This window comes from Leptinotarsa decemlineata, unplaced genomic scaffold (assembly GCF_025532065.1).
Source record: "Leptinotarsa decemlineata unplaced genomic scaffold, Ldec_3_MD MMD2_tig00001719_RagTag_RagTag, whole genome shotgun sequence".
NCBI classification, from domain to species: Eukaryota; Metazoa; Arthropoda; class Insecta; order Coleoptera; family Chrysomelidae; genus Leptinotarsa; species Leptinotarsa decemlineata.
Window position 1 is genome coordinate 3,203,093 of NW_027412569.1, and position 447,584 is coordinate 3,650,676.

Consider the following 447,584-nt stretch of genomic DNA (forward strand, 5'->3'; position numbering starts at 1 on the left):
TTCAACTTCCGGTTGGTTCATAACTGAATTCTGGTAAAATGAGAAGTAATTAACTCATTTCATATCATCGTACTCATTTGAGTACACTTTGAAATTAAATGTTTTGCAGCGACATTTATTGGCAAAAAAGCAGAAGTTTTCCGTTAGAATTACCCAAAATGAAATAATAATAGTCATATTAATAACCGCGAAAATTATGAGTATTGCATCACTGTTCGTTTAGTGGAGATACAGAGTAAAGTGTTGTTCTCTTTGTGAATATCTGTGATAATTGATAGCTTTATAGTAAAGGATACGATAGTGAAGATGATATTCCTTTGGCCATATTATACCAACAGCCACTATCTAAAGACAACAAAATTCCTGAAAAAAATCCTACGTCACATGCATGTTGACATAACTATGAACCAATCTAATGGTCACTTACTTCGCGAATCTCAAGTGAAAGCTGAGCTATCAGATCTAAGCCTAGTTGAAATTTTTGCAACATTATTTGATCAAAATATCATTGAATATATTATCCAGGAAACTATCAGATATGCATGCGACAAGAATAACCACGCATTTACAGTCACTGAAGGAGAAATGAAGACTTTCATAGGTATTCTTCTACTGAGTGGGTATCATCGTTTACCTAAAAAAATATTATATTGGTGCCTAGATGAAGATGTACAAATCCCATTGATCTGAAAGTGAGTCGGAACAAATATTATGAAATAAAAAAATATTTTCATCTGACCAACAATGCAGAACTCGATGAAACAGATAAAATGTTCAAAGTACGTTCCCTGATGAATAAAATGAATGAAAACTTTGCACTGAGGTGTATTTCATGAGAAGCTCTCGATTGATGAGGCTATGGTGAAGTATTTTGAACACCATTCGTGAAAGCAATTCATCAGGGAAAAACCAGATTGCTTTGGTTTTGAAGATTGGATGATATGTTCATTTACAGGATACTGTTGTAAATTTGACACTTACTGTGGTGCAAAATCAACTTCTCCAAATGTGGTTGGTGTAAATTTGCCCCTGGGATCCAAAATTGTTTTAGAACTTGTTCTACCATTGAACAACCTGGAGACTATGTTATTTTTTTTGACAACTATTTCTCGAGTCATGGTTTGCTAACTACTCTGAGACAATTGGGATAAAGGGCTACCGGAACTGTAAGAAGTAATCGAATAAAAAACTGCTCCTTATCTTTTGAAAAAACAATGAAGAAACAAAAGCATGGTTACTATGATTATCGTTATGATAGCAGCAATTTGATATTATTCATCAGATGGAAAGATAATAATATGGTATCGATGGGAACTACTTTTGACAGCGTTGAGCCTATAGTTGAAGTAAAACGATGGTCTGAAGAACAACAAGCAAAAGTTGATGTGCCCCAACCAAGACTGATTGCTAATTCTGGCATAGGAGATGTTGACCTTTCAGACCAGGGAGTTAGCAATTATAGAGTCTCGGTACAAGGCAAAAAGTGGTAGTGGCCTTCATGGACACACATGCTAAATCTATCAGTTGTCACCGCATGAAAATTACATGTGCTCTCTTCAACCCAAAAAAACTTGATCTGCTAGATTTCACATGGTCCATCACAAGACAGTATCTAAGAAGTTATAGGAAACCACAGACATCTTTTCAAGAAATATTCTAAGAAGTTTGGTGAATGATGGGACAGGACACTACCCAAGAAAATTAGAAGAACAGTTGAGATGCAACCAGTGCCACTAACATGCAAGATAGAGCGGCCAAAAATGTAACATAATATTATATTTGTAAAAAAACTGTTTTATACAATTTCACACTGGTGATGTTAGTAGCGAATGAAAATATTTCATAGATAACATTTTACCTCACTTGTTCCCATTGTACTCGTTTGAGTACACGTATTTTTCTCTTATGTTTGTCAAAAAAAAAATTCTGTCCAGAATACGTTTTAATTTACATAAATCTAACAATGAAACTAGAAAATATCAGTGTTTTAGATAAAAAGATCAATTGGACACAAATGAGTTAGGTGGGTAGGAGGTCATATGATTCAAATCGTCAAAGCAGTATATCAGTCAGTATGAACACGCTTGAGAAAACTTTATAATAGTAAAAGACGTTTTGTAAACTGTCCAGTAGAAATCTCTTGATAAACTGTCCCTTGAATTCACAAAAGACGTTATTCACACTTTCTGCAAGAATAATCTCTGTATCCAGTCAAACTCCCAGTTACACTATTTTCAAATGTAAGTCTTTCATCTAAAGCCGCGTACAGACTAATGCAACAAGCAGCGCAGAACATGCACGAATCATTTACAACACACATTCCACATCCAAAGCTACATTATGTTTCTGTTAATCAAAGCCAGAACAATAGAACTAGCTCTTGGTGCTCTGAAAACTAATTTGGAGCCTTTGATACGCATACAGTTATTGGGGTGATTTGTCAACTAATACTAGAAACTGATTCGATGTCACTCAATATTGAAAGTAATTATTCGTCTTGATGTATAAATCAGTTGTTAAATTCATTTTAGTAATTTTTTGATGATGGTAACTTGGTAAGCAAAACACACATCAAGAGAGTGTTGGTGTTAGTGCCAGAGATTATGACTCTACTTATCGAGTAACTTTCACAATTTGGACTGTGAAGTGAAATGGTATCGGCCTTTTTGTCCTAACCAGTCAGGGACATGCTGAATTGTGAATGCCTCTTTCGTCTTTGGCGAATATCATCTGGAACATTTGCTCTAGTTCAAGAAGTTTGACATAGAGAAGGTTTCAAGATGTTCAACTGGCCTTTCGGTACTCTGCTGATCGGTACTACTTCCTCAAGGATTATCTCTTTATCTGAAAAGTATAACCTGATTGTTCTACTTAGACTTTTTTCAAAGTAGGTGTCGGTATCAACAGTGATGATAGTGCAAAGTGTATAATACGTCTAAGAATATTTCTGGTTCTCATCTCTAGCAATTTGCTGCACCATTTCTATCGCATCTACTGTTTACATGCCTGGTGATGGCCTATACATATGTTTCAACCCTTTTTTTAATGTTTTCAAGATCACCTACTCGAAGAGTTCTATTTTCTCATCTCACAAATATTATCTGTATCTAAATACTGAGGTTATTTGATCAGTTTTTCTGTTTTCTCCAAAACTACCTTCCAAAACTCTTTCATTTAGAGGTAGCATTCAGCACTCCAACATAAATCATCACCACCTGACATATATCGCTCTCATAACTTCTTAAGGGTCTTTCTGAGTCGGACAAGTATCTCAGTCCAAAAAGCATAGTAATACGGAGAATGTCTTCGAGAAATGTGGAATTGGCGCAAGGTATATGATATATCACGATCATAAGTCAACAAAATATCCGTAAGTGAAAAAGCGTAGAAGCTCGGAGACAAGAAAACTAATGAATTCATCGGGCTAAGGGGGATGTAGAAATAAGAGCGTCTGCGCAATGATGACAGCATCTCTTTGTTGTGAGATTTGGTCCACTATTCGCGAAGCTGTGCGAGTGTCGGCCGCCATGAGCGCCCTAAATCTGGGGATTTGTGTTGTTTTGTTCACTTACTCATCCGGAATCATGGCCACCGGAGATAAAATACCCTTGGGTAAGTTTACTGGACAACTCCAGCAAGGCTAAGACCAAGAAAGTGCTTGAATCGATGTTAGGTTATATACTTACAACTGATATATGATAACATTGCCGACCTCTGACAGCGCTGGGATACAGGGGGCTGTGGTTTGAGGGTTGTTCATGAAGAAAATTCCATTGGGTTTTCATAGTTATTGGCACCTCGTCTTCCAACAGTCTGAAAAGAATCAAAATTATTGAAAGATATATGCAGATTTTGAAAAGGTAGCCTGTAGCGATGATAAAAATGATTTTTTTTCGAAATAAAAAGAATGATGAGAAATTTGTCATCCACTTGTATGTGTAACTTATGAATGGAAGTGACTCTCTGTAAAAGCACCGTTGAATTTTTGACAAGAAAGTCTCTTCTCTTTTGAAAATTGAACCAAAAAAATATTCAAAATATTTCACATTCCACCTCATTTCAAGAGCATATGTTCAGAATATTCATGAAGGCTGATCATTATTGAGGTATTTATCATTTCATCCTGAGAAAGCTTCTTGAGTCCTCTGGTCTTGGATTATTTGAGAGACTATTAAAAAAATGAAAAATGACATGAAAAAACCTTTCGTGGATTATATATGTTTTCAAATATTGCAAGCTTAAAAAACCTGAAATTTCAAATGATTAAATCCATTTCAAGTTCTACAGTGGAAGTTGATTCAACATTTTTTACAAAGATGAATTGTCTGAAACAGTCAGGTCACTGGTTGATTTGGTTATGTTTTCCTCATCAGAAGAAACCATTTTTGGTAGCATATCCTTCCGTTACTCCCAAGTTACCAGAAAACATAGCCTCATGATCTTTTGCTTGTTAATTTCGAATTATCAGAAAACATAGCCTCATGAACATTCGCTTGTTATTTTCACATAGCTTCAGAAATATTTTCTTCTTACTTCCAAGTTACCAGAAAACGTAACCTTATGAACTTTTGCTTGTTGCTTTACAAGTTACCTGAAAACATATACTCATGAACTTTTGCTAATTACTTCCAAGTTACCAGAAAACATAACCTTATGACTTTTTGCTTGTTACTTCCAAATTACCAGAAAACATAGCCTTATGAACTTATTGCATTTCCGTCCAAACTTTTCATGACTGATACTTGTCCTTGAATTTCACTAGTTCGGACTTCCATTGTCTACTATATAAAATGATTTGAAATCCCTGAAAGAAGTAAAAAAAGAATAATTAAAAAAGAATAATTGAAAATAACAATTATATTAAGCAACAATAAACCTGAAATGAAATGATAGTGAAATAACCTACAAGTAAAAATATAATAATTGAATAAATAAAAATTAAAGGAATGAAAAAAGAAAATAATAAAAAATAAAAAAGTGTAGAGATTCCAAGTCACGTTAGTTCACGACGTTTCGATTGTTGGTATCTACAATCGTCTTCGGGTGATGACTGGACTGATTCCTCCGAGAGATGACTATTTTATAGGTCGTTGAAATACTTTCACTTTCTCTACTTTCCATTTTCCGCTTCACTGATTCCGTGAGAGATGACCGTTTTGGCGGGAGTTGGTCATTTTTCGTTTGATGATGGGTTTCCATATGTTTCGTATATCTACGCTGGCCTGGCTGAATACGTTGTTGGACAACATGTATGCGGCTTCCTTAAATTTTCTCCTGAACCAATGTTCCTCTCTGTGCAAGATCTCAGCTTGGGACCACTCGATGTTGTGTTGATGGGTCCAAACATGGTCTGCTATTCCTGATTTGCTGGTTTCTCCTCGCTGTGTGTGCTTTTTGTGCTCGGCAATGCGAACATTCAACGGCCTCTTAGTTTCACCAATATAGGATTTTCCGCACTCACAGGGTATCCGGTAAATGCAATTCTTGGAATCGCAGTCCGCGTTTGGGGGCCTGGTTTTCGTGAGGCTGCTACGGATAGTGTTACCGGGTCTGAAACAGGTTCTAATGTTGTACTTGGAACCAATTCTTCTTATCCTCTCCGATAATCCTCTGATGTAGGGAAGTGCAAGCATTGGTTGTGACGGCTTCTCTTCCTTGCGAGGCTCCTGCTGTCTTTTAGCCAAAGTCTTTTCTACCATCGCTTTGGAGTATCCATTCCGCTGAAGATCATTTTTGATGATGTCTAGTTCCTTCTCGAGACCTTCCTTTGTATTACAGAGCCCAAAAGCACGGTCTAATAGAGTCTTGATGATTCCTCTTTTTGTCGATTGATGGTGGTTGGATTCGTGGTTCAGATACTGTCCCGTATGAGTGGGTTTTCGGTATACAGATGTTTCCCACTTAGTGTCGGTCCTCTTCACCAAAACGTCTAAGAATGGCAATTCATTGTGGATTTCCTTCTCCATTGTGAAAGTGATGGAAGGTCTCACGTTGTTGATGTGTTTCAGAAAGGCGTCTAGTTCAGTATTCCCATGGTTCCATATTATGAAGGTGTCGTCAACATATCTCAACCAGACTCGAGGTTTCTTGTGGGCTTCTTCAATGGTCAGAGTTTCAAACCACTCCATATATATGTTGGCTATGACTGGTGAAAGTGGCGATCCCATCAGAGGATTATCGGAGAGGATAAGAAGAATTGGTTCCAAGTACAACATTAGAACCTGTTTCAGATCCGGTAACACTATCCGTAGCAGCCTCACGAAAACCAGGCCCCCAAACGCGGACTGCGATTCCAAGAATTGCATTTACCGGATACCCTGTGAGTGCGGAAAATCCTATATTGGTGAAACTAAGAGGCCGTTGAATGTTCGCATTGCCGAGCACAAAAAGCACACACAGCGAAGAGAAACCAGCAAATCAGGAATAGCAGACCATGTTTGGACCCATCAACACAACATCAAGTGGTCCCAAGCTGAGATCTTGCACAGAGAGGAACATTGGTTCAGGAGAAAATTTAAGGAAGCCGCATACATGTTGTCCAACAACGTATTCAGCCAGGCCAGCGTAGATATACGAAACATATGGAAACCCATCATCAAACGAAAAATGACCAACTCCCGCCAAAACGGTCATCTCTCACGGAATCAGTGAAGCGGAAAATGGAAAGTAGAGAAAGTGAAAGTATTTCAACGACCTATAAAATAGTCATCTCTCGGAGGAATCAGTCCAGTCATCACCCGAAGATACCAACAATCGAAACGTCGTGAACTAACGTGACTTGGAATCTCTACACTTTTTTATTTTTTATTATTTTCTTTTTTCATTCCTTTAATTTTTATTTATTCAATTATTATATTTTTACTTGTAGGTTATTTCACTATCATTTCATTTCAGGTTTATTGTTGCTTAATATAATTGTTATTTTCAACTATTCTTTTTTAATTATTCTTTTTTCACTTGTTTCAGGGATTTCAAATCATTTTATATAGTAGACAATGGAAGTCCGAACTAGTGAAATTCATCACGAAACATTGTCAATCACCTTCAAACAAACTTGTCCTTGAGTTAACTGCCTCAGGTGTTGCTGCCCAGTTGTTTGATAGTCATGTAGGCTGCTTTCCCTGCTTTTCAACTGCGAATTCCTGACTAGAATGAAAATATTATGATTGCTTCCTACATGACTGATATGAAACTAATCATATACTTTCCAGGTGCCATCTTTGAGCAAGGTACTGATGACGTTCAGACGGCCTTCAAATATGCTGTGTTGCTGCACAATCAAAATCTGACCACCAGAAAGTTTGAGTTTCAAGCATTTGTGGATGTCATAAATACAGCGGATGCATTCAAGTTATCGAGGCTGAGTGAGTATAAAAAATATTAATTATTTTATTGAACATGAAACTGGGTTGAAGATTATTTCAAGTTGGGAACAGGTGGTGATATTTCAGGATCCAAAGGTTTATTCGATGAGAGATCATTATCAGAATAGTTGGTTCATATATGATATTGAAAATAATGATAATCACCATACTCAGATATTTCATATCATGTCATAATGCTTAGTGGTACTGAAACTTCTTTTAATTGAGATTTTTCAATCGTTTGAAATACCTATTGATGCCATTATGTCAGTAGATAAAACTAAGTATCTTGGTATAATGATTAATAAGTACTTCAAATGGAACTCACAACGATGTATTCCATATAGATTCAAGAGAATAGCAGAAATATTCGAAACCAGTCAACTCAAAATTACACACATCGGAAAAGTCTAGGGATATTTTAATAACATACTAAATATCATAAAAATAAATGCATGAGGTCGTTTAATTTCGATTAATTTGGTACACTCGACCACCCTGTAGATTTCTATGGGTTGAACAAAGCCTGCAAAAACGGTAACTAATCTTTTATCAAGTTTTTTACAAACTGTAGGTTTTCGGCTAAAATGAATAATCTGAAAGTGTCGAGTTTGTACATTCTATGCGGTTCTTGCTAAGCAATTAAACTGGAAATATTGTGCTTCAACATGAAACGCCATCACTTACCATTGGCTGAGATGAATAGAGCTGTAGGGCTTCTTCGAAGTGGCATGCGACAAAATGATGTAGCTCTTCGTTTGGGGGTCTCCCAAAGTGTTATCAGTCGATTGTGGCGGCGTTTCCGTGAAACTGGCAGTCCAGCCGAACAACATCCAGGGCGAGGACGCGCTACAACTGCAGTTCAAGACCGATTTTTGGTCTTAACCGCAAGAAGACAACCGACAATCACAGCACCTGAGTTGGTTAACGTGTTGCAGCAGACGCACCAGGTAACCATTGGTCGTGATACTGTCAGAAATCTACTGCATGAAGCAGATCTCCACAACAGAAGGCCACTTAGATGTCCACCTTTGTCGAGAGGCTATCGCGGTAGAAGATTAGAGAGGTGTCAAGAACATCAAAACTGGGATGCGAATGATTGAGCCACAGTTTTGTTTACAGACGAATCCAGATTTGGATTTCATCCAGATTCTCGTCGAGTAACACTGTGGGGACGACCTGGAAATAATGAACGTTTGAGACACGTCAAGGAAGTCCACACATACAGCGGTGGTACAGTAATGCTATGGGGCGAAATCATGATCGGTGGCAGAACCGATCTCGTTTTTCCAAATCGCTCCCTCACAGCTCGACAGTACCTCGACACCATTCTTCTACCTATCGTCCGTCCGTTTGCTGGTGCTGTTGGTGAAAACTTCCACCTAATGCACGATAATGCTCGTCCACATGTCGCGCGTCTAGTGACTGGCTCACCAACGAAGGAGTTGATGTATTGCCATGGCCAGCACAATCACCGGACCTGAATCCCATCGAGCATGTGTAAGACATGCTTCAACGAAGAATTACTTCGCATATGGGAAACATTAACACAACGTTTCAATTGAGAGAGCTTTTAATCGCTGAATGGGCAAATGTACCTCAACAAGACATTGACAATCTCATTTTGTCTATGCACGATAGATGTAGGGCCGTAATAAACCAGCGTGGAGGCCATTCTTTGTACTGATTCCAATTTTTTTTGTATTATGATTTTTTTTCGGCGTGCCAAAGAAGAGCCATATAGTTTTGCTTATATGCGCACTCAGTATTTTTGACCATTTAATAAATTTTGTTGTAAGTTACATTCGTTTAATAATCACCCGTCAACTTTTTTTTCCCTAAAGCGATCTAAAAAAAATTATTGCCATTTTTAAAAATATCCATAGACTTTTCCGATGTGTGTATTTACCAAAGTGTGATAGAATCACACTTAAAATATGGAATAGTCGGATAGGGAGGGGTTTCTAAAAAATATTCAAAGCCACTTGAAGTAACACAAAAACGATTCCTAAAAATGATACTTTTCAAAAACAGCAGATACCCGGGTGATGCTTTCTATGATTAGTCTGAGATTTTTCACTAGTTCAGACATCCATCGTCTATTATATAAAATAATTTGAAATCCCTGAAACAAATAAAAAAGAAGAATCAAAAATGAATAGCTGAAAATAACAAATATATTGAGCATAAATAATCTGAAATAAAATAATAGTGTAATAAAATACAAGTGCAAATAGAACGATTGAATAAAAATTAAAATTGAAGAAATAAAATGAAAATAAAAAAGTTAAGAGATTCCAAGCCACGTTAGTTCACGACGTTTCGATTGTTAGTATCTACAATCGTTTTCGGGTGATGATTCGAATTCTCCTGCACACTCTCACAGGCAGCGGCGATGTTTTCAGCAGATCTTGTGTCCGTTGACGACCGGGTGTTAGTCGATTGTTTACTGAACACCCATTTTCATGAGACAATTTTATTATTTGCACGTGTTGATGAATGCTATATCCATCTATAGCATTTATTGGCATGGCATATTTGGCAAAACAGATCGAATAACTGACAACCAATTTGATAGATGCAGCCTCAACACGTTGGCTGGTATCAATTATCAAATTTCGGAAGACCCTGTTGGAATACCCTTTAGTATTTCCCACTATCTTGATAGACAGACTCCAGTTAATGGTATGCACTGTGTTTGAGTATTTATTTACTAAAAATTTTAATGAGTTTTAGTAACACATGTGATAGTTTTGAAAATGGGTCAATACAATTGAATCGGAGTATAATCCTCAAATACCATTTGTCAAGTCGGGAATGAAATTTGAATGTAAAATTAGGAAAAGACACAAGATACATGACGATGCTCTGTCATATCGAATTATAGTGATTATTTAAATCTGTGAAAAAAATATCTCTTCAATCTTCTTTTTTCCAGACGAGAAAAATTTGTAAATGACGGTATTTGGTGTATTCTGTATTTGAGTTTATTACATTCATTACAAACATAACTTTGGTGCTGTCCCAGTATATACCGGCTCCCACTCCTTCTTGGGTCTTTGAGCCATCTGTATACCAAGTCTCTTCCGCTTTTACCGGTGGGCCGTTTGGCCAGTCCTCTCTACTTGGTATGATGATTTTGAAATCTTTTTGAAAGTTGTACTGTGGAACTGTGTTATCCACGGGCATTCCTAGTATTGGATCTGCTTCCAGTTCATTGTTCAGTTTCAAGTATTCTGCACCATGTGACCGGCTGATTGGAGTTTTCCCCTGCATTAGCCTGCGTGTCACTAGTCAAGCCTTCTTTGTATGTTGATGTGCAATGGTGGAAGTCCTAGTAGGATCTCAAGTGCTGTTGTTGGGGTCGTTCTCATGGCTCTCGCGACACTTAGGCGCACAGTGTGAGAAGTTGTTCTAGCAAGTGATTATGTTCGGTAAGTTGCTTCATTGGGGAGAAATGAATTCAGGTATTAGATCAAATTTGAACGCTGCCTCAGGATCAATCGGATGTAGAGGAGGAAACCGTCAACAATGATACATCGACGTTTGATGTTCATTCATCTCCTAAGTGGATATTTTTATCAACTTCCATGGTGGTTTTCATAGAAACAAGTTTGACTGCGAATGCTAGATTTTAGATTCGAGCAATAAAACAAAAGGTTGAGCTTGAATATTTCGAAAAGTTATTCTTCTGTACACGTTTAAGAGGTCCTCTTCAGAAAGTTTGTAGACGTACCATTTCACCAACTGCTTCCAGTTGAATATATGATGTTCAAATATCATAGGCACATTCTCCGCTTAGTTCACGATCGAGAGTTTGTTCTGAAATAAAAGTTCTGGCCCATTTCGCTGCGTTACCGTATGATCCTGGCGACTCATATGGTTGAAATGAATTCAAAATAATTAAGTTATGGATTACTTAACTTTGAAATCATCAAAATTCATTGGCATCGACAAAAAAACAGTGTTATATGAAAGCTCAGTGCTTCGCTCAAAACAAAAATTCAATTTTTGCTACATTGTTACATTCAGAAGGTTCAACACAAAACCGGAAATGAAGAAACGTTCTCAAAGAGTAATCCTCATTAATTTCATTACTTTTCTCAGCTCTTTATTGTGCTCCCAGCAAAATGGAGCCCGAGAAGGTACATTGTTTATGTTTCAAAGTAATTGGATTTTTAATTGAATCTGTGGAGTGTTGTGTATAAAACTCTCAGCTGTGTTCTCTGTAGTATCTAATTTACGAAGCACATATTTTTATGAAGCGGTATACTGGGAAAAATTCAAAAAGAGGAATTGAAATGAAGGGAATTTTTCTATGAATCATCTTCCAGAGCAACATTTGAACGAATTTCTCACATATAGTCAGTGGGCACACTTGAAGACTGGATATAAATCAAATCAGCTGAAGGACCAATTTGTTCACGCCAGTCTCAACTTCCTACAATGTAGGTTAATGGACTGACACCAATCAGAAAACAACTGCTCCCATGGCTACTACCACGAAGGGCGTTGGATTATATCCGACTGGCCTGAACGAATTGTACTTTTAGATGGTTTGATTTATAGCCAGTATTCAAGAACGCCCACTGACTGAGAAGTTTCCTTTCCTTATACGAGAAATTGGCAAATTTCGGATATGCCGCTGGTTACCTCGTACACAGGCAGATGGGGCGATGGCAAACCTGTTGTTTGTTGTCCGCTTAAGCCTAGTTCGAGGAATGATACTCTCAAGGAATTCGATTTTCAATTATCGTTAATCATCAACTTTATGTTGATGATGGAGACTACTTTGCACTGACGAGTGGCCAAATATCCCGAAACTGGTCTGCAAGTATGTTTCAATAATTTAAAATCTATTGCGGCAGTTGTATCGCCAACAGAATATGCAGGAATAACTGCACTGCACTGACACCTTTCGGATATAATCCAATGCCCTTCGTGGTATCAGCCAGGATAGTAGTTGCGTTCTGATAGGTGTTAGTCCATTAACCTACAGTGTAGGGGGATGAGACTGATTTGATTTGAAAGGATTACACTGGATTGGAATCTTTTTTTTTGTTTTTGTAGATTAATATTCAGAAGGCCCCAAATTTCAACTGAAGCTGTTATAGTTGTTTATGTACCATGAGCATATACCCACGATGCTTCCATTTTTATGTCATATCAATCCATTATTGCATTCACAATTTTGGAAAAATCCGCATCATCACTTTGATTTCGATAAAATCGATCATTTTTTAATGATCAGCAGAGAATTGTGTATAACTTGTGATCAGTGTAAATTCCAATTGTCGACTGTCATTTCATTGAAAACTAGTAAAAGTGGCTCTCCAAGACGTACAGTTGCAGAACCATCCCTTGAAATTGACTGCCGATGAAATAGGTCTCCAAACTTCCTCTGTCTTCAACTGCAAGTCTACTATCCGATCCGAAACCAGACATGATAGTGAGTTGCAAAGCCAAGCTTTATCACTGTTTGCCAAACGAGATCTGACTCAGGCTTTTTATGCAGCTTTTACTGCTAGGCTGCTGATTGCAAGTTCGAAAACATTATCAGATAATGGTTTCGATCATTATTTTTTTGTTTCTGATTCTAACTGATTGTCTTACAGTGGGAGCTGCGGAGAAACATAGAATTACTTTGCAACCGACCCCAAGATTTATCAGAAATCTTTCGACATGTCGGCTTTCCATCAAGATGTTTTAACTTCATTGAAATAACTCCATCATTGAAAAAGGGTGGATTTAAATCATTCAAATTCATTTTGAAGCTGAAGGAGACCATCACAGTTTTGCTCGGATTCACAAACATATTCTTCCCCTGGCATCTGTTGTGAACAACGGAAATTGGGTTGGCAACTGATTTCCAGAAGCAAAGCAGCAGTGAAAGTTGAAAATCCTTTTCAACGAGTTTCGGAGTAACTGATACAAGCTCAACAATAACAGACTATCATTATCAATACACCCGAGAAAGCTTTTGCATAAAGAAACACCTTTTGTGGTTTTCTAAAGTGTACAGTAAAAATCTCAGTCTCTCAGTCAAAATCTCAAAATATTTCTACCCCTTGGGTGTGAAAATTCCTGATCCCCTTTCTTGATGCTTATTTAAGCTATACAAAAAACCTACCTGTATATTTCAAGATTATAGTTTCAGTAGCTCGGACTGTACGTTAATATAAGAGTGTGAGTCATTCAATAGGTAGCCATCAAAATAAAGTAAAGTAGGTATCATCAACATAGGTAAAGTAGTGAAGTGAGGGGTAATATGATAGTAGGTCAGTAGACTCATATTAACTGTTCTTATTCATAAGTAAGAATCAAATATATGTAACCAAAACCCAGTAGAAAATACGATTTTGCAAAACTCAGTGATTACACAAAATAAATCGTGTTGCAGAACATTTTCAAAGGATTTCAGATGCTGACTTGTAGTCACTGAAATTATGGATAATTGAGATTGTTTAAAAAAATATGTCTTTTCGAGTACCTTTATTATAGCCGAGTGAAAGAATATCAAACAATAACGATAATGATTATAGATCTTTCCCTAAATCTTTTTCAGTTTGCAACCAGTTTTCAAGGGGTGTTTACTCCATGTTAGGAGCAGTTTCTCCAGACTCGTTCGATACTCTCCACTCCTATAGCAATACATTCCAGATGCCTTTCGTCACTCCTTGGTTTCCCGAAAAAGTACTGGCGCCATCTTCCGGATTCATGGACTACGCTATTTCCATGAGGCCGGAGTATCACAAGGCCATAATTGATACTGTCAAATATTACGGATGGAGAAGAATAATTTACTTGTACGATTCCAATGACGGTGAGTGCGATTCCAATTCTGATCAAAAATGTTATTTTTCTAAGAAACGTTATATTTTTCAAATACAATTAAGATGCAAAAAACAAAACTGATTGTAGTGGAAAAGTCGGAAACTACATTTTTTAGCGAAATTCCATTTGGGAAAATTATTTCAAATCGTCACATCTTATGAAATATTTATTTTCATCAAGTTTGGAAGTAATAATATTCTGCTTCTAACTCATATCTTCCCTAAATTTTGTTAGCTTTGATTTTATTCAGACGTAAATAGTTCCTTCTTCCGAACGTGACAATTATTTGTTTGAAGGTAGTTGACAATGTTTCTTGGTGCATTTCATTAGTTTGGACCTCCATTGTTTAATCTAGAAATCCAACCACCATCAATTGACTAAGAGAGAAATCATCAAGATTCTACTAGACCGTGCTTTCGGGTTGTGTAATACAAAAGAAGGTCTCGAAAAGGTACTGCGAGTGCGGAGAATCATACAATGTTGAAACTAAGAGGCCATTGAAGGTTCGCATTGCCGAGCATAAGAAACATACACAGCGAGGAGGAACCAGCACGAATACCAGAGCACGTTTGGACTTATCAACATAACATATAGTGGGCTCAAGCTGAAATCATCCACAAGGAAGAACACTGGTTTAGGAAAAAATTCGAAGAAGCCGCATATATGTCCTCATATATGTTCGACAATGCATCAAGCCGAGCTAGCGTAGAGATACGCAACTTATGGAAACCTCTAATAAAGCGGAACACTACCAACTTCCGCCAAACGGTCAGCTTCCGCTAAAACCTATCAAACGGAGAGAGGGAAGAGGGGATACGTGAAAGCACTCGAATGACCTATAAATAGTCAGATCTCGGAGGAATGAGTCCAGTTATTACCCGAAGACGATTGTGAATACTAACAAACGGAAAGTCGTGAAGTAACTTGGTTTGGAATCTTTAAATTTTCAATTTTGATTTCTTGTTAATAATTTCAAATTTTCATCTCGTGTTGATAGTTTGATTTTTTTCAATTTTTTCGTTGTTGCTTGTATTTTATTCAATTGTTATTTCGGTTTTTTGCTTAATATAATTGTTATTTTTCGCCTAATCTCTTTTTTAATTTTTCACAGATTCTTTCAGGTGTTTCAGATCAATTTATATCATATTAGATAATGAAAGTCCAAATTAATGAAATGTGGCAATTATTTCCATGATTCCGCTACCCTATATGTCAGATTTTTCGAATAAGGAATAAATTTGTAACATCTCCATCTCATATATTAAAAAATCATTCGAGCAACCTTTCAACCTTTCTTTTTGGACCTCCTGCCAATTATCGAACTATTTTCTAACATTTTGAAATGTTTCTGAGTTCCTGTATTATTACAGGACGCGTTATACATACAACCTTTCGATTTAATATAGATCCAAAGCGAAAAATCAAGTGAACGAGCAGAATATTTCAACGGACAGCGCCTACTGATTCACATGCCATTAATTATCAATAGTGACTGCTATCAAGCTTAGACAATTACTGTTACTAAGGTAACACGACATGAATTCTCTACTGTTCATTCATTATAAATTTATTTCCAAAAAACCTCAAAGGTTTATACAGCAAATTATTTTTACAAGGAATATTCATGCGTGAATAAATAAGGTGTAACATAAGTACGTTGAAATATACTTTGTGACGCATTCCTGACACAATTGTAAGAAAATAAGTTAATATGAAGTTGTGTTCTGAAATGTTTCCTTTCGGAGATATAGGGTGAAATTGATTCTTTTTGTTCGTATTTTAAGGGTCTTCATCCCTGAAAAAAAAGGAGTCAGAAACGATTTTTCTTATTCTGATTGAGGAAAGATTGTATGAGTGTATGAAGGAAAAATGATAAAAAAAATATTTTTTGAATATTAGATGAATAGAAAGTATTCTCTCTCTCATTTTTGGGCATTTTTCTTCAATTCCATCATCAAAACTAACGAATATTTTGGTGTTATTCCATTTCGGTATTGAAGCCTATCATTTTCTCAGTTAAACGACTTTCTCATTTTTCTTTTTAATGTTTCCTTTATTTTGTTATTAATTTAATAAGAATGTGTTATTTATACGAATTTGATTTCCTTGCATTATGCCTTTCGAAATGGGAAATATCAAATTTTATCAAAGTCAACTAATAAAGTTTTGCTTCAGCAGTCGACTAGTGAAAACTAATTATTACTTTTGAATCTGGAGTCTGAATAGAAGATGAATTTCTTTTAAATGACACGCCCGTCAGGTAGCTCCTCCCACACGTCTGGTGAGGAAGAGAGAGAGTATCATAGAGCCATTGTAAAATATAGCACAGGGTCGGATCGGGAATAGGAAAAGATAAAAGTTATTCTGACCGAACAAAAGATTGAAATATTAAAATTTCTACAATAACCAGATAGTTTTCAACTTACCTATCTGTATGTTTGCGTGTGTACACGTTTGTATCAAATCTTGCAAGTCTAATATCTTCCGATTGGCTTGAAATTTTACAGGTATTCATTACTAGGGACAAAACTTCATGATATTTTCATATTAAGAAATACTAAGATGGAGGCTCTAGAATGTTGGACGAATTTCGTTATTTTTTATTTGATTACAATCAAAATTGGTAGCAAAAACATTGTTGGATTTAATTTATTTTCAACAGTTGCATACACATTAGCGGAATTGAATTATTCACGATTGGTATTGACTTATATTGTCTAACCCTTTATATGGAATCAGACATATTATTTAAAATGTGGACCTTTCCTGCAAAATATTATATTAAAATCATTCAATTTTAAAAATATATCTGCCAGTATGAATTAATTTTGAGGAAAACTATGAGTAATTTACCCCGGAGAGCCCTAGATGAATTATTTTTGAGGATCCGACTATGAATCATAAAATTTTTTCTGATACTTGATTTCTCAATTTTTTATTCATAAGTATCATCTGATTTTCTGAACACCCTGCTCATGTTTTCGAAAAAATAAATTTTGAACAGAATACGACTATAAATCACAAAATAACCCATAGCCATCTTCATGCTGCTATTTTGAATTCTTGAAATTTGATGAAAAACTCATTATCTTCAACCTCAAAATACCAGTGTTATATATAATTTGACAATTAATAACAAAACTCGTTTCCCATCTCGAATTTCTGAATTCCAACAGAAAAATAACTATCTTCGAACCTTAAAGCCCGACCAGATATCACAAAACTAGTCCGCCCTCTTGAATTTCCAAAATTCAATAGAAAAAAATCACGCCTAGAGACTACAAAATACCAATTTTGAATCGAATCGGTCCATAATCACAATACTCGTCAGACATCTTGAAGCCGCCATCTTGAATTCATTAATTTTAACTAAAGATTCATAATGTGCGACCCCAAAAACCCCATTGTACCAAATATGAATCGGATAACACAACTTGTCCGTCACCTTGAATTCATTAATTTTGACAATACATTTATACTCTACGAGCCCAAAAAAATCTACATACTAATTTCAAATCGATTCGTACCATAATCACATATCTCGTTCGATATCTTGGAACCGTCATCTTCGTTAAGTTTGACAAAAGATTCATAATATCTGACCCCGAAAACTTCCTTATAGCAAGTCAAATCGGGCCCTAATCACAAATCTCGTCCGCATCTTGGATTTCTCAATTTTGATAAAAGATTCATAATTTTCAAATAATCTGCAATTTTCGTGCAAACTTTGAGATCAACACGAAAACGAACATGTTTTAATCTAAAATGTAATTTGGAAAAACGAACACGTCGGCGAATAAAGTTCGGCCCTGGAATGCCCCGGCTTGGTCAAGTTAGAATTAGGGAGGAGTTTGTATTTATTTCATCGGGCGAAATCGCACTGCCATCTGGCGGTATACGTTTTCGTAACTAAAGGCTAAAGACACTTAAAAATAACTCCAGAAAGAAATGAGTTATATGCACAATATTTGATACCCGGGGTTTTTATGACGTGGGAAATCATAATTGTTATTTATTTTGACAAAAATCACCATATACTCAGTTTTTGTGGTGTTCTCAGCAACTTCATTTAGCGCCCCAAGAGCTGTGTAATATAAATCGGTATAGAAAATTGTGAATATCTCGAAAACGATCACTTCCAGATTTATTGGGGAAATGTAACTTTCTTGTTTAAAAACGGTGTGGAAATCAGGTTTTCTCATGAAAAGTACAAAAAGTACACTGCCAGAAAGTTAGGACAATTTGAAAGAAATAATGATGTTACATGAAAATTAATACAAAATTACAATTTCCCACGTCAACAAATTTTTTTATCGATGAACATAAATGAGGATTTTTCAAAATTTAAAGTTGATTTGTGTATATTAGGTTGAATATTTATTTGTTTGGAATGGACTTCTATTTGTTGGTATGTTATTTGTGAATCTTCATTGCAATGGATCAAAGTTGTATCATCAGCAAATAGTACTGATTTTCCAGAAAGCTGGAATTCCGAAATGGAATGTATATGAAAGAGAAAGAAGACTAACAACTCAATTTTGCAAGATCATATCACATCATAATCTGAAAATATGCTAATCGTGATTTTTATTGAGATGTATATGTAACACTTCACCTATAAGTTTTTTTATGAAACTTTGAAATATGTTCTAAATAACATTATAAGTTGAAATAAATTATAAGTTCTGGCCTTATTGGTCCTCTTCACATAACAGTAAAATGGAGGTAGTACACTATCTAGCTGGATCCACCGAGGATGTTTCCCTCACAATTGAAGAAAAGGGAAAGATCAGAAATATCTGTACTTCTAGCCTCTAGCCGAGTTGGACGTAATAGCATATGCAACAGCAAAGTGAATAAATTCACAATTTTCAACCTACCTATTCGCCTGATGTCATTCTACAACCCGAAAATTGAAGTTTAGTGAAAGCAAACCTAACAAGATATCCTAAAAAGGTATCCAGAGTATTATACAATTTGGGGCTTCTCAAAGACTTACCTCTAAAGAGGGTAGGCAACAGTTTATCTATCAAAAACCGGAAGCCTCGTGGTTTGAATAAACAAAAAACTGGGGTTTCCAGGGCTAGTTTACGAAATAGCTAGAATATTATTCTACTCAATTCAAAAAGGGTAATTATCGACTTCAATAGGAAGAAGAATTCAAATCCAAAAACTGTGTCCCTTCACAACCACCTTGGCACATCTGCCATCGTAGAAAAAAATATCGAACTGAAGCCTCATCCTTGAAAAGAATCGTGCTTGGTTTGATCAATCGAATTGAATACACGTCAGTTATTGGACAAATGGAGCTGGCAACCAACCACAGACAGATATGTTCGAATGGTGTCCTGTATGAGCTGACTTTTCTAGGATCTATTTAAAAAATTATAGAAAATGATAGTAAGGCAAACTAAACGCTACAGCTGGAAGCAATGCTTTGCTCGGGGTACACTATAGTTTGTAAATAGCTAAAATTGCTTGATTCAATTTTTTACACACACACAGACCAAGTGAATTTTCCATTAACCATCGAGCCAAGAGATTCATATTTCAGGCTTACTGGTAGTTTTAAATCTTCTATTTCGACAGCAATTTCTTCACTGGCCAACCATTTTCATGAAAGTTGCGTCAATTAATTGATTAATATTACACCAAAGTACAAAATCTTCGAAAGAATTGTCAGTTTTCATGGAAATTTTAGGGAAGTGAAGTTAGGCAAGTCATTTATGTTCGAAAAAAAAGTATACTTGTGGAGTCCCTAAAACAATTTTTTCTTCCTTGTAGAGTTCTGTCATAATTTCAATATAGCTGTTTCGATTTTCTATGAACGAAATAATCCACCCCATACAAATAAACACAAGAAATAAGCAAACCTTGACTCCATATTAGCGATGACTTTTATCATTTACTTGAAGGACTCCTCAGACTCCAGCAAATATACCAAGGACTGACACCAGGAAGTGAAAGTTTTCAAGTCTCCACTGTCAGGCGAATAAACAATGTCAGCGAAGCTTTGACTTTCCTAAGAGGTATCGAAGAGCAATCCCGTTGGTCCAACAAGTATGTAGTACTGGATTGCACGGCTGATGTAGCCAAAGAAATAGTAGTCAACCATGTGAGAGATATTTCACTAGGAAGAAGGAATTACCACTATCTTCTCTCGGGACTGGTGAGTTCAGTAGTGGTAGTACATTTTTATATATTGTTTTGAATTAGAAATCGTAGTTTACAACCAGAATTTTGTTTCGAAACATCGAAATGTTTGAATATGTTCTCTCACTTCAGTTAACACAATTACTTTTTCAAGAAATGGTATGAAGAACTTCAACTCGCACTTCAACTTGCACCAGTCATGTTAAAATTTTTATAGCAAATTTTTAATTTCTCTCTAAAAATGTCCGTATGAGTGAAAATGTATCAGAAAAGTTAAAGTCCATGATGAGTTTGTTATGTATACATGGATTGATGACAATTAACCGAACTTGTTTTTAAAATAAAGGGGATATCTGTCAAAAATAAGCAAAACGTTAATTTCATCCTAGTTGCATAAAATTTGGCATATGGATATAAAATTACCGTAGACTCAACTATTTCAAGTAACTTTTTGTTAAAATCGATATAGAAATTCCTTTTTTTTAATTTTTTTTCAAAAAAAAAAGTTGAATTTGACAAACACTGAACGTCAGTGGGTCGCAGTTGGCCGCATCATTTTGAGTTAGATTTAAAGCACAATCTAGTGCACAAGTTAAACTTCATTGAAACTTTTCGAAAAAAAAGTTTCCCACATGGTGCGCACTTTAATGGTGACACTGTATGTTCCTTGGGCGATCATTTCACATGAAATATGTGATTTCCCTATTATTGCAATCATTAGTTTCATGACTTCAAACAAGACTCTTTATATATATTCTTATTTTTTTTCTGTAGTCACGGATAGTTTGAAGAAAACTACTCGTCATATAATTTTCATACACATTCGAACAACTTTGGGCTACCTTAGTTTTTAATGGCTCTAACAATGGATATAATGGGTTTGGTTGGGTTAGGTCCTAAGTGAGTGGGTCTATTCGACCCTCTACCGCAACCCGCAAGGGTTTATTGAGGCTCACACCTATTCACACTCGACCAAATAAACCCAGCTTCTTAACGAAGCCAATCAGTTTGTATGGTGAGTGGTATTTCAAGTCAGATGGTACTGCCAAACTCTGCCAAACTCCAAAATTCTCATTCGGTTCCCAGCAGGGCAGGCACGAAGTATGTGCTCTGCTGTTTCATTATTTTCCAAACAGAGGCGACACCCACTATCTCTCGACAGTCCGAGTCTCTGCATATGATGATTCAAATGACAGATTCAGTTCATCCCTACTGCACTCCAACAACTGCTTGGTATCAAGCTTCGAAGGGTGGATAAACGCCTTGAAGTGAGCAAATCCTGTGAGATTCTGCCAGAAATCCATAAATCTTATTGCCATTCAGGTATTCAATCTTAGTTTGGCAGAGCCTAAAGCGCTGCCAATGCAGATTCTGGTCCGATGAAGCTGATTACAGCACCCTCTTTTGCAATGGCGTCAGCAGCCTCATTGCCTTCAAGGCTAGTATGGGAAGGAATCCAGACCGGAGACAATCTGTTGAGTCTTCCTATCAAGGAGAATCGTTCTTGGCAATTTGCTACCAGTTTAGACATTGCTCGGTAGGAGCTGAGAGTTTTCAATGCCGCTTACCTGTCCGAGGATATTTTTATTGACTTGTGTATGAGGTTGGATTCTTCCAATATCTCCGCACACAATTCAATAGCGTAAATTTCCGCTTGAAATACAGTCGCATAGGTTCTCACGCAGGTTGATATCTCTGTCCTGGGTCTGCGACTGAAAACACCTGCACCAGAACCGGAAGGTTTTTTTGATACATCTGTGAACCAACAACTATCTAGTCTTGATATTTCCTTCTCATGGAAGGATATAATGGGTACCTATGATTTACTTTGAGATACCTAAGATCAATCTTCCTACTTGACTCTCTGTTTCGACTTTGTAAATTTGATTATGAGCTACTATAGTATGAGTAAACTATATCGACAAATTTCACTAAATTTTGTGAAAATAATATGAAATTCATATTAACACATATATTAACAAATAAAATTCATGTAGCCCGTCGGAAATGAAAGGCCTTGTTTATATGTCTTTTTCAGTCTGAGCAAGGTCTTCCATACTGTTAATAATGTAGTGAATATTTCAAAAGGGATGACAAAAAGGTATATATATATATATATATATATATATATATATATATATATATATATATATATATATATATATATATATATATATATATATATATAATATTAGAAATGTTGAAGTATAAATATTACATGTGCAAACATTGAGTTATCCATTCTTGACCAAGAGACTGTCTCTCATTTTGTTTCGAAATGAATATAGTTTCATATTACGAAGTGATGGGTCGATCTCGTTATAACTGTAGTGATTGGTATATGTTTTTCGTGGATGTTCTGAATTTGTCGTATTATTTTTTATTTTTTATAAGATGAGTGGCAATAAAATGTGGCTGGTCGTGGATGGTGGTTGATATTCTATAGCTAAAGTATATTTCTTCTCTTTTCTCTTCTGAGATTGAGTAGTTGTGTTAGTGCTCGAGCACATTCGTGATTCGGTATTGCAACATTCGAAATTGAAGCACATTAGCAATTCGTGGTTTTTTCATAGGAAACTTAACACAAAACTGAATTCAACCATGCACATAGTTGAAATTAGCTTTCACATTCGTGGTTTTCATTTAGCACCGAATGCAGTGTACCGCAAGGTACTGTTCTCGGCCCTGTTTTGTGCAACCTTCATAGAACCCTTGATGTCTCATCTTCAATATCCAAATTTTTCAAATGTCCCATAACAACCGGAATTTTAAAGACACATTTATTGATGTCGGTACATTTTAAGTGTTGCAAATGATTTTTACTTCTGTATGAGCAAACTATACACATTTTTATCGTTCACCTAAAGGAAATGATTGATTTGATGGAACAAAAATATCTATTCATAGTGTAAAGAGCATTGCTTTCAGTTTTTAGAAAGTTCTTATCAAATTTATACCTTTATTTTAATGATTATTCAACATCAACTTCATGAACTGACTTTTTTCGAATTTCTGAAATTTTCCACCACATTATAATAATATTTCCGGAAGATTTTCTATTTCTAAATTCTGTTTTTCAATGTCACCCAATGTATATACTTATTCAAACACAACATGGAAGTCAATAAATCGAATTCATTATATTTTCGAAAGCCATAAAGCTCCCAATTGATCTAACATGAATATCAAATTCGCATTAAATAACATCGGATCAAACTATTCGTACTTGAAACTTTCATTCCATAAATGTATTTATGGCTCTTTCATATGAAAGTCATGATACTTAAACGTGAATAATCACCCAACTGCATGATACAGTGAAATTGGGTCATTCGATCGAAGAGACTTGAACTTGGAGTATCGAATTTAGGTCAAACATTCGGCTTTATGCTGCGGAATTCTCCAAGTCGTATTCATTTATAGAAGTTGTCAAGGTGAAAGCTGCTTAAGAGATGAAACATAAAAATATTATTTACGAAACATCGCAGAGGAATTGTAAAACTACGGGTTCTCATATAGTTGGGTAACCAGTGAAATAAGTGTCTATCAATCCTTAGTAACCCTCTCGCTATTGCCGTGTTTGTTTTATCAGAATCAAATTTGGCAGCTGCTGTCACCAGATGCATATTTCTCCACGTCAAAATTTGGATGTCAGGCAATTCCGAAGGCCGGTTAGGCCAAATGATTAGATTTTCGAAATCTAATCATTTGGTATACCTACTTATATTATCTCTCATTATATTGTTTCAGAATGATGCTGAATATGCTCTAACTGAATTTCATTCTTTGATAAAATGCCTTTCCCTCTTCTCGATAGATTGACTAAGAAGTCTATGATATGTTTTTGTTCTCTCAATTTCATCTTACTCTACTCGGATGGTGTTTTATTCAGTCCAAGAGAAAATGAAAGTCCAAAGTTTTAAAAATGAAGTATAATGAGTAAAACAACGACTCCATGAACAAATTGAATAAAAAACCTATAAAAGCTTATACATAAAATTAAATTCTATGAAATTATAGAAAATAGAACAAAGGAAGTGCCGCCAATTTGACTATGCTATTTACTATCAATTCGAGCTGTTAAACAACTACAAATGCACCAACTCAGTACAAAATACTTTCAGTTTCACTTTTACTTTAGGGATAGTGGTGTATAACTTTGAATTTGCGCCATTTTTTGTAATTGTGATATGAATTCTAGCTGAAAAACCCGCACTAGGAACCCAACAATATATAACCTCTTTGCAAAAAGAAAGTGAACTCAGACAAAATAATATGTGAACTCTCTTAATATCAACTGATTGGAGTAAAACAAACAAGCACTCTTCGATGGTTCATGGTCAACCATAGGTTCCTTTGACCTATTGTGTCTTCAACGCCAACACTTTTATTTTCAACTCCCTTGTACCCAATACCTGCCTACGATTTCAGTATCGATTTTCCTTAAATTTCGCATCACGCGCTTAGAAGCAAAGTAACTTACCTATTCAGGCCACCTTCCTTAGCATCGAAGGTTGAGGGATGAGACCCCCGATATCGTTTCGACGGGCTCTGGTGAACAACTTTTTTGTGCCTGTCGCAAAAACTCCCAAACCCTCGTGTCAGCAACGCTAGCCACAAATACCTCATCTCAGCGTTTTTAACTTTCCCACGTGTATGATCATTGGCAGGATGTAATATATACATTTGTTTAGTCTAGCCCAACTTGTACATGACCGCAACGACGCTCAAAGGTCCGACAGTCATAAATTAGTTCAAACGCTTTTTCATCTGGAAAAATATCGACACCGAAGAACTTCGATCTCTATGAATAAACTAATATTTTACGTTACTATCGCAATGACAGTTATTACAGTATTTTTAGCTGCCTTTCTAGATTGTTGATCTTCTAGAACCTGAAGAACAAACGAAGCTGAACCAACAGAGAATCTGCTGAGATGTAATAGAGAGCAAACCGAAAAGTTCACTACAAGTAGATGATGTGTCCATTTGAGCACTGAATAGTCGAATCGGTCGATAACTTGTCGTATTCATAAATTTGACTAACGACTTGAATGATCAATGGTGAAAAATGTCTTTACCTATTAGATGGTTTCAAAAGTTTTGTCCATTTCCATGCGTCTACTTTGAACTGTAATATCTCACTGAATACTCATTCGAATCAATCGATTTAGGCGCCATTTGAATCCTTGCAGGTTTGCCAACGTAACAAAAGTCAGTCGATTTATTTCGTCAGCATACACATTGTTTGCTCGGGATACGATTAAGTTGGCGAAGACCATTTTTGGCTGGTGGTGATTGACGAAAGTTTTACCGATGAGAAAGTTATCGAAGTAATTGAAACGATGGTAGTCTGTTGGGTGAGGAGTTTGGGAAGTATTGTGGGTGAGGTAGAATTTCGACGATTCGTTTAATTTTTGGAAGATGATTTGTGGAACATGCAGACAGCTGTTGTCGTGGAGTAGGATCGGACCTAGACTATTGATCAGTGCCGGTACATTTCGTTTATTTGGTCACAAAGGAATCCGCTGTCATGGTTTGGTCCGGTTGCAGAAAGTTATAGTAATCCAACAGCTGACTACCATATTGTAACCATTGTCTTCTTTGGTGAGTTTTCGCCTTCATGAAGTGGCTCATAGGTGTCGAACCACTATCCTGAACGGTTGCTATTGTCATAGTGGATTCACTTTTCATCACACGATCGGATACAAAAAAGGATCGTTTTGGTTGCGCGTGATAAAAGAAGAACATACCTCGAAACGTGGCAATTTCTGTTGATTGCAAAAATCATAGGACACTCACTTTTATAGCTTATTGACACTTCTGATATGTTTGAAACCATCAAAAACCGCTTGGGAGCTGACGTCCAGTTTTTCCGCCATCCCACGCACCGTTTGTGATAGGTCAGCCTCCACCAGGCTCTCCAAATCCTCTTCTTAGATTACTGTAGGTCGACCAATTCGGAGCTCATCTCCGTGGCTGAAATCTCTGGAATGAAATTCTGCAAACCAACGTAGAACAGTTCATTCATCAACACTATCATTGCCAAATGCCTGTTGACTTTTCAAGCTGTTTTGGCAGCGCTCTGAATCAATTTGAATTCGACGGCCGACTTTTTCGAAATATATTTGGTGATGATTCGCCCAGAGTAATGTTGACCCCACACAGTAACTTCAGTTTAGCTTCTTTTGTATCTATTTTCTCAATGAGAAATAGAAATTATTGGGCGCCTATGGAAACTTTTCACCGACGTTGGAGGTATATATTTTTTCCTTGTGTTCAAAACACAATCAGCCAAGTAAGGTGCGGCAAAACAATTATTCTCGTAGGATATAACGAATAAAAACCATTATCTCTGGGAAATCTTCATTTCCATTTGAAATGAACGTTTCGGAAAGCTGCATTGGTCACTTAATGCCACAATCTTTATCGATTCCAAACCAGAGCTCTGTGGTCATTGTTAACTAGTAGCTGATATGGTTAAATCTGCATATTATTTCCTTAGCGGTAATAGCTTCGCAGGGTAGGCGTTTCAGAAACTTTTTGAGGGATTTGAAGAAGTTAATTACGCAAGCAGGTGATAATACAGTAAAATGAAAACTATGCAGAGTTTTTCTTAACCACGGTACGAAAATTCAAAGGGTGATTCGTTTCAAGAAAAAAAGTTTCTATGAACGTATCTCCGGATTTGCTCCATTTCTGAGATACAGGGCGTTGAAGTTTAAATAAAAATGGTATTTATAAGATTTCATAAATATCCTTACACCGATTTGGTCGAAATTTGCTACAATTATTCAAAGTAATAAGGCGCTTATTTATCTCTAACTTGATTGCAATTATCAGCTCCAGTGTTAGCTCAGTAGGCACCACAGCCCATGAAAAAAACTACGTCACTGACTTGTAGTTTTTCACTTTTTCAGATTATTCAACTGAAAATAGAACTTTTTTATCACCTGCGTTTTCTTGACAACCAGCTTTGTTTTCGAGAAAAAAAATTGTTGTCACTTTGCATATCATGAATACCTGCTTTTGAGACCACTTGACAGTGATAGTGTTGTCATATCCGTGAAAGTCAATTAGCAGTGATTTCATTATGGATAATTATACTAACGCTGAAATGGCTGACATGCATTTCATTCATGAATTAGCAAATGGAAATGTGGAAGAAGCACGGATAATTTACCAGAAAAGTAACATTAACAGGGTAATTACATGTGCTAAAACATGCACAACGCTACATGCAAAATTATGTGGAACTCGGGGTTTTGTTAAAAATGCAGGTGGTGAAAAAACTGAAACTTTAACAAGGCCTGAACTGGAAGAAGCTATATTCTTGATATTGTTGGATGGGTTGCCCACTAAGACGCCACTAGACCTAATGATTTCAATCTAGTTCGGAATGAATAAGCGTCTTTAAATAACTGTAGCAAATTCCAACCAAATCGGTATGAGAAAATTTATAATATTTTGTAAACAACGCTTTTATTGAAACTACAACGGCCTGTATCTCAGAAAGGAATCAACTGCAGACATATGTTCATAGGAACTTTATCTTTCGAAACGAACTAACAAGTCACCTTCTGAAATTCCGTACCGTAGTTAGGAAATACTCTGTATATTCGTCGAGACCTATCCTGAGCCATGGACTATCAGATCTTGAATTCAGGGGGAAAGGTACAAAGTATGAGTATGTTCCTGTGAGACTGTTCAGTTCAGTGTGTTTGTCATCGCTTAATTAGGAATACGTGTAAATTGGTCATCCATGCGATTGTATTTGAAGCGGAAATTTATGCTATTGAAAATGAAAATATTCTCGGACGGTCAAGCGGCGTTGGAAGCTCTTGGCATTTACCAAGCAACGTCTAAATTGATAGTGAATTGTTAAAAACGACTCTCCTCGATAGAAAGACTTAACATATTGTGTCTGGTCTGGATTCCTGGCCATACTGGCCTAAAAGGCAATTAGGCCGCAGACTCTCTTGTAAACAGCTTTATTGGCATCATCAATGGCATCGCTTTAGGCTTTGCCAAACAAAGTTTGAACACCTGGATGGTAAGAAGATGTATGGACTTCTGGCAGAATCTTCCAGGATTGGCTCACTCCAAGGCATTTATTCACCCTTCGAAACGTGATACGAAACAGTTGTTGGACTACAATATGGATGAACTACCATGTCTAACAGACCTTCTTACAGGTCACTGTGAACTACGATATCTAACAGACCAGCAATGTGTACAAAACTAAACCTTCAGATTTTTTATTTCAATATAACCGCATCAACCTTATGGTTTCCTGCGATTCCTTCGATATTTTGCACATTTCCCTTTTTAACTGAAACATAGGACACTGCACTATGATGTGATGTATTGTTAGTGCAACTTCACAAATGTGGCACTGTGTTTGATCTGCTAGAGATATCAAGTATTCGTGGGTTAGTTTGGTGTGTCCAAATCGAAGACGTGTGATTATAACTTGTTCCCTTCTTTTCAGTGTTCCATAGTTCCATGGTCCGACTTTGGGTTTCCATCCTCTCAGTTTGGATGGGGTACTCTGCCATTCAATGTTCCACTTCCTCAACAATAAGCTTTCGAAGTATTGTTTCAGGTCGGTATGAGGGCTATACATTGTTGTTCCTTGGTTCGGATTATCAATCGCTTCACGAGCATAAAAGCACTCTCGTTTCCAACAATTCCCACATGCGAAGGAACCCAAAGTAGGATGATTTTCTTCTTGAGCGATTGGAGTTCGAAAAATCGTTGTTTGATGAGTATTCCAATGGAGTGTTTGATATATATTCGTTGAAGGAGTTGAAAAGCATTGATAGAGTCTGAAATGATTGAGATTGTGTCCGATGCACTTGACTTAGCGTATTGGAGAATAGTTAGTATTGTTGCTGTTTCCAGAATTTTAAAGGTCAATACAACATAGTCAGTCACTACTGGAGCTCCTACACCAAAATGAGTTTTTGATGAGTTTGTGTATATTTCTTCAGGGTGGTCGAATTGGTCCAGGATTTGTCGAAAATTTTGTTTGATGATGTTCTTATTCGTATCGTGTTTGGTGGTGTAGATTTGATGTTTGTGGGGTACGGGGTTGGAAATGACTCCGTTTGTAAAGAACTTACTTGTCGTCGGATCCTCTCGTGAAATGGAAGATCGGTTCTTGGCCGACAGTTACTTGTTGGAAATCGATTTGTTATTGTATTCCTGTAAGTGGGAATGTTTTTCATAGATGCAACTGCGGCAGCATATGACAAACTCAACTAGGTTCTGCGAAAACTCAGGGAAGGTTCTTCGAATTACTTGAAAACGAATAACGCATGCGATTTGGTCGGTCAGAAGACAGTTTTATTCGAGATTAGGATTAGGATGTTGCCAAGATGTTCGCGGTGAAAATTTTCAACATCTACTCCGTTAACATCCATAGTTCTTTTTCGTATTCTACATTTCATCACGTTCTGCATTACATTTTAGTTTTTGAGTGTACTCCATCGAATTTCGGTAACCACATGATTCTAATTTATTTCATCTCAATTGTTGCAATTTGAAAGCGGTAACATTTTTGAATAGAGAATGAAGAAACTTCAAACGATGTATCACAAATCTATACTTCCCTTTTGAAAAATTGAGGGTTGTACCTGTCATTCGAAGGGGATTGAAGGTAGGGGTAACATTTTCACGTTGAAGAATGTCAATTTATAATTAACATTCGACCTGATTCGGGATTTTTTTTTATTATGTTGTACGGTAACCAAAATAATGAATTTAATGCATTTGGCTTTTACACACTGTATATTTGAGTAATCCAATTTCCTCATTCACTACACCACTGCCTTCTCGATTATATTGTGCATTGCGTGATATACGGAAATAACAACCGGCTATTTTAACGACTATGGAAATATTGCAAGAATACAAACTTTTTTGAGAGTTACTTTTGACTCCTTCTAAAAGGAAGTGAATGTACAGTACTTTATGAAGGCCCAAGTCGCATCCAATAAAGTTGACAGTTACTTTCGCGTGTTACTGAAATATTCAGGAAAGTATTGTGGAATAAATTTTTCAAATATAAAATGTAAACGAAGTTTTTATATGAAACACAATTCAACTGCTATACTGCTTTTTGTTCGGTCCGCAGGAGAAAAGAGAATGAAAATCAATGACCTGCTATTTTTTCACCTTCAACAATTTGAAAAATATAAAAAATTGTAATGGGGAATTTTATACTAGAAAGATCATACTTTCCAGTTCACTCCGAGAAGTGATTGCGTAAATACTATTGGAGTAGTTCTTATTGCTCCTCTTATTTCCCCCGCCTAGTTTATTATTGGTGATCACTTGTTCCATCGGTGGTCATACTGAAGAAGCCTATAGTGGAAATCATTTTGTTCAACAATATCATTGTTGTTTAGTCGAAGTGATTTCTGTAGACAAGAGGTGAGGTGATGCCTGTTTCCGGTATCCCCCTCCACCTGACTTTGAACTTCAATGACTTCACACGACCTTGAACTATGTGCACATTATATGACCATAAGTGTATTTGGGTTTGACATTTGACAATGTCCTAGATATGACCTTCAGCTACCGTCACGAAAAGCTTCACTTTGACCAATTTCTTTTTTTGTTGATGCTCAGAGAATTTTTGTGACTTCACTAGATTTCGAAAAGGGAGATTTGAAATACAAAATAAAAAGATTTATTTCGTGATAATTCAACAAAGGAAAGCTGTAGTGTAGTGTGGTGATCATCGATTAATTTTATTCAATCAGAAAGCTCTGAATGCTTTTCCACAAGAAAATTGTTTTATTCAACACTATAGTCCGTTCATAATTTGTCGATAGCACAAAATGAGGGCCCAAGTCATAAAACGGTCGTAAAACTCGTAAAATCATAGGCGGAGGTTCCTGAGGTGTTTATTTATTAAATATAAAGCTTCAGTTTATATTCGAAACTTGCCTTGAAAGGGTGAAGTTGTTACGAACGAAAATAATTTTTGGTTTAGTACATTTTTTAATCGCATTTAATTTACGGCTCGTTGGTGTTTCGGCGTCTACGGCACTAATTAACGTCTCTAATATTTATTTTGCGAATTTTGTGCAGTGCGTGAGTAACTTTTTTTCATATTCCTACAAACATATACGTACCTTTCGTTCCTGCTTGTTTTGTTTGATTGCTTGCGATGGCTTCGTCATCATCATCAACATCATCAAGTTTTACACCGGTACTGTTGCGTACAGTCAGTAAGTCTGTCTATTCACCAAGAGAGAAGACTATTGTTTTGAACGTTTACGATGCTCTGGTTTCTCAGAATCCCACAAACACTGTTCAGAACATAATCAAGAGTTGTGCCAACATGACGGGCGTAGGGGAGTCAACAATATATAGGTTCCTATCAGAAAGAAACAAATAAAGGTATAGCTAACCCAAATACAAACGAATACTTAAAGAGGGGGAGAAAACCTATTGAAATTGATGAATTTGCCAAAAATGGTATTCGAAGGAAAATTCACGAATTTTTTACAAAAAAGAAATACCCAACTTAAACAAAATTTTACAAGAAGTTAGAGACGACCCGGATTTGCCTCATGTCGGACGAACCAAATTGTGGCAAGTTTTAAAAGAATTAAATTTCCGGTGGGAGAAATCAGACCGAAAATCACTTTTGATTGACCGGGAAGAGATAATATGTTGGAGAAGAAAGTATCTAAGATCTATACGAAAATTTCGGGCTGAAGGAAGGCCAATTTACTATCAGGACGAAACGTGGGTAAACGCAGGTCATACTCTCACAAAAATTTGGACAGATAAAAGTATATCAAGCTCCAGGCGAGCCTTTATGGAAGGTTGGTCTACTGGTATTTCCCCACCCTCTGGTTAAGGCAGTAGATTAATAGTTTCTCACATTTGCAGTGAAAAAGGATTTGCTAAGCATGGTTTGTTGGAATTTGAATCCAAAAGCACAAAAGACTATCACGAGGAGATGACAGCTGATGTTTTCGAAGAGTACTTTGAGCAGATGATTGAACATATACCACCAAACTCAATTATAGTATCAGATAATGCACCTTATCATTCACGACTAGTTGAAAGACTTCCAACGACTGCGTGGAAGAAACAGGATATCATTGACTGGCTGCGGAATAAGTCCCTGCCTTACGAAGATGGAATGGTTAAAGCAGAACTTTCAAAAATTGCCCGGCAACACAAATCTAAGTTCAAGAAATACGTAGTTGACAAAATGGCGGAAAGACGAAACATCACAGTTCTTAGACTTCCACCCTACCACTGCGAATTAAATCCAATTGAACTCATTTGGGCACAAATGAAAAGCTATGTGGCTAGAAAAAATACGTCATATAAAATACAAGCTGTACGTGAATTGTTATATGAGTCTTTACAACATATTACAGAACAAAATTGGCGAGATGCTGTAAGACATGCAATAGAAGAAGAACAAAAAATGTGGGATCTTGACAATATAATTGATGCGACTGTAGAGACACAACCGCTAATTATTAACCTGCAAGACGACTCGGATTCCGAAGATGATCCTGTTTATTTTGAATTTGAATAGTTTTGTAAGTAATCGTAGTTTATATCATTTAAAAATAGGTATTAATTAAATAAATGTATCTTTTACAAATTGCAAGTAACTTATTATTTTTGAATAGAATAAAGAAATTTTTTAAAAATAAAAATACAGTTTACAGTACCTACAGTTTAAGAATATTAATATATTTATTTATTTAAAGTAACTAATGTTCAAATCATATACTCTACGACACTGGTCACTTATTTCCACTCAAAATACCTACATAATCGGATTAAAAGTTTTATAGCTGTATTGTATTTCTTCAGATACAAGGTGGGTTAGTCGAAAACATCTTAAACTGCCAGTTTTAGTTTGGTTTTTATTATTATATCATATTAGCTGTCCTCTCTGTATTTCAGTTCTCTAATGAGGGTCAAACTTGCAGTGAGCTATCAACAAATTATGAACGGACTATAACTTGTCTGTTCTATTCAATATTTCTGTTTATGAAAAAGCTAAGAAATTATACAAATAATTATCTTAAACTTTTAGATGCTTAATCTGTCACCGTCTTTAAAATTGATAGAAATGAAATTAATTTTGCAGATTTGTCCCAGTTCGTTTCATTTTCAAACGTCCTCGATATATTTCTTGACACCTATCTGAGGAAGAACTTGAGAAAAATCTCTGACGATTCATTAGTTCTGAAGATGGAGGTATATTTTAGCTTTCAAAATATTGAAGTATCTATCTGTATAATTTCTTTTTTTTTGACACTCAAAATTTGTGAATTGAGAAGTTTGCCCTTTCTACAGCTGTAGGTATAAAGTTTCACATTAAAATTCTCATATTGTATAGGGTGAAAAAACCCAAGTCCATAAATAATTCATATAATAATAATAATATTTCTTCAGCACAACAGCATGTAAAATGAAACAAATGAGTTTTGCATTCATTTACACATAATGGCTGACCTAAAAGGCAAAGTTCAGTAGTCCATTACGTGAAACCTAGTGAGATCCTGCTCTACCACTTAACCTTCTACCCTGTTATTATTAGATACTTGGATAACATGTATCCAGTGAGGTGCCTGATTACTAACTCAATCTACAAGATTCTCCTAGTTTACATTTATTCAGAAGACCTAACACAAAAGTAACTAAGTGTCAATATATTCGTTCGTTTGTTGCATGGGAATTTGATTAGTAAATGTGTTGAATTGCCTTTAAAAAATTGAAACTACATAGTGCAGATAGCATACAAGAATGGACCTGAAATTACATATTCTCAGTTCAAATTATCATCAAGATGATTGGTTTTTATCTTGATTTTTCACTTGATAGAAATTCTGCTGAGGGAATATAGTTAGTCAGGAAATTACACGTTTTGCATATCGTTATTAAATTCGACCTAATGCCAATTCGATGATTTACTGAAATTTATATTACATTGAACTTTCTATTCGTGTCGCTACTCGATCTTTATTTTCCCCAAAGTTGGCGTGATGAAAATCTATGAATGAAAAGTAACGGAAAACAGCATTCATATTTGTTCAAACGATACAACAGAGTATTCATACATTTCAAATATATTTGCTGATGAATATCAAGAATTTCTTATGAATTACCAATTTCAAAAATGTCTCATTCGTTTTACAGGTGATGGATGAGAGATGGGAAAGTGAAATAGTTGAATATGGAGCAATGAACATCACAGGATTTCGAATAGTGGACAACTCAAAACCAATAGTCAAGGATTTTCTTGAAGGTAAACTCGGCATAGATCATTCATTCATTGCAAAAATAATTGAAAAATATTCTATCAAATCAATATTACTACCAAAAATATAAGCAGTTTCCGATAAAAAAAAGATAATGGAATGTAAATCAATGACAAGATTTCGAAAGGCCTAATTTCAGAACATTCGTTTAATTGGCATTTCTACATCCACTTTACTGCAGAAACTGGAATTTTTCATTTCAGTTGAGTCGACTGCTGATGTCATGAGACAGTATAGAGTTATTCTAGAAATAAAAGATAAAAATAATTCAAGTAGGTAGATCCAAAATGAGTTGCCACTCCACGGCAGCTTGCAAGAGATTTTTGCGGTTCAACGCTGTTCAAACTCGACCAAATAAACCAATCTTCCCAACGGCAACCATTACTCTACTAGGTTGATGATCTTTGAGGTCAGCTACCAAGAATAAGACTCTGCCAAACGCTGTAAATCTGTGAGGTGGGGCCGATACAGTTTTGTACTCCGTTACCAGAGCCTGAATTTTCCTGTCAAAAATAGTCCGACCTATGGTTGACACACCAAAGTACATTTTCTTCATTCTTAGGTAGTTGAGCGATACAAATTACTTTTGAAAGTAGGTCTTTTGTGACGCATTCCATGGGGGTGCCCTCTCATGGCTCCAAGGTACTTACAACATCCGCCATCTAGGAGATGCTCCTCCAAATCTCCCAGAAGGTTCTGTGGCTGGAGTTTGTAGCTGCTGAATTGTACTTGTGGATAATATTTTGTAATATCCTATATGACAGCATATTGAAGAGGTTTCAGTTGAATGGTCGATGTTGAGGTTGTCGAATATTCAAGATGCGAAAGATTTTCACCTCGATGACCATAGCAACCTTCCCAAATGAAGACATATGTGACAACACACCAGATTCAGTCTTGCAGGTCTTTATAGCAACTAGTTTGCATATATTAGCGTTTACTGACCTGTTCAGAGGAAGTTTGTTTCTTCTCCTGGCACTGGTTTCGTTTTGGCTGCTCGAGAATACGGTGCAAGGCAGATTCATGGGATATTCTGCTTTCGAAAAGACGATGAGTTGCTTGATTGCTTGCTTGCTACACCATCTAGCCTCCTATGCTCGTCAACAGTATTGAGTAGAAGCGCTTGCTTTCGACCCGATGTTACAGGGAGGACATTTGAGGTGATACAGTCAACGTTAATCTCCTCTGTAGACTTGGAGTTGAATTACTTTTTATATTTCCAAGTATCTAGAAAATAAAAGTCGATCACAGCAGAACCCCGTATTGATGTGACAAAGTTATCTACCACGAAAGATGACCCGGTGTTTCGGAAGTTCCGTTTATGTGACTGAGTGGAATCAGAGTCATAGACCTTAGGATGAGGCCGTCACTGAGAATGATTCTTACCTTTTTGCGAATACCCCATCCGGTAGAGGTGTAACTAAAAAAAAGTAGTTCAACCTCACACGTCACACATTATTTGAACTGATAATGATTGAATGAAATTATATTGCACGAGTTGAGAGCGTCTTCTGTATACTTGGCAATTCAATTCAATTCATTTCAAAAATTTCAGTTTCAAATATCATCATGAAAACTGAACTTTTAACTGAACCAAATTGTGACAGGTGAAGTCCCCTAAAAAAGCGTTAATTTTTTCACTAGTAGTAATTTAAAAAATATGATAAACAATAAGGTTATATTCTAGGATGGAAACGTTTGGATCCGACCGCATTACCAGGAGCTGCAAGAGATAGCATTTCTGCTCAAGCGGCGTTAATGTACGATGCAGTGTTAGTTCTCGTTGAAGCCTTTATCAAAGTGATGAGAAAAAAGCCAGATATTTTTCGAAGCAATGTGAGGCGAGGTTTGAACTACAATAGTACCACGAAAGCACTTGATTGTAACGTCAATGGAGGATGGGTCACACCTTGGGAGCACGGAGATAAAATATCGAGGATTTTGAGAAAGGTCAGTTTGAGACAACACTGAAGGTAACTATTCTTGGAGGAGTATCTCAAACCATTCATACGTATGTTGAACTCTGTGTTCATGATGAAGACGACGCAAGTATGAGAAAATCGGAAACTGTTAGAGATCTATACAGGTGCACAAAAGTCCAGAATAAAACACGTCAGTTGATTTCACGTTGTACGCATTTTTTGGCAATAAAATGAAATATTTTTTTTCAAACCCTTAGCTGCAACCCTCCCCAACTTTTTTTCTCAAATGCAAACTTATGTCGTGTATGGGCTCATTGAAGAGCCCGTAAAAAAAGGAATCTGACCATAGCCTTTTTTTTTACTAATGCGGTTACCACGAAATGAAAAAAAAACTCTTTAGAAACCAAAAAAGTCAGAAATACCTACTTGGTGCTATCTACGGGTGAATTAACGTTGCAAAAAACAAATAAGTGGTGATGATGTACATTGCTCAACAATTGCTAAGGATCACCAGTACCTACTCTCTAAAAGTTTACAAATTTTAAGAACAGACCAACCGGGCCAGGCACCACAACAAATTTTATTGATTTATGTGTAAAACTGAAAACGTAATGTAGCGTCAACATCTTGTGGATTCAATTTTTTCACCAAAAACTCACACATAAAATTAGTTCCATCCCAAGAAATTGTTGACCAGTGTACCTCAAAAAGTCAAAAAGGTTGTTGCATTTTTTGTACCAAATGAATGCCCTGATAAGAACTATTGTCATGACTCAGTTTTAAAAATGTGGCATTTCTGGGTGAAATTGAAAATATGTATGAATATTTTATTAATTGGGTACCTTCAAAGTGTTCTTTTTTAATTTGCTAAACAAAAATGTCAGAGAGGCAGCGTATCGAAGTCTTGATATTGTTGGGATGTAGGGATAGAATGCGGAGTCAAAGTGAGGTGTGTACTTTATTTAATGCAAAATATACGGAAAATCACATTTCCCAGGCTACTGTGAGTAAAAACTTACACAAATTTGAAGAACATGGTACAGTGAAGGACTTGCCCAGAAGTGGCCGGCCACATGTTTTAGACGAAGATCAAAAATTGTACATTGCCGTATCTCTGCAGGAAGATCCACATTTGTCAACGGTTTCATTAGCCCAAAATAATCCTGCGTATAGACGTACGATTGGGAGGTTTTTGAAAACAGAAAAATACCACCCATATAAGGTATGTCTTGTCCAAGAGCTCTTGGAAGATGACTATGACAGGCGTTTGCAATTTTGTGGTGAAATAATGAGGCGATGTGACGAGAATAATGGGTTTCCACTCAACATACTCTTTTCGGATGAAGCTACTTTTTATTTACATGGAGTTAACAGGTAGTTAACAGGCACAACTATCGATTCCCACACTGGATATGCGAAGCTCGTACGCAGCGTCCTCAGAAAGTGAATGTATGGGCAGGCATCATCAGCAACAGAATATTAGGGCCATACTTTTTTGAGGGAAACCTTACAGCTGCACGCTACTTAGACTTTTTACGCTTTGAATTAGTCCCTGCTTTAGCTGTTATATTTCCTAATGAAGCAGATCCAGATATCCACACTGAAACACTTTGGTTCCAACAGGACGGCGCTCCCCCACATTTTGGTATCAATGTCAGAGAATATCTCGATGACATATTTGCAGGACGCTGGATTGGACGACGTGGTACAATTGAATGGCCGTCAAGATCCCCAGACTTAACGCTATTTGATTATTTTTATTGGCGATATATGAAAAACAAGGTTTATCAAAATAGGCCGGATAATATTGAAGATTTGAAATTCAGAATTTGAGTGGAATCACATAACATACCGGCCAAGGCCATTCGGAATTCCGTAGACGGGTTTTACCATCGCCTAGGAGCCTGCCAAGTAGAGAGTGGAGGTCAATTTCAGCATCTCTTACGTTAATTCACACGTAGATAGCACTAAGTTAGGTATTTATAACTTTTCAAAAGAGTTTTTCCTCATTTCGTTGTAACCACAAAAAATAATAAAGGGTATGGTCAGAATCCATTTTTCACAATTGGTAACTACAATTGAGACTACCTCCCTCTTATATACCTGAGTTAACCTCTTCAATTATGATTACCTGAAGCATATTGCCCCAGTTCTACATCAATAATAATACTTTTCCAGTTTTTAACGAAAACAAGTTCAATAATAGTGATCTATTTAAATCAAATTGGTCATTCATTAGAATGTTTGAATTATCAAGTTTGTTCATTTCCATTACTGTCAAATAATTTAGTTCCAAACCTTTATTTTCTTTATGTGTTTTTGTGTCAAATTTCGAACTCTCCGTTAAAGATATGATTTTCTCCTAAAAGATGATTTGAATATGTTGTAGTTGTTTTTTTATTTACATATCTCATATGATGTTCCTGGAATCGATTCCTGAATAGTTTGCCAGTTTGACCAGTATATACCTTACGACACGTTCCACACTTCAATTCATATACTCCTGATTTATTGAATTTGGATGTTTTGTCTTCATTATTTTTAACTAACTAAAAATACATTCAACATGGAAACGTCCAAATTCGAATAATCAGGAGTATATAAATTGAAGTGTGGAACGTGTCCTAAGGTATATATTGGTCAAACTGGCAGAACATTTAGGGATCGAGTCCAGAAACGTCATATGAGCTATGTAAATAAGAACAAGTTCAACATATTCAAATAATCTTTTAGAAGAAATTTCACGCATAGAAAATGAATTTTTGTTACCGAATTATTTGAAAGCAATGAAAAGTAGAAGGTCTAGTTTATAAAATCACTAATAGAAAAAAAAAATTAACAATTTATCTTTAAAGAGAATGACAATTTCCAACATTCAAACGAAAGCAAATATATAACAGAAAGAATGTATGCGATGGAAATGGTCGACACTAGTTGAAAATCCATAAAAATAAGTATTCAACAGTTTGATGTAACACGCTCGAATAAGGTAATTTAAAGCGAAACTCGCGATTTCAATAAATATGTTTTTTTTTTTGTTAATAACAGTTTTTCTCCAATTATGATATTTCTAGTTTGTTTATGAAATTGATAAAACTGCTCGTTATTCAAGAACAGCTGATTTGATTTCCAATTTACGGATAAATAATTGAAATATCTAATATCAGAAAGAAGATATATTTATGTTCTTTCTTTCCTAACGAAGAGTACTGAAAATTGTGCCTTTTTATGTATATTTTGTCGGATCTTGACCCCTAGTTCCTTTAGAAATTTGACGGAGGCCTATTAACGTTAGCACTTTATATTTCCTGTGCATTTCTGTTCAGTCCTAAGAGTCTAAATCGTTATACATTAAATGGAAATTGAGCTTGACCCCATAAACTAATGCGACAAGTCATAAACGTCAAACTCGTATCGAAAGTCCGTAACAATAAATCTTTTTTACGATAGTTTTTGTCACAAAAATGAACGCCCAAACTATGAGTCGCAGTTCTTTGCTAATTAATTGCTCATTTTCCCGAATGATTTTTGCCCAACACTGCGTGACGCTTAATTGTTTGTTCCCACGAATTTGTGGAGTTCAAGATAAGCGTTTGATGGTATTATTTCCAATTTGTATTGTTCTTTTAACCTGAACACGAAATGGAATTTATTAGGCAACTAGCCGCATAATTGCGCATCCGGCGAATGGGAAGAGAATACTTGAGATGAAGATTCTTGTTTTTGATGTATTCAACGTTTATGATTCTTCTCGAGAGAAGTTAATTCGCTTGGAATAATAAAAGTAATCCATAAAGAGAATGTGCCAATTAGACCTATCGTAAATGCTGGCCAAATACTTGACAACCCTATTGCAGCCATTTATAGGAACTACAGAGTCATTTATTGACTCTGTAACGATTAACGGGAAAACATATTTTTAACAGATTTAATAGATTGAGAGCTCGGTATACTTCATCAAAAAGAGTAGAGATATGGAGTTAGGTCCTGGAGACATACTAGTGAGCTCCGACGTGGTCATTTTATACACGATGGTTCCGATCAAGGACACGATACGGATAATCAGCGACGTATATAACCACAGATATAACCGCCCTCTTCGCCCCTTGTCAACCTATTTCCAGTGAGATGAACGAACAAACGGACCTTAGAGAAAGCTGTACACACCTCAGCAACTTCATAAAACGCAGATCAGACCTTCTTTGGAGTAGTGTTCTCATGTATGGAGCTCTGTCCCCAAGCAAACCCTGAAGTTACTAGATTCCATCCAGAAAAGAGTCATCTGCCTGATCGGAGACGCGAACATCACGTGTAACCTTGATAGCATGGAACATCGAAGAAAGGTTGGAGATTTGTCTCTCTTCTATAGATACTTTCACGGAAAGTGTTCAAGGGACTTGACACATTTGATTCCACCAAAAGCGGTACATATCAGAAATACGCGATGAATTGTAATTGCCCATCGTTTTGAGGGTCAACTCAGTACACCTCGAACTCCTTCATCTGGAGAACTGCGTTTATGTGAGAACGTTTTTCTAAATGAATTTGATCTCCAGCGATTCAAATCCAATGTGTTTTGTATGGAACACCGTATTACTTTTTATTGTCACAAATATTCATTCCTCAATTTATTCAACTAACAATTTATTTGTTAGAATTTAATTTTTGAACACATAAAAAACGATTGTTCGCAAAATTTGTTATTTCAAATGAGACTTGATTTAAAATGTTACATGAATAAAATTGTTATATGAATAATAAAAAAGACTAATGAAATAACTTGAAACTTTTATTGGCTCCGAAGAAAAATATTGTTTCACAGTATTGAAAATGGAACGCCAATTTACTATATATTATGCTGAAAAATAATCTGTATACATATAGTTGAACTCCTCAATGAACAAACATTTTTATTCAACAGTCAATGGAATGTATTATTCGAGTAAATTCAACAAACGTTTCAATTCCGCATATAATTTTGACCTTTCAATAAAATGTTAGTTATTTATATGACTGTTGAATTATAATGAAACTTTAAATTCACTTTCTAAAAGTAAGTTTGGGAATTAAATTTCAATGAGTATATTTGAATGAATGTCAAAGTTTTCACATGAAACATTGTTGGTAATAAAAATAGACTTTCGTTCGTCTGAAAATATAGCAAATTAACTTTCCATACTTAATATTTTTCTATGAATAATAAAGATTGTTATATGTCAATTTTATTGGAAATATTGAATATTTCCAACATTCACTTTAATGCATTCAATTTAAAATTTGGTTACAACTTTTGTGCAAAACATTATCAAGCAAGTATCATTTCATTTTATCAATCTTTCCAAAAAGCTAATTTCTGCCAAAGAATTAGATTCCGAAAATCTAGGTTACTACTTAAAAAAATTGGCGTCGTGTCGCGACGCCCTAATGGATTAAGCCTATTGCTGGATCTCTTCGTAAATAAGAGGACCATTTCACATCAAAATCATCTGCCTTCACAAAATCTGGATATTCCCCTTCATTTTTCAGATATTTGCCTGCGGAGTTTTATATGGGACACCCTGTATATATGCTTGTCAGTCTAGAAGGTCGTCAGTTGATTCACAGCATCACCGTGCATATTTTAGATCAAAATAATTATCTTGTCGATTTTGAAAGTGACGAAGAGATTTTCATAGTTTTGAGACTGAAGAAAATCGAATAACTTTCAATAACGGGTTTTCGTTATAATAGACAGAATCATCGAGAACCACATATCCAAAACGATTACACAACTAAAAAGGAAATCTCGACTAGAAAATGTATGCTACACACCAGGTTCTGTCTGTGAAAGATCTTAAATTCTCGGAATCGATTGGATTGAAAGTGAGGAAATAATTGTGCTCGAAACAAACAATGAAAACTTGAATATATTTGATGAACCAGTGCTCGATCATTCCCTCATAAATTTACATGAGCACACATATAAATCATATGGATCACCACTGTTTAGGAATTCAGATGAAATTCGAATTGTTATTAATAATCAAGATATTATACTTGATATTGCTGAAAGTTTCATTTACATAAAGGGAAAATTCACCCCTAAGGTAGCACACAACCAATGTCTGAAAGAAAGTATTCCATACATTTTCAGATATGCACCAGACATATCGTTCTAGGTCACAAATATGCACCAGACATATTTTTCAAGGTCACCCTAATCACATCATTTGTCACTAATTAGCCATTAATGACGTCATAGTGGTGGGGGGAGGCTTAGAACCGGATTAAATCTTTATATTGTTGGCTGCGCTATGTTGATGACATGTTTGTGGTATGACAAGATGGTGAAGATACAGGAAACGATTTTCTTTCATATCTTAACTCTCTCAACCCAAAAGTCCTATACGTAATGGAATGAGATACCTAAGGGACTCGATCCTTCTTAGATCTTCCTGCGAACAGACGTGAAGTTGGTAAATTGAGGGGTTCATCATGGCTTGTCAGGATGGTGTATCCAACACCTTAGTCTACTGCAGTCGCATGATGGGTATAGAGGTTCCTGACACAAGGTGCAGGGCCTGGCCTGCCGCGAGGCGCCCGAGACCCTAATGCACTTGCTATCAGCGTGTCCAGTATATGCGGTCTCGGTCTATATCCATCGACATAACGCGGCTCTAAGAGTGCTATATTACCATCTACGGCACTCTTACGGTATTGACGAGACACCAGTGTTGCCCTACGCTCCGGGGGATATTGAATCCGTTGTGGGGAATGGAATTTATTGGAACTATTCGTTTTCCACTCTCAAACTTATACAAGCTAATAAGCCTGATGTAGTCCTTCTCGACCACCAGAACAAAACGATATTTGTCGTGGAGTTTTCAGCTCCTGGCGAGACAAATATCATCAGAAAAAAGGACTAAAAACGGATAAAATATCGAGATTTTCTCTTTGAACTCCGCAGACTCTATCCAGATCACTGTGTCAAGATGGTTGTTCTGATTATTGGAGTCCTTGGTGGAATGATGCCCTCTCTACTCTCGAATCTTAAAATCATACCGGCTTGCCGCACTAAGGCAGAAATCTTAGCCGCACAGATGCAGAAGGCTGCCATTCTTGGCTCACTGCGCTTGCTCAGGGCACATGACTCTCGGACCCAATGATCACTTACCCCACGGTGTGGGGAGTGGTCATTGGTTGATGATGCTGGCGCGCCCTTCCGAATGTATCGGGGCTTCGGGGCATAGGTCCTGACCAACGCACACTACGGTGAAAAAAAATAATAAAAATAATAATAATATCGTTTATTATGCATAAAAAATATATTTATACATGAAAAGAAAAGGGTTAGCCAGAGGCTATCTTCCACCCCTTCAAAAAATTATACAGTGAGTGTAAGAAAATAGTTATAAAAATACTTATTTACTATCATAACAATGATAGAGAAGAGAAAAAATAATAGATCATACAATTGCTGATAACTCTTAATATTCTCAACATTTTTTTGATCAATTTAACAATTTCATTCACTACCATACATTAAATTTCAATTTTTTTAAATTAGCACTGAGCAGTAAGCATCTGTGATTTTATTTCTTTTTGATGAATATTATGGTATTATGACTAAAATAGTGTAAAATTTCATTCAGATAAGAAGGGGCTATATAAGAAGAACATCCTTGAAATTTCGAAGTACGGTGCCTAGGTATATTGAATGAGTTAATTCTCAACTTGACCATATGTATGTCAGAATGCCTGCTTAATAAACTATATAAATAACTAGGTGTTTCATTTTGAAGCAATATTTTTATCAAATATTGGACTCTGTACCTCACATTCAGCTCCTTCATTTTTAACAAAAATGGGGTGACATGTTCACCATATGGTATACAGTATACAAATCGCATACGTTGTAACTTCTGCTTGGTATATTGCGGCAAAAAATTGTAATACACCGAACAACAATAATCGATATGGGGGTAAATAAGAGTTTCAACTAATATGAGTTTCAATTCTTCTGATAACTGATACTTGAATTTGTATAGCGATTTGAGTTTGAAGAATAATACTTTGAAAATGTTTGTCTCATGTTCATGGAAAGACAAAGGGCATCTATGGTTACGTCGAAATTTTTAGCACTGTCTACCCAGTCAATGTCTGCGTTATCGAAAATGAGCCTAACCTAAAGTTTCTTTGAGACCCTATGCATAAGGCCAAAGTTCCATTTGGATCCATTATTTCAGTCCACGAGTCTCCGAGTAGAGGAATGTTTTGAGCAAATCTGTGTTTATATTGACCACGCAACTTTCTGTATCGGTGTATAACATTTCTTATTTTGAATAAATGTCCAGCCATGTAAGCTATTCTAATTTTCATTATTCCAATATGTTGTCTTCATAATAATTTTTCCTCTAGAATAAGGCCAAGAAATTTAGCACTAGGAAAGTATTTGATATTTTCATTATGGAATTTAACTGTATTTCTTTAATCAATCGACGTAGACCTTTTCTATATTGATATGCTATTTCACATTCATATACAAGGAATATACAGAAATATAAAAGCTGCCAGAAGCAAAATTTGTCATACATTCATGGTCTGAAATCCATTTGTGAGGGCGTTGGATTCATTTAAAGAAATAGCAGTTTCGATTGTTTCGACGCTTTACAATTTGAGTTGAGTAAATGTAGGATTTTGAACCACCAGGTATCATTGATTCATCGCGAATATTGATTACATTTTCGAGGCTAGGTGTTATTTGAAGATTTATACAATATGCTACTAATGTTTATCTGAATTTCAGGTGGAGCTTGAAGGATTAACAGGCGAAATCCGCTTCAGTGAGGAGGGACGTAGGGAAAATTACACACTGCATGTTGTGGAAATGACAGTCAACAGCGCTATGGTGAAAGTTGCAGAATGGAGCGATGTAACTGGATTCAATCCAATCGCAGCTAAATATACGAGATTGAAAGCAAATGCACATATTGAGAAAAACAAAACTTACATTGTCACAACTATAGTGGTGAGTATTCGCTATTCACATTCAACAACACATTCACATAGCAACCAGACATCTTTTGAGATATATTTCAGAATTATCTCTCTCAAAGAATATGATTTGTTGGATACTGTTATTTTTTTAGGAAGAACCTTACATTATGATGCGAATTCCCGAGTCTGGAGAAATTCTGTCTGGAAATAATCGCTTCGAGGGTTACTGCAAAGATCTTGCAAATCTCATAGCCAAAAAACTCGGAATCAACTGTGAGTATGATTTTAGAAAAGATCAAATTCACCCTAAGAGTAAGATACAGAAGAATCCAAAAAAATGTCCAAAATCATTTGAAATGTGAAAATCAAAATATATATGAATACACTGCTGACGTTTCGGCCAATCACTGTGGTGGGCATTATCGAAGGCCATAAGGTAACGGTTGAAGTACTCTACGTATTCTCAACGTAGAAACTTTATTGCTAGAATGTGTCTCCAATTTTATATTATCTTCCTGCAAATACTGCAAAAAAAGTGTCACCAATAAAGTTATGTGTATTAAGTGGAATGAAGTTTCCACCCAAGTTGTTTTAAACAGTCTTCTCAAGGAAAAAATGTAATTTGCCAGCATACAACAACTACTGACAACGAGAACCAAACCTGTAAATCAAGTAAGGAGTATAGTCTTGAAAGAGAAAATGATCTTCTCAATCGTATTATCGAAGAACTGGAAAGTAGGAACTCCATTGTACATGAAAATTGCAATTTATCAAAAGATAAAAACAAATCGATTGTAGTAGCCCAAAAAATATGAACGAAGTAATTGTGGGACATCTGGCAGGCCAAAAAAGTAATGCCAGCTCCACCACAAAAACTTTGTCTGATATCAACTATTTACAAACAGAAGAAAGAGGAATAAAAACTGATTCAGCTGATATTATCTCCACATTTAAAAAAAAAGGGAATTCCATAGGAAACTCCCAACGGATTAAAGAAAATGACGTGTCAAGGACATTACTGGAAGTGACTGCGAGAAATAAATTGAATGATATTATCCATCTGGCGGATAATTCACGACAAACAACGTCCACTTCGATTGAATCGACTACATCTAGGGACAATACATGAAAAACCATCACTCCCCGTTAACGAAAACCTGCCAAAGTGATTGTTGGTAACAATAATGCCAATTCTGGAAATGCTGAAGCAGTAAAAGGAGTGCCTGAATTTGTAGATCTCCATATCTATAGAGCGGCTCCCGATACCACCAAGGAAAGTATGGAATCCCTACTCAAACCGAATTTTCCTGAAGTTAGTTGCGAACCTCTGAAATCACGGCATCCTCAGCTATATGCCTCATTATATGAGAAGAGATATGAAGATGGTTGAATTGGGGCGAAGTTGCGCATTTACCTCATTAACAATATGCCGTTGGGAAAGTTCTGAAACTCCGAGTATAATAATTATAATAATAATAATAATAACACAAGGTGCAGGGCCTGCCGCGAGGCGCCCTAGAACTTAATGCACTTGCTAACAGCACGTCCAGCATATACAATCTCGGCCTATATCCATCGACATAACGCGGCTCTGAGAGGGCTATATTACCATCTACGGCACTCTTACGGTATTTATGAGCAACCAGTGTTGCCCTACGCTCCAGGGGATATTGAGTCCGTTGTGGGGAACGGGATGTGCCGAATTTTTTAGAACTATTCGTTCCCACTCTCAGGCTCATACAAGCTAATAAGCCTGATGTAGTCCTTCTTGATCACCAGAGCAAAACGATATTTGTAGTGGAGTTTTCAGCTCCTGGCGAGACAAATATCGTCAGAAAAGAGGAATAAAAACGAATAAAATATCGAGATTTTCTATTCGAACTCCGCAGACTCTATACAGATCACTGTGTCAAGATGGTTGTTCTGATTATTGGAGTCCTTGGTGGAATGATGCCCTCTCTACTCTCGAATCTTAAAATCATGCCGGCTTGCCGCACTAAGACAGAAATCTTAGCCGCACGAATGTAGAAGGCTGTCATTCTTGGCTCACTGCGCTTGCTCAGGGCAATGATCCCTTACCCCACGGTGTGGGGAGAGGTCATTGGTTGATAATGCTGGCGCGCCCTCCCGAATGTATCAGGGCTTCGGGGGATAGGGCCTGACCAGCGCACACTACGGTGAAAAAAAATAATAATAAAATTTATCTGCCAAATATTTTTCGAATTATTACATCGATTATTGAAAAGCATAAAGGTATCCTAAGTACATTTATACATAGTCAACAAATAAAAACGATTGCCACTTAGCTTCACATGGAACCTGTCTGTGGAAACAACATGTTTTTCTTTGTTTCGTCTCATGAAAATCATGATTTTTCCAACTCATCAGTTTATCAGTTTACAGCCTGTTATTTCGTGAATAATTAATTTTTAAATTCTCTAAATAGCTTATAAGAGGAAATCAAAACTTATCAAGCATAAAAGAAACTAAAAAAATAAGAAATTAATCAATTTGCTGTGTCTACAATGTTTTTGACAAATTGTCTAGTTTGTTCAAGAATCCATTTTTATATGCGTTTTTTCATCAGACCAATATCATTAAGTGTTTCAAGTGTTTCAAGTGTTGTACCAGACAAGTATCAAATTAGCTTACTGAAAGTTTATGGTCAGAAGGAATATCAAAATATTGAGGACCTTCAACACAGCATTGTTAGAGAGTTCGGAAGATTGAGGAGGAGGAAAATTAATCGTGCAGTGAATAATATTCGAAGAAGGGCACAGTTGTGTTATCAAAAACAAGGCCAGCATTTTGAGCATTTACTGTGATTTACTTTTGTCTTTACATTATAGTTAATTATTGTTATTTGTTCAAAGTTCTATTTTTATTGAAAAGGACACAATATTTAATTTACCTCATACACACCTCATTTATCAAATTTTGATTGTTGATTCTTTCCTCGTATTTTTTTCTCGGCTTTTCAAATGAACATCGGTCAGATTTTGATCCAATAACTTGAACATAGTTCGATGTCGTTGTCGTCTTTCGGGATAAAAGATTTGAATACATTTCGGATGTCCTAACACTGTTTCTATCATATTTGTAATAAATTTGTATCATCTCTTTTTTCTTCATTCGTGACAGCCGTTTGTCGCCAAAAATACAATTACAAAATGTCATTGACTATAACAAATTGGAAGTCAAATTTAGAAGCACCAAAGTCAAAGCCTATTATGATAAGAATACAATGTTTCCAATATCTCCAATTTTTCAACAAAAAATTATAACTTATGATACATTATTGAGAAGGTAAAATCTGGTTCTATTCAAAACAGAAAGAATCCAATATAGTGCCCATAAGAAAAAATGGAGTTGATGATGGTGGCTGGAAGACGAAACGTGACAAATCTGAAAAGAATTTTTTGAATCCTTCGAAAAATAATGTCAGAAAGAAATAGAAACCATATCTCCGGAAATACTCCGAATTTCAGAACCTTCTCAACGGCATATGGTTGGTCGGGTACTTGCGCAACTTTGCCCGAGTTCAACCATCTTCGAATCTCTCATGGTTTCCGAGATCCCAATGGTGAGGATCGAATTTGAAACATCCTGTATAAAGGCAATGAAAATTCAAAAACACAGGGATGATTTCAATAGAAAAAAAGAGGCGATGAACATTGATAAAACCTGGCTACCTGTCCTTAATTGAACACAAACAATGTCAGATGATTCAATTGAGAGAATCCAAGTTGTCTCCTCCAATAAAAATGATACAAAACCGAAGTCAAACCAGTATTATAGTTCCTGGGTTAGGAATAATGGGAACAACAACTTGAACAACTCGACCACTTCAACCGTTACCTCACTTATCGCTTTTGATAATGTCTACCGCAGTAATAGACGAAACGTCTGGCGTGAAATCCTGCAGACCACAGTCAAACAACCAGAAGAATAGTTTTGACACCCAGGGCCGTAGCGAAAAGAAAAACCAGGGAGGGGAGAGAATCCAAATTTTCCCAAGCCCACCAGCAAAATTTCCCAACTTTCGAAAAAATGAAAGCCGAGGGATCAGTTACTACTATAATATATTAATTTCCTTACTTAGCTATTCAAATATTGGCTGAATGCTTATGCCCGTTTGGGTATGCACAAACAAAAATAAATTTTGGTTATTATAAAAATAATAAGGGTTGTTATTCTAATTTGGACCAAGGTCCTTGATCTTCCACTATTTCCACCATGTATAGGAATATCCAATACAAATGAAAGGAAGCAACACTCAAATGATATTATGCTTATTGTTTTCTACTATTTTTGTTTCTATCTTCACTGCCGGAAATTTCTCAACTTTTCCAAGTCGAAAAAACAGCGAAAAGCTGGAAATTTTGTAAAATTGTCACTTTAAAATTTATGGATTGTTCAGGACTGTTCTCTTCCTTGGGAGAAATTAAACTTTTTTGAAGTTTTCAAACAACTCAGAATTCCTCCTGTTTTTTTTTCCCTTTTCTTACTTCCTCTCCCTTTCTTTTCTCTCATTTTCATTTTTTCAATTTTCATTCATTTTTTACTATTATTTTTTTCTATCTTCACTGCCCAAAATTTACCAACTTTTTCCCGAGTCGAAAAAGCAGGGGAGGCTCCCCCCCATCCCCTCCATGGCGACGGCCCTGTTGACACCCCATCCATGATAATAATGGTACAATTTTCACACTATGAGTTTCATTCAAGACGCGTTTCACTACACAGTGGTTTCATCAGTGGAATTGATAGGTATTCCACAGAATCTTCTACATAATGCTGGGTAGCTACAAAACTTTATAAGATAAATAATTGATTCTGTCAAAACAGGTAGATTTTGGAAAAAATAATTATTATTTGCGTTTCTTGACTTCCAGAGATTCTAGCAGACTTACTTTTTTCTCTTTATTTTCCTTGAGTTATATGTCGTAGTCCATATCGAAATCGTGGTGACTTTCCATAGTTGATGGGGGGTTTGATGAAATGGCTTAAGTGAAAGTAATGAAATCTACTCATATACTATTTTACTATTTTCGTTCCTTGGACCATGTTACGAGTGGGTTCGATAACGGACAACTGATTAACTTGACATAAAGTATATTCATGATTCAGACTGAATAATTGGAAATAATTTCTGTTGTAGATGAATTGCGGATAGTAAAAGATGGTCATTATGGATCAGAAAATCATGACGTTAAAGGTGGTTGGGACGGAATGGTTGGAGAACTAGTAAGACAGGTAATATTAAAAAAAAAGTTATTTTCTATGAAGGAAATCAGAATGTTTCTATAGATTTTTCTGGAAATTATAATCTTTCACGATATGGGAAAATAAAAAAATAAAAAATGTAATGGAGAACCTCATACAAAAGACACCCCAATGAATTTCTACGAAAGTTCAATTCATTTTTCACTGAAGAAATGCACTATTGATGAATAATTTGTCATATATCATAACTTGGAGAAAAGAGACACATGTTTCACTGTTTCGCTGGCCAATTTCGTTTTTCAGATTGTGGTAGTCTCAGTAAAAGCCACAAAATTCACGTATTCTAAAAACCAATGTCAAGCAGTTTCTTGATTTCTGTAAGAACCTATTTTGAACTCAATCTCCAATGAACACTAAAATCATCATAATCAATGATAAGTAGAAATAAAATCTAAGACGAAAATTGAATCCAATATATATTTCACATGTGTCAGAACTGTAGTCACTATGATTATAGAAACAGTTACCAAATTGTTCACCAATTGTTTGGGAATTGAGCTGTTTTGAACTGGAAACAAGAAAGTAGTTCAGTTACTTTCTATAGACTTGGATCTATCATGTTGATGGAGTAGACCTGACTGTCCAAGAAATTAGGTGAATGCCATGAAATATTTTCGAAAACTTTGGAAATGACAACAATCTAAACTCTGCTCGTGAAACAGTTCTTGAAATGGAAGCAATTTCCTCCTGAACTGCTCGTACATATCAAATGTTGAACAACACGAAAGTCAGTGTGACGAAAGAATTCGAGAATTCAAGATATTTTGTTTCGTAGACCAGATGAGTTTGATGCCGCTCGACATCTCTTTGAGAACGACTATTCAGTGGGGAAAAATTGTTTAAAATTATTGAGATGAGTTTATGAAAATTTAGGAATCAGAGAAGTGAAATGGGATTCATGAACTGCGATAAAGCCCGTTATCCACCCTGTTGTATGATAATTAGAAATAGAAAACAGGAAATTATTGGGCACATAGCAGGTAGTCTGTATTGTACGCCTATAAATTTGGATTTGGGATCATTGAACCTGGCTATGAATCACATCATCTAAAGGTACAATCCGCCCACTGCCCACCGACTATATGTGAAAAGTTTTCTTTCCTCATACGAGAAATGTGGCAAATTTCAGTTGGTTACCTCGTTCACAGGCAGATGGTTCAATGACAAACCTGTTATTTATTCTCCGTCTCAGCCTAGTTCGGGAAATGATACTCTGGAAGAATTATATTTTCAATTATCGGAAATCATCGACTTTATGTTAATGACAGACACTACTTTGCACTGACGAGTGGCCAAACAATCCAAAACCGATCTGCAAGTATGTTCCAATAATCGAAAATCTATTGCGACAGTTGTATCGTCAACAACATATGCAAAAATAACTTTAGTGAAGAATCTTGCACTGACACCTGTCGGATATAATCCAACGCACTTCATGGTATTAGCCAGGGAGCCAGGAAAATAGTTGTTTTCTAATAGGTGTCAGTCCATTCACCTACAATGTAGGGAGTTGAGACTGGACTGAAAGAATTGTTTCTCTAAATGATTTGCCCCTAATTTGATAAATTTCTTGTGGTGATGATGTATCTATATAAATCGACCTATTTCAGATACGAAAATTCACTCTTCATTATATCCTAGTGATGCTCAGTTAGTTATCGAAACGTCGTCGACAGACGGTGTATGGAAAGAAGTATTTCCTTTAGAAACATATCATGCCAATAGTTTTGGTTTCTGAAGATATTTCTTATGAAAATGAAGCTCGGATAAATATGTCAGGTCTGATTTTTTTAAAATAATTGCTAAGAGGAACAATACTATCACTTGGGCAAGATTTGTAATCCAAAATCTAAAAAATTATCACAACTATGTCCAAGTTGATAAAATTCAATTGCCACAACGTAAATTTATCTTAATTGACATGAAGTGCATGTTCTTAATTTATCAGTCGAAGGCTATCAAAATGTGACGAAATATATGAATGTTGGTAATCAAATTTAATCACCGTTTTCAAGTTGATCTATAATTTATCAGTTGCGTGATGAACATAAATGGGCAAATAAAGTCCCCATTCTGCTCATTCATTTCACAGAGTTGACCTGTTCACACACGATTGTTTTTTGGGTTGATATCGAGATCTCTACTCATCAATCATTTCACAGGGATTGGCAATTCTCAGTTTCAGTCATAATAACATCGATATTAATAAATTGTTCATGAATATTTGAATTTCATTTCTACTTTTTAGCTGTTGAAAACTCTGTGAGTGGACGGATATAACTCTCAACTCATGAAACAATAATTGTCTATAAATGTAATTAAAAATTTTTCTGATGATAAAATAATGAAAATAAACAGTTTGAGCTGCGTAATAGTTGGGTTAAAGAGTTCTTAGGCTAACATAGAAAAAACATTTGTTTCGATAAAATTTCTTGTCCAAATTTCTTGCCCAATATAATTGTTCTTCGAGGGAGTTACAACGATTATAGCGGTCATAAAATTTTTGGATATCATTTTCATAGTACGATTTGTCTTGAGCCTCAAAATAGACCTCAGTTTCGACGATAACCTCTTCATTAGAGCTGAATTTCTTTTCAGCGAGCATTATTTCGAGGTTTGAAAGCAGAAAAAAGTCGTTGTGGGGCAAACCGCGGACACGTGTTTCTGATGAGGCCAATAGCCGGAAACACGTATATATATATATATATATATATATATATATATATATATATATATATATATATATATATATATATATATATATATATATATCCTGAGTACAAAATGAGAAAAAACCAAGAAAGTACTTGATAAAAATAGCTGCGTAGACGCAAGCGAAACAGAAATGGAACCACCTATTGGTGTGACATCCAAGTCAACTTGCCAAGTTTTTATGTCAGTGTTGGTGGTTTGACCAATCAACCGACAACTGCGGTAGCAGAAATTTGGAAAGCTAACCTGGAATGCCATCGGAAAACGAATCCACATGTTTCTAGATGTGATATGAAATCTAGAAAGGTTAATGCAGTCAAGTTGCTGGAAAATAATTCCATGAAAATCAAAAAAAGAATAGATAAGTACTCTTCGATCATTCCCATATTGATTTCAATTTGAGAGCCACCGGTATACAGCTGTTTTAGCCTATTGGGCATCGTCAGTACCGGGCAGGCGGTCCTCTATTGAAGACAAAATGAGAAAAAACCAAGAAAGTACTGACGATGCCCAATAGGCTGAAACAGCTGTATACCGGTGGCTCTTAAATTGAAATCAATATGGGAATGATCAAAGAGTACTTATCTATTCTTTTTTTGATTTTCATGGAATTATTTTCCAGCAGCTTGACTGCATTAACCTTTCTAACCTACGTTTCGCTTGCGTTTACGCACCTATTTTTATCAAGTACTTTCTTGGTTTTTTCTCATTTTGTCTTTTTAGTCAGGGAAGCTATAGATTACGCTGTAGACGACCTCTCCCGATATAGAAGGCCCCGACACTCTGTCGCATGAGGCCCCTATGTCCTCCGTTAATGGATGAATAATATCTTCATCCATCTCACCCCAGCCAGGTAGGGGTATACAGCGAAGGGCGGTATGGATGTCTCAGGACTTTCATGCCACCAATTAACACCAGTCATAACCCGTTTGTCTTTCTGACAAACACCAGTTGAAAGGGGAAGGGAGCCAGGCTTCAACCTGTAGGAACTCAAGATGGATTACGTCTCATTTTGTCTTCAATCGAGGACCGCCTGCCCGGTACTGACGATGCCCAATAGGCTGAAACAGCTGTATACTGGTGGCTCTTAAATTGAAATCAATATGGGAATGATCAAAGAGTACTTGTCTATTCTTTTTTTGATTTTCATGGAATTATTTTCCACCAGCTTGACTGCTGATATATATCAAAAAGGGAAAATTTGTGGACAGAACTCTCAAAAAATGGAGGCAAGCCGCGGACACGTGTTTCTGGCTATTGGCCTCATCAACGCGGTGCAGCCAATTGCAAAGATTTACAACAACTGGTTACCAAAAATGAAAAACTTCACATATGCACGGTGTCACCAACAGGAGCTAACCGCATATTTGTGGTTTCAATTAGAAGACCCAGCATTCCCAGGCATCATCTAACATCACCACGTAGGCAGCTATAGCTACCTGCGTGATTTCTGGGTCCAGGAATGCAAGGTCTTCTAATTGAAACCACAAATTTGCGGTTAGCGCCTGTTGGTGACACCGTACATATATGAAGTTTTTCATTTTTGGTAACCAGTTATTGTCCATCTTTGCAATTGGCTGCACCGCGCTGATGAGGCCATTATCCAGAAACACGTGTCCGCGGTTTGCCTCCATTTGTTGAGTGTTCTGTCCACAAATTTTCCCTTTTTGATTTATATCATACCCACTCAATGAACTACATCTCACGAGTTGACCTCAACAAATTTGATGGATTTACTATGGATCTTCATTAAGTAACGGTCAAATCAATCAGCAAAGGAATAGACAGCAATTCCGCAAATGTGCAGTCATCAATGACCAATGACCATAATATAAATAATAGACCACTGAATTGAATATAAAACATATGACTCAATTCATCTATGTATATGGTGGGTGAAAGATAGTTTTTTTCATGACCGATATTTCAGATTGATGTTTGTTCACTGGTTCATGATATTTTTCATTTAATTTTCCATTTCAACTGTTACCACGTAGAAACTTTCTTGGCTCAATTTATTGTTTCACATGCATGTTTATGTGATGACCAGGCTCAAGAAAGTGGCAAACCATAGAAACGTGTTTCGGGATTTTGGACCATCATCAGTATGGTGCAGCCAAGTGTAAAGTTGGGAAACACTTGGTTACTAAAAGAAAGAAATACAAATGCATGGAGCCACCAGCAGGAGCCAGTCGCACATTTGTGGTTTCAGTTAATAGATCTTGAGTTTACAAGAAAACAATCGAAATAACCATGGAGACAACTATAGCTACCTTCGTGACATCCAGACCCAAGAAATAATAGAAATATGAAGGTTACTTAGTGTCTTGATACAGATACGGAAGTCAATAATCGGACATAGCACTCAAGAAAGTGGCAAACCATAGATTCGTGTTTTGGACTTTTGGTTCATCATCAATTTGGTGCTGCCAACTGTAAGGATGGGCAACACTAGGTTATCAAAAGAAACAAATACAAATGCACGGAGCAACCAGCAGGAGCCAGCCGTACATTTGTGGTTTCAGTTGATAGATTTTGTGTTCACAAAAAAACTATATTTCTTTTTCTAAAATGAACATTATCAGTATCATTATTATTATTTTCATTATTATTATATAACATCTGGATCATCAATTCTTTTGACTTCTGTCAAAGTCGAAGTTATTTACAATTTCGATTGTTTTCAATAATTTTTTTCAATTTGTACTGCACAAGTTACTAAGTTAACTCTTCAGGTGTTTATATCACGCAGTAACTTTTTGGGATGATCTTGTCAGTGTGCCCCTTATTACACTTCAACAGATTTTCTATTGATTTGGCTTTTTTCATTTTTCAGATTGTAGAAGTATTAGGTCTTCCACAAAAATGGCTATCAAAGAATGATATAATTGTAAATGAATACTTTTTAGACAGTAGAATAGGCATAAAGTTTATAAATCTGGCAACATAAACTGAATTGAAAATCAGAATTACCAGTTTCTTTTGGGGAACGATGTATCGTTTATACATATACGTCAATGTGAAGTTCGACTTAAAAACACTCAAGTTTTTTTTTAAATACTACAACGTGAGCAATATATGTTCTCAGTAGAGGATTTGTGGTCGTCCTGTGAAAGCATACTGTGAAAGCAAAAGTCTTTCAAATATTTTTCATCGATTTGAGTGATGTATTGGATGAATGTTTAGTTAACTTCACATTTTTTCGTGTTTGATAGGCTCAGTGATATTTTCAAGGTTCGTATTGGTATTTGTATTTGATAGAATACTAATCGGTCAACTGATCAGAATATGGTGGGTCTAGAAAGAATAATAATGATGCTAATTATAATGATGATGATGTATCTTCTTCTTTATTAGAATACATATACGTGTTACATTATTGAAAAAGCAAGGTGGTATATGTATAATTATAACAACAATAATGTTTATTTCATTAGATTGAATACTAATTGAATTGTTTTTGTCATACACTGAAGCTCATAGAGCTTGTGTATGACAAAAACACTGAAACAATAAACTAAGTTAAGGCGTTTTGTGTGTGATGTCAGTTGAAATGGAAAAATAAATAAAACTATCATGAACATGAACCAGTGAACAAACAACATTACAAACCAAACGATCGGCCATAACAGTTATCAATCATACACCATTTGTTTTATATTTTTCATTCAATGTTCTGTTCTTAATATGGTCCTTGATGACTGCACATTTGTAGAGTTGCTGTCTATTCTATAAGGTAAGTCTTCGTTAATAAAGATTGCAACAGTACAGAATATAGACAGATGTGAATTGAAACATATGAATAAAACTTCAAATATTCGTGAAAAGCTGGTGTAGATCATGAATTGTGAAATTATTTCCATTTATACTTGTAAATATTTATATTCTCACTTGTGAGAACATGTGCTTTTTCTTTCTGAATCAATACTTCATTTGTTTCGTTCCAATATTTTATGTATCTCACTTATTGTTATTGGTTAGGCATAATTTCAGTTTTTTTCCAAATCTGTTATCACTTGTAATAGACTTTATTTCAAATGGAACTTCTGTGAAGGCAATAGTGCATAAGTAATGGTATAATGAACCATCAATAAAATCATACTAATTCACCTACATTCTTTTCTAATAATAAATAATTGAAAAAAATGATGATTATGAAAATCATATCAATGATCATGTGAATTAAATGTTAATGTTTGTTAATAGGTGAGCTTATAATTCAAGAAACTATTTCACCTCAACCGTATTCGGATCAAATAGGTATTTTTCATCCTAGAGGTTTGAAAAGAAGCGGAACATTTATCAATTTCTGGCAGGGCATCAAATGTGATCACTGCAACATATAAAAAAAAAAACATTTCTTACTCATGCCAATGGTATATGGGAAAACAGTGTACAACTCTCTGAATTGGAATATGTTGAATAGGTAAATAATATTCATAGATTTTATTTATTAAGCTTGATATATAGATTCCAAATCTGGATTCAGGTTTCAACAATTTGGATTCATTGAAGAATTCACTGTATGACTTAATGAAGTGGGAGAATCACAGAGTTTGTGTTTCAATTGATAATTGAATATTTCTTCATACATTAGAAGCATTATATGGAGCAGAGACTGATTTATCATTACTCGAAATTCAAAAGGCAATACTTTACATGAAATCAGTTTTTTTCAAGGACAGAACACAAGCACTACAGAGAAATCCTCAAGATGCTCTGAGAGCAGTGCCTGTGCGAAAGCAGCGATTCACGTTGGATTTGAACGTGAATCGTTGGAAATTGAATTCATTTGGGAAAACGTTCTCAGGAAGTTGATTCCACATACACGCAGTTCTCCAAATGAAAGAGTTTTGAGGAGTGAAGTTCGAGGTGTACTGAGTTGAACCTCAAAACGATGAGCAGCCACAGTCCGTCGCGTATTTCTGATATGTACCGCTCTTGGTGGAATCAAATGTGCCAAGTCACTTGAAAACTTTCCGTGAAAGTATCTGTAAAAGAGAAACAAATCTCCAACCTTTCTTCCAGACTATGAAGGTTGGGACTGATGTTCGCGTCTCCATTCAGGTGGATGGCTCTTTTCTGGATGGAATCCAGCAGCTTCAGAGTATGTTTTGGGGGTGGGCTATGCAATTCCAGCGACATGATTGTGCCAAATCATATTGGTGTCTATTCCAACCCCCAACAAACTTATCAAAGCGGAGAGCGGCATTGCCTGTTCTGACATCATTATACTCGGTTCGGAGACATTTATCTTTTCGGAGAAAACCGATGCCTGGGTTTTCATGGCATTGAATTGAACTTCGTTACTTTCACTGTTTTCATATTAAGTTACGGGCATTTCAGTTTCGGTTTAAGTCATTCAGAAGACATGAGCTTCAGAAAGTTTGGAAAAAAATCAAGATCGGAATTTATTACGTCACAAGAAGAGGATAAAACGGTTTATCAATTTTTGAATCATTAGCATATTGATGTATTTAACAGAACTCAAGAAATTTCGAAAAATCAACTGTTCATATTGTAAATAGAAGTGGACCTCAGATACTACCCTGAGGGACTCCATATGATACAATTCGGTTAACGTTTCGTCTATGATTGTTTGCTGACTACGATTTTTCAGTCAGTTTCTCACCAATTTCACCACTCATTCTCCTATTCGAACATACTCAAGTTTATTATCTAACTAATAATGATCATTCCATTCACTTTCAGGAAGCTGATATGGCCATCGCTCCTATGACCATCACGTCGGAAAGAGAAAGAGTTATCGACTTCAGCAAGCCGTTTATGTCGCTTGGGATTTCGATCATGATAAAAAAACCCATGAAGCAGAAGCCAGGAGTATTCAGTTTTCTCAATCCTCTTTCAAAAGAGATCTGGGTTAGCGTTCTTTTTGCTTACGTTGGTGTTAGTATCGTCCTTTTCGTCGTATCCAGATTCTCACCATATGAGTGGAGACTGATTCACTATACTGGAGATCACAGGTATGTGAACAAATTCTAATGGAACCGCAATTGTTCTTTTTCTCTTTCTTTCCTTCTCTAATGCGATCATTGTTTTGAACTGAATGAAAACAGACATGATTCAACAAATGCATTTGTGTAATTTTTGGAATCATAACTACTGGGCTACTGTTGTGGGCTTTGAAAAACTCTGCACTGCATTGCCATTTTCGTTTTCACAAACTTTTTCAATTTCACAAACATCTTTCATTCACTTTGGATTTCTACTTGTTATCCTGCTGTGTATGTGAAAATCTTCAGACCAATTGATAATTAAATCAACAACTCAGAGAAAGAGGTGATTTGTTACAATTATTTTTCCTATAGATGGAGAAGAACAGAAATCAGGCATTCTTTCTGTTGGTGAGATACACAACGTTGAAAATTATTTTCAATTGTTTAAACATCTTCAGAAACATACGTTCATACAGGGAATAAAAAAGTAACATATACCTCTTCAGTATGGCGAAAACTAAAACGTTATGGCTTATCAGGTGATAATTTCAGAAAGTTCAAATAAATAACTCACTTAAAATTCATCAACAGATATACGATATTCTTCAATCTTGAATTCTCTGATGAGATTGATATTGTTGATGAAATTGGACAGATCGTCATGAATTGCTTTTCATTTGTATAGTTTTCCAGTGATTCAATTGTCTGATCATGGCTATCAAAATAGGAAATATACGATGTATTTATATATTTATTTTTATTCTTGGTTGAATGGATGAGAATACTCATTTCTGTTTTGAACCGAGAATATGTATTTGATAGGTTCACAGGTTTATAATATATAGTTCATTTGTTGGCTCTCGAGCCCTATTTATACTTTTATTTGTTATGTTTCCTGATTATTTTAAAAAAGATTGTGTTACTTTGTTAGAATACCGCAAACATATATTAGAACGTTGTAATTTCGAATGAATCAGACTACTGAAATGAACGATTTTCAGATTTTTCAGCAACAAAAATGCCTCCATTCTATTCATAACGCCAATAATCTTAAAAAGAATTTTTTATGATTTTGAATGTGTGTTATTCATATCAAAGTTTGATCAATGTACAATCCTAGGAAATTTAGGATTTTTTATTTCGTGTTCTGCAATACAGTTCATGATTTCATTTTGAAGTTTTCATATTGTTGAAAATTAATTTGGTCACATTACCCCTACTGATATTGGAACCAATTTTTTTTCTTATTGTTTCAATATATGGTGTCTACGAGAAATTTTTTTGAGGACGAGACCAAGAAATTCCTCATCATTTAAATTTCCATTATGCAGTTCCATTGAATTTTCTGATTCAATTGATACAGACCTTTCTGGTATAAACGAAGATTCCTTAAAATTCAGGGCCATTTCATGGCATTGAATCCATAATGACTTTCAGTCTTCCATAATGAAAATTGTTTCCTATTTTCTTGTGAATTGAAATGATGTCATCAGCAAACCCAGAAAAATTACCGCAACCAGAGAATTCGAATATACAAGAAACAGAACAGGTCCCAGAATGGATCCCTTCGGCACCTAATATATTATATATTTCCTGAACTAATCAGATGCATAGAACCATATTGTATTTCATTATTATTATTGTTATTTCCTGGAAAATTTTGAGAAACGCAGTATTTATTGCTTTCTTTAGGTTTAATGAAAAACTCCACATTTTTGTTCCAATGTAAACGTAGCTGGAATTGAGTTATGCCATTTAATACTGTGGACTACGGACACTATTTCACGAGATATTTCAAAAATTTTGAATAAAACTGGTGAAACTGAAATTGGTCTATGAGTTATCATTCAGTCGCATATCCGAAATTTGCCCGATTCCTCGTATAAGAAAAAAAACTTTCCACATATTCAGTGGGTATATTTCAAGACTGGCTATGAATCAAATCATCTGAAGGAACAATTCGTTCAGGACAGTCTCAACTTCCTTGATTACCTCGTTCATGTTGATGCACTACCTTGCACTGACGAGTGGCCAAACAGTCCGAAACCGGTCTGCAAGTGTGTTTCAATAATTGAAAATCTATTGCGGCAGTTGTATCGCCAACAGCATATGCAGGAATAACTTCAGTGAAGAATCCTACACTGACACCTGTTGGATGTAATCTAACGCCATTAATGGTATTAGCCAGGGAAGTAGTTGTTTTCTGATAGGTGTCAGTTCATTAACCAACAGTGTAGGGAGTTGAGACTGGCCTGAACGAATCATTTCTTTGGATGATTTACATTTGATCAAATAACCAATTCGAATCATCAAATATATTACAATTGTCATTGTCATATATCACAGTACATAATACTCCTTTCTGAATCATCAAAATCCCCAATAATTTTTCCCGGCTTCATTTTTTTTTGCATACGGTATCTATTTTTATATCTGGCACAGAGTTATACCTATTAATATCTGTTACAGAGACTCAACTGTGCAGCATACAAATCATGGTGGTACAATGGCTAATGATTTCACAATGATGAACTCCCTTTGGTTTTCTTTGGGAGCGTTCATGCAACAAGGAGGAGAGCTGTCTCCCAGATCTATGTCCGGAAGAATAGTAGGCGCTTGCTGGTGGTTTTTCACACTCATCCTGATTTCCAGCTACACTGCAAATCTGGCAGCTTTCCTAACCGTGGAGAGGATGGTGGCACCTATCAATTCACCAGAAGATCTGGCTTCCCAAACAGAAGTCGAATATGGGACGTTGTATCATGGATCTACGTGGGATTTTTTCAGGGTAAATCAGTTTTAGTATGTTTTTGATACTGAATGGAGGAAAGTGACCGACCCTCGATGAAAATCCATAACGAATTCAAGTAACAACCTATTTCTAGATATTTGCTGAACAGTTCACGAAAGCGCAACACGTGTTTCATTATCCAATAACTTCATCAGGTGTGTTGATGCAGTCAGTATTCATTCCCAAGAAACAACAATGATTCACATTAGAAATTATTTATGCAAAAAATATGCATATATAAAAGTTCTGTGTTGTACAAATTTCGATTGTGTAATCAATAAAAACCCATTTGTTGCTAATCTGAAGGACCACCACACACTGTAGACAGTAATAGTATGTTTTCCTTAAGTCTACTATTGAATAACAGGCCTGCGAGTTAGTCTAATGATTTCTTTTTGACGTTATGGAAAATTTATAAATTTGAAAAAGGAACCTGAATCAATCATGCACAGGACGTTTCAAATTCGATCCCCACCATTGCGATCTTGGAAACAATGAGAGATACGATGTTAAATTAGGGCAAAGTTGCGCATTTACCTGACTAACAATATGTCGTTGGGAAAGTGCTGAAATTCCGAGTACATCCGGAGATATCCGGAAAAAACAGAAATTTCGGAAAATGGTTTTTATTTTTTCTGGCTTCATTTTATGGAGGATTCGAAAATAAATTGCACTTCACATTGTCACTCTTTCCCTGCTACATAATGGTGATTTCAGATTTGCCATCCGACGGAGATATTAAAAAAAATTATTCTCATCGTTATAGGCCTCGACTTTGATGTTTCCAAATTTGACTTCCAATTTGTTACACTCAATGACATTTTGTTATTGTACAAGTCATTGAATTTTCGTCGAAAAATGAGATATGAGACAAATTTATTACAAATACGATAGAAACAGTGTTAGGGCATCGGAAATGTATTTAAACTTGTATCCCGAAAGACGACAACCACATCAAACTATGTTATTGGATCAAAATATCACCGAGTTTGGTTCATTTGAAAAGCCGAGGAAAAATACGGAGACAGAATCAACAATCAAATGAGGTGTGTATGGGGTAAATTAGACATTGTGACGTTTCCAATGAAAATAGAACTTTGAACAAATAACAATAATTGATGTAAAGACAAAAGTAAATCACAGCAAATACTCAAAATGCTGGCCTTGTTCGTGATAACAATACTGTGCCCTTCTTCGAATATTATTCACTGCACGATTAATTTCCCTTCTCCTCCTCAATCTGTCTCTAACAGTGCTATGTTAAGGTCCTCAATATTTCAATATTTTCTCTGACCATAAACTCTATTTTCCAGTGTACCCTATAGAAATTTATCCGTAACACTTAAGTCTGGAGACCTTGCTGGCCACCTCAACGGCCCATTATTCCCTATACATTTATCACCAAACCTTTCAGTAATTAGATACTTACCTGGTAGTGTGCAGTAAAGCACCATCATGATGAAACCAGATGTTGTTATAGTTAGCCAAAGGTAGATCATCCAAATAATCTTCGAAAATCGACATTAAAAACTGGTGATAGGTTTCTTCATTCAGAATGCTCCAAATGTGTTCGTTATTTCGGTTGAATATCCCACAAATCGGAGAAGTGCTTTCATCTGTTCAAATCACATTTTTCAATTAAACAGGAAAATCAGGTCTTCTTATTAGCCTATTACAAAATTCTAATCGGTTTTTGGGGTCACCTAGATGCATTTTTTGAGATATGTTTATGTTGCAACATTTCAAACTGCTTTTTTGAGATGTCTCCAAGCACTTGTATGACAAATATTCATTTTGGAAGGAATTTGACGTGTAGATTATCCCGGGTTCATGCATGTTCATCTGTCAATTATTAATTTTCATTTAAAAGAACACAATGTCTAACTTATCTCATACATCAATTTTTCTTTAGTTTCCGGGTCCACTCTGTCTCCGTATTTCGTCGGCTTCTCAAATGAACCAAACTTTGTGAGATTTTGATCCAATAACTTGAACATAGTTCGATGTAGTTGTCGTCTTTCGGGATAAAAGTTTAAATACATGTTTGATGTCCTAACATTGTTTCTATCGTATTTGTAATAATGGGTATCATATCTCTTTTTTCTTCATTCGTGAAAGCCAAAAATTCAATGACTTGTACAATAACAAAATGTGGGTGTAACAAATCGAAAGTCAAATTTAGAAACATCACAGTCAAAGCCTATTATGATAAGAATTTTTTTAATGTCTTCAATTTTTCGAAAAGAATGATAACTTTTGATACACCACAATCTGGTTCTATTCAAAACAAAAAAAATTCAATGTAAAAAAATATAAAGCTGATGATGGTGGCCGGAAGACGAAACATCGGATAGCAAATCTGAAAACACCATTATGTAGCAGGAAAAAAGTTTATGAAAGTGCAATTTATTTTCGAATCCTTCGAAAAATAAAGCCAGAAAAAATTAAAATCATTTTCAGAAATTTTTGTTTTTTTAGGATATTTTCGGAACTTCAGAACTTTCTCAACAGCATACTGTAAGTCAGGTGAATGCGCAACTTTTCCCCAACTAAACCATCTTTCCGAAATCCCAATGGTGAGGATCAAATTTGAAACACCCTGTGCATGAAAACAAAATATGAGTCAACTAAAAGAATTCAATTCACGACGTGACGATTTGATTGGTAGTCATTTACAGTTCTTGAATGTCAATAGACCAATATACTCGTAGACACAAATGAGTGTTTGATAAGAACTTTTTCTTTTCAGCGATCCCAGATCACCCTGTATTCCAAAATGTGGGAATACATGAACTCCAAAAAACATGTTTTTGTGAAAACTTATGATGAGGGGATCAAAAGGGTCAGGACTTCAAAAGGAAAGTTTGCTTTTCTCATAGAATCACCTAAAAACGATTATATCAATGAGAGGGAACCATGTGATACGATGAAAGTTGGAAGAAATTTGGACGCTAAAGGTTTTGGAATTGCCACACCGCTGGGATCACCACTGAGGTGAGTCGAATGACGAAATCAGTTTTTCCAGTTGAATGACAAAAAAAGTCTTCAAAATTTAAAACAAGTCTGTCTAATTTGGATTATTCCCATCAGAGCCTTGATAAGTTGAGAACAATGAGCAAACATGTGCCAAAAAATTAAGATTTTTTGTATTTCTATTAACGGAAAGTTTTTTTTCAGAGATGCTGTGAATTTAGCTGTATTGAGTCTCAAGGAAGATGGAGAGTTGACAAGACTGAAAAACAAATGGTGGTATGATCGCACCGAGTGTACAAAAGATAAACAGGTAAGCGCATTCAATTCAATTGATTCCAAGAATCATTCCTTGACAATGTGGTCAACCTATTTGTATGCCTGAAGACACAACCAAAAGGATGACAAAATTATTGTCAAGTCATCTCGTTCATTGATACCGTTGTAAATCATGCCCGAAATAAAATAACGCTGGCCGCCACTGGTAGCCATAAACCAATTGTGACGTAGATGAGAGCGCGCGAATGTTCGATGTTTGCTGCCGTTCTACATGTAGCGCCTTCGATTGCCAAATATAAGCGCCATTCACTCGCCTATTGACACAGTCAAGTGGGAGTGACAGTGAGGCGATAGACATTCGAATAATAGTAAAGTTTCAGTTGGAGTGTTTGTTATATTTGAAGTGAAATGAAGTTGAGTTTCATTATTGTTCAGTGTAGTCAATTATTGGTCAACCCACGGGAGAAAACGTTAACATACAAACCAAGAATCATACAAATTACATATTTCTCACCGGAAAACTTTTCTAATATAACGAACGAATAGGGCATTAATTTATTGTCACCTCAGCCCAATGATTTACCAGAGAAATCAATTATGTTCATACAATAATAAAATCTTCGTTTCACTTGCAATTAGTTACTTGAATCATAAAGTTGGTATTTGTATGCGAATATTCAACAAGTATGTTATTGGGAAATGTGATAGTAAGTCTGAGCCGACTGAGACGAGCTGGTTGCTGGTAGACTGATGAAAATGATATTCAAAGAGAGGTTATCTACTAGAAGAATAACTTTCAAGATTGAGATCCGGGGATCGAGCAGGCCAGTTCTGTGGTCCTCCTCGACCTATCCACTGATTTGCATATGTCTCAGTTGAATGCTGACGTGCTACTTGACTGAAATGGGCGGAAGTCCCATCATCTGTTTGAAAAAAAAATCTGTTTGAAATCTGTTTTTCCGTTAATCAGCTGTCGCCCCCATACGAACGACAACTCTCAAAAGTTGAGAACTTGTGCGAGCTAAGGACTAACGAGGTCTTACCTTTTAACTTTTGATTCCTAACACGGTTGCAGAATCATTCCAGCTTCAACCAGATAAATTCTCTCGAGAAAAATATCGAGGCGGAAATCGAACCCACGATCTTCCGATCGTGAGTCAGGCGCACTACCACCGCGGCCAATTCCACTTCCAATCATGCATAAAAACATATCCATTCTGACGCCCAAAGGAACTGCCTCCAGCAGTACTGGATGCACTTCTCTTAAAAATTGAACGTATGCCTCACCATTTAATCGAGAAGGTAGAAAATGAGGCCCATTCAAATCATCCCCAATAACTCCGAGCCACACGTTCAGAGAAAACTGTTCTTGATGGTTAGTTTTGCCAAAAACGTGAGGGTTTTCATCAGCCCATATGTGGTAATTATGAAAATTAATGATCTTGTCCCGAGAAAAACTACATTCGTTTGTGAATTCTATCGTCTTCAATTTCTTCTAATCATTTCCAGTATCCAATTGCAAAATTCAAGACGGTTCGGAAAGTCTCGCGGTAACAGTGCCTGTACTCGTTGCAGGCACTATAAGAGTTGTTCCTTTAAAATTCGAAATACCGTCATATGATCAACATTCAGCTGGAAAGCAATCTTTCTAGTACTGGTAGTAGGTTGTTTTTCAATCAAATTAAGTACTGCTTCCTCAAGCTGTGGTGTTCGTACTTCTCGATGGCGACCACAATCCTGCGTTCTTTTGTCGAATGAACTATATTCTTGTAATCGTTGATTGAGTCGAGCAAATATTCTATGATAGCATGATGGCAAACAATACTGTGGTACTCTGAATAAAAAAATATTTGTGGTACATTTTATAATTTCTACATCATCTTGTACATTGGTTTCATAACTCATTCTCTACTTCACTGTTTTTCACTACGTCAATAGGCTGCATTCTAAGGCATTGAAGTATATTCATGATGATGACGATTTGTCATTCAAATGTCAGCATTGACGATACCCAATGACAGTACATCGTGAATGTCTAAACTATTTCAAATTCGAACAGGATCATGAGTCGCCGGTACAGACTAGAGGAAGAAAGGGCAAAACAAGCCACAAATGACCTACAAGACGAAATTGATAAGATGAAACTACAAAAAGAACGCATATTCGGTCCCCTGATATGGCGCAGGTTGACATCCGGCTTCAGAATACAGGACTTGAAACCCCAATATTATGAACAAGTCCTGGACATGATAATCGAGCATTTTATCCACGAAGATGTTGTACTGAGGAATTCAAATTTCGCTGAAGATACCGATTCCATAAAATCCTTCAGAGAAAAGTTATTGCACACCATGAAGGACCAATCATCAATCATTGCTATCGATGAAAGTAATGAAGAAATAGCAGGGGTCCTTCTCCTTAAGGCCGTAAAGAAATGTGACTTTGGTAGAGTGTTCAGCAGAGTGCAGTTAAGCGAAGGAAAGATATACCAAAGTGTGATTGGCTTCATGAATTTTTTAAATAGAAAAGTTGATGTGTTTGAGCATTATCAATGTGAGGTTTTTCTGAGGTATTACCTACTCTGTATAAATCCAGAGTACAGGAGAAAAGCGTTGGGTTGGCAGTTAATGGACACAGGTTTGGACATAGCAAGGCATCTGAAAATTCCCGTCATAATGGCCATCATGGACTGCTGCAAGTTGCAAAAAATGGGACAGAAATTAGGGATGGAGACTCTTTTCGAAATTGAGTATGTGAAATGGCGAGACAAATACGAGGAGTTGATTTTCTGTGATCCAGGTGCTGGAAATTATACATGTGCATTGATGGCTGGAAGAGTCAAACAACCTGTTATTGAAGAACCAACTGAAGTTCCTGAGGATCTAACATCAAAAACAAAGCTCACTAGAGCTGAAAAGAGAAAAGCAAAACAAAAGGGCAAGAAGTAAATATAGTGTATGGGTAGAAGAGTAATCAAAATATATTATATTCATATTCAATCATAATGGTTATTATGTATGAAGAACTATAAAATCTGCTGAAGTTCTAATGAAACAGTGTATATTCAACAGATTTTGTCTAGATAAATTGGTTAAGGCGTTTGCGGCCAGGGTAATCTTTGATGACTGAATATTACGGATGCGTAAAGCGTGTTAATGTTGACACAGATACTTTGGTGTGCTGTTACCTGGAATAGGTGAATTTTCAATAGATAAATAGACAGATAAATAGATAGGCAGAAGTTTATTGATTAGACACCAATTAAACATTGGATTGACAAGTCAATATACCATAGTAACATTTTGCAAATTGCTAATATAAACTATAAAAATTATTAATGTCTGTAAAATATAAGAATACTTGTATAAAACTATCCAATAAAATTGAAATCGTCAAATAGGACTCTGATACCACATCTTGAATTCCTTTATATCATAGAATGCATTCAGGAGCAGAAAAGATTTCAGTTTAGACTTGAATCTGAACGGGTTCGACTGGTGTTTCAATTCATGGGGTAATAAATTGTAGAAATTCGCGCCTGCATATTTTGGGGATTTTTTGTAAATGCTGTATGTGACTAGTTGTAGTCTGAATTCGTTTTTTTTTGAGAGTTTGGTAGTTGTGAAATTTCTAATTTTGCACGAGACTCTTTTTGTGAATGTAGGCGTGAATCAGAAGTTTGTATAAATAAATACTCGTGAAAGTTAAAAGTTTTTTCTCATTGAAGATATCAATGATAATAATACATTCATTCACTAGAACAAATGACAAAGTTTATTATATGATACATAATAATTTGAGCAGGTAGGTAAATGGTTTTGATGATATTTTTGTACATAATTTACATAGTATCATATTGTGAAAAGAAACATAAATGAATAAATTTGGAGGTAATCCGCAAAAACATATGCTTGTCGTTGAACAATGAAAGAAAATAATGATAGTGAATAATAAAGGATAAAGGTGTATACGTGTTGACGAAAGATCAATTACCGTATACATATACATACATACATACTACACACATACACATATATAAATGAAGCTATTTGAGATTTATAGTATAAATTGAAGAAAACTTACTCTACAATGGAAACGAAGACCTCTGTAGAAGTCTTTTGGTCCTATTTTATTATTTCAGAAATTATTCTCTATATCGATCAGTTGATGGGTGAATCGATAATCCAAATGGAACATAAGGTGGATTATCCATTTTCGTGCTGAAAAGACTCTGGTACTATCAGTGGCCAAACCATAAGCTACAATGTTATAACTTATAGTCGAGTAAACCAATACACAGAAATTATACCCTCCGCATCGAGGCAACTTATCAGATTTTTATTGCGAGTAGTGATGCATTCCTCCCATCTGAGATTGTTATAAACAATTGTGCTTAGAAATTTGCATCTTTCTTGAAATATTATTGCCTGATTATTAATGTTTAGTCGTTCTGTGGAAAGTTTTCCTTTGGATCTCTGGAATTGAACTGCAATGGTTTTGGAATAATTTATGATCGAACGGTTCTTTTTACACCAATTATTAAATTGGACAATAACGTTATTCGTTTTTCTGAGTAGCTCATTTGTATATGGGCTGGATACTATTATAGATGTATCGTCGTCATTTATCGACACTTTTCTACCTGACGTCATGTTGTTTGCTATTCTTGAATTGGGATTCCATATTCGGTTGGGGTTCATAGCTTCTTCTTTTCTGTAGAAATTATTCATGTGTTGGTGGATCTCTATTCCCTTCCGTACCAGTCGGCTATCTCTGGTTGGGGGAAAGGAGTTTTGTGTTTCCTTCACTGGATGCGTGCTTGGCCACAGCTGACTAGTCTGTTCGGCCGAATCTGCATTTTCTTCCGTATGTAACTTCAGCCTTGTTTCTGTGAATCTTTTGATGTTTCCAATGTATACCTTACCACAAGTGCATGTTATGCAATATACTCCTGTTGCTGATAGTGGGTCTCTCTTGTCTTTAGCCGACCTCAGACTCGTTATATCTTCTTGGTGGATTTGAAAACCGTTTTAATGTTGTTTTTCCCCAATAGTTTTCCAACCCTGTCTGTAACTCTATGAATATATGGTAGATACGCATGTACAATCATTTGAGCATCTTCCCCGTTTCGAACCGTGGAATTCTTCAGTGTCATGACCTTGTTGATCTCGGGTACACTTCATCCATTCGATCTCAAAGTCACCTTAAGACGTTCCAGTTCTTTGTCTAGATGCTCTGGTCGAACCCATTTGGTTAGAATAGAGATGATTTCTCTCTTTTGACTAGGGAGGTGGTTTGATATATAGTGCGCGCCGGTATCTATCAATGTGCATGGGTTTTTTGTACACTTTATGGGTTAGTTCAGCACCACATCGTTTGATGAGGATCTAGAAATGATATTTGCTGAGGTTTAAACCTCTGAAAAAGCTAGTTACTCGCGCCAGCTAAACGTCAGGAAAAAATTCCCAAAATCGATAGCCTTCAAACCCGAAAAGAAAGTGACACGGATTTTGAATTTTATTATAATTTTGGCCATACTGTTCTATGTCTATTATGTAGCGTTTCTGAGATCTTTCTTCAATGTTCAGATGCAAAATGCACAAATCACAATTATATTCATTAAAAAATAGCCTCGATTCAGTTTCTTCAAATAATACAATTTTATTCATCTTATATTTTGAAGTTTGAAACGAACCATCAAAGATATGTTTCATTTTACTAAACCTCCGGGAGCGGGAGCAGAGTAGTTCCAAAACAAGCACCATCTTTCGTCACCAGAACTACAATACTTTTATTAATGCGCGTTTCACCAACCAAGTTGGCGTCTTCAGGAAATGAAGTTTTCAGTTTTTGTCATGCGTATAATCCTGGGAAAAACTTTTTTGTTCAGTTCCAAACAACTGAATTGAATCAGATAACATAAAAGATCCTAGAAATACACCCCTTTCAATTCAATGACTGAACATCCTGAATGCAACGGGTGGCGCAAAAAACGATCGTGAACTGAAATTGAAAGAATGTTGCTTGTTTATTTGAGCACACGACATCACAGTGGGTTTAGTTTAGGCGAGACAGTGATAGCAAGCAAAATAAGCCAGTTATATAAAATGAGTAGATACTTCAGCAAGTAGTATTTTTGAGTAATTTCATGAAGTAGCTTATTCACAAAACTAATTTCATTTGGGAAATCAGTGGCGTAGATAACTTGATACAGGTACCTACCTCAGCAAAAGTTTACCTTTTCAGATGATGAGTAAAAATATTGAATAAAAACCCATAACTTTCATTTGACAATATGCAGATATTCTCCAATATTCTCAAATGTTTCAATAAAAATCAAAACAATATCTGGATTGTGGTCTGTTAGGTTGATTCACAAATGAAATAATTGATTTCGTTTCAGAAAATAGCTTTTTGATATGATATTTCTCCATCGTCATCGTCTTACTAAAAATGTGGGAAACTTTCTGGGGAAAGAAGAAAGCAATCAAGTTCAAAATTCACCCTTTCCTTCATTTGTTTCTCATTCTGTCTTATTCCAAAACATCGATGTACACCATTGTACATTCCATATTGTATATTGTGCATTGTTTCTTCAAAAACTATTTCAATTCCATAACGAATGTTAGGAGAAAGAACTAACTGAATAAGATATAGTGATTTTTGTATAGTTCAAGTTCCATATGGAAGTATCAGTTCCGAAAGTAATTTTTTCCTTCGTATGTTTCAATATTATGTCAAACTAGTTGTTTTGGGGGGCTTTTTTTCAGTTTGTATCTGAAAGTAACTTCTATTCATAATATACATATCTATTTGAAAACAAGAGTTTGAATTGCCTTGGCGATGCATGTCATGGCGACGGGTCGACATGCGCAAGCGACTGTGCGATTCTATTCCCAATGGTTCGGCGTTACGCTCTCTTTCTCACAGAGATCTCATACCTATAGTGTACACAGTTGTGTTTACTACAGTATACACAACCTGTGTTTTACTAAATGAATAATTTGCAAAAATAATTGAAAATGAAATATATCTGGCAGTGATAATTCAGAAAGTGAAAGTAAGCAGCCTTCTGCAAAGAAAGCAAAATCACACTACAACACTCTATCAAGTCATCAGTGTGTTGATTATATATTTATTTTATGTTGAAAGTAGCTGTTTCAGAAGGACTTTTTTTCAGTTTGTATCTGAAAGTTACTTCTTTGCATGATCTACACATTCATGTTTACAGTTTCAAATTGATTACTTCCTTCCTTTCTTTGGAAGATTCTCTCATCTCTTTTTTTGTATCGGATGGAGTAGTAGAAAGCCAAAAACTTTCTTTCCCAAAAAATTAATCACTTCTAAAAATATAACCCCTTCAATTCAAATAAGATTCCTCTTGGCTGGGATTAAATCAAATAGGTGAATGAATGTCATTACGATGTCATCGATGACATAAGCAGATCAAGCTTATTCCGTGACATTCAAAATCGTAATTCATGAATGAAGTGTGTGTATTTTCTATAATGCTATCCAATTTGGTACTGAAGAGCCTTGGGGCAAGTGTCTTAAGGCGAAACATCGGTGTATACCAGTGAGGGTGACAGTGTTCTATGTGAGTACAATTTATTACCATTCATTCAAAGTAGAACTCATGTGAATGATATCTGATTCTTATTCCACAACAAATGTTTGAAATACAAACTGAGTAGAGAAAAGTATCTTCTGTATAATTCAGTGTTCATATAGAAGTATTTGTTTCGAAAGAATTATTTTCTTTCATGTAATTCAATGTTTATATGGAAGTAGCTGTTTCAGGAGGACTTTCTTTCAGTTTGAATCTGAAAGTTACTTCTTTGCATAATCTACACATTCATGTATAGAGTTTCAAATTGATTACTTCCTTCCTTTCTTTGGGAAATTCTCTCATCCCTTTTTTTGTATCAGATGGAGTAGTAGAAAGCCAAAAACTTTCTTTCCCAAAAAATTATTCACTCCTAAAAATATAACCCCTTCAATTCAAATAAGATTCCTCTTGGCTGGGATTAAATCAAATAGGTGAATGAATGTCATTACGATGTCATCGATGACATAAGCAGATCAAGCTTATTCCGTGACATTCAAAATCGTTATTCATGAATGAAGTGTGTGTATTTTCTATAATGTTATCCAATTTGGTACTGAAGAGCCTTAGGGCAAGTGTCTCAAGGCGAAACATCGGTGTATACCAGTGAGGGTGACAGTGTTCTATGTGAGTACAATTTATTACCATTCATTCAAAGTAGAACTCATGTGAATTATATCTGATTCTTATTCCACAACAAATGTTTGAAATACAAACTGAGTAGAGAAAAGTATCTTCTGTATGATTCAGTGTTCATATAGAAGTATTTGTTTCGAAAGAATTATTTTCTTTCGTATAATTCAATGTTTATATGAAAGTAGCTGTTTCAGGAGGACTTTCTTTCAGTTTGTATCTGAAAGTTACTTCTTCGCATGATATACACATTCATGTATAGAGTTTCAAATTGATTACTTCCATCCTTTCTTTGGAAGATTCTCTCATCCCTTTTTTTTGTATCAGATTGAGTAGTAGAAATTGAAGTCTTCTGATTGTATGAATAAGAAAACTGACATTGATAATACCAGCACTATGTATAGTAATTTACTAGAACTACATCAAAAACATAATAATAATGAAAGATGTATCAATCAATAACTCTTTCGTTACAGTAAAAAATCATCAAATCATCATACCCATTGAAAAATGACATTTCTGTGAAGGTATGACATTTGTCAAACCCACAAAAAATCGTATACATGTTAACTTTTACGTCAATTCATATCTTCAATTTATTGTTTTTCACTCATTTTTACTGTATGATTTGTAATGTTATTCAAAGGCGAAAATATTCAAAAATCATTAAATTATAGGCCCTGAAGAAGCTTCCCATTAGAAGCGAAAACTTGGCAAAGTAAAGCAGAGTTTGATTTTTGATTTTTTGACTGAGAGACCCTGTTAATCCATTTTACCATACATTTCTCCAGTCGCTAACATTATCCATATTATATATATATATATATATATATATATATATATATATATATATATATATATATATATATATATATATATATATAAAAAAAGGAAAGGATTAGTCGGAACAGCACTCAAGAAAAATTATTGGCAAACCGCGGACACGTGTTTCTGGCTATTGGCCTCATTCCGACTAATCCTTTCCTTTTTGAATTAAATCATAGACACTCGATAACACCTCCTTCTATATATATATATATATATATATATATATATATATATAGAAACATAAGTTGGTGCAGCCAAGTGTAAGGATGGGCAACACTTGGTTACCAAAAGATAGAAATATAGAAATACAAATGCACGAAGCCACCAACAGGAGCCAACCGCACATTTGTGGTTTCAGTTGATAGATCTCGTGTTCACAAGAAAACTATCAAAATCACCACGGAGGCAGCTATAGCTACCTGCGTGACATCCGGGTCCAGAAAATTATACAAATATGAAAGTTATTGAGTGTCTTGATATAGAAACATAAGTTAATATCGGACATAGCACTCATGAAAGTGGCAAACCATAGACACGTGTTTCGGGCTTTTGGGCCATCATCAGTATGGTGCAGCCAAGTGTAAGGATGGGCAACACTTGGTTACCAAAAGATAGAAATATAGAAATACAAATGCACGAAGCCACCAACAGGAGCCAACCGCACATTTGTGGTTTCAGTTGATAGATCTCGTGTTCACAAGAAAACTATCAAAATCACCACGGAGGCAGCTATAGCTACCTGCGTGACATCCGGGTCCAGAAAATTATACAAATATGAAAGTTATTGAGTGTCTTGATATAGAAACATAAGTTAATATCGGACATAGCACTCATGAAAGTGGCAAACCATAGACACGTGTTTCGGGCTTTTGGGCCATCATCAGTATGGTGCAGCCAAGTGTAAGGATGGGCAACACTTGGTTACCAAAAGATAGAAATATAGAAATACAAATGCACGAAGCCACCAACAGGAGCCAACCGCACATTTGTGGTTTCAGTTGATAGATCTCGTGTTCACAAGAAAACTATCAAAATCACCACGGAGGCAGCTATAGCTACCTGCGTGACATCCGGGTCCAGAAAATTATACAAATATGAAAGTTATTGAGTGTCTTGATATAGAAACATAAGTTAAATATATATATATATATATATATATATATATATATATATATATATATATATATATATATATATATATATATATATATATATATATATATGAACTGATTTTCCGGGTATTTGATCCGTGTATGTGATATTATCTCTAATTTCAGGTGAAATTAGAGATAATATCACATACACGGATCAAATACCCGGAAAATCAGTTCAGCATATTCCTATCCGTGAAAACTTCAGATATATATATATATATATATATATATATATATATATATATATATATATGCTGAACTGATTTTCCGGGTATTTGATCCGTGTATGTGATATTATCTCTAATTTCAGGTGAAATTAGAGATAATATCACATACACGGATCAAATACCCGGAAAATCAGTTCAGCATATTCCTATCCGTGAAAACTTCAGATTTCATATATATATATATATATATATATATATATATATATATATATATAAATATATATATATATATATATATATATATATATATATAAATATTTCAGTACCCAACAGTCATCACAGGGGTCACAAAATATCATTTATGAAAAAAATAGAATTGAAACTGTCTATGTTTTTTTACCACTGTTTACCACATTAATGTATAACATATACATTATACATTGAACTTTGAAGTATAAGTTTGAAAACTGCAGTAACGTTAGTTACAAATAAAAGTGGTAAAAAACATAGAAAGTTTCGATTCTCTTTTCTTCATTATGAGTTCTTACCACGTAGTAATGGATACATGCATCAATTTATTATCATTTGTGTTTCACATTTGCCAGGCGTCCCGTGACGGCTCACAATTATTTTTACAAAAAAATAGTATCTGCTCATGATCGACTGTATTGCCGAACATGCGCCAAACTAACTGACTGTTATAAGGAAACAAGTATAGCTGAGGCACCAGTCAATCTCATAATAACACTGATGATCTTCAAACTAGACTCAACCTCTGATGGAAGCAGGGCACTCTTTGGAAGGTTCAAAATAGATGAACATTTCGATCTAGCAGACTACTGTTATAATATTCATGCAGTCATTGTTCACTGTGGTTCTGGCATTGAATTTGGTCATTATTACGCCTTGGTTAAAGACGAAACGGACTGGTTTAAGTTTGACGATAGTCGTGTCACGAAGTGTTCTGGCGATGCATTGAATCTATTGGAGCCTCTGGAGACACCCTACATTTTGTTTATTAAGAGAGAAGACATCGGTAGATCAAGATCTTCCTGCAGCTGAAAAAGCAAATGCGCCACTGGAATCAATGAAGTCGCTCGAGGCGCCAATTATTTTTATTGTTGTTTTTATTTTTATCGTTGTTTTAATAAAAAATCATCTGAAAAAACGCTCTAGAATTTATATATTCGTTTGAATCGAACAAGTTGTGCATGAGTGGTAATGTGCCAGATATAATTTATAATGATTATATACTACTCGTGACACTCATCCCTAATGGAATTATGGAAAGCGAAATTGAATTGGGAATATTGGCGTCAAATAGCGAATTATCCAATTCATGCGTGAAAATTAGCAGACGATGAACACAGCACAGCGTTGCATTTACCTGTTTTGAAATGACAAAATTTCTGTTCAGAGACTGTTCGGAGAAGAGGAATTCATTGTTATATCCTGAACACTGATGAGTTTGTTTGGAATGTTGAAATTTGCGAGATTATGTAGTTACTCAATTTCTGCTGGAATTTTCACGATAATGATGAACTCGATATATTTAATAAAGTTGCTCAAATTAGTTCGAAACACCCATTGAGAGGCAGAATTTTCGTTCTGGTGCGGGAAAAGTGTTTTCAATAGATTCAATTTACGCCACAGGTTCCAAATCCTACTCATCGAGGTGAACTCATATGGAAGGAACTCGGAAAATCCGTCGGAAATAGGTAACTTCCAGACTGAGAAGTTTTCAAAATGAAATATCTGAATACTACTCTGTTGAAAATAAATATAGTTCAGAAAAGCTAAAAAGCACGCTTTAAAGAACATCGAACTGAAAAGGTAAAAATGATTTTTTTTAATAACCTTAATACAAACAATATAGCACAAAGCGCCCATGCTTTTTTTACAATAATACTAGTATTTTTCGATCGTTATTGTTTTTAAGCTTGTTAAAAAAATATTTTCAACTTTTCAGTTCAATGTTCTTTGAAGCGTGTTTTAGTTTTTTAAACTATATTTATTTATTTTGATTTTCTTTTGAACAATCTATCAAGGAGGTACATACAGCGATATCTGCCCGCGAATAGATCAAGCAATAATGCCGAGAGTTACGTACAGAGCCATCTACCCACGAATAGATCAAAAAATATCAAGGAGTTCACGTACAACGCCATCTGCCCGCGAATAGATCAAGCAATAATGCCGATAATTCTATCAATACAGATCCCGAACTTGAAAGTTACAAACAAACATACATACATACAGCGTGTAAAATAAAGTGAATTTTCATTTTTCTCGAAGAATATTCTTTTATTCACCGATTTCTATTTTGTCCATCACTTGTGTCAGCATTTTCTCAAATACTCAAAGCAGTTCTGATATGCACTTTTTGATATATCTTTGAGCTAGCTCCCTCAGCGATTCGGTTTTCATCTCCTCAATCGTCAAGCGTCGCCGTCCTTTAGGTGTTTTCAATTTTGGGATCGAAAAAAGTCGTAGATGCCAATTCTGGTGAAAACGGTGGCTGAGGCATGATTACAGTGTTGTTTTTGATGTCGATATGATGTTTCGAATGTCGAGTGAGCAGGTGCATTATCGTGATACAAAAGACATGAATTGTTTTCCACAATCCGGATGTTTTCTTCGTATTGCTTTTCGCAAGCGGCACATGAACTCCTTATTGACCGTATGACCATGTGGCAAGAACTACTGATGCACTATGCCACGGTATTGAATGAAAACAGTTAGTGAAACCTTGGCATTTGATCGAACTTGGCGTTCTTTTTTTTTGGTATTAGCTCATCTGGGCTCTTCCATTGGGACTATTTTGTGACGAATGAAATTTATTCAGGTATGTTTAAATTTTATTTTTCAGGTAATACCACTTGTCATCTGTATAAAAAAGTACAGTATCATGAGCAGAACTTGTGATTTTAGCATTTTTTTTACACACCGTTGGTCGTTGAAGTGTATTGTGGATAATACTGGTCCCGGTACCGTTCTTTGGGGTACTTCACATGTTATTTTTTTTCGACTTGTTTTTTTTTAATTTCGATATTTGCCACGGTCTATTGATTCTTCAAAAATGTATGTGATGTACCTATTATACCTATGTCCTATAAGTTTTCATAGAAGAATGGAATGGAATGAACTGCGTCCCGGGTAGATTTTCTCTCTCTAAAACCGTATTGTGTTTTAATTTATATTTGTTAATAAATAAAATAATAATTAAAAATTGAATCTATTCAAGATAATAAAATGTAAGTGGTAATTGCAAAAATTAGTAGGAACAGAAACTTCAGAACCTAAATATTTTCAAAACGGATTGAAATATCGTAAATTTTGTCCGACCTTGATGTCTTGTTTCTTTCAAAGGTTGAGAGGAATGGGGGACTATTCATATACAAGTGTATACTTTGAATTCTGGAGAATGCATATCAAAAGAATCAGGTAAACATTTCTATGAGTGGGCTCATGAAGAAAGCCGAAAGGAAATAGGTCTGTAGATCAGATTACCTTCAACAGTGCCTACCTATACACATACCTAGATAGATAACTGAAAAAAATCTTTAACTGCGGCTGCAAAATACCCCATCTTGTTTATACTACAAAATGAATATAATCATCGATTTCCATGCTGTCTGTTTCAGCTGAATCTCTATTAATATAAAGAAGTTCAAGATGATCATACTTCTCAATACACCAACAATGAAAAATGGAATGATATCATTTGCAAGGATTTCTGTTCAGAGTTCTGACTGAGTCATGGTATCAAGACCTACTGTTTTGTTCATCTACTTTTCCAATTCCTCCTCCTCAATTCTGAACAATTTTTGTTATTGGTTGATAACAAAATAGTTCTTTGAATATTTCTATATTTTTGTCAGTTTTCTCGAATTTTTTATCGAATCACATTGAATCTATTATTTGTTTGTGACGTTGACGCAGTTGTTGTTTTCCGATTACAAAAATATAATGTTCACTCCTTCATAGTCAAAGAATTCTTCGATATATTTCACATAATAATTTTGACCACGTTTGATCATTCAGTCTATCCTGCAATCATGGCTTCTTTCTTTTCCAGGATACTTCCAGAAATGAGTTGTCCTTGAGCAACGTTGCTGGTATATTCTACATACTCATTGCTGGGCTTTTTATCGCCATGGCCGTAGCGATGCTGGAATTTTGTTACAAATCACATTCCGAGGCCAAGCGAGCTAAAATACCACTCAGTGACGCTATGAAGGCGAAAGCAAGACTGACCATAGGCGTAGGAAGAGACTTCGACAATGGAAGGGTGAGTTACAATTTTTATAGAAATTATAAATGACTAATTTTGACTCAAAGAGGCTCTTTTCGTGATTTGTTGGGATTTACTGAATTCGTTGATCTGTTATCATAATGTGGCAAATATTCTTAATTTTTGATCATGACTTCGTTATTACAACTGCCTATTATCAAATATTTCTCGCGAAAAAATTAACTATGTATGAAAATGAGATAAAAACCTTGACACTTCCAGAAAAAACAATATCTTTCGTTAGTTCTATTGAAAAATGCTTTACTGATCAGTGAATAACACCGAAATTTTTCTATTTTGAGGGAAAAATCGAAGTTTCATGAATGACTGTGACGTCACCACCATTGAGACATATTATTTTTGTTTGTAGTATTTTTATTGTAGTATTCTCATGTGTTGATTTTGATTTCAGACGGAAAGATGCCCTCGCCATGTTACTATTAACACACGCGCAAATCGACACTATTCACCCCATCGAAACGAAGTCTTTTGAAACGGTACTTTTCAAATATAACCCAGCACATTCATTATTTCGTCAAATCTTGCACTAGCTTTCACCCGTATTACCTATCAATGAATAGCTCCAACTTTTTCGATCTTATAGACCAGTGGTCGCCAACCTGTCGATCGCGAGCTACCGGTAGCTCGCGGAGGCAATTCTGGTAGCTGTCACAACGATTTTAATTTAAAAAAATACAAACTGCAAAAATCAGAGAAGCTTCCGAAAATTCCACAAAAAAATCTAATTGTCATAATATTATACATAAACAGCGGCAACGTTGCGGTGAGCGATCTGCCGCTGACGCCATCAAGCTAGAATCGGCTAGAACCGACCAGCCGGACCAGCGCGTTAGTGTTCGAGAACGATCTGGATTGCTTTGAACGGGATGAATACGCACGGCGCGGCGACATTGCGCTTAGTTTGAAACTGAACGCGTAATCAACGTCCAGCGGTTGGGTTAGTAGAGAACAACAAAAATAATATCATGGCAAGCAGTTGTAAGAAGGTAAAGACATACCACTTTCATTCGGAATGGGAAGAACAATACTTTTTTACAGAAGTTAAAGATAAAAATGTGTGTTTGTTATGTAATACTTCGGTCTCCGTTGCTAAAAAAGGAAATATTGAGAGACATCATAAAACTGTACATTCTTATTTTGAAAAATCATTCCCACTACATTCTGCCGCCAGAAAGGAAAAACTGAAACAGTTAAAGAAGCAGTTGATTGGACAACAATCAATATTTTTAAGAACAGTCGACAAAAATAAGGCTGCAACTGAAGCATCGTACCGTGTGTCCCAGATAATTGCACAAAAAAAGAAACCTTATGAAGACGGGGAAATGATAAAACAGACGTTTTTACAAAGACGAGATAGTTTCAGCTATAAAATCTATGCAACTTTCTGTTAATACAGTGATGAGACGTGTAAAAGTAATGAGCAATGATATTTTTTCACAGTTAAGAACTGACTCAGATGAGTGTGTTTATTTTTCACTTCAACTGAAAAAATATCTCAAAATCCATTAGAACCCTATGACAACAAATATCATGTAGAAATAATTTCTACCCTGAAGATTAACTTCAAAAATCGTTTTGAGGATTTCAATGAAATGGCTTCAGTAGCGCAGTTTGTTGTTTCACCCTTTATGGAAATTGATATCCAACAGTTTGCAACTGGTGTTATGCAGAACTTTGGCGAAGACATCGCTGCAACAGAAATGGAAGTCTTTGAGTTTCAAAATGATTTAGCCTTAAAATCGTTAGTCTCAAGTACTGAATGTATCTGGCCTATTGTAAGTAAAGACAAATATTCAGTTCTATGCCGTGTTGCCTTGAAAGTGAAAGCATTATTCAGTTCAACCTATTGGTGTGAATCTTCTTTTTCCAATATGAAGTTTATTAAGAACAAATATCGCAATCGACTTACAGATGAACATTTGGATAATTGTATTCGAATGGCTGCATCAAATTATACTGCAAACATTAAAAAAATTATCGACGAGTCTTAGTGTCAGCCTTCTCATTGAACGTGCTTTTTTATTTTTCAATGTTTATGTTCATGATAGTGCGTGACTTTTTTGTTATTATTATCAACTATTTTTAAATCATACGTGACATGCCGTTGTGGCTGGATAAAAGTATGTGTTTATTTTTCAAACACCTTCGTTTGATAGGTAGGAAAGTAGTTATGAACAAGTACGTACTAGTAATATTAGTTATTTTGTTATTAGTTTATTATCAGTACCTATGTATTATGTATTACCAGTTAAATAGTAAAATAAATACATATAATGATAAATTAACTGTGGATTATTTAATTTACGTTGCGTTACGTGGCTTCCGTGTGGGTAGCTCGCTGTTTATTCCAAAATTAACAAAGTAGCTCAACACATCGAAGAGGTTGGCGACCACTGTTATAGACTATCAAGGTTGCAAGTGATATTCGTGTCTCCAATTAGGTGAATGTCTTTCCTTGATGGAATCCATTAACCTCAGGGTATGCTTAGGGACGGATCTCCATACATGAGCGCAATACTACAAAGAAGATCTGATCTGAGCTATATAAAGCATCCAAAGTGTGTACAGTTTTCTGGTTCGAACTTTTGAGGAGCAGCCTTTGCAATTTCAGCGACATGATTTTGCCAAAACATATTGGTGTCAATTTCGACCCCCCACAAACTTATAATAATGAGTATTATAATAATAAATGTTTTTATTGAAAGGTTACAAGTACAAGAGATACTAACCTAACTTAACAAATACCAGAAATCAACATCTGCACATCATGAATTGAGGCAGATATTGCTCTTCCATCCAACCATTTGAGCAGAAAGCGGAATTGTCTGTTCTGACATAATCACATCCAGTTAAGAGACTTTTATCTTTTCGGAGAAAACCGATGCCTGGGTTTCCATGGCATTGAAAGGAACCTGGTTACTTTAACCCCAATCCGAAATCACCTCTAGATTCTCATTGAGATATGCAACCTCCTGCTGCCAGTGAAGATATGGAGCAGGAGGATGTGCAGTGAAGATGTGTCGTCAGCAAAGCAATATATTGGATTATTGTTTTTTTCCAATAAGTCGTTGGAGACAGTATGAATCTCGAAGTAACACCAGCGTTGATGTTTATACGGAAGTAGTTGTTTCGAGAGTGTTTTTTCCTTCGGGTCTGAAAGTTACTTCTTTGCTTGAACTACTCATCTTTGTATATAGTTCATTTTGAAGTCATAACAATTACTCTCTTACTTTGTCGGGAACATTCCCAGGGGTAGAAAGCCAGAAACTCTCTTTCTCAATAATTATTCTCTCCTGAGAATATTTCCCTTTCAATTTAGAAATTATTTATACACCTACAGATCTGAGAGTTATTCATTTCACAAGAAATTTATCGTAATGCGAACGTTTTTGCTGTTCGAATATTTTACCCAAGAAGGATACAGGTATGCACCACTATATAGTCATGAAGCTTATGATATGTCTTGTGTTTTCAGAACTACAAAAATATTCAAAATGTAATTATTATTTTTAGTTCATTTCAAACTACAGTAATTGGTTTCAGTTTGAGAAGCAGCAGCAAATATGTCAGAATAAAGTTTCGAAATGTTTTTTCATATCTGATTATAAAGGATTAGCTAATGATTTATACGAATCGAAAAACATATTAGACATATCATTGATGTACAAACTTCAATTGTCAAATAACTAATTGGAATACTCGAATTTGATTTTCTAAAATTATTGTGACAAATATAACTTTCCAATGAAGCTTCCAGAAAATCTGAAGATTCCAAATATCTGATCAAATATTGATGAACAATCAAATAACAAAACAATAATTTGCCAAATATGAAAAATTTCAGCAAAATCCAGATGACAAAAAATCTAAAATGATATTTTCTGTTATGAATCATTATATTATTATCAATTTTTTCAATATTTCATACATTTCCTTGTGGAAATCATTTGCTATTTTCATTATCCATTTTTCATTATCCATCTATACAACCCCATTTTCTTCTTCATTTATGAAGTTTTGAATTAGGCGTTTTGAAAAATATACTTTATTGCCTTCTGAACAATCAGGGTTCAGACTGGGACATAGTTGTGCTACAGCCTTACTTAACATTGTTGACGATATTATTTAGAGACAGATGGAGAAAAAACAACTGTTCTTATTCTCTTAGATTATTTGATACGATAAACCACGAAATTTTACTCTCTATTTTACACTTTAAAGTTTTTTCGGACAGTGCTATTAGTCTTATGTGCAATTATCTACAGGACAGGAGTCAATACGTGGACACAGCTGTGGGTCAGTCAGCAAGAGAAAACGTTACTTGTGGAGTTCCACGAGAGTCTATACTTGGCCCCATACTATTTAGTATATACGCAAGTAATTTCATTTCGAGCATTACAACTTGTGAAGTCTACTTTCATGCTGATGATAAACAACTGTATCACTTATTCGCTCCAGAAAATTGGTTTGAGACTCAAAAAGTAATATCTGGAGATATAAACCGATTAGTAGAGGTATCACATGCGCATAAGTTGAAAATCAATGCACTCAAGTCTGAAGTAATGGTATTTGGAAAAAAAACATCACATTGAAATTATTATGAGAATTAAAATTCAAAATGAAGAGTTACTGTTTACAAGTGATGCAAGGAATTTAGGTTTACACTTAGATACAGAACTTTGATTCAGAAAACTTATTAAGTCTTGTCTTCAAAAGGCTTATTGTTCATTGAAAATGCTTTATCCTCATAAACATGTTCTTTGACAATCATTTAAAAAAACGTTAAGTGATACACTTGTCCTAAGTCACTGTAACTTTTGTGACATTCTGTATGGACCATGATTAGATCATAACGATATCAATCTTATAGAAAAAATACAGGAATCATGTTTCAGATTGATCTACGGTATTCGTAAATATGATCCAATATCTAACAAGCTAAGATCCGCAAAGTGGTTAAAAATGATCGTCGAAAACTTCATTTTCTCATTTTAACCCATGCAGTAATCAATAAACAGTGTCCCCTATATCTTTACAATAAAATAAAATATAGGACAGATATTCATAACCTTCATTTACGACATAGGGGTCATATCTCGCTTCCGCTTTTTCAGTGAATAATTTTATTTTTCAAATCAATCTTTTGATTTGATATATATGTCAAGCACCTTGATTCTAATTTGATTTTTTGAAATATTCAAGTAACTGAATTTTTCAGGTGTACAATTCACGATAAAGTTTTCATTGTTGAAATCCATATTCTAGTTTGCTATCAAATATTCGAATTAGATTTTGAAATTTATCTTCCGTTTCGTTCAAAATTTTTTTCTGTACTGAATCACGGGTAATTGAAAATATTCAAATATTTCATCTGTAGTAAAACATTTTGCTAACACTTATAATTCTTAAAATATGTTTTTCATTTTGATTTCCTTTTGAACAACCTATCAAGGAGGTTACGTATAGCGCCATCTGACCGCGAATAGCTCAAGCGAAGTTGATTCTTACTGTTATTTTCTATCCATTCACTTTTATATTTTTATGCTTTATAGTTTTTATATTCATTTATGTGTTGCATGAGAATATTCATTATAATTATTATCATTATTTATTTCAATATGTAGCATATATATTATCACTTTCTGCCTACTTTCTCACCCCAAAATGCTGAAATCACCAAATGTTCAAATATTACTTTCAATTTGTATAACTTATATTCTTTAAAATAATAACACTTTGACAATAATATTATCTTCGACAATATATTTTAAGTTGTGTATCTTATATTTCTTAGAATAGTAACACTTTGTCAATGAGATTTCATCTTCAATAATGAAGTACATTTTGATTTGATTTGATTGCAATAATTGATAGTTACGTACAGCGCCATCTGTTCGCAAATATATTAAGCAATATTTGATAGTTAGCTACACCGCCATCTGCCCGCGAATAGATCAAGAAATATCAATAAGCATTGTCTATAGAATCATAAGGTTACGAACAGCGCCATCTGCCCGCGAATAGATCAAGCAATAATGCCAATAATTCTGTCAATACAGATCCCGATCTTGAGAATTACACACAAACATGCATACAATCATACATACATACATACACACATATAGGTGAAGCTAATATAAAGCGTGTAATAAAAATGGATATGCAGCTTATGCATTGGTAAAGTCGGCAAATCGCAATATCGTGAGAGAAATTACTTTAAGCGTCATGGTACAGTCTCTCGTTGATTGTTGATTCTTTAGTATTTTTCCAGAATTTGGCACAATGAATGTACTCATGAAGAAGAATTTTCAACTTATTTCATCGACATGATCTCCGACAATGTATTCAGTAATTAATTACCAACAGTTCATTGAAACGCCAAATCTTGTTTTATTTTTTTTCCACATATAGTCAGTGGGCATACTTGAAGACTGCCTAAAAATCAAATCATCTAAAAGAACAATTTGTTCACGCCAGTCTCAGTCACAGACAAATGGGGCGATGACAAACATTTTGTTTGTCAATTATCGGAAATCATCGACTTTATTTTGATGATAGACACTACCTTGCACTGAAGAGTAGCCAAATAGTCCGAAACCAGTCTACAAGTGTGTTCCAATAATTGAAAATCTTTTGCAGCAGTTGTATCGCCAGCAGCATATGCAGGAATAACTTCCCTGAAGAATCCTGCACTGACACCTGTCGGATATAATCCAAAGCCCTTCGTGGTATTATCTAGGGAAGTAGTTGTTTTCTCATAGGTGTCAGTCCATTAACCTAGAGTGTAGGGAGTTGAGACTGGCCTAAACAAATTGTTCCTCAAGATGATTTGGTTGTTTTATTGTTTCATAGCAACTTTTCCGATAATCCGCGAGGACCTGGAAGAGGTCTAAGGGGTTGAGTCAGGTGATCTTAGAGGCCACCTACGTTGATTTTTGAAAAATGTATTGGTGTACAGGGTGCTTCATTCAGAAATTAAACTTTGATGTCATTTGCAGAAAAACCGAAAGATGAAGGGAATATTCAGTTACGTCAAAAATGAGCATATTTATTACTTTGAATTCCGTAAAATAGCTCATGAAATGAAAAAAGAGGGGGTATATCAAGAGTCAGTGTCACACCCGGTGTAGTGGAACTATGAGTATTGAAAGCCTGAATTTGTGGTTTTTGACTTATATATTCCGGAATCACCCGCTACTTGTTTTCCAAACCGTCTTTGATATTTCAAAAATTGTTCATTAGATATATTCAATATTCATTAGGCTCTGCATGTAACGTAATAGACCATTTCTTCTGATGTTGAATCAACTGGTATTTTCTGTAGTTAACGCCAAACACCAGAAGGTGACAGTTAGTTGGAACTGAACGATGAATATTGAATGAGTGGTTGCTTTGATACAGCTAAAATTAGGGGTGTAAATGAGAAGTCGTTGAATATTCACGAGGTGAGGTCATAACCTAGTAATATAATGTTCAATTATTGAAAAATGTACAGCAAAAGTTTGTCCTGGATATTCAATTGAGTTTTGAAATATCCCTACGGTTAATGAAAATCCGTCACGACCGAGTTCTTGATTCGATTAGATTCTGATACAATTATATAATGGATAACCTCGTGGAAATGGAATTCTCAAAACTTGAAGCCTAACTTTGTAAGCTGAAAGATGAGGCAAAACTTCTTCTAAGACTTTTATGAGTTTGTTTTTAGTTTGTACGATATCAGTCTATATACACGAACATGCGGTTTCAGTCTTTCTTAATTCTTAATTCTGATATGATTAAGTGTCTTGTAGATTCAATAATCCCCTTAATGAATGTACAACAGAGCACTTAAAATTTATAGATGGCAGTATTTGGTGAGGAACCGTAATACGTCAACTATTACGTGATTTTGGAAACAGAAATTTTGTATCGAGCAGAAGTGAAAATAAAAATGAAATGTCAGGTATGTTGTTGCAGATTTACTATAAAAGTGTGATCTACTGGTACTGAGATGTGGAAAAGTTTGAATACTCGAATTCACATTCGAATATCATGATTTTGCGGTGGTGAATCTATATTTGAAGGTTTTCTATAGAACTTTCTTTCCATTGATTTATAACAAAAATTCTGTTCACTAGTATCTGACGATTATATGAAGAAATCTAAAGAAATGAACTTTAAACGTTCAAGACAGTCTCGAATATACCTACACAGTAGGTTGAATGGACTGACGCCTATCAGAAAACAACTACTCCCCTGGCTAATACCACGAAAGGCGTTGGATTATATCCGACAGGTGTCACTGCATGAATCTTCACAGAAAATGTCCTACATATGCAATTGGCAATACAACTGAAAGAGTCGACCTTCAATTTTGAAACGGGCACACTTGCAGACCGGTTTCGGGCTTATTAGTCACTCATCAGTGCAAGATAGTAGCCATCATCGACCTGAAGTCAATGATATTCCATAATTGAAAATCAGAATTCTTTCAGAGTATTTTAATTCATCTTCCCAGGATGAAGCGAACAACAAAATGTCATTCCATCTAGTGGACGACGTACTAACCAACTGCATGTCAGATGTTAGATGTTAGTTGGAATGAATTTTTGTTGTTCGCTCGCTTTTTTCCATAGATTATCACCTTCCATGATCCAAAAAACTGTAATGAAGATCTCTGACAGGTGTCAAAAAGGCAAACTCCAATAATTCACAGTGTCAATTCACTGTATTTTTCTCAAAGGAAAACTAACTTGTCGCCTATCGAAAACACTGAGAATTGAACAGATACTTCCCAACATTTCGGAGATAAAAATCTGTCTGCGTCCTTAGAACTGAAAAAAAATTATAATATCTAATAGTTTGTGGAAAAGAAACGTTTTGGCATTCTACTTCTCTATCTTGATACAAGAAACTGGGCTAATGAGCCCGAAACCGGTCTGCAAGTGTGCCTGTTCCGCAATTGAAGGTTGACTTTTTCAATTGTATTGCCAATTGCATATGTAGGAAATTTTCTGTGAAGATTTCTGCACTGACGCCTGTCGGATATAATCCAACGCCCTTCGTGGTATTAGTCAAGGGAGTAGTTGATAGGCGTCAGTCCATTTAACCTACTGTATAGGTATATTCGAGACTGGCTTGAACGTTTAAAGTTCATTTCTTTAGATTTGTTTACTACCAGTCTTTAAGCATAGCCCACTGACTAATAAGAAAGATTATGATCATACTCGAAAAATAGTAACACTGAACTACTGGCATCTCTAGGTCGGCCGGGTACTTTTGGGACCCCCCTGGTAGTTGAAATAACTTTCCAAATTCGGATAGTAAACTGTCATTTTGACTCATGTCGAGTCAAACACATTTCTACATAAATGCATTTCGAAGAAGATGTATCCATATATCATTTTGAGGAAGATGTGTCTATAGATTGATTATAGTTGACTGTTGCAGGAACCAACTCGTTGTGCAATTATTGTCCTTGAATTAACGAGGACGTGAATCTTGTCCATTGTTATTTCGAATTTCATGCCGCACCGTTAAATTCCTCCATAATAATGGAACAATGATGATTAGTATTGGTCTAGAAATTCCGAACCGAGCTGTACTTCCGAATTATATTAATGGTTTCACCAGTACCGGTCGCTGACAAATGTTCGAAAAGCCGTATGTTTATATTTGTGTGCACAACGCAATATTTAGATTTGGAACGAATTGACAAACGGGACGTGACAAATAATATTCTAGCAAGTGGACAAAAGTTATTTTCTTCATTCTATATGGATATCTGAAAAATGGGCAACACAACTTGATTTACTTTGAATATTACTTCTATTGATTGCAAATCATATTGAAGATTTCCACGTTTTCCGTATTGAGATAGAGAAGTAGAAGGCCAAAAACTTCATTTCCTAAAAATTAATCTCTTCTAAAAATATACCCTTTCAATTTAAACAAGATTCCTATGGCAGGGATTCAACCAAATAAGCGAATGAATGTTATTTACTTACTGTCATCGATGAAATGGGTTTATTCAAGCCATTCCGTGATGAAAAGTGGTAATTATGAACGAATTAAGTGTTTTCGTTATAATTTAATCCGTATTTGCTACTGCAGAGTGAGGACAGTGACCTATGTAGGTGAAATGTTACTTCTTTCATTGATTATATTGTGTAGGAATCCTCTGAATGATATTTTTTATATGTGCAGGTAGCTGATTGTATAGTTTGAGACCATAGTAAATTTTTGGTGTTGAGTCAATCTGCAACGTGATATATTTATAACTTGGCTTGCCATCATTCGTGTGTTATGCGTGTGATAGATTATATTGTTGTGAATCATGCCCCGAAGAAAATAACGACGGCCGCCACTAGCATGACATAGCTATTAGTGCGCGAATGTACGATGTTTGTTGCCGCTTTAGATGTAGCGAGAACAATCCTACCAAGTTCGATGGAATTCCGGCAAAATTTTCTAGCGCATTCGATTACGATATATAAACGCTAGCCACGAGCATATCGACAGTTGAAGTGGAAGTTAAGTACGGTACGCGAAGCGATTTAGTAAGGCAATAGACATTCAAATAATAGTTGAAGTTTTAGTTGAAGTGTATTGTATTTAAAGTGGAATAGAGTGAAGTTTGATGATTATTCAGTGTAGTCAATTATTGGTCAACCCACGGGGAAAAACGTAACATTTGGTGTCGGAAATGAAATAATTGATCGAAATTTTTCTGTTTTATGGTGAAAATATGGAGTGTTGATAACGATGTAATAGAAAAGCTTGACGTAAGAGAAAATGTTTCAGGGTTTGCAAGCGAGCCTGGTGGTGAATGATAAACGCAGAGAGCATTTAGGCCAAAATAAAAACGATGAACGATGGAGACAGGAAAATCGATCACGTCGAAATGATAATCGTAAATTTCTACTAAGTATTCAGAAAAAACAGAAAAGACAATGAAGAAGATCATAAATTACTGGTAAATATTCGAGAAAAACAAGAAAAAGACAATTAGATGTACCTTCATTTATTTGAAAATTTAAAATCTTCCCAAGTGAGTAAAGAAAAGGTACAGGAATTTATTCAGGAGGAATTTGGAAAAGTGTTTCAGACAACAGAGGAGGGATTAGAAAAAACAGTCGATGGGAAGCTTGAGGGTGTCGAAAAAAAATTTGAAGAGGAGCTTCAGAAAAAGCTTAAAGGAGTCAACAAAACGTTCCTCTACAGCGTGCTCAACAACCCACGAAGGGACTCATAGACTCTTTGAAGAAGACGTGGAGTCATCTGTCTGAAGAAGAACTATGCAAGGCCACCCGATTCGTGGAGGGACAAAACAATATGTTTGTTAAGGGCAAAATTATTGGTCGAACGGATTTAATTCAACATCGCATTGATACGGGTGATGCCAAACCCATACGTCAATCATCGAGACGACTTCTCTTCGCGAAGCAAGACGAAGCTTGATTCATTGTTAAGGACATCTGGAGCGAAGACTGCCTTTTTCACCGGTAATGGATTATACCAGTTTATGTTTATGCCGTTCGGATTTTGCAATACACCCTCAACATTTGAGCGCTTGATGGAGTTGGTGTTGAGACGACTTAGTTGGTAAACATGCTTAGTCTATCTTGATGACATTACAGTTGCCGGAAAAAGTTTCGAGGAACATCTGTCAAACTTGTGTATTAATGAGACGACGGAATGCTCATTTGCAGATCAATCTCAAAAAGTGCTGCCTCTTCCAGGAAAAGGTGAATTCCTTGGAACACGTTGTGTTTTCAGAAGAAGTTGAAACAGATTCAGAGAAAATCAAGGCAGTGCAAGAATAGCCAACATCGAAGAGCAAGCACAACGTAAGAAGCTTCCTTGGAATCTGTAGCTATTACTGGCGTTTCATGAAGGACTTTGGATAAATCGCCAAACTGCTGCAAAGCTTGACTGAAAAGAGAACACCCTTCGTTTGGTCCTCAGATTGCCAGCAAGCATTTGCTACCCTGAAGAGACATTTGACCAGCGCACCGATCCTGGCAAGTCGTCATTAGCTATTTTAGGAAACGTCCAAAAAATCACTGCGTTACTAAAACTCCTCGCGGTGGTCAAAGCGGTGGATCACTACTACTCCTTCTCATATGCCCGTAAATTTTTTATCAGGTCAGACGACTCAGCACTTTGGTGGCTCTTCAACTTCAGAACACTAGAAAGAAAAATAGCCAGGTGAATCGAAAAGTTACAAACTTACGATTTCGAAATTCAACATCGGAAAGGAAAGAGTCACGGAAACACAGCTAACCTCTCAAGAAGACCATGCCTGACATTCGGATTAAAATTTTGCCAACGCCAGAAGAACGATAATACCCAACTACCAGAAGAAGAACTTCCCACCAGACGTAATGATGTAGCGGGAAGAGACTCCTTTATGAACAGCTCTGATAGAGAGCCGTTTCGGGTTTCCTCTGACCCGGATAGTAGCAACCTGTAAGGGTCCCTTGTCCAGAGATACGGACAGACAAGTTGAAGAATCACCTGACCATGGTATGTTACAGTCATTAACAGCCTCTGATGAGGGAAGAGGTCATCGTAAAGAATCGCAGTTGACATTCTGGGACGACTCCCTATGACCACATCCGGTAACAAGTACCTCCTGGTTGTGATGGACTACTTTTGCAAATGGCCTGAAGAAGTAGCCTTACCCAACCAAGAGGCTGAAACGGTGGCAGAAACTCTGTTGCAGAACGTAATTCCCAAGAACTACACTCGGGTCAGGGCCGTAACTTCGAATCGAATTTACGGAAAGAAATGATGACTCTGTTGGAAATGAAGAAGACAAGAACAACTGCTCTCCACCCACAATCCGATGGAATGGTCGAGAGTAATAATCGCACCATCACTAACTACCTTTCGATGTTTGTCTCCTAAAATCAAAGAGACTAGGATAAATTAGTTCCTCTTTTTCTGTTGTCATACAGGAACTATCAACATGACGCGACAGGTTACACACCATCCATGTTGCTAACTGACAGGGAACTGTAACTTCCGATAGATATATTGTGTGGTAGTCCTTTCAATGAATCTCAAGAGTTACCTCTTTCAGAGTATGTGAATAATCTGAAGGAGAGACTGGAAATTGTACACGAATTTTCCAGGACCAAATTATAGCTCTCCAGCGACAGGATGGAGATAATATTCAACAAAAAGTCGCTGCCAGTGAGCTTCAAGTAGGGCAATGCAATGTGACGTCGGAAAGGTTTGTGTCCCAAGTTACAGAGACCATGGAAGATAAACGATTTGGTGTACAGAATCCAATTGTCACCCAGAAACAAGCCTAAACTGGTCCACATAGAGAGGCTGAGTCCTTACATGGATCGTGACGTCACCTATTGGAATGTTGTTCGGGGCGAGCAACTTCAGGGAAGGGGGTAGTGTTTTCAATAATTCCCTTAAGAAAATAATGCCGGTCGCCACTGATAGCCATTATTCAATCGTGACGTAGCTAAGAGCCTACGCTACCGCACTAGAAGTAGCGAGAATCATGCTACCGATTTCTATGGAATTCCGGCGAAATTTCCGAGCGTATTCGATTACTATATATAAACGCTAGCCACGAGCATATCGACAGTCAAGTGGAAGTTATAGTGCAGTACGCGAAGCGATCTAGTAAGGTGACAGACATGCGAATAATAGTTGAAGTTTTGTTGCAAAATGTTGAAATAGAAACGAATCCATTTAAATGTTGAATGCATTATTCCATTCCTCTTTTTTAAGTATTTTAATAATTTTTTAAAGAAAAAGGTTGAAATGATAAGCTCAAAATGCGTTGTTTTAGAGCTCTTTTGTGAAAACTACTTGATTTTCGTCAGGAGGAACATTCCCTATTATTGGTCAACTCACGGAGAAAAACATAACAATATCAATGGGTTTACTCATTTTCTATATTAAGCATTAATAGACGTATAACGCAGTTTCTTCATATAAGGAAATTGAATATCTTCGAGTTTTTCTAAACATTTCAATTGATGATGTAAGGAAGTCATGTATAATCTCCCCTAAAACAATAATACAATAGCGTATGATTGACTCACCCAAGGCGTTATAAACCATGATCACTACAGCGTAGTGATTGATCAATCACGATACCCAAGTACTTAGTTGATTCTATTTTATTTATTCAGGGCAAGAACAAATTTTGGTTGGTCTTTTTTTTGTAGAGGAGGAAGTTATGAATTTTATTTTGTCTAGATTGAGGCTCAGTAATCAGTACTCAGCCAAGAGTGAATTTATTATGAGACAATTCCTGCTTCTTCATATACTTTGTTCCATGTTTCACCTACGAATGATTCAGCCGTATCATCAGTGTAGGACGTTAAATTTCTTCCGAAACTTCATCGTTGAAAATATTATTGACATACGGTAAAAATAACATGGGGCCCATGAAAGTTCCCTGTGGAACACCCCTGTCAAAAGGCAGTGGATCTCTATGAGAATCATTTATTTTCACTTTCTGTATTTTGTTTGATAAATCATCTTTGAATGGATCTAATGCAACGCCTCTTACTCCTGCGTCTTTCAATCTCTAAAAGAGTATGGTATTTTCGATGGTATCAAATGCCTTTCACAGGTCTGAAAATAGAGATAAAAATTATTTCTGATCCTGCAACCAGTTGAATAACTAACTCATTTGTTAATTCGGAAGCAGCTTGTTCTATTGATAAGTTTTCCCTGAATCTATATTCTGTTTAAAACATTTGTTTTTCCGTTAATCAGCTATCGCCACCATACGAACGACAACTCTCAGAAGTTGATAAACTTGTGCGAGCTGAGAACTAACGGGTCTTACTTTTTAACGTGTGATTTTTAACACGGTATTGGGAGATGCAAATGATTTTTGTTGTTGTCAAAGCAGTTTAATAATCTGTTTATGGACATTTTTGAAATATTTTGCAAATTTTTTTATTACTGTTAAGCGTCTATAGTTTATAGATTGTGATGGATTCTTTAAAGTAATCGAGATCTTAAGGTAATCATTTCTTTCACTTATTCAACTGAACTAATTCCATCCACTTAATATCCATAAGTAACTCTCCTCAAATATTACGTTTGTATCTCACAGAATTCCACAGAGTAGAAATGATAGTTACGAGATTGATACGAACGTTTATTGCGTGTAGTCTGGTTTCGGTATTTTTTCAGCCTTGATGCAATCCCGCGTTCCCCAATTATTTTGCATAATAGAATTTCTTATAAAAGCAATCACTTTGATTATAATGAAGCTGCGCCCGATTTGCCTGAGGAGACATATAACTCACCTAATTTAATATAAATGATGAGTCCTGAGGGAGGAGCTAGACAGTTTCAACATAGAATCATTGGAAGGGGTATAATTTAGGTGATATTAAATTTTTCTATTGAGGAGAGGTGTTTTTCAGCAATTTGCTACCAATTTAGACGTTGCTCGGTAGGAGCCAAGAGTTTCCAACGCCGCTTGACTGTCAGAGAATATTTTTATTGACTTGTGTGTGAGGTTGGATTCTCCCAATCTCTCCGCACACAATTCAATAGCATAAATTTCCGCTTGATATACAGTCGCATAGGTTCCTAGGCACGTTGGTACCTCTGTCCTGGGTCTGTGACTGAAAACACCTGTACCAGAACCGGAAGGTGTTTCCGATCCATCTGTGAACCAACAACTATCTGCTCTCAATGGCAGGGGAGTCCACGATGCAATATGGTACTCTAGCATCATTGAGACATATTAGGTTGCAAAGCTTAGATGATAAAAAGGAAAAAATGTTATATAATATATACCCCTTCATCGGTGGGGGAAGCGGCTATAGATTTTTAAATATGTAAAACAAACTGTTGCATGGACATACTCGAGCGCGTCAGATATTAAAAGCATCAATGTCCTACGTATTTTTAATAATGTTGGTATGTTATTCTGATCGTTTGCATGATGTGAGTGGTTGTACGTAAGGGTTAAAAGTAAAAAAAAATTATTCGAGCGCGTCAGATTTTCTAAGGGGGCGTTAAGTGCAACAAAAAAAAGCTCTAATTCAATAATGTGACAATTTCGATCTGACGCAAACTCGCGGCCATTATTATAATTTCCAAACAAAATTCGCCATTTTGAAATACTCAAGCGTGTCAGATTAAGATATATATGGTTCATCTCTATGTTTCGGACGTGCTGTCTCATAATCTGACGATTATCTGGGATTCGCTTGATCTGACAAAAGCAATATTTTTATACTATTTTTTCAAATTCATTGAACTCAATTAATTGAAAATCTCAAGAAATGGCATGCAAATAAATAAGTGCATGTTTTTTAGTAGAATACTTGTATTTATAAGAAAATATTTTTTTTAAATGCTCAAAAAAATTTAATTTTTCTATAATGTCCATGCAACAGTATTTTCTTACATATTTGAAGATCTATAGCCGCTTCCCCCACCGATGAAAAGGTATATATTATATAACAGTTTTTTCTTCTTATCATCTAAGCTTTGCAACCTAATGTGTCTTAATGACGCTTGAGTAAATCTCCATTTTGCATCGTGGGCTGCTATAGGTATGTATCTCAGAGAATTTCACATGAGTAGAAACTTAGGCCAACCCACTACAAATATTTCAGATTTTCTGCACAGCAAAGGTGTAAATACTGCTTTCAAAACCAACAACAACTTGGGCATGCACATTAAAAATAACAAAGATGAAAGTTCAGTTTCAGAAAAATCAAGAGTGTATAAAATTATCGTGTGGGTCATGTCCGATGTTTTATATAGGTCAAACTGGAAGAACGTTCAAATCCCGCATGAAGGAACACAAATATAGTTTCCAGAACGGAAAAATAATTTCCACATATGCCAGTCATCTAATCTCAGAGGTACATGAGTTCAACAATGAATACGAACCCCTCCATTTCCAGAAGAAAGGTTTGAAACTTAACCTGTTGGAGAGTATGGAAATGAACAAATTCAAAAACTCTCAACATCTTATGAACGATCAAACTGAATTGAATAATTCGCCATTATTGAATCTGTTCATTCGCAGGTAAAAATAGTTAGGTATATTTACAGGTAGACTTTCGAAAAATGTATTGATACCTGACTTTTCCAAGTATATTTTTCTGGTAGATGTATCACTTAGGTAGACGAATAGGTACTAGGTTATAGTATATAAGGTTGTAATTTAAAAGTAACTCTCAGTTATGCTTGAAGAAGCTATTGTATAGCGAAACACGTGTCGCGGTTTTTTGTAAAACCCTTATAGTGAAAATCATAGAATAAACTCTATTGATTAGTTTTTTAAATATGGATTTTCATCAAGTATCGGCCAGTTCTATTCAAACTATTCAAAAGTGTTAATTATGATTTGAAAAAGCAAAATTATTTCTCAACTAATTATTTAAACAATCGAAATATAAAAATATCGATTTTGAACAACTAAAAATTAAAATTAGGAAATTTTTTTTTCAAATCATAATTATCTCTAGACAACAAAATAGCAGAAAAAATTTCTTCAAAAATATTGAATTTCTCTATTTGTTCATTTAATGAACAAATTACGTAAAACATTCATATCCTATGTTAATAACTGCCATGGTTCAATGTGAAAACAGGCATAGCTAAAAATATCAATTGAACAAAAAATGTTCACCAACAATTCTTACATGCTTCATTTTGCAATTGTTATAAAAAATCATAAGTAACAAATTAATAAATTTTTATGAACTTTTATAGCAGGATCATATGAAGTATATATATATATCAAAAGGGCTCCACGAAGTTTAAAATTTATAGACCAATTCTTTATACCTTTCATCACATTTTTTATACCAACGGAGATTGGAAAAAAAACTTGTTAGTTAACAATTGAATAACTTTTTGAAAAATGGCGATGAAACTTTTTTTTCTATAGGACTCGATTCATTCAAGTGTTAAGAGGATACTGAATTTTTTATTATTTTCAAAATGACATTTTATGCTATAAAAAAATTATTTCTTTTGATGAACTCTCTTTAGCGGCAGCGCGCGCATACCGTAACAGCCGCGCGGAACCCTAATTTCAACGTCAAATTAAAATTATAAATAATGGAGATAGAGTTTCAGAAGTCATAACTTTTTTATTGGAAACTTCCTCCTCTCCAACGAGCTTTTTTCAAAATTGCTTAAATATTAATATTTTTTGAGTTAATAACGAAAAAGTAAATACCATTGTTTTTAATCTTATTTTGTTAATATCAATTGCAATTTTTTACCTGGATCAAAATCCTTCAAAAACATTTTTTTGTGGTAATTCTGAATCGAATGAACTATCGCTCATATTTTTATGACCTTTATCTCTATTTTCCATGTTTTTGAACTTGTTGATTAGACTATATATTGCGTTTTCTGCAGTTCGGGTATGATTATGAATGAGTTTTACTTGCTATAATCTCTTCTATTAGAGAAATTGGTACCTGGTTGTTAACTACAATTTGTTTAATCATTTTTAGTTCATCTTGGAAATTTTTTTAGATGAAGGGATTGCGAAAGCTCTGTGTACCATATACCTGAACGCGGATAACTTATGTGAGAGTGAACTGAAAGAGTCAAAGGGAATTCTACAGTCTGTGAACGTGTTTTTCCGGTAGATATTGAATTGAAAACCATTAGTGACTCTTGAAATATTCAAATCTAAGAACTTAAGCTCATTGTTCTGTTCGATTTCTACTGTGAATTTGATTTTGTCATGCAGACTATTGAGAAAGTTTAAAAACTAAATAATTTGTCTGTTTGAACTATCTGTTTCTGAGAAAATGGTTTATTAAGGATGCGGGTATTTTCTGGTGTGTTCATAAAAATGTCTGCCAAAATGGGACTTGATGGTGAGCCTTTAGGGAGACCTGAGTTTTGTAGATAAAAATTATTATTATATTTGAAGACATGTATCAATGAGTTTGCAAAATTCGGTAGTTATATATGGATTTGAATTACTCTTATCTAATGTATATTTCACGAAAAAAAGACATTCGTCTGTTGGAATTATAGAAAACAGTGTTTCACGTCGAGTGATACTAGTTTGATATTATTTTCGTTATTCAAATTTGATAATTCGTCAGCTAGGTCTACTGAATTCAGAACTGTGTTTGAAGGATTGAATTTTGTGACGTCTCTGAATCTTGAATTTGAAAATTTAGACAACTTACTGGTTGTGACATCTATATAATAATACTACGTGTCTGGCTGGATGTCCTTGTTTGTGTAGTTTGCATAATCCATACAATTCTGGAGGCTGGGAGTTCATGCATATCCTCTTTTCTATATCCCATAGTGTGGGAAACAGCATTGTTGATTCCTCCATGCTCAGCTTGCTGGAAATACATTTTGATGAGGTCATTTCTTAGAATGGTGACATCTAATACGTTTTATACCATCAGAAACGGGATGGGAGTTTTCACCATCCCACCCACCGTTTGTAATGGGTCAGCCGCCACCAGGGTCCTCAAATCCTCAATCTGGATTACTGTAGATGGACCACTTCGGGGCTCATCTTCGAGGCAAAAATCTCCGGAACGAAATTTCACGAAGTAACATCAAACAGTATGTTTATCAATACTATCATTGCCAAACGTCTGCTTACCTTTTGAAGCTGTGTCGACAGCGCTTTTGTTCAAATTGACGCTGGAAAGATACAAATATTGAAATTTGGAAAGAGATGAATAGCATCAATTCATAGAGTGCAAAATTCTCTATCGATTAGTATATACCACAACGCAGTAGATTGAAATGTGAAATCTGTTTTTCCGTTAATCAGCTGTCGCACCCCTACGAACCACAACCCTCAGGAGTCAAAACTTGTGCAAGCTAAGGACTAACGAGGTCTTACCTTTCAACGTGTGATTCCAACACGGGTTGGACGATATCAAGTGAAAATCGATCGTTCAGCTTGGGGTTTGAACCACCGACCAACACGGTGGTCGATTTGAGTGAGTAAACAAAGCATCCACGTCGAACCGACCGGCTACCGACCGATTGAATTATTATTGGGATATGAAGCTACATTAAAATAGCCATCTGAGCCCTTATGGTATTATCTGGGTGTTGGATGAATTTTTAATTCAAAACAATACTGAAAAAATGTCTCAGATATTTTTTCAATGTATGTGTGGACATCATCTTCAACATAATCAATAGTATTTATACTATAGCTGTCTTCCTATCGGTGGCGAAATCGTGGTGGCTATGACACAAAAAAAAATTCAGACCTCTCGCCTGCAGCAAATCACTTTCAAAACTCGCAATTTCATCATGCGCTCCACATTTCTGAGTTTTAATAGCGCTGAACCTCCACAAAGAAACTATGGAACATTATGTACACTCGGTCGTGTACAAAAGGGACAGTAATGCAACGACTCTAATATGAAACGTTTCACGTCACTGGTACGTTTGAAGGGATGTTTATGGGTCATGACCTTGACGTTAGAGCTTCATTTATTAACGCCCCATTCAGGGTGTTGAGAAAACGATTATCAGTCGACACCAGTCATCATTCATTGTTTTGATACGGATTCATTCGGCTAAGCAATGAAGGAATGGCAGAGTTATTACGAGAGTTTTTGTTGTTTATTTCAATGAAGTGAATTTTATACAGGATATACGCTGATATGTATGGAAACGGTTGATTATTTCTTAAAGTGAGACAGCTAGCGAAAACTGCACGTTCGTGGAAATGCTTGCGTAATTCTTTCTCGCAATTCCACAAGTGACGCAGGTTGAGTTTTATAAACAACTAACTTGAGGTGACCCCACAGAAGAAACTCAGGTGGCGCCAAGTCTGATGACCTCGGTGGCCACTCAATGGGACCTATCCTTCCAATTAATTTGTTCGGATAATTAGTGTCCAACCAGTGCCTGACTGGAGCTGCATAGTGGGGAGGTGCTCCATCTCGTTGGAAGTGCAGCAAATCTTCGTCTACAGCTAGGTTGCCTTGGTTGTCCCTTTGGTTCTCTAATTCATGCACAATTAAAGGTTCGATGGTGTTTTCTAGCATATCGAGATAAATGTCGCCACTCAAATTGCCTGGTATGAACAAGGGACCAATTATATACTATCATCCAATATTCCTGCCAAACATTCAGTTTTTCAGGATATTGAGTGTGACCTTCTCTGAATCGATGCGGGTTCGCATCATTCCAGTACCGAGAGTTTGGTTTATTTACATTACCAATCAGCATAAAAGTACATTCATCACTGAAACAAATATTTTTTTTATTATTCTCGGTTCAACGTGAATTTTTTCAGTCATGAGTTCACAAAACTCAATTCGTCGGTCTGGATCATCATCGCCTAGTTCTTGAAAAATTTGTGTTTTGTACGGGTGAAACTTATGTAATTTCAATACCTTTCTAACCGACTCATGTGAAAGTCCTGTCACTGCAGATACTTGACGTGTTGATGCAGTAGGCTCAATTGCAAAATTTTCAAGGACCTCAATGTGGGTTGCTTCATTCAGTAATCTTGGGGCACTCCTTTTTTTTATTTTGCACAGATCCCGTTTCTCTAAACTTTTCCACTAAATCGCGGACGTACACGTGACTTACATTTTTGTTCGAATACCTTTCATGGAATATTTGAGCTGTTTTTAAATAACACTGGTTCTGGGATACAAATATGAAAAGTATCTCCACGCGCTCAGGTATACTGTAAACAGTCGTGACAACTACAGCTGAATGACAGTACCTACAGATCGTACAAATGATGAAAACCAATGACATTTAAAAGTCTCAAACAAACCAAAAATTATTGAATCTGACGGAACCCAAAAAACAGATCTTTCCAACTTTTGTTTGAAGGTGATTGACAATGTTTCATAGTTGTCCTGTTTTCGGTCTGTATTTGGGCATTGTTTCCTCATCCACGAAACTGTTATTTCCAACTGAAGGACGAATTCTTTACACAAGATGAGGGACTGCCAATGGGATCGCCACTTTCACCAGTCATAGCCAACATATATATGGAGTGGTTTCAAACTCTGACCATTGAAGAAGCCCGCAAGAAACCTCGAGTCTGGTTGAGATATGTTGACTACACCTTCATAATATGGAACCATGGGAATACTGAACTAGACGCCTTCCTGAAACACATCAACAGCGTGAGACCATCCATCACTTTCACAATGGAGAAGGAAATCCACAACGAATTGCCATTTTTAGACGTGTTGGTGAAGAGGACCGACACTAAGTGGGAAACATCTGTATACCGAAAACCCACTCATACGGGACAGTATCTGAACCACGAATCCAACCACCATCAATTGACAAAAAGAGGAATCATCAAGACTTTATTAGACCGTGCTTTTGGGCTCTGTAATACAAAGGAAGGTCTCGAGAAGGAACTAGACATCATCAAAAATGATCTTCAGCGGAATGGATACTCCAAAGCGATGGTAGAAAAGACTCTGGCTAAAAGACAGCAGGAGCCTCGCAAGGAAGAGAAGCCGTCACAACCAGTGCTTGCACTTCCATACATCAGAGGATTTTCGGAGAGGATAAGAAGACTTGGTTCCAAGTACAACATCAGAATCTGTTTCAGATCCGGTAACACTATCCGTAGCAGCCTCACGAAAACCAGGCCCCCAAACGCGGACTGCGATTCCAAGAATTGCATTTACCAGATACCCTGTGAGTGCGGAAAATCCTATATTGGTGAAACTAAGAGGCCATTGAATGTTCGCATTGCCGAGCACAAGAAGCACACACAGCGAGGAGAAACCAGCAAATCAGGAATAGCAGACCATGTTTGGACTCATCAACACAAAATCGATTGGTCCCAAGCTGAGATTTTGCACAGAGAGGAACATTGGTTTAGGAGAAAATTTAAGGAAGCCGCATACATGTTGTCCAAAAACGTATTCAGTCAGGCCAGCGTAGAAATACGAAACATATGGAAACCCATCATCAAACGAAAAATGGCCAACTCCCGCCAAAACGGTCATCTCTCACGGAATCAGTGAAGCGGAAAATGGAAAGCAGAGAAAGTGAAAGTATTTCAACGACCTATAAATAGTCATCTCTCGGAGGAATCAGTCCAGTCATCACCGATACCAACATTCGAAACGTCGTGAACTAACGTGACTTGGAATCTCTACACTTTTTTATTATTTTCTTTTTTCATTCCTTTAATTTTTATTCATTCAATTATTATATTTTTACTTGTAGGTTATTTCACTATCATTTCATTTCAGGTTTATTGTTGCTTAATATAATTGTTATTTTCAGCTATCCTTTTTTAATTATTCTTTTTTACTTGTTTCAGGAATTTCAAATCATTTTATATAGTAGACAATGGAAGTCCGAACTAGTGAAATTCTTTCTAACTTGTTTTGCAAAAACGGCAAATTAAGTTATTATTTAACAAAAAAAGTTTCGACGAACACTTATCATTTGAAATGAAAGTAGCATTACAAATAAAAAATTCATAGTAAGCCGGCTGATATTGAAGTTCGTGCAGACTTTGACAATAGCCTGTATTATTGTTTACACAACAACGGAACCCACTTTGAACATTTACTGTATTGACATTTTTGATAAATTTGTAGTTCAACAAAAACCTCAATAAATATTCCATTCAAGCCAAAGTTTCACAATTATTGCTTGACCCTGTACAATTATTATTTATACCATTGGATATCATTTTTTTAAGTATTTTCAATGATGTATCACAAGTAGGGATTTGCAATTTAAACTTTTTGTGTTTTGGTGGGTGGGGCCTAGGGGGTTGATCGGGGTGAGTTCTCTTTCATGTCACTTTATTTTTCCCTTACTATCCTAGAAACAGTTTCAAGCATTTTTCGATATCAGCATTCGTTCGTGAGATATAGCCCATTGTAATTTTCAAAATTGACACACAGAGAACTCATAAGTCTTATTATCAAGATGAACATACATGACGCAACCATTTTGGAATTCATGATACTGACTCATTATACTTATTAGTTGAAGAGAGATTCATTTGGAAGATGTACTACATTGAAGCTTGAAAAATATCGTGTTGGTGCTCTATTTTTACAGCTATTTCTGCACGAGGTATAAGTTTGATATATTTTTTGAGGTTTTTGTTGAACATTTTTGGATTTGTCCCACATTTTAGGTTTATTGGCAATGAGCTGAAAAGTTTTGCGCCTGTATCGATAATTTTTTGACCTACTGTTTTGTTCATGACTGGTATCACTGTACTCTTTTTGAGACATGTGTTATTAATGATCCAAAATGATCAATTCATTTCTGTGCATGTATTGGGCTGTCTTGGATCGAATTGGTGTGATAGATTTTGAAAAACCCTTCAACTTTTGTATATTAAAATGTTTCGCTAGCTGTCTTACTCTAGAATATAATCGATCGTTTCCATACATATCAGCGACCCTGTACAATGAACAAAGTACGCGAGTAAAACTTTATGGCTGATGCCTTATCGGGGAGTTAATTTTACCGTGAAGGTGGGTATTACCCTCAGAGATAGAGATAGATAGATGGACTTTTCTTCAAAGGACAAAACACATCACTACAGGAAAATCCTTAAGGCGATTCACTTTCTCAAAAAGTTCATTTCACATGAACGCAGTCCTCCAAATGGAAGAGTTAATAAACATTGATGTTTGAGGTGTACCGAGTTGAACCTCAAAAGAATGAGCAGCCACAGTCCGTCACGCATTTCTGAAATGTACCGTTTTTGGTGGAATCAAATGTGCCAAGTCACTTGAACACCTCCCGCGAAAGTATCTATAGAAGAGAGACAAATCTTCAACTTTTCTCCGATGTTTCATGTTATCAACATTGCAAGTGATGTTCGTGTCTTCAATCAGGCAGATGGCTTTTCTGGATGGAATCCAGCAGCGTCAGGGTATTGTTAGGGACGGTGCTCCATACATGAGAACAATACTTTTGTGCCACTTTTGACCTTTCACATATTACCTATCCAATGATTATAAATTTTACTTCAGTTTGGATCAAAACTTATCAAAAATTGTTAAACATCATGAACGAAAATTCTTTCAACTCATTGAAAAGACATGTGATGAAGCAGTTACATATCTTCTACATTGGAAAGCAAATTTCAATTCTGTTTGGTAATTCAGTAAATTTTTGAAATTATTGAATTTATCAGTTTCTGTGCATTCCAAATGACTGAGTTTCAAACAATCCTCTCCAAATATGATACGTCATGGTAGTGGTTGAACAACACCTATGTTCTTTCCTCCTCGTTGGAGAAAGTTCTTTCCGTTTGGCCAATATAACATTTTGGACACGAGCCACGAGTCAACTTATATACTCCTGATCCATCTGACACTGGAGTGTTGTCTTCATTGTTTCGAGTTAGTTTGCTCAAATCATCACTCGTCTGTTGAGCCATGTCCAAGTATGTCAATTTTCTATGACGCTTATCAGCATTTACAACTGTAATAAAATTGCAGCTTTGGTAATCTTCAGTATAGAGTCAAAAATGTCCTACCAATTGCTTGTCACTGTTTATTTGTCAGGCATTTCATAAGATGCAACCTTCTTTGACATACTAATAATAATAATGATTTATTATTTACCATAACATGAAATATTCTTCAAATCACATAACGAGGTGAATAAATGGATTATGCTAGGTCTTAAAACCAATTCTTCCACATAAACCACAACGAAAATAAATAAACATTATAGCTATAGTTACACCAGGATATAAATAGAACCCAAATATAATCAAGGAAATATTAAAAAAAAACTTTTTTCATTGCTTCTCAAACAAATGTTTTTTGCCATTTTTTTCAAGTGTGAAATGATGTAGAGAAATCGGAAACATCCAGGTGATTGCCGTGAAGAGATATCTGGTAGGTAAATTACCTTTTATAAATGTCATTTTTGTGTGCAGGAATATAGATCATATTTTTTCTCCGAAGATTGACGTTATGCACATCTGTCCTATATATAAGTCTTCTATATAAATATTCAGGATTTATGAATTTCAGTATTTTATAGTAAAAAGTGAGAGCGTGTAATTTGCGTCTGTTAAACAAACTCCATCATCCCGCATCATTCAGCTTATGGAAAATTCTTTGTCTCCTCCTAATGTGATACATCATTCGAAGACAATAATTTTGAACTTTTTGGATTCGACGTATGTCACTACAATCTATATATGAACCATACACAATATCACAGTGATTGAAATGGGACAATATCGCTAAACATTTTCTTCACTTCCAATCTTAAATACATTCTCTGCTGATATACCAACTTCAACGACGCGTAGGCCTTACGATGCTTTTCCGTAACTTATGCTTCAAAACGTAATTTAGAATCTATGAGTGAACCTAAATTTTTGCAGCTGTCTCTAAAAGTCAGCATATCAGCCCCTAAGATTATCTGCATTTCACTCAAAGCTTCGTGTTTCTGAGTATCGCTACCGAATAATACAGCAGAAGATTTATTACAATTCGTACATAAAAGATAATCATTAGAAAGATTAAGGAGGATTTCAAAATCATTATTGATTTTTATATTAGCTTCCCTCATATTTTGAAATTCAAATGCTCAATAAATTTGCGTGTCATCGGCAAACATGTGGTTATTGCAATATGTCAGATGATTATGAAAATTGGAGGTATACAATGTATATAAAAGTGGTCCCAATACACTACTTTGTGGAACCCCTTGGTGAACCACTACGCTATTTGATATTTATTTTTCTATTTGAGGAAGGAACAAGCAGAAGTACTCAAACCAATAAAATGTAAAATTGCAGTTAATATTTGATGATTTAACGTGTCAAATGCCCTAGAATAGTCAATCGATACCAAAAACTCACCTCATTTTTATCCAAAGCATACAAAATATCATCTGTTAAAGTTGCTAAAGCTATTCAACAGCTGTAACCAGATCTGAAACCAGACTGAATTGGTGGTAATATTTTATTGATTTCTGTATGCTTCCTCCTCTGTTTTCCAGTTATTTTTTCCAATACCTTGGACAAAACAGGTAATATACTTATACTCCCCAAGTGTGACCATTCTGTGGGTCGGGAATTTTTCGGTAGTGATAACATGAAAGCATATTTCCAACTTTTTGAAAAATAATGATGTGTAATGCATTTATTCAACATAAGTGTTGAATGTGGTACAATATGAAGGCAACAGAGAAATATCAGTTGTATATTCGAATTGTCATGTCCGTAAGCCTTTGATTTTATTTCGTTCAAAATTGTCAAAACTTCTTCCTCTGTAATGAGAGATAATTCAAATGTTGTAGTAACAGAATCCATTGTATTGTCAGAATAGTATTCAAGGATGTTACTAGGACGTATTCGATACTGTCATAAAGTTTCTAATACGAGTCCTTGTTGATGATTCAGATCCAAATATTTCATTTCATTCTTATATTCAATCGTTATATTTCTGAGAATCAAAACTGTTGGATCCTGGAGCTGATTTATGTTTTTGTGAAAATTATATGTTTTGCTTTTTCCGAACGAAAATTTCAAACCGCTATTCGTTAAACATATCTGATTCTATTTGTAGTAGATGATCAATAATTTGTGATTTTTTTTCTCTTTGAACGCTCTGAGTAAAGTTCTTAAGCTCTGATTTGATCCTATTCCGTTTGCAAGCTTTCATATCGTCTTCGATAACATCTGCCAATAATATTATGGAAAACTAAACCAAATCACCCTTATTTCAGTTACCTGTAAAACGAATAAGTTTGTCGATTCTGATAATAAATTATCTCACAACGTTTGTAGCAAATCAGGAGTCCGATATTAAAAAGTTCCACGTTCACGATAACCATCAACATTTTGTTGGCACGTCAGCTCCATAACTTTTTAATTAAATATCGTACCTTACATATAAAACTCGCCGAACTGAAGGCTCCGTGTAGATTCATGTGGTGAAAGAATCCCGATTCTTATAAGTCGGGAGTTGTAAAAATACGTTCATATTTTTTCGCAAAGTTTTCTTCGTTGGAGATATGCAGCTGAGGATATTGTGATTGCTTTTGTGATGAGAGTAGTATTGGACATTTTTCATCACTGAGGAAGAATCATTTGATTCTTCTTTGATAATTATTACACGTTAGTTTCGTTCTTCTAAAAATGAGGGGCTACTTGGAGTTGAGCGAATTCGTTATGGTGTAATTGGGTTTTTCCATTACCTATTGATAGTAATAACATATTTTCACTAACGCAACCTTTGGAAAATGATAATGATAAAGCCTTAGCCTATATCCATCAACATTTGAGTTGACCATCTATAACAATCCCGAGAGTTTTAAACTGTTTAGCAGGTGTGATATCAAATAAGCTGGGCACATTGAGGAAAGTAAAAGATGGAGAGTAGGGCGCAGAACCTACCAATTTATGTTTCTGCGCGCTACACACCACCTTTTACTTCCCTCAATGTGTCCAGCTTGTTTAATATCACACCTGTTAAACAGTTTAAATATCTCGAGATTGTTATAGATGACCAACTCGAATGGGAATCCCACATAACCTATGTAATAAAAAAACTCCAATTTCTAATGCACCGTTTCAATGTCCTTAGAGACATGTTAGACAACAAAACACTCAAAACGTTATATTTCGCTCTCATCCAAACGCATATAACTTACGGGATACTGGTATTGGGATCAGATGGGAAGTCCACTATGAATAAACTGATAATAACACAAAAAATAATCCTTAAAATGATTTTCAAAAAAGAAAGAAATCACCCAACAGATGTTCTTTATCACGAAACAAATATATTTGATCCCATGTAGCTCTTCTTTCTGCTTACTAATATAGAATGCTTCAAATCAAAACATAAACACCCGAGGATAGAACGCGAATACAACACTCGAACAAAACAACCTAACTTCAAAATGCCGCTTATGAACAAAGTTGTAGGACAAAAAACTACAGCCACTTCAGGCTCAAATTTTTTAATTCACTACCCAATCGAATGAAAAGTTCAAAAAACCAAAATGGATTCAAGAAACGATTAAATGACTTCATTACCAGTTTGCCACGTACAGAGATACATTAAATAGTGTATTCCTAATATTTCTGTGTCTATACATATAGTTATCAACCTTCTCAAATAGTGTTTCGTTATTACATAAATATATTTTCAATTCGAAAAACTAACTGTCCATATACAGTGTCACCATTAAAGTGCGCACCATATGGGAAACTTTTTTTTCGAAAAGTTTCAATGAAGTTTAACTTCGGCACTTGTTTGTGCTTTAAATTTAACTCAAAATGATGCGGCCAACTGCGACCCACTGATGTTCAGTGTTTGTCAAATTCAACTTTTTTTTTTGAAAAAAATTGAAAAAATGCATTTCTAGATCGAATTTAACAAAAAGTTATTCGAAAAAGTTGTGTCTATGTCAATTTTATATCCATATGCCAATTTTTATGCAACTAGGATAAAGTTAACGTTTTACTCATTTTTGACAGATATCCCCTTTATTTTAAAAAACAAGTTCGGTTAATTATCATCAATTCAGGTATATATAACGAACTCATCATGGAGTTTTTACTCATACGCACATTAAAAATGTGCTATAAAAATTTTAACATGACTGGTGCAAAGTTTCAATCACTTAGCTGCAATAAGCATTAGTAAAATGTTAGTTATTGTTGCAATAATGTTGTCTTTTCAGGAAAGAATAGAAATAGTTTTAATATGTGGTGAGAATACACCATACCGGCAAGTAGATAACATTTTTAATGAACGGCATCCAAGAAAAAATGTTCAACATACTACTGTGTCAAGGATAATGTCGAAATTCAGTGAAACAGGATCCGTAGCAAATCAATTTAAGAAAAAGCACACTCCAAGTAAATATGATGAGGAGGCCCAACTTAACATTTATTCAAAAGTTACTGAACACGGGCAAACGAGCATAACCAATATTATAAAAAATACCGATTACAAGAGAGAGAGTGTAAGAAAATTTTTATTAAAGAATGAATTTTGGCCTTACAAGCCAAAATTTATTAACACATTGAAAGAAGGAGATTTTGATGTCCGTTTGGGGTTTCAAGGGGAGAGAGAAGAATATGGCAAGTTCTCGTATAAAATTTTATGGATAGATGAGGCAACGTTCTTTTCAAATGGAACGGTAATTTCTCAAAATTGCCGATGGTGGGCCAAAGAAAATGCCAATTTCACAGTTGAATGTGGTGATCAGTATTCCTTCAAAACTAATGTATGGTGTGGGATACTTAACGACCAAATAATTGGGCCATTTTTCTTCAGGGAAAATTTATCATCCGTCGGTTATCTCAACCTTTTAAATAATGAGGTTGGTGAAGTTTTAGATAATATCAAATATTAAATACGACCTATGGTATCAGCTTGATGACGCACCAATACATCACACGGTTGCTGTAAAATAGTCCCTCCAACGAATGTTCAGAGGCAAAGTTATTGGACGTAACTGGGAACATTATTGGCCACCTAGATCACCCGACTTGACGCCTTTAGACTTTTTTTTGTGGGGTTACCTGAAATAAAAAATGTACCGAAGTAGATCATTTACTGACATACAACATCTGGAAAATAACATTCGCGAGTGCTGTGCAAATATAAATCCCCGATTTATCAAAAATGCAGTTACAGATGTCAGTAGAAGGACCATAATTGGTATTGAACGTGGAGGACGACAAACTGAAATGTAGGCTATAAGTGTTTGACAACCTCATTTAGATCAATAAGAATTAGAGCAATTAGAATATTAGACAATATCGGCTACAGAGATGAATGTCGAAATTCATTCATTACATTAAAAATACTAACCTTTCCTTCTCTATATATCATGGAAAATTTAATATATATAAAAAAAATAATCTATCTCAGTATGAAAGTGTGTGATATAAGTTCCTTAACCATATAGGCATTTGTCGTTGTTTGAAAGTACCCAATTTTAAATTTTACTGCTTCGTTTTTAAATGTGCTCGTCGTCATAACTCAGATGTACTTATAAGATATAAATATTTTTTATAAAAAAAGAAAAACACTTGTTCTATGAATTGTAAGCATCTATTGTTCATGTAAATATTAATAGATGCCCGACATATACTAATTTTAATTATATGTACATATTGACTTGTGTAAATACTGATGAATGTATAAAACACCAATAAATTATCTATCTATCTATCTATCCAATGTACAGGATCCCATAGAAGATACCCGGTCTCTACTATACACTACAGTTTGATAACTTGATTACAAATCATGCACAAGACCCTGCTCTATAGTCTCACTCCAACTCGTGGTGTTTTTCTACTGTATACCTGAATTCCATCTTGATAATTCCATATATTATTCTGATGTTTTTTTGTTTCAGTACTACACTCCAGCCAACCAAATAGCAGGAGGAAATGAACAAGAGCCTCCCCACAGCAATACCCATACACAAGTATGAATATCGTATGTTATTCAATGAATTTTGTTTTGTGTACGTGCAGTCGATGGTGAGAGTACACTTGAGAAGTGTAGTATTTCGGTAGTTCAAAAACGCGATGCAAGAATTCATTTCAGAGTGGATCTCATGACGTATTGTAAGTGGGACAGGTTCTGTTGCCTGATACAGACAATAGCAAGTGGCAAACAAATCATCAATTCGAAAAACATCCTGGGAACTGACTGATTTGGTTTCAACTGAGAGTTTACGTTATATCATAACAGGAGTTGGATAAAGTCTTAAACATATGAAGCAAAAGATTGTTATCTGCTCTCGTTTGGAAATCTCACAAAATCATAAATGACTTTCCAATATTCTCCATTCAATTCCTCTTTCAATTCGACTCCTTCATAACGGGATTTCATGCATGTGATGATTTTCACGAACAATGACAGTTGATTGAAGAATTTCGAAATCAATTGAAAATTTTGCAACCAAAAGTTTGGAAAGAGTAAAATATGAAACAAACGGGAACATCGAAGTGTTTTGGAAATATTCGATCATCTTCGGTCGTTTGGATGTTATCTGAGTAATTGATTCATCTGAAATTCCCAATGGCATCTACAGCAACGTTCATTAAAGTATCATGACCTGTGCATAGCAGCCTATCTTTTATTTCCTCATAGTAATGTTGAGAAACAATACATGTGGACTGTATTTCTTGCAACATAAAATTGAATGTTGTCCTTATGCGTGATTTTGCTCATCTTGGGAATTTTAGAAACTCGTCTCGAATCATATAGGTTTTCACAATAACACCAATCTCTTGCATCAGTTGGGCAGTTTATCACGCATTTCAGCTACAATTCTGGCCTCTGGCATTTTCGACCATTGTTAAAGAAATATCGTGTAGAGGATGTGAAGTTTCCACAACAAGTATTATGTAAAGGATTTCTTCTCAACAGTATTCCGTACATACATACAACAAAGATACAATTTTTTGAGTTCTGTACTTGTGCATCGTTCGTCTTTATCTATTTCTGGTACATCTATTTCATACTTCTCATAAAGTTTCTAATCAGTCTTGTGATTTTTCTCCAATACACTCCGTCACCTGGATAAAGAGTATGTCTAGATTTTCATTTCCTTGCATTCTCGAACAGTTTTTCCCACCCAGCTCTCAAATCCTTCAATATTCCAGCAGTTGATGATCAAATTGTGGGGCAGTTTTTCAGCATTTTTTTCACAGTTGACATCCCTGTCGATAACACCGATGGTTTTAGTCACTTGGATGTCATCTGTTCAAAGGAAACTTCTGAAGGAATGTCGCACAATTTGATCATCAACTGATGGAATATTGAAGGATTGAGAATGATATCCTGTTGGAAAAATGCTTGAGGAATGTCAGAAATCTTGATTATCTGCTGCTGGGTTTTGTTGACTGAAATGTCATTTACGAGGGTAGTACCAGAAATACCCGGCCCAACAAAGAAAATACCAACATTTTCAAAAAAAATCATTTATTTTTCAACATACTCTTCTTGCAGCTCCATACACTTTTCTCAGCGAAATTCAATGAGTTCAATAGCGTTTTTATAATAACTGTCGTCAAAATAGCCATTAACTGTCGACAACACTTCTTCATAGTTGGAAAATCTTTGACTGCTGAGTAACTTCCTCAAGCTTGGGGACAGAAAATGATCCAAAGAAACTGAATCTGGCAAATAGGGTGCATGAGGTAGCAATTTAAACTTCAATTCGTCAATTTTGGTCACTGAGATAATGGATTTTTGAGCTGGTGCGTTGTTTCCATGAAACAACACTTTGTTCTCAGCCAACTGCAGCCGTTTTTGCTTGATAATTCCACTCCAACGTTGCAATCATTTCTCATAATACTCGTTGTTGATAGTTTTATCTTTTTCGAGATAGTCAATGAAAATCATTTCACGCGCATTCCAAAAAACCGTTGTCATGACCTGGCCTTCAGATGAATCGGTCTTCGCCTTCTTTGGAGCCGGTTTCCCTATTGAGTCCACTATTTTGATTGTTAATTTGTCTCGAGTATGGAGTAATTGACTCATTTTCTATCTTTGGTTATGAAACGACTCGAGAATTCTATTTTGTTGGTGTGAAAATTCGCTCGAGCGTGTGCAAACGCGGCACTCATCTTGCACACAGCTTTCTCATGTCCAAATTTTCAATAATAATATACGATGTACCGCACTTTTTAAAGTGCCCACTAAGTCTGCTAGCTCGCGCACTTCCAGTTGACGATCATTCAGTACCGCTTTGTTGATTATCGTCTAGAGTAGTCACCTCGTTTGGTCGATCACTGCTATGCTCTATTGGCTTCTCGTAAAGCCTTGTTTAAACTCTGCTACCCAATATTTTACTGTTGTTACCGAAGAGGCAGGCTCACCCAGAGTGGAATCCAGTTCAGCTTTTGTATTGGTTGAGTTGAAGCCTTTCAAATAAAAGTATTGTACCGCAATATTGATTAATTAACGGAAGAAAGATATTAAACAGATTTTATTTTTTCAAACATAACGATGACTGATTTTCTGCATGTCTACATCCACCAAAAACGTTCCTTATTGATGGCTGTCAAACAAATACTAACCAACGCAACCTCTTCAAACTTGAAACATATGCTTCATAGTTCGTGTACTTTCTAATACACTGATATTTTTCAATCACCGCCATCTCTAGGTCAGGCCAGGTACCCCTGGGACGTCGCCCAGTCTATGGTGGGCTTATTGAGAGGAGCTTCCTCTTCCTACTCAACTTTTTCATTGTCTTCCATTATCTTTTAACTTCAGTTCTTCATCATCGTTTATGATGAAGCTTTTCTCAACCTTCTATTGCATTGCCTTCTTCTTCCTTTCGACTTCCTATTCATTTAGGAGCTCCAAATGTATAATCTGCGAGGATTAAGTAATAATGAACTGATACCACATTTCATAATGATCATCAGAAGTTGTTCATCATGAAACATATACCTTTCAGTTTGTCTTCATTGACAGTTATAAAAATATAGTTACAAAAAATATTTGAATCGATACAAACAGCTCCATTTGCTACTGTATCGTCATATGATTTCGGGAGCTGATGAACAGTAGCTCTGAAGTTTATTTATTCCCAGTCAATACCCAGATGAACATGTGGTCATCAATAAAAAAAACAGATTGGGTCAGAGGACATTGTTGCTATCACCAAAAATAATTTGATCCTTCTGACTTTCCGAAACTAGAGCCGCTTGGTAGGTATTCAATACGGACGGCTTGATTGATCACCGCGCCATCCTTCTCACGATTCCTGATATGCCTTGAATCTTCTCTATTATTAACAAATACGTGATTCTTTGCAATTTCCACAACTTGACTTGAAATGGTGGTTCATTTCGCTTCTTGTAGTGAAACCAGTGGATCAATTTCGATTTAGAATTCATGCTTGAGTATTTCTATCATTTGAGCAATTTGTTGTTTTGAAGTTTGAACTTTGATTCGAACTTTATCCTTTTAGAGAATGAAACAAGCTTTGTTACATTTCTGATTCATCGACATAAACCTGAATCAAGAAATCATTCTTCTCTAGAATTATCAGGAACAACACAAACAACAACTACAGAACTAATATTATGTTTCAACAGAAGATCTGTCAAACAATGATACACTTAATAATGTTCAGCTAGTACCGTTTAGATTTGTCTTGATGAATATGTATATATCTGACTGAATTATTGCGTTTCACCAATAAATCAAAAAAATTTAATCGTATAATCAAAATGAAAATATCAAACATATCCATGAAAAATTCACCATGTATTCTATTCGACTGCACTGCACCCTTGTCATTAATATTGAATTTTGAACAGTTTTTATCGATATACATGTAATGTTTTTACCTGGATGTAATGAATGTTATAAAAGTTTGTCGATTTAGTCTATAATAATATTAATAAATGATTGTTTGTTGTACATTTTTCTGTTATTAATTCATATACCCCAATACATAGCAAGAAATAAAGAATATTTACTCATCCAAAGCTAGTTCAGAATTGGTCGAGATTAAATGGAATTTGAACTGAAACATACCGAATGAATTTTTTTTCTCAAAACAACACAGCGACATCAATTTCCAATAGGGGGATATGCAAACACTTGAAATGCTCTGAGACCAGTGTCTATATTAGTCTGGAAAATTCACAATGTTGAAGGATGATCAGGTCAAAGAAAAAAATATATTAAAACGTTTGGTAAGACCAAGACGACATCTGAAGGCAACTAGTTGGACTTGTTGCCTGAAAGAAAGAAGAAGAATCTCATTGCCTTGGGCAGCCTCGTTTATCTTTGATATTCGAAGATTGAGTCCTCTGCCTATCTAGGAACAGTATAGAATCGACCATAACTGGCTGGATCTATGACGTGTTGCTACTCTTCAAGGCGAGGCCATCAGGTTCAGGGTCAGTACCCCTCCTCAAGGAGGGGTACTATCTCTCCATCTGTGGTCGCTCGTGGATAGTCTGATTGATGCCTTCGACAGAAGAAAAGTAGATCTACAAGCTTATGAAGATGACCTTGTCATCTTGGCAAGGTCCACGTCAGGAAGAGTAGCTTGTAATATTCTCCAAAGTACGTTGAACGTTGTTCACAGTTGGTACTTGAGGAATCAGATGTCTGTCAAACCCCAGCAAAACTGTGACAATCCCCTTCACCAGGAGGACAAAATTGGACGATCTAACGCCACTTCCCTAAATGGTGAGATGATTCCATTTTGAACGGAGGTGAAATATCTTGGCATTTTCCTTGATGAAAAACTCACTTGGAACGCTCACTTGGAAAAAGTTTCACAGGAAGCCAGACTGTCCTCATGAACATGACGAAGGATTTGTGGTAAATCATGGGGTTAAGGTCCCAAACAAATTCATTGGATTCATGTGATGATTGTCAGACCAATGGTCGCTTATGGTAAAATTGCTTGTTGCCTGAAAGATTGACAGAAAACGATCCAGACGAAGCTACCTGCCTTACAGAGATAGCCTTGTCTGACCATCAGTGGTGCCATCAGTACCACACTTTCAGCGGCCATAGATATCCTTCTAGATCTACCTCATATCCACATTTTTCTGGAGAAAGAAGCTAGGTGGAGTGCATAGAGACTTGTGCACATTGCCAGTTGCACAAATCAATTCAATGCAGAGTGCAACAGACTGTTGATTGATACTGAAATGACACAATCCGTAAATGACTTCTGACTCTATGCCTCCAACAGTCAACTACAAACTGCCTTATAAAGTACTGTTTCCAAATAGAGTGGACTGGATCCTCCGGCAGAAGGAAATATTAAGAGCAGATAGTTGTTGGTTCACAGATGGATCAAAAACATCTTCCGGTTCTGCTGCAGGTGTTTTCAGTCGCAGAACCAGGACAGGGATATCCACCTGCCTAGGAACCTATGCGATTGTATTTCAAGCGGAAATTCGCGCTATTGAATTGTGTGCGGATATATTGGAACGATCCAACCTCATACACAAGTCAATAAAAATAATCTCGGACAATCAAGCGGCGTTGGAAGCTCTTGGCTCCTACCCAACAACGTCTGAATTGATAGCAAATTGCCAAAAACGACTTTTCTCGATAAGAAGACTCAACAGATTGTCTCTGATCTGGATTCCTGGCCATACTGGCCTGGAAGGCAATGAGGCTACTGACTCCCTTGAAAAAAAGGGTGCTCTAAGCAGTTTCATCGGACCAGAACCTGTCATTGGCATCGGTTCAGGCTCAGCCAAATGAAGATTAAATACCTGGATGGCAAGAAGGTGTTGGACTACAGTACGGATGAACTACAATGTCTAACAGGCCTTCTTACAGGTCACTGTCATTTGAATCATCGGAAGACAGCGTGTGTCGTCTCTGTTTGGAAAATGATTGAACAGCAGAGCACATACTTTGTGCCTGCCCCGCTGCGGACCAAAACAGGTTTTCAGAGTTTGGTGGAACCACACTTCCACCATCTGACCTGAAAGAGCACTCACTATATAAACTAATCGGCTTCGTTGAGCATCTGGGTGATTTCAACAGTTTACATTTTTGTACAACAGTTCACCCCTAATTCCATTCCTTACTGGATGGGAGTAACCCTGTCGAAAAATTTAAATAGCCTGGGGTGTTGAGTGGTAGCTCGTTTGAAAGGGGTTTTATTCTCTATTCAACCGTGCAAAGAAACAGAAAGCTAACTAAACTAGAACTATTTTTTTCTGTCATTATGGTGAATATTGAAAAAAATCTGGTAACCTCCTAGCAAAAGTAGAGTCTATTTTCAGTTTCAGTCCTGACGCTTTGCAAAGTATCGCGAGTAATTGTTGCACACACTCCGTAATTCCGTCACGCAACTAGACTTTAGATTTCAGGTAACTCTATAGGAAGAAATCTAAAGGAGTCAGATCTGGTGATCTTGGAGACTATTCCACAAATCTTCGGCTCCCGATCCATCGTCCTGCGGAAAAAGTATTCAGAAAAGTCCTCAGAGTAACTGCATAATGAAAAGGAGTTCCATCTTGTTGCAGAATAATATCTGTGTCAAATTCGTCCAAATTATTTTCGACAGTTGCCACTATCAGTGAATCTATTAGTGTTTACAGCACTTTTCAATAGAGGGCACCAATCAGATTTTCCTCAATGAATAACGGACCTATAATGTGAACACTTAGTATTCCTGCCCACACTTTTTGAGGAAACTGGGTATAAATTTCGCGAAAAAGTCGAGGATTTTTATCGGACCAGTAGCTCACATTTTGTCTATGCACGTGACCGTTAAAAAAAGTAACCTCATCACTGAAACAAATGTGTTTAAAATAGCTGGGATTTTGCAATATATTGCTAGAAACAATTTGAAAGTATTCTAGACGGCGGTCTGGATCATCGTCCGTCAGTTCATGCACCATTTTTATTTTGTGGAAATGGAATTAATTTTCTTCAGAACTTTCGATACCTTCATCTGCAAAACCTCACAATTCAAGGCAAAGTTCTACTCGATAAGGAATGATTACTCGTATCCACAAACTCGCTTATAATGTCCACTGGTCTATCTTCCCCTGTAGTTGATAGCCCAGAACGTTTTTTATTTTGCACACTGCCGTTATCATGAAATTCTTTCACTAACTGTTTGAAATAATGTCTGTCTATAGAGCGATCTGGAAACGTTCATTGAACATCTGTAGAACAGCCTCATGATAATTGCGATGAGCCTCAACAGAAATAACAATTGCTTGGCATTTCTCATTTAACTCACGAGGTGCAACCATTGTTTGGAGTTGAATAGCAAGTACAACTAACAGCTAAAATACACTCATTCGCACTCTTCGTGATATAAGTCTCTTGTATTGACCATTTATCCTGAAACTTTCAAAAACACCTACAAAAACGTGCACTCAATATCTACGTAAATGACAAATACGTCTCACTTGACGTCTGTAGCAAAACCGATATCACACATGGCCGAATTTTTAATTCTTAACAACATTCTGAAACAATCATAACTCTTGAATTATTGATCATTTTCCGCTTTTTTCAGAGAAAAATAAACAAATTCTGGAATTACCATTCTCCCACAAATTCGAGAAAACTACCATGAATCTAATTCAGTTTCAAACAACTTAACTTCAAATTCCTCATTCCGGTCCAATAATAGGAAGAATCATTTGAGTACATATAACTCTAAGATTGTAGAAAGTTCCGTTGATCAATTAAAATCCACGATGAAGTGTACACACTGTGGACACTTATCTGTAACTTTCGATTATTTTTGGGATTTGTCACTCCCCATACCACATCCCCATCTCAATGCTTGGATTTCTTCACAAAAAAGGAAACTTTGGATGGACATGAAAAACCCATGTGTTCGAGTTGCAAGGAAAGAAGAAAGTGCACAAAGTCTTTATCAATCAATAGATTTCCCCGTATTTCAGTCATTCGTTTTAAAAGATTCTCTCTAACAGAAAGATTCACAGGCAATTTGAGTGTGACCATCGAATTTCCTCGAGATGGATTAGATATGAACAATTATGTGACTCTTGCCGTTATGATCTTTATGCACTTAAGAATCACAGTGGGTATACTTACAGCAGATATTGTTGAATGTTAACAAGTTATGGATTAGGAATTCATCCTCTTGTTTCTTTGAAATTTTATTGAATATCTCAATATTTTACTATAAATTCAATAGTACAGAAAATAACTAGGAGCATAGGAAAATGTTGATTTCATTCATAACTTTGAAATTACTGTATCGAAATTTTTCACACGACTGATTTCATTCGCCTCAAATAATTCGAACATTATTTACATAGATATAAGAGTTCTAGATGCATTGTCGAATCTTTTTTTTTCAACTGAGGACATGCACAAATTTTGATAGGCAATAGATTTCAAATATATTCTTCAGATTTCATAATTTATCAAAATATATCTTTCATCTGGTGAATGGAAAGTGATACAGACCATTTCCTTGACTAAATTTCCAATTTCAGAGAAAATATGTGGTGTGTACATTTTCGAATATGTAGCTTTATACAAACAGCCATGATTATATCCTCATAAACCTACTTGAAATATCAATAATTCAGCGGAGTGGCTACCTGATGAATCTGTTTGAGGTTATTTTGAGACCGAGGGAGTCGTATCTTCCATTGCAGTTCTAATATGCAACATTTACTTTATGATTTGGAAACTACTAGTTGTATAACAATCGAATGATCAGAACTCAAAACCAAATTCAGAGAACTGACAAAATTCTGGAAATTCAAGACAAGTTATGACAGAAAGTTATGCAAGGGTTACTATAATTCTCTAGTTCTAAGCAATAAGTTCCTTTTCAGTCATTTTCCCTTCACCTTCTCCAAAAATTGAATATTAGCGCAAAACAATTGTAGTTAAGCACAGTTGAGAAAATCATAAAACAAATTTGTTATTTTACAAATCTCTGGAGAAGTATTATAAATATCCGATACATGAAAGAAAAAATTCAAAGAGAGAAAAAAAATCATGCAAAAAGTTTGAACATCAGGAACTTCACCAATGATATATTCAGTTTGATTTACAGATGAAAAAAGACTGAAAATTACTAGTGACGCTTCAGAAGGAATATGTATATTTCAAGAAATGTTTATTTTCCTCAGTGCATGAAAACGATGGAATTTTTTACTTCATGAACGAATAAATTTAACAAAAAAATTGAGAATCAAAATGGAACTTCCTAAAAGTTTTTATAATATTTCGATTGTTCCATTCTCTTATCGCGCAACGCATATTTTTCTATTCCCATTATTTGAAAAATTGTTCAAGACATGTTCAACATGTATCCAGAATTGTAATAACTTACCTCTGCTGATGATGCTAACTTGCTTAGCGAAATGCACGTCTTTAGTTCTTTTTCAGAGTTTTTGAATCATGAATATATAATTTCTTCAGAGAAATTTTGGCTGGATCGACTTTTATTTCTTCTGTCTCTTATTTCAAGATAGAAAAATATGACTATGATGAATCATTCTAAAATGATACAAGACCTCTCTGTTTTTGACATGACTTTGAAATATTTCAATGAAAATTGGAAAATTCAGAAAAGAAAAACAGTAAGTTTCCAACATGAAACTTTAAAAAATATTCCTATGACTTTTAGATGATTTATGAAATTTTATGAAAGCCTGAGCTTCCTAAATTACCTAAAAAATGTTGTACACAACTGATTATTTACTTTCGAAAAATAGTGTTGCATTTCTTGTAATTTCTAAGGCTAATTTAGTCAAGAAATGATTTAAGCGAACATCAATGAGGTAGAGTGTCGGTGAGGTATTTTTACACTATAACTGTTTCCAGATCATTTCCAGAATCGTAACAGTTACATCGGCTGCCCCACAAGGATCAAAAATGAGACCACTGTTGTTTAATATTTTCTATGTGTAATCCTAGACTCCACACTAAGCTGTGAATAACACATCCACGCTATAATTCAGATATTCATAAAGATGTTCGGCTTCATGAAAAGAACCAACAGCGATTCTACTAACAACCCTGCCATTGAATCTCTCCATTTTTTCCTGGTTCAATCTCATCTCTATTATTGTTCCACAGATAAGTTACACATAAAGTGAAGCTTCAGCACAATTTCCTGAGATATATTGTTTGTATATTGATTGAAACGCATATTGAACAAACCTTCTCTAGGGGCATGCAGAAAACAAAGAGGCGTTATTCTTCTATTTGAAATCATCAACAGACCCGAGCTTTTATCCAAATTATATTTTTTCCAAGATCAAAACATGAGCATTACAGAAAAATGCTTAAGACGGTCTCAGAGCGGTGCCTGTGCGAAAGTAGCGATTCAAATTGGATTTGAACCGCTGGAGATTGAATCCATTTGGAAAAACGTTCTTAGGAAGTTTATTTCACATAAACACAGTTCTCCAGATGAAAGAGTTCTCAAACAGTGAAGTTCGAGGTGAACTGAGTTGAACCTCTAAACGATGGGCAGCCACAGTACGTCGCGTATTTCTGATATGTACCGCTCTTCAAATGGAATCAAATGTGCCGAGTCACTTGGAAACTTCCCGTGAAAGTATGTATAGAATTTAGGCAAATATCCAACCTTTCTTCGATGTCCCAGGCTATCAAAGTTGCACGCAAAGGGCCATCCGCCTATCAGGCGGATGGCGCCTGGGTTTTTGTGGCATTGAATTAAACCTGGTTACTTCCACTCTAATTCGAAATCACTTCTAGATCCTCATTAAGATATGCAACCTCCTGCTGCAGGTGAAGATGTGCCTTTGTAGCCGATGTCCTGGAATCCAAATGGAATGACGAAACAAGTGTGTTGTCGTCACCAAAGCAGTATATTGGATTCTGGGTATTTTGGGTCATTGATATACAATCAAAAGAAGACAATATGGATCCCTGGGGAACACAAGCGTTGATTGTGAAAGTATTCGAGAGATACCCATCAACGTCCACTCCTTGTTCCCAGTCGTTCAACTAGGTAGTTGCAAACCTTTTATATTTCTTTCCACAAATTCGACTACCCATTAAACAGCTTCATCACCAGAACTCTTCGATTAACCAATCCCTTGAATAGTTTCTAAAACATCAATATCTCAGTTTCCCGCTTAAAAAACAATATTCTCGACCTAGCTTTTTGATATTTTTAGCTCTGGCACTATTTTGTAATTATCATTCTCATAATTTACTTTCATTCCACTACATTACATGGATTATTATATGGCATAGTGATACTTCCATTTTAATTGGACCTGCCCGTGTATATAAATAAATGATGATGTGGTACTGCAGGTTTTTTCGGGTTTTCCTGCAGCTGAAAAAGCAAATGCGCCACTGTAATCAATGAAGTCGCCTCGGAGCGCCAATTAATTTTTATTGTTGTTTTTATTTTTAATAAACAAATGAAATTTGCGACAAATATTCACAAGTTTGCTATTCAAAACCTACAACTTCATTTCCATACAGAAGATGAGGAAAACGTCCAACAAAAGAGAATGGAATGGAAAGCATAGAAACATTGACAGAACCTGAAAATTTTTATCATCGTCTGATGATGCCAACTTGGTTAGCGAAACGGGCGTCAAAACATCAGTTTTCTGGTGCTTTCAATAGAGTTATCTCACACCAAAGGTTCAAATTCTACCCACAAACTGCTTCTCTGATAAATTTTCCGCAATGATGACTTCGTGACGCGGTGGTCACGGCCGTCTTGCCGGCTTTCACGAAATCTTATCGTGCCTACTTCGCAAAACATGCCCTGATAACGTTGGCGTATGTTGTTTGACATGACACTCAGGCCGAACACAAAAGGTGCGAAGCCGATGCAAATGTACGGCGCAAGGGTTGAATTGGCTTTGTGTCGCAGTCGACCCAACTCGGACACTTGCAGGAAATAGGGTGTGAATTGTAGATGGCGGAAACGACGACCTTCGGACGAAAAGTTTGGTGAAATCGTTTCTTAACAAGTTCGGTGGTATCTTTGACGGTTAGGAAAACCTCAAGTCAGAATTCAATTGGATGTTTACTTGCTAATTGTCACTGTGTAGATGGTATTAACAAAAATTTCAGGGAATGAAATTTTCTAAAATAACTTCGTGTTGATGATGGAGAGAATCTTGCACTGAACAAAGACCAATCATCTCAATAACGGACTGCAAATATGAGGGTTGCCTTTTATGTTTTGGGATTTGGCAACCCTAGTGTTGCAATCTGACAACTGACTATCGTAAATCTGACATTTTTGAGCTTATACGTATGCAGAACGTTTTAACATATCTACGCGCGCTACAGTAACTTAAAAGATTCATCTCGGCCCAAAAATGGAATCAAATCGTAAACATTTTCGTGCAAATATTTTCTACAACTTTCGACGTGGATGAACTCAGCAACAGTGCATAGATTAACTTAATTCATTTTTTGGCGATGAAGCTCCGTCAAGGACAAGTGTTTGTCGATGGTGAATTCAATCGTGGTCGTAATTCACTCCAAGACGAATTTCGTGAAGGTCGTCCAAAATCAGTTGTTGTTCCGAAAACCATTGATGCTGTGCGCGAACTGATATTGCAAGATCATCATGTGACCTAGGTGAAATTTAGACAACCTTGGGCATTAGTGGGACCAGCATACATTCAATATTGCATAAACATTTGACTGTCAAAAAAATTTGTTCGCGCTCAATCGCTCAAAAAAAGTTGCGTATCGATTGGTCGAAGAAAATGCTCAAAAAATAAGATCGCAGTACTTCGAAACATGTCTATGACATCATGACAGGTGATGAATCGCAGATTTACGCGTATGAGCCCGAAAGTAAACAGCAGTCGACTGTATGGGTGTTTAAAGAGGAGCCAAATCCAACAAAAGTTGTTCGCGCACGAAGCAATTCCAAGCAAATTGTCACCTGTTTTTTTAGAAGAACTGGACATGTCGCAACCGCACCACTAGAACAACGCAGAACAGTCAATTCTGAGTGGTACACAACCATTTGTTTGTCAGTTGTCTTTTAAGACATCAGGAAAACCAACCGCCGAAGACGGATCACTCGTCACCACGACAATGCGAACTCTCATATATCGGCTCAAACTACTGCATTTTTGAGCACCCAAAACATCGATTTGATGAGTCATTCATCGTATGGTCCTGACATGGCACCGAATGAGTTCTTTATATTCTCGCACGTAAAAAGCAAACTGAGAGGTCAACGTTTTTCGACACCTGAAGAAGCGGTTGCTGCATTCAGAATGCATGTTTTGGAGATACCTCAATCAGGGTGGCAAAAGTGCTTCGACAATTGGTTCAAACGGATGCAAAAGTGTATAGATCTTCATGGGGAATATTTTGAAAAACAATAAAGTGATTTTTGATTATCAATATTTGTTTTTGTTCTCTAATCCCGAAATATAAAAGGCAAACCTCGTATGCCCGTTTCAATAATTGAAAATAAATTCCGGCAGTTGTATCGCACATGCAATAATTACTTCTGTGAAATATTCCAACGCATTTTGTGGTATCAGCCAGGAAAGTAGTTGTTTTCTGATATGTGTTAGTTCATTAACCTACAGTGTAGGTGAGTTGAGACTGACCTCAACGAATTATTCTTTCAGATAATTTGATCAACAGTCAGTTTTCAAGTAAGCCCCCTTGCTATATTTGAGAAATTTTTTTGGAAAATATCTATCTCTAACACCTTCAACTCCATTTGACCACTCATAAAGTATTATCAGAGAACCAACATTGGTATTCTGATAATAAAATCACAATTACTGCAATTCTATGATGAAATTATCAAGGTGTTCGACACTGGCGAGTGCCATGTTGAGATTTTTGAGATTTCGACGAGATATTTGATAGTGTTGATCATCGAATCCTCATTAATGAATCAAAACCTATGTCATTATTGATACTGCGCTCAGTTGGACAGTATCATTTCTTTCCAATGAAATCCACAATGCCGGATATTATTTTTCGACAGTGTCTAGTCGGACAAATTTTGAAAGAGCTCAATATCAACAAGACGTCTGGCCCTGATGAAGTACTTGAGGAAGTGCGAAAATGAACTCGCACCACTATTTTGCACACTTTCCAACCTGTCTTCTTGTTGGAAAATTGCACGCGTTCAACCTATTTCCTAAAAGAGCAAAAAAAATAACTACAGACTAGTCGCTATCAGTGATATCAAAAGTCATGGAGAAAGTGAATCACCATATCCTCAAATATTTGTAAGGCTTCAACATCTTGAGCAATCATCAGGTGACCTTCTATCGTATGTCACCCATATTTGAAATGAAGCAATCGAGAAACATGGAGAATCGAGAGCTGTTGCGCTTGATATTTTTAAGGCCTTCAACCGTGTGTGGTATGAGGGTTTGCTGGCCAAACTTCGATACTATGGTTTGTTGGATCATTTTCGTGTATAGCTCTTTAGCTTCCTGAAAGAAAGTATCCTGCAAGTGGTCGTCGATGGATATCTCTCGAATACATTCACCATCAAAGCTGGTGTTCGCCAGTGATCCAAATTGTCTTCAATCCTCTTTACAATTGTATATCAACGACTTATTGGAAAGAACCAGAAATCCAATATATTGCTTTGCTGAAGACAGTACACTTGTCTCGTCATTCCATTTGAATTCCAGGACATCAGTTACGGAGGCAAATCTTCACCGGCTGCAGAATGTTATATACCTTAATGACGATCTAGAAGTGATTTCGAATTGGAGTGACAGTAACCAGGTTTGATTCAATACCACAAAAACCCAAGCATCATTTTTCTTCAAGAAAATAATGTTTTCGAGGCGGATATAATAATGTCAGGTCAGATAATTCTGCTTTCTGCTTCGATAAGTTTGTTGGGGGTTAACATTGACACCAATATGTCTTGGGACAATCATGGCGCTGGAATTGAAAAGACTGCTTCTCAAAAGCTCGAACACTGTTTCGAACCAGAAAACTGTACACCTTAGCAACTGTTGATGCTTTATAAAGCTCAGATCAGACCGTTTTTGAATGATTGGAGCTCTGCCTACAAACAAATGCCCTATTGGGAATTGAAATGGACATCAATATGTCTTGGTATAGTCAAGTCGCTGAAATTGGGAAGGCTGCTTTTCGAAAGCTTGGAACACTGTTCCGAACCAGAAAACTGTACACACTTCAGGAACTTTTGATGCTTTGTAAAGCTCAGATCAGACTTTGTTTGGAGTAGTGTTCTCATGTATGGACCTCTGCCCCCAAACATACCCTGAAATTGCTGGATTCCATCCAGAAAAGAGCCATTCTGCTGATTGGAGACGCGAACATCACGTGCAACCTTGATAGCATGGGACATCGAAGAATGGTTGGAGATTTGTCTCTATCCTATACATACTTTCACGGTAGGTGTTCAAGTGACTTGACACATTTCATTCCATCAAGAGCGGTACTAATCAGAAATACGCGACGGACTGTGGCTGCTCATCGTTTTGAGGTTCAACTCAGTACACCACGAACCATACTGTTTGAGAACTCTTTCATCTGGAGAACTCCGTTAATTTGGAATAAACTTCCTGAGAACGTTTTTCCAATTGGATCTGATCTCCAGCGATTCAAATATAATGTGAATCGCTACTTTCGCACAGACACCGCTCTGAGAGCACCTTGAAGTTTTTCTGTAGTGCTTGTGTTTTGTCCTTGAAAAAATATCATGTGAGTCTCATCAATATTGGTTAAAACAACTTTTTGTTGAAACGTTGAGTCTTCATTACTTGATGTATCTAAAGGTGTCCCACAAGGTTCTATTTCGAGTCCAATACTTCTCATCTATGTATGGAAGAGTTGAACAAGTGTGGAAATAATATATATTTCACTCTGGCGATGCTTCGCTGGTTATCCCTAAGAGATCAGTTGTTAATAAAGACTTTGTTGATATATTTTCGTGGCTTTCTATCAACTTCTTATTCTTGATTGAGTCTGAAACATAGTTTATCAATTTCGTTATAAAGTGGTTGACAATGCTTCATGGATTCGGATTTCCATTGTCCAATATGATATAATATGATTCGAGATCTCTGAAAGAACAAACAAAATTGGAAATTTAATAGTTAAAAATCACAATTATTTTGAGGAATTGATAAAATGAAATGGAAATAGACAGAAAATTATGAATTGAACAACTGAAAATAAAATAAAAATTAAAATGATTTCAAACCAAGTTATTTCTTGACGTTTCGATTGTTGGTATCCACAATTGTCTTCGAGTGATGACAGGACTACTCCTTCAAGAAATGACTCTGCCCTCTCTTCGCTTCACCACTGTAGTTGGAGTTGACCGTTCAAAAGATTTCCATATGCTGCTTATGTCTACGCCAGCTTGGCTGAATACGTTGTTGGACAACATATATGCAGCTTCTTTGAACATCCTCTCGAACCATTTTTTCTCCCTTCTGGTGATGTCAGCTTGGGATTACTCGATTTTATGTTGATCCAAACATGCTCTTCCTGATTTGCTGGATTCCCCTTGCTGTAAGTTTCTCCTGTGCTCGGCAATGCGTTTTTTCAATGGCCTTTTAGTTACACCGATATAGGATTTTTCGCACTCACAGGGTATCCGGTTATTGCCTGGTTTTCGTGAGGCTGCCACGAATGGTGTTTCCGAATATAAAACAGATTCTGATGTTGTACTTGGACAGAATTTTTTTCATTCTTTCCGAAAATCTTCTGACGTAGGGATGAGCAAGCACTGGTTGTGACGGCTTCTCTTCCTTGCGAGGCTCCTGCTGTCTTCTAGCCAGAGTCTGTTCCACCATCGTTTTGGAGTAGCCATTCTGTTGAAGATCATTTTTTATGATGTCTAGTTCCTTCTCGAAAATCTTGATAATTTTTCTTTTAGTCGATTGATGGTGGTTCAGATACTATCCTGTGTGAGTATATTTTCGGTATACAGATGTTTTCCATTTGGTGTCGGTCCTCTTCACCAATACGTCTAAGAATTGCAATTCGTTGTAGACTTCCTTCTTCATTGCGAAAGTGATGAAAAGTCTCACGCTGTTGATGTATTTTTATAAGGCATCTGTTCAGTATTTCTATGGTTCCATATCATGACTGTGTGACTTCAATTGACCCTAGTAGTTTGACAAAATGCCTTGAATTATTCACAAAAGACGATGTATATCCTTGTAATGGTTGTATTAAGGAGAGTAAAAATCTGGGCAAGTTTTGAGTAGCCGAGGCCGTTTGAGTTGCCATCGCGGTGACCCATCAACTGATGTAAACGGTAAAGAAACGGTATTGAATAATCGTCGACTGGAAGTGTGCGACCTAGCAGACTCAATAGGCATTTTGAAAAGGAAAGTACATCATTTATCATCTGAAAATTTGGACATTAGAGAGCTGTGTGCGAGATGTCGTGAAGATGTTTCAGTTGAATGTTTAGCGAAGTTTTACAGCAACAAAGCAGTCGAGACAAGAGAACAATCAGAACAGTTCTTATTATAAAAACGGTATTGAATACTGAGCTGGAAGAAGATCATGTTGAGATATAAATACATTTTTTTCCAAAATTTTTGTATTTGCTTTTTTGGGCTGTGCACTTCTGGGACCACCCTCTATATAACGAAAGAAGTTATAAAGGAGGCTGACTCAATAACATAAATATTCGACCCAAAATATACAAAGACGATGGCAATAAAATAAAGCCACATACACCTCGTACGTCCACAAAATGTACTTTGTCCCTTCTCTGGATAATTTACATCTGTATCCTTCAGGCATGTAACCGATACCTTTGTGTGTCGGTATACCAACTCATTAAAGTTGTATCAGAGTTCACGTCAGAGAAGATAATATCCTGAATTTTTCACAATCGGTACATAAAACTTGGTCGACTTGAAGGATTTACTTTTACGTATGGGACAAGGAGGGCCTTGACGCAAATGGAAACAGCTTTGCCAACTCGAGCATAATTATCTATCTGAATCTCATTAATGTTGCATTTGTAGTACGGACTACTAGTGTGATAGTTATGTGATGGCGTTGACAATACTTGAAAAAAATCTATGACAAGATGACAACGTTAAGTGTGTTATGTTGACAACTTCCTTCAAGGATGTGGAATCAAACAAAACATAGAATAAAATATTCTAATGAATCCTATATATTTTGCTAGAAATCATACGTTGAAAGGTAAGACCTTGTTAGTCCTTATCTCGCACAAATTTCGGCTTTTGAGGGTTGTCGTTCGTTGGGTTACGACAGCTGGTTAACGAAAAACAGATTTAAACGGATTCGAAGTGGAAACTGAATCGTACAATGGAGGAATTTAATAATGACAATGATGAAAATTGTTTGTAAAAATCAAAACGTACGATGTAGATTAACAGAAATATAAAAAAATGTATGAACTGAAAGTTGAAATTACTCTTCAAAACATAATTGATTGATCATTTATCGATACAGAGACCATATACAATATCACAATAGTTAAATAGAGACATCATCAAATAATCTTGTAATAAAGTTTTCAGTTTAGTATATAAGTGTATCAACAAACCATTTTTGAATGAGTGTATGGATGTGATCAAAATCCAGATCATAATCCTCGTAGAGTCCAAAGTACTTGATTTTATGAACACTAATGTGTGTTCTTCGATTCGGTGTATTATATTGTCTGACACTCTGCCGACCTTTATCATCGTGGGTGGTGTTATCAATTTTTATCAAGTAACTAGACAGTGTTTCCATTCAAGGATTCAGTTTTAGGTGCAACTATATTTCTGCAGGCATTCATCAATGATATATTACTGAATTGTGGTGAGATATGGTAACGAGCGATGTATCATTTTGATGGAGATTTTATACGATATGGTCGAATTTGATTTGATATATTTCATTATTTTCTTCGATTCGTCCATATCAATACGATTGAATTCAAATAGCAAATATTCTTCGACACGGGAATCTTCATTGTAGCGAAGGATATTTTCAGGAAGCTAAACAGCGACTTGGTTCACAGATGTAATGAGATGAAAATCTGAAATATTTGGATCAAAGAATTGTTCAGGAAAATTTGTCTTGTCATTTTGTACCACTAAATCGAATACATAAAAAAATCATTTTTTTAATACGCTTTTATTAGCTTCACCTATATGTATATATGTATATTTTTTTGTTTGTAACTCTCAAGCTGGGGATCTTTATTTTACAGAATTATCGACATTATTGCCTGATCTATTCGCGGGCAGATGGCGCTGTTCGTAACCGCCTTGATATATCGACAATATTGCTTGATCTATTCGCGAACAGATGGCGCTGTAGGTAACCTCCTTGATATAATTCGAACTCACTTTACATGTATTTCTCAATTTGAAAAAAGTATTTTTTCAACACGCGCGCTCGCTGCCTTATTTGTGACCCTCCTTTGCGCGCCTGCTGCCTTGGGCTTCGTAGCTGATTTACAGGCTCCCTCTCCGAAATCGGAAAATATCAATAGTGATTTCTAAACAATATACGGCTGATTGATCCCAAAGTTTAGATAAAATAAATATAGTTCAAAAAACTAAAAAACACGCTTTTGAATAACATCGAACTGATAATTTAAAAATATGTTTTTTCAAGTAAACTTGCAACATTAACGAACAAAAATACTAGTATAATTGTGAAAATAGCGTGGGCGCTTTGTGCCATATTTTTTATATATCAAGCGCCCGTCGCTTTTTCCACAATAAGACATACTAGTATTTTTCGTTAGATATTGTTTCAAGCTTATTTGAAAAAAAACTTATTTATAACTTTTTAGTTCGATGTTCTTCAAAAGCGTGTTTTTCAGTTTTTCAAACTATATTTATTTTATTTCTATAAAATGTAACTCGGATATTTCTATTTACGACAGATAACCTGTCTTTCATTCACTCTTCAATTTTTTCATTCAACTAGATTTGCACATCAGTCAACCAAGGTGCTTTGGGTTTATTGATTGTGACCGTTGAGTTTTTTAAAGACAAACACAAGCACTACAGAAAAATTCTCAGTGCGCTCTGAGAACAGTGCCTATGCGAAAGTAGCGATTCACATTGAATTTGAATCGTTGGAGATCCAATTGATTCGGCAAAACGTTCACATAGCATATTGGTGTCCATTTTGACCCCCAACAAACTTATCGAAGCAGAAAACGGAATTGTCTGACATGAAATTTAGTTTAGTTCACATGTACTTTTTTTGTAACATTTTTCAGCCCTGTCCAAAAATTACGACCGTATTTTTGCCTAGAAAGTTTGAGAAAAGGTCCGAAATCGCGCCGATAAAAATTACAAAAGTTAGAACAAATAAGTGAAAAAAATGGGGCTTTAGTTTTTTCTCAATATCTCGGAAAATTGTCAAAATTTTGAAAATTTGAAAATAGATTTGAAAAGATCAATGAATTTGCGTAAAAAAAGTCCCGACACCCGAAACTGTATCTCGATTATTTATAATTTTTACAGAACCCTGAAAATAGAGCCAAAAGCGGGTAGTCGGGCTTCCGCGCCTTTCGTCACTCTGACATAAAAACAAAAAAAATTATTGATACATAATAAATGTAAATATTAAGGGATGAAAAAATTCATGTAATGTTGGGATACATCAATAAATAATAATCCGCAGTCAAAAAATTCTTATCCCAATTTTAACGTTAATTATAAATTTGTTAATTGTTAACTTTTTCTGAATTGAAAGTTAATATAAAAATCTCTATAATTATTAAACTAAAACCCTGGCATTTTTTTCCTTTGGTGAAGTTATCCTTAATAGGCAAAAAAATAGATTACCGTTGCCAAAATAAAAAAAATGTTATTTTATATTTTTTTTATTGACAATTGAAAATTATAATTTTATAAAAAATACATTACAAATTTTTTTTTTCAATTTTTCGTTGTTTCAATGTCTCATGGCTAAAAACTGATTGATATTTTTTTTAATTTTTTACAGCTATTGTTAATGAGTTTATTATAAACAAATACATTGTTTATAAGCATTATAAAGCGTATCACAATATTAAGTGTTATAAAAAATAGAATGAATTTGAAAATGAAACACATAGTTTCTTTTATTATAGAAGTATTGAAAAAAAAAATTGTTTTTAACAATTTTTTTTAATAATCAATTAAAAAAAGAATACAAAAATGTTTTTCCAAAACCTTAAAGAACAATTGAATTTATGATTAAAAAAAAATGGTTCTTTAATTTTAATATTTACTTGCAAAAAACGATTGTTAATTAACAAACACATTTTTTAGCAACAAAAATTTTTTTTCAAGAAACCATTTTTTTTTCTAAAAATCATGATTTTTTCAATTAACATAATGCAAAAAAAATGTTCGAATTGCTTATAAACAATGTATTTGTTTATAATAAATTTATTAACAATAGCTGTAAAAAATTAAAAAAGAAATTAATAATTAGTTTTTAGCCATGAGACATTGAAACAATAGAAAATTGAAAAAAAAAATTTGTAATGTATTTTTTATAAAATTATAATTTTCAATTGTCAATAAAAAAATAGAAAATAACAATTTTTTCATTTTGGCAACGGTAATCTATTTTTTTGCCTATTGAGGATAACTTCACCAAAGGAAAAAAAATGCCAGGGTTTTAGTTTATTAATTATAGGGATTTTTATATTAACTTTCAATTCAGAAAAAGTTGTTGATTAACAAATTTATAATTAACGTTGAAATTTGGATAAAAATGTTTTGACTGCCGATTATTGTTTATTGATGTATCCCAACATCACATGAATTTTTTCATTTCTCAATATTCACATTTGATATGTTTAAATATTTTTTTTGTTCTTATGTCAGAGTGACGAAAGGCGCGCGGAAGCCAGACTACCCACTTTAAGCTCTATTTTCAGGGCTCTGTAAAAATTATAAATAATCGAGATACAGTTTCGAGAGTCAAGACTTTTTTTACACAAATTCATTGAATTTTTGAAATCGTTTTTCTAATTTCAAAAATTTTGAAAATTTCCCGAGATATTGTGAAAAAACTAAAGCCCAATTTTTTTTCACTAATTGTTTATAACTTTTGTAATTTTTATCGGCGCGTTTTCCGACCTTTCCTTAAACTTTCTAGGAAAAATACGAATCGAATGACACCTTGGTCGTGATTTTTGGGCAGGGCTGAAAAATGTCACTAAAAAGAGCTGAATCGAGTACATGTGAACCAGACTGATTATTATATCTGGTTCGAAGACATTTATCTTCTTGGGGAAAACCGATGCCTGGGTTTTTGTGGCATTGAGTTGAACCTGGTTACTATCACCCCTATTCCAAATCACTTGTAGAACCTCATTAAGATATGCTGTCGGTGAAAATATGCATCCACAGCCGATGTCCAGGAATCCAAATGGAATGACGAAACAAGTATGTCGTTAGCAAAGTTATGTTTTGGATTCTTGTTTTCTTCCAATAAGTCGTTGATATATAATAAAAAAAGCCCGAAGACAATATGGATTATATTCTATCCTATTAGTTGGAGATCCATTGTTGTCCTTTTCGATATGAAAATAATCAACTAAGCAAGCAGCACCTTCACCACCTCTCCAAGCCAATTCCACCGCTGCTATGTGATAAAATTTGCGTAGGAGTCCTATAGGGGTATTTTCATTCCAAAAGTTTATAATTTTACTCATTTCATTTGAAGTTAATGGTACTGAGCTTGTTTTGCGTTTAGTGGGATCTGTTTGTAAATTTCTTCGTGCTGCGTCGCGTGCATTCCGCGCTTGTTTGAATGCAACACTTTTAAAGGGGTCTAGCATGATATTATACTCCTTGTAATACTTTTCTTGTAATAATTTGCTTGTTATATTCCATACGGTTTTAACAGTAGCCTCCTTAAACTCTGTGCTATCCTTTTTTCTCATATTAATCGCCCAATCCTTGAGTATTAATGCAAGCTCTTCGAGAGTACGATTTCCATCCAATTCATATTTTCTGGCGTCACAAAACTCCATAAATATTTTCCAAGTGTATTTTTTACTATTGACAGTATTTTTTGGTGTATTTTCTTCAATGATTTTGTCAATAGCCGCATCATTTTGAACACCAAAGCGAGGAAGTGACATTTTCGAAATAAATTGAATTACTGAAATGTCAAACAACTTTATTGTGTTGGTTGCTTAGCAATGTCATGACATAAGTGATAACTACCCGTGAAAACTATCCATGGGTATGATTTGAAAGGGTTATATTTTTAGGAGTGATTAATTTTTTGGGAAAGAAAGTTTTTGGCTTTCTACTACTCCATCTGATACAAAAAAATGGATGAGAGAATCTTCCAAAGAAAGGAAGGATTATTCAATTTGAAAATCTACACATCCATGTATAGAGTTACTTATTTTCAAATTGAATAATCCTTCCTTTCTTTGGAAGATTCTCTCATCCATTTTTTTGTATCAGATGGAGTAGTGGAAAGCCAAAAACTTTCTTTCCCAAAAAATATCCATGGGTAGTTATCAGTGTAATGATGGTTTCATTGGTTATTTCGACACACATGACTAGAAATAGACAAATTTGATAGGATAATTTTTTTGGCAAAAAATTTTCTCAGTAATATCCAACAAACTTAGCTTTCTCGACGAACTCTGAAATTAGTAAATTCTATCATTAGTTTTCTAGAAATTATTCGAAATATGAAGTAGACTCTACTTCATCTCCTACAGACGCCGACTTGGTGAAGCACTCATCGAAAAAAGTATTACAGTTCTGGTGTCCTGCAAGCAAAGCGTATTTTGGGTTCATTTGCCACATGCCGCCGATAATCATTTTGATATATATGTTCCCTTCAGCGTTTCCATTCAATATATCAACCCTAGAGGAGTATATAACTTATCCAAGTACTCTGATAATTTTTTCATGATTTCCACCGGTCGAAAATATGCTTCTCCGTATTTCAAATATCTGGGTACGTGGCACAAATATCGTTGACCTAGTTCAAACCATTTGAAGCATGTGAGTTACGATATTGATGATAGCCTCTCTGTGGTAAATAAACACGCTATTCATACCCCCAATGCGTACACCGATATTCCCGATTGGTGTTGGCAAAGCTGAAAATATATCTGGAAATTTATTGATGAGGGATGCGATGGTTTCTATCTTCGGCGGTTAATGGAATCCTTTGATGTCAAAATGTCGAAGTGTTCTACAGAACATGTTCGATATGTACCCGGGATCAGTTCATATGAGAATAATGATAATATCTCTATTCGCTTTTCGTTGCTAGGAAAGAGTAAATTTTGAGGTCGAACAAGACTTTTATGTGATGTATTTTTGGTATCATCCGAAATTCCGAATGAAAAATAAAATCATTATCAAAATATCAACATTAGCACTTTGTACACAAATAGCAATTATAATTATTTCATAATGGTTGTGAAAATGTTTCGGAGAAACGAATTATTAAACTGTACTTCTCCCAGAAATGTTTTCGATATGTTTATAAAACAGCTATGAATAGAAAATCGACACCGTTTTATAAAATAAGTTTTTGGGAAAGAAAGTTTTTGGCTGTCTACTACTCCATCTTTCTTTTCCAAAAATTAATCACTCCTAAAAATATAACCCCTTCAATTCAAACATTATAAGTATTCATCAATATTTTGTGAGGCCTTTCATAAACACTACAAAACAGTTTTATAAACATTTCTGCAGTTACTATAAATTTTTTATAACACAATTCGTGAAGAATCTTATAAAATACAATTTCATAACAGTTTTTTAGTAATTTCAAGTGTAAGCCTTATAAAATATAATGCAGCCTGAAACGATAACGATGAAATAAAAAAGTGTTCGCTAGGAGAATATAATAGATATGTCACCAACTAGAAACTTACAAATAAAAAGGTAGGGGCCATTTTATTAATTTCACTTTTGTACTTATAAAACTGTTAGAGACATTGTTTGTTCTTCAAAGATTGATATTTCAACTGGGAATGAAATTTTATTCACAAATATTTAGCCTATTCTCAGTAAAATTTAGGCGCTCCACTCTGTTATTTAAATTTTATGAAAAAATTATTAATTATACAAAAATTCACTCTGTGGAGGTATCAATAATTTTCTAGTCGTAAATCAACTCGTATAATATCTATGTACTTTTCATCTGTAAATATCACTATATGTGCAGTATTTCATATTTTTAACAATCTAATGTCAGTATTCCGAATTGCTATCATTTTAAAATCGCGTCGTTCTATAAAATAATTTGTTTTCAATAGCAAGAGTTTTAACATCTTTCAGCTTATATGTTACCCCTATAAAACTATTATAAAACACTTAGTTTTAGACAAAGTCTGACTACTTTTAAAGCAATAGATTTCTATAACAATTTCTCACGGATTGTTTGGATAAATATTATCCGTTGGGATGTTCTGGATGAGAAGCTTCTTCCATCGATTAAAAAGGCTACATTTCAAAGGAATTTTGACCTAGTGATTTGAGTGTATATAAAGATGGTGCTCCACTTGAATTGACGGATTTCAATCATCAATAAACTTTTTCTGTTTTCAGCAAGAACAAAATTAAGGAACTAGGTAACGTGGGCCTTCGTCTCAAACGAACCACTTCTCTTAATTTTTTTCCAATGCCCAATATTACACGACGTTGTTAGGTATATAGTTATTGGGACGCTGGTCAAATAAGACTGACAAATTATACTTCATTACACGACCACTAAAAATCTCTGAAATATCAGCTGGCTCTTCTTAAATGCTGCATTTTATTCTTGGCGACAGCAAATATATATTAGCGAAGGCAATTCAATTTTATAACAGTTATTTCATTGTTTTGGAATTGTAGTAAATATACCATACAATAAAATTGTTGTTGAATTATCATCAAAGTGACAATATGATAATAAAAAGAAAATTGTGTTTGAAATCATTCTAATAAAATATTGTACAAAAGTACAATTGTTAAATGTGCAATGCATGAATGATATGTTCCTTGAACTATTCGGTACAACAGTCGAATTTTCTAGTGTTGAAATTTTTTTTTTCTGCCATGGACACAACTGCCGTTGATGTACCTGGTCGCAAATCGGGTGTGGGTGTTATTTCAGCACGTTCTAAACACTTTATTAGTTATTTCTTGTGAGCTACCGATTCATCAACATACCCTTTAGCGACCGTTGATGACTTCCAACCGCCATGTTTCTTTAGTGTCATCAAGTCTCCCCCAGATTCAATTAAAAGTGTAGCAGACGATCTTCGAAATGAATGACCTGTATATGAATTGGCATTTTCAAGTTGAAGAAACTTAGCAACTGCTTCAGGTACCTTATAAAACTGATTGCTACTCACAACCTGATTGATACATTTTCCATTGCGATATGCATAAAACAGGCGACGATCCTTTGCTGCTGCTGGACGAATGGCTATGTAAATTTAATATATTCTTCAGTAACTACAAATCTCCTGTTTGCATGAATATTTGTTTGGTTGTGTTCCACAATTAATAACGTTCCCGAATCTTCAATATCATCTAATGTTACCTGGCTGATTTCACATATTCAACAAGCTCATGCAATCCTAAATACAACAACAACCTTGGCCATTGAATAAACTTCATCGGGAGCATCATTCAATAAGTCACTAATATGTGTACTCGTAAATATCGTAGCTTCCTTGTGCGTGTAACCGTTCCCATTTTGTTTCAGAAATGTAATTAGTTTGAAATATTTTGAAATGTCTACATTATTATTGGATTGTAACATACTTTCAATCATTGAATAATTCGACCACACTGTTGATGGCTTTTGTTGTTGTGCCAGTTCCGAAAAATAAGCCAATAACACCGTCTCCGATAAAGAACTGCATGTCTTTTTCATCTTCCATTCCATGAATCTTGTATACGCGGTTTCATAAATTTTCCGCGATTTAGCTGGCAACAATTTTCTGTGACAATCACAGAATTAAATTGACAGATATTTGATTCTCTATTGATTAGTTTCCTAGTAACGCTATAAGTACAACAGCCTACCTGTTTAAAAATTCAAATTTCACATCGATAATTTTCTGACTTTAACTTTAAAATATTGTGATAATATGTTTTTCTCAATATTAAATCGTCGTTTTCCCGTCACAAAAAAAATTGTGTATTATTCACGTGGAAAATATTAGATTTTCTCTCGAGTTAAAATCCAATACTTTTTTTCCTTGTATAATAAATAACTATTTAATTTTATTTCATTTACGTTTCTATGACAAATATAAATAAAACACTTTTATTGCCTACAACTGTATTATGCTTATGGCTCGTCTAATATAATCAATTAGTATTTGAAAATAACTATAAAATACCAACAAAATGAAACTGTTGCAGCACCATAAAATTATAAAACAATTACGCTGGTTGAGATACTAGATAGCAAAGTTCGTTTCAGAATACTTGTCTTCATTTAATGACATAATGACTGATTGTTTGGATGAAATGTTTCATTTTTCTCATTTTCCGCTGAGCACATTTCAAAAATCTATCTACAACATCTTTTTTCCAATCGACATAGATTGAGCAACAGTTACAGAATTACAATTCATTTATGAAATGATAGATGACGAACATTCTGTTGAAAATACTCTTCCACAGCAGAACTGAAGTAGGTATCCTGATGATGCTGATTGGGTTAGCAAAACGCGCGATAAGAGTCAGTACTTTGGTTTTGTTGTAGGAGTTTGGTCACGAAACTTACCAATATCTTCAATAAATCATCTGACGAAGGTTTTTGGAAAGATCCTACAAAAATGTCCAATATGTTAACCAGTTGTTGGCCCCCTACGAACGACAACTCTCAAAAGTCGAACAAGCAAAAGGGACAGGCACAAAGTGTGTATTCTGCTGTTTCATCATATCAAACACTGAGGCGACAGACACACACTGTTCTTCGACAGCCCGAGTCTATGCATATGATCACTCAGAAGATCTGTAAGAACGCCAGTTAGACATCGTAATTCATATCTACTGTAGTTCAACAACCGTTTGGTCTCAAGCTTCAAAGGGTGGATTAACGCCTTGAAGTGAGCCAGTCATGGTAGATTTTGCCAGAAGTCCATGAATCTTCTTACCATCCAGGTGTTCAATGGTGGTTTGGCAATGCCTAAAGTTATGCCAATGACAGGTTCTGGTCCGATGAAGCTGTTTGCAGCACCCTCCTTTGCAAGAGAGTCAGTAGCCTCAGTGCTTCCAGGCCGATGTGGCCAGGAATCCAGATCGGAGACAATTTGTTGAGTCTTCCTTTTCAGGAGAGTCGTTTTTGACAATAAATTACTAATTTATACGTTGCTCGGTGGAAGTCAAGAGCTTCCAATGCGGCTTGACTTTCCAAGAATATTTTTATTGACTTGTGTATGAAGTTGGATTCTACCAATATCTAGACACACAATTTAATAGCACAGATTTCCGCTTGGAGTACAATCGCATAGTTCACTGAGCAAATTGACATCTCTGTCCTGGGTCTGCGACTGAACACCTGCACCAGAACCTGGAGGTCTCTTTGATCCATATGTAAACCAACAACTATAGCTTCCTCTTGGAGGATCCAGTCCTCTCTAATGGGTAACAGAGTAATGTATAAGGCAGTTTGTAGTTGGCAGTTAGAGGTCATTTCCAGAATGCTGTGATTTCCCGTGTCCTCTAACGTCTATTATACTCTGCATTAGATTGATTTGTGCAATTGGCACTACATCTGGCCTCTCTCTCCAGAAAAACGTCGGGAGGAGGTATATCTAGAAGGATTGAATAGAACTGGCCGATACTCGATGAAAATCCATATTCAAAACACTAATCAATAGAGTTCATTCTATGATTTCCACTATAAGGGTTTTACAAAAACCGCGACACGTGTTTCGCTATACAATAGCTTCTTCAAGCATAACTAAGAGTTACTTCTAAATTACAACCTTAGATACTATAACCTAGTACCTATTCGTCTACCTAAGTAATAAATCTACCTGAAAAAATATACTTGAAAAAGTCAGGTATTGATACATTTTTCAAAAGTCTACCTGTAAATATACCTAACTATTATTACCTGCGAATGTACAGATTCAATAATGGCGAATTATTCAGGTCAGTTTGATCGTTCATAAGATGGTGAGTGAGAGTTTTTGAATTTGTTTATTTCCATACTCTCCAACACGTTGAGTTTCAAACCTTTCTTCTGGAAATGGAGGGGTTCGTATTCATGGTTGAACTCATGTCCCTCTGAGATTAGATGACTGGTATATGTGGAATTTACTTTTCCGTTCTGAAAAATGAATTTGTTTCCTTTATGCGGGTTTTGAACGTTCTTCCAGTTTGACCTATATAAAACATGTTCCATCTCCACTGTGAATGATAGATGGGTGAAGAGAATTTATGAACTTCAAAAAGTTTGTCAACTGTCTGTTCGTTCCCGTGAAACATACCAGAATATCATTCACATATCTATACCAATACAGGAAACTTCTTACCAGTGGGTTACTCGTCCTTGAAAATCTCTGCCAGAATAGGAATAAGTGGGTTTTCCATTATGAGACCTTTGCAAGATGAGTAAAACTTGTCATTGAATTGAAAGTAATTCTGTGACAAACATACCGTAAGCAAGTCTAATATTTCATTTTTCACTACTGGATTGATAGAGTTTTTGTCAAATAGATTCTCCACCAAAGTAATCGTTCCATTCGGAGGGATACTGGGAAACAGATTCTTTACATCGAATGAAATCAATTTGGCATTATCCGGGAGAGTGATATCTTGAATTTCATTGATCGTATGGTATAATTCTTCAAAGTGAATTTTGATTTGAAATTGGTGTAGTTTTCAATAATTGCAATGAGTTTTTCGGATATTTTAACTGAAGGAGCTGTGCCACCGAAGAAAAAGAAAAAGCCCAAAGACAGTGAACTATTTTCACATCATAGGTTCTTTTACAGATTTGTCAATCTCACGAACACTAGTTTCACAGAACAGGAAAATCATCTATTAGAAGAAGGTCTCGATTACAATATCAAAACCAACAAAAATTCGATAAATTTAGAAGTTTTGGGAATTGGTACAGATATCGCGTTGATGGGGACTTGCAACGCCAATAAACATATTGCTGCAGAAATTTTAAAATCTGAAAATATCCATAAAGGTAGGTTCAATCCGGAATTGAAATTAGTGAAATCCATAAAAGAGAAATCGATTTACGCGAGCTAATAAAGGAGAAACGGTCATACTTCGACATGTCCATAGAGACAGATCAGTAACTTGTGATGTTATTCGTGGAAATGAAGTCAGCGAGAATGGTGGTATTCAACTGGCTCACTGCTTCATTGTATTATGGTTTATTATATGTTCATTTGGCTGAACGTTTGTATCCAAAAATTGCTCATCATCAAGTAATATTCATTTTCCTCCTTCAATAATTTTACTCAAGCATTTACTCGACTATAACTACACTGTAGCGTCTTCTCGTGGCATTAATTATAATGCACCCCGAGGGGTTTGATGGAAAGACAGTCAACACGTAGTCATTGTTCAACTGGAGCATCGAGGACCTCTTCACCTTTGATTGTGCTCCGGTACCGAGTGATTTTCACTATACTCGAATACTCACGGGTCAATGTGTTTATACGTTGTAGCAGCTTGAGAATATTCCTCAGCCACTTCATGTGAAAGAGTGCTCAATTGATGAGGATGATTAGTTATAACAAAATTTGAATTTTAAAATGTCTTCAGTGATATTGAGTGGATTCGTTGTTGGAGATGACGGATAATTCGAGTGGATACCTGTGGAGTGAAAGTGTGAATTGAGTGATAATGAACAAATACCCAAGTAACTTCCATCAATAATAGTCAAATTTTATCAGTTATTAGGAATATTATCAAGTATGACATTGCAGTTTATTCGCGTTTGATTTGATTTTTTCATTTTGAAATTTTCATCCGTTTCTATTTCAGTGTCCAACCATTTCCACTCTTAAGGAAGCTAGCAACATCAACTCAAGGAAATTGAATAGTAAAATACCTCTAGTGAAAACTTGACTGATGTTGTAGATGTAAAAATTAGTCGCCCCCTCAAAAAAATCAATACAGAATGAATCATTCAGGTGTCGAAGACCATGATGGTTAAAACAGTAGCTGCATCGGTAGCTAGAGCTTCACTAAGGTTGTATCTGGTTCGTTATGAAACATTGTGTTGAACTACTTCCAATTTCTTTTAGACCATAGTGGATTCAATAAACTGGATCAAGACTTCTTCCAGAGCAAAACAATTGAACTTACTGAGAAAACTTGAATAACTGGAAGAGATATCAGGATCCAGATTGATCAAGAATCACCATTTTCCGACATGCGCTTCCAGAACAACCAATCGGCCCAACGAAGACATCAAGTCATTCTTACTCGCCTCAGAATCGGACACACAAGACTAACACACCAACACCTTAAAAAAAAAGAATATGCTGCGGAGTGTGATATTTGTGGTGTAATCAACAGTGTGAAACACATTATCATGAAGTGTCCAGTTTTGAATATGAATGTCAAGAAACAATACTTCCCAGTGATTTCAATTCTGCCCCACACATAGTGAACTTGAACTCTTTACTAACCTTTTTGGAATCTATTCAATTATTACATGAAATATAATTATACCTAATTTTTCCTCCGCTAATAACCCTTCGCGGTTGATGCGGTTATTTTGGAAATAAAAAAAAGAACCACCATCCGAGGTGAATAATCAGACAGGTAAAGGTAGCAATGATGCTGACCAGAAGCGCCTACACAAAGACATGGAAAGTAACAGTGGAAAAAAGAAATCAGCTACACTCAATTGTGGTCAATTCATTGAAATATGTGCTCCATTGGTTTGGTCGACTTATAAAATGAACGACTGTTGTTTTCTAACTAGACAGTGTAGAAAGATTTGCTTGTTTGGGCATGTGATTTAAACTACCTACACCAACAATAGCATTGGAGACAAATTCAAATAGACTTCCTGCACATTTTGTATTAACAATTTGTTGACTCATTCGGAATCGTGCGTGTTTTGGAATTCGTAAAATGTGGAAAACATCAAACATGTACGGATCATATGAGAAATATACATTTGACACAAACACCAAGGTAGAATTACAAATGAGTGCATTAATATTTCTACAGTGAATCAGGTTGTACTCAGGGTATTGATAAATTCAAAATTGACATCGAGACATGACAGGAATCATAGGCAATGCTAAGGCTGATGAGTTTGCCGGATACAAGTGATCACCTGCTCATCTTGTTTTTGTCGTTTCGAAAAGTCGAGATTTCGTTCATTCTCAGCCTAAACTTTTTCTTCCTTATAATATCAACTTCAATACCCCTGGAGAAACCGCTATTTCCTATATTATCTGTTTTTCTTTTGTGAACCCCATATGTGTGACAGGGGAAGTCAAAACACGATGCACTGGAAAATTGAGCCAGCAGGTTTGTGCTGTCCACAGTGATGTCAGGAATATACCTAAACGTGCTTGTTTCTTTTTCAAAAACATCGTATTCTAAACCCTCGTATTGGCCCCTCCTTAGCAAAACGTCAAAAAATGGAAGTTGTCTCTTATTTTGTGAGTCATACAAACAAGTCCTCAAGTTTCGATTTATTGTTATCGAATATCGAGAAAACATCATCGATCATTGGTTTTCATTTCGAATCTGCCCATGAACAGATTTGCCAGGTGGGACGACAAGTAATTTTAATAATAACTAAATTGATGAATTCGTTTCTCTCACTAATTTGTGTATGGAACAAAACCGCTTCCAGAAGGAAACGGCTATGGGTAACCCCTCGTCCCCCATTCAATAGACAAGATAAGACAGTATTGTGAAATTAATTTAAGACACTTAATACGAAGGTATCTATAAAAGGTATCCGTGGTATAAATGAGAATAACATTGTTAGTATATTCAGTGTAATCTTCCCCTTGATTATGGTCACTTGGTGATCGAAACACCTGTCGATGTTTTAAAATAACGTTTTGGTGTTGGGAGAAAACATCAGTAATATTCATTATTACACCAAAGGTTCCAAACACTGCATCACAAGAAAACAACAATATACATTATGAAAGTAATAATTATGGAATGAATGAATAAGGTTTGATTTTTATTTTATTTGGTGATCAATGGGATACATTTAAAGTCATCTGATAGTACATATATACAATACTTATATAGTCTTCAAGAGTAAAGTGCGATGTAGTATTCTAAAAGACATATTTGTTAACCCTACGTCCGACATGTGGATTTTTGTAACATTTGTGGACACATGGGGTGTGTGAGACCCCAATATGATTTTTCTATTGAAATTAACATTTTTTAGAATTGCAACATAGTTGTTATGAGAATTCTATACTGTAATATCTCTTTTTGCAATAAAATAATTTTTGATTTACCAAAACGAGCAATAAATCGTTATATTCCGTCTTTACCAAAACAATGAGTTCTTTTGATGGAAAAAAATATAAATTTACTCGAACATCATAAAATGGAAATTTAAAAAAAATTATTGAAAATCATAAAAAGTTACAGGTCATCAACGTTTGCCATTTCTACGCAAGATTTGCAGTATATTTCTGCATGGTCCAGACATATGAATTTATTGCATTTGTTACAAATGTATTTTGTATTTCGATCACGGGCACGATGGCAATCTTGAGACCTTCCTTGACCATTTCATTCGAGTCTTTCGGATGGAGGTTCCACAGTTTCGTCTTTGATCTCCGAAATCTGGATAGTTACTAACGATGATAACATTATCGCTCGTTTCATAACCATCAGATTCGTCAATTTCATCATCACTTCCTATTTCATCCCATAAGGACTCAAGACGGGCCATTTCTCGCTCATAATTACCTATTTTCATCGAATGATTTGAAAAACTATTCGATTTGGTTTTTTTTGAATGCGCACAATTTTGGAACGTATAGAGACATGTGGGGTTTAGTGCAACCCAGTCGCTTTGAAACAGGTCTGATTCATACATACGTCAAACGACAACTGATTTGAGATGTGAATATGAGAGTGGAGACTATATGCGGAAGCTACTAAATACCGGGTGTCAACGAATCTATTAGACAAGTCATAACTTCTAGACTATTAGGTGTATCAAAACGAGATTTGGTACAGGTAAATGGTATGTGGAGAGGAGAGTTTTCACATATTTTTCACTTTCCGGTCACTTGCGGTTTCAGCGGAAATGGCTCCGGTTCTGAATTTTTAAATGGAACACCCTGTATATTGTAACATTTTTGGATTTCTGACACAATTCTGGATCAGAAACTGACATTTCCGGAAGTTTTTCAGCCTACTTGATTTTTTCAGAGTCACTTTTAAAATTGCATCTAGGTGGCCATGATCGGACGTAAACTAATCTATGGACCTCAGGTGATATCAGAAAATTGCAATAGCGGAGTTTTAGTGACTAGTGTGTTGAATATGAATGAGACAAGTTTACAAAATAACATTTTCGTGTCTAACTATTATTTTTCAAATGGCGACCATTTTTTGACAAGCACTTTCCGAAAAAAGGATTTTTTGACAAATCTAACGATACTAATTTATTTGCGATTGGATTACAAATAAGAACATACATTAAATATTACTGAGGAAAATACTCGATACAAATTCATTTACTTTTGTCAAGGTGCCATGGATAGGAATGATGCATAATATTTTGCGGTTATTTCCATCAAGTCCACTTTGGAGAACAAAACGCTCACCTAGGTTATGACAGTGACATAAGCTTTATGAGCAGAAAGTAGAAGTTTCTCTTGATTTTCGTTAATTTTAGTTTAATTTTTCGTCGAAATAATGTATACTCAAAGTGAAAAAGTGGATATGTTGTTATTGTTTGGAGAATGCCACAGAAATTCAAGGAAAGCTGCTGAGTTGTATGCTCAGCAGCTTTTCCCTATGTTGAGAGTCGTTTTAGGCAAGAGGGAAATCGAGACGCAGAACAGAGGTTTGTCATAAATGAGGAGACTGAGATTAACGTTCTTACTATGGTAGAAGTTGACAAAACGGTTTCTTTAAGAGAAATTAGTAGAGAAATGCAGATAAGTCACGAATCAGCAAGAAAAATACTGAAAAAGCACGGATATCGAGCATTTAAATATCAGTTACATCAACATTTGTATGCTGACGACGGCAATAGAAGAGTAGTATTTTGTGATTGGTTGCTTCAAAATCATAGAGTTAACCCAAATTTTATCAACTTCATTCTATTTTCCGACGAATCACGGTTTACAAATAATGGCATGTTTAATAAGCAGAATTGTCGGTACTGGGCCCAACAAAATCAACATGCAATGAGAGAGGGCAATTTTCAACAAAGGTTTGGCGTCAATGTCTGGGCTGGTATCGTTGGAAACAGAATAATTGGTCCAATATTGTTTCAAGGTCAGTTAACAGGGGTTAGATACTTGGGTTTTCTTCAAAATGAAATCGAGGATCATCTTAATGATATGCCTTTAGAAGTTTTACGGCAAATTTACTTCCAGCAAGATGGAGCACCACCCCATAATAGCAGAGACGTACTTGATTTTTTAATAGAGCATTTTAATAATAGAGTTATTGCAACCAACGGTCCAGTACGGTGGCCTGCCCGCTCACCGGATCTGACTGTGTTGGATTTCTTCATTTGGGGATATGTAAAAGAAAGGGTCTACTATGCAACAGCCCCAGCCACTCTCGAAATCTTAGAAGAAAGGATTCAACAGGCATTTAGAAGTATATCGCCTCAAATGTTACAAAACGTGTTGAGAGAAACAATTGAACGAGCTGAAATGTGTCTTGAACAAGGAGGGATGCACTTTGAAAATTTACTATAGTGGAATTTTCAAGAACTTAGGATATTGCAAAAAATCTAAGTGCATCGCTGAAATTATTAGTTAAATTTGTTGATCCAATCGCAAATAAATTAGTAACGTTAGATTCGTCAAAAAATCCTTTTTTCGGAAATTGCTTGTCAAAAAATGGTCGCCATTTGAAAAATAATAGTTAGACACGAAAATGTTATTTTGTAAACTTGTCTCATTCATATTCAACACACTAGTCACTAAAACTCCGCTATTGCAATTTTCTGATATCACCTGAGGTCCATAGATTAGTTTACGTCCGATCATGGCCACCTAGATGCAATTTTAAAAGTGACTCTGAAAAAATCAAGTAGGCTGAAAAACTTCCGGAAATGTCAGTTTCTGATCCAGAATTGTCTCAGAAATCCAAAAATGTTACAATATACAGGGTGTTCCATTTAAAAATTCAGAACCGGAGCCATTTCCGCTGAAACCGGAAGTGACCGGAAAGTGAAAAATATGTGAAAACATTCCCCTCCACATACCATTCAACTATTCCAAATCTCATTTCAATTCTCCTAATAGTCTAGAAATTATGACTTGTCTAATAGATTCGTTGACACCCGGTATATTCGACGCTGGGGTGCCAATTTCGAAAAGTTATATGGAATTTTCTACGGCTGGGGTATGTCTCACCCCACGTGTCGGACGCAGGGTTAATAGTAAATATATGAATTTGAATCAGAAAATGGTAGGTGTTTTGTAGATCAACAGAAATGTTAGTTGAAGGCTATCTGCAACACATTTATTTCATGTTTGCCAAAATTCAATACTGATGAAATTTCTGGAATGCAAACAACGTGCTTTTTCAATGCATTAAAAATGAAAAGGGCAGTTTTACTGGAGAGTTATTCTATTGGTCAATAAAATTCCAGCAGTTACACATTCGAATAAAACGCTAGTATTGTAAGTGAAGTGGCCACAGCACTCCGACCTCAGACCGATAATTATAAATTAGACGAATGAACCTAATGGAAGTTTTATTACTTCCATTAGCAGGCTGCCAGTATCACATAGCCTCGTCCGTTGCAGTCATGTCAGGAAGAAACTACCCGTGAGAGAGAATCGCCGTCTCCAGTGTGTCATTATGATTATGAGTTGTAATATGCGTAATATTTTTTCTTTTAGTGCGTGTTACGAGAGAAAATTCTATTTCATTTCTGTTTTCCTAGCTTCCTTACTTTACTATTTTCATCAAAGAGAAATGTCCTGGTATAAATACAAACGTATGTTTGAAATATTGATTATGTGATGGTTTTTGTGAAACATCTGCAAATGGATCAAAAAAATGTTGAACAATTACGTTCGTCTGAGATCGTCGTGAAACTCATTCATTACTTATGAATTATTGCCGCTTTTCTCATGATATATGGTAACATTGCTTCATTCCAAATCGTAACAGATATGGAGGCGATTATGAAAAAAAGGAACTATCGTGGGGGACAATACAATAATAATATATTTATTCACTAGAACAAATGACGGAGTTAATTATATAATGCATACCTACTAATAATTTAAGATCAGTGTGAAGTTACCCACAATTTCTCATCCACAGTTTATGGCGAGGGACAATCGAGCAGGGTTTAGAATGAGATTTGCAACAGTGTTGCCAGATTGCAAATATTAAGAATTTTACCTGTATTTCGATGTCATCATATTTAAAAGACGATATATTACCGAAACATGTCGAATAAATGAGTCAGCATTTTGCATAAACTCATTCTCATCAGCCAACTGTCCCAATACAAGCATTAATACCACAAAACATGTAAAATAAGAGTATGATATTATTTAGGAAAAATTCATTTGTACCGAAACAGGTAGAATATGGGAGTTGGAAAATTGGTTTCTTGGTAGAACTTCTATGACTTGTAACTCAAAAGTATGTCATTTGAGATATCCTGAGTTTAACAATACCAAATGCCCAGGAAAGGCTCATTTAATAAAATAAAATTTCTCTCTTATCAAAAACAGTTTGTTAATGAACATTTCAAAGCACATTTTTCGATATTATGTCTATCGATGTGTTTGAACAGATTTTCTTACCATACGTTTCGCGAAAAAAAAAATAGTTTGAAACTGAACTACTCCAAAAGTCAATCTCACTTATCAAAAGTAGTTTGTTGATGAAAATTTCAGTGTTAATTTTTCCAAAGTATGTCCATTGACGTATCCTAATAGATTTGCGAACTATACGTTCCTTCGGTGCGAAAAAATAATAGTTTCGTATACGAAACAGTATTCAAAAAGTCAAATTTCCCACTTATCAGAACTAGTTTTGTTGATAAAAATTTCTGAGTACATTCTTCGAGAGTATGTCCATCGACGTGTTCGTACCATTTAATTCAGTTTCGAATATACGGAACTATTTTTTTTTGTGATATTGATGACTTATTTATTTTGTGAAAATTCATCTTCGATTAAATGGTATAGATATAGAAATAAAATACTTTGTCTAATTTCCACTTATTTAATGTATTGATATCGATACGACCAAGGTTTCGGTTCTTATTCCATTCTCAAGTATTCTAACACTACTGACTTAAGAGAAATATCGAAGTACCTATATATATCCGAAAGTAGGTAATAAGATATATACCAACATTCATTAGTACCAACTACATAAACTTCAAACTGTGATTAATTGCGTTGTCATCTTTATAAATTCAAAAGTGGAGACCTACACAAATCTGTTTGTTCGTTAAGGGTTCTATATTTTGAGTTTTAATTGATTTATCGATTTCCATGGCTTCCAACAAATTCATTTTCCTTCCTTTACTACATGTATGTGAGATTTTGAGGTTTTCCCTACTTATTTCGTGGTTTTTTTCTTGTAGATGGTCGTACATAGAAGATTTTTTGTCTAAACCGACGTGTTCACGGAGCCTCACTTCGAAATTTCTCCCAGTCTGGCCTGTATATACTGCAGAGCATTCACTATATTCTAATCTATATATGTCAGATTTCTTCATTTCGTCACGTCTAGGTTTTGCATTAAATATGATTTTGCCTAAATTATTATTACTTATGAAAGATGTTATTATGTTGACTTTGGAAAGTAATTCTGAATATTTACTGAAATTTCACCTGAGTAATTAATGTTTCTATATTTGTATGTATTCTGTTCTTTGATGTATAGGTACAGTTCTCCCATAATAGTTTTATGGGTTTTACCTGTTTTTAATATCATAATATCGGAATACAGGTAACATTCTTGATGTTTGCAATCTGGCAACACTGTTTGTAATAAATCTCATTTTGAACCCTGTTCGACTGTTCCTCGTCATGAACTGAGGATGAGAAGTTGTGGGTAACTTCACACTAATTAATTTAAGTAGGTAGGTAAATGGTTTCGATGATATTTTTGTACATAATTCACATAGTATTACTTATATCATGAAATGAAATATGAATGAATACATATGAGTAATAATCCACAAAATCATATGCTTGTCGTGGAACAATGAAAAGAAAATAATGATAGAAAATAATGAAGGATAAAGGTGTTGAAAGAAAATTTACAGTGACTTTCGCCCTTCTCGTTTGAAAATGTTACATCAAACGATGTAACAATGAGTCGTTAGAAAAACGTTTCTTCGCAATACGGATACCATCAGTTTTTTGTTTTGAATATGGGAGAAGAGTCTTTTTCATTATGAAGGCTATTTCAACAAGGACTTCCTAAATTTGACAATTGACAATAGCCATTTTGTTGAAGCTTCATCTGTCATGGACAAAAATAGTATTCAACAACACGTGCAAATGAAAAATTATTTCATCAAAATGGGTGTTTCTGTTCGGGCAACGTCCCGCGCGCTTCCCCCATTTTACGGTCGCCATAATCACGCTTTTCTATGCTTATGCGAGGTCCAAACTAGAATATGGGGCGATGATCTGGTGTCCCATTTATAATTCTCACATACAGCAAATTGGAGCTGTCCAAACATATCCTGTGCTCCGCTCCTACAAAAATAATTTTTTATGTACCACGCCTCAACTCAAGATACGAGATACAGAGCGCCAGTAAATTTATTGGGTTATAATTTCATCATGATCTAATATAAAAAATAGATGTTTGTTGGTTGGTTGGTTGGTTGGTTGGTAAGTGATAAACTTCTACATCGTTCAACCGATCGTGATGAAACTTGACATGTCTAAGTGATTTTTCATAGAGAAGGTTTTTAGGCTATCAATTTTTTTGTAACTCGTCACTAGATGGCGCTGTAGAACAATTTTTTGAAAGCACTGTTCTATAACGCTGCGCACGCCCTAGTTCGTTGATTCTGATTCTGTCAAAACATTGGAACCGCAGCGATACAGCAACACAGTACTAAATAGTACTACAACTACCAAATTCTACGCGGGCGAAGCCGCGGGCAACAAATAGTACAACATAAATCGAACTTAATGAAGAAAAGAGAATTGAAACTTTTTATGTTTTTATCACATTTTTTATCACATTTATTTGTAACTAACGTTTCTGCAGTTTCGTCGTAAAAGGACATTTTCAAACTTATACATTAAACTAACAATTGTTTATTACATTACCCCTTATGTAGCACCCCTGTATGTAATAATAAAGGTACTTGGCTTGATTGAGTACCTGAATTTACAATTTACAATGTGGATGTGCTTATTTGAAAAACGGTGAGTAAAGTAAAGCGATTTGATCATTTACCAGATTGCACCCGCAATGTTTATGCTTGTGAATTTCCAAGGATTCTAAATAATTGAGTTTGTAAACCTTTTCTGCATTGAGCAAAATTTCCGTATTGTTTAGATTTGAGAACTTAATAATAAAAATAATAATAATTGCTCTCATTGATAGGAAACAAAATAGAAAGAAAAAAAAATATATAGATAAAAATATAACCTCCTATCAAATGGCAGGATTCAATTCCTGACCATGCTAAGGAGAAAACGCAACATGAGCAGGCCTTGCTCTTCCATCCAACCAAAAAATGTGTGCACCTATGTAAACATAAACACAAGTGCACACAAACAAATATTTCACCAAACAAACACGATTAAAAATATACTACATAAAACGGTATGCAAGACACATAAAACACATGTATAATACTATAATTAAAAATAAAAAGAAGGAAAAGAAATCGATGCAGGAAAAAGAAAAAAAAACGAAAATAGATACTAGCACTTGAAATTCAGCAGGCTAGGAACTTCATTCATAAGCAAAAGATGTTTAATTTTCTTCTTGAATATAATACAATTTGAATTCTTTAGTTCGTTAGGTAATTTGTTAAAAAGCCCAAGTTATGTGATAAGAAAACGATCCACGATAATAGGAAGTTTTGTGGTGAGCAAGTTCTTGAATCTCAAATTGAGATTATGAACGTCGGTCCGAAACCTGAGTTTGTTGTAGAGATAATCAGGCTTCATGTGTTTTATTATTTCGTGAAATGAAATACATGCATGTAAAATACGCCGATTTTCCATATTCAACCAACCCAGTTTTGGTAAGTAATGTGTCACATGATCCCTTATTCGCGAACCAGTGATCAATCTGACGCATGAATTCTGTAATACTTGCAGTCATCTCTTATCGGTTTGTAATAGATAAGGACCGTACACCACATCAGCATAGTTTGCATGGGATAAAACAAGTGCATCGCAGAGAATTTGTTTAGATTGGCGATTCAGTAGTTCACGGTTACGGTAGATTGTTTTGAGGTTACAATACCAAAATCAGTGAGACATGCGATGAAAATCTTAGCGACGGATTTATCAGCAAACCAAAGTTTTTTATATTGTAATCTTCGCCTTTTATTGGTGAAGACACGTCATCGATAGTGATGCTATTATTCAAGCATTTTCTTCTAGTCTGATATAAAAAAATGGATGTTTGTTGGTTGGTTGGTTGATAAGTGATAAACTTCTACATCGCTCAACCGATCGTGATGAAACTTGACATGTATAAGTATTTTTTCATAGAAAAGGTTTTTACGCTATCAGTTTTTCTGTAACTCGCCACTAGATGGCGCTGTAGAACAATTTATGAAAGCATTGTTCTATAACGCTGCGCACGCCTAAGTTCGTTGATTCTGATTCTGTCAGAACATTGGAACAGCAGCGATACAGTAACATAGTACTAGTACTATATAAAAATGGATGTTTGTTGGTTGGTTGGTAAGTGATAAACTTCTAGATCGCTCAACCGATCGTGATGAAATTTGACATGTATAAGTAATTTTTCATAAAGAAGGTTTCAAGTATATCAATTTTGCTGTGACTCGCCACTAGATGGCACTGTAGAACAATTTTTGAAAGCACTGTTCTATAACCCTGATCACGCCTAAGTTTGTTGATTCTGATTCTGTCAAAACACTGGAACAGCAGCGATACAGCAACATAGTATTAGTTTAGTATATAACATGTGTGACATTAATGGAAACTTTTTGAAATTCATCAAGGATTGTATCCTACATAGAACCTTTCATTTATACTTCTTTTATATAATTTTCAATTGTTTCATGTCAATATTGTGAAGGCTGATTCATTTATAATGTGTCAATTGAATCTGATTATATTATTGCATTTATATTTATCATATAATTTGTAATTTGTCAATTAAATATGTAATATGTGATTTCAATTGAATTGAATGTAATTTTCCAGTATATTTTCTTTAATTGGGGGTACACTTGTTGGAAATAAAGTGGTATCTATCTATCTACGGAGAGGACTACTCGCAATGTGGTGAATTAATTTGAATCCAGTGATTCAGTGAACAGTTGACCAATGCATGTACGTCGACGAAACGATATATTCGATAGAGGCAACGCCGCTATCTTTGAAAGTATGCAACAAAATCCAAGGCAGTCGATTTCACGTTGATCACAAAAACTCGGCCTTTCGCAGACCACTACTTGGCGAATTCTGCGTCGTAATTTGGGCCTGCACTCGTACAAAATTTCACAGACTCAAGAACTGGAGGTAAATGACCATAGCAACGTCGTCTTTTCGCTGAATGGGCTCTGGATCAGTTGGCAACTAAGTCTGAATTTCATCGAAAAATCATCTTCAGCGATGAGGTCCATTACTGGATCAATGAGTACGTGTTATATTCCACGAATAATGACATCATCAGGTCTTTCAAACGAATAAAAATTTTGATGATGTCTCACACATTCTTTGTTTCATTCAAATTCAAAGATAGGAAGCGCTTAATGGAAGACCCAATAAATATTGATGAAGTAATAAAATCACAATTCAGTGTATACAAAAAATTGACGACTAGAATTCACGAGCATTCCTGTGGATCCATCCAATGATTACTTCGGAAATTATATTATACAGAAGTGAAGTATATGCAGCTACACTCAAATAGAAAACAAAAAAAGGCGTAATCTTTCTATGCAACTTTCCGGCGAAGGTCTCATAAGAAACAATGATCCATAGAGCATTCTCGTTGCAAACAATGCCGCGAGAACAGAGAGATACGCCTACTCCATGGCAGTCACTTTTTCAACTTGCTCCCGCATACTTTCTGTCGCGAGTCATCCCATTAAGTGAGTGATGCCTAATATCACCCGTCTATTATTAGTCCAGTTCACAAGTGCCATTTCACAACTTTAGGAGTTCGTCTTCATAGGAAATTATAATCTGGGTGTTATTGGCATCATCATTTCATCCAGAGGAATTCACGATTTCAGTTAAATTCCGCAAACACGTTATGAACAATTTTTTTGACGAAAATACATTTTCCACACCAGAACAAGAACCCCGTCCCTCGACGCACGTTACACTAACCAAGTTAGCTTCATCAGAAAATAACAGAAACGGAAATTTTTATGTCTAAAATAGGTATATTCGTATTCATCATCATCACGGGTTGTGCTCCTGATGATTTCTGAATTTTAGTATTTTATCAATGCGTGTTGATCTCACAATTCCCGACTCCCAAAGGCGTCTACCGTTATGTAGCGGCCTCAAATATTTCAAAATATATTTTTTTTCTGTGTCCGTCTTCTGAAAGATGTTCAGTGACACTAGACTCCTCTGGTCTACGGAACCGAATACTTGAAACGTGTTCTTTGAAACGCTTCATTATAGTTCGTTCAGTTTGATCAACATACTTCTGATCGCAATTCTCAAATCTTATTTTTCTTTGCGTCACCCTGTTTTCCGAGTTGCCAATTAGTTGTTGGAGTGTACGAGTTGTTTTTAAAGATACTTTTATATTTGATTAAAAAATGAATCAACTGATCTATTGGTCTACAACGATTAGGAACAGAAAATAGGTAAATAACAGGTACACAACATGTAGCTACGAACATATAAATCAGAAATTGAGAAATTTTCACCAACTAATATACAATACTTTTTTTGTGAACCAATTTCTGCTCAGTGGTTTTGTGTTAGAATTGAAACGTTTTCCATCAAAAACATTGAGTAGATTCTTTTAATTTATTCCGGTTATGAACATCAGTAGCCTAGTTTTACCACAATTAAAGTCTTCTGGTGAATAATTTTACATTACAAAACATAGACAACTGAAGAATTTCTCAGATTCAACAGCTACTCCAAAATCTCGAAAACATTGATTTCTAAATATTCCAAATGATTGAAATTTGGACCTCTCTCTCCAAAATCTAATACGTCGTAAACATAATTGAACTCATATCTTTTCACTGATAGATGGTTGTCAAATATTGAATTGATCTTATCTTTCAGAAAACTAATACTTTTTTTCACTCTTTTGAAGAAGTTTCCAATATGACAACCGAAACAAGAACCACAAGTCAACTGCCATGGTATTTTTGTGAACTATCAAATTGAAACCTCACGATGAAGTGTGTTTTCAATAAGTTATAATGGATTTTCATCAAGTATTGAAACTTGGTTTTTCTTCTGGAGCTAATTTTTGGAGGCTCAAGAAAAGATTTCTGGAAAAATTGAAGAAATTCAATTTTCTATTTTTTCAATGGCAGAGTTTCGAAGGAGAAGATGAAAATTATTGAAACGCTTGAGGAGATGGTAGTCAGTTGGCGAAAGATCTACGGAGTATGGTTGGTGAGACATAACTTTGATGCACACGTCGTTTCATTTTCGGACCATTTGACCGGTTTTGACCCGGTTGTAGGAAGTTATAGTGAATGACACAATCTACTGACTACCATACAGGAACCATGATTTTCTTTTGGTGAGTTTCGCCATTTGGAAGAGCCTGGGTGGCTCAACGGTATCCAGTCATTGTCCCAAACGTTTCGTGTTGTCGTGGAAAATCCACTTTTCACCACACATGATGATCCTACTCAAAAAAGGATCATTTTGGTTGCGCAAATGCAAAGAAGAACAGACCTCAAACCTTGATAATTTCTGTCGATTTTTCGACTTGGGGCACCCACTTCTGAGCGTTTTTATCTTTCTATAACGTTTTCAGACATCAATAGTCACACAAGAGACGACGCCCAGTTCTTTTGCCATCTTTTTGCACCGTTTGTGATGAGTCAGTTTCCTCCGGAGTCCTCAAATCCTCGTCCGGAATTATTGTTATTTCGAGACTCATATTCAAGGTTGAAATCTCCAGAACTGAATTCTGCAAACCAATTTTGAACAGTCCGTTCATTAAAACTATCATTGTCAAATGCCTGGTTCATTTTTCAGTCTATTTTAGCGGTGCTTTGGCTCAACTCGAATTCGTACAAAAAATTGGCTCATGTTAATAAGCTGGAAAGAGGCAAAAAAAATTTGGAAAAAATGAACAGCGTCAATAAATAGAGTGAAGATTTTTCTATCGATTAGCATATACCATGATACAGTAAAATAAATACAGTGTGTAATAACGAAAACTTAACAGAGCCGTTTTTGAATATAAAAAGTAAGATTTTTGAAAAAAGCTCGGACACTTCGATTCCTAATTGAAGGGGGACACCTTTCAGACTAATCAGATTTTTTGTAGTATGCACCCCCTCGGAGGGGGGCGTAGGTCGAGTAGCACCTTGTTTTGAAGGTCTTTCGAATACCTTCATATTTCTGTTAAAAAAAAATTGTAACGATTAGTTTCCGAGATAATTTAAAGATTTAAAGGTATTTTCATTGAGTTCAACTCTTTTTTAAAATAAATCAAATTGTTTTTAAGGTACAATTTACGTTCAGAACTTTCATAAAAAAAATAATTTTTGCTATTTATGACAACCTGCTAATACGTGTCCATTTGATCTCGTGAAGAAGTAAGAATTATTTGTTTATCACGAGGAGATTTTTTCGGGGGATGGGGTTGGACATTTCAGGTAAATTGAGTGACACCTCCTTATGAAGGTTGCCTTTTGACGTGGATATTTTATGCTTCTGATAAGAAAGTGAATCATACTAAAAACTTACCTACACAACGAATACAACCTGCTGATTTCCCTGAATGCTGATGACATACAAAAGTTTGAAAAACTGTTAATAAATCCCAATAATTGTTTTTAAAGCACACGCAAGAAAAGTAACACCTAATGAGGGTAACTCACATAGGAAATTTAGAGTAAATTTTCAAAATGTGTGCCATGAAACAATGAAGATTTTGTTCGAATTTTTCTCTTACATCATTTAACATCTCAGGAGTTATAGCTCGGCATTCATCAATAGTTCTACGACGTAATTCATCCAAATTGGCTGGCTGTGTAGCATAAACTTTATAATTTAAATATCCCTACAAAAAGTAGTCCAGTGGTGTTAAATCTGGTGATCGTGTTGGCCATTCAATTGGACCTCTTCTGCCAATCCATTGTCCTTCAAAATGATTATTCAAAAAATTTCGAACCTGCTGGGCATAATGCCGCACCGTCTTGTTGAAAATAGATAAATTCACCTTGACATCTTGGATCCTGTTCAATTATTTTAACTATACGAGGTTGCCTCTTTAAGAAATTGTAAATAAGAATCACCGGTTAAATTTCCATCAATGAAATATGGACCTATAATATGATTGCCTAATATTCCGGCCCAGACATTCAACTTTTGGGGATGTTGGGTATGTATTTCTGCGTACTGTCTTGGGTTTTCATCCGACCAATAACGGCAATTGTGACGGTTCACGCAACCATTTAAATAAAATTATCTTTCGCCCGAAAAACAGATGTTATAAAGCAGCCCGGATTTTGCATTAATCTCTCACTCATGCCCTCACAAAACTCCTGTATTTGGTCAAAATCATCCTCATTGAGTTCATGAACAAGTTAAATTTTGTAAGGATGGAATTTGTGGTTTTTAAGGATTCTCCATGCGCTCATATGGCTTATTCCGGCCATGCTGATAAACCTCTGGTACTTAACCTGGGATTGGTGATAACTTAACCAATCACTCCAATCGCATTATCGTCATTCACTACCCTTCTCCGAACATTCCTTTTCTTATTTGAAACCGAACCTCTCTCCCTGAATTTTGTGACCAAATCCAGAACATGATTTCTGTTAGGTGTTTATCAGGGTTTTGAACGTTGAATAAAATTGATGTTCTATTAGCATTTTGGTCGTTGCCAAAAAATAAAGCAATAACTGAAACCCTTTCAGCAGTAGTGTAAGGCATTTTTAAGCAAATAACAATACACGACCCGTTTAAACGAAACAATCGAACGATGTACTAATGAAAACTGGAAGAAGAGGAGTGGGTATTGATTTTAAAAAAAGGATTTTATTCAACAAAAAACTGATAAGAAGAACTGCTCGAATTTTTTTTTATTTAAGCATACAAGTTACCGAGTGGTCTGTCTAAGGTATCATTAACAATGCAATTTCAACTTCAAATTATCTCGAAAACTAATCGTTACAAAATTTTTTTTCAACAGAGTTGTAAAGGTATTTAAAAGACCTTTAAAACAAGGTGCCACTTGACTACTTTCTCCATCTAAATAAGAGTCGTCGGACGCACCCCTCCGAGGGGGTGCGTAATACAAAAAATCTGATTAGTCTGAAAGGTGTCCCCCATTAATTAGAAATCGACGTGTCCGAGCTTTTTTTAAAAATCTTACTTTTTATATTCAGAAACGGCTCTGTTAAGTTTCAGTTGTTACACACTGTATTATTAATAATGACAATGTAATTAATGTATATAATACATTTGTAACAGAATGTAATAAAATTTTATTGAAAATTGAATGAATATGTTTTGTTTATTGCTATTTGGTCAAAACAAATCGTGTTGAAACTACTTTCAACACTAGTGTTAAAAATATTTTCAGCACGCTACTTTGTAAACATCTTTAAATACTCTCGACAACTATTAAAATGCCACTTTCAATGACTGTTGTACAAAAACACTTTTCTCTATTCAGTTTGTATTTCAAACATTGGGAACATGGAATTGAATCAGATATCACTCACAGAATTCCTACACAATAAATGGAAGAGGTAAAATTCCACTCACATGAAACACTATCAACCTCACTGGTAGACAGCCAGTGAGGTTGATTTCGTTTCCTACTTCTCCATCTTGATACGAAAAAATTTGGAAATCTCCCAAAGATTCAATGCCATAACGAACATTTGGAATACAAATTGAATTGAGACAAGTATTTTCCGTATATTGAATAGACTGACGCCTATCAGAAAACAACTACTCCCCTGGCTAATACCACGAAGGGCGTTGGATTATATCCGACAAGCGTCAGTGCAGGAATCTTCACAGAAAATTTCCTGAATATGCAGTTGGCAGTACAACTGAAAAATTCAACCTTCAATTTCGGAACGGTCACACTTTCAGACCGGTTTCGGGCTCATTAGCCACTAATCAGTGTAAGATAGTGACCATCATCTTTCTAAAGTCAATGATATTCCATAATTGAGAATCGGAATTCTTTCAGCAAAATGTCACTCCATCTAGTGGACGAGGTACATTTGAAGTATATTCGAGACTGGTTTGAACGTTTAAAATTCATTTCCTTATATTTTCCGTATAATTCAGTATAGTGAGAGTATTTTTCTTCAACGTAATTGAATGTTCATGTGAAAGTAGCCAGTTTGTGTCTGATAGTTACTCCTCCGCATGATCTACACATCTTTGTATATAGTTCCCTTTTTAAATTGATTGTTTCCTTCTTTCCTTTGAAATATCCTCACATTTTCTTATATCAAGATAGAGTAGTAGAATGCCAAAACGTTTCTTTCCCAAAAACTGTTAGATATAATAATTTTTTTTAAGTTCTGAGGACGCAGACAGATTTTTATCTCCGAAATATTGGGAAGTATCTCTTCAATTCTCAGTGTTTTTGATAGGCGAGAAGTTGTTTTTTTCTTGAGAAAAAAACAGTGAATTAACACTGTAAAATATGGGAATTTGTCCTCTTGACACCTGTCAGAGCTCTTCATTACAATTTTTTGGATCGTGGAAGGTGACAATCTACAGAAAGAAGGACAAAAAATGTATTTTCCTCACCAAAAATGACTTTCGTTCAATATTGATAATAACTTCCAAACTAATTGTCAGCGCCACTCTGTTCAAATATTTTATGGTTGAAATCTCGAGTCGACTGACACCTCAATCATAATTTGCGAAATGTCCCTCGTGAACTAGACTATACTGTGTTGCACAGGTATCAGTGTTGACTGAAACTACGTCACAGAGCGAGAGGACCGGTATTGATTGGTAGGTGCTGGTTCTTCCAGGTCCACGGCTGCGTACTCAATCCTCAAACTACCCCCGCTCGCATCTCTGTCCGGCGAGCTACAAGCGAAGAAGAAGGAGCTACAGCGGCACGAATGTGAGACTGGGAGCTGCTATTATTCGCAAATTCTGCCCGCCATGCGCCCTGAGTGAGCCCTAGCTAAACCCGGAGACCACTCCTTGTGTCGGTGTCGGATGTGACACTACAACTGTAAGAGTGTTCTGTGCCCAAAAATGACGAGAAACAGGGGACACGTGTAGAACCCCCAGGATGGGGCACAGCCGGGTGTTTGGCCAGCCGCGCTGCTGGCCCTTTTTGCCCTGCGATGGGCATCCGCTGGGTGAGTTGGGTTTCCTTGTGCATGTGCTTCAGAAGGATTCTTGCATGGGTGTGTTTCTCCCTAACACTGGGAGTGTTGAGTGTTTTTTTTAGATCAAAGCATTGACACAGCATTGAAATTGTTGAAAATTAACGAATATAACAAATGCCTACTTTTTATTCGATTCTTGTACAGATTATCGGAAACATGTTAGTCTCAGCACTGTTAGAGTTGTTTTATTCAAGTGTCAGCTCATCAACTGAAAACATATAAATATTTTTCATCAGTTGCTTCTCATTCATAGGAAAAATGTGTGTTTTCTCCACTCGGAAGTTTTTGCTCAACCATAATGAAATTTCTATTCCGTTTCTAAAAATACTGGAAGCAGCGTATACTACATTGAATCAGAATCATTCAGCCCAGTGCCATTATCAACAGATTTTCATTCATTATGATGATCTAGATGTTTCTGCCTCGATACGTCAATAGGGCAGAAAAATAATTACTTCTGAGTAATCATCATTGTTTTTGTTTTCAAGCACTGAAACAAAAATGTTCCCATATTTTATTCCTCAAGCCATATAGATTGCATAAGTGTATGAATTTTCAGTAGCAATTGAATTGTATATTATTAAAATAGTCATATATACAATGAAAATAATTAGTTATCTTAGGAACATAAGGGTAGGAACCCGGAAAATATTGAAAAACTTTTGAAATTGATTCTACTTCGGAGTTTTCAATTCATTTTCCAGTCGATCATTAGGTTTTCGTTGTTAGTTCAAGTCATTTTATCGAAAATGGAGAAGATATTATGACGTTGAATGGTGCTGTCATAAAGTAAAATGATGTAACTGGGAAAACAAGTAATTTTGTCGTTGGACATTGGTTATATTGCCTGCTTGGATTATCACTAGAAGTTCATCTTTGACGTATATTGTATCAGATTTGGGACGAAATGTCATTTCTCATTATGAAATTTTACAAAATTCCACGTTTTTATTTTCTTTTAACAATTATTTCTGCATTTTGGTGTTTGGATATGAAAAAATGCAAAAAAAAATCTGATACACGAGTATTTTTTTTTGTGTTAGTTCAGATTTTGATTGAGTAAACTGAAAGTGTGAGTACTGACCACTCTGTCTTGATCAATTCGCACTCGCAGTAGGAATTAGTATACAACATTTCCTGAATTTTGAAATTATTTTGTAAAAACGAGCATTTAGATATCTCAAGATAGAAGGAAATTGAAATCTCAACTATTCCCACTTCAAGTCTAGTGAGGTTCTCAATTTTTATACAAGAAGAGTTTATGAAATATTTTGCTGAATTTGATTTTGATTATGGTTCGCTTTTCACTCTATGAATAATTATTTTGTCGATTTATGTAGTACAATCAATATTTGCATACAATTTGAGAATATTTTTATTTTTATTTCTTCACTGCCATACTTTTCATTCACTCAAATAAATTTCACGCTTCTCATAGATATTTTTATTTCGTTTGGCTTATTCATTTCACTGATTTTTGAATGCTGTAATACCAATGATGGAATTTTTTTGCCTCAAAAATCAATAAATCACTGGAACATAATGAATGATGAAATATTCATTGGCAAAATGGTACCCAAATTCCTTCAACATATAAAATATATGAACTCAAGTGTAATTCGGAGTGATATCTCCGAAACTATTTGTGGAGATCTAATAATAATTTGTTATTCGAATGAATAATTTTCTTATAGTATCGACCAATTCCACTACATATGTGTGAAAACTGTTGATAATTAGAAATGAATCGAGGATATTTTTCGATCACGTACAATTTTATCAAGGACCTGTTACATTCAGAGGTAGAAGTAGAAGGGAAATTTGATGACTGATGACAAATGTTGAAACAAAATAGTTGTTGAAGAAATCATGTATCTAAATGCCAATGGGTCAATCCGATGAAGTACACTGACGGCGTCGGATAGAGTGTTGCAGTTCTGGTGTTTAATGACAGTACTCATCTTGAATTCAGTATACGTGAGAAGTTTCATTCTATTTAACAACAGAAAAAAATTAGACATATCTTTAACACAGAATTATTCGTGCGTTACTGTGTTACGTTTATTTCAATTCTATTTGTTGAGTTAAAATTACTTTGTACACAAATCAAATAAAATGAATCATCGGCACCTTCGCCAGAATTTTCGTATAACTTTCCCCGCGACATACTTGCTCTTGATCAATTTTATGACTGTCTATTTCTCTATCTTTTCACAAAAAATGTAGGAAACTTCAATGAGGAGAAATATAGCGATTCATTTCAGAATAAACCCTTTATAAAAATGTATAGATCATGCACAGAAGTTACTTTCAGACACAAGCTGGAATAAAAAGCCTTCTCAGAATAATTGCAATTCATGAAACAATTCAATGAATTACTATTACAATGAATTGAAGGAGTTATATTTTCAGGAGTGAATAATTTTTGGGAAAGAAAGTTTTTGGCTTTCTACTACACCATCTCGATACAAAAAAAAAAGATGAGGGAATCTTCCAAAGAAAGGAAGGAAGTAATTGATTTGAAAATGAGTAACTCTATACATGGATGTGTAGATCATCTACACATGATGTATATAGTAACTTATGCATGATGCATTGCATGATCTACATATACATGTATAGAGTTACTCATTTTCATATCGATTACTTTCTTCCTTTCTTTGGAAGATTCCCTCATCTTTTTTTTTGTATCGAGATGGAGTAGTAGAAAACCAAAAACTTTCTTTCCCAAAAACTATTAGAATATAATCAATCAGTAGCTAGTAGGTCTGAGAGCACGAGATTGTGTATTTCGGGAGTCGGCATTGTTCGATGACGAAATATTTCTGAACATTCAAGTTCGAGAAGTTGAATTTCTTAGTTATAATATTCAAATTAAAAAATTCCAATTTGAACGATTGGTAGAAATGAAAACATAACTATAAATTTCATCTTATATTCTATGAATATTGTTATCTGAAAAAAAAAGAATCCACCATATACATCTAGAATCCAAAAATCAGCCACTGGATACTGAAGGTGTGTTTGACGATAACGTTTTGCCAAACTTGGTAATATCCCACATACAGTTCAATTTCTATGTAATAATTGTAATATCCTGGTGGAAGTTTTGCCTTATTCTTCAGTGGTATTTTCTGAATATTCAGAAAACGATTCAATCAAGTGTTGTTGTTGGGCATGATGCTGATAGTTTCAACCTAGTTTTCATCATTCCAATGACATTTTAGATTCGTAGAGTTCCCGTTGAAAAATATATGTTTCATCTGCCTCTCAAAATGATTAGTTCAAAAAATAGCTCCCTCCAAGTCTAAAGTGCGAATGAAAAATAATTTGATGACTTGATGTGTTCACAGTTTTCGAAAATCAGAAAAATATTAATCTCCAAGAGCAAGTTTGTTGCGAGGAAAATTGTACAGAATTTTTGGCGAAGGTGACGATAATATGTTTTATAAAGTATCGACACCTTCGCCATTTTTTAATACAAGTTCGAATTTGATACAATTTACTGACTGGAATTGAAATACATAATACATGACAAGGAAGAGATAATGTGGCACTATTTCTTCAAATATTTCATCTGAAAATCTGTTCACTTCCATAAACTTCATAATTTCTTCAGTCAAGTCTAAATTACTCATTTGTCATCTTCTGCAAAGCTTTATCGAACATTCCAGAAATTTTACATACATCAGTAATGGGTGGGGTTTACAATGTCTACTGTATAAATTAAATTTGATTGTTGAAAGGAATACCAGCCCATCCGCATTTTGTTTGTCGAAGTTACTACTTGAATCTTGAATATGCCTTCTCATGGCTGCTTGTTCAGCCATGAGAACGACCGGCATCGATGCCGGTCGTTCTTCTTCTCAGTATGCTTTCCTGTTTTCCCAGTAATTTCCTCAACTAAAAGCAGTACTTTGTTCAAAACTCAAATACCGCTAAATCCGCTTAATAGAGACAGATTATAACACTGCTCAAAGTGAATATATCTGGGATAAAATTTGTATAGGGTGGATACAACTGAGATATAGTTGAATAGTTTCATACTTTAACGCGTAGTTGGGAATCCTCCAAGAGATTTTCATTGAGAACCCAATATAATAAGGACATTCTACTTTCAAAATCCCGATTGATAACGAATATTTAGTTCTTCTGCAAACAACAGAAGATGAGTCAGTTGAATCCCAAACGGCAGTTTGGGATCAATTGACTCAATGTGGCACTATGAGACATTTATGAAACCTGGGAGAGAAAATCAATTGTTAACTAGTAGCAAATCTATCTATCAACACAATGTCCATCGTGTTATCAGCCGGGAAAGTGATTGTTTTTCAGAAAGCTCTTACCAGATTTTACTATGTTGACAGAGATCAATGCTTTGAAATATGAATTTTATTATATTATATTGTAGGTATCAGACTTGAAATGGTTTACTTATCTTTTCATCTTTGTAGATGTGAGCTGGTTTCTTCATGATTGGCAGTTATAACTCTTGAATGCTACTAAAATTCGATATTGAAATTCATTCCATCTGGCCCATTGTTTCTATTCGAAAACACCACAGGTTATTATTATGAACGTGATTACGAAATGACAGGCATACCTCAGGGATCAAAACTGGGGCCTCTGCTGTTTATTTGTTCCATCAATGACCTTTCGACTTACTGTACTGCTTGATGCTTATCTATGGATTGTGTATGTAGATGATACTTATCTGTCTATATCAGCAGTTAGTATTCCCATTATGCTTAGTAGTGCGCAGAAGGCTACAAATCAACTCTTCCAGTGGTGAGATTTGAATGAACTAGTTCCCAATACAACCAAAACTCAAACGACTAATTTAGTAGATAGCAGCTACTCAGTGAAACTGAACAACACGTCAATTTGACAAGTCTGTGACATAAGATCGATTCTGAACTCGCCTGAAGCAATCTTGAAGTATTGTAACTGGTATATTTTAGTCTCATTCACTATGTCATCTGCTATGGAATAATTTATTGGGGTGCTACCTCCAAGGCCCAAGAAATTTGTCATTTAAAGAAAGCAGAGAGAGTAATAATGGCAGTACGCTTGAGAGGACACTGTAAACCACTCTTCGTTAAAATTGGTATGACTCTACCATGTTTGTTTATAGAAAGCAATTAACAAAGGCTAATAATATTACCTCCTCCGAAATCATTAATGAATTATCAACTATCTCAGGGTAATACATTTGGACCCTTACTCTTCATTCTGTATATGAATGTTTCCGTTTTCGAGATCTCTGACTGCAAAATTAGTTTGTTTGCAGATGACACCTTAATATACTTCTGTTCCTGTAACGTTAAGGAGCTGGTAGGTACCCTAAATAGTGAGCTCTGCAGAGTTAGTCGATGGTGTGATCTCAACACTCTTAAACTGAATAGTGAAAAGACGGAATTTCTCTTACTGAGTTATAAAACAGGTTATGATCAAATCAAAAATAGTGGAATTATTATAAAGATTTCTAATGAGGATATTGATAATGTAACAGTGATGAAGTATTTAAAAGTATTCATTGACCAAGGACTAACATTCAAAGAAAATGTATTCAAAGTGATATAACCAATAAAGTCAATTTTCGGGTGATAGTGTCACCTAGCCTATATAGATGGTCGTAAATGACAATAGGATCAAATTTATTGTATATTAGCTTATGCTAAATAAAGGAATAAATATACCACTGCATTGTCTATTGGAAGAAGAATATTACTAATATTCCTACTTGTGGAACTCTCATTAATATCGTACTAGAAATAGATATGAACTACAACAACCATTCACTAGATTATCAGTGTAGCGAATCATCCGGGATTGATGGGTGGCAGGCTCTATAATGATCTTGACGACAATTTCAAATCTGCACCCAACTTACATTCCTTTGAAGTTGAACAATCATCTTGTGCTGAAAGCAGTCGTTGACGAATTTCTGCAGAAATGAACTTCTTCTCACCTATAAAAAAAAATAAAGAAACAAACAGCTGCTTCCAACATGTTTTTAAGTATAATGGTACTAGCAATTGAGATTTGTGCATACTTTTCTGTTCATAAGTACTATTCTTCTGTTCACAATTAGTTCTTTTTGACTCTCATAGTTTTAATTGTTGGGTTCATTGGCGTCTGTCTTTGTTACGTACATCTGACGTGTAACCTGAGTTAGTATGTTACAATGTAGGCCCCTGTATTGTGATTGAACACTTCTTCAACTGATAAATTGATTATTCGACTGAATATAAAAGTTCAGGTACCTACTGTGTCGGAATCAAGAACAATATAATGATATCTGGAGTGCTTCAGATCAGAGATGTTACTTGCAATCGTGTGGTCGATTTGATGTTTGGGTTGGATCATTTGTAGTTGCGAAAGTTGTCGTGGTTACCTGTTGAAAACTGAATTATTGATTTTTTTCTACTGTTTTTTGATATATAACCTTTTCACAATCTGAAAAATCAACAGACCCAAATCAATGGAAAATCTGCTAAAGTGTAATGAAGGGCAAACTGAAAAGTTCAACCTGAAAAGTTACTGCGTGATATAAGTTTCAGGATTTGAAAACGACAAAAGATTCCCTGATGTTAATATTTATATATGTTCATCTTACATTTCTATATTTATATTATTTGTATTTATTAGAATATATTTGAATTCAGTAGTGATTATTATTGCTTCTGGTTTTTCAACGTTAACTTCCATTTTACTGGTTCTCAGATATTTTTCTACTTCCTCTAAAACTTCATTCTTTCTGCCAGCAGTTTCTTCTAAATTTACTCCAGTACAGGCCAATAAGGTATCGTCTGCAAATAAGTTGATGAACTCACAGTATGTGAATAATTTATATATCATTCAGATACAGAATGAATAATAGGGGACCAAGTTCACTACCTTGTGGTACTCCTGTGTGATATCTTATATACGAGGAGGAATAACCGTTCACACGTACTCTCTGTTTCCTATTTGATGAATAATTATAACTCATACATTCATGAACCATCCCCTCAATCCCAAATCTTCACAGCTTCTGAAGCAAAATACTTCTAGTGATATTCTTCGAACAACTACAGCCGTCATCTATGATATTATGGAATGATACTTGATGACAATCCAAAAATACTTTGTTATGGGATTTTCACTAAACTGTTTTACAAAAACGTAACTCGTGTTTCGACATACAATGGCTTTTTCTTCTTTTACTATAGAAAAGACACGCCCTTTCTCTCTGGTAAAAGACACGCCCAAAGAAGCCATTGTATGATGAAACACGTGTTGCGTTTTTGTAAAATTGTTCAGTGAAAACTTCACAATGAATTGTTTTTTGAATAAGATCATTATCTATGTGACTGTTTTCTATTATGACGAACTCTTGCAGAAAAAACAGCTATCCTTTCTTTCAAATTATGATAGTTCATCTAACAGATAATGTGAACAACTATCCTAAAGATAACAAAATTGAAACATACATCGAATCATTTCAGAAAAATAAAAACCGTTACATTTTTGAGTTATCAACATTTTTAGTAAATCAACCAAGCTACTTTGAAGAGCATCATAAAACACATAAGTATGGAACAAGATTCAGGAATGATTTTTTATATCCGATACATAAAAAGTCTCTATATGAAAGAAGTACTGTCTACAGTGCGATGGAATTTTGTAATTCTCTCCTACAGGATATAAGAGACATTGGGATGGCCAGCAGTTTTCTGAAGTCTGTGAAAAATGTTTTATGCAATATAGAGCCTTATACTATAGATAAATATTTTAACAGTTTATTATACATTTTTTTTCATCAACTCTATACTTATATGTGTATGTGACGTATTTTATTCAAATGTTGTATCTTATTACTCTTTTGTAAATTTGTTCACTGACGTATTTCTCGGACAAAGTATTTCTTTTAACTTTTAACAAGATTCACATATACTCTATACTATACTCTATATATAGACTGAGTCTATAGAAATAAATGAATATCTATCTATCTATCTAACTATCTAATTTCGTGCTATTCTCTTGCCATACATGAATATAAGTTGATCACGAAACGCTTATAGATATGTTTACTCTTTATTCACCATTTTAACAATATTTATGTGGTATTTTTCCGCTTTGAGTAGATGGAAAAATTTGCTACCAAATTTTAAGATATCATCAATTCAGAAACCTTTTGATATCAAAGTAATTTTACATACAGTGCATTTCTTTAATGCCCCCCTCTCCTTTCATTTTTTGAACGGGTCAACTCAAAATATTGAAATTTCGGATAATGAAATTATTGCATGAATACTTTTTGTATCTGTAACGTAATTAATTCCATTGCCGCGGTTGGTGTTGTTCTCATGGCTCCTGTGATGTTTAAACAAGCCAGTCGCTGTATTTAATATAATTTCTGGATGGCCCGTTGCTTGTAGAACTTTCGGTCCCCATGCAATGGCTCCGCATGAATATTTTATTTTGAAGTGAAATTGACAAATGATACTTTCAAGATGGCGACTGGGTACCATCTGGGAAAAAAAATTTAATAAAGAGAGAAGTTTTGTGACACATCATTTTGAAGCTCCACAATCCTAGAATATGAAGTCAATATCTTCGCCTACTACAAAATGGCAGAACATTGAATAATTTCCTGAAGAAAAGCACATTAATATCGATATTTCTAGAAATATTCCTTTTTATCTGCCATATGGCAATTCCAACAACCCGATAAGGTTTGTTATTTTTTGTTTATGACAGCGACAATAATTTTAGTACAACAATGAACATTATTGTTTCTTTAGAATATTCTCATTGAATTCGGTTTTACTAGTAGAAAGGTACCACGTCAACAATATCTAAATTGGTCAATTTTCGTTCATTGAAAGAAAAAATTGAAGCGATTTTTATTTACAGTGCGACGCGTAACTTTCACGAGACCGAAAGGATTTTCAATGAACGTTTTCCGAATCGTCTTATCTATATAAAATATTTGAGGGAACTTGTATCCAAATTCACAACTACCGATGTTGTACATAACAAAGAGCCCCCAGGTCATCCGTCCATTCCGGAAGAACAGCAAATGCAAATGATTGGTGAGATGGTAGTAAATCCTAAACAGTCTACTTCTTCCGTCGCGAATGTTTGTGAGGTGTCTCCTTCTACTGTGTGGAGACTTTTGAAGAGAAAGAAGTACATGCAAGGCATCCTACCTATCTCCACAATATTTGTTTTAGTAACGAATGTACATTTTTTTAAACGACAATGTTCACAGACAAAATTGCCGTTATTGGAGTGACATCGACCCTCAAATTTTCCGGGAAACACTTACCCAATATCCAGAAAAAATTGCCGTTTGTGCAGCAATATTGGGAAACCATATCGTAAGACCTCTATTCATTGATTAGAATTTAACAAAGGAACTGAATTTGAATATGCTGGAAACTAATATTGACGCTCTCATCACAAAAATCGTCGAAGAGAATTTCAATGAATTCGATATGGATATTGTATTCAAACAAGATGGAACACCAGCACATCACTCCAGACAAGTAAGAAACTATTTGAATACTACTTTTTCCGGTCGTTGGATTGGTCATCGAGGTCTTACAGAATGGCCAGCCCGCTCGCCAGATTTGACACCTTTGAACGTAATGGCCAGCCTGCTCGCCAGATTTGACACCTTTGAACATTTTCATGGGGCTCTTTGAATCAAAAGGTGTACGAAACTGAACCTGCTTCAATATTGGATATACGGCAGAGAATAATACATATTTGTAGAGATATTGACTGTGTTGGAAAATGTTCGGCATGAAATATTGTAGTAGCCATTTTGTAGTCAAAATTAAGTATTCATGCAATAATTTCATCATCCCAAATTTCAATTCTTTGAGTTGACCCGTTCATAAGATAAAAGGTGGGGGGCATTATAGAAAAGCACTGTATACGAAATTGGAATATAAGATTCGATGATATTGAAGTATATTGAAATTATTCACCTATTACTTCCAACAAATGGCGACTGATGATTGATTGACATCAGAAACTTATATGGTGAAAATCTTTCAGAAAAGTGGGAAATTCTATTTCCTGTATGCCAGATATCTCAGAATGAATCAAATAAAATCGAGTATTAGCAGCATTATTGATCAACCACATATTGGTCATTTGAAGACACATATTCACAATTGCCCCATTTGGATTGTGACAAAATAATCAAAACGATCCATTCAGCTCCACAAGCGCTATAAATACCATCTGAAACAATGAACACAGATACGTATCGATAATTTTCGTTATATTAATTACGAGCAATGGTGTTTGCGTGTTGGTAGTGACTTAACAAAGATTGATGATACTCATCTAGATCCCGATCAGTAAACAATAGATACTTCGTAAAAAGTTGTTTGGAGTTGTTAGTTGGTGTTTATTTTAGGAATTATTTAATCGACTTTTATTGTATCGGATTCATGGACATAGAAAAAGTTCTTTGGTGTAAAGTTACAGAAAAATCTCTATGGCTTGAATAATTTGAATTTTTCCTTAATAAATGCAAACATGCATAGCGCACTGTGTTGTGTGAAGAGCTTTCTCAAACCTCATTCTCGTTGGAGCAGTATTCGGATATATCGAATGGTAGTGACTTAACAAAGATTGATGATACTCATCTAGATCCCGATCAGTAAACAATAGATACTTCGTAAAAAGTTGTTTGGAGTTGTTAGTTGGTGTTTATTTTAGGAATTATTTAATCGACTTTTATTGTATCGGATTCATGGACATAGAAAAAGTTCTTTGGTGTAAAGTTACAGAAAAATCTCTATGGCTTGAATAATTTGAATTTTTCCTTAATAAATGCAAACATGCATAGCGCACTGTGTTGTGTGAAGAGCTTTCTCAAACCTCATTCTCGTTGGAGCAGTATTCGGATATATCGAATCGAATGAAATAGATAATAAAAAATGTTCATGATAGTTTACCCATGTACTCCCAAACACTTGATCAAAGTTTGTTTGAAGATGATTGACGATGTTTCATGATGTATTTCAGTAGTTTGGACTTCCATTGTCTGATATTATATAAAATGATTTGAAATCCTTGAAAAAACCAATAGGAAAGAAGAATTGAAAAAGAATAGCTAAAAATAACAATTATGTTGAGCAAAAAAACCTGAAATGAAATAAAATACAGATAAAAATGGAATAAGTGAACAAAATTGAGAATAATAATAATAATAGATAATAATAATATATTCTTTATTTCACATAAACATTTATATATACAACAATGGTACATACAAACATTGAAAGAAAAGACGTCATAATAAAAAACAATAATTTTAGTGATTTTCTTCAAAATATTCTTTTGAATCATACGGTTCCAGATTCAACAGAAAATTGCTCTGCCGGGCCTCCTGTGTTTCATTTTCTATAAAAAATCTCCACCTAGTTGGTTCAGAAAATCTTTGTGTTTTGTGGAATCAAATCTTCTAATACCTACTCCGCTTGGCCAGAAGTCCGGCTTTTACATTTCATCCATTTTCGATAGTGGTGCTGTCACTACATATCTTCGTAGTCGATCTTCTGTGGTTGGGATCTCTTTCACATTTACTTTATTATTATAACCCGGTTTATTGAAAATATAGTCTTTTATCTTTTCTTCTTTTGCAGCCCTCTTCACTCTGTATAAATAAAGCCATAGTTTTCGCTCTGGTCCTGAGAACTCGGAAATATCATCGCTAGGACCTGTGCCGATATTCTTTTTGTATACTCTTTTTTGTTTGTTTCGTTTTCGATATTTGACTTCCACGAAATTATCATTGTTGTCGTGTGGATTATTATAGGTTATGGGTTCACTGTTTGGATTGTTATTGTTTACGCTTGTTTTGGCGGCAATATGTCCTTAGGTTGGCTTTTGTGGGTTTTTTTAGGAGCGCCATCTGCTCGCGAGGTACTAAATCACTTCGTTGGACATTAGGACTTTGTATTGATGTTGAGTTTATTTTATTCCAGCTTTCTGTATCTGGGTTAGTTTCATGTAACATTCCTTGTCCGGCATGCGAATTGTTTATGTTTACGTTTTTTGCGCCTTTATTACTCTCCTCTGGTTTATGATTTCTTCTATTATTTTTTCTAATAACGCCATTTTATCTAGCAATAAACTGTTATTGATATTCAATATATTGTTTTTGTCTCCTGTTTCTTCTAGTAATTCTTTCAAATACCTGATTTCTAGCAGCAGCATTTCTTTTTCACTCTCGTTGCTTCGCTTTTGATTTTGTATTTTCTCGGTTTTTTCACAGCATATCACTTTGTTTTCCGATAATACCTTCAAATTGTTGGTTCTTTTTCGCACAACTTTTATGATAAATCGCGAAACAGTTTATACAAACTTTAACTTCACATTTTTTGTTCTCACAGCACTTCATAAAGTGTTCAATCTCCCTCAGAGCTGTCCGACAATACATCTTCATTGTCGGCCATCTTGTTTCATATAAATAATAAAAAGTTAATAGATTCCAAGTAAATTACTTCACTAGGTTTCGATTGTTAATATCCAAAATCTTCTTCGGATAATGACTGGAATTATTCTTACAAGAGAAGATTATTCATGGGCCATTCGCGTACTTTCACTCATCTCCGCTTTCCTTTTTCCGCTTCACCGGTTTAGTGGAAGATGACCGTTTGGCGGGAGTTGGCCATTCTTCGCTTGATTATAGGTTTCCACATGTTGCGTATCTCTACGCTAGCTTAGCTGAATACATTGTGGGACAACATGTATGCGACTTCTTCGAAATTCCTCCTAAACCAGTGTTTTTCCCCTGTGTATGATTTCAGCTTTTGGGACCACTCGATGTTATATCGATAAGTTCAAACATGCTCTGCTATTACTGATTTGCTGGTTCCTCCTCGCTGTGTGTTTCTTGTGATCGGCAATGCGAACATTCAATGGGCTCTCAATTTCACCGATATAGGATTTTCCTCACTCAGAGGGTATTCGGTTAATGCAATTTTTGGAATCGCAGTCCGCGTTTGGTGGCCTGGTTTTCGTGAAGCTGCTACGGATAGTATTTCCGGATCTGAAGCAGGTTCTGATGTTGTACTTGGACCCAATTTTTCTTATCCTTTCCGATAATCCTCTGATGTAGAGAAGTGCAAGCACTGGTTGTGATGACTTCTGTTCCTTGCGAGGCTCCTGCTGTCTTTCAGCCAAAGTCTGTTCCACCATCGCTTTGGAGTAGCCATTCCGTTAAAGATCATTTTTGATTATGTCTAGTTCCTTCTCGATACTTTCCTTCGTATTACAGAGCCCGAAGGCACGGTCTAATAGAGTATTGACGATTCCTCTTTCAGTCGATTCAGATACTATCCCTTGTGAGTGGGTTTCCGGTATACAGATGTTGTCTACTCAGTGTCGGTCCTCTTCACCAATACGTCTAAGAATGGTAATTCGTTGTGGACTTCCTTCTCCATTGTGGAAGGGATAGAAGGTTTTACTCTGTTGATGTGTTCAGTATACTGTCTAGTCTAGTTCAGATTTCAAATCATTTGATATAATATTAGACAATGGAAGTCCGAACTATCGAAATTCACTTTTAGGAATCATATTTTTCACTCAAAGATATGAAGAAACCTGAGAAAATGTCACTATCTGAATACAGGGTTGTATTTTGATTTTATTATTCAATATAGCTGCCTTCAAAAATAATTCAATAATTATAGCCGTCATACAATTTTCTGATACCATTTTTAAAACATGATTTGTCTTTAACCTCAGGATCAGCTTCAGCTTCGAAGAAAACCTCTTCTTCAGAACTGATTTTTTTTTCAGTGAGCATTCTTTCGAGGTCTGGGAACATTAAAAGTCACTGGGAGTCAGATCTGGGGAATATGATGGATGGGGAAGCAATTCAAAGCCCAATTCATGCAGTTTTGCTATCTTCTTTATTGATTTGTGACACGGTGATTTGAATAGTTCTTTTTTTTTTCTTCAGATGAGCCCGTTTTTTCACGAGTTTGTTCTTTAATAAGGTTGTGTTTAATAGTCGCTGTTGATGATTTTTCCTTTCAAAGATAGTGGATGAATATTATACCACACACGTGTTAGGAATCACACGTTAAAAGGTAAGACCTCGTTAGTCGTTAGCTCGCACAAGTTTCTCAACTTCTGAGAGTTGTTGTTCGTATGGGGGCGGCAGCTGATTAACGGAAAAACAGATTTTAAAACAGATTTTTTAAAACACGCATTCCAAAGTACCGAACAGAGCTTTCGCACACCTGAATTTTCATGTGCGATGTCCTACTCGTTACCTAAATATTTCCAGAGCCTCAGCTAGCTCGATCAATCACTTTGCATTCATCCGAAATTATTTTGTGAGCTTTATTGATGTTTATATCGGTGACTGCCTCTTTGGGAAAACCACTGCGTGAATCATCCTTGGAGCTTATTCAAACTCGGCAAACCACTTCTCAACGGTTGATTTTCCCAATGCAAAGTTCGAAAAATGTTTATCAAGTCAAGACTTTGCTTCAACAGTACTTTTTTCGCCAAAAAGCAATGCTTTGTCAACATACGAAATTCTTCCTCATTCATTCTGTTCAAACTAACAGAAGTTGCTTCACTCGAAATGTTTTCTATCCCACAAGCTGATAGTCCGATAGCTGTGAAACTTTCTCTCCTCGTTCTTGACTCAATATGTCACAGCTGATAACGTATTGAAAAAACATTTCGCAAAACCGCAACACGTGTTTCGCTAGACAGTAGTATCTTCAGGCGTTGTGGTGATTCCGTTTTTTCTGATGGGTTTGAAGTAAAAACTTTTCTTCCTCATAAACAAACTTGACCTGAAACCTTTACTGAAACGACAGTCAACACACAAACCACTGATGATGTCTGGCCAAGATGTAGACCAAGGCCTACCCGTCGGGATTCTGTTCTCCGAATCGATACGTTCGAATTGAAAGGGAATAATTTTAGGAGAGATAGATTTTTTGGAGAAATCATATTTTTGGCTTTTGGCTGTTCACTTGTCCATCATCATACACAACACGTGAGAAACTTTCGAAGAAACGTAAAAAGCAATTGGAATCAGAATGAATTACGGAGAAAGTGTGAAGATTTACTCCGAGAAAAACACCTCAATGATGATATAATTTCATGAAATTGAATATTTTTATATCAAAGATAAAAATGAAATCAATTAGTGGTAATTAGACAAAAGTGTTTTTTTTTTCATTAAAGAGATCTCTGATTGATTTCTGAAGAGTTCTCATGAATGACTTTTATTCCAATTCCATAAAGAATGTTTGGAATATAAACTGAATGGAAAAAATGGTTTCCTCGTGATTCGATGTTCATATGTGAGTCATTGTTTCAAAAAGACTTTCTATTTCGTGTAATTCAATGTTTGTCAAGAGGAAGCTCTTTCTTTCAATTTATATTTATTCAAGAAATTCATGTGAGTGATATACAAAACTTCGCAAAAGGTTACAATACAATAAAATACTTTATTTCCCTGAGACTTTTTTACAAGCATGGAAATCGCCACATACACAAGTAAAGATTGGAGATGAAAAATATCACTTGATAAACTATATTATATATATGTTGTATACATAAGAAAAATTTAAATCAATAGTAGTTGTAGGAGATAATTATATAAAACAATAAAAAAACAGTAGAATAATAAACAAGCAAACAAAAGTGATGTCAAGTAACCAGATCAGTTTAAAAATATTCATCAAGTGAATAAAAGGCATTTCTGTAGAGAATACTTTCATCGCTATTTTTGAAATTCATGGGATTGGAAATTTTCCTAATGAATGTTGGAAGTTTATTAAATATTTTTATAGACATAATATGAGGTCCGTTTTATACAGATGTTAGTTTGTGTACAAGAACTATCAGATTATAATTTTGCCTAAGAGTATAACCAGCAGCTATGCGGATAGTATCCCTTTGCTGAAACTTATGGTAATTATTCTTAATGTAAGTGACACAATTCAAAATATACATGAATATCACAGTTTGAATTTGTATTTCAGTAAATTTTCCAAAACACATGGTTCCCAGTATTTTTTTTTGAGCAATCAACAGATCATTCAATCTGCTGCAGTTACCGTAGCAGACTGAGCATTAATTCAGACTTGAGTAAACATAGGCATAGTAGTAGCTCAATAAATAATTAATGTATTTCTGAGATTCCAAATAACGAAATAATGCTTGGATAATTTAATAGAAGTAGAGTCAATATGATCATTCCAGGATAATTGGGAGTTAATGTTCAACCATACGAATTTGACTGAGTTTTTCAGTAAAATAGATTTAGTATTGGCTCTAACCAATATACCGCCGTCCATTTCTCTAAGCGAGAAAACAATGGTATTTGATTTATTGCTATTCAATACGAGGCCGTTTCTGGCGCATTAATTAAGCATATCAGCAACTGCAATATCAGCCTGGTCAGATAACCCTTCACAAGAAAAAGAACTCAATAAGAAGGACGTGTCATCAGCAAACAGTACAGTACAATTTCGTTGATTGATATTAGAGATGTCGTTGACGGATAAGAGAAAGAGGGTAGGACCCAGGACACTACCTTGCGGAACATCTGTTGCAATGTTTCGATTTTCAGAATGATATATTCCCTATTCGAGCCTAGCCTTAACAGATTGTGATCTGCCAGTCAGATAGGTCTCAATCCATTTTCGAATTTGACCGCGAACTCCAATGTCATGAAGTTGATAGATTTTTCGCCGTTTTCAAATTTGAATAAAACATGATTGACGAAAGAAAGAGTAGCATCATGGGTTGATAAACCAGATTTGCATCCATATTGGCTCTTTGCGAGTAGGTCATACTTTTTATAGAAGGATACAAGTCCGTTGAGATAGGATTCTTGAAAAATTTTTGAAAAATAAAGGCAGCAGTAATACCTCTATAGTTGGAGGTTGAGTGCTTATCATTTTCCTTGAGAACAGAAACCACAAGAGTATGAGGAAAATGAACCCCTCAAGGAAAGAGACATTAAGTAGGTATGTAAGTGGTTCAATGATTAATTACGCAACATTCAACAAGACTCTGCCTGGTAATTCATATTTGCCATTAGAGATCTTAGACGATATAGACTTGATGATATCAAGAAGTTCAGTTTCGTCTAAAGGATAAAGAAAAAAAAATTGGTTTTACATCGTTTTAAACTCAGTTGATTTTTGCTTTTCTTCAGAGATTTCTCACATTTTTTAATGCAGAACTATACGAGTTATGACCAAAATTTCAATCACAACTTTGATTATTCCAAGATGGTTTTGGTAATGACTCACCACTGTTGATCTATCACTCCAAAACAGTCGATTGAAATAACTCGAGCCACCCTGTAGAAATATTTCATCCGGAACACCCCTCTCTATGAGTTAATCCCAGTTCTCCGTATAAATAAGCTTCATACCCCGCGACGTCACGTTCCAAAAGCACCGCGGCGCCGTCAGGGTGGGAGAGCCGTTCTGATTTCAAAACAAAGAATTGGCAACGACTTCTCATGTTAATGCCATACTTTCTGCTCCTTCAAGCACGACACACTAATAACTTATGTTGTAGCACCCACTTAGACGCAAAGAGGTTGTTTCGGTTTGTTTGGTACTGACCAGACTCCATTTTGAGTTCAAGCGGAATAGTTCACTTTGTTCTTATCCTCATGTTGGAAATAATGCTGGAAAATACACAAAATTCTTTGTGGGATGTCTGAGAACAGCTGGAAATGATATATAACTTCATTATTTCTGACAGAATTGATGTTATATTTTATCTCTAATTAAATAGTGAAACGAATTACGATAAAAGTTACAGAACCGTAGCACATTTCATAATTGAATCTCACTTCATAAAAAGCTTGTTTCGCCCTATTTGAAACAAAATTGTATCCGTCACAGGCTACTACATCGGCTGGAAAGTGTCGGGTCTAACACATAGATGGCGATAGTCTTATTGCATTTACCGCTTTTTCAGAAAACTGTTGAAGTTTGATGATATTCCACTAATGAGTTTGTGAGTTATCGTGTTAAAAGTGAAACTATTTTTGTTATTTTCCAAACAATGGATAAAGAAAAAATCGTATTTTGATTTTATACTCTTTTTCGTTCGTTTGAGCAAAGCAATGGCTTGAAAAGTGTCACAAGGACTCCACCCCTGCAGAAAAAACTATTAAACGTTGGTTTGCTGACTTCAAACGTGGTCGTCCAAATGAAGCAGTACACCAGGAACCATAAAAAACCACCAAATAGTTTTGAATGATCGAAAAACGGAGTTGCGTGAGTTAGCTGACATTGTGTAGATATCAAAAGAACTTGTTGGTTTTATATTGCATGAGCATCTGACTATGAGAAAGCTCTGTTCGAAGTCGGTGTCGCGCGAGCTCAGTGTTGACCAAAAACAAGAACGTCATAATGATTCTGAGCAGTGTTTGGCCATGTTTGAACATAACAAAGCGATATGTGACAACTGATGAAACATGGATCCATCACATGGATCCATCAATAAAACGAACGTCATCTGAGTTGAGAGCAACTAGTGAACCTCGTCCAAAGCGCCCGAAAGCACAACAATCGGCTGGAAAAGTTATGGCCTCAGTATTTTGGGATATGCGTGGTGTAATATTCATCGACTATCTTAAGAAGAAAGATGCCATCAACAGTGAATATTATATAGCGTTATTGGATCGTTTTAAGGGTGAAATTGCAAAGAAACAACCGCATATGGCAAAAAAAAAGTTTGTTTCATCAAGATAACGCACCATGTCACACGTCAATCAAAACAATGGCAAAACTACATGAATTGAATTCCGAATTGCCCCCACATCCACCGTATTCGCCAGATTTGGCTTCCAGCGACTACTGGCTATTCGCATACCTCAAAAAATGCTCAACGTTTAAAAATTCGCTTGGATGAAGGGGTTATTGTTGAAACCGAGACCTATTTCGGAGCACAAGATAAATCGTTCTTCAAAAGTGGTACAGAAATATTAGAGCGGCACTGGAATGATTGTGTGGTTCGTGATGGATATTACGTTGATGAATAAAACTAATTTTGGGAAAAAAATGGTTTTTTTCTCAAGTCACGTTACTCGATTGCAGGCTATACCCTACTTCCAGGCATATTATCTGAATATTATTTGGGGAGGTATGAACACAAATTATGCCCCGAAATTGTGGGTTTCACTACCCTAGAATTGCAGTTGCTGTAGTACTCGATATTGAAGGAGCATTTGACAATACACTACCTAAATCTATAGGTTCGTCTCTGGCTAGAAAAGGTATATAATCGACCACAACTGGCTGGATCTATGCCATGCTGGTGAAAATAACTGCAACTACGACTCTTCAAGGCGAGGCCATCAGGTTCAGGGTCACCAGAGGCTGCCCTCAAGGTGGGATACTATCTCCCCTTCTATGGTCGCTCCTGATGGAAAGTCTGCTTAATGCCCACGACAGAAGAAAAGTAGATCTGCAAGCCCATGCAGATGATCTTGTTATCTTGGCAAGGTCCACGTCGCATATCTTGTAATACCCTCCAATGCACGACGAAAGCAAAACTGTGATAATCTCCTTCACCAGAAAGAAAAAATTGTACGATCTAACGCAACTTTCCCTCTGTGGTGGGGTGATTCCATTTGGAACGGCATTATCCTTGATAAAAAACTCACCTGGAACGCTCACTTGGAAAAAGTTGTACACGAAGCCAGACTGTCCCTATGGACATGTCGAAGGATTTATGATAAAACTTGAGGTCTAGGTTCCAAACGAATCCATTGATAACTTATGGTGCAATTGCCTGGTGGCCGAAGGCTTCAAAGAAAACGGCTCAGGCGAAGCTCTCTGGCTTACAGAGACAGGCTTGTCTGGCAATCAGTGATGCCATCAGTACCACATCGTCAGCAGCGGTGGAGATCCTTCTAGATATACCCACTCTCCACATTTTTCTGAAGAGAAATGCTAGATGGACTGCATACAGACTTGTGCACATTGCCAATTGCACAAATCACCTCAATTCAGAGTGCAACAGACTGTTGGTTGACACTGGAAGTCACAGCATTCCAAAAATGATCTATAACTTCATACCTTCAACAGTCAATTAGGAACTACCTTATAAAGTATTGCTCCCGAGCAGAGAGGACTGATGGATCTTCCGGTAGAAGGAAATAGCAAGAGAAGATAGTTGTGGGTTCACAGATGAATCAAAAACACCATCTGCTTCTGGTGCAGGTGTTTTCAGTCGCGGACCCAGTACCCAGGACCCAGGAGTTATCAACCTGCCTAGGAACCTACGCGACTGTATTTCAAGCAGAATTTTACTCAATTTTACAGTCAAGTGACAGTCAAGCTGATGACTCCTTTGCGAAGGAGGGTGCTGCAAGCAGCTTCATCGGGCCAGAACCTATCATTGGCATCGCTTTAGGCTTTGAGAAGATTTTTGGACTTCTGGCAGAATCTTCCAAGGCGTTTATTCACCTTTCGGAACTTGATACCAAACAGCTGTTGCACTGCAGTAGGAATGAACTACGATGTCTAACAGGCCTTCTAATAGGTCACTGTCATTTGAATCATCATATGCAGAGACTCGCACTGTTGGAAGTTAGTGTGTGTCGCCTCTGTTTGGAAACTGATGAAAGAGCAGAGCACATACTTTGTGCCTGCCCCGCTGGGGACCGAATCAGGTTTTCAGAGTTTGACAGAGCAGAGCCATTTGACCTGAAAAACTACTCACCATACAAACTAATCGGCTTCGCTAAGAGACTGGGTTTATTTGGGAGAGTGTAAATAGGTGTGAGCCACAGTACACCCTTGCGAGTTGCGGTAGAGGGTCGAATAGACCCACTCACTTTGGACCTAACCTGACCCAACCTAACCTAGAATTGAATAAAAATTCAAATCAATTACATTAGAAAGCAAATTATTAAATTCGACCACTACTTTTCAATGTATTCAGGTAACTTGCTAGTGATGTTTTTCAAAAAACAGGAATATGTGGATTTCTGATGATTATTTTCTTCAAACCGATGAAATCATGAAAAAACTAAAAGCAAGGCCACCAAAATACTGAATACTGATTTAATAGCCTCATGAAAATGAGACAACAATCCATCGATTCATAGTCCACCTTGAATGGCAAGAATTTTCATATAATATTCTGAAATCTCAATATCTCTATCGAATCTCATTGGTATAATGAGATAATTTTGATTCAAATCGAAACATTATTCTGAATAGAAGCCAAATTATTGAAATCGAAAAGGATACACGACGTGTAGTTGTGTAGTTAGCCGCGTTTGGTAAGTTTGGTGACTCGTGTGCCTCATCTGTGGTGTCACGTCAAGGCACGATGAATTTCAACAATGAAATCCTATTATTGAAAAATATCAGTTCAGTTATTAACGTATTGTGTTCGTATATACGAACATTGTGTCTTTGATAATTGTACTTGTACTTCTGAACAAATGTTCTCGTTGAACTTTCTTGTTATTCAGGTGATGTAATAATAATAATCGTCCAACATCTGATATTACAGGACATAGAAAAATAATCAACTCATTGAAAGTAGAAACCATCATGAATTTCAAGGGAGCAATTCCAAACTTTGACGATTGATAACGGCCATCTTGTTGAAGCTACAGCTGTCAAATGTAATTTAATCAGTCCACAACACGCACAAATGATAAAATAGTATTTTAGAAATGAGTGTTCTATTCGGGCAACGTATCGCGTGCTTCGCCAATTTCACGGTCGCTATATTCGTTCTAGCGAATGAACTATTCGCAATGTGGTGGATAAATTTGAGTCCACTGATTCAGTAAAAGATCGACCAATACCCTTACGTCAGCGAAACGAAAAATCTGCTGAAAAAATCGCTCACTGTCTGTGAGCGTTTGCAGGAGAATCTGGGGAAATCAATTTTTCGTCGCTCACAAGAACTCGTCCTTTCAAGGATCACATCTTGTCGTCACTTGGGCATTTCAACGAAAGGTTTCATGTAAGATAAAATCCTTGATGAAGTTCAAGAAACTTCCATCAATATCACATATGTTGAATTATAACACATTATATTTACTGGTGCCCTGAGATTTGAATTTGTTCTACTACTTTTACAATTAAATGTTTCTGCAATCTGGAGTTGACGCGTGATTCTGATAAAAACACAACAATCAAGTATCGTTATTCTAAGTTGGCCAATGTTACAGTATCATGTGATAGGCTAAAGGAGGTAATAACTACAGAAAATTGAAAAATTCCAATGTACACTTCGAAAAAACAAAAACAATCATATATACTTTTTTGGCAGTAGGAGTTACCCCAATTCAGGCAGACAGTAACGTCATCACACCAGTCAGGTTGCCTCTCAGCTCGACAGACAAGGCAAACAGACCACCCAGCCAACCAGAGTTCACCAAATTGTCACGTGGTGTCTTCAAACTGTCGCTCAGCTAGCTAGGCGGTGAGACAGCCAATTAGAGTTTGCCAAATTACCACGTGGTGTCCTCAAACTATCACACAGTTCGCCAGCCAATCAGAGAGCACACTTCTGCATCTCAGAACATCGTGGCTACCCAGGCGAGAGATTTGAATTTTCTGTGAACATAAATAATTCAAGCAGGCAGACCACCCAGACAACCAGGAGCAGTCACACACAACCCGCTCGCCTGTCAACGAGACAACCAATCAGACCACCACTCACGCGGCAACACGGGCGGGAGTTTTGAATTTTCTGTGAACAAAAATACTTCAAGCAGCGACGTCAACACAACAGGCACAGTGCCTTCCCGCGCGACAGACAATAATTCAGAGTGCACGCTTCTGCATCTAAGAACATCACTCATGCCGCTCACAGGTGAGTGATTTTGAATTTCCTGTGGGCTTGCGAAAATAAATACTTCAAGCGGTAATGTCGTCATACCAGCCACAGCGCCAATCCACCCAGCCTGCCAAGGAAGGCTTTGGCTTTCTACTTCTCCATCTATATACAAAAAATGTGGGAATCTCCCAAAGATAGATAGAAAGCAATTGCTTTGAAAATATATTCTCTAGAAAAATGTAGATACTAATTGAAAAAAAGCCTTCTTGAAACGAATACTTTTATATGAATTGACAGATGAGATATCACCAATGGCATACCTTCATTGGATAGCCACTTCAGATGGTGATATGATATTCATGATTCAAACTGAACTATACTTGGAAAATAGACTCAAGCAACATGTAAATAATTGGCCAGACATGGAACAGTATCGAGTTTGACTTGAATCACGAGTTAAATTTCAATTAAACAAAAATCATAGAATCATATTCCGTCAATTTTTTTCAACATGATCGCTTATATCGCAAGTGATAATGAGTATGTCAACTTGCGAACCATTCATAACAACCCCAACAATTTTCATAGAAATATCTTGACGACGCTTACTCTCAGATAAAAACAAGTCAACTGTATTCATTACAGAAACAATCTCTAATCGCTGAACAGGCACCCGCACATATGATTTTGTATCTTAATCTATTTTGAATTTGTATTCTCAGTTGTTTGTGCTTCATATGTCTCCCGGTGATCATTCAATATTCTCTTGAGTGCATACAAATCACTGAAGACTCTAAATTCATCAGAAACACCGATACCACTACTCGGGTGACAGAAGATGGCATTGAATAGAAATATAGTGACAACATATTCTATTTTTCCCAAGGACGAAACACAAGCACTACAGCACTACGTTGGATTTGAATCGCTGGAGATAAAATTCATTTGAAAAATCGTTCTCAGGAAGTTCATTCTACACACACAAAGTTCAATGAATGAGAGAGTTCTTAAACAGTGAAGTTCAAGGTGTACCTGGAAACGATGACCAGCTACTGCTCGTCGCGTATTTCTGATATGTACCGCTCTTGGTGGAATCAGATATGCCAAGTCACTTGAATATCTCCCGTGAAAGTATCTATGGAAGAGAGACAAATCTGCAGGCTTTCTTTGATGTTTCAGATTATCAAGGTTGCAAGTGAACTTCTTGTCTCCATTTAGGAAGGTGGCTTCTTTCTGGATGGAATCCAGCAGTTTCAGGGTATGCTTGGGTGTGAAGCTCCGTATATTTGGATAATACTCCAAAGGAGGTCTGAGGTCTGATTCGCTGGAGTTTGTGAACTTTTCTGATTTGGAACACTGCTTCAAACTTTTGAGAAGCAGCCTTTGCAATTCCAGTGAGATGATTGTGCCAAGACATATTGATGTCTATTTTAACCCCCAACAAACGTATCGAAGCAGAAAGCGAAATTGTCTGTCCTGAAACTATTATATTCGGTTCAGAGACATTTATTTTCAGGAGAAACCCGACCCCTAGGTTTTTGTGACATTGGATTGAACCTGGTTACTTCAATTCCAATTTGAATTCACCTCCAGATCCTCAATAAGATATGCAACTTCTTGCTGCCGGAAAAGATATGCATCCGCAGCTGATGTCCAGGAGTTCAAATGTAATGACGAAACAAGTGTGATGTCGTTAGCAAAGTTATGGTTTTGGATTCTTGTTTTTTTTCAATGAGTCGTTGATATATAATAAAAAGAGAACCGGAGACCATATGGCTTCCGGAGAAACACCAGCATTGATGGTAAAAGTATTCGAGAGATATCCATCGATGTACAGTTGCAGGGAACTTTCTTTCAGGAAGCTGGAGAGCCATACACAAAACTGATCCGACATCCATAGCATGATCCGACATGATCCATAGCATCGAAGTTTGACCAGCAAATCCTCACGCTACACACGGTCAAAAGCCTTAGAAATATTAAGAGCTACAGCTCTTGACTCTCCTTGTTTCTCGATTGCGTTATTCCAAATATAGAATACCAATTTCTACTCGTTTTTTCATTTGAAGAATCATCAAAGTTATGAAAAAACTCTCCGTACATGAAGTATTTCTCATAATTTCTTTATGATAGATGAAACGTTGTGTAGGATGTATAAAGGAATCGAGCATCCTTTGAGAATGTATCTGTTCATGGCACATGGAATTTTTTTTCATACACCTCAAAATAATCTCGCCTGAAGCCTAAATCCGGAGAACAATTGTGATATTACTTCGTGGGAACTATTATAATTGAAAAAATTACTGTTCATGGAAAAATATCTGTGATATTGCTAGATAAGAAAAAACAAATGTCGCAGTATTTTGGCATTTGGAAAGTATTGAGAATCGTGAGCGATACTAACAAAAAGTGCTCTAGTCCCACCAGTATGTTTCGCATCCTCTTTTATACATTCTATACACTCCCACGGTGGCTAAAAAGTGATAATTCAATTCCTTCGGTATCGTGTGCAGTGAAATGACGTAATTTTTAATGGAACCCGTGGGCGGAAGCTCTGAAACATATTTCCAACGTTCAAAGGTTTGACATTTACGTTTCATACGGATGCCCTCTTTTGTAGCTCTATCACTGGTCCGAAGTGTGAACACAGCGAAAGGTCCCATTCATTTTTACCCAACTTCAAAGATAATTAGGCCGACTTCAAAAACTTTCTGGGAAATTACCTCTCGTATTTTTGTTCCACCGGCTTCCCAATTTTCAGCGAGTGGTAGTGTCTTTTGTCTTTTTGAAGGGCATTTCATCCATATACAGCTGTCTACAATTGGCAAGTGAAAGTGTAGAGCAAAAATGAAGAACATATGACATCTACTGACATTAACCAAAACGATTATAAAAAGAATGAAAATTTTTTGAGAATACAGCAAACTTATGCAATGGAGAAAAACAAAAAATATTCAAATAGAAAGAGATATATTTCTACGAAATATTGATTTTTGGGTAAGGGAGGTTTTGGCTTTCGACGCCTCCATCTTTATAAATTACATTTTTTCTTGCATGAAAAAAATTTATTCTATCGAGAATAACTTTACCTCACCAATTCAAAAAATAATGTCCAATATTTTCGTTTCTGGAAGGAAAAGAGTATTTTCAAAAGATCTGTTCCATGGAAGAGGTACAAATTCTAATCATCAGATAATAATTTTATTAAAAGAAATCTAAATTAAGAAAGAACTATTCGTTATTATCATTATTCGCTCATTTGATTCAATCCCAGCTATAGGAATATTGTTTGAATTGAATGTTAGGAGTACGAACTGGATAGGAAGATTTTGTTTTGTATAATTCAATTTTCATATGCAAGAAGTTATTCTGTGAGTATTTTTCAGAATCATTCACTTTATTTCATTTTTTTTGGAGAGCCCTTCTTTTGTATGAAGATATCCGTATTTTAAGAATTGATAACAGCCATCTAGTTGAAGTCACTTCTGTCAAATTAGTTGTCATTCATTCAGTCTATTTTGCCAAATCATTATGAACAGATATAGCATTCAACAATATGTGCAAATAATAATCATAATCGTCCCTTCTAAATGACTATTCTCCATGTGCTAGATGAATTTGAGTCCACTGATTCGGTGAACGATCGCGTCGCTATCAAAAATTCCGCCTACCGTGTATCACAACTTGGCGAATTTTGCGTCGTGAATTGCGCATGTTCCCATAGAAATTTCAACCACCACAGGCAACGATGTGTGTGGGCTGAAAGGGCTCTTGGCAACTGACCCTAATTTTCATGAAAAAATCAACCTCAGTGATGAGGCTCATTTCTGGATGAATGGGTATGTGAACAAACAGAATTGTCGAATTTAGGACGATACCAATCCACATTAGATCTCAGAGCGTCCAATGCATCCCTAAAAAGTCACGGGTTTCCATTCTGGGTTGATGGCGTCATCAGTCCATACTTCTTTGAGAACGACGTTGGCCACGCCGTTACTGTCAACGGCGAGCACTATAGGTTGAAGATTACTAAATTCTTTGGAAGTGAAGGTGATGTGAACTGGCCACATATATCGTGTAATTTGAACCCATTAGACTTTTTCTTGTGAGGTTTTCTTGAGTTGCAGTTGCAGAAGTTGCGAATGAGCTACGAACCACAGCGGTTCTCAAAGACAATATAACCCATACCATTGGTCAAATTCAGCCTGAGTCATGGAATTGTATTCTCGTTCCAAACGATTTTTGATTTTGGATGAACAAAAAATGATGGAAAAAAATCACATGAATCAGTCACATGGGTAAAATACTCCATTAATTCGACCAAATGTGGAAAGAGTTTTTTCAGCTGCGACTTGTCGGTCATCAGAACTGATTATCGGTCTTTTATTCAACACGTTCCGAGTTTGTTTGAAAGTGGTTGATAATGTTTCGTGGTGAATTTCTTTAGTTTGGACTTCCATGGTGTAATATGATATAAATTGATTTCAAATCCCTGGAAAAATCTATAAAAAAATAAAAAGATCAGCTAAAAAATAATAATTAAAATAAGCAAAAAACCTGAATTTCATAAATTCACCTCACGATTTCATATCCAAAATTTGTGGATATCAAATTGTAAGGTGTAGTTTATGAAATTACTATGGATCTTCATCAAGTAACGGCCGAAACAATCAGGAAAAAAACTGAAATTACAATGAAATAAAATGCAAGTAACAATCGAAACATAAAAAATTGAACTAATAACACTAGATGGAAAATGATATCTTCAACAAGTCACACGGAATCAGGAATCCAACCACCATCAATGGACTGAGAGAGGAATCATCAAAACTGTAGTAGACCGTTCTTTCTGGCTCTGTAACTCAAAGAAATGTCTCAAAAAGAAAATAGCCATCATCAAAAATGACCTTCAACGAAATCGTAACATCGAAAAGGTGGTGGTGGAACAGACTTTGGCTAGAAAACAGCAAGAGCCTGCTGTCCAAGTATAACATCAGAACCCGCTTCAGATCTGGAAACACTATTCGTAGCAGCCTCATGAAAATCAGGCCACCAACCGCGAACTGTGATTCCAAGAATTGCATTTTCCGGATACCCTGCGAGTATGGAGAATCATGCATCAATGAAACTGTGAGGCAATTGAAAGTTAGCATTGCCGAGCACCAGAAACACACACAGCGAAGAGAAACTAGCAAATCAGGAATAGCAGAGCATGTTTGGATTCATCAACATAACATCAAGTGGTCTCAAGCTGCAATCATCCACAAAGAGGAACACTGGCTCAGGAGAAAACTCGAAGAAGGTACATATACGTTGGCTAACAGCGCATTCAGCCAAGCTAGAGTTACGCAACATGATGACCTCTGACTTTATGCATCCAACTGTCAACTACGAACTACGAAGTACTATTCCCGAGTACAGAGGACTGGATCCTGTCAGAGAAGGAAATATTAAGAGCAGATAGTTGTTGGTTCACAGATGATCTTAACACCTTTCGGTTCTGGTGCAGGTGTTTTCAGTCGCAGACCCAGGACAGAGTTATCTACCTGCCTAGGAACTTATGCGACTGTATTTCAAGCGGAATTTTACGCTATCGAATTGTGTGCGGAGAGATTGGATAAATCCAACCTCACTCACAAGTCGATAAGAATATTCTCGGACAGTCAAGTGGCGTCGGAAGCTCTTGGCTCCCACCAAGCTACGTCTAAATTGGTAACAAACTGCCAAAAAAGACTCTCATCGATGGGAAGACTAAACAGATCGTTTCTGGTCTGGATTTTCTGCCATACTGGCCTGGAAGGCAATGAAGCTGCTGACTCTCTTGCAAAGGAGGGTGCTACAAGTGGCTTCATTGGACCAGAACCTGTCATTGGCATCGCTTTGGGCTTTGCGAAACAAACACTGAACACCTGGATGGCAAGAAGAGCTATGGACTTCTGGCAGATCTTCCAGGATTGACTCATTCCAAGACGTTTATTCACCCTTCGAAGCTTGATTGCAAACAGTTGTTGGACTACAGTAGGGATGAACTACGATGTCTATCAGGCCTTCTTACAGGTCACTGTCATTTGAATCATCACATGCAGAGACTTGGACTGTCGGAAGACAGTGTGTGTTGCCTCTGTCTGGAAAATGATAGAACAGCAGAGCATATATATCAGGTTCTTTGAGTTTGGCAGATCCGTACTCTTACCATCTGACCTGAAAGACCATGTACCATACAAACTAATCGGCTTCTTTAAGAAGCTGGGTTTATTTGGCCGAGTGTGAATAGGTGTGAGCCACAATAAACCCTTGTGGGTTGCGGTGGAGGGTCGAATAGACCCACTTACTTTAGACCTACCTACTTACCTACACAACATATAGAAACCTTTGGGAAAGAAAGTTTTTGGCTTTCTACTACTCCATCTTGATACAAAAAAAAGAAGGATGAGGGAGTCTTCCAAAGAAAGGAAGGAAGTAACTCTATACATGGATGTGTAGATCATGCAAAGAAGTTACTTTCAGACACAAACTGGAAGAAAGTCCTCCTGAAACAGCTACTTCCATATAAACATTGAATTATACGAAAGAAAAATTATTTCGAAACAAATACTTCTCTATGAACACTGAATTATACAGAAGATACTTTTCTCTACTCAGTTTGTATTTCAAACATTCGTTGTGGAATTAAAATCAGATATCATTTACATGAGTTCTACTTTAAATGAATGGTAACAAATTGCACTTACATAGAACACTGCCATCCTCACTGGTATACACCGATGTTTCGCCTTAAGACACTTGCCCTAAGGCTCTTCAGTACCAAATTGGATAACATTATAGAAAATACATACACTTCATTCATGAATTACGATTTTTTAATGTCACGGAATAAGCTTGATCTGCTTATGTCATCGATGACATCGTAAAGACATTCATTCACCTATTTGATTCAATCCTATTTGATTCAATAAGCAGATCAAGCTCATTCCGTGACTCCAAAAAATCGTAATTCATGAATGAAGTGTGTGTATATTCTATAATGTTATTCAATTTGGTACTGAAGAGTCTTAGGGCAAGTATCTTAAGGCGAAACATCGGTGTATACCAGTGAGGATGGCAGTGTTCTATGTAAGTGCAATTTGTTAACATTCATTTAAAGTAGAACTCATGTGAATGATATCTGTTTTTTATTCCACAACGAATATTTGGAATACAAACTGAGTAGAGAAAAGTATCTTCTGTATAATTCAGGGTTCATAGAGAAGTATTTGTTTCGAAAGAATTTTATCTTTGGTATAATTCAATGTTTATATGAAAGTAGCTCTTTCAGGAGGACTTTCTTTCAGTTTGTGTCTGAAAGTTACTTCTTTGCATGATCTACACATCCATGTATAGAGTTACTTCCTTCCTTTCTTTGGAAGACTTCCTTATCCTTCTTTTTTTTGTATCAAGATGGAGTAGTAGAAAGCCAAAAACTTTCTTTCCCAAAAATTATTCACTCCTAAAAAATATAACCCCTTCAATTCATATAGAAACCTATAATCAAGCGGAACACAACCAACTCCCGCCAAACGGTCAGCTCGCGCTAATACCGATGAAGCGGTGAAAGGGAAGACGGGATAGACCTATACATAGTCAGATCCCGGAGAAATAAGTCCAGTCATTACTCGAAGATGATTATGGATACTAACAATCGAAACTCGGCTTGGAATTTTTCAATTTTTCTTTTCTGATAATTTTTAATAATTTTTTAATAATTTTTAACTTTCATTTAGTGTTAATAGTTCAAATTTTTGATTTTTCGATTGTTGCTTGTATTTTATCCCATTGTGATTTCAGTTTTTTTTTGCTTGATTTAATTGTTATTTTTCAGCTGATCTTTTCAATTTTTTATAAATTTATTCAAGGATTTCAAATCAATTTATATCATATCAAACAATGGAAGTCCGAACTAATGAAATGCGTCTCAAGTTGACAAAATCGCATGTTTTCGATTGATAACTTATTTAAAATTTAATTTGATATTATTCTCATTTTCTTTCAATAATTATTATTTATTATTATCAATAGAATGTTCGTTTCAGTTTTCAACTGAAATATACGGGGATATCCTTGTGCAAAAATACTTTTGAAAGAATTTGTTCTGACCTTCATTATCAATTCCCAAATGCATCGGTTTCTCCCCCCATGGCAATTTTTGTACTTCGAATAATATGACGAGATAAAACTTCAACAATATCCTTATTAAAAAATCCATTCGAGGATTTGTCACTTCACCCTGACACGCTCTCAACATGGGTGAAAAATGTGTTCAATCACAGGAAAATACTTTCAAAGCTCCTTGTTCTCGACCATCGGCACAACTTTCAAATAAAAAAACAAAAGCGACGAGTAAAAGTTTTCCACTAAATTGCGAAGAAGCCAATGCGCTCCCATTTCCCAATAGTACATTATTTCGTACTGGTCTATAAAAGTTCACGCTTTGTTTCAGATCACCGGGGCCGGAGGAAGCTACTTGGGGGATGTCAACGTTTCCGCCATACTGGACTCCTTCAGTGTCAGCTACGACAAAAGAGTAAGACCGAACTACGGAGGTGAGTCGTTGCACGGAGTCCAAAATATTTATTTTGTTCGGGAGTGCGGCGGACGCCCGGCCTGCATTGTTTTTGAGTTTCGGACAGGGTTGTCAGATTGAACGGAATTCACGAGAAATATAATTTTGATATCATGTTGATTCGTATATTCATTACATGATAAAAAGAATACTGTGTTAGTATGTGGAAACGGTTGAAATATTTTTGTTTGTTGTGCATTCTACTTATTGAAAGTTGGAAAGAAGAATATATCTGCCGTTTATAAAGGCACAACTTGATTCAATGAAAATGTTCAGAGTAGTTACAACTGAGAACACCTCATCATTAAAACTTTCAAACCCTACTGATATCCAATTTCAATTTTCGCGAGTTTTATATCAACATGCAAGTATAGAAATCAAAAAGATAGCTGAAAGTAACAATTATATTGAGCAAAGAAACCCTGAAAAAAATCAAAGTGAAATAAATTGCAAGTTAAGAATATAACAAATAAACAATAAATTGAAATAAAAAATTAAGAGATTCCAAACCAAGTTAATTCACGATGTTTCGATTGTTAGTACACACAATCGTCTTCGGGTGATGACTGGACCGATTCCTCTGTGAGCTGACTATTTATAAGTCATTCGAGTACTTTCATCTATCTCTTCTTGTCTCTTTTCGCTTCACCTGTTAAGCGATAGCTGACCGTTTAGCGGGAGTTGGTTGTGTTCCGCTTAATTATAGGTTTCCATATGTTGCGTATCTCTACGCTAACTTGGCTGAATACATACGCAACATATAAAAACCCATAATCAAGCGAAAACTGGACAACTCTCGCCAAACTGTCATCTCCCGCAAATACATGATTACCACGAACAAAAATTCTCAAAAAGCTCTTTAACAAGATAGGGAAAATGTAGATTTTATTCAAAAAATTTCAAGTCAATTTCAATATAAACAGTTTCGTAAAAATTGAGAAAATTCAGAAAACCATTGGAAAACTCATCTGTAAACACTACTGGAAGGAACTGAACTTTTATTCAAGTGTCATGGATAAAATGAAATTGACAAGTTGTGAGTGTATCGAAAATTGAGAAGATTATAGGAATTGAATTATAAAAATGTGGACAATTTGAATTTTTCATCAGATTGGAATTTGTACATCAGTATTGAACTACAAAAGGAATAATTTTCTAGTCATTTGCCAAAAATCTAATTTGCCACTGTGAATAAATTGTCAAAATGGAGTATCAAGTTTTCACATCTGATTCGTAAGCAGCGAACAAAAGTACATGAGTCTGATGATTTTTTCAACTAGCGTGAGTCTGTTCTATCGAAAAATTTTTTTTCAACAGCATTATTCATTTCTATCAGTCTATTGTTTGTCATGGAATATATAACATTTATATCACCATATAAGTAGTATTGAAACTATCTAGTTTCTCAAATCGATGGCAAATTGTTAAGGGGCGTCCACACTATGCCGATCAACAAGGTCGTTCGACAATGTCGAACGACATAGGTGACAGTTGTCTCGTCCACAAATAATACTGCTATGTGGACGTATTCTATCAGTCGACTATAAGTAAAGTAAAGTTGACTATAAGTCGACTATAAGTAGAGTTGAGTGAGAAGAGAGTGAGTGAGAAATATTCTAAATGAATTATATCTAGTGGAACAAGCAAAATAAAAACAAAATGAGTGATTAAGATGCTCCTGTTGCTGCTGCTACTGCCATATTTATGTCCACGCCTATAAACCAACATGTACATCATTCCAGGAGGTTTTTTATTCGACCTAGTCTTGTAAATGGGAAAAAAAGTACAGTACAACTGAATTTATGGAGGATTTATTGTTGGATGAACAATTATTTTCATTAGACAGTCGGAAAAATCCATTTCATTCGGGTTACATTCGACTCGACATTTGTCGATCGAATTAGTCGATTGACACGTCCATACTACGTCGACTGTGTCGATCGACCGCAGTCGATCAGCATATTCAACATAGTGTGGACGCGCCTTTACATTTTCAGATATATTCACACAATCGAAATCGACGAATAAACAAGTTGATACTCAAAGTACTCTGTATATGAGTTGTATAAATATATACATTCACATTTCATTATATATACAGTCTGTAGTGCATGATAGATCACAATATTCCAAGCTATTTGGGGTGGAATAGATCATGACATGAAACATCTCAACCGTGCCGAGTCAGTGGAGCTTAAATAATCTTAGAAGGCCAAAATAATATGGAATAATGAAATTTTGCAAATTAGGTCAAGTATAATATTGATTGAGAAGTGACCATTATCACAAATTCACTGGTGAGTTTTTTTCTCAGCATTTTTTTTTGTTTTTGATTTCCAACGTAACTGGGGAGTATTATAGAAATGTGTTTATAGATCATAGACAATTTCCATACTGAGTGATTCAATGCATAAATGTAATTACCAATCAAAAATGGAGGGATTTCATACGAACCATTTCCAAAGTACTGAATCATTTTTTTTTTCAATTCTACCTCGTAAGTGCATGATGATTGTATAACAAATATCTACAGTGGCGTGAAAGTTGAAATATGAGATTTATTCAACACGGTATATGGTATTCAATCTTGATAACACCCATATTTGTTTTCTAATGTATGGTTTCCGTCAAACCTTCGAGTTATGATTCAACTGTTGACACATACTAACACAATGCGATAGTCAGCGCACATAACAACATCGCATGATATTTCCCCAATTCTCCTGATTTCCGCCGCGACCTGGCAACGCGCTATCTCACGCCAGCGTCGCCGATATCGCGTGGCGACCGGGCGGCCGTTGTCCCACGCGGTCCGCGTCGGCAGGGTGGGGCCAGATCGATGCTCGGGAGGGTTGCCATGCGACGCGCTTGTCTGCTCCAGACCGCCATTCCGCGAGCTGCCGCTGACCGGGCGCTGTTATGGCGCCACCGCCACCGCCGAGACGCTGTGCTGATGGGAAATTTTACGGGACCCCTGAGGGTGTAGCAGCCCGCCGGATGTGATGAGATATGCACGCCGGGATTTCACGGAAAGTTCATTTGTTTGACTACCCGACACGTGCTGGGTGATGCTTTTTCACGGGGAGGCTCGATTCGTTATGGTTGTGGGGGCGGTATGATTTGAGAATTTCAACACTCCGTCAAAGTGGGCAAATATATCAAAACATGTACAGGCTCATCCTAATCAAATGCGCGTCATTTATCACTATTTTATCATCGAGGATACCAAATCAATTGAACTATTAACATTTCTATGATCCTGAGATGTGAGAAACGAAAGTTATTGATTTTCGCATTCTTCACTTCATGTCTTTATCCTTTTTTCCAACAGATAATGATTTTCCAATTATGACAGTATACAATTTTTTTTGCAAAGTTGAGAATGAACAAGCTATTAGAGTTGTAGATCAAATAAATGTACTACATGGGCTAAAAAGTCTCGGGCCTAACACATAGATGGTACTAGTCTTATTGCATCTATCGCCTTCTCAGTTAGTACTAACCTTCAAAAATAGCGTTTGAAATTTCAAGATGTTCTACTCATAAGTTTGTGAGCTATTGTGCTGAGAGTGACACTACTTTTGTTATTTTCAAAACAATGAATCAAAAACAATTTTTTATTTTAATTTTACGTTGCTCCTTGATGGGAAAAATACCGTTCAAGCAAAGCAATGCCTTGAAAAGTGTTATGAGGACTCTGCTTCAAACGTGGTCGTGGAGACACCGATGATGCAGAACGCAGTTGACGGCCAGTTGAGGCAGTAACACCAGAAAACATTGGAAAAATCCACAAAATCGTTTTGAATGACCGAAAAGTGAAGTTGCGTGACTTAGCTGGCATTGTGAAGATATCGAAAGAACGTGTTGGCTTTATATTACATGAGCATTAGACTATGAGAAAGCTCTGTTAAAAGGGGGTGCACTGCGAACTCACTGTTGACCAAAAACAAGAACGTCTTTATGATTCTGAGCAGTGTTTGGCCATGTTCAGACATAACCGTGTTAGGAATCACACATTTAAAGGTGAGACCTCGTTAGTCCTTAGCTCGAACAAGTTTTTCAACTTCTGAGAGTGGTTGTATGGGGGCGGCAGCTGACTAACGGAAAAAAGATTTTAAACAGATTTAAACAGAATAAACCGGAATGTTCGCGTCAACATATGACAATGGATGAAACATGGATCTATCACTTCACTCCGGAATTAAAACGATCGTCATCTTAGTGGAGAGCAACTGGTGAACCTCTTCCAAAGCATCCGAAAGCACAACAATCGGCTGGAAAGGTTATGGCCTCGGTATTTTGGGCTGTATGTAGTGTAATATTCATCGGCTATCTTGAAAAGGAAAATAACATCAATAGTTTGAACGCCGAATTTGCGAAAAAATACCGCTTCTGAAGAAAAAGAAAATGCTCAGTGTTACAAATTGATTGAAACGATGGCAAAATTACATGAAATGGGCTTCAAGTTGCTCTCGAATACACCATATTCGTCAGATCTGGATCCCAGCGACTACTGGTTGTTCGCAGACCTCAAAAATGCTTACCGATAAGAAATTTCGCTCGAATGAAAAGTTTATTGCCTATTTTGAGCCAAAAGATTGTCTGGCTCTTGATGGAGATTAAGAGAATAAAGCTCATTTTGAACAAAAAACAAAACGTTTTCTATCTCAGGCTCGAGACTTTTTAGCCCAGGTATATTAAGAAACAATTGATTGTGTCTCCATAGAATGTCTATCTGAATCACATGTCGAACTGCTATGAACGAACATTAGGTCTTGATCAGAATATCTTCGGTAATGACGAACATGTTTTGCTACTTGGCGATTGACTTGTCCACTTCTTGCGTTTTTTTTCTTCCGAATTCAAAAGGCACCGAACTAACAATATTGTTTCATGTATAAGGTCAACAGGTCCTTTGTTAGATAATCCATATTTTATGAGACCCAATTTAGGTTGTCCATGATTGCTTCCTTTTGTGATCTAGCGCCTCACATTCGCTCATATTTCCCGTAGCTGAAGTTTCCATTGTACAGCCCCATTTTTGTTCGGGTGCCTTCTAATCAACAATGGCAAGAAAGTTGCCCTGTGATTATTCAGTTTCTTTTCCAGACATTTTCTTTAATGTTTTTCCGTGTACTTCTACAGGTATATTTCCTATCACTCTGAAGAACCCTCCATCATCTGGTGTTTCCTGGCACTCAGCATGGAGTAAATCTATTATTGTGCTGTTTGTTCAGTTTTGACACCCCAAGTTAGTTCAAATGTCCCTTTTGGGCTCAGTATGTAGCCTGTATCTCTATAAAAATACTGATCCACCTATCGTTGAGGCCTCAATTACATACACCTCCACTTAAAAGACGAATAGCTATCAACCGAGCGGATAGCTGTGATACAATTTTCTCCCCTCATAGTACGTTCCAGCTTTCATCACAATTCAGTTTTTTCACTTGTTTGTATACCCAGTTTTCCTGCAAAGTATATTTTTGGGATGACTGTTCATTCTCTACTCTTCGCGCCTCAACACATCAATAGCAAAGATTGTATTGAAAGTATTAGGTTAAGTTAGGTCTGGAATGAGTGGGTCTATTCGACCCTCCACCGCAACCCGCAAGGGTTTATTGCGGCTCACACCTATTCACACTCGGCCAATTAAACCCAGTTTCTTGACGAAACCGATTAGTTTGTATGGTGAGTGGTCTTTCAGGTCGGATGGTAAGAGTACGGATCTGCCGAACTCTAAGAACCTGATTCGGTCCCCAGTGGGGCAGGCACAAATTATATGTTCTGCTGTTTCATCATTGCCCAAACAGAGGCGACACACACTGTCTTCCGATAGTCCAAGTCTCTACATATGATGATTCAAATGACAGTGACCAGTAAAAAGGCCTGTTAGACATCGTAGTTCATCCCTACTCTAGTCCAATAACTGTTTGGTATCAAGCTTCGAAAGGATAAACGCTTTGGAGTGAGCCAATACTGGAAGATTCTGCCAAAAGTCCATAAATCTTCTTGCCATCCAGGTGTTCAATGTTTGTTTGGCAAAGCCCAAAGCGATGCCAATGACTGCTTCTGGTGCGATGAAGCCGGTTGCAGCACCCTCCTTTGTAAAAGAGTCAGGCCAGTATGGCCAGGAATCCAGACCAGAGACAATCTGTCTTCCTATCGAGGAGAGTCGTTTTTGGCAATTTGCTACCAATTTAGACGTTGCTCGGTAGGAGCCGCTTGAAAGTTTACTTCGATGTCATGTAGTTCATGACCAGGTTTGATGTTTGTTTCGTCATATTTCTCGAAATTTTCCTGATATTTCCTCATAACTTGATGATGGCAGATATTACTAATTGATGTTTTTCGTTCGTTTGATGTTTTACTTAACAGAAAAATTCAAATAGAACCAATATGGTATACTGTAGGCTCAACTCGTCAATTGGAAATTTCGAAACATTTATTATCCTGTTACGTAGTTAACAATTATCATATGACAAATCAATTGAAATGAGCAGGGTACTGCTGCTATTCAAGTGAAAAGCATATCTGCAAGCATTTTATTTGTGAAAATTCTTGCACAAATATCCTTCGCCTGCTCCCACTGGCTAGAAAATATTCTGTTCATTAAATCATACGGCTGGTTCGAGGTTTGTTATCTTTCTTTTGGTTTGTCCCATCATATCTTATGATGAAGTGCACGGAATTCTCAAAGAAAGCAAATAAATGTTTACCATTTCGAACAGCATCATGAGAAAGTCTAGAGGACTTTCTTCAAGTCATTAGTTTTGATAGAATGTGAGTAATTTATCTATTGTTCCGTGGTCCGCTGGCCACTGGCATCGCTGGTTGAGAAAATTAATTCATTCCGGTATATCCCAGTATCAATATTTTTTGCGAGCGAAATAATTGGATGAAGCATTATCAGTCCATTGAGCATTCGTTTTTACGATCTGAACAATTTCTTGAATGTACTTGACCTCAAAAGTATTCAAAATCACCTACTGCGGTAGAATCGATGTTCATAATTGTGGGAAGGCGTTTTATTGGACCCCACAGGACATATTTCGGTGTATCCTTTCCGAAGCTCTGGTCTATCAGGTATATTTCTCATAGTCGTAGGGGATATAGAGAATCATCCTTTAGAGTCGTAGGGAGCTGTAGAGAATCATTCTTCAGCGCCGTAGGGGGCTGTGTGTCATGGTTGAGTGTTAGAAACGCAAGTTTTTAAATCCAAAAAATGAAAGTTCGTCACTTTAGCTTCTGATGGATAGAAAGATGAAAGATCTAGACTTTTTCAATGGCCTTTTGAATTTTTCGAACCCATTACCATTGACATTATAGCTTTTTGAGAAATGGAACTCATAAGAAATGCTACGCAAATTGATATTTGACAACAGAAACATTGCAAGCTATATTCGAAGAGTCCAACAATGAAATTATCTAAAAGAACAATTCAATGAACAATGGTTTTGAAAGATGAACGTTGGCATTTTCCATTAGTTAGGAGAAATAAATCACCATTTTCTCAATATTGAGAGGGATCTCTCACTCCCTCATAACTTCTTCATTTTCGAATAGAAAAAAATATAATTTGCTTTAACAATTGGAATATTATTCCCTGTCGGAACGGACAGTGATTTTTTTCTACGAATAAGCCCTTCCTCTGAAAGGCAGCATATTTTTACTTCTTAAAAATTACGACTCTGAAACTAGAAATTTCGAATATAACCTCGAAATCTCAACTTGAATTTCGAAATTTCGGCTTTAGTCCCAAAATTATGACTTCCTATTAAAAATTTTGACTTTTTTTTTTGAAAACTTCTCACATATAGTCAATGGGCATACTTTAAGACCGGCAAATCATCTAAAGGAAAAATACGTTCAGGCAAAGTTTCCCTTCCTTATACGAGGAATTGGGCAAATTTCGGATATGCGGTTGGTTACTTCGTTCACAGGCAGATAGGGCGATGGCAAACCTGTTGTTTGTTGTCCGTTTCAGCCTAATTCGAGAAATGATACTCTGAAGGAATTCTATTTTCGATTATCGGAAATCATCGACACTACCTTGCACTGACAAGTGGCCAAACAGCCCGAAACAGGTCTGCAGGTGTGTTCCAATAATTGAAAATCTATTTTGGCAGTTGTGTCGCCAACCGCATATGCAGGAGTAACTTCAGTGAAAAATCCTGCAATAACACCTGTAGGATGTAGTTCAACGCCAGGGAGTAGTTGTTTTCTAATAGGTGTCAGTCCATTAACCTACAGTGTAGGGAGTTGAGACTGGCCTGAACGAACTGTTCCTTCAGATGATTTTCTTTTGAAAATTTCGACTTCAGTTCAGAAATTACGAGTTCCATTTCGAAAATCTCGAAATTTCAGATTTGAAATCGAAAACAAAACTTGAGACTCAATATTTCAGTTTCAATGTCAAAATTTCTTTCTCAAACTCAAAATTACGATTTCAAAGTTGAAATTTTGACTTTAATTTCGTGATTTTGATAATATGACTTCAAAATCAAAATCTCGAGTTTGAAGTCGCAATTTCAAAATTTAATTCAAAATTTCTAGTTTCAGAGTCGTTTCCGAATAACAAATAATGAAAATATGTGGCCCTTCTGCATTTCCGCACTACTGTTCTTCGTTTCTTGCATCTCAATGAGTGTGAAATTTCGAATAACAGTTTGTTCTGTTTCTGTTAAAAATCTGTTTTTCCGTTAACCAGTTGTCGCACCTCTACAAACGACAACCCTCAGAAATCGAAACTTATGCGAGCTAAGGATTAACGAGGTCTTACCTTCTAACGTGTGATTCCTAACACGGGTTAGACGATAGCAAGTGAAGATCGATCGTTCAGACTAAGGCTTGAACCACCGACCAACACGGCAGTCAATTCGAGTGAGTGAACAAATCACCCACGCCGAACCGCTTGGCTACCGACCGATTCGAGTGATTCAGTATCTTCAATAAAACAAAATTTTAATGGTAATACCGAGTTCTGATTGGCTAGTGATCTAAGAAATGTGAACCATTTAAGGGTATATCATTACAAACAATTATTGTTATTATTATTATTGTTATTGTTTATTTTTACCGTAATATTCGCTGGTCAGGCCCTATCCCTCGAAGACCTGATACATTCGGGTGGGCGCGTCAGCATTATCAACCAACAACCACTCTCCACACTGCGGGATAGGTGATCATTGGGTCCGTGAATCATGTGCTCTGAGCAAGATTTCTGTCTGAGTGCGGTAAGCCGGTATGATCTCAATATTCCATAGTAGAGAGCGCATCATTCCACCTAGGACTCCAATAATCGGAATATCAATTTCGACAGAGTGGTCTGCGGAGTTCGAAGAGAAAATCTTGATATTTTATCCTCCTCTTTTTGGATGATATTTGTCTCTCCAGGAACTGAAAACTCCACGACAAATATTGTCTTGCTCTGATGGTCGAGAAGGGCTACATCAGGCGTATTAGCTTATAGGAGCCTGAGGGTGGGGAACGACTAGTTTCAATAAATTCGGCACTTCTCGTTCCCCACAACGATTCAATATTCTTCGGAGTTGCTGACAAGAATTATTGGTAACCATGTTCATTCTTGATTATATAAGTTTGTATTAAAGAAACTCGTGAAAAGAGTGAAAATATAATACAAAACTGTTGATTAAAAAACAATGTTTGGAAATGCTCATTCCAACATCTTGAGTCATGTGAATAATTCACGGATCCATAAAGATCAAATCAAATTCCACATCCATCACAAACATTCCATTCAGAAAACACAACACATCGAAAGTAAGGAAACTCTTCTTATGAATGCTTTCAAAACCACTCGAGATCTCAAATTATGCAAACTGGAAGAATTTACCGAAAGATAAATATTTTCTCTGGCGGATTGATTCAAACTTCCACGAAATGGAAATTTCAATCACGTCTACGTTAACTCTTTGACTCCGGATTTCGCGGAGTAGGCCAAGTCTGTTTGATTTCCCCACGAAGTAACCAAAAAATAAGCTCTGCCTTTTCTTCGATCCATGACAGCGTGAGAATTTCTGTGAAAGAAATAAAATTGATATTGTCGGGATGATAACATCTTTGGGTGTAAAAACGCTATCTCCTTCCTCCGTGTTTGGTGGTAAGCATTCTTTTTACGCCATTTTTATGTGGTCTATAAATCACATTGCCTCGTGCTACACTATCTCACAACTTCACCATAATTATAAGGATATTTCTTGAATTCTGGTTACCCACGAAAATATGTTCTTTTTATGGTCTGACTTCATTAAAATTGTCGACAGTCAGTCTGTTATAATCTGGTATCCTGGGATTCATAATTCAAAATAAGGGTGTTAAATTGAACATGAAAATACTCATTTTGGGGAAATGTAGCAGTATTTACGTCATAATATGTGCCTATATTCATGAGTAGTAAAACTCTCAATTCATCAATTAGTGGAACCCATATCGAATTGAAAAATGATCCAATTATCTTGTATGTAAAATAAGATTTAGAGTAAGATTATAACATTATTATAAAAAAATCAGTCAGAAGACGCGAAAAACATATTTTAGTACAACTGTCATTAAAAGAGACATTTTTAATGGTTGTCAAGAGTAGTGATTCGAAAGTTTACAAAGTAGGGTGTTAAAAATATTTTAACACTAGTGTTAAAAGTACATAATTTCAACATGATTTTTTTCGACCGAATAGCAATAAACAAAACATAATTATTAAATTTTCAAGAGAGTTTTATTATGAACAATAGATATAGATACAATTGAATTCTGTTACAAATGTATTATATACGTCAATTACATTATTATAATTATTATTTATGAACATAATTATGAAGAGTACAATCAGAACAACCGCTAATATTGATACCTTGCGATGTTGAAGAGCCTCGTGATATATTTGAACTATTGTGGGACAAGAATGGCCTAAGTCCATTGAAAAAGAAGAAGGTGGATCAATCATTTGCGACTTAACCTCGACAGGACACTGATGAATATACATATATCTCGGCTTGTTTCGAATAGCTTTCAGTTCCATACTGAAATGAGGGCCATGCATGATCTCATCAAAATGATGTGAAAGAGGAATAGTTCTAAGAACCGAAGCAGCATTGCCACGCTGAATAGCAATACTAATTCTTTCTTTCGAAAAATAAGTACAACGGTAAAAAACCATAGTGTGACATCACTCAGCGCAGAAAAGGTGTTCTCGTTCTTTTAACCAATAGAAAGAGGGGTACAATTCTATCGTTTCATTCTCTCGAAATTAACACTCATCAATACAAAAGATATTACTTCTCTTTCCAATGAATATACATTCAAAAAATCTTACATAAGCTAGCAAAGTAACAAATCCCCAGACCCAAATCCAAATATCGATAACTCGCAAACGGTTATTGATTTCAAAAAAAGTGAGTCATTGTGGAAAATACAATTTGAAATACTATTCATACGAAAAATCACAACACTCACTAATTTCATTTGAAAAACAAAGTTAATAACGTCTTCTCCGTAGCACTATTGGTGTTTTTATCAAAAAGTACTGAAAATGATTCCTTTTTGCGAAAGTTTTGTCAGACTCTGATATCTTGGCTCGTTCAAGAGTTGAGAAAGGGGGACTCTTCACATGCACCCTGTATATCAGTGTGTCGTCAGCATATTGACAACATCTAAAAAAATTTTGATAACATTTTGAAATTTTCGAGTATAGATGATGAATAACCAAGGACCTGGAATGAAACCTTGAGGAACAACGTCATTTATGAAAAAACAGCTTGCATACTATTATGTAAATCAGCTCGTAACAACCCGAATGACGTGAACAATATTGCATAACAATTTATATATTGGATATCGCGTGGGCGTACAGTACACAGGTGAATAGCTATTGCCTTTCAATTCTATCCACTCTTATCGTCCTGAAAATCTCATTTCCCTTCAAAACTATCATTCGGTGTTGTCACGATGGAATCAAACAAGTGTATCATTGATATTTCCCTCCGGACTCATATCAGATCTGTGGGACGGATGGAATTGTATCGAATTCGATAATATTGGAAACATCTGGGACCGACAATGATAGTGTAACATACAACTCGTAGCACGAATCCGTGGGGCATCTCGAACCAGACTAGTACGAGACTGTTCCCCATAAGGTCATTGAATTTTATTTGACCAATTCTATTTGAAACGATGTGTATCTGTCAAATGTGAAAAAAATTGAAGTTACGTCGATGAAAGTGATAATTTGAAAGAAGAACATCGTTTTCTGAGCTGAGTTGATCATTATCCGTTAATATGAGCTGTATAAGTGCAATGGACCAAACTGATACACAGTTTGTTTAAAATATGTTTGAAATATGGTGAAAACAAAAAAAATTTTTCCGTTAACCAGCTATCGCACCCCTACGAACGACAACCCTCAGAAGTAGAAACTTGTACGAGCTAAGGATCAACGATGTCTTACCTTTTGACGTGTGATTCCAGTATCATTGGCATCAATGACCTCAAACCAAAAATCACCGAACAAGGAGTGATTTCAAAATTATTTTTGGAAACTCATCTGGCTTCCACTTCTTCATCAATCCTCAAATGATGAAAAATGTTATTTTTCATAAACCAGTTATTACTCCCATACGTTTGAGAATGCTTCAAAGTCCACACAGTGTGAGATGAAGAATTACCTGGTCTCATCTCCTAACATGCGATTTCTACCTCAATTCATAAATATGATAAATGAACTTTTCAACAAAAATGTGTAGATGATTCGGAGGAGTTTGTTTTCTGATACCTTCAGTCGTGAATAACGGAATCCATGAAAATCTTCATTTTATGTACCAAACATTCATAATATAATTGAGAAACGTATCATAGACCAAAACGACACAGAATCATCATTCAATCCCAAGACATCTGGGCTAACCATCTCAGCAGTAATGGATCCAAGAGAGTGAAGGAAGTTATCACCCCATAATTCTCTGAACAACGAATATCATTCTAATTTGAACTACCTCAAAACTTGGCCCTTCACATTTCTGTAGCGTTTATACACTAAGAAGACTGATTCGTTATACTACCCAAATTTTAGTCAGCATCCTATTGGGTGTACTGGAAATATTGATTATTTGATGTAAGAAACATTTCTCGATGGTTGTGTGGGTAGATTTTCAGATTTCCAGAAAGTGTAGCAGCAGAAAGAACAGTATCTAGATTGTTGAAACCGAAACATATATATGGGCGAACATGGCCCAGAAGAAACTATCTATAACTGAACATCTATACAGGTACAAGAAGATACTTGAATCTTACCTGAATTACTTATCTACATCTGTGGAAGTATTCAGAATGATTTTGGCCTTTCGTCACAAAACGTTTCACAAATGTATTGAAAACACCTTCAGGTACTGGTGGAGGTGTATACAGCGTGACTCACGGTCGATGGTAGGTTAGACGTTTCTGGAAAACGCAAAGCATGATTTTTCTGGAAATTTCACCTCTCACATTTCCTTACCTGTTTTATCGAAATTAAATATTTTCAGCATTGCGGCGTTGCCACTTCCATCAAAAAGTCCTAGCAGCTTAATTTTTTTCAATGGAATACCCCGTATATTAATACATTTTTGGAATCGCTCTGGTATTTTAATACTTTTTTGTTAATAATGTCCTATACCTATCTCTATCTGTTTTCAAGATAAAAAATAAATTGTACTAAATAGAGTCCAAAACATAGCCTTAATTGAAATTAAGTACATCAGTACTCTCAATTCATGAAAAAATGGTATTTTGATGATAGTTTGGACAAACTCGAAATATTCCAATAACACCAAGAAATCGACTCCATATCAAACAGGGCATGCTAAAATTACTATTATTTACATTGTGCATAAAAGTAGTCAAAAGTTCATTTTTTCAAATAAAACCCCCTGTATATCACTCGGTAAATTGAAAGATGGTGGAAAATGCTTCAAGATGATATATCATGTCCCTATACCTAAATCGTCAAGTTTTCTCAATAAAGTCGCTTCTTCAAGAAACATTTTTTTTTTTTTTAGAATTTGGATTTAGGTAGCAGTGGAATTATCAAGCTTATAGCATATAATTATTTATTATACACATGAACAAAGTGATCGAATCAGTCATTTATAGGTGAAAAGTAAGATTTTGTGTGCTGAAACATGTGAAAGTACAGACAATAACAGAATAGGATGATTCAAAATAACAAAATTTTAAACAAAATATCACACTTTCACAATAAATGCTAAAAATATTGTCCATTACATTCTAAACACTTTAAAATGTTTTTTTGTACGCGACTTCTGGTTGCTTTTTCAATTTCCTGAGGATCCAGATCTTCAATAATCCGCACTATTCGCCGTCGCAATTCTTCTTTGGTAGGCACTGGAGAACTGTATACTTTTTCTTTTGAAACACCCCATAAAAAAAGTCAAGTGGCGTGAGATCGGGTGATCTCGGTGGCCAATCCCACGGCCCTAAACGCCTAAACCAACGATCGTCGAAGAGTTCGTGAAGTTTCCTGGGAACTTCCTGGGTGAAATGAGCTGGCGCTCCGTCCAGTTGAAACCACGAATTCGTATATTCCTTCAAAGGCAAATTTTCAAGAAAATCGGTTACAGTCGTCCTTACAAGTTCTGACATTGATTTGATCACACTGTCCGTGTATAATAAATAATTTCATAAGAACTTCGTTTGAATAATCAATATTTCCATTCATTTTTTGCGATTTTTTTAAACACCGTCAATAACCATTTATCAATTACTTATAAAAGTCACCAAACTGTCATAAGCTTGATATTTCCACGGCTACCTAGAAATCAAATTCTTTAAAAATTATTTTTTGTACAACTTTTATTGAAAATCTCTTTGATAGAAACACTTCAATCAGAACACCTACCAAGAAATCATTTAGAAAAGTTCACACATGCAGTTCGTGCTATTGGTAATATTAAATCCCAGTGAAGTTACTGACGATGACGAAATAGTATTCAGTCCAACTGTAGGAAGTCCTTCATGACTAACCAATAATCCTCCTTAAAATAACGTGAGTTGGCGTATGTAGTTGTAACATATGCCTTGTAATCCAAAGATCGTGTGTTCAAATCCTATGGACCCTATACTTTTTTTAATTATCAACAGTAACGTTATACAAAAAAATTTGTATGATACATTTGTTAAAAGTGATTTTATTTTGCTCTTGAGTTTGCTCCACTTGCTGACGCTCGTTTTGCAATAGTCACCACTCACAAAATAAAATGCCACTTTCATCACTTGTAGGTAAAACGTGAATAACTATTTTTCCACAAAAACGGCTTTATTAAGAAAACTTGACGATTTAGGTATAGGGACATGTGTATCATCTTGAAGCATTTCTCACCATCTTTCAATTCATCGAGTAATATACAGGGGGTTTCATTTGAAAAAATGAACTTTCGACTACTTTTATGCACAATGGAAATAATAGTAATTTTAGCACGCCCTGTATGATATGGAGTCGATTTCTTGGTGTTATTTGAATTTTTCGAGTTTGTCCAAACTATCATCAAAATATCAACTTTTCATGAACTGAGAGTACTGATGTACTTAATTTCAATTAAGGCTATGTTTTAGACCATATTCAGCACAATTTATTTTTATCTCGAAAACAGATAGAGATAGGTATAGGACATGATCAACAAAAAAGTATTGAAATACTAGAGCTATTCCAAAAATGTATTAATATATGGGGTGTTCCATTTGAAAAAATATAATTGCTAGGACTTTTTGATAGAAGTGGCAACGCCGCAATGCTGAAAATATTTTAGAGCGATAGAACAGGTAAGAAAATGTGAGAGGTGAAATTTTCAGAGAAATCATGCTTTGCGTTTTCCAGAAACGTCTAACCTACCATCGACCGTAAGTCACGCTGTATAATCACAAACCAAAGAGACAGAGATATTAACCTGCATAGGGACATATGCAAGTGTGTTTCAAGTGAAAATCCAGCTATTGATTCATTCAAAAATATCCTTTGACATCCAAGCAGCTCTGAAGGCTTTCAGCTCTCTGATAGTAAGATTTAACAAATTTTATGTGGTCTCGATTCTGGTCTGGGTGATAACAACGCTGCTGACATCTCTGCTGCAAGTAGTTTTATCGAGTCGGAACCTGTCGTTAGCATCAATCCAGACTTTGGACTGGACTACAACAAGAGTTTCAGACTCCTGTTGTATATTTACCATCATTATTCGATTCCGAGGTGGCCGTCTAGCAGACCCACTATTAGGATACTGTCATCTGAATCATCAAAAACAAGGATTGTTGATTGATGATAGAATAGAAGAGCATATACTTCGTGCTACCTGACCTGTAAAATCACTCATCAGATAAAATAGTCGTCTTTATAGAAAAACTGGATTCAGTTAGTCGAATTCGAGTTGGTGTGAGCCACGATGAACCCTTTCGAATTGTAGTCAAGAGTTCACTTAGAATCCAGTCTACCCTAACCTACCCTTTTTATAAATTACTGATTGATCCCGATATATTTGGTTAGATCATGGCAATTTTTCTTTAATTTTTGTTAAGTTTTGGAAAATATTCGTTCTTTAAGCTCGTTGCCTCAGAGATACTCACAGGGTTTTTATCAAAAAGAGACTATGAGTACTCATCGACAGAAAATACAAGAAAAATAAACTATTCAAAATGTTACTATTGTAATGATGATAAGAAACTTTTGACCAGTCTTACACTATTTTTGGGCCTACCAGTTTCAAGAAATATCCTTACTGAACTAATTGAGTAATGATGTGAAGAAATAACGTGAAAAAACACTGCAAAAAAATCAACTTCCAATTTTCTAGCACTATTTTCACTGGAAGAGCTTTTTCGCTTATACACTCCTACACAGTGAGTTGATGGAGTGAAATTGAAAACACAGCTTTTTAGGAAAGAATATCTTTTCTAATTTTTTTCTGTGAAGAGAATAATCTAAGTTCTATTAACTCACTCTGTACCTACCACACGCACAATTTCAGGAAAATTCATCAAAATACATCAATCCACAGGATAATCAACCTCAACAAGTCTGGAACGCAACAGTTTAGTACTTTAACCTCTCGCAAGGGGTGAACCGAATAAATATACAAAGTATAAATAGAAAGCGTAAAAAGTGTAATTCAATCCAAGAGTAATGCGGAAATTCAAAACTTCCACCTCGTTTGAAAATATTTACTCAGAGTAAATCGAAGGGGTAAATATGAATGGGAGGAGATTTGGTATAATATTTATATTGCTCGAAAGGGATTCAGTGGTAGGAAACGAGAAAGACTCGACACACGTACGTTGAGTGAATTGTCGAATATTTGATGTCAAATATTTGAGGTTGTCAACTGTTGAACTTCATAGTGAAACACTGTTGTTTTTTCAAATATTTCTATGATCAACATAATTGGTAAAATTCGATCGTTATGCTTTCAACGTATCAGAAAGTTTTTCAAAATTTGAGTATAATTTTGAATTAATTTAATGAATAAATGAATGGAGGAGAGAGCTTTTGACTTTCTATTGCTCTAGGTTGATACAAAAAGTGGAAATTTTCCAAAGAAGCGAAGGAAACAATCACTTTCGAAAATTAACTCTATACAAAGATATGTAGATTATGCAAAGAAGTAACTTTCAGACACATACCTACTGGAAGAAAAAAGCCCTCAAGAAATAGCTGTTTTCATATAAACATTGAATTACACGAGAGAAAGATACCAAAAACTTTTTTTCACAGAAAATTGATCACTACTTGAAATACAGTGCGTTCCAATGAGAGCACGTCAATTTTCATTTCTAGAGGGACTGATTCTGATATGGAAATCATACTCGAAACTTCAGCCCCTACGGTCAGCCCTCCTGCGGTCAGCAACTACACCCCTTCTTTCAATGGCATGGGGGCCGAGTGGTACATCATTTGAGAGGTCCTCTATTACGTCTGTAATTTTTTTCAAAATTGGTTCATTGGTTATTGAGAAGTTGAATGTTTTATTTGAACGTTTTATTAAAAAAAACAGAAAATTCGCTGTCGCTCATTTTAATGAGGAAATCAACAGAAGTAATATCGATAGCAATACAATCAACGGATGGAGTGTTTAAAATAACCTCCATCTAGTTCCATACCATAATACAGCCTTCTTTCGAAAGCGTTCCTTATATTATTCAAGATGTCCAGAGTGAGAAATCGGCGCTACCAAACAATTCTCTGTCGCAAGTCTTCTCTAGATTTGTAGAATTCATTTGATTACTAGTTAACTTTTCGAAATGGACGAGACACTATTAGTTTTTTCTGCACTGGTAGTTTTTGTTGAATCTACTTGTCGCAGAAAAAAAAGTAGATAGTTGGCCACTGTCACTTCCTCAGTCATTCTTGTTCACTGTATTCCAACATGGTTTATTCTACTGAAGAAAAAATAGAAATTGTTGCAATCTATTATCGAAATGATGAATGTGCTACAGCTGCTGCAAGATTTTGTAATACGAATCATCCAGACCACAACGTGAGCCATCAATAAGTTAAACAGTTAATGGATGAATTCGAACTTCTGTTCACAACAGAAAACATGAAGTATCTCGTCCTGTTAGAAATGACGGACTTGAAGTTGCAGTTTTAGGAGATATACAAATGGATAATCGACATTCTATCAGACAAGTAGCTAGAGCGTCTGGTATATCAGCTACTAGTGTTTGTCGGATTTTGAAATGAAGACACATACTCAAATCAATCACAAGACTGTGTGGATCGTATGATAACACATATTCGAGAAAATGATAACAATTCAGAAGAAAATGAAATAACATTCCAGCAGAATGATGCACCCTCACATTTTGATGTTCCAATTGATGTTCCAATGTGTTGGATCGACAAAAGGGGTCCAGTGGAGTGGCCAGCTAGTTCACCTGATCTCACAACGATGGACTTCTTTCTGTGGGAACACCTGAAGTCGAAAGTGTACTTCACTAAGCCTATAAATCTAGAAGACCTGCGACAGAGAATTGTACGGGAATGCCGATTTCTGACACCGGACATCTTGAATAATGTACGGAACGCTTTCGGGAGTATAGAACTAGGTGGAGGTCATTTTGAACAATTTATCCGTTGATTTTGTTTTCTCTGATATTATTTGTTTTTGATTTCCTCATTAAAATGAACGACAGCGAATTTTTTTTCTTAAATGAAACGTTCAATATTTAATTTCTCAATAACGAATGAACCAATTGAAAAAATATTCACAGAGATAATATAGGGATAAACGATATTTCAAATGATGTATTACTCGACCCCCATGCTATTGAAAAAAATAGGGGGGTAGTTGCTGACTGCAGGGGATGCAGTTTCGGGTATGATTTTCATATCAGAATCAGTCCCCCTAGTGATGAAAATCAACGTGTTCTTTGAAATTTTTGATTTTATGTCTGTTTCTGACTCACAGGGCGGGTCAAGTTTTTGTTAAACCGCCCTATATAATCCTTCCGAATTAATTTATTGAATGCTACTGATTTTTTACATTTCCAATTGATATACGAGTATTATGAAGTATACACTCGGTTTCTTGGTAAATTCTTTCGAGATACTTCCATTAGAGATACGTCCATCAAGCGGAATGTGATCACTATCACGCTCAATAAAAAAAATTTTCAGTGAAATCAATATCGATTTCTATTTAAAGAAGAGTTTTAATTATGTACAATCCTTCTATATGGTGATCGAGAACGAATACAACGAGAAAACTGTCATTTTATCTCACATTGACGAACATTTTGGTACAATTGTAATTGTTTGGTTAACAGAAAATAAGAGAATCAACAGTAAACTGTTTGAATTTTTGCCAAAAGCTTTTTTAAATGTACAGGTGCGTATGCAAGAATCTTGACTAATTTTGAGAGATGAATTAACAGATGTAGCCATTACTACGTGGTAGAAAGAGAAGAGAAAGTCAATTTTTTGTTTTTTACCGCTTTGAAAGTGAATTCTAGATGTTGATGTAGGTTCTGGTGATATATTCGTTCAATTGACCAGAAACTACCTACGAATTTTTCGAGTTGGAAATTGGAGAAAGTAAGCGAGAAAAGTAACATGAGTCAACGCCATTTTCCAGGTTTTTTAGTTATGACCTGCAGGTTTTTATTCCTGAAGTTTTGTCTACTACTGCGGTAGACATGATCAAAGGCGTTGAGGTAACGGTCTAAGTGCTCGAATTGTTGTTCCTGTGATTGCCAATGCAGAAACTACAGTACTCCGTTAGGAACAACGAAAAAATGACTTGAGCATTCAATTCTAGTTTGCTCACTTTCAGGTGACACTGAACCTGTCTTTTATCCGAGCCCCACAGGTCCTTGATTAGAAAATATCAACTCACAATTTGTATCATCACCCTACAACAGACGAATTTCTTTCTATGGAAAAAGTTATATTTATTATCATCATTCAATATCCTTGCGTGGCTGCTATACCTCACATGTGCTCAACCGTCATAAATAACTACTTTACTTTTTATTATTCTCAGATTGATGTGCAGTTAATATAATTTTGCCAACACATACTCAAGTGAATGATATTTAACTAACATCATTGCTTCAATTGTTCTAATTGAGGAATCTATATTCATTAAAATGGTGAAGGCCATACAAATAAAAATTGGCGAAGACGTCGTAATATAAACGAAGAATGTGCATCAAATAAAATGGCGAAGGATAACTTAATAGTTTCAGTTTATATTGTGTGAGTACCGACTTAGGTTGCAAACATATGTCTAATTTTTTCTCGGTCATACTGTCACTGTCATGAGGCTTTTGAAGTAAATAGAGCTGGAAGTGTCGCCCTTTAGAAAGTTCTAGAACATTCGAGAGTATATGGAGAGTATTCCACATCATTCAAATATACCGGAATATTTTCTAGTGCTGTGGAATGTTCGGTAATATTACTTAACGTTCAGCAAAATCCCGTAATATCTCAGATCATTGTGGAACATTCAAAAATAGTTTCGAATGTAGTGCTGGGACATTGCGGACCATCTGAAGCCTTTCATATGGAATGAGCTACTTATTGGAAGAGGCAAATGAAGCAAGATTATTCGACCTCTTACAATGTGAAGTTCATCCTCTGTGCAACTTCCACATATCACCTCCAGCTAGTAACTTATAACCTTATGGCTTTCAATAAATCCTGTGGAATGAAAGTATGTTGACAATTAATTAACTCAATTCCGTGAATAAACACAATATTCAATATTTGAAGTTACTAAGCCGCAACTCTATTAGAATAGCACAACAAGAACTTGAAAACTTAGCATTGATGAAAAAATCATCGGAGATCTGATGTCATTTCTTAAACTTGTTACACTAGTAAAACCAGCTTTGGCTGAGTTAGGTTAATAAATTAATTTTGTTCCACCAATTTTTTTTCAAGTTGGCTAGACAATTTTGATTCACTGACTTGTACCTTTCTCATATTGCCAACAAATAATGAAAATACTCTAAGAAATAATTGAAACAATTTTTCCGGTATTTTTGAACGATGCTCAAGTAGCAACTAATAAACGTATTCGAAAAGCACTTTTTTGTGAGATTCTCACTAAATAGTTATACGAAAACGCAACACATGTTTCGCCATACGATGGCTTCTTTGGGCGTGTCCTAACTAAATATAATCTACATATTCAATGCTTAATATATCTAATTTTACAATTTAAAGTACTCAAATTTCAAGTACCTAAGTTTGTAATGAATAATTACCTGTCATTTTTATGTAATGCATAGATAGGTAAAACTCTATATTTCCCTAATTAAGGGAGCATTGAGATTCTGAGGAATGACTCTATAACTAATGTACCAGGAAAAGGTTAAGGAAACCCTTAAAACAATAGAATTGGTCGTGAATGGAAAAGATGAAATAAAGAGCATCGATTATATTATTATTCCATAACCACTAGAACTGTATACTGTATCCTCTTATCAAATGACTCAAAACAAATTTCCGGATTAGACTGTGGTGTCGTTTGTAACGATTGTAACGGTTGTAATCTCAGAAATCGTTATAGAAAATTGATACAAACCTATACCAATTTCAAGCCGAGTTTTAGTGTGATTAATTCTTATCAATTAGTGAATGATATTGAAATCGCAATCTTACCTGATAATGCAAAATCAATATCGTTTGTTGTCCAAAATTCATTTCCCAGTATTCCGTCAATTGGAACAATTTGACTGGTTGAGCTTATCTTACACAAAAATCACGTGAATCCACTGATAAAACAGAACATTTCAGATTTACTTGCTAACTATCTATTTCAAAATTATTTCCAGTTTGATGAAAAAGTGTATTCATGCAGTAAAGGACTAACAATGGGACACTCTTTGAGTCCTTTGCTGGTTGAAATTTTTATGGGCAACATAGAGTATGAAATACATAATAATCTTAGTCTGTTATACTGGTACAGATAGGCAATTAGGCAAGTTGATTGAATATGTCAATTCCATCCACCCGTCAATAAAATTCACCACTGAGAGGGGGGAAATAATTCAATGAAGCACCTGGACTTAACCGTTGCGACAAATAATAATAAGCATGAATTTGAAATTTTCCATACACCATCGTACACAGATATTTTCATACATAATTTCTTCACACACTCTTACCAGCATAAAGTTGCTGCATTCAATAGTTACTTTCATAGCTATCGAATATTCCACTGTCTGAGAGTGATTTCCAGAAGGAGCTGAGTTTGATCAAACAAATCGCGATCAATAACGGTAATAAGGTAGATATTACAGACTTCATTATTTCCAAAAAAACTACAAAAGCAAGCCATGGACCAGGTTTACCCTAATTCAAGATGCGATAACGTCAATTATAGGACATTGTCATATTTGGGTAAACCAATTAATATTGCCCGTTTTTTGGAAAAAAATGCGAGAACGTAGCTTGCAAAACGACTAATAGTAAATTCATTGAAATTAATAAAGACAAAACTCCAATGTTGGAAAGATCATGAATATATAAGCTGACTTGTGACTCTTGCCCAAAACTGTATATTGGCCAAACAGGGAGAACATTTTCTTGAAGAATTGAAGAGAATGAAGCAGTTTTGTTAAAAAAACGAACAATTCCACATTTGAAAACCAGTATCTAGCATGAGGACATGAGTTCAATCATGAATACGACGAGTTACATATAGAAGTATTAAGTTTAAAACTCAATCTTTTAGAATGTTGAGAAATCAATAAACTCAATAATTTGGATGATTTACTGAATAATCAATTAGAATTGAATAACTCCCCGTTACTGAATATTTTTTCAACAAACTCAGGTACTTGAAATTTAGATACTTCAAATTGTAAAATAAGGTACATTAAGCATTCAATATGTAGAATATACTTAGTAAAGACGCGCCCGAAGAAGCCATTGTATGGAGAAACACGTGTTGCGTTTTTGTAAAAATGTTTAGTGAAAATCTCACAATCAAAGTGTTTTTTGAATACGTTAGTTATGGATTTTCATCAAGTATCTTCCAATTCTTGCATATAGCAACTAATGACAAGGAATATGATTACGCCAACACTATCCAGATACCAAATTGTTCTAATCTAGGAATTTAATTTCATTAAAATGGCGAAAGCTAAACAAATAAAAATTGGCGAATGCGTGATAATATAAATGGTGAACGTGCATCAAATAAAATGGCGAAGGATACCTTAATAGTTATAGTTTATATTAGGCAAGTACCGATCCGGTAAATTTTTTCTTCCACAGTTCCGTCACCGCAAGTTGTTTGGTTTTACCATAGTCACGAAGTAATCGGAATCGCACTTCAAGAGGCAAGAACTCGTTAATCCTCAGCTTGCACTGGTTTCGACTACTGGGAGTTGTCCTTCATTGGGGGGGTTACAGCTGCATAACGAAAAAACAGAGTCCACCAGATTAAGTTGATTCAACAGATCAACAAGGAAATTACTCAGAACTTTTGGATCATGATAGATTGCGTTTTCCCAACATTCCTCCGTTAATTTTCAATTCTGCTAAATATAAATTTCGAAGAAATATTTTCTCATATGCAATATTATGTTCATTCAGGGATCTCAGTCAAGTCATAAAATATCAAATTTCTCATCATAACCAATGGAAAACCAAGTCCAACCCATGTGCATTAATTACATAGGCCAACAAAAAAATGTTTTTGAAAACTTTCTTTATTTGATAGCTGATTTGATAGCTGATTTTTGTAGATTTTTGCGTGCTGAATCCAAATCTGTTCTTAGTTTTTTTGTATCACCCATAGTTTTTGAGAAATTGATTTTTTCACATGATTTAAAATCTGTACGGTATATGGTTAAATTAATGAAAATCCCTATCATGGTTTTTATTTACAGTAAGTAACTTGAAATAATGATACAGTGTTGTAATGTAGATTTCATTGGTTAGATGGAATTGGTTTATACTTCCTTTCTCTTTTTTCTTGTGTATCTTGTGTTTCTTGTGTATCTTTTCCTGTGATGAGTCGCTTGTTGAGCTCCACGGTGAAGTGACCAACAGTAGTCTCCCATCATGTTGATGTTCCAGCGGCCCTGGTAACGTTTCCCCATCAATTTAATATATTGGTGAAAACGTTCATCCTGCTCCTCACTAACATCTCCCAAATTTTCCGGGAAGTAATCAAGATGACTGTTCAAGAAGTGGACTTTCAGGCTCATCAAACATCCTAGTTTCTTAAAATTCTTCAACATGTTAGCTACAATGGTACGATATTTTGGGTCTTTTGCATTTCCTAAGAATTTTGTAACAACTTGCGTGAATGGTACCCATGCTTCTTTCTCATGTATGGTCATTGACCATTTTCTAAGATCTTCAACACATACACATTATACCTCATGAGGGGCCCAAAATTCATCCTGATCACCAAGTTTAATTCCAAAATATGAGAAATAAACCTTTTTCACAAAGTCTGTAATGTTTCCTTGATGTTTTTAATAACAGAGTCACCACAAATATAACAAAAACTGACATCAGAGTTCTTACAACCGCGATTATACATTTTAATGAGCACATGTACTGGAAACCAGAAAGTAAGGTTAGGTTATCAGTAAACAAAACATCAGCTGTGAACAAAACAATATAATTTCCCTTTTTCTGGACAGTAAATGTGTTTCAGCAGTGCTGCCAACTCTTCTATATCCAGCACAAATTATTTTACAATTTCATTTGTAGTATATAAAAGCTGTTAAATTCTGTAATAATTTAAATAATTCATTATATTGTTGTGCAAATGTGAAAAAATGGTAGGTGATACGGCTTAATAAGTGTCATATTTGGACCCTAAAAATCAGAATAATAAGGTGTTTCAAGTAAAAAAGTTTTTTCATTGTTGGCCTATGTTATTGCTACTCAGTCATCTAACATCTCACAAACAAATTCTCTGAAGAATATCCCAAAAAAGGCTACTATCGTCGCTACTGGAAACGGTAAATAAGAGAGAGAATCAATTTCAAATCACAATAGAGTCTCCATCTACGATAACAAGATGCCAGGAGCACTAGATATCTCCTTAAACCTCATTATCGGAGTGTCAGATTTGGTATAACGAGTAATCGATAATTTGGAGAGCATTTCAAGTGAGCTGAAACTTGTTATCTACGTCAGTGGGAATCTGTGTTTCCTATTAGTCGTAATTGTGATTGGAGACGATCTGAAGTTGCGTCTTCTTCGGTTTTTGATTTATTTTCTTTGGGAGTGCAGGGCGGCGGGTTTGAGTTTCAGTTGATTCGATTCGATTGCCAACTTCTATGAGTAGCAAGTATCCACAGCAATGGCATCGGCACTGAAAAATTCTCTCATTTTTTCGAAATTTCAGAGTCATCACAGTTTAAATAAGAGAAATATGTGTCATTCGGCAAAAGAGGTTCGTGAATAATGAAAGAATTACTTTTCTCGCTTCACAAACAACTGTGGCTGACTACAAGATTCTGAAAATCATACATTCCATATTTATTAAGAATGACCGATTATCAAACTATCAAAAGTGACGCCTGGAAATACATTTGTGCCGATAGTTTGATTAGGATGGGAAATTCACTTCCAATGAATGAACTTGTCATATCTTTTGAATTTCTCCATATAAAACAACCAGCTATTTTTTTCTCCAAAGTCTCAATAATGAAATATTCAGCTCAATTTATGTTCAATACTTTCCTGAAACTGAGGCAAGTGTGATTATAATTGGATTTGTCATTTGAATTGAAAGGGTTATATTTTTAGGAGTGATTAATTTTTGGGAAAGACAGTTTTTGGCTTTCTACTACTCCATCTTGATACAAAAAAAAGGAATGCGGGAATCTTCCAAAGAAAGGAAGGAAGTAATCAAATTAAAAATAAGTGAGTGATAATGGATTTGTCATCAATTAGGATACCATATTCATTTTCAAGAACCCTGAACATGATTTTCAGCTCATTACTCAATTTTCTTTGATATGTGTTGGCAAAATACAAATTAATACAACTCTATGTGATTACAGAAAGACATGAATACAAAAAATAAATAGTACGATGCTGAGTTTTGAAAATATGCGTGATAGTACAAATGAGAACCCAACATACTTTCTGTTCCAGTTTTCATGGAAATATATATTTGAAGAACATTTGTAGGTGTTCTACATAGAGATTGTTTTCTTCGTCTCGTGGAAAATTTCAAAAGATTTTTTGTTAAATTGAGTATAATTTCCCCTTGACAAAGGATATACAGGTTCTCAAGGTACTGATTATAATCCAAACAAACATTTTTCAATCATTTGTTGGGGAACATCTATATAGAATGATGCAATTTTCAAAGATTAATTGGAACACGGAAAGTACCTACTGTTACATGCTTGTCTTTCATCATCAATCTTCTTCCATATCATTACTTACTTCCACATAGTCACGAAAGTAGTGGGGTGATAATAAGAAAGCAAAAATATATCGAGTGACAATGAAAGATAATGTTCACAACTTTCAGGAAAATGAAGGCTATATATCGAGGAATAAGTATCACGAGAAAGCTTGTAGTTTCTTGAATTTTTTATACTTTTCTCAATTCAAATAAACTTTTGATCATGAAGGAATATGGTGAGTAATAAAGCTATAGGAGTTTTATGACACTCTACGGAAATCAAAAAATTCGCAATTACTTCCAATATCCCACGTTGATGTCGAAGCTGAGGACAAATCCTACCATGCCGACGACCAGGGTTCGATTCTCAAACCGATGAACTTTTTTTAATAGAATTTCTCTCAGCTACCGATGACCACGTGACTGGTACAATGTGACCCGAGGGGTGAGGCGGAGTCCCAAGGGGGGCTACGCTCTTTAAATCTCTCCGATACTCATCCTATCCTTCTCTTCATCGATTACGTCACACGTTCCTCTATCACACTCCCACACACCTACCGAGTTGGCTATTCCACAAGGTTCCGATCGGATTTCATGAAAATTGCAAAAAATTTAGCGACATGAGTGAATACATGGAATTTTGAGCTAGGAAAAGTTTGTTCAGCTACTGATTTGAATTTCCCGCTATTCGCACGGTAGCTTCTGATTGGTCGACTGTATAACGGCAAAACTGGAGTGGTGGGCTCTGGAAGTCTAAGGCCCAATTCACACAGAATAGACGTCTGGCAGAGAAGAGACCTTTGTCTCTTCCAGTCTGTGTGAATTGGGCGTGAGTTCCAAAAATCGCCAGAATAGACCTGCCCAAATTTGCACGTGCTTTTGTATAAGAAATATCGGAGAACTCCTATAGCTATAGGTGAATATAAATCTGTCTGTTTGGTGACAGAAGTGATAGACAACATCTGATACAGACAAAAATAAGACAGATAGATGACGAAGTAATGAAGGGTAGATGTTATATAATTCATTTACTGCAAAATAACCTTCCATCAAATAATATCCAAGAGTTGTGGATATCAAAAAGTGTACAATGGATATGATAAGGTTCAAACTGCAAATGTAGTAATATACAAAGAGGAAATTCTGCATCATACTATTGAATTCTTTATTGATGTTATGAACATAATTTCATTTATATATGAGGATAATATGTTGATCATTTATTATTAGGTGGAACATATATTTCCACTGTATGTTTTCTAAGATACAGACGGTTGGTTCTGGGTTCGAATAGATATTAGCAATCCCCATTTTTGATGTGATGAACAACTGTTATGAATATCTATTATTATTTCATTCAAAATTTTGAGTCGGCAACAGATTATGCTTCCATGAATATTGAAAATAATGTGAGGAGTAGTAGTTATGTGATTTGCATTATATGTCAATGGATATTTTTTTGAATCTTGCAGTGATTCATTGAAAAACTGTAAATATTATAGAAAGTTTTCTGATAAGTAAATCATAACCCAAATGCGAGATACAAGTTACATATGATTATGTAGAAAAACACACATTCATTATGGAACTGATTGAAAGTAAATATACCTGAAATTTTGATTGTCAAGTTGGCGGGAATTTGGTCGAAATGTTGAAGAAAACCAATTTCTAAGTTGTAGAAATTTTGTTGTCGAAATTTTATTATTTTTTTTTCAGGACTATGAAGTATAAGAACAAGAAATACATATTGAAATGGAAATTAACAAAGCAGTTCTGTAAGAAACAAAATGAATTATGTAATATAACAATCGTTGAAAAATAATAAACGTTCTAACACTTTACAAAAAAACAACGTAAGTGAGTACTTACATTAAGGGTGGCTTTCCGAGTTGAAGGGTGAAGTGAATGATTTCGACATGAAATATAAATACGTACACAGGTTCCTGAAAGACGCTGACACAGACAAGAAGGAATTAACAATCTGAACTGTCTGTAAATCGTTCTTTGTAATTCAAAAAAGGTCATTAAATAAATGAAAATTGTATTTGGAAACAGCAGTCGGTTAATTATTCCAAAGTTAGTAATTGTTTGATTTTTTTATTAGATTGGAATATGAGGTGTCTAATAGAAAAACTCAAACAATAACTTACTTTGACATAACGAAGTAAATCCATCAACTTTGGAATAATTAACCGACTGCTTTTTCCAAATACAATTCTCATTTCTTCAATGGGCTTTTTTTGAACGATTTACAGAAAGTTCAGATTGTAATTCTCTTCGTGTCTGTGTCAGCATCTTCCAGGAACCTGTACTCATCAACGTTGTTTTTTTGTAAAGTGTTCGAAACGTTTATTATTTTTTAACGATTGTGATATTACATAATTTATTTTGTTTCTAACAGAACTGCTTTGTAAATTTCCATTTTAATATGTATGTCTTGTTCTTATACTTCAGAGTCCTGAAGATGAAACAATAAACTTTCGAAACTTCGACAATTTAGAAATTGGTTTTGACCGAACTTCCGCCAACTTGACAATCAAAATCATATTCAACGGTCGCCATCTTATTCAAATATACCTGAAATGTTTGAGTTGGAATGTATTGTTTAAACTAAAAAAGTTGTATGTAGTCTTATGAGTCTTATTTGGCCACATTGTTGAAATTCAGAAGAAATGGGCAGAAATAATCATCCCATCGAGCTAAAATTCCATTAAAAGAAATTTGTTTTATAGTTTGTTTTTTCTTTTTCAATTGTTAAAAAATTGACAAAATACTCGATTCACTCTACTCCGTACGTTGATGAAGATGAAAGAAAGTCTTCTTTCCAAAAATATTTTCAGATGCACTCTTGATAATTCCCAGACAGAAATCATAAAATTCCATATTAATTTCATTTATTATAAAAATTTATTTTTATTCGAAATATTTCAATAAGTAGTGACATGTCACTGAACACTTTGAGGCGCACTTCCATTTAGCCGCAATTCAACCCAAAACCAATCACTATTCGAAATCACATTTGTTCAAAAACAAGTCACGTAAAATATCCCCAGCACCGGGTATTCGGTCAAACATCCGTCTTCGGAATCAGAATATGCGGTCTCCAAAGAGCCCCCCAATGGCGGTAGTCACGTAAAACGGTGGTTTCAGGTCCCCCCGTGGTCGTGGGAGTCACCATGTACGTGTTGAGCATCAGTTCCCTGTCCGAAGTTAAAATGGTAGCTACACTTACTTTTATATACAGTACGTCAGACCTAGCCTGACCGGCGGAATGCGCTCTGGAGAAAGGGAAGGGATAAGCGACAGGATGTACCAGCTCTTTCTCCACCACGCCAGTCAAGTGCGCATCCAAAGTCAGGCCAGGCCTGACGATGTATGCAAACATGTACAGGAATCGTTATAGAGATGCATATTGTTTGAGCTTACACGTTCACCATGATTGATATAGATGTGAAAATATTGGTTTGGGTTATCGCCTGAAGTTTTCTTTTGACTATGGGAAATCTGCGGTAGTTGGTTTGTCAATAAGTTGGTTATATGTTTCATTTCTAGTAAGGGAGAGGTTTTCTAATTGGTATTCTTTGCAATGAATAAAACCCAAAGAAACTACCTTTGCCACACATCAGATCAATATGTACTTGTACTGCACTGTTTGGAACCTTTGGTGTAGTAAAGAATATAACTGGAGTTTTTTCCCAACACCAAACCGTTATTTTAACACCTCTACACGTGTTTCGATCACCAAGTGATCATCTTCAAGAGAAAGGTCAAACTAAACATTCTCACATAGTTTTCCTTGAATTAATTTAACATTATTACCTTATCTACTAGCATTAAATTAATTTTACAATGTGCTCTTTTGTGATAGTCAGGTGAATCTAATAATCAAACAAGTATTTCAACAAGCTATATAGTATTCTAATAGGTATTGGTCCACCATCGTTGTTAATAATATCATTATGTTTACTTATTTCTAAACTCTCATAGGCATCTAGATGCCTGTTGTTGTTGACTTTTCTAACTAATCCTGATGAACTGAGGTCTATGGGATAGTTTTGTTGCAAAATATGATGGGAGACTGCTGACTTTTTTCAGGTCTTCCATATTTTATGTGTGCTAATTATTCTTACATCTTATTTCAACAGATCTTTTGGTCTGTCCATGATATTTTGCATCGCAGTCCTCACATTTAATTTCGTAAATTCCAGACTTTTTCGAATTCACGACTTTGTCTTTTGAATTTTCTAAAAGGCTCTGTGTATGACTGTGTATGACTTGTTTTAAAAATAGGAGTCACTAACAGTTTCTCGAGGGGTATTTTAGATGATATAATAAGGAAGAAAAAGTTTAGGTTGAGAATGAACGAAATCTCGACTTTTAAAAACGACAACCAACACAAGGAGAATTTTGGAAAGATTTTCAATAAATAAACTGGGTATTAAGGTGGTTTTTAAACAATTCATACACTACATAGCCTTTCAGGAAATCCAAAAGTAAGAGTCGAGAATTCAGAAAAGTCTGGAATTTACGAAATCAAATGTAAGGACTGCAATGCAAAATATTATGGACAAACAAAAAATCTATTGAAATGAGATATAAGGAACACTTAGTCCACTTGAGATATGAAAGACCTGAAAAATCAGCAGTCGCCCATCATAATTTGCAACAAAACCATTCCATAGACTTCAGTTCATTAAGATTAGTTAGAAAAGTTGATAACAACAGGCTTCTAGATGTCTATGAGATTGTAGAAATAAGTAAACATAATAACATTATGAACAATGATGGTTGACCAATACCTAGTAGTATACTAAATAACTCATTGAAATCATATTCCAATTATTAGATTCACCTGAATAATACATAAGGAGACATTATAAAATTAATTTAAGATTAGTAATTGAGGCAATATTGTGAAATTATTTCAGGACGCAGGTACCTAGAAGATGTATCTATGGTATAAATAAGGATAAAATTGTAAGTACCTACATTTATTTTGATCTTCCACTTGAAGATAATCACTTGGTGATCGAAACACGTGTCGAAGTGTTGAAATAACGATTGTTGTTGGGAAAAACTCCAGTAATATTCTTTATACCAGATCAAATCGAAACAATAATTGTAACAAGTTGAAACCTTTTGCGTCAAACGTCTTCTGCTGAAACGTCAACACCATCAAGCCAAAGAAACATTTTGATTCCCATTCGACTCATTTTTTAGCGATAACACAAATATTCTCAAATTCTCCAAACTTTGAATTTGAAAATGTGAATATTGGAACAACAGAGTTTTATCAGTCTCCGATATTTTATAGGCTATGTGAATCAAGTAAGCAGTAAGATGTAGAGAGTGAATTGAACTTGAGAAAAGTTGCCCATTCTAGAGTATCACTGACAGCAGGACATCAAATGGAATCTCTTTGTTTTGGATACTTAGGGAAGAACCCAAAATTCAGTATTTGATTTCAACTTCTTCAGTCACAAAAATATTGGAAATATAGTGATTCATTGGCGAAGAAAGATTCGATAAACCATTAGAATATGTTCATGTTCAGGATATCGCCCTGAAGTTTTGAAATTTCGATTACGAACCTGTCATTTTTCATTGATTTTTTTTTGACGTCAGAAGCCATACTTCATATTTTTTGAAGTTTCGTTTATTCAAATCTACATGAAAAATTAACGATAGTGAATATAAGGAAAGTTGAATTCCATTCGAAGAATATACAAATCGAGTTTCATCAATTGTTTCGGAATGAATGACGATCTGTTAACTTCACTGGTTTTGGAATTTGATATTTGATAATAAAACAAAAACATACAACTACAACTACATACAACTACTACTAACAATACTACTACTAACCTAATTCCACCTAACCTAACTTAACCTGTCCTAACATAACCTAACCTGCCCTAACATAACCTAACCTGCCCTAACATAACCTAACCTGACCTAACATAACCTATCTTAACGTAAACTAGCCTAAACTACCCTACCTTCGACGCTCTCTGATTATTATTTACTTTTCTGTAGGAATCCTTGTCATTTTTGTGACATTTTGAAGGTTTTTGGGTTGAAAAATTCAGATCTAACTTGCATTCCAAGTGACCAGTTCTGATATCCGAACTGAATTCTTTGGAATTTCTCTTCATCAATTCACGATCTGTTCTAGAAGTGAAACAGATGGTGAATTTTTCTAATGCCCAAATCGAATCGAAACTCAGATATGGCATTGGCCTGTGGGGCAACGCACCAGGTGCAAAAGATAGGTATTTTCATTGCACAAAAACGAAATTTGAGATGTATAGCGAGAGTTTCTATCAGAGAAACAAAATGTTTAAAAACGTTTTGGGTTTTGATGCTTCCATGCCTCTTCATTTTCGAAACGTGAGTCCATTTTTTTTATAAGAAAACTGTTAGTCGCAATTCGGATTTTCATGATAATGAAACAAAAATAATGCAACGTTTTCTTGAGAATTCAGCAAAAATAAATAGATTCGAATGTTCCTGATTATTTTCGCCTCAGAATATTCAACAGTCTTCCAGAAGATACAACAATTAAATTATATGAATGTCTTCATGCAAACACGAGTTGAAGAACTCTTTAATGAAAAAATGTTTTATAGTATATCACAACTATGTGTAATGTAAATTGTATTCAATTTTATTTTGATGTAATACCTAACCTACTGATTGAAAATTCCAAAACATGTAAGCCATGTTGAAAAATGGTAATAAATATTGACTGATTGATTGTGAACCTCGAAAAAAAAAAACCTTAAGGCGAATGAAAACTACCCGAGCGACAACCCAAACCAACTTTACATTCAAGTAGCAGCAACACAAAATTTAAGGTGTGAATCGCACAGTGCCCGGACGGACTCTCGCGCTTGGCGGCCTGGGGAGCGGCGGGGGGTTTTGATTCTATTGATGGTTTCGCTTACAGGCCCCCCCGTGGATGTGGGAGTCACGATGTACGTGCTGAGCATCAGCTCGCTATCGGAGGTCCAGATGGTTAGAGAACCATATAGAGTCACTGAGTCATAGCCGAGTTTAATGTTTTGTTCAAAGTAGTATTAGAGCCGTTTAGACCCGTCCCCGAGTGAACTGCAAACCTCGATATGTCTTTATTTGTAGATTGAGGAAGAAGAATTATTCTGGAATCATGACTAAATACTATTTGATGAATCAGTGGAACTGGGTACATACCTTAAGATTGATGAATTATTGGATTTGTTCGAATTCAACGAAGATCAAAATTATTAACAAAATTTTTCTGAATTCAGTGTCACTATTTATCGTGTTTCATTTTCGTAATTTCTTCTTGGAAAACCTCTGGAAAAGCTAACCACTCGCGCCAGAGAAAAGTCAGGAAGGAATTCTAAAATTCGACGGCCTTCGAATCTAAAAAGTAGTGACACTGAAAGCCCTAATCATTTTGTTTTGAATTGTTCAAAGAGTTGTAATGGAATTAGTTTTATCATTCAGTGCATTCCATTCAAAACGAGCTACCTTGAATTACTTTTGGTTCAATAATTTTCAAGAAAAATAAAAAAAAAGCCGTTAACAATAGTATACAGGGAGCACATTTTGGCATATTTACGTTTGATATTACTTTCCTAATTGCAGCCTCTGTGCATGTCGTCAATTTTTTTTTAAATGGCTCAGCCATTATTGTTCTGCATTATCAGATGCTCCATGATGAGCAGATTTCCACAAAGTATAAAACATGTGGTTCGAAGCTTATGGTTCGAGAGCTACAAATTATTTGAGTTGAAAAAGAGCCACCCTGAGTTACTTTTGGAACAATAATTGGCAGGAAAAATAGAAAAACAGGTCAATAGTTATACAGGAGGCCACATTTTGAAATATCCGTTCTAGAGACAAGTATGGAAGCAATAAATCAGAAAAAGAAGTTTTTTATTAATTCTTGAGTCAAAATCTGATGACTAGACAATGAGAAGAAGTGAATTTTCTATAGTAAATGTTCCAAAACGTTTCCACCAACTTCCATACAATGGTATGAACGAGCCTCCATTGCCGCCCTCACATGGTTTAGAATCTCGGAAGTTCTTTCTCTGCAATGCCTCATAATATTCTCTCTCAAATCTTCTAATGCTGTTGATTCTATCTCATACACTTTAGACTTCAAATGACCTCGTAGAAAAAACCTACAGGAGTGAGATCCGGAGACCTTGGTGGACATTCTGTAGGACATCTTCTGCCAATTCAGCGATCAGAAAAATGATCATCCAAAAATTGTCGCACTGGAGCTGCATAATGAGGAGGTGCACCATCATGCTGAAAAATAAATCATTTTCGGATATACTTAAATCCTCCTCAATTGCCCTATTGACGCACGGTATTATTCGATTCTCCAACATATCAAAATATTCAGCACTAGTTGAATTATCATCGATAAAAAAAAGTCCTGTGATGTGGTCACCTAAAATTTCTAACCAAACATTCAGCATTTGAGGTCGTTGGGTATGAACTTGACGGTGTAAATGAGGATTCGTATCACTCCAAAATCGACAATTTTGCTGATTCACCTCTCCATTCAAACTAAACGTGCATAAAACGTTCATAAAACCTATTTTATACAATAAATTCTGATGCAAGTTGATCCGTTCAGTGAGACTTTCACAAAACTCGATACGTCTATCGAAATCATCTTCGTTCAATTCGTGAACTAGTCTAATCCTTTTTTGAATTGAAGGGGTTATATTTTTAGGAGTGATTATTTTTGAGAAAGAAAGTTTTTATCTTTCTACTACTCCATCTTGATACAAAAAAAAAGTGAGGAAATCTTCCAAAGAAAGGAAGGAAGTAATCAATTCGAAAATAAGTAACTCTATACATGGATGTGTAGATCATGCAAAGAAGTAACTTTCAGACACAAACTGAGAGAAAGTCCTCCTGAAACAGCTACTTTCATATAAACATTGAATTACACGAAAGAAAAAAATTCTTTTGAAACAAATATTTCTATATTAACACTGAATTATACAGAAGATACTTTTCTCTACTCAGTTTGTATTTCAAACATTCGTTGTGGATTAAAAACCAGATATCATTCACATGAGCTCTACTTTAAATGAATGGTAACAAATTGCACTTACATGGAACACTGTCATCCTAACTGCTATACATCCATGTTTCGCCTTGAGACACTTAAGGCACTATGATGTTATCCAATTTGGTACTGAAGAGCCTTGGGGCAAGTGTCTTAAGGCGAAACATCGATGTATACCAGTGAGGATGACAGTGTTGCATGTAAGTTCAATTTGTTACCATTCATTTAAAGTAAAACTCATGTGAATGATATCTGAGTTTTATTCCACAACGAATGTTCGAAATACAAACTGAGTAGAGAAAAGTATCTTCTGTATAATTCAGTGTTCATATAGGAGTATTTGTTTCGAAAGAATTTTTTTCTTTCGTGTAATTCAATGTTTATATGAAAGTAGCTGTTCCAGGAGGACTTCCTTCCAGTTTGTGTCTGAAAGTTACTTCTTTGCATGATCTACACATCCATGTATAGAGTTACTCATTTTCAAATTGATTACTTCCTTTCTTTCTTTGAAAGATTCCCTCATCTTTTTTTTGTATCAAGATGGAGTAGTAGAAAGCCAAAAACTTCCTTTCTCAAAAATAGTCTAATCAGGAAGGATCCTGAAAACATTTGAATGACTGATTCATGATTTTCGAAATAACTGAGCAAGAGATTGCAAATTTTCCATTAGTACAACGTGCCCTAAAACTGCTATACAAATAGCTTCATCTTTGACAACTCCTGAACGTTTATGCTTTTTATCGTTAACAGATACAGTTTCCATAAATTTTACGAAATGTATTTGTGCTGTACATTACTTCCTGGATGATTATTATTGTACATATGGGCAGCAGCTCTAGCACTTTTTCCATTCTGGTAGTACAAACTCACTATTTCAATCCGTTCTCGAAGCGTATAAACCATTGCTTCTCAAGAATTCATAGAAACAGAAACACCAATTGTAACTTCACCTGGTAGGTAATCGTTATTGTAGAATGAGACAAATACAAAATGAAGAGAATATCGAATTCAAACGTAACTAGGCAAAATAACACTTTTTTGAAGTATACTTTACTAAAACACTTATGAAACCAACGTAACAGATTGTTCATTCAGGGTGGCTCGTTCTCAACTCAAATAATTTTTATCTTTCAAAGTATGAGCTTCAGACCATAATGTATTCTACATTGTTGAAATCTGTTCATCATGGAACATCTGATAATGCAAAACAATTGATCCATTTGAAAAAATGGTGACATGCTCTGGCGGTGCAATAGGAAAAGTTAGATCAAATGTTAATATGTCAAAATATGTCCCCCTGTTTACTTTTGTTGAGGTGTTTTTTATTTTTTCTGAAAATCATTGTTCCGAAAGTTATTCAGGGTGGCTCTGGTTGTAATGCACTGTATATTTTTGAAAACAAACATTTTCTAAAGCACCTCACAGTTCAACCTTGCTCTAAACTCTGCAGAAATGAAACCCTAAATGGGATTGATTCAAACTATGTGGAACACCTCAAGAATATTAGGAATATTCAAGTAATATCAGTGAAAATATTACGGAGTAATGTTTTCAATCATGTGTAGATAATACTCCACACACCGTCTCCAGAAATATTTCTTGATATTGGTTGAATTCTTTTCTATTTCTATGAGTTTTCTATCTCATTCATCAATGTGATGGTTCAATTACTGAAAAACTCTACAAAAACCAGGATTTATAAAAAAATATTGTTTCTATTCATATCTTGTTCATCATAATATGAAGTTTTTCAAAACAAGGGTTCCTTCATCTCTGGAATTTGAATGTATTTCATGTTTTCTGATTCATTAAGTTATTATAGCCTCTGTTTTGAAACCAACAAAGATTCCAACGATTCTAGCCTGCTTTTTTCATTTGATTATTTCATATTCAGTTTTTTCTATCATGAGTTTCTAATATCCTTACATACAATAAGAGTTTTTGTATGGGAACAAATAGATCACACAACAGCATTTCGCTAAGTTTGTAACCTTCCACGTGACTACAATTACAGTCTCTGGAATGTCACTTGAATTCGGTCTGCTATCATTGTACACCAATCATTTGCCATTCCATTCATCTGTCATTTGTCACTCATCAAACTTCACCTGTCATATTCCATCTTCAATTCAACTCATGTTAGCAGCCTGTCGTCTATTATCTCTGATGCATTATTATTTTATACATTCAACGTTAATGATAACATGACTGAATTTACGATATTGAAGGAGAAACAATCAACTTACTTATAAATACACCGACCTATAACACTATTCATGATAATAATTATACAATTTTCACACTGTTTTAGTTACGACTTGTTTCACCATACATTGTATGAATATCATCATGGATATTCAATATAGTGAATCACGTGACTTCATTGTCAGTGTTAACGGAAATGATAGTAATGACTTTGACAGAATGATAGTTGAAAATTACAGATGACAAGTGACGAATGACAGGTGTTCTATGGCAGATGACGGGACAAGAGGAGACGTGACAGATGTAAGTCCGTTGATGATCATCGAATAATCACCCCGCTGGGTTCTGATTGGCGGAAGAGTATTACATTTGTAGAATCAACTCCCATGAAAAGATACATTACCTCCGTTAGTTGTTACATATCTCTTTAAATATTGATCTTCGTTACGGACGTACTTGCAAATAATCCACTTATGAAATTCAATAAACTGGAATTCATGCTAGATAGAGCTGAACATTGGTCAAATGAGTCCAATATTTCATGTACGTACTCTTTCAATAAAATATATAAGAATGAATTTGAATCAATACCCACGTCATTACCGATGAAAATGATTTAGTTTGCTGATTAATAAACTTCACCGACTTCGAGGTACTCTCACAGAAAAAGTGGCAGCTTGTTTGTTCACTTTCTCTTCAGTTCAGTCGACCATATCTTATGAGTATTTCGTTTGGAGCACATGTATTACTTCTAAGTTGGCTTTACTGGTTAGTTATTATTAGTGTCGGTTGAAGTGTTGATTGTTTACGACATTACTTCAACTGAATATTAAGAAAACTATATCGAAAATGAATACTTTGAGAATAACTTCCAAGCAGCGGATAGAACTAAAAAACGGACAACATGTGACAAGTAACACTCCAATGACAACGAAACAATGTAGCGAACCTTCAGAAAATAATATGTTTGAAACGAAATCCTCATTCTATATGCTCGATTAGTAAACAGGGTGGGCCATCGAAAACTTGACATGGGGGTTTTGGGTACTAATCTTGCAAAACCTGAAAAACGCTCAGACAAGTCGATTTTTATTGAGAGGGGGACAGTTTTTTCCCATTTATAGCGTCGTCACTTCAATCCCGGAGCAGAGGTGTGAACAACATTTGGAATTTCAATATGGATCTGGAGGCGAGTCGCACATCGTTCGAAAGATCTTGAAATTTTCCTAACAACGGTGTACATTTTTTTTTACTTATATAATATATTAAATTCAGTTACTTACTTCATTTTCATGTCTCACAGCCTGATGAACGGTCATATTGTAAGGCAGCACATTGTTGCCAATGAGAAATTGCAACTTGTGCTTGGTACCTGTTTGCGATATCACAACTCCAGCTAAAGATTCTTCTATGTCAGTGTCCGAATCACCATCATCACTATCAGCACTATTATTGTCCCTAAGTCTACCATATCCTCTGACTACTAAGTAACGCTCTATTGCTTGTACGAGGGCTAGAGGGTCGATCTTGACTGTACCACCCTTCCACTGTTTTAGATTTGTGCACATGAAAAAAAAATTACTGGAGGTCAAATCTCCAGAATTATTGATTACCAACTTTGAACCATTAAGATTTATTGAGATGGTCTGGTCTTCCTAAATTTATTAAATTTTAACGTTAACGGAATATAATAAGAAAAGCCAAAAGTGATTGAATGTTTATACTGCCCCCCCCCCGTATATAAAAATGAGACATTATGATCTATATATCGGTAACAAGTAAATTAAGAAGCTATTAATGATAGTAGCAGATCGGTCTAGATTGGAGTCCATTCATAACACTCCTGAGATCCATCCGGTATATTATTGCATTAGAAATAATAATAAATGGGAACGACTATAAAGGCCATTGAAAGGAATTAGGTAAAGTAACTTTCTCAATCAATTCCCTAATTTTTTTTTCATGGCAAAACAGGTAATTCTCTTATTTTCAATATATTTTATGATAAGAACACATCGGATATCCAACTATACAATAAAGTACCACCGTTTTACTGAAGCCTGATTTTGGAAATATTACTTGAAAAGAAACACAATCATGAAATTCATGTGTACAAGCAACCATCTGTCTACCAGAAAGAAGATGTTGCTTTACACTTGGAAATTCTTTGACGAGTTTATACATTCCCTCTTTAAAGTGATTACAATAACTATGTCTAGGCAAACCGAGAGTAATTCATCATATACGTGACCTACATTTTTTTCAGAAGAGTTGTTTTTTTTTCCTCCTTTCTATTTCTGATCGTATACGTAACTTTGTAAATGTTAAGAGGCAGAACCTTGCGCCTTTGTTTTGCTGATCTTCTTATGATTTTATGTAAACGTTAGAATTTCGATAGCCACTAAAATTTAATGAGAAAATTAGTTCGAAGCATTTTTTTTCATTCGAGAGGTAAAATGGCGTAACTGACTTACGTATAGTTAGCTTTATTAATCCTCCTAAGAGTGCGGAAATATGGTCATCCAAATATATGGCAACGATATATTTGGAACAATACCCAATACACACTTTCAACTTATTATTTATCCAAATGAACCTACTCCCGTCAGGATGTTTGAGAAAACATTTATGTCTATTTGGAAAATGCTAACTATCACGTACAGAATAGGGCACCGATCTCCAAAAAAGTGAGTCGGCCTCGGTTTTCTTCCTTCCTCTCGATTCATCAATCTCATTAAGGAAAAAGAACAATCGACTACGTTAACAACTTGCTGTCACTATTTTGGACCAATAGGGTAGCAAGATAGAAAATAAGTATTTTTGATCGTAGGAAAATCTAGTAGAATAGTTGGATATCTGTATAATACACGAGATACAATAGAAATGGCGGCGAAAACACCGTTGTTTTTAGAGAAAAATCATGGAAACTCTTTGAAAATGTAGGTTGGGCACACTGGCAAACCAGATGTGTCCCTAGCTGTGACGAAAAGTTCGTCATCAATAAATGACAATTCTGTCGATTCCATAATGAATAAACGAACAATATCTACAATATTCACAAGTAAATTTAGACCGTTACAATATGCTCAGAATGGGCCCCTCCAGCTCACATGGGATAATAGAGATTCTGCTGGAAACGTACTCGAACACTGTGGAGCATTTCTGGAGTGATTTGGCGACATTCATTTGTGACAATATGGTCACCAAAAATTCAAGCCGATTTTTGTGGACGTGTAGTATGCACTTCATGAAAAATGTGAGGATTTAAATCAGCCCAATACCGACAATTATGGCGATAAACTGTGTCATTCAAAAAAAAACATTCATCACTGAAGCAAACGTTGGTTGCTAACCAACTCGGAAAATTGCAAGCGTCGATCGAAATCATCTATATTCAGTTCTTGCGTTAATTTAATCTTGTAAGGATGCATTTTGTGGGTTTTTGAAATACGCCTAATGCTAGTTGTTGACACCCCGGAAACAAATGCTAACTTTCTTGTGCTCAAAGTATGGTCAAGCTCAACATGGCCCAGAATGGATACTTGTGTTGCCTCATTTGTTACTGGTGGTTCGATTTGCCGTTTTTTATTTGCTACAGATCCAGTTGTGCGAAATTTTGCAATTAAATCGAAAACATACTGTCGCGGCACATTCTTCCCATGTTGTTGATTTAATAGTTTAGCGGCTCTCGCAGCACAACGTCTTTTTCCATAGTACAGTTCAATGAGCTCAACCCTCTCTGCAGTTTAGTGAACCATTGTTTCTTTAGCAACACTTTACGGCACTCACTACTAATAATAATGTAGATATCACTTTTAACACAAAAATGAGAAACAGAAACAGCATTTTCTCAATTGTAAACGTCCTCTTATCAAAGAAGAACTGAAAAATTAGCAAAAAAATAGAGTTAGAAACGAAGGAGAGAGTTCCAATAACATTTCAACTGAGCAGTGGCGTACAATAATTTGTTGCCATTACCAATATTGAAAAAATTAATTATCGGAAAGAACTGTTTTAAATACGTCCAAATTCAAAAAAATGTACATCATTGTTTAGAGAATTCCAAGATCTTTCAAACGATGTGCTACTCGCCCCCTATTCTCTATTAAATTTGTTGTTCACCCTTCTGCTCCGGGGTTGAAGTAACGACGCTGTAAATGAGGAAAAAACTGCCCCCCTCCCAATGAAAATCGACCTAAGCATTTTTTCGGATTTGCAAGATTAGTACCCAAAACCGCCATGTCAAGTTTTCGATGGCCCACCCTGTATGTTGATTACTTCAGAAGTTAAAAAAAGTTGGTATGACAAAGTAGTTGTTCTGATTCATATATTTTTCATCACACAGGGTGTTATATTTTCGAAAAGAGAAAGGTAATTCATATTGGAATTGAAGTCGGTATTCCAGATTGGTTCTTTCACTCGATAAGCAGTGTTTTTATCAAACTGATAATTCTAACAATGATGATAATAACGGTGATGATCGAGGGTTGCAGTTTCGGCCGCGAGCGTCGCGTGCGACCAGTTCGCAGCCCGGGCGGCAGGCCAAGGGCACGAGTTTGATTTGGTTTTCATTTGTTTCTTGTGCGCGCCACTCAGGATAAGTTTGCTTGCCGTTACAGGCCCGCCTGTGGATGTAGGAGTCACCATGTACGTGCTGAGTATCAGCTCCGTCTCCGAGGTTATGATGGTATTTACCCCTTCTACTTGATCACTCTTTTCGCCGCTCTCGTACTTTGAGTATCGTATCATAAGCGCATCACTATGTACGTGTGTTTACTTGCAAATTGCAACCACCAGCGATGGTCTTGTACAGTTTTATCGAGCAATCCGGGAATTGAGGCACCGGACTCAGAATGGTCCGACCAGAAGTTATCTTGTTCTGTTCTAATTAAAAAAAAATTATAAGAATACTGTGAGGTATGTGAGCATTTGACTGCTGGTCCCAAAATGAAACAGCTCCACACATTCAATTCCATATTACTTCAACAATTGTAGATAAATGTAATATTGAATGTTGTACCACAATCCACACTGCCCCAAATGAACAAACTCTGATGAATGTCTGCCGGAAAACAACTACTTCCCTGGCTAATACCACGATGGACACTGAATTGTATCCGACGAACATTTAAACAAGATACCTCAGTTTTGCAGATGTTTCTAATGCATTCATAAGCAGGATCCCTCTGAAATCAATCGAGTAGATCACCTGCAGTCTTCTCAACAGTGTAGGACATGCAGTTGTATGAAACCTTCCTCAAACGTGGGATGTTTTTTCGCCGCTTGGGGCTTTGTTCTCAGGATGGAGCTGTTAAAAGTTGATACTATTTCTATCAGACGCAGGTTTTATACATGCAGTTGAACCGTGTTGGCGTCGGCTAAGTGCCTCTGATGTTTGGGTCGGATCTGCAGTGATGCGAAATGACATCGGAACTGGTATGTAGATGATCTACTAGATTGGTTTCAGCGTCGTCCTGCTGCTGGTTGAATGTGAACCATATGTGAGACTAACCACTGTGAAGTATTTTGTATAAATGTCTGTCGAATATATTCAATATCGAGGGTGGTATTAGCCCGGAAATTAGTTGTTTTTCAGCGTGCATTTACCAGAACCTATCGCGTAGGTATGTTGAGATAGATGCATGTTTCGAGATTCTATTTCGAAATAATTATTCTTCCATCAAAGGACAAAATGTTTTTTTTGCAACTGCCAAAATATTAGAAAAAAATCCAGTGATAATCACATGAAATCAGAATTTTGATTTAATATGTAAACAGTTATTTCAACCAGAAGTCACTACCTGTGATTTCCTGATTACATCTTTGATGAATTGAAGTCAATTAATCACTCTATTATCACATCACACTATTATCACATCACATATTACGAGCAGGAACATACACACAACACACCTGAAATCATAAAGAGACCTAGTAGGAAGTTAGATCTATGATTTTCCCTTCATATTTTTCGATATAGCGAAATGTAACCACGTGAGATATTGATAGTTTCTGAATGATTTCATTCATATCTCATCCTGTATACATCATTTCTTGAAATTAATCCAGTCATCTAGTCATGTGATGTTGAATTTAAAAATAGAGAAAAGAGTACGGGTACTGGAGGGTGCTTACTTGATTTTCAACAAACTGTTTCATTCTGAATAATAGAGTAGTTTCAAAGGAGTTATTCTATTAGAGTTATGTCTGAGAAATCTTGTGAGCAGAACGAATGTAGCCCACAGAAAGCGCAGTTTTTATTTCGCTTGGAAACCATCAAACTTGATGATTTTTTTGTGGTTTTCATGAGTTCATGATGTTTTTCTTCAACTTCCTCGTGACACACTCTCAACAATCTTGTTCTCAGCAATAGTTTGCATGAGTTCTCTTTTAGTTTACAACACTTTTCAATCCCGTTGACAGTCCCGTTGTTGAAGTTCTCACGAATTTGTTTCAAGTATATTTTCCTAGTATTTTATATATTTCATCATTGACTCATTTCATAATCTTCTTTCATACCATACATTTTGGTATCCACATTGCTGGTTCAGAACCAACTGGATATGATGATGAGTGTTTGAGACACTTATCATTGTCATTTAATGGGTCATTAGCCCATCTCGTGATCTTGTGTTATATCTTAGAATTTGGAATCCACATAGCTGGTTCAGAACTTATTTATGGATACGATGAAAATTGTCTGAGACACACGCGCAAGTGTTTACACTCTGGCTAGTTGAGTATTCAAAATCACATGTTTCATTCCTGATTCAACCAAATCAAAAAACCATATGTTTTCGCCCCTATGTCCTTCCATAGGATCATCTGACCAGCATAAACTGGTCTATAAAGAAAATACACATCCTGGAAGCAGTAAGAATGACTACCTAGTAGTTTTTGGACCAGAAAAGTATAGAACACAATCTGATGACAAGCCACTTTTTTGGACATTGAGTTAGCTCATAATAGAAGCAATAAACTATATATTCTTCTGGGAAATTTGATTTCCAAAAATAGTCCTAATAACAGCTGACTGAAGAAAGAGGAAACACTGTTTATACCAAAATATATAATTTAAGATGAATGCTGTAGAAAACATTTTCATCCATGATGGAAATTTTATTACGGTTCCAGACAAGATTCACCAGAATTTCAAAAAGAGACACTGGAACTACGTCAGATTGGAATTTTATTTCTGTAAAGGATCTGCACCATCTTTTAGAGAAGATATTAAGCCTCGACAGTTGTATGTATTCACCTGGAAGTTGTAGGGGATCATATTTTTCAGGGTGCTCTTTGTGGATGTTACTATAGTTGATATGAATGGTCTTATGTTGAGCCCTTTTGTCTTGATCCATCTTATTGGTCACTTTTCATCTATCATAATCAAGGAGATATCGCAACTTGTTCAATGACAGGTTCCTCAATGATTGAGACGTACCCTCAATACCAGTGCCAATACTCGTAATCGTCGAACTATTTACGAGTGTTATTACAGATGAAACTCTGCAACCTTGACCTAGAAAGTTAGTTGAATCAGACAAAATATTTTGGGCTCAGTCTTATCATATAATGATATCAGCAGTTTCAATATAATTTTATAATAACTGGAATCAATGTTTTTCCACGTACAACTTTATTTTCGAATTGAGATAATAATTGTGGTGAGGATTTAGTTTTTGGGAATATTATAATCTAGAAAAACATTGACCAGTGATATCATAATCGATATGGAGTTGGATACGACATGAATTTCAGATCGAGTATCAAGTTTGATGTGAAGTGTTGAAGCAGGTATAACGTAGATAGGATTTTGATTTGACACCATTCAATGACCCTGTAATTGTAACTATTTTCATTTTCATATTCATTTCACTCAAAGATTTTTCGTTAGCATTTCACAATTTTTCGAGCTTTCTGTCAGTTGAATTATCATGTAAATTCCTTGTCAGTTATCCAATATTCCCGAATGGTACATTCGACAGGTTAATCTTATCAACGGGATTCAGTCGTAGAAAGAACATCAAATGCCAACCGGATTACTGAAATGTCTATCTGAAAATAATTAATAACCAGGCTTCCATTCGCACTTTCTGAAAAATATCTTTTGATGTGTTCTCATTCGATTATTATCGAACAGAGGGTTTCTAGTGTCAGCATATTCAACGAATGGATTGTACATACAATGACAAACAGAAATTTGCATGGATAATTGAATATATTTGAAAATTTCCGGGTTCAATATTTTTGAATTCGTACGCAAGCACGCTGGATTCAGGACTGAGAAGAAAAATGATTTTAATATTTCACAGATTTCCGAAATCAATGTTTTTAGAGCGTTCATTCAGCTAGATATATAGTGAGATGCTTGCTTTCTCCTACGAATTACTGTTGCTATTTTTTTGCTCCTACTTAGGCGGTGTCTGACTCATCAATTTCCTCCCATGTCTCTTGCAAATACCGCAGCGTCATGGGCTCATTTTGGTTTTCTCCATCTCTCTCACGGCAACTATTCTAACAATTCTGTGCCCTGAACCAGTTTCAACAGGTCTTACTATGGAAGTATGTCATATACTTCTGTACATAATTTGGGTGGTCCATGAGTTCTCTGCCTCCTGTGGTCTAGTGCCTCTCAATGGCATAAACTATGTCTCTGTCCCTTTGTTGCATTGACTGCAGTAGAGATTTCAGCCTTATTTTGTTCAGGTGTCCTGTGAATGGACAGTGTCCAGTGAGTAGCTTCGTAGTTGTTCTGAGCCAATCCCTGCTTTGTTGAAGAAGTTCTTCAGATCTTTTCTTGGGCGGCTCTAAGGTTTTTTTATGTGTTCCGGGGTATTTTCCCCAGTACTCTCTATGTTTCTCATAGATCAACTTCCCAAACCGGTTCCGTACCATACTATGATATCTCCACAGCTGTTTCAGGACCTATATATGCAGTTGATGATATGCTCATCAGCTTTTTCATTGCCTGCCTATGCCTGACAGTCCTGGCATCCAGTATCTATACAGTTAGTCTATTTCATATATTCTGAAATTTCTGTTTCTGTGCCGTTCGAAATTTGTAAAATATACCTCTTACAAGTGTCCCAACACCAAACTTGACTATGACTTTGATATGTGGAAATCTATTCCTTGAAAATTGAGCTGATATCACACACACACACAATTACTTGAAGTAAACGAAAAACATCTAGTTGTTCCAGCACTATATCAAAATATTCAATAGTCTTTCTGAATTTTGGAAAATTCACATCCCAAGCACATCCCAAACGTCTGATTTTCCAAGACCCTGGCATATAAACCAGGCTGAATTTGACTGATAACATGGGTTATGCTGGCTTTAGCTCATTAGCATACATCTGCGACAAAAAAAGTGTAACGGACTCAAATCGCACGAGAAATGATCATGCCCTCAAATCGCTCGCAGAAAATATCTAATGTGGCATGAGCTGTGTGGTACTTAGTGCTGTGCTGTTGAAACCTCATGTCGTTGTTTCAACAGCTTCAAATTCAGACTAGAAAACGCGAAACGCACGCTACGTTGCCCGAACAGAAAACCTATCTTTATAGCACAATTTTATCATCTACACGTGTTGTTGAATGTTATATCCGTCGATAGTGATTTCGCAGAACATACTAAATAAATGAAAACTAATTTGACAGACGTAGCTTCAACAAGACGGCCTTTATCAATTGTCAAATTTGGGAAGTCCGTGTTGGATGTACTTGAATGGATTTTGATCATCTGAATCAGTTGAAAACACTTCCTCTCGATTCAAAGGATGTCTATATAGAAGAAAAGACTGATGAATAAAACAAAATTTTCATTCATGATGTGACAACAAATCAGCGAAGATAATATAAACTATAATAATCGAATGTCATAATCAACATTAACATTCAGGATTTTGGAAAAAACACGCTTCAATCCATGAGTAATATATTTCAGAAGAAATATCACACTCGTCGAAAACATTTCTTTTTTCAGTATCACGAAGTCGTATCATGTTTTTCAGGAAGAACTAATTTTTATTCGACATATTTCAATCACTCCAAAAAGTTCTAATTCATTATAACATTAAAATTAACAGTACAGAAATATTATTTCAAAACCCTCAAAGGTGCGAACTTTCATAAAAGAGGATGTATGCGTCTCCACTCACAAGCGATTTTGGTGAAATTGTATAATGTCCGCTGTAGGTAGACCCACTGTGATTCGAAAGTGCATAAAGAGTATAGCGAAAAGGAGTCACATTTTCTGCTGCACAATTGTTCATATCTAATCCATCTAGAGAAAGCCAAGCACTGTGATTAACTCAATTGGCTAGTTATTTGTGGTATGGGGACTGACAAATCCCAGAAAAGATCGAAGGTTATAGATGAGTATCCACAATGTGTGCACTTCATCGTGGATTTTGATTGACCAACGAAATTATCTACAATCTTAGAGTTATATGTACTCAAATAAATCAGTCATGACTCTTATGCTTTTCTGTTGTCGCTCAATTTTTCGTTAATCTCTGTTGAGGTCGGTTTAGGTTTCTCAATAATTTCATTAACGTCATCATGTAAACCTTCTAAAAGGTAACGAAGGAATCCCTGGGCGTCTTGATGCGCATGACCCATGAATCGGGGGGCAAAACTCTGAATCTGACTTTTCTGCTCATCTGCTCTATCAGATGAATCTTCTGACCATAATTCCTTGATAACTTCTCCGAAAGCTTTAATTGAAGCACCCTCCGTACTATAAATATTAGTATTGTTATCTTTCATGTACTCACCTTTTTCCAAATATTCCAGTAACCATCTCGTATTTGATAAACATTGGATTACACAGTTCATGAAACAGGTGTCGCCAATATTTTTCAACCCATTAAGCCCAAGGGTTTTGACTGAGGAATGTATCACTGATTTAATTGTGTTGTAACTGTTGGTGATACGTTCGCCACCGCTGTTTTCATTCCAGTAATCATGGATGCAATGATTCTTTCCATGATCCAACCAACGGAATGAGGAATTTGAAGTTAAATTTCAATTATATGTATCTATTAGCAATTTCCCTTGACGATTGGCTACCGATGTTTAAATCGTTTATGTTTTCAAATGAGACGTTTATATTTTTTTGTAGGATCTTCCATAGTTTTGCTTATTACTCATACCTATAGAATTCCAGACCCCTCCAATTCAGTTGCTGCAAATAAACTTCACTACACAATATTTCCACAAATTGGGAAACCTCGAAATCGAAATATTTTGAAATATACTTGAAATGCAACTTCAATTGTAATGCAGCTAATAATATCGATAGTTTGCTTAGTTGCAACAGAAATGGCATAAATTGAGTAGCGATTTCTTGCTTGCCTGTCAAAAGGGGGTCTCCTAATGCTCACTCTCCTCAAATAGGCATCATCAACACTTCAACTCCTATATAAAATACTCGATCTCACTCAATAATGGTACTATAAATAGAATCGTAAAATACGACTGTTACTTTGAATAACTGATCTTTAACTAAGAATGTATAAATTAAAACAGCCACGGAACAAGATAACTACTGGTGGACGGAGAATGTATGTTTATCGTATGTATGTCACAGCAGTCTTGAATACTTGGACTGTGCGCATGGCCGCCTTCGACTGTTGCCAACTGCTTTTGTCGTATAAAAACAAATGATCATACAAGTGCGGTCAGTTCACTTTCCGGTAGATGTTGTATTGTGAATCCGGGAGCCGGTGAATTCATTTTGGATCGTTCGATACCAGTTGGGTTATATTATACTGATATACAAATTTCCTCATTTGGTCTTTTCCTGTGAAGAGAATCAAGAAAATTAAGGTCGTGTAAACAGGGTAGGCAACATAATTTTGAACATAGAAATAGTATTACACTTCCAGAAAATTTGTGAAATGATTTGTCAAACCGTTTTGATCAGAATATATGTTATTCTCCTCTCTTAAATATATGTTAATCCGGAAGAATATATTATATTGAATAAATGAGAAATTTAATCAAATTACTTGAATTATTTTGGTAATACCAGATTATTTTTATTTTGTTATATTTGAATGAAATGTCAAGTATCTGTGAGAAATCATCGAGCAAAACTTTCACCAAAATAAATTCTGGTTGGTTACCTCAGGACATTTCTACATGTACACAATTAAATTTTCTCCTTCAAAGCAGTGAGACTTTTCCTAACAATTAAATTAAAATATCTCTCGAACCTTCGTGATTTCAGGGCAATCTTGTATTATTCGTAAGTAATTTTCGTTATTACCTGTTATTTGTGGGAAGAAGAGATATTATCAACCTCCTTGAATAAAAAACATTACGATAGAGTTTCAAGTGAGTAGAAAATTATTTTTCTGAACTCTAGAGGACAAACAAAACAAAACTTCACGTCAAATACGCAGAGTGCGATTTTTGACCAACACCAAATGTTTTAAATATATCTGGAAGATCATGAATACAAAGTGTCTTTCTCTACACTATAATTTGGTACCAATAACCTAAGAGTATAATAATCAATAATGAAGAATGTATTCCAACTCTTTCATATGTGTATGGTTGGATTCAATGTTTGCACCACTATCTGAATATTGTAATCATGAAGTATAGTCACAAAATAAACTCAAGCACAAATCCAAATCATAGTTATTTTGCGACAGAACTGACAAAACTATAATATTTCCTCATACTCATATTTACAGAATAAAAGATCAATTCAAAATGCGTGAACTCTAGCCCGTATAACTTCAACTATCATTGTTGATTATTTATTCACCAGTATCTGTAGGGAAATATATGAAACATTTTAAAACAATTGAAAATGTTACAGTGAAACTACAAACATATTTTCCAGAAAATTGAGAAGCATACCACTTTTTGCTGTACTGCTACTCAGATCAGAGAAGATCCGTATTTGAAAGAAGATATTCTGAAGCGTAGAGCGTAGATTTTTTGAAAGACTGGTCAATTAGAAAGGAGTTGACACTGAATCAAATTTCCCAGAGCAGAAATTTCAGAATATCAGTAACAAAAATAAAAAAATCAGGAGCTACGATTAGAGACAGCAAAATCCGAGTTGATAGACGCCACTGCTACTGTGGCGGGCATCTTTATTAGTGTATGCCTCGACTGACACAAGCAAGACAGTATACTGATGGTACAGCAACAAATGTTATCTACCACAGTAGAAAAATTTGGTACAAGTTTCATTCGACCGGTCTACCAGCCTAGATTTCGTTCTCTCTGAAAATTTAAGTACTTATATATATAAGAAATGTTGAAGCAGAAGTGTTCTTGATAATCAATAAGAAAACTGAGAAATGCAGGAGATGTTTTCTATAATTTTTTCCTCTGAACAGACTGAACTTGGTAACGTTTTCAACGTTTCCAATGAAGCACATATTTATTGGACACTCTTTCAAAAATTGAGGATATTGAAGACATTTTTTTGTTTGATATTCAGTATTGATTCAGGTTTCAAATGTGAAAAATACAACACAACTTCTTTTTCTTGTTGTTTTTCCTCAATATACGTAGGGTACTCAATAAATTTGCTGGTCAAAAATATGCCAATCGATATTTCATACACAAATACATTCTTTCGAAGAGTATTACCCAATGAAAAGAGTGAATTCTACTTTATAAAAGAGCGAAAATGAATTCAGTAACTGATGGTGTCAATATCGGATGACATTTGTGAGATACATACAAAGTACATGTATAGACATTCTTATCAGTAATTGAAAATAGGGTCAAATAGTATCTAACTGAAAAATTTTGATGTGATGTGATGTGATGTCTATAGACATCAGATGGTTATTATCAAATAATAGACTTGAAACTGATTAATTAGTACTTACATTAATACGGCGCAAAGTACTTTATAGTATTAATCATGCTACCAGAAAAGGGTCAGGTTTGGAAGGAAGAAAATCCAGAATTGAATTCAATATATCCACCTTTTTAATCATTCCTACATAGTAAGATGTAACAAATGCCTGCCGATAACAGATACTTCACTGCTCAATACTACGTAGGAATAAAATCCGACAGACATCCATACAAGTGACCTCACAGAAAATAATCTTGCAGATAATTCTCTTCCGTTCTCTAACAGGGCCTCACTGAAAACAATCAAGTGATCTCTCACAGACGGAGGTTTCCTATATGAAGCCAACCTACGATGAAATCATCTGAGTTTCACTGTCTCAGTTAACTGTCCTACACTATGGAGGGGTGATACTTCGAAGTCAGTCTGTAGGTAATCACCCGATTACTGACCTTCCTATAAATTCAGATCTGGAGCGAGTCTACAGAGGAGATGGATGTTGAGCTTACGACTCCAACTGACCTCCCTGTAAATTTAGATCAACTCCTGATCCAATAACTGAAGGTATGAAAAAGGTTCGGTGGTGCAGCCAGGAAAGTACTAAGTCGTCTCCTCAAGAGCGGGGTACCTTAAGAAACCGCCTTGCACCAAATTCTTGAGAAGCGTACGCAGAATCTGTCTCAGGTGGAGGAACGAACTCGCTATGAGCAGGTTAGCAAACGTTTATGCTCAAGTGATGATTTACCAAAACCAGAGGCGAAAAAAGCCCTGCACGGTTGAATCTGAGGCATCGTCATGTATAGCTGACCTACAGAAAGACTCAGATCTTGCACCTCACCTATCCATCTACCTCATCAACGTTGAAACAGCAGAGCATATACTTTGTGCCTGCCCCGCTGGGGACCGAATCAGGGTTTTAGAGTTCGGCCCGTATTCTTACCATCTGACCTGAAAGACCACTCACCATACAAACTAATCGGCTTCGTTAAGGAGCTGGGTTTATATGGTCAAGTGTGAATATGTGTAAGCCACAATAAATCCTTGCGGGTTGCGGTGTAGGGTCGAATAGACCCACTCACTTTGGACCCAACTCAACCTAATCACTCGATTGATCTCAAAAAGAGGTTGCTGCTGGATTACCGATCCTTTGTGAGGTAACTTGCAAAATATCTATCGGTTACAATTCAATATCAGTCGTGGTTTAGCCAGAGAAGTAGTTGTTTTCCAGCAGATATTTGCTACGTACTACTCTGTAGTACGTAGGGTATTTACGTTTAAGCTCAGACAGCAAATGAAATGTGAAGTATGGTCACGTCCATCTACCTCAATATTAGGCTTCATACATACAGATTCACTAGGCTTGTAGGCTTAGAATTATTCTTCATGCAATTATAAATGAGGTGAAAGACTTTGATGAAATAAAAGAAAACAGTTTTGTCTAATTTCCACTAATAGTTGGCTTTTATCCCATTATCAAGTATAAAAACTGAGAAATACATTTGAAATTTAAAATCGTGGTTATATAGAGGAACAAGGATGCCAACTATAAAATTTCAACACTGGAGTTTTCAGTAATTAACGGGGTTGTCAAACTTATAAATTCAAGAGTGGAGACCTGAATCGACTTGCTCGTTTAGGATTAAATGTCGGTTAAATTGTGTCAAAATTGCATATCTTAGAGATCTATTCAATGATGTAAAAAAATCGAATATAGCTCTTTTGGTTCTGGAGATATACATGAAAAACCAAAAAATCCCAAATTATTTTTTTGCCTATATCTTCTTTATTAACAGACATATTGAAAATCTGTCCACATTTACCTATTGGCAGTTAATGTGGGCTATCAGAATATGTCCATAAATTTTTGATACAGGGTGTCATCTGACTTGGGCCACCCCTATCTTTCAATTTTTAAATACGGACCTGTATTTTTTGTATCGTCGACGTTCACTTCATACTGAGAAATTGAAATGAATTTTATATTTCGGGATGTTTGGGTAATATTTGATCATAATTGTGTGAATTATTCCCTTTTGAAATACGGACCTGGAAATTGCTGACTGAGTTGAATAAAAACAAAATAGCAACTTTCACGTCTCCCTATGTAACGAAGAGTTTTTCGAGAGTTTTTTTTTTCATTTTTAGATACCTATTCATTTTTTTATATTGCTCTGAGCGTGTTCTACAATGAACTTCGAATAGGAAAACCTTTTATGATTATCTGAAACATATCTACATTAAAAATATATGTGTTTTAATAAGCAAAAAAAAAATGATAGCAATAATAACATCCGAAACGAACACTATAATTGTAATGAAAATTGAAATGAAGTAAGTAATTTATATACACAAAAAATTAATGGCGCGATAAATGTTGGAAGAGGGAGTCCTTCCATTTCGAGACATTTTTGAACTCGGTTTTTCAAATCATTTATTGCCCTTAACACACTTATTGGCTGCATTGTTGCAAAATCATTCAAAATCCTCAATCTCGAGTCTTCCACATTTTCAATCGCTCTGCCAGCGTAAATCCAATTTTTCAGTGTTCCCCATAGAAAATGATCCAAAATAGTAATATCTGGTGATCTTGCAGGCCATTATATTGGCTCAGTATTTGGCTCGAAATGGAAGGACTCCAATTTGAACATTTATTTATTTTTTTCTGTATATAAATTACTTCATTTAAATTTTCATTACATTTGTAGTGTTGGTTTTGGTTGTTATTATTGCTATCATTTCTTTTTCTTCTTATCAAAAACATATAATATATTTTTGTTGTAGATATAATGCAGATCATAAAAGGTTTTCTTATTTGAAGTTCATTGTAGAAAATGCTCAGAGCAATGTAAATGTGAAAAAATATAAATAGATACTTAAAAATAAAAAAAAAACTCCCTGAAAACTCTATGCTACATAGGGAGACGTGAAAGTTGCTATTGTCAACCAATTTCCAGGGCCGTAATTTAAAAGAGAATAATTCACCCCCCAATTATAATCAGATATTACCGAAACATCCCGAAATATAAAATAAAATTCAATTTCTCAGTATGATGTGAGCGTCTATGATCCAAAAACTACATAAAATGATACAGGTCCGTATTTGAAAATTCAAAGATGGGGTGGCCCAAGTCAGATGACACCCTATATAAATGATTCATGGACATATTTTGATAGCCCAAATCAAGTGCCAATAGCAAAATATTGACAGATTTTCAATATCTCTGCGAATAAAGATGATATAGGTAAAAAATAGTTTGACGATTTTTTTATTTTTCCTGTATATCTCCAGAACCAAAAAAGCTATATTCGATTTTTTTACATCATTGAATAGGTTTCTAAAATACGCAACTTTGCCACAATTCAACCGACAATCTATCTCTTATCGTTTACGAAATCCTCATGTACAGAAACGAATTTGAATAGCCCTGTATTTCGGGTTTTCAATTGATATTTCAATTTCCATGGCTTCCTATGAACTCATTTTCTTTTCCATTATATGTGTACAGAATTCTGATATAGAAAAACAACTCACTTTACGTAGGTCTCCACTCTTGAATTTATAAGTTTGACAACCCCGGTAATTTCTATAATCTCCGGTGTTGAATTTTTATAGTTAGCACCCCTGTTCATTTAATCACCTTCCTATTCAGCTTACCGACAAACTCCCTATATAAACATGTTTTTAGGTATCAAATGTAGTTAATTTTCACACCTGATAAATGGATAAAACCCGAAATCGGTCGTAAGAATGAAATAACTAGCGGAAATTAGAGAAAAGTATTTTCATTCATTTCATCAAAGTGATCACGAATTTCCACGAAATAAATAAGTCATCTATCACAGGAATGAAAGTGAAAGACACTTGAAATGATGAACTGTTTCAGAAGGAATATAACAAATTGAATGGAACTAGGGGATAATTGATAAAAAAACTTGTATATTATATTGTGAGAATTCAACTATAGTCACTATGAAAGATTCACGAAATCTCTACACTTATTTTGCTATACCTAACATAGAATATCTTCCCAAAGCAGAAAATTCTCTATAGTGGAAATCTAACAGTACACTGTATGAAAAAAAAGGATGCGAGTTTGTCCAACAGTACCATTCGAAAACTCCGACCAAGAAATTTGTATATCACAAATAGAGCACAAAAAACATAGACTCCATTAGTGAAAGTCTCAACTTCATTCACACGTCTCCCGTACAGACATAATTTTTGAAAAAAATCCAACTTCGCTTCCACTCAACCAAAATATACTCAACTGTTTCGCAATGTTCCAAAAAATTCTCTGGCGTCTGGCTATGTATTTTGTGATGTGAGATGTGACATAAGGACAGGAGGGGCTCCGGCAGAAAGCAGACCATTCCTCCGGGGCACCCTGTCCGATGGAAACCAAATCAAGGTTAAAGGTCACCGTATGACGTGACCCTGGCCTGCCACTCCGCTAGCTCTCTGTCTAGCGCGCGAGTCCACTATCCTGCCCTACCTTAACCCTAAGGAATCTGCACCCGGGACAGGGCAGATAAGTAATCTTATGCCTGAGTGTCATGGCATGCTGCATGATTTTACCAAGAAGAGTTAACAAGGGAAGAGGAGTGTTCAATCTCTATAGAGAGGTTTTGGTGTCCCTTCCTCTTCAGATACTTTAGGAGTTTTAATTTCACCCTGTTGCAATGGTGCGCTTATGTTCAGAATTCTCATCGGTTCAAGTGATTGACTACTTCCCCTTGTTTGTTGATTCTTCTTGTAGTATATATTATATTACTGTTTCGATAGCAATTTGTTGTTGAGGTCTCCAGATATATTTAGCCGACAATTTTGAATTTTTTACTCACCTTTTTTGTCAAAATATTGTGCGCGCCGGTAACTGTGATCAACGTTCACCGAAAATAACATATATGCACCAATTCACGAGCAATGTTTAGAATTCACTCCATATTGTGGATAGGCTGGTGATTTGGATCAGTCAATATTTCAAAACGCTTGTAACTTCATAATAATGCAAAATGAAAATGAGTCAAAACTCATAGTTGTTGTTATTCCCTTTAAAGAACTCAAAAAAGCAATTGAAGAGGTGATCATAGCAACTCAATATCAACAAGTTATACCTTTTTATGTAGATATTATTATGATATGAAATAAAAATTCACACATCGAATAAGTCGAATTGTACCTCAGATTTTCAAGTGGAGAATGAAGATTTCCAGATTTCAGAAAGTTTTTGGGAAAATACCATTCTTCTTCTACTATTTTTTCTACCGGAATTTGTTTCGGGATTTTCCAGTATTTCTATCAGCGGGTGAAATGTGAAATGTGGCTGTCGCTCTTCGATATGAATATGAACTATTCACATTCAAAAAATGTATCCTGTTCAAAACGGAGACAAATATAAATTCTTAAAAATGAACCCTTATAAAACTACTTTTTTGGGAACAAATACGGTAAGTACAGTTTATTCATTTCGTTTCAGAGTTGTTTTTTCGAATAATAAGAGTTTTTTTTCGAAAGAGATATTGTGCAATACAATTAAAATACTGGAGCCAATTTGAAGAAGGTTCTATTTTTTTCTAGTAACATAACTTATGGATTCTGGATGTGGAGAAATTCGTCTGATAATCGTTGAGATATTGAACTATCATTATAATATATATTTAAATATGTACTGATAGACCATTCCTTTGAAAATTATATTTCGATATTCCTAACAACTCATCAGGTGAAAATAAAAGTTTGCATTTTCAAAATATTCAAATCAATTGTCATTATTTTTTACAGATTTTTGTAAGGAAGACGAGCCAATCAAAGGCAGAAATAGAACATTTTTTTTTATTCAATCTGATTTTCATAAAAAACTTTCTCTTTATCGAATTGTGTAGTTTTGTGGGACCATTCAGAAATGTTTCTCACCATCAGAAAATATATTTTCGTCGTTTTGTTTGACATCCAGGTGAAGTTTTCAGTAACAAGTATATAAAAAGCATCTATCACTTTGAACAGATAGTTGTTCATTATGTAATTGACAAATATATCTCCTCAAATATGGAGCAGGATGAAATTTATCTAAAGTGGTTCTTGGAGATTCACTTCAGATAAATTCCATCTCTTGACTGATTTTTCTGGTCTCCACATCAGTCACGAAATGTGCATGCTTATTCTAATGGCAGGATTGGAAGGTGATCAAATGATTGACCTTCTTGGTCACCCGACTCAAATTATATTGCTACAGTTTCAAAGCTACATATTTTCAAAACCAGTGGACCAATTTTCAGAATTATAACATCACTAAATGAAAAATCCAGTGTAATTTTCAATGAGTTATCATTCAAGGCTCAGTGATTAAAAAATCAGATTGGAATTTCTTTTATTTCAAAAAAAACTCAACCTGTAGTTCTGATTGGAGAAATTGGGGTTGATATTAAAAAAAAGAAACCTAATCAGTACAGTTCATTGAATGATTTTTACTATAAAAGGGTCTTACAAAATCCGCGACACGTGTTTCGCTATGCAATAGCTTTCTCAATCATGAACCCAAGCAGTTTATGCTCGAGGAAGCTGTTGTAAAGCGGAACACGTGTCTCGGTTTTTGTAAAACCTTTTTATAGTGAAAAGCATACAATAAACTGTATTGATCAGTTTTCCAATATGGATTTTTATCAAGTATCGGCCATTTCTATTCAACTATTGATATCAATTTGTTACTTCTGTAACAAATACTCAAAACTAGGGCATCCGGCACTAATGCAATGAAAAACAACTATCATTTGAAAATACCCAACAAACCACACATACGAGCAATGAGAGTTTGATAAAAATATGAAGTTCGAGTTCTTTCAGAATAAACTTATGACACTGGAGAAACCTCCCTCTTTCGCAGACAGTAAGGCAGAAAGATCAGAAATTCTCAAAGGATTTGAATATGTTTCAAAGCAATCGAAATTTCTTCATTTCTCTTGTGAAACAGACACTCTCCATCATTTCAGTAGTGGTAAACTCGGCAGAATGAATTGAATTCTCCTTTTTGACTCATTTTTTGACTCAATTCGTCCAGATTTCGCTTCAGTAACCAAGTAATAAGCAATGTGCAGTTTTCTACAAAACTGTAGATTGCAATAATTATACCCTGCGGTATATTATTGTTGGGCAACGAATCAGAGATGAATCTCACAAAAAAGATGTAAAGACATTACGTCCATAAAAAAATCTAGGTTGTAATAGGTAGCCATGTATTTCGTAAATGTCGCTCAAGCCTCCTTCAAGAGACACTTATATGATTATATAGTTTCATCAAGCGTTTGGATATGAATTGGGAAGAAAGTTTAAGCGGACAAAGTAGGTACTCAAAAAAGTACACAAGGTATATGTGTTTCAGTAACACATAACGAATTGTAATGTTTTCCAAACCTACTAGAAACCCAAACGTACGATGTTCTCAACAGAACAGTCATACATTCGAAGTTTCATCAGATAACCCAGCATTTAGAGGGCACCAATCATCCGATTGCTCAATTCAACACAAATAGAAATCAAATCACCTGAAGGAAAACTTTTTCAGGCCGGTCTCAACTTTCTACACTGTAGGTTAATGAAGACAAGTATCAGAAAACAACTACTCCCCTGGCTAATACCACGAAGGGCGTTGAATTATATCTGACAAGTGTCAGTACACGAATCTTCACTGACGGATGTTCGGCATATGCTGTTGGCCATACAGCTGCCGGAATCGATTTTCAATTATTGAAAGCTCTCGGGCTATTTGGCCTCTCGTCAGTGCAATGTAGTGGTCATCATTAACATAGAGTCGATTATATTCCATAATTATAATTCGAATTCTTTTCAGTGTATCATTCCTCGAATTAAGCTGAAGCGAACACCAAACAACATGTTTGTCATCGCCCCACCTGGTAAACGAGAGACAAATATCAATACTCATCAATTAACATTTCGTAATTTTTTATTTCATTTCACTCCAAATTGCTTAGGGATAGATGAGATTGGTGAGATGACCTACATCAACTTCAGACTCCAACTAGGATGTATTTTACTGGAGTTTTTCCCCAACACAAAACCGTTATTTTGAAACCTCGACACGTGTTTCGATCACCAAGTGATCATCTTCAAGAGGAAGATCAAACTGTTTGATCTTCCTCTAAACCAAAGGTTCCAAAAGTGCATCACAAGTCCAACAGGTCTGAGTTTGGACATTCCATTGATGTTATAGAGTCTACTGGTTAATTTCATAATCTACTTTCATTGAGTCGTAACTGCTGACAGTATTTCTTCCTAGAGTATACAGTGGCTATTCACTGATGATTCAAACATTCCCAATCGAAAACAAAAAATTTCAACACATAGATCACTTCTTCAGAACCTGTTTGAATACCTCTGATACACCTATGGGTAACTTTTATAGATGATTTTTCACTTAATTCAATAAGTGGAGAATGAGTGGAACCAATATTCCCAACGTCATAGACTACTCCTCAAACTTTGAATATCTAGTTGGATTGATGGTTGGTCAAGATGGCAAATCAAGTCATCTCTTCGCTTTTAGTTCTTTCTTGTTCGATCTGAAGAACAGTATATGAGCACGAAATATATCTTTCCCAGATGAATCTTACTGCAACAAATGTTTTTTTGAATGAGTTGTAGTTGGAAGTTTTGATCTGTTTCAGAGCAGGTTTCCTAGAAGGCAGCTTTGAGCTAAAGTGCAATTTTGATATATTATATATACGCTTTCTGTTTGAGAAATGAGGTGAATTTTCATTCTTCTCAAAAGATATTTATTCATTCATCAATTTATATTTTGTTCCCTTCAAAGTATTTGCCCTCAGATATAATACACTTGTGCCACCGTTTTTTTCAATCCTCAAAGCAGTTCTGATATTCACTTCTTGGTATGTCTTTGAGGTCTCTCAGCGATCCATATTTCATCCCCTCAACCGTCGCAAAGAGCCATCCTTCCATGATTTTTTCTAAAATTGGGAAAAGGAAAAAGTCTCAAAGTGGCAAGAACCCTCGATGCACTACGCCACTGTAATAATGAGCAAAACCTCGATCTTTGAGCTAACTTGACTAGCTTTTTATGATCTTGACTCTCCTGGGCTGTTCCATTTGGACGAATGTACTTCGGTATCGATGTCATAGTTTCCAAAAAAAAATTATGGCATAAGCCAGCCGATGGGCCAACATCCTCAGCAACATCATTAGTAGTGATTCTCCATGACAATTTTATTCACTTCCCCAACGTTTTCGTCGGTTCTTGATCGTCATTTATAGTCTGGGTCGCAATATCCATTTTCTGTCAAAGGGCACTGAGAACAGTGATCAAGGGTTTATTCAATTTGAAATGACCTCTAGCAATTTTTGAAAAATTTCAAAACGGGCTAGAAATAATTGCAAAAGTTATAAACAATTTAGTAATTAGACATTTCATCAAAGTTTTCTTGAAAGCTTTCAAAAAAGATACTCGTTGGAAAAATTGAAAAATTTTTATTTTCCACTTTGTTATTGATAATCAAAGATATTAAAAAGTGAAGAATCCAATTGAAGCAATGAAAAAAAATTTTTTTCAATATCCAAATTCATTCGTATTTTTATCATTTAAAGTTACATAAAAATAGGTTTTCATAATTTTTAGCTCTATTTGTTTGAGACATTGTTGTCAACAAATGTATTGTTTATAAGATATTTGGAATTTTTTTGAGGGGATTTTTATCAGTGATAAATATTACGATTTTTGAAAACATAATGGTTTTAAAAACAGAATCGTTTAAAAAATATATTACTGCTTGAAAACGTACTCATTGATTAACCATTTTTTTCAAAAGAAATGAACTTAAAATGTTCAAGACCGTCTCGGGTATACACAGTAGGTTGAATGGACTGACGCCTATCAGAAAACAACTACTCCACTGGCTAATACCTCGAAGGGCGTTGGACTATATTGGATTATATTGCCGGTGGAGTAGTTGTTTTCTGATAGGCGACAGTCCATTCAACCTACTGGGTAGGTATATCCGAGACGGGCTTGAACATTCAAAGTTCATTTCTTTAGAATTGTTTACTGCCTGTCTTCAAGCATAGCCCACTGACTAATAAAAAACAATTTTTCTGCTACTACTAAATACTACTAAATATGAATATTAAAAAACTTTTTTTTTATCATTATTTCTATTTGATATTCTGAAAAAACTTCTTTTCAATTTATATTTTATTCATTAATTCCATGAAAAATTTGTTTTGAACAAATCAATTTTCACAATATATTTTTTTTAAATACTACTAAAAAAAACAAAACCAACCATGTGTCACTAAACGCAAAAATTGACAAATATTGAAAAATTTATAAAAATAGAGAAGCATTTTCTAGACGGTTGTTTCTGTTTTTGGTAGTAGGTATCGAAAAAATATATCGTACAATAATTTGTTTGAAACAAATTGTTTATTAAATGAATGAAGGAAATAATTTTTTTTCAGAATATCAAAGAGAATTAGAAATTATGATTTGAATAAAAATGTTTACCTAATATATTTAGTGACAAAAAAGATTGGTAATCAACGGAAAATTGTTAAATAATTGTTAATTAACAGAAAAACAGATTTCAAAACAGATTTTCAACAACGTTCTCATGCAATGGAACAATTTTTCAAGAAACAATTTCGTTTTTTAAAATCATAATATTCATCACTGATAAAAATTTCCCCAAGAAAATTTCAAATATCATAACAATTTTTCAAACAAATAGAGCTTGAAATTATGAAAAATCATTTTCATGTAATTTTAAACAAAAAGAATACAAGTGAATTTGAATTAAAAAAATGTTTCCCTGCTTTAATTGAATTTTTCACTTTTTAACGTTTTTGATCATTAATAACAGAGTGGAAAATAATAATTTCCCAATTTTTCAAACGAGAATATTGTTTGTAGGTTCTGTAGAAAAGCTCTAAGAAGTGAAAAAAAGGTTTTCAGTTTAAAAATTATCAGGGATTTTATTTACATTTGAAACTTCTAAAAAATATTTTTGAAAAGTTGTTATAGGTCATTCCGAGTCGAATGAGCCCTGGATCATAATTTTCGGTGTCATTGGACAGAAGTTCCCAAAAAAGGATCTTGTAACCCAGACTATAACATTCACATCACATCGACCTTGTAACGAGCTTGTATCACTTTTGTGAACATTTTTTTGACTCGAAGTGCAATCACCGTATGCCACTGTCAACATTTCAAGTATTTCTGTGAACTTATTTCTTTTTTCAAAATTTGATGCTAATATTTTGATCAAAAATCGCCGAGCACGCAAAACATTTTTAACTTTCATGCTTCTCACCAAAAAACTAAACATACTAAATAGCCGAAACTGTGAAGTTATGCTCAAGATGAGTCTACCAACATAACGAAATGGGTGTAGGTAGCCTGCGAAATTTGAACATAGACCTTGAATAGTCTCACAAAGTTCATCATACAAAAAGGAATGAAACAAATATAATGAAGACTGGGAGGAAATACTTCATTGAACAATATGAATAACAACATCCTATTACGCATGTTTAGCTGAAGGTGGTTAAAATGTATCCTATTACGAAGTAATAGGAAAAGAAAATTAGTTTGAAAAGTTGACGCTTCAAATTTGTTCATCACACCCCAGTCTCACGATTGAAAACATTAATTCTATCATGAATTCATGAATCCTGGTGAAAATGCAACTCGATGCATAAAACCTATCGAAATCCATTTTCATAATACACCATCCGGAAATGTCGAACGATCGTACAATAATAACAATTGACCTATCAAAGTGATACGTTGAAAATATCATCTGTCACCACTGAAAGGAACAGTTCGTAATCCCTGAACATTTCCGCTCGATCGTCAACTGCCGCGTTTCACAAAATGATGGATTGCTCTTTATTGGTAACCGGCAAGGTCTATTTAAATAGAGTACGGCCTTTATGGACATCTTCATAAATTGGGGTTCCGGAATATTTGACAAACGAATAGATGTCAATGATGATGAATAGTCTGGAATGATATTGTTCCACGAAAAACCGACTCTCATTCGTTACGTTGAGCTTCAGAGAAAAAGTTGCCCTTTACATGTTAATAAATCATTTGAAATTTCGTTCCGAACTGAATTGGGATAATACCCACAAAAAATTATTGGATTTTGAAGTTGTCACACCCCATACTCAGGTATCCTTTAGAATGATCAATATATCTCTTTCAGTTGATATACTTGCGTAAAATTCTTCAATTATCTTCTCATTTGATTCTAAACCAGGAGTCTCCAAACTTCGAAGCCTTCGGGCTGTTCCAAGGGCCAATTTCTGCCCTCAACTATATTTCTAGACTAGGATAGTCGTAAAGTGCGTGACCTAAGCAAACTTACGATTTTTTTGCATTTCAATTATTATTGTGTATTGTGACACTTAACGACATCTAGTGGCGAGTAGTGGTACTATCTTTATCAGCTACCCGCTAGGTGGGATTAGGCGTAATTAATTATTTGGAATTACCACGTTGGTTCGAGAAAGTTCTGGTTCTAGCTAGTGTATTCCGATCACCTCAAGATGGCAGTAATAATTGCATATAAAAAGGCTAGCGGCGCGACTGCGAGTTAGTCTGCGTAGGAAAGGCGAAAGATGCGAAACTGTCTATTGTGAAATAAAGTAAAACCCGTCAATAAAAGTATTTTGATTTGACTTATTGTTTTTATGTACCTATGATTTGTTAGTATGGAAAAGAAGCGAAAAATCGACAATGAGAGCAGAACGTTCCAAGAAAAATGGAACTTTCAGTATTTTGTGACTGAGTCCAGTAATAAGGCGCTATGTTCAATTTGTAATGAAACCATAGCTGTTCTCAAAGACTATAACATTAAACGACACTATGAATCGAAACATCTTCAAAGTTACTCCAAGTATACAGGAAGTTTGCGGAAGGAAAAATTTGAAGCTTTGAAACGCGGACTCAAATCGCCAAAGCGAATATTGAACAAGAGTTTGCAACTCGCGCCAGCTTTCGTGTGGCTCTTGAAATCGGAAAACGTGGAAAACCATTCACCGATGGAGAAATGATAAGAGAATGCTTGATTGCAGTAGCCGAAGAAATATGCCCCGAAAAGGTAAATTAATTTAAAAGTGTCAGTTTGTCAGCAAACACCGTGGCTCAGAGGGTGCAAGACATCGCAGAAAATATATCCCCAAAATGAGGCGGGGCACTATCGGATGGCCACCACGTTCACCAGTCCTTTCGCCGTTAGATTTCTTTCTGTCGGATCATTTGAAAAGCAGAATTTACTGTACTCTTCCTGCATCACGCGAAGATTAACGACAACGAAACACACATAAATGTGGCCAAATTACTCCAGAAATGCTCCACAATGTTCGAGAACGTTTCCAGCAGAATCTTTATTATTGCATGGAAGCTGGAGGTGCCCATTTTGAGCATATGCTAACATTAGGATTAAGTGAGTAACTTCAACTCTAAATTTGATATGGTTCGTCCAAATAAAAAAAGTGTACCCCGTTGTTTAGAGAATTCCAAGATCTTTCAAACGATGTGCGACTCTTCCCCAGTTCTCTATTGAAATTCCAAGGGTTGCTCATGCCTCTGCTCGGGGGTTGAAGTGACGACACTGTAAATGGAAAAAAAAACTGTCCCCCTTCCAATAAAAATCGACCTGTCTGAGCGTTTTTTAGGATTTGCAGGATTAGTACCCAAAACCTCCATGTCAAGTTTTCGATGGCCCACCCTGTATACAGTCTTCCATTAGGCGACGATTAGTATGGTCCCAAATTCGACCATTTTATTTGTTCACGTACCCATTCATCCAGAAATGGGCCTCATTGGTGAAGATGATTTTTCGATGGAAGTCAGGGTCAGTTGCCATCTGCTCCCGAGCCCATTCAGCGAGCACACGTCGTTGTCTATGGTCGTTTACGTTCAGTTTCTGGGTCAGTTGAATTTTCTACAAGTACAGGCCCAAGTCACGACGCAAAATTCGCCATATTGTGGTCGGCAAAAGGCCGACTTCGTGTAAGCGACGCGAAATCAACTGCCTCCGATTCTCCTACACACTCTCACAGACAGCGGCGATTTTTTTGGCAGATCTAGCGTTTCGTCGACGTACGGGTGTTGATCGATCGTTCACTGAACCAGTGAAGTCAAATGTATCCACCACATTGAGAGCAGTCCTTTCGGTAGGACGATTATGGCGACCGTAAAATGGGCGAAGTGCGCGATACATTGCCCGAACAGAACAACCATCTTGATAAAACAATTTCATTCTTTGCGAAATGTATTCTTTAAGCAAAAAACAACATCATGGATGTCAAACCAAGTTTCGTCGAGGTAGGTTATATGTCTGCTGGATTCTCGGTAGCTTTTCATTCGCCTCAAATATTCTTGTCGAAGTTGAACAATGTGTGTCGATTCCATTATGACCATCCGATTGTTCAATGTTTTATATTTGAAACAACAAGACAATAAGACACCTCGTAGAATTTCTATAGATTTTTAATTGTAATCGGGATAGTCGAGTAATTCATATCAAATCATTTCCAAGGTCGGTACTTCATTTTTTTGGTATGTACCATAAATTGTTCGCCTAATCACATCTTTTGTAGCACCATCAACGTTTGCGAATGTTTCATTCCTTTGTTTTCGTTTCATTGCATGGTCAATGACATCCCCTATTTTGATGACTCAAAGAATTGTCGAACGAGATAGTTTCGTTAACTCGCATATTCTATTGACAATAGCATTCTGTGAAGTGTGACAATTTTCCTTCTTCAAGCATTAATGAATATTAAAATTACTCGCTGAACTTGAACATGTAAGTCCTCATTTTCAAATTCCGGATCCCTGTCGTTTGACACAGATTCCTCACACGTAATATTATCATTTGTTTCAAAAGGTCTCCGGAAAGCCATATTGATGAAAGTACCCAAAAACACTAAGATTTTCACAAAAATCGGTTTTAAACGATGAGATTGGAACCTTTGGTGTAAAAGTTGAAAACTTTTCCCAGAGATCAATTACCCTAAGTCCAAACTGATATTTTTGCACTCGACGCGCGTTTCGCTAACAAGGTTAGCATCGTCAGGAGAAGCAAATTGATACTGAATCTAAAGACAGGGGTTAGCTGTTTATATACCTGAAGTTTTTTGGTCCGCTGTGGACTTTGTTTGTTAAATGATGATTATCCTAATTGATTTTTCGGTAATTAACTAGTGAAATCACTACCTGCAAATTAATTTGTCCGCTTTTTATTATATTGTTGACATGGAGTTTGTTTTTTACTCGGAATGTATCTCAAAATCATCTCAATTTATATCAGTGTATTATTGCACAAAACTCTGGTAATGACACAGGGATTGGCAGTTATAGAAATCTAGACTTAAAAAAAATATATTGTTGGTTCATCAATGACACTACTTTCTGGTGGTGACTCATTTCAGAAAGCAGAACACAATATTGTTCGCCTGACCTGTATCCTCACCCTACTTCAATCGAGTAAACTTCAATTACTACTTCGTGAACGATTAACTTTTCTGAAGTTGGATTTCTGCGTCATTCTTACCGAAAACAACTCTATAGAGTCACGTTATTAACAACTTCAAGAACTGTAACTCTCTCGATGCTCGAAAACTTCTACAAAAAACGAATACCTACTGTCGACGATCGCAATTACGAACAAAATAGTTTTCCAATTGAAAAAGTTTCGTTTGATATTTATGATAGAAGTTGCAGCAAACAATTGGGGTCTTGTCTACATTTGTGGCGTTGTTATTGCGGTGGAGAGTTTGCTTTCTTGAGTTTGAATAAATTAATTCATTCCCGATCACGCGAATTTCGTTTCTGAAATTATTGATTCTGAAGTCGAAATATAAAAACTTTGTGAAGTTTGCATATATGAGGACTGTTCAAAAAATAAGGTGAATATTTGCATCGATTTTTGTGTGAAATATGGAATTGAGTGCTTATAAACACTTGACTTAATGACTGTGGCATAAAGTGATTACACTGTGCGTCAGAAGGGATGTGATGTGATGTGAATCTGGATGACGACGCTTGCCCTGGACGTCTCAGCATTTCAACAACCGATGAAAAGTAAAAAAAAAATGTTATAGAGATGCGTCGCATAAGCATCGCCCAGTAATTGTTGAATGACATCAACGGCGATCCAGATTTGCTTGAAAGAGTCAAAACTGGTGACAAATCATGAGTTTATGGTTGTGATATCGAAACCAATCGTCCCAATAAGAGAGCCAAGATTAAATTAAGAAGTGATGCAAAGCTTTTGCATCACGATAGTGCACCTCCTTACTCGACATTGCTTGTTCGTAATTTTTTTGGCCAAAACAATACAGTAATCATGCCTCAGCCACTGTATTCATTAGATTCGGTTCCCTGCGACTTTTTCTTGTCACCAAGATTGAAGAGAGCCATAAAAGGACAACGTTTTGCGACGATTGAGGCGATAAAAACCAAATCACTGAGAGCTCAAGTACATACCGAAAAGTGCAATTCAAAATTACTTCGAGCGGACAAGATAGAAATTGAAAAATAATTACATTATTTTGAGAAAAATTAAAGTTTTTCTTGTTTTTTGAACAGACCTCGTAGATCTGGGCCGCTTTTGATTTCGGAATCAGGATTTTACCGCTAAAATACTCAAGAATATGTGAAATCGTTTAATTTCAATTGGATTTTTGTTTTGTGAAAGAAAAACTTTCAGACTATCGTTTTTTAATATATTTAAAAAGTCAGCATATAACTTTCTGTTACCATATTTCACGTTTGAGAACTTCTCAATGGATTTCTCTTTTTCAATCTTTCCTGATACTTCTCACGACAACACTACATTCTTGTCTTCTGCTTCATTTCGATATAAATCCTAAATCTTCGAAAAGCAATGGAAATATACTGCATCCTCCACGAAGAGCATCACTTTGATGGACATATTTTAATTTTGATGGAATACTAACATGAAAAAATTTGTGAAATTCACTCACCCTGTCTTCTCTTCCCCTTCTCTTTATCTCATCAATGGTCGCAAAACGCCGTCTTTCCATGGGTCTCTTCAATCTTGAGTACAATAAAAAGTCGCAGGGTGTCAAATCTGGTGGATACGGTGACTTAGGCATGATTGTGATGTTGGCTTTTGGCATTATCCTGATGCAAAAGCCAGGAATTGTTTTTCCTGACGTTTTTTCGTATATCTACTCGCAAGTAGCTCATAAATCCGAAATAATACGTTGTACTGATCATACTACCATGTGGCAAGAACTCCTGGTGTACTACGTCACGATATCTGTAAAGTAGGGATGGTGATTATAGGCCCACAGCACTTAGGCCACACGTGACACATTTTACATCCTCCCGAAGAGTTGTCCTCCTAGGTCATCGTCCATCCTGTCCTGTCCAGGAAGGTGGACAGATCACTAGGAGACATCCCCTTCATATCAGCAGGTGTAGGCCAACTCTCGCTGAACACACACTCTCTTATTGACGATAACTCCAGTCACTCACATATGACATGCCTGACAGTTTCATCATCCTGTTCACACACTCTGCATAGAGGTACGTCTACTAGTCCCATAATATGGAGGTGTTCCGTTGGTTGACAGTGGCCGGTCAGAAATCTATGTTAAGCGTAGGTTTTTCCTGGTCGTCGCCAGATATTTCTTCGGCGCCAAATTCCCAGGGTCGCCAAGGGCGACTGCATCCTTTGATTCCATTCCATCTCTTTAGAGATTGAGCATGGGTGTGACGTTTGGCTAGTTAAGCAATTGTCGAAGTCATCAGGCCATAACAGTCACTGAATCCTAAAATTCTCAGTCCAGCCGCTTCTTTGGCTGAAGAGTCGGCAATGCGATTACCTTCACCCCTGTCGTGCCCTTTCCCCCACTTCATCATAATGTTATTATCTACCGAGGCTTTGGCTTGATCTTGGTGGCACTCTAGTACTACCCTGAGGTAACACGTTGTCAGTTCAATCTGCACTATCAGTGCAGATTGTTATGTTTTTGCCAGAAATTCCTTTCCTGGTTTATGGCGATTTTACCACGCTGGTATTTTTTTCCATTCCCCACCTACTCCTTAGGCTTCGCGATCTGAGGTAAACTCCAAATCCTGATTCTTTTTTCGTTTTGAGACGGCTGTATATATGCGTATTGCATTTGTGTTCTGTTTTATTGGTATTCTATAGGGTTTATCAAACACAAACCGGGGTTCAATTGCATCACTGGCTGCCTGCAGCAGAGATTGCGCAGTACATTCTCGCCAGAGGGGTCAGACTAGTAATTAATTCCATTGCCGCGGTTGGTGTTGCTTTCATGGCTCCTGTGATGTTTAAACAAGCCAATCACTGTATTTGATATAATTTTTGAATGATTGTTGCTTGAAAGACCCCATGTGCGTCCCAATGTCCTCCGATATTGCTCATAAGCCACATATGCTCTTTATGCTCTACCCTGTAGGTGAGAGTTCCATGTTAGCTCTCTGTCGAGAGTAGTGCCAAAGTATTTCACCTCTTCAGAGAAGTTCATTTTGCTTTTGAAGATTTCGGACATTTCGTCACGGTAATCCGAGAAAAAAATGAGCGAAACCTTGACGTTTGCTCAAAATTGGCATTCTATCATTGGTCTTGACTCTCCTGTACTCTCCTATTGGGACAATTTGACTTAAGTTGCGAAGTCATAATCATATACCCATGAACATTCACAGACCTCAAATTTCAAATCATAATATTTGTGGGCCCACATTAATAACGTAAAAGTCACCCCAATGTTGATCTGGTCATTTTGACTCACTATGTGTATCCTAGATTCAAACTGTTGAAACCGCAAGACAGGTTTTCATTACATTAGCCATTTCAGTGGCCGCACGAAAAAGGGGCACACTTGCGACCGCAAAATCGCAGTGCGTCCCTGGATATTTGCCAAAGATTACAGCTCCGTATAACAGACTCTTGGAAAGTAATACCTCCAAATCCTCGAATATATTTGCGAGAGTAGTTGTTATTCGCGAACTGAGAAATTGGCCGCTGCCGCTGTTTCAAGTTGTAAGTAGATTAACGATGCATTCAGGGAGTGAACACAGTTGTAATGTGGTTCAGACGGCAAAATTATAAAGGTTGGGATTGTGGCATCGTATGTTGCTTTATTCTGATTCAAATTATACAGTCAGGACTTCAATTTCAGGAAGCGCTTCCTTGTCATATTTTAAGATGAACCTCTCATTAACATTAGTCAGAGAAACAGAATACCAAAGTTTCTCAATTCTATGTGAATATGCATTATTCTCCAAACAATAATAATAATAATAATGTTTATTCGCCATATTGCTCACATGTATATAAAAGAGATTTGGTAAATAAACGTAGGCATCACAGAAGCAATATTTTCGAAAAAATGTTCCTTGTGCGTGATATTGTCAAATTCTAAAGTATAACTAAATTAAAAAAAATATGTATGTAAGAGTATTCTATACAATGAATAGATATAAACTGTTAACTATAATGAATTGAATACAATACAATGAATAGATATAAACTGATGAAAATAAATTAGCATAATGAATTGAAAAACTATAAACCTACATAATATGAAACACATAAGTACATGATGACATTAAAATTAAGTACTTTTTATTGAGTTCATTTTATTCTCACTTATGAAAGTCATATTGTATTTCAGTAAGGTAGGCATCACAAATAATGTTTTGGTAATTTGATGAAACGAGTCAATTTTTCAGTTCTTCCTTGAATTTGGATTCATTTTGTTCATAAATGAGTTGTATTTTTTCCCGTGCTATGCTCCATATCTTTGGGCCCTCATAATTACAGTGTCTTTGAGCTACCAAGGTTTGGCATCTAGTAGCCAAAATTTTATTTTCTTCTCTACGGATATTATACATGTGTTTCACTGGTTTTATTTTTATTTTGTTCTCAACGACTTGCAGAATAATCTTCGGGCAGTATAGCTGACGTGTATCTAGGACATTACTTTCTTCAAATAAGACGTCACTGGAGAACGTTTTACCGTCACCTGACAAAATTTTTTGAATTTTTTTTTGTAAAGTATCCAGACATCTCAAGTTGCTATCCCTAATACCTGCCCAACCTATAATACCATAAAAGAGTTGCGATTGAACCAAACCATAATATACAGTAGTCATATAGGGAATTTTGAGCCATTGTTTCAATAGTTTGAAGGGAAACAAAAATCCTCGTAATTTTTGTGGTAAATATAATACGTTTGAATCCCATTTCATGTGTTGATCGATATTTTGTTTCTTCTACGTTTAAGGTCAATTTGTTATATTGAAACCATTCCTTGATGTTTTTGAAATCTCTTTCTGATTTCATCTCGAGGTCTTGCCATGTCTCCGCATTATGAAATATTGCTGTGTCGTCAGCAAAACTGGGAATGTTTTCTTCGGAATGCATTTTTATTGGACTATTTATATAGATAATGAATAGTATTGGTCCCAAGACCTACCTTGCGGCACTCCGTAAGCAATTTTTCTCGGACTTCTTTTATCTCCCTCGAGGTCAACTATTTATCTTCGATTATTCAGGTAGGAATAAAACAGTTCATATGCTCTGCCCCGTATGCCGATGTTTTCTAATTTCCCGAGGAGTCCTTTATGGTAAACAGTATCGAACGCTTTCGATAGGTCAACAAAAATACATAATGCAGGTTTTGATAAATCCAACGATTTGTAAATTACTGATGTTGAAGTGAGTATAGCATCCTCATCTTCAAACGATGGAGTTATCAAAAGAAACGAAAACGAATAAAATATTTTTAAACGTTCCATCATTTATTACAAAACAATGTTTTTCCATTATAAATGAAGAAAAGTTAGTTGTGTTGGTTTTGAGAAAAAATGACCCTATTCTTCAAACGACATTTTTTGTGGAGGACCATCACAATTTGAGACGAGATTTTTATAGTAAATATAGATTTCGAGAATGAAAAAGGATTATTTTATGAAACGTTAACCACGTAAGGAAGCTAGGTATCGATAATTGATTTTTTCAATTAATTCTTTTTCATTTTGTAGGCAAAATTTACGAACACGACAAATACTCACTGACTGGACTTTCTAGTAATTTATATTACGCAGTAACTTTTCGAAGTGAGCTTTTCAGTTTGCTTTTTATAACAATTCAGCAGATTCTCCATTGATTCACCTTTTTTTCAGATTGTGGAAGGATAATAATCCAAAAAAAAACAGCATAAAACAATTGATCCTGTCATCCAACCAAACTTTTTTCAGAATGATCATTTCTGTATCATGGTGAAAATGGAAAATGAAACCTTCAATATAGTTTAGGTTCCGTTTTGGACAATAAATCTTCCTGACTTATTCGAAACATTAAATTTTTCATTTATTTCGTTGGTTTTCATTGAAATAGTTTTGAATAGAGATATTTGACAATGAAAGTTCAATTGAATAGGAGCATTTCAAAGACACCTAGGAAATACTTCTGAAAATATGGAATCAATGTGATATATTGATTTTCTGATTTTTTTTCTATAAGTAAACAGTACTACATCGTAGCTGTTATGGTTTTGGAAATACATGGAAAAATTGTAAAATTCGAAAAAAAAATTCATATATTTTTTATCAGCATGACTATTGAAAATCTGTTTGAAGTTTGCTGTATCATCTATAATTCTGTCAACTACCGGTATAAAACAAATTTAAATCTCATCTCATAGCAATTTTTTCGCATATAGTAAGGGGGCTTACTTGAAGACTGACTCTAAATCAAATTATACAAAAGAACAATTCTCTCAGTCTTCAAGTATGCTCCCTTAGTGAACATTTTTTCCTCATACGAGTACGTGGAATTTTGCCATTCGGTTGTGCGGTTGGTAAGAACCTCGTTCACGGGCAGATGGGGCGATGACAAATATGTTGCTTGTCGTTCGTTTCAGCCTGATTCGAGGAGTGATACTCGATTTTCAATCATGGAAAATCATCGACTTCATGTTGATGATGCACAGTCGAGAGACCAAATAGTCCGAAACCGGTCTGAAGTGTGTCCGTTTGAATAATTGAAATCGATTCCAGCAGTTTTACCGCCAATAGCATATGATGGAATTGCTGCTGTAAAGAATCCCGCAATAACACCTGTCGGATATAATCCAACGTCCACCAGATATTCCTGGTGAATTCGATAATTTGATCATCATGAATTGATATATTGATAAAATCGTTCGAAAAATGTTTCGATGTTCCAAACCTCTATGTCTGTTGAAGTTTTTCTAAGTGGTACAATCTTCAAAAATAAAAAAAGAACTTTCACGCCTATTCCCAATTCAGTTCTTGCTCTGTTCAGTGAATGCCAAAGTCTATGTCTCCTCATGGTAGTTGAACTTATATAAAAATCAATGCTTTTTTTATTTCATCTAGTATTTCAGAAATGTGAAACGATTAAAAAAATTTACCAAAATGAAATATAATAGCAACATTGAAGGCTATTATTAAAATTTATTAGCCGTGGTCTTCTGGTTTTACACCTGATGTTGCGTCTGTGGTAGACATTATCAAAGGTGTTGAGGAAACTTACGAAGTTTTCCACAAAGCAAATACTACAGAATTCATTCGTGCCTCCGGTTTTTGTTCCATTGATGATGGCCTCAATTCTATCAGTTGAATGACCACATACGGAGAGAAATTGACTGAATGTAGCCAGATCTCAATACTGGTAATTCATTCTTATTTTAGAATGGAACTGTTTCTGTGTTTCTGAATTTATATTGCTCCCTACGTAGTCTTGATTATTAACCCTGAATTACATCGGAAACTCGTCTTCTCAAACGCGATGACGTGGGTAACTCTTATAACTGCTGATTCGTCGGTATGCTCCAGACGACAGATCCACAACTGAAAATGATCCAGTAAATCCTCTTAGTTGCTGAAAATGCTCAGGGGACCTCAACGATATTGAATATAATGAAAATTGAAGGCTTTCAGCAACTCCAGGTGTTTACCGAATCTCTTGTAGCTGAGGGTCGGTCTACATTGAAATCAAAAAGAGGAGTGTAAGAACCCGGCGGTATCGGGTCATCAACTTAGAGAAGGTTACCATGTTGCCGCATTTGAAAATAATCGATAGAGTGACTATCCAAGACCGAATGGTTGGGGCTTTCGGGGATGAGATTTTGAGTGTCACTATTTTTAATGTTTTGAGGCCGACGATATTTGGAATTTCGTCCTGATATTGAAGCAAATGGCTAGCTTCTTTAGATGTTCATATATCCTGAGATATCACGGCTGCGTAACGCATAGTTATGTTGTCTCAGGTGGTGTGGTCTGGTAATACCTGTACCTTGATCAGGTAAATCCGTGTACGTGAATAGATACGCATAGATACCTACACGCAGTATCAAACCACTACCCTGGTCGGACCAAAAACTTAACGGGTCCGAAGAATATGTGAACCAGAGCATGTCGAGGAAGAACTGGAACGTATCCAAGTGACTTCGAGGTCGAATGGATACAGTGTACCTGAGATCAACAAGGCCATGAAACTGAGACTTTCACGGTTCAAAAAGGGAAAAGGATCCAATTCTTGCACGTGCGTCTACTATATATTCCTAGAGTCACAAATAGAATTGGCAAACTCTTGGGTGAACACAACATTGAAACGGTGTTCAAACTAACCAAGAAGATACAAGAAAGTACCAAGAGAGACCTACTACCAGCAGAAGGGGTATATCGAATACCGTGCACTCGTGGGAAGGTATACATCGGAACTTCCAAAAGATCCATGGAAACAAGGCTGAAGGAGCATTGAAGAAACTGGAAACCAGGCCATACGGACAAGCCGGCTGTTGCGGAGCATGCACTAAGTTAAGGAAACCACTGGGTTCTAGGATACCATAGCCGACTGGTACGGCTTGTAATAGGGATCCACAAACACAGGATAATTTCAACAAAAAAATAGAAGCTGTGAACCCTAACCAAATATGGGATCCCATTCTAAGAAGTTCGAGAATAACAAACAGCATGACGACAGATAGAAGATGGGTCGACGAATGCACACGTTTTACGCAATTCACCTGATCCAGACACAGGTATTAGCACACCAAACTACCTAAGTCAACATGAACACGCTCCACGCAATTTACCTGATCCAGGCACAGGTATCAGCACACCAAAGTGCCTGAGTCAACATGAACACGCTTTATGCAATTTACATGATCCAGGTACAGGTATTAGTAAATCAAACTGTCTGAGCCAACATGAACCCGCTTCACGAAATTTATCTGATCCAGGCACAGATATTAGCACACCAAACTACTTGAGCCGCTTCACGCAATATACCTTATCCAGGCACTGGTATAAGGACACCAAACCGCCTAAGTCAACATGAACACGCTTCACGCAATTTACCTGATCGAGGCACAGGTATTAGCACATCAAACTGCCTGAGTCAACATGAACATTCTTCACGAAAAATACCCGACCCGAGAAACAGTGACTATATAGAAAAGCGATGGAAATTCAGAAAAACAGTTACAACTGAAACAAGGAGGGAATCAACATTATTAAAATCAAGATACCTACACCTGAAAAAGAACAATTTGTCCATTGCTTTATCACCTTGGATAATCTCTGCCGCAATCGTAAACAAAACGACAGATATAGTAACCTGCAAACTACGGCTAACTCGCAAAATAGCTTCAAGATGGCTGACAATCATTGCACTGCATTATAATACTTCTTCACAAAAAATGGACTGCTGCAAGCAGTCATAGCCTATAGTGTTCGAAAAAACTGCGATGAAACGAATGAAGATGTGCTATGAGAGTTCATGTTTTTTTTCGATTCATGAACGTTGACATTTGACAACATTTCAGCTAGCCTCGAATATATCCGTAACCAAAAGCTTGCCGTTAACGATATCCTCACGCAAAAATTCGATTGTAAACGGCTCTGCATTATTGCTATTACAGAAACCTTATATGTTCACTAGGATGGTATTTATTTTATAATATCGTATGTTCGTGTTAGCAGCTATGTCATTAAAATAGTTAAAAAGCCGCAGCCACAAATTGCAATTTCCACTCAACCTTCGTTATTCTATGTATATATTTGTACTTTTACGCCAGCATACTTTAAAAACCCTAATCTCAAAACTAATACTAATTGAAGGCATTATATCATAACTGATTGTACACGGAGATATGTTTCAAAGGTAACATGTTGCATGTTTATTGCATTATGGGTGTAATTTTGCATGAGTAAGCTTTCTATATACTAGTTTAGTCACTCCCTGATAATTTATCTAACATGTACAGGGTGATTTATATCAGGTTTGACCTGGTTTCATGAAGGAACATGTGGGTGGACAGTAATGTTGAATAAGAGTTGAATAATGTTGAAGTATTGGCAAGGAATAGAAAAAAATTGACTGATATTTTTTATTCAGTCACATGAGGATATTAGATATGAAGATTTTATGGTTGCTAGTCGAAGGATCATTTCTGGGTGATGAAGAAGCACACCTAGATGAAAATCAATCTGAAACTCTCATTATCATGTTATATTGAAATTGTGCTGAAGTTGAAAACTGTCTAGTGTGTCTAATGGTACCAATGATCATTGACACAAATATGTAGTTTGAAATATCCAAACTACACCGTTGATAATTTCTCAACATCAATCAATCATCCCATACTAGAAAGCAGAGGAAAACAATTTCCAGTAGCTATCAAGATATCATATTTCGTCAAGGAATTGCTTTGATGACATAGTTTGTATTACACTGAACGAAACACCAAAATTACCTTAGACACGAAAACAATTTACCCAAGAATTCCCGTCAGAATAAAAGCAATCAAGTTCGCCTAACCGAAATATAAAAATAATAATTCCAAAACCAGGTCAATACCAAGCACTGTATCACTCTGTACTAGTTGTTCACCCTAACTTGCATTTTCTGCAAATCGATTTGTGATTTTGGCTGACTTCAATTTATGTAACCTTGATAGTGTTGAATCGTTCATTTATGTAACCAGGAAACTGTTAAATTTCAGAAGCTCTTCGAAGGATTTTGCATATCCCGGAATCAGATCATCGTTCTGCGATGATAATTTGGAGGTGGTTTTATATGGATTTCAGTGTTTGACAGGTTTTTAATGAGCAGCGATTTCGAGTTTATCGATCAGGAGGTAGCGTTGCATTTGAACAAGTCACTTTATACTCAGTGAAAATAATAATAATAATGACTCTTCAAGTGAAACTTCATTGTGAGTTTTGAACTGAATAGTTTACAAAATCGTAACACGGGTTTCAGGCGTGTTCAAACTGAATTCCAACTACAAAATGCTTCCTTAATGCATCAATTATTCATAAAAATTATATTACAGAAAAAAATTATTGGATTGGACATCTAAGAGAAAACTAACTGAGTTTACGTAACTACCGGTTTTTATATCATGAAACAAACTCAAAAGGAGCATTATACTATTTCCTTCGGTCATTGAGTGACTACTACGAATTCTTAAATCTACTGATTTCTTGCAAAAATATTGTTTTGATCATTACTGTTTTTCAAATGTAGCACATCGTGACAGTGATTGAACTAATGCCACTTTGCTGAAAGATGGTTGGCAAATGAATAGTTGGTAGTTATGTTCTCTTATTCTTTGAGAAAAATTCTACACGTTAGACCGATAAGAAGTTTGAGAAGAGAACACAAATCAATCCATATATTTGCTTGTCAATTCCAATGGGTCTAGATCCTTCTGGTCTGTAACTAATGTTGTTAATCGAAACTTTACAAAATCCAGAATACTACCACCAACACAAGCTGATGATTCAATTGCAACAACAGTCATAGAGAACGCGAATCTACCAGCTGAACTATTTATACTCCCCTCCACAGTCGATTCACTGGGAAAGGCACCACTCACTATTCCTACACTAGAATCCACAATGCCGGAAATTACTTTTCGACGTCTAGTGAGGCAAATTTTAAAACAGCCTAATATCAATAGGTCGTCTGTTCCTGATGAAGTGCCCGTCATCGCACTTTAAAAGTGCGCCAATGTATGAAAGAAATTTGTTCAAAACATAAGTATTCCTGAGATATTTTGCGAATAAGTGATGTCAGAACGGTTTTATATATTTTGGCGAAAGAACTGGGATGAAGACGTCTTTAATTTGGCGAATGCGAGATTTAACATTGAAAAAATGCCAAATTATTACAGAATACCTATCTGATAGCAGATACTCAATTCCTCATTATTCGCTTAAAAAAGTTTTACAATTGATTGAATTCCACTTAGCGAGTTGAAGTAGGTTATTTCTCAGTTTGAGAGTTCAGTAATCAATGAAAATTTGAAGAGATTGATTAGAATGAGCTTCAAAATGATCGATATTTTTTAATGCAACCGTCTTTTTATCTATTACGGATTCTGATTTTCCCCCACCATCTTGAACATATTGAATAAGAGGACCTTTGGTTCGTCATGAGAGATTTGTTTTGAACATGAGTAATCCTTAGATATTTTGCGAATTAGTGATGCCAGAAAGGGTATTACATATTTTGGTAAAAGAACCGGAACGGCGGATTCTATAATTTGGCGAAGGCGAGATTTAACGTTGAAAAAGTGAAAAATTTCTATATGATAGCAGAATATTAATTCCTTATTGTTCGCGTAAAGAAGTAATACAACTGATCAAATTCTAGGTAGCGAATTGAAGTGAGTTATTTCACAATTTGAGAGTTCAGTAATCAATAGAGATTTGAAGAATTTGATTCGAATGAGCTTCATAATGACCGATATTTTTCTAGTACAACCAACTTTTTATATCTTACGAATTCCGGTTTTCCTATACTTCATATCCCTCCCTATCTTGAAAAGATTGTATAAGAGAAACTTTCGTTTTTCTTTTCAAAAGGTATTCAGTATTCCTTAGATTGCCAATAAATGATGGCAGAAAGGTTATTGTATATTTTGGCGAAAGAACCGGGATGGCGAAGTCTATAATTTGGCGGAGGAAACATTTAAATTGAAAAGGTTAAATATTCTCATCAAGTGACAAATTATTACAAAATAGCATCATCTATTAGCAAACTCCCAATTCCTTATTATTCGCTTGAGGAAGTTTTACAATGGATCAAATTCTAGGTAGCGAATTGAAGTGAGTTTTTTCTCAGTTTGAAAGTTCAGTAATAGATGGAGATTTTAAGAATTTTATTCGAATAAGCTCCATAATGACCGATATTTTTCTAATACAACAAACTTTTCATCTCATACGGATTCTCCGATTTTCCCATGCTATATATATATATATATATATATAGTCACACATAAAGTCCGCATCAAATGGGATTTTTTTTGTTCATCTCTTCAAGCAACTTTTGATATCTCCATTAGGTTGTGCTTTAAAAATTTTTCGTAATTAGTAAATCAAAGTTTAACTGTTTGAAAAGTGCAGTAAAGAATAAATTATTGACTTTTCATCGATATTGTTTTTTAATTATGCTTACGTTTCAAGCTATTTCGTAAAAAGTAGAAATAAAGTGAAATATTTATCTGTTTTTAAAAATGTATCAACTTTGCATCATTTTTGGCATAATTTTTTCTGGTGTTTTAAATTTTTGCGAAATAAGTTGTATTTAGAATTGCAATTGGTAATAAAAATGCGTTGGAAAGATGAGTTAGGCATAGAGCACTAACTTTGTTGAGGTTTGGCTGAATTTGAGAAATCGGCAAATGTCAAATTTTCGAAAAACTGTAAAAAAACTAAATTTGTACTAGAGAGCTAAAAATTGGTATATGGGTGAAAAATAAAAAAACAATCATCTTTTCTCCCTACCGATTTTCGAAATTTCGAGCAATAACTGCTTTTCTGAACATTTTTTGGAAAAAATGTCAAATTTGACAGGGAAGAAAAAACACTTGATCGGTCATATGCATGTCATTTGGCATCATTTTTGGAGCACAAGCTAATGGAGATATCAAAAGTTGCTTGAAGAGATAACAAAAAAAAATCCCATTTGATGCGGACTTTATGTGTGACACTATATATATATATATATATATATATATATATATATATATATATATATATATATATATATATATATATATATATATATATATATATATATATATATATATATATATATATATATATATATATATATATATATATATATATCCCTCCTCGTCTTGGACATATTGTTTAAGAGGAACTATATGAGTATATATAAAATTTCCTTTTAACACGCCTAGAGAATTGTTTGGGGTTTTGTAAACTGTCTAGTCAAAATTCCACAGTGAAATTTCAATTCAATACATGAGCATGGATGTTCGTCAAGTATGGGCAACTTCACGTTACACACAGGCCATTTTTCAGCGGATTCCACTATCACTATCTCGGTAACGGTAAGACCTACAAGATCGGTTGATCTGGATAAAAGTTTTCTATTTTGGTGACCTAGAACAAGCTTTCTTCAGATCAAGAATATCAGTGGTTGTTTTCGAAATATAAGCCAAGAAATAGAATTGTCGAATTTCGTTTTTTGCCTTCTTCATTTCGGTAGATATACATCATCAAAATAATTTTTTAAATACGAACCTCTAGTTTTCCTCATCGAATCATTTTTTCTTAGAGTAGCTACAAAAATATATGGAGAAAACTAGAGGTCCGTATTCAAAAAAATAAAGCTGATGATGAAATCCGAAAGGAATATGCGATGAAAAGGTGAAAGTAGAACCATTATTGATAATTTCCATGATATTTTGAAAATATATCAATTCAGCTGCATACATTTCATAAACGCATATAAAATTGCATATAAAACGACGTAATCCTTAAAAACCGTTATTGACACTCAACCTCCTCTCTTTCATGCAACTGATTTTTATTACTGAAAATCACCCGAAAAAACCATTTCATGTATTTTGGCATAGTATGAAAATAGTTGAAGAATATATTTTCATCGGATTTTACCCATTGTCTCCTTCAATTCCATCGCCACCGGAGTAGCTGATGTTACAAAAAATTATCATTGGATAAAACTATGATATGATATGATTTTCATCACGGTATAAAATGACTTGTTCCAATATAATAACTCGCTCCAGGTCTAACACGTCGTGTGTTGAATCGTTAATTCACGTAACCAGGAAACTATGCTGTTAAATTTCGAGAGTATTTCGAAGGATTTTGCATATCCTCGAATTAGACCATCGTGATGTACTGCGCTAGTGATTAGGGAGTTATTTTATACGAATTTCAGGGTTTGACAAGTTTTTGATGAGCAGCGATTTCGAGTTTATGGCCAAGTTTGAGATCAGTTTAATAGAGACTGAGGGACGGGAGACTACCACTTTGTTTCACAACTGATTATTGCATGTGTAAAGCTAATAAAGTCCAATGGTTTTATGGGAAGTCCCTTCTTATCATGAGGGAAGATATTAAATTACTGATAATCATAAAACATTATTAGGTTATAGTGGAGAGATTATTCAGCAGATGTTTTTTTTCTCTTAATATTCCGAATTAGGCAGCCTATCAATATCACGAACATGTGGAAAAACTTCCCGAAGAATCGAAATTATCATAGTGGTATATCAACAAGAAGTGGATTCATGTAGAAGAGAATAATTTCTTTCATCTTGAAACGAGCCCTTCCAGGAATAAAGACTTCGGTAAATTGCACTTCAGTATCAACTAACTCTAAGTTGCAATATTTGTAATTGGTATGGCGATTATCGAAAAGACCTAAAAATATGATGAATAAATTCCCATTTCTCAATGGAAACTTTCTTATTTAGCAATACCATGAGAGCTATCGTAACTAGTCCATAGAACGCGTGGTTCGAACTATTGCTGGTAGCTCGATTGATATGGCTCAAAAACAACGAAGTTTGAGTTTGAAGAAATGGAGAACATTTTTTAGATCTAGTGTCATTTTTAAACATTTCCTGAACTATTCCCGAATCGATGCGTCAATATAAGAACGAAATATCATTTCTCAAATTGCATCATTTTTACCACATTAATAACGGGAAATTTCAGGAAAAACATTCGTTTGAGAGTACAATTATTAAAAACTGTATTCAAATATGTGGACACGGTGTTACATGAATGACTCAACTTATATTTTTCAACAATATCAAGATTTATAGGTCATCATTTTCACAGTTTTTACAGTTTATATATATATACAGTTTTATTACCCTCAGTGTGAGGATGGATGCACCTAAGTAACTAAAGTACTTATGTTGAGCTTTCCATCTACCAGTCAGAGTATTCAATTATATATCTTATATCTTCATCTATATACATACATTCCGAATAATCAATTTACAGAATTCATGAATATTGGGAATAAAGAAGAGCTTGATGACCATCGTTTATGTTTAGCCGAATAAATCGAGAAGTTCTAATGCTCACTGGCAGAAGATTGAATAATTATGGACCATGATAGAAAATTCATCTCTGTGTGTGACTTTAATCAGATATTAGATGATTATGGATGAACTAGTAACGAACTTTGTTTGTGTACTACCAAATTGAACATTGGTGGATATAGAGTTTTGTCATTTTCAGTAACTCCAGATACTTAATCATTTTAGTTCTTTCTATAACAGCACAATTGCAGTTTGTTGTATTAGTACAGTCTCTGTCATGTATATGGATTATGTTATTTCGAGGTTGATCGTTCTCCAATAGGGTGACTGTAATAAATTTAGTTTTTTTCACATGCAGACTCATAAGGTTGTGATCAAGCCATATCTGGGTATCTTTCAGTCCCTTTTCTGATTTTTCAAATACCTCCTTCCAATTACTACCTGCGAATATGAGTGCTGTATCGCCCGCATATGATATGAGATGACCCCTGAAATTGTTGATGGAGCAGATACTATTGATGTAAACAAGGAATAGCATGGGGCCTAAAACTGTTCCCTGCGGTACTCCTGCTTTCATCGCTTCACTCAGGCTATTATCAACTTTGACCTTTGGTGTTCTATGTGATAGATAGTCTTCCACGTATACCATACCCATGTAAATTTTTTAATACCATGTCGTGATCAACGATGTCGAATAACTTAGCTAGTTCTAGAAATATAGCTATACATTTTTCTGATCTATCCAAGGCTCCAATTATTTTTTGTACGGAATCTAGCACTACTTTATCGGTATTGGAGTCGATAATGACACCGAACTGTCTGTCTGTTAGTATTTTTTTGCATTGAGGTAATTTATAAGTCTACTCTTTAAGGATTGTTCAAATATTTCAGCAGAATTATTGATAACCGATACTGGTCTATAGTTTCCAATGTTATCACGCTTACCTGTTTCATATATGGGGGTAGCGATTGACTCTTTGAATTGGTGTGGTAAAGATTTCATAATTGAATTCTATCCTGGCATGAGCTGCAGCCGGCATCCGAGTCACCCGACTTAGGTACTTGCCGCGGCCAAACTGTACGTCGCCTATACTTTTCGATTTCAATAAAATTGATATGACAGATGTCTACAAGACTGGTGTCTTATTCTCGTGAGGTTATGTGAATTAGTGAAGTAAGGCATTTCATTTTTTATTTCAATCTCTTCTATCTGGTCATTGTATTGGTGAGTTTCATTTGATTCATTTGTACACATTCATTCTATTTTCATCTCAGTAGATTTATGGTCTAGTCACTGTCATAATCATCATATCAAACTGAACATATTTGAATATTTGATTGTGACTGGATATTTTGGTGACCTTGCCTTTTTTTTCTATCATTTCATCGGTTTGGTGAGAATAATCACCAATAAATCTACAATTCCATTTTAAGAAATTATTGCAATTAGTCTGTATTTTTCACTGCAGTTATGCTTTCAGAATGATGAGAAGATCTGAAGTTAGCTACCATACTAACTAGAATCAACCAAATCTGATTATAAATCCAAACGTATGTCGTCTGTGATCATGCTTTTCACAGAAAGTGGTTCAAAATTCGTCAAAAAAAAGTTGAATTCATGTGCAATCAATTCAATAATTTTTTCCACTGACTCAAATATATCATAGGAAAACTTGCATCTCAATTTGATTCAAGAGCATATTCGAACGATTTTTTCATCATCATTTTGTAACTGATGGCAATTATTTTCATCATAAGCCGTCTATGTGTTTATGTTCACGAAATTGAAAGATATTTCATATTTATATAATGAAACATTTTCATTTACACTTCATGGTCATGAAAAAGGTGAAGAATACTTAAATGTGACTTAGTTCTGACCAATTTCGGGACAATATTTCCATAGTATTTCCTTTGATTTCATATAATAAATTCAAGAATTATTTTGAAAGCGTCATTTTCCAATATAAAATAAAATTGGCTGAAATAACAGCAATTTGAGAATGTGGCAAAACATTATATGAATAATCTCGAGAAGTACAAAATGCTGAGTTCCAGGTTAGAATGTTCTACCATAAAATCACTGATGAAATTGTCAAAAACTGCAGGTCCTTTCAGGGATGACACGAAAAGTTTCTTGAAACAGAGAATTTTCCGTTAAATTTGCATAGTCTGGCAAAATTTTTCCATTATGAATAGATATAACGTGAACACTTTCCGATATGATTATTTCAGCAGAACTATTCATCATCGAACATAAAATCGGGTTATTGACCTAGAGTGCTATTTTATGCATTAGGTTTGGAATATTGAATTGGAAAAATTCAAGAAATCCTTTCACCTCCATAGAACCATGATCTTATATAAAACCCTGATCCTTGAAGAATTATAGACGATGAAGCTTCTGGTAATGTACATGATTTTCTTGAATGTTACTGTTGCTGAAGGCCAGTAGTTTCAACCCTCCAAAGGAAATAGATCTTTTTTGAGGGTAGATTTTTTTCAAAGTTAGACCAACACCATTGTGACATCATGTTCCACTGCCTATTATGTCCCTTTCAGAGGAATGGAACCCCAATAGGCAGTTTTCTCATCCTCATCTAGCCCTACAGAAACAGTTTACCTTCTGACATTTGAATCTTTTTTGATTTCAGAAAGGGAAAGTCGCTACATCTGTTTCCTCATCACATTTGATTCTATTGTGACTTTCATCCAACAAAAAGGATATCTTAGGACTCACAAAAGTGTAAATTCATGATTTTATGCTTGGTTGTCAAACGATTCTTAAAGCATGACCATTTTTTGTGTTTAGGGCACACATGAAGATGACAAAACTGATTGAATCTTATTTCTTGTTGAGCCATCATCTACCTTAAGCATGACTCAGTGATTGTGCATCATATTTTGTCTTTTGTGATGACTATAAACTAAGTTTTAACGGTTGATTGAGACATTTCTTCAAGCCTCTCCTGTAGGATCATATCATAACAAACTTATGATGAGAAACCACAATTGATATCTATTCTATGAGACACACTACACCTAGATACTCCGGGAGAAGGGAATATTGAGAACAGATAGTTGTTGGTTCACAGATGGATCAAAAATACCTTCCAGTTCTGGTGCAGGTGTTTTCAGTTGCAGGCCCAGGATAGAGGTATCAACCTGCCTAGGAACCTATGCGATTGTATTTCCAGCATAAATTTGCGCTATTGATATGTGCGTGGAGAGATTGGAAAAATTCAACCTCATACACAAGTCAATAAAAATATTCTCGAGCAGTCGAGTGGAGTTTGTAGCTCTTGGATCCTACCAAACAACATCTGAACTGGTAGTAAATTGCCAAAAACTACTCTCCTCGATGAGAAGACTTCACGAATTGTCTCTGGTCTGGATTCCAGGCCATACTGGCCTGAAAGGCAATGAGGCTGCTGACTCCCTTGCAATGGAGGATGCTGCAAGCAGCTTCATCGGACCAGAACCTGTCATTGGCATCGCTTTAGGCTTTGCCAAACAAATATTGAACACTTGGATGGCAAGAAGATTTATGGACTTCTGGCGCAGAATTTTCCACGATTGGCTCACTCCAAAGCGTTTATTCACCCTTCGAAGCTTGATACTAAAAACTAGTTAGGTTTCTTCAGTCGTAAAACTCAGTTGTTGGACTACAGTAGAGATGTACTACGATGTTCAATAGGCCTTCTTACAGGTCACTGTCATCATATGCAGAGACTTGGACTGTCAGAAGACAGTGTGTGTCGCCTCTGTTTGGAAAATGATGGAACAGCAAAGCACATACTTCGTGTCTGCATCGCTGGGGACCGAATCAGGTTTTTAGCGTTTTTACCATCTGACCTGAAAGACCACCCACCGTACAAACTAATCGGCTTCGTTAAAAAGGTGGGTTTTTTGGTCGAGTGTCAATAGTTGTGAGCCACAATGAACCCTCGCGGGTTGCGGCGGACCCAAAAAAGTTGAAAAAATGTTTCACATTATGAAAAATGGGAAAATAATCATTATAGAGAAGAGCCGGGTTACATTTCTCAATTCAGTTTTCAAACTTTCGAAATTGTTTTCTGTCAATGACGTATTCGAATTGAAAGATGAAACAAAAATCTCTGCGTCAGGAATGATAAGTATGAATGAATATTGTGATTGAGTTTGAAAATTTTCAAATAGACATCAGGAAACAAAGAATAATTAGCCTTTAGATTTTATATAAAAATCGAAAATAAAAACACTTCTTTCATTCATTTCAATGAATTATCCAATTGCCACTCACAACGCTAAATATTTCATTTTCTCCAAATATTTATATTCTATAATTGGTACTCCACTTCAATTCATTCTGCATCGTTTCTTCTGAAAAGAAAAGAATTCGTAGCTTTGAATGACTTCGAGTAGTCGGAATTATCGCGTGTTTGAAACAATTCACTTGAAGGACTACCTTGTCGTGCATGAAATGAAAGAATAAAACATTTGAAGTAAAAGTAAATCAAATAAATGAAGCACTGTCGAGGAATAAATGAACTTAATATGACAGGCATTAACTGACAACTGAAAATCAATATGGAATTTTCAGGTAAGAAATTGAAATATATCTCTGGTATTGAATATACTTCCCTTGTATTTTCTGATTGACTGACATTCAAAAGGTTTTCAGAAAATGCTTATGGGTTCTTCATCTCGCTCTTTTTTTTCTTTCACAGTAAAATGAATATGGATCGTGAAAATATTTTCCTCCATTTCGACTTTTATTTATATTTATTTTTACTGATTTTTTCATAACAGACGCGGAATAGGAGATCGTTGGTAAACAATGAAACAATCCATAAAAATCTTATGGAAACCCAGAAGATGAAAGTTTTTCCATCAGAATCATTTTACATCAGCGACATACAGACTATTACCACATCAATGGAAGGGGGTAAATATTTCAATAAATCACTTCCAATTTTCAGAAACCATCTTAAACAGGAATAATCATACATAATTCCTCCTCAACATAAGGTAGCCGTATTCAATAGTATGCTTCAAAGAGTATTGAAGATTCTACTGTCGTGAAGCAATTTTCAGAGAGATCTGCGTTTCACCAAACAAATTGCTGTCAACAACGTTCACAAGGTAGATATTATCGACCAGATTCTTTTCAAAAAACTACAAAAACAAGCTATGGACCTGGTCTACCCAAATTCAAGAAACGATAGCGTTCGCTATAGAACATTGTCATATTTTGGTGAACCTACCAATAATATTACTCGTTTTTTAAAAAAGAGAAGCTTAGACGTGACTCACAGAACGAATAATAGTTCGAGCAAATTCACTACAATCAAAAAAGACAAATCATCAATGTCGGATAGATCAAGTTGACTTGTGGCTCATGCCCAAAACTTTATATTGGCCGAACGGAAAAAAACGTTTCCCGAAGAATCAAAGAGAATAAAAGCAGTTGTTTTTTTCAAACCACATCGACCGTAGATATAAGCGGCAAACATAAGATATATATAAATTATGCAGTTGCTCACATTACAGTTCAAATAAAATGTTTCATTCTTTAGGAAATTCAATAAAATTGTTCGTATTGGTATTTTGAAAAGTTTCACTTAGGTCGGAAGGGATTTTGTTGTTCACTCTCTCAATTGTGAGGAGCGGACACTCTGGCAGAACATGCATAGATGTAGTTTCTTTAATGGGAAGGCCAATTCCAATTGCAAACCATTCATGAGAGGAAAGTTTGAGAGTCAACGTTTATTCAGATGAGGTTGTAAACTTTATCTTCTTTTCTCATGTTACTATTCATTGATTCATTCCCAAACTCAGGCTAGGTAAAACTCAAGTACTTGAAATGAAGGCTCTTCAAATTGTAAAAACATGTATGAAGCATTGGATTTGTAGATTGGAAAAAACCAAGAATCCAATATATTACTTTGTTGATAACAGCACACTTGTCTCGTCATTTCATTTGGATTCCAGGACATCGGCTACGGAGGCACATCTTTACTGGAAGTAGGAGGTTGCATATCTTGATGGGGATGTGGGAGTGATTTCGAATTGGGGTGAAAGTAATCAGGTTCAATTCATTGCCATAAAAACCCAGGCATCGGTTTTCTCCAAGAAAATAAATGTCTCCAAAGCGGATATAATAATATCATGTCAGACAATTCCGCTTTCTTTCAACAAGTTTGTTGGGGTTGAAATGGACACCAATATATCTTAGCACAACCATTGGAATTGCAAAAGTTTCTTCTGAAAAGCTTGAAACACTGTTTCGAACCAGAAAACTATACACACCTCAGCAACTTTTCATGCTTCATGAAACTCAAATTAGATCTTCTTTGAAGTATTGTTTTCATGTATGGAGCTCTGTCCCCAAATATACCCTGATGTTGCTGAATTCCATCCAGAAAAGAGCCATCCGCCTGATTGGAGACGCGAACATCACTTGCATCCTTGATAGCTCAGAACATCGAAGAAAGGTTGAAGAATTGAAGGTTTGTCTCTCTCATATAAATAAAGAGTGATTTTTTTGCTGGTATCTGTTTGTCAACTTGTTCAGTTTGGTCTATAACCATGAATCGACTAACGAATGAACAACGCTTGCAAATTATTGAATTTCATCATCAAAATTCATGCTCGGTGGAGAAACTGCATCGTGCACTTCTTCCAATTTAAGGACACTTTCGTCGGCCTACTGAGGGAGCTATTCGGAAGCTTGTGACTGAATTCCTAACCCATTTTACATCATTGGACATCAAACCACCAAGACGCATACGTAGAGTGAGGACCAAAGAAAATATTGCGGCTGTATCCGCCAGTGCTCGTGATGACCGTGAAATGTCGATTCGCCGCCATTCGCAGCAATTCGGCCTCTGTTACTCCACTACGTGGAAAATTTTGCGAAAGGATTTGGGTGTTGAACCTTATAAGTTACAACTGGTGCAAGAATTGATGCCACGCGACCTCCCTCAACGTCTAACATTTGGTGAATGGGCGCTGACAAAGTTGGAGGAAGATCCACATTTTTATCGAAAAATTGTGTTCAGCAACGAGGCTCGTATCTGGTTGAATGAATACGTTAACAATCAAAATGTCCACTTCTGGAGTGAAGACCAGTCACAAGCATTGCAAGAGCTACCGATACATCCCGAAAAAGTCACTGTTTGGTGTGGATTATGGGTCAGTGGCATCATCGGGCCACACTTCTTCAAAGACGACAATGGCCGGAACGTTACTGTGAATGGCGAGCGCTACCGCGTGATGATTGACTACTTTTTGTTACCCAAAATGGAAGAATTGGACATGCCTGACATATGGTTTCAACAAGACTATGCCACATGCCACACGGCATGCGAAACAATGGGACTGTCAATTGGCCGCCTAGATCGTGTGATTTGACGCTTTTGGATTATTTCTTGTGAGGTCATGTTAAGGCTCATGTCTACAGGAATGTACCTGCAACGACTGGAGCTCTGGAAGCCAATATTCAAGCATTTACACGTGAAATACCGGTCGATATGTTAGAGAGAGTGTGCCTTGTGCATGGGCCATCTAAAGCAGAGCTGTGGACAACATTTGCATGACATCATCTTCAAAAATTAAATTATATTGATCGTTCCATCGATTCCAATAAAGATTTCATCAATATTTTCAAATTTTTTGTGTCGTTTTGAAAATCAAATCCTATTCCTCTTGAAAAATCACCCGTTACTTTAACGGATAGTGTTCAAGCGACTTGGCACATTTGCCGCGACGAACTGCGGCTGCTCATCGTTTTGAGGTTCAACTCAGTACACCTCGAACTTCACTGTTTAGGAAATCTTTCATCTGGAGAACTGCGTTTTTGTGGAATGAACTCCCTGAGAACGTTTTTCCAAATGAATTCAATCAGTGTCAGTGAAGACACGCCTGAAAAAGCTATTGTACAGTGGAACACGTGTTGGGTTTTTGTAAAACTGAAATCCTTCGGTCCTTCAGATGATAAATTTCAGGAGACAAGCACTGAGTTGCCTCTCTTGTACTATCTATTGTGAGGTTCAGTAATGCATAATTCCCACAATTTCAATCCCTTTTATTGACATAATCAAATTATAACGTTGGAATAACATATCCATTAGGATTGTCAAAAGAAATTTCAAATTTGAATGAATGCTTCTACAGAATTGGACAGGTTTAATTTGCAATTATTATCATGACACGAACTAGACGCCAACTCAACTGAGACTGCCTAAGTAAAAATATAAATCAAATGAAACTCACCTATTTGATTAACAGACACAAAATACCAAAATAAAAATGAAATAACTACATTCCACTGATTCACATTACTCCACGAAAATAAGTCAACCATCCAAAAATTCAAACTCCACCTTGAATACCAACAATGACATTCAGGAATCTCGAAATCCTATTCAAAATGTATTGATACATTAAAACATTTTTTAAATCGAAACGAATACGCAACGTACAGTGTCGTCAATAATTGTACTTTCAACAAATGTTCTTGTAAGTTTTCATTATTCAGGTAATAAAATTGATTTAATTCAAAAATTGATATTTTGTTCTTACTTCGATGCACTCAGCTGAACATTTTTCTGAAAATAATCTTCACGAATCCACTAGAAATATTCTCAAATGAATGAACGTTTTTTGAAACTCAACCTATGTTATTTTTGGCCAATGCCAATCGACCAACCAGCAAAACATAAAATCATTCTGGGTGCAGTCTTGTGGTTTTACTTTTGATAAAATTGTAGTAATCTAGTGTGAAAATGAAGCTGATTGATTGATTGGTCAATAAAATAGTCTTCTGAATAATCAACTCATGAGTTAGTCGATACTTTGAAGTCCATTTCCCTTCTGCGGTTTTTTCATAGGTAGATTTACTCTTCTACCAATCTGTCTGTCTGTCAAGGTAAGTGTTTTGTTTCATATAGATATAGAAGACATTTTGTCAATGCATCGAAGTTTCAATTAGATTATCATGCATATTGGACATTCAAACATTATGAAATGCTTCATTGTCAATAAAACATTGAAGCGTTCATATGAAAGATTTATTACGTGTGTTTCCGAGCTCTTAGTTTATTCAAAAGAATGATTCACAACAAGAGGGCGAATTTCATTTTGCTGCAGTTTCCTGGTTACTTTCCCAAAAATAAGTAACGTTACTATACTTTCCGCTATTATTGATTATTGACCGTCAATCATTTTGACTGTTTCACCCAACATTTCACCGAAATAAATAGTTGTCATCTTCAGGAGCACAAGAACTGGTATTTCTGAAGATGAAACTAAATGACGGTCAGCAATCCCGTAAAAGAAAAAATATAATAAAACCTAAGCGTGCAAACTTTTCCCAATTCAACGTTATTGATTTGCAAAAATATGCATGTTCCTTCCTCGCCCACACACAAACCATAATCGATGTCTGATCATTTGAATTTCCGCAGGACTTCACCCTGGATTTCTACTTCCGACAATTCTGGACAGATCCCCGACTGGCGTTTCGAAAAAGGCCCGGCGTCGAAACGTTATCTGTGGGATCGGAGTTCATCAAAAACATCTGGGTACCTGATACGTTTTTTGTCAATGAGAAGCAGTCATCCTTTCACATAGCGACCACCCTAAATGAATTCATTCGGATACATCATTCAGGATCGATCACACGAAGTATTCGGTGAGTTGTCATTTTTATATGTAAATAGTGATGATGATAAAAAATTTATCCGCTGGTGAGTGATTTCATTGATAGAAGGGTTGATTGGTTCAAGTACTACAAGGATAAGACAAAGCAAAAATATATTCAAAAACAACATTGTTGTGAATACTTGATGAAAATTGAATCGAACCCATTTTCAATTAAATTTTTCATATTCATGAGAAGTCGTGAAATGTGTCGATTTTTGAATTTGTGGTGTGATCATGCTTTCTCTATACAGTGTGTAAAATCCTAATGGAATGAATTCATTATTTCGGTTACTGTACATATTTAAAAAGAAATCCCGAAACACGTCGAATGTAAATCATAATTTGACATTGATCGACGTAAAAATGCCACCCCTACCTTCAACCCCCTACGTATGACAGATACAACCCACAATTTTTCGAATGGGAAGTATACGTTTGTGACATATCTTTTGAAAAGTCTCTTCATTCTCTATTTGAGAATGTTATCGCTTTCAAGTGTATTGCAACAATCAAGATATAATACTGAAATCCTATAAAATACCCTCAAAACTTATTGCAATATACTCAAAGCTTATTTCATGTTCAGGTATTGATGATAAGAAAGTAAGCAAAAACCATAGCAATGTTCTTTTTAGATAGTATCCTTTGAAACATCTATTTAAAATCAGTTTTTCGTTAATCAGCTGTCGCCTCCATACAAACAACAACTCTCAGAAGTTGAGAATCTTGTGCGAGCTAAGGACTAACGAGGTATTACCTTTTAACGTATGATTCCTAACACGGTACCTTAAAACTATAAATAACTTGTTTTGTATGTTACAATATTAGTGGTCAGTATTTTGATTTAAGTTTAATGTTCGTTAATTTCAAGTCTGACAAATGGTTAGATTAACGGAAATGCATAAAATAACAGTTTTACAAATGATTGGTTACGGAGATAAAACCCGAACACAACAGGAAGTAGCTCGCCTAATTCATGAGAAATTTCCGAACTTACCGCCCATATCTCAAGAAACAATAAGGAAAATAGAGAAGGAGTTCCCCGAGCTTGGTCATGTGGGGTAGATGAAAAAAGCAAATTGGATGTGATACCTGAGTTTTAGGAAAACCCACATACATCGAGTAGACTGGAATGTACTGTAAATGAAATAATAAATTCATTACATCTGGCTTTTATACAGTGTATGTTGCTTCAATGTGTAGCTGTATGTCTTTCCAGAATACAAACTGAACTATTTGGGCAACATCTCTCTGACAAATTTCTCGATGAGTGAAATTCGATGAACATTAAATGAATCTTTTAAGTCACCTCCTCAATGCAGTGGAATGACTATTGCTGTTTTGAAACATGAAAGAAGCAGTCCTGATTGAAAACGTATATTCATTGCCTTTGCCAGAATCTAGAGAGTTCGATTTGTTTTTCCCTAACCCATCATGTATTTCCCATCCATTATTAATTACAACACACCTCTACTGCATTTATCGACCTTTCACAAAAGGAATTCATTGACAGAAATACATCACGTAATACGTATTGCATCCTGCTACCTACGCGGATGAATAATTTATCTACTGCCTTTTATCACCACAGAACACGCAAATACATATTGGACATTATTTCTTCAATGACTAGTATCATTGAAAATATTGATTTTCATAATTCACAAATCTAGCAGAGATGATTAGGATTTTTTTTGTGTCATACTAGTTGAATGGCATATGAGAAATCTATAACTGGCAAAAAGGCCATTTTACTTAATATATTCACAAGAACTTGGGAGGTAGGTACTTTTAGTTCCATTCTTGCATATTGGGGGTGTTCATACATCCAGCTGCCGATATAATGACTGTTAGCTTGGAGGAAGATTGGTACATATCAGGAACTAATAGTAACATGGGAAGCAAGGATGGTGGTCCTTACCATTAGGAAAGTTTGTAATGAATTTAACACTATGTCTAGTGGTTCACAATGGATTCAAATTACTGGTTTTTGTAAGGGACTCACTTATCTCAGACTATTACAATAGTAGTTATCTTACCGCTAGACTGGATACAGTCCATCCAGCTCAACCCTTAGGTGTAAAGGTGACACAGGTAATTGAAGAGTTGCCAAAAAGGCTTAAGGTTACCCCTTAGAACAATGGAATGACGTAAGTTCTTCTGCACCCTTGTTAGTTCTTGTAGAGGATATCAGCAATGATCAGAAGGGTGTTGTCGTCGACGTCTTCGACGAAGAAAAATGTCAAAATGTCTTTAATAAGAATTGAAGAGGTTATATTTTCAGGAGTGATTAATTTTTCAGGAAAGAAGAAAAAAAGTCTTTAATATAGGTACCCTGAGTGTTGAGAAAAAAAAAAACAATGGAGTGACGTTACTTCTTGAGCAACCCTGTTGGTTTTGATTATCATTGACCATAATGTGTTGAAGAAGAAGTGTCAAAAGGGTCCTAATTTAGTAGATAACACCTTTGGGGTGCATAGAGGGTGTTTTTTGTTAAAAAAGTGGTTCGATGGAGACCAGCCGAACCACGCCTTGCCCACATGATTTTCTTTGTGACGCATTTGGCACTTTATTGGAAATTAAATTGACCTTTGGGGTCGTAATTTGTTGACATAATAGTTTTTGTTCATTTTACTGATACTGAACTATGAAAGTAGGAGAATAAAATACGCAATTCATCTACATTTTTTATTAATCATGGAAAATTAACCATATTTTTCGATAACACTTCATGAACCTTGTTATCACACTCCTGGTGAAGCTTAGCATTTTTTTCAAGAGTATTTGCATATTCATAAAAATCGTCTTTAGTTTGCCACCAAACATATTTGTAAGTTATGGATGGTTTATGGAATTGTTCAATACTGTGATGTTCACATATTAATCGACTTTTGAATGGAACAATGGAATAAAAGTTTTTGTATGAACCAATAGCATTTTTTCCGTTCTTACATGTTAATGTAGAATCTGAAAAAAATAAATTAGGTAAAAAAAGTTTGTTGACTGATTAGGATTTTCTTAAATAATGGTATTGACTTTTTAGTGTGAAAAGCTGGATATTCATTCAAAATTATCGTATGTCGATGTACTTCCAAAATCGAAAGCTACTATTTTCCAACTTGTATGGTGTATAACTTCTGAAGTTAGTATGTCATAAATGTCTGGTCAAAGGTCAATTCAATTTCCAATAAACTGCCAAATGGGTCACAATGAATATCATGTGGGCGAGGCGTGGCTCGGCTGGTCTCCATTGAACCACTTTTTTTAACAAAAAACACCCTCTAAACACCCCAAAGGAGTTACCTACTAAATTAAGGCCCTTTTGACACTTCTTCTTCAACTCATTCTGGTCATTGACAATCAAAACCAACAGGGTTGCTCAAGAAGTTACGTCACTCCATTGTTTTCTCTCAACCCTCAGGGTATATTACGGACCGTTTGACATTTGTCTTCGTCGAAGACGTCGACGACAACACCCTTCTGGTCATTGCTGATATGCTCTACAAGAACTAAGAAGGGTGCACAAGGACTAACGGTAAGATAACTACTTACAATGTCATAATGAAATGGACCACATCAGGAGAGCCTTATATTTGAATGGACCGTAGTAGCGATCAGTAAAAAGAGCAAAATTGAGGAATCTCTAACACTTCGAAGATGGACGATGTAATGATGGGGTTCAGCTTCGTTGGAAGGTGAGGTGAAATAAAGGCGAGTGAGAGCACTGGTGCTACAAGAAACCAGACTTTATGTATTGTCTGTACAGGATGATGGTTGAACCCCTGAAAAATATGTATCTTTGGTTCGAAGCTGAAGAGCTGGGATTAAATATTGATGATGAACTCAAGTTTGATAACCAATGAATGGGCTGTCAGATGAAGGTATATATTGACAGAAACTGCCATGTTTGTTTTGAAAACCGCCTTATGAAATTAAATCATCCATTTTGTAGAACCCACATTCCTTTATGTAATGTCACAAAGGCAACAATAAACTGAAGATTCTATCATATGTAATGCAATCAAACTCTCTAAACACCTATCAGTTAGATTGAAAGAAGGCAAGGTTGTAGCTCAACCTATTCAGGGAAGCAGATAGAACACTAAACCTATTATACAGTTCAGGAGCATCTCATGAAAACACTAGAACAAAAATGCTGTCTCTTGAAGGGCGTTTTGCCAACCAACTTAGCATCATCAGTTCATGAGCGAGTGAGTGCTGCAAAAGTGATTATTCGAAATCTTAGCGACGCCAGTCGTTGCTGAGACTTCTAAATGCGTTCGGTACTACAACTTCCGGTTATGGTGTCAATTTTTTTTATCGCGACTTTTGCCGTGTTTATATGATCGAACGTAATAATTCATCATCAATATCACACAAGGTTTTAATGCACTCAAGGAATTGATGATTCGATCCAATAACTCAATGATACAACTCGTGAAGGCTCCTTCATTTCGATATCATTTTATAATCATTTCATTAATTCATTTCGTTTGCTATAGCTGTCGTGTCATGCATGAAACTGTGTTGAATATTCAACTGACTTTTAGTTTTGGTAAATAGGAGAGTTGAAACTCCCACTCAACTACGTATATTGATGAGAACATTTTGTTTCATGTAAAAGAATTGAAAACGTACTGGTTTTCCCAGTTTTCTAGTTTGTTCACAAGATATATCGCCGGTTATGGTAATAGCCCTCAGTGTACCAATTACTTGCTGAGCTCAGAGAAATTATCATATGAACTTTTCATCAAAAACAGCATCCGGCATGCATACTTGTAACTTGATGTGAGAAAGTGGACTGTATATATGAAATGATAGATTAGAGCATTTACTAACTGCCCCCACACCCCTCCCGTAATTCAAACAATGGAAAGATCTTGAATAGTCTTGCAAATATGAGATTCATAATCAATCAATTTCTACGAGAAAGAGTTGTATTTTCCATCATCTCATGTATATTTTTCTTTACTTGGAGGCGTATATAAAATATATTCACATCATTCAGTACCAGCGAAGCAGCTACTAATAACAGGGATAAAAATTGAGCAGAAATAATTTCGTTATATCAGTCAGTTCAATTAGTTAAACTAACTCAACCCCGGCTCTGGTAGAGACGCGCCACTGTATCGTGCTGATTTAAACTCATGTAATTAGATGCCATTTATGAGTTGGTTATCAAAGTGGTACTTAGTATGCATGTCATCGGACCAATGGACCCTATGGGAACATATCTATCTCCATAGGGATTCAGTGGGTTAATTAATATTCTGTTTAAACAGATTCTCGAACATTATCTCGAATATATATTTCACAGGCTATCTTAAGACTAATGTAATCGAAGTTCAGACAGGATACAAATTCATCAAGTAGTCCAGCTCGAATTTGATCATTGATAAAATAAATTGAAAATACGATACAGGACTTGACTACTGCTATGAAATGTTCTATAGTTTTTAATAAAAAACGTCAGGAAAGGGGTTTTACATTCAGTGCAAGTGGATAAGTTCTGGAATGACAGAGTATTAGTGAGTTTTTATGACTCCAAATTCTGTCAATATCTATATTCTTTTGAATTCAACTTTTCAACACATTTCGAACACAGTTTTCATTTTTCTTCAAGAGTATATTCAGCTTTTGCTGTTGGCAAGACTACAAATGATAACTCTTTTGACATTCATCAAGAATAAACCAAACACCAATAATTTGAGTATCCATAACTCATTACAGCTGCGTATTATCTCATAACAGTTCTGATCAATACCCAATGCTGGAGAAGATGATGATAATGATAATAATGATAAAGCCACCCATTTGTTTTATATGGATGATCATTTGGATGCCGGAGAAACGTATAGTTACCTCGGGGTGGAACAACGCCACTCACAAGAAGTAACAGCAGTGAATAACTCTCTCAACGGCAAGTATCAGCACTAACTTCGACAGATCTGGTCATCGGAACTGAAGGGAAAGAACAAAGTTGCTGCAACAAATATGATTGCCGTCCAATCCTACTGTACTCGTTTTGAGCAGTGAAGTGGACTCTGGAGGAACTGTATCAACTCGACGTAAAGACCCGAAAAATTATGCATCTCTATAGGAGTTTGCATCTTAAAATCATCCGTTTCACGGTTGTGCTTCCCCCGGCAACAGGGAGGCCGTGAACTTTCAAGTTTGGAGTGTCTACATGACAGAATGGTACTGGATACAGCCTGTGAAGTCGTCAGGAGTTTGGTTCACCTTCTCTGCATGGTCCGTGACCATGAAAGAGCAGGAATCGGATAATTTCTATTCAGGGGAGCTGCTCTAGCAGCTGATGAAATCGGTAAAGTTTTCGACACTGAACGAGGTGACCACAACTCTGTCACCGAGCTGGAACCAGTTCAGCAAAAAGCTCATATAAAAGTCGCAGAGATAACCTCACTTCTACGAAAACACAAGGATGATCCAATGCATGGGGTCTTCTTCAATAACATTGGAGACCTTGGCTCATCAAAGCGCCTGACTTTCGCTTTCGTCAGATCGAGTGGGCTGAAGTCTAAAACTGAGGGGTTCATCATAGCTTGCCAGGATGGTGTCTTCAACACCTTAGTCTACCGCAGTCGCGTGATGGGTATAGAGGTTTCTGACCCAAGGTGCAGGGCCTGCCGCGAGGCGCCCGAGCCCCTTATGCACTTGCTACCAGCATATCCAGCATATGCGGTCTCGGCCTATATCCATCGACATAACGCGGTCCTTAGAGTGCTAAATTACCATCTACGGCACTCTTACGGTATTGACGAGACACCGGTGTTGCCATACGCTCCGGGGGATGTTGCATCCGTTGTGGGCAACGAGAAGTTCCGAATTTATTGGAACCATTTGGTCCCCACCTTCAGGCTCATACACGCTAATAAACCTGATGTAGTCCTTCTCGACCACCAGAGCAAGACGATATCTGTCGTGGAGTTTTCAGCTCCTGGCGAGACGAATATCGCCCGAAAAGAGGAGGAAAAACGGATAAAAATTATTGCAATCCTTGGTAGAATGATACTCTCTCGTCTCTCGAATCTTAACAAAACCGCACTAGGGCAGAAATCTTAACCGGACAGATGCAGAAGGCTGTTATTCCTGGCTCACTGTGCTTGCTCAGGGCACACGATTCTCGGACCCAATGATCACTGACCCCACGATGTGAGGAGTGGCCGTTGGTTGATTATACTGGCGCGCCCTCCCGAAAGTATGGGGACTTCGGGAGATAGGGCTCGACCAGCGCAAACTATGGTTGTTGAGAAAATAATAATAATAGGTCTTTAGTCACCATGAAAAGTACGAATATATACGAATATATACAAAGAAAAAAGAAAACAACTTCCAGTATGAAGGTGAAGAGGCGAAATATCAGTCAAGGCTGTTTTTAAACTCAATCTGTGAATAACAATAATTAAATATCTATAACAAAAAAGTCGAGCTAACAGTGATACTGTGATGACAAGATAAGGAAATTATTCGATGCAACTTCTCTAAGAAATTAAGTGTTTCAATATATTGCCAAGGTCGGGGTCAGACAAAGACTAGACAGTTAGTTGAGTAAGTTTTTTCTGAAGTTTTTTCTCATATAAAATCGAAACTTCCAGGAGAGTTGATGATAATATTTGGGTGCATTATAATACGAGAAACAGCGGTTGAAGATGGAAAAATTGTATTTGAAGATTATTAAAACTGAACTGTTCCGTGTGATGAAACTATCAACTTTTGAAAATTTTCCAAGCTTCTTCAGTAAGTAATCAGGTTGACAAGATCAATCATTCCATGTGTGTTGATGAGTAGATGAAGTTTTCTCTCATCCTGATTTTTGCATGGCTAAGGATATATAACGTTCTCAGGCAAATCGTGATTTGCCCAACACAAACTTGAAACATAGACTATGCGAGTCACTGATTATGTCAGAAATTTCTTATCGCGACAGTCTTTATGGACTTTCTTCAAGACATGCTTTTCGACTACACCGTATTCAGAATGGCACATACAAATATTATTATTCAAAATTTGTCCACCCACCAGTGTCAGCACAAAGTAGCAGCTTTCAACAGTATGATCCACAGACTGCTAAATGTACCCTTGTCAGAGGCGAATTTCAAAGAAGAAGTGAACATAATGAAACAAATAGCCGTCAACAATGATTACGATAACAGTCTAATACTTTTTTTATTATGAAAAAGTTATACAGCCAAGCTTTGAAGGAAGTTTACCCAATTCAAAGAGAAGAGGATAAAAGTTATAAAACCTTAACCTACTTAGGTTAACCCACTACAAATATTTCAGATTTTCTGCACAACAAAGGTGTAAATATTGCTTTCAAAACCATCAACAACTCAACAAAGATAAAAATTCAGTTTCAGAAAAATGTATACTGTATAAATGTTCACGTGGGTCATGTCCGATGTTTTATATAGGTCAAACTGGAAGATCATTGAAAGCCTGCATCAAGGAACATAGCAATAGTTCCCAGAATAAACAAAAATCCACATATGCCACTCATTTGATAACAGAGGGACATACGTTCAAACATGATATCAAGCCCCTCTACTTCCAGAAGAAATGTTGGATTATGGGAACAAACAAATTCAGCAACTCTCGATATCTTATGAACGATCAAACTGAATTGAATAAATCACCATTATTGAATTCTAGGTGAAGATAGTACGGTACATTCGAAAAATTATTCATATAATTATTGAATTCATACCTGACCATTTCAGGTAGATTCATTCATTAGAGAGTAGGCATATAAGTAGGTAAATGTTACAGTATAAAATAGTTGTAATTCAGAAGTAACTTTCAATTCACGCTTGAGGAAGCTATTGTATAGCGAAACAAAACACGTATGGCAGTTTTTGTTAAACCCTTTATAATGAAAATCATACAGTAAACTATATTAATTAGTTCCCAACACTGAAATACACGAAAACGAATTCTATCCAAACAACTGTTTTCATATAACTTTCAACGTTTTTTTCTTTCATTAATACAAGAATTATGTTTTGCACACGGGGCTGACAAATATTCAAAATACAGAGTAAGACATTTTATTTTGGAAATGAATTATACAAAAAATTTGATAACGAATTCTGTAGTGTGAATGTGGTTCTATTCATGGAGAAAGTTTCGCTTTGTCTTTCAATCTTCACGAAATGTTGTGCAACTAACTTCCATTTTTACGATTCTATCACAATTTTTTGATGGATATTTAACCGTCAATATTTGATATTTTTTTGGTTGAAGTCTATCATTTTCTAAAATATTTTCATAGATCTGGAGAAACTAATAATACCTTTTTATTACAGACTCACCATCACCGCATCATGCCCGATGAACCTTCAGTATTTTCCGATGGACCGGCAGCTCTGTCACATAGAAATAGAAAGTTGTAAGTTTTCTTTCAATAATCGTCATAACCATGTATAAAATGAATTTGTACATTTATTGATATTTCAAATGATTATTATCGAAAAGGTCATCAATAGATACCTGTGTCAGTGCTTTATATTACTATGCCCAACATTGTGTGAGCACAAGTTTTGTTTTTATGGTGCACTGAGTCCATTGGCGGTGTTATTTTGTTTCAACACTTGTTTTTCTGGAATTATACAGTTTGATGGTATTTTTGTCAAGCAATCCATCCTTGTCAAATTAATCCGTTACAACATTCAAAGTAAATAGTTTTGCAACATATATTTGTTGAATTTCAGACGTTTAGAACTGAAACATTTGTTGTAAAACAAATCCAACTGACACCAGAAATGCAGTAATATTCTCGACGCGCGGTTCATCAACACAATTGACGTCTCCATTACTCTGAATCTGATCTCTACTTATAGCTAACAAGGTTCATTATCACTTTCAGACAAATTTAGGTTGAAAATTCGCTGATTTCAAAAGTTATTCATGAAAAAGTAAACATTTAGCTGTTTGGAATGGTACTTCTGTTATTGTTCATAGCCCTCATGCCACACTTTGCTATTTCCACACCTTCAAAAGCATCTAAAAGTCTATTGTCATGTACCGGACTCCACAATTTCGGATAATTTTCATTTATTCTATGGACATTCTTCAATGCATGTTGAGGTACACTACATATTTGCTGAATGTTCTTTGATATGAGTTTCTCGAAAGCTCGCTTGGATTTGATTAGATTAGATTGTCGTGGAGCTGGGCCATGGCCGGATTCACTGCAACCCTTTCAGATCTAGTGTGATGCTCCTTGGTTTTTAGAGCTCATTGTCCAGCTTGATCTCATTGATGATACTCCATAGCCTTGACACTGACCCCTTCATATATAAGCCTTGCTATCGCTTCGCATTTACAGAGCACCTGCAGTGCGGTTTCTTTCTCTTCTTGACAGAAACTGCATTGGGTTCCTTCTGTCAGACCCATGTTGCTCATATGTTTCCTGAGTCGGCTATGCCCCGTTAGTAGACGCGTCACCACCCTTGCAACCCTACGTTTGTGGTTTAGCAGGTCTTCCGTGAACCTGAGCAATGATTTCTTTATGAACTTTTCCGCCTACCTCATTCCTGGGAGCTTATTACACCAATCTATCGATTCGGCTTGCATCCATGAATTTATGGATGTCATCATACATACTTTTGCTACATCGCAGAAGGGTTCTGGACCGATCATAGCCTTGGATGCCCCTTCAGGGCTAGAACATCGACCTTCCCATTGGCCATTGTGTGTCTGGGTACCCAAGCTAAAGTGACCCTATTTCGGGTATTTATCTCCTTGAGATAAATACCCGAAATAGGGTCTTGAGCTTCCCACCAGTCTTGAGGAGACTTGAAATGAGAAAATGGGAGTGGTTTTATTTTTGACCTTCTGCCTGTCTATTTCCCCTATTAAGTGTTCAATGGTCGCTACTTCTGCCTGGAACACAGTTACATTATGTCCGAGGCTAGAGGCGATTCTCGTCTTTGCTCTGCCTCCGTATATACTGGCTCCCACTCCTTTTAGTTTCTACCGCTTTCACCGGTGGGCCGTTTTGCCGGTCCTCTCTGCTTGATACGATGGTTTTGAAATATTTTTGAAAGTTTTGTATTATCCACGGCCATTCCTAGTATTGGATCTGCCTTCAGTTCATTGTACAATTTCAAGTATGCTGCACCGTGTGACTGGCTGATTGGGGTTTACCTCTGCATTAGCCTATGTGTCACCAGTCGAGCTTCTCTTTGTATGTAGCTGTGCAATGGTAGGAGTCCGAGTAGGACCTCAAGTGCTCTAGTTGGGGTCGTTCTCATGGCCTTCGCGACACTTAGGCACGCCAGCCTTTTTATGCCATACCTGACTGCCTTGTTCTTGTCCACCAAGTCACCACACCGTATGTTATCATGGGTCAAACTACTCTTGTATATAACCAGAGTGGCATTTTTGGATTCAGCCCTCAGTTTTTCCCGCACATTCTATTGCAGATTCCCAGGGCTATACTTGCCATATGTACTGTTTTTTGGATGTGGAGGTTCCACGTGAGCCTGTGATTGAAAATCACACCTAAGTATTAGACTTCCACGGCGAAAGGTACCTCCACTTCATTAAGTATTGGTGGTTCTAGTCGTCTCATCACTCTTTTGAAAGCACGCTTAGTCTGACCAATATAGTTCTTGTCACATTCCCCACAGCTAATTTCAAACATCCCCAGATTTTTATTTTTCAACATCGTTTCTTTAAGATCACTTTATATTTTTTGAAGTGAACAAGAAGTTTAGAAGGCTCTTTCATGTTCAACTTTTCAAATATGCGATAAAGATCGTTAATGTATCTTGGTTCATACAGAAGGACAATGAACTCTGAATAGATGTTTTTAAGAAAAATTGAAAATTGAAGAAGATAATTTCATTTACATTCAAAAATTCACTTGCTGTCCAAAAACTGAGATGTTGATTGGTTTACAAATTCTACATGTTATTGCTTTCACTATCAACCAATTGAGCTAGGTACCTACTATTGTTGTATATATGAATTGTAGCTCCCGAGCAAGCTACGGTATTAGCAAAACGCGATTCAGTACCCGCCACTGGACTCTAAATGTATAGCACCCAACACACAGATAGCTCTTGATCCTGGCAGAGCAAAACACGCCGTGGCCGAACAATCACTCCCAATGAAAATGATTGATCGTTTGTGCCCGCAGCCGCAAATCCTGATGTTTACTTTTTCCTTATGATTTCAGTTGTTTCCTGTGAGCATAAGATGAATGTTGGGAGTTGGATTTTCCTTGAATGTTCCATTCCTTGGGGAATCCGTACTGGAAATTTTTATAGTAGAGTTCCTCTCAGGATTTGAATCATTCGTAGAAGGGGCTTCTTTAACCATGATAGATTTTATATATTATATATATATATATATATATATATATATATATATATATATATATATATATATATATATATATATATATATATATATATTAATAGATAAGTACTTCTTGATCATTCCCATATTGATTCCAATTTAAGAGCCACCGCCTGCCCAGTACTGACGATGCCCAATAGGCTGAAACAGCTGTATACCGGTGGCTCTTAATTTGAAATCAATATGGGAATGATCAAGAAGTACTTATCTATTCATTTTTTAATTTTTATGGAAGTATTTTCCAGCAGCTAGACTGCATTAGCCTTTTTAGATTTCATATCATTTCTAGAAACATGTGGATTCGTTTTCCGATGGCATTTCATGGCAATATTGTGCAAAATATTTGCTGAATTATTAACTTCATGATTGATTGATTGAGTGTGAAATTATTGTGATTCCACTGCTTTTGTTAATTGGTCATGCTTTATGAAAATATTTTTCCATATAGTAGTGGTTCATTGTTACAACTGATCGAAACAAATAACATGGCTACCTATTCATACGGGATGTTTTTTGTCATTGTTATGAATATAAAAATTTTAATTTCAATTTTTACAAGGAGGTTTTCAATCACAGCGCATCACACTGTAGATTTGAGAATCAATATATTAGAATTAACCATAAATCAACAGAATGACTGATCAATTCAAAACATTTCTATCTTCATAATAACTAACTGATCAGCACAATACGAAATGAACAAATCATTTTGATGACTTTCGCGGTTACTTTCTCGATAATATTGTTTCAGGCATCTAGAAATTCTCCAAGGAACACGAACAATTTAAAAAATCCAACTGTTCATCCAACATTCTTCCCCACGTACTTGAATTCATATTCTTGTGGTTTGTTTTTCGGTTTCCTTCTCTGATACAGCACTCGCGGAAGGACCGACATATAAAGTGCGTTCGTGAGCTTTGGCGCACCAGTACGGCGTTCTGAGCTCACACTGAACCTGGCTGATGCACCCTCTGGTGGCGGCACCCGGAACCGTCACGAACGTTTACGAACTCACGGACATTTACACGAAGCTCTCCGCCGCCGGCCGGTCCTATTTCAGTTGACCGGCAACCAGTAGCATGCGAATACACCGCATGTTCTACGTAAGAAAGTCCGAGGGTTATTTCATATACATTCATATCTCAGAACAAGAAAAAACTCCATCCTTTAATTTTTATTCATCAATCAAAAAAATTTACTCCAGGTGATTGATAAATTTTGAAATATTTCGAATCAATATAATTTTCAATTGCTCGATATCAACGAATAATATATAATCTACACTGGGAGCAATGAAGAATCACACATGCGTCTTCAATTTGTGCATCTGGAATTAGTTGAAAAAGTGATAAAGGAAAAAGCGACCTGACTACTGCTCCAAATCATTCACAAATCGAGTCTTGAATTTATAGACTTATAGAAATTCAAGACTTTTCATGAAATGAGGTAAATGTTCAAATTTTGCGGGCTAGGTACTTTCGATTAGCTATTTTTTTTATGTTGGCGCACTCGTCTCGAACATAAGTTCATGCCTCATCCACCGTATTCACCAGATTTGACCCCTTTCGACTTTTTTCTATTCCAAAGATTGAAGAAACTCATAAGAGGATGGCGTTATTGATGGCGATTATTGAGGAGATGAGAACCAAATCCCCAAGAGAGTTCAAGTACATACCAAACAGTGCATATCAGAACTGCTTGGAGGATTGGAAAAAGCGCTGGCACAAAGAGGACTACTTCGAAGGAGATAAAATAGAAATGAATGAATAAATAAAAATTTTCTGAGAAAAATTTAAAGTCACCTCAGTTTTTGAACAGCAAAAAATAATCTGTCTGTTCATCAGTTATGAAAACAAATATTGGTGAAACTTTTTTCAAGTAACAACATCAACTGTCAAACGACAGTGATACCGCCATCAGATTCCTGAAAGTCTCAAAATCTGAAAAATTCTCAACGATTCACGTTCGTAAAATTATTTTTGATGTTGTTCATGACGAAGAATTTCAAGAACGAGGTTTTAACGATGAACAAGAACGAGAATGTTTCATACTTATTCACCAAAGTCAAATAATTGTTCATGCAGTTGCAGTTTCATAAGAATGTATCATCTTTCTCACCAACTGATTTCCTGGAGTCTTTGAAGTCTAGCAGACACTCGTTAGAACAACAAGAGGATTGCTTCGAACTCTTGGGGTTCTTGTTGAAAACTCTTCGTGAATAAATAATAGCAGAATCAATACTCTTGACCGCTCTGGATTGAATGATTCCGTACAGTACATCTCGTCTTGTGTTTGTAGATCTTTTGCTGGAAAAATCCTCACTTGTTTTCTTTGTAGAAAATGTTCAAGAGGTAGCAGAAACGTATATGATTTATTGAAACCTCTACTAGCGTTTCCTAATATGACTGATAATCGGTCCGTGCAAAGCTCATTGTTAAATGATGATCAACTGTATTACCAAACATGCGGAAAACTAACTGACTATTGTAAGAAAACAAGTATAGCTGAGGCACCAGTCAATCTCATAAAAACACTGCTGATCTTCAAACATGACTCAACCTCTGACGGAAACACTAAACTCTCATGAAGGTTCGAAATAGATGAACACTTCAATCTAGCAGATCACACTTCATGCAGTCATTGTTCACTATGGTTCTGGCATTGAATCTAGTCATTATAACATATTGGTCAAAGACGAAACGAACTGGTTTAAGGTTGGCGATAGTCGTGTCACTAAGTGTTCTGGCGATGTCTTGAATTTATTAGAACCTCTGGAGACACCCCACATTTTGTTTTATGAACGAGAGGACACTGGCAGATCAGGAGCTCCATATGATGTGGTGATGCAAATTTTTCCGGGTTTTTCTGCAGCTGAAAAAGCAAATGCGCCACTGGAATCAATGAAGTCGCCCCGAAGCGCCATTTGATTTTTGTTGTTTCATAATTTCATGATTTGTATCACTTTCTTCTTCAATATATTCTAATTTTCGATGTACCAAGTGATAACAAACATCACTTGTAAAATAGATGTGAAGACATAAGAAAAAATGTATAATAAAAAAACCAAGAAATTGAAAATACCAGTTAATTTATGAATCAACATTTCCCCTTTTAAATTAATAGTGTATTTTTCATGTTCTGTGATGTAATTACTGAGAAGGTCACAGTTATTGGGATGACATAACTGAATTCCAGACGGAATGACACAAAAAATGTAACAGAATTCAGGTATTGCAAAACAGGAGATGTAACCTTCTCAGAGAGAGTATATTGCATAACCCTGTCTGAGTCTGAGCATCCAGGCCTATCATGCATGCCAAAATTTCATCAAGTTCAAACAGTGACCTCATTCTCGATACTGAATATATGAATAATTTGACACAACTAGTGAATCTATTCTGGAATATGTTCTAGAAAAATGAGCGATAAACTTATAGAAAAAGACTAATTCTGAAAATCAAACATGCAAAAGCAGAATATTTTGCAGAATTTCAAAAACAATTCAACTTTTTCCTTGCTCAAAGTGCTATTGAAGAATTATTTTTCTGATGTATATTTTTTTTTGAAACATCAAACAAAGATTCTATCAAAATCGTTTCTGAAAAATTTGGCATATTTATAAATGATTTCAGTTCGATTCAATTAGCCTAAATCTCTTTTTAAAACGAAAGTTTCTGGAATATATTTCAACACAAAAGACATCAGACTCATACAATGAATCCCTCACTCTTTCACTTCACAGTTGACTTTTGAACGCCTACTGACAAATGCATGACTACTATTTTTTTCCGAAAACAAAATCAATTATTGATCATTCGCATGATCAACATCTATGAAGAGGTTTGAAGGTGTCAATATAATGAGTAATTTTCCTCAATGATTCCAGATAAAACTTACGAATTGTCGACATTATATCGACAAAAAATATAATGAACATTTCCAATAGGATAATCCTGAAATGAAAAATGTTCACAATGACGTTGTGTAGGGAAATTTATGAAAAACTTCATAATCTGGATTATTTGCTGTAGATAGTTCGTTGCCATGCAGCTGGCTCACTATGCATACCTAATGGCATGCGTTTAAATTGACTTTTTTCAAGGACAAAATACAAGCACTACAGGAAAATCCTTAAGCCGTTCTAAGAGCGGTGCCTGTGCAGAAGTAGCGATTCATTCGCACCTTCCACATAGCCGTCATCTTTCAGAACTCTTCTTTCACAAAAATAAATTGATTCTTTATTGATAGTTTCATAACTAGACTTCCATAAAAATATGTATGGGGTTGCCAGCTGATTAATTTCATAAAGTTGGTACCGACTACATTATTCAATTCATTATCTGGAATTCGCATACTGTAACCTCGGCACTCTCCAAATAGCATACCACGTGCAGGCATGTCTACTTGAGAATAACTACACCTACCGCATTTTCAATAACCTTCAACAAATGTGAGTGAGAATAATTTCGGAGCCAGACAAAGACTGTTCAACCCAACTGCTTTTCACCTGCTTATGCTTGTCTTTTTCGCTTTGTCGTTTTGTTTTTTGTAAATTTTTTTTAACCAACAATGATTTTTTGTAGTTTATAGAACCCCCATTATGCTCTCATACATTGATTACATTCTCAAGGTGTTCTTACGATATGAGATCATCGAAATCCTGAGTTGGTTACAATTTAGAAGTAAATGAAAATGCTCAAATCGTACGAATATCTGAATATTTCGTCTACAGTTTAGCTGGTTTAGCAGCTCCTTTGCAATGATTAATTGCATCACAAAGAACTTACGCGGTTGAGGGCAAGCTCATCACAGAAAACTCTTTGAAACATATGGTTGAACATGTATGGTGATCATGATACTCGTATATAAAAAGTCACCGAAAGGCAGAGTCTTGAATATTTTCCTTTCACTTATTTTTTTGAAAATGCGGACCCACTATCCTCGTATTCAATATGAACAAATGAGCTTCAAAATTATCATTATCTAAATAGAAAGTGAATCAAAACATATGGATCAGAATTTACTTCATAACATATCAAAAAAATCATCATGAAAAATAGTTGTGGAAATAGCGAAAACAATCCTTACAATTTTTCAATGATTGTTTTTGTATAAAATTCGTTCATATTTTTTAGTCCTTCTGATTTTTGAATTTTGACAGATTCGCTTGGAAAAACTATCAGTAGATTTTTTCGAATTTTCTCATTTGCAAGAAATGACGATCAATTATTTATTATTTTGCAGCTAACTGCTGCTAATGTTTTCCAAAGAGCTTCTCAAACAGTATGAAAACGATAAAGTACTGAGTACTTTTACTCATCCAATGCCTGTATGTTATAAGTCTGAACTTATATATTTTCAAAGTAAAACATTTCATATATTGAAACACAAACAAGATAAATGGAATATCTATATGAAGTGACAAAACGGTGAATACTTTCGCGGCCAAGGTTTTCAGTGTCGCTATTTTTCGGGTTTGAAGGCCGCGGATTTTCGTGATTTTTTCCTGACGTTTCGCTGACGTGAGTGGCTAGCTTCTTCAGAGGTTTATACATCCTGAGTTGATATCTCCGAAGACTGGATATCACGACTGCGTGAAGCATATTTAATTTGACAGTTTGGTGTGCTGATACCTGTACCTGAAGCAGGCAAATTGTCGATAACATTCGTCGACCCTTTCTCAGAATGGGATTCCATATTCGGTTGAGGTTCACAACTTCTTCTTTCCTGTTGAAATTATTCGTGTGAGATCCACAAAAGGTAGACGGACGTTACTGACAATTCACCTAATTCAGGTATAGGTCTAAGCACATCAAATTACATGCACTCCAAAGTACCTGAGTCAACATGAACACGCTTCAAGAAATTTACCTGATCCAAGTACAGGTATTAACACACCAAACTACCTGAGTCAACATGAACACGCTCAACGCAATGTACCTAGTCCAGGTAAGGAAGTAGTGATTCACATTGGATTTGGAACGCTGGAGATTAAATCCAAGTGGAAAAACGTTCTCAGGCAGTGTATTCCACATAAACACCGTTCTCCAAATGAAGGAGTTTTTGAAAAGTGAGGTTCAAGGTGAACTTAGTTGAAACTCAAAACGATGAGCAGCCACAGTTCGTCGCATATTTCTGATATATACCGCTCTTGGTGGAATCAAATATGCTAAGTCACTTGAACACTTCCTGTGAAAGTATCTATAGAAGAGAGATAGATCTCCAACCCTTCTTCGATGTTCCAGACTATCAAGGTTGCAAGTGATGTGGCGGATGACCCTTTTCTGGATGGAATCCAGCAGCTTCAGGGTATGTTTGAGGGCGGAGCTCCATACAAGAGAACGATACTCCAAAGAAGGTCTGATCTGAGCTTTATACAGCATCAAAAGTTGCTGAGGTGTGTACAGTTTTTTGATTCGGAATTATGTTCCAAGCTTTTGAGGAGCGGCCTTTGCAATTCCAGCGACATGATTGTGCCAAGATATATTGTTGTCCATTTCAACCCCCAATAAACTTATCGAAGCAGAAAGCGGAATCGTCTGACCTGACATTATTATATCCGGTTCGGAGACATTATTCTTTTTGGAGAAAACCGATGCCTGGGTTTTTGTTGGATTGAATTGAACCTGGTTACTTCCACCCCAACTCGAAATTTTTTCTAGATCCTCATTAAAATATTCAACACCAAACTACCTGTGTCAACATAAATATCCAGTCATTGGGGATGACTCAGAATTTATTAACCTCTAAAATAGCTAGCTACTTGCGCCAACTAAACGCCAGAAAGAAATTCCAAAGATTGACGGCCTTTAAACCTCTATGTTGTTCAAAAAATAGCACTATAGTTGATGATGAACCAATAGGCCACATGCAAGTATCCCAAAGTGTATGTGGGTTGGTGGCGTCAAAATGTTTTCAAACGTGGAATATTCATATGCATTTTTGAATATATTCCAACTTTGAGGGGCGAAGCGCGAAAATTTCCACGAAATTTGGGGTACATTCAAAAACGAACTTCTAAACAAAACGTATTACTGTTAAAGTTGCTTTCCGGGTTTTGCTGTGGTCTTCTTTGGTTACAATCTTCAGTCGGCAACTCCGCTTGTGAAAGACCGAGACCGATTGGGACAGACTGAGAAGTCTGCCGTCGCCTGAACATGTATTGTCGTAACGAGAGGCCAACAACACGAATGTATTAAGAAGCTATAGAAATAAACAAGATCAAGAGGAATTCAACAGAAAGGAAGAGAGGACATATCTACCAAAGATGTGCCACACAGCATTGGAAGGCGCCAAAACGAAGCCCTGTCACCTAAATCGCGCGGGAAGTACGTGTGAATCGGCCATTACAGAAAGTGCGCGAAAAATCAGCACTATGAATGACATTGTAGGAATGAGAGCTTCAGTTTCAGTTGAAACGTCAAGAAGAGTACTTCGATCACGCCACTGAAGATGAATGCCGCAGTTGTGGTTGAAACGTCACGGCAAAATCCGGCAACCAACCAAAACATTGACGCCAGACATGAAAGCCTACACTTCTATAGTACTCATTGCTTTTTAATATTCATGTTCATATCTATATGTGATGCAACATCGAAATTTTTCAATGTGTTTTTCAAACCATATTTTTATCTATTACAAAACTGGTGAGTTCCGCAAGATCAACGATTATGATGAGTTTTTGATGTGTTGTTAGGTATGCCATGCATGATCTACTTTTGAAAGATTAACGTATGCACTTTTTGTGGAGTGGCTGATCAAACGAAAAGGAAATAGAACCGTTACTTACCAGATACTGAGTCAATTCATTGGAAAATTCCACTCGTTTCTTCTTGATTGAAGTGGTGGTACTCCTTTGAAATATTTTATAATCCGTCACAAGAAGCAACTATGAGAATCACCCTGGAATTTTCTAATAGCGCAGAGTTGAATGAGTTATCTTCTGGAACCCTGAAAATTGTTTTCACATCAGTGTGCGAGTTTCAAAATTATACCAGATAGTTTCGTTGAAAATGACATTTGAAAATATGGATTCATTCAGGTGCTCACTTGAGAGATCAGGTGCTCACTTGATCAAATGGTCGAGGTAGACCTCACTTATGGTCTGTTCGATCACCGGACTTCAATCCCCTGGATTATTTTCTATGGGGCCACCTAAAGTTATTAGTTTATACTACTGCAGATGTGGAAAATGTGGATAATTGCTGGGTATAACGCAATTAGAAACGATCCTGGTGTTTCTCATGAAGAGAAGATTGGATTGCTACATCCGAGCGGGGGGGGGGGGGAGTCATTTCCAACTATTCTTGTAGATTACACGTAATTTGAATATCCTTAGAAAAGTCCAAGGAATAGTCCCTTGAATCTTTGCCGCATGTCTAATAAACGTATATCGACTGCAGAATGAAAAGTCCAAATATTCTTTGGTATTGACACATGTGATCATCAATTTGAACAGTGAGCATCAAGTGAGCAATAAAACAAATTTCAACTTTCAGATGTTTTTTTTTACAAAATTATCGTGCGAAATTGAAAAATTTTATAGTTTCAGAAACTTCAATTGCCAATTGAAAATGCTTTAGGTGATTGTCAGCTCCGCTTACTAGTAGAAATGAATTGAAACAGGGTTTTCAATTGACCTCTAGGGTATTTTCACCTTTCACAATCTAAAAATGAAAAGTGTAACGGAGAACTTTTCACAGACGTAAAAAGGCCACGTTTTAGTTCACTTCAGTTTTCACAAATAAAAATGACCTGTTTATCAGTAACTTGTCACGCATGATAATGTGACAAGTAAAAAGATTGGTGATTTTATTGATGCGTTGAGATGTAACATTTTGAGGGCCAAAATCCCCCTTTGTCTTCAGAATCAAGAAATGAAATATATCTCGCTATTTTTTTCTATAATTTATATTCCCAAACTTTTTTGAAGAAAATAAACATTATTCTTTGTGAAAAATATTACAGTTACCAGAACTAGATAATTGCTCTTTCTGTACCTGTATTTTAATTTAGTTTTTTTTACGGTTGTGAAACGTGAAAATATCTAGAAAAGTTTATTGAAAAAAAAATACTAAAAAATGAAATGTTGTTCAACACTGGAATGGAGTACAAGTTCTTACATTTTTTAAAAATTAAGCCACAGTTCCTGATGACGATCTGTGTTCCGTTTTCGTTTGGCCACTTTATATTTCTGCGCGATAAGTCTCTCCCATCACTTCTGTGACGAGCTAGCCGCTAGCCGCGCCGCATCATCCGATGAGCTGTTGAATGACATGCTTTGTCTGTTTTGGCGGCCGCCGCCGGGTTAGTCGGGTATACGATGAGAGATATCCGCTATAAATGGAACTCGGGAATAAAGAGTGTTGGAATAAGCAGCGAGGTGGAGCTGCCGCAGTTCCGGGTGCTGGGCCACAAACAGAGGCAAACCGTTATTAGTCTTAGCACAGGTAACTGACAAGATGTAGTTATACGGGGAGCGCAGTAATTAAGTGCAATTTGCGTACGGCGAATGGGAAATGTGTTCTATTCATGGATTTGTATGATACATTGATAAATTGTGGATTAAGAGGGAGCTTGAGTGCGTTGCACACCGATTACTCTTGAACATCATTTATACTTCATTCAGATTCGAGATTTGAATTGTTTCAGTTAAAAAAGGATGTATAAAAATATCTTCAGTGATATGGTTAAAAGGGAATCACCCTGTAAGTTAAACCTGGAATAACAATGAGAAAATACTACCACTCCAACTTATTTTTATTTAGGCTCAGTTGAAAGTCAGACACTGCATTTCCTATTCATTGATAATTGAAAAGAAGTAATACTTTTTGGAAATTTGGTGTTTCTTGGATTATTTCAGAAATCCTCACGCGTGACAAACTTTCTGCCATTTGTGATTGACTACTCTGAACTCTGATGCTGTCAACTCTTAATGGAATTCAATTATCAGGTCAAATACTTCCAAAACCAAATGATTCTGATTGCAAAACTGGATGAATCATGAAACTGATGATGCATTCATGTCCAAAACTTGTATTATCCTGAATATCATTAGTTCGGACTTCCATTGTCTGATATTATATAAAAAATTTGAAATACCTGAAAGAACTAATAAACCAGAAGAATTGGGAATGAACAGCTGAAAATAACAATTATATTAAGCGGCAGGAGCCTCGCAAGAAAGAGAAGCCGTCACAACCAGTGCTTGCACTTAACTACATCAGAGGATTATCGGAGAGGATAAAAAGAAATGGATCCAAGTACAACATCAGAACCTGCGTCAAATCCGAAACACTGTCGGAAACAGCCTCATGAAAACCAGGCCACCAAACGCGGACTGCGATTCCAAGAATTGCATTCACCGAATACCTTGTTAGTGCGGAAAATCCTATATCGGTAAAACTAAGAGGCCATTGAATGTTCGCACACACAGCGAGGGCAAACCAGCAAATCAGGAATAGCAGAGCATGTTTGGACCCAGGGAGGGACATTGGTTTAAGAAGAACTTCAAAGAAGTTGCATACATGTTATCCAACAATATATTTAGCCAAACTACCGTAGAGATACGCAACATATGACAATCCATAATCAAGCAAAAAATGGCCAACTCCCGCCAAACGGTCATCGCCCACTAAACCGGTGAAACGGAAAAAAAAGCGGAGATAAGTGAAAGTACTCGAATGACCCATAAATAGTCATCTTTCGGAGGAATCAGTCCAGTCATCACCCGAAGACGATTGTGGATAATAACAATCAAAACGTCGTGAAGTAACTTGGATTAGAGTCTCTTATTTTTTTTGTTTTTTTTTTCAACTTCCATTTTTTTGTTCAATTGTCCTATTTTTACTTGTATTTTATTCCACTATCATTTCATTTCAGTTTTTTTTGTTTAATATAATTATTATTTTCAGCTATTCATTTTTAATTCTTCTTTTTTATTAGTTCTTTCAAGGATTCCAAATCATTTACTATAATATCAGACAATGTAAGTCCGAACTAATGAAATTTATCATGAAACATTGTTAATCACGTTCAAATAAACTTGTATTATCCTGTTTTTGAAGAAAAAATAGTAGTAATAAAATTGTTTCTTTGTCTTCAACAATATACTTTGACGTCACTTCAAGGATGTACTACTTTCTCAACGTGACTTTTTTGCCTATCACTTCAAAATGGAAAAGTTTTTTATACTCAGTTTTTTATTTGATTCAACTCAGTTAACACCATTTTTCTTGGTGATACCAAAGCTTAATAATCTTAATAATAAGTTGGAGCACTAACTATTTCGCCCTGTATTGTCAATTTATTATAGTCAATTGTAATGGGTTTCGAAAAAAGTTCAATATTACCATAGAAAAGTTCAAAGTGGAGTTATTATTGTCACAAAATACGGAATTTTGCTAATTATTGTTAATTCAGAGAAGATTGATTTAACGGCTCCGATTCAAGATTTTTTTCAAAGCAGTATTCCACTTTGTAGTGCGAAATAAATCATGAACAAGAATCAAATGATAGAATATGAATCCAAAGAGATCGAAAAAATCACCTCAACATATTCCTAGAGGAGACTTCAACATATTCCTAGATAAGAAAAGTGGGAATATGAAAAACTAACGGGCATCTGACAGATTCTAAGGAGAACTATTACTCTGTTCAAAAAATGAGGTGAATTTTCATTTTTCTCAGAAAATATTATTTGATCAATATTCAATTTTTCGTCCACTCCAAAGTGATTCCTCTTTTAGGAGTCCCTCAATATTGGGAACAAGTAAAAGTTACAGGGAGCGGAATCTAGTGAACATGGTGGCTGAGGCATGATTACAGTATTGTTTTTGTCAAAAAAGTTACAAACTAGCAATGACGCGTGAGTAGATGCATTATTGTGATGCAAATACCATGAATTATTTTTCCAAAATACCGGACGTTTTCTTCGTATTGCTTCTCACAAGCAACGCATAACTTATTCTAGAGAAACAAATAATAATAGGAGAGGAAAGAAGGCGTAAAATGAAGTACTAGAAAAAAGTTAGACTATGAAAATATAGTGAAAGTAATCAGAAAGCAATAGTAAGAATAGAAAATGGAGATTATCAATATATCTTGGCATAAGCATGTCGCTGGAATTGCTGCTCATCAAAAGTTGGAACTAGAAAACTGTACACACCTCAGCAAATTTTGATGCTTCATTAAGATCAGATCAAACTTTTTTTGGAGTTTTGTTTTCATGTATGCAGCTCCGCCCCTAAGTATACCCTGAAGCTGCTGGAGTCCATCCAGAAAAGACCATTCATCTGATTGGAGACACAAACATCACGTGACAGCTTGATACTCTGGAACATCGAAAAAAGGTTAGATATTTGTCTTTCTTTTCACGGGAGGTGTTCAAGTGACTTGGCACATTTGATTTCACCAAGAGCAGTACATTTCAGAAATATGCGACGGACTGTGGCTGCTCATAGTTTTGAGGTTAACACAGTAGACCTCGAACTTGACTGTTTGAAAATTCTTTCATTTGGATAACTGCGTTTATGTGGAATAAACTTTCTGAGGAAGTTTTTCCAAATGAATACAGTCTCCAGCGATTCCAATCCAAAATGACTCGCTACTTCCTCACAGAAACCGCTCTTAGAGCATCTCAAAATTTATCTTGTAGCGCTTGTGTTTTGTCTTAATAAAACAAGAGATAGAACTACCGTCTGAATTTCAATGATATATACATGCAACTTCAAAAAACTATGTTCAGGTATCAAAAAAATCAAATGGATATCTCCACCATATAGTTATAGTGATTATGCATTCAGAATAGTTATTTCAAAGTTAGCAGGAAGTCTAGTAGCTGATACTGAGCGGGATATTCGGTATTCCAATGTCTCAGAAAGATTTGGTTTTCTTTACTACAGATAGAAGAGAAAAAAAATTGAAAGAAAGATATTTTTCGATTCCCACTTTATAAGAATATACACAAAACTCAACTCATATGGAATTACTTGCTGGATTGCTTAAACATACATGGTTTACCTCAACATAAATATTATTATGGGAAATAATCAGTCGATTTGAAATGGCTGAGTTGCTGTTGATCTACAGTACCGTTCCGTATACCTAGTGAGTAGCAATAGCTCCACATCTCAAAGAAAACCACAGGTACAATAATGTCAATTGAAATAATGAGGTAGAGACTTCGAGCCGGAGATTCATTAAGCAGAAGATACTGTGAGTGTCAAGACAAAACTACTGTCTTCAGCAACATAATTTTTCAACACGATACCAGAAATGGTCTCTCTTCGGATAAGAAGGAATTCGATCTGAAAGAGCTCCGGGAAAGCAAACAGATTTCGGGCTGCTGGGTCCGTTCCCAAATAGAAAGGAAGAAAAATATTATTCTGGAGAAGCTGTATCAGGATATTAAGAGAAATAAACTCATTTGCTTCCCATGAAACAAACTGATTCAGTGATTAATCCCATAGTGTAATTTTCTATTCGTGCAAGAAATCGTCCCTTCAAATACCTGCAGAAGTTTCTGCTTTGAAGTGGCCTGCGGGCTCACCAAATGTATATACAAGCTGAAGATATTATTTAGGACTCGACGTGGTAATAGATAGTTCCTTCCGAAAAATAGTAACATAATGTGTTTGCAGATTATTCAAATGAACAAAATTGACGCATTCAACAAAGAATATGTTTGAAGGATAGTAAGACAGAAAGGGTTTGCAGATTATTTAAATGATCAAAGTTGACGTCTTCGCCAAAGAATACATATGAAAGATAGTAACACAGGAAAGAAGTGTTTGCAGATTATTCAAATGAACAAAATCGACGAATTCGCCAAAGAATATGTTTGAAGGATAGTAACTTACGAAAAAAGTGTGAAGATTATTTGAATGAACAAAATTTACACATACTGATAACCTTTGAATTTCATTTTGGAATCGCGGGATTGCGTTTTGATTGGTGAGAAATTAATTTCAAAAATATTTTCATTTCCTAATGAAAGTAGCAAAATTTTCCTTAGGGCCACTCCTATCAGTAACATTTTGTCGTATCATAAACAAAGCAGATATTTAACACTGCAAAATCATGAATTCTACAGAGCCGAGAGATTAAAAGTAATTTCAGACTGAAGTTCTTAATTTTTTCATAAAACGATCCAACTAATAATTTTCCTAATCCCTGAAAAACAAATGTTTTATTGAACATCATTTATACAGTGTACTCAATGAAGTCTGCACCGTATGTAGTTTTGTATACGAACTATTTGAAAAAACCTATGATGCAAATCACGTGTCTACCTTTTCGAAGGTTATTTTTCATTGCAATCAAATCAGAGATTGATGTCCTATCGAAATCAATCTGTTCAAAGTCTGTATTTTCTAGCTGTAGCTTCCCTACAACGGGTAATCCTCAAAAGTTGAAACCTGTGCAAGCTAAGAATCAGCAGGGTCCTAGCTTTCAACTTGCGATCCTTAGCACGGTCGGAGCCAAACTGTAAATGAATCTATCGAACGAAAACATCATGTGATGCTGACTTCACTGGTCACACTGTAGAAATGAAAATTTTTTTCACTGGTTTCTTCAACACAAAAAGAATGATCCAAAGGAGCATATGGTTCATGAAGCTTTGAAGTTACACATGAAAGCACAGGAAAAACTTTGGACAAAGCTATTAATCAACACAATAAAACAATAAAGAAGTTGAGAATAATAAAATATTAAAATACATACAGGAGTAATAATGTAATTATTTTTTTGTCACACAGAAGCTGTTTCGTTTTCAATTCCTTGTAGAAATTATTCCAAATCCTAAAATAGGTACTCTGCGATTTCAATTCTCAATAAAATCGTGTATATGTTTAGGTTTTTCGGTTGCATTCAACGCATTCAATGCTTCCAGTGGTGAACAAAGTTATCACGTCATCCAATTGACATGAAGTATTTTTTAAACATTATATTGACGCATTTCCTGTTCGTGAAATTTTTCGAAAAAATTGCATTTATTTATTAATCCTCCATGTATTTGCGGAAGAATTGAGTTGTTTTGATGTTTTGGGGAAAACTTATACCCCCCAAAGTATAAAATGAAAATGATTTCACACATGGAAAAATTCCGAAAAGGTTCATGCATGAAATATTTCAAATACGTTGGGATGCATCATTCAGCAACGAATAAATTCCATGAGATTCACTTTGAACGACAATCGCTGTGGTATGAAAAAAAGAAATCAAACGGCGATAAATGCATTTCTAGAAATCAATAGATTATAATTTTTTCAATATCAGTATGGAATATTCACGATATAAGAGCTTTGTTCGAAACTGTCAATTCACAAAATTATATGTTGAGAAGTAGAGTGTTGTTCAACCAGTTCAAAGTCCCAATAGCTTCCTTATATAAATGAAGATGGAATAGAGTGACACAATCATGAAACAAAAAATGTAACATGTATTTAGACTACATTTTCATTCACAAAATTCTGAAGTCCACAGTGTGTACAAGGTATTTCTGAAAATATCTGAAAATATCGTTATATCAATATCAGAATGTTTTTGGATTCAACATGCACTTACCAATGTAAAATTTCATTTCAACAACATCAATTTCGAAGCTAAAAGGCAAGTAATCTTCAATTGTGTGATCAATAAATTCGTCGGAAGGAAGCTTTTCAATTCCTAATTGTTAGTACACTTGTCCAATTTCATAATTGTTGCCTGGAAAGGCATGTATCGCTTTTTGTATCAGAATTATTAGTAATGCATAGCTCGTAGGAGCTTTGAAGTCACCAGCTGGCATCCGACCCTTCATTTTTATACTTTATACCGGCAAGTCAGTGCATTGAAATTGAACCAACGATATCAAAGTTCAAGCATCAACTAACACAATTATCTCCACTAGTCACAAGTATCAGTGCGATACAGTACTACTGGCGTTGATTTATGTTATCTCGAAACATCGAGTATCTGAAAAAGTCTGAGCCAGGTACCTCTAAGTATATAGATTCCTAATATGTTACCTCTGCGCTTGTGACGGATATATTGACTCACTTGAGAAAGTTGGTAAATCATACAGATCAAAGAACAGGTGAGTTGTACACACAAAAGTTACAGTTCATAATTTTTTTTCAAAATTTTCGTGTTTTCTTTACCGAGCCGGGTAGTTCTGTCAAAAATAACAACCCATAATATGCCTGTCAGGAAAGTTTTTGAAAATAAATGAAATTTTGTTTGATCTACGATAATTGAAAAAAATTGGGTGATTAATTTTGACTCGGAAAATGTGGAAAAATTATCAGAACAAACTTGGGTTGGTCAATTCCAGCATATTCTTTTAATTAAATGAAGATATATTTTGCCAAACAACGCATAAACTATGAAAATCTCATTATCACATGTTCAAAAAATCATGTTCAATGAAGAATGTTCTGCTAAAATTGATTGTGCTCTATATTTATTAGGAACTTTCTTCTTGTTTATATAAGGAGGTGATGTATGTGACTTTAAAAGGACAACATTCATTAAATTTCTTCGTGACTCTTGAGAACAACATGTATTGTGTGATATTGAGAAACTAGTTATAAACTCTGGGTAGCCAAATGAAAGTGAAACACGGCCTTGTTTATATCTGCATGAAGAATAAATCAGAAAGGTGCCCTGAAATCAATCAGTCTTTATAACTTGTTTCTCAAGATAAACGAATATTTCTCATCTTTTTTAGTGAAACTTACTTCACGTACAGAGTAGGTATAAATGAGATTTTGCAAAAATCATGTTTAATATCCACAGGAAAACTTATGACTAGATAGCATGAGAAATATTTAATGAATAGTTTATGCACCTACGTTCACGTGTATTGTAATTTTCAATTGTCCTCATTACAACAAAATTGACATCGCTTGTGGTTTGCAACTTTTTTGTGCTCACCCTGTATATCACCTTTGTAGCAAACCAAAAATCGAACAATCTACGACATTGAACAACAGAAATTGACAGTGCTGATTCCCCTGGCCTCCGCTTGTTCCTCATGTCTGTTTTATTTTTCTTTAACCCCTATTTGGTTTCACTATCGGCTGCGCGTTGTTTTTTTCTGCCCGTATGGCCTAGTCCACGATTGATATTTTGCAACTTTCTAGTTCTTCTTTACAGGAAGTTATGATTGGGTAACACTCAATTCTTGTTCCGCGAATGGAATTCATTTAAAAAAAAGGTGGTTTGTTTTTGCGAAAGCCTCTAAAACTAATATTTCAGGTGGAAGATAAATAACTCTCGGAAAAGTTACTGAAAAAAGATGTACTTTAGTTTTGGCTCATACAAAAATACGTTGTTGATGTTTCTTTCTAAAAGACGAAACGTCGCAGAAAGAAATTCTGCGCCATTTGTTTTACATTTCCTTCAAAAATAAAGCTTTGAAAAATGGAAACCACAGGCGTCACTGCAGGAATCTTCACACAAAATTTCCTGCATATACAATTGGCGATACAACTGAAAGAGTCGACCTTCAATTTTGCAGACCGGTTTCGGGCTCCTTAGCCACTCGTCAGTGCAAGATAGTGGCCATCATCTACCTAACGTCAATGATATTCCATTCGTTGGATATAATCCAACGCCTTTCGTGGCATTAGCCAGTGGAGTAGTTGTTTTCTGATAGGCGTCAGTCCATTCAACCTACTGTGTAGGTATACCCGAGACGGGCTTGAACATTTTAAGTTAATTTCTTTAGATTTGTTCATTGCCTGTCTTCAAGCATATCCCACTGACTAATAAGAAAGTTTTTCTTACTTATTCAGAGGAATCGGGCAAATGTCGGATATGCAGTTGGTTAGCACCTAGTCCACTAGATGAAGTGACATTTTTGTTGTTCGCTCCAACTTAAGACGAGGAATGAAATACTCTGAAAGAATTTAGATTTTCAATAATGGAATATCTTTGACTTTGATGATGGCCACTATCTTGCACTAACGAGTGGTTAAGGAGCCCGAAACCAGCCTGCAAGTGTGCCCGTTCCAAAATTGAAGGTCGTCTCTTTCAGTTGTATTGTCAATTGCATATGCAAGAAATTTAATGTGATGATTCCTGTACTGACGCCTAGCGGATATAATCCAACGCCGTTCGTGGTATTAACCAGTGGAGTAGTTGTTTTCTAATAGGCGTCAGTCCATTCAACCTACTGTATAGGTATATCCGAGACGGGTTTGAACATTTGAAGTTCATTTCTTTAGATTCATCAGATTCATATTCGATAAGTTACAAGCTTTGTTGTTGAAGCACCTGGATATAACGACCCATCAATGAGCCAAACCATCCGGACTTCAGAATTTTTTTTCTAATAGATTTTCTACTCTTCCAGATCTATATAGCTTTGGAGGTTGTCGCAAAACCCAAATAACTCTTTTTATTCGATTCGATAAAAACAAAACGTGAAACAGGAACCTCTGGTATAAAACAAGTACTTTTCCTAATCACCAGAACTAAAATTGGGGAGTACTTTTTTCGGATTTGACTTAATTGTTCAAAACTCCGAAACTCCGGGTGAAATCACGATTCAAATAACACCCCAACCATAATTTTTTTGACTACGAACTCATAAGTTGCGAAATGACATTCGTGAACTGGACTACCATCCGCACCTGGTACACTGGCTTGTGATTGCAGTCGGTTACACCATGCGTGATATCCGGTATAAGTGGAACGAGGGCCCCAATTCGGTGGGGGTGTCAAACGAGGTGTCGCTGCCCCAGTTTAAGGTGCTTGGACACAGGCAGAGAGCCATGGAGATCAGTCTCACCACAGGTACCTCATCTGGGACATGGTAACCTTTATTGTAGCTGATAGGATATTTTATCACCTTTTGTTTTTGATTGCTTGTGACGATTAGTGGAAAATCAGAGAACAACCTTGAGATTGAGAAGTTGAATTGTTTGTTGCGAAAAAACTAGTAGATTTTTTTGTTGAGAAAGTGTTTTTAGTAAACATTCACGACTTTTTTTCCATTTGATACATTGCATTATATGAATCAGTGTTATTTTTTCAGAATTGAAAGCCAATTCCATTGTGTAACATTGATAGTGCAGCAAATGCTTCAAACTGAGATTCTAAGACATTTTCTTGCTTCAGTCATCTCCGATTACTAGATATTACGGCTGCGTAAAGCGTATTCATGTTAAATCTTAGATGTACCCGTCGAAAGATGTGATGCTAGACTAACTCACAAAGTTTACCGAAAATGCACGCACACGGATAGATGCCTGCAGGCACTGACAAACCACCATCTTGGTCAATAGAGAGAAGTTATCTCTACTCTAATTGAACAGGCTCGAAGGATATGTGAATCAGAGCATCCAGAGGAAGAACTGTAACGTCTTCAAGTGGCCTTGAGATCGAATAGATAGAGTGAATCCGAAAACAACAAGGCCATGAAACCGAAGAGTACCACGGTTCAAAACGGGAAGAAGGCTCAGATGGTTGCACGTGTGTATCTACCATATATTCCTAGGGTCACAGACAACATTGGAAAGCTCTTGGGGAAATACAACATTAAAATGATTTTCAAACCCACCAAGAAGATACAACAAGTATCAGGTCGGCTTAAAGCAAGGGAGACACACTATCAGCGGAGAGGTTATATCGCATACCTTGCACTTGTCACAAGATCTTTGTTTGGAACTTCTGTCCAAGGGCACCAAATATTATGATCCATGACTCATTCGATTCGTTCGTTCAGATCAATACTGAACTCATAGAAGCAGCGGTGAAAGTTTAAAAAATTATTCAAATTACTGGATATAATGAACCAGAATTCATTTATAGTATATACGAAGTCAATTCAAACAGACAAATTTACTCATTAGTTCCACTAACCTAACCTCCCACATAAAAATATTGCTTAGAGTTCGTATTATACCACGCCACCCATTCCATACAAAGAAACCGCCAATGTTCGGTAACTTTTTAGTTTGTATGCTAATCGAATTGACCTCGTATATACTATACATGATACTCAACTAGCGCAACAAACAAATTCCACTTCAAAAAATCCTGGTTTCACCAAAGTTCACGTTTTCATAATAGAAATATTTTCACAGTATTGTCAGTCTTGATGATTGCGTTTTTTCCTTTCAGTTTGTGATGAATTCTTACCAATAATTAATGACTTGATTCAAAAGATGTAGAGGTTCTTCGTGACAAGATTGGCAATGATATCAAAATGTTTATTCATCAAAGATAGATATACTTCAACTGAGAGTAGAAGTAAAAAAACTCTTATGGAAGTGTCAACTCGATTTCAAAAAAGACAAATTTGTTGATGATTCAATCACAATTTTTTTGCATGCATTATCAATAAACTTCACAACTGTTAACTGTCATTTTTTGATCAGCTCGTATTAACACTTGGAATTAATTTGTTTTCAGTCATTTGACATACAAGTGAAGCCCAGAAAGTTTATTGCTACAATCAATAAAACATTCGTGATGATTTATTTTGTCCTTCACGTCTCATATTTTTTTTCCACTATAACGATTTGGATATATCATGACTGTTACAAAGAACCAATTTTCTATGAGCTGATAGAATTTGCCTGACTTTGATCGCACCTGGTATGATATACTTGTCTTTTCTGGGTATAAACAATGCTATAGGCCACCAATTCTCAAGAAGGATGATCTAACACTCTATAATGATAGCTATGATACTTACACGTTTATACATCAAATGGAAAATACTAACATACCAGCCGAATGAAGGCTCGTATACAGAAATAAAAATTCAAAAATACCAACGGAGATTCAGATTCAGATTCAGATGTGAAACCTACGAAATCACGAGCAAACCTAATACAAAATAGGAATCCATTGAGAACTCATAGAACTAACAAACAATAACAAGAAAAACAATCGAAACTTTCAACATCACTTTTCAATATCTCAAAAAAAAGAAGTGGACGAATTCAGAAAGACCATCACCAATCCTCTTCTGAAAGTAGTCAGCGCCGATAAGTAGAGATATAACTGCTATGGTATTGATCAAATTTGATCTCTTGAAAAAAAAACTATCCAACCACCAAACGAGGACTGCGATTCCAAGAACTGCATTTACCGGATGTGAAAATCCTATATCTGTGAAACTAAGAGGCCACTGAATGTTCGCTTTGCCGAGCACAAGAAACATACACAACGTGGGGAAACCAGCAAATCAGAAAGAGCAGAGCATGTTTGAACCCATCAACATAACATCGAATGGTCCCAAGCTGGGATCATACACCGGGAAGAACATTGATTTTGTTCTCCAACAATGTATTCAGCCAAGCTAGCGTAGAGATACGAAACATGGAAACCCATAATCAAGTGAACAATGGCCAACTCCCGCCAAACGGAAGCGGAAAAAGGAAAGCGGAGACAAGTGGAAGTACTCAAATGGCCCATAAATAGTCATCTCTTGGAGGAATTAGTCCAGTCATCGCCCGAAGACGATTGTGGATACTAACAATCGAAACGTCGTGAAGTAATTTGTGAAGTAACTTTTTATTTTTTATTCTCATTTTTTGTTCAATTGTTCTATTTTTACTTGTATTGTATTCAACTATTATTTCATTTCAGGTTTTTTTGCTTAATATAATTGTTATTTTCAGCTACTCATTTTTAATTCTTCTTCTTTTATTATTTCTTTCAGGGATTTCAAATCATTTCATATAATATCACACAATGGAATTCCGAACTAATGAAATTCACCAAGTATTCGGTATAACGATAGATAGGAGAAAACATAGACGAACTGAAATGAGATGGTATTGTGTAGTGGAATACAGCTTATTGAAAATATCACAACCTTAAAAATAGATAAAATTGCAGGTTCGATAGAAATAGGAACTATAGAATTCAGAAAACTGATAAACTATGAAATGAGATAAATTCCGAAGTTGAAAGGCGAGAATAATAAAGCCCAGAGACATTCAGAGAAATCTAGATTCCTCGATGAAAATAAGCGAACAAAGAGAAAGCTTGAAATCCATACAACTCTGCTAATAGAGATGACATCAGCTGGAGTAACGTTATACAGGGTACAGCGCGATGAATGTCAGTCAGCTGTATTTTATCATATAATAAGATTCACATTCTGAAAATTGACAAGGGTTTTTCAATATTCTTCGTCGGATGAAAATATTAGTATTTTTCCAACACTTTCGGTCATACAAGAAGTTGGTACCAACTTGGTCAAACATAGAAACATAGAGTTGAAGAAGCTGATACCAACTTCTGGTATAACCGGAAGTGTTGGAAAAGGACCAAAATTTTCACTCCATGAAGCATATCAAAATGCCCATATTTGCCAGTTTTTAAGATATGAATTCGCATTGACAGTTATATTGGTTTTTTGTTTTTTTCTCAGTCATTTGGAATTTATATACAGAAGTACACAGAATAGTCACTTTTTCAGAATTCAAAATCATCTATCAATAAACTAGTTTGGAAAATTTTCTTTCATTTTTACTATATTCACCGCAGCGATGAATGTATTATTGAATGAAAATGATGAATATCTCTGAAATATTTGAACAATTTAAGGATGAGTCTTTGGATTTCACAAACTTGGGTTCAAGTATATATCTAAAACAAAAAAGCGTTGAACATTCAATTGAAATTTTGGACCTCAGAATTCCGAGTGTTACTTCCTGATGACATAATAGGTTTTCACGGTTTTCATTTTTCAACATTCCAAATGAGTCCAAGTAAATGAACGATCTTTCTCCTTAATATCTGTTTATTATTGTTGGATCTACCTTCAGGTTATTGCAATTGAAACAAGTCAGTGATGTTGGTCAAACTGATAGATATCTTGATTTCACTCATATATATTGTTCAATCACAAAGTTTCTGTTCAGTAGTGATCATCGTGTCTCAATTACTTGAAATACTCAAATATTTCAGATGCCAGTATTTTAAAAGAAATTGAGAAGTAGAGTGAAACATATCTTTCAATAATAAAATAGAAGTAACAGAACTAGTTTCGTAACTATCAGAATGTCAATATTCCAAAATGAACCTCTTGTAATGAGTATAATCTAGTGATACAAGTATCAAATGTTTTTTGTATCGTTAAATTTCCCCTTCGAATCCTGCATGATTGACTGACACTTATATTTATTTCCAATACAATTTTCAATAACATAAAAACTTTGGAAATAATATTCGTTATGATGTCACCGTTTCTATGCACGCAATATACGGAAATCGGTCGATATATTGACACTGCATGTTCACTGATATATTTTCGATTTTGTTAACCAGTGATTCATATCTGTCGTTTTAGGGAGCAATTAGATATCCAGATTTTTTCCAAGAAGCAATGAAAACCGGAATAGTTGTTCAATCATTTGCTTCACCTCCATGAATTCTCTCTCAAAACACCAAGAATCATTTATATGGCTTGAATAATATAACATTCTCTTGCGTGTATCTGAATATTGTGAAGAATCTTAATTGATTATATTTTGGATCGAAGTTCTTTCATCTGCACTGATTTTCACTATCATATACGAATTGACCATTGATTCAAATGAAGTTGAAGCAAAGCGAATCAAAACTGTTAATTTGCTAGATCTTCATGTTGTACCCATTCTATAATGAACTTATAAGAATATTTCTATAGGAAACTACTCCAGATTGGCCTGTGAGATACAATTTGTACGATCCATGGGTTACTATCTCATCCAAATCTACATCCCGTCCGGCCTTATTGTCATCATTTCCTGGGTAAGTTGATTTTGTTATTGACTTGATACTTTCCAAGGATTTTCGTAACAAACATATGAACTGACACAATAGTAAATCATGAAAAATTAATAGAAAATCCTTCTATAGTATAACAACAATTTTCAATTGAAGGTAACTCATATACAAATTTAACTGAGAGCTAACGGTAACAATGTTAAATGTTAGAACTAAATTCTTACCGGGGTCATTTTTATTGTCTATGCATCGCCATTGTAGATAATTGAAAAGAAAGATGATTCCATGAAATTCGCCCCTCGTAACAAGATAGCGTCTGCATATCGATATGATGTACGAGCGAATAGGTGAACCAGTTCTTTAAATATTTTGAAACATCGGTGCACAGATCAACACTTCACAGGTCTATTATATTTGCGTCCTCAAAATTCCATAACATTTGTGGACGGTTAATCAACAGGGTTACGCGGACCAACGGGTAAAGGGCAACGACTAATTGTCGCCCATATAGGTAGCAAGAGTGGCTTTTTAGACGATAGTGCACTTATTGTTTAATCCAAAAGAACGGGGGATTATCACGAAGTCATGGACGCCCAACGCTTTGAAAGATGTTTTGACAACGCTTCTTATTACAGCTGATTAGTAGAACAGCTGCCAACTATGACCACCAGAAAATCAGACATGCAGAGTTGGTTGGGACAAAAAGGAATTCCATTTTCTGAGGACATGGTTAAGGCCGAGCTCATGAGTGTCATTAAACAGCATCGTGACAGATATCACCAGCATGTGGTGGATACTATAGCTCGTGCTGAAGGCATCACCATTTTGAGACTTCCTCCTTACCATTGCGAGTAAAACTCGATAGAATTAATCTGGGCTCAAATTAAGGGTTACGTAGCTCGTGAAAATGTGTCATATAAAATTTCTGATGTCCAACGTTTATTAGAACTCGCAATGGAACGGATACGGAAAAAAGATTGGGCTAATGTTGTAGCCCATGTGATCAAGAAAGAAGAGAAAATGTAGAGATTTAAGTGTGACTGGGGATTCCTCTTCGGACGTGTCAATGGATTCTGAAACTTGATAAGCATAACATAGGTAATTATTTCTTTGCTTTGTAGTTCTCTTTCTATATGAAAGGAACATAATAATTATTTTGTAAATTTTTCTGTTTTTTTGAAGTACTGTATTAGGCCTAATAAGAAAATGTAATCAGTTTTACCACTGACACCAGGTAGCGCCACCTACTATAACAATTTTTATGTAATTACCTGTACGTTCAGATAAATAAAAATATTATGTTGGTACGCCTCTGCTGAGTTGGTAAAAGGATTATCCGTTGGTCACTTCAAGTGCGACGTTGCTAATGAATCACCTCCAATTGAAAATTGTTATAATATAGATACATATACTCATATATATTATCCCGATTTCAAAACAATTAAGGTCTTTAGGGGGAGCGCATCAGAAACGTTCAATTTTCTATCAATCAGGCTAAATTTGATCGAAGCCATGGGTTATGTTGGCTATGAGGACCGCTGTGGTTTGTGACTTATTTGCATACACCTGCGACTTAAGAGAACCCCACAAAAAAAGTCTAACGTGGTCAAATCGCTTGATCTCGGTGGCCAATTCACATCACCTCCACGTGAAATGACCAGCATGTCCTCAAATCGCTCGTGCAAAATATCCAATGCTGTGTAGTACGTGGTGCCGTACTGTTCAAACTATATGTTATTGGTATCTAGATCGTTCAATTCAGGCCAAAAGAAGTTGATAATCATTTTTCTGTAGTGCTCGTCGTTGACAGTTATGGCCTGGTTAACGTCGTTCTCAAGAAATGTGGACCGGTAACACCGCCAGCCCAAAATCCTCACCAAGCAGTGTTTTTTTCGAGATGCATTGGACGCTCTTGGATCTCATGTGGTGGGTATCGTCCCAAATTCGTCAATTTTGTCTGTTGACGTACACATTCATCCAGAAACGGGCCTCATCGCTGAAGATAATTTTAGATGAAAATCAGAGTTGCCAACTGCTCCCGAGCCCATTCAGCGAGCACACGTCGTTGTCTATGGTCGTTGACCTTCAGTTCCTGGGTCAGTGGAGTTTTGTACAGGTGCAGGCCCAATTCACGACGCAAAATTTGACAAGTTGTAGTCTGCGAAAGGACGTTGTTTTGTTAATAATAATACGGCACGAACTTCGAATGATTGTTGTTCTGGTAATAGCGTGATATGCTTGAGTAGTTAATTCCCGTAATTCCTCAAGCGATGCAGGTTGTATAAACAACTGATTTGATTAAATGGGTAGAATGAAAATAATAATTCACAACATACACAACACTTACATTCAATGCTACGTCAGCACGGAACCAATTTGAAAAATCTGGGTCTGCACGGTCAAGTGCGACGACTGCAATGCCTCATATATAGGACAGACGAGCCGCAGTTTTAAACAGAGATTCGAGGACCATTTGAGAAGTTACAAATTGAATAAACAAGATTCCAAATACGCCAATCATGTCAGAGAAAACATTCATAATCTTTACAACCTATAGAAATTAAAAAAAACATCTTACTATTGAAAACAACATTGTTCTGAATGATCAGATATATATTTATAATTTTCCAATCATCAAAAAGGTTATTAGTGATTTCCAAATGTGAATATTGTATTATGTATTATTTTCACCCCACACATTCAAATCAAATGAAAGTACACATATTAAAAGCCATAATTATAGAAGAATTGACTTGAGGTAACCCCATCGATAATAATCAGGTGGTGTCAAGTCTGGTGACCTCCATGACCAATTGAACTTCTTTCAATCCATTCATTGGGATACCCAGTATCCAACCAAAGTATTAATTTTGTCGCATAGTGGAGAGATGCCCCAATTGTTGAAAGGGCAGCAAATCTTCGTTTAGAGCTAGATTGCCTTGGTCGTCCATTTGGTTCTCTAATTCAAGCATAATCATCACCGCCTAAATATGAGACGTGCATTTTATACGGGTAAAATTTCAACATCTTCCTTGCCGACTCACGTGATAGTCCTGTACAAGAAGATTTAGTAGGATCTATCACAACTTGTCAATTCAATTCAAATAGGGGTTTGCTGTTTAATTTTTCAGTTGTAGTAGGTGAGGTTTCTCCCATGTCATTTAGATAACTTTTTGGTATAGTCTTTCATTTCTGATATATAGCAGATTGCAAGTTCCAAAATCACGTCACTGCATCTGTCTGTATCTGTAGAATAGGGAGAGTGAATGTAGATCCATGGCATTCAGGCCACATGTGGCCCATTGTCCATCCTCCCGAGGAGTTGTCCTCCTAGGTCATCGTCCATTCTGTCCTATCCAGGAAGGTGGACAGGTCACTAGAAGACATCTCCTTTATATTGGCAGATGTAGGCCAAGACTCGCCGAACTCACTTTGGCAACCTTGAGGTGTCTCACGGTGGTCTCCGCGAAGGGTTTGGAAGGTGCAGCGACATAACTGTCGTTGCGCGGCTTCTTCAACCTTCTTCAGGTTCCCTCCGTGGGGGTGCACAAGTGAGGAAGCTTTCCTGCAGGTGCAGTCGGTTCCTTGCCTTCATTCAAGGCGGAGCTCTTGGCGCCCACCACAGAAAGTGCCCTTGCTGTTGGAGGTGAAGTGTGGGAGGAGAAGGGTGCACTTATAGTTGCAGCCACTTCTGCCTCCTTGGCTCTCTTTCTCCTTTTGGTCTCGGTGCCGCAAATGCACTTACGCCTTGGCATTTGTATTATATCACGAGGTGAACTGCAATGTCCAGCCTCATTCCAAACGGTAGATTGGGGTGGACATTTCGGTTCATCCCCAACCACCGCCTCAGATAGAGGTGAGCACTTCTGTCCAGCCTCGGTATTAGTTTTTGTTTGATCCGTTTTGTTAACATTCATGTGTGTTTCCATGAGTAGCAAGGGAAGAGTTGGTCACCTCATATCACCCTGCGGCCATTCAGGTGTCGGCACGATTCCTTACACCTTAGCTTGGATAGGTTGGTCCACGACGGCATGTTTTGCAAAGGCTTTTGGGGAGTTTCAGTTCCCCTCGCCCTACTTATTTCTGCCACTGACCTGGAGTCCGACGACCCCGTCCGTGAGGCCACATTAGCTTCCCGAAGAGGGCCTCCAGTCCGCTGGCCGTTCCCCTATCCGCCACCTGGGGACGTGCCCGATAGGTAGCCCAATTCACGGAACAGCACACTGCATATGATCATTTCTTTTGAATATCAATTATTGTAACAACTATTTTCGATGATATTCAATTTGGAAAGTGTAAGATTACTATAATGAATCTCTAATATACTCCAGTCCAAAATAATCGTTATTACTATAACTTACTTTGTTAGTGAAACGCAGCGGCCACTCAAAAAAGTTCTAAATCGAATTTGTTTCACAATCGATATTTCAGATGACTCATGAGAAACTCCTGAAAAATCAAAATCTGAAGATCTTGACTACTTCGTAGTGCTTTCCTAGTACTATTTCAATGTTTACTGATCTCTATAAATTTTTTGTTAATGGATATAAAATTAAAAGTGAATCAAATGAGCGGCAGCGTCATGGTATTTTGCACCGCCAACAATCTTCCAAGTTGATTTGAATATCTGAAATATTTGAAACATACATTCGCAGAAACTTTGTTAGATAGAACTGTGTCGAAATTATGGTCCAGATGTGTTTACTATATTTATTCTGCAAGTTCATACGCCTGACGTTTTATCTGCAACTGCGTAGACCATATCACAATCGTCTTTGATAATGTACACTATAGTTTTAGACGAAATTTAAGTCATGAGATTCTGCATTCCACGACTCACAAATCCGTATTGAAGTGGTTTTTCGATAATCTTGAAATTTACAAACGTTTTCACGCTGCAGGTGAGCTTCTGGTTGAATCGAAACGCAACTCCCGCTCGAGTCGCACTAGGAGTGACCACCGTGTTGACCATGACCACCCTGATGTCGTCTACAAACGCGGCGCTACCAAAAATTTCCTACGTCAAGTCGATTGATGTTTACCTGGGGACCTGTTTCGTGATGGTCTTCGCTAGTTTATTAGGTGAGTACTTGTTGCATACCATTTATGAAACAATTACATTACAATTTTAGGTTGCATTTTTCATAATATCTTGTTTTTCACTATTCACTTTTTTAAAATTGTTTTTTTTAACACTTTGTGTATTGGTTTGACAATAATGGAATAGAAAATGAAAAAGCTTTCAATATAACGAGTAATATATGGAACATTAACAATGAACTGTACTGGAGAATAACTAAATGATAATGAACGTACTTAAAGAGAGCTATTTCAAAATGAACGACTTTGTGACCTCGCAGGGTGCTTTTATATGGTCGTTATGAAAACATTTGTAATGTGTCAGCATTTGCTTTGTCTGGAACGAACGTGTCCATCTTGCTGATACTATACAATAAGCACTTTTCATAGGAAGCTGTTGTCGCTCGTAATATAATATGTGTGAGACGTTAATCTGCATATAACATGTATGTTAAATTGCATTAGTTTGAACTTCCTTTGTCTGATTTTATGTAAAATGAGTTGAAATCCCTGAACGAACTATAAAGAATATTTAAAAAAGGATAGCTGAAAATTATAATTATATCAAGCAAAAAAATCTGAGATGAAATAACAGTGAAATAAATTACAAGTTGAAATAAAGCAATTGAACAAAAAATAAAAATGGAAAATTAAGAGATTCTAAGCCAAGTTCCTTCACGACGTTTCAATCGTTAGTATCTACAATCGTCTTCGGGTGATGACTGGACTAAGTCCTCCGAGAGATGACTATTTATGGGTCATTTGAGTACTTACACTTATCTCCGCTTTCCCTTTTCCGCTTTACCGGTTCAATGGGAGATGACCGTTTGACGGGGGTTGGCCATTTTTCACTTAATTATGGATTTCCTTATGCTGCATATCTTATGTTAGCTTGGCTGAATACATTGTTGGACAACATGTATGCGGCTTCTTTGAATTTCCTCCTAAACCAATGTTTCTCCCTGTGGATGACCTCAGCTTGGGACCACTCGATGTTATGTTGATAGGTCCAAACCTATCCTGATTTACTGGTTTTCCCTCGCTTCATGTGTTTCTTGTGCCCGGCAATGGCCTGTTAGTTTCACCGATATAGGATTTTCCGCACTCACATGGTATCCGATAAATACAAGTCTTGGAATCGCAGTCCGCGTTTGGTGTACTGGTTTTCGTGAGGCAGCTACGGATAGTGTTCCCAGATTTGAAGCAGGTTTTGATGTTGCACTTTGATCTAATTCTTCTTATCCTTTCCGATAATCCTCTGATGTAGGAAAGTGCAAGCACTGATTGTGACGGCTTTTGTTCCTTGCCAGGCTCCTGCTGTGTTTCAGCCAAAGTTTGTTTCACCATCGGTTTGGAGTAGCCATTCCATTGAAGATCATTTTTGATGATGTCTAGTTCCTTCTCGAGACCTTCCTTCGTATTACAGAGCCCTAAAGCACGGTCTTATATAGTATTTTTGATTCCTTTGACGAGAAATCTCACAATGACAATTTTTGGTCCAACGAAAATTCCCATTATTAGCAGCAATTTTGCTGAAAGTTTGGGTAGGAATGATTGGTGACTACTTTATTGCCCTATTTTTTCTACCAGCTAGGAAAACAAATGAATCCTACACGGACTTTTTGCGAGATCATTTACCCCTTTTGCTGGAAGAAATGCCGATACTTGTATAAAGCAACATCTGGTTCATGCAGTTCATTTCAGTGTTCTTGCTCCTCAGCATCTCAACATCACCCACCCTAATCGCTGGATTGGCCAGCTCGCAGCCCTGATATTAATTCTGTAGATTCATATTCATGGGGTCATCTGAAGACGCTTGTTTATAAAATTCTGTACTAGATGTAAATGACTCGAGGAATCGGATAATTGACAATTGCAATGTCATAAAGAATACTCCAGGTATTTGTGAACGTGTCAGACAATGAGCGACAAATCGATTGTGGTCGTGTATTTTATCAGAAGGAGGACGTTTTGCTCATTTATTTCAAAGTCGAAATTGTTTAGTATTTACTTTTGATTTTTTTTTAATGTTGTTCATGGATAGTTTGCAGGAATGTTTTTTCTTCGAAACTGATATGACAGAAATACAAGCGACGAAAAAGTTGTATTTTCAGTTGCTTGGTCTGAAAAAATTAAAAACTACAAAAAAGTCAGTGGCGTTCTTTTTTTCTCAATATTGTTGGCTGGGGTGCCCACTGGTTCGCCACTGGGCCTAATAACTCCAATCTAGTTAGGGCTGAATAAGCGCCTTATAACTCCGAATAAATGCAGCAGATTTCATCAAAATGGGTGTAAGAATATTTATGATGTTTCATAAATACCATTTTTCCAACTTGAACGCCCTGTATCTCAAAAATGAAGCAATTCCGGACATATGGAACTTGTTTTCTCCAAACGACCTAACGAATCACCCTCTAAAGTTTCGTACCATAGTTAGGAAACACCATGTAGTTGTTTCGAAAGGGCTTTTTTTCAGTTCGTATGCGAAAGTTAGTATAAGTATGCATGATCTACACTTTTGAATTTGATTTTTTTCTTCCTTGCTTTGGAAGTTTCCCAAAATTTTTGTATGAAAATAAAAAAGTAGAAAGAAATAACAACTTCTTCACCAATTTCAATTCTCGAGGTCTCGATGTTTCTTCAATAATCTTTCTGAAAACTATCACTGAGGCCTAATGAAATGAGACTTCAATCTAAAATAGTATTCTCAATGAATCTTGCGAAACAACAAAGAGAAAAAAATCAACTGAAAAATAGTATATTGTCCCCGTTCTATCATTTAATGCTCAATTTCAAATAGAAAAAATGAACGATATCATAACTCATATATGAACCAGAAACGTTTCATTACCATTGAATATCCAGAATACAAAACGCCCCTGTACATAAATGATACTCGTGCCTTCATTCATCTCCGCTATAAAAAGAATCTTTTATCGAGTCGTAAAATTGTTGGCCCTAAGAGACGCTTATCTCAGCCTTTGACCTCCAACATTTGCTCAGCCAGGATTACTAGAGGGAATACATTGTATATCCAGAGATACTCTCCGCTTTTCCACTTTCCAGCATTTCTTTGTTTCGACTATTATTTGAATATTCACGAAATCTGGTGCAAGCAGGATGATTTCCCGGAAATTATTTCCGTAAGAAGGTCGTATTATATCAGCTCTAGAGCAATAATGATGATATACATTTGCAGGGGTATTTTCACTGAGGGAATTCAAAGAAATGGTTTGTTGAGTGAGAGTAATTGCAGAGCATTCACATTACTTCGAATGAAACTGTTTGTTTGTGAGACTCTCTCTCTCTCTCTCTGAGATAACTTTTGAAGTATAACATTTTGTTACGAACCTCATATAACCTTTACTTGCACTCACAGAAACCAAAGTCGGTGCTTGAACAAACCCCGTTAATTTTCTATATCCCGGTTAAGATTTTCACTCCCAATTCAGACGTAACTTTTAAATATCCATTTTTATCAGAGGCCATCTCCCGTGTCAACGAGAGGAAATACTGAAACCCCAAAACTTTGATATTATGTGGTTTAAAATCCTATCACAGGTGATCACTGAATGCATATGCTGAGTTTATCGACCACCAAGCGATACACAACATAGGGCACTATTTTCTTCACTGGCAAACACCATTGACTTTCTGCAAATCAATAATGTTAGTTCCGAAATCTCCATATTTAGTGATTTCAATGTCCACAATATCGAATGGCTCAAATTTTCAAATATCAACGACGAACAAAGTCGCGAAGCTGAGGTTTTTACAATAAGCAGCGGATTTGACAGCGGACAACTTCTTCACCAGCCTCGAACCACCAACACTGACATAAACACTTGGCACATTGACTTGGGTGTCACACCAATAGGTGGTTCCACTTATGTTTCGCTTGCGTTTACGCAGCTATTTTTATCAAGTACTTTCTTGGTGTTTTCTCATTTTGTCAAGCCTGTCATCATGTACGCTTCAGGCGTCTGGGGACAAGCGGCTCCGTCCGACATTTCCATTTTGGAAAGGTTGCAAAATAAGTTAATTAGGATGATTGTGAATGCTCCTTGGTTCGTGCGGAATGAAGCCATCCGCAGAGATTTGCAGCTGCTTTCCATTCGGCAGTCCATTCAGTCGAGGAATGAGAGAGTCTTCGAAAAAACGGAAACTCACGAAAACCCGTTAGTTAGGGAAGCCACAGATTATGCTGTAGACGACCCCTCCCGATATAGAAGGCCCCGACACTCTGTCGAATGAGGCCCTCATGTCCCCCGTTAAAGGATGAATAACTTTTTCATCCATCCCACCCCAGCCAGGTAGGGGTATCCCGTGAAGGGCGGCACTGATGTCCTAGGACTTCATGCCGTCATCTATCAGTTGTGCACCCATTGGCCCCTCTCAAGGCCAACAATCAGCCAAAAGGGTAGGGGAGCTGGCCTCCAAACCTGGATGAAATTAAGATGGATCTCGTCTCATTTTGTCCTCAATCGAGGACCGCTTGCCCGGTACTGACGATGTCAAATAGACTGAAACAGCTGTATACCGGTGGCTCTTAAATTGAAATCAATATGGGAATGATCAGGGAGTACTTATCTATTTATTTTTTGATTTTCATGGAATTATTTTCCAGCAGCAGCAGCAGCAGATCCACACAAGTAATACAACACATAATATTCAGAAACAAATATATTTCAAAAACAATATTCACTGAAATATTTGACGTTTCTACCAATATTTAAAATGAAAAATCCAATTCGAAATATTTATTTCATTCACTGAATAAAATATTTCTGAATATTGTCATGTTACAAATATTAGAAATGTATTCAAATTGGGATTTCCCTACTCTCAAAAAAATGTATACTGAAAAATATACTGAAATAACAGCTCTGTGAATTCATCAGCACTAATAAAAAAATAATGAATATATCATTTCAATGAAGAAGAAAAAAATGTATTACATCAACATAAAGGTTAGGTTAGGTTTCTCACTTCAAAAAATAAACACACAAATGAAGTATTTAAAAAGAGTGGTATGATAGGTTCTTAAATGAATTTCACTTATTTAAAGTTATCCAAATTCTGCTCACCAGAAGAATTTTCCCGATATTTGTCCTACAATGCATCAGCCAGTGTTTCAATATCAATACCTGGAACAAAATGTACATTAACGTTCATTATCACTATTTGAATGAAACTGGAATAAAAATCAATTAGATATTTTTCTCATAGGTTTCTCATTAACATTTTCAACTTTTTATGACTTGGAGAGCAACTTGCATTCCCTTGTTGAAAAGTACTTATTACGTTTTCAGTTTCTTGGCGCACCTGCCTGTACCAGGTACCACTTCGTTTTCTTTTGGGCATATTGATACTATCTTGAAAAAGAGTGATAAAAATTATGAAAACAAATGATACAAAAGAATGTGTCATTCACTTACTTTTCTCTACTGAAGATACACAACTGAAATCACTCTCCGTTTAAATATGTATTTAGTCAAATCAACAAATCTCACACACTAACTCTCCTCGAGCCTAAAATAAAGTATAGTAGGTTAATCACCATGACTTCACCATCGATACTATTGCCTTTTACTTACATTTCTTGAAGACTGAATATGCAACTACAGTTTGAAGATGCAAAAGCAAACTGTTCGTTGTACTGCAAATTGGACAACCCCAAACTATAAATGGTACACTGAACATGAGAGAATTATACTTTGATAATAACACCAATACACCATGCATCACACACGCGAACCTGCCACGTCAACCGTCATGTTAAATCAAATGTCGATTTCAACGCAAAGCTGCCAAACGTCTGTCGCGCGCTACACTTCAATTGACCAATGAGAAACGTTTACTCCAATACTTCAACTTCCCCATTTCTCTGTTGCCAGGATTTGTCGCTTTGTAATTGAATAATTTCAAATACAAAAAGACTAATAGGATGAGAATAAACCGATTTAATGATGCAATTGGTTCATTTATTGGTCCATTTGAATTTTTTTGTCGTTTCCAACAGTAGCAGTTGGAGCAATTTCGCGTTGAGGTCAAAAACTTGTTAACCCTATCAGTGTTATATACATTAGGTTATGCATTCGATTAAAATCTTCAAATATTTTTGTTTTTAATAATATTGAATTATTTGAATACGTGTCATTATAAGATAATTCAAAATTCCAGTAATACATTGTATAGAATATTCTAAAATATACCGTGGGGATATATTCTGAAAATATACCGTGTGGTATATTCGATCGACAATATTCTTAGAATATTCTCCGGAGAAAAATCCATTTATAGACATTCTATGCATATTTTTTCGGGAATAATCCTGCCATATTCATTCAAGCATATTCTATGAATATTCTAAAAGCATGTATATATTCCAAGAATATTCTATGAATATTTGGAATATATACGTTCGTTTCATGAATATCTGGTACTGTGTGGGAACATACCCTGAAGTAGCTGGATTCCATCCAGAAAAGAGCCATCCGCCTGATTAAATTGATAGCCTGGAACATCGATGGAAGGTTGGAGATTTTTGACTCTACTATAGATACTTTCACGGGAGGTTTTCAAGTGACTTGGCACATTTGATTCCACCAAGAGCGGTACATATCAGAAATACACGACAGACTGTGGCTGCTCATCGTTTTGAGGTTCAACTCAGTACAGAACTGACTCCTCTGGAGAAAGGCGTTTATGTGGAATAAACTTCCTAAGAACGTTTTTCCAAATGGATTTGATCTCCACGATTCGCACAGGTACCGCTCTGAATTTCAGAACGTACTCATACATTCACATACTAATTTCTTCAATATTGTTATATTACCAGGCAGATTCCAAATTGTCAAAATTAAATGGATGAAACTCATATTCTGCACATGGGGAGTTTTGTGAAAAATGTTGAAAGAAGCACTCGTTTCAAGACGAAGGTACCAAATTATCTATTTGGATATTCCTGTCAGATTTCACTCAAGATTCCATTTCATTTGTTGTCACCCAGATTTTCCATATTTTCAGTTGGAAATTGTCTCCCAGTTAGTTTAAAAAAATCTGTTTTTCCGTTAATCAGCTGTCGCCCCCATACGAACGACAACTCTCAGAAGTTGAGAAATTTGTGCGAGCTAAGGACTAACGAGGTCTTACCTTTTAACGTGTGATTCCTAACACGGTTGCAGAATCATTCCAGCTTCAACCAGATAAATTCTCTCGAGAAAAATATCTGGTAGAGGCGGGAATCGAACCTACGGTGTTCCGATCGTGAGTCGAGTTATACAATGTTATACATGAAAAAGTTTTTAATTTCTTCCGAAATCAAATAGTATATTATCTAACTGAATTTCATCAACATCAACTACTTTCCATCTCATCAAAATTCTAAAAGAAAGGACCACTACCTGTTGAAATTTACTCGTGAAAAACTAGTATTGAAAAATTGTACTTTTGAACTTAGATTTTTCAAAACCGTTTATTAAAAAAAAATATTCGTAGTGAGATTTGAGTAAAATACAAATTATTAATCAACTAATCATTCAATTCAGCAAAGACAGGTATTTGTATCCGATGTATTATCGACGCAGGGAATGAAAAAAAGATATTCATCTCAATTTCATATGTATTCTCTGATTTCAATGATATCTACTACGTAAAACTTTTATAAATTAGACCATTATTATTAATGGGTAACAGCAATAATGACCTGAAGATATGGAGAACTCACAATTATTTTTGTTTCAGAATATGCCACCGTAGGTTATATGGCAAAACGAATACAAATGCGAAAAAATCGGTTTCTGGCGATACAGAAAATTGCCGAGCAAAAGAAACTGAATGTCGATGGTGGTCCCGATGGGGACCATGCCCCCAAACAAACAGTGAGTAGTCGTCCGGTAGGCAACCAATATTTCATTTAAATTTAAGATTCCAATTTCTCAGTGTAATGTAGGGTGTCCCAGAAAATAATTACAATGGAAAATATCCAAAAGTGAGATATCGAATGTCTACCATATAAAACTTGGTATTGCTTAGTTAAATTAGCTTTCGATTTTCGAAACTATCCAATAATTATTATCTAGTGATATTTATAACAATGAACATATATATATATATATATATATATATATATATATATATATATATTTATCTATTTATTTATTATATATATTTATTTATTTATTTATTCGTCAGTAGCTTCTTCAAAATGGAGTAAAACGAGATAGTCATGACGTCACTTACATTTGATATAGATGTGGCAACACCGTAAAACTTATTCATATTTCACGATTTGATTTTCTTCTTCTTCTTCCTTTAATCTTGTCGTTAACTTGTTTTTTGAGGTCGATTTGATGGTTAGTTCCAAAATCAAGAAGCCTTTCATATTACTACACAAAAACTCTATACCTATTTGGAATTTTATTGAAGAGATATTTGATTGAGTATACAAATTCGTATAATTTTTTCTGCAGAAGTTATATACATTTTGAAACGTGCTTTGGAATGTGGGTTGAGACTTGATGGTAGTGACGTCACAGTAATTTCGAAAACTTTTTTATATTATATTTTTTTGGGAAGACTAAGGATATGTTATTATACAGAAGTAGTTATCTTCTGACACAATATGGGAGCCAATCTTATGTGTTAGATGTGGATGAAAGTTTATCCACAGCTTTCAGCTTTCACGGCAAGGCAGCAAATGACCACCAGAGCTCAAAACAAACCAATATACTCAGGCTCAAGCAGCCTGACTATATCGGAGGACACTTCGATATACTCAGGCTATATCGACGGACACTTCAATATAGTCAGGCTGGTTGAGCCTGAATGTATCAAAGGACACTTCGATAGACTGAGGCTATATCGAAGGACACTCAAATATACTCAGGATGGTTGAGCCTGAGTGTATCGAAGGATCCTTCAATGTACTCAGGATCGTTGAGCCTGAGTATATCGAAGGACACTTGACACTTCGATATACTCGGGCGATATAGTAGGACACTCAAACATACTTAGGATGTTTGAGCCTGAGTATATCGAAGGACCCTTCAATGTACTCAGGATGATTGAGTCCCAATATCGAAGAATACTTAAACTATATTGAAGGATATATTGAAGGACACTCCGTTATACTCAGGCTATATCAACGGACACTTCGATATACTAAGGCTAGTTGAGCCTGAGTCTATCGGAGGGCACTTTGATATACTCAGGCTGGTTGACCCTGGGTATATCGATGGACACTTTTTTTTTCCTTGGTAGCTATCTGACTTGCCCATTTAGTCTAAGGGCCGGTTTATCAATATGTAGTTAAATGCTCCTGTTAGCTACCTCGAAGCTAAGCTTAGCTGATAGTCAATGTTGCAGTTACTACTCAAATCCTTTATCATACCCTGACTGATGCTAATGTTTAATAACTGTTAGTTAACTGAGGTTGTCATAAGTGACTATTTCGGGGGCTTGTTTTTATTGGAGGATTGATTTTCAAAAATGACAACTGCTAACAAAAAGTTCATGAGTTATACATTATAACTTATATGAGTTCAGGTTACCGAAACAGACAGATCACTCCTAATAAAAATTGCCAATTCCTATAAATTTATCATTGAGTGCAAAAAAAAACTGATGCCATCACATGAAAGAAGAAAGAAGAGGTCTGGAAAAGAGTTGAAATTGATTTTAATTCCTCTGCATCAGGACCTGTAAGTCTCCACCTCATCTAATTCATTGAAAGCATCATTACGTTCATTAACAATGTAAGGTCTTCTTTGAACTCCAATATATCCTCATCTTCGTCATTCAACAAATGGAAAATTTCTTTAATTAAACAATTATAGTAATTAACCCTTTATTTGCAAAAAGTATTTTTCAAATTATCACAAAAAATATAAATAACCCAATTTCGCATGCGCGACCACATAACCACAGAATATCGGAACTGATATTCTGTGACATAACTGTCAGCTTAAATAAAAAAACTATCACTTTCTAGCGACTGTTACAGTCACTGAGACTTCATCTACCCGTTAATGGTAACATGATAACGAAAGACAGTTTGACTAGGAGCTAAGACAAAACCATTAGTCAAATGAGGTTAGCTGGCGATTGATAAACCGGCCCTAAGTCCCCAGAAAACACTGCAGCCTCTTGGGCTCATTACGTTTATTCTCCCATCTTCTCATGAACCCCATTCCATCAGTATCGCTCCCTGTACTAGTTTGTACATGTTCCGTGTTGGATGTTCGTCATATTCTTCTGGACGTAATTTTGTACGTCCATATATTGCCTGCCTCCTGTGATTCTCAGTGCCTCACATTCGCATAAGATGTGTAGAGCTGTTTATATCCCTTCGTTGCATAATCTGCAGCTGAGGTTTTATTCAAGTGTCCTCTAACCGGACAATGACCGGTTAGTAACCCTGTAATTATTCTGAGCCGATCCCTACTATATTGAAGTAGTTCTTCGGTTCTTTTCTCGGACGGTTCTCTAATGAAGGTTCTACTGTGTTTGTTATTTTTTCCAGTACTCTGTGTGCTTCTTATTTGTCCATGTCCTAATCTGGTTTGGTACCAATGATTTTGGTACCCCCAGAGCTGGTTCAGGACCTATATATGAAGTTGATGATCCGTGTCTAGCGCATTCATCAGCTTTATCATTACCTGTGATTCCTGAATGCCCTGGCACCCAGTACAGATGTAATTTGTTCCTGTTTGCAAGTTCATTCAGTTCTTCATGGCATTCCCAGACCAGTTTTGATGTCACCTTCAGGTTTTTCAGAGCCCCTAGTGCGCTCTTGCTGTCTGTTAAAATATTGCTCATTTCTTTGAGGTTTCAATTTGATGAGCCTTGCACACTGCAAAATAGCATACACTTCCGCCTGAAAGACGAATGTGTATAGTCCTAGCGGATAACTGTAGTTTAAATTTCTATCCGCTCAATATATTCCAGCTCCCGTTCCATGTTTGGTCTTCGATCCATCTGTATATCAGGTGTTTTTCCCAAACATGTTTTCGGGATGACTAATGGACTTCCACTCTTCACGGCTTATGATTTCAGCTGTGAAGTTTGTGTTAAAGGTGTACTTCGGTGTCATGTGGTCCGTGCAAATATTCACATGTTGCGAAATTTCTGTTCGGTCCGATCTTTTGTAGTTCGGTAAGTTTTCCAGTCTGAATTGGCCACACATTGATATACTCAGGCTGGTTGAGCCTGAGTCTATGTCATTTCGTTCTGTCATGCAACATATTCAGAATACTAAAAAAATTTCGTATTTCTCAAGAAATAATAGAAATTTCAATATGTTTGACTCGAAGCCATTCTAAGTGCATCCAATACAGTTATCGAACATGTACTTACTTTTGGCCGTAATTGAGGAATTGATTAAAAAAATATAATTTGTTACGAACCTAATGGACCACACTGTATATTGAGCAAGTCAGTATTATCCAAATATAGGACACTTTTTTCCTCTTCAATAGAATACTCCAGTTCAATTTTTCGTCCTCCTTACATTGTACATTTCAGATCAGTCGAAACCCGCTCACAATTAATATTAGATCTGGAAAAAAGCTGTTGTTTTTGCTCTCATTTCTTTCTTAAAACCGTGGCAGATTACTTGGAATGGATCCAGTAAAATCTTTGTTGTTTGGACCGGCATTCATTAGTGTATAGGGGGAAAATGAAAACTACCTCTTTTCACAATGTAGCCGGTCATGCAGAATAACTCGACTAGAGTATCCCTGCTAATTCATTTCTTATTCATTCCTACAACTATCTACAGCGTGACTCACGTCGATGTTAGATTAGAAGTTTATGGTAAACGCAATTTGGCTGAAATTACCTTCGACGTTTTTAAGTCTACACCAGCTAAGAAACTTAGAATATACGATGTCGTACTGATGAGCCGATTTTGTTGGTAACAATTCAACATCAGAACTGATTCAGATCCGGAAACACTATCCGTAGCAGCCTCACGAAAACCAGGCCACCAAACGCGGACTGCGATTCCAAGAATTGCATTTACCGGATACCCTGTGAGTGCGGAAAATCCTATATTGGTGAAAATAAGAGGCCATTGAATGTTCGCATTGCCGAGCACAAGAAACACACACAGCGAGGGGAAACCAGCCAATCAGGAATAGCAGAGCATGTTTGGAACCATCAACATAACATCAAGTGATCCCAAGCTGAGATCATACAGAGGGAGGAACATTGGTTCAGAAGGAAATTCAAATAAGCCGCAAACATGTTGTCCAACAATGTATTCAGCCAAGCTAGCATAGAGATACGCAACATATGGAAACGGTCATCTCCCACTAAACCAATGAAGCGGAAAAAAGAAAGCGGAGATAAGTGAAAGTACTAGAATGGCCCATAAATATTCATCACTCAGAAAAAATAAGTCCAGTCATCACCTGAAGACAATTATGGAGACTAACAATCGAAACGTCGTGAAGCAACTTTTTATTTTTTATTCAATTATTCTATTCTTACATGTATTCGATTTCACTATTATTTCATTTCAGGTTTTTTGCTTAATATAAGTGTTATTCAAGCTACTCATTTTGATTACAATCAATGATAACTGTAATCAAATCATATAGGACATAAGTCTGAGCGTTTGATTAATAGATGGCGCTAGATGTATTGAACTATTAGTTGATTCGAATGTTCATCAAATAATAATCATTAATTGTGAGGGTAGAAAACGAACATTTTTACCGATACATTTTCAAGTGAACCCTTTGCGATTCAGAGTAGGTATTCGGGGAATTATTTACGTATTCAATTTTTTGAAATATGAATGGCTAACTTTGAATAGATATCACTACTTGGTATCATTCCATGATTCTTCAGTTTTTTCACAACCTCAAACCTGGGACATCCTATATTATAGCCTACGCAAAGTTGCTCATTTTTCATTGTATGTTGCGTCATCACAACTGATCTGGGTACTTGTTAGTGGGGACCTTTGTTCCAGGAGGTGCGCTTCAAAGTTCATGACCCTAAGGCGCACAGCAAGGGCGGCACCCTGGAGAGCACCGTCAATGGCGGCCGGGGCGGCGACAGGGGAGGCGGCGGGCCCGACGAAGAAGCTGCTGGCCCCACGCCCCAGCACATCATCCACCCCAACAAAGACGTCAACAAGCTGTACGGCATGACGCCGTCAGACATCGACAAATATTCCCGGATAGTGTTTCCAGTGTGCTTCGTGTGCTTCAATCTCATGTACTGGATAATCTACCTGCACATTTCCGATGTCGTTGCGGATGACCTAGTGCTGCTGGAGGTTGACAAGTAAATGTCTGCTGTGATCGTGGAGATGGACAGTGTAAAGACTTGTGGTTTCGAGATCACGGGACGGCTCCTTTTGAGGTGTTCTGTGTCGAGGTTGACAAGTGACAGGTCTACGGTTCCGTGGCTTTGCTATAGACCAGCAGTTTTCCTTGAAATTGCGGTAAGATGTTAACTGAGTGAGTGGTGACTTCAGTATCTAATGTTAGATTGCTTATGTTATGACTTGCACATGTCATTATGATAAATCAATAATCATGAATGTATTTTCAGGTATTTGTAGGTTTCAGATAGAGACGAAAAATAAAAGAGTTGAGTAAAGAGTTGAGTGGGAGCAATTGAATCAATTGGAAAGAATTTCTCAGTCTAATTTGAATGCGAGTTCCAACATGGATTATATAAAATTCCTCTCAACTATTGTCATTTTCGGCTGAAAATAGTTGAAGCGAACAGAAAAATAATGTTTGATTCTGCCGTCCCAATGGGCTGTTGATGAGGTTCTCAACTTTAAATTCATCTGTTTAATGGAACACTATGTCAAATATGAAAATAAAAACCAATACGATGACTTTTCACATAATGCAGACATTTTTGGAATTCTAGGGTGTATTTATGATGTAATTTTTTATAATAACATTATTCTCCGATATTTTCTGATATTAAGACAATATAAAAATGGCTGTATTGTTGAAGGGTTGCTATTGATGGGCCAAATAGGTACAACCCTTTCCTTGCAGGAATTTAAATTTGAGAAAGTCAAGGAAAGATGAAATGAGATAATTGATCTTCTCTGAAAATATGATGTTTTTCATCATACAGGCATTTTCTAACTAAAATAAAAAAATTATCGATACCAAACTGCAACAACAAAATACGTTTTACGACTTCCAAAACGCTTGTAACATATTAAAATTCCAAAAAGTTAATTGATTAATTTGTTTGTATCAACCCACTCTCAATTCAAAAAGAAAAAAACCTCTTTTTTATTATGCCTTCATTATTGGAATCAATCTTTCTTCATTCTATTCATAACAGATCCAAAATATAAAATTAAGATTTCAGTTCTGGTTGGTAACTTCGCATCACTCAAAATGAAACTTTAAAAAAGTTTCTATCCCCTTCATTTTACGATATTCTACATCAGAAAAAACTCCAATCAATTCCTTACGTTTGCTACTTCTTCAAGACTTACATATAATCTCAGATTATTCGGAAATGTTTCAAGCATATTCAACTTACAGTTGTGACATATGAGTCATTTAACATTTTGACATTTTCCTCGTTTAAATAAAAACAGTAATTTTTCAATATGGTTAAGGCTCTGAGAAAGCTTTGAGGAAGCTAGCCACTAGTCAGGAAGAAATTCAAAAAATCCACGACTTTCAAACCCGGAAAATAGGGACATTGTATTTTTCATTTGTTTTCAAAATATATGACGACACGTTTTCGAAATGTTTTCAATAACACTGCTAGTAAAAATTTGGAAGAAAGTGAGTTTTTCATATATTCAGTTCTCAATTGAATCAGCAGATTCAGACACATGTGGACAAAAGAAATTGTATGACTGTCTAAGCGACATAAATAGAAATACAAGTATTGAAGAGAATATCTTCAACTTTGTCGGAAACCTAACCAAAATCATTAACGTTATTTATTGATGATTATATATAGAAAAGATGAAATACTCATGAAATGATGGACAAGAACTAAAGCTATGTTTCCAAAAATTGTTGAGAACTGTGATTTTCATAGAATATCATATTGAAATAATACTGAAAACACTAAAATGAATTATTTCATTCTTGTGAAAAGTCTATTTCAACTTCAATGATTCCAAAACAAACATAGTTATTAGGCAATAGAAATATTCTATTTGTGAAAAAAAAAGTGATGTTTGAGAGGACGTGTAAACAATCATATCACAATATATGTTGGCCAATAACAGAAGCAATCTAATTTTTTTTAAATCGGTCACGTGAGCAATTTGGTTCGAATATTGCCAGATGAATATTGCTGGTCTATAGCAATGTTCAGATTGAAGTAAGTTGACCTCTACCCAGGACACAGTTGTTGCCAATTTGAGCTATTGACGAAGTTTTGCCCTGCTAGTATTTTTCTATTCATCGATTCATAACAAGTACAGAAATTATTTTTTCATAGTAACATTTCATCTTTGGCATCTGAGAAAATACAAATTACATATCTCTGCAAGAGTTACCAATTTTCATATAGAAACTCATCAAGAGGTCTTTTATTAGTGCACAAATGAATATATTCGTGCTACAATACATGTGTGGTGAAAAGAAGTATGATTATGAGAATTTCGGGTCATTGATATATCGTATTTTGTGATAGAAAAGCCAAAAAACTTAAAAAGCATATTTCCTAAAATGGTTCTACTGATCACAATTTGTATCACACCAAAAGAAAATGCTGCTCACTGCTGAGAAAAAGATTTTGGCATGAATTTTCAGAAGAAAATGATTTTTCCATTCTCTTATTTCTATCAAAATATCCTTTACATTCCAGAGTATTTCAATAACATTTTCAAGAACACAAAAACCATTGAGTATAATAGTTGTTGAATAATTATTATTATTATAGTTATTCCATTATATCTCAAGAAACGTTCACAAGTTCACACTTTGGAAAAAATGTTCAGAATGCTGTTCAATTTGATCTAGAAACCAGTATCCGTGTTCGACATAGGTAATGCTTTCAATAATAATATAATAATAATAATAAGGATACAACAATGGAAACAATAATGGATAAGACGGTAAACTTTTCGAGAAAAATATATTTAAAAGTATATTTGAGAAAGTTTACTAGTGATGATATCCCTACCTTTTCAATCAACATTTATTATTTCAATATTTTATTCAAGTGGTTCTCTAAATTATCCATGCTTTCACATGCTGGTAAAAAAATCCGAATTAAATACTTCAGTTTTGACAGTACAGCAAATAATAACATTACTCTTGAAAATATCCAGTCATCCCATTCTTTGATATATCTCATTTACGAAATCTGGAGAATATAATTATTCCATTCGTCCATAAAACTTGTTTGATGATAATCAGTTTACATCGTCAGTAGCACAAATTGTAGCGAACTAACAAAGTCAAGAGTGGCGAAAATGGACACTATTCGTTTTATACTTGATGAAAGAATAGACTAGTCAATGAAGTCATCAGCGGCCATTTCGTAGGCAACTTCACGAATGAGAAGCTTTTGATACAGGTCGAAATGTATGAAATTGGGTTATTGTGCTGATAATATTTGAGCTCAATAGTGGTTGACTCTGGGTGTATATCATTCAAATAATGTTCTAGTTCACCTCTGTAACCATAATGTAACCATATTTGTATTTATCCTCTTTCATGTATTTTCATATATCCTTATTTTGGATAAGGTAATCAAAGCATTACTTTTTATTGATATTTTTTTATGTTTGTGTGTTACTGATAACCTCTCAGTTATTGATATTTTCATATTCATATTTTCATTTCATTTCATAATAGACCAAATTGAACAGGGAAACAAAGTAGTAATTTTATGAATACATGAGGTGTATATGAGTACAACCATTTCTGAACTTTTCGGCAGCTCATAGTATTTTCAGCATTCATTGCCAGTATCGGAATATTTTACTCCATTAATCAGTTTGAGATGTTCAGTTCCGTTATTTTTCAGTTTCGGAATTCATATTGAAATTTCAGAAAATCGATAATAGTAGCAGAGGAAATTGATTCCATATGGAGGCTTTCTCAATTCAAGGAAAATATCAGAAATAGTCAACAACAAAAAGAAATTAATTGAATAAATCTCTAGAATAATTTCTCTAGAAAATATATGAGATTTCTACTACGATCAGCATAAGCATAAGTACCTAAATTATTTCAGAATTGAAACTTATGAAAATAGTATGACACAAGAGGCTATAACAAAGCTCACTCAGGGTTAAATTGACAACTGCTGGTATCTGAACTTTCTGTGAACTAGTCGGTTGAAACTGAAAATTTTTATTTTCCAGTGGAATCCAAATTATTCAATCCAAAAATATGCAGATGCTAAGCAGGTATTTTATTGCTATTTGATGAGAAATGTCACAAAAAAAAATATAAATGAATCAGATAAATATTGGACTTAGAATATTGAAATCACTGAGAACAGAAATTTATCAACATTTTTCATTCCGAAATTTTCTTCCAGCTTTGAGATTCTTTCAATACCTTCGGTGCAGGATATTTGAACTTTGCTATCCAACTTCACCCACGGCTTTGCCGAACTCTAAAAACCTGATTTGGTCTCCAGCGGGGCAGGCACAAATTATATGCTCTGCTGTTCCATCATTAATGAGGTAGTCGAATAGTCAAGGTGCAAGATTCCCACCTTGATACCTGCGACAACCTTCCCTTACGAGGGTTTTTATTCGTCAGCTACATCTGATTCAACCGTGCAGGGCTTTTTCGCCTCCGGGTTTGGTGAATCCTCACTTGAGCGCAAACGTTTGCTAACCTGCTCATGGGGAGTTTGTTCTTCCACTTGAGACAGATTCTGCGTGCGCCACTCAAGATTGGTGCAAGGCGGTTTCATAAGGTGCCCCGCTCTTGAGGAGACGACTCAGTTGTTTCCTGGCTACACTACCAAACCTTTTTTAGGTTCAGTTATTGGATCAGGAGTTGGAGAGTTGAGAAGCTCTCGCTCCTGATCTGAATTTAGAGGAAGGTCAGTTGGAGCCTAAAGCTCGACATCCACATCTCCTACGTAGTAGACTCGCTTCTGATCTAAATTTACAGGGAGGTCAGTTGTAGTCGTTACCTCGACATCCATCTCCTCTATAGACTCAGCGTCACAAAAAATTTTAAAGTTTACTCTGTCCATAAAAGTCCCATGAGTAGCTATGGAAAGAAGGTCAATCACGACAGAGCTCCGCATTACCGTGACAGGGCGATGCTACGACGAGAGGACGCCCGGTGTCTCGAAGGTTCCGTAGGGACAGCTGATAGGCTCAGTGTCATTCACCCTCTCGGCCCAGATACACACACCTTAGGATTAACCACGTACCTAACCCCGTATCCAGCGGGGCTACGTGGAAGCAGGCATCCGATGGCCAATATCCCAAGCCAATGCACAAAACAGCACAATACAGTAGTTCAGGCAGTGAAAGATGAACAAGGACAGCCAACCCGCCAAGTCAGAATATAACACAGGAAATATATTTTTTGAATTCGTTCCAAAATGCAGAAGTCAGCTCTTCATTCGAGTCATGAAGAGAGATAATTTATAATTACTGAATTAATAAATATATAAATTGTGCTTTAGCTTGAATGAAACTGAGAAATATTATAGCAATGTTGTATTCAAATTATAGTTATTTGTATGAATTCAAATACTTTTTCATCATCATACCCAAGAATTTTTAAATCTGTTATTCCTATTCGATTGAAAATAGACCCGAACTGGCAATGAAACAATCCGATAATTTTCAAAAAACTGACCTTAATGCAAGCAGCTTATTTGAAGCTTCTTCTTCCAAGGCGAGAATTGTATATAGTTCCCTGTAATCCCTTCTCGTTATATATTTCCATCTCATCATAACCGACACATCGTTATACAGGGTGGTCAGAAAATACCTGTCGTACTGAACTCAATTATTTGATCTAGCTAGAAAACAGGACGTATCATCTTGCCACCTTGTTATTATCATTATTACGATCGGAAAATTCAAATAGATGATTTATTGTTCAGTTGGTAATGTTTCGAAGAGTTTATTTGTCGTTACTTTCTAGTCGCTGGTAGTCTAGATTCGACTATAGTCCATATTATATCCAAAATGCATGGTAGTGCTGGAGCTAGCGTGAAAAATTGTGAACAAGTAATGGATGAGTTTTAGATATTTGGACCTTGTATCAAAGTTTGAAATTGTTATAGGGGCCAATGAATTCATTACTCGATTCATACCGACAAACCCTACTGTTCTAAATAAACTCAATTTTTCAGTGTAGCTCCAGAACTATATCATGTTGGTTGCAAAACAAATGAGTTTATTAAAAACAAATGAAGGAATACGTTCCGCTACGGGATTTTCACCACTCCAAAGTTATTTGTATTGCAAGATGCACCTATCTTGATATATCGTGAAAGCACAGTTGTATCGGGAACAACATGGACATTTATCCAGATCATTCCCTAGATTTTCATTACAACTCATAGAATATCACATGGCATGTTGTTCGCTATACAAAATGACTCAGGACTATTACCCTAAATAGTTTATTTATACCCATGTATATATGACGTTCCTGTTTTATACTCCTTGCACAGATCCCAACAGCAATTTAGGGTAGTCCGCACGCACATACGATATTCCACAAAATCCTTAACGGAGCTAGAGATATCCGTTTGCGGTTTTTCGGTATTTGTCTGTAGAAAAGAGTGACAACCCAATTTTCAATTTTTGTAAAACATTCAGTTCGTAACAGAAATGTGAACGTGATAGATTCAGAAAAATGAATCATTAGCCACAATTTGTTAATATACAGAGTGTTATTAAAGGTTTTTCAGTGGCGTTCGTTCTGCCGCATCTCAATGGTTTTTCTTTTCGAAGGGAATGTCTCAAGGTATTTTAATATTCAAGTATAACTTGAACTTCCTAGCTTTTTCCGTCGTTTGAATTTTATATTGATGATTACAGGGTATTTCCTAACGGTACGAAACTTCAGAGGGCGATTCGTTAGGTTGTTTTGAGAAAAAAAATCCTATGAACATAGGAGTTGCTTCGTTTCTGAGATACAGGGCGTAGAAGTTTGAAAAAAGAGTATTTATAAAATATAATGAACATCGCTATGAGACGTTTATTTAGCCTGAACTAGATTAAAATTATTAGCACCACATCCAAAAATATTGAAGAAAAAACGTCACCGAATTTTTCTGTACTTTTTCATTTTATTTTTTTAGATTATGCAACTGAAAATATAACTTTTTCTTCGCTTGTGCTTTCTTTATATCAAGCTCCGCTTTCGAGAAAACTATTCATAGATAACATACAATAAAAACCAAAAGTGAATTATGAACAATTTCGACCTGAAAGAAATGAGCAAAGTATACGCCTTCTGATAAAATACACTACTGCAATCGATTTGTCATTGTCATACCTGGAGTATTCCTTATGACATTGCAACTGTTATTCGATTCCTCAAGTCATCCACATCTAGTACAGGAGTTTTATAAACAAGAGCCTACAGATGACCCCATGAATATAAATCTAGAGTATTCATATCAGGACTGCGAGCTGGCCAATTTTGAGGTCCTGCACGTCCAATCCAGCGATTAGGGTAGGTGATGTCGAGATGCTAACGAGCAAGAACACTGAAATGAGCTGGAGCCCCGTCGTCTTGATGAATTTTCCGTGCTTCTTCCGCATTTCCATCTGCTAATCCATAAATAAAGTGCATTTCAATCATTTCAGTGTCGGTGGAATTATTCATGATGGAATTTTTCCTCAAAACCGAAGCTAGATTTGAAGGAAACACAAGCGACGAAAGAGTTGTCTTTTCAGTTGATTATTCTGATAAATAGAATGTCAGTGGCATACTTTTTTCCCAATATTGTTGGCACTGAGACTCGCACTGGACCTAATAAATTTAATGTAATTAGGGCTAAATAAGCGCCCCGTCACTTCAAATAACTGTAGCAAATTTCAACCAAATCGGTGTGAGGATATTCACGATATTTCATAAATACCGTTTTTATAAACTTCAACGCCCGGTATTTTAGAAACGAAGCTACTCCGGACATAAGTTCATGAAAGCTTTTTTTTTAAAAAAAACCTAACGAATCACCCTCTGAAGTTTCGTTCCATATTTGGGAAACACCCTGTGAAACTTCTGAAGGGAAGATTTCCAAGTCACAGTGATAGTAAAAATTGTGGCTATAACTGAAACAATTGGAGTATGTCAATTTCAGAAGAAAAAAAAATAATTCAGGTAAACTAAAAAAAAAGCGTAGTATCATTGATGGTTGAATACTGATTATAATAACTTATTCGTAGTTCAATGAATAAACAGAAATTCAATAAAGATGGAATCAGTTCCTTATTGAGTCATTCTGATTATCTATTTATTATAGTTTGGAATAAGTCGATTCATTTTGTAATGAGTGTGTTTTTGTGAATACCAGTGTCATGATGTAGGTGAACTTATAAAATATCAACAAACCCAAAAACGTGGTGCTACAAAATTTCAAAATTTATGAAAGGAGCTCTGATTACATTCATTTATTTATTATATTTCAAGTTGAATTATTATTTTCAAAACATTCTCATGATTATCGACAAAGCATCTTAAATTATATATACCGCAATTCATTTATACAAATGAATATATTTGCAGAAATATAATGTCACAGTGCATATTTTTTCGCAACCATCAAAATATCATTGATCAAATTGTTATCCTCTTCTTAGTTACAATGAAATAAAAAGTTAATGTGACTGGAAATTGAGGCAGGCCCTGAGAAAATTCAAAAAGCTAAACTAATACTTCAATCAGTATATCTACTTGAAATTCATGGTGAAATCGACTTTGAAACCGATAGAATTTTTTTTAAAAAATTCACCGAAATGACATTATTGACTTTCATTTATTTGGCAATACATGAATATTAATTCAAACTGGAAGGGGTATATTTTTATGTGAGAAAAAAATTTGTGAAAGGAAGGTATTTGTTTTGTATAAAGTCATAATAAATATGAATCTTCGAATATTCCTCACTTCACGAACCTCACCATTCAAATCATCCATTTAATTTGCAAAAAATGCATTGTGCTATTCTGAAAACGTTATTTCAGTATAGTAGTTGCCCGAATACATAAAAAACATTAATCTTGCCAGTAAGTTCGGAACGATTCCAAATTATGTTATAGATAATGAACGAAATACCTTGGAGGATCTACTGAAACTTTTTTTAGATTCCGTCTACTTCTACTGGATACAAATTGATTTTTCTTTATTTCCTCTATAAGTCTAGATGTTTCTTGGGGTAATATCATTCGTCTGTGACTATTCATAATAAACAAATATAAATTCATTCACAAAACAGTAATTTTATCTTTCGCTTCGGAAATATATGATTGAAATGTCCGATATTTGATGAAAATCAATAACGTATTTGAACTGAACACGCAACACTTGTTTCGTTTTACAATAGCTTCCTCAGGCGTATTCACACTGAGCTGATAGAGATATTGTATACTGAAACACGTGTTGCGATTTTGTGAACTATTCAGTGAAAAACTTGTATGCTTCGTAGAGATGGGAAGAGAAAAATTGCAAAATTTCTGACAGAATGTTTCATTATTCCTCCTAATGAAACTAATAAAAATAAATATGAATTTAGTGAAACACTTATGTAACCAATAGATTCTCCAAAACTATTTTTGCTCGTATAAGACGAAGAAATAATTTGAAATGAATATTCTGTGCAAATTATGTTCACATAATAAAACAAAACTATCTGTTTAATAAATAATATAAGAAAACTCAGAAGGTTCATATTTCTGTATGAATCCAACATTGCAAGACAAGTTCGACTTGAAACTAAAAATTTGGACTTTACGAATTTCGACATATTTTGACTTTTACAAGTTGATTTTCGATTTTTGAATAAGGAAATTTCAGGTGTAATTTCGTGATGGAATTGGCTCAAACAGTTTGTTAAACCGCAATACTTGTTTTGCAGATATATTCAGTATAAAACTCGAATAGAAAAGCTATTGTATAATGGAAAACTTGTTGTGATTTGTGAAGTTGAAATATAAGTATAAAATGTTACTTGAATTTCTATAATTTGACTCCAATTTCGAAATTTTGACTATATAATTCAAAATCTTTACTCAAAATGTTCACTTCAAACTCAAAATTTTGAGTAACAATGTCAAAATTTTTATTTAGAAATTTTGAGAGTCAAGTCAAAATTTTGAGTCTAAAGTCAGATTAAAGTAGAGTTGAAGTCAAAAAAATTTAACTTCAACTGGAAATTTGGATTGTTATTCAAAGTTTTCACTTTCAATTCAGTTAAACGAAAGATTCACTCACATAGTTGAAAGTATGTCTTTGAATTCGAAATTCTTTTGTAACTCGAGTTTTCGACCTTCAACACCAAAAATTTGGTAATGAACTCAAAATGTTTATTTTATAGTCGAAATTTCAACTTTTGGAGTCGAAACCATTAAAAATTGCACCTTATTTATTTCAAACTATGGCATGTACAATTTTCTTGAAGATTTTCAAATTTCCTTTCTATAATGACACTCTGTATATACCATCACTTCCTACAGTGATGCCTGATTATGTATTTGGAGGAAAGTTAAATGGTTTTTCAGTTAACCACCTGTATCTCTGACGAACAACAACCCTCAGAAGTGCCAACTAAGAATTAATGAGGTGTTACCTTTCAAAGTGCGATTCCTAACACGGATAATGTTTCGAACGAACAACCCATCCTTTACATCGTGAAACTTGATCGGTTCTTCAGCGAATACCGAAAAACCCATTTCCGTTCTCCTTCAGGGATCCACGCATGACTATGCAAGCCGTCGGGAGAAACGCGGCGAAACGAAATTCTAAAAATGTAATATAAATATTATTGTAATTAAAATTATATATACAAGAGAAATTATAGGTAGGACACGCGCTCGTAGCCAATTGAATACCTAGTGACACTGACTGTAAATATTATTTAGAGCCACAAGATATTAAGAATTATTACGCATTAAGTCAAACTGAAGGCGCGTCAAAAAAAGGAATGAATAGAGATCACAAAGCTCAGACAAGCGAAACCCTCTTCACCACGCAGATTTGACAATAATAATTGCATCCATTGTCCAATGAGTCTGTAGATTCATATTCATAATAATTCGATAAGAAAGGACAAATGATAAATACATAACAGGTAATAATACATAACAGTTAATGATGAATGGCAGGTAATATTAAATGACAGATAATAATAGATAACTGCTAATCAATAACGAAAATTGAAATGAATTTTCCCAAGATAAATAGTCATGTCTATAACTCAAATAACAAGTAAATAATCAAAATTATGATATATTTGAGAGAAGTTACTGCATTTTTCACTGATTTCGAGCAGCAAGTTGGATTGAGCTATTTCACACTATTAAGTTTGATAGCAAAGACCTTTCAGAATTTTTTTCTGACCTTTTTCAATCTATGTGATTATCTGTCTTTTCTTTGACTCCGGCTTCATTTTCTTGCTGAATCCTCTGAAATCCGAAAATTGGAAGCACAATACAAAGAGATATAATACGCCATATCGGTCCTTCCATACTACATTGGCTCCCAGGCTCCCTATGAGATTATCAGCCTGATTGAGTCTGGGTAGCCAAACGTCATTTATGTTAATTTTTTTTTTCAATTGTCATTGTTTGTATTTTTGAATCATTATCTTCTCTCCTTGTTATGATAATCGACGAATATTCACATATTCACTAATAAACTGATATATATCTTCATAACGATATTTGCTATAAACTTTGACATACTATTGTCATCGGCCCGCGATTTCTCCTTTTCATGATTCACCTTGAGTTCAGGCTTTTCCTTAAAATTTATGCTCTTTTCCTTCCTTTCTCTTTGATCTTCTGGCCCTCATTCCTTCTAATTGTCACAGGATAAATTGGACAAGTAAAATGTGAAATTCAGTATTTCTGAAGTCACTACCCTCCTCATACAGGGAGCAAAATCACAAGTTGACTAAGTCACTCATAATCAAATTAAAAAATTGTGTGCTAGTCAGCCTTACATATCACAATCATTGTTCCTCAGGACTATCAGAATTTTCTTGCTGATAATGTTACAACTGGCTGAACTTTTCACTCTACTATCATCACATGATATTTTGAGGGGGATAATTTTTCATTTGTCAAAGAGGCAAAAGACATATTCAATATATTCGAAACAACTCTCCATGAAGTCAGTTGTCACCTTTACAGTTTATTATAAATTTCTTTGCAGCGAAGATTTCACACCCCACTTTTTTAATAGACATTAACCGCTTTTTCAGTAAGTATTCAAATAACAATATGATTTGAAAGATATGTGTAGAAGTCTGGGTTTCTTGCTGTTTTATAGGTGTTTGAACATCCAAAATCTGGAAAATGAACAAAGCTAAATCAATATAGAAAATTCCACACAGCTACTACGTGATACAAAACAGTGATGAATCATATTTGTCATAATTTGTTGTATTTACAAACTTTGTCTACAAATAAAATGAATTATCAAAAAAAAATTTTGAACACAAGTTGATGATTGGATTCTCCAGTGATTTATACAGTGTATAAAAGCCAAATAGAATAAATTCATTATTTCGGTTTCTGTACATATTTTATTAAAATCCCGAATCACGTCAAATGTAAATTATTATTTGGCATTCTTCAACGCAAAAATACCACCCTTACCTTCAACCCCTTCGAATGATAGGTACAATCCCCAATTTTCCAATGGAAAGTATAGGTTTGTGATAAATCGTTTCAAAGGTCGCTTCATTCTCTATTCAAAAATGTTATCGCTTTCAAGTTTATTTGAACAATTAAAATAAAATAAATTGAAATCATGTGGTTACCGAAATTCGATAAAATACACTCAAAACTTATTGCAATATTCTTATTTCATGTTGGAGTATTGATAATAAAAAAGTAAACAAAAACCAAAGCAATTTTCTTTTTAGATGGTATCCGTTGAAAAACTGTAAATAATTTCCGTAGCAACGTTAGTATAAAACGTCTTGTCAACTTGTTTTATATGTTACAACATGAGTTGTCAGTATTTTAATTTAAGTTTAAAATTCGTTAACTTCAAGTCTGACAAATGGCTACATTAACGGAAATGCATAAAATCACAGTTTTACAAATGATTTGTTACGGAAATGAAACCCGAACACAACAGCCTATACTTCCCATTTAAAAAATTGGGGGTTGTACATGTCATTCGACAGGGGTTGAAGGTAGGGGTAGCATTATCCGTTGGAGTATGTCAAATTAAAGTTTGAATTTGACGTGTTTCGGGATTTTGGTAAAATATGTACCGTAACTGAAATGATGAATTCATTGCATTTGGCTTTTACACACTGTATTATGCAGTAGTAGCTCAGCGTGAACTTTTTCAGTTTGCCCCTTATTACACTTTCTCTATTGATTTCAGTTTGTTTACTTTTCAGATTATGGAAAGGTGGATACTCAAAAATAGCAAGAAACCGAATAATAATATTCATGTATCTAGTACATGAAAAATTCATGATATTGTAACTACGAAACCCCCCATACAATGAGTATGGGGGTTTCGTGCCTTCAATTTATCTCAAAATTCCACAAAGAGGGTTCATTCAGTAAAGGTAATTTCGAAAAATTGGGGGCGGTCAATTCAGAATATTCTGAATAAACTTCTCCCTCTAGGAGTCTAGTAAAAAGTTCACCTGGCTGCAATTTCATCAGCACATGGGCCTCTCAGTCTAGTAGTCCCGAATCATTGGTATACTCAAATAATTTTTGTCAATCTGACGTGGTGGATGGTGTTTCTGTGATGACGCGCTTTCGAAAACATCTCCCTAGTTCGTACACCGTACCGTCACTCCAGTGTTAAATAATTTTAGGCACTCAGCACAGAGCAAGATTCTGGAGCAATACAGAGTAAAATAAAACTTCCTTCTTATGAAACGACACGCTGTAACTTGCACCCTTATCAGCGAGCGAACCGATAACTGACGTCAGCGTTTTTGACGAAATACTTTGAGAAGTCGATTGATTCGAAGGTTTTTTCACGTATATCCTGATTAAATGAAATATTTTGAAAATGTTTGTGATGTAAATGTGATACTCAAGCTGAGGATTTTCTTCGTGAAATGACTGTTTATTCTTTTCTTGTATCATTTTGCAGAGATGAAGGTTATTCAATCTTGAAGGTGTTATGACCACGAACATGGTTAAGACCATGACCATGACTATGACCACTTCGGTGGCCACAAAAAATCAATGTTGGAATTTTTTCAATGGGAGCCACCCTCAAAGCTGCCAATTGGTTAAGAAATGGATTTGGTCAAGTTTCAGCTCAGTTGAATAAGATTAACCTGTGCTCAACTATATTGCGAGATTTGATTACATCTGCTGTGCAGATTTTGCTTTATTTATTTTCTCGATTGGTACATGAAAAAAAGGTGTAGTTAAAACTGTTTTCGAAGTAAATACAGCACAATCAAAATTGAAAATGATGGATTCAGGAGAAAATAGAAGCAAAATGGTATAAAAAAAAACAAGAAGAAATAATGTTTGAAATTGATTCAAAATATAAAAATAGAAAGCATTATTCAGGAAGAAGTTACTATTATTATTTACATTCAGAATTAAATATTAGATTAAGGTGGTGATGGCTTAGATAACGTGGCTTTTGAAGAGCCAGGAAATTTTTTTCGACATTCCGATACAACTTGTAACAGAAACTGTCGTTCTTCGTCGTCTTTCATCCAACAGGAATTGGAGTCTTGGATTAATTCTACCCCTCTTTCAGCTCTGTCATTGACATTCTTGAAACCGTTCACTATTTTAATTGCCTTCAAATAATATGCATTTCCACACCATATATCAGGATCCGTTTTTGAAAATCCTGTATCAATTTCAAATAATTTGGGAAAATTTAGGATTTGATGAGAAACAAACAAATCAATATCTTCATGAAATGAATTATTCACTTGATGGATACTGAGTTTTGCTTTCACATCCCTATCACCACATGTTTTTTTTTAATTGGAATTGATTCTAGACTTTTCACAGCACTGCTTGTTTATACACTTTTTTCTAAATTTTCATCGAAGAATGAAATTGCGATTTGCGTTTACATAAATGTTTATTAAAAATCAACAAATGTCAGTGTTAACTTTTCCTTTGAATTTGTCAATGTAAATTGATCCCTCATAAGATATATTTTTTGTATACAATGAATAGCCTCTGCCACCCATCCAGCGAGATGAATAAGTACGTGCTAAAACAATTAACGAACGTTTAAAAAAAATTTTGTAATCATCCCTTGGCTGTTGGATTTTCATTTATTTCATGAGAAAATTGATATTTCATCTAAATTCCCAATTTTATGTCTAATTTTGTTTTCTTCAATAAGTTTTTGTATTTATTCTTGTCCAGCTTCGACCATCCAGTCTGAAACTTTTTTAAAATATCTGAGTGGCGGCCAGTAGTTGTGCCCATTTTCAAATCAAAAACTGATTTTTGAGAATTATTTTTTGAAATATGGTGGCCACATACTAAATAAAGAATATTTTTCTCTGATAATTGCTCCAGCATAACGTAGGTTCCGTTGAGACGACCAGTATTTGCCGTACTGGTATCAAAAAATTGTCTGGGTTTTCTTAACTGCTCCTCACTGTTCAATTGGGGAAAATATAGCTCTTGCCTGAGTTATTTCCGTACCTTTTTCAAGCTGAGGTAGAGATTCTCTGCAGAAAGGGTCTTTGGTAATAGCTCTTTCGTAACAAATGCGACCTTTCAAGGGATAGAACTATATAAAAACAGTAGCTTGCAATTTGTAAAAACATTTATGAAGTTGAAAAAATTTTTATTTTATGTTCAATTATGTATCATTTAATAATGTATAATGTTCAAAGAAAACAAAAAATTTAAGTGATTGAATTAGGTATCTTTTTTGACAGTTTCCACTTATTTTGTAAAAACAGCGACTTTGAGAATTCGGATCATGTCCGGTCTTGGAGAATAGTAGATATCTTCTCAAATAGAAAAGTTTTAACAAAGAAATGGTTCAGTTAAAACTTGGAGATAGCAACAATTCCTATGAAATGAAACAAGAATCAACTTTTTCGGACAAATAGTTTTCATTTCATGAGAAAAAAACGGCGGTTTGGCGATTTTTATTTCAAATTTAATCTGGATGAGGCACGGGTTGACGTTATCCATTTGAGCTAAAACTTACCAACTTCCCAAATCTCATTTTATAGACAAATAGCAAATATAAGAGTGGTCCCGCCGACAAAAATATTTTTTCACCTCATACCACTAATACCACTTGTTCAATTTCAGGGTTGAGTTTATATTATTCTATGAACTTGATAACGAGACATCCAGCTTCACGCTTCTGATTCTGAATTCGTTGTAATATTAGTTTTTTCAGCACCTTCAAAGTGATTGGTTAGACACTGAAGTGTCCCTTCTGTGTCTATAATCTTGATAAGTATCAGTTTTACGGTTTGAAATTTGTAGATTGAAAAACAGTGTTGGTTGTTGTCGCTTTGGGAGGTCCCTATAATTATTCATTCCATGTAAACATGATACTTTCATGCTATTGATTTTATGACGATGTTATTGAAAAATATGTTTTCGATTTAAATTTGACAAATACCAAAATCTCAAAATAATTCGGAAATGTTCAGATTACCTTTTGGGCTGACACAAAATAATGTTTTCTTAGAATTAGACTGAAATTGAGAGTAGAAGTAATGACAAGAATATATTTTCATGATTTTTCATCTCTATGAGAATGGATTCAAAGAAACATTTTTTTCTGAAGAATCTTTTTTCAATCTGCATTTTAGTAAAATTATAATAATTCTCTATGTAGAAAAACACAGTAAATCAAAATCATAAATGTCTATATAGTGAAATGAACTGTAATATATGGAACGCCGTTTTACTTTTTATTGTCACAAATATTCATTCCTCAATTTATTCAACTAACAATATATTTGTTTGAATTTAATTGATTCATGCATTTGTTCGACACATTAAAAACGATTGTTCCCAAAATTTGTTGTATTTTAAATGACACTTGATTTAAAATTTTACATGAATCAATTTGTTTGATGAAAAGTTGCGAACAGTTATAATATAGATTCATTGTTTGAAATTTTTGGAAGTAAATGTTTGTCATATATACTTTTTTTGTAACTATCGAATAATTTACTACAATTTTTGTGAAACATAAATAAAATGGTTTGTTGATAATTATAGTTACATGAATTAAAACGATTGTTGATAATTTTAATTCGGCGCTAGCGTCGAACGGATTCTTGCAGAAGCTGAAATTTTAAATCTGGCAACATGATAGTTTAGTGATAGTAACACAATATTCCGTCCGACCGCAGCGCTGAATAAAAATTATCAACAATCAATTTAATTCATGTATCACCTAAAAGCAACAATCAAAACAATTCATTTTTACAAAATACCGATAGAAAGTAAAACGGCGTGTCACGCCGTTTTACTTTTTTTAATATTCCTTTGAAATGATATGAATTATTTTGTTTGTTGAATTTCAGTGATACATGAATTAAATTGTTTGTTGATAATTTTTATTCGGCGCTGCAGTCGAACGGATTATTACCGTACTATGACCAATGACATACATATTATATGCAGTTATGTAGTTCCGCAAAAATACGCCCGACGTCAGCGCATTGTATTGCATTGTATATGTTTCCTTCTTCCAAAAACCTATTTGCCTATAGTATAATTTGACGAATCCTACGCTTCACATTAAAACCACTCATGATAAATATAATATTGTAATGTTTTCACTATGAACAACCCAAACCATCAATTTCTGTTCAGTTGGGTAACCTATTTCTTGGTGTCAGTGTCAGTATTAGGCGTATTAGACTATAACTATAAGCTGTGCTTACGTTAACTATGACGTCTGGACATCTTACATTAGACACAGTCTACAATGTGTTTCTCAAAAGTCGCATAACATTTGCCATCTATACAATCAAACAAGATATACTAACCACAGAATAGTAACATTAACGGAAACTTGATGACATTTTTCAGACACCAACCTAGAAAATTGTAAGAGGAACTAGTGTGACCAAAATCCGTTCGACCGCAGCGCCGAATAAAAATTATCAACAAACAATTTAATTCATGTATCACTGAAATGCAACAAACAAATTAATTCAATTCTTTCCAAAGGAATAATAATAAAAAGTAAAACGGCGTGGCACGCCGTTTTGCTTTTTATTAATATTCATTTGAAATGAGATGAATTATTTTGTTTGTGGAATTTCAGTGAATCATGAATTAAATTGATTGTTGATAATTTTTATTCGGCGCTGTCGTCGGGCGTATTTTTATGGAACTACTCAACTGTATATATGTATGGCGTTGGTCATAGTACGGTAATAATCCGTTAGACCGCAGCGACGAATAAAAATTATCAACAATCAATTTAATTCATGTATCACCTAAATGCAACAGTCAAAACAATTCATTTTCACAAAATACCAATAGAAAGTAAACCGGCGTGCCACGCCGTTTTACTTTTTATTAATATTCCTTTGAAATGATCTGAATTATTTTGTTTGTTGAATTTCAGTGATACATGAATTAAATTGATTGTTGATAATTTTTATTCGGCGCCACGGTTGAACGGTGTGTTGTCGTACTATAAATGAACTAGCATGTTGCCATATGTAACAATTGAAGTTCTTGATAAATCCTCTCGATACCAGCGCCGAATTAAAATTATCAACAATCGTTTCAAATGTATCTTTCAAATACAACAAACTTTTTAAATCATCAAAAAATTTGATTTTTTGTCAGAAATTAGCTTTTTAAAAAGACTGATATATAAAATGATACTTGCTTGAGAATGTTTTGCACAAAAGTTGTAACCAAATTTCAAATTGATTGCATTAAAGTGAATGTTGCAAATATTGAACACTTTCAATAAAATTGAAATATAACAATCTTTATTATTCATAGAAAAATATTTAGTATGGAAAGTTAATTTGCTATATTTTCAGACAAACGAAAGTCTATTTTTATTACCAACAATGTTTCATGGAAAAACTTTGACAGTCATTCAAATATATTCATTGAAATTTTATTCCCAAACTTACTTTTAGAAAGTGAATTTAAAGTTTCATTGTAATTCAACAGTCATATAAATAACTAACATTTTATTGAAAGGTCAAAATTATATGCGGAATTGAAACGTTTGTTGAATTTACTCGAATAATACATTCCATTGATTGTTGAATTAAAATGTTGGTTTATTGCTGAGTTGAACTATATGTATGTAGATTATTTTTCAGCATAATATATAATAAATTGGCGTTCCATTTTCCAATACTCTGAAACAATATTTTTCTTCGGAATCAATAAAAGCTTCAAGTTATTTCATTACTCTTTTTTATTCAAATAACAATTTTATTCATGTAACATTTTAAATCAAGTGTCATTTAAAATAGAACAAATTTTGCAAACAATCGTTTTTAATGTGTCGAACAAATGCATGAGTCAATTAAATTCAAACAAATAAATTGTTAGTTGAATAAATTGAGGAATGAATATTTGTGACAATAAAAAGTAAAACGGCGTTCCATAGTAATACTTTTTTGATATATAGTTTCAATTTGAATGAACAAAGGAAAACATGAAACCGATTATTTTCGAATCAAAAGACTCCTCACTAATTTTACGATATTTTGGTCATCAGTGTATTAGTGGAACACCATAATGCATAAAAAAATTCCATGTCACAATTTCGTTTTGATACGATCAAATTATCATCGGCTGTAATCAGTAACGTAGACAGGAATGAGGTAAAAAGGGATCAAGTGCTTCTTGGAAATGAAGGAAATCATTCATTGTAAAGTTGAATTCATCACTGGACAACAGTGGTTATTTTGAGTTATCTGGAATGGATTTCTCTTGTTATCAATGTCATGAGAAGTTTAATTTTTTCAGAAGTGAGTTAAGTTTAAATTTTCTATCAAATGGCATTCAGATTCAACAAAAGTTGTATCCTTGAAGTTGAATGAATCATAAAAATGAAATCAGATAATAAGTTTCAGCGTCTACTTTCATTTTCCAATTTTTGAAGAGTCTTGTTGATGAATAATGAATAGATTTTTGTGAATTGGCTTTGAATTTCATGAGAGGTTAGACATAAAAAAATACTACCGAGTGTTTACATTTTCATTTCAATTTGCCGCTAGTGATGTGATGTCTCCAATAAATTTAGATTTCTTCATAAAAATCATCACATAACTTCACAAACATCCTAATCAACCTTTAATGTGTGATTAATTGTATTTCATATGTATCCTAGTGAATAGCCAATTATTTTAATCCTTTCAAATGGTAAAATCCAAATTCATCCGAGGCACTAGCATCACTACTCGTCAAAAGAATTGGTCCTGAAAGAGACAATCCATCGCCGAAACGTTGGCAAATGAAATTGTGATTACTCATTAGTATTTTTTGTGTCCGACCGCTTGTGAAATTCAAAACCACAACCTTTTTTTCAGAAAGACATTTTGGAGGAAACTGAAAATATTGTATTCAACTAGTTGGGAGATATAGACTGTTCCCAAGTGAAGAAAGATTTTGACACACTGATGAATCTTTTTAGTAATATGTCAACCAGTTGATCTTCAGCTGATTTTTTTCCATTCTATTCAGAATGTAATAGCAATATACTGAAGGACTTGAAACATTTACAAACACCCATGCTAAATATTGATTGGTTGGATTGGTGTATTTTGTTGTAAAATATTGGCCAAACAATGATGAAGACATCTAGCGAAAAAGATGAATCCTATCAGATAGAAGTTATTTTCCAAAAGAAATGTTTCACTTTTATTGTGATGATTATTCCTAAATTTCAATTCGCACAGTTTCTGATTGCACCATCATCAGCTTCTTTAGAAAAATCGATTATGGTGTTCTGCGAACCATCTTAGAGGCCTCACAGTAGCCACGACTGACAGACAGACGGAGCCAGAGCTTGCTAGTGTCAGTGACGGCGGGCTCGTTGGGGCGGGGTTCGCTCGGTGCCTAATGGAGGGCTCGGGCTACGAGCGGGCCCCCACCCGCACTGCGAGCGACTATTGCTCACTATTAAATATTCTAAATGATAAGAAAGAGTTGTATGTACTATATTTGAAACATTCCAATTATTTATTAACTACGTATTGCGTAGGTATATACTGTTTGGCGTTTTTATTTAAATAAAAAATTGAGAAACTCTCTTGGTGTCGTTATTTCATTCACAAACTCCCGCTGGGGTCGTCTTATCCCACTCATTAGTATCAATAACTTATTTACGATTTGAAAAAATCGCGCAAGAAAAATATTGATTGACAAAAGCGAGACAAATGCGCCGCTGCTGTAACTTTTGACGAAAAAGAGAAAAATTTGTACAAATTGAATGTTTTTGAAAAATCTGGGGCAGAAACTGAGCTATGGATAATAATTGTATAACCCAGCAAACCTACTTCAACGGCATTGTTGGAGTGGGATCGGTGGGACACTAACATGTGTCCTCACCTGCTCACCACGTGGGACACGGGTTACCTCGTCCAAGAAATAATAATTTAGGCTAATTGCTTGTGGTTTTTGGTCCAAATTTCATATCGGTCAAACGGGGAGAACTTTTCCCAATGAATAAAAGAACATAGAAGTAGACCAATATGAAGACCAATTCTACATTCGCAAACCATCTTTCAAAGGAGGGCCATGTGTTCAACCATGTCTATAACATATTCACTGGAGAAAGAAAGGTTTGATAATTGATCTTTTGAAATAATTAGAAATTATAAGAATTGAGAATTCTGAAAATCTACTGTATGACCAAATTGAATTGAATTCTTTCTGTCCTCTGAATCTGATTTCTGGTGTGATTGGTGATTAGTTTACTACGCATGTCCAATTGATGAGTTGGTGATGATCACCAAGTGATCATCTTCAAGAGGAAAACCAGTTTGAACTTCCTCTTGAAGATGACCACTTGGTGATTGTAACACGTGTCGAGGTGTTAAAATAACGAATTGGTGTTGGGAAAAACTCCCGGTGATATTCATTACTACACCAATGATTCCAAACAGTGCATCACAAGTAATGATATTTATTCCAAATTCGATGGGTCACATATGTGGCCTAAGTGCGTGGGCTTACACTCACCCTCCCTACTCTACAATACAGTATTCCAAATTCAGGTGAAAATTAATTTAGCAGGTCATGACGTAGGTAAGTATACCTATGATTCAAATTGTTATTATATAAAGCACAAATTAAGTAGAAACTCTTGAGAAAAACATTTCATACGAAAACACGTTGTCGGCCACTTCACTGTTGCATAATATTTTCAAATTTTGATCTGGGACTAATTGTTTCCAGAAAAAAATATATCGGTTTTATGGTCATCGATTTTCTACCAGAGACATGAAGTTTTTTTTCTACTAGTGGATGATTTCATACTTCACCCATAGGTTATTTATTGGTAGCAAGTAAATGAAGTTCCACCGATAAATTATCAATATTAAGAATTGCTTCATGAGGAACCTATTACCGTTTCTCAAATGAGCAATATCTGATAAATCTATTATCATATTCCGTATCATAGTTTGTAACAAGTGTCTTTGAAACTGAATTGTATTTCATTAAGAAAACAATCACGTTCAACTAGAATTAGTACCAAATGAAAATTAGTGTGCCCTCTGACCACAATTATTGGTGGAAAAAACAGATTCCATTCCAAACTACTTACTTCTTCTGAAGTTGACGACGAAATAACTTTCCTGTTTTCAATTTTTCTTCTGTTTCAAATTGTCTTCTTCAGTTCAGATCCTTCTGGCATTCGGCTACAGTTGATTCCCTGCGAGCTTCCAGTATACAGGGTGTTTATTGAACATGCGGCAAAAAAATAACGGACTATCCTTGAACTATTCTAAGGATATTTTGTTCTTTAATGATTTTTGATTGGGCGCTTTATTTCGAAGATACAGGATGAAAAAAAAATTTCGACAATAACAATTTTGTAACGTACTACACTGCACCTACCAAGTAATAGGGGCCACCTAATGTCATTAGTTTATACTACTTCAGTGAAAGATGTGAAAGATTTGAGAAATCGGATAATTGCTGATAAAAATCAATATCTGACCAAAAGAGCTGTTTCTAAATACCATTGAAGTGTCATAACAAGGCTATCGTGAGTGCATTTTCAGGTTTCATTTCAGCGATAGAATCATTATCCACTTGGTAGAAGAAATTTGTCGAATGAATAATTCAACAACATCCCATGATTTTTTTCATTCAACTGTAATCTAATCGAAGTCGATGGTGACGTAGTTGGTTTGCACCACTCACTCAATCGACCGCTGTGCGGACCGGACCGGTGGTTCAAATCGCAAGGCCGGATAATCGATTATCACTTGCTATCGTCCAACCCGTATCAGGAATCACATGTTAAAAAGTTAGACCTCGTAAGTTCTTAGCTCGCAGAAGTTTTGATGGAAAAATAGACTGTTTTTAGATTTTAATGAGGAAATTGTGTAAAATGTATTCTTTGGAGTCCTAGAGACGTGAGTCGCTTGTGACCCATGATAAATGTAAACAATATTAGTTCCAATAAGTATTAATAATAATGAGTAACTTCAATGAGTAGTAATTAATGACTAAATTCAAGATATATCATATCATTTATGCAGCGCCCGATCTAGGGGGAGGGGGTGCAAACCGGGAAATTGCCCGGGGCGGCAAAATTGAGGGAGGCGCGGCGTTGGCGGCGAAAATTTGAAAGATGGTTAAACAAAGAAAAACACACCCCACACAAAAGTTAGAATATAACATATTACTATTGACATCACTGAAATTTCACATCATATTTAGTAGATCACAAAAATAAAATGTGGTCACACTGCGTCCTTCAAGCTGTGCTGGATTTGAATAAATATCTTAAAACGAAACTTATTTTGTTTCATTGATATCGGCAGGGAAAATTTGTATTTTTGAACCTACAGTGTTCTTTCTTGAAAGTAGAGATTGTTTGAACTATTCACTAGTAGATGGCGCAGCAGAGATAATTTAAAATAGTTGATTTGAACTTTTAATATATTCAATCATAATCATATTATATTTCTGACATTTCTTTTTTAGAAAGTCACTCTTTTCGTCAACAAGCCAATGCAAGGTACTTTGAAGCCCTTCCCTTTAAAGAAATATGGCAGCAGGTATTTGTGGATACTGGAAAATTTTCCTGAAAAATTATTCTATCTATCTTATTGCTCTAGCTTAGTTTGAATTGGAAAGTTTTGATGAAATAACAATAACAAAAATGTACCAAAACAATATTAATTTGTTTACTAATTAGACGAAATCGATGACGCTAACAAATTATACTGTGCGTAATTGATATTTTAATCCTTGATTTCATTCTCAAGCATCTCAGTAATTTTACAAATACTACGTGATAATTGATAATAACAGCACCAAATCTAGAAATTATAATTTTTTGACCTTACGACTTTTAAGTAAGAAACTACCACCCATGAACAGTAGATGTCAGCCTCATGATCAGTGATCAGTGTTCGAGCACATGTGAATCTGAAAGGGAACCTTGTGCAATTCGCCTATCTATGTGATAAATCTAAACATTTTTCATTCTGTAAAATGGCTCTTCCACGTTTTTTCGTGCGTGCGACAAATCTAGTTAAGACAACTCCAGTTTTTAGTCATTCCTGTAAAGTAATTCCAAGGTTTTTCAATACATCAAACTGCGCATTCGCAGGTAAGTTGATTATTGTTCCAATCATTATGGGGATACAGCTTTTATCTTATTTCAGAACGTTTGTATACGGATAAACACGAATGGATTGAAGTGAATGATAACATTGCCACAGTTGGAATCTCACAATATGCTCAGGTAATGAAGTATTCAATTTTAAAATCAAGAACTGTTTACCGGTAACACCGATTTAGACTGATAGTTATATAACATTGTTGCCAAACTTTCTGTAAAGTGCAGAAAACCGCGATTAATAGAGATTACCATCGTGATGTCAGAGCAGAGGTCATGCTTTAATAGTAATTTTTTGAAATTGTAACCAATGAAAATAGTGAAGGTTGAATTTTGTTAAGAAATACTCGAGGTCAAAAAACACAACATTTCTGCAGAGATAAGGTTCTGAAGCACGTGTCAAATATGTGAGTACTTACAGGATGGAAATGAGCCACATAATGTGTAAAAAGTTTTGAGGGATTGATCAACACAAAGGAAAATATTTTCAATGTGAAAATTTGGGGAATAACTATTTTGCAGGTCAGCAAATTGTTCTCGGTAAATGCTCTCGTAATCTTGTAGGACAGAAATTTTTGCAGGTCAGGTCTGCCAAACATGAATCTCGACCAGGTTAATCATTTTCGTCAGAAAAAATTTTGAATCCCCACCCAAAAGTTTCACAATTCTCAAAAAATTGGAAATACATTTTGCAGGTCGGAATTTTTTTTATCGAAAATGATTAACCTGGTCGAGATTTGTGTCTGGTAGACCCGACCTGCAAGAATTTCCGCCGACCTGCAAAATTCATTTCCAATTTTTTGACAATTGTGAAACTTTTGGGTGGGGGTTGGATTTTTGTCGAAAATGATTAACCTGGTCGAGATTTATGTTTGGCAGACCCGACCTGCAGGAGTTTCTGCCGACCTGCAAGGTTCATTTTCAATTTAATGAAAAATGTGGAGTTTTTCCATACACAAAGGATGGGGGTTGGAATTTTTTTTTGTCGAAAATGATTAACCTGGTCGAGATGTATGTTTGGAAGACCCGACCTGCAAGACTTTCTGCCGACCTGCAAGATTTATTTTCAATTTAATGAAAATGAAAATTTTTCTGTCGAAAATGATTGACCTGGTAGAGATTCATGTCTGGCAGCCCCGACCTGCAAGAATTTCTGTTCTACAATATTACGAGAGCAATGTCTCCTGAGAATAATTTGCTGACCTGCAGACCTGCAAAATAGTTATACCCGAATATTTGGCATTGCTTGATATGACAGTGATAGTGGCAAATTAATATCCAGAATATTCTAGATCCTTCAGCGTACCTGTGTTCTACTCAAATCTCTGGAATACCCAGATATAAGTTGAACGTTATGATTTTTTCCGGATCATTGATGATTCTTATTTTGAATGTTTGTTACCTAATTCGAAATTAGGAACCTTTTGGTTCCTAGTGGTATTAGTGATCCAAATAATATTTCAATGATGGACTGGTTGGGTAAAGGATAAAAAACTATGTGTTTTTCAAATCACTGCAACTTTTTTTTTATTCGGAGAACAGCCTGCACTAAAATTGAAGCCAAAGCACTGCTCTACAACTTCTCTCTTGGCTTCCCTCGCTGGATGAGTATTTTTGCCTCTTATCACCCGGAAGATGCGTAAAACTGCTTTTTCGAAATTTTTTGAAAAGATTTTCGATGTACTATATCTCACCTACTGATTGATCTAAAAAGCTGCGGTTGCGCTCAAATTGTAGCTGATCTTTGTTACCTCAAAATAGTATAGAACAAAATGTTTACCATAAAATGCATACTTTGGAAAATATGGGCTAAAAACTGAAGAAAGCACATCAAAAAAGAAGTCTTTTGAAACTGCTATTTCGGTTTTATACAGTTGGTACCTACCCTAACAACACCACAAAAATTAAAAACGCTTTGAGTTTCAATATTTGAACTTTGTTTTTATGGAGTACTATAACATAACATCTGTTATATATTTTCAGTACATAAATGAAAAGAAATTGTCATTATTGAAGAAAATTGTTGAAGATATACATTTTCATAAACTATACCCGAGGATATGATTTTCACAAATTTATTTTCAAAAATATATCACATGTTTCGCTACCACAGAAGCTTTTTCATAAAGTTTGTGATGATCAATTCGTAAGGTGTAGTTCATGAAATTACTATGAATCTTCATCAAGTAACGGCCGAAACAATCAGGAAAATATACAGGGTGGCTCTCCACATTCGCCTCGGTATTTCTACGAGAAATGAAGAGAGTTAGGGAAAAACTTCCAGCACAGGTATATGTGGGTCCATGAGGAGCATATACCAAAATTATTTTGAAATATACAGGGTGACTCCCAAAAAAGTTACATACCAAAGTTATATTTTTTCTTACGGAACACCCTATATTTTTTATATTTTTAGATACTATAGACAAAATAAAGGAGAGTTACTATTGTATTTCCCATACTTAAAACTGACAGTTTCTGAGAAATTTCGATAAATTTAAAAATACAGACCATAATTTAAAAATAGATTTCACCCTGTAACGTGTAACGAGCTGCTTGTCATTAAATGTACCGCTTAGCTCAAAGGTTAAAGTTGACTACTACACGAAATTTTTAATGCAATATAATTCCGAATGACGAAAAAAATTGCCTCAAATTTGGACACATTTAATTAAATAACTTCTTAAAGTTGAATGGAACACCCCGTATGTATTAGTATAATTTGATGCAAAAGTAGATTTTCTTCAAAACTATATTAACGTTACCCTATACCTATCTATTTAGGCTAAAAGAATGCTTTTTTCTTTTCATAACAATACAGGTTGTTTCATTTTTGGGATAAAAAAATTACTTATAAGTAAAATAGCCTTTTGTGTAAAGACCAGAAGAGATAGGTATAGGGAACCCTAATATAGTTTTGAAGGAAATCTACTTTTGCGTCAAATTACGCCACCAAATACGGGGTGTTCCATTCAACTTTAAGAAGTTGTTTAATTAAATGCGTGTCCAAATTTTGAGGTAATTTTTTTCGCCACTCGGAATAATATTGCATTGAAAATTTCATGTGGTAGTTTAAGCTTTGAACTAAGCAGTACATTTAATCACGAGCAGCACGTTACACGTTATAAAATCTGTTCCAATTTTAGTATATGTACCGCCGAATTTTAAATTATGGTCTGTATTTTTAAATTTCTCAAAATTTCTCAGAAACGGTCAGTCTTAAGTATGGGAAATATAATAGTAACTCACCTTTATTTTGTCTATAGTATCTAAAAATATAAAAAATATAGGGTGTTCCGTAAGAAAAAATATACCTAACTTTGGTATGTAACTTTTTTGGAAGTCACCCTGTATATTTCAAAATAATTTTGGAATATGCTCCTCATGGATCCACATATAACTGTGCCAAAAGTGTTTCCCTAACTCTCTTCATTTTTCGTAGAAATACCGAGGCGAATGTGGTGGGCCACTCTCCCTATAGGAGAAAAGGAACATTTTTTCTTATTCATAAACGATCTACGTCAACATTCCAATCATTTTCTTCGATAGTAATCGAGAGAAAAAATTCGATATGATTATCATCATTATTTCGAAGAAACTTCAACACATGTACAATTTTTCAGGAAGCTCTAGGTGATGTAGTCTATGCACAGCTGCCGGACGTTAACACAGAACTCAAGCAAAAAGGTAACAGATTATTCAATTGATTTGATACTGGATTTTAGGGTAAGATATAAGTATTGTTCAAATTTCAAATTTTCGCAGCTTTGTTAAAACTTAAGACATTCGAATTTGTTCATCTGCTCACTTACTTCTAATTTGTTTGAATGTTCAAATTGATAAACCATCCAGTGCCGTAAAAAATATTAGTCTGAATCTACAGTTTGATGAAGGTAATATGACTTTTCATCGAGATGACGCTCTCTTCCATTATGACTATATTGTTCGTCGAAATTCAGACTAAATTTTTCTACGGCTGCAGGAAGTGTTCGTAGTCATTATTTTATTAAGTTCACTTACAGAAATAAATCAAGGATACCAAAATTTGGTAACCAAGAAGGTCAGTAAGTAATTGTTCACCCCAATCCAACTTATAAAATAATGACTATGACCACTTCCTACAGCCGTAGAACAATTTAGTCTGAATTTCGACGAACAATATAGTCATAATGCAAGAGAGCGTCATCTCGTTGAAAATTCAAATAACCATCATACAGTAGATTCAGACTAATATTTTTCATGGCTAGTGTTATCAATTTTCATCAAGTAATGGGTCAGTCCATCCATAACTCAGTACTCAACCGGTTTGGGCACATTCATATTTTAGTCGACTGACAGAATAGAAACAGAATAGAAATATTGCGAATCAGCTTCTATTGCTGACTCTTCAGTATGCTTCATCCAATAACTTCACTTCATGATGCCACACACGATATGTTTTCTATATAAAAAAAAAAACAAGGTTACAATGATGAATAATAGCATTATTCACATTACAGATGAATGTGGCGCACTAGAAAGTGTAAAAGCAGCTAGCGAAATTTACAGTCCAATATCTGGAAAAGTTGTAGAAAAAAATGTTGGAGTTGAAGATACCCCATCTCTCATAAACACGTCTTGTTACGATAAAGGTACGTTCTCACCTGAACTCATTCAATACATTTTATATTAACAACATTTCCATCATTAGTTCATTATTTTTCATTCGAAATCCCAAAGTTTATCTGTTTCGGAGCTATTTTACAGGTTTGTTGACCGTGGTCTGTTTTTACACCTGTTGTTTTGTTCACTAAGTACCGCTGTAAACGTTATCAAACCCCATATAGAAAGTAGGCAAGGAAATTGAAAACAACAATTTCAATCAAAAAGAAGGGGAAAGTAACATCAATAAAATCTGAATACCTGTACTGAAAACTCTCGTATAGTCTATCCATTCCCAATTGGAACGGCAATAAAAATAAGAGCACAACGAGGGGTGTTCATAATCACTGCCCGGCAAACGGAAAATGTATATACTACCAGTGCTTTTATGTTCAAAGCGTCCCTGGTATAGTCATAAACATTTCTAGTTAGTACTCGTGCTATGAAATGTAGTTGAGAAATAAAGGCTCGGCTAGCTGGACTGGCTGAATACAAATTATTTGGCCGTTTCACAATATTTCTTTATCAGGGCCGCGTGTTCGTGGGGTTAAGTGAGTCAGCTAGTGGTAGTCAATCACTCTAACACCAAACTGATATTTTTGCACTCGACGCGCATTTCGCTAACAAGGTTAGCATTTTCAGGAGAAGCAAATTGATACTGAATCTAAAGACAAGGGTTAGCTGTTTATATACCTAAAATTTTTTGGTCCGATGTGGACTTTGTTTTTTAAATGATGATTATCCTAATTGATTTTTCGGTAATTAACTACCACTACCTGCAAATTAATTTGTCCGCTTTTTAATATAATGTTGACAAATTAATTTGCAGGTAGTGGTTTCACTAGTTAATTACCGAAAAATCAATTAGGATAACCATCATTCAACAAACAAAGTCCACATCGGACCAAGAAACTTTAGGTATATAAACAGCTAACCCTTGTCTTTAGATTCAGTATCAATTTACTTACTTACTTACTGAAGATGCCAACCTTGTTAGCGAAACGCGCGTCGAGTGCAAGAATATCAGTTTGGTGTTAGGGTAATTGATCTCTAGAAAAAGTTTTCAACTTTTACATCAAAGGTTCCAATCTCATCGTTAAAACCGATTTTTGTGAAATTCTTGTGTTTCTGGGTATTTTCATCGAGATGGCTTTCTGGAGACCTTTTGAAACAAATTATAACATTACGTGTGGGGAATCTGTATCAATCGACAGGGATCCGGAATTTGAAAATAAGGATTTACATGTTCAAGTTAAGCGAGTAATTTTAAATATTCATGAATGCTTGAAGAAAGAAAACTGTCACACTTCACAGAATGCTTTTGTGAATAGAATATGCTTGTTAACGAAACTATCTCGTTGGACAGTTCTTTGAGTCATTAAAATAGGGGATGACATTGACCATGCAATGAAACAAAAACAAAGAAAAAAAAATTCGCAAACGTTGATGGTGCTACAAAAGATGTGATTCGGCGAACAATTTATGGTATATACCAAAAAAATGAAGTACCAACCTTGGAAATGATTTGGTATAAATTACTCGACTATCCTGATTACAATTACAAATCTTTAGAAAGTCTACGAGGTGTCTCATTGTCTTGTGGTTTCAAATATAAAAAATTGAACAATCGAATGGTCATAATGGAATCGACACGCATTGTTCAACTGCGACAAGAATATTTAAGGCGAATGAAAAGCTACCGAGAATCCAGCAGACATATAAACTACCTCGACGAAACTTGGTTCGACACACATGATGTTGTCAAATATGGCTGGGTAGACAAAACCAAGTATTGTGCTTTGAACACACCTTCTTCAAGGGGAAAACGTGTTATAATTTTGCAAGCCGGGAATGAAAGTGGTTTCGTACCTAACGCTTTGCTTCTATCCGCCAAAAATATAAAAGACTCGTCTGCTGATTACCACGAAGATATGACTGCGGCTTTATTCGAAACCTGATTCAGTGAGCAGCTTCTCCCAAATATTCCTCCATACTCGGTTATTGTTATGGATAACGCTTCGTATCATTCTCGGTTATTGACTACAATACCAAACAATAACACAAAAAAAGCAGTTATTGTTGATTTCATGCGAAATCATGACATGGAAATACCCGAAAAGATTCCAACGAAAAAGGTTTTATGGCGACCATAAAACAACTTCATTTGAAAAAAGAGTATATTATTGATTCGATGTGTGAAACACGTGGTCATATTCTTTTACGTTTGCCTCCATACTATTGTATGTTCAATCCAATCGAAATGGTTTGGGCCACAATGAAAGAAAGCTTGCGGAACTGTAATCAGTCACCGACTTTGAATGCTGTGGTGCTTGACAATATAAGGCGAGTGGTAAATGGAGTAGGTAATAGTGATGTGCGTGTACCACCCATGGTGGAAAAGTTCAGTTGAGATAACTTTTTCATGGGGTGATCAATTCCTGTGATTGTAAGAATAAGTAACTGAAAAACTATCACTGAAAAATAATATGCTGACGCCTATGTTGAGGCGGGAATTCCTTCTCTGTGCTGTTCCAATTGGTATTGGAAATACTATTATAACACTGGATTTCTCCCTTACTGTGGCAAGCCGGCATGACCGTGAGTTGTGATAGTAGAGAGGGCATCATTCCACCAAGAACTTTGGCTGTATCGTTCACGTATCTTCTGCTAATGTTCATGAAGACCTCTGTAATAGATTTTACTAATACCTAAACTGTAGCTTTTTCACTCGGTACTCTTGGTTCATTTCTTATCCTATTCATCACCAAACCTGTTTCGAAAAACTAAACACAGAATCAAATACGTATCTGTGACTCACTACATGTAGGATTACTTTCATTAAAAATAATTTCCACCCTTCATGCACATTTTGAAGTAGCTGTAGCTTTTTCACTCGGTACTCTTGGTTCATTTCTTATCATTTCATCACCAAACCTGTTTCGAAAAACTAAACACAGAATCAAATACGTATGTGTGACTCACTACATGTAGGATTACTTTCATTAAAAATAATTTCCACCCTTCATGCACATTTTGCAACCACTCTATAAATGATAATCATGGGAATTATTTTTCGAAGAGATTCCTAGTTTATCTACCTATTGAAACGATCACTGAAGTGTACAACAACTAGAACTGAATTATTGATTTGATGTGAATAAAGTCTGGGGAACAATTCTTTTACTTGTGATGCACTGTTTGGAACCTCTCATACTATGCAACCCAAACTGTTGATCAGAAAATAATAAATTAGGATAACTTTGGAAATAGTATTGAAAATCCTCTACTGTCGACTAGTACTATACCGATAAAATTGTTGATATCTACATTTCAGTTAATGACTTGCTTACTTCTGTGAAAGTCCAACTTCATTTTCCAAATGCTTCTTTCCTATGCATCCTACACTGCAAATAACACCAGGCAGACATTTTGTTTCCTAACAATGGAGTAATCATCATTTTTTTCCAGGGTGGCTGTTCAAAGTGCAATTGGATAACGAAACTGAATTATCGAAGCTGATGTCGGAAGTACAATACACCGAATTCCTAAAGACGGAACAAGATCATTGAGATTTAAATTCATCATACACTGATTCGAGAGAAAATCAAATCAAATTGTATTTGCTTGTTGCTTGTTAAGAGCAACTTGTGATACACTTGTGATTATTTCCCGTAATGATCCAAGAGTCATCACATTTGTTAATGTCATTGATGTTTTATAACTTTGTTTTTCTGATAGTTAATAAATAATTTTAAACAAATAATATACCACAGAGAAGCTGTGATTGTGTATCAAATGAAAAATGTTGCATAATTCATATTGTTTTATGTAATGTATGTATGTACCACGACACCCAGGCAACAAAAAAGCTGTTGAGAGTACCTGACACTGATCATCAAATCCAAATATAAATCAGTAATCATATCCGCTGATTACCGTCCACCCTCAGCTTCCTCGATGAACAGTTTCTGTGAAGTAAAGGACGCTACTGTGAATTTTTTTCTGAAAGTGGTATTTTTTGTATTGTAGAATATCTCAACGTTGAGCTGCTCTCACATAATCATGAAAGTAATCAATTACCTGAATTACTCGTTTCATTTTATTTAAATCAGTTGACAAAATCAAAAAAAGAACTGATTATAGCCAAACTTTGATTTGCTCAATGTTGATAATTGAAACTAATTTGATGTTCGATGATATATTGAGGTGCGTATTCACCAAAAAAGCGAGCACGAGCGAACAAGAGTGAACGAGTATTCTGCATCAATATTCGTCTGGTGAGTACGGGCTAGCGAGCGAGCGAACGTATGCTTGTTCACGTTCAGAAAAGATGGAGAAGAAGGCGGTACTACGAACTTGAAGATATTCATTCTGGTGTGGACGAGACATCAATATGTCGAGCAAACACGATCGAACACGAGCAAACATACACGAATGCTCACTCATGCTCGCTTTTTTGGTGCATACGCACCTTTAGATCACCTAGCACTTGTTTGTAAACTGAAGCTACCTTAATGTAATTTTTTGAGTGGAACGCATATGAAACGTCAAATTTTCTATGGCTCTGGTGCATAAATCAGGCTGAATTTGACCGGTTACATGGGTTACATTAGCTTCGAGGACCGTTGTGGATTATAGCTCATTCGCACACACCTGCGACTCGAGAAAGCTCCATTGTTCATAACTTTTGCAATTCTTTCCAGCCCCTCTTGAAATTTTTCAAAAAGTTTGCTAGAGGTCATTCCGAGTCGAATGAGCCCTGCATCATAATTTTCGGTGCCCTTGGACAGAAGTTCCAAAAAAAAGATCTTGTGACCCAGACTATATTGGGTAGACCTAGGTAAGTATGGGTAAATGCCGAATTTAAATTTATTTTACTTATCATTCGGCCTTTACCCAAAAAGCTTGGATAATACTGAGTCAAACCGGGTACATCTAGGTTTACTCCATCTTCCATCTTTACCCGTAATATATACATAATTTGCGTTTCATTCACCAATACTCGGTACTTCTTTGACACAAGAATGTGGAAACCATAAAAGTCTTGCCATAATTTTTCAGAGACACTTTTATTTGTCTTTCTGTTGTTATGGAATCACACATATCCACCTTTCGACAATGTATGTTATGAATAACATAAAATTAACCAAATGAATACTTAGATATTTTGAATGCATAAATCTAATGTAACTAGATAGTTGAGGGATTGAAAAATGATGGAAAGCTATCAATCAACAGGTCTAGAAGAACTACAGAAAACTGTCTATGAATATTATGCTTAGAAAACCATTTCGGTGCCTAATAATGATAATAATACTAATAATAATAATAAACAGCTTCATTTCAGAGTAAATTACAAACTTTTATTGGCGCCCAACAAGGAGGTACAGATTTTTTTGTTATGAATATTTTTAAATGAATGTTCCAGTGGGATATACGTTCAAATTAAGGAAAAGTCTAACGGGGTCAAATCGCACGATCTCGGTGGCCAGTTCACATCGCCTACACAAAATCGCTCCCGCAGAATATCCAATGTGACAGATGTGTGGCACGTAGCGTTGTCCTGTTGAGACCACATGTCGTTGGTGTCAAGATCATCCAATTCAGACCAGAAGAAGTTGGTGATCATCGACCTATAGTGCTCACCGTTGGAAGTGATGGCCTGGCCAACGTCGTTCTCAAAGAAATGTGGATAGATGACGTCGCTAGGCCAAAATCCACAGAAAGCAATGAATTTTTAGGGATGCTGTATATTGGTGTCGTCCCAAATTGGACAATTTTGTTTGTTCACGTACCCATTCATTCATAAATGGGCCTCATTGCTGAAGATGATTTTTCGATTAAAATTAGGGTCAGTTGCCAACTGCTCCAGAGCCCATTCATCGAATACACGTCATTTATGGTCGTGTACCTTGAGTTTCTGGCCGTTATCAGTAGTCAAAGTTCGGAAGTCTATGTTGGAAGACCCTATAGATCTCTTCTCTGTCAACTGGAATTTGATTTTCCAATACAATGATTTTGATATGCTCCCATTTTTAACTGATAACCTGATTATTATATAAAATAATCTCTTCTCCGAGCTATAAGAAACACCAAGCCACCATCACCATTTATAACTTTCAACATTAACAGATGACATGGTGGTAATATCACAAAGACTCAGCCAACTATACTAATAGGACTAAAATCTGCCTATCTTGTAATGGGACTTTACGATTTCCGAAAGTCGATCTGAAGTACTTCGAGATGGCAGCACACCTGATATTGCAACATACCTTAAAAAAAACGCATAGCTCAAAGGAATATTTCACTATACTGTACTTTTAATAAAACTAAATACCAAATCGATATGTTGGATCAATATGTCACCCCGAAATACGAATCAAACTTCAATTTCAACCTGACAGTTTCTGCAACGAATCCGAAATGTCTGAAGATGATCAGCAGTAATTTTGGAATGAATGGTTTTAAGTTAGCATTTTAGATTTAACCTAACCCTAGCTATCAGATATAATAAATAAGTATATCTTCAATTTCGCACTCAGATCGAAAACATATATAGTACTCGATGGAAACATGCAAAAGTGAGACCCCTGGAAAAATGTTATGATCCTGCCGAACTTTCTGATTAAAACCCATTAGCTTCCTATCCAAACTTTCTAATGGTTATGAAATATGATTATGATTTTAAGCTTATGCAGACAATGTAATCCCATTACCGATGTGAAATCTGGGTTTCGACAACTTTACGCTTGAGGAAGCTATTGTATAGCGAAAGTTTACGCTTGAGGAAGCTATTGTATAGCGAAACACGTATCGTGGTTTTTTAAAAACCCTCTATAGTGAAAATCATACAATAAACTGTATCAATTATTTTCAATCCATTAAATATTTTGTCTTATCGAACCCAATCTGTCATCGTAGATAAGAGCAGAATTACACATGAAAATTCAAATTGAATTAGCAGCTCAGCTACTGCCATCTGATTGAATGCCAAAACTACCACCTGCAAGTGATTCGACAATTCCATCTCGAATGTTCTGGAGATATTTGTATTTCACAGATTTCACTTTTTAGTCTTTTTTTTCAAAAAAATCAAGAGGTGATGAATTTGGATCCTGTGGAGGCCATTCACTCTAACCTATCTTTCAAATCCATTGGTGTGGAAATTTGTTCAGTCTACGCGACTTTGAATTACATTTTCCAAAGCTTCAGTCCCATTTCTTCATAAGACTTTTACATGTAATTATCATAAGTAAACACAAACTTTCAGAGTGCCAGTAAGTCAGTCACGAATGTCTTGAGGTAGTTCGTGATAACAGTTTTCAGTTTAGTTTCCATTTTGCCACCATGTGTACATAATTTATCAGTTTGCGTGCATTATAAATGATTCTTTTCGAATTTTCGGGAAGAAAATGTTCAATTTTTCTGACGGCTTGTTATTTCAATTATTCTGAATGCTTCAACCTTCTCCTTCAACATCAACAATTGATCTTTCTCAGATATGCCTATTTCAAAATAAATAGGTATACAATATCAGATTGCGTGTACATTAATTTTACTTGAAATTATAATATTATCCATCTCGTAAGTTAACATTTGAATGAGGTTAACAATCCTATGAATTCATCAATGACATTTACGAGTTAATTCATTAGTTGCTCATTTAAAATTTTTGTCTTTTGACCATCGACATAACCATCTTCAAAACCTATTCTAAATTTTATAAATGTTTGAATATACGAATTGTAGTGAATTTGATCTATTATGGCTTTTCAATTTCGATCATTTTGGGATTATCGCAGAAAATCACGAATACCATTCACCGATGTTTTTGTTCGATACAAACTTGAAGGAAATGAGTATCTGAAAGATAATTTCTCCAACTGTAATTTACGTAATAAGTCCGGAAAAAAACTGTTTTTTTTTTGGACAAATACGAGTAGACAAAATTCTGGCACAAGTCGAAGGAGGGGCCTGGAGGTATGCGTGTCCAAAACACTGTTTTCGGGTGCATGGGTGCAATGCTGATAATAAATGTACATATAAGCACGTGCGCATGCTGCAAAGGGTCATATTAATCTATAATCCTAGCACCATGTATTCAAGTTACTTAATTGGATATGAAATAATGCTGTATTACTCAAAATCGCTTTGTGAATAAGCCATTATTTATCGAGGATGAAACATGATTATTGTGAGTTATCTCTAAGAGATAGACATATACTAGGTAGGTAGGTAGGTCTAAAATGAATGAGTCTATTCGACCATCCACCGCAACCCGCAAGGGTTTATTGTAGCTCACACCTATTCACACTCGACTAAATAGACTCAGCTTCTTAACGAAGCCGATTAGTTTGTATGGTGAGTGGTCTTTCAGGTCAGATACTAAGAGTACCGAACTCTAAGAACTTGATTCGGTCCCCAGCGGGGCAGGCTCAAAGTATATGCTCTGCTGTTTCATCATTTTCCAGACAGAGGCGACACACACTATCTTCTGACAGTCCAAGTCTCTGCATCTGATAATTCAAATGACAGTGACCTGTAAGAAAGCCTGTTAGACATCGTAGTTCATCCCTATACTGTAGTCCAACAACTATTTGGTATCAAGCTTCGAAGGGTGAATACACGCTTTGGAGTGAGCCAATCCTGGAAGATTCTACCAGAAGTCCATAAATCTTCTTTCCATTCATCCATCTTTTTTGGCAGAGCCTAAGCGATGCCAATGACAGGTTCTGGTCCGATGAAGCTGCTTGCAGCATCCTCCTTTGAAAAAGAGTCAGCAGCCTCATTGCTGGCCAGTATGGCCAGTAATCCAGAAAAGACAATCTGTTAAGTTTTTAGACGTTGCTTGGTAACAGCCAACAGCATCCAACGCCGCTTGACTGTCCGAGAATATTTTTATTGACTTGTGAGTGAGGGAAGATTTATCCAATCCCTCCGCACACAATTCAATAGCGCAAATTTCTGCTTGAAATACAGTGGCATAAGTTCCTAGGCAGGTAGATAACTCTGCGACTGAAAACACCTGCACCAGAACCGGAAGGTGTTTTTGATCCATCTGTGAACCAAAAACTATCTGCATTTCCACATTGTGGAATTGGCCGCGGTGGTAGTGCGCCCGACTCACGATCGGAAGACCGTGAGTTCAATTCCTGCCTCGACCAGATATTTTTTTCGAGAGAATTTATCTGGTTGAAGCTAGGATGATTCTGTAACCGTGTTAGAAATCACACGTTGAAAGGTAAGACCTCGTTAATCCTTAGCTCGTACAAGTTTCTCAACGCCTGAGAGTTGTCGTTCATATGGGGGCGACAGCTGATTAACGGAAAAACATATTTTTAAACAGATTTCAAACTTAATACTTCCTTCTCCCGGAAGATCCAATCCTCTCTACTCGGAAATAGTACTTCATAAGGCAGTTCCTAGTTGACAGTTGGAGGCATGAAGTCACAGGTCATTTCCAGAATGCTGTGACTTCCAAGTTAACTAACAGTCTGTTGCACTCTGCATTGAATTGATTTGTGTAATTAGCAATGTGTACAAGTCTGTATGCAGTACATCAAGCCTCTCTCTCCAGAAAAATGTGAAGAGGAGGTAGATCTAGAAGGATCTCTATGGCCACTGACGGTGTGGTACTGATGGCACCACTGATAGCCAGACAAGCCTGTCTCTGTAAGCCAGAGAGCTTCGCTTGGGCCGTTTTCTGTAAAGCCTTCGGCCACGAAGCAATTGCACCATAAGTGATCATTGGTTTGATAATCATCATATAAATGCAATGGCTTTGTTTGGGATCTAAACCCAAGTTTTACCACAAATCCTTCGACATGTCCATAGAGACAGTCTGGCTTTGTGTGAAACTTTTCCCAAGTGAACGTTCCAGGCGAGTCTATTATCAAGGACGATGCCAAGGTATTTCACCTCCGTTCCAAATGGAATGACCACACCATTGAGGGAAAGTGGCGTTAGATCGTCCAATTTTCTCCTCTTGGTGAAGGGGATTAACACAGTTTTGCTGGGGTTGACAGACATTTGCTCCCTCAGGCACCAACTGTGAACAACGTCCAACGTCCTTTGGAGGATATTACGAGCTACCCTTCACGACGTGGACCTTGTCAGGATGACAAGGTCATCTGCATAAGCTTGCAGATCGACTTTTCTACTGTCGAGGGCATCAAGCAGACTATCTACCAGTAGCGACCACAGAAGGGGAGATAGTACCCCAGCTTGAGGGCAGCCCCTGGTGTCCCTGAACCTGATAGCCTCGTCTTGGAGAGCCGTAGTTGCAGTTCTGTTTACTAGCATGGCATAGATCTAACCAGTTATGGTCGATTCTATACTCTTCCTAGCCAGAGACAATCCTATAGATTTCGATTGTGCATTGTCAAATGCTCCTTTAATATCAAGAAATACAGCAACCGCAATCTCCTTATTGTCAAGGGATGGGGAGATTTCCTCAACGAGGAACATAGACATATACTATTGGGGATTTTTTTGTAATCCTTTTCAAGTACGACATCACATTAGAAACATCTGAAATCAACAGTATCTCTTTACTGTATGATGCATATAAACCTTTCTCTTGAATGACTTATATCTATAAAAAAAAAACGTGTGCGTCTCAGGACGTCCGACAGAAGTGACCTACCTACAAGTTGAACTACCTATTTAATATTGAAATTGTTCAACTTTAGAAAAGCTTGTGTATATTAATATAATAATGTAAGGAAAGGTTTTGTGTATGTACATATATTATAGCTACCATATGCCAATTGTTACTTTTGTAGAATTAAATAAAGATACTAGTAATATACATACACAAAATTAGTATCATCATTTTTATAATACTGTCAAAAGTCTATCGCACACTGAACACTGAGTATCTGTTCGTCGAGAGAGGAGGAGCCTGCTTTACGCTGAGGTATGTGTGAGAGAAAGGGAAGCCAAACATTGTAACGCGTTAGGTAACGAAGCAGTTCACCCTCCCATAAGAAGGTATCACTTCAAAAAACCGCATCAAATTCCGTTGCGGAATTTCAAATATCTAAGCAAATATAGGGACAGACAGCGGGAAGCAAATTTGTTTTATACTATGTATCGATTGAAATTCGAACAGAAAATAAGTATACTAACAGAAACATTATAATTCTTATTTATATCAAAATTCGAGCTATTGCTAATATCGAAGGGATTCTATTCGTTTGAAATGCTTGGTGTATTTGAATACCTCATGTTGAATTCAAAACAAGAATGTGAAGTTTCACGTTGTTTGTTTTAATCTGAATTTCTGTATGTGAGTCAATTGTACATGCATCCTTTAGGTAGACTTTAGGTAGAATTTCAGCAATCGTATTCAAATTTGTGATGTTTCCACCATCATCAGCAAATAACGTCGCTGAAGTTCAACAAATGCTGTGGCTTATGTAATTTTTAGGATTGGGACAATTCAAAAATTCTGCGAATCATAATCCAAGATTTACAAAACTGTAGGTACCAAGAGACTGAATCGAACATTTTTCTTTTTACAATCCACGAATAATATGTTATGTGGAGTATGGGATGGCCCTAAAGATAAATATTGCCTAAACAACCGCAGGTTTTCTTGCCCAATTGTAATTTGTGATCTGTTATTTTCACAAGCAACACGTCTTTCTTATCGTATATTGGATCAACCGACATTTTTCTTAGTTCTTTCTCTCTATACAGCCACCGGCTAACCGAATAATTGTTGCTACCTGATAATGAGGATATCAAGTAGATACTTTTGTATCCTACAATTGTGATATTTTCTTTAAATCACCGTCAGCATTAGAAAGTTGTGAAATTCCGAGTATATCACGAGATATCAGGAAAAACAGAAATTTCGGAAAATGGATTTATTCTTTTTGGCTTTATTTTTCGAAGGATTTTTCCCTGCTACATAATGGTGTTTTCAGATTTGCTATCCGATGTTTCGTCTTATCGTCGTATCATTGATGTTTTGATGTTTCTAAATTTGACTTTTAATTTATTACATTCAATGACATTTTATTATTGAACAACTCAATGAATTTTTGGCAAAAAATGGCTTCAACGAATGAAGAAAAAAGAGAAACGATACAAATTCATTACAAATACGATAGAAACAGTATTAGGAAATGTATGAATGAAGTGTGTGTATTTTCTATAATGTTATCCAATTTGGTACAGAAGAGCCTTAGGGCAAGTGTCTTAAGGCGAAACATCGGTGTATAGCAGTGAGGGTGACAGTGTTCCATATGAGTGCAATTTATTACCATTCATTCAAAGTAGAACTCATGTGAATGATATCTGATTCTTATTCCACAACAAATTTTTGAAATACAAACTGAGTGGAGAAAAGTATCTTCTGTATAATTCAGTGTTCACATAGAAGTATTTGTTTCGAAAGAATTTTTTTTCTTTCGTGTGACTCAATGTTTATATGAAAGTAGCTGTTTCAGGAGGACTTTCTTTCAGTTTGTGTCTGAAAGTTACTTCTTTGCATGATCTACATATCCATGTATAGAGTTACTTATTTTCAAATTGATTACTTCCTTTCTTTCTTTAGAAGATTCTCTCATCCCTTTTTTTGTATCAGATGGAGTAGTAGAAAGCCAAAAAGTTTCTTTCCCAAAAAATTATTCACTCCTAAAAAATATAACCCCTTCAATTCGTATTTAAACTTGTATCCCGAAAGACGACAACCACATCCAACTATGTTCAAGTTATTGGATCAGAATCTCACCGAGTTTGGTTCGTTTGAAAAGCCAATGAAAAAATACGACAATCAAAATTTGATAAATGAGGTGTGTATGAGGTAAATTAGACATTGTGTCCTTTTCAATGAAAATAAAACTTCGTACAAATATTAATAATTAACTATAATGTTAGGACAAAAGTAAATCACAGCAAATGCTCACAATGCTGGCCTTGTTCATGATAACACAAGTGTGCCCTTCTTCGAATGTTATTCACTACACGATAAATTTCCCTACTTCTCAATCTTCAGAACTCTCAAACAATGATGTGTTGAAGGTCCTCAATATTTTGATATTCCCTCTGACCAGAAACTCTATTATTCAGTGTACCCTATGAAAATGTATCTATAAATCTTAAATCTGGAGACCTTGCTGGCCACCTCACCGGCCCATCATTTCCTATCCATTTATCACCAAACCTTTCAGTCAGATAATTAGATACTCGTCTGTTAGTGTGCGGTGGAGCACCATCATGTTGAAACCAGATGTTGTTATAGTTAGCCAAAGGTGGATTTTCCAAATAGCCTTCGAAAATCGACATTGAAAACTGGTGATAGGTTTCTCCATTCAGAATTCCGTCCAATGGATGAGGCCCCAAAATTGTATCTTTGTAAATTCCCGCCCACACGTTATTACTAAATCGCACTTGAGGTTGAATTTCTCGGAACTGACTGGGGTTGTTTATACTCCAAATGTGTTCGTTATTTCGGTTGAATATCCCACAATTCGTGCTTTCATCTGTCCAAGTTACATTTTCCAGGAAAACAGGAAAATTAGGTCTTCTTATTAACCAATTACAAACTTCTAATCGCCTTTCGGGATCATCTGGATGCAATTTTTGAGATATGTGTATTTTGTAACATTTTGAACCGCTTTTTTTGAGATGTCTCTAAGCACTTGTATAACAAATATTTATTTCGGAGGGAATTTGACCTGGTTCATTCTGTGTCCGTATTTTTTCCTCAGCTTTTCAAATGAACCAAACTCGGTGAGATTTTGATCCAATAATTAGAGAATTGTTTGATGTGGTTGTCGTCTTTCGGGATACAACTTTGAATACATTTCCGATGTCCTAACACTGTTTCTATCGTATTTGTAATAAATTTGTAGCCTGTCTCTTTCTTCTTCATTCGTGAAAGCCCTTTTTCGCCAAAATTTCAATGACTTGTGCAATAACAAAATGTCATTAAGTGTAACAAATTGAGAGTCAAATTCAGAAACATCAAAGTCAAAGCGTATTATGATAAGAATTATTTTTTCAATATTTACAATTTTTAGAAAAAGAATGATAACTTATGATACACCATTGGAAAGCTAAAATATGATTCTATTCAAAACAGAAAGGATTCAAAGTAGCGCCCATAAGAAAAATTAAAATTGATGATGGTGACCGGAAGACGAAATGTCGGATAATAAATCTGAAAACACTATTATGTAGCAGGAAAAAAGTGGCAATGTGAAAGTGCAATTAATTTCCGAATCCTTTGAAAAATAAAGCCAGAGAAAATAAAAACTGAATAAAAACCATTTTCCGAAATTTTTGTTTTTTCAAGATATCTCCGGATGAACTTGTAATTTCAGAACTTTCACAACGGCATATTGTTAGTCAGGTAAATGTGCAACTTTGTCCCAATTTAACCATCTTCGTATCTCTCATAGTTTCCGAAATTCCAATGGTGAGGATCGAATTTGAAACACCCTGTATATTTCGTGAAAATTTCAGTTTGTTCTTTGTTTCTGAAAAATATCGCCTCGTTCATGCCTTGTAAGTAAGGAAATGTTTTTGAGAAAGACAAAAGGTATAATGACTCAGCCACACTTTCTGTGATGACCTCGTAATACACAAATCCTTTTCACTACTTGACACTGTCTCAGTAAGTGAATGAAAGCTTTCTATAGTTGACAACTGTCACTTCTCCGTGTTAACCAGAAAACCTATGGAGATTGCATTCATTTTCCGAAGTCTATTTCACAACCTCGAAGATAAATGTTATCTCAAACATCATCCGATCCATACTTTGGTCACCTTCAGCCTGCGGCCCACGTGAATCGAACAGAGTTCCTATCGAAATAACGTACTTATCAGATCGCGAAAAATCGTTACTGGGAACTACGGAGTGCGCAAGCCATGAGTACATGTTAATTCACGGAACCCATTACGCGGAGACAGTTCATACAGTGTAGTTGGCAGGAAATATTCAACTAACCGCGCTCTCGCGATCTCCAAAAACAGAAAATGCCTTCCGAAAAATCGGTGTACCAGCCGCATCCAGACATCGCCAAAAGCGCGTATGTGTCGTCCTTCGCCCAGTATAAGGACATGCATCGGAAGTCCTTGGACAACCCTGAGGAGTTCTGGGGAGACATCGCCAGGCAATTTCATTGGGAGAATCCGATCGACAGCAATAATTTTTTCAAGTTCAATTTTGATATAACGAAAGGTCCGATTTTCACCAAATGGATGGATGGTGCCACGACCAATGTTTCCTACAATCTGTTGGATAGGAACATTAGGAAAGGCTACGGGGATAAAATTGCATTTTACTGGTAAGTTTTCGATTATACTGTTTCCTACAAGTGAAAAATAAACAAATGCACAAACAAAATTTTCCGTTATGTTTAGCCGCAGCTTGTATAGGCGGGTTTGCAATACTTTACCAGGTCCATCCTATTTTTGTATTGCAAACGGGTAACAAACAAAATATTTTATGACAGTTCAGGTCGTTTTACTACCTACAGTAGCGTGCGTTTTGGTATTCATTTGAACATACTTGTTTGAACTAATTTATTTATTTATTTATTTGTATCCAAACAGACTTTCTGGTCTAACTACATGGTTAAAAATACAAATATATAATATTACAAATAATTTATATTAATTTACAAGCCATAAACATGAAAAATAAAGGTAAAAGTAAAAAAAAGTGAAAATAAAAGTAAAAGTGAACTTAACACTATGATTTTGGCAATATTAGTTTCAATTCAACAAATAAGAAAATTTATTTGAGTAGTAATTATAATCAGTTAGCATTATGATGATAAATTAATAATTTGTTTGATTATAATGTTTCTAAACATATTTTCAGTTATTGACTAATCCATTTCAATCAGTGTGTTATAATAATTTGCTAGTCGACACATGGATGCAAGAGGAGCTCTATAATAGGGGAGCTCAAGCCAGGATTTCGAGATTTCCTAAAGCACCGCACAATAATATACAGGGGGATACCATATACCCGGTTAAGTACCTCCACCAAATATGTGCCCCATATATAAGGTCGCCTGTGAGAGAAAAAGGATCAGATTAGTAAAAAAAATTGATCATCAGAAATTCTCGAGCGCGTCAGATTAAGGTAGGGTGAGTTAATTATATGCTAAAAAGTGTATATTCCAGTAATCTGACAATTTGAGAGTGACGTAAAGGAAGGGGAGGGCAGCAAAGTTGTAAGAAAATAACGTCATTTCGACATTCTCGAGGGTAGCTAATTTTTTTTATTTTGAAGGAAATAATTCAAGGATAACGAAAAATATATAATCTGACGATTTCCGCAAGCCGAAATAACAAAAATTCGTCGATAAAGGTTAATGCTTGCAGCGGTGTGATACCTATATTTCCCTGTCCGAGTTTCTATTCCTCTATTCTCTATTCACTCTTTCTCTATATATTACTCTCTCACTCCGTCCCCACTCTGAATTCTGTTGCCATGACGCCATCACAGCTGATCACAGAGATTCGTTCGTGATGAAGATGAAGATGATGATTAATTAATCAATTAATTGATGGATGTACCCGTTACTACGTAGTACGAAATCATAATAAACAAAAGAGAAATTAAACTTTCTATGTTTTTACCATTTTTATTCGTAACCAACATTACTGCAGTTTCGTCCTTATTTGCATTTTCTGCATTTTCAAACTTTTCCTGCATTTTCAAACTTATACAGCATTTTCAAATTCATACAATATATAAGTTTGAAAATGTCCTTATAGGACGAAACTTCAGTAACGTTAGTTACAAATAAAAGTGGTAAAAAACATAGAAAGTTTCATTTCTCTTTTCTTCATTAATTAATCAATTGATATAAAAAATTTAATTTTTTTTAAGTATACAAGTATTCTACTTAAAAAACACACACCTTTATTTGCATGCTATTTCCTGAGATTTTCGATTAAGTTCAATGTATTGAAAAAAAAATTAAAAAATATTGTTTTTGTCAGATTAAGTGAATCCCTCTATATAACCGTCAGATTATGAGACAGCGCGTCTAAAACATACAGATGAAACTTATATATCTCAATCTGACGCGCTTGAGTATTTCAAAATGGCGAATTTTTTTTGCACTTTATAATAATGGACGCGAGTTTGCGTTGCACTCAACAACCCCTTAGAAAATCTGACGCGCTCGATTAAATTTTTTTTCTTTTCACTTTTAACCCTTACGTACAACCACCCACATCATACAAACGATCAGATTAACATAACAACATTATTAAAAAACGTAGGACATTGATGCAATCAATATCTGACGCGCTCGAGTATGTCCATGCAACAGTATTTTTTTACATATTTGAAAATCTATAGCCGCTTCCCCCACCGATGAATAGGTATATATTATATAACATTTTTTTTCTTATCATCTGAGCTTTGCAACCTCATATGTCTCAATGACGCTCGAGTAAATCCCCATTTTGCATCGTGGGATATTAAATGTAACAGAAGAGCGCATTCTCCTTGGAGGCACATTAAACCGCAGTAAAGAAAGTAACGTTGGTTAATTAGTTTTATCATTATTTATTTTAAACAAAAACATCAAAATGCTAAGCACTCGTCAATTTTCCAAAGATAGAATTTTGAATTCATTCTAACCTAACTACATTATAATCGAGATATACATGATGCTTTTTATAATATAGGTATCTTAAAATTTTATTTCGAATTTTTTCTAGCAAGAATAATGTAGTCTGGTATTCTCCATGCCAAATTATTACACCAAATTCTAATTTGGGCCTTACTAAATAAACTATAATACAAAATTTTAAGGGAATGGACATTGGTAAAATTAAATGATTGTCTAATTAAATAACCTAGCAATCGGTTTGCAGACTTAGCTATATTTTTAATAATAACAAAAATGAATTTTCATAAACATAACTTCCACAAAACTTATACGATTATTATCGTTTCAATTTCACAATAAATAATGAGTTCCTAATTAAATTACCCATCGAAAAGTAGTTTTTTTTGTGTTATTACTATTTTAAAAACAATCAAACATATCAGATACATATTTAAAAAAAATAGAAAACATTGCTACAACCAAATTTCCGAGACAACACCAACACAAAACGACACACCTGATGAGTTGGTGTCTGTTTTTAATCAATGACGGAAAGAAAGAGAATGAAAAAAGGGTAAATTATCAAGGTATTTTATTCATCAAATTGAAATATGCAGTATTAAGCCCATCGACATCTCTTCTAGTGTTGACACTATTGCATTTGAGGATATGTATTATCCCGCTCAAAAGTCTTTTGGATAAATATGGTTGAACATCTAGATTAGTTGGATGATCAAAATCAAAAATGCACCCATAGTCTTTTTCATGTTCAACGAGAGCTGTGGGGTTTATTATATTCAGTTTCTTAGAGTATCTCATGTGTTCTGAAACTCGTGTTTTGAAATACCGTCCGGTTTGACCAACATATCATTTATGACAACTTCCACAGTTCAAATTGTAAACTATATTGGATTGTATTTCTTGTGGTGTTTTTGTTTTTTGTTTCGAGAAAAAATACTTTCCAACCGTATTTTTATTTGAAAAGGCCACTTCAATTTGTTAGGTACTGAGTAGCATTCCAAGTTTATCAGATAAATTTTCTAAAAATGGAATTTTGTGATATTTGGGTTTTACCTCTGAATTTTGGGAGGAAAAACCTCTTTCTTTAATTATTTTTCCAATAAGGGCTTTAGGATTTTTTTTTTTAGGTAATTCTCAATTATTTGAAGTTTTTTGTTATGGAATTCAGAATTAGAAATCGCAATTTCTCTTGATTTCAAATTCCGTATAATGCTGATTTTTCTCTGAAAATTATGTTACGAAAAATAATTCAAAAATCTCTCAGAAAAAGTTGGTTTATAATACCAGTCTACTTTTAAAATTCGGTTTGGATATTTGATTATTTTAGTATCTAAAAATGCTTACGAATTGTTTTTTTCCATTTCTGGAGTAAATTTTAGTTTTGGTTGAAAACTATGAAAAGTGTCTGATATTTCAGTTTGTTTATTTTTTGGAATGGAAGTAACAATATCGTCAACATATCTTTTGAAAAAAGGCAATGAAACTGTCAACTTTTCAATGCGTATATTTTGTAGTTCTGCCATGACCAATTCTGCAAAAATGGGTGACATACAATAACCCATTCCCAACCCAAAAATTTGTTTGTGAAAATATCCATTGTAACAAAAGTAATTGTAATCTATACAGAATTCAAAAACTTTTATGAAAAAAATCTATGGGTAAAGTGGTAAAGTTTGAAATGATTTCCCATTCTCTTCTAATTATACTAATCAATAGGTCCATGAGATTGTTAGTAAAAAGAGATACCACGTCAAGAGAAATTAAAATATAATTCTCAGGTATAATTTTATTTCTGATAAAATTAGATAATTCGAAAGAATGTTTCACATAAAATTCAACTTTTCTCTTGACGTGGTATCTCTTTCTAGTATATATTTGTCTCTTTAGAGTAACTGGACAGATGGTTATACATTTCCACACCACTGTAAAATGAGGAGTCCTTGATCAGAGAGTTGCAAGTAATAGGTGATTTTTAATTGTTGTATATGCTCTGACAAATTGTATAGTTGATGGGTGGTAACCTCAATTTTCACCAGATGTTTTTGATCAAACACACCCTCTCCAGAATAAAAAGAGCTACAACTGTCAACATTTTTGTTATCTTCAAACAGTTGCCTGCATGGGTCACGAGGTTTAGCTTTACACAAGTATGGTATAGCTCTTTTCTGTAATACAAATACAGACTCCGGCAAATTAAGGCTACTCACACCCCAAAAGTTATACCGTACCTTGATGCTGTTTTTGCAGTATAAACTCCCAGTTTTCAATCAATAAATCTCATTGCATAACAGCCAGTGGAAATTTAGCTTTTCATCTTTCTGATGTGAGTGTCAAATTTCAGTCCACCGTCTATAGAAAATCCCAGAAATTTATTACACCCCCTGTTCTCAATAAAACCGCTCGCTACAGATCAATTCTCAAGTGAACACTTGAAAGTTAAAATATTTGTTTTGGAAATATTGAGAGAGAGTAGAATGGAATCACAGCACAGTATATCTTGAGCTATTGTCTCATTGAGTATATCTATACCAGTGTTTCCCAAAGTGTGCGCCGCGGCGCTCTGGGGCGCCGTGGCGCTCTGGGGCGCCGTGGAACCTTTACTGGGCGCCGTAGGCCACAGGTGAGTCTCAAGGTACAACGTTTTACAATATAAATAACTGAGAGTAAAGGTAATAGGTCGGTACCTATTAATAAAAATCCTCTGATAATATGATAATATCGGTAATTGCAAAATGCAATTCGTTCAGACAGCCACCAACCTACTTTTATTAATTAAATATCTAGTGTAGTCGTTACGTTCTGGCGCCGCGATAACCTTAAAAAACATAAGGGAGCCGTGAATTCGAAAAATTTGGGAAACACTGATCTATACCTTCACTATGCCATAATATAGTGGTGTCGTCGTCGAAGAGATTGAATGTTCCAGACCAAATCGTTAATATACAACGGGAACAATATGGGACCGAGAACCGATCCCTGTAGTATACATGAATTTATTTCAATACTGTTTGAATATTCAATTGTCTTTAAAATCTGACTGCGAGCCTTGATATACGACTCAAACCGTAGTGTTATCCCTCTACATCCATAGGTATTCAGCTTACGTAGCAGTAGTTTATGATCAACGCCGACAAACGATTCCGTAAGGTCAGAAAACACTGCTGCCTCAGCATATCCAGCATTCATATTGAATACTCCTGCTATGGAATCCAAATTGATTTCTACTTATAATGTTATGGCGAAGGAGAAATTCATCGAGCCTTTTCTGAACTTTACTTTCTTAACCTTCATATAAAGGACCACTATCGACAACTTTAGAAAGGATGAAAACCTGTCATTTCTGAATGAAAGATTGATCAGTCATACAAGAGTTTTGAGCGCTTCCTTTGGACAATTTTCGATAATTACAATAGACTGCTGACTGACATTGGAAGTCACATCATTCTAAGAATGACCTCTGACGTTATGCCTCCAACTGCCAATTACCAACTGCCTTATACACTACTCGAGTAGAGAACACTGGATCCTCCGGGAGAAGGAAATTGTAAGAGCAGATAGTCGTTGGTTCGCAGATGGATCAAAAACACCTTCAGGTTTTGGTGCAGATGTTTTCAGTTGCAGACCCAGGGCAGAGATATCAACCTGCATAGGGACCTATGCGACTGTATTTCAAGTAGAAATTTATGCTATTGAATTTTGTGCGGAGAGATTGGTAAAATCTAACCTCATACATGAGTCAATAAAAATATTCCTGAACAGTCAAGCGACTTTGAAAGCTCTTGGATACTACCGAGCAACGTCTAAATGGGTAACTAATTGCCAAAAACGAGTCTCCTCAATAGGAAGATTCAATGAATTGTCTCTGATCTGAAGTCTGCTGACTCCCTTGCAAAGGAGGGCCATACAAGCAGCTTCATTGGACCAGAACCTGTCATTGGCATCTTTTAAGGATCTGCCAAACAAACATTGAACATCTGGATTGCAAGAAGATTTATAGACGTTTGTCATAATCTTCCAGGATTGGCTCACTCCAAGAAGTTCATTCACATTTTGGAATTCCAAAAATCCACGGCCTTCAAACCCGGAAAATAGTGACTCTGATATGTTAGCAAGCTTCCACCTCGATGATTTTTGGAATACTAAGCATGGCTTCACCTTCTACTAAACGTTTTTTATGTTAAACTCATTTGATAATGATGTTTTATCTGTCCTGATTATTCTGAATACTTATGAAGAAAATGTTAATTTGTGATAAGAATACAAAAAAGTGATATTCTCAATGAAATTTTGTTTGTTACTTTGGAGTGACGAATTCACAACCGGTATTGAGAGAAATGTAACATACTTCATTTTCTCAATGTTAAAATTCAATATTTTTTTGAATTATATGTATCTCATTGAAAAAATTATATGTAGCCTATTTGAATCGATTCTAATGGTTTGACTTTTGCAAACCCATGTAATGATGACTTTCTAGCATTCAAAAATTTCAAACGATATCATTTAAGGCAGAATAAATATTCGCAAATTATTGCAGAATACCGAGCGATGGATCATTATTGGCTCGCATTCACTTTCAACAATTAGAACGGGTTAACAACTTGCAGTAAATTGTTCGGATATCATTAATGATCTACTCTTGTAGAACACTAATGTTTTGTCCAAAGTCCACATATAAAAAACAATTCAGTAAAGTAACAAAAAACAAAGTTTAAACTTCCATTGGATACTTTTTATAACTCACTCCATAACATCACAAATATAATTATTGAAATGAAAAACTCAAAAGAACGTACCATTAGATTATGACCTTGGATGTGCCTGTGCTTATATCAATTCACTCAAAAAATATTTGTTGCAGTAGTTTTATTTCAAATCTAATCAATTTCAGGTTTCAATCCACCTCATCCTTATAATTTAAGTTGTTTTCACTTTCAGTGTATCGATGTACCAATAAAATTACTATAAAGTGCATTGCGTTTGAAACGAACCACCCTGAATAACTTTTGGTACAGGAATGTTAAGAAATGTTAGAAATGTTAGAAAATCACACGTTGAAAGGTAAGACCTCGTTAGTCCTTAGCTCGCACAAGTTTCTCAACTTCTGAGAGTTGTCGTTCGTATGGGAACGACAGCTGATTAACGGAAAAACAGATTTTAAAAAGACAGATTTTCAGGAAAAAATAAAAATCACGTCAACGATAGTATACAAGAGGACACATTTTGACATATTCACGTTTGATATTACTTGGATTACCCTATATTGTTTCGCATTATCAGATGGTCTATGATGGGCAGATTTCAACAAAGTATGAAACATTTGTTCTGAAGCTTATGGTTCGGGAGCTACAAATTATTTGGGTTGAAAACGAGCCACTCTGAATAACTTTTGAAATAATGATTTGCAGGAGAAATGAAAAAACAGGTCAACAATTATACAAGAGGCCACATTTCGAAATATTCGTTCTAGAGACAGATATGAAAGCAATAAATCAGAAAAAGAGATTTTTTATTCAATCTTGAATCAAAATCTAATGACTGGAAAATGAGAAGAAAAAAGATTTTTATAGTAAATGTTCGAAAACGTTTCCACCAACGTCCATACAATGGTACAGACGAGCTTCTATTGCCGCCTTCAGATGTTTGAGAATCTCGGGGGTTATTTATCTGCAATGCCTCATGATATTCTCTCTCAAATCTTGCAATGTTAATGATTCTATCTCATACACTTCAGACTTCGAATGAACATATAGAATGAAGTCTACAGTAGTGAGATTCGGAGACCTTGGTGGCCATTCTGTAGGACCTCTTCTGCCAATTCAGCGACCAGGAAATGATCATTCAAAAATTGTCGCACTGGAGCTGCATAATGAGGAGGTGCACCGTCCTGCTGAAAAACTATTTCATTTTCGAATACATTTATATCCTTCTCAATTGCCTTATTGATACACGGTATTATTCGATTTTCCAACATATCCAAATATTTATCACTAGTCAAATTATCATCGATAAAATATAGATCCTATGATGTGGTCACCTAAAATTCCTGCCCAAACATTCAGTTCTTGAGCTCGTTGGGTATGAACTTGACGGTATAAATAAGGATTTGTATCACTCCAATATCGACAATTTTGCTGATTCACCTCTCCATTCAAACTAAACGTTCATTTATTCGTTCAATTTATGAACTAGTCTTATTCTATATGGATGAAATTTGTACTTATAAAAGATCTTAAAAACATTTGTACGACTCATTCCTGATTCTCGAGATAATTTTCCATTAGTCCAGCGTGCTTTTTATTGTTAGCAGATTCAGTTTCCATAAATTTGTTCAATAATTCCGAAACATATTTGTGTCGTACATTTTTTCCTGGATGATTAACATTGAACATACGAGCAGCAGCTCTAGCACTATTTCAATTCTGGTACTACAAACTCACTATATCAATCCGATCTCGAAGCGTATGAACCATTGCTTCTCAAGAATTCATAAAAACAGAAACACCAATTGTAACTTCACCTGGTAGGTAATCGTTTTTGTAGAATGTGACAAATGAAAAATGAACAAAAACACATATGAAACCTAGGTAACAGATAGTACAGAAGTTATTTCACGGTAGCTCGTTTTCAACTCAAATACTTTTTTAGCTTCCAAACTATGAGCTTCAGACCATAATGTATTCTACTTTGTTGGAATCTGTTCATCATGGAACATCTGATAATGCAAAACAATTGATTCATTTAAAAATAAATGGTGACATGCTCTGGGGGTGCGATAGGGAAAGTTAGATCAAATTGTTGAGGTGTTTTTTTAATTTTTCCTGAAAATCATTGTTCCAAAAATTATTAAGGGCGGCTCGTTTTCAACTCAAATGATTTATAGCTCCCGCACCATAAGCTTCAGAACATATGTTTTATATTTTGTTGAAATCTGCTCATCATCGTGTATCTGATAATGTGAAACAATATAGGGTAATCTATTTGAAAAAAATTGGTGACATGCTCTGTGGGTGCGATCGGGAAAGTAACATCAAATGTGATTATGTCAAAATGTATACCCCTTATACTATGATTGACGTGCTTTTTTTCATTTTTCCTGCAAATCATTGTACCAAAAGTCATTCGGGGTGGCTCGTTTTAAATGGAATGCACTGTATAGTAGTGAAAAGGCAATCAGTAAGATGATAAGAGTAATAAAACATATATTGTTAACAATAGATTGATATAGATGCTACTGAATAGAAAATGATTTACTGCTCATGACATGACATAATCTTCAACACTTTGGTCTCGCTACTCAATTCCAATGAGCAAGCATCCTTTCAGTTGTGAGAACACATTGGATTGAAATATCTATACAGAATTTGAATCTGGATAATACTGAGATATGTTGAAGAGTAAAGAACGCAAAATGATAGATAACCGTGAGATATTTAATCATATATATAAAGATGGTTGTTTGTTGGTTGGTTGGTTAGTTGGTTGGTGTAGCAGCGATACAGCAACATAGTACTAGTCATATTATAGAAATAGAATCGAATATAAATTCTTCGAGACACGAAACATCTAAAGTATTCCCAGTCCAGGTAGGACTCCGTGATGAATTGATAATAAGATATTTTGGTTGGCAATGGGGAGAATCTGTTCATACCAATGAGGAAGACTGCTGCCAGAAACGACAGCAGTGAAGGCCGGTATGTGTTCCGATTGGTTTATTCTGCTTTGAAACCATTGAATTTGTCCAAGTCAAAAAACACATTCTTGTTGATACTAAATTCTGAAAAAACAAAATAAATTGTTTTCTGTACTTGTGTCCATAGGTCCTTGATGATAACATAGTTTCATATCATCTTTGATATAATTTGGCTTGCCTTCTGTAACTATTCTGAGCCTATTACGACTTTGTGAAAACAGTTTCCCAGTTTTTTCTGGACGGCCCCTTCATAAATGTTTTTATGTGTGTATTTTTGGATAAATTTTCCTGGTACTCGTTATGTTTTTCGAGTATTCTTACCCATCTGTGGCACATATAGAGTCAGCCTATATTTATTTGCTAGTTCTTTCAGTTCTCTCTGGCATTCCAGGAAAGGTCTTTCTTGGGTTCTTGAACACCGCAATAGAAGCCCGATTGTCCAAAAGAATATTGACGTACTCATTTTTTAAAGCCTCAAAACAGTATATCTTCCACATTACAAAATTTCAACACCTTGAAATTGTCAAAGACACATATATATCATCCATGTTACAATAAAAATTTCATTCCTCGCAGCGGGGTTCTTATGAATAGTTAATAATGGTACTATTCCTACGAAGTTCAACTAGTCCACCAGCTAAACGAGTATAATAATGATCTTCAAAATGTGAAATAATGAAGAAGAGGTGCCTGTGGCAACACCTATTCTGAATGTCATAATCACCATGTGGTGTGAGAATGAATCCAACACCCGATCTTCCAAGTGGTTTACTAACACCACCTCTTCTCCGCCCAAATTTATTAATTGTGGTGTGCATAGTTAGATCGTCTGTGAGTAACTGAGTCAGTTTCACACTTGTTCAGATGAATCACTTTTTGAAGAATTCGCTTCCTTTAGGATGGAGAAGTGAAATAATTCGTTATTTTTTTGAGTATCCTGATTACTGTGGTCAAATACATTTCCGTTGGATGATCTGAGCCAACACTCAATATCCAGTATAAGTTATCCTTTAAACAGGAATTATTGAGGACCAAGATCTGATCTGTATTTTTAGACTTCATTGCAAATGCGAATCTACTTGAACATTTCAAGAAATATTCAGTTCCAAAAATGTTTCAGTCTGATGTGCGATTTGTTATCGATGATCTCATTTCCTGAACTGAAATCATCATTGGTGATTGATGGTGAGAATGTTGATCTTTTTTTGCTGGCAAGCATTCTATTCTTTTCTGAGTTCTGAGTTGATGAGTTTTTCAAACTGCCTTTGAGTGTATCATACCAAAGAAATGTCGTCAGCAAATGAAAGAGTTTGCTTGCAAAATCATAGTTGTGAAATCATTCCTTTATATTTTGTTTTCCGTAATGATATACCTGCTATCGCTCCTTATACTTTCTTCAAAAATTGTTCGCCTTTCTTCAAGGTCGAAACTTGCATGATACATGTATACTTCCGTTACAATCAGTTATTTCCTCAATGTCAAATTATTCATGACAATTATTCAATCGATGAAATCGGGGTGCCGCATGATAAAACAAACAATGAATGATCGATATTTACTTTCACATAAGTCCACTAAGACAAAGGTTATTCAAACTCGTGTTTGAATATCCTTCATTTGAGTGTCATTGACAACGTTCAGCTTCAAGTAATAAGTTGATTCAGAACTTTTGTCCGTTTCAATGTCATGTGTTTTTGTAGCTCCATATATCAATGCATAGTTATTCTACTGTGTCGTTGAATATACTGATCGAAAGAGAGTTTATAGCAGGGGAGCCCACGATGCAAAATGGGGATTAACTCGAGCGTCATTGAGGTTGCAAAGCTCAGATGATAAGAAGAAAAAAATGTTATATAATATATACCTTTTCATCGGTGAGAGAAGCGACTATAGATTAGGGTTGAAAGAGAAAAGAAAAAATTTAATCGAACGCGTCAGATTTTCTAAGGGGGTGTTAAGTGCAACAAAAAAAAGCTCTCATTATTATAATGTGCAAAAAACAATCGCCATTTTGAAATACTCAAGCGTGTCAGATTAAGATATACATGGTTCATCTTTATGTTTCAGACGTGCTGTCTCATAATCTGACAATTATCCAGAGGGATTCGCTTAATCTGACAAAAACAATTTTTTTTTAAATTTTTTTCAATTCATTGAACTTAAATAATTGAGAAGCTCTGGAAATAGCATGCAAATAAATAAGTGTATGTTTTTTAATTAGAATACTTGTATTTGTAAGGAAATATTTTTTTTAAATGCTCAAAAAAAATTGATTTTTCATAATCAATCGATTAATTAATGGAGAAAAGAGAAATAAAGTCGAAATGACTTAATTTTTTTACAACTTTGCTGCCCTCCCCTTTCTTTACGTCACTCTCAAATTGTCAGATTACTGGAATATACACTTTTCAGCAGGTAATTAACTAACCCTACCTTAATCTGACGCGCTCGAGAATTTCTGATGATGGTTTTTTACTAATCTGATCCTTTATGCCTCACAGGCGGCCTTATATATGGGGCTCATATTTGGTGGAGGTACTTAACCGGGTACAAGGTATCCGCCTGTATATTAATCTGTCGCGCTTTAGTAAATCCCGAAATCCCCGCTTGGGCTCCCCTATTATTATGATCTAGACATTGATTCTCTCAATTTTTCCAAACTTCAAATTTTTGCCTCTTCACGCGGTTTTTAGTAAATTTTTCTCTACGAATTCGAATTGGAGTGCTGCCAAAACAACCCGAGGGATTACCCAGACAGTTGACAATGAGAAAGTGGAAGAGAAGTTATCAGAATCTTTCATAGGAAGTTAGTGAAGTGTTTTTGAAAGTGTTTCCCTAACAGTTAGTAAAAAAACGCCCGAAGAAGTTATTGTATGGCGAAAACGTGTTGCGTTTTTGTAAAATCGTTTAGTGGAATTCTCACAATTAAAGTGTTTTTTGAATACGTTAGTTATTGTGATTCTTATATAATAAAAAATGATTATTGAATAACGGAATTAGTTAGTTCTCCAACTATATTAATAAAGTGGAGCTGTTGAATGGTAGGTTGCACTATACAGGGTGTTAATTAAGTATGAACCATAAATTTAACAGACGATTCTTTAGATACAGATAAAGTTGACAACAGCTGTCAAGTTGTTTATTAAATGATGCAATCGTTTTCCAAGGCAACCCTTGATTATTATTTATGGTATTTTCAGAAGAGTGCGAAATTCAATGATGCGGCGGCTAGACGGTTGTATTGAAGCCAAAGGAGGCCATTTCCAACACTTAATTTAGTGTAATTCGTTAGTCTAGATGTTAATGTTATTTAATATTGGTTGTTATTGTTACATAATTAGTAATGAAAAATTGTAAAAATAATAATTTCCAAAAGAAACATTTAATTCCTCATATTATTTCTTGTGAGGTCCAGGAATATGCAATTAGGTCGATGTTTTTTTAAACTAAGCAAGATACGAAAAAAAATGCAAGAGACAAAAAAGTGGTTTCTGATTGCTCAATCCAAAGAAATAATAAAAATTGCACAAAATTCAGTGGCGTACATTTTTAAGTCAAAAATATTCGTTCAAATCCCGCTCGAGACGCCACTGGACTTAATAAATTGAATCACGTTCGGGCTAAATTAGCTCCTTAATGTAATAAATACCATTGCCAAATTACAGCAAAATTAGGTGAAGGATATTTCATATTTACGAATAACTTTTTTTTTATTTTTATTCTAACACAAAGGATTTGCGGATTCATGTTTATATGAACATTTCATCTTAATATTACCTAAAGAATCGTCTGTTGAATTCATGATAAATACTTAGTTAACACCCTGTATGGTTTACTTGAACTATAATAACGAACGCACTGTTCGACGTTGGTTTGCAAAATTCAGGAAGATTTCAGCCTTGGAGATGAGTAATCCAAGACTCTGATGGAGACTGACCCATCACGAACGGTGCGGTGCGAAGTTTGTTCTTGTTTGCTTTCGCGCAACCAAAACGATCCTTTTTTGGATCAGATCGTCACATGTGATGAAAATTGGATCCTTTGCGACAACAGGAGACGTTCAGGACAGTGGTTGGACACCGATGAGCTACCCAGGCACTTTCCAAAGGCGAAAACTCATCAAAAAAGTCCATGATTTCTGTTTGATGGTCAGCTGCTGATGTGATTCTTTGCAACTTTCTGCAACCGGGCCAAACCATCTCAGCGGAGTCCTATTGTGAGGAAATGGACGGAATGTACCGAAAATTGCGTCAGCAGCAGCCGGCACTGGTCACTGGTCCTCCTCGACAACGCTCTTCCGTACGTTCCACAAATCACCATACGATAATCAAACGAATTGAGCTTCATAGCTGTGCCTTACCCACCATACCCCTTAGACCTCTCCCCAACGGACTACCATATTTTCAAGCACTTTGATGAGTTTCTCATCTATAGAACCTTTCCTAATCAGGACCAGGTGAAAGCGGTCTTCGTCGACTTTATCGAATTCCAAGGGTTCAATATTCATGCTGGCGAAATTAATTGACTAGTGTTACGTTGGCAAAAGTGCAACGATTCAATGAAACTTCTTTCTGAGAATAGTACAGCGAACGCATCACGAGAGGCAGCACTAGTAATAGGGACAAACATAAACTATTCACATGTTAAACAGTGTTATTTACGTAATATAAATTTATTATTTATTTATTATTCAAAAATATAAATCTGATATGAAAAATTATTCTGTGCCAGTAAAATTCCAACAAAACATTGCTGTTTTGCGAATTGTACCTACGTCGGATAATCGATATCCGGAAGGAAACGTGTTTTTCATACTATATATTTATAAAACCTCATAATAATGAGGTTCGATGTAAGAAATTGATACATGCTTTGAGGAGAGTGGATTTGACAGTGCAAAAAATAAATAAATATTCATATGTATGCTCTAAACATGAAATAAATAGTGAATTTTTCAAAGTTAATTACCATTGATTAGAATGAGATATAACCTGAATCGTTTATTGAATTATATTCATTTATTATATTTAATTGAATTTCTTTCATTAACATCTATATTTTATTCATATTTCACTCGGAAATAAATCTGAAATTCATCATTATTTTAAATTTCTTTTATTACAGTTTGAATCGACCGCTACTCTTTTACTAGAGTCTGTATACTAACCTGTCTATCAATTCACTTTTTTCCAGTTACTTTAAAATTACTTACTATTTACTTTACCATATGTTTATATGAGCGCTGTTAGTGAGTGATTTTTCGTACTTCTAGTCTAATCAACAAGTTCAAAAACATGAAAAATAGAGATAAAGGTCCTAAAAATATGAGCGATAACTAATTCGATACGGAATCACCTCTAGAAAAATGGTTTGGAAGGATTTTGATGCAGGTAAAAAATTGCAATTGTTATTAACAAAATAAGATTAAAAAAAATGGTATTTAGTTTTTCGTTAATAACTCAAAAAATATTATTATTTAAGCAATTTTGAAAAAAAAATGTTGAAGAGGAGGAAATTTCCGATAAAAATGTCCCGACTCCCGAAACTCTATTTCCATTATTCATAATTTTAATTTGAAGTTGAAAATAGGGTTCCGCGCGGCTGTTACGGCATGTGCGCGCTGCCGCTAAAGAGAGTTTATCAAAAGAAATAATTTTTTAATAACACAAAATGTCATTTTAAAATTTTGAAAAAAATCTAGTATCTTAACACTTGAATGAATCGAGTTCCGTAGAAAAAAAGTTCTATAACCATTTTCAAAAAAGTTATTCAATTGTTAACTAACAATTTTTTCCCAATCTCCTTTGGCATAAATAATGGGATAAAAGGTATAAACAATTGGCCTATAAATTTTAAACTTCGGGGAGCCCTTTTGATATATATATATATATATACTCCATACGATCCTGCGATAAAAGTTCATAAAAATTTATTAATTTGTTAATTATGATTTTTTATAACTATTGCAAAATGAAATATCTAAAAACTGTTGATAGATTTTTTTTTCAATTAATATTTAGCTATGTCTGTTTTCACATTAAACAATGGCCGTTATTAACATAGGATATGAATTTTTTACGTGATTTGCTTATTAAATTGTTTCAAACAAACAGAGAAATTTAACATTTTTGAAAAAAATTGTTTTGCTTTTTTGTTTTCTTTTAATTTCAATTTCAGTTTAGAAATAAATTTGCTTTTACTTACTATTATTTAATTATTTATTAGTTTAACAATTTGTTATGAACAAATATTGACCAGAAAAAAATCATAACAGCTATATATAAAAAAGTGTCATGATTTTTTTTCATTATATTACTTTCTAATATCTATTATAACAATTGAATAATGAATAATTTTTCTGCCAAACTATTTAAAAATGTAAATTATGATTTTTGAACACAAAATTATTTCTTAACTAATTATTTGAACAATCAAAATTCAAAAAAATCGATTTTAAACAATTAAAAATTATGATTATGAAATAATCATAATTTTTGTTTTTAAATCATAATTAGACAACAAAATAGCAAAAACAAATTTTCAAAAATATTGAATTTCTCTATTTTTTCAAAACAATTTTAACAAATTACGTAAAAAATTCATATCCTATGTTAATAACTGCCATTGTTTAATGTGAAAACAGAAATAGCTGAATATCGATTGAAAAAAAAATTATCATTAGATATTTCATTTTGCAATAGTTATGAAAAATTATAATTAAAAAATTAATAAATTTTTATCGCAAGATCGTATGAAGTATATATATCAAAAGGGCTCCATGAAGTTTAAAATTCATAGGCCAATTATTTATACCTTTAATCCCATTATTAATACCAACGGAGATTGGGAAAAAATTTGTTAGTTGACAATTGAATAACTTTTTGAAAAATGCTGATGAAACTTTTTTCTACGGGACTCGATTAATTCAAGTGTTGAGAACATACTAGAATTTTTTCAAATTTTTAAATTGACATTTTATGTTATGAAAAAATTATTTTTTTTTTTGATAAACTCTCTTTAGCGACAGCGTGCGCATGCCGTAACAGCCGCACGGAACCCTATTTTCAAAGTCAAATTAAAATTATAAATAATGGAGATAGATTTTCGGGAGTCGCGACTTTTTTATCGGAAATTTCCTTCTCTTTGACGAGCTTTTTTTAAAATTGCTTGAATATTAATATTTTTTGAGTTATTAACGAAAAACTAAATATCTTTTTTTTTATCTTATTTTGGTAATAACAATTGCATTTTTTTACCTGCACCAAAATCCTCCAAAACCATTTTTCTAGAGGTGATTTCGAATCGAATGAGCTATCGCTCATATTTTTAAGACCTTTATCTCTATTTTTCATGTTTTTGAACTTGTTGAATAAACTATTCAAGAAAACTCATTTGCCCTCATTTCAATTAAATTAAATAAGTATTCACTGAGGTATTACAGTTTGAAATGGACTCATGAAATGGCACATCTAAAGGGTTGTACAGATTGAACAGGCTTGAAAATCTGTTTAAAATCTGTTTTTCCGTCAACCAGCTGTTGTACCCCTATGAACCACAATCCTCACAAGTCAAAACTTATGCGAGCTAAGGATTAACGAGGTCTTGCCTTCTAACGTGTTATTCCTTTTAACTTGTGATTCCTATATTGAAAATTTCAAATGATGAATATCGAAAAACCATAGAATTAGTGACATTCCTGGATCAGTAGATGAGAATGAAATAAATGAAAAAAAATATTAGAAACACTGAAAAGAATTGATGAAATCCATGAAATTAAAAAGTTACATGATTTTGAAATCGTTAGAAAAGAACCTGCACACTCACAAACATATAATGATTTCAAAGTGGATTCGGATATGTTATCATCAGTTCAAGGTCAGCTGTTACTATTTTTTAGTGTAAAAAATATTTAAAGTAAAAAATGAATAGATCTTTGATGAGAAATTCTATAAATCCTACTCAAAAGTAAATTAAATAACCTCTTTCGATCAGATGGAATTGTTTATTTGAAGACAACACACCTAAACAAGAAGTTTCAAGTTATTAATTCAATCATCCTGACGTAAAACCATTATGAAGCAAATTTTGTCGCAAACAAATCTATTGTTTTCAATATTTGAAATATATGAACTGGACACTTGACACGATCATTTGAAGTAGGCAATATCAAAATTCTCCACTTCAGCTTGAGTAGTTTGCGTCCACAGGAATAGGCTCATTTTGCTCAATAAACAACGTCAGTTCTCTCTTCTCCTGTAAATCTATTCATATACAGTGTCACCATTAAAGTGCGCACCATATGGGTGCGCGAAAAGTTTCAATGAAGTTTAACTTCGGCACTTGTTTGTGCTTTAAATTTAACTCAAAATGATGCGGCCAACTGCGACCCAATGACGTTCAGTGTTTGTCAAATTCAACTTTTTTATTGAAAAAAATTGAAAGAGTGCATTTCTAGATCGAATTTAACAAAAAGTTACTTGAAAAAGTTGTGTCTACGGTAATTTCATATCCATATGCCAAATTTTATGCAACTAGAATAAAGTTATCATTTTGCTTATTTTTGACAGATATCCCCTTCATTTTAAAAAACAAGTTCAGTTGATTGTCATCAATTCATGTATACATAACAAACTCTACATGGAGTTTAACTTTTCTGATACATTTTTACTCATACGGACATTTTTAGAGAGAAATTAAAAATTTGCTATAAAAATTTCAACATGACTGGTGCAAAGTTTCAATCACTTGGCTATTCACACTATTCAACAAATTATTGTGGACAGAAATAGAAATGAACGTTCTTGAAAATTTTGTTGTTTCAACTAATCCGACATTCATTACAATGCAATCGTCATATCTTCTTCTAATATTCAATACAACTTTCCTCAGTTGTTCTTTTGTTGCACAATATGCAGATATTCTGATGCGTAGTTCTGGACTTTTGCTTCAGAGTACCCAAAAAAAAGTTGCGGTATCAGGTCGGGTGATTTTGGCGGCCACTCAATATAAGGACTATTTTGACCTATCCATCGATTTCCATGATTATTATGCAGTCATTCTCTTACAATACAGAAGACACATCTAATTGAAACTTCAAATTCAGTCCGGCACTGGTAAGTTATGTATTGCGTCCCAAAACACATTCCTCAAAAAGTCTAAAAATATAATTCCATTCGGATTACTTTCGAAGAAAAACGGACCGATAGTCTTATCATGGATTATTCCACATCGCACATTCACTTAATAATAATATTGCCTTTTTGTGTACCTTGAATTTCGGCACGAGACTACTCCATTTGTAGTGAACGTAGCTTCATCACTAAACAAAATTGATTTGAAGAAGTTTATATCATTCAAATATTCTCTGAAAAAACAGAATTCTAACCTTTCCCTTTTTTCATCTCCTCGTTCCAGAGTGTGTAAAATTTGTGGCTTGAATGGTTTGATTCTCTCTCCTGATATTTTATCTAGGGATATTTAATTTCAAACTAGCCATTCGCAAGTTCGAATGAGGATTATTACGAAAATATTGCAATATTTGCACAACATTTCTATTCTCACGATGTGGATTATTTCTATTTCCGAGCATATGCCTCGATACACAACCTGTTTCCTTAAAAACAGAATGTATACGGTTCACTGTACTGCTGCTCACTGGAAGTGAGCAGCAGTACGGTGAACCGTACTGCTGATCAGGATGTCTTATGAAATTTTCTGGCAGCAATATGTCCGTCAAGACGCACAAGTTCAATTTTATCTCGCTCACTCAGTTCTCCCATGATAAATCACTAGTTCCTACCATTTTGCAAAATATTTTTCTTACTAATCGGGTATATTCTGGCGTTACTGTTTCAATACAGTTTCTGACAGCAGCAATAATAATCAACAAAAGTAATTTGTTTCCAGTGCTAAATGAAAAGAGCGCGATTTTGTATATCTGCACGGTGTTTCACGGCCAACTAACCAAGATTTAAAAAACATTCAAGAGGTGTGCAGTTAACATTCCCTCTTGATAAAATGTGAATGTTGATTCGACCACAGAATTATTAATTTTGAATATTTTTTTATGAAATTTTGTATACCATTTGAGAGGGTACCCAGTCCAATGGTGATTTTGAATTTTTTCCTAAAAAATCGCTAATTCCAGTTTTTGTATTTGTAGAAAATGATATTTGGTCCCAAAGTATAGTTTTTTGAACTTCACAATTCAAAATGAAGTTCTTCGAAATCGAAGAAAAGATGCAAATTTTAGGGGGGTGTCCCGCTTTCAAGTGGGTCACATTGTATATAATTTGAAACGAAATTGCAGAATATTCACTAAGCCCAAAGAACTTTTCTCGAGAATGTGCTTGTAAACCAATATTTTCACATTCGGCTGAAGTGTTCGACACTGTATTGTTTATCATGTGTTTTTTTGGAATCGCGACTTTAAATACCGAAATTTTGACTTTAATCCCCAAATTGTGACTTCAACCTCGAAATTCCGACTGAAACTCGAAATTCCCGTTTGAAACTGAATATTGGTGTACCACAAGGTACGGTATGAGGGCCAGTACTGTTTCTAGTGTACATAAATAGTATTTGCAGAACAAACCATTTCCAAGGATATAAAAAATAAGTGACGCGGATGATACGGCAATAATATTTCAAGGCAACACATGGAATGAGACCTTTCTCTTAGTCGTATATCATTTACAACTAATTGGATTTCGGCTTAGTAATAACAACACACTTCCGAACCCCTTCAAATATTCCAGCAGTTCATCACATTATTCAAATTTTCTCAAATAACTTATTTTGTAATTGTAATTTTGTAATGTTATCCAGAACGGTGCTGATGATACTAATGTCTCATTCCGAAACTTCGAATACCGCCATTGAGGATGATGGTGTTTTATGCAAGTGAAATTTTATATCGTGACTCAAATATCATATTACGTAGCGTTCTTGTGAATGATATTTGATTCTCTTCCAAACAAATGTTTGGAGTACCAACTGAATGAGAAAAAGAAATTTCTGTATAATTCGAAATTCGTATAGAAGTACTTTTTCTTTGGTGTCATTTAGTGAAAGGCTTTTTATTCCAGTTTGTATCTAAAATCAACTTCTACGCATGATCTACACATGTTTGTGAATAGTTTATTTTGGATTCAATTGCTTCCATTACCTCTTCGGGAGTTTGTTTTCCACATGTTTTCTGTCAATATGGGAAAGTAGAATTCCAAAAATCTTTCCCAAATACTCATCTATGTTTACTCAATTGTTGAGAAGAGTACAAAATACCTACGCACAGGTTTACGTTTGAGGTTTCGTAGTTCTATTATAATAAATACCTTTTGTAACCTGAAATATATCCATATGTGAACAAATAATTATTATTCTTCATCCCGGAGAGTTATTTCGGACAGGCTCCTTTTCTCAAGGCCCACAAATATTCAAAATATCGATATTTTTCACCATTTCAATTTTTTTTTTCTGATGATATTCTACTTATCGGGGGCTGAAAACTCAACGAACTTATTGGATTATTGGCTTATATTTTCCTGAAAAAGTCAGCACTTCTCGTCCCTAAGAACGGTTTCAATAACTGTGCCGAAGATACTCAACCGTTTTTGTGGCCGTGGTCTGCAGCTTTTTATGACTGACGATTCGTCTACTTCCGCAGTAGACATTATCTAAGAAGATGAGGTCATGGTCGAAGTGATGATCGAGTTGGTGTTCTCATTGTTCCCAACGCAGAAACCACAACGCTGGAATTGTTCCCCGGTTTTATATCATCATAAGTAGGTGTGGCTCGGTTTCTCTCAATTGGATTACCTGACTTCGTTTGTGTACAATCAAGGACAGGTAGCCAGATTTTATCAATGTTCATTGCGTCTTCTTTTCTACTTCTTCTTTTCGTTTGTGTACAATTAAAAACAGGTAGCCATATTTAATCAATGATCATTACGTCTTCTTTTCTACTGAAATATTTCCTGTGTTTTTGAATTTCTATTGTCTCTCTATATTCTCTCCGATAGTAATTTTGAATTTCATCAAGTATTACTGTATTTTCGAGTAAGATAATGTGAGTGCATTCTTGTTTCAGAGTATGTTCGGCTACAGCTGATTCAGAGGGACATATACCTACCTATAGTCCTTTTCGTGATCCCAAAATAGACCGACCCGCAGCTGTAACAATCCGATATGCCCCGGGTGTTACTAAAGGTTCTCTGGGGTCCGTAGCTGACCTTGGTTTGTCTCTGATAGTCTTCATTGGCCTAAATATTGGTTAACGAGCCTAGCTGCGATTACTTTGGAGTTATGTCTCCTGAGTCGTATAACTTGCTCAAATTCTCCTTCACTATACCCATTTCCTTTGAAAGTATTTTCAGGTAATTGAGGTTCTAAGGTTCACAAATAAGTCGTGCACTCTCAATCAATGTTTCAATCACCCTTATTTTTTTGTGGCAGATGGTTAGGTTTGTTTGAAGGTGGTTGACAATATTTCGTGAGGCATTTCATTGGATCGGACTTCCTTTGTCTAATATGAAATAAATTGAAAATTAAAAGATTCCAAGCCAAGTCACTTCATGACTTTTCGACTGTTAGTATTCACAATCGTATTCGGGTGATAACTGGACTTATTCCTCCGAGATCAGACTATCTATAGGTCATTCGAGTGCTTTCACCTATCCTCTCTACCCTCTCTCCGCTTCATCGGAGCTGACCGTTTGGCGGGAGATGGTCGTGTTCCGCTTGATTATAGGTTTCCATATGTTGCGTATTTCTACGCTAGCTCGGCTAAATGCGTTGTTGTACATGCGGCCTCTTTGAATTTTCTCCTAAACCAGTGTTCCTCCTCGAGGATGATTTCAGCTTAAAACCTCTTGCTTTTATGTTGATGAGTCCAAACATGATCTGCTATTCCTGATTTGCTGGTTTCTCTTCGCTGTGTGTGCTCGGCAATGCGAACTTTCAATCTGTTTAAAATCTGTTTAAAATCTGTTTTTTCGTTAACCAGCTGTCGTACCCCTAAGAACGACAACCCTCAGAAGTCGAGACTTGGGCGAGCTAAGGATTAACGAGGTCTTACCTTTTAACGTGTTATTCCTAACACGGGTTGGACGATAGCAAGTGGAGATCGATCGTTCAGACTAGGGTTTGAACCACCGACCAACACGGCAGTCAATTCGAGTGAGTGAACAAAGCACCCACGCCGAACCGCTTGGCTACCGACCAACCGATGAAATATGGCCTCTTACTTTCTCCGATGTATGATTCTCCGCACTCACAGGGTATCCGGTAAATGCAATTCTTGTATTCGCAGTCCGCGTTTGGTGGCCTGGTTTTCGTGAGGCTGCTACGAATTGTGTTCCCAGATCTGAAGCAGGTTCTGATGTTATATTTGAACTCAACTCTTCTTATCCTTTCCGACAATCCTCTGATGTAGGGAAATATAAGTACTGGTTGTGGCGGCTTTTCTTCCTTGTGATTGCTTGTATTTCATTTCATTGTAGTTTCAGTTTTTTTGCTTGATACAATTGTTATTTTTCAACTAATCTTTTTTGATTTTTCATAGTTTTTTCAGGGATTGATTTCAAATCAATTTATATTATATTAGACAATGGAAGTCTGAACTGATGAAACGCAAGTAGAATCCTTGTTAAGGTTTTTGTTCAGGTACCTGTTTCTGTGTGTAGGTTTTCTGTATACTCTGTGGTCCAATGTACTATCCTCACGTCTTTTCACAAGAATATCCAAGAAGGCTAAAGTCGCTTTGGTTCCTCGTTCCATTGTGAAGTGGATTTTTGCAGCAGCCAACAACATGGTTTCACGGCCGCTTACTCCATGGCCCGTTTTTCTAAATTTTCCATGAAAAAGTTTGCCACCACCGGACTCAATGGACTACTCGTTGCCGTACCATCCGTTTGTTCGAAAAAATACCATTCGAAATACTAGTAAAGAAATGCCCGAAGAAGCTTATTGTATGTCGAAACACGTGTTGCGTTTTTGTAAAACTGTTTAGTGAAAATCCCACAATGAAGTGTTTTTTGAATACGTCATTCAATTTCCTCTGACCTTGTAGCAATCAATCTGCAGTCTATCTCATCCGAATCTATGAAAGCTATTATTAGTATTTCTTTGGGGAGCAAATCAACTTTTTCGGTTGTCTTCGTTATTGTACTTCTTTCAACTGGTATCTCCGTTCTCATCTTCAGAATCCTTCTTTTATATGGCTGGTGAAAGCTTCAACAGTCCCTCGGAGAGGCGTGTGATGATCACAAGTCACAAAGGATATAGAATAACGTGACGACTATCTACTTGTTGTCTGCTTCATTCATTTTTTCAATGACGGTTGGTAAATATTCAATAAAAATCTGTGAAATTAGATGCTTTTACCTGCTGTATATTTTGTGGATGAGCAGCACAGAATAGTATCTGATATTGAAACATTTGTCTTGATTCACTGAGGATTATCGTGTGAGTGAGCAGGATACTATTCAATTTGAATATTTTTCTCTATCTAATTAATAAATCTTTCATGAAGTTCAATAAAGTTTTCAACGTTAGTTACCATACTTTTATTTCCAGGGAAGGAAACCATCCTGATGATTACAGTCGCTTGACTTACAAAAAGCTGTTGGAAGAAGTATGCCGCTTCGCTAATGTTTTGAAAAGTAAGGGTGTGCAAAAAGGGGATAGAGTTGCCATATACATGCCCATGATTCTGGAAGCTGTGATAACGTTCCTGGCTTGCGCCAGGATAGGAGCCATACATTCTGTTGTGGTGAGATATTTTGTTAAATTTCTGGTTTGTTATGCACTGTTTGAAACCTTTGGTGTAGTAATGAATATTACTGGATTTTTTCTCAACACTAAACCGTTATTTTGACACATCCATACGTGTTTCGATCACCAAGTGATCATCTTCAAGAGGCAGATCAAACTTCCTTATTATTTTTCTGATTGATTCAGCCGTTACTTAATGAAGATCCATAGTAATTTCAAAAAATACACCTCCCGATTTGATCTTCACAAACTTTATTTATCAATTTATTTATTTATTTATCAATAAATCACTTGAAAAAGCTACTGTGCTAGAGAAACTTGTTGTGATATATTGTTCCATAATCTTCGCGAGATATTTTGATTCCCATCTTTGAGCATGTAACTGCAAGTTTCTTTCACTAGTTCGGACTTCCATTGTCTACTATATAAAATTATGTGAAATCCCTGAAACAACTAAAAAGAAGAATTAAAAATGAGATAGCTGAAAATAATAATTATATTAACCAAAATAAACCTGGAATGAAATAATAGTGAAATAAAATACAAGTAAAAATAGAACAATTGAATAAATAAAAATAAAGAAATGAAAAAAGAAAGAAAATAAAAAGTGAAGAGATTCCAAGTCACGTTAGTTCACGACGTTTCGATTGTTAGTATCTACAATCGTCTTCGGGTGATGACTGGACTGATTCCTCCGAGAGATGACTATTTATAGGTCGTTCGAGTACTTTCACTTATCCCCGTTTTCCATTATCCGCTTCCGCTGGCTTGGCTGAATACGTTGTTGGACAACAATGAATGCGACTTCCTTGAATTTTCTCCTAAACCAATGTTCCTCTCTGTGCAAGATCTCAGCTTGAGACCACTCGATGTTGTGTTGATGGGTCCAAACATGGTCTGCTATTCCTGATTTGCTGGTTTCCCCTCGCTGTGTGTGTTTCTTGTACTCGGCAATGCGAACATTCAATGGCCTCTTAGTTTCACCAATATAGGATTTTCCGCACTCACAGGGTATCCGGTAAATGCAATTGTTGGAATCGCAGTCTGCGTTTGGTGGCCTGGTTTTCGTGAGGCTGCTACGGATAGTGTAACCGGATCTGAAGCAGGTTCTGATGTTGTACTTGGAACCAATTCTTCTTATCCTCTCCGATAATCCTCTGTGTGTAGAGAAGTGCAAGCACTGGTTGTGACGGCTTCTCTCCTTGCGAGGCTCCTGCTGTCTTCTAGCCAAAGTCTTTTCTACCATCGCTTTGGAGTAGCCATTCCGTTGAAGATCATTTTTGATGTTTAGTTCCTTCTCGAGACCTTCCTTCGTATTACAGAGCACAAAAGCACGGTCTAATAGGGTCTATTAGACCAAACGCGGACTGCGATTCCAAGAATTGCATTTACCGGATACCCTGTGAGTGCGGAAAATCCTATATTGGTGAAACTAAGAGGGCATTGAATGTTCGCATTGCCGAGCACAAGAAACACACACAGCGAGGGGAAACCAGCAAATCAGGAATAGCAGACCAAGTTTGGACCCATCAACACAACATCGAGTGGTCCCAAGCTGAGATCTTGCACAGAGAGGAACATTGGTTTAGGAGAAAATTCAAGGAAGCCGCATACATGTTGTCCAACAACGTATTCAGCCAAGCCAGCGTAGAAATACGCAACATATGGAAACCCATCATCAAGCGAAAAATGGCCAACTCCCGCCAAAACGGTCATCTCCCTCGGAACCAGTGAAGCGGAAAATGGAAAGCGGGGATAAGTGAAAGTACTCGAACGACCTATAAATAGTCATCTCTCGGAGGAATCAGTCCAGTCATCACCCGAAGACGATTGTAGATACTAACAATCGAAACGTCGTGAACTAACGTGACTTGGAATCTCTTCACTTTTTATTTTCTTTCTTTTTTCATTTCTTTATTTTTATTTATTCAATTGTTCTATTTTTACTTGTATTTCATTTCACTATTATTTCATTTCAGGTTTATTTTGGTTAATATAATTATTATTTTCAGCTATCTCATTTTTGATTCTTCTTTTTTAGTTGTTTCAGGGATTTCAAATCATTCTATATAGTAGACAATGGAAGTCCGAACTAGTGAAATTCATCATGAAACATTGTCAATCACCTTCAAACAAATGCAAGTTTCTTATCTTTGTTTCAGTTTGCAGGATTCTCATCTGATTCCCTGGCCGAAAGAATTGCTGATTGCGAAGCCCGTGTTTTGGTAACGGCAGATGGGGCTTGGAGAGGTGAAAAATTACTGCAGCTGAAATCTATCTGTGATCAGGCTATGCTGAAATGTGCACAAAAAGGGCACAATGTAGAAACTTGTGTAGTTGTGTCTCATCTCTGTAGAGTAACGTCGCCTTTAGGAACGCAATATAGGAGCAACAAGGTATGTAATTGATTCCAGTACATTACACAGATTAGAAAGATGAAAGTGAGGAAAGGTCAAACAAAACAGTTCTGCTAATACATGGTGAAATGTACAGTTTTGAAAGAGCATTGTCATAGAATCGAAACAGATGAATGAAAAAATCAGTGAATATAGTTTCCCGAGAAACTACATTCGGAATATACATAATTTAGTTGAAAATGACAAGTTTTGCTCGAAGAGCATAGGAGAAAGAAAGTTCAATAATTTTTTTAATCAAACGAAAGTTTGCATATTGCATATTGCGTTTGCATTTGCATATTGCATATTGAAACTGAGTACTTAACATTCTAAAAAAATATTGATTTTCTTTTCTATTTCTTTACTTGGTGGTGAAATCTATTGAAGAGAGTCATCAAAAAATGTATTGATATAATAGTACACTTTAGTCTGTAGAAGTTTTCTCAACAAAAGTGAGTCCGGTTCGGAGACATTTATTTTTCTGGAGAAAACCGATGCCTGGGTTTCTGTGGCATTGAATTGAACCTTGTTACTTTCACCCCACTTCGAAATCACTTCTAGATCCCCATTGGGATATGCAACTTCCTGCTGTCGGTGAAAAGTGCATCTGTAGCCGATGTCCTGGAATCCAAATGGAATGAGGAGTCAAGTGTGGTATCGTCAAAAAAACAATATATGTTGTTTTCAATAAGTCGTTAATATACAATAAAAGGAGAATTGAAGACAATATTGATCCAGAAAACCCTCATACCACATAGGGTCAAAGGCCTTAGAAATATCAAGCGCAACAGTGTCCGACCGAAAGTTCGGTTTAGGTTTCGGTTTCGGTCGAGTTTCGGCAAAAAAACTGGTTTCCGTTTAGTTTCGGTTTCGGCGGCAAACCTGCCGAAACTACGACCGAAACCGAAACCGCATTCGGGAGTTCCCGCGCTGTGATCGGTCATGTTCGGCTCGTTGAATTTCATACAAGCGACGAAGACATTTTGCCGCGTCCACATGTCTAATCATGTCGTGACTCGTGAATTACTTTGTGATTTACTTTGTTTGTTACATAAATATTAAATACCTATTGTGATAGTAGGTAACAACTTGAATGATTGGGAAAGAAAGTTTTTGGCTTTCTACTACTCCATCTTGATACAAAAAAAGGAATGAGGGAATCTTCCAAAGGAAGGAAGGAAGTAATCAATTTGAAAATAAGTAACTCTATACATGGATGTGTAGATCATGCAAAGAAGTAACTTTTAGACACAAACTGAAAGAAAGTCCTCCTGAAACAGCTACTTTCATATAAACATTGAATTACACGAAAGAAAAAAATTATTTCGAAACAAATACTTCTATATGAACACTGAATTATACTGATTTTTTTTTTTGTTACGTAAATATTAAATACCTATTGTGATAGTAGGTAACAACTTGAATAATTGGGAAAAAAAGTTTTTGACTTTCTACTACTCCATCTTGATACAAAAAAAGGGATGAGGGAATCTTCCAAAGGAAGGAAGGAAGTAATCAATTTGAAAATAAGTAACTCTATACATGGATGTGTAGATCATGCAAAGAAGTAACTTTCAGAAACAAACTGAAAGAAATTCCTCCTGAAACAGCTTCTTTCATATAAACATTGAATTACACAAAAGAAAAAAATTATTTCGAAACAAATACTTCTATATGAACACTGAATTATACAGAAGATACTTTTCTCTACTCAGTTTGTATTTCAAACATTTGTTGTGGAATAAAAATCAGATATCATTCACATGAGTTCTACTTTGAATGACTGATTTGAATGACCTATTTTAAGTATTATTTTTTCTTAAATAAGGGTTTGTTATGTTGATTCTAATGTCGAAGACGTTATGATTTAAAGATAAAACAATAAAGACTTACTGATTATAATAAATTTTTCTTCAATTTTCCCCCAAAACATAATCCTTGTAAGGAAATTTCAGTTTCGGCCGAAACTGAGACCGTTGCCGAAATTCGTTTTCGGTTTCGTTTCGGTCGTAAAAACCAGTTTCGGTCGGACACTAGTTATTGACTCTCCATGTTTCTTGATTGCATTACTCCAAATATAGGTGACATGCGATAGAAGTTCGCCTGTTGATCTTTGTTTCCGAAAGCCATATTGATGATCGCTCAAGATGTTAAAGTCTTTCAAATATTTAAGAATACGGTGGTTTATGGCTTTCTCCATTATTTTTGATGTCACTTATAGCAAAGCGACTGATCTATAGTTATTTGGAAGATTTTTCTTGCCCTTTTGGGAATAGTCTGAACACGAGCAATCTTCCAACACGAAGGAAAAAACCCTTTTTTGTGAGAAAATTCGAACTTTGTTGCTATTGGTTAGTTCAATAGACCTGATTCATGTCTCGCTACGTACGAGTAGCCAGACTGTATGTCATTTTTGACTTTTTTCAATATTCATTGATAACCATGAATATTTTGGCTGCTACTGATTTGTCGTTATGTTTGTGGAGGTCGAGATCTAACAATCCTTTTTTTGGTTCCAATATAGACCCATCTACGACTAAAATACATCGGGTATACCTTAGGTGTTGCTGAAGATTATCTGGGGATCTATTAGCTGACCTTAGCTGAAGTTGGATGCAGGTTTGACTTCTGAATTAGACTATGACTAGATTAGACTATGAGACTCGATTAAAAGACTTGTTGACAGTTACGCTGATTATGAATGATGTACTATTGATGTTAATTTTCCTGCAAAAACTTCTCTCGCATGTCATGAAGTTTTTTCTGTTCCTGAAGTAGTAATTTTGATGCTGGTGAGAAATAGCACGTACCTGATTAAAAAGAGACTCTCTAAATAATGAAATGATTCAACAAAGTACCTATAAGCACATATGTATTAGTGGAAACTTGAAAACTCATTGTTTAATTTATCTTCATCGGAAACATAAAAACAACCTGTTATCTCTATCGTAACAAATTACATTCATTTAATACGTATCAAATTTATACTTATCAAAACTTTATAACATGATAATTATAAATCTGTATTTGAATAGGCATCCCGACTTTCATTCACGATTTACAGGATAGTGACTAAAGGGACAATATACAGGGTGGGACACCGAAAAAGAATCAGATCGAATATCTTCAAAACACATGTTTTCTGAGAAAAAAAAATGCTAAAAGACGTCGATTTGTAATCTAATGAGGAAATATTTCTTTCATAACCTTAATTGTCATACCTCTCCCCCCACCCCTCGGTCACTATCACCCAAACAGTTTGAATGAGGAAAGTAGTAAGTGTGACACACCATTAAAAAGATAATTTCATAAGAATTCGTCCACGTCAATTTTCGCTACCTAACTTTCTATATTGAAGCCATCTCGCATATTACATATTATGATACTTAATTTGAAAGCTAATTTGATATAAATTCGTTGACAATGCATAATGAAATTTTTCTGGAGGAAAAAAACAAAATGGCGACTCCACAGTGGCGGATAAAATTTGTAATTATGATCTGATTTGATTCAAAATTGATCAGTGGTGGTTTTCAGGGCCGAAAACTATGATTTGTTTGTCAATGCAAAAAACAATATGGTGGCTCCAAGATGGCGGACGAAATTTGTAATTATGGTCGGACTCGAATCAAAAGTAGTATGTGGGGATTTCAGGGTAGGAAGAATTTTGTGATTATGGTATGATTCGACCTGGCAACGAAAACGAATTCTTCAAAACAAATGTGTTGTGACAATAATGTAAAAACACGTCGATTTCAAATCCAAGGGTGACATCTTCCTGTCGTAACCTCAACTGTTATACCTCTCTCCTCACCCCTTGGTCACTCATACAATTTGAATACCTAACTTTTCAAATTGGCACATTACGTCACACATCAAAAAATATATATATATAATTTTCTTTCCAGCGCATTTGTATAAAAGTTTTTTTTTCAATTCAATTGATTCTTTTCAGTCATACTGGAAACTTGTAAAACCCCCATATGCCAATTTTGAATCGAATCGAACCACAATTCCAAATATCGTTCACCATCTTGTTTTTTGTATCGTATAAAACAATCATAATTTTCTACCCTGAAAATTCCCACATAATAATTTTGATTCGAATCGGATCATAATTACAAATTTCGTCCGCCATCTTAGAGCCATCATATTGTTTGTTTTTGCATTGACAAACAGATCATAATTTCCGACCCTGAAAACCACCACTCATCAACTTTGGATCAAATCGCACCATAATTACAAATCTTGTCCGCCATTGTGGAGCCGACGTTTTGTTTTATTCCTTAAAAAAATTCCATAATGCACTGTCACCGAATTTATATCAAATTGCAAATGAAGTATCATAATTTGGAATACGGAACAGTTTATTTTTCCGCAAGAGGACGCCAAAAATAGAAAATAAGGTACCGAAAATTGACATGGCCTGATTCCTCATGAAATTATACCTTTTTAATGATGTTGTCACACTTACTTCTTTCTCTATTCGAATTGTTTGGGTGATAGTGACCGAGGGGGGGGGGGGAGAGATGTGACTGTTGAGGTTATGATAGAAAGATGTTCCTCTTGGATTACAAATCGACGTGCTTTTGCCTTTTTTTTTCAGAAAACATGTGTTTTGGAGATATTAGATATTCGAACTGTTTTGTTTTCGGGCCCCCCCACTGTATGATAATTCTATATATGATTTAAAGCAATTCAAAGCAACACTAGCTAGTCATAAAAAGATATCCTATGATAATTTTGCTTTCAAGTGATCCATCAGTTCACATTTTAAAATTTCTGAAAAAGTACTTTGATTGTCTCTTGCTGGAAAGATAATTGTATTCCAAAAGACCTTTATGAATTAAGGAATGATAGATACGAGAAACATGTAATTCACGATTGTTTCTTATGGGATAGTCGTGGATATTCTTGACAGAAATCCAGTTCAGTACTAACAGCAAAGTCCTCATGGGGCGTAGTCTTCATTCCCTCATTCTTCAATGGAGATATGCAATTTGCATCAAGCACAATAGTAGGCTAGCACAGTAATTGAAATTGGGCGGTATATTTGTACAAATGATCATTCAAACCGAGTCACTGTTTCTTTATTCCAAGTATTTCATCTTGGATGCCCAAAATGCACATGTTATCCCAATTCATAGATTCTTTTTATTTGACTGAAGATCTTAGTAAACGTGAATGTTCAATTTTAAGACTCCTATGACGATTGGAAGAGACATATTCTGGGACGACGTAGTTCCACAAGCGTCAACCAGCTGTTACCCAGAATGGATGGAAGCCGAAGATCCTCTCTTCATGTTGTACACAAGCGGGTCTACGGGGAAACCTAAGGGGGTTCTACATACGACCGGAGGTTATATGATATATGCCGCAACAACTTTTAAATACGTCTTCGATTACAAACCTAATGACGTTTATTGGTGTACTGCCGATATAGGTTGGATTACTGGGCATACCTACGTCGTGTATGGTCCGTTGGCTAATGCTGCCACTTCAGTATTGGTAAGTCTTCCATTTATTATTTATATTGAAATATTTGAATCAATAGGCTATTCTCCTCCATTAGAATAACTTGTGATACAGTGGATGGTTGAAACACTCAGACCAAATTTTTGTGATATAAAGAATTTTCAGGCTTCAGAGGTTGTGTTTGCTTATTTATAATTTTATAGAAATACATTTTTTATAATTTGTCAAATACATCAAAAAAGTCATTCCAGATTTGTCTTATTTTTGTTCTCGTAGTCAATAACATTACTAAATATCATATCAACATCAACCAGGGGCCTTTTTGTACCGTATCTGTAGATAATAAAAATAAGAGTTACGCTTGGTTTTTTTTTTAAGGTAGACAATAAAAGGTGTACATCAAGAATAAGTTTTTGCCTATAGACAAATGTTGTGGTAACCTTCACGTAGAGTAACTATTACTTCTATATCATTTAACGTTCAAGAAACGAATTGTAACGCCCGAAGATACTATTGTATAGCGAAACAAGTTTCGCGGTTTTATCTAGTGGAAATCTCATATTGAAGTGTGTATTTTGAATGCGTTATAGTGGATTTTATCAAGTATCTGTCAGTTCTGTCATATTTGAAGTCACATTTTTTGTTTTCACAAATTGTTTTTACAAAATCTCATTTCATTTGAGAGTTTCTGATTTATATTTTCCATTAATTTTCATGTCATCTGTACTTCAATGGGTTTTATATAGATTAACTTTCATCAAGAAGCGTTATAAAACCACTCGAACAAATGATTAGTATCTCTTTTCGTGATAATAAAATAGAAGTTGGGAAACTCATTGGAACAGATAAGAGTAGTAATTGACTTCGAAAAAGCTTTGAATATGTAAATGTTTAACAGTCATTATTTATAATGATAAATCTTTAAAGTACCGTGATAACGCTGTATCTACTCAATATTGTTGCGCCACATGTGACCCATTGTACATCCTCTCAATGAGTTGTCCTCCTAGGTCATCGTCCATCCTGTACTTTCCAGGAAGGTGGACACGTCTCCGGGAGACATCTCCTTTATATCGGCAGGTGTAGGCGAAGACTCGCCGAACACACACTCTCTTATTGACGATAACTCCGGGCACTCACACAGGACATGCCTGACAGTCTCATCTTCCTGTTCACACATCCTGCATAGAGGTGTGTCCACTAGCCCCATATTATGAAGGTGTTTCCTTAGCTGACAGTGGCCAGTCAGAAATCCTACTGTTAAGCGTAGATTTTTCCTAGTCATCGCCAGATATTTTTTCGGCGCCAGCTTCCCAGGGTCGCCCAGGGTGATTTTGGCAAGATTGCATCCTTTGATTCAGCATGGTTGTGACGTTTGGCTGGTTCCGCAATTGTCGAAGTCATCAGGCCGTAAGTCCTACCGGGTCCTAAAATTCTTAGTCCAGCCGCTTACTTGGCTAAAGAGACGGCAATGCGTCTCTTTAGCCAAGAGAGCCATAAGAGCCATTAAGAGAGTCATAGTTACGACCGCACCGGGGGGCCTGGGGGGCCGGTTAGGCCCCCCAGACGTACCCTGGCAATGGATGCGATCGGGCGTGGAGTGGTGGATTTTCGGGAAATCCTTGCGGGTACCGCCCCTCACCCCACACCAACAGGATTTCGCAGGGCTTCCTCCCGCTCACCGAACCCGGAATTGCTTCCTTACATCTACTTAGTGTGGCTAACCAAGAGACAGGACCATCGGCAGCGTTCGACCGAACGTTCGTACAAGTTAACTACGCTCTTCTTTCGCCAGAGAGTGCTCGCGTCGCACACCTGCCCCCGCCAGCCATGCCAAATCAATTGGGAATATGGTCCCGGAAGTGGCCGGCCGGGGTCCTAACCTCGGATACTAGTAGCTCCGTCCATCCGGGTTCCGACACCTCAAGCGTCTGCCTTGGTGCCCTCCAAGGCTAGACTCGGATACTAGAGCCCAGAAGGACCGCAAGCCCCGACACCTCGAACGCTTGGATCCGTACAGAAGCAGGCGAGGATCACGGAACAGCATAAGCCGTCCAGTGCCTCATAATGGGGCTGCAATGCACCCATGAATGGATTACCGCAGCCCTGTATCCCTTTACCCGCTAGCGGAGCCGCTGCCCCTAAGAGGCCAACGCCAGTTGGAGATGAGGCTCACTAGCCTCCAGCCGCGAGCGGGCACTCACCTCCCCCCTAGAACTCATGTTAGGAAAGTTCCCTTTCCAACGTTTGATGAGTAACCGTCGAGGACTCTCACGAGCATCCTCTACCACACATCATATGTCGAAGATGTCGCGCCCATTACCCGTATAGGTGCGGGATAGGGCGGTTCATCAACGACTTTTGGGTGTACGCCGTGTGGTCTGCACCGCATACACTTACGTTACCCCAAGGGGCACTCATGTTAGGAAAGCTACCTTTCCAGCGTTGGATGAGTAACCGCCGAGGGCTCTTGCGAGACACCTCTACCACACATCTAGCTTGAAATCGGCCAACGCCTGTTACCCGCAGATGCGGGATAGGGTAGTTGACCGATAACTTTACTGGGTGAGTGCCGTGTGGTCTGCACCGGAGGACTGTCAAACACCCATAAGAGAGAGACAGTGACCCCCCGCCACTCTGTCGTGCCCCTTAACCCACCTCAGGAAAATGTTATTATCTACCGATGCTCTGACTCTAGTACTTGGGGGCACTCTAGTACCTACTAGCCCTGAGGTAACACGTTGTCTGTTCAAGGGTAATAGGGCTTGTCTGCTATCAGTGCAGATTATGTTTTTGCAGAAATTTCTTTTCTGGTTATTTCTTTTGTGGCGATTGAGATACCAGCCAGTTGTGTTTGGACCACGCTGTTATTTTTCCCATTTCCCACTTAATCCTTAATCCACTCAGTGATCTGGAGTACACTCCACATCCTGAGCCTCCTTTGGTTTTTGAGCCGTCTGTATATATGCGTATTGCATTTGTAGCATCTGTTTTATTTGTATTTTGTAGGGTTTATCAAACACAAGCCTGGGTTCATTTGCATCACTGCACATTTGCATTCGTACTTCGAGGTTTACACCAGTGTAAAGACCTATGTGAACTTTTGAATAATTTTTACGGGACGCGAAACTTTCTGTTGATTAGTTTAATTTCTCAAAAGAAATTGTTTTCTGAAAGCATGGACAAGTGTTCCAGTTATTACTAAAATCTTCTACCACAGTCTGGTAAGGAAAATTGCTCCTTCAGCTCTACAACTTATATTGGATATTGGTGCCTTCAAAGCGAAACCGTGAATACGCTCCTGTAATAACTAGTAGGTTATTAGTGGCCGTTGCTTCCCACTCGAACGCATTTGGTCAGGATCTTCCTATCTAGATTGACAAACGCTTCGTCGGGGGGTACTGTGGTCTTGCTCGAAGGGAGACCTTTTCATTTTTTTTCACATATACAGCCCCCTATATGTGGCTATCCGAACCACTCCGGCCTGAATATCGGCGTGAATGAAAGACTCTTACACATTTCAAGAATTACCACAAAGGACTCACACAGTACAATACGAAACCCCACGATAGCACATGGCATCGGCGCACCTTCTTTGTGGACGGACGTTGTTAGCACGTTTGTCCACTACCACGGCCACCACAAAACTTCTAGCAGATATTTATTCATCGCAAATACTTATTTCATTTATACATACTTAATAAATTCATTTTCACGAGTATTGTATGTAAATATTCATAAGTATTCATTATATATTCTAATATATGGTCAACTTTTTATGGAAAATATCTACTAGGAGAGAATTAATCAGTGACATCAAAAATTTTGTTAGGTTAGGTTAGGTTAGCAAACGACCTCCTCAGGAAGCTATCAGAAGAAGGCTTTCGTTGCCTAGGATATGCGGACAATCTGTCGGTAGTCAGAAAGGGCAAATTTGCCAGAGTTATATCAGAACGCACGCAGGAGGCTCTCAATATAGTCGAGAGGTTGTGTGAGTATAATAATCTCTCACAAAAAAAAGTAACCAGTGGACTGAAACCAACGATACTCAACGAAGCGGTGAATCCATTTGCCACCGGAGTCAAATACTTGGGGGTGACTTTCGATCATAGACTTACGTGGAATCTTCACCTCCAAAAAACAGCCCATACGGCCACGATGGCCTTGAGAATCTGTCGAAGATTGTGCGGAACAAACTGGGGACTGAATCTTAAAATTACACTATGGTTATATACTAGGGTTGTTATACTTATTATAACATACGAGTATGGTGGACACGAACAAAGACACGGCTGACGACTAGGTGAATTTCATTTAATAGTTGGCATACCTGAGTGTCACAAAAACCATGAGGATCACCCCAACTGCAGCTCTCGAGGTTCTCCTTGGCCTTTCACCAATACATATCCATATTTGAAGAGGAGCCTCAATGATGATACACAGGCTGATGTAGAAACCAACTCCAATAAGCCAGTCGCACGAGAAAGAAAACATGAAGTTGTACAACGAAATGAAGGCCACCATTTAAAGCGGAAAAAGTTCAGAAACAGCTCAAACATCCTAGTAGAAGTAGGATCCGGCTCATACGGAGCCAGAGCGAAAACAAGAATTGCTATCAGCCTCGAACAGAACGCAAGTGTTTCAGGCAGAAGTTGCTGTTAACAAACACTACGTAGGAGACTTTCCCAGAAAGAAGGTTTGGAACAAGACTATTGTCATTTCCTTTGACAGCCAGGTAGCTGACGCTGAGCTCCTAGGCTCTTTTCGCGACTTGTAGGGAGCTGTCTTAGCGCACTCAATGAGCTAGATTCTCACAATATTCTAGACTGGATACCCAGAAACGAAAGATATAAGGGCAATGCGGAAGCGAATACTTCAACCCGTAAAGGTGCGTCAAAAGCCGCCATAATAGGTCCGGAACACTTTTGTGGGCTGGTGAAGACAAATATAAAGATATCTATCAAGCCAAATGTCTACATTGGTGTAACAAGCTTCCAGGAATGAGGCAGGTGAGAAAGTTCGTGAAGGGACTGGCCTGACGTAAGTTCTGGCAGGATGAGGAATAAACCGCACTACACGTGCTATGTGAATGTGAAGCATTAGCAAGGTTAAAAAAATATGGGAGATGTGAAAATGGAAAACCAGAGGTTATAAGCTTTATGGAAGATTCAATAGCAAGAAGTGTCGCCGTATGAGAAATCCCTTCGTGATTTTTCAGAGCCTCCATGAAAATTGTGAAATAGTGGGAGCGAGGTACGTCAAGGCTGCATCTATATTGAATCCGAATTTCTCCCGACCCGATGTGGGACGACCATCGGACGACATCGGAAGAAAAACAAACACTTACGTTTTAAAGTAGGTATCTTCATTGGAAAGAGTAGTCCGATACGACAATAAACGATCACTACCGATTAGTTACCGACGAGTAGTCAAATCAAAAGTGTTTGTTTTCAGTCCGATCTTTTATTCCGACAGAGTGGTATAATAATGAATAATAAAATTGATAAAAAGTTTTTGATGATTCTTTTGAGAGGTGAGCCTCGCTTGCGTGACCAGCGAAGCAAGGATTACCATAATAGTGATATTAAGCCTAAACTATGGGAGATTATTGGGGACCAATTACTGGTAAAAGGGCTGATGCATGCTCTGAAGTTAGACTGGCCAGTTATGTCGTTTTTATGCTTTCAAGAATATAGTTAAACGTTTCCATAGTCATTCGATGGTGGTTCTTAAATTTATCCGGGTAGTTTCTTATAAGTAGAGAAGTTTTGAAAAATTCCCCTTCAGATTGATCTTCATTAAACTGATGCACCTATACGTCTCTTATTGAGGAGAACATTCTTTTCTTGTACAAGCCACCACAAATAATCATCTTCAGAGTCACTCATAATTACCCCCAAAACACAACTTCAACTGTTAACCTATCGGGTCCAGTGTAGGCAGTTACAACGGACGGCATCGGACCGCGGAGCGTCTGATGGTCGTCCCACATCGGGTCGGGAGAAATACGGATTCAATATAGGTGCAGCCTAAGAAAAACAATGACTAGCTGAGCTGAGCTTGATCAAGCAGAAACAAAAACGTAGAGATTTCGCTAAAGATTCATTTATTGTATGGAAAATCTTATATTTCTACCAAACAATAGCACATAATTTTGGCACCTAACCATATATAAAGTCAATTCATTTCTACATAGTTACAAATATCTGTATCAATTGTTACTTGTGACGAAAGTTGCACATGAATATTCCAAATATTCTCGATGTTAATAGGTCTGCATTCATTAACTTTTCATTCGTTGAGTTCAAATATTTGAAAATCCGTAAATAACTTACTATGGAATGTAGGAAATCACCTTGAACCCCATCCGCCTTTTAATTTGTCTCCACCGGAACTTTCCTCGGATCTCTTTTGATGTATGCCTTTTGATTGTCATTACATATGAATTCCCGTATGCACTAAAACATATTTACTACGTATGTAGCACTGTGTTACTTTTCAAGCTGAGGCAACACCTCAACAGTTCTGGAATTGATAAGGAACACGATTTTGGTAGACGATTTCGACCTTGATCCACTTTTATTCTGACCAAATAGTTCGTTTCCTGGTGATGGGGAAATAAACCGAAATACTGTTGATAACCTGAGAGATATCATTAGATGAGTGGCAATATTTGAGTGAACCATGGATTTGAGCATAACCTCACAAAATTTAAAATGTGTTCAATTTATTCCAAAAATATTTTACGATGATTTGGGTCATGAAGTCATGAAGAAGAATTTCCCAGGAAAATTTTTGAAAAGTAAACTGATGCCAAATATTTTTGAAGGAACTTGATGCAAGTAACATTCCTGAACTGTTTATACCCCTGTTCCAATTCTGCCACAAACGAAGAGAGAAAGAGCTTGGATTCCTCTTGACTCACATGACTTATATGATACAACTATGAACTGCCTAATAAAGTACTGTTCCCGAGCAGAGAGGACTGCATTCTCCGGGAAGAGGAAATGTTAAGAGCAGATAGTTGCTGGTTCACAGATGGGTCACTTTCCGGTTCTGGTGCAGGTGTTTTCACTCGCAGACCCAGGACAAATATATCAACCTGCCTAGGAACCTATGCGATTGTGTTTCAAGCGGATATTTACGCTATTGAATTGTGTGCGAAGAGATTGGAAGAATCCAACTACAAACACAAGTCAAATAAAAATATTCTCGGACAGTCAAGTGGCGTTGAAGCTCTTGGCTCCTACCAGGCAACGTCTAAATTGGTAGCAAATGGCCAAAAGCGACTCTTGTCGATAGGAAAACGTAACAAATTGTGTCTGGTCTGGATTCCTGACCATACTGGCCTGGAAGGCAATGAGGCTGCTGACTCCCTTCCAAAGGAGGGTGCTGCAAGCAGCTTCATTGGACCAGAACCTGCGATTGGCATCGCTTTAGGCTTTGTCAAAGATTGGACATCTGAATGGTTAGAAGATGTATGGACTTCTGACAGAATCTTTCAGAATTGGCTCACTCCAAGGCGTTCATCCACCCTTGAAAGCTTGATACCAAACAGTTGTAGGACTTCAGTAGGGATGAACTACGATGTCCAACAGGCGTAATTTCAGATCACTGCCATTTTAATCATCATATACAGAGACTCGGACTGTTGGAACACAGTGTGTGTTGCCTCTGTTTGGAAAATGATGAAACAGCAAAGAATATACTTTGTGGCTGCCCCGTTGTGAACTAAATCAGGTTTTTAGAGTTCATCAGAGCCGAACTCTTACCATGTGACTTGAAAGTGTGTGTAGGGGTGAGGCACAATAAACCCTTTCGGGTTGCGGTGGAGGGTCGAAAAAAACCCACTCACTTTGGACCTAACCTAACATGATATATCTGTTTGATCGCGCGAAGTTCGACAGGTTCAATTCATCCGTTCTTTGAGTAAGGCCATTAAGGCAAAATATGACAGTTCAATGGCTATACGAGTTCGCTTTGAACAGAAAATATGACATGACACTAAAACCTGTAGAAATAACAGTAACTCAACAAATTATATAAGTTGTAATGATCCACTCACGATTAGCTTATTAATTATATTTTATTCGAAAACCGACAATTGTGCATAAGAATTGTGAAGTGACTTCATGGGACGGTTACGCACAAGTCTAGTAAAACTTGTAACAAATTGAAAATATGAGCAATTAATATACTCTAACGCTAGTTGCACACACACCGATTTTGGACGGCCGATTTTGTACCGGTCGTCCAAATTCCAATAGTGAACCATATGTGGGAACAAGACCTGGCACACCCGCCGACCGGTGATCGTCGCCGGTAAAATACCGGTGAGCAGCCGTCCACTGCCACTGAATCGCCGGCAGTACCGGGAAGTAGTGGCGTACATAACTAAATACACTCTTGCATACTCACCGTTTTTACCGACCATTCCAGTCTCGAATGCTCGGTGAAATTGTAGTTACTATGCATTAACTTCGTTTTGGTAGTGCGGGCTAATTACGACAACAAATCAACTGATTGTTTGACCGATAAAAATCCGTTACGCGTTACGCTAGTTGCACACACACCGATTTTGGACGGCCAGTATAAAATCGGCCGATATTTTATTGGTAGCGGGTGCTTGCATACTCACCGAATCTTTATCGGTCAAACAATCAGTTGCTTTGTTGTCGTAATTAGCACGCACTACCAAAACGAAGTTAATGCGTAGTAACTACAATTTCACCGAGCATTCGAGACTGGAATGGTCGGTAAAAAACCGGTGAGTATACAAGAGTGTATTTAGTCATGTACGCCACTACTTCCCGGTACTGCCGGCGATACAGTGGCAGTGGACGGCTGCTCACCGGTATTTTACCGGCGACGATCACCGGTCGGCGTGTGTGCAAGGTCCCGTTCCCACATGTGCTTCACTATTGGAATTTGGACGACCGGTACAAAGTCGGCCGTCCAATATCGGTGTGTGTGCAACTAGCGTAAGGCGATACAAAATTCAAGAGTGACAGGAGAAGCCAAGCGGCCGGCTGGGCCTGTACCTTTCATATATTATAAATGGGTATTTGGGAAAACCCACCGAAGGCCCAAACCGTAAACCTTCAAGAAAAAGATTGAAATTTCACAATAATGTAAATATTTTCTTTATCTTTCAAATAGGCTTTACAACATAGTTTCAAAGAGAATAATGAATTATATCGCCCGTTCCCATGTGAACCGCTGACCATGCTGAAGCAGAATCTCGCGATTCTGGGAAACTGATGTGCAAGCATTCTTATCTTCATGGGAAGAATACTTTTGTAATTCAGTTATAATTTTGCTCTCATACTGTTAACATCAATTTTTGTTAATAAAATTAATTTTTAAAAAAGGACTTTGACATCCGAAAGTTATATTTGGCGCAGTCGGTAGGATACTCGAAATTGAACGTATCGAACGTGCAGTTTTCGTTTCAACGATTTATCGGGTATCGAACTTGTTGTTTTTGTCTTGTGGAGGTGTTTGTGAAGGAGTGGCTCTTCAAACCTCAAGAAACCCAATCCATCGTGGACCTTTAGCTACCCTCAACAGGCAGATCATCGGGGAGTGGAACAGAATCGTCCAGTCTCGCAAGGAAGTCTTTCTGGAAATCAAAAATCGAGGAACCAGTCGTCTACCTTATAAAGGATGCTCAAAGTTCTTACAATTTTAATGTAAGTCGTAATTTTTAAATGTCTATTGATAACTTATCTCAAATTCTTGGAAAGTTAAATTTGAATAACGAAAACCCTTCAGCTGACTCTTCAGTTTCTTTGCCTAATTCTTCTAGTAGTTCAAATATAATAATGGCTAATCAATTCAACTCAGAATACCTTAGGTGTGTGCCTGAATTCGACGGCAACCCTAATGATTTAAATAGATATCTAGCAGTTTGTGATTCAATAATTAATACTTTTTATAATGTGGCTGAGCCGACAAGCTTTCAAAATGTTTATTTGCTGAACTGTCTCATTTCAAAATTATCAGGCAATGCTAAAGTAGTAGCCAATATACAGAATGTTTCAAATTGGAGAGAACTCAAAGATACATTAACCAGAAACTTTGCCGATCAAAGGGATGAAACTTGCCTAAACAGAGACATGGTTATGCTTAGGCAATCCCCTAATGAAAAGCCTCAACAGTTCTATGATAGGTGTTTAAATATATTGAACCTATTGTGCAATTATATCGACGTTCACGAAATCACACAAGAATCTAAAAGGTGTAAAAGAGATTTATATAGCAATTTGGCATTGAAAACCTTTCTTTCTGGGCTCAAGGAACCCTTGGGTACTACAATACGTTGTATGCAACCCAAATCTCTCAGTGAAGCATTGCAGTTTGTTTTACAGGAAGACAATGTACATTACTTCCAAAATTTCTCAAATAAGAATACATTTAGACCAAACTTTCAACCTTCTAGAACACCAATTCAGATCAGACAGCCAAATTCTTCTCCTGTCAATAATTATAGTACACCAAATAACTTTTTCAGACAGCAAAATCAATTTCCTTCACAACCAATACCAATTCAGCCACGAGCACCAAGCCACCCCAAAAATTCTTTACCAACGCGCAAGTTTTTAGACAACCATTTCAAAACAGAAATGTTTTCAGGCCCAATCAGAATCAGAACTTCACAAAACCTACACCCATGAGTGTATCCACCAGAAATACATATCAAACAAATAAACCAGTACCAATGAGTGTTTCGACAAGAAACGCCCCTAATTATCGATCAGGTCCCTCAAACTCATTTCAAAACCAACCCCAAAGAAATTTTATATCAGAGGAATTATTTAATACGGTAGTTAGTGACACTCAAAATGAACCAAATTATAGCGAACACGAATATTACGCTGAAGAAGATTATAACGAACATTATGACGAATTCTATACTGCGAAAATGAAAATCAGGAAAGTAACTTTGACAATTCCGAGGTAAATTTTCAGGAAATGCCAACCACGAACAATCAAACCTAGTTCCGCAAATCATTTCTTTCAATAATTCTAGTTCTAGCGAATTATCATATATAACATTTCCGGAATATGACGCAAAATTTCTCATTGATTCAGGCTCCACGAAATCTTTTATAGATCCAGAAATTGCTCAAAAACTGTTTCCAAATCTAATTAAATACGACCCGTTTATTGTTTCCACAGTTTTCCAAAAATCAGCTCATAAATATAGCGCATCTATGCCCGCTTCAAAATTATTCAATTTGCCACAACAAAAACATTTAAAATTTTCCTTTTCAAATTTCATGACATTTTCAAAGGATTAATTGGTCTTGACAATTTAAAACTTTTACAAGCTAACCTAGATTTTGGTAATGGCTATCTTATCACTCCTTATGCGAAAATAAAACTGAAGTTTCAAAAAACAAAAAGCGATCTCAATTTAATTACGATTGCTCCAAGATCTGAGCAAGTGATACAGGTCAAAACATCAATTCAGAATGGTGAAATAATAATACCTCACCAACGCTTCCATAATTGTGAATTGCCAGAGTGTCTTACTGTTGCAAATAAAGGTAGAGCTCTCACTACTATCTTGAACAACACCACCAAACCAGTAACCCTGAATTTTTCAGAACCAATCGCTGTTGAAAAATTTGATAAGAACGAAATTCAAAAAATCGATTTTCATAATTTTGATGATTCCCCTAAGCAAAATTTAGATTTTTCAAAAATTCGATGTGACCATTTGAATGACGAGGAAAGATCTAAGATACTTTCGCTGTGCAAAGAATTCTCTGACATATTTTATTATGAAAATACCCCGCTGACTTTTACGAGCCGTGTAAAGCACCAAATTAGAACATCTGATGAAATACCGGTGTATACAAAATCATACCGGTACCCATTCATACACAAGCAAGAAGTCGAAAATCAGATCAAAAAAATGCTCGACCAGAAAATTATTCGGCCAAGCAATTCTCCTTGGTCATCGCCTATTTGGGTGGTACCCAAAAAGGTCGATGCTTCTGGGAAGCAAAAATGGAGGGTTGTTGTTGACTATCGCAAGCTCAATGAGAAAACGATAGATGACAAATACCCTTTACCTAACATCACAGATCTTCTGGACAAACTGGGAAAATGCCAGTATTTCACAACACTCGACCTGGCCAGTGGCTTCCATCAAATTGAAATGGAAGAGGACGATATTGAAAAAACAGCTTTCAATACGGAACATGGCCATTATGAGTACCTGAGAATGCCATTTGGTTTGAAAAACGCGCCAGCTACCTTTCAGCGCGTAATGGATAATATCCTTCGTGGTATCCAGAACGAAAAGTGCTTGGTATACCTCGACGATATTATTATCTTCTCGACTTCCCTCCAAGAACACCTTGAGAGCCTTAAATCTGTCTTCAACAGGCTGAGAAGCTCAAACTTCAAAATTCAGCTGGATAAATCGGAATTCCTACGAAAGGAAGTAGCCTATCTGGGACACGTCGTGACTCCCGAAGGTGTCAAGCCGAATCCAGATAAAATCACAGCCATCAAAAATTTCCCCGTCCCAAAAACCACCAAACAGATCAAAGGATTCTTGGGTTTGTTAGGTTACTATCGACGCTTTATCAATAATTTCGCTAGACTAACGAAACCATTAACCAAATGCCTGAAGAAAGGCGCAAAAATTGAACATAATGCAGAGTTTTGGAATGTTTCAATACCTGCAAAAACCTGTTAATCAATGATCCGATTTTGCAGTACCCCGACTTTTCTAAACCTTTTAATCTCACCACGGACGCAAGTAAATTCGCCCTAGGAGCTGTCCTTTCTCAAGGCCCTATAGGCCAAGACCTTCCAGTTGCATACGCATCTCGGACCCTGAATGACTCTGAGCAAAATTACTCAGTCATTGAGAAAGAGCTTCTCGCGATCGTATGGGCTACCAATACTTCCGCCCATATCTCTTTGGACGAAAGTTCAATATAGTCACTGACCACAAACCCTTCAGTGGTTATTCTCTCTGAAGGACCCCAACTCAAAATTGCTGAGATGGCGGATCAAACTAGAGGAATACGATTATACCATAATCTACAAAAAAGGCAAGTTGAACACCAACGCCGATGCTTTATCCCGTGTCGAAATCCACACTAAGGACACCAAAACCTTTGGGAGGAATTGGATGACATACTAGACGAATCACAACGTCTAACAAATCAAGGTGTCACTTTCAGTGGTCAAGGAAACCCAGTAAGTCGTTGCCTTGAAACCCCGGATTATCAACCCTCTTCCGATATTTTGATGATCGGAGAACCCAATCTGGACACTGAATATTCCCCCATCATGATTCCTCCTAACGAAATGCATGTAAATAATACGGACAACGAGTTACCTCCGAAAGTCACACAGAAAATGACAATCTTTCTTTACAAGTTCAACCTGATACCGAACGTACAGGAGATGAACCCTACCAGAACCCAGAATACACGAAGACAATGAACTACCTTCCACAGGTAATGGAAGAAATGACATTTCTTCACCATTGCAACCTAATATCGAACAAATAGAAGATGAACCCTACCAGAACGCGAAACCTTGAAGATGACACCATTCACTCAAATGCTGAACAGAACCCTGTTGTAACAATTCCAATAGCGCAGTGTGCCGTGAACCTAGGGCTCAATCAGTTGATTATAAGCTCAGTTCTCCATTCTCCGGCCAAACCTAAAACTACCATTCTGTTCGAGAAAAAGATGAGAATTCATGTACAATATCGCAAAATAATACAGAAAACGATATTTTGAATTTTATCAAAGAATATGTCGCCCCAGAGTGCAGTACCATGTCTATTTTGAAAACCCCGAACTTTATGAACCATTTTCGGCAACAATTCAAAAATATTTCAAGTGGCCCTCTATAAAATTCAAAAGGTGTACCAAAAAGCTTCTGGACGTTAAAAAAAAGAAGACGTTCAAGAAATTATCAAAAACCACCATGAAGGTAAGTCAAACCACCGCGGTGTTGACGAAACTTTCGCAAGAATTAAGGAAAAACATTACTGGCCGAACATAAAAGAAACCATTCAAACATATATTAATCAATGCCTTATTTGCCAACAAAGCAAATATGAGCGAAACCCCATCAAAATGAAGCTCAACATCACCCCTACAGCAACCAAACCTTTCGAAATCGTACATATGGATACATTCACTATCGAAAGTAGAAAATTCCTCACAATCATAGACAGTTTTTCAAAGTACGCACAGGCATACCTAGTCAACTCCTTGACAGGTACGGAAATAGCCGACAACCTCATTCAATTTTTTTCTCATCATGGTATCCCCAAACGAATTATCGTTGACAACGGTACCGAATTCAATAACTTTCTCATTTCGGAACTCCTGGCTTTACACAAAGTCGAAGTTCATTTCACATCACCACACCATCCTCAATCCAATGGAATGATAGAACGGTTCCATTCTACCATTCTAGAACACATTCGTCTACTCAACACTAGAGGATTTTTGAAAACCCCTCCAAAAATGAAAATGTTGTACGCAATTTTGGCATACAACCACTCTATACATTCGGTCACAAAACTCAAGCCAATTGACATCATAAGTGGTCACATTTCAACAATGATCCTTTCAATATTGATATTGATCGGAAATTACTAAATGATTACACCAATGATCACAAGGAACGATCGAAACTCCTCTATTCCAAAATAAACTCGGATCTAATAAAGCAAAAGGAAAAGATAGTAGAACGAGAAAATAAAAAACGCGATGATCCCATTGTATTCAAAACCAAACAAAAAGTTTACGTGAAAAAACATATTAGGCAGAAGGATGCAAATAAATTTCAAAAACCAACTCAAATCAAAACGGTCGATCATACAATGAAAACAGTTTCTACAGAAAACCAACAAAAAATTCACATGGACAATTTAAAACGTCCCCTCAAAAAATACCCATCTCCCATTAAAAATTGATTAATTTTTCAGATTATCTGGAACTCTCGGACTCCAGGAAAATATATCTAAACAAAACCTAAAGAACAATCCAGGACTTATTCCTCTCAAACTTGGAACAGCCAAAGTCGAAACGCACGCATATTCACTTATTCATTATTATGATTTAAATCCAATAATCGTGGAGGTAAATAAACTGAAATTCCATTCAAAAAATGTAAGGACACTTGTAGGCAGTCACAAAGACTACTCATGGGACACATCTAACTATTTAAAAATATTAGAATTTTCGGAAAAGGAGGTGACTGATAGACTCAACAATATTTTACCACATCCACTTAGAACAAAGCGCGGTCTTATAAACGGAATTGGATCCATTTTCAAGTCGATCACAGGAAATTTAGATTCCAACGATGGTGAAAAATATGACCGCCTGATCAAAGAATTACAAGATAATCAAAATAATCTAGTAACGAATATCAAAAAGCAAAACTCACTCTCAATCTCATTAATTGATCAGTTCAATAGTACAGTTCAGCAAGTGAAACATAACGAAAGGCTTTTGGAATCAAAAATTAATCAAATAGCAAAAATTGTTGAAAATCAAACGTATAAAGAAAACTCTATGTTTATTAAAGACATTTTGAATCAGATAATCAATACATTTGAAATCATAAATTCAATTTTGCAAGATGTTGAAAACTCAATACAATTTTCTAGACTGAACATTCTTCATCCTAGTATTATAAAAACAAAAGATTTGTTCAAAGAACTGCAAAGATTGAATAAAATCGTTGAGAAAGACCAACTACCAATTGAAATAAGTTTCGAGAATACTTTGCTTTATGAAAAAATTATTAGCCTCAAAAGCTATATATCAAATTTCAGAATAACCTATATCTTGCATATTCCAATTACCCATCCATCAAATTTCGATTACTATCACCTATTTTCTATTCCGATATTAACTAAGGGTCAGTTTAAGGCTGTTATACCTCAAAACAAATATTTTGTCAAAAAAACGAAAAATTGTATGCATTCTTGAGCGATCCTTGTTTGGAGATCTCCCATCGAACCTATATCTGCCCATCCACCAACATCAGAGAGCTGACAGAAGACAATCCATGCGAAATCCAGCTACTCAATGTCCAGAACACCTCCACTTGTAAGCAGACTGTCATACATTTATCGAGACCAGCCATTAGACAACTAGACAACTCAAACAAATGGGTTGTCCTCCTACCGGCTCAACAAACTACCAAACTCAAGTGCCAGAACCAGAACGAAATCGAGAACCTACTACCTGGAAGTTATCTATTCGACATTCCAATTGGATGCCAGTTATCCTGTGGCAACCAAATCATAACCAACGATCACCAAGTTACCAATAGTGAACCAATCATCTTACCAGACTTGGAAGAAGGGAAGCCAGAGCCACCCAAATCAATAGGGATCCAACTTGATGACCTGAACCTGGACGAACTTCATTCAATAAAAACCGCAATAATGGAAAACGAACCGATTATATCTTTCAAAGACGTAGCACATATCCCAAGTTTTTGGACGATGTTTATCTACTTGGTCCTAGTATCAATCTGTTTGTACCTACTGCACAAGAAGATTGGCTTCAGAGGGTGCAAAACCAATGGACCATCCAAACCAAGTCAAGATATCGAGATGTCTAGGGTTCAACTTCCTCGCTGACCCTCCTACGTTGAATCTTCGGGGGGAGGAATTATATCGCCCGTTCCCATGTGAACCGCTGACCATGCTGAAGCAGAATCTCGCGATTCTGGGAAACTGATGTGCAAGCATTCTTATCTTCATGGGAAGAATACTTTTGTAATTCAGTTATAATTTTGCTCTCATACTGTTAACATCAATTTTTGTTAATAAAATTAATTTTTAAAAAGGACTTTGACATCCGAAAGTTATATTTAATGAGAAGATATATTGCCAAAAATTCACCAGTTCTTAGGGCAGAAAAGATTGAAATTCTTACAATTTTAGGATTATATGAGCCTGTCTGGACAATTGTATTATTTTATTGAAGTGACTGATGGCCAAGCTGCAGGCCCTCAAGCCGTGAAATTTCCAATCTGAGTTACTTCAAAAGCTTATGAGATATAATGTTAATTCTAAATTATTTCTAGCGACGCAGCACATAAATTGAATTTTCAAAACCTCTTTTGTATCATTACTACTCTGTTCCAATAATACAACTTGTAAAAGTCAGTTCGTTCAAAAAGACAGGCAATAACGAAATTATTCTGAAGTAAGGATTGTTAAGCTAATAATGAATTTATGTGTTGTTCTATGGACGCACTGTATATTATTACTGTATTATGATTTGAATGTCACATCAAACTTTTCGAAGGTTAATTTTATGATAGAACCGTTACCCCAACAGATTTCGAAATATTTCAATTTCTATATTATAAGGATAAAAGGATAAAATATTTTTGTAAGTTTTATCATCAAGAAAAAAGTTCCGTTCCATTGATATAATTCCATAGTCTTTGACCTATTTTCTGTAGATGAGTGTGTTTTTTTTTCAGTATGAAGGCACTCCATTTTATCCAAAGAACGACAGATTCTGGGTAGTAGCTGATAAGTACAAGGTGAATCAGTTTTATACTGCCCCAACAGCAATCAGAACATTGATGAAGTTTGAAGATGATCTAGTCAAAAAGTGAGTCAAATGTTTACTCAATTTCACGGAAGAACAGATTTCTGGTCCGATTCTGCCCTATTTTGAATATTCAATCTCTAATTGTTATACTTGAAGCCATAACTCTATTGTCTCTTGCCAATATTTTTTTGATAACAAATGACCTAATATTTTGACTAAAATTCCGTCGTCACGCATTTTTCATAGATCAATGTTCAGAATACATTGCATGCTACATTAAAACGTTGTGATTCATTTTATGAAATATTATGGAAAAGTAATCGTATACATAGGAAGATTTTGAAATTTTGACAATATCTAATTGCAATGAAGGCAAATTGCTATCAGTTTCTTATCACTTTTTACACGTATATTAGCAGATTCTAGGTAAATTTGAAGATTATTCCTACACAAAAATCTGAATTTTTTTTACAAATTTGGGTTTTCATCACCAACAGAAAGTTTTTTTGGTCTGCAAAAGTTTGCAGAACCTGAAACAATTCTATATTTCTTCTATGAAAGTCAATAAATTATAATTAATTAGTTGATAAATAATTGAATAGGGATTATATTTTGTTCGAGTGAGAGAGAGACATGTATAAATACTATCTTCAAATTCAGTAAGAAAAACTTCTGTGTTGACTAAACGTGAAGATAATTATCAATGAATATTTCGACTTATGTTTAAAAGTTCAGCTACCAAGCAGAGCACATGAATATGACAAGTGCGATCTTGCCGAAGAGTCGTGATTGTATCAAAGACGAACGGATGTGTCATCTCGGGTATACATCCGTTCGTCCTTAACATCATCACGACGTTTCGTCAAGATACTAATTGCTATATTCATGTGCTCTGCTTGATAGCTGAACTTGAAACTTTTGGATTTCAAGTTCATTCTTTCTACCCCTCATCGGGGTATGGGGATGTAACAACGACCCTCCACAATAGAATCTGGACAATTCCTACTGCAAAATAACCACGTCCCTGGCTAATATCACGATGGATATTGAACTATATACGACAAATATTTCTGTAAATTTCTCCACGGAGAAAAGTCTTGCAGATACTTCTTGTTTTTCACGTTTTGGGGTGTTTTACCTCATCAGTGCAGGGCAGATACAATCAAGACAACAATGTGCCGGGACTCGACTAACTTCATCGTAGCTTGACCGTTGATACGAATCCTTTATCTAAGACAAAATTTCTTGAGAATATTGACTTCATTTCGTGAACAAATCTCCGAATGGGGAAAATATATTGAATATGCCAAAACTATAATAGAAATGAAAATCAGTCAGATGGTGGTGTAGAGGAAAGATACAAAATGGTGAGAAGATGATTATTCCGACTTATACTCCGAGACATTTGCTTCGATTCGAATATACAATGTCCATCGTAGTATTAGCCGGGAAAGTAATATTTCTGAAATTTTTTGAATTTTCTCAATACATCTGTGTCTCTTCGAAACAAAGTCATCAAATTGATTCTGATTTCTGTTCGAACTTTCTATTCGATTATTTTCGATTTTTATAATCTTTCTGATTCACTTCGTCGTCAAAACTGTTGTGAATAGGTGGTTTTTGATCTGATTTTCGTATCAATAACACTTTATGAATGAATATGTAACGTTCTTTGATAACTTGATAACTTTTTAAATAATAATATAACAAGTGTCCCAAATAAGATAAGAATATGTAATATACCACCTATGCCAATGTTTATAGCTTTCCATATATAGATTGGTACAGCCGTCTTATATATTTCATCCCAAAAAATAAGTTTAGAGTTGATGAATTGTACTAATTGTTTCCTTTCAGGCACGATTTATCTACGTTGAAAGTATTAGGTTCCGTAGGAGAACCAATAAATCCAGAGGCCTGGATGTGGTATTACACACTAGTGGGTCATGAGAAATGTTCAATAGTCGATACTTTCTGGCAAACGGAAACTGGTGGACACGTTTTGACTCCTTTACCAGGCGCAACGCCCATGAAACCTGGAGCAGCGGTAAGTTGTAGAATAATTTCACTTATGTTTAGAAGTGTCATTGTCTGAAATGAAATCAGAATAGAATAAAAAATAGGCAAAAAATTAAAATGGAACAATCAAAAATATAATTAAAAAAAATCAAACTAAGTTACTCCACGACGTTACGATACTAAATGGGAAACATCTGTATACCAAAATCCCACTCGCACGGGACAGTCTCTTAACCAGGAAACTAACAACCATCAATCGACTGAGAGACTAACAGAGGAATCATCAAGACTCTAGTAGACCGTGATTTCGGGCCCGAAGGTCTCGAAAAGGAACTAGGCATCATCAAAAAAGATCTTCAACGAAATGGTTACTCCAAAGTGATGGTGGAACAGATTTTGGCTAGAAGACAGCAAGAGCCTCAAAAGGAAGAGAAGCCGTCACAACCAGTGCTTGCCCTTCCCCACGTCAGAGGATTGTTGGAAATAATAGAAGTATTCGGTCCAAGTACAACATCTGAACTCGCTTCAGATCCAGAAACTCCATCCATGGCAGCCTCAGCAAACGCGGACTGTGATTCTTAGAATTGCACCAGATACCCTGTGAGTGCGACAAATTATATATCAGTGAAACTAAGAGCCCATTGAAAGTTCGTTTTGCCGAGTAGAAGAGAAACACACAGCGAGGAGTAACCAGCGAATCGGGAATAGCAGAGCATGCTTGGACCCATCAATATAACATCAAGTGCCAAGTGGTTCCAAGCTGAGATCATTCACAGAATGAAACACTGGTTTAAGAGGAAGTTCAAAGAAGCTGCATATATGTTGTACAGTAGCATTCAGCCAAGCTAACGTAGAGATACGCTTTATATGGAAACCTGTAATCATACGGGAAAATGAAAAACTCCAGTTAATCGGTTAACCAGTGAAGCGGAGAGAGGAAAGATGAGATAGGTGAAAGCGTTCTAATGATCCATAAATAGCCATCTCCCGGAGGAATAGTCCAATCATCACCAGAAGACGATTGTGGATACTAAAGATCGAAACGTCGTGAAGTACCTTGGTTTCAAATCTCTTTTTAAGTTCATTTCACGTTTTATTGCTTAATATAATCGATAATTTCAGCTATTCATTTCAATTTCATTTTTTCTTTCAGGAATTTCAAATCATATTAGAATCATATTGGACAACGAACCAGGAAATTTCAACTTCACTTAGTTGAAATTTTTTATTGCCCAAGGATACGTCACCATTCTACGTTGTTAGAATTCACAAATTCTAGGCATTCTAGGCATTTTTAGGAACCACTGTATTGAAAACTATACAGATGCCTCAAATCTATGTTGAGTAGAGTGAATTTCCCTTTTATTCTGGTCACACATCAATAATTTCCTGAGCACAAATCAGGTTGTAATTTCCTTAAATAGATTCCATAGATACAATAACAACTCAAGTAGTTGAAAACGGAGGTAATGTCTTGAAATGAGACGAACCTTGCCAGTACCTCATTTTTCAAACTATGACCAAAATGTTCAACGAAAATTTCGTTGAATGACTTGATTTACCTTCACTTACAGTTATTGCAGAAGTTATGTAGGTACCTTATTTAAAAAAATGGTTGGTACATGTCCGTTGGAAGTTATTAAAGTACCCGTTCATATTTATTCATATTTATAACGTGACTTACTATTTTTGAACTAAAATTTTTTTCCAGGCGTTTCCATTCTTTGGCGTTGAACCCGCTCTGTTAGACGAAGGGGGAAAGGAAATAAAGGGAGAAGGTGAAGGTTACCTGGTTTTCCCCCGACCATGGCCTGGTTTGATGAGGAGTCTGTACAACGATCACGATCGATACGAAATGACCTACTTCTCGAAGTTCCCAGGATTTTATTTCACAGGGGATGGTAGGTTGAAAAGACTAATACATTATGTCAAATTTAGGTGCCATTCGTGAGGAAACAATTTTTCTTTATTTCAGTTAAACTTGTTTCAATCGATTCAAAATGAAAATCGAATAAGTGTGCCGATTATTTAGATCATTTGAATCGAAATGTTGCAGCGTTAATTTTTCTTCGAAACAAATGAAGGATCCACTGCAATGATGAAAAATTCCTTTCAATTATCTCTCTGAGATAATTGGGTTTCAAGTTTATAAACAGTCAAAAAATACTCAGACTCACAGATAAGGAAATATTTTTCATTTGAGTTAAAAGACATATGTATTCGTTCTTTAGCAAATAATGATCCATAGGTAACTTAAAGTAATTAAAAATTAAATAATCTGAGGTAAGTCTTGAAAACTGAGGACAGTAACGAGCAATGTCAACACTGTGCTCACCGTGGACTTGTTGAAGAAAATAAAATTAGAATATTTTCAATTAACAGTTGAATATCTAATTGCGGCATAAGGATGCTTATCATAATAGTCTTTCATTTCAAGCTGAAAAATTTTCTCGAAAACTGCAGGTTATTATACTTGTCCATGTATATAGGCAGCCTGTCTTTATAAGCTGCACCTGATAATTTCATTCCTCCCTCAATAATATACTTTTTCATAGAGCGAAGAGAAGCTGGTGTGTTAACGATACTAGATTCCCATGGACTATTACTATTACATGAGCCATTGATATTCTTTCTAGACTCACGCACATGTCTTACAGGAAAAGGGCAAGTTTTCTTGTGGTACTTCTCTAATAGTGATTTGACGATTCTCCCTAACAATTTTCTACACTTTCTCAAAATTTTAATCGGTTGTTGATATGCTGAGGCATCCAGGGCGAGCGCTAGGTTAGTTAGCTTAGGTCTGAAGTGAGTAGGTCAATTCGACCCTTCACCGCAACTCGCAAGGGTTTATTGTAGCCCACACCTATTTACACTCGACCAAATAAACCTAGCTTCTCAACGAAGCCAATCAGTTTGTGTAGTGAGTGGTCTTTCAGGTCAGATGGTAAGGGTAAGGCTCTGCCGAACTCTAAAAACCTGATTTGGTCCCCAGCGAGGAGGCACAAAGTATGTGCCCTGCTGTTTCATCATTTTCCAAACAGAGGCGTCACACACTGTCTTCCGACAGTATCTGCATATGATGATTTAAATGACAGTGACTTGTAAGAAGGCCTGTTAGACATCGTAGTTTTTCCCTACTGTAGTCCAATAACTGTTTGGTATCTAGCTTCAAAGGGTGAATGAATGCCTTGGAGTGAGCCAATCCAGGAATATTCTGCCAGGAGTCTATAAATCCATCCAGTTATTCAGCCTTTGTTTGGCAAGCGATGCCAATGACAGGTTCTTTTCCGATGAAGCTGCTTGCAACACCCTCCTTTGCAAGGGAGGGTGCTGCAAGCATTGATTTTCAGGCCAGTATGGCGAGGAATCCAGACCAGAGACAATCTGTTAAGTCTTTCTATCGAGGACTTGTGTATGACTTGTGTATGAGGTTGGATTCTTCCAATCTCTCCGCACACAATTCAATAGTGTAAACTTCCGCTTAAGTTCCTAGGCAGGTTGACATCCCTGTCCTGGGTCTGCGACTGAAAACAACTGCACCGTCACAACCGTAAGGTGTTTTTGATCCATCTGGTTTTAGCTCTATCCACATGAAAATTGTTTGCACTTCTAGTACAGTATTCGTGGACCTCATGATTAAACTTGATGAATCGTTTGAAATAAGTTGGCATCAAACCTTTGACAATTTGAAAAATGAAGATCATTGCTGAGATAGTCAACCTTTTGGTTACTGATTGCCACTGTGAAGTCTCTAACATCTGGGTTATTGAAGTATATCTATTACATTTTAGGATTAATCTCATCCCACGATTTTGAAGTTTTTGTAGAGAAGCTTTCCTGTTATTGTCTAATAGAAATAGTATTGTAGAACAATAGTCAGAATGTGGTTTAATGATACTATTAAAAACTGTCAATCTCGCTTTCAACGATATGAGAGCAGCTATTCTTGAGAAGAAAAAGAGTTTTTAGAATTTTTTTCCTGTGTTGATATGAAGTGTTCCTTATATGTTAAATTTTCATCCAATACAACCCCAATAGTATTTGAATTGTTTTATGATTTCAATTTTTGTATTTTCTATAATTAAAGTTATGTTATCTTTATCAATATTTTTTGTCCTATTGTAATTAGAAATGATCATAGCTTTTGTTTTTTGTACATTGAGTTTCAACTTATTTCCCTTCAAGTATTTCTCAAGTTTAATTAATTCTTCATTCATTTTTTGAACAGAGGTCTCCACACAATCACCACAATAACTGCCAACAGAGTATAATCTGCATAAAGATTGATGAATTCACAATTAACAGAGCAGTTGATGTCATTCATGTATAGTATAAATAGTAAAGATCCAATTACACTACATTGTGGGACACCTATATTTATCTGCCTTGTAGTAGAAAAATGGTTATTTATTTTCACAGTCTGTTTTCTATCACTCAGGTAGCTTTCCAATCATTTCAAAGCAGTTGATTCAATTCCATATGTTTTTAATTTTTGCACTAGAATACCTCTATCTATTGTTTCAAATGCTCGTCAATTGGTTCCAACTAGTAATTATCAGTTGTAAGGCTGTTTCACAAAAATGTTTACTACGAAAACCTGACTGGTTCCCTAATAAAATATTGTTAATATTTATGTGTTCAATGAGTTGGTTGTATGCTGCTCTTTCAATTACTTTCTCAACATCTAGTAACGTGTTGATTGGTCTGAAATTCATTGCATCACTTGAATTTTTGACTTTTGGAATTGGTATTATAATGGATGTTTTCAGCTCATTTGAAAATATTCCTGTTGAAAAGAATGCGTTAATAAGATTTAATAGGTGAAAACCACAAGTATCAATGGTATTTTTTATTATTTGACCATTCATAGCATCATGTATTTTACCTTCATTTTCCAGGGTAGCAATTATATTTTCAAGTTCTTTTATACTCATTTTACTAAAGTTTTCGAAGTTAGTTTTTATTTCTGGGAGATGATTGGCGGACCATTCCTTATGATAATTCATGGTATCAATTATATCACCTACACTCGATATGAAATATTCATTGAAACAGTTTGCAATATCATTTTCTGTTTTCGCAATCACTACTCTATCTCTAATTTCAAATTTCATGACTGTATTTCTAAATGCAAGATTTTCATTTCGAATCAACTGTTTTAGCGTTTTCCACATTTGTTTACAATCTCCATAATGGGAATCAATCGCATTTTCTTAAAAAAAATTCTCTTCAATCTAAGACTGTTATTAACTTCATTTCTACATATTTTGTAGGTATTCCAAAGATTTTGTTTTTCCTCCATGTTTCTACTACACAGTCTAAATTTTTTATAAGCATCATCACGATTTTTTGCCTTTAAATGCATTTCTTTATCGTACCAAGGTAAGCTATTTCTAGTATTTTCAAATGTTTTTACTAGGCAAATTTCATTAACAACTTTTTTGTAATTTTTTGACATTTTATTAAAAATAGTATTTACATCTAAGCAATTTGTTGGCCAACTGCAATCAATCAATCAATCTCAAATTTATCATGTGAAAATTATCTATGTTAAATTTTCTGTACATTTTTGAAACTACATTTATTGGTCTGTTGTTACTTCTAATGTTAATAGTTATTGTATCATGATCAGTGATTTTTGGAAATTTGTGTACTTTGGCAAAAATATTTGGGTCAATTACATAATCGATCAGTGTTTCACTTGTTAGTGTACATCTTGTTGGTTCATTTATGATTTGTTCCAGATCGTATGTCATTATTGTCTCTTGAAATTTATCTCTATAAAAGTTATTTACGAAATAATCAAAATTAAAGTCACCCACGATAACTAAGCGTTGATTTTTGTGGTAATCTCATCACACATTTCTTCAAAATCATTAATAAATTCTCCATGGTTACCATTTGGAGAATGATATACAACGCCTAGGTTAATTTTGTTATTACGATAATACCTTGTCTTACATACATTAGCACTCCACCTGTATGACGGCTTTTTGAATCATATCTTATTAAGTTGTAATTTTTTATATTCAGTTCTACTTCCTCGAAATCTTCCGTTGTCCGGGTTTCACTTAGGAGTAGTATTTTTGGATTATAACAAATAAGTTCTTCAATATTTTGATCCTTATGGGCAATAAAACTCTTTGCATTAATGTATATTATGTCTGTATGGTACTGAATATTACGATAAGCTACTGAAAATTTCTGGTTTTTTCATATATACAATATACAATTGTTGGTATATTGTTTATGTACTTTATTGTTTTGTTGGTGTGTCCTTCTTGTTTCAGTTCCTCTAATTTACCTTTGATCTGAATAAAATATTCCCTTTGTTTTTTTGTTTGATCTGCATATATGCGGATGCTTGGTATTTTTGTATGACTTTTTGCTTCTCCTTCAGAAATTTAATAGCAACCTGTTTATTTTCAAAGCAAATTTTGACTGGGCGAGTTTTTTGTTGACAGAGTGTCGGGGCCTTCTATATCGGGAAGGGTCGTCTACAGCGTAATCTATAGCTTCCCTGACTATGGTACTTCACTCATTCAAAAAACACAACTAATACATATGTAGCATATCTTCATAAAGTAATTCATGAATTAATTTTCTAAAGTGATTTCATAAAGTTATTCATGAATTAATTTTATAAAGTGATTTCATAAAGTAATTTTGTAAAGTAAACTATCGAAATTCACTTTCATTTTCCATTCACAGGGGCAAGACGGGACGCTGACGGTTATCTCTGGGTGACAGGAAGAGTCGACGACATGTTGAACGTTTCCGGCCATCTTATGTCAACTGCGGAAGTAGAGTCCATCTTGACAGAACACCCCGCAGTCGCAGAAGCCGCCGTTGTTGCGAAACCTCATCCGGTGAAGGGAGAATGCCTCTACTGCTTCATAACAACGACAGAAAATGCGGTCTTCGACGAGAAACTAGTCAAGCAATTGAATGTTATCGTTCGAGAAAAAATTGGCCCATTCGCCCAACCCGACATGATACAAAATGCCCCCGCTCTACCAAAAACGAGGTCAGGAAAGATAATGAGGCGGATTTTGAGGAAGATCGCCGTGAATGACAGAGATGTAGGAGATATTAGTACACTAGCAGATAGTTCTGTAGTGGAACAATTGTTCGCAACGAGGCCAGAGAAAGCGTGATTCGACTTTTGTTGAATCTAGCGACAATCTAGTCCACAAATGTGCATGCATTTCAGAATAGTATATGAAATTAGTTATGTTATTTTTTTATGATCGCGTGAGTCTTGACTTTGGGGACTGATTAGTCTCCTCGAAGCAGCGGTGAAGTGAGACGTGATCTTAAGACTATCAAGATACATGAAAAAGCTAATTAGCCTTTCATATTGGCATAGAAGTCGATAACAACCTAAATAATTATTTTATTTTGATTGCCATCGGTTATTATGAAATCAACGGTGTTTGATATCTTTCATCATTTGAAATATGATAAAAAAAGTCTTCGTCGATCCCAAGAATGTTTATACCGGGTAGAAAATAAATAGTAGTTAAAAAAATATTTGTTTATTGAGCAATCAATAAAGTGTACAGCACATGTTGATAATTGAGTCATAGTTACCTACTAACTAAAAAAAGCAATATATGAATCAGAATTTCAATTACTGTTTTTCATTTATTTTTCGTTTTTCTGGAACGTTCTCATATATTTCAATGCCCAAATGCAATACTATTTTCTCCCCAAATTTTATGTTATGATTATAAATATTATTTATTTCACCCAAATTCAAAGTTGAATATTCTCTTTTTTACGACTGAATGAACGAAACAAATCTTTGATATCAGTTTCGTTCATTGATTAAGTTGAATACTCACCCAAAAGATATCGTGGATTATATAAGTATAATGAAAGTTTTAGATATTGTAATTGAAATAATGATTTTGTTATTTCATTTTCCTATCTCCTAAACAGATTTAGTATCGATGAGTCAGCTGTTGGAATTGAATATTGTATAGAAATAAATATAGTTCATTTCAATTCAGAGAGGTATATTTTTTTAGAGAATAATTTTTAGGAAAGAAACATTTTGACTTTCTACTTTCCCATGCAGAACGATGAGGGAATCTTTCAAATAGAGGTAGCAAGCAATCTAAAAAATTAACATCATACTTATTCATACTCCCAGTTTGAAATAGTATGAGCATTTTAACTGCAGCAGTCAGTATGTCTTGTACACGGAATATTGGAGAAGCCTGAAAATGCCATTCTATAGTGAAACACATTCTATGATTTTGTAAACTATCTCATTAAATTCTCACGAAATTTTTTCTCTCTTCACACCTCTGAGAGACTGGAAGAATCCAATCTCATATTATATGTAATAATGTCAATAAAGATATTCTCGGACAGTCAAGCGGCGTTGGAAGCTCTTGGCTCCTACAGAGCAACGTCTACATTGGTAGCGAATTGCCAAAAACGACTCTCCTCGATAGGAAGACTTAACAGATTGTTTCTGGTCTGGATTCCTGACCATACTGGCCTAGAAGGCGATGAGGCTGCTGACTCCCTGCCAAAGTAGGGTGCTGTAAGCAGCTTCATCGGACCAGAACCTGTCATTGGCATCGCTTTCGGCTTTGCCAAACAAAAATTGAACACCTGGATGGCAAGAAGATTTATGGACTTCTGGCAGAATCTTCCAGGATTGGCTCACTTCAAGGCGTGTATTTACCCTTCGAAGCTTGATACTAGAGCCGTAGTCCTACCATCTGACCTGAAAGACCACTCACCATACAAACTAATCGGTTTCATTAAGAAGCTGGGTTTATATGGTCGGGTGTGAATAGGTGTGAGCCGCAATAAACCCTTGTGGGTTGCGGTGGGAGGTCGAATAGATTCACTCTCTTTGGAACTAACCTAACCTAACCTTACACCTTGAACTTCACTGCTTTCACCTGGAGAACTGCGTTTGTGTGGAATAAACTTCCTGAGAACGTTTTTCCAAATGGATTTAATCTTCAGCAATTCAAATCCGATGTGAGCGCATTAAGGATTTTCCTGTAGTGCTTGTGTTTTTCATTAAAAAAAAATCGAATACGTTCATAGTGAATTTTCATCAAGACTCACCAATTCCATCCCACAGATCTAATGTAACAATAACTATCCCACAGAAGAAGAAATTATTGATAATTTGAATCAAAGAAAGTCTCCGGGTTCCGATATGATTCCAGTAAAAGATGTCAAAGTAGTTAAATATGAAAAAAAATATCGATACATCTTGGAAACAGGTATATTTTTTGAATTGTGTAAAATATCAAAAATTTCACCCTTATTCAAAAATGGAGATCCCAATGTAAAATGTAATTATTGGCCAATTTCCATGCTTTCTATTCTATCAAAAATTATTGAAAAACTGATGAACACTGGATTATTAAAATATTTAAAAATTATTGATTTTCTTTGGAGTAGACAATATGGTTTTCGCAGGTCAAGTTACACAGAGTCAACTGCATTGGATATAGTGTCTAAGATTCAACTTCAATTAGATTCAAATAATGTTTATGGTATATTATCACTTGATTTGCGAAAGGCATTTCTCTGCAAAGTTGAACTCAATTGGCATCAATTTACAAAATTATCTTAGCAACAGAGAGCAGTATACTTATATAAGGAAAAAAAAGAGTTCATTGAAAACCATCAACTGAGGAGTTCCACAAGATTCTGTTTTAGGCTCGACTCTATTCTTTATTTAGATTAATTCTATAATAGAACTGAATTTATATGGTTCTATAAGTGTTTTTGCTGCATTTACTTCTCTAAAAATACCAATATCATTGAAAAATCTATTTTAGGAGACTTGAAACTAATATCTCTTTGGTTGGGATCTCATGAGTTACATTTGAATTTCGATAAATCTTACTATACAATTATATCCAAAAAAAATTCAGATTACAAATAGTTTTTTCTGAATTTCAATAAAAATTCGATGGAATTTAAGAAAGAAGTAAAAATTTTGGGTTTATATCTAGATCAGAATTCATCTTGGAATTCACATACCTATGAGTTGACTCAGAAATGAAATTGCACCTCTTGTAGGTATTTTTTATAAAATAAGAAATATTATTCCTTTGAAATATTTGAAAACAATTTATTTTTCTTCAATTTATTTCCAATACCTAACATCACTTTGGGCAACAGCAAATTTCCCTCATTTGAAATCACAACGGTTACAAAATAAAATCATAA

General features: G+C 35.6%; 5 protein-coding genes and 1 long non-coding RNA gene across 8 annotated transcripts; 5 read left to right on the plus strand and 1 right to left on the minus strand.

The window, feature by feature from the left end:
* The first annotated feature begins 3,491 nt into the window (after positions 1 to 3,491).
* On the plus strand, positions 3,492 to 115,625 carry LOC111502371 (Glutamate receptor IB). The gene is made up of 15 exons (XM_023156445.2): positions 3,492 to 3,612; positions 7,212 to 7,364; positions 13,930 to 14,187; positions 20,114 to 20,367; positions 34,542 to 34,650; positions 36,351 to 36,613; positions 45,371 to 45,592; positions 45,714 to 45,834; positions 50,720 to 50,814; positions 59,269 to 59,540; positions 61,983 to 62,301; positions 65,054 to 65,298; positions 65,482 to 65,587; positions 80,020 to 80,232; positions 111,592 to 115,625. Exons 1-15 carry the CDS (start codon positions 3,528 to 3,530, stop codon positions 111,667 to 111,669), a joined length of 2,793 nt encoding a protein of 930 aa, XP_023012213.1. The 5' UTR covers positions 3,492 to 3,527; the 3' UTR covers positions 111,670 to 115,625.
* On the plus strand, positions 67,526 to 68,955 carry LOC141482679 (arylalkylamine N-acetyltransferase-like 2). Its single transcript, XM_074176318.1, has one exon. The coding sequence runs from the start codon at positions 67,617 to 67,619 to the stop codon at positions 68,499 to 68,501; it is 885 nt and encodes a 294-aa protein (XP_074032419.1). The 5' UTR covers positions 67,526 to 67,616; the 3' UTR covers positions 68,502 to 68,955.
* Positions 115,626 to 167,174: 51,549 nt separating the features above from the next.
* On the minus strand, positions 167,175 to 168,058 carry LOC141482633 (uncharacterized). Its single transcript, XR_012465626.1, has 2 exons — positions 167,590 to 168,058; positions 167,175 to 167,505 (listed from the first exon to the last, which is right to left on the minus strand). It is a non-coding gene; the product is annotated as an uncharacterized lncRNA (long non-coding RNA).
* Positions 168,059 to 192,849: 24,791 nt separating this feature from the next.
* Rdl (Resistant to dieldrin) lies at positions 192,850 to 357,292 on the plus strand. 3 transcript variants are annotated; one of them, XM_074176320.1, is made up of 9 exons: positions 192,850 to 192,940; positions 226,804 to 226,871; positions 285,833 to 286,059; positions 295,397 to 295,479; positions 317,103 to 317,240; positions 322,096 to 322,199; positions 327,077 to 327,257; positions 335,001 to 335,137; positions 340,240 to 357,292. In XM_074176320.1, exons 2-9 carry the CDS (start codon positions 226,830 to 226,832, stop codon positions 340,555 to 340,557), a joined length of 1,230 nt encoding a protein of 409 aa, XP_074032421.1. In that variant the 5' UTR covers positions 192,850 to 192,940; positions 226,804 to 226,829; the 3' UTR covers positions 340,558 to 357,292. The 3 variants fall into 3 exon arrangements, with proteins under 3 accessions (XP_074032421.1, XP_074032423.1, XP_074032422.1); XM_074176322.1 differs by lacking the exons at positions 192,850 to 192,940; positions 226,804 to 226,871 and adding an exon at positions 222,987 to 223,072; XM_074176321.1 differs by lacking the exons at positions 192,850 to 192,940; positions 226,804 to 226,871 and adding an exon at positions 235,762 to 235,825.
* Positions 357,293 to 364,797: 7,505 nt separating this feature from the next.
* On the plus strand, positions 364,798 to 373,580 carry ppl (glycine cleavage system H protein, mitochondrial). Its single transcript, XM_023156423.2, has 5 exons — positions 364,798 to 365,167; positions 365,223 to 365,302; positions 368,800 to 368,863; positions 369,676 to 369,807; positions 373,286 to 373,580. Exons 1-5 carry the CDS (start codon positions 365,050 to 365,052, stop codon positions 373,384 to 373,386), a joined length of 495 nt encoding a protein of 164 aa, XP_023012191.2. The 5' UTR covers positions 364,798 to 365,049; the 3' UTR covers positions 373,387 to 373,580.
* A 10,932-nt stretch (positions 373,581 to 384,512) lies between these two features.
* AcCoAS (Acetyl Coenzyme A synthase) lies at positions 384,513 to 445,002 on the plus strand. Its single transcript, XM_023156405.2, has 8 exons — positions 384,513 to 385,122; positions 409,703 to 409,898; positions 412,063 to 412,296; positions 417,496 to 417,804; positions 435,277 to 435,410; positions 437,208 to 437,397; positions 439,081 to 439,270; positions 444,081 to 445,002. The coding sequence occupies exons 1-8, from the start codon at positions 384,812 to 384,814 to the stop codon at positions 444,524 to 444,526; spliced, it is 2,010 nt and encodes a 669-aa protein (XP_023012173.2). The 5' UTR covers positions 384,513 to 384,811; the 3' UTR covers positions 444,527 to 445,002.
* The last annotated feature ends 2,582 nt before the right edge of the window (positions 445,003 to 447,584 follow it).

Bases quoted from the DNA above. Each gene is read 5' to 3' on its own strand.
- LOC111502371 (XM_023156445.2), top strand. From the start codon at position 3,528: ATGAGCGCCCTAAATCTGGGGATTTGTGTTGTTTTGTTCACTTACTCA. The intron at 7,365-13,929 runs GTGAGTATAAAA...AATCTTTTTCAG, and splicing joins ATTCAAGTTATCGAGGCTGA to TTTGCAACCAGTTTTCAAGG. The intron at 36,614-45,370 runs GTCAGTTTGAGA...TCTGAATTTCAG, and splicing joins TATCGAGGATTTTGAGAAAG to GTGGAGCTTGAAGGATTAAC.
- LOC141482679 (XM_074176318.1), top strand. From the start codon at position 67,617: ATGAGTCGCCGGTACAGACTAGAGGAAGAAAGGGCAAAACAAGCCACA.
- Rdl (XM_074176320.1), top strand. From the start codon at position 226,830: ATGTACGTGCTGAGCATCAGCTCGCTATCGGAGGTCCAGATG. The intron at 327,258-335,000 runs GTGAGTACTTGT...TTTTTGTTTCAG, and splicing joins GGTCTTCGCTAGTTTATTAG to AATATGCCACCGTAGGTTAT. The intron at 335,138-340,239 runs GTGAGTAGTCGT...TTGTTCCAGGAG, and splicing joins ACCATGCCCCCAAACAAACA to GTGCGCTTCAAAGTTCATGA.
- ppl (XM_023156423.2), top strand. From the start codon at position 365,050: ATGGCTCTTCCACGTTTTTTCGTGCGTGCGACAAATCTAGTTAAGACA. The intron at 368,864-369,675 runs GTAACAGATTAT...TTCACATTACAG, and splicing joins CACAGAACTCAAGCAAAAAG to ATGAATGTGGCGCACTAGAA. The intron at 369,808-373,285 runs GTACGTTCTCAC...ATTTTTTTCCAG, and splicing joins CACGTCTTGTTACGATAAAG to GGTGGCTGTTCAAAGTGCAA.
- AcCoAS (XM_023156405.2), top strand. From the start codon at position 384,812: ATGCCTTCCGAAAAATCGGTGTACCAGCCGCATCCAGACATCGCCAAA. The intron at 417,805-435,276 runs GTAAGTCTTCCA...TTTTTTTTTCAG, and splicing joins ATGCTGCCACTTCAGTATTG to TATGAAGGCACTCCATTTTA. The intron at 437,398-439,080 runs GTAAGTTGTAGA...ATTTTTTTCCAG, and splicing joins CCATGAAACCTGGAGCAGCG to GCGTTTCCATTCTTTGGCGT.